This window comes from Phyllostomus hastatus, unplaced genomic scaffold (assembly GCF_019186645.2).
Source record: "Phyllostomus hastatus isolate PE091 unplaced genomic scaffold, TTU_PhHast_1.1 phas_contig_283, whole genome shotgun sequence".
NCBI classification, from domain to species: domain Eukaryota; kingdom Metazoa; phylum Chordata; class Mammalia; order Chiroptera; family Phyllostomidae; genus Phyllostomus; species Phyllostomus hastatus.
The window spans coordinates 9,517,047-10,093,762 of record NW_025333833.1 but is presented as its reverse complement, the minus strand read 5'-3'; the positions used below and the strand labels follow the sequence as shown (position 1 = coordinate 10,093,762).

The following is a 576,716-nucleotide window of genomic DNA, read 5'->3' as shown; positions in this document are numbered from 1 at the left end:
ACCACGCCATCCCTGTCATTGAGAGACAAGTGCAGACTCCTCCATGAGGCTCTTCAGAATGCAGCCTCTGCCACCTCCCCAGCCTCGCCACCTCCCCCAGCTTCATTCTCCCTGTTCCTGGCTCTCAGACCTGCTTACAGGCCCCTAAAAATCCATGGTACTCCTCACTTTCGTGCCTTTGCTTAGTGGTGTGTCCCCTCTGTTTGGAATGCCTTCTAGACCTCCATTTCCTTCTTATTCTTCTTTCCCTTTCCCTATCTATTCACATATGGATATCACCTCCTCCTGGAAGCCCTCTGATTTCCCTGGCCTGGGCTCTTTGAAAGCCACGTGCATCTCTCTCCTGTCACACTCACCACGTTGCATGGGTTCATTTCATCTACCAGACTTCAGGCTCCCTGTGGCTCAGACTACCCACAGCTCATTCATGCCTGTGCCTCGAGTTCCTAGCACTGTGCTAAGCCCCTAGCCAGGGCTCCAAATTATGTCTGTGAGTGAATGACATATGTGAAAGAGAGTCTTTCTCTTAAAATTGCATTGAACCCAAGCACTTTCTAGCACCATTTTCTATCCAACCAAGCCAAGCAAAGGCAGCAAAGCCACATTGCATGCTGCCTCCAGATTCGAGCTCTGACGTTTCACGTGTCAATGTAACCGGGCTCCCTTTCCCGGGGATTCAAGCAAACCACCCATCTAGGTGCGGCTGTGAAGGTATCCTGCAGGTGTGGTAACAACCACCGACCAGTGGACTCTAGGCAGAGGAGGCTACCCTCAGCCAGCAGGCTGCGCCCGATCCAGTCAGGTGGGAGGCCCGAAGGGCAGAGCAGAGGCCTCCCCGGGAAAGAAGGCACCTGCCTGTGGACGGCAGTGTCAGCCCTTCCCCGAGCCTGTCCAGGCTGCCCTCCCTGGAGGCCCGCCCTCTGGGTCTCAGGCGTGTCCAGCCAGCCCTCGCAGCCCTTGTAAGCCAGGTCCTTGCACTAAGTCTCTTTAGATATATAGACATACATATACATACTGTACATACACACTACTGTATATGTACACCATAGATACACCATACATATAGATATGGGAGAGATACAAAGAGAGAGAGAGAGACCCTCCTACTGGTTCTGTTCCTCTGGCAGAACCGTGACTTGCACACTGGCCCCCAGAGCCCTGCCAGACCCGGTCTGAGCAGGCCCTTGTCCTGGCAGCAAAGCTCTTCCGGAGAAGAGCATGTCTCCGAATTCTTCCCACGCGCCCGGCATCCACAAGCAGTGGGAGGGTGGTGAAGATCGTGCTACGTTTGCCGCGGGAGAACCGCAGCACAGGGTGATTCAACAGCTTTGCAAGATGACACAGTGACACCGCCCGTCAGATGTCCTGCCTCCCTGGCCGGGGCTCCCCAGCAGATGGATTCTGGAGCACCAGTAATTTGCATTAGTGAGAAGAAAAGGCTGCTGTAGATTATTGAACTTGGCCAATTAACAAGTAAACAAACACGCAACCACGAGCCAGAGCCCTGGCTAATTCAATGTGCTCTGCTCCTCTAATTTGACATGAGTCGTTTAGTTTTAATTAAGACAATGCTTCAGGGCATATTAGTAGGAGTCCTGTAGTATATATTATGGAAATAATAAAGGCTTAGCGAGGAGACCTGTTTCACACTCTGCTATTAAACCTTCACCGGGAAGGGAGGGGAGGCTGCCAGGCTCTTTGTGCAAATAACTGGGTTTGGAAATCAGCTCTATTAGAAGGAGCTAGGTGAGGCGGAGTCTGGCAACGCCCCAGACCCGAGCAAACCCAGGAGCGCTCTGCTCATGGGCCTGAGGGCCAGCCTCACCGCTGACCGGCTGGGAACCCGCCCCCCCCCCATGGCCATCGGGGCAGGATGGGTGCTTCCTGGGAGGACACCCAGAGAGCCACTACAAAGAGGACATCCCAGCTCGGACCCTACTTGGTTCCACTTGAACCCCACTAACCTGAAGCTTCCCCACCAGACTGTCACCTAACAGGAGGAGAATCGAGTCTTATAGCTCACTCTCTCCCTGGTCGGATGACATTGGCCTGTCTCCCGTCCCTCTGCCTCCCCAGTGTGGTGGGAAGGGCTGCTCGGGTGAGATGCTTCTGTTCACGCTCAGGGGACGGAGAGCTAGGCTTGCTTGCCACTCGTTTCCTATTTGAGTCCCTCGCCTCCAGCTTTCCCTGCCTTCTTCTCTGCCCGTCCCCTGCGGAACGACTGCCACTCGTCCTCCACAGAACAGCGTCCCCGGCACCGGTTTCTCTCCGTCGTCGGCCAGAGTAGCCTTTCTGTTCCCATTTGTGGGGCCAGGGGTTGTCTTTCAAAACAGCTCCAAGTACCACTGAAGAGCAAGGAGATGCTTGCCTGGGGAAGGAGACGAGCCACACTCCTGTCTCCAAAGTCGCCACCACGTTGCAGAAAATGCACCAAACCGAGAGACACAGGGGACGTGGCCCAGGCCAGCTCTGCCGCATCAGCAACTCTCAAATCATGGGGAAGTCATTCCCCCCTTAGCCTCAGTTTCCCTTTTGTAAAATGTAAGTTAAACCATTCATTTATTTCTGAGATGCCAGGGAAGAGGAAGCTCATTCCTCCAAGACCACCTCTTTCTTACTCACTGTACCTCTCCCCGAGTCCTGGGTCTCTCTTCTTCTCCCTCCCTCCCTCCAGTCCTGCCTCCCCCTCTCTCCCCCTCTTCCTCTCACCTCCTACCCCCGCCCCCGCCACGTCTCTCCCTCAGACTTCAGCAAGTCACCACCAGGGGAGACTATCTGTAACCCTGCACCTCCCTGTTTCTGCAGCCCCACCCTGTGGGCACCCAGGGTGCTCAGCGGGTGGACATCACCCCAGAAGCGCTCGGCACTGTAAGGGGGAGGACTGTGGGCCAAGGCACTGGCTACTGTCACGGGATGCTTGAAAGGGGCCCACCAACTCTGGGCCCTGGAAGGTGAAAACAGTGGGGAGCTTCAGCTCTTGGGGATGAAATTGGGAGCCTTGGACAGTGGGGGGAGCCTTGGACAGAGGGCACGTGGGGGAGACAGGAGTGGGTGTGCACAGCGTATTGATTGATGTATTTTGTGCACTAATATGAACGTCACACCACTAGCACAGGCATGAAGCCCAGTGTCATTAGTGAGGAAGACACGACCCCTGTCCTCAGGGAACCCGGGGGACGAGGGGAGGCGGACGTGACAAAAGAGAATCACAGCACAGAGAAGTAGCGGCGGGTACGTGAGAGCACACGGAGCGGGTGAGAGCTGACCTGGGGGAGGAGAGGCCAGTCAAGCTACGACCCGCAAGTGTTTCCATCTGATTCAGTCCCTCAAGCAGGAACTGGTACTCCCTCCTCCTTGAAACAATTTTGCACTTAATTTTCTTTTCTTTCAGCTACTTCCTTCCAATGTCCTTTATCATCTGAATTTTTAGGTGTTAGAATGCTCAGCACCTGATCCTCAGGCCTCTTCTCCTCTCTGGTGCATAGATATCCTTACCCATCAGGGCTCCTCACGAGACACAGAGGGAGCACTCGGCTACAGTCTTTGAAGAGATCTTTTCCTGAAGGCACCCTTCACAGAGGACACCAACAGGAGGTTTGGGGATCCCCAAGGCCTAGCAGCCCTGGGAGACTGACACCGCCCTTAGTCATCCTTAGTCCTAAAGGAACACGGCGAGGAACTGGCATGACCAAAGCCTGTCTGAGAGCTGGAACCACGGCTGTGCTCATGCGTGGTGGGGCTGCGGCCGTGGGGACAGTGGCTGAGCAGGGGGGACAGTGCCTGCCCTGTTTCCACCGCGGGTCTGCTGCTGGTGCAGCCTGGTGAGGCAGTCGGTTCCTGGAGCTCAGGCCCGAGAGAGCAGGGCAGGGTGGAGACGGACAGAGAACAGATCTCGGGCAAACGGAGATGCCTCGGCACTTCAATATTTCTGGTTCCTCTCGCTCTGGGTGTGAGGTAGGTCCCACATCCCTGACCCCACCCTGGAGTCAGCTACAGCCTGTGCAACTCACTTTAGCCAATGTCACTTCCAGATGTAAGTCATCACAGTCCCCTTTCCCCCTGCTACAATGACCAGTGACAGTCCAGAGGACGAAGACGCAGGCAGCCTGGGTCCCAAAGTGATAACATTGTGAAGTAGAATCCCATGGGGTCCCACAGTGGACACGTCACACGGGCAAACATAGGTCCCTGAGAGTTGGGAACAGTTTGTTTCTATAGTTTTGCCTAGTTTATCCTGACAGATACAATGCAACCTCCCTCACCCCTGTTTTGCCTGCTTCCTTCTCCTAAAATGTAAACCACGGGGGCAGAACAGTTTGGCTCACTGCTGATTTTCAGCACCTAGAAGAGCACCTGGTTAATAGCAGATGCTGCTGTTCTTGGTCAAAGAATAAATGAGCCCCTAGTGATTAACCTGTGTTATTGAGTATTCATATGTCCTAGGCACGTTCTCAGGAAGTATGCCCAGGCAACTCTGAGCAAGTTAAAGATTAAACAAACCACACAGGTCACCTGGCTCAAGCCGTAGAGTGAGTCTGAAGGCACTGGACTCCAGAGTCCCAGCACGTGACCTCCCGGCCTTGCTGCTCCCAGTCCAAAGGGGGCTCGGTGGGGATGTGCAGGGGAGGCCGTCAGGGCACAGGCCAGAGGCTGGAGAGAGCCAGTGTCACCTACAATGCGTTCGTCATCATGGGAGCTGAGAGTGGCAACTAATACCCCATACGGGGTGACAGAGAAAATAAACACTGCGTTTGACTATGTAAAAATAATGCTAAGTACAGTCATTTATGTGAACTGCTTACCATTTTTGCCTTATCACCAGGCAGCAGAACAGTTCTGTAGATCTTTCACTAATGTCAACCTAACTTTGATTACAACTATAAAATCTAAAAACAAGAGCTTGGTCCAACAATGAGTTGGTTGCTCACGGAGACTGGTTCTCTGCCCAGAATTTAAAATTAGAGAGGAACTGCATTGTCCTTAACAGTCACTGCCTGTCTTAGTGCTGATCTTCTAGGTACAATGGTTTGATCTGGACTAGAAGATCCTTGAGGCAGGTGCTATCTAATTTTTCCTGGCATCCTTACCTCCTCCCCACACAGAGGGTTAACAGGTCACGTGGCAGCCCAGATGGATATCATACTCCCAGACTCCTTTGCATCTAGATTCAGCCAGCAGAATGTTAGAAGTGATATGTGCAAATTCAAAACCAAACATTAAAAAGGAAAGGCATGAACCTTCTTCTCCTTTTTTCCCCCTTTCTTCTGGCTGGGGTACAGGCAGGGTGTTAGAGCTTACACAAGCCTCCTTGGACCCAGAGTGAAACCCATGTGGGTGTTGAGACGCCAGAGCAGCAAGATCAAAGGAGCCGGGATGATCAGAACTGCGGGGCTGCAGTTCTTACGCTGGGGATTGTCTCTCCCCAGCATAAGGCAGAGAGACCGTCTCTCTGGTGAGAGGTGTAGCCCTGACCCCACCTCTCACTTTACAAAACATAGGATAAAGTGTAAGCAAGACATTCATTCGAAAAGTATGCACAGTTTACCTGAAAGAAAACATGTCTTCAGAGTAATGTAGTTAGTAGAATCCCACTTGGTTAACAGTTAGAAAGAAAGTGAAAGAGAGAGGGAAGGAGGAAAGAAGGAGGGAAGGAAGGAGGGAAGGAGGGAAGAAGGAAGGAAGGAAGGAAGGAAGGAAGGAAGGGAGGGAGGGAGGGAGGGAGGGAAGGAAGGAAGGAATGCACATTGTATATATGCTTCTGTGAGTCCAGAAAAATCCGTGCAAGGACAAACACCAATTATCATGAGTTACATTGGGAGACAGAACAGGAGGGTTGTAACTTTCTTTTATACGTATCTATTATCTAAACTTAACTCGGCAAGTATTACTTTTGTTATTTAAAAAACACTAAAAAAAGGTATATGAAATACTATACAGCAGTTAAAATGAATGAACTAGAGCTATATGATATCAACATGGGTCAATCTGAAACAATAATCTTGAACAAAAGAGAGAAGTGAAGGATTAATACATATATTTTGAAGGCAATTATCTAAAGTTTTAAAACATAAAGCTTATTACATACTGTTTGTGGATACACAACAGTATAATTCAATATATAAGAATATGCATGGAGCTGGCAAACCCAAATTTGCATTAATGGTCACTTCTAAAGAGGGAGGAGAAATGAGAACCCAAGGAATATTCAACTCCTCCCAGCTGATCTTCATGGCCTGTATGTGTGTGTTCATCTGAAGCAATATGGCAAATGTTCAGATTTGATAGTTAGCTCATAGATAGTCCAATATTCATTATCAAGTTGTTTGTATTGGTATGCTGGAAATATCTCACAATGGAAAGCACCAAATGTATTCACTGAGATACACTCAACCGCTAGAAGGAGACAGTGCACACGTTGCACATACCTCCAGGAAGGTGTCCGCAGCGCCTGCCCCTGGTCCAGCACGTCGTGAGCTCCTGAGTGCACAGATGCTCTGCTGGGCCCTAGGAACACAAAAGGGCCATTCGGATTTAGCCCATTTTGAAGACTCGTACACCTAGCAGGAGAGACCAATGGCTAACTAACTCGCTGCCGTTCACTGGGTGTGCTCTGTGGTAGAAAATGGCATGTAGCCCTTTTCTGCTGATAGCCCAGGCAGTGAACAGGCGTGGAGAGGCAGCACGCAGCAAGTGAAAGCAGACTTCTGCCCGCCTCCCAGCCCCATGGCTCATGGACACGGGACCTTCAATGAATTACAAAACTTCTCCCAGTTCCCTTCCTCGTCTGTCAGCTCTTCACTGGGTTGTAAGTACACGGAGACCTCACAGATATTGCAGGTCTGGCTCCAGACCACCATGATAAAGTGAGTGTCACAACAAAGTGAGTTGTAATCTTTTTCCTAGGTGTGTGTGGGGGGGTGTCTGGAAACACCTGTGAGTTCAATAATAAAGCATGTGCTAAAACGAGGTCTGCTTGGAGGGCCTGAGATCATCTAGTTGAAGGTGACTGGTACCTTGACGGGGCAGTCAGCGCTCCATAACTACTAGAACACCTGGGGAAACTGAGGATCCGGAAAGCTGAGCGATCCATCCAAGTGCAAACCACAGCGCGTGACAAGTCTAGGATTCCACCCAGGTGGGTGCCCCCCAGGTGCCTTGAACACAGCGAGAATCTTGGGTTTTCTGGGTGCTCGACTGATGCCTACTGAATGAGACTAAATTTCTGATTTGAAGTGGATTCTTTTATCATAATCATTTAAAGCTAAGAAAAATGTAAAAGAATAATCATTTAACCGTAACAGTTAGGAGGGCCGCACGGAGAGGTCAGGACGTCCCCCGGATCTCACGGCAGCGCGGGGCCGGCCTCCAGCTCTCCCAGCTCCCCTCACACCGCAGCTCGCAGGTTGAGAGGTGCTTTCTGCGCCCCCCCCACCCCCGGGGACGGCACACCCCCCTCTGCCCAGGGGCAACACGGGGGACTCCTCATCGCATCGGTCCTCCGGGCCTTTCCAGGCCCCACTCCGGCTCCCCCCCGCTCCACTCTCTTGCCTGGGCAGCCCTGTCTCACCCCACGTGGTGTCCTGTGTGGTCTGGGGAGCTCTGGGCTTCCCTGTGCCTCTGGAAGGCTAGGTCAGGCCCGGGTGGAGGCCCGGAGTGAGCACTTGGGCGAATCAGCCTAAGTCACCAGAATAAAAAAGGCTCCACTGATAATAATGGGACATGTACTACGGGTCAAGTGGCATTCTTTGCCCACATCATTTCACTGAATCCTCTGAATAACCTCATGAGATAGACAGACTTAAAAACCACCACTAAGAGAAGTTAGAGAACTGGTTCAAGGTCACACAGAGACTAAGCGACGGAGCCAGGATTTGAACTTCTGAGGCCAGGACTTACCCACTTACGCAATGCCGCCTCCTTGGAACTGGCTGCACGGCATATCCGTGGGCCGTAACCCCGCAGCAATAGCGACAATCCTCAGTCTGCCGTAGACCTACAGGAGGGGGAAGTAAATCTGCATACGTATTCACCTTCTCGCACTGACACCCAAGTTCAAGGTGCTGGTGACCCACACACAAGTAGTGGATCTAGAGTCTACAATCATCTTCCCAACCCCTTCCTTCCTGTTTTCACTGGAAAATTATTAACCAACTGCTTCTGTGTTGCTCCTTGTGCCATTCACCACATCAAGCTTTCCATTTTTTTCTGGGCATTTTCCTCCGCATTTTCAAACGCCCCTTTAAAGTCTTAGAGATATGGGTTTGGCGAGTGCCCCTGCCCAAACCCCCCACCTCCTGGTTTCTACCCCGTCCCTGCCAGCAGCCCACCACTCTCGGTGTGTTAAGTCCACCCATCACGTACTTCAAAACCATCCCCGCAGTCGGCTGCCCCTGTCGCCCCAGCCTCCCGTCCCTTCCGAAGTCCCGGCCTTCAGTAGGACGAGGGAGGGAGACACAGCAAGAGCCCCTGAGTCTGTTTCCTGCGAAAAATGTCAAGGTTGTGGAGACACAGTCAAGGGTTGTTCTCTGCCCCTGCCTAGATTAATTTTCCCGTGTGAACCAGTAGGAGTGGGCACTATGGGAGACCTGAGCAGGCGCACTAAACACTTCTCATCCCAATCTGAAAAAGATGATGAGAAAAGCATGTTTTGGAAGTGACAGAGCACTTGTCAGATGTGCGAAGGTGGCAGTTATTTGGCGTGGGCCATCCAGGAGGACAGTGGCACGTCTCCTTTTCAGTCCTGTCTGATCACACACAGCTGCCTGACTGTATTCCCCAGGGTGAGGGGTCACCAATCCCCACACCCCTGCCTCCAGGGAGCCCACCAGGCTACCTTCCAGAGACCGCCTTGGCTCGCTCTGACTTGCCACTCCAAGGCCCTTGAGTTCCTGCCATGTCCCCAAATACCTGCCCTTCCCATCACTGGCGAGATAGCTAAGACCTTTCCCGTGTTTGCAAAATAACACATGCAGTTGACATTTATTAAACAAGGCACACACTGGATCTCATCTAGTCCTTACTCCTATGTTATGATACCATTAACACACGATTGGAAAATTGATTCTGCTACGTGGTAGAGCTGAGATTTAACCTGCAGCTGTATCACACAAAAGCCCATTCTCTCAACCATTTTGTTAACCAGCCCCCATCCTCATTACCTAAGTGCTAAGACCACACACAGTTTACAAGTGTCTAAGAGACAAGTCCCTGCACTTGATTCTAGAAAGACTGGGCAAGGGGCCAAGCTGCCCTGCTCAAGCCACTAGTCCCGCTCAGGAGGCTCCGACTTCCAAGTGCGTGGGAGTCACCTGGCGTCCGGTCTGGATGCAGACTTTGAATCCAGGTACCGGAGGGCCTGAGAGTCGCATTGCTGCCAAGCTCCCAGCTGATGTCATGCTTCCGGTCTAAGGACCACACTAAGTAGAAGGCTCTAAAAGCCTGGTGCTCTGATGCATCCGACTGCGAGGGACTGAACAGAAAGCCACAGCTGGAGGGGGGCTCTCTGGGCTGGGAAACAGCAGCAGCAGAGGCAGAGAACCCCGAGCGTGTATGGTGCAACGTACATCAGGCACTCGTCAGGGCTGGGGCCCAGTGCGGTGGGAGAAGGCAGAGAACACAAGTCTCGGAAAAGAAGTCTGGAAGGAAGATTTGAGTCTGGCTGTGAAGAGCCTTGAACATCATGCCAACACAGTTACGACTCCAAATTCTTATCCTTTTCTAGCTTCTTACTACCCATCCTCCCCATTCGAACTAAGATGCGAAGTCCCTGAATCCTCTCTCTCCCCTGGAATGCCTTGCGCCTGGCCGTGTTCAGTCAAGAGTGGAGACTGGGGCCCGGAGCCCTGTGAGCAGGGAGTGATGGGATCCGTCTGTCTCCCGGGCACTGGGGGACTGTGGCTTGGAGACAGGGAGAGGTGTCAGGAGGGTGTCCCAGCAGGCCAGGGGGGGGGCGACAGTGAGGCTGGAACAGAGGTGATGCTGAGGAATGGCCGTGAAGGGGGAGGAATTCTGCAGGCAACCAGTCACACCGTGGATGGGTTTGTTTCCATGGCCACCCCTCTGCCCCTGCCCTGGCTGTCTTTGTCCTGGGCTGTTCCCCGGAAGACTGACCCCTGTGGGTGCATTATCCAGGAAACATTTCCTCTACCTCCAACTGAGTTCATCCAATGAGAGGCACCAGTGGACGACCGGAGAAGGGAGAAATGGAGGAGGGAGGTTAGGATATTTCTTTTGATAACCTGTCCCCTCAGTTGCTACCTAGTCAAGGTTTTGGCAGTGGCTGCATTCACCCATGGCCACAGCTTCAGCAGGCCAGCTCCGTTTCAGGGTGCTGGCTGGGGTCCCACACCCTGTAAGGTTGGGATGCTATCCTACAGGATGAGGTACCCTGGCTGAGATACAGTGTCATGTCCCCTGAGTCAGACAACCCGGGTTCTGGAGCCAAGAGGCAGAGGTGAGAAGGATCCTCTCAATACCCACTTTAAGGATGTTTGCTTCCCTTGGGCTCAGTGAGGACACCAGCCTCTGCTCACACCACGCCCCTCTTCCCGTGCCCCCCCCCGAGGCCCCAGTGTCCGCGCAGCTGGGTCCCAGCGTGCTGTAAGCCTCTCTTACAGCCTCTCTTAGGGGCACCACAGGCAGACCTGGAAGACCAGGAACAGTCACGCCCCAGGTGAAACCCACCACCAATGACGGGAGGGACGGGAGTCAAGGCCCCGCCTCCCTGGTCTCTGGCAGGATGATCCTGAAGTTCGTTCCATCGGTTTTGCAGGTCTGCAGCAGGACCAAGTGCAGCTGCCCACAGCACTCTGCGCGTTAATCCACCCTTTACCGGCTCTCTCCCTTCCTCGTCTCCCTTCCCCACACCCTCATTCACGTTTTCTGGGATCACCTCCCAAACAAGCTACCTGCATCCGAGCCCTTGTCCCCAGGTCAGCTTTAGGATGAAGTTGCACACGTCCCCGTGAAGCAAGGCTTCCACCAGAGAACACGGTGGGGGCCCCCAGCAACACGGTTTCCTGCCCTTGGCCCTGATGGCCTGTGGGTGGTAACACCTCCCGCTTTGCCTGTCCCTGACACCTCACCGTTCCGTGTGGGCCCCCCGAGCACTGTCCATACAGAAATAGAACCTTCGTTCAACTCCCTTCAGTTAGAGGATCCCTCCCCTGCCGGGGTCAGGGCTGATGGGGACAGGGCGGTGGACAGCGAGTGGAGAGGAAGAAGGAGAGGCGAGGACGGCCCAGGTTCCCTGCCCACCCGCTGAGGTGGGCAGCCCCCAGAGAGCAGGTTCGCCTGGCACGTGCTTCCAACCACCTACCGTCTGATGCCGGCTCCTCACCGTCCCTCAGACCTCCTTCGCTCAAGTCACTTGGGCAGATCCGGTTCTGCCTGGAAAGTCTTCCTCGAGGAGGCAGGTGGCTTCTAGAGGAAAGGAATAAAGCATGAAACGGCAGAGCACAGGGCACCTTTCCTGGTCCACGGGGGTGAGCCCAGAGGGCGGAGGCTCTGTAGCCACAGGGGTCCCCTTCCCTTCCCAGACCTCAGAGAGTGTCTGTCGGCCCATCCAACCCCTGGCCCCCCCGTGCCTCTGCCCAGGGGTGGTGGCAGTGGTTAATCGCTGGTACAATTTTTCAAAGACATCAGTGGCCGTGCAAACCGCACACCCCTTTACTCTTAGCCCCATCTCCTGCTGTTTCCCTGCTCCGCCCTGTGTCATAGCAGACCCGTCTCTCAGGCTCCTTTGCCCTCCGGCAGCTCGGCCAGTGGTGGCGCCACACCAGGGGGAGGCCTGAGGGTGATGAGGGAGGTGCCAGGGTGCTTCTCCTCGTTTCTGCTTCAAATGACACCTCCAGCCACGGCCCCGTGGCCCCATGATTCCAGCCCCACCTCCACTGACGTTCCCTCCCTCCACGGCCCCAGCGCCCACCAGTCAGCCCCAGCTCCTAAGCCCTGGTAAGACCACCCCTACCTGGCTCCCAGGGGTGGCAGCCTCCTGCCAGGCTGGCCCTGGGTGGCTGCCCCTGCTGGTCTCCCCAGCCCTTCCACTGCCGGGTCATTACATGCCCTCTGTTGAATGACTAAGCATGGCTCTTGCTTTCCTGGCCGGACCCTGACCGATACGATGACTTGTCCAAGACCACACGACGGCTGGCAAGCTGCGAGGCAGAATCGAACCAGTCCTGCTGACCCCGAAGCCATCCAGCCGGCCACCCGAATGGCCTCGGGGACTCCAGGATGTGGCATCTCACTGAAGCTTCTGCTTCCCTGGAACCAGGGACCTGTCCTGGGGCTCAGGGTGTCACGTCGGAGTTCAAGGTGATGGTGCTAGTACCCTGGTCTGCCTGGGTCAGAGCTCACTCAGACATAACACATAGCAGTCACCAGGTCCGGAAGGAAGGCCTCCTTTGCCTTTGTTTTCTTATTGACTTATGTGCAAGAAAATACTGAGTGAAGCCCTGACTCCTGTGGCTCAGAGCACCGCACTGCAAAGCAAAGGGTTGCCGGTTCGATTCCCAGTCAGGGCGCATGCCTGGGTTGTGGGCCAGGTCCCCAGTAGGGGGTGCACAAGAGGCAACCACATGTTGATGTTGTTCTCCGCCTCTTTCTCCCTCCCTTCCCCTCTCTCTGAAAATAAAGAAATAAACTCTTTTTTAAAAAAGAAAAATATCAAGTGCATTTAGGAGTCCCCTACATACACCTGACCACATACAAATGCACCCCAAAACCCTCTGGGTTTAAAGGAGAACTTACTTACCCCATACTTCCCAGCAGGGAGGAGGTGCAGCTTGGATGGGCGTACCATGGACCAGTGAGACGGCTCCCCACCTCGGTCCCTGGAAGGTTGCCAGAGAGCTCAGGGGGCCCCGTGGTCACTGGCCTGGGTGTGGTGCTCTCTCTGATCCTCTTGCTGGGCAGAAATGATGAAAACCAGTACATTCCTGGCTCCTCTCCGTGGCTCAGCGTGAACGGGGACCCGATGGGCACCACACAGGGGAATAATGAGATGCCATCTAACGGAGAAGAAGTGATGTCCCTGGAAACCAGCCCGTCAGCTGCAACAGAACCATCGGGTTAGGTCAGACAGACAGCCGGCCAGCTCCATTCTGAGCTGTCCACCCCGGCTCTGAGGGGGCGAGGGTGGAGATGAACGGAGAGCCCCCTGGAGAATCGTCTCTAACTTATTCCACTCGGCCTCCCCCTTAGGCATGCCAGGAGGCCGGGCGCTCTGAGCGGGGGCTTCTTTCTCCACGTCTCAGGCCTTTTCTTTCTGCTTCCCTCTGACCCATGAGAACAGTTATTGCCGGTACTGCTGGCCCTCAAATACCTCTCCTTTACTCAGAAGGGATGTAGGAGTAGCCATTGCAGAGAGAGAGGGAGGGAGGGAGAGGGAGAGGAGGCTCTACATCTTGACAGTAGCACAGAAACACATGATGAGCTTTATTCACTGACCTGACAGCCTGACAACGGAGTGAGCTCTGGCAGCAAAGCCCACATCCAAACCAGCCGTTGCCACAACCTGTCAGGGCAGGGGGGTGACAGGGGATTGCCTCGCACACACGCCACACGCACCCTCCACAGACCAGAGTCACGGTCGCACGCAGGCAGAAAAGACCAACCAGTGCCCTCAGCGACTTCCACAGCTGCTCAGCCCTTCGAGCCTCCCGGGCACCTTTCAGAGCGCCTCCCCAGTTCCTGTCCCCAGAAACTGGGCTTCAGGAGTCTGCGGTGGAGCCCGGGGACCACGTGCAGGGCCCACCAGGCACCCCGGCTCAGGGAACCCTGGGAGTCCCCCTCCGGAAGGCTGCCCTGGGGTCCCTCTTTCATTCATTGGAAAGGTGAGCCTGGGGTGGTGGCCCTTTGGTTCCACTCACACCCAGCACAAAGAGGTCCCGAGAGTTAAACAACAACAACAACAAGGTGAGGAGACATCATGTGGGACCTCAAGCCTCACCCCTTGCATGCGGATCACGCATCCATGTCACGCACTCTGCTCCAGGTGGCGTTCCGGACACTGCGCACGTGTCAGGTCACGCCATCCCTGCGGCCCTACACCGACTCTCGGAAGCAGCTGCCATCGTCACCGCCCCACTTACAAGGAGGAAACCGAGGCACAGAGGGTGCCGGATTGGCACACGCCATGCAGTGAAGTGCCAGAGCCAGGATCTCAGCCCAGACGGTCTGACTTTAGAGCGAACGCACACGCGCGTATCTGTTGCACACGGGCTGTTGGAAAACTCACGCCCAACAAGCCTGTGAGCTCCCTGAGGCCAGGACGGGGTGTCAGCCGCCAGCCCCAGAGCAGACTCTCAGTAAACACCGCGGGCCGAGGGCTGGCTCTGAGCCCGGCTGCCCACCTGGAGTTCCACTAGCCCCCACCAACCCCTCCTCACACCACACACTGTCCTCACACCCCGCCCCCTCCCCCTCCCTCTCCCTCATGGACCGGTGACAAGTCTCAGAGACGGTGGAGTGGATGGTGGCAGGTACACCCCTCCTTGTGCTTTTCAGGCTGCTTTTGTGACAGGTCTTCCTTGGCAGAGAAAGAAGGGTGACAGGAGGTGCTGAGACGAGGGAGGCTTGGAGGAGACAGTTTCCTGCTCAGGGGGGTTATTAGGGAGTGCCCCGGGGATGGGCATCTGGGGGCGGGAAGGGGAGCAGGCAGAGGGAATCGGGCTGCAGTGCAGGTCTGAGCCTCCGCCAACCCCAGGGGGCGCTCCCGAGCTGAAATGGGCCTTCAGCGCTGTCCCGCAGGGGGCCACAGACGCCAGGCCTTTCTGTTCCCACCTCACCTGCATTTCAGCAGCGGGACTGAGGAAGACAAAGAGGAAGTGCACCACCTGCTGCTGCAGTGCCTTGGGGAACCAGAAGATGCCCCAGGTTTCCTCCCAACAGCCGGAGCTCTGCCTCTCTGCCCCGACCGTCCCGGACCCAGGAACCCCAGGGGCCTTCCCAAAGCCTGGGCGGAGAGTCGAGGCGGACCGGTGGGGGCCGAGCAGAAGGGCCCAGTGGGGTTTGTCCTCTTCCAGTCGGGCTGCCCGGAGCCCTACCCTGCACTTCCTCCCCGAACTGGTCTGGAATCGTGACTCAGCACAGGGAGACACTAGCTAATCGTTCTAAACCATACCCCGTACACACAGGAGAATGCCTCGGCCTCCAAGGGCAATGCCAGTGCCTAGGGTGTAATCCCATGGCCTGACTAGTCCTGAGGCCATGTCACAGTTTTCTAGGACAGGGCCAACACGGCTTGGCAGTGCTCAAAATGACCACTGGGGTCCAGTTGCTGAAAACAGGAGCCAGGACACGCTCCCTGGGAGCTGGAACGGTTACTCGGGGATCGGCCTCCGGCTTTAGGGCCCTGTGCTCAGTCTCACACCCCAGGAGCCCAGGGGCAGCAGGGCACGGAGGCAAAGAGCAGGGCTGGGCAGCACACCCCGCCCTTGACCTTCACCCACGTGCCCAGACCCACCAGCCCGTGTGTCCATCTGGCCTGTACGAAGGGGCAGGCAGGTGTGTAGGCAGGACCGTGGAAGAGCCCTGGGCTGAGAAAGTGGGCTTCTGCTCCAAGGACAACCATGTGGCCTGGAACCGGTCACTTCACCTCTCACGACTCAGATTCCTCGCCTGCAAGATGAAGGCGTGGGATGTAGGGTCCTGAAGTCCCTTCCTGAGCTAAGGTTTGGTCAACCGACTTTCTTACTTTCGCCCTTTTTCTCCCTGATATATCTGCTGGTTACTGTCAGCAGGCTGCTGCTTACTGGCCACGAAACCCCAGCGGCACCCAGAACCGCACAAGCAGACCTCGCACGGCTGTGTGGGGTAGGCTGGCTCCTCAGGGATCTGCAGGTCTGCCCGGGGCTCTCTGGGCTCCTTGGCCGAGCCCCTGGGCTGGGCAGCTCTGCTCCACGTGCCTCTCCTCCCGCTCCCGTCAGCCAGCAGGCTGGCCCAGGCATCCTTCCCAGGGGCAGAACACGAGGGGAGCAGAAACGCACACCGTCTCTTGAGGTCCAGGTTGGAAACTATGCGCTATCACGTCTGCCTTATTCTGTTGGTCAAAGCAAGTCACGTGATGAATGCCTGCTTGAAGAAATAAGGAATAAAATCCATATAGTTGCATGGCAAAGGGCATGGAGAATGAGAGAGGGAAGACTTGGTGCATTAATTTACTGCAGCCCCTCTGGGACAAAGAAATGCCAGCCAAGTCCGGTGAGTGGTCCATCCCGAAGGCCGAGAAGGTGTTCGTGGAATCAGCCCTTTCCTGCCCGCACAGGCTCTCTCTCTCCCGACAGGACAGCCTGGGAGAGAACTCCGCACTCGGAACCTGCCATCTTACTCTGCCCCCAAAGCCGCGGTCTTTGGGTCTCCTCAGGGGCTGAGCCCAGGTGCGAAGGGCCACCTCACGGGCCAGGGGAGCGAGGCGGCAGGAGCTGCACAAGCTCGGGCCCTCGGCAGCCCCCGGGCACCTGACGGGATTGGAACTGAGCAGGAGGAGGGTCCAAAAGCGAAGGTGGGCGTTGTCCTCCGGGGACTGCAAAGCTGACACGATGCGGACACCAGCCCGCAGTGCCGCGGTGTATGGATGAGACATGAGACAGATTCACACGGACTACCGAGTCCTGTGGAGGAAAAGGGACAGCATGGCCACTCTCTCAAGGGGAGAGCACCCCGACCCTTGCCTTGACAGGCTTGTGTTGGCTTTCTAATAGCATACATCAAAGAAGGTTTTCATTCATTATACTTAGGTTTGCTTTAGGCACTTGCTTTTCACAGAGAGCAATGAAAGGGATGTTACTAATTATTTCTTACGGACTAACAAGGAAAAAATGTTGCAAATGCAAGGGAATAACAAGAGTAATTGGTCTGGTTACACTTCAGTCCTTGTGAGAATTAGCACAGACTTCAGGAAGTTACTTTAAAGATACGCAGTAAGCATTTGCTGCCTGAGCTCAGGGTGAGGGAGTTTTAGCAAGAGCAAGCCACAAAGCAGCCTAGTTACAATGCAGGCCTGATTTCCCACGGGAGAACCGAGAACCGATCCGTGGGTTTGGTTCCTGCGTGCCGCAACGCTCCTATTGGGTTTTGCAATAGGGCTGATCTACAGTTGCCATTGCCGGGCAGATCGGATCCCTACACTGACAGAACACTGTGGCTTCAGTGGACAGGGCAAGACTGGACCTCCAAGACAAAAAGCCCATGTCCACTAACCAGCTAGAGGTCTCTGCACCTCATTTGATCTCTCCAGGGCCTGTGTCCACACCTAGGAAATGGGGGTGGTAATAGGTCTTCACAGGCTCGAATTAGGCTGTGGACATGGGCTCCGCCAAGTGCCAGGAAATGTCCTCTGAAGCTGTGTGACCCCCACCACCCGCAGCCCCAGGCATGACTGCCCACCTGCCCCGCAGTGGAAGTGACATGTTCCATTCCCTCGCCGGGCACGGCAGGTCCTCCTGCGCATGCAGCCTTCAGGCCCAGCATGTCCCCTGCTTGAAGCCTCTGCTTCAAGCACCCCCTGCACTCCCTGGCTCTGCTGTGCACATTTCGTTGCTGGCTTGATTTCCCAGCTGCCTCTCTGCAAGGCTGGGCCCATGGCCACCCCACCCTTCGGGTGTAGACTTGTCATCGGTACCTCTTGGCTTGATTCTTCTGGTCTGTCCCAGCAGGTGGGCCTGGCCCACCCACATTAAAGGTCAGCTCTTGAGCGGTATTGTGGCTGAGCATCTGGAAAAGGCCGCCGGAGCTGATTTCTCTTTCTCTAACTATTAAAGCCTTCTTTTACCCATCAGCCCCCAGTGACACCCCAGACCCTCAGACAGTGGCACCTTTCAAAACCTCAGAGGGACTCCTCTCCCTGCTGACCCCTGAGTCCCCTTGAGGTGACAAATAAGGCCCCTAAGGGGGCCTTAGGACTAGATGGGTCTGTGAGGGGCAGCAGGGGGTCTCCCAAACCACATTTCCCAGCCAGACAAGCAGCACCTGGAACTCAAGGTCTCTCCGGCCTCCTCAGACCCGGTGGGCGAAGCCAGGGAGAAGGGTGCGTGTCTAGACAGGGGCCAGGGCAGAGGGAGGAAAGGGGACCACGGTCCGTCCTGTCAGCCAGGCCGGCTGACTGACCTGATCCAAAGGTGGGCACCTATCACACAGCGGCCTCTCGGCCAAGGCCTCTCAGACTCAGGTGAGGCTCTTATGGCCACATTCTGGGGGCAGGGCGGGGCAAAGCTCCCTGTTACCCCCAGATGGGCACAGTCAATACTTCTGTCACCCATCGACAAACATGTGCTGAGCCCCTGCCATGGGACAGTAGGGTGGGACCAGGGGTAATGCACCAGGGAGTCAAACAGATGAGGTCCCTGCCCTCGTACGACTCGTTTGTGGGGAAGACAGGTCACAGACGGCTGATACTACCAGTAATTAAAATTGTTTTAGACTGTGGGGAAAATCTGTCCGGGAAACAAACACAGTGCCATCGTAGAGTCTGACAGCACAGCGGCCTCCTCAGGACAGGTGGCCAAAAAGGCCCAGGAAGAAGGTCATATCCAAGCAGAGACCCCAGGAATGAGGGAGGGGCGGCAGAGGGGCTGCACGTGCAAAGGCCCCGTGGCAGGAAGCACTCACTGTGTCCCACGAGGTCTGAGAAGAGCCGTGTGGCCAGAGCAGAGGGCCAGGAGAGGGGAGCAGGGATGGCCGGGGAGCGGGCAGGGCCAGCTGGCGCGGGCTGAGAGAGAAGTCACGGAAAACTGTAGGTCTTGCTCAACGCACTGGAGGATTGTAAGCAGGAGGCTGACATGGTCAGTATTTTGGAAAGGTCTCTCCACTGACATGTGGAGTTTAAATAAGAGCAAAGCACAGAAGTGCAGCTGGAAGAAAAGGCATTCGGATTCACAGGACCATCTAGAAAGCGACTTGCTAGAAATTTCTACTTTCTTGCAAAAAAAAAAAAGATGGAACCATCTCTGTGAAAGGGTTTATAATTATCTTACCCTGAACAATGGTCTAATTCTGGTTCCTACATGAGTTGTAACTCAGCTGAATTGTTCAACCATACAAAGCAGAGAAAATGCATACCTGTCCTGCCTTCTTAAATTGAGTAATGTAGTAAATTTTTAAAACTCTGCAAACATGATAGGCATTCTTATTCGAATAAAGCAACAGCAATGTGTTGGGAAGCTGAGTGTGAGCTGAGCTCCGTGGAAACCGAAGTTCTCTCGGTGAAGGCAGCCCTGTCTTCAAGGCGCTTCCTCCCCCACTGGGGAGTTCCAACAAAACAACATAAAAAGTTAAGTAACAATCTGGGTCTGGAATTTCAATTCAAAACAACAGCAGAAGTATCCAAGGTTGCACACAAGCGCCCTGGCTGGTGTGGCTCACTTGGCTGAGCATTGTCTTGCAAAGCAAAAGGTTGCCAGTTCAATTCCCGGTCAGAGCATATGCCTGGGTTGCAGGTTCAGTCTTTTTCTCCCTCCCTTCCCCTCTCTCTAAAAATAAATAAACAAAATCCTTTTTAAGCAAAGCTCGATAACAGCCAGGCACTAGAGTGCCCTCTTCCCCTGCCCTTCCCTTCAGGCCTTGGGGAGGGGCTCCGCCCTTCACCCCTCACCCACCATGGCTCCTCCTCCCACAGCAGAGGCCAGCCACCCGCCCCTCGCCCGCCTCTCTCCCGCCCCTCAGCGCCTGCAGTTCAGGCAACACAGAAAGGCCCTTTTGGTGGTTCCAGTTGCCAGGACACGCTTGACCACAGACAGCCACCCATGACGATTGTCCGGGCCATATTATTGGCCTCCAAAAAGCACTGACCACCCCCGCCTCGGTAGGCAAGACGCAGGCCTCCAAGCTCGCTAGCCCTTGCCAGCCCCTCTCTCCCAGGAAGGCCCGCTCTGACCCCAGGCTCTCCCTCCTCTCCTCCAGCACTGCCCGCCTCCAGACAAAACTTAGGTTGGGGGAGAGGGGTCCTCTCTGCACGTGCCTTTTTTTGGCTCCAAAACTCAAATTTGCTGTTAACAAAGCCCCAGGTCCAGAAGGCTAGAAATCCAAAAGGGGAAGTTTGGCTCCCTTCCTAAGACGATGGGAGAAATACACTCGCCTCATTCTTCGGAGCCTCTCACGACAGGCAGAACAAGGCGTGAATTACCAGATCAGCTATTATGTCAATGGAGGGGAGCAGGGCAGTGTCCTACGCCCCCGTTACCCATCCCTGCGACCCCTGTGGGCCAGGGATCTGGAAACCGAGTGCTGTACCACCCACCCCCATGCAGACGGGTTTGCTTTCACAGGTGCGGAGACTGGAGTGGTCTGCCCAAGCTCAGCCAGCTAGTCAGACCCTGAGACACGCAAGAGGCTGCCTTTAGCAATAACATGATCCGCAGAAGCCCCTTCCTCCCCAGCAGGTTCCCGATACCTCCCCAGGGACTCTAACGGGGCAACGAGAAAGAAGGAACAGGACTCAGGAGCTGTTGCTCTGCAGCCACCACAGAGAAGAGTCCCCTCCACCCTATGAATAATGGTTTGCTTTTGTTTGCTGCTGCTCTGGGCCTGAGCCTCTCGGTTCCGAGCATGCTGACTAATGGGAGCAGTTCCAGACCTGAGCCGGCCGTGCTCTCTGCCCCAGCTCCCCTGGGAGAGGCTGGACTAAAGGGTGTGCAAGACCCTCCAGGGATGTGCCCAGCAGAACCCTCTCCTGGAAGCTCTCAGGAACGCCACCAGGGCCTGGAAGACACTCATTTAACATGAGACACTGTTCCTGTGACAGGGAAGAAAACCATATCAGGAGACCAGAATGACCAAATGCTGGCAGCAGCCACGGTGTCTGGAAACCACTGGTGAGGTGTCTGGAATGCTCAGTGTGAGTCGCAAAAGGTCTGAAGCCGTCTGGTTAGCAGGTGTGAGTTTACAAGGAAACAAATATTTTGCTTTTGAGGAAACAGAATCAGGAAAAAAGCTTTCACAGGGTGAACGAGTATTAGGACAGTCTACGACGTGCCACAGCAGCAAGCAGATCCTGAGATCTCAATAGAATTAACCTTGAAGGCTGGACACAGCAAAGATTTACTTCGCACTCATAAGAAGTCTGGCGCATGTCGGGAGACCCTTCCCAACTTTGCAACTATGCCCTGCGGCCTTCAGCGCAAGGGAGGAGAGACGAGAAAAGCCCCACGCATCCTGCCCACCTCCCCGTGGAAGTGGCTCCCATCACGGCTGTCAGAAAGAGCCAGGTGCACGGCTCCAGGGTAACTACAAGGAACGCCGGCTTATGTGGGGAGTGCGTGGGTATTGGATGAACATCTCAGCCACGTCGGAGTCAAACTCCCAGCTCTTCGCCCAAGTGTCTGGTCTTGTTCTCAGGGCACTGAGCTCCCTACCTCCACAGAGTCCACTCAGTCCCCATTTATCCAAAGCTGTTGTCAAACATGGCTTAAAACGTACGTCCTCACAGGCTTGCCTCGGCCCACGCTTCCCAAAGGCCTAGGCCAGAAAGCTGTCGAAGGGGAGAGTGGCGTCTGCTCACCTGAGGTCCCTCGTGGCAACACCACATCCAAAACGGGTAAGAAATCTCGGGTCAGGAGCGTTCGCTCCTCTAGCACGTGCGTGTGGCACCCTCACCGAGGACCGGGCACTGTGCCTGGTGCCGGAGGGAACCCAGCCTCTCAGACCCGCTCCCTGCTCTCAGAGAACCTGGCGGGGAGGCGGGCACAGCTGGAGTCGCTTCACAAACGTGTGACAGCAAGCTGAAGTGAGCGCCAGGTGGGAAGAGGACCGGGGGCAACCGGACAGTGCAGGAGGACCCAGTCTCACCTGGCTGGGCCCGTGAAGACTTCTCCAGACACGGGCTGGGTGAGTGAGGGGCAGCTCGTCAGGCGAGGCGCCCACAGTGTGAAGGGCCAAGTGCTCCCAGGGCAGGCACGGCGTGTGCCACGGCCCCGGGGAGGGAGGGGACGCCGAGTGTCAAGGAGCTTTAGGGTGGCCGGCCCTGCTGAAACCTGGAACCACAGGGATGGAATTCAGGGGAAACACCATGTGTTTTACTTTTAACTGAGAGTTTTGTGTTCCGTGTCGCCTCGGCGCAGAGCGGTTACAGCTGGGCATTGGCTCTGTATCCAAAAGTGGGAGGGGCACGTGTGTGGGTCCTCTCAGTGTTGGTGCTTGGGGACGGTTCACTCGTGACTGGTCCCCACCCCCAGCTACCGCACAGCCTCGTCACCAAAGTTAAGGTCCCAGGCAAACCCTCAGCAGGGCTCCCAGAGAAAATGTGCAGAAAAAAATATATAAACTTGGCTCTAAAAAGACCATGCAGTTATAAAAGGCCCCGTTCAGATTGCCTACTGTCGTGGAGGCCTCAATCCCATAAACATCTCTTCAGAAAAAAGAAATGGTTAAAAGGAAGAAATCGTGGGCAAGTGGGTTAAAGGAAGACCAAAGGTAAAGGGTCTTCCAAGGGCCCAGAAGACAGTGAGGGGGCCTGAGTGCAAACTCCGGGGGAACCGGGCTGGCTGAAGTTCAGACTTTGAACTTGGGAGTGCCACACCCCAGGCTGGGGTCTGCCACTGGGGGCGCCTCCCTCTCTGAAGGCCCTGCCTCCCTGCCCCAGACTCTGAGGCCCACCGGCTCCGGAGAACTGTCCCCGCCGCCTAGATTCCAGCTTCCTCCAGCCCGACTGCCCCTGCTTTCCCGGCTCCAGCCACCTCGCCCCTCTCCCAGGCTCCAGGGCTTCTCAAAGGCTCTTCCCCGTCCCAGAGCACCCCTTTTCCCCTTCCTCCCCCTTCCTCCTAGCTCATCGTCCTCCTCTCAGGAGACCTTCCCTGACCCTTGGGCAGGGGCAGCCCCCCACTCTGTGCCCCCCCCCACCCGGCATCCTACTCATCACCTCCTCGTAATACAATCAGGACCTTCGGTTGTTATCACCTCTTCCCTCTCAGACTGCGAGCCCCCCCAGAGCAGCACCCACTCCTGCATGACCCCCCAGTCTGCCTGGTGCCCAGCACAGTGCCGGACACCGAGTAGGGCTCAACCACTATTTCCTGAAAGAACGAGCAATCCACCTGCAGCACCAGGGTTTTTAGGTTTGTCAAAGCTGGGGGTCTGGGTTTGGTTTGTTCACAGCTACATCCCTAAGCTCCTAGAACATGTATTTGTTGCATGAATGAATGAATGAATGAATGGCCGACCTTCTGAGCCAGAGGAGCAACTGAGATGCCTCCACTTTACAAGTGGAAAACCAGAGGCCCAGAGAACCCTGCCTACGGCTGCGCAGCTCCAACAGCCGGGCTGGGCTCCCCGTGCCAACGAGTGGCATCTTCCGTGCGGCTCTGCCTGTCCCAGTTTGGGGAGGAAAACATACGCAGCTGCCGACTCTTTCCAGAGGCAGCTGCCCGCAGTATCTGCGGATACACGAATGCATGTGCTTGTTTATTCCCTGCCCTGCTCTCCAAAGCGCTGGAGGCGGGTCGCCACTGCAGCTCATATTAGCGCTGTGTTTTTCCAAACTCAGGGACAAACCGTGAAGGGAAAACATCCTGTTCCAAAGGAGCCTCGGGCAGGAGCAGCCTCCCCGGCCAGGGCAGAAGGGCTCTGCAGAGAGTGTCCTCTGGGAGCCGAGCCCAAATCAGTGGCTAAGAGGAGCGGGGCCGAGGGGCAAGACTTCGGTTTTGCTGAAGGATTGGGTGCCATGTCTCAAGGAGCTGAATCTGCAAAACTCTCGCATCAGAACAGTGTCACGTGCAATAAAAATCTGGCTTCAGGACCATAAATGGTGACGAGGCTGACAGTCAAACCCATCAAGGGATGTCACAGTCATCGAGCCAAGTCTCCTTCTCCTCCTTACCTGCCAGGGGCAGCAGAGGGCACCTTGAGGAACCGCAGCCACGGCGGCCACAATAAAATACCGCATATTTCTATACAAAACTTAACTTTCTCATGCCATTTCAGCCACACTCTCTGATCTCTCTGAACCTCCTGCTCGTCGGAAGCAGAGGCTCAAAAAGTTAGGTGATGTCCCAAGTTCACGGGGCAGGTGAGCAGCTGCAGCCAGCTCTTGGTTCTACCACCTCCCACCCATGGGCAGCTGTGATAAGGGCTGAGACAGGGGCTCACTGTGGGAAGGACATTTAACCCCTGCAGGACACAAGGCCACTGTATATGTGAATGCCCCCGTGGCACTAACTGTGACCCTGCCAGATGAATCAGTCCCCCTAGAGAGTTTTTGCTGGTGATCAGTTCTCACCACGACAGACACCGCCGGCCAGTTTCATAATCTGGAAACCTCCAGTCATCCTCAACACCTCCCTTTCCCTCAGCTCCTAAATCCGGTCCATCACTAAGTCTCCCTGACCTAAATCAGATCCGCATGCCCTGTCTCCCTCCGCCTCGGTCCAAGCGATTGAGTTTTGCTTCAGATAATTCCAGTAATTTCCTACTATTCCCCTCCTGTCCCTCTAGCTGCCTTTAATCCACCTTCCGCACGGCGGCCAGGGCAAGCACTCAAAGATGCGAACTTGGACAGGCCACTCCCCTGCTGAAAACGCTGCCATAGCTCCCAGTACCCGTTAACATGGCCAGTGAGGCCCAGCATGATCTGGCCCCTGCCTGCCTTCCTTGCCTCTCCACGACCACCCCGCCCCTTCCCTCTCCGACCTCCAGACGCACGGACCTCCTCCCTGCTCCTTGCGGACACTGCGCTCTCCCACCTCACGGTCACCACGTGCCCCGTTCCCCCGTCCCTGTCCCCCACCTGCCGCTGCCAAACAGGCGCCCAGGTGTCCGTCAGAGCACAGCTCAAACACCATGTTCCAGGGGAGCCAGCCCCCCTCACCCCCACAGCCGAGTCGGAGCCCCCTGACGGACACTGCCACAGGTAGGACTGTGCGTTTGGCTTTCACGACACCTATCTCAGTGAAACGAAATAATACTCTGACAATGGCCCGTGTGCATTCATTTGCTACTTCATTCCCACCAACAGAAACACCACCTAGCCCATGATCAGAACGCAACAGATGTCCACTGGGGGGAAAACCCCTGAGTGAATGAAGCATGGACATAGCAGATGGGGAAACTGAGTTTCGTTGGGATGGAGGACCTCGACGAGGGGTGTGAAATCTGCCCGGATCAGGTGGCCCATGGGAATCACCCAACCTCTGGGGATGGACATGGGGAGTAGCCGCTCCTGAAATAGAGGGAAAGGTTTCTGTTCCGTGGGACTGAAGGTTGGGGGAAGGACACCCCAAAACACACACAACATCAGACCCAGGGGTGCGAAGGGCAGGAAGGAGAGGGCCTGGATCGCCATCCCTTCGCCACCTCCCACCTGGTTAAGGGTGGGCAGGCCACAGAAGAGCTGTAAATGGGTGCATTCAAGAAAGGAAGCCGGCAGCTTTGGGCTCAGAGTGGCATGAAGGAGGGGACAGGCGGGGTGGCGACTGCACCCTGAGTGTAGAGTCGGTAAAGCTCCCTAAAGCGTCACCTCGTTAAGCATGTGCTAAGGACACACACTATGTTCCTAGCTGAATGTCTGGATGAAAACGTAGTCCTTGACCTCATGGAGCTCAGAGTCTGGAGAGGAAACAGCTCTATAAACTTCATTGCACGTTCATGGTTACGTGCTAGAACAAAGGTACGTCCAAGGGAGCCCAGAGGAAGGACAGCTGGCCTCTGGGGCAAGCTGGGGAAGGGGCTGCTCCGAGACAGTGCACTGACGTCTGCAAGCTCCCACCGCAGCCTGGGGTAGCTCTGACATCCTGCAGTGACACACGGAAACAAAACACCCAGAAGAGCAATGACTGTCCCCAAGGTGGCCCTTCAAGTGACCCAACCAAACCCAGAAGATTCTGGTGCCTCCTCTTCGCATCCAGGGAGGTAAAGGAGAGGTGAGCCTGCCACTCAGGAGGAAAAACCGAGGACGGAGGTCAGAGGACAGCACGTCGGAGGACATGAAGCCCGCTGGTCCGGAGGTTGCCAGCCCACACGTTCCATTGGGTTGGATGGTGTCCACCAAGTTCATGTTCACCATCAACCTCAGAACGTGACCTTATTTGGAAACAGGATCTGTGCAGAGGTAACAAGGTGTGGTCATCCTGGATTAGAGTGGGCCCAATCCAATGATGGGTGGTGCCCTTACTAAAAACCACATGGGCGCGCAGGGCGAAGGCGGCCACGGAATGACTGCCGGAGGCAGATGGCAGCGATGCCTCTACAAGTCAGGAAGTGCCGGGCATTGCCGGCAACCACCAGGAGCTAGGAAGAGGCAAGGTTGGATTCTCTCCCAGAGTTTGCAGAGAGAGCACGGCCCTGCCAGCCCCTGGATGTCAGACTTCTGGCCCCCAGAACTGTTAGAGAATACACTTCTGCTGTTCTAAGCCACTCGGTCTCTAGGGATTTGCTGTGGCAGCCCTAAGAAACTGACCCACGTGCCCAGAGGAGCAGACGCAGAGGCTGCTGAGTGAGCCGGCCTGGCGTCAGTGTCCGCTGCAGAGTGTGGCCCCCGAAACGGCAGCAGTTACTGAGCTCCAGCTGGTTGCAGCCAAGAGGCAGTGACGTTACCAAATATGCCCATTTTTCTAGGAATTCGTACTTTTACATGAAACCTCTGGCTTTTTCATGTTAGCTCAAATGGTTTTTCCATTTGTTTTGTTCTTTATTTTCTCCTTTCTTCAACCCTTGGTGGCCAGGTAAGGCAAGACCGTTTTTCAGAGACCCGTAAGACAAGGTGATTTATGTCTCACAAGGTGGCAGCCAAAGCCGGAGCCGGAACCCTCACCGCCATCCACCATGCTGCACCCCTCCGTCCGCCACACCCCGGGGCCTTCTCTGCCCTGGAGAAGCAGGTGTCCAATCCCTCGCTCAGGAGACACACTGCTGATGGAAGGGGTCAACTTCTGGGCTGGGGGGAATAGGCACAGAAAAAAAACTATCCTCTGTCTCCTGGCAGCCCTGCCTGGGGCCCAGTGGCTCCTGCAGGCCTGGGTTCCCAGAAGAAGCTGCCTGGGTTGACAGCAGAGAAGTCTCAGCCACAGAGAGAGACAGTGCTGGGTCAGTGCCTGGACAGGCATGGGACAGGGGGACAGGCGGGGCACGCTACCAGTGTAGGACGCAATGCAAGGAGCCTCACCTGGCGGCCCCCGTGAGTGTTCAGTGGCAGGCGGTTCCCCCAGGCTCTGGGGCAGACTGGCTAGGAAGGGACAGCCTGTGCTCAGCGGGGAGCCCAGAGCCTGCTCAGGCAGCGTCAGCCAGCTACTACAGGACACGGAGTGCGGCCGAAAAACAGTGCTAGCGAGATGCCAGGGTAGGCAGGCCTAGGAGCACATCAGAAGCGGGGTGCCCACCCTCCCCAGAATGCTATGCCTGCTTGGCCAGATTTTTTGCTTTTCCTGTATTTGTTCCAAGAGCTCTTGGAAACGAGGAGAGAGGCCTGTTCAGTTCTTTGGACGGTGCCTGGTGTGGAACTAAATGTCAACAGCCCCTGCAAGATGCTCCTTTGTGCCAAGGAAGAGACCTCACACCGTCGCACGCTACGCAGCGTCTCCTCTTGCCTGACAGGGATGCTGCCTGGGAGAACGGAGAAAGTGAAGACAGAATGTTTTCTTGTCTTCTGACAAGATGCAAGGAACCTTTGCTAAAAGCTTTTCCTGATGATCAGAAATTAAATTTGCAACACGGCTCAGCTCTGGCGAGCTCATTATGTCACTTAGTTAATAGCCACCCCCACCCCCACCCCCCATCACTGGTCTTCTCAGAGCCGTGCAGCCAGGCGCAAGGCAGAGGTGGACAGAGCACCGTCTGGGGCTCCCACCCGGACCTCTGGCTAGTGGAGATGCCCTCATGCCAGGTGGCCCGGTGAGACCCCCAAACACACACACATGCACTTAGGCACGCACAGACACACTGCCTCTCAGCTGCTATCAAAGGCAGAGCACTGGGGTAGGTCCAGAAAGACAGCCGCTGCTGCGTTAAGACAGGAGTGATTTGCAGAGCAGGCCTCGCTGAGCCCTCATCCCCTGGCATCTGCTATTTGCCCTGCTATTTGCATAAGTAAATGGCAGCTCATTAAGAACACATTAGCAGCTCTGTAACCATGTAAGGAAACGACCCGGTGAACCCTGAGCCACGGGAGAGTGCTCTAATTCAGCGGTGCGGCCTCAGAGGCACGAAGCAGAGTCTGTCATGTGCCGTCTGTCTGTCCAGCCAGAAGAGGAAAAAAGAGGCCATTATGGAAACACAGCAGAGACTTAGTAAACATTTGTAGAAGCATAAATGATGGTAGGCCAGGTTTGCACAGGGCACATCGTACTAAAAGTAGAGAAGTGTTTGCATCACACCAGTTTGGGGAGGCATTTTTTCTCCCGTGCCCGGCCACCCACGAAAGCTCACGGACAGTGGTCACAAATCAAAGTCACGCATCCAATCTCCTGTTAGCTTTTGCAACTCTTGCCATCTGACGGCTCTGATTCAGGCTGTCACAGAAGGGGCCCAGGATTCTGGACTTTTAACTGCCTCTTGGGATATGGAAGCAAGCGTGTGAGCTGCCCAGGGTGGGCTCTCTGACAGCCCGGCAGTCGTCTGAGCCCTGCTGGGAGTGGCCTGTCACCAGGCATGTGGTCCTCTGCTCACGACCTGAAGTCCACACCACCCTCCCACCGGGCACAGGGGTTGGACTCAATGGCCTGGCCTGGAGGTCCTCAACCGGCGGAGATGCTGCAGGTCAGAATCCAGGGACACTCACAGCAAAGCACCCTCGTTGCTCCCGTCCCACACGTGCAGACCCAGGGGAGCGCTGCCTAGGAAGCACAGGCTGCAGCCTGCGAACAGCAGGGGCGTGACCCCATTCTCTGCCTGGGCACGTGTCCCCACAGCTGGAAGGGAGGCAGTGCAGCGGCAAACCACAGGGCCAGCCAATCCTGGGCTGCCCCACGCCCAGGCTGGCGGTGACCCTGGGAGGCCCCCTCCCTCCGCCCTGCGCAGCCACTCAGAAAAGCGAGGCGACAGGCCTGAGAGTGTTTTGTCCCTGACCCCAGTGCCCTCAGAAGCCACCAGGGCTCTATTGTTCTGGATAGCCTGCCGGGAGAGAGCAAGCTAAGATGTCTGCTGCAGGCAGCTAAGCTGGCCCTGCGTCTGCCAGGAAAGCAGCTGCCCTCCTCCTCTTCGCACGGGCCCTGCCTTGCCCCTGCAAACCAGGTCACCGTGGGGGTTCTCAAGTGCCCGCCCTCCTCACCCCGGGCAGCGCCTGCCCGAGGATCCAGCGCCTGAACCCCGCTGGGGCGTGACACGCAGGCAGGCGGAGGCTCTGGGCGCCCTGCAAGCGCCAGCGGTGGGGTATTTTTAGCCCAGAGCCCTCTGGAAAGGCAGCTTGTTGTGAATCCTCCTCTGTCAGCGCTGCCTTCTTCCCTGGCCCGGAGCAGCGGGCGTTGCCTTGGTAACCCACAGTGGGGAGCCACTGTTTGGGGGTACCTGTAACCCACACACAGGTACCAGGCAAAGGGATTCCGGGCACCCTCGCCATCAGGCCCCAGCCTCCAGCCCCCGTGCGGGTTCCCAGGAAGTGGGGCGCCCCAGGCTCGGGAGCCCAGGAAACCCGGTCGGACTGCGCAGTGGCCTCCGCGGGAGACCCCGAGGCTGTGGGCTTTCAAAGGTGTCTGAGCCAGCGTTTGAACAGCCCACAGCGCCGCTGCGGCTCAGGTCTTTAAATTTTCATGGCATCTCTGCTTGCTGAAGATGGGCTCCTCGGCCCGTGGGGAGGTTAATTATTCATGTGCGGGGATTCTGCAGGGAAGCGGAGGTCAGACGGGGCGGTGGGGGTGCGGCGCCTGGGGGTGGGGGGTGGCAGGGAGTCCACGCCCGCCTCCTCCTGGCTCTCGCTCCTTGAAAACGGCTGCTGTGAAGAGCCAAGGGTCGCTCTGAGGCCCAGAATTTCTGGGCCGTGGTGGTTGCTGCGGCTTATGTTGCTCCTTCACTTTGAATCAGGCGCTTGTTGAAGTCGGGCCCTAAAGCTCCAATTCCTTCTCTGCACTGAGCGTCCCACCCCCGGAAAGTGGGGAACTTGCAGTGATGGCCGCGGGGCTGCTCTGAACTCCTCACGGACGCGAGTTGCCCCGCAGCTGCGTGGTTCCCTCCACCCAGAGCAGAGGCAGTGAATCCTCCAGGAGCCACGCGGGTGTGGACTGAGCTGTCCCACTGCCTGAAGAGGAAGTCGACAGCACCCCCACTTGACCAGTCGCACCCTGTGATGGAGGTGGATTGCTTGGGGTCTGAGGACACAGAAGGCACTAACAGGACGCAGCCCGGAGTCTCCAGTAACCGCGCTGATTCTGTTTATTACTCCGCAGTGGAAACGGCTCCATCGGACCTTTTTCGTGGTTATACACCTGACACCTGGTTACAAGGCACGTTCGGCAACACAGAAATGGGTTGGGGACTGTGTCAGGATGACCTGCCATCTAGCCGCACCGCTGCCTGCTTTCGACGACCGCACCCCGCACACTGTTACACACACGTGTGCAATTGCACACAGACGGAGCTGCATTCGGCACACACACCGCAGCTTGCTTTCTTCCCCTTTGCCACAGGGTGTTTGTGAATTATCCCGCCATTTCCTCGCCCACCCTCCCTGCGGGTGCCGGTGTTCAGAGCCTGTCATTGAGACAGGCTCAGCTGCGAGCAAGTTCCCCGCTCACGTCCGCTCTGAAGGTGTCCTCCTCTCCCGCTCCTGGGAACTATCTCCCCGCCCTCCCAGAGCAGGGGCCAAACACGATGTCAGTCTCTCTCCCACATCACAGGGGGGCTGACCCCGTCACAACCTAAGTCACCCCTCTGCCAGGACGCGTCCAACAGCTCCCATTCTCGCATCGAGACAGAGACAAAGGCTTAGAAGTGACTCACAGGGCCCCACAGGACCCTCCCCCCCGTGTCACCTGCAGCCAGGGTCTGTCTGCACCCTCTGCTCTTGCCCCACCGGCCTCCCCTGCCCCAGGGCCTTTGCACTTGCCCTTTCCTCGGCCGGACCCAGTCATCCCCTCGACACCCCCAAGGCTCCTTCCCCCGAGGCTTTCAGCCCCTCATTGTACTGTCGCCCTCTCTGTAAGCCGCTCCGCTGAGATCGTACAGCCTTCCCTCCGACATTCCTCCCCTGTCCCTTTTCACCCCACACACCTATCCCCGGCCGACACGCCATATGTTTGACTTACTTATGATCTGCATCTCCCCACCGGGAGGTAGACCCAGTGATGACAGAGTCTTGGTTCTGTCTGTGCGCTGCAGTATGTCCAGCGCCCAGACAGCAGCTGCCACAGGTGAGTGAGTGCTCAACAGGTATCTGCAGAGCGAGAGCATCGTGCGATCATCAGCATTAATCAGGGGCCTCGATAATCAGCGAGTGCTTGCCGGGTAGTTGTGAGTTCCTTCCACAGCTACACATTCAAGGTCAAATCGTTCCGTGAGCCTGGCTGTTCACAAGAACAGGCCCGTGACTTATTCCTGCCCCGTGCTCTCCGCTCCTCGCCAGCTGAGTTCATGGTCCGGATGCTCCACGTGGGCCCCGCGTGGAGTCTGGGGAGGCCCCTGCCTCTGAGTCCTCAGAAGGGTCCCTTCATTGAGCCCCACCGCAGGCACATCCTTCCATGGGTGCGGTTTCCGTGGAGGCCAAGTTTTCCGCTCAGCCTCGGCGGTGGGCCGCGGGCTGGTGGTCCCCCGCGATGGGCTGCTGACAGCACTGCAGCCACGGCAGCTCACTCCATCCCCTCCTGCTCCCGGCTGGGGAGAGCGGTCCAGGGACATCGGCCCCCTCCTAGGGCCCCAGGGAGGCGCCCGCAGCAGACATCTCAGGCCCGAGTTCGGCCGGTTGGTCTTACATTCTGGTTTGTGTCTTTCCCGTGGATGATGATGAAATATGGACTGCCTTTTAAAAGCGTATTGTCTGGATCATAGCTGCAAGGCAAACGAGCTTCTTTTCAATTGCAATCTTTAGTGCACCTGTGCAAAGTGTCAGGATGGGTGCCCCTGCCCCTGCTTGGAGACCTTTTGACATCGGGCCAGAGAGTCTGTCTACGGAAAGACACACACACACACACACACACTCACAGCCCAGATGGCCAGAGACTGAGTGCCAAGCTCCCTCTGGCAAAGGCCGTCTGCCTCCACGCCTCACCACGTCCAGGATCAGAAGCACAAGAGACTAGAAATTTCCAAATGCTGCCCTTGGCCCCGCTGTTGGAACACTCTCTAGGAACTCACACATATTCCAGTCGCCATCAGGGCCAGTCCAACCCCACGCTCTCCCCTGCGCCGCCTCCCTGGAGGAGGAAGAGCCAGCCCCCTCCCAGAGCCTTCCACCCTCTTCTCCCGGGGAGAAGCAGCCCAGACTCGCCAGCCTCGAGCTCAGGAAGGGAAGGAGACTAGGCCGCCCCACTGTGCCCGAGTGCCCGCCCACTCACAGGCAGATGGCTCCTCCCTCACAGGAGGCCGGTGGCCGAGGTGGACGCCAGCCCTCGGTCAATTCAACGTCGGGAGCACGATCTCTGGCCACGGTGCAGCACAATCACATTTTTAAAAGTGAAAATATCACCAACGTAGAAGAAATGTGAAGATGGAAACACTAGTAAAATCTGTAGTTCTACCGGTTACAGAGTTGTTTTCAACGCAACTGTGTCTCTTTCCACTTCACCGAGTTGTGTGAACTCCAGGCTAGAGATTACACAGAAAACAGCTCATTTAACCTCACGGGCGGTCTGCAGGTGCATATTACAGGGTACGCCAGCACACTGGTGAGCAAACTGATGTTCAGAGAGGTTAGAAGCCAATAATAGGTAAGCAGTACCCCTATAACTATTTGCAGTGCATTGATCTTGGATGAATGGATGGATGGATGGATGGGCGGATGGATAGATGAGTGGACAGAGGAAGAGAATGTAATTAAACCACCTAACTTCCCAGTTAGCTAAACCAATGACCTAGGGGGGCTTTTTAGAGGAATGGATTAGACTGACCAGTAACTAGCATTTCAACAGTTAAGAAAAAGGAAGGGGAGTCCGGAGGAGGAGGAACTGTCATCAGAGCCTGTGCTCTGGAGCCAGACTGCCTAGGTTCAAATCGCAGACCCTCCATTTCCTAGCTGGATAGCCTTGGGCGAGTTATTTAATCCCACTGTGCCTCCGTTTCCTCCTCTGTAAAATGGGGATACAATAGCTTATAAGGCTGATGTGAGAATGAAGGGAGTTACATAAGTGATACGTAAAGCTTGCAGGACCGCCTGGCGCCCAGCGAGCGCTCAGTGAACGTTGCCAGCACAGTCCTCCTCCTGCAGGAGGAAACGAAAGCCCAGGGTGGGGGTAACGTTCGTTCTGTATTCACTCCTGTTGTGCCACTTCCAGTGTTGATTGTCGGCTGTGCTTTCTTTTATCCAGTCGAGGTGCTGCAAGAATATCTCAGCCAACTCTTGCTGAACAATCGTCAATAGCAGTGAAAGTCTAGACTTTAAACAAGACCCACATTTTTCAGCTGCAGTTGTGCTCCCTCACCCATGATTTTGCTTTCCACCATTTCAGTTACCCACCCACGGTTCAAAAATATTAAGTGGAAAATTCCAGAAATGAACAAGTCATAAGCTTTACAATGTGCGCTGTTCTGAGTCGTGGAATGCTGCGTCATCACGTTTTGCCCCACCAGGCTGGGAATCACCCCTTTGCCCAGGATGGCCACGCTGGAGACGCCACCCACCCACCAGGCGCTCAGTCGCCACCGCCCGTATCAGCCTGGCCGCCGCAGTACCGTAGTGCGTGTGTTCCAGTGACCCTTACGTTACTCCATCATGACCCCGAAGGGCAAGAGTAGTGACGCTAGCACTTCAGGCAGGCCAAAGAGAAGCCCTAATGTGCTTCCTTTCATTAAAAATGTGGTGAAACTAGGCAGAGACTTGCTTCATCAGACACCAGCACACACACCACTCGCTGCCACGGGCGTTCGCAGAGATCCCACAGCCACCAAAAACACGGTGGCTCTGCATTGTTTTTGAACTGCTGGAAATACTCGTTGGGTGAATGAGTGTTAGCGATTATCATATTACTCAAGACCATGATAAATCCCTGAACTCAAGGACACTATTTCTTCTGAAGCACTTCTTAAAACTGGTCTGAAATCCCACATCCGAAACCCTTGGAGCTCGAGGCACTTCAGAATTTTAGAATTTCCAAGTTTTTGAGAGATTAGAGTGCAGATTCTTTGTGCTGTGTAATTCCCGCCGAAGGCCAGGGCTGGCTAGCACCCCCAGCTCAACAGCCCGCCAGCTCGGCCGAGACCTGTGCATGAGCACTGAAAACTGACACTGGGCGGGATTCACAATGACTGTAAGCAGGCCAGCTTCAGCTCAGGTCACGTCTTGCCACCAAATTAGTTTCTTGCAGCCAAACAGAAAAGCTCTGGGCTCTCAGAGTGTTTGGGATGTCAGAACAGCGCCCAGGCGGTGGTGGCCTGCCAGGAGCAGAGAGCTGTGGTCCCCCTGTGGAGGCTGCTGTGAAGAGCCGGGCTGCTGTCTCGCCAACGCTTCCTGAGCACGCCCCGCCAGGGCTCTGCTCGAAGCTCGTTTACCTGAATGGTCTCACTTGGTTGTCAGAACAACCCTTAAGGGTAAGTCACCGGCCCAGGTCACACACGAGTGGAGCTAGTATTTGACCTCGGGTATCTGAGACCCCACTAATGAAGTTTTCAAGCCAGGGGCACAGTTCCAATGACTTTCCTTCTTCCCTCAGTTTTTTAAATAAAAGATTTATTTATTTATTTATTTATTTACTTATTTATTTTAGAGAGGGGAGCGGGGGAAGAGAGGCAGAGAAACATCAATGTGTAGTTGCCTCTCGCACACCCCCTACTGGGGACCCGGCCCACAACCCAGGCATGTGCCCTGACTGGGAATCGAACTGGAGAAACCCTTTGGTTTGCAGGCCGGCACTCCGTCCACTGAGCCACACCAGCCAGGGAATCCTTCTTCTCTCACTTTTCATTATTTGGTTCTTGACTTTTAATAATAGTTTTTATATTATTTTCTTTGTTTTTCATTGAAACCAGTAGGGAGAGGAGATATCCAAAATTTTTGTTTAAATTGTGGGCCTTCATCTCCTGCTGTTCATGACACAGGCTTCCAACCCTCCAAGAGGTTTTTGGGATGCAGCCAGCTGGCTTCCAACACTGACGAGTCCCAACATTCAGGCGGCACTCATTCTGGCCAGCAGAGCCCTGCTGAGAGCACAAGGGAAGTGACGAGTTTGCTGCAGAACCCCCCTCAGGTGGTCCGAGAAGGTGAAATTCAAGGTGCCCCTGCTCAGCTTTGAAAACACAGGGTCTTTTTCGGTTTTACCATCCCGTCCATCCCCTTCCACTCTGTGCCAGTTGAGGGAGGAGCAACCGCAGGGGCGCCAGGTGCAGAAGGCTGGAGCCATTACTCAGGAGCTGGGGGCTGGGAAGCAGGTGGCGAATCTGGCCAAGGAGGGCATCCCAGAACGAAGAAATTGCCGGGTGTATTTGGAGAGTTCAGAGGGTTCTAGCCAGACCAGAGCTGAACTCATAGGCAGAAGACGAAAATCAAGGGGTTGCAAAAATAGTCTGGGCTGATCCTGAATTGCTCTAAACGCCGCTCTGAGGGATGTCCCTGGAAACCCCCCGGGGCCCCGAGACAGAGGTGCCCAAGGACACTCAGACTGGTTGGCCCTGCCCCAGGCCACGTCCCCAGTACCTGGGCCAGTACCTGCACGTAGCTGGGACTCGGTATGTGTCTGTGTCAGGAAGGAATGAAAGAATGAATACGTGAGTAGGTTTATGTTGAAGAATGCGCTTGATCATAGAGGAGCCAGGAGGCCCTGTTAGGAAGTCACAGCAAGAGCCCAGGTGTGGACTGACAGAGAAATGAGTGGTGATGGGCGTGGAGAGGAGAGGACACAGCCGATTGACAGTGATGGCGGGCTCTGCAGGACTCGTCAGCCAATGGGATGTGGTCGCCAGAGGGCAAGAGGCCTCAAAGACCCCTGGCCAAGAGGCCTGGTGAACAGGGAGAAGGGGCAGAGGGCTCTTCCTCAGGGACTGCCTGGGAGCAGACGCCTTTCTGGCTCAGAGGTGTGGAATGCCCCAGGGCCATGCCGGGCAGAGGCATCTGCGTGCACCACGGAGCAGCTGCGTGGAGCAGCCCTCACTGGTGACCACAAGCACACAGTGGCCAAAGTGAGAACGCAGTGACCGCAGCCTCCTGCAGAGGTCAGTGTCCCGTGGCTCTCCTCCCTGCCCACTGTGCTGCCCAGCCCCTCACGGCAGGGACACACCCTGGAGACAGAGGGGCAGCTATGAAGCAGGAAGGGAAGCGGGGACGGGAGGGAGCTGCAGGCTCGTGGACAGCAGTGGGCAGTGCCACACTGGACACTGCTGGCAGCAGGGAGGTGTCAGGGAACCCAGAGACTCGGGGAGGGCGCATCTCTCACACCAGCGAGGCCCATGGGGAGACTTTCCAGCTGCATCACAGATGAGGCGGGTGAACGGGCAGATGATAGACTTGATTCTTCCCTGGGAAAAGACCAGAGTGGCTCCCTTTCCCATGTATAGGCATGATTTTTAGGTCTGGGGTGGTGACATCATCACTTTGGTGTTCTCTCCACCCTATTCCAGAAATTTTGAGAGAGCTGGGGAGAGCCATGGAGCCTTCTGGAAGGAGCTCCTCATGGCTCTGCCCAGCCCCCACCCCCACCCCCACCAGCCTCCAAGTCTAGGGGTCTGGGCATAGGCTCTAGGTGGCCCAAGGGTGGTCCTCCCAACACAGGGTGGTCCTCCCAACAGCCAGCCCTCACATGGCACGTAGTGCACAGACTGTGGAAAGCTAAAATCTGGCCACAGATTTCTGATGGCTGCTCCAGAAAGATCCACATAGGGGTCAGCGGGTCAACCCTCCCCAGGCTCACAGAGAAAGGCCAGCCTGCGGAATGGGTGACTCTCCCAGAGTCCCGGAAAAAGCCAAAGACCCAGAGGAGGGGCTGTTATTCACAGAACATCCCCGCCTTATGATCTGCTGTCACAGGACCGCACACCTTAGGGTTGGAAGGGGACGCATTTATCAAGCACTTACTGCATGCCCTGCACTGGACCCTGGGGACACAACGGTGAATGTGACATGGTCCCTGCTCTTAAGGAGTTCATAGTTCATTGGAGAAACAGCCATGAGGCCAAATAATTAGAATGAGAAAGGCCTTTCTAAGGATTCGATGAGATGGGGACAGCGGGAAGTCGTTTAGTCCTCACACCCACACTCTGAGGGACGTGTGACCCGCCCATGGGACAGACACGGACACTGACGTTGTGATCGTGTGCCTCAGTTCACACAGAGACGCCGCCACTGCTGTGCTGGGCCGTGCTCATGCAGGCCGCCGGGCCTCTCCTCCCAGCCCCTCCCTCCCTCGGTGACATCCCCCGGGGAACCTGAGATCCAGCAAGAGACGGCCACGGAGGTTGGTAAACACCACAGTCAGGTGACAGCCTGGATTCAAATCCAGGTCTGAAACCAAAGACTTTCTCCAGTCTCACCCAGAATCTTTTCCGGATCAAAGCATCCCCTCTGAAAAGCCGGCCTCCCCTGGAGAATGAGGCCAGCCCATCCTGGACAGGCCAAGCGAGACGGTGGACGTGACCTGCCTTCCAAGTCACAAAGGGCTGTTCCACTCAGGGGAGTCATCGCCCACTGGGGCTCAGACATGCCAAGGGGGGCACGGGGCAGTAGGGGAGGGGGGAGAGCTGATGGGGGAGCATGGTGCTCCTCTCTCTAGAACACTAACCCTAGGGACCCCCACCGTGTGACTGGTCAACCTCTGTCTCCACAAGGACAAGGACTGTGGCTGGTTTTGTTGACCACTGTGGCCCAATTTCCAAGCACCATGCTTGCAAGCAGGAGCCCCACACCACTTGTGGAATGAATGAATGAATGAATGAATGAAGCAAGCAAGCAAGCAAGCAGGAGGACATCAAAGCGGAACTGTACAGAGCTGCCAAGTCCAAGCCTGCGGCCCACCCAGCACACCCCCCCGTATAGTGAGGGGCGGAGGGACGGACACCCACCCCGAGGACGGCTGGGAGCCAGACTGCCTGGGCGGGACCCCTGCCACCACTGCCCGGCTGGGTAAGCTGTGCCTCGGTGAGCTCAGGTGTGAAACGTAGTCACGGGTTGCCGTGCGGATTAAAGGAGTTCACAACTGTAAAGCAGTCTGGCAGTAAGTGCTTTGTGTTTGCTAAACAGGTAAGCACCCCCCCCATCCCCCTCACTCCATCAGTGTGCAGAGACACGTTCTCATCCTCTCTTTCAAGGCGATTTCCCAGCCCCTTCTACTCCAGAGAGGACTCCCCCGGGGGAAAAGAGTTTCTAGAATCCTTCTCCTCTCCCCATCCCTCCCCATCCTCCGCTGCTCCACCCCCTGCACCCCCACCCACCCACCTTAGTCTTTCTTGAAATGCCCGTGAGCCTTGTTCAGCCCCACTGGACCCCATGACCCAGGAGCCGACCCCCAGGTCCCCGGAAGGTACCCCCTACCCTTTGCCTCCTTTCTCCAGGAGCCGTGCTCCCGCGGGGAGGAGGGCAGCGCGGTGCAGGAACTGGGTCCTGCTAGAGGCCCGAGGTACCGCCGGGAACCTTAGCGGCCAAGTGCTGCACGTGGTGGACGGCTGCGCCACCCAGTGGCGACCTGCGGTATCGGTGGCGGAGGCGGCCCGCAGAGCAGAGTGATGAGGGACAAAGGAAGAGAAGACGAAAGGAAGGGAAGGCTGGAGGGTGGAGAAACCATCACCGAAAGGACTGATGGGCTTTGGTCACAGGGACTGAGTAATTCTGTCGGGAAAGCAGTCATCCCTAGGCAGGGCGGCCGTGGGGCCCTTTTCTCCCTGGGGGGAGGTTGCACACCTCCCCCGCCCCCCAAAGGCGTCTCCTCCCGTGGGGGAATATTTGGCTGAGGGCTCAGGCTCCTGTCCCGGATCTCCCTGGCTTCCTGGTCCCAAGCCTATCGCACCCCGCTGCCGGGGCTGATGAGGGGACGAAGGCAGGGCCTCCGCAGACCTGAGGCCAGGGGCGGCACTGCCCTCCCTCTGCGTGTGTGGGGGGCGGGGGACAAGGGCTCAGAACCGCGCAGATTCCGATCCCAGCCCCAGGCCCCGGGCCCCACCCACAGCCTGTGCCTGGGTTTCCCCGCCTGGGAAAGAGAGGCATAAAAATAGACACGTGCCGACTTCCCTCGCAGAGAGGCTGTGAGACGGAGCCCGGCAAAGCATTAGGAACACCCAAAACCATCGCGCTTCGCCGTTTCGGATCCACAGTGACTTCCGTAATCGCGCGACTGTGGGCAAATGCCAACACACTCGCTTGAAGAGTGAGACCCTGCGGTCCGGACGATGAGCAGCTCCTCGGACGAGAGATTTGTAGTTGGAGGGGAGAGACAGGAGCAGGTGGTCAAGACCCCAAAGCACAAAGTTCCGGGTGGGACACTTCCATGATCGAGACTGTCTCAGGGATCTGACTCTGCAGAACCTGGGACGCCACCCACGCTTTAGGACAGCAGTGGAATAAACACTCGGGCCCCCGGAAACACTTGGAGGATGAAGAAGACAGAACGGTTACCCAGGATGCCATTCCCAGACCCACTGCAAAGGCAGAGTCCCAGAAGCGCGGCCCCTTGCCTTGGCCGGCGCCACATGGCAGCCCTGGCCCCCTCGGGCATTGGTTTGCACGAACACCTCCACTCGTCCACTTGCAGAGGTGCACGACGCCCTGCACAAGAGCAGATCCACCTGCGGGTGCCGCTAGGAGCCGCTCAGGAGCAACAGACTGAGGAGACAGACTTCTTGCCGGGGGAGACTGTCCAGAGCTGAGGAAGGAGCCTGTCAGGTTGACCCTGAACAACACAGGGGGTGGGGGCGCTGTCTGGCCTAACTCGGCTCTGTGCGAACGGGACCCCACCCACCAGGAGCAATGCACGTTTCAACTGTGAGCATCAACTGAAAAAAAAAATCCAGGTATAGGTAGATTCATGCAGTTCAAACCTGAGTTGCTCAAGGGTCAACTGTATAAATAAACCCTAGTTAACTAATAATTTATGGCCTAAGCCCAAACCTTGCTTAGATTCCTCTCTGACAAGCACCAACCTTCTTGCCCTGTCCCTTTCTCACAGACAGATTTGTCCAAGAAACGTGAGGAGGTGCCTGCTTTGACTGTTCCTATGAGCTGCGTTTTATGATCTGAGCGTCATATTGTGACCCTCCCGTGCACATGTGCTGAATTGGGTTTTATCTTGTTCCTCTAGCCCCGTGTCAGCTCTGCTGTTTTATTATGAGTCCAGCTGTAAGAACTAAAGGGGGGCGTAGAGGGAGGAATTCTCCCCACCCCCCCATCCCCCACCAGCCCCATCCATCGACCTTCGTGGGAGGTCAGAAACAGTCTTTCCATGGGTCAAGGGGAAAATAAAGTCAGCTCAATGAACACTAGCATTTTCTCTGCTGCCTCCTGCTCCAGAAGCAGAGGGTTCTCTGGGAGGGAACATGAATCTATTTTCTTCAGGGCTGTCTCTTAGAAAGCAGGCCCGCAGTGGTGCTCCTCACACTTCCCATCAAATCCTGCAGCGAATGTCCCCTCTCACCTGAGCAGTGGACACAGGAGAGCGAGGGTGGTCCCAGAAGGGGCCAGAGCGGGGCGTGGCAATCAGCTTCGTCACTGAGACAGCCCATCCCTACTGGGTCAGCTTCTCCCTTTGCAGAGTGGAGGTGGTAACACCCCACGAGGTCATTGCCACCTGGAGAAACATATTTAAAGGGCAACTCTTAGAGCAAGGGAATGCGCTCTGGCCCTCCTCCTCCGCCCATGCCACACCATTCTCTCCAGCCTAATGCAGTCAGGGCTGGGGGTGGGGGGCGGTTGTGGTTTCTTGTTCAACCCTGCTGAGCCAACCACAGCAGTCGGGTGGAGGATCCAGGTCAGGATGATCTGTGAATGTAATTAAGTGAACACAGAATCTGGAAACCCAGATCCCTCTGGGCCCCAACCAACCCCAGCTTGGTTATTTTCGTTTCTGGGCCCACCCCCACGTACCCCACCCTTTACACCCTGACTCAGGTGGCCTGGGGTGGCCGAGAGCCAGACAGTGTGGGTGGGGACTTGGCTGTACCACCAGCTCCCACAGACGCAGGCCCTAAGTGCAAACCCACTGGAGCACACTCTGAGACGAGAGACTCTGCACTGACCACTGGTTCCTAAGCAAGCCAACGAAAATCGGGGCTTGTGGCTTTTCCCTCCTTCTGCCACTCAGGGCTCTGCCCGGCACAGCTCGCTTTAAATCCATGACTTGGGAAACCAAAGGCAACACCCACCTCTGTCACCCCCCTAAAACCACCACAGTCCCTTCCAGGGGCTGGAAATGGGGGGTCACTTGTCTCCTAGCAACAGGCACGGCCTCAGCTGCACAGATTTGGAGCTTGGGTCACACCAGCCAGCAGCCCAGTGGGCATGTTACCAGAAGAACCTGAACTTGAATTTAAATCTGCAGCCTTCCTTTGCTGCCACAGCTTTTTCTCAGCTGCAGACAGACAGACACGCACTCAGCAGCAGGGCTCACGGCGCTGGGCCCCACCAGCCTCCCCAGATCCCGTCAGTCCATCAAGCCTTTTTTCCTCTTGCTCTCTCTCTCTCTCTCTCTCTCTCTTTTTCTTTCCAGTGTGATTTTCAGACCGGGCCAACAACCGCACAAATAAACATGAACTGTGAAGAACTACCCATTGGACAACACTGACCGGTCACCAGACTGTGCTGGGCACTGGGCGCACTGCCAGGAAGGAAGCAGGTCAGACCCTGTCCTCAGGGGCCTGCATATTTGCCAGGTTTTCCCGATGAACAGAACGAGTGGGAGATGCAAACACTTGCGTGTGGGTGTGTGCGTGTGCACACACGTGGTGATGTGTGTGCACTCATCTCAAGGAATCAGCGTGCGGGATTGTGGGCGCTGGCCTGTCTGAAACCCGTAGGGCAGGCTGGCGGGCCACAGACCCAGGCCGGCATCCAGGCTGCAGTCTGCAGGCAGAGTTTCCTCTTCTGTAGGGAGACACCAGTTTGCAGTAAGGCCTTTCAACTGATTAGACGAGGCCCACCCAAGCCATCCTGAACAATCCTTACGTAAGGTGAATGGACTGCCGATGTTCACCACATCTGCACGATACTTCCAGAGTGCCACTGGGTTAGTGTCCAGGTGAGTGACAGGGTCCTGCAGCCTAGCCAGGCTGGCACAGAGGTGGGGCATGACTGTGGCATGCACCCCGGAGGAGCAGTGAGAGGTGCAACGGGGAAGAAGAAAGCAGGTGAAGAGCAGCCCAGGCGGGGGGACACCAGGGGACCCACCGTGTGAAATACAGTGTATGTCCTTCCGTACAGACCCGCACGAAAAATGACTAAATGAATGTCCCTCAGCCCTGCACACAAGAAGCGCCACGAGGTCCTCGCCTAGTTACACCTCTGATGCATCACGGCTGTGCGGCGTGGCCAGCAAGACGGGAGAGACGCCGGCTGGTGGCGCAGGGGAGCCTCCCGGGCTCCCCACCCTGTTCTCGCTGCACGCGGTTGTGCTCCCTCCCTCCCCTCACTCCTCTGCCCGCCCCTGGGGTTCCCCCTGGCCCACAGGACTCCCCTGGGTGTCGCAGGCCTCCCCTGCCCTGACCTGCCTCCTGCAGCCCCCCTGTCCACAGCCCTTGCCCATGGCCCCTCGCCGGTTCCTGTGCTCTCTGCCTCTCCTGCTGGGGGCCTGTCCTCGAACCTGGGAGCTTCTCCTTGCAGCCGTCTGTGGCTCCCTCTCATCCTGACCAGAAAGGCCAACGTGACTATTTGGGAGAAGTTAGAAGACGCAGGAGGTGGAAGGTGGGAGGGGGTCCCCAGCACCCAAAGGAGAAGGCCCACGAAACACCTTTGGTTAGTTGCCTGCCTCTGGTCTCTATTGGTTTCACAGGGATCCCTAGTGCTTTCAGAGAGAGCCCAGAAACACTCTGGGTGGCCGCCTGAGTGTAATTAACTGCCTCCTGTCACGTTCCTGTTCTATGACAAGGGGAACAAATGTGGTCTGGAGCAAGATAAGAACACCTACCTACGTCTGGGCAGTCAGGAACCCCAGGAAAAGCTGGCACCACCTCGACCCACCGATCACCTTGACCCATACGTGACCTCCCCCCGCCCCGTCCCGCCAACCGTGTAAGTCCTCAAGAAAAAGGACCCGATGCTCTCGTCGCCCCCGATCTCGCCCTGCCCCGGACCTAGGCCTTCCTCCCCCACCGAGGCTGGGCCCCTTGTCTCCCGTGAGACCGTGTCGCTCCTGACCCCGCCCGCACACTCGCAGCCTTGCTGACCCGCAGCTCCTCCCTGCGGCGGCAAGAAGAACCGAGTCTCCCCAGTAACACGGCCGCCCTACGACACGGCATCTCCCTGTCACTCTCTGTCCCCTTGGCCTGTCCTCTCTGTCTTCACGGCACTCAGATACATATTTCTTTGTGAACTGTCTCCTCTCTCTTGAACGCAGCAGGCAAGGACTCTGGGCTGTGTGCGTGTGTGTGTGTGTATGCGCGTGTGTGAGAAAATAACACAAAATTTACCATTTTCAAATGTACCGCTCAGGGCATTTGGAACACTCACGATGTTGTATAACCGTCACCGCTACCTAGTTCCAGGACATTTTCGTCCCCCAAAGAAAACCGTGTCCCCACTAAACAGTCACTCCCCATCCCTCCCTCCTCCAGCCCCGGGCAATCAGCGCCGTGCTGTCTGTCTCCGGGGACGCGCCGATTCTGGATGTTCCACGTAAACCGAGTCCCACGGCCGTAGCCTCTCGTGCCGGGCTTCCTTCCCTCTGCGTGACGAGCTCCGGGTTTAGCCACATCGCAGCCGAGAGCTGCGTCCAGTCCTGCAATGGTGCAGGCTGTTCCGTCACGTGGATACACCGCAGTTTGTTTATCCGTGGGTCAGCGCTGGGCATGTGTGTGGCTCACACCTGTCGCCACTGTGACTAAAACTGCAGTAAGTACCTGCGTGGCTGGGAGGGAACCGTTTTGACCGCTGTGTCTCCTGGCCCATGAACAGGCCTACGCAGGGAGAGGCTCAGTAATGAAGGGCTGCGGTCAGTCGTATCGTCCGACAAATAAAAGGCTTGGACATCTAATGTCCTCCGGCTTCAGGCCCCCGTGCTCTGCCCTTTCCTCTCCCCCAACCCCACGCTCTCAGGGACCTGGAGCCAAACCCCAGGCAGCCGAGGCAGGGGGTCCGCCTGGGCTCCGCCCCCGTGGCCTCACTCCCCGAAGGTAAGCACGTCTAAGCCCTCAGATTCTCCCGTGGCCACACCTGCTATAGCTCTGTGACCCCTTCATGTGGTCCCACCTTGAGAAACCAAGGAGAGCGGGGAAAGTGATGTGAGAGGAAAAACCCCCTCTTCCCACCGATTATTAGTAAAATTGCTCAGGAACTAATCCTTGGGTTGGTTGGGGGGTGGGGGTCCTGAGATGCTGTGAGGAAAGCACCTATGAGCCCTCAGTCACGCCTGTTCTCACCCCACCTTCTGCCTCGTGGGTGACCTTGTACCAGCCTCTGAGCCTCAGCCTGGAGCCGCCTGGTGATTCCAGAGGACGGGCTGGCTGCGGGGCTGGGCGTCTAGAGGGCCGGAGAGCCTGAAAGAGCCAGTGGGATGAGAAACAGTGGGGCGGGGGCAGGGGAGGGGGTGCCATAGAGCTGGGTCTCTATTAATGCCTCTCCCCACAAAGCAGCCAAGACCAGCCCTTTCCGGAGTTAACAAAAGGCTCGATGAATGGTGTTAAACATAAATCAATCAATAAACATTCAAGAAACCAGCTCACCAGGACTGTAAAGAAATAAAAACAGAAACAAGGTCGGGGTGCTAATGGCCAGCCACTAATTGTGCTCATTTAGCTGCATCATAAAACGTCACCCTCCTCCTCCTCCTCGGCCGTTGTCACAGCTCATTGAAAATCCATTAAAACAAAGGCTGGGCCATTAGCCCCGACTCTCCGGCAGAACCTCCCCCTGGGCACGGTTTTCGACCAGGGTCCCTTCATTAATACTGAGGGTAATTGCCTGCTGGATAATTGTGATTACTTTCCACACTATTTAAATACGGAGGGTAGCAGCAGACACCACCTTCCCTTGGCATCTCCTTCTACTTTTTCATGTGAGTGACCTCATCCCCCTCCGGGCAAGGTAGTACATTAGAGCTTGAATTTTTCACACAGTTAGAAGGCTGATGACTCAATTTACAAAAGAATTTGCCACCGGATGTCTTGAGTAGTTGGGTCCCCAGGCAATCAAAATTATGTGATGTATGAAATTTCAATTTGCCAACATCTTCTCCGTATTCCGACTTGAGCATAAAGGGTATGCTTGAAAAGAAACAACGGTCAAGGGGTGCCCTGGTGAGCGGCCGCCCAGAGAGCAGAGGTTTGCAGGCCCACACGGGTGCCCAGACGCCCTATTTCAAGGACGCTTTGGAGGTCAGCCTCAGAGCCTGGGATTTGGCTGAGACCTGCTAGGACACGCCGGGCAGGCAGGTGAGTCCAGGTGGACACCGATCACTTTGGAGCTACTTCAGGTAGACCCGCATCGAGGGTGAGTGTGTGTGTGTACGCGTACGTACAGAGGGGAAGGTCCCAGTTCCCAAAAAAGAGGCCCCTCCCCCAGCCTCCACGCAGTGAGACAGACCTGCGCAGCCTCACTTCAGGCACCACCTGCCATAAAGACCAGAGGACAGGAAACACCTTTTCTCTAGAACCTCGGCTTCCCGTTCAGTGCTGCTTCAGCTCCCGTTAAAACCATCTGCATTTAAACCCTCTGCATTCAAAACCAGCCCCGAGCCACGGCAATGCCACCTTCCAAGGCTCTGGCAGCAAAGCCTAACCTCAGCTGGGTAGGGATTTGCTATTAATTATTGCTAAAGCTATATTCCATACATCTTATATATTTGGCATTGGAATGCCAACTAAGTAGGCCTTGATTTTTGTTTCCATGCCGAGCAGGGAAGTTAAGACTATGGGAACCTAAATGTGTTCAAGACAGTCTTGGGCTACATCACTCGCTGTTCCAGATTATTCGTCTGATGTCCACTAGAGGGCGGTGGCGCATATAAAATGTGAGCTTGCACACAATCCTTGACTGAGCCCCACTGGCCAAGCGGTTACGGTTACGAGGGAGGCACGGGGTGATTATTAGAGCCGACCCACTTTCCTTCGCTCTTCAGTGCCACAGGCCTCTGGAGGAGGCAGGGCCCACAGTGGGCCAGGGGAGCCTGAGCTGACTCTTAAACTGTGGGTGAGGCTCTGACAGAGGAAAGCCTTGGAGAGAAATCATGCTCAAAGGCAAGTAGGTGTTAGGTTGTCCTCCTTGTTTCTGCTAACAAAATGTGCTGCCCCGAGCAAGTCCCGTGGCCTCGGTTTCCTCTTCGGGGAGATGCAGAGACGGGTGGGTGAGGTGCGCTTCAGTGCCTTCTCCAATCCCAGCCTCCCCAACTTTCAAGAGTCCAAACCCTGAGGGCTTGGTGTTACCATAGGTTTAATGGGGAGTCAAAAAGAGCAGTAATTACGGGGCCGAAACGCACAGTGGTCTATAAACTCATGCTTTAGAGCCTCCTCTGCTCCGCCCACGTAACACTAACAGACAAAACAGAAAAATTCAAAGTCAAAGCCTTGCTCGAGCAGGCCAGCATCTCCAAGAATCAGGACAGCAGAGGCACGGGCTGTAAGCTGGGAGGCCGCAGTGCAGACGGGAGGCCCCAGGCCAGGAAGCAGGCAGAGGGGATGAGGGGCTTCTCCCCTGGGTGGAGACCACATGAGGAGGGTCCCCAACCCAGGGGCTGGGTGGGCCTCTTGTGCCCAAGAACCAGGCGTGTAAAACGCCCAACAACTGCTTCTGGGTCTGAGGCTTCTACAAAGCTTTTCACTGCCCACAGGAGGAGAAATCTGGCCCCGGCCCTGCAGCAGGACCAGGAACACCCCCAATCATGGCAGCACAGGAACCTGAGCGGATGGTGGAGACTCGGCCCCGAACTGGGGGCTGAGGAGGCCCAGAGGGAGCTCCTGGAAACCACTGGGTGGAGAGGGGGTGAGCACAAGACAGATGGAAATTACTAGTAATAACTCCCCAAAGAGAAGAGCTAAGAAAGTCAGTTTAAAATTACAATTTAAAAAATGCAAGGGCAGGAAGTGAATTCACAGCAGAGGAAGTGAAAATCACAGGATACTATGCTGTTGAATTTTAAAGTAAGAACTCATTATTTATTCAGCAAATATTTCACCCACCCACGATGTCCTAGGTACCGTTTACTGCTTTAAGTGCTGAGGATACAATAATAATCAGAATAAAGTGACTGCCCTCCTTGGTATTCTAGTGGACTGAGACACACAGTTGAACTTTCAACTCTAACTTCCAAAGCAATGAACTTACATTCTACTGGGAGAGAGAGACAATTTTTAAAATTATATAATGTGCCAAGGAGTAACAAGTGCTGTGAAGAAATGTGTAGGATCTTCAAAGATATAAATAATAACAACTGTATACAGACACATAAATTGTGAAACCACAAGTAGGCAAAATTAAATGAAAGCAAGTTATGAAAAAGAACCAATTAAAATGAAAAAATATAGGCATTGAAATACATGAACTTATGAGAATTGTATAAATGTTATGAAGTCATAGTGAGAGATTCATTAATTACAAGGTAGTACTGAAGAAATCACCAATAATGCAGCAAAAAGAGAGGAAATGTATTTTTCAATGTTTATTTATTGATTTTGAGAGAGAGAGAGGGAAAGGGATGGGGGGGGAGAGAGGGAGAGATCAATTTGTGATTCTACTTACTTATGCCTTCATTGGTTGAGTCTTGTGTGTGCCCTGATGAAGGACTGAACTCACAACCTTGGCTCATTGGGATGATGCTCTAACCAACTGAGCTATCCAGTCAAGGGGGAAATGTATTTTTAAAAATATAAAAGAGGAGTTAAGAGGCATTGAAAGTAGACTGGCAGGCATCAACATACAGCTCATAGGAATTCCAGAAGAAAAGAATAGAAGAAATGACAGAGAAGTTATGTTCAAAGAGATCATACCCGAAGTTTTCCAGTATTAAACTTAGAATTCACTAATAACTCCAGATATGTATATATAGGAACCTGTGTTTTCACTACAACGTACCTAGGTCCCCATATCTCAGCGTAAAACTGAAAAACAGAGGAGGATAAAGAAAAAATCATATCCAAGAAAATAAGGCGTTGTACCAAAAAAAAAAGAAAGAAAGAAAAGCTGTTGGTAGCAACAATATCAGCAAAAGATGCCAGAAAACAGGGAGGAACCTTTGCAAAGTGCTGAAAGAGAGTTACTAATCAACATGGATTTCTATACCCAGCTAAACGACTACTCATTCACAATTGAGGAAAAAAATACATATGCGTGTGTGTGTGTGTGTGTGTATACATATATATATATATATATATATATATATATATAGGCATGTGGTAATTAAAAGAAATTCTAGGCCATGAGCCACAGGTAAAATAACTACTAAGAAATAAAATCGCAATGCCAATTCTCACAATTTAGAACTAACGACAAAAATACACCACATATGAAGAGCAATAGCACCAATGGCCCTGATACGTTGCTTCCAGCTATGAGCCAGGAATCATACCAGGCATTTCCCAAGCCATGTGTTCCTCGGCCCTCGGAGTCGGGTTGTGAACGGGGTATTGCTAGCCCTTTGCCAGGAGGAGACTCGGGGCAGAACAAGATAATCGTGCTGCTGCGGACTGCATGTCTGTGCCCTGGCCAGATTTGTACGTTGAGACCCCCAGTCCCCGTTCGTGATGGCATCAGAGGCGCGACATTTGAGGTATAATCAGGGTTAGACGAAGGTCTGAGGTAGAACCCCCAAGTTGGGATTAGCACCTTTACAGAAGAGGAAGAGACTCAGAACCTCTCTCTGCGACGTGAGGTTGTGGTAAGAAGGAGACCACCGCCAACCAGGAAGAGGCTCTCACCAGGGCCCCCCACGCTGGCACCCTGGCGGCGGTCTTCCCAGCCTCCAGGGCAGAGAGACGGGCACGCCTGTTGGGTAGGCCGCCCGGTGCACGGTGTCTTGTCCCAGCAGTCCGAGCGGACTTAGACACTCGCGTCGGAGTCCCGGCCTGTGCGAGATCGGCGCCAACCAAGAGAGAAGGGAGGTAGGTGCAGGTGGAACTGACTGACCCCCGGGAACAAGGCGGCGGGGGCCTGTGCCAGGTGCGAACGGCTGTCCCGCGGGCAGGGGGCAGGAGCCGTCTAACTCAGCCGTGTCTCGTGCGGGCGATCGCCCTTTGCCCTACTCGCCCTTCCCTGGGCCCAGCTGGCTTCGCCTCATTTAAACCCTGCAACATCATCGGGAACGCCCACCCAGCTTTTAACCAGAACCGGGTTTGCAAACCTAAGCAAAGAGGCATGTAGGGAACCTCACACTCGGACTGAGATCCCCAAGCCGAGCTGCGCCCTGGAACCCTCCGGGGAGCTTTCCGATGCAGCGTTACCCACCCGCAGGCTTCCTGTTCTGCCGGCCTCAGCTGCCCCCTGGGCAGCGGGGTTTTTTAAAGCTCCCGGGGCACCGTTGTTGAAGCGCAGCTAAGAACCGCTGTCCCGGAGCTGGAGAAGACAACCGAGAAACGTTCTTGCTGCCCCGGCGGGCTGAAGATCCGGGACAGGGGCCTCCCCGCCGCCAGGACAGCGCCTTGGCAAACCTCAGAGCCTGCTGTTTCTCAGCCTGCTTCCCCTTCCCTTGGAGGAAACATGTAGCTTTCCTCTGAAATCAGAAAAGAGGAAGACACTTGTCGGCACAGCTAACCTCTCACCCGCGGCATGGGGTGCGGGGGCGGGGGGGAGCTTTCTCTTCCCTGGACGCAGGCAGAGTAAGGCCGCAGCCTGCGCCAAGGGCCCCGGGAGGGCCGTTTGGTCCTCCCGCGCTCGGGTCCCCTCCCTGGGGGATGACCAGCCACCACCGTGCGCCCTGTTTAGCTGTGTCCCCCAGGCCTGGAAAGGACTTCTCCCCTCTCCCCCTCTCCCCCCTCTCTCCCGTCCCCACCCCCACCTGTCCAACAAAGCTCCTCCCTCGTCGCAGGTCGGGGGAGGCCTAACCGCACCCGAGGCTCTCGCTGGCATTGTCTTCCCGGTTTGACAGAAACGGTCGCACGCGCGTTGGCACGCACTGTTCTGCGACTTAGCTTTTCCCCTTCCAAGTGCGTCTGGGGGCTCATTCCCCTGCCGGCACACAGGCGACGGCGCAGTCTGGCACCGCACCCCATCGCCTGCGCACCCCGTTTAGTCGGACACTCCTTTGCTCACGGGCATTTTGGGGGTTCCGACCCTTCAAGCAATGCTGCGGTGAAGAGCCTTGAACGTACCGTATTTTGCCACATACGATGCACCCCCACCATTTTGTGCGCATGATACACGGGATTATTATACCCATTGTTATACCCGTGATATGTAGTCATCACACCCATGTACAATGCACACCCTTACTTTTCCTTCAAAAAAATTGGGGGGAAACGTGCCCATTATACGCATCAAAACACGGGACTTCATTTTGTCCAAAGTGATAAATTCCTCGAAGTGGAACGCTAGCCAGCAGGTGTGGGGATTGTTACTTCTTGCCACCCACGGAGGCGCACGAGTCTTTGTCCCCAGGGCAGCCTGTGCGAGTTTCTGTTCCCCCTGCTTCCGCCCGCACTGCGCGCAGCCGTCCGCCCCCTTCTGGGGGCTCGGCTTTCCACGGTTTCGGTCATCTGCGGTCAGCTGCGGTCTGAAAGTGTTAAGTGGAAAATCCCAGAAGTAAACAACTCACGTGTGTTCAGCGGCAGGCCGTTGTGAGTAAGTGTGACGAGGTCTCGAGACATCCCACTCCATCCCGCCCTGGAGGTGAGTCACCCTTTGGTCCAGCGTCGCACGCCATGTGCGCCCCCACCCGTTAGTCACCCCGCAGCCGTCTCTGCCGCCAGATCACCGTCGCGCTATTGGCAGTGCTCGCGTGCAAGGGTCCTTATCTGACTTACTAATGGCCCCAAAGCACGAGAGGAGTGACGCTGGCAACTCGGATACCCGCGGAGAAGCTGTGCGGTGCTGCCTGTAAGGGAAGGGGTGTGTGTGTAGGGAAAACAGGACACACACAACGTCCTGTACCGTCCTCGGCTTCAGGCGTCCACTGGGCGGTCCTGGAACAAACTCCCGGTGAATAGGGGGTGGATGAGAGTATCAACAGTTTGTTTTTAATCTTTGTTGACTTGATCGGTGAAAATGGCACATGCTATTTCTCTGTAGTTCCCTTATTACGAGTAATGGGAAGCATCTTTTTGTATATTTATAAATCATTAATGTTTCTTTTTCTGTGAACTCTCTCTTCATATCCTTTGCCCATTTTTCTATCATATAGTCGTTTTTCTTATTGATCAGTTAAAGGTCTTTGTATATTAGAATACTACCATATATTTTCTGGTTAAAAACTACTCTTTAGAATTCGCTTTTGCTGGTTCTTCCATACATAAATTTTAATGCAATAGAAGTGATTGTTTTCTTTATAGCTTCTGTATTTTGTGTCCTACTTGGAAAGTTCTTCGCCATTCCAAAACAGCCATTAGATCACTTCTTACTCTTCCATAGTTTCTTCTAGCATTTTGAAAAATTTGAATCCCTGATTTCTCCTGGTATGCATCCTGATATAAAAAGTAAGGTATAGATCCAACTTAATTTTTTTTCCAGATGGCTACTCAGTTCTCTCAACACCATTTCTTGAATAATTCATCTTTTTTTCCCAATGATTTAAAATGTCATCATTATCATAAGCTAAATTCCCAATAAGTTTTGGTCTATTTCCGGACTTCCTGTTTTGCTCCCACTGCAAGATGTCCTACACTATTTTAGTTATTGTAGTTTGTAATATGCGTTATGTCTTACCAGGGTGGCTTCCCGTTTATTTTCAGCTTCGTTTTCCACATGAACCTATGGGGTGAACGTGAGGACTCAGAGGACCCACTGAAGCTGTTGCCCTGGTGGCCACAGTCCATCCAGGGGGAGGCCATGGGCGTTACCACCAGCCCAGGAGAGAGAGGCACCAGGCGGTGTCCAGGGACCTCCCCACGCACAGCTTCCAGGTGTCCTCACCCAGCGGGGCCACGGAGAGCGCTACTTCCTCCAGCTCCAACACGCAACCGCACCGGCAGCATCGCCGACCAGGGGAGCTCATCTGAGCCCTGGTGTCCGGAGTTTCCACTGGGGCTCAATCGCAGGCACGGCTGACGGCCCACGTGGCTGGCCTTTGATCTCCAGATGCGGCAGAGACGGAGCAGATGGGGTGTGTGTGGTCCAAGGCTCCCGTCCCGGGTCACGTGGTTAGACCGCCTGCTGTGGCGTCGGGCCCCAGGTAAACCAAGACGCCTTTGTCAGGCGGACCGCCCAGGGCCTAGAGATGACGCCCAGGGACCAAGGACACAGCCAGATCTTTTTTGGGTAAGGTTAAATTTTTTTACTACGCAAGGTTTTTTTTTACATTTATTTACATGGAGTTCAGCAAAACAGTCTCTAAGGATTCTTTTAATTCCTTCTGTGTGTGGCTGCTTTCCCCTTTTGTACTTCTTATTGCTGCCTTCTTTCTTCCTTGCTCTTGAAAAAGTTAGACGACAATGTATAAATCTCATCGTTTATCCAAAGAATTACCTTTGAGTTTATCACTTATTATTGTAACTCATTAAATATAAAACTTTTTGTCTCAAAATTCGTTGACTTCTGCTTTGAAATGTATTAATTCCTATCTCCTGCTTTCCTTGGGTTTATTTCCTTGTTTCCAGCTACTTCAGTGGGATGCTCACTTCACTTTGTGACTCCCGTTTAATGTTTTATCAGCTCATTACAAGATGGTGTGTACTAGTCTGGGTTCTCCAGGGAAACCGAATCAATAGGATACATAAAGAACTTGATTCTAAGAAGTTGGCACATGCAACTATGGAGGCTAAGAAGCCCCAGGACGTGCAGCTGGCAAGCTGGAAACACCAGAGCACCAGTGCTGCGAGTGCCAGTCCAAGTGTAAACCCGAAGGCAGGAGGAGACGGAGTCCCAGCTCGAAGACAGCCAGACAGAGAGAAAGAACCCTCCCTCACTCAGCCGTCCATGCTCGCCAGGCCTTCACCGGGTTGGGTGAGGCCCACCCACACTGGGGAGGGCAATCTGCTTAGTTCAGTCTTTCAGCTCAAACGTGACTCTCGTCCAGGAGCACCCTTCACAGGCCCACCCAGAATAATGTCTGGTTCAAGTGGACACAGAGAATCCCACTGTGCTTTTGTTCCTGGGTACTGTGTTAGCTGTACTGCCTAAGTTCTGATAAACAATGTTTTCTTTAGTGTTATTTTACATATAATAATTCCGTCTTGAAGTCTCCGTGGCTTGCAGCAGGAACATTCTGCTCCTGAGTCTTTGCCTGAACAGTGAGTGTAACGACTTGCCTCTTTGTAGAAGGCTGATTTGATTTGCATGAAGCCCATACAAAGGCGAACCTCAGCCTCCTTGGAGTGCAGGTGTTGCTTAGAAAGGATTCTCTCTGAACTTGAAAGACACATTCAAGTATCTATGGAGACATGCATCTTCTTGCCTAAGTGGATTTCTTAACAAGATCAAGAATTCCCACGTTGAATCTCGAATCTAAGAGGGAAAAAAGAACCCACTACCTGTCTCCCACCTAAATGCTCCTAAATAATATTGTTAACACGAAGTCTAATAACAACCACAATACCATCTAATACATGTTTTCGGCGCTGTCTATATGTGGCCTTATTTAATTTTTGCATGAGTTCTAAGATAGGGATATATACTCTACATTTTCAAGGTAAGAAAATGGCAACTCAAAGGGGTTATATTAACTTGCTTATAATGACCCCTCTGAAAGTTTTAGGGGGAGGAGCGAGGATTCCACACCAGCTCTGTCTGAATGAAAGCCTAGGCTGTTTTCTCAGGAGGCCTCTCTGCCCCGACTTGCAGCAGTAAAACAGCCCTGCCTCCCTTGGCCAGGTTTATTTTCCAAGCAGAGAGGGTAAGCCTGCCACAGTCCGCTCTCTCAGGCAGGGAGCAGCCAGCCTGGAATTCTGCGGCTGAGCAGCAGCAGTCCCCAGGCGTGGAAGGCCTCTGCCTGCAGAAGCCATATGGATAGGGGAGACTCTGAGCCAAGCAGTAATGAGGGGAAAGGGGAGGGAGATGAGGGCGGGAGCGAAGGAGTGGGGACGGACACAGCTGCTTCAGAAGGGGAACACTGACCACAGAGCCAGCGTGAGCCGGACACGCCTGTCACCCAAGCCAAGCCCATGAGTCCGTCCCAGCTCTCTGGCAACTGCCCTGTCATGAAGTGAGCAAACGACTTCCTATATTGAAGGTTTCAGTTGGCGTCCTCGGCCAAGTCTCAGCAGGGACCGGAGAGGCGGATCACGTGGGGGCTGGAGGCTCTGATAGCAGCAGCCGGAGCCCACTGGCACGGCCCCGAGCGCCTGCCAACTGGGCAGATTATCAGGGCCTGCTGCAAAGAGATAAGGAGCGTCCCACTCCAGCCCCTAGACGGGCAGGGCCGTGTGTGGCAGCCTGAGTAGGCTGCGAGGGAATGTCCTGGCCGGAGGCCTCTCCCCAGCCCAGGCGGAGAGGCGAGTGGGTGTGTGGGAAGCAAGGAGCTCGTGAATAGCCTCCTGTGCCCTGGTCTCCCCGGCAGCCCTGTCTTCGTGATCTGCGATCTCAGTGAGGAGGGCTCATCCACGGAAAATATTTCCTTTATGGTCCAAGGTCTCTACAGTGAACTTGAACTCCTTTAACAGTCAGCAAACATAAACACAGTTCTTTTAGGGGTTTGTTTTTTTTTAGATTTTATTTGCTTCTTTTTAGAGAGAGGGAAAAGGAGGGAGAAGGAAAGAAACATCAATGTGTAGTTGCCTCTTGCACACCCCCTACTAGGGACCTGGCCTGTAACCCAGGCATGGGCACTGACTGGGAATCAAACCAGCGACCCTTTGGTTTGCAGGCGGGCACTCAGTCTACTGAGCCACACCAGCCAGGGCTTTAAGAGAGTAAGAAAGAGAAGCACAAAAGGAATTCCTTTGGTTGGGAATTCTGCTCATGGGTGTCCGGGCATGGACCAGTCCTCTCTGCACTTCTCTGGGGTCTCCCAGAGGAGCCCTCAGGCTGCCTGCCCTTGCCTATGTGGCAGGAACAGACCGGTTTTCTCAGCTCCTCAGGGGTCCCTGCATGCCCCATGACTGCTCTGCCCACATTGGTTCCAGTGTCATCACTTTTGACTGTGTTGTCTTTAGATAAGGTGACCACGCCCCTCACCTCTGAAGAGGTGCAAGAGGTCACACGGGTATGTCTGTCCTGCTCACTTCCTGGCCCCCAACACTATCTCAGTGATGGACAAAAATAGTAATAGCGCCTGCCTCATTAGAGATGATAGTGGGATTAAAATAAGGTTGCATGTTAAGTGCCTGACACATGGGAAGTGCCCAATTAAATATTAACGGATTATCAGTCCGATCAGCCTCGTTCTCCACACCCACCCATCCCCTGAATGGCGCCGGGGACCAAACTTGGCCTGCAGATGATTTTCATTGTTTCCAAAAATAGCTCCTGCCAGCAGGGGCCAGGATTCACCAGCCTGACTCTGGCACCGATTCCGCGCCAGAGTTCCAGAAATGCTTCGGGAGGTGCCAGGCTCTTTGGAATCAGAGCCTCCCCACGCCCCCTCAGAAGGCAGCCGTCCTCCTTTGGGTGGGTGAGTCACGCTCGGCTGCTAGATCAACAGATAAATGGGCAGATAAACGGGAATAAACACGTTCCTCTGGAGTAGCGACCTCACGTAGGCGGAGTTCAGCTCGTGACTCTGGGGTGATTTCTAGGAGACAAGAGTGGGTGAAATAGTAAGCGATCGCCGCTTTTCCAGCAAGAGTTACAGGCGCAGACTCGAACACGGAACCTAACAGAAGATGAGAGCGGCCCCCTCGGAAAGAGAACAGTCCGGCCGGGGAAGTAAAATGCAGACTCAGGCATAGAGAGCTCCCTTAGCAGACAGAGCAGGATGTGGTCCAGACAGGTGACAAGGTGCAGGGTTTGGAAGAGCGTGTTCCTCTGGGTTCTGGACGTCAGGGAAAGCGAACATCAGCAGCAAGCGGGCACGAAGCCCGCACCAGGTACGGTCAGGTGAGTCCGAGAGAAAGGGCCGCCCATGCTACTAGTGTCCAGGGGCACGTGTGGTCCGGAGCATGACAGTTCAGGAACGAGACGCTGCTTCTTCCTCTGTGTGTGTTCTGATGATGATGGGAACTCCATCACCGCCTCAGGCCTCCAGCGCCCTCCTTCCCCTTTGTCTCTCCGCCTCTCTTTCGTTAAGAATTGATCTCCTTCCTGACCTGCTCTTCCTGTTTGGCTCACCTCAGGGGCTTTTTGTCCATTGTGGGGCGCGCAAGGTTTTATTCTGCCTTGAAGCACTCTTCCCGTTAGGGGATCTTTTGTGACAAGAAAGGTGTCTCTAAGCCCATTTCCTGCGAAAATCTGTCACTGCCTAAGTGGTACCCTGCCGCTTGAGTCCTCATTCGTCTCCATGGCAATGTTCTGCAACTCTTCTGCTTGTGGAAGTTCAAGGCCCATCAAACTATTTATCATAGCGGAGCCAGCACATTTCACTCGTGCACACACACACACACACACATACATTCCGTGCGTCGGAGCGGCCTCCGCACATGCAGCCACGTCTGGTTCGCACTCACTCCAAAACGTCACCGAAAGGGATAGGCCACGCATCAGCTGACTTCGTGCGTGCGTGCGTGCGTGCCGGCACGGTGCGGGAAACAGGGACCTGACAGCTGACCTGCGCCTCGAGGTGCGGGATGGGAACCAGGGACGGCTTCAGCAGAGCTCCTCGGAGGACGGCTGACCTCCTTCCTAACTGAGGAGTGGCCGCGGAAGGGGAAGGGCTGTCCTAACAGAAACGAAGCCTGGACAAAGGCATGGAGAGGTGACAGAATGTCCGTGCTAACAAAGGTCACATAATAAGGCTCAGAGGTGGGATGGAGGAGGGTGCTGGAGGCAGGCACAGAGGGCAGACAGAGAAAGCCAGGGCTAGAGAAGGGAGACGGGTAGCAATGAGGTCCTGGGGGACCTGTGTTAATAGCAAGGGGCTTGCACTCCTGAGGCAACCTGAAGGATCTCTGGAGGAAACACAACATCATCGGCTTGACATTCTAGAAAACTCCCTCCCATGGCTAACTTGGGGGTTTGATTAAATAAGAAGGCCCAGAGCAAGAAGGAAGCCAGGGACAAGCTGATGAGGGACCCGGGAGGACCCGAGGCTGGAGGTGTGCACAGGAGAGGTGCACGTGCCCCAGGAGGCAGGCCGGGTGGGACATCACGACCACGGAGATGGAGGAGGGAAAGACAACGGGAGAATCCAGGGCCCCTGACAAAGAAAGGAGCGGCACAGGGGGGAAGGTGAAGGAAGCACTCAGTTTGTGACCCTCCCGGTCTGAGGAATCTCTGGGACAGCCAGTAACAAAACCAGAGACACACCTGCTTTCAGTTAACAAGCCATTGTTAACTGAGGGAATGACCTTGACCCGGATAGTGACACTCTGGGCAAAGCGATGGGCCTCTTGGGGGTAGATTTTCAAGGAGAGAGATCTCCTCAGCCTCCCTGAAACCACATCTCAGAGGTTCCAGCAAAAACTCGCCTGGTGAGGACAGTGGTGTTGAAACTTTATCTTCATCCCACGAACCAGTCCACCCTGGCAGATGAAGGGGTCTTCCTCCTCCTGGGCAGGGCTGTGCTCTCTCAGCATGGGGTGGGGGACACCAGAGGTCACAGATGGCTGGGATCACTGAGTTCAAGTCCTGGCCCCATCACTCCCTCGCCCTATAACCTTGGGCACCGTTACTTAACCTTCCTAAGACTCGATTCCAGCGCTCATTAAATGGGCGCTCCGAACCCCTGCCTCTTGGGCTGTGGGCCTGGATTGGAATGGGATGGTCGGTGAGCACTGGTCCCCTCCCCCACCCCCCACCGCGCCGGTTCAGACTTGAATCTCCATCAGTCATTCCCGCTGTCTCTACCACTTACCTCAGTGCCTTTCAACGCCCAGGTCACTTGGAGAAGCCTAATTTTCTCCACATTTATGGGCTATTAGCTGCTCTGACAACTTTGGGTGATGAAATGCCACCATTTGGGCAGCACAGGCTCAGAGCCCGCGAGCCGGCGGTGAGGCTGTGCCCCCACTCCTCCGGCAGGGGGCAGCATCGGGCAGTGTAAAGACTCGTCGGGGCGCCCCTGAGGCCCGGAGGTCTTGGAAGGACCGCGTAGGAGGGGTTTGAATTCACACTCCAGCTGACAAAGGACCCATTTTACTCCACGTGGGTCTGACACGCGCCTCCCAGGGCGTCGGTCTTCGGGGAACGCGGGAGCAGGGAGCGATTTTCTGAAAGCACTCCTGGCCCAGCAAGTGCAGCCAGGCTTTTCCCAAACCCACACCGGGACCGACCGACTGCTGTTACCTTGCCATACAGCGCTGCTCCGCCAGCAGCAGCAGGCTTCTCCTCCTCACCTGTCTGTCCCGGGGCCCTGCTGGCAGATGCCGCCCCCGCCCCCACCGCCTCCCTCCGGGAGTCTGAAGTCACGAAAGACGGCACCTGACCGGGACCAGATGGGGAGCTCATCCGCCTCCCCGACAAGCGTTTTTAGTTCCTCACACCCTCGGCCCTGTGGGAGAGTCTTGGAGGAGACAAAAGGAGAACAGGGACACAGCTCTCCAGTCTTAGGAGCTACTGCTATTGTCGAGGAGACACGCAGATGTGAGACTGGAGAAAGACGCAGGGACACACACTATCCCGTGCTCTGCTTCACATCACACACGGTGGACCTGTGTTCCCTGGGGCCACGGAGGCGCGGTCCCAGGCGTGTTCCCTGGGATGATGTTCTACGATTTGTGAATTTGATTACACGGGAAAACCAGAGGCGGGATGTTAAAAATCAACCAAGATTGCCTAAGATACTAGTTCCCAGTAAGGACAGGAGCTCCCAGCTGTGCAAATTTGGAGATCGGCGATGTTAACCTCAGTGGCGTTCCGTGGCCTGCGAGCCCCAGGGCACCTGGTCTCTCCTAAGAGAGCCTCAGGTCCTGTGAGGCACCCTGGGCACCAGTGTCCTATTTACTTTGGCTGGGGGGGAGGGGTGGGCCCCGGAACCGCTATGTCACTGTGACATCAGCTGCTTCCAGGAATCACTGAGTCAGCTGCAGGCCCCAGGGCAGGGCCCGCTCACTTCCTCCCACCAGGCAGAGGTGGTGCCCTCCCCCCACCCCCAGGCGAAGCTTTGAGCCTGTTTTTCTACCTCTGTCCACCACTGCTCAGGACAGTTAGGACCTGGCCCAGATAGGTCAGCCTGGCACAGAGACACGCGGGTGGGGGGCCAGCTGTGCCCCCCTCCCCCACTCTCTCCCATGGAAGAGAGGTCCCCCGTGGAAAGTCACACCTGGCTTGGAGCTGAGGTATTGCCAGTGTCCCTGGGAGAGGAAGCTTTACCAGCCACTTACACCTTCTGAACAAGTTGCGCTGTTTCTAAGCAGGGGGGGGGGGGGGTGACAGAAGAATTAGGAGGGATTACGTGCAGAAGGAACACCTGTGCCCACCTGACTGAGGGCGTCCCTAGGAAGGGCGCTGCACTGCAGACAGTTGAGTTGTCGGGGGTAGCCCGCTCCTTTCTCAAGAGGGTGGGCACGGGCACAGCCAGACTCCTCCCACAGCCAGGAAGCCAGCACAGCGGCCAGAGGGCCTCTGTTTGTAGCTCTCGGAGGGTGACTTTCTCCTGGCCCTTCCCCATCACGGTCATAGGCACCTCCCCTCCTCCCCACGTGGGACCCTTCCTTTCCTCGTTATGAGGATTCAAGCCAGAATCTGTCCGAACCAAGCTGAGTCTATCCGTTCATTAAACCTAATCCTCTGTAAGTTACTCGCATGAAGGAGAAAATTACAGTTGTGAGGCCCTGCAAAGGTCCTGGACTCACTCACTCTCTCTCTCTCTCTCTCTCTCTCTCTCTCTCTCTCTCTCGTGCTTGGACTGTTCATTATATTGTTTCACTTAATGCCAACCAAATCCTGCCGGGTGAGTGTCACCATCATGTAGCCGAGAGCACAGATTCAGAAAGGTGACGAAAACTTGCCCGGGTGACACAGCCAGAGAGGGACACAGCCAGCCTCGAAAGCCGGGTGGGTCAGTCTGACTCCAGGGAGCTGGGATCTTTCCACTCGGATGTTGTGACTCAAAGTGAGAGCCTCCTCTGAGTTAGAAATTATAGAATTAGAGCTTCATTCAGCAGGTCACAAAATATTCAGGTTGGAAGACACTGGGAGGTTGTGCAGGCCTGTGGCCCAGGCAGATGTCTGGGTCTCCCGCACGGCGTCCTGGCTGCTGCTTGAGTCACCGGCCCCGGGACGTGCGGTCTTGCCTGATTCAGCCCAGGCCCGCTTAGCATCAGCAGACCGTCCTTAGGCGTTCAGAGCGGAAATCTCTCTCCCTGCACCATCCACAGAATGAGCCCGCCCCTTGGGAACATGGGGAACCTGAGCAGTGTGTCCCTCCTGAAGAGTCTGGCTCTGGACCACCCGGCCTCAAGGTCTCCCAGCCCCTCTCCCATGGCGGTGCCTCACCTCTCCCCGCCGAGCTGGTGTGCTCGGGCTCCCGGTGAGAGCCCGGCAGCAGCACAGGCGGCAGCACAGGGCTCCGGAAGTGAGCTGCCCGGCCGGAGGAGCGCGGGACCAGACTACAACCCTCCATTCATCTCTGGGGTCTCGATGCTGAAGACTCATCGTGATCGTCTCATGAATAAAAACCTGTATGTGCCCTTCCCAGGTGCGGTCCTAAGCCACCTCCTCTCCCGCCCCTCTGCTGGTGGGGCTGGCGAAGCTCAGGACTTGCTCTGCCTGGGCGGGCAACACCTAACAAGCAAGCGCTCCTTCGCACTCTCCTCAGGGCCCCTGGCACCAGGGACTCACTAGGCTCAGCCACACCCTTCCTCTGGCCCCAGCTCTGATGTCCGCTCTGAGACTGTCGAGGGGTCACTCTGACCCAGTCACCCCAAACCAGGCATGCTGACTTTTAATTTCCAGCTTCCTGATGCACCCCCAGGGGTCACCTGGAAAGTTCTGGACACACCCTCAGTCAGGCCCTCCCTCTGCTGAAACCTCGCTGGCATGTCTCCCGTTGCGTCCAAGGGTGCCCTGCACAGACACCTGCAGGGGGTGCTTCCCAGCGACCCCCTTCCTGTCGCTGGACCTGGGCTGTTTCCACTGCCTCACCCACCCCCACCCCGAGTCCAAGGGCGCTGGGCCTGGCTCACAGCCTCTGACCCCGCCCCCTCATTCCTCCCTGCGGAGTCTTGCTCCACGCTTCCCCCAGCACCAGACAGGTTTATCTTCCTTCCTACAGAGCAGGCACGTCCTTCCGGTTGGATCCTCCGTTTCCAGCACGATGGCCTGATGCAGTGATTTGCCACCTTTTCCTCTCAGGGCACACATAAACTGATAACGAAAATTCTGCAGCACGCTGAAAAATATATTTTTTGCCAATCTAACAAAAAAAAGGTATAATTTTGATTCATTCACACAGACAGCTATTGTTGTCTTGGCTGTTGTCATTTTTTTTTGTTTGACAGTCTAAGGGAAAAGAGGTCAGTGCCCTGATGAAACGGTCAGGCGCTGCACGTGCAAAAGCCTGGCAGCGCACTGGTCGGAAATCACGGGCCGCACACGCGGCTCTCCATGCTGGGACCCCCCAGCTGTGCTCCAGATACAGAAAAGGGTCTTCTTGGAAAGCAGAAAACCTCTCTTGCAACAAGGTCACTGATTATCAGCTTGCTGCAGACTTTCCAAAAGCTGGCTGGAAACACACAGCTGAGCAAAGTGTCTTGTTTGGGGCGGGTTGAAGCCTCGAACCCATGGAGACATACTGATCACATGAGAGTGAAAATGTGTTATTCTGATATCCCAAATATAATGTCTCTGTTCTTCTCAGCTCATGACAAACATCTAAGAGAGAACTTACTCTTCTGCCTCCCGCCCCCATGCTCTCTCCTCTCCTCGCCGCCCAACCTCCGCGCATCCTGAATTCTGTCCACCTGGCTCTCTGTAAGCGCACCCCAAAGTTGTCTTTGTGGGGTCTGCTTCCCTTGTCAGTTATCCCACCTTGCGGCAGGAAGGTCACCCCACAACGTGCTATGCTTTCAACACAGGCGTCAGCATATTTAGAATCACTGGCACTGTGGGTAATTTCACCCTGGCCACGTCACTCTCCATCCACTTAACAGGGATGGGAAAGTGGGGCTGCTTGTGGGTGTTTCGACCACGAAGCCCAGTTTGTCATAAGTGCAGATGCAACAAGGTCTAACCCAGTGGCTACAATACCTCCCCTGCGACCCTCTTGGGAGCCTCGGCCCCTCCACCACTCCTGGGCAGCACTGACCCCAGGGTCTGTGCTTCTAAACCTCATCTTCGCCTAACCCCTCAGATGCCCTCCGACCATGAAGGACTTGTACAACTCTGCCTTGACCTTGACTTTGGGCCAGCCCCCCGTCAGCAGGACTCTGTGGGTTTCTGCCACATCTACCTCCTCACGCTGTGCAGCATTTCCCTGGTGTGGGCACAGTTTTTCATTTGCTGTCTCCAGTGTGCTTTACAGTCATTCATTCAGTCAGCAAACCTCTGTGAGCCCCTTTGCCATCAGGCACTGTTTGGGGCACTGTGGCCGTGGGGCTCAACAGGCTGGGCAAAGCCTGGCTTTCGTCTGAAACTCCATTCTGGTGCAGGAGACGCGTAACACACAAACAAAAGCTCTGCAGACTGCAGACTGCACTTTGTTTCCTCCGAGGAGATACACAGGGCTGTGCAAGAGAGCGCACAAGGAAGCCCCAGACAGGGAGCTCAAGGAAGACCTCCGGGGAGAGGGCTTATGTTCATTCACCTGGATGCCTACCAGAGGAGAAGGGGCGGGGGGGGGGGGGGCGCAGAGTCAAGGTGCAGGGGGGAGCCTGGGAGTCTCCAGCAATCCGGGGGTGTGGGTAGGGGCTAAGAAGAGAGAGGAGGCCAGAGGCAGAAGACCACGCAGCCAGGCAGGGTTTCACTGTGTGCTGGGAGGCGATGTGAACTGATGAAAATTTCCAAAGATCCCTCTGGCTACTGTGCAGAAAATGGAACCAGGGGTTGGGGCGGGGGAAGGAGGGGGAAATAAAGAAGGCAGTTAGGCAATCGCCCTTGTCTCCAGCAGAAATGATGACCAGGGTGTCAGTCATGAAGCTGGAAGGTGAGGGAAGGATGGAGATACAAGTTGGAGGGAGGTAGGACTGAACTTTGTCACAGTTTGTCATCAGATGTTAGGAAAGGGCATGCAGGACCATCTCAGACACGGGGGGGGGGTGGGCGGGGGTCACAGAGATGGACAGAGGTGGGGAGTGGGGCCCGCACCTCAGACACAGGCCTGGGTGGGGGAAGGGAGAGGCGTCCTGCTGGTGTAAGTGTGTTTGCACGCACTGGCGTGCAAGCACATGCAAATGATTTGGGGGAGAGCTGAAAGCCTTCCCGAAAGATCCGATGGAAGAGGCAGGGGAGTGCCAGATCCTAACAACCTGCAAATTGAAAGAAGCTGTGCTCCTGGCCGCAGCGCCACCGCTCCCGCCCCACGAGCACCAATGGGACACTTCCCGGTCATAACAAAGGAATGGTGAAAATTAACTGAACATAACGGCTAGGTTACTTTCTCCTGTTGTTTCACCATAGACAGGGGGTTTGGAGCTCTAGGTGGACATTTCTAGGCCAGCTGGAGAACTTCGCCTCCGTTTTTAACAACAACTCGGTGAAGGAAGCAGTTCGGAGCTCCTGTCGGGGGACCTGTAAGTAAGCCCTGGAGGCCAGCTCACAGACAAGTCACTCTGCCTGCCCTGGAGGAGGGGCATGGCTCCCTCCCCCACACCTCCCGCTGCCACAGACGAGCTTTTTCGTACAAATCGGTGTCTCCGCTGCCTACTCACATGCAGCCTGCGGCCAACGCTGACACTCCAGATTTCTTTTCTTCTGTAGTCTTGCCCAGAAGGGTTTTAGCTCTTAGTTTTTGTGCCAATTCATAGAAGAATGGCCCAGAGGAGTCATAGCAGCAAGCGTTTTTTAAAGAGAATCTTCTAAAGAGAATCTTTTAAAGAGAATCTTACCTCCTTATGAGCTAAAGGCTAGTCAAGGGTAAAAACAATTTGGTTTTTAAAGACCTAGAAAGGCAACCCAAGGTAACCCGAGATCTCCCAGATCCCCCCAGTCTGAGACACAAGAACAATGGGAACCCCTGTTTGGCTGTGTCTGAGTCGCACCTGCTCTAGGGGCCCCCAGCCCCCTCCCTGAGGCGCCCCACCCAGGATTTCTGGATGTCTCCAGAGGGCTCTCAGGAGGGTCTCCAGAGAGGGCAGAGGTCAGGAGCTCAGACAGAGGGGTCCACACTGATGGCTAGAGGTACGAGCCTCAGTTTCCTCATCTGTAAATTGCAAAATGGAAACTCTGACAGTGGGATTAAGTCTCACCTGAAGGCACTGTTCTAAGGATAAGATGACCTAATACTACAAAGGATCAAAGCAAGGAGCCTGGCATCTGGCAAACACCCAATACAGGATCCCACCGTGACACCGCCATCACCTCCTCGTCGTCATCAGCACCCCCCCATCACCCCTGCCCTCCCCTGACTAAGGTTTCTTCCCAGGCCCTGTCTGCCACGCCTGAGTCTAGTCTTGGCTCCCACCCAAGGATCTCTTGGGTCTTCACGCAAGAGCGCTCCGGCCGCCTGCCCCACCAGACATGCCCAGGCATGTCTCCCTCCCCCTCGGCCTCAGGCTGGCTGCTGCCACCCCGATGCAGAGGCCCAGGAACATGCGGGCAGAAACTCGCCACGAGCAGTCCCGCCGCTCCCTGTCCCTGGCTGCCCTCTCCTGCAAGACATGCCATCCCCAGGCCCCCGGGCCCCCGGGCCGGAGACCAAGGCTCTGCAGACACTGGCTTCTGGCAGCAATAACTAACACAGCACAGCCCTCCCCGAGCCTCAGAGGTTGTCAGCAGGCAGCCCCTGAGGGGTGGGGGGTGCAAACCGAAGATAAATCACCTGTGATAACATCAGGCCAATGACAGACAACAGCTGGGGGCGCCAGGACAGTCGGGGTGGCAGACAGAGACAAGGCGGGGAGACCACAGCCGCCCTCCCAGCCCCTCCCCCGTGAGAGTCCAGCATTGTCAACACACGGCCAGGGCAACGCTCCTGCCTGCAGCAGGCAGGCAGGCAGCCTTCCTGAAACTGAGACCGAAAGGCCACTCTGTCATTTGTAGGGTGACCTTTGACAAGTCAGACTCTCCTCTTCTGGGGGAACCACAGTTTACTCACTGAAAACCAGGACCGTGCGTCCACCAGCAGTGAGCCCATCACCTTCACCTTCACCTTGGCTGCTACACTCAGCACGCCCAGCCTCGTCCTCTCTGAGCGCCTGCTCTGTGCCGGGGCCATCAGGCCTGGGGGGTGAAGTGAGCAGAGCACGCCGCCCCCACATATGCCGCTTAGGCAAAAGAAGGATTCTCTGCAGAAGGCCGCTGGGAAGAAAATACAAAAAAAACCCTCACTGCCCTTCCCCCATTTGCCTAAAAGCAGAACATAAATTTGTAAACATGTTCCCTCTCCTCTCTCCACCAGGAAGGCCAGAAGTTAGTCACCAGAGACAACTGGTGACCCTTATCAGCCCAGAGAAGTCACCCGAAGAACCTACACCGTTAACTCTATTAAGTAACCCTTATCTTCCATTAGTTTGCCCCATATATTTACCACCCGCACTTGCTGCCCTTAGAAACCCACAGCCCTTTCCCTTTGTCTTGTCACTTTCCTGCCAAGGCATTGTTCTTTTGTTAAAATACTGCAGGAGCCCAAGTTCTGACCACCCCTTTGAGTTACTCATCACTGAGTGCTCCCGTGTGCATGCCCCATGTGTATGCACCATGTGTATGCACATGTGTATGCCCCATGTGTATGCGCCATGTGTATGCGCCATGTGTAATACATTTCTGTGTGGCTTTCTCTTGTTCTGTCCTTTGTCAGTCTGATTTACAGGGCCCCCAGCAGTGCATCTCAAGTGGGTAGAGGCTAAAGAACCATTTTTTCTCCCCTCCAGGAGGAAAGGCCAGGGGTTGCTGGAGGAATCTCTGTCTAGAGCGGGGGAGGGGGCCTCATTCCTCAGCGCGGATGTGAGCTGGAATCCTCCGGGAGGGTTTAGAAATAGCACTGCCGGAGCCACTCATTCTCCGGGCTCATGAACCAGGATCTCTGGGGGCCCTCCTGCCGTTCCATCTCGGAGACCGGTTTCCCCCCTACGTCCCCGCTCAGTGGAACCCTGCTTCCTGTGTGAGGACGTCCCGATGGCCCCGAGTCCGGGTCAGGTCCGTCCTCTGCCCTCCTGTGTACCCCCTCTGGTGCGTCTGTAACGCCCAGCTCTTCGCTTCCTCCGCTATCTAACCTTCACCTGTCCCCGAGTGGACACTAGATACAAACATATTGGATGAAAAAAAGAGGAATGAATGGATCTTACTTATATGATCACTTGCCTCTTCCTAAAGCTCAACCTTCTCACTGAGAATTGGGGCTAGCCTCAATGCCCAATGTGGGCTCAGGAGGTTTTCTGCCTGTGCAGGCGGAGCATTGGACGAGAGGCTGAGAGTGGCTGAAATACGGGAGCGGTGGTCTGCAGCCTGCACGGCCGCCGCTTCTCTCCCACTCGGAGGCAAAGGCAGCAGAAGAAAGAGGTCGCTCCCCTCTTTCACTGCCTCAGCCCGCGAGCCAAAGCCCTACCCCCCCATCCCCTCCCCACTGTCAGCGTCTGTCCCGCTGCCTGCCGCCGCCGCCGTCCAGGCCGGGCTGCTCTGGCTCCAAGAAGGCCCGGAGCCGGAGGGACGGAGCGGTCTCCCTGGGGAAAGCAGACGGAATAGGCCTCGCAGGAACCCCCTCGAGGGACATTCTTCATCCCTGACGTCCCTGAAGGTCTCCGGACCGACATCTGGGGCAGGGACTGCGTGGGCGTGCTGGGGGCTGGGCCCCACAGCGCCTCCCCCCCCCCCCCGCCCCACATCCAAGGTTCTGGGGCCGCCGGGAGGCACAAAATGTAACTAACGCCAAGGACCCCAATCGGCGAGCTCAGGACCTCAGGGAGAATGAAGTGACCCTTCCAGACGAGATGTTTAGGGCTGATGACCTCTGGCCACCTGAAGTCCAGCCAACAGCTGACCTCCCTGAGTTCAAAATCAAATCTTCCCCTCCCCTCCCCTCCCCCACCCAACAGCACGTCCTCTCTGGGACTTCCCATTTCTATAAATAGCCCGCTGTCCTCCCAGACAACATTTCAGTCATTTTTTTCTTCCTCCCAGGCCCCGACTCTCTGGCCCACACACCCTCCCTCCCAGCCGGGTCCGGGTCCGTAGCTGCAGCTCCCCAGGCCCTCGCCCCGCCCCTCTCCGCCCTCCCGCGGCTCACAGCGGGGGGCGGGGGGGGGCCTTCCTACCTCGGCCTCCGCCGCTCTCTCTTCTCCTTCCACTCCCCCAAGACCACTGCCAGGACAGCCCTGGCCTCCGCCGCTCTCTCTTCTCCTTCCACTCCCCCAAGACCACTGCCAGGACAGCCCTGACCGTGTGATTCCTTCATCAAACTTCCACCAGACCCACCCCCCACGGAAACCCAGCGGCCCGCAGCGGCCCTCAACACCCGCAGAACGCCCGGGACTGGCCTGCAAGGCCGCGGGGCCGCCCACGGCTGTCTACCCAACCGCCCACCCCACCCCCACCCCCGGCCCTGGGCTTCTGGGCCCGCTCTCTCCTCCACTTCAAAGAAGCCTCACCCTCCCAAATGTCAAAGTCCTGCTCATCCTCCGGGTCGTTTCCAGAGCTTCTCCATTCCCGAGCCCTCCTTCTAGTGCTCTCCCGTCAGGAGAGCGGCCTTTGATGTCCGAGCCTGACCCTCCTCAAGGCGCAGGAGCCCCGGGTAGTGAGTGCCTGCCCTCATCACCCTGCTCCTCAGGGCTCCTCACTGAGTAGGGCCAGCCCCTCCCCACCCCCCTGCACACGCACATCCACTCCGGGGCACAACCCCCCACCATAGCCACCAGCCTGTGACCCTCAAGTGACTTCAATGGCGGGAGAAACAAAACCCCACGGTGGCTGCTGCCAAATGGGCCTCGTTACACTAAGCCCATCACACTCAGCTGTGAGTGAGTTCTGGGCAGATTTCCGGCTTCAAGGAAGGGAATGACCGGTGACCAGTCCCACCTTGCTGATGGGACCGGAAGACAGACACAGATAAGGCTTTGCACAGAGGGCAGGGCAGACGTCTAGGGGCTAAGAGGGGCCACACCTCAGGCCAGAGAGGGGGTGGTGCCCCTGGACGGGAGGCGGTTTCACTCAGGGGGGGCTCAGGGACGGAGGCTGATGGGACAAGGGCCGGGGCAGCGGCGTGTCCGATCCGAAGCCAGTTTGTGTCGTCCCCGTCAGAGAAGACAGACCATTCTCTGTGTCCCTCCTGACTTCACTGGACACAGAGCACGGACCCAAAGCAAGACCGGAGAAACGCAGAACAGCACGGTCACGGTCATCTGTGGCTGCTTTCCTCCTGATGCTCTGCCCGGAGGCCTGCGTGGAGGAGGAGGGGTGTTCCGCCACCCGACAGGGGACAGCTCCCTCAAAGCCACTGCCAACTCCCAAATATGAAGCTCTTTACAGTCACTTTCCCACCGGCCTCAGGAACACACGCTTTTATTCCCCAAGTGAACTGCATCAAAGGGCATATTTGTCAACACAAAATTCTCCCCACCCCTAGAGACCAACCGTGACAGTCTGTTCCAAGAGCCTGCGGCTGGTAGCGGCTCTGACCAGGACCCCGCCTTCCTAGCTGCGGGGCGGGGCTGGGCTGGACCCCAGGCCTCTGGCCGGAAACCCAGCTGCTCTCCCAGCCACCCCCGCCCTGCACCTACAGCCCACACGGTCTCACTTCCTCTTTCCTAGAACAGAAATACAGCAACGACTTCACACATTGGACTTGGAGATATTAATAGACCTTTTCCTACCCCTGGACTTGCTTCTTTTCTGCATGTTTGTATTCCCTGCACACAAGTTCTCCTCTCCGCACAGCTTTCTCCTTTTTGCTCTCTCCCTTCCATCTCTCTTACCAAGGCCCCTGGAGCACCGGGTCCTCCGGTGCTCTCTTCCTCCCCCACCTGCTTCCGCAGCCCAGTCTCCCTCTCCCTTCTCCCCGAGTCTGGAGCGCCTCCTCCTCATTCCCAGGCCCAGTGCCACTCTAGCTCAAGTTCCTCCTCCTCAGTTCTGAAAAGGAGCTGGCCAGAGAAGTCTGTCTCCTCCCCCCACCGCCTCTCCCCTCTCCCCTCAGACACACGAAAGGGGACAGAGGCACCAGATGGCCTGGTGCTAGCTGAGGGGCTCGGGGAGGCTGCCGCCCACAGAGGCCCCCGCTGGGCCCTCGAGCTAGTCCAAGCTGCTGCCCAGCCCAGCGGCCCAGCTGGCAGAGGAGGAGGGCACGGGGCCAGCCTCCTCAGCGCCCGGCCAGCTCCCCCTGCCAGCAGCTCCCCCTCCCTGCCCAGCCTGCCCCGGCCAGCCCAGCGAGGGAGGCACGCTCCCCAGCTGAAAAGCTGTGTGTCGCTGCACGTCTGAGCCTCAGGCACCAGGGGCCCGGCCGGATGGCCTGCGGGGACGCTGGGCTTTCCCAGGAGTGGGGAGAATGGCCGGCAGTCTGCTCTTTCTAGGGGACAGGCTGTGCTGAGGAGGGACCTCAGCAATGGGTGACTGGGTCCCAGAGGAGCAAACTGTCCCCCAAATTCCCCACACCCCCCAAAAAAGGAAGTTTGATGCTATAGCATATAACATCAATGACTACCACGTATTCAGTGTTGAGTTGAGCTGGGCATTACGCTAAGTCATTACCGTGGTCTCCCTCACCCTTCAATAGCCCTGCAGAGTGAGGAAGCCTTTGGATCCCCAGTTTACAGACAAGGAAACAGAGGCCGAGCAAAGTGTCATGACCTGCCCCAGGCATCACAGCCAGAAGGCCAGTGGACACAGATTAAAGGGTTGTTCCCGTTTGGATTCTGCGAGTCTGCTAAGGCGATGTTCCAAAGGCGGGTGCCTACTCCCTCTTTTTTGCCCCCACATGCCCCGCTAGGGCCTTCAGGAAAGCCACACGGTGCAGGGCAGAAGCTTCCAATCCTGGCTGGCATTGCAGCTGCCCAAGGGACGTTTTTTAAATAATCGAGACCCCAAGACCCCTCCTCTGGGGGTCCTGGTGCCCCCTACCCCCGCTGCCGCAGCCTCTCCGGGAGACGCTGTGGAGGAGCCAGAGCTGAGCGGCGGGCAGACTTGGGCAGTCACGCGACCAGGGAAAGGTACTTTCATCCCTCAGAGCCTCGGTTCTCTGGCGTAAATAAAGTGGAGATAACAACGTTTGCTTCACTGACAAGTCACAAGTGTTACGTGGCACTTGGCAGGGTGACAGGCGCACGGTTGGTGAGTGGCTGATGTCAGCTGGCATTGCTTCCCCTCGTAGACGTGAGGTTCCAGAGTCCAGACTCAGAGAGCCACAGAGAAAGGGGCGCGGCCCCCGAACGGTGCTCACGTTACCCTGACCTTCGACTCGCGCCTGACCGAAGTCCAGGCACGCTGTCCTGGGGGCGGCTGGCTCGCTCCCGCGGGCTGCGGGACAGACGTGACAACAAGCCACCATGGGCCAGGGGATTTCCAGGGTGGGACCTCTGCCCCAGACTTCATGGAAGAGACCCGAAACTGACCTACTCCGCCCACAAAAGGTCAGACCCAGGCTCGCTGCGAGTTTCTGGAAACCTGAGAGTCCATCAGGTGATCCTTGGCCTTCCTTCCCTCATCCCGCAAAGCAGGTATTTCCACAGCCACCATTAGCAGCCGCCCCTCCGGACGGTGACAGGATTGTCCCCAGGTCTAAGCCCTCCTGTCCAGCCACCATCAACCAACCCCTCAGGCCACCCTCTCCCAGCGGCCCTGCCATTTCCTACGCCTTACCCCCAGTCTACGTCGCTGCTTGGAACGATGGTGATCTCCCAGCACACCCCTCACGGAGCTACCTTCAGACCCCCTACTCCCCGCAGCCCAGTGAGAATATCTCCCTTTCCTCCTTTAGCTGAGAAGAAGGGGGTTCCAGGGACCCCCTGGAATGGGTACGCTCCACCCAACACTGGTCCCTGACAGCCACGTGGGTGAGGCCCTTCTCCCGCAGGCCCCCTGCCGGGGAGGTCACTGACTTCCGCTCCCCACCTGAGAAATGGGGAGGGGGCCCATATTCCCAGAATTTTCGAGAAGGGAGGACTGGCATACAGGCTGCCACAGCAGTTGGGGCGGGAGGGAGGGCCCTCAGGATCCAGTCCCAGGACTCTGAGTCCCGGATTCGAGAATCTTCCCTCCACAGAGGCCGCTTCTCTCCAGTCTCGCCCCAGCCTGTTGATTTCTCTCCCTCTCTGCTGCCCTTGACCAAGCTCACCCTCGCTGCTCACCCGAGTCACTGCAACACCTCCCCCCGCCCCCCGCTGGTCTCCCTGTTCCCGCGCTGGGTCCCTAAAACCCATTTTCCAATGTGCAGACTGGCCCTTTTCAGGAAGTGACCCTGTTGCAACCCTACTGTGTGTGAAATGAAATCAAGCACCTCACTATGGCGTCTAGGGCCCTAGGGCCCCGGGCCTGTCCCTCATCCCTGCCTCGCTCTCCCTCCTCAGACACCTCCCTCCCCGCTGTCAACACGCACTGGCCCCCGCCTCCACTCCACTCCCGGAGCTGGGTCCCAGGCTGGGAGCTGAGCGCCGGGCCTTTCTCCCGCTCTCCTCCCGTCAGCCTGTGCGCTGTCCTACTTGATTTTTTTTCATAGCGCTTGTAACTATGGGGAAGTACATTATTGACTTACTTCTCGGGGTTTTTTTTTGTTTGTTTGTGTCTTTGGCTTGTTTTTATCTGTTTGTTTTGCTTGTGTCTGTCTCCGCTGCCCGAGCCCTCCCCCACCACGCCGGCTTCGCAAGAACGCTGCCGCGGCACCCCCGCAGCCCTCGCTCCTGAAACAGCACCCGGCCGGAGCGGGCACCCAGGACGCGCCTGTCGGGTGCGTGAACGAATGCCAAGAGACCTGTGCCGGGATGGGCTGCAGAAGTGGCCCTGAGGAGTGTCCCGGGAAGCCGTGCAAAAAAGCACAGCGGGCTGGAACATAAAGAAGACAAGTGTTTGGCCAAGACGGCTAGAAATGTGGGGTTTGTGCTGATTGCTGTGATTTTTAAAGGCCACTCCAGGGGGTTTCTGCTGTGGCTCAACATGAGCCAACATGAAAACCTCAAGAAAATAGAGGAACTGGGGGGGAAAGAGAGAGCTCAGTGTTGTGAGCAGAAATTATAAAGGCTCCCGGAGCTTGTCCTCCTCTTGTGTGTGGGCTCCTGAGACCTTCAGAGTGGCCTCCTCAGAAGGAGAGAAGAGGAGGAGGAGCTGGAGGGAGGGAGGGGGAGGGAAGGAACAGCAGTCACAAACAAGGCAGCCTGGTGACCTCAAAGTGGGAGTGGCCAGTTTCCCAGCGACCTTCACCGAGAAGGTCGCTCGGGGAAGTCACAGCGCTGACTTCACGGAGCAGCTGGTGTGCGGGGCGGGAGGTGGAAGGCAGCCCAGCACCGCTGGGAAACGCTCGGCCCCTCCGGGTCCAGCTCTCCCTGCTCTGAGACCGGCGCTTGGTCACACCTCTCCTGCTACCCAGGGGCATACCTGGGGCCTTGGGGCGAGTGGGCCACGTATCTCCGGAGATGGCTGGGACCCAGCAGTCCAGAAAGAAAGACCACCCTGAGCAGGCATGCAGGAGGGGGGCCGCAGGGCACACTGGGGGACTGCAAACAGACCCCGAGCCTGGGGCCCAGGGGAGTGTGTGTGAAGGTCTGGGAGGAGACTGGCGCTACAAACAGCCGAGGTCCAGTACAAAAGGGCCTTTTGTTCCAAACAACAAGTCTTCCTGTGCCCTGAAGGTCACAGAGAGACACTTTCTGGTGCAAGGTGGGTGGACAAGGGTGGGGAAGGCTCCAGGCAGAGGCCGCTCTGATGACCAGGCTGATAAGTGATGAGGATCTGGGTTAGAACAGTGGCCCGAGAGATGTTTGAGCGTTCTGAAAAGCCAACACAGAACACAGGGTGGAGAGAAAGGGAGGCTCCACATATCAGGAGGTAGACCAGTGTCCGTTTACTTAGGGAACTGAGGAGGAGTCGATGACAGTGAACTTGGTTTCAGATAAGACGGGTCTGAAACATTTGAAGGACAGCGCAGCGGTGCCCAGAGAGCTTGCAGGCACTCCAGAGTGAGTTCTGCGTGAGTCTGGGAGGCGCTGCTCTGTTCCCTTCGGCCTCGGAAGCTCTGTTTCCCTCCCTGCAAAACAAGGCTGGTTGGTACCCGCTTCACGGGATTAGTGGAGGAACGGCGAGAATGAGACAGCCGTGGGAAAGCACCAAGCCCCGCCCGAGGAGCCCGCACACCGTGGGGACGTCAGGAATATCTGTTGAGCCGAAAGGTGATCACGATCGGCGATGTGTCTTTGTTTAAATACCACGACCAGGAGTGTGTGGGCAGCTTGTTCTCTTCCTCATGGTCCCCTTGGGGCAGTGCTGGCCCGGAGGAGAGGACCAGTCCACTCCTCGACTCCCACGCGGGGATGTGCCCGCCTCTCCCCGTTCCCCCGAGGCCTGCCCACCCGCCCCACGGGATTCCAGAGGCAGGAGGTGCTCCCCAGCCAGACTCAGCCAAACTGAGGGCCTGTTTCTGACATGCAGGCCCCAGGGCAAGTCTTGCTCTGGGAAGATAAACAGGTTTTTATTGCCTCCACCTGAGGCCCAAGCCTCAACCTCCGGCTGCCGTGGGAGGCTCCTTCCCAGACAGAAAAAGGACCTCTCGTTGCAGCAGCACATGCACCACCTTCCTGGCTAGGAGGGCAGAGCTGGGTCCCTCGGGTCCCCATAGCCCCCTGGTGACTAGCACTATGCCAGGTCCATGGTCAAGTACACAGTCTGGGAAGGTTTGTTGAATTCTAATTCCCTCGTGTTTGGTTTCTGCCTGGGAGCCAGGGTGTTCTACCAGGGAAGCAGACTCAGACTCAAAACTCAGCAGAGGGGAGGAAGGGAGGGATGGCTGGGTCGGGGGGGAGTGATGGGGGATACATGCAGACAACCGTACTTGAACAACAATAAAATAAAAGGTCATCTGTGCTGGGTCATGGGTAATAGTGTCCAGGGCCAACTGTCCCTGCTGCTTCCTCCTCCTGCCCTCCTCTGCACCTGCCCCGGCCGCTGACACAGAGGAACTCGGGAGAGGCTCCCCAGTCATTCCCAAGGTAATACATTAGGTTCTTTAACGGAGTTAAGTTCACCAGCCCCCAAATGACATCACCTATCACCTTTAGCCCCACAAGCTTCTCCTCCCCCATGGCCTCTGACACCGGTCCACGGAGCTCTGGAGTGGAGCCAAAGACACAGGGACCTGCTCCGTAACACCCCCCGGGGCCGGCTGCTAAAAACACGCCAACTAACGGTGAACCCACTTTCCTCCCCTCCACATCTGCTGTTCTGCTGGGTCACCTGTGTGACCTCTCTGGCCAGGACACCCTAGGCTGCCTCTCGCCCCAACTAGCTACAGCCGTCCCACAGGCTAACTCAGCCTTATGCCCTGAACAGCAGTTACGGTGTTCCAGCAAAAGCATTCTCCCAGACCAGCCTCCCTACCCCCTTGACCCCCTGGGCTGCCTTGGCCCCTCATTCTGTGACCAGCCCAGCCTATCTTTGCACTTGGGCCAGTCCCTGACCCTGCCAGGTGACCTGTCACTCATCCAAGGACTCTACTTGGAGAACAATCAATTTAGGTTTCAGAAATTTGGGAGACCTGGGGAGATTTTCCTAAATGAGATTCCCCACTTCCAGCACAAACTCCCAGTTGCCTAGCAACTGTAGGAAGGGACCTGGGAAACCCAGAGCATACTCCAGCCCCATATGCTGTGATGAGCTGGCACCGGTGTGGCCCACCTAGAGGGTAATGCACTGCAGCTAATAATTATCAAGGGTGACAACCCTCATCCAGACCTGCTATTACCGTGTTTACAGAGGAGCAATTGCTACAGAAGCTCACACCACTGGCCTTTCCCAGGCCCTCGCCCTTCCCGCCCGTGCTGACTAAGGAAGTAGAAATTGCCTCAGGACGTTCCCAGGAGTAGAAGCTATAGCCTCAGAGCGCCCCAGGGGTGCTGTGACACCGGTTCTGCCACTTCAGCTGCTCCCCAAAGCTGTGAGTGGCCCCCACAGAGGCAGAAGAAAGGACTCGAGTGAGGTCCAGGGTGCAGAACCTTGACCTGGGTGGAGGCAGCCAGTGTCCAGGGCCAAGAGAACCAGGGAGGATGTTTGAGATACGGGATGGGGGCAGAAGGGGAAGGACTGGGTCTGTTAAAGGGATGCTGAGCTCTCCCTCTGTCCCCTGAAGCCAGTGGCCTGCTCTCTGCCTTCCGAGTGGCCCGGCCCGTGCAAGGCCCAGCTAAGGATGAGGAATACCTGGGGAGCTGAGAAAGTTAAGCCCTACCCTCCACCTTCCCCCAATCCCAGCCCCTCTGGTTTCTGTCTCTAGCTTTGTCGGCCTGATACTCCACCCAATGTCGTGAAGCCAACAGGGAAGGAGGATGGAAGAAATCGACAAAGCCAGCCCACTTGCTTCTGTCTTGGGAGCTCCCTTCTCTATGAACTGCCCACCTAGGCTTCATGGGTGAAGCAAACACCCAGGCTTTCAGCAACTTCTCCAGCTGAGAATGACAGGTTGCCCTTCCTCCCAGAGAGCCTCCCAGCTCTGCCCCTGCGTGCGTCCTCCACGCCCTGGGTACCGAATCCTGGCGCTAGCAATGACACCCTGATGAGCCCCACTGCTTTTCTTCAGTTCCTCTCCCTCCCTGTGGCAAAGTCGGACCACTGCGGAGCCCACCCGAGAGTCAAGACCATGATATAACCTCCCCGAATGACCCCATTTCACAGGCGAGGGACCTGGAGCCCGGAGAGAGAAGGAGGCCGCCCCATGACCACACGGCTGGCCAACGGCAGCTAATGGCAAACTTGAAACTGGAGCCCAAGCTTCCTGGCTCGGACTCAACTGTTCTTTCTGACGCAGCAACCTGCCCTTTGACTCTGCTTGCCCTTCCGGTTCAGATCACAGAACGGAGTGTTTTTGTTTTGTTTGTTTTGTTTTGTTTTTTTAATCTAGCACTGTCGGGATAGATACCAATCACTTTCAACTTTAAAAAGAAATTTTTTTCCAAGGCTCTTATCCCATCCTCAGAGCCCCGAGTTCAGGGAAGTGGAGCTGACATTATGTTTGTATAGTTTGGGAAACTGAGGCCAGAGAGGGTTGCCCTGAATCACAGCAAAGATGTGTCTGAAGTGGGACTAAGAATCCGTGTCTTCTGACTCTTTAGCTAGTGTTCCTTCCGTGGAACTCTATGCCTCCGTAAACTGAGTCTTGTCACCGGAAGCACCCAAGTGCCACCTGTCACAGGGGGTGTCCCTTCTGGAGAAGAGGGCTGGGCACGGAACCAGACCACCATGGCGTGTTCATTCTGAGCTAACAGGCTTCCTCATGCAAGCCGCTGGCTCCCCAGACTCCATCCTGGAGGAGAGGCCCTCCTCCCCTCTCCCCTTTCCCTGCCCCGCTCCCAGCGTCGCCACGCCCTAGGGGGAAGAGCGCTTCTGCTGCCCGCTGCGGCCCACTCCCCGTGGGAACAGTGTCAGCGAGAAGTGCTCTCTCAGCGTTCCTGGATGCCTCTGGTGGTGGTGTGCGTGGGTGGGGCCTCCAGCGCCTTTGGCAAGCTGTGGGGTGTTCACCAGGAAGCCTGGCTTGTTGGCACAGCCAGAGCTCCTGCCCGGCCACCCTGCTCTGGGCCAGGGTCCCTCTGCTCAGGCCCCGGCAGACACTGTGATAATAAGGCTGTGGGTCTCAGACTTCAGAGAGCATCAGGATCACTCAGGGGGCTTGACCCACACAGACTGCTGAGCCCCCGAGTTCTGGTTCAGTAGGTCTGGGGTGAGCCTGTGAATCTGCATTTCAAGTTCTCAAGTGCCACGGATGGGGCTGGTCCTCCTGGACTTTGGGAACCGCACTTGGAGAGCCACTGTGACAAAGGCGACGACTCATGTAAACCTGCGGTCAGCCTCAAGGGTCTGGAGCCTGGGGAGGATCAGAGAGCGTGGAGAGGAGGCCCAGGGCCGGGAAAGAGTGTGACTGAGGACTAGCCAGCGACACTGAAATTCGGCACGTGCTAGTGGCGTGTGCACTTGTGGCAACTAGATGCTCATCCCCGGCTAAGTGTGGCCATTGGGAATTGGGAACCTAGGGATAAAAGGCCCTGGCTCTTCACTCTCCTTCTCCCCTCCACTCTCAGCGGCTTCCCTGCAGAGAAAGTTCTCTGAGCTTTGGCTTGCTGGGGCCTCCTGGGCAGCAGCAATGGGGGTGGGCAGAGTAAGCCATGCTCCAGGTCTCTAAGTACTCTAAGTACGCCAGGTGGCGAGGCATAGAGACCGCAGGGAGGGCAGGTAAGGAGCTCAGAGAGTGGAGACTCGTTGGCCAGTGGGAGGGGGGCCCAGATAAGTCACTGAAGGGGGAAGAAGTGGGCGGGGACAAGAAGGACCCAGGGACAGTACAGCCCCAGCCACTGCTGTCTTCTGTTAGCAACCATTCTTCTCTCCTCCTTCAGAGGGCTCGGCCAGGGCCAGCTGTCTGCCAGAGTTCCAGGAGGGCAGGGATCTAGTCCCCAGGGGGGTGGAGGGATGGGGCATCCAGGCATTCGCCTCCCCTCCCTGCTGGTCCCTTGGGGTGGGAAGGCCGGGAGGAGAGAGGAAGACAGTCCCTCTGCAAATCAGCGAGCATACCGCTCGGCTGGAGCACGGGACTGCCCGGGAGGAGAGGAAGCAGAGGTCTTGAAGCTCAGAGACGTGATGACTAAATGCCAAGAAAGCTGACCCAGCCCTCCTGAGTCATTCCCCAAAGGGCTTCCCAGTGGCCAAAGGGCTGGACGTGCCCAGAACCTGCCTCACCTACAGGCTGAGGAGGCTGCAGTGTGTAATTTAAGGGAGAGCCAGGCAGATCTGCCCCCAGATCCCTCTTCTACAACAGAGAGAAGGGCCAGGAATTAGTTTTCATCGCTTTGGGACTTTGGCTATTTGGGAGGAGAAGCCTGGCAGAGGAGAGGGGAGCATAGAGAACTCTGGGATTCTTCTCTTCAGCCGGAGGATGCCATCTGGGAGAGGGCAGGGGGTGGACGGGAAAGAAACCGGGGACAGAAAGAGGGCCGGAGAAGTCACCCCCCACCCCACCCCATGAAGAGGCCCCGCACCTGTGGCCTCACACTCGTGCCTGAGGGATGGGGCATCCCAGACATGCCACCCTGGCCCCTGTGAGCAGCCTGTTTGGCCTCCTCCCTCACGCCATGCCCTCGCCTCTCCCCGCCTCCCACCTGTCTGGCCTGTTGCAAGACTCCATTGACCTATGTTTACAGAATGCTCCGAAGAATGATCCAGTTGCCAAATGCCTGAGTCATCTGGCCTAATCACCCTTTGCTTCCCACCAGCGTGGAGATCAGGCTTAGCAACATTTCTTCATCCGGCCTCACCGGCTCGGAGGCCAAGCAGCTTCCTAGGCCTGCCTTCTTCCAAAAACAGGTGGGAGGGAAAGAAAGACACCTTCAGCAAGTGCCGATACACTTGGGGACTGAAACAGCCACTCTCACACATTCTACACATCATCAAATATTACAACCTTGTGTGGCTTTAAAATGACACCCATTTTCAGCTGAGGCGACTGGAGCAGAGAGGTTAAGTGGTTTGACCCCAAGATGGAACTAGAAACTAGCAGATTCAAGAGCGGAACCCCGCTGTCTTTACCTGGGTTCCCCCGCAAAGCAGAGCCTGAGACAGAGGCTGACATGTGAACAGTGTGTCTGGGGGTGTGACCCGCGGCGGCAGAAACAGGCAAGAAGAGAAAGCCAACATGCAACACACCAGTGCTGTCCACGCGGGTCGAGCGGTTGGCCAGTCCTATGGGACCACTCACTGGTGGACACTTGGAAATGTATCTCAGGATCATCCACTGGGAAGGAAGGGGGAAAGCGCCGACTCACTGGCTGGATCCCTCTTGGTCAAGGGTTGCCCCGCAGGTTATGGACACCCCGGTATTTTCTGATTTGCACACGTACCAGGCTGGGAACCCTGCAGAGAACCGGCCACAGTAACAAAGGCTGGAGTAAGATTCCAGGCTGCAAAGCCTGGTCCCACCACGCCACCCACGTAACTTCTACGTGGTCAGTTGTGCATTCAGGAGAAGAGTCAAAATACGAGTTACAGCCCATAACTTCTGTCCATTCATTCAACAAACATTCACTGCAGGCCCACTATGTGCCAGACACGGGGGTTTAGCAGTGAACAAGGAAGGCAAGATCGTTGCTCTTATGGAGCTTCAGTTTTAGAGGGCAGGGCGGAGACGACGACAGTTAGCATCTAAGCAAACGAACGAGTGCAGACTGTGCATCAGGCACTGCACCAAGCACTAGGAAACCCCAGAAGAAATTATTTTCTCGTTGGGGAGACACTAAAGCAAATCGCCACAACCTCACATGGTAACTGCTGTGAATAGGGAGCACACACCCTTCTCTGGAGCATGCAGTGAGGCCATCTCATTCCAGACCGGGCCACGGGGGCTATCCGGAAAGGCTCTCTGGCAAAGACAAGACATAAGCTTTTTTGAAGGCCAGGCATCCCTGGCGTGGGGAAGGGAAGGGTGTGCTCCAGGAGAGGGAACAGCATGGGCAGAGACGGAGAGGAAGGAGAGTCTGCTGTGCTCTGGAAAACTACAGTAAATTCAGTGTGACCTCAGGGCGCTACACGTGCAGGACGGTGTCAAAGGATGAGGCAGCAAAGGCAGGCAGGGGATGGACCACAAAGACTTGAGTTCCTGAAGCATTGGGAATTAACTCCAAAAGTGAAAGTGGGCCTGTTTCAGTCCTCCAAGCCCAATGAGCTGTTCAACATCTCAGCCAAGAGTGGAGATAAAACCAGTCCACACAGAGACAGGCCCCAGTGGCCTTGGAAGAACAGCCAGCTCCACACGTCTAAGTTGCCTGGGTTACATGTCAACAACTCACACTTGATGGGCCACAGTGGGCAGAGGGCTCGCTTTCGGTCACTCTGGCCAGTGCACCAGCCTCAAGGTCAGTTCCTTTGAGGCTAAAGAGTCCACCTTCTACTCCATGTCTTTCAGCTTCCAATTGAGCCCCTCCCCTCTTCAGCCTTGTCCTCGGTAGGCAGAATTTCAAGGGCCCCTGCCATTGGTCCTTGACCTTGAGGACCCTGAGTTCAGGCGAGGTGCCTCCGGCCCTCCTTTTGTTCACTTGGAATATGAAGCAGGGACATGCAGCCGAACCCCGCCACCGAGAGCTGAAACTGGAAAGGCGACCGGCAGCTGGCTGCATCCCTCGCAGACAGCCATCCCATCCATCATCTGGGCAGGAGGAGAGCTTTCCACAGCCCCCCACGCACCCCGCAATCCCAGGCAGAGCCCTTGTCAAACTGAGCCCCTGGCTTCTTTGCATCCTTCAAAGCAGGAACCCTGTGATGATCTGAGTGCAGACGAGAGCAAAACTTGGAGCAGCAGCTTCCTTGCTCTCAAGTTCGGCATCGAGTGAAGTCCCATCCAGCATCCTCCCATCCCAGAGAGGTCCCGAGATGACCCGAGCCACGGCCGTGGGACCACAGGCCCTGGAGTTCAGAGGTGTCTGAGCACCTTGACCCTGCAGTCAGGGCTTGGGCTTGGCTCAGTGTCCTTCAGCTCACAGGGATGGTGGGAAGACAGCAAAAGCGGCTCAAAACCCTGGCCCTGGCGTTTTGAACTTTTTCCCCTTGACCCGTCCCTAGATCCCATTCCTCCGGTCTCCTGGTCGGGGCTGGCCGGCCCGTTCCGTGCCTGCCAGTCTGCTCCTGACAGCAGCTGGCCATCCAAGGCCGCACCACCCCACCGAGACAGCATCTGCATTTCAGGGAGCCCCAGAGATTACGCCTCGAACTAGACCGAGGTCCCAACAGAGGCTGCAGGCTAGGCTAGTAGGAGTCCTGGTGAGGGACAAGTGAGTGCTCCCCTCACCCCCCAAACACACGCCCAGGTCCTTGCAGAGCTCCAAGACATGACCCCCTGGAGGACATTCTGGGCCCAAGGCTCGGAGAGTGTCCACAGCTGTGGGAGAGGGAGGCTATTCCAGGACACGTGCGAACACAAACCGGCAGGACGGTGGTTTCCATCCCACTGAGGCCAAGGGCTCCCATTAAACTGGCTCCTGCGTTGCTCCCCTCAGCAGATGAGCAAATCAGAGTCCTTGTGAGGGTCACTCCCGTCTCCCAGACGCGCACTATCCTGCGATTCTCCTCCACCTTCACCCCCGCCCCGCGGCTCTCCCTGGCTCACAGGTCCCTAGGGACGCTGGGACTCTTCCTGAGGAGGCTGCGGAGGGGGAGGGGGTGGTGCTGAGCACTGGCCAGGGAAGGAATGCTTGGGACTTAGCTTGCCAAATATGGGGAAAGAAAGATGGGCCCCGGAGCTGATCCCAGGCTGCCCGAGTGCTGGGATGTCTGTCGTCTTTCCCAGCAGCCGTGGCCAGTTCCCCCCGCCCCACCCCCAGGCTCCTGGTAGGAGCCGATGAAACCGGTCTGTCTTCCGAAGTCTGGGCCCTCTGACTGTCGCGGCTCATGTTTTAAAAAGACCAAGAGAGACTAAACCGCCTGGTCTCTCCTTGGATCTCCGTGACAGATTTTTCTGATTCACCTCATTACCTCCTCCTCCAGGGGCCCGTTCATTTCCGCCTCATTTTGCTCCCGGTTCTTACTCCTGTCCCCATCCCGCCCCGGTACATCCCGACAGGGTGGGCTCTGTCCTCACTCAGCGTTCCCCCTGGCAGACACGGCCCCCCTCCCCGGCGCTTCTCTCTGGGTTAACACGGTTTCTCTTTTCTGCTCCTCTCCTGCAGATCAAAGCCCTGGAGATCCTTCAATACAGCATCTCGGGAAGAAGCAAATCACAGGGCAACGGTATAAGAGGATGCTGCCGACCTCCGGGCTCTGACTGAGACATGGGGGGGGGGACAGGGCCCCTCACTCTGGCCTGGAACCCTTCCTACCTCAGTTCGCTCTGAGTATCAGTGGCTTCTGCAAAGATCTTCACCACCACCACTCACATCTCCGAATCCCCCACAGCACCCAGCAGAGCAGCAGTACAGAGTGCACACTCGGTAAATAGTTGATGCATGCAATCCCTGCATAGCTGCAGCCACTCGCCGAGCGCTGCCTGGGATCATCAGTACAGAGGTTCCGGCAGAAGTAACGCCTGCTTGAGTTTGGTTGGTAGGGGAATAATACAGGCGTAATAACTTATAGTTTTAATTCAAACACTTCACCTAAAATGTCATATAGTGTGCTTGAGTGTGATGTTGTTATGTTACAGAGTGACATGCTTACGATTTTGTAATAAAAAATCGGGGGTGTTATTTGTGCCGGACCCTGTATTTCAAAACCAGAGGCTCTTAGAGTTGGAAGGGACCATGGAGGTCATTGGCTCCTCCTCCATGCAGCACAGGAACACACGCGACGGGGTTTCTGACCCATGGACATCTAGCCTAGAACCTCTCGACCATCTCCGTGACCATGAATGCCTCAGGAAGCCCTGCCCATCATAGCTGAGCTCTCTGACCCTGAGAACATCCTCTACGTTATTTCGTCAGAAATCTCCTCTCCCCACGGCTGCACCCCGCACCCCTCCACACAGTGGCCGCAGAACTGACTGCAGGACTCATGTTTGCTGTGAGGGAGAGAGCTCCGCGAGGTTCCCTAACTCAGTGCCCCCACAAGAGCCACAGCAAACTGATCTGCTCCTCGAAGGTGGCGGCAAACCCCCTCCGGAGCGCTGGGGGAGGCAAATAGAAGGAAAGGCAACCCGGCCCCAAGGCTCTGCCCGTACTTGTCCCCACTCGGTACAGCCAGGTCTCCGCCCTCTCGTACTTTCCTTGGCTAACGAGACAGCAACCAGCAATGAAAAAACACAAAAAATCCTAGAGTTGCCGGGCTCCCTTCCTGACCCCCAAGGGCCATCGAAACCTTGTTGACAACACTCTCCCGCCGGGAAGACGCGCTCACAGAGAGAGGGGCATGAGCCTTCGCTCCCTCTGCTCCCTGCTCACCACACGGTGAGCTAGTCCAGAAGGCGGGACCACAAGCAGCAGTCAACTCCGGACTGGGTTTCAGACCAGCTCTTCCAAAGGGCAGGTCCATTTATTTTTCATTCTGAGGCTTTCAAAGAACACGGTGCTGTCTGTAGAGCCACAGCCCTGGCTGGCATTTTTCTAGACATTTGGATATTAGGTGAGTGGAGATGCAAAGATACACAATGCAAATAACAGTCACATAACTAAGGTCCTCCGGTGCTGGACCACAGGCCTCGAAGAGTCCCAAGAACGCACTTCCTCGCCTTTGTTCCTGGGCCCTGAAACAGGGCCTAAGCCAGAAAAATAGTGTCAGGAACCTCCAAGAGCAAATATTCACGAACATTTATTCCCCGAAAGGCTGAGTTTTAAAGTTAGTGGGGTGGGGGAGGAACCAAGCAGAGGTGACAATAATGGCGGAGATGAGGGCGTGTTAAGTGACAGACCTTTATAAACGATGATACCTAGATTCATTTTGCTTACCGGAGGCATAGTTCTACCCTGGGTAGAACTTTTTTTTTTAATGGAGAAAAGGTAAAATAAACGGTGACTTTGTTGGACAGAAAAGAAACAAAAGGAAATGGAAACATTAAAACTGCGAGTGCTGATAGCCTGCGGCACACACTGAGCTCTGCCTGCCCCCCTTCAGCACGCCCACCAGAAGTCTGCCCCCTCCAGGCTCAGACAGGGAGGGCCCGCGTGGGTCCTGGGAGAGGGCAGCAGAACCTTGGCTCTGGGATGGCCTTGGGTCTGACTTCGCAGAGCTAAAAAGGGAAGAAGTGAAAACAATGCGAAGCCCTCCCACCGGATTCCACCTTCTTCTGTTGGCCACTTCCTTTCCTCCTCTTCCTTCCCTTCCTGCAGGAGCTGCGCTGCCCCACCTTCCTTCCTGGGGAGGCGGACCTGCCCTTTCCTCTTCTGGCGCTGGTGCCAAAGGGATGAACAATGTGAGGCCGCGGGGGCCGCGGGGAAGGGACCGCAGAGGTGGGAAGAGACAGATGGTGCGTGAGCTGAAGCAAAGAGTGGCCAAGCAGAGGTGGAACAAGAGAGATGTTTGACTCCTCCAGGCCCACCAAGAGTCTCTGGCTCCTTCCTAGTTTCCTTTAGTTAAGCTCACAAGCAAAGAGACTGCTCATCGCAGAAGCAGATCGGCCCCCTCCCCACTCCCACCTACAGCCCCACCCATGGTACCTGAACAATGGGATTTCAGGGTCGCAGGAAAAGGGTGGTGTCAGTGAGAAATGAAGGAGGCTCAGTCTAGGTACCCATTTGCCATCTCTCTTGCGCGGTCCACAGCCCTCTGAGAGAAAAAGGGGAAAGGAAACCAGGAAAGAGGAAGAGACGTCCAGAAGGTTTCTGAGGGTCTTAGAAAGGCTAAGGACGGAAGGTAGGTTTAGGTTGAATAGGCGAGGGAGCAGACAATAGAAAAGGTAACTCGGAGCTGCAACGTGGAGGGAGAGGGAAGCAGTCGCCCTTATAATAAATGTATTAACCCACCAAAGGAGAAGACTGAGTGGGGGAGGGGCAGGGTCACACGGAGTCGTGTTTTAAGGAGAAGCTTTTTGGAGTGAGGGCCTAACTGGAGGTGGCAGCATAAAAGAGAAAGCACCGCAGGAGGCAGTTGTGCGGATGGAACGAGTGAGAGATGAAGACAAGAGTGGTAAGAAATCAAAGGGTCGGTGCAGTGAAGGGGGGCGTCAAGGCAACGCCCGGAAGAGCCCCGCTTTGTCTGGCGACGGCTGCGGCAGCAGCACGTGCAGCCAGGGCGCCCAGGGCCGCCAAGCTCCCTGCAGAGGACCCGAGAGAAAGCGTGGTGAGCAGGGGGCATCCTCCGCCCCTCCGATTAGCCGGGCCTCTCGCCGCCAGCCGCACTGCAGAAGGGGCGCATTGTTAGGTCCCAGGCTGCAGCAGATTGCCGCTGTCCTGCAATACCCTCACGCCCTGGCACCGCGCCACTGGCACCACCCGGGGCTTGGAAATAGCTGCACCGTTCCCATGGTGACAAGGCAGCTCCAACCCCCGCCCACCCGCTGAGCTGGCCGGTCTGCGGCCCCCCACCTGAGCGCCCTCCCCTGTTACCCTGGCAACCGTGGCCGCGGCTGCAGGAGGCACCTCGCAGCACCGCCCGGCTCCGCCCCCGCCCCACCAGCTCTCCAGCAGGGCGCGAACCTCCTGGCCGCAGGCGCCGGGGGAGCCAGCGCGGGAAGCCGCCCTCCCCTCTGCCGGTCCGGTCCGGAAAGGCGGGAGCAGGGAGGAAGCTGCCCCGCTGCGGATGCTGCAGGAGCACCCGTGCTGGTCTCCTAGTCTCCTCGAGCCTCCCCTGGCACCATCTAACCTCCCTGCCCCTCGAAATCTTCTCCGGATCACCCACCCTTCCTCCTAGGATGGGAGGAGACCTTGGCAGCGGGCAGATGAAAGAGGGACCCGGAAAATAAAGCCAAGGACCGGAGAAACCGGAAAGTATGGGCCAAGGGAACACTGGGCTGGAGCGGGGATCGCCCTGGAAAGCCGGGGTCACGCCTACCGGGAGCCTGTCTCCCCGATTGCACTGCAGCCCGTGAAAAAAAAGTCCCTAATACTCCAAGCTGGGATTACGCCCCGCCCCAGCCCCCGCAAGAGGAAGATTTCCACGGTGGATGACTCCCCCTTCCAACCCGTGAGCGTCTTGCGTGTTGGTGTGCTTGAAGAGAGAATGTGCGGATCCCCAGAAAAGTGTCCCCAGCATCCAGGTTGATCAGATCAGAACTGAGACATTCTGACCGACCAAACAGGGGGTGAGGGGAAGTGAGGCAGACCACAGAGGGTGCCATTTACGTGGTCCCTCTTAAGGAACGTAGTCTACCCCTGACGTACTGGAACTGTGAGTTCCTCGGGACAGAGCCCCTGGCCCATGGAAGGTTCAGAACTCAATGGGTGGCTGTGAGTGGATGTGATAAAAAGCAGAGAGTGGCTCCCCGAGTCACTTGCCCCAGGTGGGCAGGCCTCCCAGGGAAATACACTCAAAGTATTCAGGGTCCCTTGGAATTTGGCCCCAAAGCAAATGAACATAATAAAATAATTAATACCTTCCATTAATAGAGTCCTTTCCTTTAAGAATTTCACCTCATGTCATACATATGTGCTGCTTTAAACTCCATAAAATACCAGCGCAAGGAAAGGATTCGTACGGGACAAACACGACCAGAGTGCCAGCCCTCTAAGGTCCTAGTGGCGGAGCAGAAAGAGTCTTGACTCGACCAGCCTCTAGAGCCCTGTGTTTCCTTGGAAGTGGTATAGCGCGGTTACCTTGGCACAGAAGAAGGAATTTGGGGGTATGCAGTCAGAGGACTTGGCACAGGACCTGCCGAGCCGGTTGGGCCTAAGTCGCCCCGTCTGCGAAGCGGTGGCTGCAAAGACGAGAGGATCTGACGTGTGCCAGGGGTCGTCCTAGCACAGGGTATGCCCCGCAAATGCTCTCCTTACGGGGCCATCTGTACATAGGGACACAAGTCACGATCCAGACACTGCAGCTGCAGAAGGCCTTCCCAAGACCGCCGGCTACTTCCCCGGATACCCCGGTGAGATACAGACAACCTCTGCCAGCCCCCACTGAACGCGGGAAGAAATTCCACCCAAGAGAAAGTCGGTGGTTGTCTCTGGGGGCCACTCCTGTAGTCCTGACGCAGGCTGGCATGAACACACCAACCTGTGAAAGAGATTTCCTTTTTATTTCTCAGCCCAAAACAGCCTCAACGACTGCATGCTCCAAGTGTAGACACCCAAACTCGAGCCCAGAAGAACAGCCCCAGTGACAAACAGACAAGGAGTCGTAAAAGAATAAATGTTCGCGAAGGACCAGAAAGAGAATCTGCTGCCCAGAGAGCGAGACCAGAGCGTGCTGGGACTCGGGAGGCACCAGATCGGCCCATTGTGGCCGTGGGGACAGGACTAAAGAGTTCGGTGTGCTGTTGAATCTCCGTTCATACTATCACTGTGGCCTGGATTGTGTGTGTCCCCCCCTCTCCTCAATTTACCTGTTGAAGCCCTAACTCCCAATGTGGCTGTATCTGGATAGAGGGTCTTTAGGAGGTCTTCATGGTTCAGTCGAGCCGTAGGGTCTGTGACCTTGGAAGAGAAAAAGAGAGATCTCCCCGACACCACCACGTGAGGCCGCAGTGAGAAGGCAGCCGACTGCAAGCCAGGAGGAGAGCGCGCTCGAGAATCCGGCTGTGCTGGCCCGCTGACCTCAAACTTCCACCCTCCAGGCCTGCGAGAACGTGCCTCTCTGTTGTCGGAGGCACCCAGTCTCTGGCTACGGCAGCCCGGACACACTGAGACAGACGTCTCCGCTCGGAGCTCAGCGCCCCTCCCGCAGCCTGCACCGGCATCTTGTTCAGCACTTCCACTGTTGTTCCACTGTTGGTTTGTAACCGTGAGTTGGAATTGGCAGAATGTGTCTTTAAATGAAGAATTTAAAACTCGGGACGATGGAGTCCCTTGCTGAAAGTCACACCGATGACTGTGAGTGGCCACACCGAGACTCGAGTCTCCTCAGACAGCGTCCCACCAACAGACGCTAAGGACTTAGCATGTGCTAGGTTCTGACCTAGGTGATGGGTCCAGAAAACCACGTGTGGTTTAGAGGTGGGAAGGGCACATTCTGGTCGGGCAAAGAAACATATACAAATAATTACAGCAAGAAATGTCTGCGAGGAGTGGTTGGCCCAGCAGGTGTGAGGCAAGTGGTCCAGGCAGAGGAGTCCTGAGAAAACGTGGCTTTGTGGGGAGTCCCCAGTGCTGCTGAGAGCAGGGGACAGTGGAGGAACAGAAAGGGCAGACATGCCCTGCTGCCATCGGAGATACTGCTCCTCCTCCTGCTCAAGGACCCTGACGACCTCCTCGGGGGCCCTGGCCGAAAGCGAGGACTGAGCTTGAACAGAGATCAAGGCTAAGAGTCCTTAAGGACCTAATCTCCCTAAGGAGAAGCATCAGTAAACTCTTCAACTAGGTTCATCTTGATATTCTGTAGTAAATTATCTTTGTTTGTTTGACCTGGGGGGGAGTCTCCTAAGGGTTAGTTATTGCTGCCCTAACCATTTGTAAATAAGCAACAATGTGCTTTAATTAGGAGAAGTTTGCATACCTATAGCTTTACCAGGAAGGCATCAATGTTTTCACAGACTCTCAGGTCCCCAGACACTCGAAGTCTCACTGAAACTAATACTGGACCATCTGTCCAATCAAAATGCAGGATGCAGATCAGGACCTCCTTCATGTCTATCTGTTCCCCTTGGGCAGTCCAAGTTCCTACCAGTTACAGTCACACACGGGCATCCACTTATTTTCCATTGTTTTCTTTATGAGGACAAGTCGCATACTTGTGCTTATCGCGTCTTTAATCCACTCTGACTTCCAGGAGTTTATTCCAGGCATCACTCAAACGCCTTCCTGGCGGGAGGGACTGTGGGTTGGGGAAGAGGTGAACCCAGTAGGGCTGCTCACACGTGCGGCCTCCCCCGCAGAAATCCGCTCCAGAGGCCCGAGTCCCCGCCCCGCCTCCCCCAAAGGGTACTCATTCTGAGCACCAGGCCAGCAGCCAATTTAAGGGCTGTTCTGGGATTTCCACATCTCTCTGTCTGGGAGGAATGAAGACTATCACCTCTACCTCACTGGAGACCTCATTAGAACTTGAACTCTGGTCTTTGTTTCTTCCCAGCGGGTTCAATACAGTGGAGAAGGTGCGGGGAGAAGGGGGGGTCAGTGAGCCCACAACTCCCAGAGCAGCAGGAGTCCAACGGCCTCTGAGAACTGGAAGTGAGTAAACAGGCAATTACCTGCACGACAGCCCGGTGTAACCAGAGAAGTGGCTTAAATGATTAGATTCTACTCACCGCCTCAGAGGTGGCTGCCACCCCTCCAGCCCCCCCCCGCCCCCACCCAGCTTCTCAAGGCTAATTTCCCCACCCTCTGCCCATCTTCCAAGTGCAGTTCCACCCTCACAGGCAGCGGGGTCCGGGGCTGAGAGCAGACGGCTCGGCCGTGCAACACTCTTCCTGGCTTGGCCGTGGTCAATGTCAGCCTCTTCGTCTCTATTGTGAGAAGGGGCAAGAGTCAGGCGGTGCTGCTACCCTCCCTGCTCAACACCCCTGCGGCCTTCGAATCCTTTCTGGGGAAGACAATTTAGGAAGAGAGAGGTGACTCAGAATTCACTTCTCAGAAATTGGAGTGGGCACCCAGCTGGGCCGCAGGAAGTGCGGGGTTGGCGTGAGTGAGAGAAGGCTCACATTCCTTCCTCTGCTTTGCTCTAAGCTCCCTCTTGCCTAAGGCTCCTAGCTGGCCCCCTTCTTTTCACTTTCTGTCCCTCAGCTGATAGCAGTGTGTACCCTGGCCTAGAAAGGCATCTAAGTAGATAAGATTAGGGTCTAGCACTTAACTTCAAAGAAGTTACAATCCAGTGGGGAAGGGAGGGGTAAGGAAGTTCAGAAAATTAAAACACATGGACATAAGTAATAATACAAGGCAATTCACAATAGGTGCCGGAGGAGAAGCATTACTGCTGCTGTTAGCCCCAGTAATTTCTCGTCTGGACCACTGAGCAGTCTTGTCACTGGCCCCCGGCTCACTCTGCCTCCAGCCTTTCCTCTGCACACGACAGCCCGTGATGGACTAAATGCAAATCTGATTGGGTCCCACTCTGCTTAAAAGCCTTCCTTAGCTTCCACACATCTTTCAAAATGAACAAACCCCCTAGCATGGCACGTTTGGCCTTTTGGAGTCTGACCTCCCCTAATCCTCGGGGGCGTGTCCCCATCCACACCCCTGTTCCAATCAGAGTGCAGCATCTGTGATATCCAGATCCTACCAGCTCTCCAGCCTCGGGGCCTTTGCACATGCAGCTCTAGCTGCCCACAGTGCTTTTCCCTTTCAGTTTACCTTTTGGGACTCAGCACAGAAACAACATCCCCCTCCCAGGAACCCTTCCCTGACATTCTGTCTGGGTTAAGCACCCCTTACCAATATTCCTTTATCACCTTACTTAGTATTAAGCCTGAATTATAATGAGTTTTCCATCTCTCGTCCCCCCTAGGCACCCAGCGCCTCACTCATCTCCGTACTCAGTCCCTGGCACAGAGTCGCTGATAACTGACGGATGAAGGAAAGGCTGAGTGGCAGGCAGCGGCGTTCACGGAGAATATGGGGAGGCAGTCGAGGCTTTTGAGTCAGACACGGATCACAGCGCCAAGAGGATGTTGTAAGATACATAATCCAGGCCAGGGTGGGCCTAGGAGAAAGGGAGCAGTGCGAGAAGGGGAGAATGGACTAACGTATAAGGGCTCGAAGCAAAGCATGAAGAAGGTGACAGCGGGAACTGGGAAGAAGGCGTGGAAACGAGCTTCGCTGTGGACGGAGGCGATGCTGTAAGCTTTAGCGCGTGTTTGGATGGGCTGGCGGGACGGGCGGCTGGGGGAGGGGCGGGGCAGCCCTGGCACCTGAGAAGGAGCTTGGGGAGAGGAAGCAGACAGAGTCAGGGTTCGGGAGGAGGCACTGCACGCAGGTGGCGGTGAGGAAAGGGCTGCAAGGGAGCCCATGAGAGGAGACGCACTGTTTTCAGAAAGAGCGTCGGCTAATTAGGACAGGGAGCGAACAGACTGGGGGAATTGTGAGCTCTGGGTTGAATTTCGTGTCTGGGTGGTCTAGGCATGCAAAGACTAACAAGTTAGGGCCTCCTCGTCTTATTCTTCCAGAAAATCGTGATGAAGGTCCCGTAGGGATGGCGCTCTGTGACTCTCACAGCTTTGGTACACGTGCTCCCGCTACCCACCAGACCCATTAATTCTTTAGCGTTTTTCCCCACTCCTGCGGACGTGGCTGGGCGAGGATGCTGCTTCTCCATCTGGACGGGGCTGTGTTTTATCAAATACACGGCGGTTCTCAGTCCCCTCACTGTTTTCCTTTTCTCACATTCTTCCTGTTTTCTGACTCTGAGTTTATTTTAGTCTCGTGTTTCTCTTGAAGTCATCGCAGACATCTGTCTCCCTCGCCGCCCCCGCCCAGCCACCCCTCTTCCCTCTCCCTCTCCCACTCATCTCCTTCACCTCTCGGCAGTTGCCTTAAGAGACCCAAAACCGCTCGGTTCCCTCCTCTCCTCCCAGCATCCGGCGCCGTCGCTGGACATGCCGCGGCCTGGTCCCGGCCTCAGGCTAATCCTCCGTAACACTGAACATGACAGATGAGGTCAGACTTGCTTGGGAGGAAAGGAGGAGAAAATTTCTTACCCAGGAAACCATGCTTATTCATAACTGGCTTTCTAAATGAGAACAGGCAATGAGTGTGTGTGTTTTCTGCTGAGAGGAGCCTCAAACCCCGCTTTCCTCATAGCGCAAATCTGCATTCCAATGTGTGTTCAACTCCTAACACGCGCAGAGAATGAAGCAGCAGAAATATCCGTGTTTAGATTGGAGCCGGCGGCCCTGGCTTCGGGGAGTGTCCTTTACCCTCCAGGACCTCTCGTAGTTTGTTACCTTGCCAACTGCTGCGCCGGGGTTGAGCCGAGAGAGTCTTCCCGGGCTGGGCATGAGGAAGAGCGTGCCGGCTGCTGACACTAACGAGGCCCCTGGAGTGATTTATTAGTGTCTCCAGGCTCCTTTATTTGACAGGAGAAGGAAAAGAAAGTGTTGATTCCTTCTGATAAGAGACCCATACTTAGCAGTTTACATATTTGGCCCCGTTCACCTCAGTATGGCTGTTTCTGCCGCCACTGCTTCTGCCTTAAAACAGTTGCAGGCCCTTTGAGTTGGCCCAACGCCCTGTCTGGCCATCATCCTCGTCCTCTTTTGCCTTTTAGGCCACGCTCCTTGGGGACAGGGTCACCGCCAGAGCCTCCACATTCTTTCCTCCACTCCCTGTATATATTTGGGTCTTCTCCGGCACCCGCTACCAGAACCTCTCCCCACGTTCATCGGTGACCATCTTTAGTTCAATGCCACTTCCTCTGTCCTCCTTTTCCTTGACTTTTCTGCCACTCCTGTCCCCGGCTCTACTCTCACCTCTCCACAAACTGTGTTCCTGCTGACAGCGCCCTCTTCCCACTTCACTGGGTCCTTAGCTTCTGTCCTTCTCTCCCGCCCGGAAAGTTCATGCTCTCAGCTTTAAGGGCCATGTCTATGGTGGCCATGCCCCCCTGAAGAGCAGCACTGGAAAGGCCCAGAGGCCTGCAGAAGTATCTTATGGCTGGAGGCAGCACAGGAGGGAAAGAATGGCCAGAGGGAGCCAAGCCTTCAGTGACCTCAAGCTGAGTTCACACTTGACCCTGAGGTCAGTGGAATATCTACTTTTTAAACTTTAGAGTGCATACAAATTACCTGGGGATCTTGTAAAAATGCAGAGTCAGCTGATCGGGTGGGGACTGAGAGTCTGCATTTCTGGCAAATTACACATGATACCCGTGCTGCTGGTCCCTGGACCTTCCTTCCAGAAGGAAGGGGCTAGATCACACTTACTTATCTAGTGTCATATCTTGGGGGACTTCTGTGTGTTGTGCATCTGCTCTGGGACAAAATCTGACTTGAGGGCCAGGATCCTGTTGTTTGCATCTTTGTCTTCCCCACTGGTGAGTTCCTTGTGGGTGTTCCTGTAAGTACTTAGTACATGGGCTGAGTTGTTTATATTTTCTAGCTTCACTTTACAAACACTGATTTTTTTTCAAATCACAATAGTGAAGCAACTGGATACTTTTTTTTTAGTATAAAGAGAAACCAAAAATGTTGAATGACTCTCCAAGTAGTGAGTCACACTTTGAGTCCGCAAGTCCCTTGCTCGGCGGGGTCCCCAGGACCTGGCCCAGGGTGAATTCAGTCACTGCCTCCCTTGACCATTCAAGATGACCTCGTGACTCACTCTCTGAGCCTCATTTGCTCTCTCAGAGGGAGTTGGGGAGCCTTAGGGAGCTGCCTGCCCCCAGATGCCTGATGCCGAGGTGACTGAAAGGTCGGGAAGCCGACAGCTGTGCCGACCCGCACGCCAGAGTCGCCCACGTACCACCTCTTTACAACTGCTCTCTGCAGCGCAACCATGAGCGCCCTTTGAAACGCATTTCGAAGAGGGGAGGGGACCGCAGAAATCATAGAGTAATAACCACCTGACAATAGCGTCCCATGTACCTGAAGTTCAGCTTCTGAAACCGAGCCTTTGTTTTTGGGAATTTCTCCCATGGCCATAAAAAGAAAAGTACCTCCAGTCTCCAAAGTAGGTCACACAGTCAGAGAGAGAGTCAGAGGGAGAGCTGACAAATGCAGATGCCAAGGCGCTTCCACCCTTTTCCAAACCAAAAATAAAACGGGAAGCTGTCAGGAGGAAACGGGAGGTTCGTGGTGCAGCCCGAGACAAGCCGGGGACAAAGAGGAGGGTGGGGCCCCTCCTGGATTCACTGCCCGCAGCGGACCCTCTGGAGAACTTGGCTCAGTGGCAATTCCTCCTCGTGACTGTCCTCCACGCCCCCGCCCCGTATCTCTTCACACCCCCAGCTCACTTCCTGCTGGTCACCTCTTGGTCGAGTTCCAGTGCACTAGAGCTACTCCCCCACCCGCCACTTCTGGTAACTCATAGTACGAAATTTGTTAGTCAAAGCCTAGATGGGGGAGACAAGGCAAAGGGTGCTTTAGGATTTTCTTCATCAGAGCAGTTCTGTGATTCATTATCTGTTCTAGAAAGCCGCACAGGCAGCTCCGGGAAAGGGACAGAGGATCAGAAGTGGTGTTGGGCCCACGTTTGGGCTGCCCCGGTGGCGCCTCTCCTTTCCTCCATCCAGCAGCCAGCCAAGCTGGTTTGCAGCTCCTGTTTCTAGGATGGACACTCCCACCCCCACCCCCATCTATGGTGATGGGATTGGGAGTCTGGTGAGGCTCCAGGGTTAGATGACCAGCTACCACCGCTGTGGCCTGATCTCCAGAGCCCAGAGTCTCTGGAAACTCTGCAAGTGTTAAGGTCCAGAAATCCAACTCTGCTCCTCCGTAGCGGGTGGTAGCATTCCTAGCCACAGCTCTCCCCTGAGCACTCAGACCCTTCCCCAGGCAAACGAGGAATGTGAGTGTGTGCGGGAGAGGCACACTGGGAGGGGACACTTAGAAAGACCCAGAGAGACGGAGACAGAAGGCCAACACAGCACTGAAGGAAGTCTCTGTGCCTCAAAGGGCAGGAAGGTGCTGGAACCAGTTAGACAGAAACAGCCAAGCACATGTGGGCCTCGTTGGAGAAAGACTCCAACGGGTGGAACCCTGGATTCAGGAAAGGGGTCAAGGATGGGCCGCAGCCAAGGGAAATCCTGCGTCTCAGGGACAACGGCAGGGCTTTAAGCAGAGGAGACAGAATGGTCTGCAGTCTTCTACCACAGAGAGAGCAAGTTTCCAGCAGCTGCCCCACTCTGAGGCTTGAGAGGTAGGATGGGTCAAAAAAATGAACAGGTGGGAATGCATGGCTTTTGGCACATTGCTGAATTCTAGAAACACTGAACGGAGCCTTGCCTTGGCATCTGTTGGCGTGATTGGGCTGGGGCGGCCTGACAGAGGCCCAGTTCGTGGGGGTGGGGGCAGAGAGCTGGGGCCGGGGCTGGCTTGGTGCTGAGTGAGCAGAGAAGGGGAAGCTGGGTCTCACCTTCATCCCAAGAGTCAGGGATGGGGCTTATCACACAGACATAGGGGCTTCCTGCGACCAGGTCCCAGAAAACTCTATTACATAAAAGTAGATTTAGGGTTTACCAACAAATATCACGGGCCTACTCTGTGCCAATCCCCTAAAGGAATCCCATCTAGAGACGGTCAGAGGTAGTCCTAGGGACCAGTCCTCCTTCCTGCAGCTTTCAAAAGCTGATAGCCAACACGCTCACCTGCCCCCGTTTTCCCATAGGGAGGCGGCATCTTTGTGCCCGTAAGCGCGCAGGGTCCAGCAGTGGAGGCTGCAGCCGGTCAGGAGAGCAGGGAGAGAGAGAGAGGCCCTTTCAGGAATGCGGTCCCTGGAGGCTTCTCCCGCCCTGCGTGTGAGATTCCAAAGGTCTGAGATAAACCCCAGCACACAGTCCAGCAGAGATGCTTTGGGCTCTATTCCTCTGGGAGAGCACAATTGCTAGAGAGGGCTTTTATTTTTAAAACCCTCCCACCAAGGGAAGAGGTTGGTGGCAGGCGCTGGGAAAAACTGTGCTGGGGTCGGGAAGGGAACATTCTCCTGGAAGTGTGTATCGTTTTGCACGTTCTGCTCTCACACGCTCCCGTCTCTATTGTACCCTCAAGAGCGGCCTAAAAAACTCTGAGGGCTCGAGTCAAGATCTCAATGATTTCTAACGTAACTCTGCTTCTACTATATTTTTGCTCCCAAGGCTTTCCACTGGGTAGAATTGTAAATCCGAACAATGGTTCAAAGGCTGAGAGACAAACTGCTCATTACGGGAGCCAGTGCCAGGAATCCTGGGAAGCAGCCCCGCGCCCCGCTGGAGGCCCGCACCTAATAGCAAGGGCCCCTTTCATCGTCACCGGAGGGCTGGATCGAGGTTTCTTTTCATTCTCCTTTCCTTTCACTGGCTGCTGGGATGAAAGCGAGTCGAGGAGAATAAAAATTTCACAAACAGGACAAGAATAAAATATTTAGGGCAAGAGATCAGAAGTTCTTTGGTTCTTCAGTGAACTGAACTAACTCCACTTAAAAAAAGTATAAGGAAATACGTGTCCGTCCAGCCCCCTGTCACAGCGGGGATTAGCCTTTCGACCCCGCCGCACCGGCTCGGAGCTGCACGTTCCTGCCGAGCACGTCTCCGTGAGGGATGCAGACGGACCCGGGGGGCACGGAGCAGTCTGGTCATTATTAATTCTGTTCCCAATATTTACTGTGTCTTCATTCTGAGAAGCGTTCCACCAAAGTGGTTCAATGGCCCATTCTCTTTCAGTTCTCACCCCCCAATACAGTCCATGATGAATGCTAGGAATGGAAGGCTTATCTATCACCCCTGCATTAGGGACCTCACAGCAAACCCAGCCACTTCAGAAGGGCTGTTCAAGCTTTCCATCACCAGCCCCCTTCCCCTTCCATCACCAGCCTCCTTCCCTTCCATCACCAGCCCCCTTCCCTTCCATCACCAGTCCCCTTCCCCTTCCATCACTAGTCCCCTTCCCCTTCCATCACTAGTCCCTTCCCCTTCCATCACTGGTCCCTTCCCTCCATCACTGGTCCCTACCCCTTCCATCACTGTCCCTTCCCTTCCATCACCAGCCCCCTTCCCTTCCATCTCCAGCCCCCTTCCCTTCCATCTCCAGCCCCCTTCCCTTCCATCTCCAGTCCCCTTCCCTTCCATCTCCAGTCCCCTTCCCTTCCATCTCCAGTCCCCTTCCCTTCCATCACCAGCCCCCTTCCCTTCCATCTCCAGTCCCCTTCCCTTCCATCACCAGCCCCCTTCCCTTCCATCTCCAGTCCCCTTCCCCTTCCATCACCAGTCCCCTTCCCTTTCCATCACTGGTCCCTTCCCCTTCCATCACTAGTCCCCTTCCCCTTCCATCACTAGTCCCCTTCCCTCCATCACTAATCCCTTCCCTCCATCACTAGTCCCCTTCCCTTCCATCACTAGTTCCTTCCCCTAAGTACAATCTGGGTGGGAAGATGGGGTTAAAGAACCCTGACTGAGAAGTACTGAACTAAAACTTAATGCCTTTATTCATTGTTGAGTGACCTCCTTGGAGTACTTGTCAGAAAAACACTTCAAATATCTGGTTTTTACTTGGCAGTCAAAACAAAAAGGTGAGGGGGGCGGGGGAGGTTGCTCCAGCCCGGAGCTCAGGCTCATTTGATCATGAGAACAAGCGTCCCCCAGAGCCATCAAGAAGCAGGTAGGCAGGGCAGCTGCGGCTTCATTCGGGGCCACCCTGAGTCTGAGTCCTCTGCGATGACCCCGTCCTGGCACTGGGAGGGCTCTTTTCTGGGACCTATCAATTAACAGGGTTTAAGAAACATTCTATGCCCAAGCAATTTGGGCTAAAAATAACTCTGTGGGCTATTTTTTTCCCCGTTTACTCATCCACAGAAAGCATGTCAACAAGATCTTCGCTCCTTGAGCATTTTCACCCCTGCTTCCTCCTCCTCCCTGAAAATACCTGTCCGGTGCAATCAGACGAGCTGTGGGGTTGGAATCAGACACAGAACAGCAAGACTATGCTGACGGAACTAGACTTTGGGACTGCCAAGGGTCTGGAGAAAAACAGAAGAATAAAAGAACCCGGCATTCACAGTGTAATTTCAAAATAGATCCTCCCTCCTCCTCCTCTCCTACAAATGACGCAATTCTTTGACCAATATATATATATATATAATTTATACACAGAATTCACTCTACCTTAACAACACTAACAGCTGAGTGCTTACTATGTATGAGGTAGCTTTCTGAGAACTTTAGGGGCTTTCGCTCATTAATATAAACCACCCCATGAGGTAGATATGATTATTTCAACTTCACGCTTGGAAAACACTGAGGGGCGCAGGGAGATGGAGTGACTATCCGAGGCCCCTCAGCTGTAAGGGGCAGAGCCGAGACACAAACCCAGGAGGTCTGCCCCTGGGGCCCATGCCCTAACCATCACTCACACTATTTACGCAACGATTCTGCAGTGGAAACAGATAATGACCTTTTCTGAATTCCTACAAAGCTGTGTCTCCCTATCAAATGTCCATTTACGTTTTCTACATTAAGTAGATGCATAGTCCTAGGGCTCATCTTAATGTGAAAACAAGGATCAACAAGAACTTTCGTCTCATCTAAAACATATTAACTCTCTTAAACACACCAAATGTTACCCCCTTTCAAATACAAAAATGCACTGAGATAGCTGCTCAAGCATAATTATTTTCTAGCTACAGGAAACTTTGCAAAATTAAGGCCCTGGACACCTTCTTCAGTTTAAGCAGTCAGCACTTAAGTAGATAATCTCTGGGGGAAAAAAAAGTCAATTTTAACAAGACCCTGATCAGAGAATGTTCAATTTTATGAATAGACTATTATGATGATTGAGCATGAAGGAGAAAGTCCCTTATGCTTCATGAATCACTAATAGATTTGCAAAAATATCAAAGCACTGGCCTACTCAGCTGTGTGAGCCGTTTAGGTGAGCAGTTTATGAAGGCATATGCTCCTTTTGCTCAAAGGCCTTAACTGGACTGAAAACTTCGTCTAAATGTTCCTGTCTCTCCCATGTCCTAAACACTCTTTATTCCATACTTTGAAGTATGCTAGCAACCATGTTTTAAAACACTGTTCTCTAATTGATTTGCTTCTGAAATCGATTATTAGATACCTTCCAAATATTGGATATTTTGCCTTATCTCAAAAGGTCTCTCAAACACAGTCTTGTGGGGAAGCAAACAGATGACTCGTCTGGGATCACCAGGAGTGTTTACAACCCCAACGCTGATGTCACCGTTTGGATGACAAAGGCACATCAGGAAGTTTTGCTAAATAAGTTAAATCTGCCCAGCGCTGCAGGGCCTCCTCCGTATCTGGTTTGGCACCAGCACTTTCCTTTCACTGATGCATTTACTTTCTACAGACAGAACAACAGAAGAAAAAGAGCCCTGAACACTCGACCCGAGACAGCCGATAGAATGCAGAGGTGGGCTTGACCAGCTGGGGCCAGTCAGTCTCCTCTGCTTCCCTCTGTCGTTTTTTTTAATTTATTATTATTTTTTTTAGTAACAAAGCTGAAAGATGACCCACGTTGTATAGTTCAACAGGAAACAAAAAGATTTAGTGAAACATTTTTTGTGGATGGGAAAGCCTTCCAAAGTTGGCACTTAAGTTATTTAATATTAAGACACCATCAGATTGAGCTGTAAAAAGTTAAATTGTCCTAAACTGACATTAGCAAAAGGCAGTTGTAGTGGCAAGTATAAAGAAACTGGCAGGCCACTGATATTAGTATCTAAAAGCAGTCCTCCGATCTAGCGGAGAAACCTTAAACGTGTCTCTCTTGATACTTAATGAAGTCAGCAAACAATATCCCCCGTCTGTGCTTGACTGATACTAAGAACCACACCTTCAGTTTCCCAGCGTGGACCTTAGTTCCCCTCCTCCCCCTTCCCTCCCCGCCCAGGCAGGTGATTACAAACAAAGACACAGTGAAACTGCTTTAAAATATTTAATACGTGTTAGACACGTAAAGTTACATTTTTATACAAAAACCAATACAACAAAGGAGAAAATACTGTACAAAAACCTTGTCAGTTCCCCCAACCTTTATACAACAAAGACTGGAGTCACCGTAGCTACAAAACCATAACGTCTTTCCACTTAGGGGTTCTGTCTGTAAACTTTTGTTTCATTAAACACTTTTAAAAAGCACTGTGTAGTAGTTCTGAGCTAGAGCTTTTAAAATATATCTTTCCTCTATAAACTCCGTATTTCCAAGCTTGAACTCTTCTGTGAAGTTCATCAAGCTTTTCTCCCTGTGGGGAAGACAAGGGCCCCTAAGATTCCCCTTTCCCAGAGTAATCACAGGGTTTAGACGTTTCTTCAGTGAGAGGAAGGTGAGGAGGGAAAGAAATAACACAAGTCTCTACCCGCGACTAAACCACTCTAGTCTTATAAAATCCTGCCAGGAGAGGCCACTCCCGGGCCCGGTACGATTCTAGCTTTCATGTGAAGGGTGTGTGTAAAGTCCCTTCCTGCCTCCGGAGCGATTGGGGAACTCCCCGGCCCTTTTCGCCGCTTCCTTCTCGGTGCTGCTGGTAAAGGAAAGTCCCTGTCTGCCCCCAGTCTCCCGAACCCTGGGGAAGGGTGATGCATTCCAGAAGGACAAAATAGTCTGAATTCACAAGACAAACTTACATACACAGACACACAAAGTAACAATCGTCCTCTTCCGATAAGCCTCGCACTTCCAAGTCTCGAGAGGCCCCGAGAGAGAGGCCGACAGAGCAGGGCCGCCACGGGCAGTCCCTGCTGCCCCGCGGCACCAGTCTTGCCACACGCTCTGCGCCTGCGGTCTCCGCCGCGTCTTCGCAGCCGGGAAAGGCCCGGCACTCGCGTCCACGCCCGCTGCTCAACCTCCTGCCCTCATGGGGACCGACGGGCTCAGAAGGCCACGATGGCTGTGCTCCAGGGGTTCATGTCTCTCAGCACCGGCTTATCGCAGCAGATCTGCCCAGGCTCGCTGGCTTCCGGATTGCTCCCCTCTCCCTCGGCTTCCTCCGGGCCGCCCCCGGGGCTTTTTCGTAAGAGTCCTGAGAAGCTGGAACCAAAGATGCTAATGAGGTTAGCCACGTTACCCGTCTCCATCTCCTCCTCCTCTTCCTCCATCCTGCCAGGCTGCTCCTCCAAGTCCCAACGGGGCTTCTTCAGAGGGGCTGCGCCGGGGCAGCCTGCGGGGCCACAGCCGCCCACCCCCGCTGCGCTGCGCTTCCTGGGGCAGACCGGGGGCGGCGCCGGGGGCTTGTCCTCGGCGCAGCGGCCGTCACCGTGGAGAGGTGCGCCCAGCACTCCCGGCTTCTCCCCGCCACCAGGGAGGCAGCCGCAGTAGTGGCGCGCCGCTCGGGGACCCTCAGGGAAGACGTCCGAGCCTCCGGCTGAGTCCCCGGCTGAGTCCCCGGCTTCCTCGGCCGCTGCCTCCGTGCTCTGAAGAGTGTTCCTGGCGCCGGTCAGGGTAGCCTCGGGCTCCAAGTCACCTGCCCGAGGCGTGTCTAGGACTGCGCGGTGTTCCTGCTCCGGCTCGCTCTCTGGCCAGGCGGCGGGAGCGGGCGGCGGGGGCGGCTCCCCCCAGCCCGCTGGGGGCCCGGCCACCAGCTCCCCGGGCAGCTGCGGTGGGGTCCCAGGAGGACCAGCCAGGTAGAGACCGGGGCACGGGTCGCTCAGGTAGACCTGGCGGGCGCTGCGCAGCACCAGTGAGACCAGCAGGTTCTTGTGCAGCTTGATGCCACCGCGCTGGACCCGTGAGTTGTAGATCTTGCCCAGGGAGATGCTGACAATGCGGTGTGCCTCCAGCTTGAACTCCATCCTGCCTGCCGCCCCTTCACCAGCGGGCGGGCCGGAGGTGATGGCCGAGTCCGGGCTCCTCTTCAGACACCGGGAGAGGAATTGGAGGCCTCAACAAGTCCGCCTCACGGGTGGACCCTCGATAACTGAAAACTGAAAACTACAAGAGAAATCAATGTCGATGACGCCGACGCGCTCGCCGAACCCCACGACCCCCGCACTACTGACCAACGCTCACTTTCTTGTCCGGTCGCTAAGTGAGCGCAGCGCTCCAGCCCCACACTTTATATAGACTCCTCACCCGCCAATCGAGAAGGGCCGGGCAAGCCGACACGCCCCCGTGAGCTGCGCGCAGCCAATTGGAGCTGGAGGAGGGGCACCAGGGCTGTTCGAACGTTTGTCCCGCGGAGCAGGCTCTTAAAGGGGACGAAGGGTACAGTGAGGGGCAGGCTGGTGAGGGAACCCGTGCTGAGAGTGATTGATGGGGAAGAGACTTCGCCACTGTATTGTTTGTAGGTATAGGGTCTGGTTTGTGCGCTGGCTTGCCATAACCGAAGCAAAACAAACCTTTGGAACTTTCATCTGAGTATGGAGATGGACTTTGCTCTGCAATAAAGTCCCAATCCTTCCCTGATCATCCTGCCTGCCCCCCACCCATCCCCACCTTCACTTCCAAGGCAGCACACACCTAAAAGCTCCTGGCCACCCCTGGCAGCAATGGAGATGACAGCAAAACGTGGCAAGGGCTACCCCTGGATAACAAATAGTACCACTACAAGTATTTAGCACCTATGGATTCTGCATGAGTCCCTTACACCCTAGACGCACACACACTCGTAGTATCTGCTAATTCTAAACCCCCCAAAAAGAAAAAAGGGGGGTTCTAAAAGTTCCTAAGTTTTGGTTGCTTATCAAGTAATTGCGTCTAGGTACAAAGTTATTGGTTCTCCACTAAAGCCAGCATCCACCGCTTTGCTCTCTAGATCTTAGAACACAGTTGTCACAGAGGTTATGGTGAAAGGTGGTACAGGTTCCCCACAATGATTTTTCTTCAACAGGAGAGCCAGTCACCCTTGGAAAAAGCTAGTAAGTTCTAAAAATACAAATAGAGAAGTCCTGTGTTCTCATTATGATGTCATGATTTTATTTTGTGTCAAGGTAAAAATATAGGAGAAGAGTGTTCCAGAATTCTCTGGTCAGTCAACAACTTAGTCCATCTACTGACCCCTTAGTACATAGCATTAGGGCAGAGTCCTCACAGGGGTGTCCAGGGTCCTGGGCCGGGGTTCCTGGAGTCACTTCCAGGTAGTGCCACTTAAACCCCACCACAGATGTGCCCAGTGACTCTGGGTGAACAACCTTGGCACACTTTCGTTCCTCCAGTTCTAAAAGGCAGAAGTCACATACGCATCTGCTCTGTTGTGCAGAACATGAGCGACAACGCAGCCCACAATCTGAACCATAACAGTACGCACAGCTTTTCTGGAGTCTGAGTGGAACAGGTGGCCTGACCGGGGTTCGGCCAAGTGGTGTCTAGGAAGTCTTCACTCAATGTCATTGATAGGTTTTGTGACTTTAAGTGAAACAACTCACAATGAAACCCATTTGTACTGTAGGCTAATAGACACAAACAAGAGTGAAGCCCCTATGGCATTTCACCAGCATCACAAAGAAACGTCGCGGAACAAAATGACATTAATCAAAGACCTGCTGTATTTAGTTAGGGGAAATACTAGTGAAAGGTGGGCTTGCTTATGGCCAATTCACTATCCGAGGCCTCCAAAGGACATGATGGCTTGGGAACCCCACCGATGCCCACAACCAACTGACGGTAACTGAGACACCAGGCCCTGAGACCCGGGGTTCCTCCCCTGTAGGAATTTTCAGCACACATGAAGAAGGAGATAAAATAATAATACAAATAATTGCAAAAGCGAGCTGTGTGTTTTGAGTAATAACATGAGAAAAATTGTTCTCCTATTTTTCTCTTTGAGAGTTATACGTCAGTATAAAACACCGACTACAAGCACAGGCTCTGAAGACAAGCTTCCTGAGTTGGAAACCCAGCTCCACTTTGTGCTTGCTGTGCCACCTTTGGAAAAATATTTCACCTCTCTGTGCTTGGGTCTTTTTCATCTTAAAAAAGAGATAATAATACTGCGTACCTCTAAAGAGTTTTTGTGAGGCTTAGATGAGGTAACACGTGCAAAGCTCTTACAACAGCCTAGCATATAATAAGTGTCCAATGTACATTAGTTATCAGAACATATCACCCCCAACATGACCTTGGGGTGGAGAAGAGACATGGGGGGTGGGGGGATCATAGGTGGGGAAAGAAGCTGTCTTTGAGGAGGGGGTTGAAACCCCCTGAAGGAGGATCCACAGGTGCCAAGCAGCAGAGTCCTGTGCAGGGAAGATCTCACTGGGCAGGTGTGCCAGGCACCTACCGTAAGTGGAAAAGCCTGGAAGCACAGGCTGGGCCTACATGGTAGTGGGTCATGGGTGGCTTAATGAAGAGATGGGGCCACAGGGAGCTACAGAAGATTGTTGAGTAGGAGAAACACAAAATGGATACCAGAATGGACCACTTAATTAGAAAGCTCTTATGGGATTTAGGCAAAGGGTCATGAGGCCTGAACTAGGTGGAGAGAGCAAAAATGAAAACTGCAGGAGACTAGAGGAACTTCAGTGACAATCTAGGAAGCCACCACCCTCCCAAACAGGTCACTGAGAAAGCCAGCCTCCCTGACCCATCTGAGCTGGGCATTTTGCCATCCTGTACCACATGAAGCACTCTTCATCACTGCCCTCACCACTTTCCCATCATGCCCAAGGGCCCTCCGCAACTGTGCTCTCAGTGAAGGCAGGGGCCCATCTATACTTGTAGCCAGGAGATTGTGAAAATATTTAGCAACTGGGCGACACAGGCACTAACCATCCGAACAGAGTCCTGGGCCCTTAGAGTGCCAGGGGTTATGGGGAGCTTCTGAGGGAGGGGCTGGATGGCCAGCCAGCAAGGGAGGCACTCGAGGGGCCTCGGCCAGAGGTTCTGCCAACTGGCGTGGAAGCATTTCAGTGTTCTAACAACTGGGGAGGCCAAACGAGTGCATACTGAGTGATTCATTATGCACTTGGATTAACAAACCCCTAATAATGACACTGTCTGCCCTGCACTGTGCTAGCCACTTTACAGGTATTGTGATTATAATTATTTTAATCCTCACCTGAGGACTTATTTTTTATTGCTTTTATAGAGAGAGGAAAGGTGAGAGGAAGGGAGAGAGAGAAACATCGGTGCAAGAGAGAAGCATCGATTGGTCACCCCCCACATGCACCTGGACCAGGGACCCAATCCACTCCCTAGGAATGTACCCTGACTGGGAATCTAACCTGCAACCCTTCAGTTACAGGATGAAAGTCCAACCAACTGAGCTACACTGGTCAGGGCTGCAGGCATGATTTATCATCCTTGTACAGTTCTGAAAACGCATGTCATTTTCTCCTTTTACAGATGAAGAAACTAGGACTCTGAAAGGTTCATTTTCTGCAAAGTCATGCAGCTGTAGGTGGAGAGGTGGGATTCAAAGTTGAATCTATTTAACTCTAAAGCTTGAGGGTTTAGAGTTAAACCCAGCCTGAGGGGCTCTGAGGCTTGATTACCGTGTTCTACCTCTTATTTGCTGTGTGACTTTTGGAAAGTTATTTTACATCTAGTTGAAATGAGAAAACCACGTCTTAGTTCTGAGACATGGGCAAGTTACTTAACCTTTCTGTGCCCCAGTTGTCTACTGTGTAAAATGGGAATAATAAACATCCCTGTGGTGCTTAACCAAGTCTCTAGCAGCGTACAAGCTCTTCCTAAGTCTAGCTGTTGTTATGTTATACCAGTGCCTAGCTCAGTACTGAGCACATAGTAGGTACACGGTTAGTACTCGTTGAATTTTGAGTGCTTTTTCTGCTGCTGCGAGATTGAGCACGATCACTATTATTATCAGGATACCCTCTGATTCTGAGACAACAGAATGGAAATGTGAGAACTTGTCTCTGGAGGGCCCAGGCTCTGATAGCTCCACCTTCATCTACCAAAAGAGTGGGAAGATGTACGACATATTCTTCTAAGCTTTAAGAAGCAAGTAATTGCGTTAGAATTTGCTGTCATCAAGCTTTGAGATTTTCTCAGTTTAAAAAAAAAATTGGTAGTACTATGAGAAGCACTAGGGGTAGGAAAGACAGGAGAAGCAACTGCTCTGGAAGACACAGCCAAGAGTATCCGTCAGGTCCATTCAGTCCGTCCACCCCCAGCTTCTCGGCTCTGCATGAGCAGATCAGCACACGGAGTGCTGGCCACAGCTGTCCCCACTCGGGCAGTCGCTGCGCTCCGGCCTGGGGATTCCTCGTGGTGCAGGGCCTCTGTGCTCACTGCTGTGGGCTTTATTGCTCGTTTGCACGACTAGTTGAAGGCTAAGTATTATCATCAGATGATTACAGAGCTGTTGTTGCCTTCAACCGAGTCTAGTCTGAATGAGAACAATGCAGACTCACTACGGATTGTGCACGCAATAGCCCTGTGAGAAGGAGTACTGAGTGAGAAGTGGGGGGTGAAATACAATACAAATAAATTCTCTACACTGTGCCTGCCTTTCAATGTTAGAACACTTGGAATATTTTTGGTCAAAGTTGCTTATGTGAATGAATAATTATTTGCATGACATCCTGAATTCTTTAGGGGAAAAGCTCTATAAAAATATATTATTAGCACTTCATGTAAGCAAGACTCCTCTTGCTCTTCTGAGAACAGACAAAGCCACTTTTTAATTCAACTTTTTCTGTCTCTCACCATTCTGGCATATTTTACATCCTTTTTTTTTTTTAAAAAAAATCTTGGCTGCTTGACTACTATAGAATTTCTTTATGTCCAAAGAACATTTGACTAGGGGTGGGCACCAAAACCTGTTTTCTTCCCTCCCCCCATTTCCTTTTCTGAACTATTACAGCCCCACCCTCCTTCTTGTCCTGAATTCCACAGGTTGGTTCAGAGAACCTCCGGTTGTTATTATGATCATCTTCGCATTGCCTTGCCTTCTGTCACACTCCTGAGGACAGCAGACTCCTCCATAAGCAGAGCACTCAAACTCACTAGTGTGAAGCCAGGACCCTCACAAGCCGCAGAATGAGGAGACACCACCACATAAAATCCACACTGTTCATTCAATACAGTGGCCACTTGGCCGATGTGGCCCACGCAACTGAGGAGCTGAATTTTAAATTTCATTTAATTCAAACCTAAAAAACTGAAACATGATAAATAAAATCCTTCCTCTGAAACCTAGCTTTATTACGTCATATTTTTGAAGTTTGAAAATGTAGCTTCGGAATTGATGCTGTAATTGTAAAACATGTAGCAGAGTCAGACTTAGTACCAAAAGGGAACGTAAAATATTTCATTAATATTTTTAGAGTGGTTACATGTTGAAAGGATAAAATTTTGGATATACTGGGTTAATTAAAATAAATTATTAAAATTAATTTAACCTTTTTCTTTTTACATATGTGGATCAAATTATATTTCTATTGGACAACATTGCCCTAGGGACAATAAAGAAAGAGGAGGTGTGGACACATACATATGCATGAGCATATTGTGAGCAATTAACAAATGTCCTTGATTGGAGAGGAGGGAAAGGAAAGGAAAGATAAAGTAAAAAGGAAAAGAAACATAAAACAGTTGTGGAATTGAGGCAAAAGTCAAAGCAACATGCAGAAGAACACGGAGCTAGCTGGCCAGCAGAGTTCTTTCTAGGACTGAAAAGTCGCCACAAAAGTAGAGAAACACAATTTTACTTGTCTGAATACGACGACACGGAGATTATCACGGTGTGATTTTTAAATTCTAAATAACATATGCAAACTTAAGTTTCAGAGAGAGTACTCACTTGGACAGCAGCATGCTCGTGCATGGCTAAGGTACATTCATTCACTCATTTCAATTCGGATGTCCATAAGGAAGTTACAGGACCATTTGATTTCACTGTGCCATTTTCCTGCACAGAAACCTTCAGTGGCGCTCCATGACCTTTATGGCAAAAAAATCCAACCCTCCAGTTGGTGTCCAGGGTAGTACGCAGTACACTGTCAGAGACAATCAGCCTGCAACGGTGTGCAGAGCCTGGCTACTCACAGCTATGTGTGGGCAGATTTGCAAGTGGCCCCCAACTTGTAAAATGGGGGAGTAGGACTAAGTCATTGGTCCTCAAACTGCTGCACATTAGAATCACTTGGGGAGGTTTAAATATGGAGATGTCCAGGTCTGACCCCAGATGTCTTAAATCAGAATCTCCGGGGTGAGGTCCAGGCACTGGAATTTTTTAATGCTCCATAGGTGATTACAATGTGCAGCCACTTTTGAAACCCAGGGAACTAGCTGAGGACTAGCGGATTGTTTTAGAATCATTCTGGGGCTAGAATTCTATGATTCTATGAATCCAGGCAAACCTTCCCAACTTTTCTACCTTCCTGAGCAACACAAATGCCCCACCTCTTCCCCAGCTAGACAAGAAATGCACCAGCAGACTAAACTGCACCAGCACTTCCTCTAGGAAGCCTCCCGTGCTCACTAGTGTTCATCCACTAGTGTTTATATTGCTCACTTGGACACACACTCTGATAACCTAACAGTTATTTGTTACTTAAATGGTTATATCTTGTTGCATTTTATTTACTCAAGTGGGTTTTTTTTAGATTTTATTTATTTTCAGAGAGCAAGGAAGGGAGAGATAGAAACATCCAAGGGTGAGAGAAATATCCACTGGGTGCCTGTTGCACACCCGCAACCAGGGACCTGGCCTGCAACCCAGGCATGTGCCCCGAGCAGGAATCGAGCCGGAGACCTTTTGGTTTTCAGGCTGGCGCTCAATCCACTGAGCCACACCAGCCAGGGCAACTCACATGTTATGTATTTAACTTGTATGCAGATATATTTCTTATTTCTCAGGAACATTATAAAGTTCCCGGAGACACTACATTGTACTTTTTTTGTATCCTGTCTCATGTACACCCAGAACCATTAATGTTGTTGGTATGTACATATCAAGGGATCAATAACTAGTTGATAAATTAATTAATGAGTTACCAAAATTTGAGGCTAAAATATTCAAACACAGCTGACTTGCGGGTAAAGAAGGAATATTCCACATAAATTATTCTAGTGGTATATTCACCAAACTATCACTGCAAAAACATTTCATCTTATCCTAGCTCATAATTATTCATGACCCTACACTCAACTATTTCCCTATAAACGCTATTTTTTCACATAAAACAAGTTGACTTCTGATAGTTTGCTTTTTCTGCCATGCTATTTACAAATGTGTGGTTCTATCATTGAGAAAGTAATTGCTTGCCTACTCTGTTCCGATTAAACATTTATTATGAGTTAGTGAAGTACTGAAGACCCTACTGGGTGTCAGCACCTCATTTAGGGGCAACTTATATATCTCTCAGCCAATAAGAAAGCCTTGCCTCTTCTTCCCGCTCCCATTCTAACAGAACAAATTCTAATCCATCAGTCAAGTCCATTTTAGATCAACACAACAAATCTAAATTTTAACATAAAGGCTCACTCAGTTCAAGAATGAAAAATCATTACCCCTTCTCAATGCGCGTTTTGATGAAGCAAATCTGAGCACAGACACACCTGCCCGTGGGAGAGGAAGTTTAAGGCCTGCTGTCTACCCAGAAGTGAGGGTGTGGATGAGCAGATTTATGTTTATCAGGCAGTCCGACCTCTTTTGAGGAAAATGCTATAAACACAGGCAGTGTTATAGCTTCCCCGCATCATCATTTATAAAGTTCTCTGAGTCCAACTCCACTCCTAATAAGTGACAATTCCGTTCGGTATTCCCTGAAAATACCAAGAGATTGTTTGTAGGGAAACAGCATCCTTTAAAAGTCATGGTGGACTAGACATCCTTCCATGTGAGAATTAGTCAAGGAATGAAAAACCACAGACAGTTATAAAATGTTCTTTTAAGAAGAGTAAGATTTTGGTTCCCAGTCTTTCCTCCCCCCTCTCCCCTCCACAAGGCTGAGTAACACTTGGGAAGTTTCAGAGTCATGTGGGGGCCGAGGTCAGAATCCCAAAAAGCCTTTTTTTTTTCAGTCTGGCTCATTTTCTGTTTGCTTTTGAGTTTGTCCACACCATGAGGGAGTGAGTGCGTGTCGCCACGGATGTTCCGATTAGTGTGTCCGGGCAGAATTGTTTTCTAGTGTGTCAGTGGGAGTGTGTCAATGGGTTTTGGCAGGGAGGGGATCTGCTTAGTCAGTTCTGCCTCCAGGGGTTAAATAAATGCAATTATCTGAATGAAGGGCCGGGCCCTGATGTCTCTATTCTGTTATGACAGGGTTTTTTTCTGGTTTGTTTGCTTTGAGGCTTATAGATGGTTTTTAAATTATTGCACTTTGCTTGGTTCCGAGGCCGATATTATTTTGTACATGTTTCCAATTGGTTAGAAAAATTTGATTTTTTAATCATTATTATTTTTAAAGCATTAGTTCGGTGCCTGTGCTTGAGGAGGAAAAGGAGCCTTCCTCCCAACCCCCGTGCCCCCTCTCACGGACTGGGGAATGAAATAGAATAAAGGAAAGGGTACGGCTTTGCTCTCGTTTTCTGCCGTGAGATCTGACTAGACTGGAAGGGTTTGACAAACAATTAACAATCCTTCCCACTCAGCTGCTGTTTCCCGAAATAGCATCTCCTTGGCTGCCAGGGTGGATGGGGGCCTTGGGGGAGGCAGACACAAAGGTGCCCTCTTTCTGAAGCCTGCATCGCTGGGAGAGCTTGAAGGCCCAGGGGGAACCCAGGGGATTAAATTAGCAGGCAGCCCAGGCTCCACCTGGAAGGGAAATAGATAATAGGTTTTAAAGACAGGAAACCACTTCATGCTCCAAAATAATAATTTTCAAGAGCAACACATGATGGATGCTGGGAAGGTTTTCTTTCCCCACCGTTCATCATGTGGAAGCGGAGTCGCCCTCCGAGACGCAGCTCAGAGAATGAGTCAGGTCCTCTGGTATTCCTGCAATTCTGCTCACCGCGCCCCAGGTTTGGAGGGACCGGGCGGCCAGCCCTTTCTTAAACCTGACTCCCAGTTACGGAAATTGCTCAACACCAGGTCTGGAGAGATCTGATGAGGGCTGGGGTTGCCTTTTCTTCCTTTTCCTTTCTCCATTCTCGTGTCCTCTTTCTTGCTTCTGTTTCTCCTGTTCTGCTCTCCAGCCTGCCATTTTTACCTCTTCCTCTTTCTTTTCTCTCAAAACCGCCTCTCACACTCCCACGTGTCAATTTGCTCTGCCGGCCCAGGCTCTCTGGGGTCCTGAAATGTCACCTGTCACGAGTGGGGATGTGGACGGAAAGGAGAAGCACACCATGCACACCGAACAAAGGGGACAGCCCAGCAGCACGCCTTCCGGGAGGTGGGAGCCTGAGGGGAGAGGAGCAAAGCCGGAAGGACCCAACGTGTCCCCAGAGGGCGACCGCAGATCAAATCAGAGTCTAGATTTCGCAGTTTTTAAATTTCCCTGAAAATATACCCAGTTCGTATTAAAGCAGCTACCCAAGCCAGAAATCTGCTCCACGAATTAATTCACCATCTACCGCAGCTGCTGGGGACTGTGGGCTCCGCTGCCCTGCTGCCCTCGCGCTGTGTGCGTGCCTCCGCTCGCAGTGACATCCCGGCGCACCGTCTGTCTGATCAGACGGCCGCGTCCCTCTGGGCCGGGGCTCCCCGAGGGCGGCACCGAGTCTCCTGCGTGTGTACCCTCGGTGCCTGACACGGCACTCGGTCCAAAAAACACACTCAAATGTTGAAAGGACTCCAAGTGTTCAGGTGGGTGGGTGGATGGGAGAATAAGTAGTAGAGGAAGACACTTGGAGTACTCATACATTATTTCTTTTTTTCCCTGATACTCTAGAAAAGGAAATACATAATTGGCAAGCTTTCTTCTGACAGGTAGGCAAAACGGAGGGGTGATATTATTAACTCTGATGTTGCTCTGTTTGTGTTTTCTCCAGGACCCAGCGCTGTGCATAGCATGCACGGAGCTGCACTCCGCACACGGTCCTCGAATTCCTGATTTAGAGAGGAGAAAACGGCTATTTTCCCTTGAGGAAAAGGTTTCCAGGAAAGACGACAGAGGAGTGATACAAATATAGTGCCACCTTATCTTTCTCAACTTTGACTCTGTGAAACATTTAAAAAAAGCAAATGCCTCATGATGAAAAGGGATATTTTTGAGGCCATGAATCGACTTCCAAGGGAAAGCGAGAGGAATGGGAATAAACACACGGTCGTGTGATCATCCCAAGGACCCTCCTTCAAAGGTGTCTGCAGCTGATGCAAATGTTACTTTCAGATTCAGAGGTGCTTACGTTCTTTTTACTTTTGCAAGGACTCTGCCTGATGGAGGGACACCAGTTGGGGACCCAGGTTAGCGCCAGAACAGTAGGTAAAACCGAATGCGTGCGGTTCCGAGAGCACGCTTCCGCGCTGCCCCAGGACGGAGCAGGGAACGGCTGTGTGAACCCATGCAGGGGCTGGAAGGATGCTAAGCAAATACGTGATTATGCTGGTGTGTGACCAAAATTGAGTATAAGGTCAAGGTAGCCCAGTCTGGGATTTGTCACTCAGCTGGCTTTAAGGCCATTCATTTATTCAACTCCTTCCCCACTGCTCCAGTGCCGCAAACACAGGCCAGGAGCTTTACCAAGTTCTGAACACAGAATATGCCTGGGAGGTATTAGAAAGGGCAGTTAATTGGTTGGCTCCTGAATGTGTTAATCCTCAGCAAAGCTGTGTTACTTGCCTCATTAGCACATTAATTCTACAGACTATTCTCTGCAGTCCTGTATCACTTAATATCCTGGGCATTTCTGGAGGTTGTTTTACAAAATCAAGTTGCATTGACTAGAATTGCAAACTAAGACTCTTGGCTCAAAAGCCCTTGTTCAGGAACATTTTAGATTAAGAAAAGATAAGGTTGTAAATACGTGCCTGAAATACTGAGCCTGGTTCTTTCTTCTGTGCACAGTAATGCGGTGCTTGGTCTGGGCACGGTCACGGTCCCTTGCCTCTGCTGTGAGTGCACAGTGAGAGGTGAGCAGTGTTCTGACCCAACCAGCTGTGCCGGAAATGGGCTCTGGGACCAGTGAAGGACTTAATGCTGCTCCCCCAACTCTGCACACTCATGCACACTCTCCCAACAAGATGAGAAGCTCAGCTTTGGTGCCACCTTTACTCCAAAGCCAGTCTTTCAAGCCGGAATTCATCGCCACATTAATTTTTCATGCATCTTATTTTTGCATACATTTTCTACAGTTTTCTTCGTGCATGTCTTTCTTCCTACTAGATCATCATAAAATGATCCAAGGTAGGGACCTTTTTCCAACCTTTGACTCTCCAGTAGAATCTAGCCTATTGTCTTATATCTAATTGGTACCCCATAAATATCGGTGGCTTTGGATGTTCACGAGATAGCAGGAGATGGTGGAAAGAACACTGGATAAGGAATCGGATCCTCCCGTGGGGTTTCGCTCCTAGCCAGTCAGGTGACCCTGTGCAGGTCAAGGTATTTCATAGCCCTCAGGATCCTAAACCGTGACATGATGAGGTTTATTATCTAAGGTCCCTTCCAGTTCCAACACTCTAGAAAAAGAGGAACGAGGAAGACAGAGCAGCCTAGATTTGCCAAATCAGTGGCAGGGGAGGAATATTTAAAGGAAAAAGGAGACGAGATGTTTCCTACATGTTTCTGGGGTTTATTAAAATCCCTACCATTCAGGTTCTAAACTGACAAAACGTAAGAGAACAGAAAGAGCCATTATGATACTGTAGCTAATGAGCTTAAATTCTTCCACTTCATTCATCCAATGAAGATTCACTGATTGTCTGCTATGGCCCTGGCACTGTGTGGCCCCCTCCAGCGGTGCCTCCCCGCAGCTCCCCTCCTGGTAGGGGAGACAGGCAGGTGGAAGTAAAGAAATTCGCGGTGATCAGTCCTACAATAGGTCTTTGTGCAAGAACAAAGGTGGGGTCAGAGGGCAAAGGTAACTCCTCTGTGATGCCGGGCAGCGGGCAAGGGGAGAGCTTGGGGCCAAGGCTCATGGTGTCGGAGAAAGAGGTTGAAAGAGGTTTGAGCTGTTTATTCTTTTAGTTGCAGAAGAGGACAACGAACAGAAAGGTGGGAGTGGGTAGGGGAGCTCCAGCCACCATCCAACCTTCAATGAAGTAGCATCTCCCTTCAAAGAACCTAGGGCACCCCATTTTCCTGCGCTGTTCACTGGAGTATGCCTGATGCCTAGGGCAGGAGCTGGCACAGAGTGCACTCCAACAGTAGTTGTCGAGTGAGTGAGCAGAAGGACATGAACACATCCTCTGTTCCCCTTATCCCTGACTACTTTCCGACCAGTTCGGAATGGCACACGGTGGCATCGCGGAAGCCACAGAAGAGTTCAGCAAAGGAAGTCTGCTCGGTGATGTTAATTCATGTCATGCATCGCAGAAAGGGCAAGTGAAACTGCACGGAGAAGAAGATAGGACCGCTGGTAGTGTCCGGGCCACCTCCCCAGTGACGGGATAACTGGGGTGGCGGTGACATACAGAAATCCTCCTGCGGAGTGTCGGGGTGGAAGTGAGGAGTAGAGGCAGCCAGCAGATAGCTGTGCTTAACTCTGACTGTGCAGTAAGGCAAGTGGAGAGAGAAATCCAGGAACTTCGGAGGGTTTCTGAAAGTTGAGGCAGATCTGTTGAAAGGCAAGGAATCTTTACCCGGGAGAGGGCTGCAGGCAGTAAGAGAAAAGGAAACCAACCAATACTGAGTTCCCATCTCAATCCTCTCAGCGGCCCTTGGGGAGGCGTGGGGCTGATGGGTGAGGACATGGGTCTGGAGACGGTTTTTAAAACTTGCTCAAGACGTGCTGCGACATGGACAAACCTCAAGGGCATTGTGCTAAGTGAAATGACCCTGTTGCAAAGACAAACACGGTACGATTCCGCTTCCTCAAGGTGCCTAAAACCGTCAGACTCACAGAAACAGAGAACAGAGCGGTGGTTGCCAGCGTCTGGGAGAGGGGAAACAGGGTGGTGGTTAATGAGTTCGAGTTTCAGTTGCAGAAGGTGAAAAGCACTCTGGGGGTGGGTTGCACACCAGTGTGCATGTACTTAATACTACTGACCTATATACTTATAAATGGTTAGGATGGTGAATCTATGTTGTGTGTATTTTACCACAATTAAAAATAAAGTTCTTAAGACCACACAGCTAGTAAATAAAGGAGGTGGGATTCAAACCCAGGTCTGGCTGGCTGTGAAATCTCTGCCCTTCTCTACACACACCTACATGAGTCTATGAAGTTGAAACTACAGCAGAGAGACGAGTAACTGGTGGGGGAAGCCTTAGTGGAGTCAGCAAAGGGCGGGATCTGGAGTCTAGGGTGAGGGCCAGCCCAGAGCGAAAGAAGACTACCCCCACTGAGACTGAGGCAAAGCAGGTAACGAGGAGATGGGTTTCGGGTCCCCTTGTGGCTGGGGAGCTAAGGACCTTCTGAGAACCTCTACTTCCTTTGTGAAGTTAGAGGCAAATGGGGTGGGACCAGCGGGGAGTTTGAAGGAATGAGGAACTTTCAGAATCACTGTTACGGAGAAAACCGACCAGGGTTATATTTATAAATAAATGCCAAGCAGAGTTGAGATTGTGGCCATCATGACCAACTACATATGTGAGTAAATTCCATGAGGAACTACCCCCAAGGAAACACACAGCTAATGGAAGTTCATTCATTAGGACGACACGTACAGACACAATGGGAGGCGTTAGTCACACTCCCAGGTCACTGGGAGCCCCAGAAAATGGGTGACTTGCCTATAGACTCAGGGTGCAGCTGTGAACAGCTAGACACAACTGCTCCGAGGGAACCAGCTCAAGAATCAACAATTGGAATAGTTCGAGTGTAATCAGTCACAAGTGGAAGTCCCCTTCCTGTGCAAAAAGAGGCTTAACGTTCAAATCACCTTGAGTGCTGCCAGCAAGTGACGAGAATTCTCAGGCAAATTGTGAAAGATGGCAGCAAGACCCAGGCACCAAATACCTCGCACCTTCCCTCCAATGGGGATTTAAACCGGTGGAAATGCCTCCAGTACTTCCCAGACAAGTTACTGTTAATGTTACAATGTGAGATGACCTCACTCTAATAGTACAGCCTTTCCCAATCATTCTACTGTTAATGGGTCCCCTTAAGTGTCTTAATGCACAACGTACTGACTGCAAACTAAATGGGACTCCTCTGGAAACAAGTTTTCGGGTAGCTGTGATGACAGGCACAGGTTACTTTAACAAGCTCAGCTGTCAGTCACTTTTAGTATTTGGCCAATTTCCATATGAGCATAGTTTCATATAAGCCAGATAATTACAAGTTACTATAACAGAAATGAGTTGCTTCATTGTCCTTCAATTTAAAAAATGTATTTTGAATCATTATAGTCACGGGAAAGCATGAAGACAGCACACAGAGGTGCCATATACCCTTTGCCAAATCTCTTCCATGGTTACATCGTATAATTATGGTATAATATCAAAATCAAGACTCTGATACTGATACAATGAGTGTGCACAGTTCTATGTCATTTTATCGCACGTGCAGGTCTGTGGGACCCCGCCGCTGTCATCACCGTGCAGACGGAGGACCGCCGTCACAAAAAGCTCTCTCTGGTGCTGCCCTTTAGAGCCACGCCCACCCCTTCCCCTCCGCCAGCCCTAACCCTGGCTACCACCAATCTAAGCTCGTCACCCGATTTTGCCATTTTGAAAATGTTATAAAAATGAAATCATAGTGTGTGACCTTTTGAGATTAGCTTTTTGTGCCCATCATAATTCCCTTGAGATTCATTCAAATTGTTGCATATATAGAAGCTTGTTCCTTTTTTATTGCTGAGTAGTATCCCACAGCGGGGATGCAGCATTGTTGAACCACTCATCTCCGAAGGTATGTTTTGGTTGTTTCCAGTCTCGGGCTGTTACAAGTAAAGCTGCTATGAACACTCACAGGTAGATTTTAAGGTGAACATAACTTCATTCCCCTGAGGGAAGCTGCCAGAAGTGTGACTGCTGGGTGAGTACATATTTAGTTTTTTTAAGAAACAGCCGGACTGTTTTCCAGACTGCCTGTGCCATTCTCCGTTCCCACCCACAACGAATGGGCCAGTGGTCTGGTTTCTCCACGTCCTCCTCCGAGTTCGGTGTCGTCACTACTTTCTGTTTTAGCTGTTCTCATAGGTGTGTAGCGATATCTCCCTGTGCTCTTAACTGGCATTTCCCTAATGGCTAGTCACGTCAAACATATTTTTGTAAAGACATGAATGAAGTTTATAATTGCTTTCATGGTTTCTTTTGGCAAATCCCTTCACTTTCTCCAAGCCTCCGTTTCTTTCATGAGAGAATTGAACCATGTGACCCCCGAAATGACCCTTCAGCTCCACAATTCTGTGTGCCACTGGGTGTGCCCTGGGTGAGCTTGTTTGCAAGGGGAGATGTTTTTAATCTTCCCTTTGGGCACCAGCTGATAGCTGCATTCCTTGTCGATGCCAAGAATCGACAAGGAATGCATCTTACCCATGGCCTTCGTTGACATTTCTGTAAAGCGTGTGACAACTCCCAAGTGCTTCCTTCGGCCCTTCAGGACTTGCTCAGCATTTAAGTCACAGCGTCAAAGGCTGAGCAAAAAGACTCACCCTTTCACAGATTTGTAAGGGACTTTATTGCTTTCCTGACTCACTAAGGTTTTATTCCTTTGTTCCCAAGGTTCACTAGAGAGCATAGTTTTGCGTAGGTGAAAGAATTTTCATCAAGCATCAAGTGAGTGCCTACTGTGTGCCGCTAGGGTGGTGCACTGGAAACAGCACGAGCTGTGTGCAGAGAAGGACTCGGGTCTGACTCGTGCATCTGCCACTTATTGACTGCGACCTCCTCAGGAAACGTAACTTACCTGGACTTCAGCAAAACGAAGACAATAATACCTGCTGACAAGCTGTTATGAGGAATAGAGATAACAAATGTATAGTGCCCAGTTCATGGTAAGCACTCAATAAATAGTAGCCATGATCACGGGGAGTAAGTCCCTGGAGAGAACGTGGAGAACGAGAGACCTGGCATGTGCCACACCCTGTGCAATTTGTCTGCACACACACACACACACACACACCCCTCATTTAATTTCTACATTAACTAATGCCGGGAGATCAGTAGTTACAAATCTGTTTTTATAAAATGGAGGCTGAGAAGTTAAATAACTTAAGATCCCCTGCTACTCAGTGAAGGAATTCAAACTGTGTCCTTTAAGGGTTTACGAGTATAGTCTGACCAGAGAGCAGGGCAGAAACAGGTAACAGCAACGCAGAGCGGTCCAGTGTCAGTTGAACAGGAGACCCGAAAAGCATTTACACGTTTAGAGAGGGAGTTGATTCTGAGGACGGGCCCGTTGGGGACAGCCAAGGGGAATACAGGATCAGGACTCACTCTGTGTCGCTGAAGATCCTGGAGTTCCTCGATGCTGCCTTCACAGCTGCTTGTGGGTCCTGGAAGCCCGGCCCAGCTGCTGCGGGGATGGAGGCAGGGCTCAGCTCTCTCAGGCCTCAGCTCTCTCAGGCCTGCCCCCTCCCTCCCCCCTTTCATTAACAGAATGTTTATATGCAGGCCCTTCCCTCTCACGCGGAAGTTCCATCCAACCTGGGTTTCTGAGCATCACCACCAAAAGTCACGCTCAGACTTGTAATTCTTCTATTAACACAGAACCCAGGGTCTATTTTATGGAAACACAGTCTAGATTATGTTACTCAAAATCATTTTCTGTGATGGGAGCTTGATTTGCTTATAAGCCTACATCTGTCTGGGCCATTTCTGCTCTTGGTAATTTCAAAACAAATTTTCAATCTCTATGGGGCTCTGTTGCCTACATAGACTGGCTCATAGGAGGTACTAACTGCAATTCATTCTGCCAATAAGCAAATGTATTGATCGCGTGGCTCCTGTGCGCCAGGCACTGGAGTCTTGGGCCTCAGGAAACGTGCATTCTGTGAAGTGCTGACCAGCTGACGAAGGCTGCATGAGACTAATGTGAATATCCGTGGCAGATTATTAGTAGGTTTATTCATTTATTTATTAACACAAAATCCATGGCATTAATGAAAATATAGTGTCTACAGTGACACACAGAGAAACTAACTCCTTGGGGCAGGGGACAATCCTTAAAAATTTCATCATTGGGCCTATAAATGCGTCATCATGTAGGCTGATTTCAAGTGATCAAATTTACAAATCTTTGAAATCCGACCTTCCTTTCAGTTGCAAGGGCCTGAATTGGGTTAGAGCAGCTTGCCTTTGTGTCTTCAACCCTCCTTGATCCTCAGGGATCAATGACTAATTCCGTCGTTTCAAAGTAGGGTGGAGGGCAGCCCAAACACTCAGCCTCAGGGGTTACATCTGGTTTGCAGCTTCCTGCTGTGTGTAATGCACGGACCTGTATTTGTAACCGTTTTGTGAGTAAGAGAGGACAGGCTTTACGAGATCTTTAAAGCACGTCAAGGGTTGTATTCAGCAGCTGATGAGACTCCACATATTTTACTTTTGATTGTTCCCAGCCCTCCAAATATCCCCAGAATTGTTTGCGTCTTCTTGAAGTGTTCCCAGAATTCTCCACTTATGCTATTGTCACGTTACCCAGAAAAACATGGGGCTTTTATTCAGTCCAGGTAACCGATGCCCTTAGACCCACAGTGATATGCCTCGAAGAGGAAAAAAAAAGGAAGCAAGGAGTGCTTTAGCTTGAGGTTGACTGTTGCATTTCTGTCTTGGTTTCGCTTCCTTTTCCATTCTGGTGGCTTCCCATTTTGGTCTGTAGCCTCCTGTTCCCTGAATTTATTTTCCACTCGAGAAGCTGTTTCCTCAGAAGCTGTTTTTCCTCTTGATCGTCCCCACTTTCTGGCCCTGGCTTGCTTCTTCAGAGGTCTGGCTGCCGCCGCCGCACTTGCCTCAGACCCGGCCTCCGCTTGCCAGGGCTGCAGGCCAGCCCGGCCTTCCACCCAGTCCCTCCGCTCCAGCCGGCTCAGCTCAGAACCTGCTGGTCCCAAACGCTCCCTCACACCAAACCCCTGCCAAGGGACAAGTGCAGAAGGCCCGGCCTGGTGGGCTCAGCCAACGCTGAGTGCAGGGAAGAAAGGGGAGAGGAGACGCACACGTGATCCGTCCTCGGCAGGAGCGGTGTCTCAGGCTCCCCTGGTCGTGGATAAGAACAGATGAAATTGGTATTTCAAGAACGTTCATGAACGAGAAAAAGGAAGATGTAGATTATATAACCGCCCTGCGGGCCTTAAGAATAAAAAGATATCTAATTAGGTGTCAGCTATTTGGGGCCCCACGATGACTAAGAACTCATTTCTTAGCACCTCTCCTGGCAGAGCCTTTAAGAAAACTGGTGCCTTGTGTAAGAACCTCTGCATTCCATCTTTATCCCTAATATGTGTGTGGGGAGGAGGAGTGTGCTCAGAATGTTTGGTACTCCTCATTTTACAGATAAGGCAACTGACAAGACAAAGTGTGAATAATGTTAATGCTGTAGAAACCACTGAAGCATTCAGACTAGCCCTTGGGGCATTCGTCCCGGTCTCTGGAATGTCCTGTGATCCTGAGTGAGATATTTCCCGTCTATGATTTCAGTTGTAAGATGACACTGTTCTTTTGCACCAGTACACGAGGCCTAGCTAATTAAAATACTGTACTGGTTCATTCAAGAAGTATTTACTGGATTCCTACTACATACAAGGCATGGTGCAAAGAGACTGAGTAATATGACAAAAAATTAAAAATAGATCGCCATAAATAAACTCCACGATAGGATTATGTAAAACCTTTCAGATAATTTTAGCTGTTTGGATATACAAACACGGCTTCTAGTTCTACTGTTTTAAATAAACTGACCTGTTTTTTTCCACTGATACCCGTCCATTCCAAATCAATTCATTCATCTTAGTCTACAGCCAATTTCCACTGATTTCCTAACAGTGCGACCGGAGTGGCCATGTAATGTTGTGCCCTGTGCACCACAGGGGCAAACGGGGTGGAAATCCATCCCACAGTTTGCTGACCAGGCCATGCCACCCAGCCTGGGTCAGTGTCCACCCAGAGGAAGGGAGCAATTCTCTCATTTGGAACGAGTGTCCCATAAGGCTTAGTTGTGGCCCTGCTCATGTCTGCAGTTGGCTCACGAGCCAGAAATAAAGGGACAGAGTTGTGTGTTGTAGTCAAACGAGATGTACAATAAAGACACACATGATGGCATATCCGGTGCTTGTCTCCTGACTCCCGTGAGCGGCCATATTTGGTGCTCTGTTAACTCAGCCAAGCCAACTGGGGGGAAGCAAGAATAACACTTGTTGAGGAAGAGGCTGCAGTGAAAGCCTTGGGGAGTTCCGGGGAGCACACTGTGGGCTTCCCACAGTCTGAGTGTTTCCAGGGATCTCATGTCCAGGGGACTTCAGGGTCCTGGGGTGTGACCTCGTGTTTAACTTACTGAAGAACATCACCATCTCCCTTTGGTAGAATGTGACCTTCTTACTGAGCATCGAAATGACAGGCAAACAGGTGAACGACAGTGAAGGTTTTAGGGGTACAGAAGGTGAACCAAGGGGGTGTTAATTCTTACAGTGGAGCTTGTGTTTACTCTCAGTGGATGGAAAATAAGCATGGAGAATGAGCATGTGTAAAGTGAGTCAGGCCCATCTACAAAAAGCCAGTAGAGGAAGGACAGGAATTAGAATCCAACTCTATTCTGTGAACATACTATCATTTTTATATTAAAAGATTGCACTTGGGTATAGGTCTTTGTAATTTCATTGAAGGTGATAATATGTCTGAAAATTATTGTTCTTTTTAAACAGATTGTATTTATGTATTTTTAGAGAGAGGGGAAGGGAGGGAGAGAAACATCAATCAGTTGCCTCTTGCACGCCCCCAACCAGGGATCTAGCCCACAACCCAGCATGTGCCCTGACCGGGAATCAAACCGGCAACCTTTTGGTTTGTGGGACGACACTCAATCCACTGAGTCACACCAGTTGGGGCTGATGATTATTGTTCTGACTCTCCCACAAAAGACAGAAAGGATGAGATCACTTCCATAGATCCGACCAGGCATATTTCCAAGATCCCAAGCTACCACGCAGAGACGCCATAAGAACAGGACAATTAGACTTTCTCTCAGGCCAGAAGACACATAAAACAATGTGGCTACACACAGGCCATTGCAGAAACTCGCTGGCTGCTCTCATAGGTTGGCCCAACACTGCCTGTAAGGCCACAGTCGTGGCACCCACAATTCACAGCTCTCGCGTAATACATTCTCACGGAGGAAGAAAAAGGCCACTTCATGATGCAGCGAGGTGCCCTTCATTGGTGGCATTCAAGTGGAGGCTGGGTGCTTAAGTCAAAGGGACTGGAGAAGACATTTCCGGCCCTCAAGTGGAAGGTTCCTTCCAGCTCTGAGATTCTCTGATTTCCTTGTAAATCATCGTTGACAGATGGGATGTAGGGTAGTGCTGTATCATGAGACAAGCTATACTTAGAGCCAAATGTGATAAAAGAGTCCATCAAAAGAGCCTGAAAGCTGACAGTCTTTTGGGAGCAAAAGAACAAGGAACACTTTGGGACTCCTATCCTTCTGCCACGAATGCTCAGCCCCATAACACCCATGTATGCCGAGGGTGTGGTCAAGAGCTTTGGGCAGTGGCGGACTTGAGTCCGGCGGGGACAGAGGAGAGACCGTGGTCCCTGGAGGAAAGATACCTGGACAAGAGCTAGCCCCAGTCTTTGACCTGGTGTAGGAAGGTAGATGACCCCACTTTCCTCGGAAAGAAAGACTTTTTAGTCAGATATGTGCATTTTTTCTTATAGCCCGCAAAATTATGCAATGTTCAGCAAAATCTGAGATGCTGGCATAGACATTTATAGCTTGCTTTGCCAAGATTCTTTTAGTACTCACAAATTTTAACTCAAATTCACAAACTCCACAAGATAAAAAGCAGAAACTCACAGTGTGTACCATACTTGATACAGGTATGTCATTGTAAAAAAAAATTTTGTTGTTGTTGCTTCAGCAGCTCTCATCTGTTGGATTGGGATTAGTGCTATGCTTCATATGGAAAATATTAGAATGATCTGCTAACTCTGAGTTGATTCCTAGTAAAGGGGTTCTTTTTATTTTGCTCTAATAATGAACTTGATTCCCTGTCACTTGAATTGGGGTTGAAGTCTGTGGTTACGAAGCAATGCCAAACTCCTGGCCCACACTGGGTTCAAACCCATAGTCCAGGTCTCATCAGTGTTGTGCAGTGATCGACTAGAGCATCTGCGGAAACCAGGGGTGGGGGAGATGACGTCACAAGACAGCAGGGGTCGTGTCTGTCTTGCACATTGCCGTGTCCCAGCTTCCAGTACACTGCCGGGAACACAGCAGGTATTTAATACGTATATACGTGGAATGAGCGAATTGTTTCCCCAAGGTACCAAGAGCCCATGTCCCTCCCATTTCTCTTTCCCCTTTTCCTTACCCTGAGTCCCATTTTCCAAAGGTACCTATCTACTCTGCAACATTTCATGTGTTGAGAGATGAATTGAGAAGGAAGAGAACTTTCATATGATTGGGTCAGAAAATGTTTGTCAAAATGGGAAAGCTTACTGATGTCTTGAAACAAAGGACAAATATGTTGATAGTAACAAATAATGCAGATAGAGTTAGAAAAAGACAAATCAAGATCACACTATCTTCTCTGGCCCACGTCTAAGAGGACAGCTCACCTGGATGGAAGTCGTACTGCTCTGCTGCTCTGCTGATCTGCTGATGTCGGCACCGCCTAGACGCAGACCATGCCCTTTGCAAACATTACCCACAGCATGTGTTCCCTACTCGGTCGGAGAGGTGTCCCAGGTCCTGCTGGGATCCCAGTGTGAGGCCCAACTCGTTTATAAGTGGAGAGCAGAGTGGCAGGTGCAGAATCCCTGCCATAGGCCTTTCACCTTCTTCTTCTTACCTTCTCGGGGCTGTCTTCTCCGGGCCAGGGGCCAACGCCAGCCAGGGCAACGGTGAGGACAAGGGACCCGGAGACAGCATTTATCACCAGAGGGATAGTTTCTGACTCTGAAAACAAGCATACGAGGAAAAATCCACAAGTCTTCCTCCCCTTCTATACTAACTTTCAGGGAAGCCCACCACCATTTTCCTTGCTCTCACTTCTCATGTCACAGCTCCACGCAGGGCAAGAATCTTTAGGTCACCCAGGGGAACAGTACTTCCCAGAGTGCGATCTGAATGTCCCGGGGTCTTCAAGACCCTTGCAGAGAGTCTGTGAGCCTGAGTCATGACTGTCCTTTTTTTAATCACTCACATGTGCAACAGGGTTTTCTAGAAACTATGTCACAGGTGATGACGCCATTGTCTGATAGATAATGCAATATGTGCCGTGTTTTCTTGAGTGAGTTTAAATTTAAAAATCACTTATTTTTAATACAGTAAGTAACCATAGAGATAACCTATATAAATAAAAGCTCTTTGGGATCCTCAGTAATTTTTAAGAACATAAAGAATCCCTGAGACCAAACAGAGAGATAACCTCTGATTTAAAAGACCCATCCTAAAGCCAGCCGTGACCCATGCTTGCTGCTCACCCCCCTGCGTGGTCTCCCTTCCCGGGCAGCCACACCCTGTCCTTACCCTGAGGGACCTGCAGGACCGTTTGGATGTCACAGTGCTCCTCGTGACAGGAGGAAAGGTCGCCGCTCTGAGGATCCGGCTCCACAGATGCCCATTTCTGACAGGTCCCATCCCCGCTGAGGAGAATCTCTCCATAACCCATTTCTTGGATCATTTCTCCCCCATTTTTCATCCAGATCATGGAAATTTCTGGCGGGGGTGGCGGTAAAAGCCATGAGTTGTGCAGAAAACAGTTGTAATCCCTGGAAAAGTTTCTTTGCAATTTACTCTGACCCGTGGGGGCTCTAGGAAGAAAAAGATAAAGTTAAATAGAAACAGCTTATGTACTGAACACACAATGTTAGAAATTGGCGTCTGGGTTCCCAATTAATTTTCTTCACTGCAGGAAACATCTAAAACCAAGGATGACCCGGAACCCAGGTTCACGGACAACAAACTGACTTACTGTGCACTTCCTGCTAGGGCAGTGTGCTCCAGAACAATGAACATGCAGTTGAGCCATGTAATGGAGCTACAGAATTTGTATGTGACTGTTTGTGATGAGTAATTCAGCACAACTTTGGAGATCAGAACTCAGCACTCCTTTTTCTCAAGTCTGTGCTAGGGCAGAGAGATCACAGCCATCTCGGTTCGGCTTCGGCTCCGAATCACCTTGTGTACTCAAGCAGGTACTCGGTGACAGCTGGAGTCCAGATGTTTGTGCTCCTCCCCACCCCCTCCAATTTCACATGTTGAAATCCTAACCCCCAAAGATGATAGTATTAGGAGGTGGGGCCTTTGAGAGGTGCTTAGGTCATGAGGGTAGAACCCTCAAAACTGGGATTAGTGCCTTTATGAGAGGGACTCCAGGGAAGTCCCCAGTCCCCCTCCGCCACGTGGGCACACAGCAAGAAGTCAGCAGACTGCAACTTGGAGCAGAGCCCTCCCCTGAGCACGCTGGCACCCTGACCTGGACTTCCAGCCGCCAGAGCCATGGGAAATGCATTTCCGTTGTTTGTGAGTTACCCAGCTTGAGGGCATTTGGTTACAGCAGCACAAACAGACTAAGGCAGTGATCGTCATCAGACACATACACAGAACAGATCAAGTCATGGCTACTCCTCAAAGGAGCTACAGAGATTCGTATCACGGAGGGACTCCAGCAGTGGCGACAGAGAATTATACATTTCGACCCTGCTTCCCTTTGACCGTCCCGCTCATGTGCTGCGCGGTGCTGTCCTCAGTGCTCCCTGCTGACTCTGGGTCACATCCAGACAGGGGCCCCATGGAGCCCAACAGCATCCTGGGAGGGGCTGCCTCCCGCTCGTCTCGGACTCACTTCCCCACCCCCTCCCGTGCTGCCTGCCACCAGCACACGGGAAGGAGCGTTCACCTTGACAGCACCTTCCTTTTCTGTTTCCTGTGGCATGCAGTTTAGCAGGGGAAAAAGGCTTTCCAGTATTGAAAAGGAAATAAGACGCCACCCAGAGAAACTCTGCTTTGTGGCTGTGTGTAAGAAACGGTCACAGGTCCTTGTCCAGGGGGTCAGTGTTGACCAAAGGGTTGAAACCCCATTAGGACACCCCATTAGAGAGAGAGGAGGCTGGAAGGGCGGGGAGCAGATATACTGAAGTTACACTTCCGAATTCTTCCCGCACACCCCAGGTGTGCAGGCTTCCTCCCTGTTTTTCCAAAGAGTGTGAGCCCTCGAATCTAGTTGCAAAAACGCAACTAGAGCTGGGGGAGAGAAGCCCACTCTTCTAGAATGGTGAAGCTACGCAGACATGAGCTTTGTGTTGGCTGCCACGGCCTCCCCTCGGAGAAAACCATTCAAATCTCGGTTCCAATTCCTCGGGTCCCCACACCGCCCTGATTTCTGCCTGTCAAACAGCTCCTCCGTCGCACTTGGGCCAGTTCGAGTGGGTTTCTGTTCACGGCAACCATTAAAATCGAGACACTTTTCCAGCTAGTGAATGGGAGGGTGGAAGCTCAAACTCTTGTTCTCTGCCTCCAAGGCTCTTGGAAAGAGAGTCCATGTTCACAACGGGGCCCAGATGCCCCCTGGGGGCCCGCCCCTGAAGACCACCGCCGTGGGAGAAGGCATGCTGTGTCCAGGAGTTTCCTCTGGGGCGATACAGGTGTAACTCACTTTGACTACGATTGTAAGGGAAAAGTTCCGTATTAACTAAAAGCTGGCCAATTAAAGCCCACCATTAATGTTTAAGAGAAGCCTTTCACTGAAAGAAATCTTATCAGAAATTCTTTAGTGAGGCAAAGACCTTCTGTGTGGCTTGTCAGTCCAGAGTTTCACTCATACTGGGAGAATGCGGGCCCTCAGTCACTAAACAACTCATCAGAACCGCCCCACCGCCCCACGTATTTCCCAGCGTCACGGACGGGAGACGGGAGAGTCCGCCTCACTCGATGCCCCCGAAAAGAGGTGTCCCTGGAGGTGTCCCACTCTCTCAAGTGGAACCACTGAGTCTCTTCAAAATGCCGGTAAAAAGTAACAAGGGAAAGTTTTCACGGGGAGTCGTAGATCACGGCAGTCCACCTAACAAGACGGATTTCAGCCTAGGGGGCATACAGCCTAGATTAGAGGAAGTTACATATAAAACCGAGGGTTCTGGGGGTGCGGGAACAAGGTGTTCTCCCTCCTTTTACCTGTCCTTCGGAGGGTGTCTTTCCCATACTCCAGGCATCTCTTTAGCCAGGCAATACCCTCTTCTTCTAGCCAATGCTTCTGATATTGTAACTCATGCTTCTCGGCCTCCCACACCCTCCTGGTGACGTCAGCTACATTATCTGCAGCTGTCCAGGAGAGCGTGTCATTGCTAAAGATAGTGAAATCTTCCTGCCCATCATACTCGTACTGCAGAAATCCCCTGGTGCTTCCAGCAACTCACGGCCAGTCATCCTCTGGCAAGTGTGAAACCCTGGAACACACACACAGGCCAGAAAGGGGTTTACACAGGGGTGCGGAGGAGGCCACCCCGGTGATGTGATTGGGTGCGTGGCTGGCAGCATCCTCCAACCCAGGACACAGCACCCCACAGGCCTACCATGCATCACTGTCTCCAGGAGGCTCCTGTGAGAAAGTCTCATCTATAGACAGATATTTGCTGGGTACCTACTATGTGCCAAAGGAGCGTGATAACTCCTGCCTGGAGGGATGATCCTGCAATGGGGATGATTAAATTGATTAACTTTATGGTGCAGTGGAGGAGGGAGAGAGATGCAGCAGCCAGAAATGTCCCCTGGAAAAGTTGATGTCGTAAGTCAGGATGCTAAGTGAGCACCTCACTAAGCTGAGCCACCGGGAAATGAGACACAGAATGGCCACGTTTATAGGGGAAAGGAGAGGATACAGGTCACAAGCCTGAATGACACTGGGATAGGGACACGGGGAGCAAAGAACAATGGGCTCCTGGGGACGACAGACAATTTGGAAGATGCATGGGACATATGGCAGGCACTGAGTCCCATCAACCAAACTGTCCAGGCCTTGCCAGAAGCCACAGAGAGGGCAACTCGGCAAAAGCTCACAGGCGCTGCCAGCCCAGGCACCTCTCAGCCAGCCGGGCTGGGGACCGGGGAGGGACGCAATCTGCTGCACTCACCACCTGAGTGATTGTAGTGGCTCTGCCCTCATCGCTTCGGTTCCACCTTGAACTCCTGCTGCCAACCCGCAGCGGCTGAGCGTCTCTCCCCCAGAGATCGGGCGTGAGGTGCTCCGCCATCCATGGTGCCCGAGGCTCCTTCACCCGAGAGACACTGTCGTATGTGGTGATGGGATAAGAGTCCACACACCCCACTGAAATAAATTCAGGGGTCCCACAGCCAAGATCTGAGATGCCCAGGCATTGACGTCTCAGGGAGCGAGTACCTGGGAGGGAGGCGAAGAAGAAAGATACTTAGAGTCACAGACCATCCGGGCCCCTGAGCCTCAGTCCACTCCACCCGCCATCAGCGCTCTGGGTTCTGTGGTGCCTGTTCCTCCCAAGACCCAGCGGCGGCCTCCTCTTACAGAAGCAGAACCCCAGCAGTCGGGGCTGGAAAGGTCTTGAGAGCTCTAGCCCGAGACTTGGAGCCTTTTTTGTTCAGGTTTGGAAGCCCTAGGATAACATTTTACAGGTAATCTCAATTCGTATGTGAAGGACGGGTGCTCTTCAGGTTAGCAGGGAGGGGGCCCAGGCCCACTTACTGGGTCCCCAGGTTTAAAAACACTGATAGCCCAGCCTTCTGTTTTACCAATGAGGGTAGTGAGTGGGTAAATGAGGGCCCTTGTCCACCCCTGTGTTTGCACCTGTGGGTGTACACACACACACACACACACACCAGAGCAGTGAGATCAAGAACCCACATAAATTTTTTAAAAGCACGTTTCTTTTCCTATTACACCAAACCACCTCTATTGACCATATTATGTTTTCTCCACTTTTTCTTCTGGCCAAATATCACTATGAGAATTGTGATCATCACAAAGGGTCAAGATGGATTAAGCTAGAATAAAACGAAACTGGCCCTCTCTGCCACTTCCACGCTGACCTTCTCTCAGCTCAGGCGAGAAGCTCACGGTCGGGTGGAGACCGACGAGGCAGTTTCAAAGTACGTGATGGGCCCCGTGATGGGGTGAGTGCAGGGCCTAGGCCCTCGGGAAGACTTTCCAGAGAGGACATGTCCTAGGGGGATGTCAGGAAGATGCAGGAGGTGAGCTGGCAGAGGGGTTGTGTGGGGTCACAGGAGGGAGGGTGGCGGAAGCGGAGCAGAAACCACATGTGCCAGCAGGAGGCAGGAGAGAGTGTGGCGCGCTGGGAACCAATGGCCCGGGAGGAGACAACGGGAGAGATGACACGTGAGAGGGGGGCAGAGCCAAGGCTGCGGGCCAGGCCCCTCCATGCCATCCAAAGAGCAGATCCGGGCTTTCTTCCCCTACTCTGCTCACCTCGGTCTGGAAATGCCAACCTCGCGTCTTTAGTCTTGCTATGTCCTGCCATCTGGTTCATCCAAATCCCTCCCGGCCATCAAAGCCCATCTCCAAAGACACCCCAGGACCAGCCTTGACCTTTGCATGGCCAAGTCAAGAGGACAAAGGAGGCCCATTACTGCTCAACGGGAAAATTTTTCCTACATTAAGTACCAGTGGCATCATTGCCACACACAACATTTATGATTCTGGTAATGTCGCTTTCTCATAAAAAATCACTTCATAACAATCTGCACTATCTAGAGTTTATAAGAGGCAAGTAGAGAGAAATAAGGTCTGTTGGTAGCACCCTCCAAGTCCAGTGTAGTGCCTTTTTTCTCAACCTCAACCTCAACGCAGTTCCTGCTTTCGGAGCGCTCCCCACCCCCCCACCAGCCCGGACTTCAAAGGCTGCTGTGCCCCCGAAGGCCAGCCTCCATCTGCCGGTCCTCTGCCTGCCCGCCCCTCCGGCAGCTGCAGCCTGGCCCCGCTCCAGGACATAGCAGCCCTCTCCCTTCCCTTGCCATGGGCCCAGTTACCCATCTGGTGCGTCCACAGGTATGGGTCATGTTTGCTCCTTAGCTGGGCTGCCGAAATGAGACCTTGGCTGTGATGGGAGGTGGGTGGACAGATGTTAAATCAGTAACTCAGAACAGAAGAGAAAGAGGAAAGTCTATGGTCCCTTTCTCTCATGGTATGCTAGACTGTGTGATAATTTGTATTCTATGGATACATTACCTGGACGACCAGATTTCTAGTATACTATGAGGGTTGAATCATTTGCAAAGGCCTATTTTTGATCAGTTTTGATTGACTAACATGGCAATTTCATATGATTCAATCTTAGAATCTTCTGATTCTTTCTTCTTGCCCCGATAATTATGAAATTAGGTCTCTCCCTTTCTGTGAACAGACTATTAGCATCAACCCACTTATTGGGCTGAAATCTACAGTTTAGAGTTCAGTCTTCTGCTCAGGCCAGTCAAGCTGCTTCTCAAAGGGCATTTGCTGCCCATCCCAATAGCCCCCGGCGGACCTCGCAGGAGAGGCCGAGCCACACGACCTCACCTCGCAGACCCAGTACAGTGGTTACTTAGTGTCCTAAATTATGTTCCCTTCACCCTGGAGATGAGCTCCTTAGGCCATTTTTACAAGAGGCTGTGAAAATCACTGGTTATAAAACAATTGATAAAGTGTTTTCAGGCATTCGCCCATGGGGCGATTTCTATTTACTGGGTAGCTACCACGTACAAGGAATTGTGAGGCCACCGCAGGAAGGCAAAGACACCAGACCCAGTTCCTCCCTCCAGGAGTGCGCAGTGCTGTGGGAGGACTGAGGCATGGAACCTGATGAACGCAGGGCAACGGCTCGTGGCAGCGAGCAGTGCGTACTTTGAACCAGGCCCCGGCTGAGTGCCCAGGGGAGAGAGAGCCTGCTCTCCTGTGAAGCGACCGGGAAGTGCTCTGAGGAGGTGACTCTCCTCCTAGGGAGTCGGGCCCTGATGAGCTGCGGAGGCAGCAGCATCTGAATCATCAGAACTGCACTTGTTTACTGAGCACATACGTGGGTTAGGTATGAGGCTAAGCCTTTGATAAACATGAGTTCATTTACTCCTCATGGCAACCCTTTGAGGCAGGTTTTAAAATTCCCATTTTAATACGTGCAGAGAGATAAAGAACACTGCCCAAGGTCATCCTTAGGATCCCCGAGTGGAGGAGCCAGGAATCCCTCCCTGATCTCTCAGACCGCAAGCCCCTCTGCTGTAGACACCCAGCTATGCCCTAAGGCAGGGAACTTCCCCAGCCCAGATTGTTTCAGGCTCCCCACTCCGTCACCATTGCTCTCTCCCGCCCCCTTGTGTCAAGGGTGACTCACTGTCACTGATTCCCCCAGTCCCCGGAGGCTCAGGCTCTGGACCTTTCTCCAAGTGCTGGTGGGCCCTGATTGGATAACCAGGTCAACACAGTCCTGATTATTCGTTGGCCCTCTCAAGTAGCCTGCTGCCTTAATCCAGTCAGAGCGGGTATGATTTCTGGGAACTACTCCGTGGAATTCCAGGCATCGAGGGAATGAGGAGGAGAAGTGGGCGGCGATATTTTTAGTTAAGAGGACCCTCGGACACTTTGCAAACCACGTGGTGATGTGGATGTTTCTACCGGCAGCAAGAACTCTTCTAACTACAGGAACTCACTACGGGCCTGAAACACTGATGTGACTGTTTGACTTTTTAGCTACTCTTTTGAGGCCACTCTTTTGGAGGTTGCCACTGTCTCCTTTTGTGTAAGTTTTATTCTTTTCTGAATTTTCAGTAGACACAGTCCTAGCGCCAGGGATGCAGCAGCAGACACATCGAAGTCCCAGACCTCTGGCCTGATTTCTGGAAGGTAGTGATGAAAATTGTGAAGAAAAATAAAGCAGAGAAAGAGATAGAGTGTGAAGATGGCTAATCTTTTCAAAAGAAGGACCAGGAAAGTCCTCTCTGAACCGATGGCGACTGAGGAGAGACGGGAATGAAGCGAGGGAGTGAGCCCAGGGAGAGGGGCCCCGCAGACAGCGCAGGGAGCCCGAGTCCTCCAGGAGGCTGCGCTGGAGGGCGGCAAGGACATCGCCGCAGGGCTTGCCACCTGTGGGGCCTGCATCACTGCCGGACACCACTGTAGAGTGTTAGAGAAGAAATGAATGAACGAGCTGTGATGGGGGTTTTTTTCTTGGTATTCTCTGTATACAATGATGATCATATGCCTCCTATTTCCCAGAAGCATTCCAGTTTTGTGAATGTTATTCTTTTTAAATGATTCATTGCAGTTGTAACAAAATGTGGTTTGATATATATATTCTTTAAAATTTTCCGTAATAAATACAAATGCGGACATCAGAAAGGACATCCTTCGTCATTTGTCTCAATTTGGGTTTCATAAAGCAAGTGATCTTTAACCTAGTCCCCCGCTCCTCCAGTTCTTGGCAATCCTCTGGGGTAAGAGGATGGTTGAGGTCAGAGGGTTTTAGTAAAGACAGATATTCCAACTAGTCAGAAAATAATCTACAAATTACTTGAATTTCTCGGATTTAGATAGATTTCATGTCAACCAAGCAGAATAGGGCCTTCAGGGAGTGAAACGTTGTCTTGGAGAAATTTCTCCTGCGTGTGCCTTGGCAACAGCTCCATGGAAACAGACTAAAGTCTAATAAAGTCTATAGCAAATGCCCATATTTTCTCATGTTAACTCTTTGAACTCAAGGTCATTTCTAAACAGATAATCTGTAAGTGTGTTTGTACACTAGCTCTGTTGTCAATTGAGGGGGCTCACCCATCATCAGTCTTTACCTATGAAGGACTCTGTCATTCATGAAGCAAATTGATACAACAGATTGATGTCGTACATCCATAGAATCATGAATATTATCAAGAGACTGGCCTTGGTTATTTCAAGATTAAACACACAGACCTCGTGTGGCCATGCTGGAGAGATCCTGTGCTTGCCCCACTAACTGCACCACCCACATCACCAGGCCAGGTTCACACAGGCTGCAATGCAGAACAGGATGAATTGTGACGCATGAAACATCATGTTTTGTTTTTACTTTTTTTCACACAAATTCTGCGGCTACAGTACACCACAGTCGCTGATTTGCAGTCATTATTGCTGCCCAAGTTCTTGATGGCTCACAGTCAGATAACTTCAATTTCTTAGGGACATTACTTTTGAACATAAATTCCCTCAGGAGGCATTCACTAAGTGCCTACTGGTCACGAGATAGTGCCGGGGCAATAAAGAAGAGAAAAATGAAGAGCTCTCTCCTTGGCTTTAAGGAGGGCCTTGAAGGGAAGACTTTTCTAAATGGGAAATTAAAAAGCTGGGAACAGGAGCTAGGGGAGCACTCAGGAAGGAGCGGCCCACGCAGGCTACGGAGCCGGTGAGAGCAGCACGCTGGGGGGGACACTGGCGTCATCTTGGCATTTCCTGGAGTTGTGCCCCCAAACACTCCCTCCACCTCCACCTCTAGAAGCTCCTACTCAGGGCCAGCATCAGACACATGTATCAAGGAGCCCAGGTCTTTGTTAACGACCCCGGCTCCCTTCCCTGTAGCATTCCTTGCTGCTCAGCAATTCTCGGCCAGGGTCCCAGCAGGAAACAGCCTTCCCTTCAGATGAGTCACATGAGGAGACCTTAAGAAGGGACGTTTGCAGAGGTATGGGCAAGGTTAAGGAAAAAATGAGGGATAATGAGGCCTAGAAGCTGGCAACGATGGGAAGCCGTTACCACCCGTAAGGCTGCAGAGGTAAGAGCAGCAAATTGTGTCTGAAGCCCAGTGGGAGCTGGAACCGTGTGAAGAAGGGGCTATTCTGGGGAGACTATTTTGCAGCAGGGCATGGCTACCACCAGAGACATTGCAGAAACAGGGAAGGGAGAAGATGAAACGCCCCGACCTCTTTCCTCCTCGCTCTCTGATTGCTTCTTTCAGCATCTCCCGTCGGGTGGAAATCAGCCTGCAAGAGAGACGGACTGGTGCAGCCTGTAGAAGCCACCGTGCAGGGCACAAGTCGGGCAGAGACGGAGGACATATGGGAGTCGGAAGGAGAAGAGCCAGCACAGAGTGACCTTCCCCCCTTTACAGACGACTGGTTTTGTTTCACACCCCACCCATTATCCAAGTGCCAAGTGGCCCTGCCAGAGGCGCTGTGACATTGTCCAGAAGTCCCAACTGTGGGCCAGAAGATCTGTGCACACTTCGGACTTTTATTATTGTGTTTATTACATGAGCTGAGTCAGCGGCTCAGTGCTGGGTTTTCTCCGCCTGCCACAGGGTGAGGGAGGCCACCGCAGGAAGGACTGTGTTTAGGGGACATTGTGGTCATATTATTGGAGAGCTCCTTACGGATGAAATGCAGGTGATATATAAGCTTTTGACCTCCTGTAAATACCACCTTCTGTCCCTTCCTCTTTCCATCGTCTGTCTCTGACCCTCATCCCCCACCTTTCCCATTTCTGACTTAAATGGTGGGATCTTTCTGGATTAAATTTCTGCAGAAACTGGACCTATGTCTGTCTGGTGCACGGTCATATCCCTCAAAGTTCCTGACACGTGGTAGGCCGTCAACCAGGATTTGTGCAATCAGTATCCAGGTGATGTGAGAACTCCTTCCTGTCATCCCACGCTGGTGGCTGCGACAGTGTCCCGACAGTGTCCCGACAGTGCTCGCCCCAACCGACCCGGAGCGCCGGCCCCCAGCTGGAGGACCAACTGCTCCCGGCCGCGGAGCCCGGCGCCTTCAGCCCGCGGACCCTGTCGAGTGCAGGGGGCACCTGCAGGCACCTGCGTCCCCAGAGACACGGGCCCCGGGCCAAGGAAAACTCTTTCGGCTCGGCTGACGGCTCTAACACCCAGGAACCAAGTCCTACGCCCTGGCTTTATCCTCCCGGGATCTTCTCCCACGGTGAGGCAGAAACACGCGGGAACCTGAACAGTGAACTGCTCCCCTGGGGCTCGGGCCACGCCCCCACGACGCCCACCGCGCGGGAGAGGAGGGGACCGGGCAGCAGAGGAAAGGGTTTGCGCGGGAGCGGCGGGGGCGGGGCGGGGCGGGGAGGAGGCCGGGGGCGGGGCTCTGCGGAAGGGAAGGCTGCCACCACATCGGCGAGGCCCAAATCGTGCACTAACCGTGCGGTGAGTGCGCCGCTGCTACAGGTCCGGGACACGCTTCTCCGCCGGCTCCTTCAACTTTTTGCCCCAAGTTTGAGGAAGACGAGCCGTGCAGCGTAAGCTGCCTCGGCTCCGGGGTTCGGGGCTGAAACAGCGTGGGCTCCTCTCGGGCAGCGCTGTGTTTCATCGTAAATACAACCCGGAGGGCTAACAGGAGCACCACCAGCCCGCCTCAAGTCCTTTCTTTCGGGTTCTTTTAAAGAAAACACCGACAGTTCCCGGCAGATCTTTCAAAAACCCAAACTCCGTCGGCTCTTCAGGGATTTAGCAACTGCGTGCCGCTCAGGGCGCTCTCCCAATAAAAACAGAGGAAGCACTTAGTGTCACCAGTTGCTAGGTAGAATATAGAGAGCTCTAGGCCCCGCCTTCCGGGGGTCATTTTTAATCTTGTGTTGGTTTCGTACACGGCTTGACCCTTTTGGTGTGCTTGTCTCTGTCCCGTTCCCAAACTTTTAAAATAATAATAACAACAACAGCAATTATTATTATTAATTATAATAATATATTAAATAATTAATAATAATAATTAAAATATTTTTCAACTACAGTTGACATACAATATTATATTTGTTTCAGGTGGCTGTTTCCAATTTTTAAATATTCACGTGCAAGTCACAGGGGACACAAAGATTAATCACTCTGTGTCCCTCGGGGAACACACCAAAAAAGAAGCCTTTGCTTCTTCCCTAGCATAGATTTCGCCCCGGGTGGATGAGAAAGATTCACACAAGGTTCCCAGAACTTGAATCTTCCTGCTCTGGCTTCCTGCAATGCTGTAGAGTTCATATGGCTGACACAGCACATATCAGACCGTCTTGTTATTTTAGCAGATCTATCCTCCCTGCTGTTCCAGCACCCAGCATGATAGACAACAACAGTTGCTTGTTGCATGAAGGAGAGCAAGAAAAATGCCTTAAAAAAAAGATTCTGAGGGGCAGCCATTTGGCTTGCTTGATTAACAATTCCCAGGATTAAGCTGTGACTGTGTTGGCATCAGGAGAGCATGGCAAGCTGAGAAACAGCAGTTTAAGCTTATCCAGGGAGCTAGGGGATAGGCCCAGACAGGCAGGAGGAAGTAGAGGTGACTGGGAGAAACAAGTGGAGGCAAGGCCAGGAGACAGGTTGGCTTAAGCTCTGGTTCAAGAACAAGGGTTTGCAGCCCAGCTACTTGACCTTGGGCAGACTCTCAAATTGAGCTGAGGCTCAGTTTCAACTTTAAAAGCAAACCCTGGCATATATTTCATAAAGTTGTCAAAGTGTTAGAGGAGGTTCTGTTTTTGATGCACCTAGCAGGTAGTAGAACTATACAAATGAAGTTCCTTCTGTGGTCGGTGAATAGTGCCCCCCCACAGACACACACCTTAAAGATACCCACATCCTAATCTCCAGAACCTGTGCTGTTAGCTTAGGTGGCAAAAGAGATTTATCCTGCATGATTAAATTAGGAATCTTGAGATAGGCAGATTATCCTGGATTATCTGGTAGGCTGGGTGTTATCACAAGGGTCCTGACAAGAGGGAGGCAAAAGGGTCAGAGAAAAGGTGAAAATAGAAGCAAGGTTGAAGTCAGGCCAGTGCTGGAAGGGAGCCATGAGCCGAGGAATGCTGACAACCTCCAGAACTGGTTGGAAGAGGGAACAGATTCTCCCCTAGAGAAAGAATGGAACCCTGCCAACACTTTGATTTTAGCCTGTGAGACCCACTTTCAGACCTCTGTAAGAGAATAAATTTATTCTGTAAGAGCACACATTTGTGTTGTTTACACCACTAAATTTGTGGTCACTTGTTATAGCATCGAGAGGAGACTTATTGGGACTTTAAAGTTGCACACACATAATCACCATCAGCCCTCTTGAGCCATTCCAAATAAACCTCTAATTTAAGAAAAGACAGTGGGTTTGCCACATAACCTCTGTTGAAGCCTCCCAGCCCTGCCATCCAAACTTTTAAGCTACTTTCTAAAACCCGCCCTATGTAGAAATTCTGAAGCTACTTATGGAAATTACGCACATATATCACTTACACAGTGTCTGCTACATAGTAAGTAAATGTTAGCAATCATTATTGCTATATTATTAGTCACCAGTTTACCAAGAGAGATAGTGGGTTTTCCTTTTCCCTGCACCAACAAATTCATAGCGATGGTAAAGGTCATACCTGCCCTCCTACAATGGTTCAAGTTCACTATTTTGTCAAGAAGTTCACTGAATTCTAATAACATATTTTAACTTTTAATAGTCAGCAAAATCCATTCATTCATCCATTCCTAACTCACCTTACATTAAAAAACATTCAAAGCAGTTAAATTTTGATGTACATTTGCATATGTGGTCACTTGGCTTTCTCGCTTCTCTCTAAATTTTTTTTTGTATTTCTAATTATCCAAGTAAATATTTCATAGTGCCAAACTAAAACATTTTCTTTTTACTATTTATACAATTTTTCTCTATATAAAAATGTTTCTATACCTAAAAATGAACAAAGTTGAAGTCATATCATATATACAGTTTTTTTTCTTGCTATGTCCCATACATGTCATTACACACTTTTAAACAACATTCCAATGACCACCAAATGGGTATTCCACAAATTCTTGATCACCTTCTAGTGTTGGATATGTAAGTTGACTAGAATTCCCCCTTGTTTATTTCAAACCAATGTGTAAAGAGTAAGGGTGCAGGTGTCAGTAACAGCTAAGGAGCAGGAGAGAAGCGTAACCAGTGTGTGGTATGTGTGTGGTTATTTCTGTGGTCAGGGCTGGGAAGTGCAGACAGCTACAGCTGAGCCTGTGAAAGCCAACAGGAGTAAGTGTTTCTTGGAGTGTTCCAGAACCTGCATATACATACCAGGGTTTTTAAAAGATTGGGATAATGATGAAGAGTATAATATCTAACATCTATGTAACACTTTTCTCCCTTACTCAGTGTTGTTTCAAAAAGGATTTAGCCTGAATTCAATAACAAACAACCAACCCAATTAAAAAACAAGCAAAAAACTTGAAAAGACATTTCTCCATAGAAGATATACAAATGGTTAATAAGCACATGAAAAGATGCTTGCATTTTAATCATACCTTCCCTTTCTCCGGGGCAGTGGAGGCCAAGGTCGTCTGCTTGGACAGGCAGTGAAGGAGGGTAACGATATATTAAAGAAAGGTACACTCTGTACCTCCCACACATACATTTCATATCTCAACCCTCCACTATCTCCATTGTTGGTACTTTTTCCAAACCCCTAATTACGGGAACTTTCCAAGCCTCTGTCCCCTATCTTCTATGTTTCTGCCCCTTCATTTATAGTTCAATTAATAAATTCATGGAATAGATAATAAAAGGCTATGCTAGGCTGTGAGGTGACAGTAACATGAGCACAGTCCCCCCTCCCTCCAGGAGTTCACAGTTTAGTGGGGGAAACCAGCATGCTACATCTAATCCTCCTGCTGTGTTGTCTTTGCTGATGATTGGACCTAACAAGTACCCACTTTCAACTCCACAACGCTGCAAGCCTTCCCCCTTCTGCTCCCACCAACACCCTGAACCCATCAGTCACCAACTCCACTGATGCTGCCTCTAAAGTGTTTCTGAAATGGGTCCCTACTCTCCAACCTACTTGCCATGAGCTTATCTCAGGACACCCTCACCCCTCCTCTGGACCGACCTACCAACTGACCTCCCAGCCACCACAGTATCTGTTTCAAATGCCAGTCTGACCCTGTTAATTTTGTCAACTTCCACGACCTACACGAGAGTGTCCACAGTTCTTAACCTCAGTCTCCAGCCCTAGCTACTCCTGCCACCATCTGCCTTCCACCCTGGCAACACCCTCGGCAGAGGCTCCCCATAGGCTGCCATGCTACCTCCGACTGCCTCTAGTCACTGCTTAGACACAACCCCCTCCACACACACACAAATCAACTGGTATCTTGTCTCCATGTTTCTATGGTAACTTGTGCCCTTCTCTCATTGTGTGTAACTACCTGTCTCTCTCACTGGTCTGAGAGTTCCTTGGATGCAAGGACCAGGCCTGTACTTGTATGTATTCTCAGTGCCTTGCACACAGTAAGAGCACAACACATGCCAGGCACTGTTCTAAGCACTTCTCACATATCAATTCATTTAACCCTCATGGCACTCTCTGAGGAAGTTGTTCTTATGGTGTCCGTTTCACAGCTGAGGACAATGAGAAATTAATCAGTTGGTCCAATACTCAACAGGAAGTAGCAGAATTGGGATTTGAACTCAAGCTATCTGTTTCCAAGTATGGCTCATAATCACTGTTTTCATCTTCCTCTCAACTTACATGTGTCTGTTGAGTGAGTGAAAGATGATCCCTTTCCACCTCTCCATCTCCATATGTCCCTAAATAAATAGTTCTCTCCCAACAGCTTCTTTTCTGCCCATCTGATCTCCACTGCTCCTCCCAGTCTCAGGGAAGCCTTTACTCTGTGACTTCCTAGGTAACAGTTCTCTCCTCCCTAACCCCATTCAATCAATCTGTCTTCCTGTCCAGGAGTTTAGTTTTTCCTCGGAAACATCTATCAGATTCATCTCTGTCTCCTCCTCATCCCTTCAGGCGGGATGACCACAGCAGCTTCCTGACTGGTTCCCTGACTTCACCATCTCATTCACTCACTTTGGGACCTTGGGGTTCACATGCATTTTTATTTAACACTGCAACAAACCATGAGCCCACTTTTTCTAGATGACAGAAACAGGGTTTGCCTGGCTCTGAGGACTCTCATTTCCAAAAAGACTCGTGACTTTGGGCAAGTCACTTAACCTCCAAGAGTCTTAGATTTCTCATTCATAAAATGGGGATAGTAGCAGTAATCACCTCGTTGCAGAGCAACTGAGATAACGGCACAGTGCCTGGCACAGAGCAGTTGCTCAGTGATTACCAGAGACTAAAGCCGACGACCCCCAAAGCCTATCTGTCATACGAGTTGGCTAACTATTCTGGGCAAAACGCTTTCTGGAAGAATTCTTGAACCACAGCTGAGAGGAAGTTGCCATACCTGGCCCCTTCCTTGTCCCTCATAGTTGCTCTCTCTCTCAGGACGCACCATACCATTGTATGAAAAACTGTATGTTACTGGTTCCTTGCAGAATGCTCAGCAAAAGAAAATACAGCCCAGTGTGACGGAAAGTGCACAGAATCTGGGACTCTGCCCTGTCCCAGCTGTGTGACCACAGGAAATCTTGAAAGCACTCTGACTTTTCTCGTGCACAAAATGGGAGTAATAATGCCACCCCCCACACACACAATATCGAGATAATGCATAAAGACTTTTTAGTGTGTGTCCGGATACAGAGTAAGACCTAAAGGAGTTGTGCGACATTGTATAGTCAGATTATGTCTATGATGAGCACGCTTTACTGTAAGTCGAGGACGAGATTTATAAATCACATTATCAAAATCAAGTAAAAGTACATAGAGGAAAGGTAACAAGACTGTGCACATCAGGTACTATCGTGAATCCTAAACACCTACCTGTCTTCTTAAGAAAGAACAGGCGGCTCCTCCCCCCGAATCCTGAGAGGTGGGTCTTGACACCCCCATAGCCCCGCCTCCAGGGTCCAGTGACGTGATCTAGGCCGCCCATGAGGGGCGGGGCAGGCCCTGGTCACGTGAGCGCGGGTACGGAAGTGGTGCAGCAGGCAACGCTGGTGGTTGGCCCAGGCCTTGGGTCCCGGGGGCGGGGTCAGGCCTGCCGACCCGCCTGGTGGAGCCGGGGGAGGAGGCACCGGCGGGGGCCGGCACAGGAGTCAGGGATTCGTTCTGCGGTCCCCCAGAGTGCTGGACCAGCGGCGGTCCCCAGTCCCCCGGCCTGCGCCCGCGCCCACTGCACTGGATCTCCCGGGGCCGAAGCTCCGGTGGCTGCGGGAGGTGGGTGGAGGGAGGATCGGAGGGCGCGGGCGCCCTGTGCACTGTGCAGGCGGGAGGCGGCCGGGGGCCGGGACGCCATGTCCATGGAGGACCCCTTCTTTGTGGTGAAAGGGTGAGTGTCGCCGAGGGCTCCACTGGAGGAGGTGACGTTGCCTGCCCCGCACCTCCCCACTCTCCGTGCTGGAGGGGGAGGGGAGACAAGTTGAGACTGGGGAGGGGGACAGTGGGGACGCCTTAGCCTTCAGGGCTGTGACCAAGTGTCCAGAGATCTGACCTACCTGAACTGTGTGAAATCTGTGCCCCCAATAAAGCTCCCAGGGAAGGGGTACCCTTTGACCTGTGTAACTTATGTGGGGGTTGAATTCAGCAGCTCTGCAGGTGGGGAGGGAGACGCGGGTCCCAGCCCAAACTGGGGCTGTAGTAGAGCACAGGCCTTACTTCGAAGGAGGGAAAACAGCATCTGGCAGGAAAAGGGAAATGGCCCTCCTGAGCTTTGTAGTTGGCTTTGACGGGGGTGAGCTCCCATTGTCCACTGAGATCGGAACGCTGGCCGGCAGACTGGTGGGACCACAACCAGCCCGGAGGCGTCCCAGCACGTTCGCAGGCTGGGAGGCGGGGGAGCAGGGCTCCGGAAGACAGCTCAGTTCAGTGGGGGAGTTTTTACTGAGTAATGGGACGGGAGGAAAGCAGTCGTTCATGCTCGGTGATGATGTTGGAAGGAAAACAAAATGAAATCAGCCAAACAAAACTTTGCTCGGCCTTCTGTTAGCACCGGGATTTTCCCACAGTGCTAAAGGAAATGAGTGCTTTCTTTTCAACTCCCTGATTTCACCCCGGCTATTTGACAGGTTTGCCCACTTGTTTTTCCCTTTGAGCTGTCCTGACTCCATCTTTGATTGCTAGATTGTTCGGAGATAGAAACTTGAATTGCACGTTGTCACTGTATCAGCTTTGTAGCCATTAGACAAATGCAAGAAAGATGGATTCTGGTGTTGTTACAACATGTCAGCTTTATGTTTTAAATGTCAAACAAACAAGTCTGAGAACTACAAAGTTCCCAGATCAATACTAATAACCATAGATAGAGTCAGTGCCCTTTTGCTTTCAACTAGTTGCTGCTAGCTTCCTATTTCTGTAGTGGTGAAAGTTGACCTGGTGCCTGAGTGTTTAATTTTTTTAAGGGTTCTTGGAAAATTTACGTGATGCTTTAGGTGAAATACTTTATTATTCATGATACAGTAAAATATATTTTATACACTTAACAGTTCCCTAAAAAGGTTTTTCTTCACCTTACTTTAACTTAGATCAGAAAATGTTAAGTTGTAGGGTTGTTTTATTTTTCTGGTAAAATGTGGCTCTCTACCTAGAAAATGTGTTACTAGGTTTCATTTAGATTTTAAAAGTTAAAGTTGTGTCTTTTCCCCCCAAATGAAAGTTCTTAGTGCACAGGTGGCAAAGGTTATCCCTGGCAGTAGAGACCAGAGAGAATCAGACATTTTTTGTTTGATTTTTAATGGAATGTATGAAAATGTTAAATTGCTGTGCCATCTTGACATTTTATTTTTTCCTGAGAGTATCCAATACTGTCTCCCAATGTTTGCTCACCAATTAGATATAACTGCTTTACTGGTACATTGGCCTGGAGTCTTGGGTTGGTTTTGACATCATTTTATTGTCCTTGATGTGTCTTAAGGAAATGAGACTCTCACTATCTTCTGCTGTGCAAAGGTAAAGTTAGTCACATGGGTGTCTCCAGATTGTATGTGTGACCGAGTATTTGGGAAGCCGTGTACCTCTGTTTATTAAAAGTACTGAAAATGCATCACATTGTGTGGAAAGATTAAGGACACCTAAATTGTGGTCCTTACCCTAGGAGCTGATAGTCTAAGCTGAGCAACACTGACCTCAAAACTTAAGTAGAAATGACAGGTGGTGAATGATTACGTGCTGAAGTGAATGCTGCAGAAGATAAGTGCCCCAGGAGATCGGAGAAGGGTGGTGACTCATTAGGGATGGTTATGATTGGAAAGGCTTTCAGAGGTGGCATTAAGTCTTGGATAGGTTTTGAAGATGGGTGGAATTTAGATAATTTAGGCCTGTCTCATCTGGACTTTTATCAAAGAGTTTCTAATTGGTCTTCCTGCCCCCAGCCTCATGCCTCTTTCATGTGCTCTTGGCTGGACTGCATCAGTGCTATCCAAAATATTACACAATGTGAACATCATACGCCATGTTTCATTGCCTAGTAGCCACATTAAAAAGTAAAAATGAATGGGGATAATTAATTTTACTGTCCTCTTCAATCTAATAGGTTCAAAATATTTCAACCCATGATTGACCAATGAAGATTATTGAGATATTTTACTTTTTGTATGAAATCTTCAAAATCTGGTGCATATTTTACACTTATAGTACATCTCAATTTGGATGCTAAATCGTCATCAGAAATACTTATCTCTTTTTAAAATTTATTAAATTTAGAGTTGAGAAGGTAGATTTACATATCCAAATTGTTCCGAGCATACTTAAATAGTTTCCAGTAACTGAATTCTGTATTAGTTTCTAGATTTAAATTAATTGAAATTAAAATTCCAGTTCCTCAGTCACACTGGTGCATTTCAAGCATGCAGGGGCCACAGGTGGCTTCCATATTCGGCAGCACAGAGCCCAAGCAAGGATTCCCCACCTAATGCCACTGAGTGGCTGCCTGTTGCCCACAGAATAAAGCCCAGACACTTCATGACCTCGACGGTCCAGCCTTCCTCTTCCCTCCTCTCACTCTGCCCGCCTCCTCTCAGAGTTCCAGCCATACCTGGCCCAGTACAGGGACTGTGACCGCAGCCTTGGATGCCCCTACTCCATGTGGCCCCGCTCTGCGCCTGATTCGCCCACTCGGCTTTCGAGACCCAGTGCCAGCATCCGCACTGTCTCTAGGAAGTGCTTCCCTTGGCACCAACAGCACATTATTGCACCTCTTCCTCTTTTATTATTAGATTATGAGTTCTGGGGGTTGGGACTGTTTCTTTCCCTGTATTTCCAGCCCAGCACCTTGGCTGTGTAGCACACATGGTGGATGAGTGCTCTGGGATGGTGGGGGTGTGCTCGTGGCAGGAATGCCCACAGCCGAGGCCCTGAGATGAGCAGTGTTGGTGTGGAAGTCATCAAGGCAAACATCCCTGGTGGAGCTGGACATTGGGGGGGTGGGGGCGGGTAATAGTAGCAGTGGCCAACATTTAAAGGATGCAACTCCAGTGTCAGGCGTTGTATGCTAAGTAAGACTTTTCACTTCCTAAGAGCAGCTCCGAGATATGGGCATTGGCCACATTTTAGGGATGAAGAGCTGAGGGAGCACACAGGTTAAGCTACTTGCCCAGGGCTGCACAGCTAGTAAACGGTAGATCCAGGATTCAAATTGGAACTGCCTAATGCTCCTTGTAATGTTAACACTTCACAGGACAAGGCAGAACAGTGCCAAGGAGAGTCTCATCTTGAGGCCACTGGGGGTTTTTAAAGCAGAGAGATGACATGAAGTTAGGGTTTTAGGAACGTTGATTTGGCAGTAGTGTTCGAGACAGTGGTGTGAAGAAAGATCGAAAAGGAGACCAGTTAGAAAGTTGTCTTAAATACGCAGTGACGAATGCCTGGGTTCGAGGCTCATTTTTGACGCCGTGGAAGTCTCGTCCAGGGCACAGAGGAGAAAAGCCCATAACTGGGGATGGGGAGGTGCCTCTGAGGGCAAGTGTAGCCCAGCTGGTGCACACGCTCACCATGGTGCACATGCTGTGGTGTGATTCACACTCCACGCCTGACCCCCCTGGCTCTGCTGGCCGCCTCTGGCCGGCCTGTGCCCTCTCACCCATTGCGTCTGCGCAGCCTCCCCGGTCGGTCCTCTGTGTGTTCTCGCTGGGTGACCTTCACCATTCCCGCTGTCGCAGGCCCTTCCTGCGTGTCTGTGTTCATCCCACACCGTCACTCTGACGCAGCTCTGTCCTCCATACCACCACACGGGTTTTCTCCTCTTTTTCTTCTCCTTCCCCTGCCTGCAGATGCCTGAGTGGCCCGACCTCCCCGTGGCCCTCATCACTCCTGACTCCGCCTTCTCTTTCAGTCCTGTGTCCACTTGGTCATCCGGTCCTACTGGTGCCATCACTAGGCTATGTCTAGCACTCTGCTTCTGGTTCTTCTACCCTGGTTCATGTTCGTGTCCTCCCCCACCAACGTTTGACTTTTAGGATCTCGGCTGTGGGCCAGCGATGGCAAACTCGAACAGACGAGCAAGATGGTGTGTGTCTCGTTGTGCCGTCCCCTCAGCAGCTCTTGTCTGTAAATGGAACCTTTTCAGCTCTGAGTCCCTTGAAGGCAAGCATTGCCCATCCTGTTCACAGTCCTGAGAAAACTCTGTTTATTGGTGTGGTCGCTGGGAGAAAAATGTATTCTAGTTCGCAGAGGAAGTTTGGTCCAGTAGAGTTGAATGTAACTCAAGTCTCGCTTCCTACTTTTTAAAAATCAGAATCAGATGTTTCATTGTAAAAACAACTTTGCAAGCATTGGTTATAAATGTATTAGCTCCTGAAATTGTAGTCCCATTTGGAGAACACTGTGCAGAGTGCGGACAGAGTAGGGGAAAGACAATACGCATTGTGTGCACGATTTTGGAATACAGCTGAGATGCCGTGGAGTCTGACAAAAGGAAAGACCCGAGTGGGGATGTTGGTCAAGGACACTTCAGTGACGCACATAGGGTCCAATCTGGGCTTTAAAGGAAACGTCTGCTTTTCATCTGCAGAGGTGTGAGGACGCTCCGCGGCTGGGGAAGTACGTGCATGAGTCTGGAGCCAGGAACGAGCAGAGGGAGGGAGGGAAGACGGCCTGCCAACTGAAACCGAATTGGTTTTAGTGAGAAATCAGGTTGGATATTAAAGTCGGCCAGTTCAGGGAAGAGGAGGCATGGAATACGCTGCTGAGAAGTTTAAATTTAATCTGTTTCCTACCATGAATTCTTAATCGGGAGGCAGTGTTCACTAGCAGTCACTCTTCCCTTGCCTATGGTCAAGCAACTTTTCAGGGGTCAAACCCAGGTCTTCTGAGCCTGCAAAGAAAATCCATTTGTCTGCGGCCTAGCAACAATGGAACGAAACAGGCCCGGTGGTAAGAGGTGCCCTGTGCTCAGAGTCAGAAGAGGTGGGGGCAAGCAGCCAGATGGCTGAGGCCCAGTTCTCTTACCTGCTCAGTGAGTGCAGACTAGTTAGTTATCTTGGAAGTTCCCTGCAGATCTAAAATCCAGTGATTGGGCTAAAGTAGAGGTTGTGCAAGGTGAAAAGAGGAAGAGTCAAAGATGACGCTTGTCTAGACAAGTTTTGAATCTTGGAAAACAGTGGCACTATTTACTAAACTGGGGAAGTGAGAGAAGGAAGCAGATTTTTAACCTGTTTCATCTTTTTGTTTGAGCACTTGCCTTTTTTGTAGGGAGGACATTGTTTGTTTGGTTTGAGGCAAATGGAGTGATCCTGTAGGCAGCTAAAGATTTCTGAGTTAATCCTGGGTGGGTGGTTAGGGGTGGAAGTGCAGCTGGGGGGTCATCAGCGTAAAGGGATCTTCTGAGCCTGTGCGTGTGCAGGGGCGTCTACCCAGAAGCTGCAGAAACACTGCCGAGGAAGACACGTGGTGGCTGAGTGGAGGAAGAGCAGGTGGAAAATTGGTAGGAACTGGAAGAGCAGAGTGTTGCAACACCAAAGGAAGTGAGGGTTTCAAGGAAACAGGTATGAAGGCTGTAGTGTCAGGTACACGGAAAATGAGGATGTGTTCAAGTCACTCTCGACCTGGGCCTGTGGTCGCTGGTGGCAGTAGTGCCATCCCAGGGCAGTTGTGGAAGCAGCGGCAGGGTGAGGTCAAAATTGTACGAAACTGTAGGTAACTCAGTAAAAACAGCTTTCTTTCTTTCTTTCTTTCTTTTCTTTCTTTCTTTCTTTCTTTCTCTCTCTCTCTCTCTCTTTCTCTCTCTCTCTCTTCCTTTTTTCCTTCCTTCCTTCCTTCCTTCCTTCCTTCCTTCCTTCCTTTCTTCCTTTTTTAAACAGACAAGAGTAATTGGAAAAGTATTATTTACCCACCTAGGGGTGGGATTTGGGGGTCATTTGGTAAGTGTACACCTAATTTTGAGAAACAGCTGAACTTTTTTCCAAAGTGACTGTGCCATTTTGCACATCCACTGGTAACACACGCAAGTTCCAGGTTCTCTGCCTCCTCGGCAGCACTTGGCGTTGTCGGTGTTGGCATTTGCTTTCTTCTCTAAGCTCTGCCGCAGTAAGTATGTAGTGGTGTCTCCTGGTGGATCGAATTTGCATTTTCCTGGTGACTAATGATTTTGAGCATCTTTTCATGTGTTTAGTTGCCACCTCTGTCTTCCATGGTGAAGTGACTGTTCAAATCTTTTCTCCTTTTTAAAATTGAGTTCGTTTTCTTGTTAAGTTTTGAGAGTTTTAAAAATACATTCTGGATATGTCATTAATCAGATGGGTGATTTGCAAAGGTTCTCTCCCTGCCTTCCCACCCAGTTTTGTGTCCGTGTGACGGCGTGAGAGCACACTCACGGAAAGCACTTCTGCTCTCTTGTGAAATAAGGCGACTGTGCCCAGGAAAAGTGGAAACGTCTAGTTTTTCCCCACACAGAATTCCACTTTTACTTGAAAGAATGACCGACAAACTGATTATTCAGATGTGCCTATGTTCTCAAATCTCAACATTGTCTAAAAAACACTTGAGAGACTTTCTTTATAATGCATGGGGCACACCTGTTGCTTCAGGGAAAACACCTGACAGTGTTTTTCCTGATGACAAGATTGGAGTCCCCTCCCGTAGAATCGAATCTGACAGATTTTTGATACGTAAGTGTTTCTGGTGAGACTGGTGGTGATATGACATGATTTTGGATGTTGTATAATGGACTGAGCCAGCTTTTGAAAGACCTGTGACCCTCAGTAAAGCCGTGCTGTCCACCCGACCAGCCCACGGTGTTCTAAAACCCTGCGTGGGTGAAAGATCTGCTCAGCCTACAAGGCAGAGCAGAAGGGTGTCGTGTACAATAGTTCAAAAAGTCAGTGATCAAGTTTCAGGTTCCACACTGCAGCCTTTGAGACACTGCCATCTGTTGTGTTTTGGCCCACAGTTATCTGCAAAAACTATGAAAATAGCCCTCCCTCTCCCAACTATATAACTATATGAGACTGGATTTTGATCATATACTCAACCAAAATGTGTATCAACACACTGAACGTAAAAGCAGACATGTAACCCAACTGTCTTTTGTTAAGCCAGATATTAAAGAGATTTGAAAAAATAAAAATATTAAACAGTGCCATTCTTCTCACTAATTTTTAAAAGTTCATTTTTATAAGGCCTGGCTGGCGTAGCTCAGTGGATTGATTGAGGGCTATGAACCAAAGTGTCACAGATTCAATTCCCAGTCAGGGCACGTGCCTGGGTTGCAGGCCACGGCCCCCAGCAACCGCACATTGATGTTTCTCTCTCTCTCTCTCCCTCCCTTCCCTCTCTAAAAATAAATAAATAAAATCTTTTTTAAAAAAGTTAGTTTCTACAAAACTGTTAACATGTAAGTTCATTGTAATTTTTAATTAATAATTATTTGTAAATACGTTTGAATTTCTATATCAATTTAAGTTCTTTGGAGTTTTCAATAATTTTGAAGATACAAAGCAGTCCTCAGACCAGAAAAAAAGAAAAGAAAGGGTATGGACTGCTACCTAAGAAAACCCGATCCCAGCTTTATGGCTGCGTACTGCTGGTGGAGACAGTGGTGTTCCCTAGCCCAGGCTTCTTAGGTTTGAGGTTCCTGGTTCTCAAAAAGGAATTTGTATTTACTTTACATAATTGATCAATTTTACATTCTTTAAAATGAGATACTGTTCTAGACCCCTCTTTCACTGCCTTCCATGATCATACATGACACCCACACGCACAGATAAACCGAGTGTCTTGTATGATGGGAATATGCGCACCTCCTCCTCTACCACATCAGCCAGACACCTGGATGGACAGTGAAGACAGTGGATTCACCTCTCGCCGCCTTAGGCCTCCCCCCTTTGTCTCAAATAGAGTTTCTCACTGCACTGCAGTACAGGCTGACGGGAGAGGAACGAGGAGGGACGTGCCCAGCACAGGGACTGGACGTGAACGTACCTTGTAGATGCACTGCAGACCGTGGAGCTCAGTGGTTTACTCAGCCGTGGCCCCGTAGCCATGTGGAGCCTGTATTTTAACACTCCGCCTTTTCCCTCTCATCAGTATTCCAGACGAAATATTGTCAGACACTTTGCTTCATTTTTGTTAGTGCTTTCTCTTCTGGTACTTGAAATGTCAGCGGGAAAAGGATGCGTGCAAATTCTGTTTTAAAGTGACAGACACCAAACACCCTCATTGAATATAGAGAACTGGTTAGGAAATCACAGAAGAATCAAAACAGATCTCTTAGTTTGGGCGCAGAGAAGTCATTATCTCTGTACACAAGAGACCATGCGGTTATAAAATGACTCTGTTTTTGGCTTATGTATGTGGCAGTGTTAGATAACATTTAAGTGGCGGATATTGGCCCAATGGGCAGAAGGAGACTTCTTAAAACTTTGTGACAATATCTGATCTAAAAGAACACTAGACCATAGCACTTATGGCCAAGTCCCACTCCAGCCAAGCAACACACCAGTCTGCTCAAGTGCACTGCTCAGCCCAGGAAAGTGGATGTAGGTAAAGCTGATGGTGTTGGGAAATCATCTCATGAGATTTGGGGTTTTTAAATGTCCCAAATAAAAATACTAACCTCTAAAAGATTAGCTGAGTAAGAGTAACCCTCCCTCCACCCTTTTTACCTCCCCCATGCTCCCCTCCAAAAAATAGAAAAGCCGTATTAGGACTTTTCCATCTAATGTAAATTACTGTCCCACCCAGTGGCAGCATGTGGGAATGTTAATGGCCCTTTAATTAATTTGTAGGGTTGCTTCTACTACTGCTTTTAGCACAGTCTGTTTGGAACATAATTAAATTTTTGTCCTTCTCAAACTTGATTATTATAGCTGCTTAAATAATGGCTATTTGATTCTGGACCTCAGCTGAGAACATAATACTTAGACTGTTACTTTAAAGTTCTGAACTTTGATATTTGCCTGTGAAGAGCCTTCTGTAAAGACTTTCATACACTTCTGGGAATGGTGGCTGCTGCCGAGGGTGGTGTGTGACTGTAAATGTTCACTTAAGCCATGCACAAGCTGGTTCCTGGAGCAAGCGGTCTGTGACTCCTCCCCTCTCCCCACCTTGATTTCAGAGAGGTGCAGAAGGCTGTCAACACTGCCCAGGGGCTGTTTCAGAGATGGACAGAGCTCCTCCAGGACCCCTCCGCGGCCACCAGGGAGGAAATCGACTGGACCACCAACGAGCTGAGAAACAACCTACGGAGCATCGAGTGGGACCTCGAGGACCTGGACGAAACCATCAATATCCTTGTTGGTGCTGCCTGTGCCGTTGGGGGCAAGAGGCAGAGGAGCGAGTTCCCATCCAGTGGCTTCAAGCACATAATTGAGCGTTTCCTGTCATAATCTATCGATGTTGTTCTTATTTGGACCATGACACACTTAATGTAATTGCCCAGTAGCTACAGTAGGGTGGCCAAATTCTCACATGATGTGTGGCACATCCTGTACCACGGGGCAGCTGGCGCAGCGGTCATGCACGAGGACCGACCCTGCAGTCGGATCAGGTGTTCAGGTGCGCGGTGCCTCCGTGTCCATTCCAGTAGAAAGTCAGGATAACAACCGTACCTCGTTCCTAGGGTTGCTGCACGTTTAACAGGTGAAGAGCCTATGAATGGTGCCCGACCCAGGGAGTTTCTGTACAAGTGTTAGTAGTCGGCACTGCATAAAGGTGCACACCTATATAGGAGTATTACCTTAGAGATGTTGGTAATTAGAGACCAAAAGAAAAGCCTTCTGTAGATTGCTTTTCCCTTTTCAAGAAGTGACGTGACAGTGCGGGTGTCCATTAGAGAGGCACCTTTTTTCGGAGAACGGCACTCAGTGACAGCACGCCTGCTGTATCATGCTAAGGGATGCCATCGATGTGAAATGGGTCTGCTGCCCTGACCGACGGACCAGAGGACTGTAAAAGCTGAAACGGCATGGCCTTTTCCACTGGAAACATCCCATTTAATCAAAACTTTAGATTGAAGACGTGCCAGTTGCATGGTCTGATGTTCTATTTTGTTTATTTTCTAAGTGAGATAAAGAAATCAGATTGTCAGGGTCACTCCCTAGTCGGCACAGGTTCATGCACAGTTGATGTGTGAACTGCATCATTTTTATTAATCTTAATGACTCCGGCACCTTCTGAATTATTAAAGGACAAGTGTGTTTTCTAAAGTGAATGGAACAAAATGTGAGGGGGTGGGATCAAAAGCACAGTTACAGGAAGATATATTTTCCCTCCAGGCAGGAGGGAAGAGAAAAGGATTGGGGAAGAGAGAGAAATTATCAGAGAAAGGATACAAGTTGCGATAAATATTCAGTTACTGAGTGTCTCACGTGCTGCACATTTCATTATTGCCAAGACTGGATTGATAAGCAGAACAACGTACCAGCCCTTGTAGAACTGACAGCGAGCGGCAGGGAGGGACTCGGGGGAACAGACATTAGTCAGACTGCAGCACAGATGTACACTGCAGACTCGGAGAGAACACTCCAGAGAGCCTTGTGAGTGTCTGCCATGGGAGCGGGGCAGGACCGGGCTGGGGTGAGGAGATTGGGGGGAGCTTTGCTGGAGAGGCCTCCATCTCTATAGATTAAGAAGCAGGGTTAGCTTCTCCACACTAGTGGAACAGTTTGGAATGGCAAATGCAAGAGGCTTGCAAAAGCCATAATGGGCAAGGTGATCTGGAGTCGAAAAAGAATAGACACAAAGTGCTGGCAGGCCCCTGGCAGAGCCCCACCAGGCCCCCAGCTCCTAACCCGGCAGCTGCCCAGGCCCCGGGGCCCCGGGTCCTCCTGCAGCGGCGGTCGAGGGAAGTCTAAGCCTTCAGAAATGTGGGGCCAGACCTTACTACCTGCCTGTGAAAAGCTCTGTGTTTTAAAACTCTGGGTTTGTTAGGCTCTTGATGATGACACGGCATTTCCTTGACTCTTTGACCCACGCATCGTGGAAGCAAATCCTAGGAAATTCAATCTCGATGCAACTGAGTTGAGCATAAGAAAATCCTTTATCACAAGCACTCGGCAGGTCGTCAGGGTAAGGAGTGTGACCTGGTCGTCCTATTTGTGTGAAAGTGGCTGAGCTTCTCAGAACGCTTTCCGTAATTGCAAACTAATACATCCATTCCGAAACCACTTTTTCATGTGAATTAAATGCCAGTTTCCCACTTAGAATTTCTCTAATTGAAAAAAAAGAAGACTGTCTCTAGTCCTGTTGCCAGGCCTATCTCCCAGAGCAGAAGCGGGAGCCTGCTGCTGGCTTCCGTGCCTCCCGCTCCTCCAGACCCGGTTAGCCACCTTTCTCCTTGCTGTTTCTCACCGTGCTCTGTTTCTGGGCCAAAAGAAGAATTGCTATTGTAGAAACCGTTTGGTTTCTTGATGGATTTGTAATCACTTTGCATTGTGAAGAGTGACTCTTCTGGGTTTGGACGGTGGCCTCTTACCATCTGAGTTTCAGCTTCTGGAACTCTCGCTGCCCGTGTTACTGACGTTTCTGTGTACCCCTGCTCGACAGGCTTCCGGGAGTCACCAGAGCAAGCGGGCACCCTCAGAGTGCAAAAACCAGTGCAAGTGAACACGTGTGTCATCTCAGATTATTTAGAAAATAACCTATTGTTTAAAAGCCCAAGCGAAAGCATCAGTTGAATAAAATCTTGTATCGTTGAGATACGTTTGTGTTTTGGAAGTGTGTGGCTAAGCCGTTTGATTAGCATAAGTAGATGTAAGACAACCAGCTGTCTTTAACATATGCACTAGAAAGCAGCTTCCTTGCATAAAAAAACTTGGGATCATATCAGCGCTAACATATGGCTTTGTAAGAGTCATCCTAGGCAGGAACCTTGGTATACGTTTGCCAAAGGCTTTATATCGTGTGATTTCCTTTTGAAATTTTTTCAAATGGTAGGTTGTCACAGAACTTTATTCTCGTTCCTTGTTTTACTCATCAGCTGCCTTTCTGTACACAGATATCTAAACTGTGTATAAATAAGCACTTTAATGGGGCAGTAAAGTGTTTGGAGCCCCAGGGCCCCCATCTCTGTAATGAGCATTTGGATTAGACAGTCCTCATTTCTAGCCAGTTCAGAAAGCTGTTCCGATAAGGAAGCTCCATTGTTCGGTGAGGTGTTTTTTGGTAAGTTAAGCAACTCCTCCGTTATTTATTTTATAAATCTAGTTTGCTTTTTTATTTTTTGTAATAGATTTTCTGAAGGACACTTCTGTAGTTGTTGGCATTTAAAATGGTACCTTGTAATGAAGCATATTTTTAAGAACTTTTTTTGAAATGTTTATTTTATTCTCATTTGAGAGAGGGGAAAGGGAGAGGCACAGAGAAAGAGAGACATTGATGTGTGAAAGAAACGTTGATTGGTTGCCTTCTGCACATACACTGACCGAGGATCAAACCTGCAGCCCAGGCATGCGCCCTGACCAGGAATCGAACCAGTGACCTCAGTTACAGGACAGCGCTCTGGCCGAGCCACACCGGCCAGGGCGGAGCATGTATTTCTTGACCTTATTCATTAGAGTTGTTCTTTCTGCAAGGTTGTACTTGTAAATTTTGCAAACTGAAATTCAGAGGTTAATATACTGAATGTTAAGTTAGTTGGTATAGTTGGAAGTAGAATCCAAAGTTTGTATTTCTAATATCAGAAACATTGTGTAAAGTGTAGTCTCCGAAAGAAGCATTCTAAATCAAATCCATACATCACAATGTTGTAGCTTTTGGAGCTGAGACCTAAACCAACCTCAGCTATACATGATCCCACTGAGTACACTAGGGCTCCTGTCATCTCGTTTCAATGCGAATGAAGTCTGACCGAGGTCCTGGAGAAGAGGAGGAAGCCACGCAGCTGCTACTCAGACGCACCCCCTCCAGAGCCTCAGCACTGCTGGTCTACCAGTCACTTGCCAGGGGTCTTGGGAGTTTCTAAAAGCCGAATAGCTCACCGTTTGCATCTATAAAGCAGTCTACTGGCCAAAAGAAAATTATAAAGTATTTTGCCAGCCTTTAAGAAAAACTATATTACAGTAATTTTGTATTCAGATCAAATCATTTTAAAGTGTATTGGATTGTGGTTATTATAGATGATAGCAAATTGGCTCCTATTTAACAAAGTGTTTTTTTCTTCACTGTATGTAATGGGTCCATTCATTTTTCTTTTCACACAAAATTATTTCTGGTGCCACTCTGGAAATTCACTGTGGTGTTAGAAATGGTCTACACTTCACATGAATCCGACTCAAATAAAATAAGTGACCTGCTTGTTGCATCACTATTGGAAAGCTTTTGCAGGTTCTCAGTGGAAACTACCCTAAAGTGTGTGGCTTTTCACATGTATTGTACTTGAAGACGCTGGCCCTCCAGCACAGGGGTTTGTGCCCGAGCCCCCAGGTGGCCACTCTATGACTGTGCGGCCTTGAGAAAGCACCTGGAGCCGTTGTGGAGCTCAGTCTGCAACTGTAAACGAGAGAGCAGCAGCTGCCTGGGTTCTTCATGAAAACTCAGTGATAATGTGTGTGAGCGTTTAATGGCGCTTCTGGCGTATTCCTTTCCTCTTCTCTCCTAATTAAATTTAAGTGCCCATGCCTTACCAGTGTGGCGTTGGTTGGGTGTCATCCTGAAAAGCAAAGAGTCACCAGTTCGATTCCCAATCAGGGCACATCCCTGGGTTGAGGATTTGGTCCTGGTCAAGGCCCGAACAAGAGGCAAGCCTTCAGTGTTTCTCTCTTTCTTTCTCTTTCCTTTCCCCTCTCTCTAAGAATAAATAAACAAAATCACCTAAAAATTTATAAATTTAGTACCCAGTTTACCGCTGTTTTAAAGGGACATTTTTCTCTTTAATTCCTTTACTTTTGGAACTTAAAAAAGTAAAAAAATGCTGTCTTTTTGTTTTAAAAAATGAACAAATTATGTGTATTTTGCTAATGCACAAAATGTTGACCGTGACTGTGTCTCATCTAAGGATATGTGTTTGTTCTTGGTCTTCTCCTTACCTCGTTAGGACATGAAGGACCAGATGTCAGCCTCATCCGTGCAGGCATTAGCTGAAAGGAAAAACAGACAGGTGAGCAAGCATCTGAATACATGGTATCAAATCAAACACATGGTTAAATACTGGAATTTCAAAATGCTGACATCTGGGTAACGTGCGATTGAGCAGAAGCCCTGTGCTTGCTGAGCCTGGAGGGAGGCCGGCAGTTGCGGCAAGGCCAGTCGCCAGCCCGCCCCAGCTCCACTGCCGGCTGCCCCCAGCCTGCCCACCCTCCATCCCTCCCGGCCTCTGCTTCTCTGCTCTGGGTTTCCCAGGGCCCGTGCTTACTCTTCTAGTTCCTACCACACGGCCATTTATTCTGCACCTGCTGGGCACAGCCTCTGTGCCAGGTTCTGTTCAGGGCTGTAATTGCTTAGTTACTTGTCTTTTTCTCTGCTGGACTCCAGGCTCCTTGATAGTAAGGAGGGATTGTGTCGTGGTTTTCTGTTTTTTGGTGATGGTGGTGGTGTTCATTTCTATCTGTTATTACATGGCATACCCCATAGAACTCAATAGGTATTTCATGATTGAAATTTTATGAAATTTAAAATGAAATGAAAGACATCTTAAATGTGTGTAAATTTAATGTGTTACATTTTTCATCATATTATTTTTTTTGAGGTGAGGTCCAGTTTTTATGTTTTCACAAATAAATTATGAAACCTAATACATTTCAGAAACCAAAGCACAGATGTTGACACATCTAAAAAAAAGGTACAAGAGGGCAGTTCTTGGATTTTAGGTATATTTTTACAATTAGACACTTTGATAACTGACAGAAATTCCTTTCCAACAGATAAAAAATACAGTCCTTTTTAAATAATATATAACAGTCCCCTAAATTATAGACTTGATTTAAATTTTATTCAGACTACATAAAGTTTCCAATAGTCCATTTAGTAGATTCTTAGGAAGTCAGCTCACTGTTTTTAACTAACTAGGAATCAGGAATCAGTCCATGATGTAAATTTCTGCTTTGCACCTGTGGGTGCTTGTTGACCCACTTCATTCTGAAAGCAAACATACAAGCTCAGCGAAGTAGCAGGGCTCCAAGTATCACCTCGCTCAACCTTCCCGGTGCCTGCCCCTGTATTTCATTTTTCAAGTCATTGTTGACTTGAAAATGAGGGTGGGCAGGCTGGGGTTGGTTTTTCCTTCCTGTCTACCTTCCTTGTGACAGTGACGTAGTCACACCTGTCTCTCCTAGTCTCCAGGTAGTGTAATTGAATGAACAAATGAAATGTGCATTTCGAGTCCCTAGAGTCTCTGTAGCAGAGCCAGCAGATGTTTTAAATCCTGACCCGAGACCAGCTCGGGGCAGAGCCATCCGCAAGATCCCTTGGTCGCCTTCGTACCCGAGTCGGTCACCATCCAGCCTCCTAATTATACTTAGGCCCTGCTCTGCTGGAAGCTCCCAGACATCCCGATCCTCCTCCCATAACCACATCAGAATTATGCTCTGCATCCTGAGCCCCGGAGTCTAGCCCCTGAGGGGGGCCGTTTGACCAAATTCACCTCTGAAAGTCCAATGAGGAGGTCAGCTTTGTTGTTGAGGGGCTTTGGGGGGCTTTTCAGAGAACCAAGCAATCAGGCTTTTAATAGTTCCAGAAATCAAAAGCACCTGTAAGAAGATCTGGCAACTAGAAGAAAAAAGAACCTGAGTCACCAGCGGGTTCTGGTTCTTTGTGCAGCGCTGGTGCGAGCTGGCACTCTGACCAGCTGGTCAGAAAGGTTCGCAGGGGTCCCAGTCACCAGCAGCCTACACTGAGCACTCACCTTCCTGGCTGGCCTCTGCATGCACGGAAGACACTCCCCAGTTCATCCTTTTCTGACTACAGACTTCCTTGAATTCTTACTGGGGAAGCTGACGCTGGCATCTAGATGCCCTGGTGGCGAGACTGAGTTCAGGGCAGGCACTCGCCCAGGTTACTGGGGTCAGTCAGGCACCCAGTGTGGCCGTGCCTGCCTGGTGGAGCTGCCCCCAGCTCCCCATCGGTGAAGCCTGTAGCCTTCAGTTCAGCGGGCGGGCACTGGGGTTTATTCATGGGCTAAGCTGCACGCACGTGGATGGCTCCTGGGCTCTTACGCCTTCTGTGTGTGAGACTGACTTGGCTTCTTGTCGTTCTAAGAACCACCTTGTCCCTTTCAAAACCCAAAAACCTCTTGGGTCACAGGACTCCAGATCTCTGGAGTCACTTAGACCAGAACCTGGGGGTCTCTGGTGAACTTCTGAAGGTGCTAGGCAGAGCTGGCCTGGAGACTAAGTGTTTTTAGATCTTCAAGTGTGTACAGGTGGGCATTTGTTGACTTACAGTTGACATCTGTTTGCATTTTAATGGGACAAAGCCCATCTGTGAGTCCCATTGGTTGAGCCCAGGGACAGAGAGCCCCTCCTGGCATCCCTTACATTGGACCCACAGGAACCAGCCTGCACCACTACTTAAAGGCGGCCTGGGGAAGTAGATGGTGAGCAGTGGGAGCACTCTGTGTCTCCATGATGGAGCACGTGTTCAGAGACCGTAACCCTTCGTCTCCCCTTCCCCCTCGGGCCCCTGCCCCACCCCCGCAGGCACTGCTGGGAGACAGTGGCAGCCAGAACTGGAGCACTGGAGCACCGGACAAATATGGGCGCCTGGACCGCGAGCTCCAATTAGCCAACTCTCATTTCATCGAGGAGCAGCAGGCTCAGCAACAGGTACTGGGAGCCGCCCGCTGAGGACGGGTGTGGAGGCAGGCGCCTCCCCAGTTCTGCCAGCCACCGGGCTTCGCTGGTGACAGGCAGGCTGGCCCAGAGCTCGCCCTGCGGCCGCCCCTGCCCACCTGTGTGATGACGGCACATACAAAGGGTTTCCAAAACCTCCTCTAGACGCGCACGACTGTTTCCGGAGAGCTGGGCTTGATTAGGCCTCTTAGGAAAAGCGGGCCATGCCTCCAAAACAGACCAGGCCCTAACTTAAAAACGAAAACAAAAGAGCCCCTCTTCCCCAGCCTCCACTCGTTTACTCAGTTTTTTGTTCGTTTTTAAAAAGGCGCACTTTCAGAAAAATTGAGTCCTGGTTTTTTTCATTTATAATTATTGCTGGTTTCATTACATATAAAAATGGTTGCTTTAGTGGAGGTGAAGGGTAGAAGGGAGGTTAATTACATCTGTGTTGTTACTTCTGATGTGTAGTCTCAGTGAAAAAAGCTAATAATAATACACCTGAGGATTTGAAGATTGTCTACCAGTTGAAGCTACTGGTTCTTAAATATTGTATTTTATGTATTTTTATATAGGTTATGTGTTCTTTGTCCATTAGCATGTTTGCTTACCCAGCTGTCTGCTAAAATTGATGTTAATAAAGTTTGTTTTTTTTTTTTTAACAAAAAGTGAGGAGGCTCCCACACAATTGAGTATTTATCACGAAGCAGTGGTCCTTGAGGTAACTCACTGCCGGGCCTCCTCTGGTTTGTCCTTGAGGAGGGTAGGAAAGGACTGTGTGTGTGGTTTTCCCACGTCCAGAGATTTGCCAGCCTCCCTTGTGTTTACGTCTGTTGTGGACTGAGACCTTGACCCTGGCAGTGGGCATCCTCTTCCCGGCACCCCCGTGTCTCAGTGGTCACTGTGCAGGTGCTTTTGGCCACTGTCTGTTCCCTTGCCGGACTCCAGCCAACCAGAGTAGATCCTTCGTGGTGGTTTCAGACCCGCTGACTGTTCCCAGTTGGAGCAGCAGGCGGTATCAGTAGCTGCACAGTTCGGCCTTTTGAGCAGTGTGCTCTTGAAGGCGACGGTCTGGGCCTTTGGTTTCTGGGCTTTGCTTCTGAGTGTGAGTTGTCCCGAGTTGGCAAAGCCGCGAGCAGCTGCTCGAGTGCTGGGCTTGGAACCAGGTAATATGGATTTTAATTGCTTGTTTCCGCTTCTCCGGCACCAGCTGATCGTGGAGCAGCAGGACGAGCAGTTGGAGCTGGTCTCTGGCAGCATCGGGGTGCTGAAGAACATGTCCCAGCGCATCGGCGGGGAGCTGGAGGAGCAAGCAGTGTGAGTCCGAGACGCCCCTCTCGGGCTGTGGGACTGAGGTTGAGAGCCATCCACAGGGCCCCTAGCGAGCCTGACTAGTAAACCCCAGAACTGCTTTATTTAGAGTTACGTTTTTATTATGTTTTACAGACTAGCCTCTCCAAAAGCAGCAAATTAACAGGGTTTTAGGCAGTTATGATTATTATTTTTCAGCACCTGCAAAAACAGACGCAGGCTGCTCTGTGCAGGCACTTGAAGTGTTGAGATGGGGGGGATGTGAGGCAGACGTGGCCGTGTGGCCCCTGTGGGGACCTGCGTCCCCAGAGGGTAGGTCGTGAGCTTACCATCATCCCATGGCTGTCCCACTGCATCGAACAGAACTTTTTGCTTTGCATCTTAAATTTCAGCTTTATGAGAAAAACTTAAAAAGTTAACTCCAATTAATAAAAAACCTTCCCCTTCAAAAATCAAAAGTAAAAACACACAAGGAAACACAGCTGGGTTTGTTTTTCCTTAAGCACGGTCTTTTTAAACTCTGAAGTATGACACCAAAATCAGCATTCTTAAATGCTACTACATAATACTTTTGCCATTTTAGTTTCTTTTTCTGAAACGAAAGACAGACAGTCCACCAGGACGTGTCAGGAAGTCTCCTGACCCCGTTCTGTGTTCAGCGGTGCGCGCGCACTCACCGTCACAGGTTCTGGCCGGGCCCTGCCGTGGGCGGCTCTGGGCACGAGCAGAAGAGCAGACGGAGCAGTCAGCATCTCTGCCTGCGGAGCCTCCCACTTTCTGGGCGGACGGGACTCGGCGGGGTGGAATGTGCGTCACTGAGGGGTGGCGGAGAAGGGGGGGGCTGCTGTGACGGGCAGGTTCCTGCTGCCCAGAGAGCCCTGACTTAGCCGAGCACACAGTTTTCTCTGCAGAGGCGTTCAGGTGTTTGACTGTGGGGACCGCCCCGGGCCCTGCGCGGGTATCGGCTAATATATGGCACATAAAACGCATTACTTTTTTTAAATTCCAAAAATTCTGAGTTCAAAAACCTGTCTGCCCCAAGGATTTCAGGCAGTAGGCTGGGGACTTGAATCCCAGCGGTGTCTGCCTCACGTTGCTAGAACCCAGGCCCAGATTCTGATCTAATTCCGTGACCGGCGCATCGCCGAGGCTGCGGGTTTACCAGCTGCCTTCTGCGTCTGCTTCCCTTTGCAGCATGCTGGACGACTTCTCACACGAGCTGGAGAGCACGCAGTCTCGGCTGGACAACGTGATGAAGAAGCTTGCGAAAGTATCTCACATGACCAGTGGTATGTATGGTGTTTAAAGCACGAGAACTCTTACCTAAGTCCGGACACAGTTTCAGGGGTTCTGGCACGTGTGCCCCACCACCTCCCTTTCCTGCGCACGTTTCTCCGCAAGTGCTTGGTGGTTGTGGTTGGCGGCTTTTCTCCTGATGGAGTGACTTTCTTTGCAAGTACAAAATCCTTTTGTATTTTATTTTTTCTCTAATTCCTTGCCAAAATTTTAAAACAATAATTAAGGAGCCATTTGCTGTTTCTCCTGCACTGACTTCATTGAAAGAAAAACCCTCACCATTTCAGAATAAGGTGCCCTTGCGGATCAAACTTAAATTCATAGTAAAATATTCTAGCAAATTAGCACCAGGATGGAGATGAAGAAGTAACATTTTTCAAATTAGTTACTATATAGGAAGATGTGTCCCAGTGTGTCTGTTTTTTTATTACTACAACCAACCTCCCCTATTACATGAGAAATAACATTTTAAATGGAAGAAGGTCCAGTTCTGTTTTTTGTTTTCTTTACTTGGTGGGGGCGGCTTGGCCGAAGGAGGAACTGAGACTCGCCTTGAGGTGAATGAGGTGTCCCGGAGCCTTAGCCCCCTCCCCCACGGGGATATCCTCTGCTTCTCCACACCTTGCTTTTCTGTTGGTTTCCCCATTGGGCGCATGCTATGAGAGTTTGACAGCTTAGCCGTCTGAGGCAAGGTTTAAATACACGTGTATATTTCCTTTTCAGCAGTTTAACTCATAGTCAAGTTACATGAACAGTTCTCTGGGGCTCAGTTTCTCGTTGATTAAAAAAACAGGGTGATGCCTGCCTCTCAAGGTCACGGTGAGGACTCACTGAAATAATGATAATCAGTGCACAAGTGTTTAACAGTGTCTCCCGTGTATTAGCATTTAGTATTTTTTTAAAAATCGTAAGACAGGCAGAAGTGGCCCTAAGGGGTGATGACCTATTATATCCAAAACAAAGGGAAGCTCCTAGCTAGGCCTAGTTCCTGCTTTCTTTTCAGGACTAAACATAAGTACTTCTAGCGGCCTTGTCATTGCCTAATGCGGGCACCAGCTCAGTTCACCTTTGACACTTGGAGAGAAAGGCTTGCAAAGTCATCTCTGACTCCCTCTGTTCTCTCCTCTTCCACCCCACCCTTCTGTTTTTTAAAAAAGGCTTTAATGAAGTATTATATAACCATTTTAAACACCAGCCCTCTCTCTAGTGTATGTATTAGCCACAAAGTCAAGTAGCTACTTCAGCACCAGTTTTGTTTGGGGAAGAGCAATTGAACAAAGATGCACTGTGTCTTTTCTTCCCAGCATTCTGTGTATGAATAATTTAGAAAAGTACTTGCATTGTGATAAGCTGTCCAGTGTGTATAAATAGCACTGAAACTTGTTTATGCTTTATTCTACTTTCTCCCGAAAGGAAGGTTTGGGGAGCAAAGTAAGAACTTTAGTTATATTTGTCTAGGAAAGAGAGCCGGGAAGCAGCATTGAGCCTGAAAGGCCCTTCAGTTTGGAGAGGTTGCCTGTGGTTTTCCTTTTCACCTTTGCTTGCTCCCCAAGACAGACTGTTCGGGGCCTCCTGCTTGGCGGTGTCTGCGTCCGTTTGAGGACAAGGCAGTCCGTATATGCATCTGTCCTCCGTAACTTTGGGGAAAGTTTACATACAGAAAGACACCCTGAAGTTCGATGAGGCAGTAACCAAGCACACGGCCCACGGCTCCTGAGATGGGAAACATCGGCTCTCCCACGGCCACCTGCCTTGTGGGCAGAGATCGCCAAGACCCCACACTCACTATTTTGAATCACCCAAGAGAGACACTCTCTCGTCATTCTACCCAAAGCACGTCCTTTTGAGGAGAAAGCAAGGTTTACTTCCCCTCACTTACCAAAAATTCTGTTATCTTTTCTCTTTAGGGGAGGAAAATATTTGGGGAGGAGAAAAAACTACCACCGGAGTCCCCTCTGTTCCCCTGCACCCTGATGCAGGTCTTGAGCTTGCAGGAAGCTGGTTAGGACTTCCCACTGGGTCACAAACAGCCCTTGTGATTAGTCCCCGCCCCTTCTCCCAGAAGTCAGCTTGGGTAACTGCTCCGTGGGGTTACCTAGTTCATGCTGCAAAGCAGCAGCTTACCGCTTCAAAAGAAAATGGCCTTACATGAGCATTCCTGGGTTGTGCTAGCTTGCACGATGGATGTTCTCCTTGATGAAAACCCCTATTTAATGCGATCTCGGAAGAGAAAGTGATGGCAGGTGGGGAGGGGGTTGGTAGAGGCTAACTGAAAGCCAAAAGGTGGAGAGCTGGTTCAGTGTTGGAAATCCGGTTTTGAAAATGGCAGGGTGCCTAGGCGTGGGGGAGAAGTGCAGGAATTAGGTGTGAGGTGGGGGTGGGGTGGCTAGGAAGCAGTTATCTGGACTGTTTTGTCTTGGGAGAATATGGACTGTTTTCAATGACAGTGGTTTTAAATTAGTGTAAACGTTTTTACGTAGGTGAAAGAATGTTAGCTACTGTAGCTTTCTTGACCACTGAAGTGACAGCTACAAGGATTAAAAACAGCAACTGGAGTAGGCCGACCCTGCCTACTTTGGAATAGTTCTTTAGAAAAGGAAGGTGTAGACTTAGGGTCTTTGCCCTCTTCACAGTTAGGAAGTGAGTTTCTAGTGTGTCTGACGCAGAGCAAGCTGGTCATCACCAAGAAGGTATTTGCTTCACTTACATTTTTTAGTGGAAGTTGTATTGGCTGCTTTTAGGATTTTGCTCTCCAGGACATTTGAAGTATTTTTTAAAAGTTCACATTTTATGGACTTAGTGTTGCCTTTTGGAGAGTTTTATGATCTATTTTTCTAGACCCAGACCTTTTCTTAAAGATTTTATTTATTTTTAGAAAAAGGAAGGGAGAAAGAGAAACATCAGTGTGTGGTTGCCTCTCATACACCCCCAACTGAGGACCTGGCCCTCAACGCAGGCATGTGCCCTGACTTGGAATCGAACCCACAACCCCTTGGTTTGCAGGCTGGCACTCTATCCACGGAACCACACAAGCCAGAGCCAAACCTTTTTATGATGTGATTCTCAATAGCCATGTTGTACTGAAATCTGTAGGCTTTCAAATAAGCTTCTGATGAATCAGAATTTGTTTACAGTTCTATCTAAATGGAACTCCTCTCTCTAGCAGTTGACCTACATTTTCATAGGATAGTGCAAGTTTTTTCCAGCAGTCTGGCTTGCTGTGGGAGATAGCAGGAGTCATCAATGGAAAGACCACCTGTTTTCTACACCTGCCCAAGTTCAAGACCATCCTGAAAAGGATAGCATCCTGTGCCTAAGAATGTGTAAGGATATTCTGGTCTGGCTTTGTCTCACAGCAGCCCCATGAGGCAGCTGTCCTGGAGTCATGGTGACTGCAATCCGGATTTGGGCTGGAGCTGGGGAACCCCTGGGACCCGCTCTGTCCCTCAGGGCCTCCTTGCTGCCAGCCATTGAGATGGACATGGACTCTAGCTACCTTGTTTCCTGTGCCTTTTCCAAATCGTTGGTGGGACAGAAAGTTTCAGAAAAGACGGTTCATTTTCATTGACATAAAAGCTGTGTAAGTTACTCAAACATGGTCACTGGTTAGTAATCTTACTTTTCTCCTAACTAGGTGTGGTGTGATGAATGCTCAGGATCTCTGGAGCTAGCTGTTTTAGCTCTTTGTTTTCTAAAGTGACCAGCTGTAACTTTTGTCTCCTTTCCAACCTGCCATAGTGCTTTGAGGATAGGACAAGATTATTACGGAATGAAATGATTTGACCTCAGTGGGAAATTAAAGCAGATGGGCTTTGATCCATAATGCCAGGGCCAACACCTTTTCCAGGGATGCAGTAACCACCTGCAGAAAGCTAAGCACCACAGGTTTTAATTAAAGACCTGTGACAGCACAGTCTTTTCACAGGGCAGCTTGTGGGGACGGCGAATGCAGGTGCAGTGCAGGCCAGGAGCAGAGCAGCGTGGGAGGACCAGGTGCCTGGGCAGGCTCGAGCGCCTCTCTGCCCCCATCACTTGCATATGCTGCCCCTCTTCTGCTTCAGCGGGTGGCCTTCAGTTTCACGGGACTGCCTCGGGGCAGGGGGAGTCCCTCGAGCTAACCCTCGTGTCCTGCCTCACAGATCGGCGCCAGTGGTGTGCCATAGCCGTCCTGTTTGTGATCCTGCTGGTCGTGCTAGTCCTCTTCCTCGTGCTGTGACAGCCCAGGAGCCGGGAGGAGGGCACGCAGTCCGCCCTGGGCCAGCTTGCACCATCCTCTCCTGAAAACACAGCCCGAGCTGACTTTTCTCTTTGCGACCCACCACTGAGACAGCTCCTCCGTCCCAGTGCTGCAGGGACCGGTGGGAAGGGGACGTAACACCTGCACACTCCAGGCGCCGCCTCTCCTGACCTGAGGACAGCTCGCCATGGCCTTGCCTCTCTGGACCTCGTTCCCTGTGGAGGGCCTCTGAGGAATCCAGAAAACTCTGCAGACTCAGTGAGTGTTCGCCACTGATCCTTCCATCCATCCTTGGCGGCCTCCTCCTGCTCAGACAGCAGCTACTGTCCCCTCCAGAAGGACCCCGTCAGGAACGGGGCTCTTCTGTCCCCTCCACTGCCCGAGAACTGGTGTCATGGGGCCAGAAGGCCCAGAAGCAGTTTGTGTCAGAAGACGCTGCGGTTCTTTCTTCGGGGATCAGGCTGCTTTCCCAGGCGTATCTCTTTGCGGTGAGAACAACGGAGGGGAAACAGTGAGCAGCACTGCACTCTGGGAGTGCCGACATGGGCGTCTTGACTTGGAGGAAGGGCAGCGTGACCCTGAGTGGGCACGGCTGGGCGAAGGGTGGACAAGGCCCTGGGAGGTCACAGCCTGGCTGAATTCAGGCGGTTGTCCCAACAGCCTCTCCCTCTCCCCGCAGAGGTGTAATTTTTATTTTTAGGGTGACCCTTAACCTATGGCTGCTGAGCGGCCCACTTGAATGGATTTAGACCCTGTCACACTCTGCCTTGGCAGGATGGGCTTGGGAAGGGGTGGCACATGTATCACACGTAGTTAGAAACTGCGATGACAGAAAAGGCTAGTTCTGGACCAGGCTGTCCTTGCCTTGTGAGTAATGGCAAAAAGGGTAGGCGAACTATTTTTTCCCCCTAAGCTGACATCTCGATTTTTATCTGCATTCCAATCACTGAGCCAATCCAAATTTAAACAACATATGCTTCAGTTGAGTTTTAGTTGCTGAGACACTAAACTTCGAGCTTCTGGTGACTCTGTAAATGCTTCCACGCGCACATGTACATGGCATATTTTTGTAACCGCCCCCCGACCCCCCACGAGCGGCCTAATATTGCAGCAGCGGCCGAGCGGCGCCGGAGCCCGGCAGCCACGCTGCATCTTCACCGCCACCCTTTGCACGCGCAAAACACAGTGGCCTCTGGACAGTTCTAGCGCTGGCTTCTCACCTCATCTTTTGGGGTCCATTCCTAACTTTTCTTAAAACTTTTTCTTGTTTTGTCTGTATTTCTTTGTTTTCATTTTGTTTTGGTCTCTTTTTTTTTTGTGATTTGCAATGATGTACTTGCCCAGCTAACTTTTGAATTGCACTTTTTAATAAATATTTGTAACAATTTTTAAAGGGTATTTTCTCATGTTTAGGATCGTGGCAGGTGAGGGAATCTGCACACCTATGAAAGCTGAAAGTAGATTTATAAAACTGAAAGGGTGGTTGGCATCTGTGTTTACATTCAACACCGTTTGATATATAAATATTTCTTCTTACATTAGGAAAAAAAGGTGATTATTAGAAAGGGCTTCAGATGGAGAGTACTAGAGTATTTGTTTCACTAAGTTTTGAGACTTACTCAAATAGTCTTCTTACGAACTGAGACCAGGCGGTCCTTAGGTTTGCACCAGAATACACAAGTCTTGGTTACGACTCTGTGAGAACGGGGGGCTTGTCCTGGGATTCGCACCCTCTCTCTCCGCGCCACACCGAGCGCCCGGATGCTGGCCCACGTGACCGCCGCACCTCGAAGCCATGCCGTGGTCCTGCTCTCCCCAGGTCTGCTGTGCCCTGCAGACCTGCCACGTGTGTGCCGGGAGGGCCTGCTGGGAACACGCCTGACCCTTGATGAATAGATGGATACTTCCCTGACTGACTTCAGGGACCAAGTTGTGTGACCCCGAGGCTTACTCACTCAACGTTTGGAGATATTTGGAATGGACATGCCCACCCCACCAATTTCAGTGTTGGCTACAGTGACTACTGCGGACCAGACTCGGCAGATGCTGAACAGAGAAACACTCGGAAAGAGGACACGTGCTGAGAACACGAGCTCTAGGCGCAATCTCCCTGGGGAGCTGCTGCGGTCCATGCTCGAAGGGGCCGTTCCTTGGCAGCCACCTCTTCAGGTATTCCCGAGCTGGCTCTGCCCCAGACTGCACTCCCAGCCCCACCGGCTTCGACCCCAGGTCCGAGCCTGTTGCACCCGGACTGGGCTGTCACTATAGACAGGAGGTCATTTGAAAGCCCTCCACTCGGCCTCCAAACTGGTGATCGAAGAGGATAAGCCGGGGGCTTAGGTTAGGCTTAGGCTGCTAGAGTCACATCCTTTAGTGGCAGAGCTGGGCTCCTTTCCTCCTTCAGTCCTCACACCTCACCCCACATTCATCACCGAAAGAACCGGCAGAATGAGATGGATAACAGAGAAAGAACTCCATTTGTGTTTATGGGAAGGACACGGCACTAACCACTGACTTGGAGGTAGAGGGAACACTGACCACAGAGTTTGCCGGGATGGGGCCCAACTGCAAAAGTAAAACACGCTTGGTTTTTCAGTCGAACATTTGACCTCGTCTTTGTGCGCGCCGCTGCGGTGCGGCAGCTGTGTCACAGGAGGATCTTCACGCCCGGGCCCAAGGGGGAGAAACTTGGTGACTTGCCCATCATTCTCTGCTTTTAGCCAGAGTTAAACAGACTGATGGGTTTGGGAGCCAACGACTTGGCAACCTCCCCTCCTTCTCACCTCGTGAGATTAGGGCTGTGAAGAGAAATCCAGTCTAACTCCAAGAGAAATCTGTCTCTGTTAAGGGCTGCACCTTCTGTACGTGAAGGCGGCGGAGCCAGGATTCTGCTCTTGGTAATTTTCCTGGCTGTAAAGTGGGACTGAGCTTCCCAGAGAATGCATAGCACTGGAAGATCTAAAATCTGAATGACAGAAATGCGCTGCTTCTCCACTCTGGACTTTGGACTCTGTGGCTTTGCCTTGTGAATGGCCGAACAGATCCGTAAACACCACAACATTCAGACTGTCTGGAAAGCTTAAGTTCTAAGGACGGGACGCACTTTCTTCAGTCCTCCCTCCCGTCTTTCTCTTGCTGCCTTTTCTTTCCCTCCCAGATAGTTTAAAAATTTTTTCCCCTTGAAGAGTGCTCTTTGTTCATCATGAGCAGAGAGAAGGTCAAACCAAAAGATTTGCAGACATGGAGTCCCTTAGCCGCTGTGTCTTCCCTGACCAAGGGCAGCTCCCGGGGAGTGCTCCGAAGCAGGGCCCTGTGAGGCCGCCAGTGGCTCCTCCCAGAGCCTCCGCTTCCTGAGCTTCCCGAGGCTGGCAGCTGTGTCACCTGGCTGGCACGGTAACAGCAGGTGGTCTTCCTCAATGGCCAGCTGCCCTTAGCCAGCCCCCAGCCTTCACAAAACATGCTTATGCTCAAAGGAAGGAGGCCCTGTTCTCGCAAGGCCTGCCTCCAGCTGTCACTCCCTCCGTGCTTACTTGATAATGGTCCCTGGGAAACTGCTGTCTGGGGTCAAGTTCAGAAACAGGGAGAGCAGGGAACAGTCCTGCTGTGGCCCTCCTGGTGATGGGGCTGACGCTCCAGACCAGCTGACTTCTGGGGTTCGTGTCTCTGACAGTAGTAAGCTCAGTGAACTTCATCACTTAGTTCAGTCTCCTTGTTTTAAAGATGAAATAGCAGCAACTCCTCCAACAGACACGGGAGTCCTTTGATGCGCTGCATCCTGAATTTGGCCCAGGGGCCCTCACATTCTGGGGCAAGCTGGCCTCAGCAACATGACTTCAGGGCAGCTGGTAGTGCCTTGTCATGGTCACCCTGACTGTTTGATGCCTTTTGCCGCTGGACAAACACCAAAGCTCTGAAAGGGACAGGCACCTGGGTCATGTTGCTGCCATCTACATATATTTGGGAGTTCTTTCTTTACTGATTCGGATATTTGGGGAAGTGAGGAAGAAAAAGAAGTAACTTGTTTCCTCGTGACGTAAGTCCTGGCGTTGGTGTTTTCCTTCTGAGGTGACCTTTGTCCTCCCGAGGCCGGGCCAGGGGAGCTGCGCTTCCATCACCATAACCTGCCCAAAGCTTGGCTTTCCCATGGGGCAGCTCAGGGACCAGGTTTGCCAGCTGCGGCCAGATCCTTGTGAGGAGGTGTGTTTCCCCATTTCGTTTTTAAGGCTGTGAGCGTTCAAACCCAGAAGCCACCTGGTTCCTTCGGAGGTGTTAGATACAAGACCACCCAGCTTCGCTGTTCTCTGACCACAGCTTTCCTGGCCCTGGTGGCAGCCGGGGCTTCTCTCCAGCCAAGCTTTCTGTCAGCCCCAGGGTGGGACCAAGTTCAAGGTGGTTCTTCCCTGCTCTGCAGAAAGTAGGTTTAGCTGAGACCCACTACTGAATGGCAGTTTCGGCCATGCAAATAAGGTCTCTTCTGGGAGAGGCAGATGTCCTAGTCCTCGGGAAAACAGAGTGCTCCGTCATCCACGTGGAGCAAGCAGAGGCCAGCCAGGTGTCCCTAATAAGCTATCAGACCTGCTTGTATGAGAAATGCCATGTGATTACATCCTAACTGGCCCAGGCTGGGAAAATGCCCAGCGCAAGGGGCAGCCTGGAAACCAGGGAAGGGCCAAAGAAATGATTATGGATTCATTTTCTTGTTAAGTGGAAATATGATTTTACTGGCTCATTTGTTATTAGAAATGAGTATAATTTAAACATAGAATGTGTACTACATGGCAATGCTCAGCAGGACTAAACTGTCATATTTTTCTTCCAAGGATAAATAACCTTACGTCGTTTCTTTTTAAATAACTAGAAGGTACAAACTAAAGAAGTGAGATCAAAGATTAGAAGTGAAAATGCCTGGGTGATTTCCAGACGGTGCTTCCCCTTGTCCCCCAACCCCCAGCAGGTTGCCAGAAGCCTGGTGTCGGAAGTTTACAGCCCTCGCCATGGGTAGATAGGTCTGGCTTCTCTGTACGGTGGGTCTCCCAAGTGTAGGATCAGCAACAGCAGCATCTCCTGGGAACTTGTTAGAAACTTAGATTCTCAGGCCCACCCGACCCGAGGGCTCCCAGAGGGGGTGGGGCCAGCAGGCTGTGTTTTGTCAGCCCCCCAGGAGATCCTGAGCCCTCTGCAGTCTGAGAACCACTGCTACTGCTTTGTGGGATTCAGGCTCCAGCGAGCCATCCCTGCAAAACAAAGCATCTCTCACGGCGCTCTCTGTGGTCCTGACATTAAACAAAATTTGATGACACTATAAACTGGAAAAATGTTTTTAAATACTTGTGTGAAATGAAACTTCAGCTAGCTGTCCTTTAAAGTGATATTTTTACACCCGAAGTCTATCAGCAGTGTTTTTTTTTTCCTGCTCTTGAAGTCATGTTACAACTGTATAAAGGATACTATTCAGTATTAAAGAGAAATGGAGAGACCATGAGCTTTGTCCTGGGTTTTCATTTCTTTAAAGTTTGGTCGGTTGGTTTCTGTTTTTGTCCTTTTCATACCTAAACATGGCCCCGTGCCCTGCACCCCCACTACTAATCTTGGACAGGAGTGTACACCTGGGGCGGGACGTCTGTGGCTGCTGGAGAGCCGAACCCTAAACTGCGCTTTCTCTGGCTGACCTGGTTATGTGGATTCTTAAGTCCTTCACCCCCCACCCCCTGAAGTGTCAGCAAATGACACTGGCCACCCGAGTCTGTCACTGGAAGCGCCTGCCCTCAGTCCGGTGCAAGACGACAAGAGGAGGCTACACAGGCTCCCTAGGGGCGGGCATCTGCAACCCACTGGCCGAGACCACCCTCACTGATCCTCCTCACTCGTTAGTCGGGCATCTCCGTTGATGTGCCAGGCACTGTTCTAGGTGCTTTGTCTGGATTAACGTCCGTAATGCTTAAAAACGGCTGTATGAAAGTGTGATGGTCTTTCCTCATCGCATCTGGTGATGAGGAAACTGGGACACAAGTACTGACTCAAGGTCACACAGCTGGTGAGAGGCAGAGCCACTTACTGTGCCAACTGCAGTGCCTGGCACAGAAATTGGCACCTCCGTGCATCCCAAGTCCTGGGCCTGAGTTCCCCTAATATGGTAATAACCAGTGTAGGAAGGGAAAAGACAAATCAGCATACTGACGAGCCTTGCTAAAGGAACCTGTGCCTATTCTGAGGATCCTGGTTCACACTTGAGGAGGAAGAGCTTCAGGAGGAGGAAATGGCTATATGCATCCTCTCCTGAAAGCTGATCACTCCTCTGCACCCACGGGGAAATGTGGACTATGGTGTGGACAAGGGGAGCAACTGAATCTGCAAGTGCTGTGGCTCCACTCGTGGCTCTGCCGTGTGGCTGCCATTCAGAAGGTCCCCACTGGCTGCAAGTCTTACATAAACCTCACAGGACAAAGGCGACAAGGCAAGACTGGGGGCAAAGTGGGGCACAGGAGGGGAGACCTGTCTGCGAGGCCACTGTGTGTTTACTGACCAGGTGAAATCAGTAACCCTCGATCCTCCGTCTCCAGGGTCTCAGCTGTCTGGAAGCAGGGCCCCTGCTACCAAGGTGCTGACACCCAGAACCTTAGCAGCGGCTCCTGTTTGGGGCAGGCACAGGCAGAGCCTAAGCGAAAAGTCCCCACCAGTGTACCTCTCAGAGTGGGGGGTGATGGGCCCCAGAAGCCCCCTTGGACCTGACCACTGCAGTGGTGTTTCCTCCCTCCCCCTTCTCTCTGCACACCACTGAATGCTGTCTGTCTCCACTCACAAAAGTCAGATTAAGATTGGCCAGCCTTTGGGAAGGGGCCGTCAACTCTTCCAGGAACAAATTTCTCAAATTTTGTATCTCATTACAAAACACCAATACTTCCGGCCAACATTTGATCTGATGTGCTGCCAGGCAGGCCTTTGACCAAGGCATCAGGGACCTGACGGGGAGCAAAACTCTGGGTTTAATTCTCACAACCCCACGAGGCCCAGAGACATGGGGCAGTTAAGAAATCTGCCCAAGGATACAACTAGTAAGTGGCAGAATGCGAACCCAAGTCGGATTGGACCATTACACTGCATCCCTTAACAGAAAAAAAGCACCCTTCAAATTTCAGTGGTGGTAAGCAGGTGCTTCACTAAGCCGTCTTTCTGACCAGAGCAATGGTGGAGGGAAGGTCAGGAGGCATGAAAAGAGCTGTGGTGCGAGTCCACAGCGGCTGAAAGCACCGAACTCCAGCGGCGCCCAGGATGAGGCACCAGACACCTGCTGCCATGGACCTAACCACGTCTCAAATCCTGTAAGCCCAGAGTGGAGTTCAAGACACCTGGTCAAGGACCTCAGGCTGGTCAGTCTTGATGATAAAACACAAGGGTGGGCAAAAGAAGGTTTACAGTTGTTCATATGGAAAAAAGACACGCAGGTTATGACCGTTACAATAGCTTTATTAACTCAAAAGAATGTCCCAGTGCAACTGTAAATCTACTTTTGCCCAGCCCTATATGTTGGAGCTTTTGTTTATGAGGCTGGAAATGTATGCAGAAGTGAGTCAAACTCATCACGTACGCTCGGAAAGGCCCGGAGACGCAGGGTGAGAGCCCAAGTTGCAGCGTCTGCGCGCTGCTGTGGGCTCCCGGGCCTCTAACACTCCTTGCTCCTGAGAGAGCACCAGAGCAGGATGGAGGCTGCTGAGCCTGCGGCTGGCTCTTCCGGGAAGATTTTCTGCTCACCAGGTGGATGGGACCGCCTGTCTGGGGCATCCACTGCAGCCCTTGGCACACTGGTCAGTCTCTTTCCACAGCTGTAGCTGCCTCCACCAGGGGCTACGGGCTGCCCAAGGGCAGGACAGGCCTCTCCCCAGTGCCTGGCACTAAGCCAGACCCCTAAGGGCAGCTCCACACTGTGAGTTGGGGCCTGAGCCCAGACTGCAGAAGGATAAGACAAAGGCAGGCCCAGCAGGCAGCCTGGCATCCATGGGAGAGCCCCAGATACCCTCCAGGCCTGGCAGGGCAGCTGTTAAGGTCTGGCTCCGAGGGCAGATATCAGAGCCAATCCCAGCAGCCCCCTCCTCTGGGCCCAGCATTCCGACCTGGTCAAATCCACAGCCTGAGAGAGCTGGGCACAGCTTCTTGCCAACGAGGGCTGCTGCCATTTCTAAGCAGGTGCTCTGGCTCTGTAGGAAACACGGAAACTTCACAGAAGATCGGAAAGTGGGGCTGTGGGGGTGAGGTGGAGGGGGGTCTAATGACAGCAGGGCCTTTTGAATAGCTCCAGAACCAGCCTGGGGATTTGGGTGGGAAACGGACTGGGCACCAGGGTGGTCCAGTTGTTGCCAGGTAAGTTTGGTGCAGGATAAAACAGTGATTCTATGTTAGAAGAACCACAATAAAGAGCCCTTGGTACCAGTGTCTATAGGAACTAAGAAAAGGAGCCAAAGTAAGCACAAAGGTGTCAGGGGATGCTTCCCAGGGCAGCCACCTCTAATATTTTTTAAGGCAGCCAGGGGACTCATGGGTGGGCAAGGGGAAGGTGTTCCAGCAAAGGCACCAAATTAGCTAAGCAGATGGATAGGTAATGCCTGGATCAGGGAACCAACAACCCAAGCTCTGGACAATAAATAAATGAATACCCACGTGGGACTGCTGTGGCCTGGAGGCCAGTTTGGAGAACCAGGAAGTCCAGTCACACTGCACTCCACCCTGGCACAGGGGCTTCCCCTTGCTGACCGAGTTGTCAGGTCAAGGATGCCTCTTTCCCAGGGCCCAGGCACAGTGACCAGCCACCAGGCCTGGGAAGGTTTGGGTAGTCACCAGCAGGCAGCTCACAACCCACCACAGGGATGGAGGGACCAGGCTCCCCCATGCCCCCCTTCCCACTCCACCCTCTTAGCACCCAGGGTGAGTGGTTTACTGCCCTCCAGCACAGGGCCGTTAATGACACTAAATCACAACTCGGGACACACACAGCTGAAAGAAGCGTTTCCCAACAAAACCTGCTCTTTACCTGTGGGAGGCACTAATTTTTTTTTTTTTAAATGCTGGTCTCAACCCACAAAAGATAGCTCTTGTGACCTACAAGTGGGTTAAGCCTACAGTTTAGAAACACTCTGGAAAGTGACCAGCTCGTGCTTCTTCCTCCCCTGCCCCTCCCTTCCTGGCCAGCAGGAGGGAACACCAACCCCATTTCCCTGCTGGAAAACCGAAGCAAAGCCCCTACGCTGGCTTGTGAAGGTCAGCAGGGGGGCCACCAGAGCAGGCCGCGGGCCATAGTGCTCTGCCCACAGCCTATGTGGTCACCAGAAGGGGTGCCCAATGGCCTTCAAGTGAAGCAAATCCCACAGGGTCCCCAAAGGGCGGATGGACGCAGGTGGGGAGTTGGGCGGGTTCAAGTCCTGCCTCCACTAATTTGCTGTGTAACCTTGGATAAGCAACTCAGCCTTTGAGTCTCTGGCTCCTAGTTTTTAACCCAGAGAAAAGTGGTCCCTCCCTCACAAAATTGCCCCAAAGAATCAGATTTGTGTCCTTAAAGTCCCCAACAGAGCTCTGGAGTGTTTGCGGAGCGAATGTTTGCGGAGACTGCCCAGCGACTGCACGTGCCCGAATTCCCAGGTTAACCTTGATATCCCAAATTCGAGCCCCGCCTGAGGTTCCTCCTTCACGCGGGAAACTTCGGGATGCCGCTTGCATCGGGTCCCCACCCCTGCTCCCCCTCCCACACCTCTGCCCAGCTACAACTCCTCCGCCCCCCCCCGCCCCCCGCTGCTGCCTTCACCACCACATTTTAGCGAGAGTCTCTGTCACCGTTAAGTTCCCAGAGTTTGTCCCTCTGCGCCCCCTGGCCGCCCCGTGAGGATCCTCGAGGGCAAAGTCGGGATGTCTTTATCCCAGCCTCTGGGGCCATCCCAGCCGATGTACGGGGTGGGGTGGGGGTGTCTACCTAACCCCCACGCCCCAAGAACCCAGGCGAAGAGCGCACGCCCCTCTGCACCGCCGCCCTGGCGGACAGAGCTCCCGGAGAGGCGAGGGAAGGTGCGACCAAGGCTAGAAGGCCGGTGAGGCCGGCGCCTCCCAGTGGCCATGTGGCTGAGACGGTGTGGCGGGCACAAAGTCCCACCCGCATCGGAGCCTAGTCTCCCCTCGTGAAGCGCAGGGGCGACTGGAGCCTGCAGGTGGGCGCGGGGCCGGAGCCAGCGCGCAGTAACGGGCCGCGACTTTCCTTGTCTCCCCACCCCCGCCCGGCACCTGGAGCCGGACGCGCCTGCCTGCGGAGGAGAGAAGCCCCTGAAAACAAGTCAAAACAGATGTCGGCGGGGGCCCGGCCTGCCCAGGACCGCCCGGCTTCTGAACTTGGCGTCACCCTAAGGATACTGATTTGTATGAGGCCCAAGTTGGTGCCACTTTCTGGGCCTCCTGTGAGTCGAGGTCTGGACACATTGAACTGATGGGGGTGGGGGCACAGGTGACACACAGGAAACAGCCACACCTTTGCACATGACACTCATTTTCCGCGCCTGAACGGCGTCCTTTCTCTTCCCCTTCTTCTGAGTTCTCACCCATTTCACAAAACCCTGCGTGGGCGCGCCTCCTCGTAAGCCTCCCGCCCCCCAGCTGACCGCAGACCACCCCCAGGTGCCTTACCCCACGCGCGCCACGTGCCAGCTTCTCTTGCCGCACACACCTGGCCCGGCGGTAGCGGTTCAGCGTCTTTCCTAGGTTCTGGCGGCTTGAGGTAGGGCGGGTCTTTCCCACCGACCTGAACTCCTGCCTGGCACGTGGCCTGGCTCCCAGTTCTAGGTGAGGTTTCTGACGGTCCTGCAGGGGGTACAAGCCTGGACCCTAGGCAGCAGAAATGGGGAAGGTCAGAAGGACATCTGGAGGAGCCAAAGCCCCCTGCCACCTACGTAAGACAGGACCCTGGCATCGCTTTACCCCCAGGAAAGAGCGCCTCTGCCCCACTAAAATTAGAGCAAGGCATATCTACCTCTCAGTCCAGAACGCCTCTCCCCCGCCCCCCATACCTCCTAGCAAGGTTTTCTGGTATTGGGGGCGGGGCTGCCGTAGGAAGAGTGGGCTCTGCATCAGAGGGGCCAGGTCTGAACGCCGTTACTGTTGCTGACCTTGGTTCTCCATCTGCAAAAATGGAAATAAACGGGACATCCCTGGCAGGACTACTTTAAGGATAAAATAAGATGTATCAAGAGCCTGGCCCCGACCTGGGAGGTAACAGACGCAGAATGCTCAGAGCTCCCGAAACCTCTCCCTGTCTTGCCCCAGACCCAGCGGCCCTATTTCCTCCCATTTCTTCCCTGCTAGGGGTGGAAAGGCAACTTGCCGTTACCGTACAAGGAAAACAGAGAAGCTTTTTGCCCTCAGAAACTTCTTCAACATGAAATTTTTCCAACGTTTCATGACCTCTGTCAATAAAAGTTTGCTGCTACCAACCTAAGGCGGACAGGTGCGCAGAAAGAGGAGAAACCATACGGGGAACAGCCTCCAAACGGAGAAAACAGCAAACCCAGCCAAAAACCAAAATGGTTTCGCTGAAGCATGATGGAGGCCACGTTTTATAGAAAGTCCGGCCCTAGTCTCTGATTGGTCCATTTCTATGCAAATGAAGAATCCAAGTTTGTACAGTCTGAGTGGTCCAAATAGCACTGTCCTGATTGGTCAAAATCATGTGTTCCTATTGGTCATTATGGAACTGCTCTGATTGGTCCCTAAAGATGCAAATGAGACTACTGCTGTGCAGTTCTGAGTGGATGGGTCAGGTCAGCCCATTGGTTGAAATATGATTCCCAGACATCTTTATAAGGCGTGGCTCAGAACTCAAGAACTCACTGCAGGAGGCTTGCGTCCTCAGTGTGCGGCTTTCCCTATGTTCCGTGTGCCTGAGGGATGACTGTGAACAATGGCTACTAGGCTCTGATTATGAATTTGGGTCCTGTTAACCACGAGGAGTCTGTTTTGGATGGTAAACAGCTTCTTGAGTCAACATCTCAAGGCTAGGAACTGGGGTACAGGAATCACCAGGGTTTCCCCATGCCTGTGGGTTCCTGCTACCGGTCCATTTCTACACTTCGGAGGCCCTGGGTTGGTCCGTGAGGTGTCCCAGTGCCGCCTTCACACCCTAAAGTCCCAAGTATTTGTTCCCTTGGCCCTTCTGCTCACTGCTACAGCCCTCACGTTACCCCTTCACCTCCCAGCCCAGGCGCACCCAGCCTGCCCAGCCTGCCATGCTGTGGCAGTGTCCCTGGCTCCTGCGGATGAGCCCCTAGGATGGGAGAACACTCGCACTCCGCAGGATGGCCGCCCCACCGCCTCGCCACCTTTCCCTGGGGCCGCATGTCTCCTTCGGGACTTCGCTCCCTGAAAGCTGCATAACCCTCATTTTAACCCAATTCTGCTGAAGGCTGTGCTTGTTTTTAACCATAGTGCACATGCAGCCATGTTCTAAAAGAGCCCTGACTGCCCACTTCATGCCTAGTTGCACCAATTCAAAGTCCCGCTTTAAAAAAAAAAGTTTATTAGCTTCATTCCATCTCCTGCTCATTAAACGCACCTTGCCCAGGGCTCCTCTCCCAGCCCAACTGGCTCTGGCGGCGTCTGCATCCACCCTGTCACCCCGACACTGGGTGCCAACCCACCTTCCCCTCTGACATGCCCAACGCAGCCCACTGCCGTGCCCGTGTCCTCCCTCTTCACCTTCACCCCAGGCCCCGGCCTGTGGCTAGTGGAGGCCAAGTGAACAAGCAAGCATCCAGACCAAAATACATGCAACTCAGGATAGGAGAAGCTTCAGATTTGCTTTTTAATAAATTAAAACTGACACATGGCCATCCACTCCCAGAGTCCTAACCCTTTAGGCAGTGTTCCGACCTAGAGAGGGCAAGCGACCAGGTGGGACAGCCCATCCCCGTGGCCTGCTAGCCTAGCCACAGCTGCTGTCAGGGAGTCCGGGCAGAGAGCTGTGGCTGGGGACAGCCTGGCACTAGCTGCACCCAGTGTCCAAGCTCAAATGAAGGAAGACAGAGGACCTCGTGGCCAGGCTCCGGTCACTGCAGCCTTGATCTGGGTAGGGCAGAGGGCAGGGCGGCGGGGACGGAGCTGGTCTGGCTCATCTCACTAGCTGCAGCTGCGCTTCCCTGAAATTGGTCTCCATTTTCATTTTTTTCCTTCAACCTTATGTATCACAAAAAATTATTCGTATTCTGGTTACCAGATGACATCTCCCAGGTGTTCTCCCACCAGACCACACGTTCCAGTTTTCGGGTTGGAATATGTGGTCTGTGGCTGCAAGGCTGCTTCCCTGGGACACTTCGCCCGTTTCTGGAGAAAGCGTGGAGGTGTGGCGTGGGAGCTGGGAGGAGCGGGACTGAAAAAGGCAGGTTCCGGGCCAATGTGGCCCAGCACTTTCTTTGTCTCTGGAGTGTGGGAGGCACGGGAACCCTTGCCAAGGAGTGGGGTGGGACCTGCAGGCAGGCGATGCTCGGGGGCCCACCAAATGGCCTGAGGAAACTCTCCTCCTCTCCCTGCCAGCAAAGGGGCAGGAAGCCACTGATGCTGCCTTGGGCACAGGCACCCATCTTTTCCTTGTTCTGCATAAATTACATCCTTAAACAAAATATACAAATAGGCTCCTCCCCTCTTCCCCTGGAGGGGGTGGCAATCAGAGAAGCCTGGCCACAGCCCAGGGCATCCCATGCCACCCTGCCCTTCCAAGCAGCTTTGTGCATTCCCAGTCATCCGGCCTGGGGCGGTTCATGGCTTCCGACGGGGTGGCAGTGAGGACCAAAGCACCTCTGGGTCATCGCAGAACAGGCCTCTGCCTCAGCACTCGGAGTGACAAGTTCTCTGCATGGGCCAGGAGCTCCTTAATGTGAGCCAGTCCCAGCCCGGCAACCTTGGCCCCGTTCACCTCGAGGATCTCATCCCCCACCCCCAGCAGCCCCGAGTACAGCTTGGCGGTGCTCGCGTCGGCCATCTCCTGCACGTAGAAGCCTGCAGAGGAAAACGGGAGACTTTAACAAGTGCAGTTAGGCCCATGCAGCTCTGGCATGCTGGCCAGGGGGTGCTGTCTGCGGGGAGGCGGGGCCAGGTGCGCTTCCGCACACACAGGCACATGCACACCCTCATTACTACCACTCAAAACCACAGCTGGCTTTATATGTAGATACGACGTGCCCGCCTCCGTGGTAGAACTCCGTATCTCCATCTCCCGTTGGAAAATGCCCCCAGTGCAAAGAATGCTTTCAGCTCTAATTATTCATAGATACCCCAATGTGAACAAGCTAATCTTAGCTTTTTCTGAAATGAGCTTTGATTGTAGAATAGGGAGGAAAATAATGTCTAAAATTTAAGGAAAAGGCCTACGGGGTGCCTGGCGCTGTGCTAGGTGGCCCTCACAAACAAGATTCATGCTGCCCTCAAGTCGCCGGAGTGGGGGTGGAGGGAAGGCACCACTGCAGTAGCTGAGGTCCCGTCCAAGCCTGGTTTGCTCCGCAGAGTTGCCCAGTGCCAGCCCTGGCCCCCGTCTTCCTGGGATATGGTTCCTATTTGGAATTTGGGGGCCTCTGGGCAAAAGCCCAGAAACATAAAAATCTTACCCTCCTATTTAAAGCCCTGTGTGTCACTTTCTGCTTCTTCATGCACCCCCCACCCCCCCACTCCCCCACCCCAGAGGCCCTGCCTGGCCAGTATGACCATTCATGAGTCTCTGAAGTGCAGTATGAGCCTGGGGAGAACCCGATTCTCCCCCTTTCCCTGGTCCAACTGGGCCCTCAGGGCTGGCTAGGCCGAGTGTCCCTGGCCTCTCCTGGCCACACAGTGCAGGACAGTCTGGTGGAGGGAGCCCCTCTCACCACAACTTCTGCTCAAAACCTTTCAAACCCTTTCAGCTGCCTCCACCTGAGAGATTGGGGGCGGGGGGCAGGTTCTTCCAGGGAAGGCTGAAGGAACACAGCCTTGGTTGCTGGAGGACTGCAGAGTTGGGGCGGGGGCAGCTTGGGTGGCTGACAGCACCCGCAGAATTCACAGGGGCAGCGTAGCGCCGCCTCAGTGCCCTCCCTGCTCCCCAGCCGGGCTCCGGTGGCTCCCTCCACTCTGAACGCCGTGCACCACTCCCCACCTGCTCTTCCTAGAATCAGCTCCCTTAGAAGAGACTCACTCAAGAGGACATCTGGTCCCATTCCTCAGTTTCTGACTTGAAGCCATCTGACACCCCTGGGACCGGTGGGAAGTCATATCTCTGGTCCACTCAGCCCACCTTCTGGCCCTAACACTCAAGCTTTTCAGGGCCCGTCCTCTGAAATTTGGTTTTCAATGTGCACTGAAATCTCCTCCAAGGCACCCTCAGCTTTGTAGCTCTGGGCTTAGCAACCCCGATCTTTGGGCACGTTCCCTGCCCCTGGTCGGAGTTGTGGAAGTCCCTTTCGGTGCTTCTCAGCCACCCTGAGCCTTTCCTGCACCGGTGCCTCCTTCCTGACAAGGGATAGCTGCCATCTCCGCTGCACAGGCCTCTCTGGCAGCTCTTGCCCTGCCCTTGACCTCTTCTGTCTGGCGTTTGAGCTGCTGGCCTCGCCTGTCTGCATGTTGGGAAAAGGCAGGTGAGGCAGGGAGGGGTGGGGCCTATAGACATGGCTGCTATACAGCGGGACGTGAGGTGGGGAGTGATGGGAAAATCCAAAAGAATGCAGCCAGAGCCAGACGAGACACTGATGTCATGCTGGCTATTTTGGGGGAGACTCTGGGGTGGGTTTCACAACTGTAAGTCATGACAGAGGTATGACAGCGGGACTGCTTTTGTAGGCGTTTATTGTCTGCGGGACACGGCCTTTGTTAAGGGTGTGTGGTCTCGATGTTGTACTAGGAGCTGTCGTCTCACGCTTGTGTACAACCGGGTGTGATGGGCAGCAAGTCAGCACCCGAGTCCTGACGTTCTGGCGTGGAATGTGAACCAACCCCAGCTCACAGCCCCTCTGAGGCCCAGGAAAAGGGACTCCTGGCTGCTGGAGAATGGCCTGTGGCAAGGAGACACCGCACCAGCCCTGTCGTGCATGCATGCATGGGGATCTCTGTGACATCCAAGGCCAGCTGCAGCAGCAGGGGCAGGACACCCCCTGGGCAGGTCAGGGGAGAGCTCTCACCAACCCAGGTGAGGGGTGCCCGGGGGAGCAGGCCAGGGCCCAGCCCAAGGGGCCCTTGGTGATTACAGGCCTCCGCCCATCAGAACGCCATCACGGGTAATGGGGGAGGGGCATGCACTCCCTGCACAGGGGCCTGAAGGGACTTTCGAGGAGGATGGGGGCAGAGTACATGCCCGGTTGTGTGCGATCTCACACTGACATGATCAGATCGTGTGGGTCCCCGTCTGCAGTGCTGCTCCCCAAATACATCCTCTTTCTGAAGCGGAAAGGGCTTCTCTGTGTATGACGTCGAATGCTCCTCCCGACTCTCCCAGGGTCCGGGAGACAGGGTGCATGTGAACACAACCCTCCGGAGCCAGCCCCCGGGGGGGGGGACCTGGACGCACAGACAGGCGTGCCCAGACACACTCAGCGGCTGGAGGAGGGAGCCGTTCAAACACCGCAGCCACATCAAAGGGGTCGCCTCTCAGAGCCGGCAAGCACAAACAATGTCCCTCTGGCTCCCCAGTGAAAAGCTGGCCTTCGAGATTCTGATTTCAAGAATGCAAGCAGACAGCAGAGGGACAGTGGGGCCAAGCCTGCCAAGAGCCTCCAGCAGCCCCATTCCTTGACGCTTCAGAAAGAGCCCGTGTGGGGAGAACTCCAGTCCTTTCGATAAGAGGCTCTCGGAGCCCAGAGCTCCGCTGCTCTGCTGAAGAGCAGAAAAAAAGCCGCTGATCACAGCCAAAGGCACCTTGTGGTTTGCGAAGGTCCCGGGACTGTGGAGCCCAGAAAGCACAGGGAACCTACCTGAGTCCCTGCGCCCGTTCCCGGAGGCCACACGGAAGCCGAAAGTGCCCTCTGGGGAGCGCTGTAGCTGCAGCTGGCTTGTGCCGTCTGGGAACACCTCCACCACTCGGCCCACGGTGCGGACCAGGCTCGGGGCACTCACATCCTCCACGCTGAGCGCACGCCGGGGCGGGGCCTTGGCTAACCTGCAAGGGGACCGAGAGACGGAGTGAGGGCAGAGAGGGCGGCACTGGGCTCCAGCCCCTGGTGTAAGGATGGTGTAAGGAGGACTGGGGCCTCTCCACGGCGCCACCGAAGGCTGGGGCTCCAGCTAAAGAGCTCTCCAGGGCTGAGCCTGGCGTGTTCCCACAGCCCCCAGAAGCTGCTCAGAGTCTGCTGCTGAACCAGGAGCTCCCCAGGTCAAGAGCATAGTTTTCCGTCTTTTCAGGTGCAGAGACTTCTCTGAGACCCTGAGGAAGATATAATTTTACATAACATTGCCAGGAGTTAACCGGCACCCTGAAGTCCCTCCATGGAGCTCCAGGTAAGAGAGGGTGCTCTGATGGAGCTCATCACAGAGGGTGGGGCTTCTCTAGGCAGGGTCACAGGTCAAGGGCCCCTTTTGGGGTCTCTGTCTCTGGATCTTTAATTTGGTCTTTAGATCTCTGAACATTCTGATTTCAAGATGTCATCAGACAGCAGAGGGATGGAGGAATCAAACCGTCCTACTGCACCCCTTCCAGCACCGCACACCTTTGCAGAGCTTGATCGCACAGGACATGCGCGATGAGGTATGGGCTTCGTGATTTCTATGGCACCTGGTGCTTAGAGAGTTGGCCTCCCTTTCTCCTAATGGGATCCCATTCAGGGCCCTGCTGCTGAGGCAAGTTCAGCTTATGGCTCCACTGTCCATTCTGAGTTTTTCCTCCAAAGCACTTGCCCACTGGCTCACTCTTACCTGCCAGATTCACTGTGGTCCCCTGGCTCCCCTATCAGGTACAGGCTGGACCTGTCCACTTTGCCACTCAGCAGAGAATGGAGGTTCTGAAAGGAGGCAGCTTTCCGATGTTGGTGAGAGGGTGACACCTAGTGGTAAAGAGCCAATATTGCAGGTCAACCTGGCAAGGGGTTGACAGACTTGACCTCAACCACAAACCCTGAGGGCCCTCTCTCAGAGTAACATAGCAGTTTTTGTCATTATTTCAAAGTGCTCGACAGGAATCATCATAATTTACTCAAGTAGTTGGGCAATCTGAAGCTTCAAGTTTTGGGGGGGTTGTGCTGAAATAAAAATTTAGTGCGATAACACTAAGTATCTCACGTATTAAGAAAATCTGATTTTCTTGATAAGAAAAAAAGTGAAGGCAATTTAATTATAGAATAAGAAACAGTTTTAGAGTTAAAATCTTAAATGTTGTTTTGTGATTCTTTTGTATCCCTTTTATGATCAGTTGCATTCAAAAATTTTTAAATTAATTTTTATAGCATTCTTTTTTAATATTTTTAATTTATTTTTAGAGAAGGAAGGGAGGGAGAAAGAAAGAGAGAGAAACATCAATGTGTGGTTGCTGGGGGCCGCGGCCTGCAACCCAGGCATGTGCCTTGACTGGGAATCGAACCTGCGATACTTTGGTTGGCAGCCCGCGCTCAATCCACTGAGCTACGCCAGCCAGGCATTCAAAATTTTTTTATCGAAGTGTGCACCTTAAACCATCGTGACTAAAAAGGGAAAAAAACAAAGTCCCTGGAGGAGCCCCCACCCCCCCACCCCCCTGCCGGGTGAGGGTGAGGGGCCAGGCCACAGAGAAGCCAGAAGCCCTAAACGCAGTTGTAAGTGCTCTGCCGGAGTCACAGATGATGTGCAGGGAAGCAGGAAGGGACTCCAGGGCCACCAGAGGAGCTGGCCCCCAAGTGAGGCCGGAAGCACACACTCTCCGGGTGAAGACAGAAGCAGGGGACCCCAGGCAGAAGGAACAGCAGGTTCAAAGAGACGGAGAGACGAGGAAAAGCAGGGCAGGCACGGGCCGCACTCATGGGCTGGATGGCTAGGCTGCAGCGGCAATGGGGGGTGGGCTGGAGCCGGGGGCCAGGCCTGGAGGGGCCGTATACGGCCTGCTAAGGGAGCCCCTGAGTGAGGTTCATCAGGAGTGAGGAGATCCGATCCGTGTTCTAGAAACCGACCCAAGAAGGAGGCCATTCTAGGGGGGGTGCGGGAAATGGTAGTCACAGAGGCAGGGAGAGGGAGACTTTTAAGCAAATATTTACGACACCCGTGATATTCGGAGACCATGCTCCGGCGAAGTAAGGCATATTATCCAGAAACTTAAGTGGCGGGTAGGGGGCGCGTGCTGATTTGCACCGGAGGTTAAGGCTTCCTGGGAGAAGTCGTGTTTGACGCAGACCCGAAGGCCAGGCAGGAGTTCCCTGTGGGGGACAGCCTTCCAGGTGTAGGTTCGAAGGTAGGAAGCCACAGCCAGGGGAGGATGTGGGCGCGGCCGGCGCGGCCGGGCGGCCGGGCGTGAGAACAGGGCCGCTGCCCGCGCAGGAGGGCGCCGAGCAAACCAGCCGCTGCAGCACCCGCCCCCCTCCCACCCCCACACTCAGAGGCACAACAGGCTAACAGGAAGTCGTTCACCCTGAGCGAAGTCACGAATATTTTGGGGTGAGACGGGTTCTTCTTTTATCTTCTTTTTCCAGTTCTTGATTTCCGCTGCTCGGCCCGCCCCGCACCTGCTCCCACCCTTTCTCGCCAGCTCACGTTCTGTCCTCGCCCCCTCGGCTCACGTCGCCCTCCGCGCCTCTCCTACCCTGGCATCGCTGCAGCTTCCCCCGGGGGGTTGCAGAGACCGGAGCGCTGAGGGCAGCGCACCAGGCGCCTGGCTCAGACACACAGGGGCCAAATGGAACCGTCAGGGGAAGGAAGGTCACCCTGGAGCGCCGTGTGGCTCCACGCTCCTCTTCCCAGCTTGTGGCCGACCTGCTTCTGGTTCTTTGCCTTCCATTCATTCATCCAGCAAATGCTGTTTTTAAACCCTCATCTGAGGGTAGGTTTAATGATTTGGTGGGGGGGGGGGCAGGCTGCAATCAGTTGCCTCCCGTACCTGCCTCAACCAGGGAGTAAACCCCGCAGTCTAGGTACATGCCCTGACTGGGAATTGAACCCACGACCTTTTGGCAAACAGGATGACACTCCCCAACCGAGTGAGCCACTCGGTCAGGGGCATCCAGCAAATACTGAGTGCCGACCGCATACCAGGTAGTGTTCCTGGTACCAGGACGAAATGGGATTTTCACTCAGCCTGAAAATGAAAGGCTCCAATACCCCAAACCGCTATCACCTGCTCCCTTCTGCCCAGGGAAGGGAACAGGGGCTAGAAGGACGTGCATAGGACCCGGAGATGCCTGGAACAGTGCAGGGTTTTTAGGAACCCAGCTGAGAGTCAGCGAGCTGCTGTCGGCTCATCCTCCAGCACTCGGGGAGCGGGAACTCGGCAGGGCTGGCTGCACCCCCTCCTTCCCTCCCTCCCTCCCTCCCTCACCACCTCACCGTGCACTCCCTCATCTACTATCCTCACCCTTGTGCCAAATATTGGGAGTGTAAAGATCAAATGGTGTTCCTTCAGAAAAGTCACACTCCACTGGGAGGAGACAAACAAAAGCCAATTAAAGTACTAAGTGCAAATCCCAGCCAGGAGGGAAGGCCGGGGTGAGATGGAGACACGGGGCAGAGGGTGCCCACCCCCACCCCACCCTCAGCTGCCCCGGCTCAGCCCAGGGAGGGTAGGGAGCGGCCGCCTGGAGGAGGCAATGGCTGAAGGGTCCACAGATGAGCAGCCATTAGCAGGCAGAGAAGGTGGAAGCAACATTTCACAGGAAAGTTCGAAGTCAGACAGTGTGTGGCCTTCATTACAGAGTTTCAAGGTCAAGGGCAACTGGGACTGAGTGTTAGAAGGAGAGTGGTGACAGATGAAAGCAGTCGGATCACAGAAATCCTGAGGCGATGTCCTGAGGGTGATCAGGGACCAATGGCCTCCGTTCAGCAAGGGAGTGGCAAGGCCAGGTTTGCCAGTCAGAAGGCCCGCTCTGGAAGCCAGTGAGAAGGTCTGGAGGTAACCCAGGTGTGAGGTGGTTTGTGCCAGACGAAGAGGCACGTGGCCATGAAGAGGGTTCTAGAACGACCAGGCAGTAGACTCCAGGTCTTGGCCGAGGTGGCCGGGTTGAGGGAGGGGAGAAGGAGGAGTCTAGGGTGAGCCCAGGCCAGGCAGCTGTGGCAGGCGGGGGTTGGGGGATGGAAGTGTGGGATGCTGCCACCCCCACTGTGACCAACGGTGGGAGGCTGGGAGCCTCCCCTTGTCCCCCTGGGCCTCCTCAGCTCTCCATTCCTCCATTCCTCCATTTCTCCTTTCGTCCCAACGGCAGCCCCACGCAGCCTTGGCCTGGGCACTCAGGACTCACCAGACGCAGGGACTGTAACGATGGGGCTCTCTTCACTTTGGGGGTGCTGGTGTGGGAAGCCGGACCAGGCGCAGGGGGCTGCAGCTGCTCCACACTGTAGCTGCGGGACTTGCCCAGCTTGGGCCGAGAGCCCTGGCCCAGGGCCAAGAAGAACTTTTTCAGCCCCAGGGTGGCGATGCTGCCGCTGGTTTTCTTGTTCCTGTCGGAAGGGGCAGCTGAGGACAGGCCTGGTCCTGCACGGACCCCTGGTAGTGCTCTGAAATGCAAGGGTGGACGTGAGGTGGGGGGGCAGGGGCTGGGGGAGGTGGGGGCAGACCACACCTCGGGGTCCTGTGGGCCCCAGGCGAGCCAACACCAGCGCCTGGTGGAGGGAGAGACAGCCAGGCTGCAGAAAGAAAGACCAAGTGGGCTTCTGCCGGGTGCTCCGCTTGGGGAGCTTTGAGGGAGAACAGCTCAGACGAGACCCTCGGTGTCACACTCAGCTGCGGGTTCACCCAATCGCTCGTTCATCCGCTATGCCTTAAGAACCTCTCCCGGGCCTCTCCTAGGCACTGGGACATGTGGCAAATGACCCGGGTAAGTGGTAACAGACAGACGAAATCCTTACTCTTGGGGGCGTGTAAACAGCAGACCAGGGAACAGAGGAGAGAAACCAGCAGCAGCTGCTGAGCAGGGTGAAGCAGGCAGTGACGGGATGGCCAGGGACGGCCTCTCGGAGGAGGTGATATGAAAGCTGAGGGCTGGGTGGCAAGAAGTCAGTCCTGCGGAGCCCAGGGGTGAGAGTTCCAGGGAGGAGACGCGCCCGCAACAACGCTCCAGGGCGGGAAGGGCTGGGGCGGGGCGGGGGGGGTGCGGGGGGCGGAGTGGGGCCAGGCGGCCAGGACTCAGCCATCGGAAGCAAGGGGGAAGAGGCACCAGGTGAGGTCAGGCAGGCAGGCCGGGGCCAGATGATGCTGAGCACGTAACTCGAGGCAAGAGGCCTGAACTCTACTCCAAGTGAAAGGAAAAACCATGAGGGGTCTCAGGCAGGGGAAATGGTACCCTTTAATTCAAGGTTTCCAGAGCTACCTTCGGCCACTGTGCGGAGAAGGACCTGGAGGGGGCGGGGAGGAAGGCCGAGAGCGGCAGCACTGTCTGAGCTGCACAGGAAGAAGGCAGCTTAGACCAGGAGAAATGCCATGCGGGTGGCTCTGGGGCTGGAGAGGACCAGCCAGGGGGTTGGAGTCAGAGAGACGGAAGAGGGAGCAGCCAGGAGGACCCCCAGATCCGGGGTGCGAGCACTGTGGGGCAGGCGGTGGTGTGCGCGCTGTGGGGAGGACCCATGCAGGGGAAGTGGCTTTGGTCGGAGTGGAGGAGAATTGCCCTGGACTCTCAGGCACCGTAGTGGGCATGTCAGGGGAAACTGGATGCACAGGTCTGGGGTTCTCGGAGCACACAGGGCTGGGGATGGAGACCTGGCTGGTGGGGGCACGTGAAGCCTTGGGTCACACACGTCACCAGGAAAGGTGCACAGCAGGGACGAGAAGGTCCCGGCTAGAGGACTGCCTCGCCAAGGCCTCGAGGCCCCAGAGCAAGGACTCGAGACGGCGCGCTACGGAACGAATGGACATGTGAATGCCGGGATGTCTGCCAGCCCAGTGCCAGGAGCGAGTCTCCTCTCGGACAGACTGCCCCGTCCTGGGGCCCGTGAGGGCTGGGACTGGCCGACCAGCTAGGCCCAGCACAGCACCTGGAGCTGAGGCCGTTCGGTGACTGTTCCATGAGTGAATAATCAAGTGCGTTGGACTGGAAGTGACGGGGGGAGGAGCACGGGGGTGCCAGGCTCGGGCGCAAATATGAGAGCCTTCCAAGGGCTCAGGAGCACTGAGGTGAGTCACGCTACCACTCCAGGGGGCCCCTTCTTCACTTGGCACCCTGGGGCCCCCACCTCCTACGGTCAGGGCTCACTCTTGCTCCTGTCACTCACCGGGACGACACGTGGCCCTCAGAATGGGACTCTGTGCTCCGCAGGCCTCCCGCAGGTTCCTGGCTGGACTCCGGCTCCTCTAAGGCCAGGGAGAAGGTGACGCCCGTGGAGCTGACGGCGCCGGCACCTGCAGAGGCGAGAAAAGTCCTGGAGTCCCCCTGCAACAGACCCATCCCCATAGGGGAGGGGACACTGCCAACCCGGAGGCAGGGGCGCCAGAGGAAGCTGGAGAGATGCCCCGAGAGTGGTGGAGGCCATGGTGAGACCCACGAAGAGGGGACAGGCTGCTCTTTCCTGCTGTCACTCCAGTACCCCTGGCACCACCCCTGGTACACAGATGATTAATTAAATGTTAAACGAGGGGCTGTCTGTGACAAGTCATGTCCCTCGTATCTCATGAGACATAGGTGGGAGCAGGGGAATTTTTGTATTCCTAGGGCCTTCGTGATATGCTAGGCAATGAGTTAAACCCTCCCCCGGGATTTCGTCATGGGCTCCTAGGAGCCGGGTTCGACGATTACCCTCGGGTTACAGTGAAGGAGCCTGCAGGGCAGAGCGGGTACGTGACGAGCCCAGGGCCTCCTGGCTAATGGGAAGAGGCGCCCCACCTGGGCCTCTGCTCCAGGCCCCAAAGAGGTAAAGGTCAGGCTGCCCAGAAAGGTCAGCAGCTCTCAGAATAGACGCCCCACAGGAAGTGGTTAGGGGCGGCCAGCCCCCAGCCTAGAGCCCACCAGGGAAGGAAACCACACCTTAGCACGGGTGGCGGGAGCTGAGGGTGGGGCCTGCTTCCTCGAGGTTCACGTGAGCGAGGGAGGGAGAGGGAGAACGTGTGTGTGTGTGTGTGTGTGTGTGTGTGTGTGTGTGTGCAGTGGAGGGGGCGGCCAGCACACCGGGGCGGGTACGGTCTTGGCGCCCACATCCTCGGTAGGCTCAGTGTGGCCCGTGGTCCATCTGCCCTCTCCTCCTCCACCGTTTCCTACCCCTGGGTCCCTCCGGAGCCAGCCCAGCCCCGGCGCTGCCAGGGCTGCGGGCACACTAAAGCAGGCTGTGTGGAGTGAGCCTGTTTCTTCTGCCCAAAAGTGAGTGGTGGCTGAGCTGCTCACCTCAGCTTACAACATCGAGGCTCAGAGCTAAGGCTGCTGGTGCCCGGGGTTTGCCCACAGTATGAGGACCCCGTCCAAGGGCGGAGGTGAGAGCCTACATCCTTTGCCTGCTGAAACACAGCAGCCTGCCCAGCAGGGCCGGGAGTCCGGGAGGGCTCAGGTGCCAAGGAGCAGCCCCAGCACCCCTTGTGAGAGCTTCGCCTGCTGGTCACTGTGTCCTTGGGACAACATGTCTGTGGAGGTGGTGACCAGCCAGTGAAGCTCCTACAAGAAGGTCTCAAGGGCAGGCCTCCTGCTGAATCAATTCGCTTGTGCATTCATTCCCCACAGTGTCTAGTATGGTGTCTGGCCTGTACCAGGCGGTTAGTCAATACTGAATGAATGAGTGAGTGAGTGAATGAAATAAAGACACTGAAGGGGCATCTGGGCATTTCCTGCTCTAAGCAAACAGTAGACCCTGGAGCTGCTGCCCCTCCCTGCTCTGTGGATGGGGAAACTCCCTCGCAGCCCAGGCCTCCGGGGGTCGCACAGCTTGGAGCTGCTACACAGCCCTCAGGACTCCCGGAGGTCAGAGGAATCAGCACCACTTCCCCACTCTGCCTCCCCAGGGGGAGTTGGCTGGCCCACCTCCGGGCTGATGTTGAACCCGGTACCCGGCCCACAAACCCAGCCAGCTTCCTGACAGCTGCCCTTGATCTGGGGGGCTCCATGGGGCTGCCGGGAATGGCGCGTGGCTCTGTCATCTCTGAAGATGAGCAGTGAGACAAGGGTGTGTGAGGCCACAGACTTGGCCTGGGGTCTCGGCTCTGGGGCTGCCCCAGACCAGGGCAGTCTCTTACCGTCTCTGTAGTCCTCCGGGGCTGCCTCGGGCTCCTGGCGGCCGGCGCCCTTCTCTGCCCTGCCCTCCAGGGTGGCGCCTCCCCCAGGCTCCTGCAGCCCCCCAGGTTCCTCGCTTTTGTAGTTAGTGGTGGAGAGAGCCAGCAGGGGGTGCCTGGCTTGGGGGCTGCAGGGCTGGGTCTGCGGGGCCGGGAGCTCACAGGTCCTGGGAACTACACTTCCTGAAGGGGCCAGCGGGGGCTCCACAGGCGCTCCCCGGTCACCTGGCCTTCGCGGTGCTTTCCTGTGAGCCCCAGGTGAGGTGGTTCTCCTGGAAGGAGGAGGAGTTGGCACCCAGCCTTCAGGGGAAAGGGGAGAGGTTGGTTGCTGGGCCTGGCATGGGGCCGAGGGCTCTGCATGATTCTGTGGCAGGGAGACAGTTTTCGGAGACTCCTGGCTTTCCCTCCCGGGCTCTTGTCTATCTGGCCCCGAGGATGCCAGCTTCACCAACGAGGCAGCTGCACAGGCGGTCCTGCACGGAGCCCCGGAATCCACAGGGCGATCCCCGGGGTTTCCCAGTTCTGGTCCGGGCTGCCCCAGGGACCCCAGGGAGGCCCTCTCAGGTCCCTGCACAGGAGGCTTGGACAAAGGGTCCTCTCTGGGGAACAGAGTCCCCTCAGGCGTGTGTCCTCTGACTTCTTTCACCGCATCTGAAACCTCCAGGAGATCAACCGCAGGCTGGGAGTGCGGGGTCCGAGGGCTCCCATGCGCCTCCATCTCAGCCTTCCGGAAGCTCCTGTGGCCCCCGCGCGGCCTGGAGCCCCGTGGCCTGGGGCAGCTGCCTTGGGCCGGGCCGCGGGCCCTGCCGGGCTGAGAGGTGCCAGCGTCCTCGCTGTCGGTCCTGCAGCTGTCCGAGGTGTCCGTGCTGTCCAGGGCGGAGTCCGCCTCCTCCTGGCGTGCAGAGCCAATGTGTGTCTCCCGAATCCGCTCTGTGCGGGGGCCCTGCTGCGCGGAGAGGAGCCTGAGGGGGGCGTTCAGGCCCCGAGAGCCTATCAGGGGCTCTGCCCCCTCGTCCTCCAGCACAGTGGCAGCCTCGCGCTCCTGGGGGACCCTGGGGTCCGGGGCTGCCTTCTCCCGGGCAGGGCGTCGGTCCTCAATGCAGCTGCCACAGGCTCGACAGGTCCTCTCACTGCCCGGAGTGGGCGGTGGCGCCGGGAAGGCCCTCCGGTCCAGGTGGCCCACAAGCCAGGGCAGAGCCTCTTCTCCAGCATCCCTACGCCGGACGCCCCCGGCGATGTAGTCCGCAAGTTCGGGCTTGGAGCGCAGGGGGCCTTGGTCTGCCGTCTGCAGTGCGGGGCTCAGCCCCTGGCGCTGGCGCTGCTGCAGCCGGTCCAGGTAGCGGGACTCGGCGTCGCCGGCGGACTCGTCCTCAAAGCGGACGTGGGACGGGGAGGGGCCCCGCTTCGGCCACTGCCCGCTGCTGGACTCCCCGCTGGAGGAGTCGCTCGTGCTTCCGTTCTGGAGGTTGTCTCTGCAGGCCAAGGGCAGGCTCCGGTCCAGGGCTGGGTCCCTCGCGCCATCTCTGATGGGAGACGGGAGAGAGGTCACAGGCAAAAGTGAGGAGGAAGGTACCCTGGGGTATTCCGTGGTGATGACAACCCCAAAGTTACCCCAGATCAGGTCTCTAGGGAGTTGGGCAAACCAGACTAGCTTCTAGTCCATCCCGATACTGAACAAAATCAGTGCTAAAACAAAATCAACAGGACCTTCTTTATTGTGACTTTCCCTCTGTTTCTGGCTCGGCCTGAGCGAAGATGAAACATTATTAAACTCGGGATTGTACAGAAAGATGGCACCCAAGTCCTCGTGCGCATGCGCGTGGGCGGAAGCAGACACGAGCCGCCGTCTCGACATCTGGTGGTGACGCACTGTTGCAATACTCTGCTGTAAAGGTGTGACGGGAAGCGTGTGCTCTGAAGTCTCTACAGACACTGTGTGGGTCTGAAGTTGGGGTTTCTTGCTCTCGCTCGGGGTTCCCGATCATCTTGCTGAGACCAGATTAGACAGCGTGACATGGGTGCTCCAGGCACCCCGTCTTGTCTGTCCCCACACCCCTGCCTCGTGCCTGCCCCGCCCCGGCCCCTCACGAGCACTGTCGTCCTGAAAAGTGGAGGCGAGAATTACTGGGCTCAGAAAGGTCTCCACGTTCTGTCATCAGCCTTTGCTCTGGGAGACGCTGAGCCTGGCGGTCAAGTCCTGCTCCACTCCAGAAAACACCCCCACACCCCCACACAGCTCGACCCAGCCCCTGGGGCCCGGTCCCCTGCCTGCTTTTCAGGCCACTCTGCCGGTGGACCCGGCCTACAGGCCATCTTCCGTCAGAGGCCACCTGAGTGAGAGCCACACCTCCCCCTCCCTGAGGACTCCACCTGCACCTGGGTCGCTGTGGCCAGTCAGCACCCGAGGAAGGGGCTGTGGGACCGCCCCTCTGGCGGGGCCTCTGCCCACCTGGGGCTCCTGGAGAAGGGGAGGCTTTAGATGGAGACACAGCATCACCTCACGCCCCGAGGAAGAAGGGGAGCCCTCGGAGCAGAGCTCTGCCCCACTGCCCAGTCAGGACGCTGGGGCCGCCGGGCCCGCCAGGCACCCCCCCCCCCCGCCCCAGTGCGGGAAGGCTGCTGGGGTATGCCCACCCGGCTCAGACCCCACAACCCCTCGCAGGCCCTGGAGGGCCATGCCCGGCTCTGCTGATGGCACGTGGGCTGTGCTTTCTGGGGAGGGAAGAAAAAGCCCAGCTTTAAAGATAGTTCATTCTGCACCTAAGAAGGGAGTCTGGGTCCCGCCAGTCCCATCACAGACCTTAACTTTTACGTGCAACATGGTGAATTGAGCCATCCTGGAATTCATGCCAAGGTAGAAATAACATTTTTTTTTGTTCCAAAAGGAGAACTGAAGGAGAGCTTAATTACATGCGGTACCTTCAACTCACTGAAACCCAGAGGCCTCCGGCAGCAGGGCTGGGACAGTGCATAAAGGTGCGGTGAGGATTCAGAGGCAAAGGCGGAGCAAAGAAGGCACTTCCGCAGCAAGCAGATACCACCCTGAGAAGCTTCTCAGGATGAGACACAGCCAGCAGATGCCTCAACATTCACCCGTCCTGCAGAGGGCACTCTAAAGCACCCAGGAAGATTCTATCCCTGACTCTGTCAGGCCCAGAGCCTGGGCAGACTGGCCCCTGGGAAGGAGGGGAAGGCCCCTTTCCAGTGTCCACTTTCTGCAGTGACGCTGTCCTACCCACACAATCAACGCCGCCCACACGAGCTCTACAGTCTTGACACAGCCACTCTCGGACACAGGACAGGGGCACTTACGGTGTCACCTCCCAGGCCCTGCATCTTGCTGACATGTTCTGCCCTCCTGGGGTTGGGACTGATGGGGGAACTCAAGAGTCAGAAAATTTTAGTTTTAAGTAATAGTTAACAAGCTCAGGAATGAATGTATGTAAAAAGCTATCGTTCCAGGAACTGAAAGTATGACCCGCCCTGGCTCCAGGAGACCACAGGCGGTTCCATCTGTGTGCCCCAGGGGGACTGCAAGCAATCAAGATGGTATCTGAGCCACTGTGTTCCAGAGAGAGACCTCCCACCACCCAGGACACAGAACACAGATAAAAAACTGCCCAGGACTCAGATACCCAGGACACAGATAAAGAACCACCAGTCTGCGGATGAAAGAATGCTGGGAAATCACCGGGCTGCAGCTTTTATCTGATTAACCTTTTTTCCTGAATTCCAGATCCCCTACATACACTTTTTACCCCTGAAATTCCAAATCCCTTCCCTACACTTTTTTCCCCTTATAAAAAGGCTGGCTTGAAAGGAAATGTAGGATGGTCTGTTGGGGCACATAACCCGCCGTCTTCTCCGATCACGGGCCCTCTGAGTAAAGCGCCCACGGAGACTCCATCCCTGTCTCTGCTTATTGGTGCTGGTATGAACAGGCAGCGTGAATGCCGGCTTTTCCGGTTTCAGGACCAACCGTCTAGATGTGCCTGTCCCCAGACGGCGAGAGTGTGTGCTTCCAGGAGCTGCTCGGTATCTATGATGATTAGTTTCCAGAAAAATGCAGCCGCTGCTACCTCTGCACCTCCTGGAACAGCCTGCCTGTCTGTTCGGGCTTGCCCCAGCCGCCTCCACCAGCGCTAGGATTAGGAAGGCCTTCTGGCGACGGCTCCGCCTGCCCCCAGTCCTCCGTCACCGTTCACCAAACGGCTCTTTGGAAGGAGTGATGCCCCTGGGCTGGGGGCTGGGGGCTGGGGGCTGGGGGCTGGGTCGGGGGAGGCTCCTGCATCTAACTGAGGCCCAGGGCCTGTGTGCCATCTCCGTGTTAACTCAGCATGGCTCTCCGGGGTGATCTGACAAGCGTGACCTTTAGAAGCATCTGTAGCCAGCCATCTGGCGTTGATTTTCAGCTCTACTCTCTGAGGATTCACCAAGCGCTGCCAAGTCAAAGTAATTCTTTTCTGGACACAGCAGCTGCTAAAGTGGGTCACCTTGCATTTCCATAGCGTTTCGACAGCCGGGCAGAGGGGAGCCTGCTTTAAGGTTAGTGATGGGGGCTGTCGCGAGCTGCTGACGTGACTCAGGGAACAGGGAGCGCCCAAGGGTACACTTACACAGTCGAGTCTGTGTTGCAGAAAGACTTGCCTCTTTTGAGGCTACTCAACCCACCCAGCCTATATGCCTTTGGGAAGTGGAACAGGAGGGTTCCATGGAAGTCTAAGGCTCTGGGCCCCATACGTGTGCAGAGAAAGAATAGTCAGGTGGCTTCAGAGAAGCCATGCCCATTCATAACGAGTGCCCTGCAGCCAGAGGAGGACCGGGCACATTCTGTGGAAATAAAAGGGCAGCCTGTGTGGCACCTGCTGCCTGGGTACGGGGGCTCCTGAGCCCTTTGCCTAAGGGTCACTCTGACACTGAACAAAGAGGCAGGCCGCAGCCCTCTGCTCGTGCTGGGGTCACCTCAGTGGTGCTGTGAGGGCCCCCAGTGTCTCATGAGTGGGCTCAGCACCCTCCACCAAAGGGCATGTGGTCCAGTTCCATGAGGATCCTCGTTCCCTCTAGTGCCACATGGTGAGGAAAACCGGCAGGCCGCGCATGCCCACCATGCCAAGGAAGCCCCAGGCCTGGTCAGCTGCACAGGGGGTGCTGCTCAGGCCTGGCGCAATCTGGCGCGGGCCAGCATCTCACCTCAGGCCCAGGTACCACCAGCTCTGGGGGGTGAACTCCACACGTCAGTGGTGTCTTGCGGTGCGCTTATACATGGAACAGTCACAGTGACAGTGACAGGGTGTCACTCAGGGGCAGCCACATAGGTGAAGGGCTGGTCTAAATGTCCTTGAACTTGGTCCTTCCCTGTCTCCTCGTCCCTGATGCGCTCACGCTCACCCACAGCTCCAGCGTCATGACAACAGGGTAATGCCCGGTACAGATCCCATAGCCAACGGCCCGACAAGCGCCTCCAGGGGTGTTCCCGGATGAACCCCCGCCACAGCCTGACTCTGCACCTGGGCTTCACCCCTCGGCTCAGGCCCCGCCAGACCTTCAGACACCGGGTCGGAACCCTGGGCTCTGTCCCGGATGCCTCCCCTCTCGCGCTTCCTACGTCTAGCTAATCACAGTAGTCCCCCTTATCTGGGGATTCGTCTTTTGTGGGTTCAGTTGCCTGAGGTCAACAGTGGTCTGAAAATATTAATGGGAAATTCCAGAAATAAAGAAGTCATTAGTTTTAAATGGCATGCCACTCCGAGTTCTGTGATGAAATCTCACACGGTCCCCTCTGTCCCAACGGGAACGTGAATCATCCCTTTGTCTACTGTCTCCATGCTGCCGGTGCTCCCCGCCCCTCGGCCGCTCCGTAGCGCCCGTCCTGGCTATCAGATCACCTGCGTGGTGTCTCAGCGCTGGTGTTCAAGGGCCTCTTGTTTTACATAATAAAGAACAAGAGTAGTGGCCGTGACAATTCGGATATAACAAAGAGAAGCCGTGATGTGCTTCCTTTAGGAAAAAAAGTTATGCATGTGTAGAATAAACATAGTATATACAGCAGGGGTGTCAGACTCATTTTCACCGGGGGCCACATCAGTCTTGAGGTTGCTTTTCAAAGGGCTGAATGTAATTTTAGGACTGTGTAAATGTAACTACTCCTTAACGAGGGGCAAGGAGCTCGGTGCTGCTGCCAGGTAGAAGCAAGGTGCCAGACTAGATAAAACAAGGTGGAGGGCCGGATTCGGCCTGCAGGCCTTGTGTTTGCTGCCTGTGATATACATACAGGGTTCAGTACTATCTGTGGTTTCAGGCACCCACTGGGCATCTTGGAACACACCCCTGTGGATAAGGGGACCACTGTAAAGAATTACTTTTAAGAGGTGATACTCATAGAGTACTCACTATGTGCCAGGAGCTACTCTAAACACTTTACATATATTCGTGAATGCATATAACCCTCCCCACAACTCGGTAAGACAGACACTAACATAAATCCCATTTTGCAGACGAGGAAACTAAGGCACTGAGACTTCCCCAAAGGCACACAGCTAATAATAAGTGGCAGAGCCAGAATTCAACCCAGTGGCCTTGTCCAGAGTCTCTCAACCACTTCTCTGCTGCCTCATTAAGACCTGCTCATGTCTGGCCGGCAGCACTCTCCTGTCCCCAAACCCCCAAACCCTTCCCCAGTCACATCGCGCCAGGACCAGGTGCGGCCCCCTCACTGCCCCCAGAACCCCGGATCCAACACACCCTGGAAGCGAGCACGGCTTTACTGAAACGCAATTGTGGCCATGCCACCCACCTGCTTAAAAACCCCTCTGCGGTGCCCCACCGTTGTGAGAGACACGCCAGGCCTGGAGGCCCCCGTGGCTGGCCCCCACAGCCGGCTGGCAGGGAGCCCTGCGGCCCTCGCACCAGGCACCCAGCACCCAGCATGCCCTCGGGCCCCAGCCTGGCCAGGCTCCTGAGCATGGGGCTTCTGCTCGTGGTTCCTGCTCTGAGACGTTCACCCCGCCCCCTCACCTCTCCGGTGAACATCTACGTCTCCTTCAAGACCCAGTGCAGAAGCTACCTCCTCTTGAGCCCCCCCTGTCCTTCCCACGTGGAGCTACTAGTTTTCTGCCCTCCACACGTGTCTTTCTCCTCCTACACCACAGTCCACAGAGTCGCGCCGATCCGTTTGCCAGCCTTTCTCCCCGGAGACGGTGACCTCTGTCCCCCCGGGGAGCTCAGGTTATGTTTCATTCACCTTTGGATCCTCAATGCCTGGCGCTCAGGAGACCCTCGGTAACGCTATGCTGAGCAACTACGTGAACTACAGCAAGCGCCTGACGAGGGGAGCACACACACACGCCGATAGAAGGGAGGGCGAGCAGAGGCATCTTGGCCGGGCCTCAAGTCTTCCCTCCGGCCCGCCTGGCCCAGGCCCCACTCACCGGCGGCCCTGGTCGGCGGTGGGCACGATATCGTGGCTGGCACGGAGGGGCCGGGTCCTGGCCTTCATGCGGGCACGCTGCGGCAGGTGCTTGGCTTCCTCGTGCTTGGGGCTCCTCGGCACGGGCTCCGGCTGGGGTCCAAAGGTCCTGCAGGGTGGCACACGGGCCACAGTGGGCGGGGGAGGGATTAGAAGAAAATAGCATGGATTAGGAGGGCTTTAACAGTGTCTAGCACAGATATGCCCGAAAAAACCAGCATGCGTGGCCTTCCTTGTCCAGCCCCACGGAGGGCACCCAGCCTGGGGCCTGGGGAGCGGCCCCGAGCTACTCCGGATGGGGCTGCAGAGGCTGGCCCAGGTTGGATATCTGCTCAGGGGCTGGAGGCAGAGACCCCGGGGGCATCTAGAAAAGGGTAGGGGAGTCTCCAGATTATCCTATTGTTCCTTCCCTGGGCAGACAGCCGGCATTATCGGGGGGGCGGGGGAGGACAGGGCCTGGGTAGTCAGGCTGGGCCTGTGCCCAGCCAGATGGTCTTTATGCGCATCACCTCCCTCCCTCCTTCCGTCTCTGTGCACCCACACGCACCCTCTCCGGCCGCCCAGCACCGCCCCGGGCTCCCCCACAGACACAAGGACTCAGGGCGCTGCCCAGCGCGGCTTCTGCGCCTTGGGGGAGGGACATTTTTACGGGTCCCGGTGCTTTCCTGCCTCACTCCCCACCCAGGCCCATCAGGCATCTGTCAAGGGCTGAGGGAAATTACGCTGGACCCACACCAAGCCAGCAAATGGCTCGATTTTCATCATAATAAGGGTCCTCACCAGCCCTCATCACCTACACATGGGCTGCCTCCCCCGCCAGTCCAGAGCTGCGGAAAATGACAGCAGCCCCTTTCCAGCGCTGTCTCCCAGACGGTGACACACAGCCAGCGCTGAGCCACAGCAGAAACAGCATCCCCACTGCCTCCCGCCACCGGTAAGGCGCGGTAAGGCGCTTCTCGCCATGGAGCCCGTGCTCCCAGCCAGGCTGGCCGGGGGCAGGTGTGCTCTCCATTTGACAGAGGAGGGCGCTCCGGAGCAGAGAGGTGGGCTGGGCACGTGGCTCAAGGCTGAACTTCAGTGGAGGGCAGGGCAGACGACAGCCAGCCCCGCTGCCTCCAGCACCCGCCCCACATCCTGCGTCCCCTCTCCTTCCTGGGTCCCAGGGCAGGCCGAGGGTGTTTGTGGCTAGAGTCATACATGCTCTTGGATGTGACTTCAGCACCCCCGAGTCTGTGCCTGTCCTCACCGGGGTTGGGGGGGGGGCGATGTCCACAGGTAGAAAGCTCAGACAGGGAGAGGCCCAGCAGGATCTAGATCTCAGCCAATCCCATTCCTTCCCACCCCACGTGTAACCTGGAGAAATGGGCCTCGTGCTGATAGGGGAAAGGCACCAAGGCATTTCCTAGATGACAAGTGACAAAATATGTGAGTGGCGCAACTCTGAGGCCTCCTTGGGGCATCCTTAGATAACTCTGGGCAGTCTAGGCTTCTTTCTTTCTCTCTCTCCTCCCTCCCTTCCTTCTTTCCTTCCTTCCTTCCTTCCTTCTTTCCTTCCTTCCTTCTTTCCTCCCTCCCTCCCTCCCTTCCTTCCTTCCTCCCTCCCTCCCTCTCTCCTCCCTTCCTCCCTCCCTCCCTCTCTCCTCCCTTCCTCCCTCCCTCCCTCTCTCCTTCCTTCCTCCCTCCCTCCCTCCCTTCCTTCCTTCTTTCCTCCCTTCCTTCCTCCCTCACTCTCTCCTTCCTTCCTTCCTCCCTCTCTCCCTTCCTCCCTCCCTCCCTCCCTTCCTTCCTCTCTTTCTTTCCTTTCTTCTTTCCTTCTTCCTCGTACTATTTGTACCTAGCCCTGCTTTGGGGACCGAGGGGAAGAAAAAAGAACTGCTAGAATAAAGGCGCCATCTGTGCCCCCGATCCCTGGCAGGGCCCAGGCACAGTTCTGGAACAGAAGGGTTGACTGGAGGGATGTGAGAGTGAGTCTCCAGGCCTGCTGCCCTGGGAAGCCTCCTTTGGCAGGAGAGGCCTCCCTCTGCACAGCTTCCCGAGCAGGCGGCTCCTCCGAGGCACTGCCGAGAGCAGCTCTGCTCTCTGGGGCTCCTGCTCCGGCAGCGGAGATAATGAGGTTACCAGCCCGGAGAGCCGCCCCTGCAGCTGCGGGCCTCTGGCTGCCAGCCTGCACACTCGGAGCCTTCCGGTGACAGCTGCGGTTCCCTGGCTGTCGGAGGGCATTTGTCACAAGACCTGGTGGGCAGGCAGGAGGGCCCCAGGCAGCTGGCCAGATGCTGCCAAGATCCGCCTTGCCCCAGGTTTCTAAGCCATTTTCCAGCTTTGCTATTTCCTTTCTCTCCCTCAAATTGGAGCTGTTGATTTTTTTTTTTCCATCAGCTGCCCTGCTTTGGTTCCTGGCACACGAAGCTGGTTTCTCCACTGATTAGAAAAGCAGGGCTTTGGGGGCGCCTGGAGGCATCCATGCACTAACAAACTGAGCAAGGTGGAGAGTGGCAGTCACCTTCACAGACGGCAGCAAGGTCAGCAGGACAGGCAGCTCCTAGTCATGCGGCACGCTGGAGGGAGCAGGCGCTGACCAGCCCTGGGGAGGGAAGGTGGTCGTTCTCCCCAGGCCGAGGCAAGCAGGTGGGATAGTGTGGGGTGGCCAGCCTGTCCCAGCCTCGCTGCCCACCTCCTATCGCCACATCGTGCTGGTCCACCCCAGGGCCACCAACCCCTGCACACAGGCAGGGTCGGACACTTCCATCTGAGGGAGCCTTTCCGGTCTAGTCTGAGCCCGGCCCCTGCCGAGGGCACACAGCCCTGGAGCCGAACCCTTCCCATCATGGGCCGTGGCCCACAATCCCACTCTCACAATTCCTCGGGAGGGGTCTGGGAGGGCTGGGGCAGAGGGTGCGTGGCTAGGTAAAGGCAGTTCCGCCCAAGAATAGACAGCTTTTGCCGCTTTCTTGAAAACCTGCACATCTGGGGCTCAGCGGGTAGGGCACAGGGATTGAGTGGCTGGGTGCTTTTCTCCCTGGGCCTCAGTTTCCCCCATCTGTACACAGCGGGAGTTGAATAGGGGAGGGGGCTCACTACCCTGGGAGTGTGTTTGGCCGGGGAGTCTGGGGCTCCTGAAGGTGGGGTGGGGGACTCTGACGTTCTCTCCCTGGGGGTTCACACCACAGATGTTTGGCTCTCAGAGACCTAATTGTTGGGGACAAGTGTTAATCCAGGTGAGTCTTCCGCCCCTCCCTGCACCCCTCCAACCACCAGTGTCCCACGCTGCTTCCCGAGGACAAAGCACAGCAGGTGGCCCCCTCCCCTCCGGTCTGTTCGTCTGTCTGTCCAGACCAGCTTCCTGGCGGAGGCACGGGCAGGCTGAGATCTCAGGTCAGGACAACCACTAGTGCTCTCCTTCCGGGGACGCCATCGGGCCGGGCCGGAGTGGCCTCTTTCTGCCACCACCATAATCCTGGCTTAAAGCAGTGAGCTCCGGCAAGTCTGGGTTTGACCTTTCATCCCAGGAACATGATGCAGGGAAACAGTTTGGAAGGGAAGCAGCCTGACGTTCCCGGTTCCCGGTTCCCGGTCCCCGGGTGCAGCAGGGAGGGGGGACCATGGAGCGCATGGCACCTGTACACACCTGTCGCCTCGCCTTCGTCCCGTTTTTGTCTGTTCGAGCCTTTATCGAGCCTTTCGACACCCAAGGCGAGGGCTGCCCTGCTGTCACACTGGGTGCAGTTTCCCGAGAGACGGGAAAGGGAAGGAAGGCCCGGAACTTTTCGTTCTGGACCCCGTGCTTCATGAGGACGGGCGCCTTATCTTGGGCGCCGTCTTCCCAGGGCGGCGGGATGCGGATAGGACAGAGCCAAGGGCACGGATCTGGGGCACCCTGCCTAGGTCCCCACTGTGGACTGCCGCGTCCTAGCTGTGTCACCCTGGCAGGTTACTTAGGGCTTCAGCCTCAGTGTCCCCAAATGCTAACTAAGGGCTCAGTTGTTACGTGAGATTGAGTTCCTTAAACCTGGGCACTGGGTAAGATTCCATCAGTGTTAACATTTATTATGATTATTGCTGTTATTGATATTATTAGCACCGTTATCTTGTTAAGTGCTCCCGCCTCTCACTGAGCAAAGGATGAACTGGAATCACCCGCGGAAGAGACGGCCTGGTAGCAGTCTGTAAGGGGAGTCGTGCTTGGAAGTGACAAAGCCTCGTGAAGCTAGAGGGGGCTCGGGGGTCTCGCTCTAGATGTCCCAAAACCTTTGACAGGGTTTCACAGAAGATCAGTTTCCACACAGCAGGGCACCAGAGGAGGCTGCTGGGTGGCAGAGGGAATCGGCTGTCCACAGAGAAGGGGGAGAAGGCATCCTTAAGAATGGAGCCTTGAATACGGCTCACTTTCAAACACCTTTCAAAGGGCCTGGGTGGAGCCATACGGAGCTTCCCTAAGACATCAACGTCTGGCTGCAGCAGAACAAATTATCTCTGTTCTGGCCTGAAGAAGGCCAGTCAGTTCCCTGCCGGGCCGGCCCTCTGGTGTGTGGGGGCAGGTGTCCAAGACACCCCAGACCGGGGGGACGGCAGCCTGCTCAGCTCTGGCGGCCAGGAAGCAGGGCTTCCTCCTCCTGGACTCCAGCCCGACTCCCCACAGATGACTGGTCTTGGGTAAGTCAGCTTTCCCAAGACATGAACGCTCCAGGTGGCGCCAGGTATGCGGCAGGGCTTCGGATCAGCCCTCTCCCGCCCCCACACAGGATGTAGTGCGCCAGGTGCGGCGGAGCACGGCGGGTGTGGGAACACGCTGGTGAGTACTTCTTTCTGGGTAGTGTCGGTCTGGGTGGGTTTGGGAGTAGCAAGAGGCCTTTCCTCTAGTTTCCCTTTGAGTCCGTATCCCCGAACGTTCCCTCATCACCTGGTGCGCCCCCTTCCCCACGACATGGGTGGAGGGGCTAGAGCAAACTCTGTGGGATATAGCAGGGTGACAGCGGAGTGGGTGACATCCTTTACGTGACCCCCGCACACTGCCTGAACTGGGAAAGGGACTGCTGCAGTAGATGCTTTGCAGTCGCACACTTTCCCTGAGGGTTTTTGCAGCGATTGTCTCATTTCAGACTGGCACGGTCCCGTGCAGTCAGCCACACGGAGACTGTCCGTCCCGCCTGAAAGAAGAGCCAGAGGCCGGACCGGGGAACCGGCTCCCGAGAAGCAAGAGCAGGTCGTTGGCGATGCTCTCTGCATGGCGCCTCGCGCCCGGTGAGTACGTTTGTTCGAGGAGCCAGCCCGGGGCGTGGGGTGACTGGCACGCCTACTCTGTCTCAGGGTGGACAGTCCGTAGGGGCCCCCTGTCCCCTGCTCCACCTCACAAGGTTCGTCTGCCTGCGTGCTTTCTCCTGGCCTCCTGCTCTCCTGGCAGCGATGAGTGCAAGGACAACAGCGTGGAGGCAGGGAGAGAAAGGCGCGTGCTGAGCTCTTACCTGCTCTGGTCCACGTCCTGCAGGGAGATGCCCGAGTCCCAGTCCGTGTCCCCCGGTGGTCGCTCTGGCACCCAGAACAGAAGCAGACGTCAGGGCAGAGCCAGCAACTGGGCTCTCCGCTGCCCCTTAGTGACTGCCGAGGAGAAAGGTGTCTCCGGAACCCATTTACTTACAGATAACCTGCCCCCTGCCCGTGTCTCGGCCCGAGAGGCGGAGGCACAGCCCATCACGGTGGCTGTGGCGGGCCTTGCCACGGGCTAAGGGGCGCCCGCGTGGGTCCTCTTGGGAGTGGGCGAGGGGCGGGTTTTTGGAATGGGAAGGGAAGAAGGGACAGAAGGTGTCTTCCCAGGCCGGTCACTTGAGCATCCCAGCGGTGCTACCCCCTGGGTTCAGCCCACCTGACGAGATGCACGACCACTCTGCGGGGAGGGTCCACCGGGGGGCGAGGGTGCGTTGTTGGAGGGGGATGCGGAGCCCCCTGGAAAAGGCTACATGCCCCAGGAAAGCAGCTGTGACAGCCGCCACCCTCAAGTACCACCTTCAAGCACAGGGGTGGCCTCCCGAGGGCCTGGGGGGGCCGGGGATGCTCAGCAGAGGGGGCCGGCTGTGAGGAGGTAAAGAGGCTGGGTCACAGCCAAGAGCACAGCCTGACACTTCGGTTACAAAAAACTGTGCTCTCCTGCCTCGCCCATCCCGCCCCCTCCACACTACCCCCTCCCTCCTCTTTTCCTTCCGGACTCCCGACTGCTGCCCCCGCCACCCAGACCTACCGAGTGAGTCTCACCTGGTCCAGCTCTGTCCCAGGATGGAGTCCGGGCTGGGATTCTCACCTTGGCGGGGGCCGGCCCCCCAACATTTAGCATCTCCTGCAGAAGAAGGCGGTTCCTCTCCACCCGTTCGGACAGGGACAAGGTGCTGCCCCCTGCGCCCAGAGCGCCCAGAGCCCCCAGGTCTCCGGCTCTCCAGACGCCCCCCCGCGGGGCTGGCCTGGGGACAAAGTCCCCCTCGGAGGCCAGAGACAAGCTGTCCAGGTCTCCCCCCGGGACTAGATCATCCCGCAGGGGGAAGGACCTCTCCGGCTTCGGGTCGGGTGTGTGGGGGGTTTTGTTACAAGGTCTAGGGCCCCTGGGCTGGCCTGGAGTGTCTCCGTGCGTGGGGCTGTCTTGCAAAGGGCCGGGCCCCGGCAGCAGACCCCTCTCCTCACGGCCAGGCAGTGTCCGCACTGTTTCTGGAGTCCGTGGGTGCCCCCTGTTACAGCTCTCGAGCCCGGGAGCGGGTGGCCCGGGAGGCCTGGGGCCCCCATTCCTGGCAGGCTGCTCCTCGCTGACACTGTTGTCCAGCTGTCCTTCAGGTGGGTTCCGAGCATGGAGGACCACCACGGCGTCTGGCAAGGGGGTCCTGGCTCCACCCACCTTGACTCGGCGGCATTTGGGTTTCTTGGGGGATGGCCGCTCGTGGGCGGAGAGGCAGGGGCTTGCCCCCTGCTTGGCTGCTGTCATATTTTCCTTCAAGGCCCTGACCTTGGACTCCAGCACAGAGGGCTGCTGGAGTGGCACCCCCCGTGCCCTGAGAGGCTGGGGGGCCACCAGGCTGCGTGTTCTGTCTTCCCGAGGGCAGGGCCAGGCTCTTGGGAGGTGTCCATTATTGGGCGGTGGCTCAGTGCCCCTTCTTTCCATAGCAGAGGTCACTTCCGTGGCGCTGGCTGTTCTGTTCCCTGTCTTGGGCTGTCTGAAAGAGAACACAGACAGAGCTCCTTAGATCCAGCACCTGGGTCCCCAGAGTGCCTTCATACTGAGCGCTGTGCAGAAGAGAGTAATCTGGGGACAGAGCAGGAGATACACTCTCTCAGGGGTGTCCAACCTCTGGTCCACGGGCCGCAGGCAGCCCAGCATGGCTGTGAATGTGGCCCAACACAAAATCGTAAGTTTACTTAAAACATTACATGAGTTTTTTGTGATTGCATGTCGTAATGTATTTAATGTGTGGCCCAAGACAACTCTTCTTCTTCCAATGTGGCCTAGAGGTGCCAAAAGGTTGGACACCCTTGCTAGATAATGTGAAAAGTACACGTCATTGGATAAAACAAAGGGTTACTGAAATTTTTCTTCCAAGTCTCAGTAGCGGATTTCTATCCCCACTGGACACATCGGGGCACAGGTGTCCAACAACTCATCCTGTGCCAGATGCGGGCCAGAGTGGGAAGCCGGGTCAGATCTCCCAGTCCCCGGCCTCTCCCTTTCCTGGCAGGTGATCTCAGTGAGGCTGTGACATCACACAGGGTCTCAGGATCTGACCCCCAGACGGAAGGTGCCCTCCACATCCCCCCATGCACACTCCCAGCCTCCAAACCACAGGACCGCAGCATGGCGCTGAGCTCAGGGGGTGGCCATGGTCAGCCACTAACTCTGACCAGCATCCGCTCTGTACCAGGCAGGCCTGCAAGCACTTCCAACATACAGTGTCCAATCACCTGCACCCGATTCAGGCAGAAAAGCATTGCTGTCCTCCTCGTTACAGAGGGCGAAACTGAGGCACAGCGGGGTACAGTGGGATCACCTAGAGGGCAGGGGAGGCCAGTTTGAAATGCAAAGCTTCTGGTTTCAAAGCCAGGGCTCTGCCAAAGCACTCGGTGGTCCCTTGGCCCCACTCCCCTTATTCTGCGGAGGAGAACAGCGCCGTGTAGAGAGGTTCGGTGACTTGCCAGAATGGCAGCTCCTGGGTGGCGTGGCTGATGTCAGTGTTCTCACCGGGACGAAAGTGCACACGGGATTTTATTCACCAAGTGGTTCCGTGCACATGTGCAGGCCGAGGTGTCTGAACATCGACGCTGCTCCCTGAGAGAGTGCTCCCTCAGCATCACACGCCTGGACATGTCCCACCTGGAGCAAACTGTGCGTGGGAAACCCATATTTACGTGCACTGCACATTAGGAAGGAGCTCATTGTTCACTGCATGTGTTGACTAAAGATTCGCCATAGAATTCTCTTACACGGCAAGCGCCTCTACAGTTGTTTGTTACAATTCAATGTGCACAATGTGTCAGGCGTGTGTCTATTTCACAGAGGGAAACACACACGAAGTGCCGAGCATCACATCAGCTTTAGGCCGGTGACGTTTCGGGACTCTCTCCAGAAGGCCGAGGTCGTTCACGCGACCGGCCCGCGTGGACTTTCTCGGCTTTCTCTTCGCTGCCCGCTCACCATTCCTCCCTTCTAAGATTCCGTCAGCGAGCACGGGTTGATGCTGCGGGAGCGGTTTCGGTTCAAGGAAAAGCACTCTCTGCCGGGTGAACTCGCGGAAACTCTGTATCCCAGGGCTGCTCCATCGGGGAGACCTGGGGACGAGCGCCTTCCAGTGGGGCGCGGCGCGCGCCCGGGGAGGCGGAGGGGCGGCCCGGAGCCGCCACGTTCTACGGCCCGAGGGCTCTGTCTGCTTCGACTCGGAAGGGCTGGGCGCGGAGCTCGGGCCTCCCCCGACCCTTCCAGCCCCGCGGCCCCGCCGCCCGACCAGCCCGCCGCCGGCCTGCCTCCTCCGTACTCACTGAGGGCCGCCGCCGCGGGCAGGACCGGCCGCCGCCGCCTCCATCCCCTCCATCCCTGGACCGGCGAGCCCTCCTCCGGCCCCCTCTCCTCCGCAGGCCCGCGGGCCGGGCTCCGCTCCCGGCTCGGCGGGCAGCCCCGGGCCCGGGTGGGGTCTGGCCGCGGCCTCCCTCCGCGTCGGAGGAGGGAAGTGGGTCGGGCGGGGAAGGCAGTGGCATCGGCTGCTAGCTCGTGGCCCTGCCCGGGAGAGGAAAGGAGCCGAGCCGGGTGCCTTCCAGGGCCGGGACGGGGAGAGCGCGCGCCGGGCGCAGACGGAGCGGAGCGGAAGGGGCAGGAGCAGCGGGGCCAGCCCCGCCCGGCCTCGCCCCTCGGCGCCCGCTGCAGCCGCGGCCGCCCCGCTGCCGGACGCCCGAGCCCCAGGGAGCGGCTGCTCCCGCGGCGGCCGCGGGGCGAGCGCCTCGCACACGTCAGAGGGGCGGAGGACGGGCGAGGCCCGGGCTGAGCTCGGGGACGCCGCCCGGGCCCTGCGCGGGGACGCGGGGCGCTCGGCAGGGCCGACCTCTCGCGGCCGGCGGCGGACCCCTCGCGGCTGCGGGCAGCGCAGCCCCGGGACGAGACTCAAGGGGAGCAAAAGCTAAGAAAACAGCACGTTCTCCCCCAGCTCCGCGGGAATGCGTGTAACCCTACACCCCGGTCTGGGGGTGAGGCTCGACTAACCGGGTGGAAGCTAAGGAATGCCCTTTGTTTAGACAGCTTTTCCGGACGGGCGTCCCATCAGCCTAGGGCACCGTTTCCCGCGAGGTCAAAGTCGTTGGTTTCTGCTGTGCAGAGGCGCGAGGGTAGCCCGAGCAGAGGGGTGGTTCCCCCATTCCGACCTGCCCGGGGAGAGCCTGGCGCCTGCTTTGCCAGCCGCCTGGCGTGGGGACCGGTTCTCCGGGTGCTGGGGGCTCCTGCAGACGCCTCGTCGCTTTTTCCAGGCCCGGGAGGAAGCAGCAGCCAAGGGCTTCGCCTGCAACGGTGACCCAGGCCACCTGGAGCTTTCCTTCTCTTTGCACCCAGAGAAGTGCGGGCGCCTCACCTATTTCCAAACCTACTTTTCCACAAAGGATGGGAACCAAGACAGTTAAAACCCTGGAGATCCCGGAGATCTCTACAGAGGGAAGGTGCATCTTCCCGGCTTCTGCCCGGAGCGCGGGTTGCTTTCCCGTTTGCACTTGTGCCCCGCGTCACCACCTGGATGGCAGGCACGGGACCGGTGAGGACCGTGCACTGAGAGGAGCGCGGCGCCGGGACGGGCCAAGGACGTTCCCAGAGGAGGCCTGCCTCTTGCGTGAGCAGCTCCCCTGCAGGAGGTGGGGCCTCCGGGCAGGGCCGAGGCGCCCAGGCCCGAGAGCGGCTGCCCGGGGAGCTGTGGCGGAGCAGCCTCGGGCTAACTGAGGAACCCGCGAGAGCGCCCAGGGCAACCCTCCCGCGTTAGCACAGGCCCCAGGGCCCACAGCCCTCCTGACGGGTGGCCTTCACGGAGTCTGGGGCGGGTGTCCTGGCAGGTCATCCCCTCCCGCACCCCCTCGCCCCCACATACTCCCAGAGCAAGTGCTTTCTCCAACAGGGCCGTTGTTCGTTAGCACGGATCATTTCGTAATAGAGTAAGGCACCATTTAGGAGGGGGTACTGGGCCCGCGCATTGGGCTAACAAGCACATTGCATTCCTATCTCACATGGCGCCCTTAAAAGATGGGTACTGTGTACTGCCTCCTTTCTGCAGAGGAGGAAACTGCGTTAGGTGATCTGCCCAAGGTCACAGAGCTAGTAAGTGGCCAGCCTTCTGGAGCCTGAGACCCTCACATCAACCACATTCAACATGGAAGGCTTTCGTTTTAGAAAAGCAAGAAAGTGTGCAGCCCGGCCACCGCGGTCTGGCCCTTTCTCTCTGGGCCCTCGCTGCCTTGCATATCCCTGCCATTCAAGGTGAAGTCATCCCTCCCCTCGTTGTGCAATGCCGCACCTAACGACAGCAACGCCATTGTCAATGGCAGGGACTGCCTACGTGCTCGGACACTCCAGAGGACCGGTTAGACCCTTACCACCACCCTGCAAAGTGGGTGCAGGGTCTCCCCACTTTAGGAATAGGAAATCAGGGCACACAGAGGTGAAGGGGTTTGCTTGGGGCCACGCAGCTTGCAGAATCTGGACCAATCCCATCCGGCTCCAAGTCCTTCTGCCTCTGTTTCCTCCCACCAGAGGCGTCTCGGGACTCAGACTCTTAGAGGTAACTTTTGCAGGACTCTTACCTCCGAGCCTCCCCCCCTCCCCCGCCCCGCCCCGGAAGTTAATGATCTGTAAGGCAAGTTTCTGAAAGTTCCAGCAAAGGCTTAATGTTTAAAAGAAACCTGCCCCTCAAACTTTTGAGAGGCAAATAATCACCTTCTGCTTACTCATTAAATTTATTTTACGCTTAATATAAGGGAGCACAGTGTCACATCTATATTGGGCCTTTAAAATGCCACGTGTTTAAAAACACCAATAAGCAAATCCTCAGATGCTATTGAATTGCGAAGACAGTCGCACATTTGAGGGCACTTCTTGTTCATTTGGGTTCTCTTGGGTTCAGCAAATATCTGTGGAGCTCCTACTGTGTGCCAGGCACGGGGGAGGCAAAATATAGCAACATGGAGACTGTCCTTGAGAAATTGCTGGTCACGTGGGGCAGGGGAGGGGCAGGCACACAGACCTTCTGTATGTGTGCTCCCACTGAGGGCAGCATAGGGTGGCGGTGGTGGTGGTCCGTTCACAAAGCAAATTAAGGTGTGTGCTGGGTGGGAGGGGTTTTCAGAGGAAGCTGGGTCTTGTAGAATTAGCGGGAATCAGCCAGACGGGGGGTGGGGGGGGGGGGGGGGGTGGGGGGGGGGTGGGGGAGGAAAAGGCATTTCAGATGGAGAGATTAGCATAAACACGGGCAGAGAGGTGTGAAACTGCCTGGTTGCAGAATTACTAAGTGTAGATGTTAGGAGGGCTGAGGCTGCAGAGCAGGGGGCTGTGGCCTGGTCGAGGATCGCAGGGTGAAGAAATTACACTGCATCCTAGGAAGTGGGAATCCCTAGAAGGTGGTCTACACTGGGCCTCACTCCTTTAGCATGACACGTTTCTGGACTGGGGAACTGCCCTATGTCCTTATACGTCAGGCTTTTTCATTTCATTACCATCATTTGGAGAGAAATCTAGGAAGAACGCAAATACACCGTGTAAGTAGCAATCACCTGACCCTCTTCCTCCATTTGAACAACTAGGGAAACCCACCACCCCAGGAAGCCCCCTTCCACTGAGACTGGGTGAAAACACAAGCCTCACTCCTCCTCCCCACTTCCCCCAACACGCTCTGGGCGCTCAGCCCGATCAGAGCCATGTGGGACGTGGAAACTGGGTTTCACTTAGGATGAAGGCATAGGCCAGAAAGAGCCCCTCAAGGTCACACCGTTAGAGCCTGCGTGTGCATGGGGGAAGGGGTGGGAAGGGCTGGTCTGCCCCGGGCCTGTGCAGGCTCTCCTGGGACGCCCGTGAAAGTCTGGCTGATTCTGGGGCCTCATCTGTGGAATTCTGATGGCTTAGGCTGGAGTGTGGCCCAGGAATCTGCTTTCCAATGAACTGTCCAGGTGGTTCTGGGGCCCAGGCAGTTTTGAGAAGCACAAGTCCCGGGGTTAAAACTCAAACTCCTTCATCTGGCACTCGGCCCCTCCTGCCTCAGCTCTCGCCGCCCCAACGGCCTATCCTGTGTGCCTACCATATTGAACTGCTTCCCGTTCCCTTGACCGCCACTCTGATCCACAGCTCCGTGCCTCTGCCCAGGCTTTCCCTCCGCCTGGGACACCCTGCCTCACTCCACACACACGCAGCAACGTCTCCTGCTCAGGGGAGCCTTCCCACCGCCCTCCACAGTCTTCCCACCTGGGTCGGCGTGCCCTGGGCTCGCTGCCGCCAGAGCGCTGAAGGCACTGAGTTGTCAGCCTCTGACACCTCACAGGGTGCTTCCTGGTCCGTGTCTTTGTCCCTGGACCCTCACATATGCTGGACACATACAAGCTATTGACTAAATGCCAGGTGGCTAAATGGAAGAAAAATATCCTTATCAGGGCAGAATGCCTAAGAGGAGAAGTGGGGAAGGCACTGCCTGCTAAGAGAACCAAGGCCATTTCCAGAGGCTTTGGTTCATGCGCTCAGTATGGCGGTATATGGCCGGTCCTGCCTCGGGGCCTGTGATGAGTCAGCCGGGTGGTGGGGCCAGGACAGCACCTGGGCCTCCTGACTGACTCCTGTTCACACCTGGGGCACAGGCCTCCTGGCCCCAGCCCCTCTCCCTTCTTCCCCGGAGGGTCACTGATCACAGATAGCAGGGTGGGCCTTCACTTCAACTCCGAGTGAGCCTGGAGATTTGCAGATGGAACCGCTATCAGAAGAAGAAATGGACGGGGTGGGGAGGGAGAAGATAATGAGAAAGAAGCAAAACCAGGCTGGGCGAGGACAGCAGAGCCAGACACCGTGACAGCAGGGCACCTCCAGAGCGCAGCCACCCGATGTCCTTGCTGTGCCTGTGTACTCCGACACACACGCACACACACACACGCACACGTACGCCATGCTCTCCTGTGCCACACCCGCCCAACCAAGTCCCTACGAGAGCAGAAGTGGGGTTCTTACCTGGCCAGGGTTGGGCTGCACCACGCCCCCAGGCTGGCGGGCAGGGAGCCCACTGGGGATGGGACAGGGACCTTCCCTGGAGACATGGGCTCCGGACTTCACTGCCTTGGATGTCCGCTCACCCTGTGCCTACCCTGACTCTGCTAGACATCCGTTCCCATGCCCTAGCCCAAGCTGCAGCTTTTCAGTGCACAGTCCTAATCACAGCGAAGTGACTGAGGTTAGGGAACTATTTTAATATGGTCCCTCCTCCCCCACCACACTACTCAATGGGAGGCGGTCATCACCAGGACGCCTGACTTTGACCTGTCTGTCAATCAATAGTCACTGTCATCTTGGCCAAGTCAATTTGCTCATCAACAAAACGAGAACAGACTCAGGGAGAAAGATATCGGAGGATGACTCAGACCTAACGTCACGTTTGCAACGATTTTTGATCTTGAGAAAAAACAGAAAGTGACTGGTACTATATTAATTATTTTCTTGTGGCATATGAGAAACTATGAAAAATATATTAGTACAGTCCTCATACCAATTGTTCAATTAAACGTGACAGAATAAAAATACCTGTTCCGAATCCAACATCTAACAGCCCCCATATTACCAAATGGGGAAACCCCACGCGGGTCCTATCAGAATTGGGGACTGAACAGATACATTTTGCATAGCCACTCTCATTGACAATGGGCTATAAGTTCTGAAATGTACGGTTACTGAACAGAAGTATAATTCTAATGTATGATTATTTTGAAGAGATGTAAAGTCATTATACTTTGTAGATGATATGATTGTTTACTGTGAAAAACCGAAGCATTTAATTTGGTCGCGGGACAAGTTTGGGCCTGGGTATAAGCTTGATGAAGCGAGACGCGGGTAATGAGGACAACAGAGATGCGTCTGACTTGTTGAAACTCTTGACGGAGGTGTTCACTCAGGACTGATGCGCCGGGACCCTGGGTTGTGACCCTCCCTTCCCATCACGCGCCCCTCCGGCATCCGCAGGGACAGCAGTCAAATACTGTGAAAGGCAGCCTCCAGCACGTGCGTGGGAGCAACAGCGCCGGTCTTTGACAGTCCCCATCAACCCTCCACGTCAGATTTCTCCCAGGAAGGGGCCAAGACGCAGGGAGGCCTGGGAATCTGCCCACGGTCCCAAGGCTGGGTCTCACTCCCCAGCCCCCGGCGCTGCTCCAGGCCTGGCAAGCACATTTCTGGCAGAGCTGTAGCACGGATTAGCTTCCCACACATGGTCCCACCTAGACCACGGCTTTCAGATGGGCGCCCCCCAAAATGCTTCCCTCTCAAGTCAGAGTCTCCCCAACCCCACTGATGCGCAGAGGGAAACAAGGCGTGTTCCGAGGTGTGGGGAGAAAGTGCGGGCCCGGGCTCGGAGGGCGGCTGCTGACCGCGCCCCCTCCCACACTTCCGGTGGCAGCGGGGAGGGGGGAAGGTCTGGCAGCGTCAGGGGAGAAGGCCTGACCCAGCCAAGCTGAGTGGCTCGGTGCTGGGGGAGGGAGGGTCTCCCCGGAGCGCGAGAAGTGGCTTTGGGCAGAGGGGAAAGACAGTACATCTTGGCTGCTCGGAAGGTAGTGCTGCTGCCCTGGAAGGCCCGGTGCCTCCTTGTTCCGGCCTGTTTGTGTCTGTTCCCTGGACTGAGAGCGCCTGAGTCTGCTCTGCAAAGTGAGCCCAGGGCCTGCTTATCGCGCTGCCGCAGCCCCTTGAACACACTGGTGCAAGGAGATGGGGAGTCAGCGTGGAGACCCGCAGACCCCCCCCCCCACCCCGACTTCTGGCTGGGGGTGCTGCCTGACAAGGTCTGAACAGCAGTCCCGTCCTCTTTCTCCTGGAGGCGTCATCGCTGAGCACGGTCGGGAAGCACACCTGGGAGTCCTCGCCAGCAGCCGCAGGCCGGATGCCTCCTACTGGCTCGGGCCGGGGGACGCGGGCTTCCAGGGGCACCTCCCAGAGGAGGCCGCCTTCGGGGCCCAGGCGAGCCTTCCGCTCGCGCGGAAGCTGCCCGCAGGCCTCTCCTGCTGCAGACTAGCTCCCCAGAGGCCTTCGGGAGCAAAGCCCTCCCGAAGCCCCAGGCTGTGCAACGCCTTGTCCTGCGGGGGTTCCTGCCCCCCGTGCCCGCTGGCCCTCGACCAGCCTGGAGGTTTTGCTGAGGACACAAATGAACCTCAGAAGAGGCCTCTCTCCGAGCAGAATTCCCTCTACTTCTGCAAGCCACTGGGAAGTTTTTTCCTGGGTTACATTAACGTGTGTGGTAGGTGAGGTGTGGAGGGAAAGACCCAACTTTGCAAAGGGCCAGGCTGAGGCTCTGGCAGCCTGGATTTAGCTCTGGGTCGGCTCCATCTACTTGTGGGACCCAGTGCTCGGTTTCCTCACCTGGGAATGGTGGGCGGGACTAGCAGATCCCAAACTGGATCTCTCAGGACCGCAGGGCCCCCTGAGGGACTCGCAGGTCTCCTATGAGAAAGAGAATTCGGGCCCAGTAAGTCTGTGCAGCCAACACAGGTCATCTCATCCTCCTGGCAGGTCTTTAGGCCCAGAAGCACTTCAAAGGCTCAGGGAAGTCCCGAAGTGAAAAGAGAACAAAAGAAGACCAACGCAGTTTCCCTTTGTGAAGCCTGCCTTTCTCAAAAGTAAGGACCCGTTTCCCTCAGAAGAGCAATGAACACCCTTTGGGGGTCACTTTAGGGACAACCTGGTGCATTCCCAGGTTCACTCTTGCTGGGACTGTCTGGGTTTCTCCGCCCAGGGGGCGGAGCAGGCAGTCGCCCCACCGTGAATTCCAAGCCCCGCAGGAAGGGCCAGGATGCCGGCAGACAAAGCTCTCTGGGGGCAGGTGGCAGTCGGTCCCAGCTCTATTTTATTTTAGAAAGTCTAGTGCTGGGAGATCAAGAAGAGGAGACTTCTTAAAAAAAATCTCAATCTCCACCCTGATTCTTTGTAAATGTGATTATGCAAATTCACCTTAAAACTAACAGCCTCAGTTTGCCCATCTGTCAAAAGGGAGAACTAGAAAAACTTGGCTGGCTCTCCCTCAGCATTAGCCCTGAGAACAGAAGTTTCCCAACCTGGGGTCCCCGGACACCTCATGATCTAGTTCCAGTACTTAAAAAAGTATGGTCCTGGCTGGGGTGGCTCAGTGGATTGAATGTGGGCTGCGAACCAAAGGGTTGCTGGTTCGATTCCCAGTCAGGGCACGTGTCTGGGGTGAGGGCCAGGTCCGGGGTTGGGGGCCATGTGAGAGTCCACACATTGATATTTCTCTCCCTCTCTTTCTCCCTCCCTTCCCCTCTCTCTAAAAATAAATAAATAAAATCTCAAAAATAAAAAGAAATCTACTGGGTATTATACATTTACCCGAGAAGTGCCTTTGGTTTTGATTGGTATTACATCAACTCAGTTTGACATCAGCTGTCATGGGGACAAGGATTATTATGCAATAAATGTGGTTGGTTTGTTAGACAAAATCTTTACAAACTTAGAGTACATGGAAGTAATACAAGGATCAGCCAGTAATGAAAAGGTAAGGAGCTACTGACTCAAGAGGCTGGGCCCAAAACCAGTTTAAAAGTGTGATGGTGGAGAGCCAAGGGGCGGGTGGGATCCAGGGGAGTCAGGGAGTTCCAGGGGGAGGCGCTGCCCCAGGCAGCCTCTGGGGCATGTCCAGGGCTGTGTGCAGGTCTGTGTTCAACGGTGAGGTGGCTGGGACACAGTGGCCCTTCTCAGAGCAGCTGGCTGAGACAGGGTCTAGAGTGCCACCTCTACTGAGCTGAGAGCAGTGATCTCAGAGTCCCCAGGCTAAAGTGGACTCTGCACAACTTCTTAGAAAGCCTTCTGGGAGTACCAGTGCCTGAGGGCTTTCAAGCACTTGAGCTCAGCCACAGCGGGAAAGGTGGGAAAGGTGCTGCGTGTGGTTGATGGCTGTTTACCCTCTAAGATGCTGCTCACCCAGAATCACCTCTCTGGTTTCCTACTCCCTTTTCTCCGCTTGGGCTCTCCCCCAAGGTCAGCCCTACTTTGCGGTAACCTTGGGAGCTGAGCCCAGGAGAGCTGGCTCCGGCCCCAGGAGAGAGGTGGTGAAAATCATGGTTGGTAGATCCCTACAGGTCACCAAAAAGGGGGTTAGATTTTTCTAATTCTTCAATATGAAGCATCTAAGACAAAAAGATCTTTCTCTTGCTAACACTGATACTGCTAATAACATCTCTTGCTAAGAGTTGGGCCACTTAGGACTAACCAGAGAACTGAGGTGGATTCCATCTGCCCCAGGACCTAAACCAGGCTGCTGGCATTAGCTAACTGGCTAAAGCTGAAAAGGGTTTTTCTTTAGGGCATTGAGAACAAAAACATTTCATTGTGTGTTTGTTAAACTATGTGACCTCATAAATAAATGCATATGTGGGGTGGAGGAGTTAGCTATTAATTAAAATGCAGGGGAAAACGTGGGCCAAAAAGATTATTGGGTGTACTGTCTCCACTGCATCCTTCCAGATTATCTGAGCGTTTTACAATTCTCTAAATTGTAGAATGACTGCTAGTAATTCCAATGAATTGCCAATTGTATTTGGTGGAATTGCCTCATGAATATTGATCAGTTTTTCTGATTTTGCATTTATTTGTAATTTTTTCTTAGCGTTCCAGATCTCATGTTTGTGTGAGTTTCGTATTGTCTTTTAAACAGGTTGTAAACGTTCACTGATCATCTCAGTAATTAATGACAAGTCTGACACATGTTCATTTTGTAGCTGTAGGAGAGGCCCTATTATGCCCTCTTTTAAAAATTACATTGTGATGCATCCACAGAGAAAGGGTCACGTTGAGGACACAGAGAGAGGGCAGCCAACTGCGAGCCAAAGGAGGAGGCTGCAGTCCTCTGGAACACGTCTTCTGAAGGTAACCAGCATGCTAGCCACCTCTTGCTCAGATGACCCAATCGATATAATGGGTCAATGTGATGTTCTATGGATATCCACCTTGTCCAGATCTTTTTGGACTTAATATATAGCCTTGGGGAAGAACTGCTGATGTATATTGTCATCTCCATGGAAATGGGAATTGTTTCTGATCCTCTGGAATGTCTTCACCAAGTCGATGGCTAAATACCACACACTTGAGGTGGTACTGATCCGGGCTAGTGAAGACACCACGTTTGGCACCGTGCCTGAGCCTGCAGTGGTGCTTGACGGAGCTCGGGATGGTCTGTAGTGACCCTCCCTAATCCGTGCAGTTTCTCCGGGGGCCAGATTGGTCAACAAAACAGGGATGGAGAGGAGGAGAAAGACAGAATGTGGCCATAACCTCTATCCTCATCTCTCCCCATTTATGCCTAGAGGAAAGGTTAATCTGAGACACTTTCACTTGGCCTTTCCCAGCGCAGCTCTTATTTTGCAGATCGAAGATGCAATGTGGGGGGTTTGGCCAACTGCCAAATAGGTCATTCCAATTATGTATTTGAGGACTGGGTAACTGACCACTGGGTGGGTCTACGGGGACTGTGGACCTCTGTAAACTGGACATTGATCGGGATGACGTTTATTATCTGGCTCCCACAGAACCCAAATCTAACATGGGAGCTGAGATGATTTGAGTCTTTGGGTATCATTGACAACTCAAGCCCTATGTCCACAGTCCCCAAAATACCTGGGTGTTCCCTTTTCCGGGTTACCTGAGAAAGTAACCTTAAGTGCCCGTGGGGAGGATCTAGGGGGATCATTACTGTGCGTATTCCCGCTGACACTGCCGTGCTTTCCCTCCTACAGACCCAGCCGCCGGTCTCGTCAATGGTTCCAGGGCTGAAGACTGGCTCAGGTTTGGAAACTGGGCAAGGGGTTGTGACATTTTATTGGGGCAACTGCCCTCAGCCTCCGGGGTGTCCATCTTTTTCTCCTCCTAGTATGAGAGGTTCGATTTGAGTCACCGCCGTGTCTAAGCGCCAACTCCTGGAACCCTTGGTAGGGAGTTGAATTCTGTATCTGGAGGAGCACTTTCCAATAAAAAAATCTGCTCTATTCAATCTCACACGCCGGTCCCTTCAAGCACCCTCAGGATCCCCTCCAGCTCCTGCCAGTACATGCTGTTAGCTTGGGGCTCCTTCAGTGCGCAGTCCCTATTCCCCTCCGCAGGCCCAGCAGGCCCAGCAGAGTCATGGAGGATCCTGAGCGGTGCACGTTTTCTCACACAAGACAGGCCTCCTTAATGTCTCCTGTCATTGATAGAATGGGACAGGGAGCCAAAACCTTCTTGCGTGTGTGCATGCTGGAGGTGGAGGGACAGCCATGTTATAGCTGAGGAGTCAGGTTTTCCCAGTCAGAACTCTGACCTTGCCTAACAGGCCTGCCTTGATTGGGTTTACCTGACTGCAATTCTGCTACTCTACAAAGTCCTGGGCCGGGTCCTCACTTTCTCCTCCTTCCCACTGGAGAGCATGAGAGCTTCTTTGTATGCGACCAAAGCGGTCCTCTGGTTCCACACGTGGCTTTCCATGGCCTGGCACTTATCCTCCACTGTTTGTTATACTTCTACTGGCAGCGATGGCACTGAGCAAATGCCCAGTCTCACTGCTCCATAGCTACTATCTCCTCTTTAAGTCTCAAATGCTGAATACATTGCAAGTACCTATCTTCCTCAGTGTAACATCCCAATTCACCACCAGTGAAGATTTTAACAACTGAAAGGAAGAGAAAGGAAGTAGTTGGCTCAAGAGAGAGGACTGTGAAAAACAGAGCTAATTTACTATTTAGTTTAAAAAAAAAAAAAATCCCACAGGCGGTTTTCCCTGGGGGCAGAGAACAAGTTTCCAGAAAGCTGCGGTCAGTGGGACCCAGCCTGACGGAGAACCTATGGTTGTGTGTGTGGTGGGAGGGTGGAGGGTGTTCTCTGATTTTCTTTAAAACAGTTACTACATTCTGATCTTGACCAAGCACAGCTTTTGAAAGAAGCAATAATTCACAAGCTACTTTCTAGTTTTGACTGCAAAGCAGGTAAGCCCCACCCCCCTTTTAAGGAGAGTGAATGTGGGCTATAGAGTCCGTCAGAACTGGGTGCCAGTCCTAGGTTCAGTGATTACTGCAGCGCCCAAGGCCAGTCACTTAACACTCTGGCTCTCTCCTCTGCAAGTGGAGCTAGCCCACACTAGGTGACGTACACTGATGCGCCTTGCCCGCGGGAGGCAGTGAGGGTGAGCAGACTGCTCTGCCCTGGAGGAACCTGGTCTGTTCTTGTGGGTGAGACTAGAACGTCCACAGGATGAAGCAGCACCAGAATCAAGTTTTCACACGGGATCGAAATGAGGACACTGGCCAGCTGGCCAGGAAGCAAGCATTCCTAAGAGGCGCAGCCTCTGCGCAGTCAACCGAAAAGGCCAGCTACCCCCTCACTTTACTCAGCAGCTCCTCTACTGACAGGATCTGGAAGCTCCCTTTTAGTTGAACAAATATTTATTAAGCCCCTACTACTAAAAGTTCCAAACATTTTAGCAAATATGATTTTGCGTGACTTCCTGGTGACAACAAAGCACATGTGGAAAAACAATGTTTCTTCTTTGCTGACTTGTATTATCACCACTAACGCTCCAGACCAGCCAGGCCTGCGGCCCTGCCCCACGAGGAAACCAGGGTATGTCTTCGTGGGCACGGTCACCGGCAGCAGGGCACACCCTACTCAGCGAGGCTTCTGGCTAGGGCTGCTGCGGAGGGGCTTCAAGTTGTCTAAAGCATCTATGGACGTGCAGAAAAATATGTCCAAATCCAACAGTTGACAGGAATAATCTTTGATGAACTGTTATTCGACCTACCTTGGTACTTCCTCACAGAAGGGATACAAAAGCTCTGATTAACTGAAATTTTTAATTTTACTGACTCATCTGGTCAGAAGGTGGTGTTTAACAAGCCACAAATAAAACAAATTTGTTTACTTCACATAATATATACTATTTTTAAATTCAGGAAAGTGGCAAAGGATTGGGGAATTAAAATTAATTATCTTCTCCTGGATTCTGTTACCTGCCTGTTTCTCCTGGGTTACTTATTTTCTCCTTACCCTATAAGCTTATATTCTACTTTATTTTAAAATATTTTTATTTTTAGAGAGAGGGGAGGGAGAAAGAGAGAGGGAGAGAGAAGCACTGATCGGTTGCTTCTCGTGTGTGCCCTGACGGGACCGAACTGGCATGGGCCCTGACCAGGAATCAACCCTGCGACCCTTTGCTTTGTGGGAAGATGCTCCAACCAGCTGAGCCCCATCGGTCAGGGAATATTCTCCTTTATAACAAAGTGAAACAGCACAGTAAACCTACTGCCAAAACCATCCACGAACACTGGTTATGCTGTTCACTCATGCAGGGGAGGAGCCACGGGGCCGCCCACCTTGGGGCAAGGGAGACTGCCATGATCATCCTCCTTCTCATTCGGCTACGCAGTCGATACAAAAATATATTAATATTCGGGGGGAGACTTCATTTTATAAAGATAAACACTAGGTGAACTTCGAGGCTAATATGTTACTTAATTGTAACATTTAAGTATTTCCTGGGGGGGAAGCTGCCCCTAGCTGTTAAAAAAGAAGTACATCCATTCAGGTAACACATTCCTAGGAAGTAAGTTTTAAGTGAATTATAAGAACAGGTTTTTGGCACTGTGAAGTTCTGAAGGAATAAAAACCCAGGATATCAGCTGCCTAGGAAGGCGTGAAGAGGAATCTCTGATTTGAGGAAGCTCGGCTCACCCTGGGGTGGACATCTAATAACAGGACAGTACGGCCTTTTGGGCAGTGGTTTCTGATAAGTAGTCTAGAAATAACTTTTATCACCTTTCCCCACTTGATTCCATAAAACTATAATGATAGGAACTCAATAAGCATATATTAAATTAATTTTAAAAAATTCAAAAACTTATTTTAATCAAAATTGTCCACATAAAGATACAAGTCACTAAACACAGTCTGGAGGCTCTGGACACGTCTGAGACAAGGGAGCAGAGAGGGGCCCTGGAAAATCACATGGGACTGTGCCCTCGGCTGGTCTAGGTCTTTGTCTTGTTATCTACAAATTGAGGTGACTGTTAACCCGTGTATCTGAGGTGCTATAAGTTCGAAAAATGTACAATATTATATGCATATGAATGCTGAGTATGTATTATCATCAGATTATAGGAAGGGGTATTAAGTATCTAGTGATTCAGACATACTCACAATTTACCTTGGATTTAGTCTGGAAACTCCACATTGTCACATTCTGATTTAGCCTACATAGAAGTGGAATAAGAACAGAGCTTGTGGTCTTAAAATACTTAAAATAAAAATGCTTTTATGCTTTAGCCAATAAAATGTTTTTCTTCTTGCATTTTGAGTATATTCATCTTAGGGTTAGTTAATTTAAAATTTTTTTCCTAGACAGACATACATAAGGAGTGATAACTAATCCAGGAATTCTACAGAAAGTTCTATGTTCCCACACAGGGCATGGTTATGTAGTGATAACAGGTGTCCAGCTCCCCAAAATGCAACTGAACGTATCATTTCACCTAATACTTGAGATTCTTTGTGTGAGTAAAAACAAAACCAAAAACAACCTATTACATCAATCCCATTAGTTTAAAGTCACAATTCATATATTGCCTTAAAAAAGGCCATTTAAGATTATTTTTTAACTTAACAAAAGAGTTAAAACTTTTTTCACTCTTGAAGTCTGTTTGACCTAAGCCCTTTCATAATTTAGTCCTAAGAGGAAGCATGTTCAGGAATCGAAAAACCCCAGAGAGAAAAACACAATCACAAACCATTTGCCAGTGACAAAGGAGTCAGCAAACTGTTGGAAAACAGGGAGAGCTTGTAATAATGAAAAGAAGGACAGAGTTTTATAACCAATCACTTATTTTCTTTTAAAAACACATAACCACATTAAGTTTTTGCTTTATACAACCATCTAGAAACTATAAAACAGTACCACATTGTGCATTTAACCTACTTATCAAGAAGGGAACTCCATACTTCATAAGAATTCTACCCATATAAGGAAAAAGGAGACAGCTAACAGCATAGTCACAGATACAACATGAGTCCAAGCAAGCATCAATTCTTTGACGTCACCTTTTCCATTTACCAGAGTAGAGAGAGTAAGAAAGAAAGGGAGAAAAAAAGAGGGAAAGAAGCACCCACAGAGGACTAATCACATTCCATAGTTACTTTTGACAACTATAGCTCAGGGTTTCATAGAATAGTATCATTTGACCAACACAATGTGGTAGGGGGTGAAAGGAAATGAGTAGAGGAAGAGGGTTTGAAAAAAAGATACATTTTACACCCTACTTCCCTCCTAAATACTCTTCATTGATACAAGCTTCTGTGCTAATCTGGAAAATAGCAAGAAATTAATCTTTGCAATGTGATCAAGCTTAAGAGTTCTGTTCTTTTTGAAAACATTGAGTGGCTCACATTTTTATAGTTCAAAACAGTAACAATGTCATGATCAGTTACTCCTTTGAAATTCCCCACGATCTTTCTGATTATTCCCACCACGCTGGTGTTGCTACAGGACAATCAGGGGAGTGTGGATGGGGACTTCAGAGGTCATGATAAAGGGTTAGTGAGATGGAATCCTTGCTCTTTCGTAGAAGTCCATGTCTTTCTGGTAGTTAAGTCTTCCTCCTTCTGATTGGTGGTGGTACAGAGGAAAGGGTGTAGGAAGAACTAAGGTAATATGGTGGAAGTTTAGTCAAGTAACTGGGTTGAAGGTATACAGATGAGACTGTGTAATTAGCAGACACACTGAATCAAAGGCAAACAACTGGTTATTTGATTGTCCTTCTTAGGTTGATGGCACCATAAAAAAACTGAAGGTGGCTTTGATTTAATAAAATAAACCAAAGGTCTGCTACAAGGAAACACACGTTAGATGAGAATTACTAGACTGATCCTCTTCGGGGGAAACTCTCATCTTGTCCCTCTCCCCTCCTCTTCCTCGAGAAGTAAGCTATGCATTCTGGAAGGCTGTTTTAAGGGGCAACTCAATAAAAGAGTTTTGCGGGTTCATACAAGAAAGGCATTATGAGCCATTCCGATTAGCAAGCTCCTCTCCATTCCCAAACTTCTCACAGCGCTTAATTAAGCTCTTCCAAATCTAAGAAGATGCTTTTACTTTCTCATATTTGGTGGGTGGAATGTGGTTTAGTGCTAGTCAATTTATTAGTTTTGTAGCACTGATGGGCACAAATTTCTTATGCTTTAATATAATCAACTCTATCCCACATTACCACTGTGCTCTGACATTGTATAGATTGAAATTCAATGCAGTAAGTTAGCTTTTAAGATTTACTATCACTGATAACTCAAATGCAGAAATATATGTTCCAGTAATTTATAAAATCTCACCTTAACTCCCCTTGCTTCAGCTTATCATCACAAGCCAAAAATAAAATTTAGATGCACCATAAACAGAAAATGAACTAAGCTGATAAATTTGATTTACCCTTCACCTGACTTTTTCTGAAGTTCTACCAGAACTTTTATTGTCTTAACCTAGTGACTACAGATCTTAAATGTAATGATATTGACTTTTTACTTAGATTAGGGAGAAGCCTGGTGATACTGCAGTTGACAAAGCCATAGATTCACCATGATTATTTTTTAAATCTGAGAAGCTATCTTAATTTAAATAATTTAAATGTTATATAGCAAGAAGTACTAACTTTTTAAGAAAGGCAAATTTTATGCAGTCTTATTAAAGAAAATAACTTGGAATTTGTTTACCAAATAAAGTGCAATAACTTTAGAGAATTCTAAGTTTTTGAATAAAATAATGCCATGGATAAGGTTATTTTCTAAATTATTTTCCTTAGACTAAGAAATTTCTCTAGTCATTACTTAGAAAATTACATTTGGCATAAAGAACTATTTCCTGAATAATGCAAAGTAATGGAAAAAGATGGCAGGGAAAAAAGGGCAGGTCTCTACCAGCTGCAAAACCACTAGAGGGAGAGGCAGCAAGGCATCAATCACCTCTATGCCATGAGCTCATGGACCTTCCTAGCTGCCCTGCATCTGCTTCCAAGTTCTAACATCCTCTCTCTTCTCTGCCATCGCCACGATTATTTGATTTCTCTTTAACTAATGCCTGTATGATTCAGTAACAGTTTATTTTCTTTGATTCTTAATCTGAATTAGTTTACCTGATAAGAAAGGATGAACTGCTTTCTCTAGTTATCATGAATGCACTTCGGTCAAACCATGGTGGATTTTACTTCTAGTAAAATCTCGGTTCATTTCTTAGAACTCTCATGTTGAGAATATTGGGAAGCCATGCGTCCTAGGGGCTGGGCCCCATTTTCCTCCTTTAAGAGTCCATATACGTTACTGCCGAGGTGGCTGGCATTCTCTCACACCACTGCTTCTGAACCGGAAGCACTTTCTTAGGGAGAAAAATGGTAGGTGCTGGAAAAGAAAGTTGCAAATGGGTTTTCAACTTCTTTCCAATCTTAAAGAACAATCTAATTAATAACCTAATTAATCTTTGATTATTTTGTTGTCTCCCTGTATGATATAAAATCATCAATTATTCCATTTTAATGGCACAAGGCAGCCTTAAATATAGGTGCACATTTGTGCATAGAAAATAAGCCCCTTTGCCTTCTAGTTTCTCTACACACGTCAATGCTTTCCACACTACCTATCATAAAATGAAAAATGAACTTTATTCTTTTGCTTATACTTCCTTTACGTTCCTTTGGGGAGTATTTTAACTATCAGAAATTGTGAAATTCTCAAATAAAATACAATTAGATTTTCTAAACCTAAAATTAGATGGAGTTTTACCTTTGGTTAGATTGCTGTTCCTTTCAAGTGACTCTGTGATATTCACTTCCTAAGAGTCCTACTGAGCGCTTCACTGCACAGGAGTCTCCAGTAAAATTTTAGGTAGGCCATAGCATTCACAACTGCTAGGACATAAAACATTGAGGAGAGAAAAATGCACACTGCCTTTTTATGGAGGAAAAAAATCAAATGTATGTTCTGTCTCCAAAACTATTTCCTCCTGATGAGGAAAAGCCCTCTTTTCTCTTTACAGCTTTAGAAGGAACATCAAGCTGTGTGTGTGTGTTCGAATACATATTTAAGCGTCTGTCATGGTAAGCTGAAAGTTACATAAGCCTTATCATTTCAGAATAGACTAAGCTAATAGGACAAGCACACCAGAAAAGAAATACATTCTAACATTATGTTACCTATGAATAAATAATACTGATTAGGGCCCAGAGTCGTAACAGTTGAAGACAGACCAGATTGGCCATGGGACATACTTAGTTAATATGTCAGAAGTCATCTGTAAGATTTTATGTGTCATCATATAGGTTTACTAATGAAGAATGAAGTTGATCATTCAAACTGCTGTGGATATACATTAGTACCATCAATTTTATTTGTATAAGAAATTACTGATCCACCAGACTTATTTATGTAACTCAGCAATAATTAACTGCTATTTCTTGACAGACCAGTATTATTTCCCCCATAGTTTTAAAGTACAAAAACAATAGTTAGGAAGAAAATCTCAGGTATTATTAATGCAAACCTTTAATCTATTAAGGGGCAATAACTTGTTACCACTGATTATTATAAATGATTCGATTTATTTAAACTGAAAAATAAAACTCAGTAATTAAACTTTTCCTCTTCAGTTTTGGGACAAGGGACATGCTTGGTGAAACACACACACAAAAAGCAAAGCAATCAAAGCCAAAAAGTTGTATGATATCTCAGAAAAAAACAAAACAAAAAAAACCCTCTATTCAGAAAGGGAACATTGTAGAAGCTTTTCAGAATAAAGATGGAAGAAATTCCTTAAAAAGAAACTATTTGTCCGTTAATGGACAGAATTCTGGCAGTAAGAGTAACTGTAGTGTAATCTCCTGAAATTATAACCAGGCTGAGTGGGAGAAACGCTGACGGTGAAGAGTGTATCAAGGGGCAGTGGCCATTTGTTTTTAAGACTAAGTGACAATAGCTGCCCTTCTTCTCTTTTTTGTTCCTTTGTCTAAAATTAAGCTGACAATGATAGAAGTAATTTAATTTCACAAATCCACTGATGTCTACTTTGGAATCTTTATCTAGATCTGGGGGAAAGGAAGATTAAAATATATTTTACTTTTCTTGGTATTTATATTAATTTTGTTAAATAATGAAATGCTAAATTTAATGCCAACCACATTCGAGAAAGTATAATCCCTTGAAGTTTTGGGGCTCATTTGGGTTAGGGTTAGGAACACACAAAAGAAGTAAGACAAAAAGTGAAAATGGGCATTGTGTACAGACCATGATAGTATGAAATGTCTAAGAAATATGCTTTTTGTGTATGACCAAGCTCAGACCCTGAAAATTTTAAAAGCAGGCTTTGTATCATAGGATGGCATGAAATCCAATGTTTATCCTTTAAAACTGTGGGGAGAAATGGCTGCCAAGGTCTGTTTTATCAGTGTGATGTGAAAGAGGAAAGCTAATTTGTTCTGTGCTCTCAAAAACATGGTTTCCCCAGGATAGACTTAATTTGATCACATTCTGGCTAAGGGAAGTAAGCCCAGAAGAAAAGCTATCCAATGAGGGCGTAGAGTCTCTGAAATAGCTTTGTCTCCTAATTTAGAATTAGTAAAGGTTATATTTCAATTACTCTACATGCTGAAGCTTAACAAGGCATAACTTTTAGTTGTTACGGTTGGAATACATACATATTCCACACCTGCCCCTTAAAGGGACAAAAGGTATCAGAACTCTTAGATACGTTTCAGCCGTCTGTGTGAAAGTGTGTGGATGCTTTGTTACTAGAGACATGCTCAGAATTCTAAAGCAGCAGCAACTTAAGAAATCAGTAATAAAACTTTGGCTTAAAATTAAAAAGAAAGAAAAGAAAAGGTCAAACGGGTGCAAGTTGTCTCATGAAAGAGGTATTGTGGACTAAACCCTCATAAACGCTGTCCAACATTAGTTTCCCCATCTTCTTTCACTGTTATCACCTTCATTGCACAGGAGTTATAGCATTCTTTTATGGTTAAGTTTCATAAATAATGAGAAAACTATATGTAACAAATACATCGTATTTCCCACCCACCCAGCAACCCTCCCCCAAATAAGAAAAGTTACATCAAATTAAAAAGTAGCTTCATGAATGAAGGTACTGCTCTAAGTTGCACTTTTCCTGCAAGTGCGGCCAGTGCTTTTGCGCTGGGTATGAAGGAAAGGAAAAAATTCTCCACATACACTGACAAAAAATTTAAAAACCATGTCCGGTTTCAACCAGTCAAAACCGGGCCAAGCAGAAGCCAAAGTATCTCAGTACCGTCCCAGCAGAGGGTCCTTGCAATGCGTGTTCTTCATCCTGATAGGTATCTGTGTCCTTGTGGTTGTAAACAATCCATAAGATACTGTTTTTGTTCCTTAAAATGTCCTCTGATTGGCAAAATGAAGTAAATATTTGTTTTAAAAATAGAAAATGAAAATTAAACCAAAAGAAAAGAAACACAGTGAGCTTGTTTGGAGTCCATAGGATCCGATCTGGAAGAGCTCGGAAAGTGTGTCACGTGTCTTCTCCTGTTTTCGGCTGGAAAGGTGCTGGAGGTTGCGTTGGTCGAGGAAAGAGTTGTAGAGTAGGAAAACCAAGGGTGTTAATCCAGACTTCAGAGGATTCAAGTGTTAGCTTCATCATCTGTGTCTTCTATCAATACCTTAGTGTCACGAGTCTTGGATCTGGTGGTGGTGAGGGGGAAAAGAGCAAAGCAGAGCACTTAGTCCATTACTAACATACAAACACACCCACAGCATCAGGTCCATTTCCACTGTTACCAGACAGGGTCTACGTGCTGCACCAGATGGACTATTCCTGGAGTTTCAAGTTCAGTTTAAGGTATTACTAGGGAAACACTAAGAAACTAGATTGCAACCACAGGAAGGCAGTAAGAACAACGGCAAGTCATATGGAACAGAGAGAGTAGTGTTTTGGAACAAGGAGATCTGAGTTTGAGTACTGACTTTGATTTTATGATGCATCTATTTAACCTCTTTGAGTGCCAATCTGCATCTCTGTAGAGCAGTAATAACAGTACATGTTACACATAATGCTACTCTCACCTCATGGGGATAGTATGAATATCAGGAAAATGGATGTAAAAAGCATTCAACAAATATAATGAATTCTGACGAGGAGGACAGAAATGCCATTTGAGGCACAATGAAAACGCAGGCGAGTTAGTGCGCCTGCAGAAGACAAGACCTAGGGAGAGGCATGGCAGGTGGCTTCGAACAGTTTAAAGTATGATATAGAAGAGGGAGGAGACTGCTACCTTATTTAAAAAAATACTTTATTTATTTTTAGAGAGCAAGGAAGGGAGGGAGAAAGAGAGGGATAGAAACATCAATGTGTGGTTGTCTCTCACACCTCCCTACTGAGGACCTGGCCCAAAACCCAGGCATGTGCCCTGACCCGGAATCAAACTGGTGACCTGGCGCTGAATCCACTGAGCCACACCAGCCAGGGCAGAGACTGTTATCTTAAAGAGCCCATCTAGGATCAACTGGTTGAAGTTATAGTGAAACATATCTCAGCCCCGCATAAGCTATCTACTATGGTGACTATCCAACAATAAAATCACATGTCTCATGTAATTATAAACTTCATTACCACTGACGATTATCAGTCAGCATGAGATGATCATCTCTTCAGGATGCTGTAGAAGAGATTTCTTCATTGAATGAAAAATGGGATTAGCCCTGGCTGGTGTGGCTCAGTGCACTGAGGGCCAGCCTGTGAACCAGGGAGTCACAGGTTTGACTCCCAGTCAGGGCACATGCCTGGGTTGCGGGCCAGGTCCCCAGTGGGGACATGTGAGAGGCAACCATACATTGAGGTTTCTCTCCTTCTCTTTCTCTCTTCCTTCCCCTCTGTGTAAAAATAAATCTTTAAAAAGAAAAACAACATTAAAAAAGGGATTAGATAATATTATCAAAATATTCTGCAATTTATGAGCCCCATGAGGTCAAAGTGGTATCTGGTGAAGTAGGTATTATTTATTCCTGCTTGACAGAGGTGGAAACTGACATTCAAAAAGGTTAAGGATGTGTTAAAGGTTGCATGAGTCGCAAAACATTCAAATCCAGATCTTATTTTAGATCCCCTGTTCTCTCCTTGCACATAACCTGCTCCACTGTTCTAAACATCTTTCCGGCTGCAATTTAGTATTCCAGTGTTTTTCCACGAACACCTGAAATTGAACATAACCTACTGCCAAAGAGCTTCCTTGTTTTGGAAACAGAAAAAGTGCATGTTTAGGCTGCCCTCTGCTGGCAACTAACAAAGATTAGATTCTCAAATTTAGGAGCTCAGTGAGACAACAGCATTGTCTTCAGCCCTTTGTGGCATTTATCTGCGGACCCCACCAGTTCCCACGCCTCTCCTCCTGCTTCCTTGCTATAATATCATGCTTTGTGTTTTGAGGTTCTTCCTACGGACCCCTGACCATTCCTTTTCTGCCCCTTTCATTTATTCTTTCTCTTGCCTGTCTTTGCTCCCTAAGGCGTAGTTCCTTGCTCTTTTTCCCCCTACATTCTTCTTTTCAGAGAATTTTCAAATTCTATCTAAAACTTGGGCAATGTATACTCTGTTCCTCTATATGTTATCATTACCACCTCTTATTTTCTACTTTCTTATATTCCTTTTAGTCCTACTGTAAGCATTCTAATCCAAGTCCTTGTTGTCCCATACTTCAAAATACTGGAAAGTACATATTGCAGAACCATTAAATCCTACAAAAATATGACTTTCATACTTCTGTGAAAAGATTCTCTGTGACTCCTTCCTGCCTACACAATCAAGCTTGTACTTTGCAGCATTTTACAATCATACTTCATCTATTCAGCTCAATGTTCTTGCTACAGTTCCAGTCACATGGCTTTCCTTTCTGCCCCTCTGTCTCACCCTTCTGTCTCACCGTGCCTCTGGCCTGCTTGCTCAAACACTCCTTATCCTTTAGAAAGCTGCTCATGCTCGACTTGAAGTCTTCCCTTTCATTCCAACCCACTGTGATGTATAATATCTCTAAATTTCCAATGTAGCCACATTGTATCCTACTTTTATTGTTATCTTTAGGAACATATAAAGTCAATGACTGATAAAAATACTATTGCAGGTATTTAGGAAAAAAATTAAAATAGCTTATAAGTACTTACTGAGCTCTTTCTGTGAGGGAACTGGCCTAAATCCCACATCACAACAAATCCAATCCACTTAGCCACCCCATGAACAGGAGCCACACCAATACCAATGAACAGCTGAGGGCTAATGTGCAGAAATTAAGTACTCTGGCGGAGGTCATACAGGTGGCAAGTGGCAGAGCCAGGATTCCTGCAGCTTGTGACTTGAAAATTATTTGTATACAAAACACACTGAGGAGTCACATAAATTATTCTCCAACAAATTTCCCCCATTGTACTTATAACACCAAATCAGTGGTCATTAATTAATGTATTAATGTCATTTTTACTCTGTGTGCTCATTAGGACATTCTACAGGTTGGATCATATGAAATTACTGTTACTGCTGTTTTTTGCAGGTGAAAAATGATTGCCAGCCAATTCATTTGGTTCGCCCTGAGAGTGTCTTATTAGCTCCAGTGCATTAAAACTGGAGTGGAATTCGTCTCCCAGAAGCGGAAGCCATACATACTGAGAAGTGAGGTGAGGCCGGCGCAGGGATATGCTCTGGCTGTTCTTCCACGGTCGGTTCTTCTGGCGGTTCCGTACTCCGTCCTCCTGGTCCATCATCTGCTCTAGAAGTGTCTGATCGTCAGCGTTCAGAGGGGCCACGGAGATGTCCCGCACAGCACGGAATTCACCACAGTTATTCAGATGTTCGTTCTCCAAGCGGAAGAAGTTCCACACAAATCGCCTTAGCACAATGGAACAGAGCAGGCCAGTTACTTATAAAATGTGAACACACCACTGTAACCTGTAAACCTTCCTGTAAATCATGTTTCCACACACAAAAGCAAAAAACAAGGAGGTAAGGGTTAGAATATTAAACTAAATTAGGAAAAGATGGCATGGAAAGTGGGTAGGGAAACAAGAATGAAGTAGGCAAAGGGCCGGGACTCATGGAATGCAGTTGCATAATACTCATTCTTTCAGTTTACGGAACATGCATTTACCGCGGGTCTACAACATGACAGGAAAAGGCACTGAACGAGACAGACCAAGCCTCTGTCCTGATGGGGTATGATTTCGAGTAGCAGAGACATAATAAGTAATCAGCTAATGGTAAGTTCGCTAAAGAAAACAAAGCAGGGCAAGGGGATAGAGCGTGCTTCTCCGATGAGATGGCGTCCGGCAGAAACTGAATGATGCAAGGAAGCAAGTCATGTAAAATCCTGAAGAAAGTGTCCTAGGCAGACGGAACAGCGAGTACAAGGCCCCAAGCTGGAAAGGCCTTTGGTGTGCTGAAACAACAGAGGGTGGTCAGCGGGGCTGGGGTTGAACAGGGAGGCCAACACGGCAGGAGATGAAGACAGCGAGGTAGAAAAGAGCCTGGTCCACAGAGGGCCTCAGTGCCATAGTAAAGAGTTTGAATTCTAAGTGTGAAGTGTGATGGAAAACAAGGTGAGTTCTGAGCACAAGGATGCCATGATTTGTGTTGAAAAGATCATTGGATTTGCTGCACTCTGAACAGATATGAGGGAGGCAAGAACAGCCGAAGGAAGACAGCTGTTGCAGCAGTCCAGGGAAGAGATGGAAACGTCAACGAAGGTGGTGGTGACAGAGGTGATGAGAAGCAGGCAGACTAGGGATTTATTTATGAAGATGGAGCTGACAGGACTTCCTGGGATGTGAATGGTCTTGGGTGTTGGACTCAGGATACGGTGACACCATTTACTGAAGATCCGGGTTTTTCCTATCAGGCTAGAGCCATTAGATGTCCAAGGGTGGACACGAGTCTGCAGTTCAAGGGTGAGTCAGGGCTGGAGACAACAAAAAGACAGTATTTCAAGTCCTGATCTCAGGAACAATGTAAGTGGAGGAGAGATGAGGACAGAGGAAGGAGAAGAACCAGTGAAGGAGTGGAAAGGGAATAGTTACCGAGACAGAAGAGTGTATTTGTTTCTAAATTCTGCAAAGAAAGTGCTTTGCTGAGAGGTAAAATAAGCAGAGAACTTAATTTAGCAAAGTAAAGAGGCCGTATGATCCAGGAGCATACATTCTGGGAGACTGTCTAGATTCGAATCATGGCTCCACCGCTTACTAGGTATCATAACCTTGGATGAGTTACTTAACCGATGCTTCAGTGTCGCCAGTAAAATGGGACAGTCACTACCTACTTCACAGGACTGTCGTGAGCGTTCAGTACGTTAATTCATGTAATGGGCTTGGAACTGTGCCAGGTACCTAGTAGGTAATACATAAGTGTTTGATATTATTATAGATCATTAACAACACTGATTTAGTACTGGGGAAAACAGTTGAGTTGAATTAAAGGGAGACAGGCACAGAGTGAAAGAATGGAGACAGCAAGCAGACATCTCTTACCTTGTTGTAAAAGAGAGCAAAAAATGGGTGTTTGTTGGAGGAGGAAGGTAGATTCGGGGGAGGTTTTTTGCTTTTGTTTTAAATGGGTGATAGAACATGGGGCTGTGTTAAGTAAAAACAAATTTTACAGAAATAAAATAAGAATGAAAAAGTAATTGAGATTTTTTTAACTAAAAAACCTCAATCTATAAAGCAGCATACATGAAAGAGAAATGAGGGGATGGGGAGGGCCTGGTGGTGACGAGGAGTCTGGGAAGGAGGAGGAGGGTGGACAATGGTTTGCGGAGAGCACTGACAAGAACAAATACACTGTTCCTAGATTCGGTCTTTATCTGTCAGGTTTACTTTTGTTTCTAGGTTCTACCTTACTTTATCAGGCCATCCTGCTAAATGCACCCATCCTGGTGCAGAGGATGTTATATACCTGGTCTGAAAATATCTTTATTTCACCTCCATTTGTGAAACATATTTTTACTGAGTAGAGTGTTCCAATAGGCAGCATTTTTTTTCAGCATACCAATAATATCATTTTAATGACTCCTGGCTTTCACTGTTGCTGTTGAGAAGTCAGCTGTCAACTGAACTGCCACTTTTTTAAAGATAATTCTTTCTTTTGGGAGGCTTTGTTTTTAAATAAGTATTTAAGTTCAAGCATGCATACACATATAAAAGTGTGCACACGGTAAGTGTGCAGCTTGTTATTATAAAGTGATCACACTGCATAATTGCCTCTCAGAAGAAAGAATGTAACATTGCCTTACACCAAAGCAGCCTAAATTTATAGCCCCCTATGTCATCATTTAGGAAATTCACAGATTTACCTTTCATATTTAGCTCTGCAGTGCACCTGAAACTGATTCTGCATACAGTCTGCTGCAGGAGATTCATTTTTGTCCCCCTATATGCTTGTAGTTGATTCAAAATCATTATTAAAAGACCTGTTTTTCTCCAGTTTCTTAGCCACCTCTGCCATAAATTAGGTAGTGTCAATGTATGTGTGGATGTTTGGACTTCCTATTTTGTTTCAGTGGACACTGTCTTTGCTTCACCAACGCTAGACATTGTCTTAGTTACTGTAACTACATAACAAATCTTGATGTTAGAGAGGGTAAGTCCTTTAACTTTGTTCTTTTCAAGATGGTCTCAGCTTTTTTGATCCTTACTATTTCCGTATAAATTATGGAACTGGCTTGTCAATTTTCACACACATATTTCACTAAATGTATTCCTACATATTTGATATATTCTGATGTTATTCATAATGGTATGGTTTTTGAAATTTTCATTTTCTAGTTGTTCGTGACATTTTTAGAATGCTAATTTACATTTATATAAACTCTGTATTCAGGGACACAGCTACATTCATTTTAATAGTGTATTTGTATATTCTCTTCAGTTTCTACATATGCAATCATGTCATTGGTAAGTAATTATACTTTTGTTTGTTCCTTTTTAACCCTTATACTGCTCCGCCTCATTGCACTAGCTATATGTACATGCATGACGCTAAATGGTGACAGCAGGCACACTGATCACACTTCTGATCTCGAGGGCGAGCTTACAGTGTTTTACCATTAAATATGATCTTGTTTACCTTTGTTGTAGATAACCTATTTTTTTCATAAATAGGTACTGACTTATTTCAACAGTGTGTTCTGCATATATTGAGGGCTTCCCCCTTTTATTCTATTAATGTGGTGAGTTATGCAGACTGATTTTTAAATATTAAATTATTTTAAATATAAAAAATTATTTTAAATGTTCATCTTACGTTCCTAGAATGAACCTAACTTGTTTGTGATATATTATCCTTTTTTATAGATTGTTGGATTCATTACATTAGCTCATACTCAGAATTCCTGCATCTCTACACATGAGACAGACTAGTTTTCTTGAAATGCCCCGGTAGGTTTAGATATCAAAGTCATGCTGGCTTAATAAAATGAACACGACAGTGCTCCTTTTATCGCCACTTTTCCCCGGAAGAGCCTCTGTAAAACTGACCATACTTCCTCCTCATATATTTGGAAGACTTCCCCGGGTCTGTAGTTTTCTTTGTGGGGAGGATTTTAACGGGGATCTGATTTCTTTAATAGATATAAGGCTATCTGATTGCCTATTTCTTCTTTATTGGTTTTGGTAAACTATGCTTTTTGAGGAATTTGTTTATTTCATCTTTATTTTTAAACTTATTGGCATAAAAGTACCCAATATCATCTTAATCTTTAAAAAAATCTTTAGTATTTTTTACATTTGTAATTTGTGCCTACTTTGCTTTTTGGCTTGATCTGCCCTGTTTAGACATTTTATCAATTTTATTAGTCTTTTTAAAGAACTTGGGCTTTGTGAATTTTTCTCTATTGTATGTTTGTTTTCTATTCCATTAATTTCTGTTCTTTACATTTCCTTCCTTCCTTCTTTCTTTTGGGTTTGATTTTTAAATTCTTCTAATTTCTTACGCTGTACACTTTTCTAATATATACATCTGAGGCTATCATTTCCTTCTAACCATGGCTTTAGCTGCAATCCACATCTTCTTTCGTCACACTTTCAATTTCATTCTGTTCAAAACATTTTTTAATTTCCATTTTAATTCAACTTTGACCCATGGGTTATTTAGACATGTACTGCTTAATTTCTAAGCATTTGGGAATTTTCAGGTATATTTTTGTGATTTCTAATACTCTAAAATTTCCTTTATGGCCCAACATATGGTTAATTTTGTTAAATGTTCCACATACATTTGAAAGAATGTATACTTAATAGTTGTTGTATGCAGTACCCTGCATATGTCAATTAGGTCATGTTGGTTAGCTGACTACTTCTTTATTACTGAGAAAGGCATATTAGTATCTTCCTTTAAAATTATAAATTCATCTATTTCTATTTCTTAACCATGTGATATTTTAAAGCCATGTCATTAGCTTAAAATTTGAACTGCTACCACAATTGAATCTCAAGTCTTTCTGGCAAATTTCTTTAGCGCAAAATTGACTTTAGGGCTCTGCTTATGTGGGGTACCTGCTTTCACTTAGATTTTCGGCTATCCTGTCAGATCACTGATGTTTTTAGGAAGACTTAAAATATTGTCCAGCATTTTTTTGTTTGTCTAGTGAGAACATTGAGCTGACAAACTAAGACTGACAAATTTACAAAAAATGATTCTCAAAAGATTTAAATTTCTGTTCTAAGGCCTTTTGCTTCCCCAGTTGTACTCATGGCCCTTCTGATGGAGCCCAATTCTGAAAAAGCTTATATGTCATCATCCTTATTTAACTTTGTAAGGCTTAATCTCTTAGTCTTGTAGAATTTTCCAGCTCTGAGGGTAACATTGAGAAAAGTTGTAAAATTTAAGCTTTTCAAGTGTAACTTTTAATAAATGTTAATTCGGACATCTTTTAGGTAAAAAGCATCTTTGATAAACTTTTCAGTAGTTTGCTTACCGGAAAACCTCAAGGGGAGCAAAGACAGTAGCGATGATGTCCCCAGAATGAGGCAACAAAGTCGTGGAGGTAATTGAGATTTGGATAGTCCAAGCAAAGCGCAGTATCACATCCTCTATGATGGCACAGTAGTAATAGGCCTGAGGAATGACAAGCAAATTGAGTACCTCCATCGTCATGCTTCACGCAAATAAGTACCCCTACAACAGCAACGAGACTGGTATACACTTCACCCATGAGCACAGGTTCAAGAAGAAAGAGAGTTTTATTCTATTTTATATTTTGAAAAGATTTCAAAAATTTAGTTTTATCGTCTTGAAGGTATAATACTTACCCATTATGAAGCTTAACTGAATCTCAGTAACCATTTAACAAATATATTTCATTCCCATATTGTACAGTAGGCTCTTCTAGACACAAGAAATCGGCCAGATGAGATCTCGTCGGCCAGATGAGATCCTCAGTCTGACTGAGATGACATTCTAACATGCATGTGATATGCTAACAACTCAATAACTAATATTAGAAAAGACTAACAGATTTATTAACTGTGTTATTTGCTAACTGCTTTACCCTGTATTTGAAGGAGGTTTTGCCTTGCTTTTTGGTATCAGTAGATGAAATTAAGCTTGGGTTTCACAAACACGGTTGAATTCAAGGAACGTCCATTTCTGTAAGGGGAAAACGGCACTCAACTAACCAATTCTTCCAGGTCCCGCTACCCGGTATTGAGGAGTCCAGTGTCAGCTAGCCAAGCTGTGCATAAACTGCCAATAGAGCAGAACTGTGATTCATGGATTTGCTCATTATTAATTTCAGAATAATTAGCTCTTTAAATAACAAAAATTCTTCCTGGAACTGGGTGTGGTGCTCAGTATTACGCACTATTAATCCCTAGAACTGATTTCAAGGTTCTTAGAGCCATGTTCTTAATTTTTAAATGAAGCTCCACTGGACTCCACAAATAAATTTTTCCCTTTTTAAGTGGAATGATTTTTATTCCACTATTTACCTTTTCAAAATTGAAAGGGTTGTGGCTACCCAGAACATTTGCAAATTATGATGTAGAAAAAGCATGTAATTTATTTTCTAGGATCATGAAAATTATAATATTAAAGAAATTGGTTGAAAGATCCCATTCACTAGTATTATTATACAGAAAACAGTAAGTTATAACTATTTAAAAGGAGGAATAGATTAATAATATTTACATAAAGATACAAACAGTTCATCTAAGCAATACATATAAGATATAAATGTGTTCTATTTTGCAGTCAGGCAAGAACCACAGAAGGAACAGGAAGCCACATACATTTGGTGGGCACCAAATGACCATTTTTACCTGAGCTCATGTCTGTTCTCTGACTTCTGCTTACCATTACTGAATTTCTTTTCTTTTTAAAAGATTTTATTTATTTATTTTTACACAGAGGGAGGGAAGGAGAGAAACATCAATGTGTGGTGGCCCACTGGGGACCTGACCCACAACCCAGGCATGTGCTGTGACTAGGAATCGAACCCACAACCCTTTGGTTCTCAGGCCAGCGCTCAATCCACTGAGCCACACCAGTCAGGGCTGACTTTCTTTTCAAATGAGATTTATGGAGGTATGTCTAGCATGTTGGTCATATATTCTAAGTTTGCATACTGAAATTTTTGCTACAGCTTGCATGAAAAGGATCACTATCAACAAATATCCCTTTTTCCGCCTTCATTTGCTTATCTGAAGTTACCCTACATATCATCCTTTATACCCACTCTACCATTTATCGTTAATCCTCACACTTGCAAACAGCCTTCCCTACTCAGAAATTGAATATTACACATTCACAAAAGTACCGTTTTGAGGTATTGGTAGCATTCTGACATAGTATAAAATAGTGGCCCAACCTATACTTCTCTCCCAATCACAGGATTTTCAAACTGGGAAGGGATCAAGAGATAACCTAGATAACACCTGCCTTATAGAAGAGAAAACACCATAGTATGGATACCTAGAGTTATGCAGCTATAGAGCGAGCTCAGATTACAACTCGCTTACCAAGATTCCCAGTTCACTGTTTAATTTCTTTCAACATATGAGTAAAGATACTTTCATTTTTCTGACTTTTTAATTCATTCTCTCATGTTGTTATTCATATATACATAAATCCTAAAATAATTCCTAAAGAGTTATCCATGTATTTTCAGATTGAACTGGCACTTTAACCACAGCTGGTTGAAATGAAAGCAGCAGCTTTCTCGATGCACCACGCAACGAGGCACTCCCTTTCCTGTGCCTTCACAGCACTGCTCACTCAGTCAAGTATTTATAGACTCATCCCACAAACGTTAAGTCTGCTATAGTATGCAGGGGGGCCAGGGACACCTAACAGATAATTGTAATACAATAATGATAATACAGTGATAACTGCTATAATGACGCTTGCACAGGGTAAAATGGGATAGGATGAGTAACTAAATATGCTTAGAGAAAAAAAAGAAAGGCTTCTTAGAGAAAGTAACACTAAAACTGACTTTTAAAAGGGAGGAAAGAGAATTTGCAAGTCAAAGGGGAGAGAGGGTATTTGAGTGGAAAGAATTGCATGTTCAAACAAATCATAAATTATAGTAAGCTATTTGTTTCTCTATTTTAGTCTTTATTACACTGCATCGCAATCTGTTTACTTATCTGATTATAATATAGTTCATGGCCTCTATAAGAACTAGAATTTTATTTTGTTTTCATTTTCTACAATGCCCAGCATATAGTAAACACCTGACATGTTTTTGCTGACTGAATGAATCAGTATTTCTTTAGTAAAGTTATTTTTTCTAAATATATTAGGTTGCAGTTATGTATACACTGTAATAGGATTTAGCTGGTGATATACCTTGTTTTGTTTGTTTTATTAAACAAACACAAACACTGTACATACTTTTTGGGGGTACACAATCTCTTCTCGGAGGAAGGTGTTTTCTCCCGCATTCTTATCAAAGAGACCCCAGTCCATCTTCAGGTCCCAGATGAGGGTGTAGCAGGAACTGATGATACAAAAGACAACCCACAGGTAAAAAAACACCACGGTGTCTGAGTGATCTCGTTCTGCAGAAAGGGAAGAGAAAAGGAAAATTACTAGATTGGTGTACAATTCTTCATTAAATAAAACTGAGTAAAGAACAGAGTCTTTATACAGTCCCATAAAAGAAGTAAGATAGGCGGTAAGATTCTAAACAAATCTCACTAGTAGGATCATTGTCTTACAAACGTTAAGAAAAAAATCTGAATCCCCTGAAGTCCCAACTAGTCGACAAACTCATAAAATTTGTACAAATGTGCACTTGGAGTTTTGGAGGCTCTTGCTGAATACACAAAAATCCAAATAATTGCAGTGCAGGTTTTTAATATTACGAAAGATGTCATTTTAATTTCTGCCATCAGGTGGCGGCTTAGGGTCAAAAATGAAAAACATGGAACACCACTAACAAGGAATGCACTGCCTTTGCTTCAAAACATTGCTGGATTGTTTTCACCTTAGAACATTTCCTTCATACACTCAGCTCTTGTCAGTACTTATTGTGATGGCAATCAGATAATTTTCTAAATAAAATACCAGAAATTTACCCTTAAGGACATGTATAAAAGCAAATTTCTCTCAAACCGCAAAGCAAAGCATGATATTTTGCTTCTTACAGAGGTTAGTGATACAAAAGCCCAATGTGACTTTATGCTTGGAACATTATAAAGTGACTTTTGGCTTTTACTGAGAATATAAAGTATGCTTTATCAGAATAATAGAAATAATTTGCAAATGTACTTATACAATTTAGTCCTTTCTCCCCAACTTAAGTGCTTCATACATTCTCTAATGAAATTCTTTGTTAAGTTCGAGAGCCATCATATTATTCATGTTCTCTAGGTGCAAGATATAGGTATATAACTACTAATATGGTCCTTAATCAACAGGGAAAAAAGATACAAAACATCTAATTCAAAGAAAGTTTAAATGTTGGTTAATTTCTCAAAGGCATAGAAAGTAAATGATGTATCATGCATTATCTACAACGCTTTCTATTAAAACAAACAAGTGTTATTAATCATTTTCAGGTATTAAAGTGTTAAGTACAGTATGATTCAAAGGCACCCTTTGGCCATTTATAATCTAGTAAGTGAAACAACATTTGTTACTGATGATAAATTTGAACTCAAAATGAATTATAAACAAAAGACTATGAGAACATCAAGGAGAATTGGAATGCTTCCAACAATAGGAAATAAGAGGAAGTAGCATTTGAGTTATTTCTAGAAGGATAAATAAATAGTGCTGCAAAAGTCAGGCAGATGAGTCAAGGCCATTCAAGGTTGAAGGAGGATAATGAAAAGGCATGAGGGTGGGAAAGTGCAAGAAGTACGTGAGAAGCTGCAGGCCATCTGAATCTAGCACGGGTGAAATACAGAAGGCGAAGGGAATGCGTATGAGTTGAAATGAGGTGGAAAAGACATTTTGTGTCTGACAGTGGAACACCTTCTTGGGCCTTAGGATCAGGTCTGTATTTTAGAAAAATAAATGGTTGGCAGGTTGCTTGCATCAGAATTAGTTGGTAAAAAAAAATCGCAGCCCTCCAGTGTTGTGTAAGTCAGTTTGTCCTAGCTCATGAGAGCCGATGGTTAAATTTTCAGAAATCTGTGAGCTGGTTGTTAAACACAGTCATTATTAAAAATTAAATTATATAAACTTACAGTTATTAAAACAAACATAAAAACTCAAAATTCATCACTTCCTAATTATTTTACTAAATTTTGCTATAATTATTCTTATAGGTTATGTATCTATATGATGGAAACACTAGACAATGTTACCACTTTTTCCCAACATTCAATGTTATCATCTTAATAGCTTGAAACCAGCCATGGTGGAAGTATTCACACCTCGGAAGTCTGCAAGCACTGCAATTCAGTGCTCCCTTTCAGCACTCCCACCCAAGCACTGGTGTGTTAAACATAAACCAGTACACTACTGTTCAGCTTCTTGTCCTGGAAAGTCAGTGATAGGGAACAGAAACAAATATTTTTAAAACAGTCCACAAGTGATTCTAATGAGCAGTGAAGTTTGAATGCAAGTACATTTTGAAGTTTAAATTACTTCCACAAAAACTTTTTCATCAAAAGCAAATTGGGCTGGCCCTAGCCAGATGGCTCAGTTGGTTGGAATGTCATCCCATATACCCAAAGGGCACATACCCAGGTTGTGGATTTGACCCCCAGGAGGCAACTGATCCATGTTTCTCTCTCACATCAATGTAACTCTCTCTCAAATCAATAAACATACCTTCACATGAGGATAACAAGAAAACAAGCAAATTGTGTTGAATATTTATAATATAACACTGTGCCATATGAATCATCAACTTAAAAGGCCTAACAAAACATTTCTTATCTACATTTAGTTGGATGTGTTCTGAAATATGTTTATTTCATTCTGATATAGTTCAATTATAAGCATCATAGTTGCGTTAAAAAAATCCTATAACTCATCTACTATGGTTTGCAAAGAATAAAGCAAATTAGCAACTTAACAAAATACACACAATTTTCTTATTTCCAAAACAAGATCAACACAAAGAGATGAAGACAAGTGACTTAGCTGTAGATTATATGTGCCACTCTTTATAAATTTAATGCTTAACTTTACACAACAATAAGCCATTATTCTGTTTGCAAGAAAAAGTAATGAAATGAGAATACAGTTAAAGATAAATTAAGCAAAAGATAACAGGTAATATCGCCTTATTCCTTGACAGCTAATTTTTCTTTCCTAATTACTGAAATCATTGAGTTCAAATTACTGTATAAAAGATTTTTTGGTCGGGGGAGTAAAAAAAAGAATTAAAAATAAAGCTATAAGCAATGTGCTAATTTTATTTGTCTTAGATTTTAAATACAAATCCTCTCCTTAGAGTAAAATTCTTAAAATGGTACAATGGGTCAAGTGACTCCCTTCTTTCTAAGGTCATATTATTTCTATAAAATTTCCATGACACATACACAAGGACTTACTGACTTTTAGAAAACTAAATATTTTTACAGAATATTTTGGAATAAGTAGTGTTTTATCTCGTGGACGTCTTCAAACAATGATCAGCATACACCTGGTCTACATATGCTACATTTGGGTCTCTTTTTAATTATTACCCTTATTTGATCTTTTCCATCTCCCAAATGAGGACTGCTTCCCCCTGAAATCATCTGCCTTCATTGATATGCAGTACATGTGCTAGAAAAATATTATCACTTTAGGCAAGCAATTATATTTAATTCTCTCTTGGCTAACTCTGGTAGCCTACTTTAATGATGTTCAGAATCACAGAAAATCAAGTCATTGCTATTCTACCCCTAAGCTTCTATTACATACCTGCCATGTTAGAAGCATAATTCATGCTGGACATATTTATGGTGATGGCATCTACTGAATACAGAACAAATAAAAATAAGGTTCTTAGAGTTTTGTACCCATAGCCATCATAGGAAGGATAAAGCAAAATAACATGCCAGGAAAAGTGCTAAGAAAGAAACCAGAAAAATTACACATGGAAGTCACTCTGAACCATATTTCAGGGAGGACATTTTAAAATGGAAAAAAGTGGCAACGTGTGAAGAAAAAGTGAATAGTCTTCTTTTCAACCCAAACCTTCCTACTCTGGTCATAATTTACTAGCTGTAACTTGAAATTACATAAGAAACCAAGCCACAGACTGGACATCATTTCCAAAGCCCAAAGATATACAGGTAAACTGTATGGGTTTGGCATCTAGCAAATCCTAGTTCTATTCCTATGACCTAAAAAAAATCAAACCACTGAATTAAGAGATTAATATGGCTTCTGAAAATTAATGGATATAGGTATTTCCCTGACCGTTAGTGGATCTTAGTTAACATGTGAGGTCCCATGTATTGACTCTCCTTCTCAGGTGACTACCATGTTCATCCTCAGGGCAGGCAAGACAGGCATTATCATTCCTGTTTTACAGTTAAGAAAGCTGAAGGTTAGAGAGATAGTAAGTGGAAAAAGAACTGGTTTGAACTTAGAAGACCTGGGTTTAAATCCAGACTCTGTCTCTTTCCAACTTGGTGATTATAGGAAATTCTAACCTCAAAATGATTGAGACAAAAATGGAAATCATGAGACCTAAGGATAAATGAGGAAGCTAGAAACAGGAACCTTTATCCAAGGAATATTTTTGTGTTACACAGCATTGTTTCTCAAAGTCCAACTCAACTCAAAAAAAAGAGAAAGAAAAAAAAAACCCAAACAGTTCCATAAAACTATAAAGTAATAACATCAGAAACATTTCTCAGGCATATAAAAATATAATTTAAAACTACATACATATTATTTCACGCTGTATATAAAATCATGTTTATAGAAAAAGACAGAAGTGATTATAGCTCCTGAGAGAAATAAGATTATTAATGGGACTTTAAATTTTATGTACTTCTATATTATTTGAATCTTATTTTTCCAGTGATATATACATATCTATGTTTTACTTGTATAATTAAAAAGAAAATGGGCTAAGAAAAATAGTTGCTATTAGAGTGGTAATATTTAATAAATAATTTAAACAAGCCTTAATGTTGCTATATTGTTTCATAGTGAAAAAGAAAAACAGTAAATAGGAATTCATCTATTCAACAAATATTTACTGAGTGCCTACCTATAAGCTGTATACATTATATAGTTAAAATACTTAAGATTAACTCCAAAATAATTTGTTTACTTCTTGATTAAACAAATATACGCTGAATGTCCACTGGGTAACCAGGTATGCTTTAGAGAATGGGGATGTACTGAAAAATTATTAAGGACCAAGTATAAAAGAGGAGAGATAAGAAGTAAATATAAACAATGTGTAAGTGCAATTGTAGAATTGTGCTCAGAGGAGTAGTCAATAAACCAGGCTTCTGGGGAACAATCAGGGGAGGCTTCCTGCAGGAGGTGCTGCTTGAGCCATGTCTTGTAGGTTAAAACTTCAGTTAAGCAAGTTTACCAGGCTGAGAGAGCCACATTAAACAGAGTAGAAACCATTCATTCAGTAAACGAACACCTACTCTATACCAGATATTTCCTGCCCCAATGAAATTTTCTTAGATAACTACCACATACACAAATAAACAAGATGACTTCAGACAGTGTGAAAAGTACTATGAAGAACACAAAACACGGTGATACGACGAGAACTGGAAAAAGCCCTTTAGATAGTGGTCATGTAGAAAAGGTCTCTAAGTTGATACCTGGGTAATAAGGAGGAACAAGCCACATGAAAAGCTGAAGGAAGAGTTACATATGTAATATTACATTTTCCAGTAAACATATTTTAAATACTAAAACCAGGTAAAATTAATATTTTATTTATCTAAAATGCTATTTTAACATTTATTCAATATGAAATTATTAATAAGATCTTTACACTCTTTTTTTATATACTACATATTCAAAATCCAGTTGTACTTCACACAGCACACCTTGGTTTAGACTAGGCACACTTCGAGTGCTCGGCGGTTGCTTGAGGTTAGTAAGCTGTATTACTGAGTAATGCAGTCAGTGGCAGGTATCAGAGGAGACAGGAATTTGAAAAGTAAACTCCGGAAGCAGTACTAATCAGAAGCCTCTCTCCGTAGCCCGAGGAGAAATAATGAGGACCAGAGCTGAATGAGGTACAAGGGACAGAGACGTCAGGCAAAACGTGAGAACCATCTGAGAACTCAAGTGAGCAGGAATTGAATTGTGGAGGTGAGAGAAAGGGTAGAGTCATTTAATAAAATGGTAATAAAATAAAAGGGTAATTCTTCATTTTTAACTGAGTGGAAGAGTGTCATAAACTGCGATGAAAAACATCTCAGGGAAAAAAAATTTCCCTGAAAAAAGCTGAGGGAAAAAATGAGTTGTTTTGAACATGTTGACTGTGAGGTACTTATGAGATATCAAGATGGAGAATGTCTAAGAAAATAACTGAAAAGCAAAATAAGCTTGAGATGCAGATTTGGGAGCCATGTATATGTAGACAGTGGTTGAACCGCCAAAATAAGACAAGCCCCTTCAGACCAATATCCCCCATGAATACACAAAAATCCCTAACAAGATATAAGCAAATAGAATCCTTAACAAGATAGAAGCAAAAAATAATCATATACCATGACCAAGTGGTATTTATTTCAGAGCTGTATGGCTAGCTCAATATTCAAAAAGTCAGTAATATAACTCACCAAAGTAATGGGCTAAAACTCAGAGAAAAGTCACAGGATCACATCAAAAGATCTAGAAAAAGCATTTGAAAACAATTCAACATTCATTCATGATATAAAAAAAACTCTCAGAAAAACAGGAATAGAGGAGAACTTCTCCCAATGTGATAAAACTTCCTTAACCAGAAAACCTATAGCATTAGCCGAGAAACTTTATTTATTATACTTAATAATGAAAAACTGAATGCTTTCCCCTAAGACTGAAAATAAGGCCAGGATACCTGCTTTCAAAGACAGTTCTGGCAGCCTGAGCCAGCACAATAAGGTAAAGAAAGAAAGTAGAAGGCACAGAGATTAGAAAGAGAGACCTGAAACTGCCCATTTGTAGATGACATGATTGTCTATGTAGATAATCCCCCCAAACAAAACAAAAAACTCTGAGAATGAATGAGTTCAGCATGGTCACAGGAAATAAGACAGACATACTAAAATCAATGGTATTTTCTAGTAACGAACACACGGGCACTAACATTTAACAATGTAATACCATACTTGACAATCGCTCAAAAATACGTAAAATACTTGTACACTGAAAAACACAAAATGTTGATGAAAAACTGGAAGATCTAAATACAGTGGGGGCCCCCCCAAATACTTGTAATTTATTTATAAAAAAACTGTGTACTTATTCTTTCATGTTTAAACTTCGGTCACCTTCAAAGATTGATGCAATATACTTACAGAGATGTTTTTTCCACTGCTCAAAAACAGTTTTTGAAGTCATTGAAGTGCTTCTGCCATTTTTTTGTTTCACCTCTTCCACAATGGCAGAACATTTCCCATTGGGGACTTTTTTCATTAGGGGAAACAAACGAAAGCCACTTGGGGCGAGATCAGGTGAATATGGAGGGTGGGGCGTGGAGAAATGTCCATTTTGGTCAAAAGCTGCTGAACACTCAGTGCAGTGTGGGCAGGTGCACCTGTCAATCACTCATATGAAATGGGCAAATATGTTGAGTCTTAAAAAAAAAATTCCCCTGAAGCCAAACGAGCCTCTCACAACCACACCAGCTGGTACACTGATACAGATGGATCACGAGAACATTTGCCTAGCAGGGGAAGCCTGCACTACAAGGGGCCTGCCTCCCAGAAGACAGTTCTGATTTTTTAGGGGAGTCCCCCATCATAAATGTAGAGAGGTAACATGTTCATGGGTTGGAAAACTCAACACAGTAAAAATGTCAATTTCCCCCAAACTAATACATAGGTTTAATACAATTCTTATTAAAAGTGTGGGAAGACATTTTGTAAATATAGATAGTATTATTGTAAATGTATATATAAAGGAAAAAAGAACTAAAATAGTCAAAACAATCTTGAAAAAGAGGAATGAAGTTGGAGGAATGAATCTACCCAATTTTGAGACTTATTATATAGCTACAGTAATAGACATTGTGTGGAATTGGTGAGGTATAGATATACAGATCAAAGGAACTGAAGAGGGTCCAGAAACAGACCCACACAAATATGATTGTTGACAAAGGCACAAAAGCATTTTAATAGAGGAACGACAGCCCTTTCAACAAAAGGTACTGGAGCAATTGGACATCCACAGGCAAAAATGTGCTTCAACCTGTCTCACACCATACACAAAAATTAACTCAAAACAGACCACAAATTTAAATGTAAGACATAAAACTATAAAACTCTTAAGAACGCCACCCCTCCCCCAGAAAACCTATAGGACCTAGGGCTAGGCAAAGAATTCTTAGATTTGAAACCAAAGGCATGATCCTCAAAAGGAGAAACTGATGAACTTGACTTCACCAAAATTAAAAACTTTTGCTTTGTGAAAGACCATGTTAAAAGGATGAAAAGAAAAGCTGCAGACTGGGAGAAAAGAGTCACAAATATTAACCAATGACTTGTATCCAAAATACACAAAGGACTCCTAAAACAACACTAATAAAACAAAAAACTCAAATAAAAATTGTCAAGAGATTTGAACAGACAACTTATTAAAGGCGTATAACAGAGAGCAAATAATCATATGAAAAGATGCTCAATGCCATATGTATTAGGGAATTGCAAATTAAAACAGCAATGAGATACCATTACACACCTAGTCAAGTGGCTAACATCCAAAAAGCTGACAATACCGAAGCAACAGGAACTCTCATTCACTGCTGGTAGCCAATCTGGGAAACAGCCTGGCAGTTCCTTACAAAGTGAAACACAGTCTCACTGTAACATCTACCAACAGCACTCCCAGGTTGAGTTGGAAAGTCATGACCACACAAAATTGGCACATAGACATTTACAGGAGATTTATTAATAATTACCAAAAAATGGAAGCAACGAAGATATCCACTAGCAGGTGAATGGATGAACAGACCAATGTACCCATACAATGGAATATTATTCAGCAATAAAAAGAAATGAGCTATCAAGTACAAAAAGACATTGGAAGAACCTTAGATGTCTATTCCTAAGTGAAAGAAGACAGTCTGAAAAGGTTACATCCCGTATGGTTCCAACCACATGACATTTTGGAAAAGGCAAATCCACGGAGATAGTAAAAAGATCAGTGGTTGCTCAGGGGGAGGAAAGAGAAGAGCACACAGGTGAAGCACAGGAGGTTTTTAGGATAATAAAACTCTTCCATATGAAACTGTAATGCTGGATACATGTCATCATGAGTTTGTAAAACCCATAGAACTGGATAACACAAAGAGTGGGTCTTAATGTAAACTAGGGGCTATAGCTAATAATAATCTTCAATATTGGTTATTAAATGTAACAAATATACCACACTAATGAAAGATGTTAATAACAGGGGAAACTGTGTGCAAAAATGGGGTGGGTAGGAGTGGGGTGGGGCGGGTACATGAAACTCTATGTACTAGCTGCTCAATTATTCTATAAATCTAAAACTACTAAAAAATCAAGGCAATTAATTATTTTTTTAAAAAGACTGGGAGAAAATATTAGTAAACATTATTTAATAAAGGGCTAGTATCTAAAACATATGAAGAACTATAAAAACTCAATAATAAAAAAAATATCATCCAATTAGAAAATGGGCAAGAGACACAGATATTTCACTGAAGAGGATATACAGATGGCAAATAAGCATTTGAAAAAAGGTTCAACAAAATTAAAACCACAATAAGATATTGCAACACACCCATCACGATGGCTTAAATAAAAAACAGTGATATCACCCTGGCCGGGTAGTTCAGTGGGTTGGAGCATCATCCCAAACACCAAAAGGTTGCAGACTGGACTCCAGGTCAGGGCACATACCTAGGTTGTGGGTTCCATCCCTGTTTAGGGTGTATATGGGACACAACTGATGGATGTTTCTCACATCAATTGTTTCTCTCTCTCTCTCTCTGACCCCCTAGCCCTTTTCTCTCTCTCTCCAATCAATAAACATATCCTTGCGTGAGGATTAAAAAAAAAAGTGATGTCATAAAATGTTGGGAAGAAACTAGATCACTTTATATTCTCATCGTTATTGATGAGAATATAAAATGGTACAGCCATTCTGAAAATAGTTTAGTAGTTCTTAAAAAACTAAAATGCAGCTAATACATTACCCAGAAATTACACTCTTGGGCATTTATCACAGAGACATGACAATTTATGTTCACCAAAACCCGGTACATGAATGTATATAGCAGCTCTATTCACAACAGCCTGAAATTGGGAACACCACTGTCATTCAGTCAGTGAATGGTTAAACTATGAGGCACCCATATGATGAAATACCACTCAGCAATAAGAAGGAACAAACTATTAATTCAAGCAAAAAGCCCAGATGAGTCTCCAGAGAATTATGCTGAGTTAAAAAACAGCAGATCTCAGATAGTTACAGGACTATATGATACCACTTTTATAGCACTCTTGAAATGACAAAATTATTAAATGGGGAACATATTAGTCATTGCCATGGATAAGGGAAAAAGGGAGCACAAGAGAAGATACAAAGTAAATTTATGTTATTATTCAAAGCTCTATTTTTAAAGCAATTTAAGGTAAAATATAATGGGATTGTTAGTGTAGTATTTTATTTTATTAAGATTTTACTTTATTTTTAGAGCGAGGGGAAGGGAGGGAGAAACAGAGGAAGAGTAACATCAATGTGTAGCTGCCTCCTGCACACCCCACACTGGGGACCTGGCCCACAACCCAGGCATGAAACCCAGGCATGCACCCCAACTGGGAATCGAACCAGCGACCCTTTGGTTTGCAGGCTGGCGCTCAATCCACTGAGCCACACCAGCCAAGGCTAGTGTAGTATTTTAATTAGCACAATGCCAAGTAGAGAAAAGCTACTCAAGAAATACTTCTTAAATTCAAATTAATAATCAGAAGTAGATGATATCAAACAATTGATTTTATGGCATCCGCAAGATTTAAGCTAATATTGAGAAATGACAAATTCTAAAATAATCCATTTCCTCTCTGTATTAAACTAAAGAAATTACAACAGAATATCAAATTTCAAAAGGGTTAAGGATTTGAGCTACTTTCAATAAGTAAGCCAAAAATAAAAACATTTATCCAAATGACTTAAAAATTTTTTTGTGTATGTCTTTATAAAAAAAGGATAAAAAAAGGACAAAAGTTTCCCTGGAGAGTTTTTTTAAAAAAAATACTGTTTCTATTATAGTACAACAAGACTAAAATTTGGAAACTCAGGCATAGCAGCCTACTATTCAGGGTAGAAACAGGGTAGCAAACTGGCTGCCCCCAGAGAGGAAGAACTGCAGGACTCTGTGTGCTCACTCACGACAATGGAGCGACTGTGTGCACTGAAGGCACTGAGCTACTGCGCAGGAATCCTCATTAGGGGCACGGCGCCCCTTCCAGAATGTTAAACTAGAAGGGACCCTAGAAGGGTGGAAAACAACAAGTAAACATAAATGAACTCAGCTTTTAAGTCAGCAGAAAACCTCTTTTTTCCCCAAGTGTCTTTAAAAGTCTAAGAGCAGAAAACAATAAAGTTTAAAGTAAAATATGAAGCATTTTAAAAAGAAGTTTATTATTTTATATATTTGGAGAACAGCAGAGAGTAAAATACACTGGGAATGCGTGAATGTTTTAGAATGTTACAAACTGTAAATGAAAAACAGAAAACCTAATGAAGTGCTTTCTCCCCATCAATGCAGTAGAAGTGACCACACAATGGCTTTTTCTATTACGGTACCTCCCACAGGATTTTCCTTGCCAAAGCCAAGAAACCTCAAGGACACACAAAAACCATTTAAAACACTTTCCTGTCTCTTCTAATCCCAATTCTAACAAAAAACCTGAAGGATTTGGCATCAAATTTAAGCTTGTGATGATGTGAATTCTTAAAATATGGAGATTGGCTGCTAAATGCATTCCTTTGTTTCTAAAATCAATGACGGAAAAGAAAATATACTGAAATGTTTAAAATATGTTTCCTTCTTATGGCAACAAGTGAGGGCTATCTGCCATATTATCATAGTCTCCTTAAAATGGGCCTAAGCTACCTCCCTAATTGTTAAAAAAATGACTCTAGGTACAGAGTTAACTCTTGTGCCTCCATTTTTACAAAGTATGCAGATAACATAAGAGATAACTTTGAGAAAAAAAATCTTAAAAATGCCTAACCCCCGATAATGCTATTACTATGATAACTCTTGCAGGCTAGTGCTCTGAAAAGACTCAGATCCCTGAATTTGAACAAGGTTACTACTTCTCCATCTTCTACACTTCTTCCCTCATAAAACTTACCCTTTGCCATAATAGTACATCCACACTCCATAGGAAAAGATGTGCCTCATTAACCATACAGATTCTATTCTTTTGGCCAATGATTATTTTGAAAGTATGTTTTCTGATGCCTTTTCTCTTGGAATACTGCCCAAGAAAGCAACAGAAATCGAGTAATACTTTTGATAATCACTCAATATCAAATTTTCTGTCATCACTCTGAGTTGTCTTTTCAATTTCTGCCCCCTCTGTTCTAGCTTTTTTGGTAAAACAAAACAATAACAAAAAAAGTGATATGAATACTTAACATGCAGCATTATGAAAAGTGTTTTTCTTTAAATTTAGGGATATGGTTAAGCTATATACCCAATGGTCTGTCTAAAAAATGCTTGCTTCAAAAATATTTTTACCGTGGGTGTGTAAATCAAGTTCAGTGAGTAAACATGTGTTATTTGAACAAAAAGTCAAACATATTTCTAATTGATACTTGCCCTATACAAGCCCCCCGGCCCCCTGCCAGGTGATCAAAAGGGTTTCTCTTACAAAGGCTTTTCCAAATACATATACCAGCTCTATATAGCAAAGAGAATTATATTTCACTTAATGATAAATTCCAATTATGTAGTTCAGTTAGAGTACATAAGGTGATTTCAGGTACATTACCTTATTTAATCCTTACAAATTGTGAAGTAAATGGAACAGATATTATTATTTACATTTTAAAGGTGTGGCTTTGGGGAGAAATAAAAACAGCCCTAGGCTGAAGACAACAGAACTGGGAAACGGTTAACACTTCCACCACTCACAAATTACACTGCCCTGGGCAAAACACCTAATGGGATAACTGGAACCCTCCTTAACTCAATATAAACAGCTCAACCTCTGGGATGTCTTCTCTGTACCCCCATCCTGAGAGGCCTCGAGGCTGTGTTAGGGACTTGTGCTGTATGTAGGTGTTTCTGGTACTTTACTTATCTCTTTACTCTTTATTTCAATGTCTTTTTAAAAGTTATTATCATGGTAAAAAATACATAAGTATAAAATTTACCACCTTAACCATTTCTAGGTGTACGGTTCAGAAGTTTTAAGTATAGTCGAACTGTTGTATAATGAATTAATCCTTTTTAACTTGATTATTTCCCCTAATAGAGTATAAATTATTAAGGATAAGAATCATGTTTTGTTTGTTGCTCTATTCTTAGTGCCCAGCAGAGCCTGATTCATAGAATATTCTCAATAATACTTACTGAATGATGCTTGCTCTCTCTGCACCCACTTACCTACTCCCTTATGCCCCTAATTTAGAATTAAGAAGTGAGGTGTTTATACAGGAGTGTATCTAAATACATTAATTTAAATAAAAACTTTTTCTAATATGGCCGACTGGTTTTCTAATTAGGGTATATGGCAGATATTCTCTATAAATTGAATGAGTATTACCTGCAGCCCCAAGATGTCCCCCCTCCCCAAAAAAATACATTTAAAGAATGTGACAGGGTAAAAGCATTTCATCAAAAAACACTGCATTGGTAAACATTACTAAAATTAACAGTATTTTGATTTCCCTGATTGTTTCTCGAGTATGTCTGGCTAATCAAGGAGCCTCTAAAATCAAGTACCATACTGATCCCACACAAGCTTTTTGCTATACTGTCCAGAAACAGAAAGTGAATGGCTCTAGCGACTAGTTAACAAATCCTTTTTCACTCAGTTTATGTTCAATTCTTTACTTCATTCAGTTTATTTTCAACAAAAAATCTTGACAGATCACTAGAAATAATTATTGATGATAAACTACTATGCAATTTTTTTGGTCACAAAACTCAGGACTTGTCCCCCAAAAATGGAGTGATACTGAAACAACAGAACTTCGATTCTCATCTATATAGCAAAGTTAACAAAGTTTCTCAGAGTTAACTTATGTAAAAACTGAAAAATACAATATTAGCAAGTTATATAAATTTATTTCATTAAGAGATGTGTAATAATTATTAAAATTTGTAGTATATTAATTTTTTTAAAGATTTTCTTTAAGAGAGAGGGGAAAAGAAGGAGAAAGAGAGGGAGAGAGACATCAATGTGTGGTTGTCCCCCTCACACCCCCCCACTGGGGACCTGGCCCACAACCCAGACATGTGCCCTAGACTGGGAATCGAACCGGCGACCCTTTCATTTGCAGGCCTGCACTCAATCCACTGAGCTATACCAGCCAGGGCTATAATATTATTTTGATCAACTACAGATAATAATCAGGGTAATGATAATTACAAGAGAGAAAGAAAAAATTGAATCTCATAGCACTTCCTAGAATAGGAAATTAATAATTTAAAGTAAAGTTGAGTGGGAAATAGATGTAAATTTCATTAACTATTAAAAGAATAGCTTCATTTAAAAAATAAATCATGGTGAGTATCATACTTTTATATTTAGATTACTTGGAAACATTTAGTAAAACATTTAGCAGTTTTGTTTTAAAATGTGAACATTTAAAGTATAATGGAAACTACATATTTGTAGTTTAAACTTAAGATGCAAAATTTCAGGTGTAAACTTAAAAATGTCCAAGAATTAATGATTTAAATAACAGTGGTTTAAAATAGTAAAATTATAGTTTAAAAAATTCTTTGACTGGCTGGCGTAGCTCAGTGGATTGAGCGCGGGCTGGGAACCAAAGTGTCCCAGGTTCGATTCCCAGCCAGGGTACATTCCTGGGTTGCAGGCCATAACCCCCAGCAACCGCACATTGATTTCTCTCTCTCTCTCTCTCTTTCTCTCTCCCACTCCCTCCCTTCCCTCCCTAAAAATAAATAAATAAAATATTAAAAAAAAGACTTAAAAAAAAAATTCTTTGAAGGGGTATATGAGCAAAAAAAGTCTGAAACTACAATAGTGTCCAAACCACTGCTTCAAGCCTTAGGTTTTTAAATTGGAGTGTTTGCAGATTTGAGGAATTCAGATTTCAACTTCTTAATCGATGGTGTCAATAGTTGAAGATGAGCCCTAAATTTCTACCAAAAAACAGTACTTACTTTTATCCAAAATGGGAGAAAAGTAAAAGGTTCTTGAGCCATCTGGTTCCATGGATCAAATCAGTTGCCTAATTCACAAATTCTCTAGTAATAACCAAATCATGATGCATGCCCAGCTGAGTAACAACATTCCTCATCAAGACTTAAAATTATAAGAATTTTGAGGATGTGCTTTCTTCACTTAGGTACTTAGTTAAATGCTTATCTAACAAAAGTGCCTACTTAGTGGTAGGATTATTGGCTGCATTATCAATATTACTGTGATCACATAATCTACTGCAAAAAATGGAAATGTGTTACAATGTTCTGGAGACCAAATCGCAAGCCTTACGAAGAAACCACCTCCCTAATCTTTCATGACCATTAGATATACTTGAGGTAAGTGGCAGTTCTAGAACACTAAGGCTATTAAAATACAGTGTCTCCAAAAAAAAATTACCAACAAAATTTACCAAAGTATTTGAAAAGAATGGTAATAATTTCAATTAGTAGCATTTCTTTATAGCCCACTGATGAGAGCGCAGGCTCTAAGGTGTGGGCTGATACTGATTTAAATAGACAAAGGATGCATTTTAGTAAAAGGAAGTGAGATCTTTGATAGACAGTTCTTCAAAAAAGGTTAAAAATTCAAAAGCTGTGACTGCATGTGGCTCAGAACTAAAAGCTTTTTTCTCCTCCCAACATAAGAGCAATCTCAAGTAATAACTGGTTGTCATGGAGATAAGAAACTAGAGAGATCAGAGAACTCAATTTGCAGTTAAATGGGCTGGAAACACTCCCTACAACTTGGTAAAGGAAAGCGATTAAAAATATACATGATTGCCAGAGGGACTCTTTTTCACCTAGCATTTCCCAACCTCATTAATGAACAAGTCTAAAAAACCAAATGAAAACCCAAGGTATCCAAAGACTGAACCCATTAAACATGATTCAGGATTTTAAATGTTATCACAAATCCTTCTATTCCAGAAGACTCTGATTCTTTTTAATGGTACCTGTCAGTAAATATTGGAATGAGACTAAAGCTGTTCAAGAACAAACGAGTACAGCTGAGGGGACTGGAATTTCAGTGGAAAAGTATGCAGAGTTAGAAACAGACTTAAGGAGCGAAAATCTGGGTTTTGAAAAATCTCTTCAGAGGCAATCATTGAATACCTTTGTGAGTGCTGTAAAGGGCCGCAAATGTCACCATGAAGAAAGTTGTCGAGTATTTCCCAGCATTAACTAAATGAGGAAAGGCCCTTTTAGTGTCTCGGTACCGGCGCAGGCACTGGATGAAGCGAAGCCAAGCGGGAATGCACTGAACAATGGCCCGCACACCATATGAGTATTTGTGGCAAATTTCTCGCTCTGTGAAGATTTCAAAGAAGAAAAATTTACAATTTAAAAAAATAACTTGTTCACATCATTTAGTCATATATTGTAACTACCAGCAAGTCCATAAAATCAAGAAGCCTGGGTTTCAGAATCACTTTCTTCTCTGTACCTACTTTATTCTTAATCTTTTTAGTGGCAAATAAGCCCAGGAGAGAAGGTAAAATACATAGGAAGGACCTAATGGGCAAATCTGCCATCTCAGGTTTCTGACTATCTCTTCTGGGATCATTTCTCTGCAGCGTGGTAAAACCATAACAAAATTAGAAGAAGAGTGTATTAGTCAAAGGGAAAACAATTAGCCCTGTATCGGAAACATCTGGAAAGCCTACAAATAAATGTCACTGATGACTCCAATTTCATGAACTCCAAGCCACTATAATATATCTGCTATAGGTTTTTCATGCATCTATACTCCGCCTTCTAAAACATGAAGAGCAGTTTGTATTTTTAAATGAAAAGAATGGAGTTGATAAATCAATTTTTCTTCAAATTCTGGGAATGTATTATAGCGTGATCAACCTATAATGCAGTTGTCATCTGCTGGCAATCAATGAAAATGTGTTGGCACTGGCTTCACTAACTTTTGTTAGTTGGATGTTACATAAGCTGTCTAAATTTGGTCTTTGTCATTAAGGCAAAGTTCCTTTATATCTTGAACTTCTGGTACAAACTGCGAGTGGGGAAAAAACAGCCAGCAGAAAAACAAGGTTCCCAGTAAGATAAAAAACAGACATATGGCTTTCTCAGAGCACTTGACCTAACAACTCTCAATAATCAGTATTTTTGACCATTAAAAAGCAATACAGGGAGGCAACTGTCACTAAAGCATTTGTGATATAACTACTAATGTACCAGAATATTTTACTTTTAGAATTCTTTAAGTGTAAGTTGTAAATCTCTTGGCAAATAAATGGCTAAATTCATAACATATAATTTAAGAGACAAATAATATCAGATAGAGATTTTTAGGAGTGCCAAGTACATTTAATTAAGTTTGTAATATTACTGGATGAGTTTTCACCGTGCTCTTATATGTCTCAGTTCCCATTCCCAGTATTTCTTGGTTTGCATCGGCAGTTTAGTAGTGTGGATACACATTCATACCCTACCTGGTAAAGTATTTGGCAACAGGCCCCCACTTTCATCCCATCTGAGCTCAAAACTGTAGAAGCAGATCATATATTCCAGGTCCATCAATATGACTGACAGGCTGTTCAGCTGATCGGCCAGCCAGAAATCAGCAAAGCCTACCTTATGGAAGGGGGCTGTAAATACTCGAAACTGGGAGAAAGAAAGAAAAATTGGAACACAGAGAAAGAAACAAGAAAATGTATATTAAATTTCTCTAATTTATGTTTGACCACGCAGCACGATTACTTTAGCTGATGAAATGGAAACCAATGAATCAATCATAAACACAGAAACCTGGCAACAGTGGCTAGGTTGAGAATTAGTAGTAAAGGAAATGCACTGAACGCATAACTAAGAAAGGAAACAAAGGGGGTGGGGAAAGGCAGAAATAGCTACACTTAGAAAACAGAAAGCAGAGAGTGTGAAGAGCTGAAGTCAAAAGCAGAGAGTGGCAGAAGGTAGACGTGCTGACAGGATGTCTAACATTAGGCTTTAAGGTAAATTTTGCTGGAGACCCATGTGTTATGATAATTTCTGAAATATTCTCCCATCTTAGCTGGGATGGAAGCTTGGCACTCCCTCGCCTACGAAGTATTGGTAGTAAGGGAAAGGATGGTTCATCTCACGGTTTGGAGCGTACCTTCTCTAACCAAAATCACTTTCATTTCATTAATGCCATGGTGATGACTTTATTTGTCTTGAAATTATACCACAAAAATCAGCCCATACCCTACTGTTAATGAAAACAATGAATTCAGGTTATATGTATTGAGCACTAATCCATGCTGTGTATTTTTCTCATAATGCATTTCTCATAATCCACTAACTGTAACAATTCTATGAAATAGGTATTTCTCATATCCCCATTTTACAAAAGACCTACGACAAACTTATCCTGACCTCTTCGATGGAAACCTGTTAACCACTGCAAAGTGGAGAAATCCACAAACTGCAGAGAGAGGCATGATTAGATACTAATGTAATCACCAGAAATAACCTCAATTTGTGCAGAATGCCTTGAGAGGACTGGAGTGAAGTGAAGACAGGATAAAGGGAGCTTTAATCTTCACCCTGTCGGACCCTTTCCATCTAGTACAGGTGATAATGCACTCCTAAAACAAGGAATTCGAAGTAGAAAAAATAAATCTGTAGCTCTCCTGCCATCTAGCTATATTCACTTAGTAGACATATTCAGCCTGAGACCTAGCTTTTTCTTCTCAGACTTGGCTGTTTTGTTTTGTTTTGTTTTTCTATTCTTTCTCTAAATATTTCCCTTTATTATTTCAGGGAGATAAATGGCTTTATTATGAATCAATCCTGGATGTCAAATCCTGTGACAGGTATTGCCTTGGAACCTTGGAAGTTAAAACAGCTGTCTACAGGACAAAATACAGACTTTGAGACATTATATTCTTGTGCTGATATGTTTTGAGTCCATGGCTTGATCTCCTGATCACTGACTCAGTCTTTCAGTAAGTTGTACAACAAGCCAGAGAGACAAGCTATATATACTGTCTGCTACCATATGCTCCAGGTACAGCAAACTCTTTTTGGGGGTGGGGGGCACTTTAGGGTTTGAGATGTTAGCTATTTATGCACAAAAAGGTTCTGCTACCAGTTTATACAGTATTTTAAGGAACTCTAGGGTGTAGAATAGACTTGAGACAGAAATAAGAGGATAATTTAGAATACACCAAAGGATCAGAAAGTCTAACTCAACTTCTAGTCATTTTGTGAAACTGGTAGCCTAGGACAAATTTTTTATTTCTCACTAACATGAGACATACTGCCATCACTCTCACAGTCTGCCAAACCCAGCCTCAAAACCTGGCCAACACAGAAAGCCTCCATAAGAGCAGAAGAGGAGGAGAATGCATTAAATAAGAAACTAAGAGACAGAGGGATGGGACTGAAAAAAGGAAGGGAGTGGCATGAAAACAGAAACTGGGAGGAAGGGACAAAAGAGAGATGAAGAAAGGAAGAAAGAAGGGGGTAATAAATGTTGGTTTAATAAAACTAATGAAAGATAATATAATTACAGTCATTCATGCATTTAACAAAGACTTATTAAGTATTTACTATACATCAGGGATTGTGGAGGTGTAGAGATAAATTAAAAAATAGTCTCTACTCTCAAAGACCTCAAAATGATGATTGGGCAAAATCACAGTCTGGCTGGGCAAATAAATACCTAAAGAAATAATGTGAGTACTGTGTAGTAAGTGCTATTACAGATACACATACAAAATACCCTGGAAATAAAAAAAGGGAGCAAGTAGCTCAGTCAGAGATAAGGTTGGGGTGGCGGTAGAAAATAAATAGATCCCACTTAATTCCTTAACATTTATATAGTCAAATTCATCTTAGATTTATCTGAATTCCACCTTTTGAGTGAGAATTTTCCTTCTTCCTTTCTTGTTCTAGCTAAGGTCCTTCAACTTCTACTTTTTGATTTTGATTAAAATTATAACAATTCAGTGAGTAATAGTTATTAAGAAAGCTAGAGATAGTTCTAGATATTTGATGCTTTACCCATATACACAAAGAAAGTCACTAATGAACTAATACAAAGGATATACGCTAACATCTCCTAAGTTAATGCAGATAAGTGGTTAAGGAAATGAAGTTTTAATTTCTACTTTTTATAGGCTTGTGAATAATCACATTCTTTCCAAATTTGATTTTTATATTTCATTAGTTTGATCCACTCAATCAGAGTCAGACATAGTAGATAAAGTAATTACCAGGCCTAGCTGTTCAATGGTAGTGTGTAAGAGTACAGACTGCCAGCCTCGTCTCTGTTACGTACTCTGTAACCTCATTTAACTGCTTTAAATCTAGGTTTCCTCATTTATAAAATGTGGATTAACAGCAGCTCCAACTTCACGGTTTATTAAAAGGATGCCCAGAACAGCACATTATTAAATGAGAACATGTCTCTCATGTATTCTTATAGTAGAGACATAAAAATTTTACTATACAATTAAAGAAAATATTGGAAAAAACAATTCCCAAATTATATAGCAAAGTACTTTAATGTAAAAACTTTAAGTAGCCTTCTGTACAAATAAGATATTTTTGGCCCTACCTGGCGTAGCTCAGTGGATTGAGCTTGGGCTGTGAACCAGGCATCACAAGTTTGATTCCCAGTCAGGGCACATGCCTAGGTTGCAGGTCATGGCCCTCAGCAACCGCACATTGATGTTTCTCTCTCTCTCTCTCTCTCTCTCTCTCTCTCTCTCTCTCTCTCTCTCCTTTCTCTCTCCCTTTCCTCTCTAAAAATAAATAAATAAAATCTTAAAAAAAAAGAATAAGATATTTTTGTTCAGAAAATCTGAGTCACTGTTTATGCTTCCTAATTGAATTTCCAATTAGAGCAAATACTGATCTGGAGAGAGGATGTATGTATGACTTCATGAATGTAAAAAAAACCCACCAACAAAAAACTGTACTGATGTGATATGTAACATTAGTATAAAAATAAATCTATTGCCTATAAAAAAATTTTTAAGCTTTTTGGGGGAGGAAAGTAGCATATATCAATTCGATTCAGATTTAATTATGGGTGTAAATGATGCCCAGTGCCTACCACTATGGACAAGTGACATGTTCTTTTCTGACAAAAAATTAAAGAAGAAAGAAGGAAATATAGTTTTACTTCAAGATGAGGCTTTAAAAAGAGCTATATCAGAGAAACATAACTAGATGGAAACATTCTTATAAATTTACTAGAAATAAGTCTAAGGGTAAGTTTTCTCAGTGAGATTTGAATTCAAGTAAGTTGACAGGTCAATTACTATTAAAATTATCTATAAATATTTTCCTATTTACAGTTATTATTATAGTTATAACAAATCACAGTGCTTCCTTCTGTATTTTACTGCTTCTGATAGCACATTTTATTATTCTGTTATTTCTTGTTATATTAGCATTGCCAACCTCTTCCGTCAACAAGTCCTCATTTATGAGCACACAGCAGATGCATAGATAAATGTCTACTCAACGGGGAATCATTCTGCTAATAAGAGTAACTGGTCATGTACGAATCATGGCTTACTATTTAAACAAAAAAGGATGCACTGGGGAAATGCTCGCTTAGCATACAATGCATATAACTGTATTACTTCGTTATTGCAGTGATACAATCATATTAACACCTGAGTTTTCTGAGTCTTTCAAACTTTATTTCAAAATAACTATATAGAGAGTTCACAATAACTGAAGCAGAAAACAATAGGTGTTTATAATCTTAAAGTTATTTCCTTGTAACCAAATAATAACAGTTTTAAAACTCTACAAAATCTAGTAATAAATTTGACTAATAATCTCAAAATAAGAAAGGCGATCTAATAATTCCTAGCTGGAAATGATTTTAGTATAGATTTCAAGAAACATAAAAATGGCTCAAATATTCATCTTAAAAAATCCTCTAAAAATTATGTTTTTGAGATAATGATAAAACCTATTAAAGGTAATGGTATACTTATGACTTATCAAAATACTCTTGTACATTGAAGTTACATACTCAGAATCCAACCCCAAAGTTAGGCCTAGTGGTTAGGCCTTATTTTCTTAAAGGAAATTATTTACTTTTTATTTATTTGTATTTAATGAAATTGGAAGAAAAAAGGGAGGTTCTCAATTTGTGATTTAAAAAATCCTAGTGGGAAAAATAAAAAACAAAAAATACAAATAAAAAACAATCAATTTTGTGGGGAAAAAAATCAAGATTTGGTCCATTTTCTTTTCCTGAATGCTATAAATACTCACCTATATTCAAACATAAGTTGCCTTTTGTTAAGTGCTAATTATGTTGTTTTTCAATAGGAAGGCCATGTTTTGTGTCTTCGGATTTTTAAAAATTTAGTCAATGTTACATATAGGAAGTTTATTGCTAAGAACAACAACAATAAAAATCTGCTAATTATAAGGGGCATATAAAACAAAAAAATAGATAATAATTGTGGGAATTCTGGAAGTTTTTATAGAGAATGATCAATTTAATCACTAATCTTTATTCTTCTGTTATAGTTATAAGTCATAATCTAAGAAATAATTATATGAAAGCATTCCAAATTGATTTTCAATATAGAGCTGGCTTAATTTAGAAGTAAGCAGAAATCCTTTCCCAGAGTTAACTTTACACTATCACACACAAAAAATACAGCTACCATTTTTCATATCCTAATACTTTGTTCTATATCTTAATACTGAGACTGCATTGAGATCATTAAAAATAAGTAAACTGGAAGAAGAAATAAAATTTATTATAAATAAAGCATCCAAGTCAGTTTCTCAAATTAAACTTGATCTGGCAAAATATTCCTAATGCTTTTAGAGAACCAACCTTTCATAAATTAAACAGAAAAATAAAATTTTACTACTTGTTAAGAAAAGGAAACTTATAGAGTTCTACATGTTATCAGAGCTGATTGAATAACCTGTATAATGAAGTAACTGAATTAATCATGAATTATTATTAATTTGCAAAATCATTTCACTATCTGGACACTTTATACTCCATTTTTGGAGGAAAAAAATGCATGTGTGCTTTTGCCAGAGACACTGCGCTGTGAGGCATCAGGTGCAGTGCATTCTCTGTCTCTGAAGCTGGCACCACTCACACGGATTACAGCGTGAACCATGCCTTCCGGAGCGGCACACTGCAGCAGCCTGGGTTTCACCTTGAGGGAAGCCAACACACCATTCCAACAATGATACACAAATGTCTGGACTTACCAGAAGTTTAAGCAGCCAAAACCGGGATTTATAATAGAAAGTTTTGGTGGGGTTGATAAGAAAGAAAACCATAAATCCATAAAGGGCGAGTGGGTACACGTATGTGGGGATGACACTAATTGGAGCAAAGAAGCAAGCCAGAAGGCTCAGGCACCACAATATCCCAAGGAATCCAGCAATCTGATAAAGGGCAGAAAAGAGAAAAAAAATTATTATTTTTATTTTACCATTACTCAGAATCTCTTTAATAAAAAAAGGTAAGGAAGTGTTTAGTTATTAAGTCTACAGTCCTCTTCAAGCAGAAGACAGATTTCAGTACCCACTAAACCAGCTGTATAGCTAATGCAAACTCTATTTGTGGGACTTACGTCTTGCTTTGATTACCTCAAAGAGATGCTGATGAGACAAGTTGCTTCTTGGATTAAGTTCAAAGATGAGCACATGATTTACTCCAGCCTGTCTCCAACCATACGTGTTGATGCCCAGTAGGAAAAGGAATTCAATCAGAAGAAAGCCACCCCGATAGATTCTTATCAAGGGCCATATACTTCTATCTGTTTCAAGTTTAAATATAGCTGAAAGAATATCAATTAATTGGTTAGTTAGAATATTCATAATGTCTCCTTTATTGTCTTTTCTCGCAATTCTCAATGATACAGCCCTGTCACACGAACTTTTTTCAGTAAATAAAACCTAAATCTAGATTATCTTAAGATCCTGTAAATTTGCTTCTAGGTTCTTTCCCATTTTCATTTCACTCTGCAAAATCCCACCAAATAATTTTCCTAAAATTTGACTATTAGCATGTTAGTTCATTGTTCCATTAGTGTCTGGATTTCAGAGAGAATCAAGGTAAAACAGTTTAGAACCATAACACCAGTTCTGTCAGCTGGGGATTTCTGCCATGACACAACTTCTTTGGCTTTGCTTTGTCCATCATTAGACTGGCTAGAGTAATACCTACTTCACAGAGTTGCTGTGAAAATTAAAGAAAATAGTACACATGATGGCAATGTGAAAATTAAAAAGTGATGTAAAAGATAACAGTTAATACTTAGAATGCTTACCACGTGCCAAGGATTGTCAGTATCTTTACATATAATACAGAGATTCATCTAATCCTCACAATGGCTCTGTGAGTTAAAAACTATTACTGCCATTTGATTGATGAGGGAACTATAGCACCGACAGGTTAAGTAATTTGCTCAGGGCTAATAAGCTAGTACACAGCAGAGCCAGGATTTTAACTCAGTTTTGCTTTAAGCCCACACACTCTTATCCACTACTTTCTATTGCCCATATGCCCATAAAATGTCCAGTGTCACTACTATTCTGTAGCTCTCCAATACATTCAAACACTTTAGCCTACCAACTCAAGTTCTTCAGAACCTGGTCTCCAAATCCCTGTTCCAAAACTTACCTCATAGCCCCCTTAAACATTTAATTCTTATCTCCTGATGAGCTTTATTATCATTTTAATAAATTCTCATTTCACATGTGCTTGTGTTGTCCCCTGTACATAAAAGGGCCTTGCTCTTTCTTTCCAACAATTCAAATTCTACTGATTAAGAGATCCTCATATGTTCATTAATTCACTGAACTAATACGTTTCATGTTGAGCCTACTATGTGCAAAACATTTCAATTTGGCTGACAATTTCTCAATTTTTCCAAGTAACTATAAAATTATTATTTTTAAAATATTTTATTTATTTATTTTTAGAGAGAAGGGAAGGGAGGGAGAAAGAGAGGGAACGAAACATCAATGTGTGGTTGCCTCTTAGCGCCCCCTACTGGGACTTGGCCCACAACCCAGGCATGTGCCCTGACTGGGAATCCAACTAGTGACTCAGGTTCCCAGGCCAGCACTCAATCCACTGAGCCACACCAGCCAGGGCACTATAAAATTATTGTTAGTAGCACTCATTTGATATTTAATTATGCATTGTACTACCTTATACACTTACTTCATATAAACAATCACTTATTATTTAACTTTGTATTCTCTAAAATGCATAGCACATTTAATAATATAAAAACACAGGGTAGAGAAAGCTTTGTTTTGGGGTCAAACACAATAAACCAGATTTCAAATCCTAGCTATAGCAGGGCAAATTATTTAATTTTTCTAAGTCTCACTTTCCTTGTTCGTAAGTGGGGCATTAACTATTCTTAAAAATTCGTTAAGAAGATGAAATGTGAACAACATATATTGACTAAAACAGTGTTTGGTCAATTATGAGTATTCTGTATATATCATTTTTCCCTTTAACTCGAGGAAACTTCATTTTTTTCATTAATTTGACATTTATTAGGTGTTTATTATATGTTAGACAAATCTAAGACCTGGGGACTAAGTAATGAACAACAGACAAAACACTGGTCTCAGGAAACTTCTGTTCTGTACAACATCAGACAGTGATCAAGTTTTTGAAGGAAAAAAATGTAGGCTAAGAAGATAAAGAATGCTGTTACATGCTATTTCAGGTAGGATGGTCAAGAAGACCTCTCAGGATATATTTGTAGATCATTTGCATTCCCTTAAAAAAACAGACTGAATCCTGTGAATTTCTGAAAGGACAGAGCTCTGAGCAAAGGGAAAGTAAATGGCCCTAAGACAGGTATGAGCCTGGTGTGCTCCAGGAACAGGAAAAAGGCCAAGGTCACTGTGACTGGAATAAATGAGAGATAAAGTGGTAAAAAGACAGCCAGGGGCAGGTCAGGTAGGACTTCACAGTACTTTGTCAAGACATAAGCTTTTATTCTTACGTATGAAGCCAATTAAAGATTTTGCATATAAGTGACATGACCAGATTAATAATTTCAAAGGGGTACTCTACCTCTTATTTGACGAACAGACTGCAAAGGAACATGTATATTGTTACTGTATCAAATTAGGGTTATTAGGAATCTATAACAGAAGTTAAAAAATCTAAACAAGTAATTTTTCATTTTCATGAAAGTAAATATATGAAACACATATTTAAATTTGAGACAAATTATTAAATTATTAAATCTGATAAACTACTACCTTTTGCACACTACTTTTTTGGCATGAATGTGTGAAAAAAGAATCGTGTGTACGCGCATTACTACTGCTGTGTTTCCTCTCAACACCGCTATCCTTTAAGCACCTGCCGGGAGATAAAGAAGAACAGCCAGCTGGCTTCACCACATCTACCCTGCCTCCCCTACAAACACGAAGATCGGACCAAGAAGGGCTCTGAGGTGAGAGGACACATGCACAAACAACACGTTAAAAAACAACTCCAAGTGTCTCACAAAAACATAATCTATATTTATGAAAGAAAACAAAACCTTATCTTGCCCCTGAATTTTAAAAACCTTTTTGATTCATTCACATAAAAACAATGATATTTATTCTTATGTCTTATTTAATGATGATAATAGCACCATGTTCATCTTAGCAATGAAAGAAAAATTCCACAAATGACTAAGGTTTTCCCTACAGAAAGAACAACTCCCACACATACGCCATATTCAAGGCCTGTCCGGAAAAAGTCCAGCTTGTTAATATAATGAGAACAGTTTGCCCAACATTGATATAACTTTGCAGCCAAGGAAAGTGGTTTCGAATGTGCATGTGTGAACAATGACAACTTCACTGTACTAGTCAGTGGGGGTGGTAGACACCCTTGAGTGAGCATGTGTACCGTGTGGCTGTCACATTCAAAAAGACTGAGCGAGTAGAGCAACAAATCTGCATCAAATTTTTCTTTAAGCTTGAACTTTCCTTCACAGAAACTATCTGGATGATTCAGAAGGCTGCAGCTGTGGGCAACTGGTGATTGACAGCTTCATCACGACAACATACTTGCTCTTGTATCTCATCTCCTGCAGAGTTTTTGGCAAAACATCAAATCACCCAGGTGACTCAGCCCCTGCTACAGACCAAATTTGGTGCCCTGAGACTTCTGGCTTTTCCCAAAACTAAAATCATATTTGAAAGGTAAGAGATTTCAGACTGTTGATGAGGTTCAGGAAAATGTGACAAGGAAGTTGACAGCAATTGGGAGAACCGTCTGAGGTCCCAAGGTGCCTCCTTTGAAGGGGACTGAGGCGTTGTTGTCCTATGTACAATGTTTCTTGTATATTCTTCAGTAAATGTCTCTATTTTTCATGTTACATGACTAGATACCTTCTGGACACACCTCGTATACTGACATAGTGCTTCCCAACCAAAAACATGTTTTACTTACACTTCTTAACCTAAAATCTATGAACTGATCTCAAGCTATTGTATCTTTTCATTCTTCTCATCTAATAATACTCTCCTTTAACCTAGGTGAACATATCACTCCTCTCTTTCATAACCCACTCCCTCCTCCTATGCCCCATCCCTTATACCCAACTAAAATTAAAATCTCTGCTCATCTGCCTCCTTCTCTTGAAATGTCTTTCATTCCATCAGTGTTCAGTATAAATGTCATTTCTTCCTTACAGTCTTTCCTGATGCTCTCATTTATAAGTAATCACTGTTTCTTTGACCTGCTTAGAACATTTAACACTTTCTATCTTGTGTATTATTGTTTTAATATATGTCTTAATCTCTATCATAAGACTCAGGGGTATCAAGCATAATTGTGAGATACATAACATTTGCTTGCTGAATGGAACAACCCTATAAATCAAAGTAATTAAGCTCATTTAACAAATGAAGAAACTGTTTCAGAGAAGTAAAGTGATATCCTTAAAGCCAAAACAATTAACAAACACTGGAGTTGGGACTGACACCCAGGCAAGGTCTTTTGAAGACCAGTAAGTGTTCTTTCCACAACAGCTGGCTTGATTATCCAGGGCTAGGTTTTTATTGTAATATTTCCATGCATTCTATATAACAATTGCATTCATCTGAAGAAATAGAACTAGATTATACCAATTATAAATTATACCAATATTAAATCCTGAGCTTATGCAGACAATAATTATTAGAGTTAATTTTTAGTAATTGAAAGAGAACTAAGAACACAAATAAAAACATATTAATAAGTAAAGTTCATACACTCTCTAAAAGCCATGACAACTTGGGTTAAAATTTGATAATGTGCAACTAACAATCTTAGAGAAGAATGTTTGTGAGGAATAATGTGTCCCATAAAATTATTTCTTGAGCATCTGCTATATATCTGACACTGTGTTAGGAACTTGCCATAGACACATGAAGAGTACATGATGTTTGCATGATTATGATTACTAAAAGTCCAAAACAGAGTACAATGAAGATTTATACAATAACATCTAGTTCTAAGTCATGTACATTTGCTGGTTTCACTAAGCAGAATTCAATCCTTTATTCATGATTCACAGTTATTATTACAAGGATAAATACACAGACTCTTGGGGTATAGCAGGATTATTTGCCCTTAAAGCAAAAGTCTTCAATTGTAAGAACCTTTGAGATGTGTCTTTTCCCTGTGTGTATGTGTGTTTGTATATCATTTACTTTGTCTTGGTCCTTTCTCTTGCATGCATTCACACTTCCACCAATATTTTGTAAACCCCTACTATGTCCCAGGTGGTAGTCTGGGTGCTGGAGATACAATGGTGAACAGGAGAGAGATGAGCAGGCATCAAGAAAGTTACATGCCAGTAGGAAAACAGATACTAATAAACATAAATATAAAACATTATGCCATGTAAATACAAGTGCTCTAAAGAAAACTAATGTAGGCTAAAGGGACAGAACAAGCTATTTTAGGGTAGGGTGACCAGGAAAGGCCTTACTGAGGTGGTGGCATTTAGATAGAGATCATAAGAATGAAGTGAGGGATTAAGAGCAGACATCTTGGGGAAGAGACTTTTAGGCAACTGCAAGGGTTTGTAGATGGGAATGAACTTGGGGTGTTCAAGGAATAGTAACAATACAAGTATGGTTAAAAACAGAGTAAAACTGAGTGTGGGGAGGATGACAGCATGTAAAGTCAGAAAGGCCCATGGGGCGAGCTCCTGTGGGGTCCTATAGGCTGTAGTGAGAAGTTTCAACAATATTGTAAGAGAAGCCATTACTGGATTTTAAGAGGAAATCGATATAATGTAAGTTATTTTTTAAAAGAAAGACAGTGGTAGCTATAAGGACCCAAGAGAGGCTGCAGGGAGACAAGTTCAGAAGGCTGTTGGACTATTGAGGCTGACACTGGTGGAGGTGGTCTGATTCAGAACATATTTTGAAGATGGAGCAACAGGATTTGCTGATGGACTGGAGATGAATTATAAGGCAAAAGAGAGGCTAAATGTTTCTGGCCTGAGAAACTGATGAAGGGCGATGCCATATTAAAGAGAAAGTGTACTTGAGGTTTACAAAAACATTGTCCATGTAAGTCTGAGATGTCTATTAGTCATCCAAGTAGCCAATTAAGTAGCATTCAGAGGAAAGACTATACATACTCGGGAGTCACGATTACATAGATGGTATTTATGTCCATGGGTCTGAATAAGATTGCCTAGGTAATAAATACATGTAAACAGAGAAGGAGACTTGAGAAGTGAGCCTAGTAGTATTCCCCAACATTTAGATGTCACCAAAAAAAAAAACAAACCAGCTAGCAAAGGAGACTGGGAAAGCACTGCCAGTGCAATATAATAGAAAAACCAGCAGAGTGTGGTTTTCCAGCAAATCCAATTGAAGAAAATTTTCAAGGAGTGATCAACAATGCCACATGCTTCTGTTGGTGGGTTTAGAAAGATGGTGCCCCTCTTGCGGTTCAATGATTCCTTGATGTTGGGAGTGCACTTGCTTCTAGCAATTCCTCCTACCTCTTTCTAATTTTTAACTCTATAGAATAGGAAACTATATAATAAACTTCTTAAAATTATATGCAAAGTAACTGTAAATAGGTTCTAGAAGAGATATGAAAGAGTCTCCAAAAAGCAAAGTAAATAAATCGGTACATGATTTATAGTATCTTATGTACTATCACCTGTGATCAAGGGACCTAAGGTTCTTGATAAATGAACACTGAAAAAGTGTGAAGAATTTGTACACAAACTCTGGAAAATGATGGAGAACAAGAGTAATCAACTAGCAATGTTTTAAAGGATAATATACCGCAAAGGAAGAACAAATGACTTCCCCCACCCCCAATAATTTATAAGAACAAAAACTTAGCCCTAACAGATTTCTCTTTCAATAACTTTGGTAGTTTGGTAGTAGGTCTGACAGGACAGAACACAACATAGGCATATGTGTAAAAATAATTTAATTCAAAATTTAACCTACTTACTTACCGGCAAGCACAAGGGTAACATTCAATACAATGAATATTCCACAAAATAGGCCAACTCTAAAAGTAGTCCATGCTGGTGCAGGCTATGGACAGAAAAACAGAATTTTGGGTACAGGGAAAAATATTGAGTACATTTAGTATATGCTGTCATAAATCAGTAGCATGAGCCTCAAAATTCTACCATGAAATCAACAAAAATATTTTATGGCCTGCATTTTTATAAATCTGAACTATAGAATCATCTTTCATCATTCTATAATACTAGAAATAGAGTTGCCAGTTATTTGAATTCTTTTACAGAAATCTGAGTCACTAAATAAGATTACAATTTTAGGCTTCGAATTATATATACACTGATTTTCTTATAGGAAAGTTTAATTGCAATTTGGAGGTCTTGAGCATCTTTCGTTACACTTAGCCCTAAATATTCTGTCTTAATCATAAATAGCATTATTTTAAAAATTTTTGACTTCCAATTGTTCATGACTATATATAGAAATATAATTGATTTTTATATATTGATCTTGTATTCAGCAATTTTGCTAAACTCATTAGTTTTAGCAGTTAGTCTATAAGTTCAATGAATTTTCTATGTCATCATGTCATTGGCAAAAAAACCCCACCTGTTTTACTTCTTTCTTTCTAATCTAAATACCTCTTATTTCTCTTTCTTACATGACTGCATTGGCTATAATCTCTAGGACAAAGAGAGTATCTAGAAAAGTGAATATCTTTTTTTGTTCTTAGAAAGCATTCAGTGCTTTACCATGAAGTAGAATATGATATTAATTGTATATTTCTTGTAAATGCCTTTCATTGGGATGAGATTAAAAAAGCTCTTTCTGTTATTGATTACCATTCTATGATTTAAATCCTTTTTAGTTTATTGAAACTTATGACACAGAAGATACCACTTAAATGTTTTCTGGTATAACAAACATCATTTAATAAATGCTTTTGTAGGTTTAACTGCTGTATTTTGGATGAAGCTATATAATAGCCCAACACATCTGATACCTCCCATCATTAAATACACATCTCAATCATTTGGTGAGAATGAAGTTAGCATGTCAATAAAAATAAACAAGTACAGGATAGAAGAGATAGGTGGGAAGACATTATAATTCATTACGAAGTGAGATCTGGCATCTAATTTTTTAATACAAAAATAAGAATAGTATTAACTACTTAAACACTTTGAAACATTTTTTAAAGTAACCAAATCAGTATATATTTCATCAGCTAAACATACTGTACTGCTTATTAAATCGGCAAATACAACCAAACAACCAGAAACAAATGCTAACCTGAGCAGCTCCCAAAGGGGGAACACGTAAACGCTTCATAGCTTTTTGTCTGTCACCATCTTCAAGTTCATTGGTCACCACGGCCTAGGAAGACACATCATTAAATTTTGACACAAGTTATACTGAACTTGAGTAATGAGCAAATAATTCTGAACCATTTATAAACATGGTACTTGGGTAACCTCTTGGTGAATGAGTACTGATTAAAGAATAAAATCGTGAGCAAGAATACAGAGTCTGGCACAAATAATGCCCCCTTTTTATTACAAAATCATAAGCATGTAATTCTGTAACAATACAATATCACTCACACTCAAGCCCATAGTATGACATTTTAGGTGAAACGTTCAAATTAAAACTATAAATTATTACACCCATATTTTTACTCTACCAACCACACTCAAGTAGGTCTTACTTCTGCCAAACCCAGTGTATGTATGTATATATTTAAAGGTAGAATCAATTATAATAGAGAACAGATATGAGGAATTATTTGATTAAAAATAAGACATGTAAGTTATTGAAAATATATGGCATCTGAGTCAAATTAATATACCTCAGTTTCAGAGATGAGCTGGTTGATTTTCTTGCATGTATAAAATGGGGCCACTTCTACATGAGCTACTCGCCAATCTGCTCCACGAGATGTTTCCAAGATCTTGTCATGCTTTTTAAGGATTTTTCGAAACCCTGTAAAATTCAGATTCTACAGGAAAAAAAGAGAAACACTACTATAATTTCCACCACCATCAAAGAAGATGCAAGACGGATAATAAGCACCATGTGTACACAGCGCTTACTGAAGGTTGAGGACCGAAAGAAATGGCAATGCTGTCATAAAAGCACTCACTGAAAGGATGAGACTCTTCTTTATTTTATTTATTCATTTCAAGGTAGTATTTTATCAGTAATCAAAAGAAACCCTAAATATAAACCTTATTATTTCAATTTCAGAGAATCTGTTTGCCCCCACTACAATGCAAGCACGTACAAACCAGCTTGGAAAACAGATTAGCTATTTTTCTTAACTTTCATTTTGCTTCCATTCATTCTCAGTTCGGGGATGGGAATGCAAAGGCGAATCAGTAGAAAAGAAGTGATCATACTTACAGTTTTGCTGATAATGGATAGAAGCTAGTATTTTTCCTCCATTTCTATAATATCAAAATCCTACTTTTCTATATTCTCAAATTCTGTTGTTTGATCAACATGCAAAAAAGCAGGAAACCGTGGACGTGCAAGGTTCTGTAAACCAGAGTTCTCCCAAAGTTGTTGATCACATATCCACATTACTGAAAAGATGGGCCCTCACTCCTAACTAGGCTTTGTTTGCTTGCTTATAATTCGTACTTTAATGGATCATACTTTTTTCTCATACTTTAATGGATCATCTTGAATTCTACTTGGGGTGCATACACCATAACTTGTAGACTGTTTTCCATCAACTTTCTCCTCATTCTCAAAATAAATGTAGTCTTACTGAATAAACAGCTTCAAAGAATAGAGGACAGATCAAAACTTACACAACAATTATTTTCATTTTCCCAAGCAACGTTTTATAATAAGCCAAAACAAAAGCTTCTGGAAAAGTTAAAAAAATTAACAAATGTATTTCCCTGTAATACACAAGCATATTTAATGAAATATAAAATATTAACATTTTATAAGAAAGAAGAAATACATTTTTTTCTTTTTAAAAATAAACCATAAAGCTAATGGGTAAATTTAAAGGAAAGGAATTTCCTTTCATATATATTTTATATAATTATTTTTCTAGTCTTCTAAAATTACTTTCTAATTGGGTGGTTCTTTCAATGATAAAGTACTAAACCACCAAAGAAGAAAGCAAAATTACAAAAGGGAAAGAAAGAAATAAGTACATGGATTAACAACTTAGACTGATGCAGACATGAGACTACATGGACTTTTTATTTTAAATTTCCAGGATTTACCCCGGTAATACTTTTGTTATATAACATTCAGTTTTTATACAATACATAACCCTGTGATGCTTCTAACCACTGATTACAAGTACTAATCACAAGAACAAAATGAAAAAAGAATAGTGCATAAGGTCTCTCTAAAGATTAGAAGGGTACTTTTGCCTAATTTAAAATTTTATTATTGAACAAATCATGTTTTTCAATAAATTCTTTACAGATTTAACTATATAAACAAATCTATAAAGAATTGCAAATGAATAAATGTCCTGTAATTCCAAAATATTGCATACATGATGGTTCAATGTTTCAGACTGGATTTTTAAAATACTAAATAATATAACAGCTTAGATGTTCAGTCTGTATAAAACATTTGCTGTGATTTAATGATTTTATCGGCAAGATTAAAACAATGTTATGTTGCAGCTTGTGATTAATAAAACTGAAAGGGTTTTAGTGGCAAGTTAAACAGTCATTATCTTTATTTATAAACATTTATTAATAAATATTTATAAATTCATTTTATTTAAATAAATAGAATTATTTATTGGAATTTATTTATTTATAAGCAGTCCGTAATAAATAAGTCTTATTGCTCTACTTGACCATTTCTGATAATGTGGTTTCCATCAATAAGAACATCAGAAATCCCAGTAAGAACCTAAAGAACAAAGGCATGCTAAGGATTTTCCTTTCTGGACTGGCCCATCAGTACTGCTCAAGGTAATTCCACTTACTATAATTTCTCAGTTGCTTAAAGGCTCTATCTTCCAGGGTAAGAATCTAAGTACCTGATAGTTCTGCAGCAGGATAAGACTGAGGTAGAACTCGCTGAAGGCCAGTTTAAGGTCTTTAATATTCCTGTGTTGGACACGTTCCTCGTGGGACAGGTGGAAGACTGGCTTTCTGCGCTGTCGCAGCGTAGTGACACCAGTGCTTTCTTTCTGCGCATCCAGTGACGACTGCAGCTCATTCTGAAGTGTAGCAAACCTGCGCTGAGCCTCTGCGAGCTTTTCTATAAGAAATAAAAAACAGGATTGTCAAATTATCACGATAAAAATGGTGGTGAAGGTACCACTGACTTGTCTGAATTTTTACTAATTATTCTAGTTTGTTTCCCTAAAATTTCTAGGGAAAAAGGTTACATGTAATATTTAGAACTGGACAGGAAAAAAAATGTTTTAATACCTTCCTTTCATTCTATCCCACACTTCCCTCTCTACAACACCTCAGTTGTACCCTTTCTTTTTACAAATGAAGATACAGAATTTTAAAAGCCACTAAGGTGGTACAGCCACATTGTAATCTGGTAGCTTGTCAGTTCTTAAAAGGCTCAACAGTAACCTTAAGATCCAGCAATTCCACTCCTATGCACATACCCAAGAGAACTGAAAACATACGTTCACACAAAAACTTGTGCACATACACAAACTAGTATTCCTAACAGTTAAGAAGTGGAAACAATCCATATGTCCATTAACTGATGAATGGATGTCAAATACAGTATATATATGTACAATGGAATATTATTTAGCCATAAAAATGAATGAAGTTCTGATTTATGCTACAACATGGATGAATCTCAAAGACATCATGTTAAGTGAAAGAAGCCAGGCACACTTATTGCATGATTCCATTTATAGGAAATGTCAGAACAGGTAAATCCATACAGACAGGAAGTAGATTAGTGGTTGCCAGGGTCTGGGGGGTAGGTAGGGGAAACAAGGTAGAGAAAAGAAGGGAAGGAAGAAGGAAGCAAAGAAAATGAAGTTGGTTTCACATAGCTTGATTTTAACAGAAACCTATTAATCACTTTTTAATGAAATAGAGAAAGCAAAATATACTGTGGACAGTATATAAATAATTTCAATTTTCATCAGATACGTTAACCAGAAAGCAAGCCAGGCTGACTGCTTTAAATCACTCTCCCTCTACCCTCCATCTTTTAATAGCTCTTAAGTAGCTGACTCTGCTGTAATATACTCAAGACTCAAGAGATTCATGATATAGGAAAAACAATGGGGATTTTACCCTAGTTAATAAAATATATATGTAATTTCCATTTTAACGCACATAAAAGCAAAGAACAAAACTAGCCATTAAGTCCTAATTTAAAATGTGGGTACTAGATACATATAATCACTTATGAAAGGATGAAAGGAACATTTAGTATTTCAGTGAGATTCTTATGTTTCATCATACATACTCAGTGGCAAAACAATATATAGTGTCTCAAATTCAATAAGAATAAAAAATATATAGCAAGATGCTGTGTAATAGGATTATAGGAATAACTATATAATAGGAATAGTTCTGAGTAACTATCCAATTGCTCTTTTATTTATATGAAGCCTGAAAATATTTAACAGCCAATAAATAAATCTGTTTCTATTGCCATAATTTCTGACTTATAAATATAACACTACTACAATCTCCTTTCTTCTTTCCTTCCATCCCTTCTTTTTTGTACAGAAAGGCAAAGCATATAGCACTGCTGTGAGTTCCTAACATAATAACTGAAGCTAAAAAATTAGGACAGACCAGGAAAAAAACCCCAAAACTCTGAAGTTGTTTATAAACAAAGGAAAAAGCTCATACTGATCTATTTAAAACATTCCAACCAATAAAAAGAAGGGGTTTGCCTGTTTTAATCATGAAATATTAAAAACAACAGACCTATATTCTAAGGTTTTTTTTTTTAATGTAGGCACATAAAAATACCGCTGAGAAGCTAAGTTTTTTGAATGACAAGAGAAAGCAAACTGGTCCAAGAAAAGAGAAAGATGTAACACAAAGTGTTTAGGATTACTTGAAAAAGGACATAATGTCACCAGGAAGTTTATAACACTACAGCCTTCACGATTCTAGGTCAGTGATTAGCAACATTATTACCAAAAAGGATGCCTCCCTTCAAAAATTACCCTCTTGTCCCAGGGTCTTCAAATATTAATAGATTTTATCTATAAATCTAAATAAATGCCCACATCTTATTAACCAAAGATATGTAATAAATAAAGAGTGATGAATAACTTACATCAGGTTTTCTAAAATAGTGAAAATAGTTTCTGACTCCTCACATGACCCTAGAAGGTTGGGAATCAATTTGCTCATTTTACAAGCAAGTATACATGCAGGCCTAGGAAGATTAAATGGTAAACTTCTTCCAAAAATAGTAAGGTTCAGAAATTCAACATGTAATTTGGTAGGTAATAGAATTGGTGTGAAAATAAATATCCACATTTTAGCAGTATTCATTCCATGTTTTGTTTGGCTTTTATGGTGTCTGTTTTGGGTACTAAAAGGTTGCAGTCAAGACTATATCTCACTTAAAAATGACCATTTTAGTTGACTATTACATATTTTTGTGAGATGTAAGTGGGTGGAGGTAGGTGCCTAAGCTGACCTCACCATGGTATTAAATTCAGTTTCTCATGTGCCCTAGTGTGTGAGGATTGCAGTTTACCAGACAATCTGCCATGAAAAAAAAAGCAGCTAAACAATGAGACAAATGATACTATGTAGGATGAGTGCCAAATTTTATTTCTGTCAATCATGTGTTCATATTACCCATCACTTCCTGACCTGGCAAAAAGTGAGTCTGAAGACTATGAAAATTTGTACCTACTCTGTGATGCCATTAAGAGATATACCTGAGTGGCCTTTCCAATACACATAGAAAAAGGGAGTCATTAAGTCACAGGCCCCAAGTTTTTAATAGCAGAAAGCTTAAAATTGTTTCTGAAAAGTAACCAAGTCTAAGATACCATTTTTCAAACTGAGTGTTCTATATAATTCAATATGGGGTCATAGAAGCAACTTAGTGGATCATAAATCAGGATTTTAAAGATCAAATAGAAATAATTAAATATGAAAAATAGTATTGGGTAGTAGTAAGGATAAGTATTGTTTCATGAAAAAGTTATTTAAATATATTATACATACACACATATATAGATGCATACAAACATATACAAAACATACATATCTATTTATAACTCAAAACATAAAAGTTATGTATCTATTAAGAGTATTTTTCTTTGTGAACTACAATGTATCATCTATCCTTTGTGATCTAAGTGAGGTGGACACAGAAATCTTTTCCAAAAAAATTATAATAAAATGCTAATAACCTTTACCTCATTTTTTTTTTCATTTACAGCCTTAGATCATGCCCAGTGGCCTTTTCTCAGTGTCAATGCTCTTTCCACTGCAAATGCCTTCCTCTTTCAGTCTGCTCTTCCTCAGCCGACAGCTCATGGCTGTACTGCTGGTTCCTCTTTACCCTCCTGCCTGCTAATTATGGAAATGATCTTTGTCCTTGAAAAATCACCATTCCTTCTGTGCATTTTCCCCTTGCTGAAAATTTATACATTTGCATGGTTTCAAATATTTCTATTTTGTCTCTGCCTTCCAGGTGCTTGTAACGTACTGAAGAGGACATGTATATATGCCATGTGCTGTAATGGCCTGTGCCTTTGCATAGACTGTTCCTTCTGCCTAGGAAGAAGTCCAGCCATCAATGAAAGATGAGGAGGAGGAGGACACAAAGTTACGATATTTGCTTCCCTTTTTATTTACTTATTTTTTGTTTGAAGGGAGTGACTTACTAAGGAGGCTAAACCAATAAAAAGGGAAGTTAACAATGCGTTTATTCAATAATTCTTAAAGGAGACAAATTGAGGACTAAGGTCTCAAGGAACTGAAATTTAATCAGCAGTTGTAGAGATGTGGCAGGCACTGTCAAGGGACATCTTGTCTACAAAGATTGGAGGGAAATTAATAAGGGTAAGAATGGCCATAGGTAATGTGGGGAGGAATACATGGCATTCCTAAGTATCATACACCAACAGGAGTTGAAGGCCTTTATTTTTATTGGTGAGGTAGAAGGTTAATGAGCATGATGGGGAAGACGGTGAGGTCAGAGAGCTCAACAGAATGGTACAGGGTTTAGAAGAGCACTTTGGAGCATGCCAAAGGACACTGATCAGGACCCATAGGCAGGTTTGAGGACATGGTTAAGAATGCAACAATGAATTTATAGTGGTTCAAATCTGTTCTGCTACATGATTTTTTCCCAGCTGTCCTAAGCAGCTCAGGGTACACACAAAAAAAGTCAATGGCTGGATCAGTCCAGCTGGAGTTTCTTGCCAGGCAGAAGCATTACAAAGCAATAAGGGAAAAGGCATGATAAGTACAAGGGATGAAAGTGGTTAAAATGACTGATGGAGATGGAAGTAACTCTGGGAGGGATCTGTTCAACTGGAATACAATGAGGGATTCCAGGAACCTGAGTTCTGTGGGACAGAAAAAAAATGTGGGGATGGGAGGAGCAGGGGGATGTGGTGGGGTCAAAATGGAGACAACTAAACTTGAACAACAATAAAATAAAATAAAGAGTAGGGAAGTTAACATATAATACAAAATTTAAAAGAGTAAAATATAAATAAATAAAGTTCTAGTATTTTCTTCTCAGTTTCAACAGCATCTTGTAGATGCCACTGCAAACTGTGCTCTAGAGACAGACATGAGTGTTTCACAATGCAATGGGAGGGCACAGAACTGCTGTAATTAAAAAGTTGAAACTGTGTAATCCAGCTCTGAGAGAAATAAGCTTCTGACTCTTTAAAAGCTTTGGACTGGGCCATAGTGAAGCTCTATCAAGATACTGCTTTACAACGAGGTCCCAAATCCTTGCAACTGCAACAACACACAGACAACTACCATAAAAAATGTCTTAAACACTGAGGCCAGATGCATTCCCACCTTGGCTACAGAAAATACCCCTTAGGCACAGTAGGACAATGACAAACCCCAGTTTTACAACAATGACCAAATATTTAAACAATGACATGGCAGAATTTCTCCTTCTTTAGCAGCAGAAATTGTCTCTGGTAGTTGTACCAAAAAAACCCACTCACCTGAATAAAATGTGTTGATTTTGGCAAGTTCCTTTTCACAGGTTTGAAAAAATTTCTCTTCAAACTTGGCAAAATACCTCTTTACTGTGTCCTCATCTGTAACTGAAAGCAAGAAAAACAATATTTAAATTTAACGTTTGAAGGCCATTTAGGAAAACTAGGGAAATAAAATTTAAAGTCACTCTTCTTAGTCTTCAAAATAACAACAATATATGGATTTCTTTTAAAAAAATGAACTGTGAACCTTATTAAGAAAAAACTAATCAAAGTCCTCTTCATAAGAACACAATTATTTTTTAGCTGAACCACATTCTATATACCTGTTATAATAAATTTATAGTGGCAGAGAAAATAAGTGTCCTGAGACTAGAAGAACGCACTACTGTGGACAGAGGCGATCAAGGAAGATTCAAGGTGTTCACAGTTGAAATGAGTAGGATTCTGCAGGAGAACAAATAAGATATTTCAGGAAAAAAAGAGATGCAAGAGAACATGAAGGCATGGATATGTCATATGTTTCTGGAAAAAATGAGTTGACTACTCTAACAATATTACACTGCTATCTACTCATTTTTACTTTGACTGTACAAGGCATAGAAAAAGACATGCAGACAGACAGTAAGATTTAAATTAGGTATTCCAAACCTTCAGATGCTGGGTAGAAACATAAAGAATTAAGCAAGTGGGTGACTATGCAAATACGGTGATAAATGGAAACAGCCACCTTTAGGACAAGGAATGGTACGGATTCTGGCAAATTGGAAAGCACGTGTCCATCTGGTTAGTTGCTGCCATGTGGTGACATGGGGCCCAGGTTGTCAGATCTTCCAAATTTTCAGAAGAAGCCATAAATCTAGACATTTTTAAAAGGTTGTGTGTGCCAATCAGTGTCAGTCTCTGCAGCCTAGATTCCCTACGTGAGTTCTGACATAGCACACTGATTTACTGACTCCTGTGAGTACAAGTATACGCAGCTTCAGGAAGCCCCAACCTAAAACGGTATGTTTCGTATGTTTCGTGCCCAAGTGAAGTCCGACTAGACTCCAGATACTAATCACAATATAGAACCACTCATTTCCAGGTTTCTGGGGCACTCTGAGCTTGAAATGTCTAGAAAAACTATAGGTGCTTTTGTCTCTCAGGTCCCCCAAATCTTAGAGCAATCCCAGAAACCCTTAAATAGTCCACCTATCCAGGAATAAGAAATAATATTTCCCTGAGTACTATGCAACACACACATATACATACTAATTAATACTACCGGAGATTTTTTTAAAAGCTTAGAATGAAGTTCTAAAGAGCAAATCAAATCTATTCACTTTATTCATATAACAAAAACATAAACAAATTAGTACTATGTAAAACATTAACTTTTAATAATCTATTTCTTATGCTTTAGAGCTGAACAGATAATGCAGGATTCTATTGATTTTGCAGTAAAGAAAGGATGCCACTGTAAGTTTCTCGTGTACACTCAGCAATTTAGGTACAACAAAGGCTACAGCTGCCCAAGGCCACTGAGAATTATTTTTTTCAGAGCACAAAGCAAGTCAAACCTTTTTAAAAAGCTGACCTTGAGTTAAAAGTGCCCCATGGTAATGATGCTGCTTATAATAGCACCTGGCTATAGCTAATTTAAAATAATACCTTATTATACTTCTTAATTACCTACTATTTCTTTTTCTTTTATTCTCTGCTGTATTGTTAGGAAAGAAAACCCTAAAGCAAAAAATGGGCTTGGTCATATTTACTTTGTTTCTCTGTTAACAGGCAACTTTCATTAACCTAACCTATTTCTTCATTGATAGAAATAAACAAAGTTGTTCAGCAAACAATATATAGCTGCTTTAACAATATTAATGTTTATATAGAGACTGCATATTCAGCAACTTCAACTATTTAAAATATTACTAAGAACCTAGAAATGAAAAATCTAAGCCTCTAAGAAACTAAAACATATGAAATAAGTTTTATGTACTAAAGTATGAACATTCTACCCATAAATCATTCTCATGTGAAGTCTTCATTTTCTCAATTTAGAGACTGTTTTGCCTAAAATACCACGGTCTATTATGTAGTTTTCTAGTTCACATATAACTTAAGTGCCACAAATCAGAAGGCTTTAGTAAGGTTTCTACAACTCTGAGAAGTAACAGCAAACAGAGTAAAGAGGGGAAAAAGCTAGATTAAAAACAGCAAGAACAGTGATACAAAATAAGTTAAATGAATGAAAATATCCTTGTCTCAGATTTCAAAAGACATAGTAAACTAACAGCAATTAGAAGTACACTATTGGTAAAGAAATTATAAAAACAAAATGAAAAGAACAGAAGAGAGTGTCCAGAAATAAATCTGTATATATGCAGAGATTTAGATTAAAATAAAGGTGATTTCAACTCAGTGTGAAAAGAATGTACTAAATAACAAACAGGGTTGGGTTCATTGACCATACATTTAATAAAACTCCAGATGAAGTTAAAGAAACAATATTATAGCCCTGGCTGACGTGGCTCAGTAGATTGAGTGGTGGCCTGTGGACTGAAAAGTTGCTGGTTTGGTTCCCAGTCAGGGCATATGCCTGGATTGCAGGCCAGGTTCCCAGTTGGAGGGGTTTAAGAGATAGTAGATTGATGTTTTTAAAAAAGCAGAACAGAAAAAAGAAACAATATTATAAAATACCAGAAAAAAATTAAGTAACTCTACATGGGGAAAGCCTTCCTAAACACCACAGAAAACAGAGGTCATAAAGGGAATGACTAGTATTCTCACAAAATGAAATATCTCCATTCCACAAGATACCATAAGCTAAAAGAAAAGAGAAGAAAAGACAGGAAAAACATATCTGCAACATTTACTCACAGAAGACTAAGCCTAGTTCAAAGAAAGCTAGCATAGATAAATATACATTTTAGCACTTATCTTGCATGTGAATAAATGATTCATATGCAAAATATATTTTTAAAAATTCTTACAAATCAATATTAAAAATATACCTCAAAAGATGAATGGGTAAATTAGAGCAATTCAGAGATACAAATGACCAATGAACACATAAAAGGATGCTCAATATGCTAGATATCAGGTAAATCCAACTTTAATGAAATATAATTTTTCAACCATCACATTGGAAGCAATTTTAAAATACTATATTATTTTGGCAATGGTGAAGGTAAATGAACGCTCTCACTCCTGTTGGTAGAAATGTAAATTTGTAAAGCATTTTCAAAGACAATCAGTAGTGACCAAATGTTCAGTGTGTTCAATCTCACATGGGAAATATGTCCTAAAGGAGTCTGCACAAATGGATGTACATGCAAGGATGTTCATGCACCATTATTCTGAACAGTGATAAAGAAAACAAAGTGATGTCCAACAAAAGAATAGTTAAATAAATTACAATAATACTGTGTAACCCTATGTAGCCACTTAAAAAATACTACATATACATCCTAGTATGTATCAAATTCCCAAAAGACACTGTTGAGGAAAAAATTTTAGATAACAGAATATATACAGCATGATTTCATTTATTAAAAATGCATATATAAATATTCTTACGTTCATTCACAGAAATAAGATTTCAAGGATACATTTCAAACTGTTAATTGTGGTCATTTCCTTTGAAAGAGGGAGGATGAGAGAAATTCTCATATTTTGCTCTCTATACATGTTGTATTACTTCAATCCATTATAATGAAACTTACTCATGAAAGATAAATTATATTGTATAAATAAAGTGCATTATTTACTGAAACAAAAAGAGAAACATGGCACAACCAAATCTTTAAATTATACGTAATAAAACCTAACTAGCATAGCTAGATGAACAGAGTGTCCATATCAGAATTTAGAGGTATACAGAATAATTATGTTTTTTATTTCATTTGTGAGAAGTTGGCAGAATGCTAATTTATACAAGATCAATTTCTATTACAAGACACCTCTTATATCCTATCTGCTGAGTAATGTTAGAAGTCACTCTAAACTGAAGGAACTGAGAATTTCAGTGTTCCAAAACAAACTGACCCAATTCCCTTGTTTTATAGGTGAGAAAGTGTAGGTGTAGAGAACATAAATAGCATGAGGTTTTTTCTCCTCCAGTAAAAATGTTTTACTGAGACTCACTGTATTTTCTTAACATAAAATAAACATTACTGAAGTGACTACTACGTGTAACATTAATATATGGACTGAACTGTGCCCCCCCATTTATATGTTGAACCCCTAATCCCCAGTGTGACTTTATTTGGAGACACGTCCTTTGAGAAGATAGTTAAGGTTAAATGAAGTCATAAGGATGGGGCCCTGTTCCAGTAGGAAGAGACATCCCTCTCCCTCTTTCCCTCCCTCTAGCTAGATGTGCACAGCGAGGAAAGGTCATGTGAGAAACAGCAAGCAAACCCTCTGCAAGCCAGGAAGAGGGGCCTCACCAGAGAAACTGACACCTTGATCTTTGCACTTCAAGCTTCTAGAACTGTGAAAACAGATTTCTGTTTAAGGCGCCAAGTCTGTGGTACTTTGTTATGGCAGCCCTAGCAGACTACAAAATGAACTTAACATGAATTCAATAATTAGTCACAGAAGATTAAGCCTAGTTCAAAGAAAGCTAGCATCGGTAAGTGCACATTTTAGCAAGAATATCAATGATTGTAAGTTTAGCATTAACAACAACAAAAAATGACAAAGGGGTAAAACAAATCTAGAATTCATGAAGTATGACTCAGAGAACACTCTGCTCTGAGTTAAATAAATACTAATTTAGTCAGTTACACGAGAGAGATTGGGGGGGGGAATGAGGGAAAGACTTTTTTTTGTCATTTCTATTTATGGTCTTACCTTCACCGCACATTTGCAGATGACAGGCAATTTCTTCCTCATCCACCTCCAAAATTACTAAGTTAACATCAAATAACCCTAAGAGTACTAATCAAGGTAAAATATTCCTACTGCATAGCAACCACCATCAAGTGCTTTTTACAGCAGTTTTCAGGAATACTTTTATTTTTATACCATCAGTGTCATCTTACTTCCACATACAATCTCTCAAAAATCAATTCTTTAAAACCACTATTAACTTATTCAAATACATGTTCCATTCACATTTTTATTGCTGCTTTCAATTTTCTTAAGTGCCAGATCTGTGAGATACTGAAGGTAGGAATTATTATCTTTCTTACCTTTATAGATCCTATACCCAACATAATGTCTGGTACCAGTATGTGCTTCATATATTATTTTTTTGAATTGTAAATGTTGAAACAAATTTAATAATTTTGTGAAAATTCTGATGTTTTATTAAAGTTTTCAAAAAAATAAAGCTTCAACAATTGAATATTCATTCACACAAAAAATGAAGATGCACTCTTATCTCATACCATACATAAAAATCTGTCTAAATAGATCAAAGACCTAAATGTCAAAGCTAAAACTATAAAACTCTCAAAAGAAAACAGGCACAAATTTCCATGACCTTAGACGAGACAATGGTTTCTTAGATATGACACCAAAAGCATTAGTGATTAAAAAAAAGACTGATATATTAGACTTCCTCAAAATTAAAAATTTTTGTGTTTAAAAGGCACTATTAAGAAAGCGAAATGACAACCACAGAATAAAAGAAAATATCTGCAAACCACGTATCAGATAAGGAACTAGTGTCTAGAATATATAAATAATACTTAGAATTCAACAATACGAAGAAAAATATCTCAGTTAAAAATGGGCAAAGGATCTGAACAGATATTCCTCCAAATTGCCAGTCAACACAAAACATTTCAACATCACCAATCACTAGGGAAATGTAAATCAAAACCACCATGCCACTTCATACCCAGCAGGAGATCTACAATAAAAAGGAAAGACAGTAACAAGTGTTGGGAAGGATGAGAGACACTGGAATCCTTACATACCACTGGTGGGAATGTAAAATGATGCAGGCACTTTGGAAAACAGTTTGGCAGTTCCTCAAAAAATTAGTATGAAGTTACCATATGATCTAGCAATTTTACTCCTAAGTATATACTGAAGAGAAGTGAAAACATATGTTTTATACAAAAATTTATACACAAATGCTCATTGCAGCATTATTTATAGTAGCCCAAAAAGTGGAAATAGTCCAAGAGTCTACCAGCTGATGAATGGATAAACAAAACATGGTGTATCCATATAATGTGATATTATTCAGCCGTAAGAAGAAATAAAGTATTATTATGCACTACAGCATAGATGAACCTAGAAAAAAGTCAAAGGGAAAGAAGCCAGACACTAAAGAACACATATTGCAAAATTCCACTTATATGAAAGGTCCAGAACAGGCAAATCCATAAAGACTGAGAAAGTACATTAGTGATTGTCAGGGGCTAGAGAAGGGGGGAATGGGCAGTAATGAAATGTTCTGGAATTAGATAGTGATGGTGGTTGTACAACCTTGTAAATATATTAGAAACCACTGAATTATACACTTTTAAAGGGTGAATTTTATAGTATCTGAACTATATTTCAATAAAAACTGTTTAAGTTTAACTCTATAACAAAACACACTGCTAAATCAAAGCATATTCATTAATTCAACAACTAATTATTCCACCTATTAGATGCTAGGCTCTGTGCTAAATGTTGAGGATATAAGGATGAACAAGCTAGACGTGGTTCCTGCCCGCATAGAGGTGGCATGCCAGTGACTGAGACAGGAAGAAGTCCACACAAAAGAATCACAGAACCACAAACTGAAGAGTGCTGTGAAGGCAACAAACAGGGTACTGAGATAGAGAGGGGGTAAGTACTTGGATAGATGACCATCCTTTTTGGCAGATTAAGAGATGGTTAGAAAAGACCTCTCTTTAGGAGATAACATTTAATCTGAGACCTGAACCTAAAGAATAAGAAAGAGCAAAGGCTAAATGATTCCCAACAGGAAGGAAGGAAAACCACACTAAGAAAGAAACTGGGGTGCCTGAGAAGACCCAAAAGCAGGTCAAAATAAGGTTAGAGGGGAAGATAAAGGCCTTCACACACAGGAAGGCCATATTAAGGAATCTGAATTTAATTCTAAATTCAATGAAAAGTATTGAAAAGTTTTAAGGAGACATCTGAAAAGGAGGGAAAAATGTAGAATTAGTTTACTTTTACTAAATAACTTATAATAGCATTCCCAGGACATTAGTTATGGGTAAAGGAGAAGAAAGAATTTTAAGAAATTCAAGTAAGTTTGGAAAATGTAAGTATAAACAGGGTTAAGCCGATCTGCTTAAGGTACAATACTGGTTCTTGACTAGGAACAAATCTGCTCCCAGGAATTATCTGGGAATGTCTGGAGGCATTTTTTGTCCTCAAACTGGGAGGGTGTTATTGGAGTCTAATCGACAGAGACCAGAGACGCTGCTCAACATGCTACAATGCACCCAGGGCATCCTCCTCCTCCTCTATCTCCCCGAAAAGGTCAACAGTGCCAAGGTTGAGAAACTGCTTTAAGACAAAAGAAGCTTTACTATGCTGATATACTATGACACAGAGACAGTTTTTCCCCAAGTTATTTACAAGACTACAATCCCTCTTGGTTGGGTGGAGGGGGAATGGCAGGAAGAAGCTGGGGAAAGAGGTGAAAAGTATCTATTAAGATTTCCAGGAACATTTTTCTGTGGAACTAGTTTCAGAGGTGAACTTTAATATCACCACCATCTCTTTTGCATTTTTATTATATTCCATGTAGTTTCCATGACTTCTTAGCTTCTCAAAAACTACTCATAAAAGAGAGCTGATAAAAATTAACATGTGACTAGCTTCCATAAAATACAGAAAGACTATCTAGCATTATTGGTTACATGGCTTTACAAAAAAGAGGGTTCTTTTTTAAAAGTGTGATTTACAAATTAGGAATAAATAACTTGAAATTCTATTTTTCCCCAGGGCTTTCATATTTTTTAAGTTATGACAAAAGATTTGAACACTTTTTTAAAAAGCGGTTTTATTTAATTATTTTTGGAGAAAGGAGAAGGGAGAAAGAGGGGGAAAGAAACATCAATGTGTGGTTGCCTCTAGTACGCCCCCCACTGGGGACCTGGCCTGCAACCCAGGCATGTGCCCTGACTAGGAATTGAACTGGTGGCCCTCTTCTTCGCAGGCCGGCACTCAATCCACTGAGCCACACCAGCCAGGGCGGAACACTTTTAAACGGCTATAAATAATGTAATTTCTGGTACATCATAATTATCTGCATTTTAAAATAACATGATATTGCCCTGGCAGGGTGGCTCAGTTGGTTGGAGCATCATCCCCAAAAGGTTACTGGTTCGATTCCCGGTCAGGGTACATATCTAGATTGTGGGTTCGATCTCTGGTCCAGACGTGTACGGGAGGCAACCAATTGATGTTTCTTTCTCACATCAATGTATCTCTCTCTTTCTCCCTTCTTCTCTCTCTCTAAAATCAATAAACACATCCTTGGGTGAGGATTAAAAAAAAATAAAATAAAGTGACATTGTTTTAAGTGTAGCTAATGGGAATTTAAATGTAATATGATAACCACCATCATTCATTATCAAGTACAAAAAAATAAGGTCTTTAACAGCTGGAAAGTTTATATTATTTCATTTTCTTCTTTAACTTGTATTCCCATTCTACTAACATTACAGAATTTATTCTAATATATTTTTAGGTTTGAAAGTTATTTACTGATGATCCTATCATACTTCCTAGCCATTAAATGTACATAAATTAAAATTTACATACAAAAACTTTCCTAAATATATTAAAGCTCTAAATATTAAAGTTTCTTTTACATTGAGCTACCCATTACAATTATCAGAATACACTACATCAGCATAACATAAATATGTAATAAACTTTGATAAGTATTACACATTACAATTAAAATAGTTAGGAATTTGAAAATAAATATCATATTTAAATGGATAGTTTTTCTCCCAATTAGTTCATATACCTACTGATAAATATTACATTATTGCTATTATTAATGAAATAATAAATATTACATTACTTGAATGATGAATATTATATCATTTGCTAGAACATCATGAATATTGTAGAATGAGGCCATTAACTAGCACTGCTATTCCTATTTTTCATCTCATAGATGTTAAGTGCTAAGAAAACGTGTTCACATAAATGAGTAAGCAGATCAGAATGAAAGTGTGTTGTAGCAATGTCAATTCTCCAAGTGTTTTCCAAAAACAGCATAGGGAGTTATTGTTCAAACTTAGTTTTAATAATATACAGACAATGAAGTCCTCCTTTAGTTTCACTGAAAACAAACAATTGAAAATACAATAATTTGGCTGCAAAAGGATGTTATCCCATTAATCACTTACTTTCTCAACAGATGCTCCTTGACTTATGATGGGGTTACATCTCAATAAACCTTCATAAGTTGAAAATACATTTAATTCATTTAATATACCTAACCTATCAAACATTATAGCTTAGCCTAGTCCACCTTAAACATACTCAGAACACTTCCAGTAGCCTACATTAGGTAAAGCACCTCTCTTCCTACCACTGCCGACATCACAGCAGAGTACTGTGTCACATACTGCTTGCCTGGGAAAAGATCAAAATTCAAAGTACAGTGTCCACTGAGTAGGTATCACTTTTGTACCATCATAAAGTTGAACCATCATAAGTTGGGGACTGTCTATATTCTTTTGTTGGAGGGCCCAAGAGGCATGCATCATAACAAAATTCAGACTGAGTAAAAGCCAAGATTTTATTTTATAAAATCAGGGGAAGGCCATTTGAAAGAGGACTCCTTGATTGCTGGCAATTACTCAGGCAAATCAATTTCAGGAGTTAGTATATATGAAAACTCTGGAAATGAATTCCCTAAAAAAACAATGAAAATGGACTTTTTTTTCAGCACTGTTCTTCATTTAACCAACATGACAAAATAGTAATCTGTATACAGATGACTGTTATCTTCAAGAGAATTACCTATTCTTTATTGAAGGTCTTCTATTTGCTAATTCTCTTAGCCTAATTAATTATGTCATATAACTGGAAAGTAGCATCCATTATTTAAAGCTACTTCGTTAATCAAATTTATCTAAACCTACCTTTAGGTTTATTATGAATTATTACTAATCATAGTTCTTTTTCACTTCTGCAAAACAACAGAATAAAAAAAAAATATATATATATATATATATATATATATATATATATATATATAATTAAGACTAGAGTTACTATCAACCAAATACAAAATATTTGATGATTACCCAAAATGAAATGAATTTTTAGTCTTTCTTCCTTTTTTTTTTTTTAACAAAGATGAGCACAAGAATGAACCATAAGTAGTATAAGGACTCTGGTTATTTATTTCGGGAAGAAAGCTTTCAAACAACTACAGCTATGTAACTATTTCTCTCTGAAGCGGCAGGCATGTAACCAAAGACAGAATGCATTTATAATAAACATAACATCAGTATTCCAGTCAGATATAAACCAAAGTATATTCCACTCTATGTTAATTTTTAAAGATACACAAACTACATTTTTGTTGAGAATTTCCCCCAATATTCCCAAATTTTATTCTAATTTCATTCCAACATAACAACTAAAATAAAATTTCTTAGCTTCAATTCCCTCAAAGCTAGGCTTTTATATGCTTTCCTCCCCCTTTATATTCTGGAACCATTCAAATTAGACCAGAAAAGTAGCCACTGATAAAGAGACTCTTCCAATGACTGACTGAAAATCAAAACACATCCCAGAATCATACTGAGTAAGATGACAGAATAATGGAAAAGTATATAAAACAATGGAATTAAAGAAATAACCAGCTACTGAAATGAAAATTTTGCAAAACCTAAGTGATTATACATATATTTAAATAGAAGATTTGGACAGGTAATAGTTTCATTTCTTTGAAGAAAAAAAATACCATATTTGATTCAATTAAAAAACCTTAACTAATTTCTGATCCAAAAATCAAAGTTGGGCTCTTAATTACTTATAGACAAATTTACCATCTAAGCAACTAAAGCATATTTTATAGCTGTATCTTTCTTAAAACAAAACATGAACTGTGGGTTCCAGTCCAAGACAGTGATACAGGAGGCTCCTAAATTCATCTTCTCCCCTCCCACACACGGAATCTAGAGCTACGCACAGAACTGTTTCCTCTGAAAGAAACCCAGAAACTAGCTGAGTGACAAAATGCCCACATCACCCTCAGTGAAATGGTAAGGAAAGGCTGACAACCCACTCTCACTATAAACACCACACCTGCAAAGCACTCGACAACCGAGAAGGAACTCCCAGCTTCTCCCAGGAGAGAAGGGGTTGGACTCCACATCTAAGGATGAAATAGAGAGCAATGCAATAATGGCAGGGGACTTCAATAATCCACCCTCAACAATGCACAGATCATCCAGACAATATATTGTACATAGGGAAACACTGGATTTAAACTGTGAGTTAGACCTGATGGGCCTAACAGACGTTTACAGAACATTCCATCCGACGACAGCAGAACACATATTCTTCTCAAGCACACATAGAACATTCATCAGGACAGATGTTATGTCAGGTCACAAAACAAGTCTTAACAAATTTAAGAAGGCTGAACTCATGTCAAGCTTCTTTTCCAACCACAACTGTATAAAACTATAAACTTCTGCCCTGACTGGCATAGCTCAGTGGATTGAGCGTGGGCTGTGAACCAAAAGTGTCGCAGATTCGATTCCCAGCCAGGAATACATGCCTGGGTTGCAGGCCATAACCCCCAGCAACCGCACATTGATGTTTCTCTCTCTCTCTCTCTCTCTCTCTCTCTCTCTCTCTCTCTCAAAAACTCAAATCAAATACATCAAATAAATAAATAAATAAATAAATAAATAAATAAATAAATAAAATATTAAAACTATAAACTTCTTCTCAACCTCTACAGCTACCCTGAACTATATTCAGTGTCCTGAACCAGCCATACTTTTCTTACTTTCTTACCTCTGGCTTTTAGAAAGCTGTTCTATCTGAACGTTTTCTCCCTAGATACCCCAAACTATCTCTTCCCCCAGCCCCAACGTTCATATTCACATTACCTTCCTTGTTCCCAGACACCCTCTTAAATAACTCTTCTCAGAGACCAGAACAACCAACCCTGAGCATACTTAACACATTAAATTATTGACTTTAAATAATCTACATCTCTTGGGATAAGGAATATCAGGTAAATTTCAAATTTCAGGTAAGAAAAAGAATAGGAGAATTAGTACTAGGAAATAGCCTTGGGGAGCTAGAAAAGGAGAAAAGCTACAATGAATCTGTAGTGTTGCAGTAGAATCAGAGATATCATTAGTATGAAATACTGGTTGTTAATATAAATACATACTCATATGTGTAAACATACAGGCATAGAAATATACATATGTGTATATGCAAGGATTAATACATACATACACACACTCCTACTGGCTCTATTTGCTATCAGAGTGTAGAAGCAATGATACTATAATAACAATAACACTCCTAGCACTCAGATCTTAACTTCTAAATATCATTCTCCAATAAAACGAGTCAGGATTCTTAGGAATAGAGATTGATTCTAGAGCTGGAGCAGGGAAAATACAAGAGGAGCCTGGAGTCTCTAGTGATATTAGAAAAGAAATTCTCACAAAAGAATGGGGTGTGTCAAAATGAGCCAGCCTGAAGAAGCTCCGAATAGCCAAAGCAGTAAAACAAATGATAGTAATGCATTATAATCTACAGAATGAAACAAATATCCACAGTCTATATTGATATGAATGAATAACTGAAGAAGTAAATAAACGTGGGAGAAAGAACAGTTCTCCCTTACAGAAGAATTCTAATTAATAAATTTAGAAGTAATGAGAGAAACATAAAAATCACCATTAGGCACCACAGTATTAAATTACTGTAGGCAAGATCTACCAAAAGATGCAAAATCAATGGGCAAAAATTTAAGAAGTAGGAAGATATTTACCAATAAAAGGAGAAAATAATAACTTTACAGTGCAGAAACAGGGTGGACACCACTTTAAGCAAGTCATCAAGATTAATATTACCAATGAAATAAAACCTACCAACACCACAGGCACCCTGAAATGATGCACTGTGAGGGACATTACACTTCTGTGGCAGTCCTGATAAAAAGGCATAACCTGAATCTGCTAATTTTTTAAAAATCACAAAAATAAAAAGAGATACGGTATGAAATAACTCATCAAATATAGTAATCGAAGTGTCAAAGTCATGACTAAGGAGCTCTCATAGATCGCAGGAGGCTAAACAAACAACTCAGTGCAATGTGTGATCCCAAGCTGGGTCTTTGTACAGAAAAGGACCTGAGGAGAAAATCTGATAAAATTCTAACATGGACAGTGTTTTAGTCAAAAGCGTTGTTGTCAGCATGTTAACTCCCTGGTTTTGACAGTTGTACTATGGCTAGATAAACTATGAACATTAGGGAAAAATGGATGAAGAATATACATGGACTCTCTATACTATTCTCACTAATTTTCTGTAAGTTTAAAACTATTTCAAAATAAGAAAGACTAATTCAAGACGTCCAGGGTTTGAAGGTAAACAAATTAAAAATTAAAAAATAATTCAAACCCAGTCCAGAGAATGATGTAATTGTCATATACCATTCCCCATGCTGCTTAGTTTGTAAGAAGTCTAATAACAACCTTAAATATAAATGTTAAATATTCAACAGCAAGTATTTTTTAAATGTCCACTACATGCCAGGCACTGTACTACTGACCAGAGGAGGACAGTGACCAAGAAGGCTAACTCAGTCTCTGCCTTCCGAGAGAAATCAGTTACTAAACAAGTAAACAGAAAAGCAATGCATGTTAATAAAAAGGAAAGCACAGGAAGCTAGGGGAGCATGACAATAGCACTAATGGAGTTCAAAGTGGCCAGAAAGTCTTCCTGAGGAAATGACTTTTCAGTTGAGATATAAAGAAGCAAGTGAGGGATGTGGGGTGGGAAGAAGCAACAAAATGCCAGAGTTGAGAGCATGGCCACCTGGAGAAACATACCCAATACTCCCGAACCATACCAAGTGAAAGTGACTAAAAGTGAGGCTGAATACAGAGGCAGGGGGCAGATGAAGGGAATGCGTTAACAGTCGTAAAAGTAGTAGCAGGGGAGTAATGCGGTCTGATGCATGTTTTAAAACACGATTTTGCGCTGAGGATGGAGAAACTGAGACTTTCATTTCTGGAAACAAAGCAGAGTAGACCGGCTGAGGAAGCTTCACAGAACACCTAAAAATACTGGATAAAACTTAAAAACCATCTTTTTAAATACACAGCTGAAAGAAAGAAAGAGATATTTTCACAGGCTAAAAATGTAAGAGCAAACACTAATTCCAGGAGAAGCAGAGCACTGAGGCAAAAGGCTACCTACCCCAAGGATGTCTGCGGAGATATGCTAGCTAATGAAACAAGAGACTATCAAAATTAAACAGTACTGACATACAAACATAGTCATAAGCTCAAAACCAAAACAATTACTTGAAAGAAAAAATTCTGAATTTAAAAACCAACAGAGAAAGATGTCCTTCACCACAGACAATGTGATAGGCATACCCTGACAGTCAGTCCACGGGCCCTGCTGCTTGGAGCACCAAAGCTGACCTGGTGCTTTTTCTTTCCATTTGATCCAGCCATTCTGTCCTTTTCGCTCTATGTACTACCCTACCATCGTTCAATAAATCCTCATTTTACTTAGTCATTCAGTTTTAACTGCCTGCAATGGAAGAACTTCACTCATAATCATTTCTACACTTATATACACAGAAGTAATTTCTACCTACATTTAGGGTACCTGTCCCCAGGTGAATCATAATAGTGCATGTTTAGGGGAGTTAAACTAGTGTAAGATTATCGTATCCTTTTAGGCAACTTCATTATAAAATTTAGATCTTAAAACAAATGACTAAACTCCTTAGTATAAATGCAGTTCTCTTCAGGTGACTTAGTTGTTATAAACTCAATTCTTCTAAATATCTTTTAGCTCTCTTGTGTCTTATGCCAAAGTCACCACACTTCGTACAGCCTTGGCTCCCCTATTCCTCAGAGGCCTAGTGTTGGCACGTCCTTATTACTCAGTATGTGCTAGGGAAGATCATAATTATTCTAACAGAGACTATGCTTAATTTGAGAGTAAGAGCTATTTAATTCCACCTTTGCTTTGTCAACCTCAAGAACTCGCTCCGTTGCCCAACAGGAAGATACGCTCTGTGCGTGCAGGGCTGCAGCTCCACACCCTCTGGGTTTCACTCTGAACGTGCACTGGCACCTCAATGACTTTCGAAAATTAGATCTTCAACATTAAAAAAAGCAAATTAATGAAAGCACGTAACTATTTCTAAGAAACAACAGGGTGGGGATTCTCCTTTAGAAAAGGACAAACACTGTTCAAAATGAGTTTCCCAAGGCAAGAATAAAGACATAAAAAATCAAAGATGCCCTTATACAGAGTTCCTTCTGAAACTAAAGGTAAAACGTTACAGATCCCAGGAGTCATCCCTATTTTCCTTAAAATACTTGAAGTAACAAGGCCGACTGCCTCAGAATGCTGAAGTCTCGGAAGTGGAGAGACAGACTACAACGGCACCCTTCCCTGTGCCAGAGTGCCTGGAACAGGCTAGTCCAGGCTCACTGCCGCTAACTGAGCTTACTCAACGTTGACCAGTGAAAGGCATTTTTTCCCCCTGAACCAACTTAAATCTTTAGTCACAGAATTTTTATTCACATAAAGGGAAGTAAAGTTATTTCATACGGGCAAGACCCTGAGACTCATAAACAACAATAGCTTAGAGTCTCAAGGACTCTGAGAAATGGCTCTAGTTACTAAACGAAGGGATCTGAAATATCTGTGGCTGGAATATACTCAGTGGAATAAGAAGCCTTGATTGTTGTATGTGCTCCTCAGACTCGAATTTAGTATTTTCTATTTAACATTTTCTAGTTAAGTTGGTGAAAGGGTAATGTGCATAAATCCTGCAGAGTGAAATACCTGATTATGACTTCATTGTACAAACTCCTCTCCACCTTCTGTGACCCTCAGAGTTACTGTGTACATGTAATCTCGGTCACATCTCCAATCTAAACTCAGGTGGCATTTGCCAAAAGGAAGTTATGACAAAATGATGGGGCATGAGGGTCTCATACGGAAGCATCGGTTCTCACCATTTATTTTTGGTACACAAAGTCCAGGGACAGACCTTTAAGACTTCTATGAATGAAACAGAGCCCCTCAGAAAGCTATGAACAGGACATAATACATAGTTCCTAGTGTTTACAAAGCACCACACTAAATAAAACTTAATAGTAAACCTTAGTTTTTGGCCGAACCTCTAATCACTAAGTTCAAATGAAAAAAATTTTCTAATTTGTTATTGTTCAGTTAAATGAAAAATTTTTAAAAAGATTCTTGTTATTTGAGTAACAAGCCTTCATTATAAAAATTATCAGTACTCCTGCCCATCATGCCATCTCAGCCACTATTTCGGCGTCTTTTTTCCTATGAACACACATGGATGTGTGTGTGCTGCAGAGAAGTGGGGTCACTGCGTACGCCGTGTGTGCAGTTTATATCCTTTCACGTAACATTATGTGAGTACCCACCCATGTTATCACATATCCTTTAACATCATGATTTCAATGGCTTATAATGTTCTCTCATGTGGAGGTTCTAGAGTTTATTTCATTTCCATATTATTTGGAATTTACATTATTTTTTCAAAATTTGCTACTTTAAGCCATGCTAGATCACACAATTTCATCTTTGCATTTTTTGTTCATAAACCTAATTACTAAGATAAAATCCAAGAGTATGAGAAAATTTACAGTTGTATAAGGAAGCCTTATAAACATGATAGCAATTAAGTGGTAAGAATTATTTCTAAATGTATAATGGATTGTCCAAATTGATAAATTATTTATAGAAAGCTTTTGAAGAATTTATTTTTAAATTTCCTAATCTAACCTCTTACTGGTTTAAATGTTCTTAAATAAAATCAACATACTGCACTTGAAGTAATCAAAACAGTGACTGACTCCCAGCCTCTAAACATTTACTAGATGTATGAGCTTGAAGAAGCCACTTCAATTTCTCTGGACTTCAGTGTCCACCTATTGAATGGAAGTAGTAGTATCTGCCCTGACAGCTTCATGAGAAAGTGGAAGAATCAAATTATACGTAGCAATTATTAAATACTTAGTATTTCCTAAGGCAAACTGTATGGATTACCTCCCTTAACATTTATAACCACAGGGCAGGTAATATTTTTATTCCCAGTTTTAAATGAGAAAACAAGTCTAAAGAAGTTAGGAAATTTGTCCATAGACGCAAGGCCACCAAGAGGCAGAACTAGGACTACAGCCTAGGCCTTGAGCCCAGACTGTTAACTGCTACAACAACCTGTTGCTCAGGGTTTTCAGTGAGTTGATGAGTGTGAAAGCACTATAAAAAAAGTAAGGAATTAACCCAAATAAAATTTTATCATATACAAGACTGCATTTTCTGGGAGGGGGGAGGAGGGGGATATAATTATGCCAGATACGTGCCAATTTTTCTAATTCACTGTCTCCTATGACTACTTGAAAGTTATATTTAAAAGATCACCAAATATTATTTTTTCAAATAAGTATACATGATGAGAAACCACAGGCAACTTTTACTGAGTTAATATTCTATAGGAATCCTGAAAAAAGAGAAATGTACTAAGAATCACCAGTTTCCAAAGTTTTAAAATTTCTACACTATCAAAGTGACCAAATAGATCCATTTTTTAACAATCTATTCTCTCTTGAAAACTACAATTCCTGTCACCATTTTAATGAACAAAATTTCAATTTTTTTTTAACCAGTGATGCCTATGACATCTAAATTCAATTTCCTATTAAAATGGTTTTGTTTTGAAGGGAGTGGGTGGGCATTGTTTTCTTCTTATTAAAACTCATCTGTTTATAATGCTTTTAAATTTGTCAACAATTCAATTTTAATGCCATAGTTCAAAGTTTATTACAAAGACAAAAACATGTTTCTTAAAAAATAACGAAGAGAAATTATCTGTTTGAAGCTTAATTAGTCAGTTTTCCCTCTCCCCTCTTCAATCCAAAGACATGTTTGTGTGTTTCTAACAAAAATACGGTCAAGTGAGGAACAGAAGGAGAGAGAAAAGAAGGAAAAGGAGACAGATTTTTTAGAATTTGCTTTTTCTTTCTTCTGAGTTGGGCATTTGTAGCGTCAGCATTAGATGCTATACATATAGCATCATGACTCTTTGGCCACTGTATATAGGGGACAACATTTATTTGCTAACAAATGAAACCTATTAAACAAGGTTATGAATAAAACTTTTGTTAAAGAAAGTTATGAAACAAAAGTAGACAATAAACTCGTAGATTATTTTTCATTGTTTCATTTTTTTACCCCAAAACAAGATGGTTCAATTTATGTTTTTTTTCAGTTTTACAATGGTATAAAAACAATATGTATTCAGTAGAAACCATATTTCAAATTTTGAATTCTGATCTGTTCCCAGGCTAGTGATATGCAGTAAGACACTCTCTAATGATGCTGGGCAGATAGCCACCACTCCCAGTCAGACATGTGGTCATGAGAGTAAATGCATTCTCTATAGTACTGTGTGGCCAGTGTTTTGGAGGTACTGTGTTCTGAGCTCACTTAAGGTACACTAGGCTAGGTTAGATGTACTAAATATCACTTTCCACTTGTGATATTTTCAACTTACAGTGGGTTTACAGGGATGTCCCGTTAAGTCAACGTGCATCTTTAGTGTAACAGAAGGCAAAATTATATGTGGTCTTTGCTCCCAGTTCCTGGCATAAGCTTATAATACCCAGAGTATCCTGAGTAAAAGATACATCTTTTGTTATTCAAAACAAATCTGGTTAGGATATTTATACATTTATGCTAATGAAGTGACTCATGGTAGGTGACGAGGTAACTTCAAGGTGAGGGCGGGTCACCAGAAAGACCAAGTCTGTGATTTAGAGGGTTAGATCTGATGAAACCTGAGGGCAGGGTGGCCCGTGGGAACCTGCAAAATTGCAGTTCACTGAGCAGAAGTATATGTGCCTGGGGACTCCACTTGCAGCTGGTGTCCACGGTGGGGGCAGTCCTGTGGGACTGAGCTTTTCAACTTGTGGGATCTGATGCTAGTTTCAGGTAGACAGTGTCAGAATTGAACTGAATTGCTGACATCCAGGTGGAGTCAGAGAACTGGCTCTTGGTGTGGAGATACTACACAACAGAAAAAAAAATACAGTAGAAGAAATCTTTTATTTCCCTGAACCATCTGAGAGTAATTTATGGAGTGTTTCTACCATTTCCTGCATAACTACAATGTAATCAACAAAATCAGGAAATTAATAATTGATACACACTACCATTTAATCCTCAGGCCCCATTCAAGTTTCTCTAAAAGTTCCAATATTACACTTTATAGTAAAAAGATCCAGTCCAGAATTACACATTACACTTAACAGTCATGTCTTTGAAACTTTTATGATCTGAAACAGTTCTTCAGTCTTTCTTGGACTTTTATGACCTTTACACTTTAAGCAGTTATTTTATAAAATGTCCCTTAATTTGGGTTTGTTTGTCTGATAATTCCTCATGGTCAGATTCAAGTTATGCATCTTTGGCAAGAATCTCACGGAAGTCATGGTGTGTTGTTCTTACTACATTTGATCAGACGGCACCAGACTTAGATTTGTTCAATTATTAGTAATGTTAACTGTGATTACTTGATAAGGGTGGTGCTTTATGTGTCAGGCTTCTCCACTGTAACTTAGTTCTTTTTTTCCTTTGTAATTAATAAGCATTTTGTGAGGCAGGTACTTTGACACCATACTAATATCCTAATCAAAATTTAAATTTAATCATTTATTTTCATTTTTCCCCTTTTCAATTTAGGCATTTTGTGGAGAGGGAGTTTGAGCCATGTAAATATCCTATTCCTTATCAGAATCAAGTGGACTCATTTTTAAATTTAGATCAGTAAGGACTTAGCGGTCTCTATTTGTTACTATCATTATTCGCTTGGATGCCTAAAATGCCCTAAATTTGGCCAGTAGAAGCTTCTTTAGGTAGGTTTCTCTGTCCCATTTGACATGTCCATACTTTCTGACACAATAAGGTATGCCAGGTTCATCTGGTCCACTCCCTCTGCCAGCCCTGGAATTAGGCACTTCACAGAATTCTGGTTTATGTTAGTGAGAAAAGTCCAGCTGGTTCTACAGGCAGGCATACATGTTCCCCAAAATCACTGTACAATGCAGAGTCACTCAACATAAACTGCACGGCTTGTAGGCAGAGTGGGATCAGGAGCACAAAGCCTTCATCAGGGTACATTAAAAAAGGAACCTAATGGAAATAGTGTCATACATGTTAAGGGGCTAAGAAACACATAAAATCAGGGAAAATGTAGACCAGATGTGGATGGGTGTGGCACAGAACACCAGGGGGGAAATGAGGTAGCTGTTAAAATGGCTGAGGTGTGGACATGTGTGCATTTGTGCATTTCTACACAGCTTGGTTCAGGCATGTGTAGTATTCTCAGTTCCTCCAGTGTTTCTCAAGGACAAAACCATAGATAAATAAATGCAAAGTTCACATTGTGTTCCACCTGTGCCCTAATATATTAATTGCCTGGGAACAAACTCATGTTTTCAAAACAAGTGTTACAGCAGGACTAATTATATTTAGAAACTAACATCTGGACACTCTGTGTGCGCATTCATTTCCAGGTCCTCTCAGTTGACAGAGCTAAGGCAAATATGTATACACACCCACATACCATGTCTATCTATCTATGTATGTTAAAAACCATGAGTTCATTCTAGTTTCTCGAATGCCAACCCAACACTGCAGGGTTCATTCTAGCTTCATCTTTCTCCATAGCTACAATTTCCTTCCCTAAAAATTAGAAACCTGGTTCCTATTACCTTCAACATATTTACTTGTCTGCAGTGACCCACTCCCACCCACACAAGTGTCCTACTCATCCCATTCAGGCGCCAATACCATGCACGGGCTTTTGGAATAAATTATTGGTGGTGGGGGAGCAGTGCATGGAGGGGCCTGAGGGAGTAAGAGAAAACAAAAGACTTTAAAGAAAGAAGACCTGGAACTTTTTGAGGGAGGAAAGAAACTCACTCTTATAAAGTTATCATTAAATATTTTTCTGTAATATAAATCAGTTTATCCTTTAAACAGCTTTATACTGTGGAAAATTTCAAACATACACAAAACTAGAAAGGACAGTATAGTGTGAGTGCGTGAGTGTGTGTATATATAGCTATCAATTAGCAGGAATACAACAAAGAGACTGGATACCGACAAGGAAACCAATAGTCAAAATAAATACTAACTTTTCCATAAGAGTAGTTTATATAGTGTAAGCATATCAGGACCCTGCTCTCAGGAGCTCTTATTCTGTAAGAAGGATAAATGAGTTAAGATACTTTCAGATTGCTATCATGGCTATGAAGACAGTGAAACTGGGTCATATGATAGTGTAACAAGGGCATGAAGAGTGACTTCAGAATGGGTGGTCAACAAACACCTCTCCGAAAAAGTGACATTTGAGCTGAGACCCGAATTACAAGAAAAAGCTAGCCTTGCAAACATGGGAGGACAAAGGAAATACAAAATATAAAGGCTCTAAAGAAAATGACCTGTCTCTGTTTGAGGACAGACAGGTTTCAGTGGTGGGAAACAGTTCTATTAAAACTATAGAAACAATACCTGTAAAAGCTAAGGAAATGAAAGTGCAAGTTAAAATACACATTCAACCCTTTGTTAACCAACCACGTACATGAATATATGTTTAGCACTGTATTAGGACTATACTAAAAATAGAAGACATTTCTCTCTCTCAACCAAAATACAATATGTTGATTATATATACATATATCAAATTAATAACATTACAAGATGATATGTAACTAGATGATGAAATGAATATATTACTAAAAAAATTAGTCTTCTTTTCGGCTTATTTCTTAGTAATTCAACTGAAGTGACAGTTCTAACATTTTCAGCACTGCCTCTTTAAAGATGATTACATTAACAGATACTTTCTAATTGCTCTGCCTTTTTTCAGAAGAGATTCAGCCATACTTTGTTGAGTGTCTACAATATGCTAAGTCCTACACACAGCAATCCTGAACTGTCACAACTCAATACCATTTCATATAGAACAAAGTTAGGCTCAACATAATTTGCCAAAAGTCAATTAAGTAGCAGGATTCCACTGCTGCTAAGACGATGTTTTTTCTACATAATGTATGCCTAAACTACCTTCTGCTTTTGTTTTATAAACCATTAAAAGCAACTTTTAGATACCTGATACTTACTATATGGAAATATTTTTATCAACTTCTACGGCTTAATGTTTCAATATCAAATTGGAGAATTAAGTTTTACTTCGATGATTCATTTTGCCTATCTAAAATCATTGTCACTAACCTTACCTTTATATTTTCAGTACTCTTTAAAAGTACACTAATACTGTCTATGACGATCTAGTAACAAGCCAGATCTGTGTTATATTTCTTTTTAAAAAATAACTAAATGTTTAATTGTACTGCATAATCAACACATTTTAGAAGTACAGCCTACGGAAGAGCATTGTTCATCTGGGATCTGTTAAATCAAAATGTTAATCCTCAGTTAAGATTACAGTTAATCAAGGCTCTTCGCTACAATCAAGTTGTTTAACCATGGCGCATGGTTGAATAATGCAGAAATCCCTAAAAATCTCCAAAGAAAAATGATAGGAATAGCTACAGAAAGAAGATGAAAATCAGACAAGTTTCAGATGCCAAAAATGAAGCATAGTAAGACCTTTGGTAAGAAGTTGCTATTGGTAAAGAAAGCTCTCAGAAAAGGTAAAGATAAGAATAGGAGGATACCAAGATCGTCTAATGTTTTATGGTAAACTTTCCTAGCCAAATAATTTTAATTACTCATTATCTACAATAAAATGATACCAAAGAAAACAAACAAATTTCACCATACAATTCCAAAAAAAAGAATAAATATTCCTTTTTAAAATGTAGCCAACTATGCTAACTACTACCCTTTATTTTGCCACATGTCTTCTATTCTTTTTATAACCAAAATTCCTTTTCCAACCCATTGCATCTTCTGCCAGGCATGGTTAGCATTCAAGTCTGCAAGTAAATGTTAATTAGCTTCAATCTTATTTTCACTCATACTCATAGTATCTCCTTTCTCTTTTTTCCATTACTAAGTGTCATAGATGATGCTATCATTACATTGCTTTCTGTATTTATAAGGGTCCAAGCGCATATCCCCAGACTTATGGGCGACATATTTATTCCCCTTAGACATTAACTCTTCCTTTCTCCTTCCTCCTTGATGGAAACAATTTTCAACAGTCTGTATGAAAGATGAGCTCACTATCCCTTACACACTTAAAATTATAGACATGCTGGTGAGATTTATTTTAATGATTATTGCCATCTGCACTTTCTATTTCATAGGACAGAGGGTCTGCCATGCAAACTGAACTATTGGTTCACTGAAATTATTCTAACTCTGAAAGTGACCTCTATTTAATTTTCCAGGAAATATATAAAACAGTAATGTACTGTGACAACAATAATATTATAGAAGAACACAAAGAAATTTTTAAAATGCTATTAGCAGCTTTTACATCCTTTTATTGCTATTTAACTTATAAAACTAATGTTAATGCTCACAAAGTAAATCTCCTAACATAACTGTCCTAAATATTTAAGAAATAGCAGGTAAAAGATGCAGCATAAAAGAAGCTTAAAATAGATGGCTTCAGTTTTCTACAAAAATTAGAAACATTCATTTTCTAATACATTCATTCCAAGTGTTATTTATTAGGTACTGATGTGAAAATCATACTTTGAATGGCTGGCTTTCTTCGAAAAGCTATCCTAAAGAATTCCTCTATTTACTAATTGCAAGAAAATTGATCATTATGATCTCCAATTAAGAAAGTTGCTAATGATTAGACAAAAGATACATAAATAAGATATGCCTTATAGCTTAACAATTATAAAAATATAAAGCATATGAATCAGAAATGAAAAAAACTTTTAATTCACAGACAATATAATGCATGTGTACCACAGCCTCAGAAATCAATAAAAGCACTGGTAGAACTATTACATGAACTTAACCAGGTTTCCAATAAGGACAATATACAAAATTCAATTGTATTTCTATACACTAGCAACAAATAATTAGAAAAAGAATATTTAACAGCTAATGCCAATTTTCACCAAAATGAGCTACCGATTTAATGTAACCCCAATTAAAATCTCAGCAGACTTTTTTTTTCTTTTTGCCAAACTTGAGAAGCACATTTTAAGATTTGGAACTGCAAAAACCCTAGAATAGCCAAATAATTTTGAACATGAACAAAATTATATGAATTTTGAACATTCATACTGTCCAATTTCAAGATTTACTATGAAGCTATAGCAGCGATTTTCAAACTTTTTTCATCTCATGGCACACAAAATAATTACTCAAATTTTACAGTGCACAAGAAATATATTTTTTGCTTATCTGTCAGAAAAAAAATAGGTTTAATTTTGATTCATTCACACTAGACAGCTATTGTTGCATTGGCTGTTGTCATTTTTTAAATTTGACAATCTAAGGAAAAGACTAAATAGTCAGGAATTGCATGTTTTAAAAATTCTTGTGGCATACTGGATAATCATGAAAACAGGTGTTACAGTGTACAATAGAGAGCCCAGAAACAGACCCACAAGTGTATGGTGGTCACTTGGTTTCCTACAAAGATGACAAAATAATTCAATCACTCCTTTATGTATTTTCAAACATTTGTGAGGAGGAAACACTATTAGCACATGTTATTCTTTTGGAAATAGTGGGATTAAAACGTGTAAAGGCTTGCTTTTCCCCTGATTAGTAACATTACATCCATACACAAAAGTATCTCAATGTTTCATCTTTGCCATGTTCAGCAATTAATTCTTCTTTTGTGGGAGCTGGAAAGCAATCAGCTATGCACTACAGGAATACGGCTGCTTCTCTTTTATTTAAACAAGATGGAGATAAATTAGTAGTGAGAGGAGTGACTAACCCCTAGTATATGTCCTAAATGTGTAGGGAAATAAAGAAGTCAAAGAGAAGCTTTAGAAAATGTCTTATTTCAAATTAAAATTGGAAAGAAAACCTATCATAATAATGGAAAAACGTAATGTCAAATAATCCATAATATAGCTTTGTAGTGACTGTAAAAGAAAATCAGGCCGCAACTGGGTCCAGTGTTGAAATGCTTTTTATCAAATCATTTCCTTATTTACGTTGGAAGGTGGGCAATGGACAAAAAAGAATGAAAATTAAAACCAAAATTTAAATTACTGCCATTTCTAGGAAAATAATTTTTAAGAAAATGTTGATAATTGCTATGGTTCATAGTTACTTTTTAATATTCAATAAATAATACATTATTTAAGCATCTAGTGTCCCTCTTTGAAATATAATGAAGTATTGATGTATTTAGGCCTGAAAAGTCCCAGCATATAAAATTCAAAAGAAAACCATACTCCCTCACCCCTTCATTTGTCCTTTTAACTAAGGTAGTTTTCAATACTGGTGAAAGTTATAATATTAGAGGATATAATAGCCTTGAAGTTAAAGCCAATGTTAAGAGTTTCTTTCACCAACCGTGATACCATTACGTATGACAGGTATTATGATTCTGTTTGAAAAGGCCAAAAGGGAGAAAAGGATAGGGGAAAGGAGTATTAATGAATACCTGTTCTGCACTAGACACAGTGGTGTGCTGGTAAATGTTTTAACAATCAGCTCTTGGTATATATGTGTATGGATGAAATATATATGTGTTTATTATAAATCCTGCTGATACAAAGAATGTATGGGACACAATTTTTTAAAAAAAGATTTTATTTATTTATTTTTAGAGAGAGGGGAAGGGAAAGAGAGAGGGAGAAAAACATCAATGTGTAAGAGAAACATCGATAGAGTGCCTCATACACACAACCAGGGACCAAACCTATAACCCAGGCATGTGCACCCTTGACCGAGAATCAAATGAGCAGCCCTTCACTTTATGGGGTGATGCTCAAGCAACTGAGTCACACCAATCTGGGTGTCATTTTTTAAAAGTGTAATAAAATATACAATGCTCTTTATTATAAATTTCATAGGCCAAACTGATTCTCACAGAATGTCCTTGTTGATTTTGCTGAAGTTACGAGAAGCCAACCTAGGGTTGCAACTGATAAACGAGGATAGTTCTAACCTTTATGTTGTTTGATTATTTTCACTGACATTACAAAACAGAGAAATGTGAAACAACAAAAGTGTATGTCATAACCTCACCTGTTCTTCAATGACAGGAGCAACTTCTTTGCTGAATTAGATAATAGTTTAGAATAGTTCCTCCATGTTTTTGTGCCACTCACAGTAACAGGCAACAGACATAACAAACTTTTTTTTTTAAATATTTTATTTATTTATTTTTAGAGAGGGAAGGGAGGGAGATAGAGAGAGAGAGAGAGAGAAACATCAATGTGCGGTTGCTGGGGCTTATGGCCTGCAACCCAGTAATGTACCCTGGCTGGGAATCGAACCTGGGACACTTTGGTTCCCAGCCCGCGCTCAATCCACATAACAAACTTTTAAGTTTAACCTGCTTTACTGGCACTTTCCTAAACCAAGTAAATCAACAAAACAATAAATCAAGCTCTGGTTTGTAGTATTTACCAATTTCCTTGGTGTAAACACTACCTCCACAGATTACAAGTTACCAATGAATGCAATGGCACTGAACCCAGAATTGGTAAGAGACATGCAATGGCACATCATTATATAGTATTTCACTGTGTAGATATAATAGACATAAATACTAGTACAACGTAGCAAAACAGTTAGGAAGTGATGGGTTTCGGAGTATGACTGACTAAATTTGTGCTCTGTCACATCAAGTTATCAGGGATACAATTTACACAAAACTTTAATATTAAAATTCATATAAGGATGTTTTTCTTTGCAGATGTTTTTAAGGGAAACCTGTTTTTGTTATATCCTTTTGAATTCAAAGAACAGATGCTCTAATCACTTCAAACAAGACAAGTTTTGCCACACAGGCATAAGAGTTTGATTGAAAAGTTAGGGACCCGTCCACATAAATCTTGATGGAGGTGTGCCGCACAGGAATTGGAAAGCCATGACAACTGAGAGACTATCTGTCTGTGTATGTGTGCTCTGTTTATTCTCTACAGACATTTGCATTATCTCATTTTTTTCCTGCCTTGTAGAGTTCAATTAAAAATCAGAATATTGCCCTGGCTGGTGTGGCTTTTTCTGCTTCACAGCACCAGACTGTGAAGCAAAGGGTCCCTGGTTCTATTCACAGTGAGGGCACATGCCTGGGTTGCAGGCCGGGTCCCCAGTGGGGGATGTGCGAGAGGCAACCACACATTGATGTTTTTCTCCCCCCACTTCTTTCCTTCCCCTCTCTCTAAAGATAAATAAATAAATATAATTTTTTAAAAAAGAAGAAAAAACAGAAATGAGAGATGCAAATTACTCCTAGAACTAAAAAAAAAAAATCAGAATATTTCTGTAAGGCTCCACATTTAATTAGTAATAAAGTCTTCTCTATTAACTTATGTTTTTAAACTTCACTAGTCCAAATTCTAGGTAACTATCTCTTTTTTTTTTATCTTCACCTGAGGACACGCTTATTGATATTAGAGAGCGGGGAAGGATGGGGGGGAAGAGGGGGGGGAGGGAGAGAGAGAGAGAGAGAGAAACATCGATCAGTTGCCTCTCACATGTGCCCCAACAGGGGACCAAACCCACAACCTGGGCATACACCTTGACCAAGAATCAAACCCACAATCTTTCAGTCTATGGGATGGCACTCTAACCAACTGAACCACATGGATGGGGGCTCAATGTAATATATCTTGGGTGCAAAATAATAGGTATTAAAGAAACAATAGTGCCTATATTTAAGAATCTTAAAATCTAACAAGGCAAATTACAAATGAAATAATGCATTCATCTGTGAACTTTTATGAGCTAAAAAGTACAAATAAATAATTTATCACCAAATGAACAGGTAAGAACTTTGAATGTAAGTGTCTTAAAATCAGTCTCTATTTTTCCCCGTATAACTCTTAACATCCAGTGCATATTCTGATAGCCAGTAAAGAAAAAAACTGAGATAAAAAGCTGTTCACAGGCAACTGTGATAACACCATAAGGCTAAATTGCTAAGACTGCTGGCATTCTTTTTTAAAGAAAGTATACCAATTTCTAAGTTTTGGATTTGGGCAACGAAATTATATAACATTTAGTTTTCTTGATAAGAAATACTAAATCAGTTGTGAAGAAGTTGTTGCAAATATTAAATAAACATGAATTCATTACTAATGATTAAGAATAAAAGACTGTCATAAAAACAACACAATTATTACTTTAATTTGAAATATCAATCATAAAAATCATAAAACTGATTTCAACCATGCTGCATAAAACATGTATTTTAAAGCTAGTTAGATAGATGGGCATTTTATACACAGAACAACAAACTTTTAATAATTCCTGTACTCATGTCCCTCACCCAAAAAAGATACTCTTTCGGAGGCTTATAAAGATACCCAAGCAAATGTATTAAAGAACAGTTCAGTTCTAGCAAGATCTTTGTTTGTTTACAAAAGGGGACAGTTTTGAAAATGTCTTAAATCAAGCAATCAAGGTTTTGGTTTTGATTAAGATGTAGTGAGCACACACCATCTGTCTCTCCCACTGAATTCATCTATAAAAAACAAACAGAATATATACAGCAGTTATGTGTGGGCTCTCAAAAGTAAACAGGAGTATGTTCTCCTTCCCTGGAGCATGCTTGTGCCTTTCCCCTCCCCTTATCTTCCCCCAGGAGCCACCTTTATCTTCCTCTCTCCAAAGTTCCGAGGACCCTTCTTTTGCTTCTGTAGCTTGTTTACTAAGCCCGTTTTTACTATGGATCACTTCTTCTATCTCTGTGACTTTCTAAATAAACTTCCTCTTATTAAAAAAAAAAGTAAAAGTAAACAGGAGCACACAGATTGAGGAAAAAGATCAGAATTTGAAGTACCAGTTCACCCACGGACACTAACAGTGAATGAAAAGATGACCATACAGACTGGGAGAAAATATTTTCAAGTCATATTATCAACAAAGGACTTATATCCAGAATATATAAGAAACTCTCAAAACTCAACAGTAAGAATACAGACAACCCAAATACAAAATGGACCAAAACTACAAAATAGAGATGACAAATAAACACATGAAAAGATATTCAATACCTTTAGCTGCTAGAGAAAAGCAAAATTTAAAACCACAGTGATGAAAATGTTCTATACTTAAGATTGTGGTGATGGCTGCACAAAGCTGTAAATGTACTAAAAACCTCTAAATTGTGTAACTCAAATGAGTAATTTTTATGGCAGGTAAATTATAATAGAGATGCTAAAACATAAAACTTCACTAAGATACCATTTACACAAACATATTAGGATAGCTAAAACGAAAAATACTAGCAACATCAGGTGTTGGTGAGGATGCAGAACAACTCAAACTCACATTGCTGGCCCGAATGCACCATGGGGCAGCCGCTCTGGAAAACAGTTTGGCAGCTTCTCACAGAGTAAAACGGACTTACCAAATGACCTAGCAATCCCACTCCTAGGTATCTAGACAAAAACTTACATTTCCACAAAAACCTGTACACAAATGTTTAAGGCAGCCTTTTTTATAATCTCCAAAAACTGGAAACAGCCCAAAATTCCTCTCATTCTCTAGCAGGTAAATGAAAACAAACTGTACATATCCATACAATGGAATAGTACTCTGCAATAATAAGGAATGAATTATTGATCCAAGCAAGCAAGCAACAACTTGTCTGAATGTCAAAGGAATTACGCTGATGGAAGGATCCAGTATCAAAAAGTTATATACTGTGGCCCTGGCCAGTGTGGCTCAGTTGGTTGGGCTTTGTCCTACAAAGCAAAAGGTTGCCAGTTTGATTTCCACTCAGGGCACACGCCTGGGTTGTGGGCCCTGGTCCCCAGCTGGGGTGCATGAGAAAAGCAATGAATAGATGTTTCTCTTCCTCTCTTTCTCCCTACCTTCCCCTCTCTGTAAACAAATAAAATCTTTTTTTAAGTTATATACTGTATTATTATATTTATATGACATTCTCAAAAAGACAAAACTATTCCGATGGATTAGTGGTTGACAGGGGCCATGTGTAGGAGGAGAGTGAGACTAAAAGAGATAGCTCAAGGAGATTTTGGGGTTTGCGGGACTGCTCCTGATAGTGGTGGTAATTACATGGATTCACACATGTGTTAAAATTAATAGAACTAAACAACCAAACAAGTCAACCTTGTTGTATGTTACCGTAAAAAGTACAATTTAAAATGTCAAGGAATCAAATAACTATCAGTTTATATTATCATTATTGTAAGACGCCATTTCCCAGCAAAGAAGAAAATGAAATAAAGAGGAAGAAAATAGTTTAAGTCAAATAATTTTTTAAAGAAAATTCTGTATTAGGTAATATATAACCTGAATTTTCTCCAGCCTTACCAGCCTGTAGGTACATTAGTGTTAAGTCCAATGTTACTGTTTGCTGTGCTTATTTGCATAACGTCTCATATCCTTTTGGTCTCCATTTCCCACCCCAATCCCAGTTATTTACAGAAGGCCATGGAGGTCGCACAAGTGTTCTTGGGTTCTTCACATCCTGCCCCTATTTTGTTGATGTCTGATTCTCATAAAATCACTTAAGGGAAGGGCTTCACTTACTGCTAATACTGAACTTTCAAAGCTGTAAATCCTTAAAAGGTTCCTTTAATCCTCAATATATAAGGGACACGCTACCTTCCTACAGAGATGAGGAGAATGCCTTCCTGTAATTATTTCAGGTTCCTTGAAAGTGCCACAGTTTCAACTCTAGACCTTGGTACGTGTTGATTCTTCAACTTAAAAAACTTCCCCCTCCCCTTTTCCTAACTAATCCAACCTCTAAGTGTCAGCTAAAACATTAATAACTTAAGGCAACATTCTCTGACCCTCCCAGATTATGTTAAATTTCCTTGTCATATTTCTTCTACAGCACTATTTCTTCCTCACATTTACTACATATTTCTAATTATTTCTTCAAAGTCACTACTAGGTTATAGACTCCACGAAGACAGGGCAAGGCAAGTGTCTATTCTGTTCACTGCCTTATCATATCCCTTGTGCCTAAGGCATGGTAGACACACATGACTGGTTGCAAACAATGAGACTTGGCTCGCCCTATCCCTGGAGGTGTAAAAACAAGGCTGTGTGACCATCTCAGTAATAATGGAAAAGGGATTCATGCAAAGGCTGGGAGCTGAAACTAGAGGAACTTAAAAATCCTCCGAAATATCTTGTTATAATATGAGTTCAAAATTTCAAATAATTAGAATACAATGGAACATATAATAAAACTTCTGAACATAATTTATTCTTTACTATCTTATTTATAACTCAATTTTTAAGACTATAGTGCCTCAGAGTTATTAAGAGTTAAGATAATATAATTATACTGCAGATGGAGGCAAGTTAAAAGAATATCGGCTAACCAGCTCTCACCATTTGATCATTCAATAAAATACTGAATGACTATATACAAATCAAGTACTTCAAGTTCTAATGTAACACAGTATTAGTCACTAAATGCACTTAAAAGATGCTTCAAATAAAAGTTCTGAACGACACTTAATTTAAAAATTAAAGGACCAAGCTCGATCTTGTCCTCCCCATTGAACTGACAGATGTTGCCTGTTTTTGTTTGGAATACATGTCATTTCATGGGATTAATTCAGCTAATATTTTCTTTCTTATGAAATCTGGTGTTAATTGGAAATCAATTTTTCTTAAGTCTAAACAAGTTAAATGTCTAGAGAGAGCCATAATGCAATACCCAAATCTGTTTAAAAACATCTGAAAAGACATTATTCGATCAGACAGTCTTCAAATAGACTTGGACTATTAAATACCAGACAGACACACTCTGTTTGACAATATGTATTTTGGAATTTAAATGCGCTTTTCAACAGGCATTATTCAACAAAACCACAATAAAAACATATTAAAGATCAATTCTCCCTCAAGGGAACTAAATCGCATCTCTGTTATTCCTCACTGACTCATTATAGACCAGGACCTCAGAATCCTTAACTAATTACATCTGCAAAGACCCTATTTCCAAATAAGGTCACATTCTGAGATTAATCTTTTTCTGCTCCAATGTCCCCTCTAATATACAGAGGCAGTGCTGATTAAATAAAACCTTAATTTTTGCCACAGACACCAATGACATCCTTGTTGCTACTAAGGCAACAAGGAGAAAACTCAGGTTAAATATGACCTAACATAGAATTTTCTAAAAAATTATTTGACTTAAAATTATTTTCAGTCCTCATCTTTTGAGGTCTCTCTTCTAATATTGACTCAGTTCATGAGTTGAACGTACAGTTCACCCTATGCCTCCACCTTGGTTTCCAAGGTACTAATCTCCAAAGGTACATTCTCCCTACTAAAGTCTACCGTTTCTTTGACAAGGACACCAAAATCATCATCTCTGGCCCATATCGCTGCTTACTGAACTCCAGACTTACTCTACTTATTGAATGTTTGTCAGATGCTGTCCTACAAACACCTTAACCTCAACACATCCAAAACTGAATTTAGCAACTTGGAAGTGTAATAGTTAGGAACAAAGACTTTGGAATTAAGACTAGCTGTGTCGAAATCCTGGCCCCTACCTCTTTCTTATTCAACATCTGACCCTGGAAAAAGATACTCCAATCTTTGACTGTTTCTCTCATCTGTAAAACAGGAATAACAATTTTAACTACCCCACACTTACAGGTTATAGTTTATAATAGTGACAAAAATTAAGGTCTGAAATGGTTAATCCCTGTTTCACTATCAAGATTCATTCTATGTTGAAATGTGAGTTTCGTGGCAATGGATCTGTGGATACCAAAAAACTACAGCACTTCTTAGAATCAAAGATGTATTTTCCACACCACCATATTTTAACCACATTTCTGTATCAATGATGTGTACATTTTGTATTTTTTTCTCACAAGCTTGATATTAAATTGATGATAACTGGGGAATATTAAAATAGATATTGCCTCTCAACATAATGATTAATTCATCAACTAAATAATGGAATCTTTATTTGGCATTTAGAATATCAAGTAGTGTTTATTCTACCTAAGTGCTGTTTATTTCTCTAGTCATCACTGAACTTCAACCGTACCAGTCTGTGTAACAGAAACCATATTTATTTAAGTTCCTTAAAGTGAATCTGTGGTTTAATGATCAATTTCTTACTCAAGATTTGGCCCATCACAGCCCCCAACCCCCACAAGCCGTCTCCTACCCGTCAACAAGGCAAGCCGTGTTGTGACTTTCATGAGTCCCACGCATTATCTCCATTTTTAAAAACATTGAAAATTGTATTTTACAAGTGCATTAATATAAAGATGAATATAATCCAGGTCAGATTCATTATTTATTTATTACTTTATACTAATTTCTCTTCTGATTTAAGAAGAAAGTAAGAACAAAACAGATTTTGTGGGCTTCTAAGAGAATCATGGGCCGGAGGAACTGTGCTTACAGTCCCTAACAGGTAAGTTAGCCCCACTCCCAGAACCTGCTGAAAAGTCAACTCTTCTAGACATTCTTTGATTTCTTCTCAAACTTGCATTAAGCAGAACGTCACCTTCTTACTTTCACAACACTTGGTTCTTTTTTCTCTTACAATATTTATATCATTGAATTAGACCACAGCTTCCTCATTTTTTTTTTGACCACCCCTCCCGCCTCTAGGATTTGGTATACAATTCTGTTTTTTCATTAAACCAAGTGTTAACATATTTAGTAGAGAAATCTACTCTTCTTTTCCCCATCTTTGTTTGTAGAAGGATGGGTAAAATAGGAACTATAAGAACAGGAAAAGCTGATGAGCACTAATCATCACACACAATATCCAGATTTAAAGAGGTTTCTAACCATGGGATACAGATCATGAAACAGCCAAATGTCTCAAGAGGGCAAGCTAACTATTTCTCCTAGCAGTTGAAGTATCTGGATGATTCTATAATGACTTGTCAATTCGATATCATAAAGAACAGAGAAACCTGAAGATGGCTTTGGATGACCAGTGCTTAACGGATATAGAACAAAGAGAAGATTACAGGAGGAGATGAAGGAAAAAAAGACTATTCTACTCTCAATGTCTTTCTGAACAGTACTATTTTGTATCATCTAGTCTCTAAGCAGATAGGAGTAAATATTCAAGAGGCAAGTGCTCTCAAAAAGGAATAAAATGAAGGTAATTCCTGCCTACTACAAGGAAGAAGTAAAAGCAGGTCCTTATGTGAACTTCTCTTCACTAGAGAAGACAGTTATCATATATGTTGACAGAAAAAATTTCATCTGATGCCTTTTGTGGTAAAATGGCCCCACTACAAAAAAAAGGGGACTTACATAATTAATATAACAATGATTTTAGAGCTGAAAAATACGTGCACATGCTAAACTTCACAAGTGTCTTTAAGTCTTCAACTTTTTCTTATGCAGTATTGCCAATAGTTACTTTCTGACTTAACCATAATTTTAAAATTTTATAATATGGAAAGCTTCAATAACTTATGAATACTTTTGTTACCAGTAGTCAGTCTGTCTGGAATGACAGGGAGGCTCCCCCACTGGCCAAGATGGAGGCAGAGGGAAGTTCTTACGCTGAGCAGGCAGAAAGCTAGAAATATCAACGGATAGAGACTGAGCACACAGAAAGGTAACAAGATAACTGGACAGGAAAAAGCCCTACCCACTGCCAGTACCAGATTGGGGATAGGGCCAGGAGAAGGTGGGCACATGTGCCATGAAAGTCGACATGGTACAGGAGGAGGTTCTGGACCAAAGAGGCCTGTCAGTCTAGCCTGGGGAAAGAAGGGGAAAGTTGGGAGGTGGGCCTACCCAAAGTATGTAAAACTTTGGGAAGTTGATTGGTCATTTTAAAAAGTACCTGCTCTGCCCCACACCCAAGCTAATATAATTCCAGGGAGATGAATAAACTCCCCCCCCTCTGGCTCATGACCTGCACTAGCACAGTACACTACATGGGTCACTGCTAAGGGCAGCCACGTGGCCCAGAGCCTCCAGGAGGAAGCCTCTCTCTTTGCCCACCTGGTGACCCACTTGCCAGTGCATTCAAGCCCTCTCTCCTGGGAGCACATGACCTTGAAGCCCTCACAGCCACATGGCCCATGGCAGAGCAGGCTCCAGAAGGGGGTCTGAAATGAACAACAGCTAGGAACAAGCTAAGCTACCTGGAGGGGGATTATGATTGCTTAGCAGCCACCTGCGGGCTCTAAAGCACTATAGTTTAAAATGGATCAGGAACTCTGGACACTGGCTTTTGTCTTGCTCTTACTGAGGATGGTTGGACTTTTTGCTTGGCAGAAAGAGGTGAAGGACTTTGAGATAGAACTCTGACATTCTCCCAGATTGCACAGTACCTGAATAAAAACCTCTTTCCTCTTTGCACCAGCATCCACCTCAAGACTTTGGCTTTTGTGGCGACAGGCAGCCTAACCGCCTTTTTTTGTTAGGTTATACTTTAGGTTCACACAGGGTCTAACTCCCTATAAAACACCTGTTAAATAAAAAGCAGAAACTGGGAATGGAAGGATATGTTTATAATTTCTATGCTCTTTAGGAAGATACAAAACAGTCTTTAAATTTTTTCAGTGACAAAGCTATATGGTTTGCTAGTAACTATCATTTCCAAATTGTGGAAAATTCCTAGTATATAAAGGACACATTCTGTGTTAAAAAGGAAATGTTAGCCCTGGCTGGCGTAGCTCAGTGGATTGAGCACGGGCTGCGAACCAAAGCATCGCAGGTTCGATTCCCAGTCAGGGCAATGCCTGGGTTGCAGGCCACAGCCCCCAGCAACCGCACATTGGTGTTTCTGTCTCTCTTTCTATCTCCCTTCCCTCTCTAAAAATGAATAAATAAAATCTTTAAAAAAAAGAAAAATTAAAAAAAATTAAATAAAAAGGAAATGTTCTCCATTCACCCAACATAATTATTTCAGTCTTTTAAATACAAAGGGTGATGATAAAAGAAAATGTATTCATATTAAAGGTCTTGTGAAACATTGAGAATTCCACTGATCTGTGTAAACACACCACCTGTCCAAAACACACTAGCCTATAAATAATCATAGCTCTTCCCATCCCCAAAATGGAAACATCATATCAGGAGGAAAGCAAAGCAAGAGAGACAACTGTGTCAAGTTGAAAAACAGTCTGAACTCTATTTTGGGACCTATGTTCTGATGGTCAAGCATTTAGCTTTCTTAGGCAGAATTTTTCAAAAGATCAGACAAAGCTCAGCTTAACAACCATAAATTAACTTACCACTTAAAAACCAAATAAAATTACATTTTTGTTCAACTAAGTTACATTATACATCAAATCATTTTACACCATAGGCCAATTTCTCAACTAATTTCTGTAGTCTCATTTAGTTTTCTCTTAAAATGAGAGTTCTAAATAAAATTAAAATATATAACTGAATGTATAAATTAAAGTAACATTTTAAGTTCTTCCAGTTTAAGATTTAACTCTCTCCTTTAAAAATTTGTGTTTAAATGCTCATTATGTATAACAAAAATCTAAACCCTAAGACTGTGTCTGAGAAAAACACATTTTACCTATATTACAACAATGACTTTCAAACTATGACCCACATAACTACTGGAAAAACATTCAATTCCTGCTCAAATCTAAGACAGGCACAAATTCTTTCCTCACCTCTATCAGAGACCCATTTTGATACTATTCCAAGTGACATTCCAGACCAATTACTAACAATTACCTAAGTCTATTCTTAGTCTGTCAAACTTAACACTCCCAGACTCATCGGCTAAATGTTAACAAATGGTACCAAAAATTAAAAAAAGGAAAGATAAATAAATATATCTAAAACACTGTACTCTTACAACCTGGGTTTCTCCAGTGTCAGCACAGAATAGAGAACTATCCTTTTAAATTTTAATGACATCTAACCACCACATGCTCTGATTTTAATCTCGTATCAACTCTATCCTTTAAACATTCTAATATGGATAGTTTAACTGACTAAAGCACTCTATAAGGACACAACTCTTGAACAGAATAACATATATAGAATTTTATTTACTTGCTGGTACAAGACAGGACAGTAATATTCTAAGTCTGTTTTTATACTTTACAATGCATCAGAATCCCCTGAAGAGCTTGTTAAAACACAGATGGTGCAGGCCCTATTCCCTGATTTGGTGTGTCTGAGCTGAGTCCAAAACTTTACTACATTTCTAACAAGTGCCTAGGTGGTAGTGATGGTTTGGGTCCAGAAACCACACTCCAGAAATCACTAATCTAATGTTACACTATAATAGGCATTTTCATGTCCTACACATAAAACCATACCTCAGATAGCTCTTATTCATCAATATATAAATGTTACTTTATGCCAAACAGTTTTCAATTTTCTTTTATTGTATGGCAGATAATTACCATGGCCTATTTCCTCAAGTCTTTTCTAATAGACTTCTACCAAGAAAAAACAGCTTCCAAAAGACTAAGGGACTGTCACAACACCTACTACTTTAAGACAATGGAAACTGAAAGTCTTCAGAAATTCTATCCTATGTCCCTATAAATTTTATTTGCCATTCCTCATTAATCAAGTGTATTCTCTAAGACAATATGCTTTGGTTTGATTTAAATAATGTAATAAACTCTATTACCATATTAAAAAGCAGCTCCTCTCCTGTCTGTTAGCACTCTCTCTATCCTTCTGTCAGAACCACTTACCTTTTCACAAACCATGCTTTGGCTCTATTGATCTCTAAGAAATACAATGTTAGAGATGCTAAAATGTACCAATACTTATTTAAAATCTAATTCAAACATTTTGAGCCACCTGACAAAACCCTGGCATATCTCTCCAGGCTGATCTTTCAGATTCCCTCACACCATCCCTGTTCCTCTGCAAATCTATCTGCAAACTTCCCACTGGATTCCATTCTTCTCAACTGTAAATAAAGCTCTATGCTCTCCTCTTTCAATTAACATCACCATAAAAACCAGTCTGAACTAGATATTAACTGTTTTCCGTGATGACACTCAATTCACTCCAATCATTTTTGAACATATACAGGAATGCTTTGGAGATATTACGGGTTTGGTTCCAGAATACCACAATGAAGCAAATATTGCAATAAAGCAAACCACAAATTTTTGATTTCTCGATGTATATAAAAGTTTTGTTTACACTATATCATAGTCTATTAAGTGTGCAATAGCATTATGCCTAAATAAATATTCCTTAATTTAAAAAATAAGTTGCTAAAAAATGCTAACCATCACCTGAACTTTTAGCAATTTGTAATCTTTTTGCTGTTGGAGGGTTTTGCCTCGATGCTGATGGCTGTTGACTAATCAGGATGATGGTTGCTGAAGACTGGGTGGCTGTTCTAAATCCTTAAAATAAGACAACAATTTTCTACATCAATTAACTCTTCCTTTTGTGAATGACTTCTCTGTATCATGCAATTGAGTTTGATAGCATTTTACCCACTGCAGAATTTTTCAAACATGGAGCTGATCTCAAATCCTATCATTGTTTATTAACTAAGTTTATGGAATATTCTAAATCCTTCTGTTGTCATTTCAATAATCTTCACAGCATCTTTGCCTGGAGAATCTTACATCTCAAGAAACCACTTTCTCTGCTAATCCAGAGGAAGCAACTCCTCACTGTTCAAGTTTGATCATGAAGATCAGTCACATCTTCAGGCTCCACTTCTAATTCCAGTTCTCTGGTTGTTTCTACCACGTCTGCAGTGATTTCCTCCACGGAAGTCCTGAAGCTCTCAAAGTCACCCATGAGGGTCAGAATCAGCTTCTTCTGAACTCCTGCTGATGGTGATATTTTGGCCTCTCCCCATGAATCATGAATGTTCTTAATAGCATCTAGAATGGTGCAGCCTTTCTGGAAAGTTTTCAGTAGTTGCCCAGATCCATCAGAGGAATCACTAATTACAGCAGCTATAGCCTTATAAAATGTATTTCTTAAATAAGCCATGAGCCCTGGCTGGTGTGGATTGAGCACCAGCCTGCAAACCATAAGGTCACAGGTTTGATTCCCAGTCAGGGCACATGCCTGGGTTGTGGGCCAGGTCCCCAGTTGGGGGTGCATGAGGGGCAACTACATATTGATGTTTCTATCCCTCTCTTTCTCCCTCCCCTCACCTCTGTCTAAAAATAGAACTAATTTCAATATAGTGCGTCTCAGCGAATTAGGGAAGCCCAAGGAAAGGGAGAAAGATGGGGGAACAGCCAGTCTGTGGAGCATTCAGAACACACAACATTTATCAATCAAATTCATTGTCTTACAAGGGTGCAGTCTATAGTGCCCCAAAACAATTACAATGGTGACATCAAATATTTTTGATCACAGATCACCATAACAAATAGTAATGAACAAAATTTAAAATATTATGAGAATAACAAAAATATGACACAGAGATACAAAGTGAGGAAATGCTATTGGAAAAAAAATGGCACCGAGAGACTTGCTGGAGGCAGGGTTGCCACAAACCTTCAACTTGTAAATAAAATGAAATCTCTGCAAAGCGCAACAAAGCTAAGTGCAACAAAATGAGGTATGCCTGTATATTGTTTTGTACTTTTCACAACGCTTCTTTTCACTCACTTACTGTTTTCTTGTTCCAAAAAACACTGTGATGTTTTCTTTCTTTTGACTCTTTCATGAAAGAAAACGACATTCCATATGAGATGGCATGTAATAAACATTTACTGAAAACCACAAGTTTGACAAATAAATTTGTTAAAAGTACTACTGGCAGATATAGGAAGATAATTACATTGCTTCTAGGAAGAAGGCACAGCATAAGAAAAAATCAACTTACTAAAAAAATGCTGAGGCCTTTTTTTTAAAGTGGGAAGTAATCTAGTTTACTTCAGAAAATACATAGAGGTATACCTAAAAAGTTCATGTGGAGTAAACACACTTGAAAGCAAAATAAATGAGCATGAGTTTTATCTTATTAAACAAAACAAAAATTGAGCAAGAAAGAACTAAGACTGGTTTTTGGAAGTACAATATGGCAAGTTAGAAAATCCAACTGGGATACTACATTACACTGCCCAAGCCAGTGATTCTTAAACTCTTCGGTCTCAGGATCCTTTTACGCTCTTAGAAACTACTGATGACCCCAAAGAGCTTTTGTTTATATGGGTTATATCTATCAATATGTGCCATATAAGAAATTAAAACAGACTTTACAATATTTAGTTATTCATTTAAGATGGTGATAAATGTTAACTAACTTAATGTAGTAATTATTTCACTACATACTTATATATATATAAGTGGCATATTGTATACCTAAAACTAACACAAAGTTTTATGTCAAGTGCCTCAATTTAAAAAACAAACCCATTGCCTTGACCAATGTGGCTCAGTTGATTGGGTGGCAACCCAGAAAGCAAAAGGCCACTGGTTTTCATACCTAGTCGGGGCACACAGAAGACACAGCCAATTGATGTTTCTCTCTCTGTCTCCCTCCCTTCCCCTCTCTCCAAATTCGAAGAAGTCAGTGAGAATAGCAGTACTGTTCTACATACATTTCAAATGTAGATAAGTTTTCAAATTCTAATTTTTTCTTAAAAGCTCTAGATTTTTTACTGGTAAAAAACCAACTGTCACTTGTTTTTCTTGAAGTGATACTTCGTTCATTTTTTAGAAAAATGTCTGTCAAAATATCCACATGCAAATAGCCATAGCCTGCCTGTCGACTGTTCTTATGAGTAAAAAATTACACATAACTATGTACATGGGGGGGGGGGGGGCACTATCACTGAAAAAAATGGCATAATTATCAACACACTTTAAATGAGACAGACATGCATCAAACAAGTATTTGTAAGTGGACAAAGGCTGTATCTTTTGGAAAACATAAAAACACTTTTCAAGAAGGATATTTTTAAATTTCTAAACTTTTATTATGGTCATATTAAGCCATTTTCCCCTCGGAGGTAAGGGGTGGGGAAGCTAAATGGATAGTAATGATTCTAGCAATCAAGATTTTAGCTAATTCTTCCAGCTACAAGGTGAAGGGATTAGCTAAAGAATATTTATGCATAACCCACAGACACAGAAAACTGTGGTAATGGACAGAGGAAGGAGGAGCGTGGGCTGGGTAGAGGTGGACAAAAGTGGGGGAATGGGGACATCTTTAATAGTGTCAAGAATAAAAATTAAGTTAAAAATTATCACAAAAAAAAAGATTTTAGCTAATTTCATTCCCTTGGAATTTCTTGGGTGACTGAACACCTCTTATTCTAATGAGGCAAAGTCTGGTGGGATCCTGGATGAGGGCTGATCCTCATCTAAGAAAAATAAAGCCATGATTAGAAGCCTGAAACTTTCAGCCGCACTGCCTATTCTCCAGGAAAGAGGGAGGGACTGGAAATTGAGTTAATGACAGATTATGCCTATGCGATGAAGCCTCCATAAAAATCCCAAAGGTGTAAGGTTCAGGGAGCTTCCGGGTTGCTGGACAGTGACTCGCCCAGAGAAGGCATGGGAGCTCTGTGCTCCTTCCCGCAGACCTTGCCCTATGTATCCCTTCTGGCTGGATGTTCATCTGTGTCCTTTACTATATCCTAATATAATAAACTGGTAAACATTAAGTGTTCCCCTGAGTTCTGTGACAAACCTAAGGATGGGGGGGTCATGGAAACTGATTTAGAGCCTGTCAATCAGAAGTACAGGTGACAACCTAGGACTTAAAAATGGTATCTGAAGTGTGCAGGGGGCCTCGTGGTACTGAGCCCTTAATCTGTGGGATCTCACACCAACTCCAAGTAGACAGTGTGAGAACTGAATAGAATTGTAAGACACCCTGTAGATGAACTGCTTGGTGAAGGGAAAACCCTACACATTTGGTGACCTGAAGTGTCAGAAGTGAAGTGCTCTAACAATATGTGAGTCATAAAGGAGAGTCACACAAGAGAAGTGAGCTTTTCTTACTTAGGATCTATATTCAGGATTTATAGTCAGCTCGAACTTGAAATGTCCCCCAAGCTTTTGTCAAGTCCCCATTATAATCATGGGCCACATAACATAGCTCAGTTTGTACCCACTTTCAGGACACAGCTTCGGAATCTACCTGAACCACACCACAGTTGTCCCAGTAATTTTTCATGTTGACCCCAGACCAAAAGAAATACCCACTAAGTTTCACTCACTAAATAGTTAAATTCAAATAGTAGTAAGTCTTTATGTCCTGTTGGGCACTGCCTAACTTCTCACACATTGAAATCACACTGGACTCCACTATCCCTATTCCCCGATTTCAGTGATTTTCACACAATACTTGCATTTTACCTCAAAAACCACTGAAAATCCACCTTTACAAACATGTAACATCAAAAGAAAGGTAGTGAGATCTAACATTGAAATTGTGGACTACCTAGCATTAGTAACTTGAGTGGTTTCCAACAGATGCCAACTAACTCTATGTTCCCCTCAAATTTAAAACATCCCACTGGCACCCCTGTAGCACCCCAGGCACCTCTGTGCACAGTCTGGGCACCCTGAGCACTGCAGAGATCGGCAACAGCTCTATTCTGTGAAAGGAGGAATAAAAGGTTAGTAACGAAGACTGACCAAGTAAGTAACACAACAAACAAGGGAGAGAAAGGGACTGAAGGACAGACAGGAGGTATGGGAGAGGAGAGTAATCGACAGAGATCAATAAAGAGAAAAAGACAAAGACAGGAAGAGACAGAGACAGATGGTTAGGGAGAGTCGGGCACAAAGACAGAAAGACAAACACAGAGACAGAATGAAAACAGGGAGACAAATGGACAGTCAGGGAGAGAAAGACCAAAGGCTGGGGTGTGGGGAGAAACAGACTGACCAACGATTAAGGGTGGGGAGATACTGATGGGAGGACAGAAAGACAGAAACAGATGGACAAATGGGGGGCAGACACAGGACACAGGGTCAAACAAGGATGAGATAGTATCAGAAAGAGGGGGAAATAAAGGGAAACAGAGTGAGCCAGAGAGACAAGGAGAAACTTTCAGGGACAGAGAGAAAGACAAGCAAGAACAGGCAGATACCAGGACAGAGAAGAGGCAGGAAACGGGAAAACAACTAAGAAAGAGACTGAGCCCACGCGCATACAAGGAAGGGAGGGAGGGAGGAGGGAGGGGAAGGAAAAAGAAGCTTCTCCTCACACCATGGCTACCCAGGGGACCAGAGACTGTATTCATCAATTCATTACTTAAAGGCATGACCCCTCCAGTCCACTAGTGCATGGAAGAGTACCAGGTATTACTAGCACAGCCATTATTAACAACACTGCACTCTGCACATGAGGGGTTTTTCTGGCTACAGGGGAAACTCTTTCTCCGTATATTATTAGCAAATATAATCTACACTTTCCTACTTCAAATATTAATATTCTCACTGACAGAATTCCATAGAGCATTATAAGTTTCGAAGGGTCTTTGCTCCAAGCACCCAAAATACTAATTATTTGTTATTCCTAGAAAGACTATAACCACATAAAATTACATAGAAACCAATTTTAAAAGAGGGGAAAAAACTATAATAAATTCTAATGCATTAGGTTTTCAGGACACACCAGCTATACATTCCCTTCCAATAAATTATGAGTAGCACTGGTTTGGGGGTTTTTTATAAGCCATTTATTGATGTTTCAAATTTAATAAAGCAGAAAGTAGAGAGAACAGTGTAAGCCCCAAGATGCCCAATGCCCGGCATCAATTATTAACATTTTGCCAATACCATTGTGACATTTTAAACATAATAAACAAAACTCTAAATGTATTCACCACTTTCTTTAGCGTTTCATAATTTTTAAACTCATTTTGATTTAAGCATATTAGACTTTAAATCAATTATTTTACTTCTAATCGACAAATGACAAAATTAAAGGACTGCAAATACAGACAACTGCAGACCTCATGAACCCAGGCATAAAAACTCTTTACTAAATTTTAGCAAATCTTGTTCAGCGATTATATATTTTAAAAAGTCATGATCAAGTGGTATTTATCCCAGGAACAAAAGGTTGGATTTAACACTCAAAAAATATATGTTTACTGGTAAGAATTTTCTTGCTTCTATTTATTGTGGTAATATTACATGACATAAAATTCACCATTTTAACCATTTTAAGTGTATGACTCAGTGGCATTAAGTACAACCACGATGTTGTGAAACCACCAACAGTGCTTCCAAACGCTTTCCTCACCTCAAATACACACAGTAGATGATCACTGTTTGTTAAATGAAACAAAAATCAGGAAATTAAAGCTATGTCTTCAGAACGGGTCTTGTAAATCACAGACGATGTGAAGGTCAGATGCTACTATTCACAAAAACAGTAGGCAAAAAAAAAAAAAAAAACACAAAAAAACAAACTATTGCCTAGTGGTTAAATCCATCCGATAATTCTGAAATTGTTCACAATTAAACTACATTTTTACTTGATCTAAAAACAGTATCATATTGACTAAAAAATAATGTCTTAAGGAATCTCCTTAGCTTTTCTAAATGAATTTGACCTAACTGTTTTATTCTAGTTTCTCACTAGGGGTTCTAAAACATAATAAAAGCTCATGGGAAATACCACTGCCATTCTCCTCATGTTACTAAGTTAGCATCAACACACACCACCGCCTCCACAGAAAGAACAAGAAAACATGAGAAAAACATTAGTATAAAGATTGAAGATATCCACAAGCAAAATCAGAACACTGAAAGGGCTCTTCTTACTAAGAAATATAAATTAAAATCTTTCTGAAATATTTTGCACAAATGCCCAAAATTTATGTTTACAACAATCAACATTTTGCTTAAACTGGGATGGTCTTTAAAAAAAAAATAGAACTGGGGTTTTTGTGTTTTTTTTTGTGGGTTTTTTTTTTTTGAGAATTGGGGTAAAAAAAAGAAAAGAAAAACTAAAGTCAGGAAGCACAGCCTTCTGGGTCCATAGCACACAATCTCTAGGTAAGAACAGAGGAGAATGACGTCCTCCTATATTCCACAGCCCCATTCAAGCAGCATTGTGTCGGCACTGTAAAAAGTTACAGCCTCCCAAATCCAAATGACTCCATGGGTAGTTCTAACTTTAAAAATAATTCTACAATTAAATAAATTAGTCCTGACTGGTGTGTTCAGTGGTTGAGTGCTGGCCTGCAAATCAAAGGGTCCCCAGTTCAATTTCCAGTCTAGAGCACATGCCTGGGTTGCAGGCCAGGTCCCCAGTAGGGGGCAGGTGAGAGGCAACAACACACTGATGTTTCGCTCCTTCTCTTTCTCCCTCCCTTCCCCTCTCTTAAATATAAGTAAAACCTTTAAAAACTAAAAATAAATAAATTAAACTACTTCAATTCTTTTTAAAAGTGAACAAAAAATATCTATAAATTTATTCAGGTTTTCTCACCTTGTTGCTTATTTTTCGGACTACTATAAAAAATAAGAAAACAAGAAAAATTCTATTCTGAGAGGGTTTATTTTTATTTCCCAAAATTATAAATCTTAAAAGCAGTGCAAGGAAGGATTAAAATAGGAGTATATTTCTATAATGATGCAGACTGACTGAAAAATCAGCAAGCAAAAACCTGTGCCACAATTACTTTTTAGTAACCCTTGTTTTCAGTGCAGGTAAATTCCATTTTAGAATGCTGTGTCTTGATAAAGGTGATGGTCGCACAACACAGTGAATGTACTAAATACCACTGAATTTCGGTTCACTTTAAAATGGCTAATATTGTTACATTGATGTCATCCAAAAAAATGCTTCTGTGCATATTCTGGGTCAGGCAGCTAATTAAAAATTATGAATCTGCTTTTTCCAATATTCTTGAAGAGAGCATGTGACCCTAATAGCTGCTGGTAGACAGTTGGAGGACCCCCAACATTGGAAGAGAACTAACAATAAGAATCATAAAAATAAGCAAAACTGGAGGCTTACATGGTACCACACCTAAGTCTGCATTCCTCTGTTGGGAATGTTGGGGTATAACTGGTCTACCAAATAAAGTCCAACTTTTAAAAAAAGTTAGGTCCACTGGATATTTGGCCTAATCTTTATAGTCAACTATTCTCCATCAATAACCCTCTGCTTCACTGAAAACGTTCTGCTGCATCACCTGAATGTCTTACGCACTTGTAGCCCTTTGGTTTTGTCCCGCTGCTTCTCTGTGTCTAGAAGGCCCTCTCCTACAGCTATAATTATGCTTTAAGGCCCAATTCAAACCTAATTCCTCAGGAAATCATTCTCTTACAACTTCATTCATAAAGATTCTTTTATGATCATTGTGGATAAATTGCTCTGAGGAAATCTACCTACTATATTTTTGTGTTATTCTTGTATTGTTAAAAATTCCTCTCTGCTGTAAATACCCTAATTTTATTTACCATGTCATGAGCGAACAGAGTAAAGGACTGGTTGTAGTCATTTAAAAAAGTAACTTCCCTTGTTCTCCTATGATAGACACCCCATACAGAAAAAATAACAGTATAAAAATAATAAATCTTACATATAAATTACCTTATCCTGTTCCATCCTTTGTAAAAAGAACGCACCAATTTAGCTTTTTCATTTTTTCTTTCTATGCCCAAAAGATTCCTTTGTGAACAGCCTAATAAGAACATACTTTTTGGACTTATAGAGTAATGGCAGAACCACAGAAACTTTTAAATATATTTAATCACACTTGATTTGCAATGCCCTGATTCAAATTATAGCTATTTCAACCACAAATAAGATGTGCTTTGAGTATATATGAAAAATTAATTACATGTGGTAACACAGCAAAAAAATTCAATTTCCTTTTCCGATCTCACTGACTACATCTCTTATAACAGGCACATAGCTGATCAATTTCTCATCAGGAACCATAAATTGACATTCAGTCTCATAGGGATAAACTATGTCACACCTCACAACCTTCAATGAAAATGGAATTGTAATCAGTATTGGATCCACTACCCTCAACACTCTAATCCCAAAGAGCTATACTTGTGGTTACCACGCTTAAGAGTATTATCCAATCCTGAAAAAATCAGTTCATCTTTCCAGGTGGAGCAGAACTTTCAAGTACAAAGTATATGAACAATCTAAGCTTTAAAGAATGAGGTATTTTTATCTTTTAAAATATACACACACATATATTTCAAGTGTGTACATGTGCAAGCATGTGTGAATACATGTATGTATTTCTCCCCACTTAAAAAGAAAGCCAAAAACAATGAGTAACTCAGTAATAATGACACTGTGAAAGACATGTCCAGTACATGGCTTCTAAAGGTATTAAGACTCATTGGTTATCACTAGAAGAGCCAAGACTCCTTGGCAGAATGGCTGATCCCAGGTCCCAGGTGGGAAATATATAAGATGAGTCTGGAAAACTGTATCATATCAGGTAAAAAGGGAGCTATCAAAGACTGCAAGGGTCAGATCAAGCAAAGAGGAAATCAACTGAAGAGGCTCCCACTAAGGCAAAGATGAAAATCTGATCTTCAGTAAGGATAAAAACGACACTGGACCAAAACATACCAAGTATGTTTAAATATATTAATTAAGACACTTTTAAGAAGTTTCATTGGTCATCTTTGGAAACGTTACAGAACTGATATTACTTTGAAAACTAGAAAATAAAGGGAAAGAATTAGGCAATGATCCTACCTTTCCTACCAGTCTCCATATCTAACAGTAACCAAACACTTAACGAAGGGAAGTTTCTCTCTACAGAACTCTGGTAAAAAATACAGGAGCATTAGAAAATCACTATTTTGTAAACCTCACTGAATCCATGAATCTAGGGCTAGGCAATCATCATCAATAGCTAGTAGCATTACAAAAAGAGAAGCAATCTATTATCATCTGTCCCTCCTAAAACAAGTACATATCAGCACATATAAAGTGTTCTTGGGGAAAATATGTATGTACATAACATTCACTCTGAATCTCTAAATTTAACGAAAAATTTATAGGAACTATAAACAGAAACCATGTTAAGGGATAGAACACCACAGAAGTGCAAGTCAATAAAATCCAGAATCTGGAAGACCAAAAGAAGTAAACAAGCCAATTGGTTCTACCAAATAATAATAATAATAATTTTTAAAGGAAAATAAGAAATGCAAGAAAAATAAAGAGAGCTGGAAAGGAAACCTACAGATTAGCTCTGACCAACAGAACTGTCTTCAGTGAGAGAAATATTCTGTGCTATTCAATACGGTAGCTCCTAACCTCATGTAGCTACTAAGCACTTGATATACAGGCAGTGTGACTGAATAGCAGAATGTTTCATTTCAATTATTTTAAATGTAAATACCTACACGTGGCCAGTGGCTACATCATAATGGATGGTGCACCTACAGATCAATGGAGAACTAAGAGACTTTTAATCAATCACAATATATCATATAATGAATGTTATTTGGTTCCCTATTCAAACTAATACATCTTTTTTTACAAGTATAAAATAATATAGTAAGTAGGGAAATATGAATCCAGTCAGATATTTAATAATGTCGAAAAATTACTATTAATATTTTTATGCGCGATGGGGCAGAGATTATCTGTTAGAAATATTTACAGATAACATAACTTCTGAAATTTGCTTCAAAATAATCAGGGGGGATGAAACCAGACTAGGCATTGTATTGATAATGATTAAAGCTGGGTGATAGATAAATGGGATTTTGTACACATTCTCATTCTTTTTGGAGGTCTTTAACATTTTCCATAATAAAAAATGGGGGAGGGAAGTACAAGGAGGCGATACGTAACCTGTGTGCAAGGAAGGGGCCTGCTTTTTTGTTTCCCCCAGGAAGAATACTGGAAATATAAAAGAAATTCTTAAGAGGGCTGGTTCGGAATGATTTGCAGGTAACTCTGGTTAAAGACAGATAAACTCTCCTTTTCTATGTATTGTATTATACACTCAAGAATGACAATCCATTGGTCAGTTTTGTACTTTCTGGGTATCATCCCTGAATTTTTCTTTGACACCATTTGACCGCTCCTTTCAAAGTTGGTAGTGCAGAAAGTGAAAGCAATACCTCATGTGGACTTCTACCTCCGGTTCACAATTTGAACAGAGAACACTACAATGGATTTTTTTTCAATTCAGATTTAGGGATATGGTAGGTCAAAAATAGACTCTCCCAAAAGATATCCATGTCAAATTCCTGGAACATGTAATGTTATCTTATTTAGGAAAAAGGTCATGCAATGTAATTAAGGATTATAAGATGAAATTATCTTGAACAATCTAAGTGGCCTTAAATCCAATGACAAATGTCCTTAGATACATGGAGGAGGACAGACAGATGGAGAAGAAAGCAAAGTGAACAGGCAGAGATTGGAGTAAAGTGGCCACCAGCCAACAACCACTGCAGGCTGGAACAGGCAGATTCTCCCCACAAAATTCCAGGATTGTGTCCCTGCCAAAACCTTGACTTCGGACTCTAACCTCCAGAACTGTTGAGGGAATAAATTTCTCATATTTTAAGCCACTAAATTTGTGGTAAATTGTTATAACAGTGACAGGAAACTAATAAGGGATTAACTACTCTTTCAATTATTGACTACCTATTTCTTCTTCACTGTCTCAATAATTAGAAGCTACTGAATATCTAAATGACTTCCAGGGTATCTTCTATATTCTGAGGGCAAGAATTTTTGTTTATTTCACTCAATGACATATACATAATGCTAGAAAACTACTCTCTTAACCAAATGTTTTATGCTTCTTCTTTCTACCTTTCTCACTGGCATTCTGCCACTAAACACCTAAGGTGTCCTAGCTAAAGAAAACAAAAAGAGCATAAAGAGCTTCCTTTATCTTAAAACTTGCCAACTTTAAGATTTAACAACTATTCAGTTTTCTACAAGCTAGTTTAAGAAATTCTACCTGAAAATGCCAGATTCATTTATCTGACATGTTAGCTTTTCCTCTACAATATGGAGTATATGTGATGTTTTATAATTATCCCTTCTCTACTTCGTGACCTTCCCAAAAATTTACTAATAAAAAAAGAAAACAGCACTGCATGACAATCAATACAGTGCCTTTATATGTCATTGATTTTATAAGCAAAGGAAAATTTTAACACTTAAAATACTTTAAACATTCGACTGTGTCACAAAGAAAGGATTATAAGCCTGTGTTAGAAACATTTCATTTCTTCTAGCTTCCTACCTGTATGCTACTCAAAGCTCATATTTATTTTTATCACATAATTTTACTACCTGTTCATATTGCCATCTTATGTTCTAGGAATGAGCATTATTCATCAACTCCAATAGTAATGCTCTTTACTACTCAGAAGCACATCTTTCCTACTAGTAAACTAGTTTGAGATTAGTGGCATCTATAAAGAATACACAACTTTATTTTTTAAGGTGATAGTATCTGCTATCTAGAAGTTGAAATTTCTGCAATACAAATGACTATGCAATCCTTTTCCAATGTCAACATGAAATGAGCACACCTTTCAGAAATAACTTCATTACATGGCTCTGAATATCAATAAGGTCTTTTCAACCTTTCTAAAACAACTTAATGGAGGATAAAAAAAACTCGATCATTCTTAAAGAGATGACAATTATCTTATTGGCTTGACTTTTGTCTCAACTTCCACTCTTAGTCATCTGTATTTTTTTATGGCTCTCAAAACAAGGTTGCAGGGGCTACAGATGAATCCAGCATTTCAACTGTGGGGTTAAACTCTGTCAGTCCCTAATATATAGTCCTTTCATGCAACCTTAACCCATTACAAGCAGAAGGATTTTTGAAAATCAACAATAAATGACTAAACAAAACAACACTAATAGAAAAGTACAACTCAGTAAAGATAGCCTTCTGCCACTGCTCAGCTAAAAATGTAGAAAATTAGCAAAGAATGTAGTTAATAGCTCTTTCTATTATAAATATCAAATGGTTTTATTTCTAGGTCAGAAAAGCCATGTAAATAATTTTTAAAAAATAATGATAGAGGATAACAAAATGGAAAACTGGAGGGAGAGGGGAATCAAGATTATAAATAACATGAGAAAAATAACACATAAATGCATGGATTTGACAGTAATCCTATACATGCAAAAATTAATTCATGAATTTTAGACATGTAATTTAGTCTTTCATCCTCTAGAACTAAAAAGCGAGTTCACATCTGTTGTAACAACAAAGACCTGGGACAGAGGTGAGGTGGAAGATGCCTAAAGTGGACTCTGTCCATTCAAGCATATAATCAGGATGAATAATTTACAAGCATACTTTCATCTTCAATGCTACTAAGAGCTGAATTCTAAGGAGCTTAGGGAGACTGTAACACATCTGCTAGCCAAGTTGAATAAGCAGAGGGAACCTAAGCAAAAAAAGATCCAACAAAACCTGTTCACAAGACTGGGGAGTGGGCGATGGTACTAAAAAAGGAATAACAGAAAAGCAGAGGCTAGTGTAGTAGTGGTCACTGACTTATGTCCTTAAATATATCTATTCATTCTATTTCACAAAGCCAGAGTTGTATTAGGCTAACTGAATCAGAGAGCTGCATTAGGCTAACACTAGCTGTGTATACTCGCCATCAAAAGGAATACTTTGTAACAAGAGGCAAAATATGAAAACAATCAAAGCATCAATGGGTCTTTCTATTTTAATTCAAATCTAAAAATATATTCCATTATTTAGACATGATGAAAAAATCCCCCAACAATTCATATATAATTTTTCAAATCTATGCTTATTTCATGTATCTTTGAAAGGAGGCATGCCACATATGCAAAAACATTTTTAAAAGGTGCTTTAGTATCTTACAAAAAATATACATTCATCCAGTAGCTTATAAAATATGATTTTTCTGCAAAGACAATGTAACTGCACAAAAATACAAAATCTTTAAACTAGGACTTGATATCATCTGCTTCTCTACTGCTTTTAAAGAAATGCTACATGTGTCACCTCAGAGCATACCTTATGACAACAATAACAAACAATATACTTAGCCATCTGCCAAGCAAGCAAAATTCTGCATCTAAAAAAAAGTTAAAAATTAAAAAAGAAAAACAAAGAAGAAAGCTAGGTTAAATTTATTTGTTCTTTTCATAAATAGTACTTTGATTTCAAAAGAAAGGATTTATTTTTATTCCAACCCATTGATGAGCTAAGTAAATATGTAAGGTGTGTAGCTATTTTAGATTATTATGCACAAAACAGTAAAAAGGACAAAAATCTCTGGTCATAAAAGACTTACATTGGTCTTAACTGAATAAATCAGTGACAAATGCTATGCAAGAAATAAAGAGATGTAATATAAAGTGACTAAGTAGCTACATAGATTGGGTATTCAGAAGATCCAATGATTCTCAACAGAGAGCAAGAGCTGAAGATCTATTGTAAGAGCAAGCTTGGCCTGATTTAGGGACAGAAAAAGGCAATGTGTCTGAAGCCTAGCGAACAAGAAGGAATATGGCAGAAGGTGAAGTCATGGACACAGGGCCAGATCATTTAGGACCTTTGTAGGTCAGAATAATGAATTTTTATATCATACCCTTGGATTGTAAGAAACAGCTTTATGAAACTCACCATCAAGCTTTTTGTAAAATTGTTGTTGGGAATATTACTTGCCACACCAAACAAAATACAGTACTCTTCAGAAGGTCCAAAGAAAGAATTTCTCAAATCTCATGTTCAGTAAAAACTGATCTTTTTCTGAGAAATTGATATAAATTTACCTTATAGGAATTCTGAAATTAATCATGCTCTCCTCTATCCTCTGAACTCCAGAAAATTTAGAGTTAAATTTATAATTAGTGTCTGGCAAAGACATACAAGTCCAGGAAGCACAAAGAGTCCCCAACAAGATGGACCCAAAGAGGCCCACACCAAGATACACCATAATTAAAATGGCAAAGCTTAAAGACAAGGAGAGAATCTTAAAAGCTATTAAGAGAAAGGTAGTTAGTAAAAGGAGATCTCATAAGACTGTCATCCGATTTCTCAACAGAAACATTTTAGGCCAGATGGGATTGGCATGAAATATTCAAAGTGATGAAAAGCAAGGACCTACAGCCAAAGCTACTTTATCCAGCAAGGCTCTCATTTAAAATTAAAGGAGAAGTAAAGAACTTTCCAGACAAGAAAAAGCTAAAAGAGTTTGTTATCACCAAACCAGTATTACAACAAATGTTAAAGGGCTTGCTTGAAGAAGAAAGTAGAAAGGGAGAAGAAGGAGGAAGAGGAGAAGACGACGAAGAAAAAAAAGAAGAATATAGTTAAAAAAATAAACTTAATAAATATGCATCTATGAATTATCATTTTAAATGTAAATGGCTTAATTGCTCTAATCAAAAGACACAGGGTAGCTGAATGGATAAGAAAACAAGACCTATATATATTCTGTTTTCAAAAAACCCACCTCGAAACAAAAAATACATACAGACTAAAAGTAAAGGGATGAAAAAAGATATTTCAAACAAATGGAAAGGAAAAAAAAAGCAGTGGTAGCAATACTTATATATAACTAAAAAGACTTTAAAACCAAGGTTATACAATAAGAGACAAAGAAGAACAGTACATAATGAAAAAGGGAACAATTGAACAAGAGGATATAACCCTAGTAAACATTTTTGCACGCAATATAGGAGCAGCTGAGTATGTAAAGCAAATCTTGATGGACATAAAGGGAGACACTGACAGACATACAGTCACAGTAGGGGATCTTAACACCCTTGACATCAATGGATAGCTCATCCACACAGAAAATCAACAAGGAGAAGGCGGCCTTAAATGACATACTATAATTAGCATCTGGCAACTATATAAAACCTTATGGTATCTATTTTTTAATAGACTTTTTATTTAAAAATGTTTTCAGATTTACAGAAAAATTGCAAACATTGCCCTGAGGGTTTCCATATACGTCCTACCCACTTTTCCCTATCAACATCTAATGTTTAGAAGAGTGCATTTGTCACAATTAATGAACCAATATTGACTGACACATTATTAACAAAAGTCCATAATTTACGCCTATTTCCTTAATTTTTACCTGATGTTTTTCTGTTCCAGGATCTTTAAAGTATTTATTCTCTGTATTAAATTTACTGGAGCTTTAACTCACTATTCTATCTTCATTTTCTCCCTATTCTACATCTATAACTACTGTTACCAATGTATTTTATCTAATTCTATAAACCTTTCCCAATACTTCTGGAAACTATGTGGAGTAATAAAAAAAATTAGTATAGAAAGATTTATTAAAAGATACAATTAGTGTTTTCACAACAAAACAAATTGCACTATTATTCAAAGTAACACTTCATAAATCTTTTTAAAATACAGGGATGTAAAGAAATGTCCAATTGAAAATTATACTGAAAGATATCATTTGGATAAAAATGCAAAGTCAACATAAAAAAGTCTTTTTATATTTCAAAACTAGTTTTATCTCTGGGATTCTCCTTTTGTTGTCATATTCAGCATTAATAATCCTGATTGTTCTTATGAGCCATGAAAACTTAGCTTGGTCTCAGAGCACACAAACCTAAAATGAGAGCGTCCAAATGAGCTCTCAAAGTCCCTTTCAATTAGAAATGCAGATGATCTCGTAATTCTGTGACCTAGGCTGACTGTCAGATTGTCAAATATTTCCATCACCAGAGTAAAAAACATTAATGCTTTCAAACAAAATATATATTTTAAAAAGAGAATGGCAAAATAAAGTTGGAAGCTTTACTTGAAATTAGTTCAGAGTAACAAGTGAAAGAGAATAATCAATATAGTGTACATATTACATACAGTATATAAATTTATATGTATATAAAATAATATGTATCAAAACTGTCCTGGGAAAGAGAAACTTTCCTCAAAAAATGTATGACTATTTACCCAATTAGATAAATTCCATAAAGTGACCAAGATACCAAATGGAGAAAATATATCATGAGAAAAAAAGGTAAAAAGTATATCAACTTATGTCTTCCATTGTTCTCTGTCACTGAAAATCTGACTATGTCAAATGGGTACTACTATTAATAGTTTTTTTTTCATATCTAAAATAAATTGTCTTTCCTCAAAACAATCCTGATTATTTAGATGTGATTCACTGTGGGGAACCTCAAGTTTGCAGCTTAATTTTAATCTGCACCAAATTCTCAACTATTAAATACTTCATTGACAATATCTCATTAATAAAAGGAATTGTGAAAAAACAATGTAGTCTAAATGTTTTTAATACCACTCTCCAAAAATTCCTCCAAACATTACTATAAAAAGATTAACTCTAAGGACACTAAGTATATGCCTGCCCCTCTACATTAAAAACAAAAACAAAAAAATCTCACAATTCTAGTCACTTTATGATACTTTTATTCTACTGTCATGTATGCTGCTCTGTTTAAGTGTTTCTGTAAAAAAGATAACAAACAGTAAAATGTTTAATTATGCCATTATTTAAAAATTGATACAGTGTATAACTTTAACAGAGAATTTTACATTACCTTCTCAGTCATATATTTCTAAATGTAAGTAGTTACTAAAATAAGAGATTATACGGAGCAGGTAATAATGATACATATCAAAGGAAATTAGATATAAATTAATAAAGAATGCCAGAGAATAAGTCTTTAAACATTCATATATATATATACTATTTCAAATTATAGGCATTTCCAAGTTATAATCATTAGACATTTATTTCAAATAAAAATAAAGACCCTTTCATTTTAGCATGCTTTGATAGAATTCCATTTTTCTGTAACAGCTAAAAGTGTATGAACATTACAATGTGATCCAGCATGGAGAGCTGAAGATCATAACTTTCAACATATCTCAGAGTATCTTTGTTACATACTGGACTGTAATTTAAAAAAAGAAGAAAGAAAGAAAGAAAGAAAAATAGCTCAATCTTGAGAATAGAATTAAAAGAATCACTATTGAAGCAAATTACACAGGGTGAGGAAATCAGTTTAACTTTCATGTAATTTCATTTTTCTTACACTGTTTAAATATTTTGAGGAGGTGCTCTTTAGGACACATCAAAAGATACGATAACCCAAAAAAGAACTAAACATTTTCATAAATCTTAAATATCTTCAGTTAAATATTACAGAATTAAACATATTAAATATATTATAAACCAAAACTGAGTAACATATTATAAAACTAATATCTAAGTGTTAATATCCTTGTGAAGATTTTGAGAATTCAGTATCTCAAAAAAGAAAAAAAAAGACATTTTCAATTCAAAATGGTTAAAAATGAAAGATGTACATTTCTATGTCATTAAAGACAACAAAATTTTAAAATATAGATCTATAATTTTATTAAACAACTTCAGCATCTATGTCATAAAAATAAGCCTGAAAAATTTTCTTTTTAGACTGACTTCATAAAATTCCAGTTTGATATTTCATAAAGATATCAAGCTATATTAACCTAGAATATTCTTGGCATATACTTTTTCACATTCTTCTGTCCTGCAAAAAAAATGTGATGTGAAAATTTGAAAGAATACCCAGGCTCAGAAAGAACACTCCCTCAAGAAACAGTTGTTGAATTAGCTCCTAATTATTTATGATACAAGAACCCCTATGACTTTAACTTACAACTATCCAAACCTACCAAAGGTTAAGCTCATAAAGAATGAGCTGGTGAGCAGAAGCTCAGGCAAAGAAAAGGAAGGATCGATAAGGATAATGAAGGAGAGAATCACTGTCCTCGGGTCAATTGTTTTATGACTGCCAAACTGTGTGCTTGCATACATATAAACGCTTGTCACACACACACACACACACACACACACATACACACAGAGTGAATATGCTCTGTTGACTAGTCCCAGTCTAAAGACATGACAGAAAGAAAAAGACATGTTGCCCAGACTGATTATGAACTAAGGATTCCCTCATGGTTGATCGATAAAGAGATAGATATGAAAATACATTTTTGGAAGGAGAGGAAGTAAAAATGACACAGATAAGAACTTTGAGTCTAAGCCAGCATCTGTGATTCACAATGCTAAAGTGATTTAAGGACACATAAGAGATCTATCACAGGGCAAATGTGACCTAAACAAAAATCTGATTGAAATATAATGTAATCGAAACACATTATAAAAATGAAAAGGGATTTCCAATCAACATCGCAGTGTAGGCAGACATGGCTCACCTTTTTACACAACCACATCAATACAAGTAAAATATAGAACCACCATCACTCAGAACCATCAGAAATTGAGTTGAATGGCAGCCTGAAAAATACGGAATTAAAGAAACCAAATCCATCCACACTGGTAGGAGTGGCACAGAAGCTAAACGGGTTGGTCCCACACTCACGTGTAATAGATAAAAATTTGGGAAAGATATCTCAGGAGTGAGGAGTCCCAGCCCCACACCAGGCCCCAGCCCAGGGTTCCAGTGCCAGGAAGATAAGTCCCCACAACTTCTGGCTGCAAAAAACAGTGGGAATTGAGTCACTGGGAAAAACTGATGGAGCCCCAAGCAGTTCCTCTTAAAGAACCCACACACAGACTCACCTACTCAGAGTCATTCCCTCTGAGCTTCAGGCACTGGGGTGGTGGTTTGAAGAGCACCAATGGCACACTCAGAGAAGCTAAATTGTCTGGTATCAGGGTGAGCAGAGGCCATTGTCCCTTTTCTGAGCCCTCCTCCTGCAGAGCCACCAAGCAGGCAGGCTAGTGCCCCATGTCGGACTCCATCAACTTGGCTAACAATGTAACACTGTTTGATCCAACATGGAGATGCCCAGATTCTGCCTCACCCAAATTACAAGCCCATGCAAGCTGCTTTTCCATATGAATGGCTGGTCTCGGCTGTACTGCACAACTTCCTAAATCCTCTCACATAAGCAACAGCTGGCTTCAGTGAGACCCAGGCCAGGCACTAGCAGCAGCTAGCTAGATTCACAGCTGGCTTTGCCTGGGAGTCTCCAAGCCAGCACAAGTAGCAGCCATCTCAGGCTGCTTTACAGTTCAGGCAGGGTGACCCAGGGCAAAACAGGTAGATGCTGACATCTGCACCACCTAGTAAACCCCAGGGCCAGAGCACCCAGTGGACAGCTACAGACCATGTCAGAGCACCAACACTCTGCACCTGCACAGATGATCCTCCATGGAGGGAGGAGGTTGGGGGTCAGTGGTCACAGCCAATCCTTGCAGCAGACTGGCCTGGATAAATCCCTCCCATTGATTTGCTAACAGCAACCAAGGCTCAACTACAAGAGGAGGGTGTACTCAGCCCACAAAAAGGGCACACCCTGAGTACTCAGCTTGGGTGACAGGGGAAGATGTACCACTGGACCCTACAGGACACCTACTACATTAGGCCACACTAACAAGACACATAATCAAAGCAGCTCTACCTAATACATAGAAACAAACACAGGGAGGCTGCCAAAACGAGGTGACAAAGAAACATGGCCCAAATGAAGAAAAGTCAAAACTCCAGAAAAAGAGCTAAACAAAACAGAGATAAGCAATCTATCAGATGTAGAGTTCAAAACACTGGTTATGAAGATGCTCAAGGAACTTAGTGTGGACCTCAGCAGCATAAAAAAGATCCAATCAGAAATGAAGGATACGCTAATTGAAATAAAGAACAATTTACAGGGAAACCACAATAGAGTGGATGAAGGTGAGAATCAAATCAATGATTTGGAACATAAGGAAGAAAAAAAAAAACAATCAGAACAACAAGAAGAAAAAAAGAATCCAAAAAAATGAGGATAGTGTAAGCAGTCTCTGGGACAACTTCAAGAAATTCAACATTTGCATCATAGGTGTACCAGAAGGAGAAGAGAAAGAGCAAGAAATTGGTACTCTATTTGGAAAAATAATGAAAGAGAACTTCTCTAATTTGGTGAAGGAAATAGACATGCAAGTCCAGGAAGCACAGAATCCCAAACAAGATGGAGGCAAAGAGGCCCACTCCAAGATACATCATAATCAAAATGTCAAAGGTTAAAGATAAGAGAGAATCTTAAAAGCAGTAAGCAAAAAGCAGTTAGTTACCTACAGGAAAGTTCCCATAAGACTGTCAGCTGATTTCTCAAAAGAAATTTTCCAGGCTAGAAGGTAAGAAATTGGTAAGAAATATTCAAAGTCATGATAAAAGCAGGCAAAAGCCAAGACTGCTTTACCCAGCAAGGATATCATTTAGAATCAAAGAGCAGATAAAGAGCTATCCAGACAAGAAAATACTAAAGGAGTTCATCATCACCACACCATTATTATATGAAATGTTGAAGGGACTTATTTAAGAAAAAGAAGATCAAACAATGAACACTAAAATGGCAACAAATACACATCTATCAACAACTGAATCTAAAAAACGAACAAGCAAACAAGAAGAACAGAGACAGAATCATGGATACAGAGAGCTTTTTGATGGTTGCCAGATGGGACAGGGGTATGGGAGGATGGGTGAGGAGGTGAGAAGACTGAGAAGTAAAAATCGGTAGTTACAGAATAGCCACAGGGTTGTGAAGTACAGTATAGGAAATGGAGTAGCCAAAGAACTTACACACGTGACCAATGGACATAAACAATGGCAGGAGTATTGCCAGAGGGAGTGGGGGGTGCTGGATGGGGGAAGGTAAGGGGGAAAATATCAGGACAATTGTAACAGCATAATCAATAAAGTATAATTTTAAAAAATGAGAAAAGATCTACATAATAGGATAGGTTCTATTGGTTTTATACTGACAGTTAAAAATATCTTTCCTTAGAAAGAGATTTTATCTGACTACATGTAGAAGTTAATGCATCTTACCTTCCACAGAAGGTGCCTGGTCCTGAGCTGAATACAACATATCCTTGAAAGCCTATGAGGAAGAAATAAAAGGAATACATGAATTGAGTAATCTTTATACTGAAAGCATTTGAAGTTAAACAATTACTTATTTTACAATATCCACACAATGACTACATATGATTCCCTAAATTAAGAATTCAGTGAAATACTTCAGTTAACTTTAATAAGCTAAAACAAAAACACTGTATCTTCATACCAATCCATTAATGTCTAATCTTTAAAACGAGGGCTAATTTGTACACTTTAAACATTAAGGGGCATTTCAAAAGAGTAACATACCACCTAAAATACTATAAAATCTCTGACTAGAAGATAATTGTTACAGAAACTGAGAACAACAGTCCTAAATACAGTGGAACACCACATAAGCACATATAAAACACTTGATACAAATTTTTTAAATTGCTATATACATAACATAAAATTTACCATCTTAACCATTTTCAAGTATACAGTTCAGTAGTGTTAAGTACATTCACACTGCTGTGTAGACAATCTCCAGAATTCTTTCCATCTTGGATAGAAATACTTTTCAGTGGAGGTCTAGAAAGTCCTCCATAATGGTCCAGGACTATAAAGACAGTAAAGGCTTTACTGTTTGTTTTTTTCCAAACCAGGAAGTCAACTAATAACCTTATTATGGTAATTTGGAAGGTTGTACTTTGGTCTCTTTAAGTGGTATGGAGACAGGAATGAGAAATATTTCTGATATCTATCAAAATAGTAGAATTAATTAAGTGGATAGGTTCCAGAGCTGAAGAACTGGACATCAGCTGAGGTGACTGTGTCCAGTCCCACAGCTTCAAAGCTTCAAACTGGTGGCTCCTAAATTGGCCACCAGCTTTCCTCAACCTTGGTACAACTGACATTTGGGGCCAGACAATTCTTTTCCTGTGAGGGGCTACTCTATGTATAACAGGATTTATAGTAGCACCCCTGGCATCTAGGGATTCACTAGATATCAGCAGCAGCCTCCCCACCAAAAGGGGGGGGGGTTTGTGACAACCAAAAATGTCTCCAGACACTGCCTAATGTCCTCTGGGGAACCAAATCATCCTTCACCTGAACAAGCCATAGAGTCATTCAAGCATATGAAAACAAAAAACAAAACAAAACAAAACACAAGAAATACACCTCCAGGGTAACCCACTCTGTATCTTCCCAAATGAATTTATCATTGCTTCAGATTAGCAACCTATTAGTTCCATGACTGAACAAGTCTGACCATATACAGTAAAAGATTTCCAAAAAACAAGGCAATTTTTAAAATTAACGCATTTCTGTTCATTTTAACCCTCATTTTATAGAAAATTTTGTAGGGACCCTGGTCAGGTGGCTCAGTTGGTTGGAGCATCACCCTATACGCCAAAAGATTGGTGTTCGATTCCTGGTCAGTGCACATAGGTTATGGGTTCAATCCCTAGTTGGAGAGTGTAAGGAAGTCAACTGATCAATGCTCCTTTCGCTCATCAATGTTTCTTTCTTTTTCTTTCTCTCTCTCTCTCCCCCTCCCTCCCCCTTCCTCCTCTCCCCCTTCCCTCTCTAAAATCAATAAACACATCCATGGGAAAGGCTTAAAATACATTTTGTAGGAAAATTATGTATAAAAATGTAAATTTCACACGTTTAAATCCAAAAATATTCAACAAGATTCACTATGTAGAATTTGAGGCAATACAGTAATACAAGCATTTTATAACAAAAAATATTTGCTCCTTATTTCAGGTTCCTGACACAAAGCTCTGAACCCTTGAAATTTACTATCTTTTGCATACTAATGAGATGGCTCACGGTGGAGAGGTGGTGGGGAAGGCCCCAAACAGCTTCAGATTGAGCACTGGTCCCTAGACAAATGAACAACCTGATTAAAGGGGTAAAACTCTCAGTCCCACCCCAGACCTCTGTGGAAGGGAGAGTGGCTGAACACTGAGTTCATCACCAACGGCCAAAGATGTAATCAATCATGCCCATGTAATAAAAACCTCCACAAAAACTCTAAAACACTTCAGGGTTCAGAGACCTTCCAAGTTGATGAACACAATAAAATGCTGGGGGAGGGCATGAAAGCTCTGTTCCACCCTGTTCCCATACCTTGTCCTGTGCATCTCTTCCATTAGGCTGTTCCTTAAGTTGTATGTTTTATAGTAAATTAATAGTAAGTTTAGCACTTTCATGAGGCTTGTGAGTCATCCTAACAAATTATCTAACCTGGGGGAGGGGGATTGTGAGAACCCCCAAATTTATAATCAGCCAGGCAGAAGCAGGGGTAGCTTAGGACCCAATTCCAGGTGGCATCTTAAGTAGTCTTGTGGGACTAAGCCCTTAAGCAACGGGGTCTGTGCTAACTCTTGGGTAGTTAGTATCAGAATTAAACTGAATTATTAGACACACAGTTGGTGTAGGAGAAATGGCTGTTGGTGTCAAAAAAAAAAGAAAGAAAAAAAGAAAAGAACTACATTTGGTGTCAGAAGTGGTGACAGAAACATACTCAAACAGAAATCTTTCTTGAAAAAACTTTTATTAGTGGGCCACAGCTTTTCTAAGACTACATATGAAGATCAGCCCCACGTTTACTGACCCTTAATTCTCACATTTATTTGTGTTACAAAAGCCCTAAGTAAATACAATAAAGATACAGGACTTCTTTTAGGAAAAATGTACACACTCACTATTTTCTTTACAATTTCAGATGTCTCCAAGACCACTAACTTCATCTAAAACAAAGAAGTTAGACCAGAAGATCTTACCAAACATCAGAAAGTCTTTATTTCAGTTTAGAGAATAGAATTTTAAAGTCCTACACAACTGTAGAGTGGTGGTTATTGCACAGTTTCTCCATAGGATACTTTACAACAGTAAATGAATACATTGCTTAGAACAAATAGCTAAAAATAAAAAAATATAAGGACAAATAAATCCAGCCAGAGAATACTTAAGGAAATAAATCTATCATGGAAGCAGGTATCAGAGATTCAAATGTCTGAATGGAGTTTTTGTACTTCCGAAGTACACCAGGCATGCGTACAAAAATGAAATGATGTGGTAAGGAACCAAATAAACCATCAATGACCAGCAGAGTGACTTGTACACAGTAGGAGCTCAATAAATAATTTTTAAATTCAAAAGGGTTTCTTCTTTGGAGAAAATTACTTTAAATATGATTGAAAGAGCACACGAAGTAGAACCTCTGACGTGTAATGAAAATGAATTAAATTTGCAAAAGGAAAGCTTTACCAAATTAAGTTTTAAAAAATGATTAAAATTTTATAAAGAGAAAAATGATAGTCTCATGTTGATTATAAAACTGAATCATAATTTCATTTGAAACAAGACAACGGACAGTGAAATCATAGATAACTTTTCACTTCTTACTACTTGAATTTTCACCTGAATAAAAGGCCTTCTGTGTTTTTTCTAGTAGTAGGTTCTAGAGAACTCCATATATAGGATATCATTCTACGTCTGTGACAAAAGAATAGTCCCCAGTGGGGAACCCAGGGGGCAGGAAGCCTACAAGTATTGTCCATACTAGTACCTAAGGACTGTCTACGAGCCACCCAGGTCACTTGCCTAGGATAGGGGGAATACATCCAAATACAAAAAGCAAGAAATTCAAAGAGTTTCCTAGATTCGTGCTGTTTTACCTTAAGGAAATTCAATACTTTATATAAAACTCTGAATTTGTATAATAAATGAAATCAATACATATTCATGTCTATTACAAAAGATTTCTTTGATTTCCAAAGGATTTAAAACAATCCTGTTCATCAGCATCTCTGAGTGTTGTTGTTTTTGTTACAGTGTTATTGAAATACATGTAAACTAGGAAAAAACTTTTCACACTTATAATAACTCATAACAGTAATATCTTACAAATTAAATCCAAATACAACCACAAAACCAATACTATTCAACCAACAACGTTAACGTGACAGGAAAATAGACGTCTGCAGAGACAAAATCTCAACTAGTAATACGAATACTGTGCTGACTGCCCGTATACCTGGTCTTCCGCATCTGGAATACCTGTATGACTGTGTGTCAGATGTGATGTAATTCTCCCACCTCTCTCTACGTAAGGCAGCAGAGTAGCGAGGCTAAGAGCCACAGGGTCAGACAATGTATGAAAGCCAACTCTACCATTTATTAGCTCAGGAAGATGAACTGCTCTGTACTTCAGTGCCCTCATCTGTAAAACAGGAATGGTGACTGCACATACCTCACAGGTCTACTATGAAAATTAAAAACTCTTAAATCACAAATGCTTATATTATGACTCATGATTATATGAGGATACATGAAGAGTACTTAGAACAGTACTTAGAAAATAGAAGATGCTCAAAGAATGTTAGTTAATAGAATGTGAAATACCATAAAACATGTCACACAGTGGCTGTGGCATCCTTTGGCCCTCTACTGGCCATTTACACATAGCTTTGTTTCAGTTCTTAACTCTTCACAAAGTACTATAGTCATAAGGATGAGTTAATACATTTACATTATCTAATGAAAAAAATCCAGCCCAGGCCAGGTAGCTCGGTTGGTTGGAGTGTTATCCTGTACACCAAAAGGTCGTGGGTCTGATTCCCAGTCAGGGCACATACCTAGATCACAGGTTTGATCCCCAGTCAGAATCTGTAGGGGAGCAAACCAATCGATGTTTCTCACATCGATATTTCTCTCTTCCTCTCTCTCTAAAACAACTCACCCATATCCTTGGGTGAGGATTAAAAAAAAGAAAACAGAAAAATCCACATGCAAGTGGGCCTATGCAGCTCAAAACCATGTTGTTCAAGGGTCAAGTGTGTTTCTTTACAGCCTGGTTATAGTGCACAGAATAGATACCCAATAATGTCCACTGAATGAATAAAGCTTAGTAACTTCCTTAATAATAATATTCAAATAATCTAGAAATATTTATGATTCACCTCTTTTATACAAGTATAAGCAAGGTGGCTACAACCCTAACTCTTATAATTTGCTTCCCAGGCAGTAAGTAATGTGCTTGTGCAATCCCCTCCCATAGTATCTAGGGCTGATCTGTATAACCTACAGAATACTGCAATAATGAAAGAGTGCTACTTACAAGGCTAGGTCATAAGAAACACTGTGGTTTTTATCTTGCTCTGTCTTGGGATAACACACTCTGGGGGAAGCCAGTGGAAAAACCTGAGGCAGCCCTATGGAGAGGTCCAGGGGGTGAGGAACTGAGGCCTGAAAAGAGCCAGCACAAACGTGCAGTCCACTGGAGTGAGCCACCCTAAAACCAAATCCTCACCCTGTAGACGAATGCAACCCCGGCTGTCATCTTGACTGTGACTGCACAAAACACCCTGAGCCAGAACCACCAGTTAAGCTGCTTCCAAACTCTTGACACACAGAAACAACATAAGATAATAAATGTTTTTACTGTTTTAAGCTGCTAAGTTTTGGGGTAATTTATCATACAGCAATAGATAATTAATACATGAAGACCAGATTTGAGACAGATTTTCATATCACAGAAGGTACTTGTTATCAGATCATAACCAACATCTTTGGCTTGTCTTGATCAAAGTAGCTAAAATTTTTATCCCTAGAAAGACACAAAATTATGGAAAGGAAAACTATGACAACTTCAAGTAAGTGATTTATTTTAGCAATAAAAAGCAAAACTGCATTTCCATACGTCAAAACCACCAACGCTGTAATTTACCTTACCCTGAATGCCCTTGAGAAGTCATGCAGCCACACTTCTGATCTGACGGAGGTCTGACAGAATAAATCAGCATCTTCCTTGTCTAAGGAACCTCTTCTGACAATAAAATAAAGCTGATAACAAATGCTCACTTCTAACTAATTAAATCTCATTCTTACATTTATTTATTATGGAAACAGCTGTAAATTCTCTGAGGTAGAGAGCCATCCCACTTCAATTTTTATAGACCATGGCATCTAGCACAGTATAAATTCAAAATATTTTTGTAAATTCCACAGACTTTGTAACACAAAACCTAAATGTCCAAAATAAGCATATCAATTAATTTTTAAGTGTTAACTATTATTTTTACTGAATTATTTTATAGCATTTACAGTTGCATGAAATATCAAAATGCAAAGTCCTTTCTTATTTTTCCCAATTTTCATGACCTTTTATTTCTAAACAAAATTCAAACTTCCTTCATTTACTAGTCCTAAGAAACATTCGTAGTGCTACTGGCTTCCAGCCCTCTTTAACATATAATAGTTTACACAGGTTGGTAAAACATGTTGGACTTTGCCCAAATGTAAGTTATTGCAACATAAATTCTCACTTCTCTTAGTAACAGTTTGCCAGTTTATCTGAATGAAAACAAAAAGAAACCCAAATGTTCTGCAATGCTGTTTCCAATATGCCTCTAAAAAGTGTTTCTAATCCATGGGTCTCAGACCACTTCCAATTTCAATACTGCAAAACCTTAATAAACTAGATATTCTCTATAAGCTAAATAATGTTTCTCATAAATATACTACTACTTGTCAAAATATAAAAGATATCTGTACTTAACAAAATACTATCATCTTTTGATTTGGTTAATTGTAAGACACACCGTTATTTTATGTACTTTAGGGAAGAAAAACATCAATAATTAAACTATGACATCTGTATGATGAACCCCAAGTTCATCATACCATTAGAATGTGGAATAGGGGAATGTGTATCTCAGAATCTATAAATTATAGTAATTCATTTTATCAGAATGTAAATTCTCAAGCAATGGATTCTAAAAGTCCAGCTCCCATCATTTGGTTTCCAAGAAATTTCATGACACTGAAAGACGGTCTCGTTGTATTAAAAAATGAGTACCACCCTGGCTGGCGTAGCTCAGTGTATTGAGCACGGGCTGTGAATCAAAGTGTCGCAGGTTCAATTCCCAGTCAGGGCACCTGCCTGGGTTGCAGGCCATGGCCCCCAGCAACCACACATTGATGTTTCTCTCTCTCTCTTTCTCCCTCCCTTCCCTCTCTAAAAATAAATAAATAAAATCTTAAAAAAAAAAAAAGAATGAGTAGCAATACACTAAAATAAATGTCTATTTAATAAATGAATAAAAGTTACTCCTCTGGCTTACTTTTAATGACGACAAAACGTAACAGCTATGATTCATTGAAAAGTACCTTCTATAGGTCAGGTCCTTCCTAACACTTTCATATATTATATGTAATTCTTATGATATCCTTGAAAAGCCAATATTGTCTCCGTTTTACACACAAGAAAACTAAAGTTCAGAGAAATAAAATAGCTTTTTAAAATTCCCACAGCTCATAAGTGAGGGAAATGCAACTAAAGCAAAAATTCATATAAAATTAGCCCCGGTTGGTGTAGCTCAGTGGATTGAGCGCTGACCTGAAAATCAAAAGGTCACAGGTCAAGGCACATGCCTGGGTTGTAGGTCAGGCCCCCAGCTGGGGCATGTGAGAATCTGATGTTTCTCTCCTTCTCTTTCTCTCCCCCTTCCTCTCTCTACAAATAAATAAGTAAAATCTTTAAAAAAATTTTATATCAAATTAAAGCTACTTTCTCAACTGCCTTCAAATCTGAATAAAACTCTATCCTCAAAGAACTTCCTCCTTTATTCTACTCATTCCTAAAGGTTCCATTCTATTCCCGTTAATAGCCAAATCTCTCAAATGAAAAGTACACACGTGTAGCCTCAATGATTAACTTCTTAAAACCCAGAATAAAGTTAACAAAAGACAATTTATGTTCAAAATTCACCAATGAGGACTGGAAAGGAATTGAGGACTTTTGCTATATCCAAAGTCCTATCCTCAATCCTCATTCTCACTGACCTGTTTACATTGTCATCACTTTCCCTTAGTGAGTTAAATCTTTAATTACTATCTCAATTTTAAGTCTTTTATTTGATACAATTGTTTAAACTCCAGGTATCTATCTCTACTTACAGACATTTCATACATGAAATCAACATATTTAAGATCTTATTTCAAGAGTTTATCACCCCCAAAAGTAGCTATTCTCTACCAGTTTCCCTAATTTTAAACCATTACATTGAATTCTTCCATTCTTCACTCCCTATATCTATACTAGTAAATGTTATACTTACTGTCCTAAGTGCTTTCCACTTATTAATCCATTTCATTAAATTTACAGGACATCACATGATCCTCTAAAGTAGGCATTATTATTATCCCCAGTTTAAGGATAAGAAAATTGTGGCACAGAAAGGCTAAATGCTTTGCACAAGCTCACAGAGTTATTACAAGTTCTATTCTAATTTTTTAATCTATCAAGAACTGAATTTTTTAATGTGCACGATACTAAGCAAACAAATCCTAGAGAAAACTGTTTGCAGTCCTCTTTAGTAAATATCTAATAGCAACATAATTTGAAACACTCATATTGCAAAAGCTTACTCTACTCAAAAAGAAAAGCTTATCAAAACATGTATGAATTATAGTGGTGACTCAACCTGATTACCAACAGTTTTGTTACCTATTAAAAATATTTGAAAAACGATAAGGAATGTCTCAATTTTATTATCACTTATCACATTTCAGTTTGTTAAATATAAGTAAAAAAGGCTAAATCCACATTCACTGAATATACAAAACTAAAAAAATAAGAAAGTTCTCTAAATTGATACCAAAGCAATTCATTTCCAGAGCTCTAGCCACACTGTGTAGAGGACAGATATGAACTTCTAGTTTTCTTCACTCACTGTCTTAAACCATGTTGCTCTGAATCTCTATTTCTCATCCCTTAATGACATCTCAGGGAGAACACATGACCTTTTGGTCACTTTCTATAGCTTAAAAAAAAAGTTGCTAAATATATGCCAGACACTGCCAGATTCTGTGCTCTGACAGGTATCTACTACTCTGCCTGACACACAGTAGGCATTCAATGAATATTACATACTATTACTATTGTATTTCATCATTAAGGTGCCACTAATATACTCCATGATTTTTTGTTTCAAACAATGAAAAGTGTGCCAATTAACCCATGAGACAGCATTAATTATAAAATGCATACTGGTTTCAGATGCTAAAATGTGGGAAAAGTACATATTAAAATTAATTAAATAAGGTATTAATTCAAGGCCTCATTATTTTTGCCTAAACGATTTGGCTTTTCTGTCTTTGGTCTTTTCTCGCCAACGCATCCTCCAAGATCTAAATTACACATCTCACTTTGCACTGTTCCTGCCCCCTAACCTCTTCTTTAAAATCCTTGAGGGTTCACACCCAGGAAACATTTAAACAACTCAGCAGGGTATTTGAGGCCTTCACCAATTTATCCCTTCCAGTCCACCCTTCCAAACTCACTCCATCACCTCTCCAACATCCATCTACTAAACCAGATTTCATTACCATGCTTGGACACTTCCACCTATCTATGCCTTCATGCAACATTACTCTATCTACCTAGATCACCCCCAGTGCCCTTTCCCCTCTTTACCATGTGATCAAACCCTACTCAATCTTTAGTACCCAGTTCAAATACCACCTGTGTGATACCTTCTGAGATAAATACCTTTGATCTCCAGAGCAAAATCCACTGGCCATCCCTCTATAACATAATACTATGATTGGCAGGCCACACAAGTTAGAAGCTTCCCTAGGGTGGGGTCTTACTTATCTTTACAACTCTAGCCCTTTGCATGATCCTGACCAATGTACCACATGAAGAATCCAGGCTCTGAAATCAGACACAGCTGTGTCTGAATTCTGGTTGGTTTGTTTTTTACCACTCACCAGCTATGTGACCACAGGAAACATACTCAATCTAAGATTCAATGTCTTCTTAAATAGGAATTACAAAACCTACCTTAGAGGGTAAGGATTACATGTAAAATGCCTGGCACACCAGAAACAATTAACATTAGCTGCTGTTATTATCATTATTATTTTATTTTTAGATTTTATTTATTTATTTTTAGAAAGATAGGGAGGGAGAAAGGGAGGAAGAGAAATATTGATGTATGAGAAACACATCGATTGGTTGCCTCTCGTACACCCCTAACTGGGGGCTTGGCCCACAACCCACACATGTGCCCTGACTGGTAATCGAACCAGAGACCCTTTGGTTCACAGGCCAGTGCTGAATCCATTGAGCCATACCAGCCAAGGCTTGTTTTATTTTTTATAAAATAAAAAAGGAAGGTGGCACTCAAGAATCCTTAATGAATTGGTTTAATATCTATTCTGATCTTCCCCAGTCATACTGTATATGCCCAAAGTTTGGATTCATAATGTGCCATAAGAGATGGGGGTGTACTTTTCACATACAGGTAATGCATAACCTGTGTTAACATTCAAACACAGATCATGTTACAGAGGAATGGCTAAATGATTTTTCAGCGTTCCTGACTCTTGCTCTCTGCCTAACCCGTCAAGCCTTACCATAATTCCTCAGTCCAGCCATTACTTCAGCAGGTGCTGGAGAACAGATCAAACTACCCGTAAGTGTATGGAATTAAGAGCAGGGACTCTTACAGTCTCACCTCTGCTACCCACAGTTAGCGGTATCAACATAATTACTTAATGGCTCTAAGACTCAGTTTTCCCAATCTATCAAAGCTAACAACTAGCTAAACATCTTGCTATAAAGAGGAAATGTTTTCAAAGTACTTACCAGTAAGGACTCAAAAGATAGCAGCTGATGTTATTGCCACCGATACCACCAGTGTTGTCCTTTGTAATTCCCATATGAAAACAGGAGCGCCAAAGTATGACAAGTCTGATTTCAAATTCTGGTTCTTTTACTAACTAGGTATGTAGCCATACTCTAAGCCTAGGTTTTCTCATCAGTAAAATGTAAATAATAAATCATTTATCTTGCAAAACTGCTGTAAAGCAGCTGACACTTGGTTCCTAACTTCCCAATAAAATGTTAACTCCATTCTCCTTAATGATAAACTGACATTTCTACTAATTAAGTTCAAAAGAAAGAAAATGGAGCTACCAGGGAGCCAACTGTCCTTGCGAAGGGGGGGTGGGGTATGGGGAACCAGAGAATCCTCACCTCTGGGGTTCCCTTATTCTGTTAGGTGCTCCCTAAGACTAGAGAGCTTTTTCTCAGGCCATCTCCCTACTTTCTGATAGGGGTCTTGAACTCCAAGGCAGCAACTCTCAGGAACTTTTTCAGGGAACCCAAAAAGTCAGAACTAGTATTTTCAGAGTAACAGTACAACTTCACCAGTTTTTGTCACTCTCATTCTTTCAACAGTACACAGTGGAGTTTTCCAGGGGCTACATGAGGTATATGCCATGTCCCTGATGGATAATAGGTATGCTTGTACACTTAGTATTTCTCAGTTTTAATTTCTAATGCAGCATGTATCAGTAGACATTGGAATCTTTAATAATTAGGAGTTTCAAGGCCAAAAAGGCCAAGGCCTCAAGGCCAAAAAATTTGTGAACACTGCTTTGAAGTATACAAAAAGCCCACAAAGCATATGGAGTCCTCTGTGAATTACAACTTTACCAATTCTGCCTGAATAAGTAACTCAGACAATAATCTAAAAACTTCTCACTTTCCTGTCTGATTACATTTCGGCCCTTCAATCCTCAAAAAAATCACTTGTTTGCCCTGACTGGTGTGGCTCAGTGTCCTCCCACAAACAAAAAGGTGGCTAGTTTGATTCCCAGTCAAGGCGGGCATATGACTGGGTTCCCAGTCCAAGTCCCCAGTTGCGGGCATGTGAGAGGCAACCAATGGATGTTTTTCTCACACATGGATGTTTCTCTCCCTCTTTTCCCTCTCTCTAAAAGTAAATAAATGTAAATAAATAAAGTCTTTTTTAAAAATCACTTGTTCATTAATTATTTATGAATAGTCAGTGACAGAACTGGGTCTATGGACTTCTAATACCTTATTCCTGGTATATATAGTCTTTTTAAATACTGCAGGTCATCCTCAATAAATAAGAGATAACTATGTTTTCTTAATCAACGTATTGTCCCTCTTGTTACAGAGATAGCAAAATTGTTAAGTTACACTTACAAGCAGGTTAATTATACTTTCCTCTGACCTCTAATAAATAAATAGCTGTTTAAGAATTTTTTAATCAGTCCTTATAGATACCCACCTGCTTCGTAATGGGAAGAAATAGGTAACTATTTCCTCCCATAAATACGTTAGATTTCAAGGTAAATAACATAAAGAGTTTGAAAACTAAGGAAACAAATCTGCCGTATCATTTACACAAATGATCCAAATTGTTCCAAGACCTCAATCTGCTATCTTCCCTTTCTCCACCATTTTTAATTTTTAAAACAGTATGTTGATTGAAATATAAAACCAAAAACACACATACAAAAACAAAAATACTCTTTTTTGTTTGTTCTATGTTTAAGATAATGAAAGATCTAGAATCTGATAACAAATCTATCAGCCTGTGGCAAGCAGAACTCCCATAATGGCTGAATTAATGAATAATTTTAAGGCATTTATGTTCATGAGCTTTGTCTATCTGGCTTATTTTACCACTTACTAGGTAAGGGAAAGACCTGAGAAGGCAAGAGCCCTAGTGAATCCTGGCACTCTTTCAATCATAAAAGCCAGTTAAATACCAGGCAACCCACAAACCAGCTTCAGTTGAGCTATACAACTTGAGGAGTCTTCCAAACTTTCTTTATGTCAAATCCATATAAAAAAAAGAGAGACGTACAATGTACCTCCCATATATATTTATTTATAAACTACATCCTAAAATTGTGTATATTATAAAACATAGAATTTTTTAAATAGAAGTTATTAAAAGATGAGATAGCCCTGGCTGATGTGGCTCAGTGGACTGAGTGCCAGCCTGCAAACCAAAGGATCACTGGTTTGATTCCCAGTCAGGGCACATGCTTGGGTTGTGGGCCAGGTCCCCATTAAGGGAAGGGTGAGAGGCAACCACGGATTGATGTTTCTCCCCCTCTCTTTCCCCTTCCCTTCCTCTCTTTCTAAAAATACATAAATAAAATCTTAAAAAAAAATGAGACGATAAAATAATTTTACCTTTCATTTATGAATACTATAAAAATATTTTTAATCTAAGAAATTATCATCACTAACAATACTTTTAGAGAACAACATAACTGAAAAGCTTCATTATTTTTAAAAATCTTAACATTTTTGTGATATAGTATTCTAGTTCAACCTTCAGGATTCACTTGATTTTGAATCTTGATTATGATTATAAACTGAAAAATTCCCTCGGAATACCTCCTAAACAAGATCACCACATCATCCACTTATTAAATATTAGTAAAATTTTATTTCTTCCTTGCCTTATGTATAAAAATGACTATAACTAATAGTTCTAATACTATCTTCTCTTACTCCATTGGAATTTGGGGTACTCTCCTTTGGGGATCTATGGAACCCCTAGTCAGCACAACTCAGTCAGTCTCTCAAACTCTTTCCAGATTAGAACTAGATCTGAAGCCAGGACTAATTTTCCATGGTCACCCCAGGACAAATAAGATTCTTAGGTTCTTATGATCTGGGCCTTCACCCAAAGGCTGTTTTAAAACCAACCTGCAGGGATGGATGGACAAGTATAATCTTTCCAGGATACTTACCCTAACACATTTCATTCCACAAAAATAATAATGAACAGTAATACCTTCCTGTCTTACACATTCATTTTCTCTTTTAAGAAACATGGTAAATGCTATGCATCTTACTGACACAATCACAAGTATTATCTTAAATATGCTATTCTGTACTTTCATTTGCAGAAGCACTAAGAAAAAGTGTGGTTTGTGCCCCATCGGGTGGCCAAACTGGAAATTTCAAACAAGTCCCAGCAAGGCAAGTTAACCCTGACTAATCAACACAATACCTTTGGGAAACTGAAGCCTGCAACACAAGTGTTCTCATGGGAGAGTTCTATAAATGAAAATCACAACAACTGTTAAGGCAATTTTCCTTATTCTTAAAAATAAGGGATGTGCAGTTATGCAGAATCTCTCCCAAATCCTGCAACAAAAAATTAATCCATTGCCATCCCTGTTTACTTAAGTTAAACAAAAGAGTTTCTTTAGGTCAGCTTTCCATTTACAGATTTAAATCTCCTCAAAAAATTTTAAAAGGACACTATTAATTTAAAAGGATGTTATTAATAATAGTCCTTCAAATTCTTTCCTCTTCATATATCAAACATAATTAAACCATAAAAACATACAGAAATTTACAGACAGATAGGTCCATAGAAAATATAGGGCTGTGACTTAGAAACCATCAAATCCAGTTAGCTCCCATTATAGATAAAGAACCTAAAGCCCAGAAAGAGAAAGTGATTTAATGAGGGTCACACAGCTAGACTAGGGACCTGACTCCCAATGCCTAAACATCCATGTTCGAGAGACTAGATATCTCTATATGACCTGGACAAGTGCCTTAACCTCTCTTGACCTTAGTTTCCTTGCCTGAAAAAAACAAGGAGATAGTCTCTGAATTAGTCTCTGAATTTCCTTCAAACTCTAAAATCCTAAAATGTAGATACCTCATTAATTTAGTGTCCTACAAAACTACAGTATACACTAAAAACTGAAGCACAGGGCCCTAGGGAAGAAACAACAAGTCAGCAGCCTAAGGCACCAAATACATTTGCTTCTTTTGCTAATATTCTGTAAAATATTAACATGGTCATACTAATCTATCAGGTTGAAACTGGTCTCAGTTAATTTTGATTAATCAATTACAGAACTCTTAAAATATACAATCTGATTCTAAATTTTTAAAAAAAATATCCTTACAAAGATTTATTAATGTTCTGTTTTATATGCCAAGATTTACACTCAAATAGATGACAGGAAGCAGGAATAGTCTATGCTCATTTGCATTTATTCTTTATAAAAACTATTTAGAAATGAATCAAATAGATTTTCTTTATATGGTTCTCCATGTTGTCCTAGTATTTTATGCTTTATTATTTTGCCTATGAAGACCTAGTCTAAGAACTCCACAATTTATTTTTAAATTAGAAACTCCAAAAATTTTCAGGATGCTGATGGGTCACTAACACAAATAATTTTAACAATCCAAGGAAGAAAAACCATCAAAAGTTAAATAAAAAACCTATGAACTACAATGAACCTTGGAAAGCTCTGGCCCCCTATTCTTACTTTATAGAGGAGGAAAGAGCCCTGGAAAGGCAAAAAGACTGTCCCCAGGGTCTCATGGCTAACATATACAAGAACTAGCACTTATTGTATGATTGTATATACACAATAATACATATAATTATAGGTATAAAACAAAATTATCAGCTTCTATGTAACACTCTGCTTATTTCAAGTAAAATTTAATATAGCGAAATAACATAAAAACCAAAGATAAAGCATTGTGGTTCACTATGGTGAATAGTGGTTCACTATTCACTAGTGGTTCACTAGAAACCACCGTAGGCTAGAAATCAGGGGTAATACACCAAAATTTCACCACCCATGCCTAAAAACAAATTCAGGTGTTTGTTCTACTAAGAGTGTTTCAAGAGCATCATCTTCATATATGAGAGACTACATGTTATTGCTTTACAAGACAGTTCTTTTCTCTAGCAAAGGCTAACATTTTTTATGATGCTTTTCCCCCTCCTAAATTTTTAAGCTGCCAACATTTCTGGACTCTAAATATTCTTATTTATGCCTCTTTAAGTATGTTTAAAGGACAGCACCAAGCTCTTAAGAAACAATATACAACTCACAGATGCTAGCCCTATTTTTTTTTTAAAAGTCTTTAATGGCTCCAATTCACAAAGAAAAGTGCCCCTTATTTAATTTTGTCTATCAAAGAGCTTATCCAGGACAGGAGTCACATAGTAGGGATTCTGCAGAATAAAATCTCAATTATCCACAGTAAGTGAAATTATTTATAATTGGCCGGGGAAAGATAATGCAATCACACACATGCTCAGGAATTTTGCCCCTCCGTGAGTGACCTGGAGTAATGGTTTAAGACTAGTATCCAAATGCAGTACGTGAATGAGGAGCCCCAGAATTACTGAGGCTATTCCAGTCACAAAGCTGACATTACAAATCAAGAGGTAATTGCGTTTTCAGACTAAACCGTATGCTTCCACTTCGAGCCCAGATATGCCAAATTAATACAATTCTGTGAAACAGTTAAGTGCTGTAATACTTAAAATGAATAACAGCATACAGCCACTATTACTTCTGCCCCAATCAAGCAAGCCATACTATACAGCAAGTGCGAGACGTTGCCTCAGCACGCTGTGTCCTATGCCTCTTTGAAGAACTGGCAGTGGTGCTGAAAATCACTAGAAACGTGAAAGCCCAATACCCTCCTCTCAATAAAAACCGTCATCTGGACTCTAGCCAAGGTTTTAAAACTGACCAAATGTTATTAGGAACAATAAATCAAAAACTCTCCAGGCTGAAAAGCCAGTCCCTTATTTCATGCTTCTAAATGTAGCCACAAAACACTGTAAGAAAATTAAGTGACAAGAAAAGCATTAATAATTTTAGGCCTTTCAATTCTGGCAATAATCAAATATTGTATGTTACTACAAGCTGAATTTACTTTCTAATCATCCAAGGTTCTGTTTAACCTACCTACATCCTTTTCTCTGTCTTCTTCAATTATTACAACTGCTATACGAATTAATGTGCTATTGCCTAAACATCCCATCCCTGAACTTAAGTAGAAATTAAACAGAGAACTAAAATATTTTATTTCACAAAATCTAGCTAGCACATTTGCCTTCATATTGATTTTATACTCTTTGTTCTTGCACGTAACACAGATGTGACTTCCTGGAGCTTATAGACAGGTCCTTTCTCTATCCAGGATCTGAAGTGCCAGCTACTGAGGACACCTATGGCAATGCTTACAGCCCTTCGGGTGCCTCGCCTTCGGAGTCTGTCAGTGGGGTCATCATCTTTACTTCCCCCTGAATTAACGTAAGGTTCCTTACCACTCTCTGTTCAATACCCTCCAGGAGCTGTTAGCACAGGAACTGGGGGGCGGGGGGCACGATTTCTGTAACACACAGGTACGCTTTCAAGTCCATTTGTTTACAATACAGTACTTTTCTCCCTAGTTCACAAAAATTTTAGGGGGAACAACCTGAAAATGTCAATAATTCTCTTCTTTCCTCCTTCCTCTTCCCCCTTCACTCCCTTCCAAAACAACAGAAGAGCCAAAACCAGAGATGTGATTACTTTGTATACTTCATGCAATCAGTGAAAAGACGAGTCTTATTATCGAAACAGAACAGTTGATTATACAATGCGTTTGCCTTCGGTAACCACTGCCTATGTGACAACACATTTAAGTCAAGTTTCAACCCTGTTCCTAAGCCTTTGTCAACAGCGGGCTAGTGGGGTAAGCCGAGGGGCTCTGCGGGACGACGGAAATCCCTGCAGGGGCTGATCTGGGAAGAAGAGGGTTCCTGGGAGAGAGGTGAGGAGAGAGCACCCAAAACTAACCTTGCCGAGGGGGTGCGCGCCCCAGGGTGGGGACGGGAGGTCGGGGTGACGGGGGATGAGGGGATTAGCGCGGAAGCGCCGCGACCGGCGCTGCCCTCGCACCCCACTCCCCCACCGGCGGGTCGCCCTCCCACCACAGTGCCCGAGCCCCGGCGGGGCAGAGCCTCCCTCCCGGCCCACCGCCTTCCTATCCGTTACCCCGGCGGCAGCGGGGCTGCGGGGGAGGGGAAGGTCAGCGGGCCCCGGAGGGGGCCGGCGCGGCGGGGATGCCGCAGTGGCTCCCCGCGGCGCCGGGTCAAAGTCCGCCCGGGCGCGGGGAGGCAGCAAGAGCGGAAGGCGGCCGTGGAGGTCGGACTGGCGACACGGTGGCCCCTCCGAGTCCTCCCACACCCCGGCCGCCGCCGGTACCTCATACTGGATGTATTGCTTCCTCCACTCGGGAGTGATGTGCGCGGAGAGGTGCTCAGCGAACTTCATCCTGACGTTTCCCCCTCACTCCCGCTCGGGTCCAGCAGTTACAGGCGGCGGCAGCGGCGGCGGCGGCAACAGCGATTCCGACTCCTCCCCACATGGGCCCCGGCGCGGCGCGGCGCTGAGCTTCTCTCCTCCTCCGCCGCCGCCGAGGTCTCCTCAGTGCCGCCCTCCCGCCATCTTCCTCCTCCTCTCCATGGCCCCGCCCTCCAGCCCCGCCCACTATACGTCATCGCCATGGTAACCGCCTACGCCGCGCCGACGAAAGGGGCTGAGTAAGGGGCGGGATTTGAGTACATTCCTTAAGGCCCCGCCTTTTCTGGGCTGGTCTTGCTAGAGGCACCTCCCCTGACCTCTTCCGTCTGGCTCCTTTCGGCCTTACAGCTGCTCTCTATCGCCTGCCTGGGAAGTTGCAGTGTTGTTATTACAATTAATATTAATACTGTAGCAACAATCATCCACACAAGTCGTTTATATTTGCAGAGTTATGCAAATATTTTCTATTTTAATATTTATTTTTCATAAAACCCTTAAGAATGGATCTGAATTCATCCAAATTGAGTAATTAAAACAGACTAAATAGTTAAGAGCTAAAGCATTTAAAGGAAACTGACTTTACATGTTCTAGGTGCTCAATAAATGTTGAAGGTAATTGAAGACATCAGTGTCAAAAGTTGCATGCTGCTTCTGAATTTCAATGTAATTGTGCAGTTCCAGGTCTATCAGAAAGGCCAGTAAAACAACACCTGGACTCAGACCAGGATGTGGTGGGGGGTGGATGGACCAACTGGACTTGGGAGTGAGCTTTCTGGGAATTAGGGGTGGGGTTGGAAGGGAAACCAATGTTCGGAGGAAAGAGAATCCCCTGGAGGTAGGGTAGCAACTTCACCCCCTAGGGAGACTAGAAATGGGACCAGTATGCAGACCAAACTGTCCCTCCAGGAGCATGGGAAACAACAGATCCTTCACACAGCTTGGCGCTACTTTGAGTATTAGAGTAATTGCCCTGGAAGACTGGCCTTGGGACAGAATCCCAGGTCCTTCCCCCAGTGAAGGAGCCCTAGATAATAACAGCCAGCATTTATTAAACACTCACTGTCCATGTACTGAACACTATTCTAAATTCCTTACATGTACTTTAATTTGTAATTCTCACAATTTTGATGAAACTCAGAAAATAGGGGACTACTGTGACTGGGACAGTATTCTGAGGTATCAGTCTCTGCTTTTGGCTTTTTTTCCCCCTCCCTGTATTTTTCCCCTTTCCCTTCCTTTTAATTCATGCCAGTAGGCGTTCTGCAATCATTTTCTCAGGAGAGGGGTGAGGCATAATGGAAAATAGGCATAGGCTATGACTCTTTTGACTTTTGTTATACAAAAGCTTCAACCTCTGGTGGAAAGGTAGTTAAGGTCAAAATAAAGAAGAGAAGGAGGACTGAGGACTCCTCTCAGCTCAACACCGTACCCTCTGCTTACCATAACAATTCCCCCCTGCTGGAGGTAAATTGTTGCCAGAAGGAGATAGGTGAAACAGAAGGCTGTGCTCCCAGGAAGAGGGCACAACCACAGACAGGAAATAGCTGCACGGTTAAGAAGAGGGAACCAGGAGCAGCTGCAAATGAGTTTGCTGGGCCATCGGCCAGAATGGACTAGACTGGTAGATTCTTGGCAGCAACTCCTGTAGACTATGGCATCCTGCTCCCACAGCACCATATCTTGGTGCTTTACTGTGCACAAGGTTCTGAGACCATGGCCCAACCCAGAGAGGAAAAGAAATCCTCAATACTAGCTCTATAACCAACAATTCTTAAATTTTCTCATGCCTGATCCCATGTTCTGACACTCAGTTGGACATGGAAATTCTAATTTATGTACAGAAGTAAATTCAATAAGAATTTTCCTTACTTCTAGCATTACTTCCGATATTTCAGGGACAGAACCATCCAATACTTAGCATTTATTGAAGGTAGATACTTTTCATGGGGAACTGGGCAATGTACTATGAAGGATACGCTGAGTAGTTTTAGTCTGAATCAGAAGGGTCTCCAGCATTACACTTTCTTTTGTATATAGACAAATAACTCTTCATTTTTAAAAAATATTTCCAGTCTCCATTTCTTTTTTTTATTTTAATCATTGTTCAAGTACAGTTTTCTCCCTTTTACTCCCATTCCACCCACCCCTCAATAACTCTTCATTTAACAACACTTTATTGAGTACTATTGTATGCCAGTCATTCCACTCAGAGAATGAAGGATATTTCAAAATAAATACTACATTTTTCTTGGAAGACATCACAGTCCAGTCAGAAAGACAGGCAGAGAGACCAAACCTCAGTGTGATATGTGTTGTAATTGAGGTATGCACCAGGAAACACAATCCAACTGGATGGCGACCCAGAGAAGGTGATTTTGAAACATAGTCTTAAACAACAATCCGACCGGGAGAAAGATGCCCAACAATCTCAAAGGCAAGAAGCAAGAAGTCAGGATCATTAAAGAATGACAAAAAGTTGTCTGACTAGAATATCCTTTAAGACCACTAAATGTTTCCTCCTCAAAGAAACTCTCCCTCTCCCTCTTCCCTCTGGGCCTCGCATGCACATGGTGCACACCCTTCATTGTATTGTCAGAAGTGATTTGTGTCAGACTGTGTGCTCCTTGAAAACAAGTTGCTCATCGCTAGTTTTCTCCAGTTTAGCGTGGTGCCTGGCTAGCATTCAAGCATTCAATAAATGTTGAAAGAATAAAGGAAAAAAAGAATGGCAAAGGGGAGAAGGATGGGAAGGGCAATCCACATAGAGGGAAGTTGCAGGAAATAAAGTTAAGTTGGAGCAAGACTGTGAAGGAATAGGTCATGCCAGCACAGGCAGTGTGGGGTCTTTAAAGAAGTTTAAACAGTAAGTGCCTCGCTCAGCCTTGGGAAAGTGCTATGGTATAACTTCCTGGTTTTGAACACCAGCTCAGGGAATACACAGACCTGACTTAAAACCTGTACTCTGTGGCGTAGCTCAGTGGATTGAGCGCGGGCTGCGAACCAAAGTGTCGCAGGTTCGATTCCCAGTCAGGGTACACGCCTGGGTTGCAGGCCATGACCTCCAGCAACCACACATTAATATTTCTCTCTCTCTCTCTCCCTCCCTTCCCTCTCTAAAAATAAATAAATAAAATCTAAAAAAAAAACCCCTGAACTCTGGCATTTATAATCTGTGTGACCTTGATTAAAGCACATTAGCTCTTAGGGCCTCAGTTTCTTTCTCTCTCACATCAGGATATCAACACCTCCCTAACAGGTTGCTGTGAATATTAAATGAGATTCTACATATACAGCCCTAAGCACAATGACTGGCCTCTGGATGACCACTCAAAAACGGGCAGCCCCTCAAAAACCTTTGTTGGCAGTGTGAGGGCGGACTAGAGCGGGGACAAACCAGAAACGGATTAGCTAACTAGCACCTGTGTAGCACTTACTCTGTGCCAGATGCTGTTTGGAGTGCTTTACAAATACAACCTTATTTAATTCTGACAAGGACCCCAGGAGGTAGCTACTATCGTTATCCTCATTTTAGAGATGAGTACACTAAGAACAGTGAAGAATCTTGCTCCAGGTCACCCATGTAGACATGGGGGAGCTAAGTTTGAACACTGGCACTCCAGCTCCAGAGTCCTTGCCCTTGACCGCTCCATTATGCTGACTGTTGAGTATACAACCCATGCCCGTCACAGGGTTGGAGAGAAGGAGATGTGACATGCGACTCTAACTCGAGTGACTAGGTAGATGACGCTGCCAGGAGCTGAGGTAAGGAATGGAAGTGGAGGACAGGTTTGGGGTGTTACTGGGTGTGTTAAATAGTTAGCGATCCACAGGACATATGGTACTAGAGCTTGGGGAAGAGACCTTATTGTGGAAGACGGAGGGGCCATTCACATGTAGGTGAAAATTATGTCCTGGTAAGTCTTCCCAGAAAGAGAGCACACACTGAAATGGAAAAAAGTCCAAGGGAACATCCTAGTGTGAGCCCGAGAATGAAAACAGGGCAAGGAAAGAGGCTGGTGTGTAGCCAGAGTACTCAGAAGACATTTAGGAGAGAGTATTGTTATGGAGGCCATAAAAAGATGGAATTTTCATAAAGAAGGCAGTGATCCGAAAGTGTCAGATTCTACAGAGAAGTTGAGTAGAATGACTTCTAGGTCGCTGGGTTGAGCAATTAAAGAGTCATTAGTAACCTCAGAGAAAGTGGCTTTGATAGCATGAAGGGTTACAGGAGGCTGAGCAGCGAGCTGCATTTCGGTTTTGTGTATCCAAAGTTATGTTTACTCTGTGTACATGCTGTAGGATCACCAGGAGTGAAAATGTAAGGGCATACTCAGCTATTATCTAGAAATTCATAAGTGCCGAGTCCAAACACTTTATATTTATCACATGTAATTCTAAGTTTGGGAACAGTTATACTTACCACAGAGTAATTGTTGTAAAACTTAGAATTATGTGCGATAAATATAAATATTGCTCTGTTGCTTGAGCAAATGAGACTAGTGATCATGCTGAAGGTGAGGAACTGACCTGCAGAAGGACCAAATATTATGCTGTACCCCCCACTGAAGCTGAATAAGAAGAACGTTCAGAATGATTATATCTGGCTTAGAGATCTCAGGTGATTTTTTTACTCCTTGTATTTTTCTGTGTTGCTTTCCATGTTTACAAAGTGCCTTTATCAAATCTGCAAAAACAATAGTGTTAATTATTTACATGACCCTGGAATGAGGTGATGCCCTCTGAGTGTGAAAGATGTCCCTGCAGTATTAGACACTGCAAGCCACGGGGGAGAATGCAGTGGTCCAGGAAAAACAAAACACCGAGGGAATGAAGCTCAAGCAAGAGTGCAGGAAGGCCGAAGAGTACAGACCAAGGGAGGGATTAACTTTTGTCGTCATTCGAGGAGAGTCTTGACCTCGGTTGAGATTTGGAGATGAGGGTGATAGTAATGATTGGGGCAGACATGCGTAAGTTTGTAGTTGGAGGGAAGGGATTTCAGGGGAGTTACATGTAAACTCCCAGTTTCCTCTCTGTAGGAGACAAGCTCATCCATCTGCTCGCGGAAATGGGAGCAGAACTGGGGAAGAGGTACTCAAGCAGTACTTTGTGTTGGGAAACTATTCGGTTTAATGGAATAAATGGATGATTTTATCAATTTTGCTAGCAGTACACAGCAATCTAAGAGCAGGAGATGAGGGGGAAAAATAGTGGAATTGCTCCAAGATCCAATTGCAGAAATTGCCTTAGGACAAGGAGATGAAGACATTGAGGCACTAATGGAAATAAAATAATAACAATTTTTTTTGTATTTCACATGCATTTTTTAATTTAATCTTTATAACAGTGGATAAGGGTTAAAAGGATGTTAGGATAAAATACTATAGCAAAGGATAAAGATTGTAAGTGGATATTATAATCTCCATTGTACGGATGAGAAAACTGAGGCTTAGAGGGTGTGGTGGGCATTTGCCTGGGTTTGGAGTCGCCTTCCTAGATGGCCGGGTCCCCCATCCCTTAGGTCTCCATGGGAGGTGAGACCTCAGCTCCCATTAGGCCAAAGTGGGCAGGTATCTCCATCTCACTTCTTCGGCAGGAAGCACATGGCCCAGATTTGGCCAAACAGATGGTCCTGCCACGCACGGATCTTGCCTCATGTGGAAGCACTCAAAGACTCAGCGGTAAGTACAGCGTATTGTCGGGGGCTGCAGCAGACTTGAGAGTCCAGCAGTGGAAATGGCAGTGAATGTCCTTGCCTGATTGTTTCTCTGACATGACCTCTGCTCTGTTCTCAGCTGCGAGCTTTTCTTGGCTTCTGTTTTTTCCTTAGATTTGTTTACCGGTCTTTACATTGATTCTCTGAGCAACCCAAAGCCATCCAATAAAATCTGTCTCTGTTTAAGTTAACCAGAGTCATATTTTCTTGTTTGTAGCCAAGAACCCTGGGTGGGTCATAGAGATTAAGAACTTTGTCCATAGCTGTTGCTGAGGGGGTACTCAGTAATCAGACGAACATAATGATTATCTATGAACATCAGCCAGTCTCTCTCTCCAGCCACCCTGGGACTTGGTCAGTGGGCTCATGGATCAAGTGGTTATAGTAGCAGGGGATGAAGGATATACTAGACCTCAAAAATATTGCCTTTTCCTCACCTAGGCTGATCTGTCAACTGCTGGGTGTTCAGCCTGCCAGCAGAGACCAATGCTGAATCTGCAGTATAATACCGTATTTGGGGGCGGGTAGACCAGTCAGCTATCTGGTGGCAGGTTTATTACATTGATCCCTTCTCATCATGGGAGTCGGGGAGAAGGCAGTAACTTATCCTCAAGGGAACAGATAGTTATTTTATGTATGCATTTGCCTTCTCTACCAGCAATACTGTCTGCAACTGTCTTTGTTTGCTATCACAGTGTCCCATTCAATATTGCTTCTACCAAAGAAAGGGAGAGAAAGGAAACATATCTATGGATTTCATCGATCTCACCATGTATCCCATCACCTACAAACACATGCCATCACAGAATGATATGATAACTTATTGAAGACTCAGTTGTGGTAACAACCAGGAGACACCACGCGGAGCGGTTGGAGTGCCGTGACATGGAATGAGGTGATGCTCTAACCAGTAGCCCATCTGTGGCAATGCTTCTTCTAATCAGACTACATGAGTCTAGAAACAAAGGAATAGAATCATTATTACATCTAAGGACCTGATCATGAAGTTTTTTATCTGTTTTCCTGATGCTTGGCTCTCTGCTGGGTTAGAAGGCTTAAAACCCAGAGAGAGATTATGCCCACTTAAAGACTCAACAATGTTCCATTAAAGGGGAAGTTGAGACAGCCATTTGGCCAATGTGGGCCCTTCCTGATGTTAAAGCAACAAGTAAAGGGGGCCTCCTGTATTGCTGGAGGGATTGGTCTTGATTTTCAAGGGGAAACAGAGTTTCCACCACAAATGAAATAATGGGTATGAGTGGTTTTAAAGCCAAGAAGAACCTCTAGGGCAACCCGTTATGCTGCTCTGTCTAATGGTAGAAGTTAGAGACAGGCCAACCCTCTATGGGCAGGATCACCAAGGGTTCAGACCCCTTAGAATGAAAGCTTGAGTTACCCCATCAGATAAGGTATCACGAGGAGCTGAGGTGCTGGCTGAAGGTACTAAAAGGAATATGAGATGGGAGTGGAAGAAAGTTATAAATACCAACTATGGGCTTGGGATCTGTTACAGAAGTAAGGCCTGTATTAACTAACCCATGTTCTTCCTTGCTTTGTTATACATACAGTAACAAATTTCCTTGGCTTGCCCTTCCCTCTTTCTCTAGTATTTGATACTACTCTGTGGGATGTGGTAAACTTTATAAGTTAGACTTCAGGTAACAGTATGTGAAGGTGGCACTGTGACCACACAAGGGGGGAATGGACATTCCCTTGGGGCCAGGAGTTCCTGGAGGCTTTCCTGGTTTCTCAGGCAGCAGCCCACCCCTCCGGCCCTTCCAACGACTTTGTAGGGACCCCGTTCCCTGTATTCAGCCTTTCCTGCTTCCAATTGCTACAGTGGTTTTCCGTATCTGTTCCTTAGCCCTGACCAAAAGGAAAAACAAACAAAACAATGCTGCAAACAATGAGAAAGTGTAAGACATGTTTATTTTGTTATTGAATCCAAATGCTTCTGGGGTAGTGGTTTAGATTATTTGTTTTGGTTACTGTGAAGAGTTTTTGCTTTCTATTCAGGCTCTAAAAATTGCTGTGGGCCATTATGTAGCTCACTTTGACATGCCTTTGTCTTTTATGAGTCTCACAGATGTTTTGATCAAAGAGGAAGAATCCCTGTTTTCTGCCAACACTTACATCTTTAAAGTTGCAGACGTAACCTCTCCCAAATTGTAGCTAGGTCCTTAGGGGAAGGGACCTTTCTTATTCACTTTTAACAGCACTTAACACAGTCGACTCCACATAGCAATAAAATATAAATAGATCCTTTAATACATGTTCTCTCCCTGCCCCGAGGAGTGATAATCAAGACAATTTTTGAACCCATGCAGATCCATTTTTATTATAAAAACATGTCATCAGAATCTGAACTTTTCCCCAACACCTGGGATGGCTGGGCACTAAGGCTAGAGTGAGAGACCTCTATGCAAGGGAAAAGACAGACCATCCAGGAAAGGGAGAAGTCTGAAGCGTTCAGGTAAGCAGGGGGGTTGTCATCAAATATGTTAAAAGTCCTACTGGGATGCATAAGCTTTTTGGTGTTCTGTTCCGTTGCTAGTACATCCCATCGAAAATTTTCTAATCTCAGGGAGGTTTGATTTTTTTAAGTCTATTTATTTATTTTTAGACACAGGGAAAGTGAAGGAGAAAGAGAAGGAGAGAAATATCAATGTGTGATTATCCCTCACATGCCCCTCACTGGGGACCTGCCCCACAACCCAGGCATGTGCCCTGACTGGGAATCGAATCAGCAACCCTTTGGTTCACAGGCCTGCACTCAAACCACTGAGTCACACCAGCCAGGGTAGGGAGGTTTGATTTTAATTTTAGGTTTCTTAACTATCAAATTAAAACAAACTAATTGTAGAGAATTTAGAAACCACAGAAAAGTGTAAAGAAACGGAAAAAATAGACCCCCATTTATCACCCAGGAGGAACTACCATCAATCAACCTTTGGGCCTGTTCATTTTGTCTTTTTAAGTTAACATAGTTGAGGTGGTAAAGGGAGGGGTTGGAGCAGCAACGTATCCCTTTCTTGTAAGTCTTGAGTGTTCCTGACATCAGGGCACAGGTCTCTGAGGCAAAGCTCCCCCTCCCTTTCACAAGACATCTCCACAAGCTACCCCAAACCTCTGACTCCGCCATTAAAACAAAGAGATGTTTTGTCTTGAGTCCAAGGGAAGGAGTTCCCCTTCTTTGTGTGACAGATTAATAATAAGTAAAACCAGTTAGGGAAGCCCAGCATGTCCTCCCCGACGGTTTACAGTGCACCCCATCTCAGTCTCTCCAGTGGCTTCTGAGAGCCAGTGTCTGGGTAGAGGAGGGGGAGAGAGGGCAAAGAGAAGAATCAGTTAGATATGGGGAGATAGGGAGAAGGGGGTGTGTGCAGAAAGCAGAATACGTCAGGGTGCCTGGGAGTGTGTCAGGAGTGTGGATCGGGCAGGTGCAATTTAAAGATAACTCCCACAGACTCTCGCTTCTTGTATGTCAAGGCAGAAGCAAAAGATGGGGGAGGAGACACCAAATAGGAGAGTGTCTGCTTAATTAAGAAAAACAGTCATCACTTCCTGCTTCTGCTCTCTGTACATCTCTAAAAACTGTTTTCTGATGACAGCCAAAAAAAAAAAAAAAAAAAGCCACACACAGCTTTTATTTGTTCACTTCCTGAAATCCTCAAGCGATCCGCACAGCCCCAGGCAAAGCAGGCAACGCAATAAAAGTCGGTTTTTCTCTCTGCACGTGAACTGGAGGGTTGGGTCTTGCTCGGCGTTGTATCACCTGAAACACAATGGGACAGATTCTCAGTAGTGACTTTGGTGCTGAGCAGGTGATTAATTTCCAGATTACTGGGATTAGAAAGTAAATAATTCAGTAATATATTGGTTAATGCTTTCTTTTTATACTCCTCTGAAAAGAAACTTGTTGACTCTCCAAAATAGCTCTTGAATCTGTTCACTTCTTTCTGTCACTACATTCTCTCCCTGGACCCTAATAACAGTTTCCTATCTGGTGTCTCCCTCCTGGCCCCACTCCATTGTCCACGTATCAGTCAGAGCATCTTTTAAAACAGAAATCCCATCATGCCTTTCTCCTGCTTGCAACCCAGCAGTGCTGCCCATGGCCCATGGGCTGGAACCCAGAATCCTTTGTGGCCATTTAGGATCAAGCCCTCGCCCTCCCTCTCCTTCACCTAGTCTCACTTTCCTCCTTATTCACTATGCTCCAGTTTCGCTAGTCTTTTTTCAGTTTCTCTGAGGCGTTGCGCTCTTTTGCTCCTCAGAGACTTTCCATGTGCTATTCTTCTGTGTAAGATATTCTTCTCCTCCCTTCTTACTCACCCTTTGAACTTCAGCTTAAATATCATTGACCATCCACATGCAGCCTCACTTAGGGTCTCTCCATTATTCATAGCACTCTGAACACTTCTGTTACCACTTTTATTAACATTGGTTAATATGTATTTATTTATAAGATTGTTAAGGTCCAGGCTCCCCAACAGATGGTAGATTCTCAGAAGATAGAGACTATTTCTGTTTTGCTTCCTCTGCTTCTCCCAGTGCCTGGCACAGTACCTGACACACAGTAGGTGCTCAGTACTTCTTGAATGGATGATTTAAATGATTAAAGTTTGTTTTCTACTAATGCAAAACACAAAAACACTCATTAAATACTGTTGATTGATTAACTTTAGACCGATATTTTAGGTGGGAATAAAGGTATCACACCTGGAGGCAGGTTAGGATCAAAGACACCCAGGAATATCATGTCAACTATATTTTAAATAAAAAAAATAGAAATAAAACACACACACACCACCCAGGTATAATTACAGTCAACCCTTTTCTTACTGTGGTGAAAGTGAAACTGTCATAGTGAGGATTAGGTACAAACATTTATAATTACTGTAATGATAGGGCCTCTTACAAGAAGAAGAAATCAAGATGTACTATAGCTGAATATTATTGGGCATGTTTGTGTTATGTGTGGTGAGAGGCTATGATTGGCTGGATGGGGCTGTGGACTGAAATCAAGTATCTGGCTGGATTCAGGAGGCTTGGAGAGAGGAGAAGAGTAAATGTGGAGAAAGCTGTATCTAACAGGGCAGAAGATATTGCAAGTCTTGGGCAGTAGATTCAGTAGGTAGCCCAACCTAACAGTACCAATGATTGGCATCATGCTGTAAATTAATTTTTGTATAAAATGACATCACAGGAAGTCATAGTCTTGACTTGAGAAGCTAGGCTGCCTTCACTCTAGTACCCTTGCTGATGTTTCTGGGCATGTCTGGGGTTAGCGGAGGTTTAATTTGTACTGAAGGGCATCATAACAGCCATCAGACTAGGAAAAAGAGAGGCAAGACTCACAAGGCTGGTTCAAAGACTCTGGCTCAAGGTCAGTGTCAGTGGGAGGGATGATTAGCAGCATGTGTCCTTGTGATTGTCTTCCAGCCCAGCTGAGCTTAGGGAACAGGGCCTGCAGGTGGATGGGCAAAATAAAGCATAATGTAGATCCGTCTACAAACCATGTGGGGAGGCACAGGGAGGGGGTCAGGGCACAAGGTGGGACATGTAAGGACTCAAAATGGACACAGCAGACCAACCTATAGCTGGATCAGAGAAGGCGTGGAAGAGGACATCGGGTTGCAGTGGCATTGAGGAGAGGAGAAAAGCATGTGGAAACGACATACTAGCTCATGACCACCCAGGACTTTCAGAGCTACGTGGAAGGAATTTATTGTGGGTTGAGTTATATCCCCCAGAAAGGTATGTTGGAGTGCTAATTCCCAGTACATTGGAATGTAACCTTATTGGAAACAGGGTCATTGCTGATGTGATCGAGTAAAGATATGATCCTTAGGGTGGGTTCTAATCCGAGGAATGCCAAGGATTGAGGACCAACCACCACAGAAGCTGGAAAGAGACAAGGAATGAGGGAGCATGGCCCTACTGACCCCTTATTTGGGGTGTTTCTGTTGTTTTAAGCCACTCGGTTTATGGGATTTGTTATAGCTGTGTGAGGAATCTAATACAGAATTTGAAGCAAGGAGTTTTTCAGAGTGAGTAGGACAGAGCCAAAGAGATATTGTTTCACTGCTGTTATTTTGACCCTAATTTTTCCCAAAGATATGTGAGGCTAGATAAATATGCTTTCTATATAATAATCATACAAATAATGTGCCGGACTGCTAAGCTTTTATTTGCTGACTTGAATTCAGTCCGTAAATGTGCCACTATCTAGTACATTTCATGCACCTTTAAGACCTGCCGGTGTCAGTGAGAGAATGTATGGGAGGCTGTCGAAACAGCACCTGCCACCTGGTAAACCAGTGAACTTATAAATGTTAGAATCATGATTATCATCATCTTATTATCCTGACTCTACAGCTCTCAGCAGGTCATGGCTCTAGTGCATCCGAGAGCTGCTGGGAGCTGCTGAGAAAACCTCACACCTAGGCAGTCAGGTGCCACTGAAAATGAAACATCACCAGTCTCACCAGAGTCCTCCGCCTGGGTTTCCCTAACAAATGCTCTCTCCCACTTTCCACAACCAACATTTCAAGTCCTGCCTCTTAAAAACCTCCACCCCCCACCCACCCACCCCCACCCCACACCCCAGCCTTTTCTCAATTACTCCCAGCAGGTGAGCTGGATTCCTAGCACTGAGAAAAGAGGAGCCCTTAGGGGAAAACAATGCCAACTCTCTTCACCGAAGCTATCAACCCAGATGGACCCACAGCTACCCTGGCCTTCTCCCTGTTATTTGGACATTTGAACTGCCCTGGCTTCTTCGAGCCTAGGGAGCCATTCTTCATTCTTCCCTCTTCCTCATCCATACTTCCACTCCATAACCGAGGGTTGTTCGTTCTGCCTCCAAGATATCTTGCCAGTCCACACGCTTTGGTTTATCTCTATGGCCACCAGCTTGGCTCATACAAACCTGACTGTGTCACTGGCCCGCTCAAATCCCCTTGGTGACTTCCCACTGCTCTGCAGCTACACATCCAGAAAGTCCTTCACACGTTTACAGGACCTCCCCCTGCCTGCCCCAGTTCCCCATAAGCCAAGCCCTGTCAGTTTTCCTAACCTCACTTCTTTCTCTGTGCCTTCTATACGTATACTCTGGGTTAGAGAGTAACTCAAACTACCTCCACTTCCTTGTCAAAATAACTAACACTTAAATAATGCATATGTCCTGCTGGGCACATAGCAACTCACTTATCAGGACAGCAACCTATCAGCTTAGTACTGTGACCATCCCCATTTAAAAATAAGGAAATAGAGGCACAGAAGTTAAAGAACTTGTCAAAGCTGTAAAGAAAGTCCGTGGTAAGCCAGGATTTAGTCCAGGAATGCTGGTGTGCAGTGCACACCAATGGGCCACTCTCTGACCTTGTTCTAATGGCTGAGTCCACATTCACGCTCATCCTGTTCACTTGGCTGATTCCTATGGCTCCCTCATGCCTCAAGGTAAAACGTCCCTTCCTCAGGCTCAGACCTCCTTGCTTAATGTCCTCATGCCTCCCCATCTTTCCCTTTGTGTTATTATTTAACATTTATCACCTCTGTTAGACTGGGAGCTCGGTCTGCTTTGTGCACAGCCATACCCTCACTTCTTAGCACATGCCTGAAGCATAGTAGGTACTCATGAAGTATTTCTTGACTGAATAACAGAATGGACAGTTACTAACTACCTTGAAGAGCTTCTTGTATGTAGAACACATAACACAGTACCTGGCACACAGCATTGACTTGATAAATATTTATTTGAGAGTGTGTTCAGGAAGTGGCAAGGAAGCCAGTTTGACTAGCATCAGGGTGTGAAGAGAGGTTTTGGCAAATGGTTCAAGTCTTTTTAATGAGCCAAGGGAAGCGAGAATTGCATGATGGAAGGGGTTATCAGCAGCGTGTAATCTTGCAAAGGCAAATATTAGCATTTCAAAATCCCTCCTACCCAGCCCAAGACGGTTTGGGATTTTTCTTTTAACCACATCGTCCAATTTTCTGAGAGCAGACTTCAGCAAAGTGTAATTGGTGTGCCCAGGGACACTGGTGTGGTCAGAAGCATGCACTAATGACCCAGGTGGAAACAAAGATCTACCGCGAACGCGTTCTGTGTAACACAAAGAGCGACCTCCTCCAAAATCTGAGTGTCTCTGAGCGCAAGTGAAGATTTCCTATTCCTGTCTCCTTTGGAAAGCGTAAATAATTTATTATCCTCCAAAGGCTCCCTGGAACACTGGGTTAATCCCTTCAAAAGCATTCATCTGGACACCCTAACTTCATTACAATTCTAGACTTGAATGCTACCAGGTATATTTTTTTTCTGCCCTAAACTCAGTGGTGCCAGGGAGTCTAGAGACAGCAGTCAGCAAAGCAGGTTCAAATCATTGTCTCTTCGGGGCTGTGTGTTGGCAGCCAAAGCAACAGCAGGCTCGGCCTTCAAGGAGCAGTAAATGTCTCGTCACCCTTGAGTGACCCACGACGGGAAAACTGGAAAGAGAAGGGGGTGACTTCCAGGGAAAACAGCTGATCCGCCACCTGTACAAACATGCACCTAACTGGCCTGCCAAGGGTGTCCTCGGGGAAGGGCTCCGGGAAACCGGAGGAATCGTCAGTGTGAGGAGTCAAGCCGCGGCGCTGGTACACGCCAGCCCCACACAGATTGCGCTATCTGTCAGAAACCACCAGCGTCGCAAAGCTGCTTTATTCCAAGCCATTTTGTTAAATCAAAGCCCCACCAACTACAGGGTGGTGATTGCACAGGACTCCTGTCACAGGATCAGCATCTTTGGCCCTATTTTCACACCACAGGAGACACCTATTCTTTTCCAACATTCTGGTCTATGGCTAGCTCTTAATTATATTTGCCGCCAAGACCCAGTTAATGAAGGGATATTTCATGGCCTTTGGCAGAAACCTCAGACTCAGCAACCAAGGAACTGAAAGCCCTGACCTCAAGGCAATCTCCACACCAGCCTCCTGCCTGATGCATATTTCAAAGGTTTCTAGGTTTTGAAGCACGGATTGCTTTTGCAAATGAAAAATTGAATGAGCAAAAGCATTTAGTGGTGTGTTATTACAGTTCCAATGATTTTGAAAAGGCTGCTTGGTTTAACCAGAGGCAAAATTTCAAATGAACATGGAAACAAATATCCATTGCTTTTTTTTTTTTCATTATTTTCTGTTTATTCTACCAGGATTTAAAATGGAGTATATATTGATCCCCACCTAAGGTTTCTTACCATTATAACATGAATATATCAACCTACTGAAAAATACACATATTAATAAAATATTTAATAGTTTCAGAGTCATTCAATATCCAGCCACCCAAAAATAGATTGTTTGCTTTATCTAAATAAGATCTTGTGTGGTAATGATACTCGGAAAGTAGTGTCTTCTTCTTTCAAATATTCCAAACCTTTTTTATTTATGAGGAAAATAATTAAAACAGAAAGTAAAAGAAATCAGTGGCTTCATTTAGTCGTTGCTTGCCAGGTGTGTGGCATTTTCCCAGAGTCCGTTCATCTAAATACATTCCTTGTACACCTACTATGTGCCAGGCACTTTCTGAAATGAAAAGATTAAGAACACACAGCCTCTGCCCTCAGACAGTTCAAATTGCTCTTTCTCTAGAAAGAGAAAATTACAACACAATGTGGTAAATATTATGGGAGCACAATATATGTTAGCTATACTGGATGTATCCATGTATAAATGAAGTAATGAAGGACGGAATGAATTAGCATGGATATTTACAGAGTATAAGAAATTCATCACAGATGACAGGCAATAAATACAGAGTATTCAGCAAAAATGGAGCATGGGATATTTCTAAGTGCAGAAAGTTTCAAGAGGACTCTAAAGATTACTGATTTTAGCTGTAAAGTTATAAGAGAAATGTCCCACATTCAGTTTACATACGATGCGTTGGTAAGACCAGACTTAAATACGAAACACATATGATAGTGAAGAACCAACCTGCGTACATAACCTAGGAAAAGAAGCAAGAGAGCTAGGACTCAGACTGTTACATAACAGTATTGTTACTCAAGTTCTGATTTTGGAATTATGAGTATTCCCATCCAATTATCATGACATACCTACTTTAATTTCTCCATTATTACTGCAATTAACCACAGTATAATTTACTCTAAGTAGAAGGTACTGGAAAGGGGTATAAGATAAAATCAAGCCAATTCTTCCCCTTTAAGCCTTCAAAACACAATATAGTATCCAACAAAGAGAACACAACCCTCCTTTGTCACTCCTCAGAAGTAAGATAAAAAATTTTATACATCAGACAAAAACTTATCAAGGACTACTGTGGGCTCAAACTCAGTCCCAGGAAAAAGAAAGAAAATGAAGCTAAGTGTTCATGGTCCATCCGGAAAGTGTCCAGCCATGTGCTATGAAAAATAGAGACATTTATGGAAGAAGATACAAGATACGAGAAACATTGTACATAGGACCATGACACCTCAGCCCCCTACAAAGCAGGCAGCTTGGGGCCTCACACAGTTCTCCCAGCATCTCTTCCACTGTTCAAAACCTTGCAAAATTGTTGGAATCGCCATTAGCTGCCCCTTCATATTTTCCTGACTCTCATCAAGAACGTGAAATCTGCCCTGGCTGGTGTAGCTCAGTGGATTGAGTGCGGGCTGTGAACCAAAGTGTCGCAGGTTCGATTCCCAGTCAGGGCACATGCCTGGGTTGCAGGCCACGACCCCCAGCAACCGCACATTGACGTTTCTCTCTCTCTCTCTCTCTTTCTCTCTCTCTCTCCCTCCCTCCCTTCCCTCTCTAAAAACAGATAAATAAAAAATCTTAAAAAAAAAAAAAGAACGTGAAATCTGTTCCCTTTCAAAGGTGATTCTTATTTTGGAAAAAGCCAAATCTGGACTATAGGGGAGCTGAGCCACCTGAGTGATTTGATGTTTTGCCAAAAAACTCTGCAGGAGATATGATGCATGAGGGGATGTATTGTCATGATGAAGCTGTCAATCACCAGTTGCCCATGGCTGTGGCAGTTTTCATGGTATTGTATCCCTTGGACACAGTTGTTTTTGGAATCCTCAGACCAGCTTCCAGTTCTCACACTGTCAGGCACTAATCTTTGTTGATTGCAGTCCAAACATGTTCAACATTCTCAGGTGCTCTGCTTATTGCAGGCCTTCCAGAATGTGGATCGCTTTCAACAGACTCTCAACCATCTTTGAATCATTGGTGCCACGCTTTGGTGCTGCACTCATTGCGTCTGTGAAGCCTTCTGAATCATCTGAATAGTTTCTGCAGAGGAATGTTCAAGCTTAAAGCAAAATTTGATGCAGATTCTTTGCTGTTCTTACTCATTTTGAATGAGACAGCCACGCAGTACACATGCTCACTCAACAGCATCTACAGCCCCCACTGACTAGTACAGTGAAGTCATCACCGTTCACACATGTGCACTCCAGTTCACTTTCCTTTGCTGCCAGGTTACACTGATGTCACACAGACCATTCTCGTTATATTAACAATGGCTGAACTTTTTCTGGACAGACTTCATATGTCCAAAAATATGGTAAAATTTTGGTCTAAAGAGGTAGTATATTGTAACAGATTGATGTTGAGGAAGTGGGTTCCAACTTTATCATTATTTTGTTATATGACCTTGGTCACCCTTTCCTCATTAACTAAACAGGGATAAGAATGCATTCTTCTTAAATAAAGCAACATGTGAAATTTTTGGAAACATTGTGAAATACAAAATTCCCTTATTGGATTTGTTGCACATTTGAATGACAGAATTGTGTTTAGATGGTATTTTTCATCTCTAAAGGGTGAAATGCTTTATTACAGGATACAAGCATATTATGTGTGACATCTCCTTTAATAATCTATATAATAATAGGATGGAGCAATAGAAATACCACAATTTATCTATTGCAGGTGCATCTATTTCTAGTTCCAGGACAGTTCCTTCCTTCCTTCCTTCCTTCCTTCCTTCCTCTTTCCCTTGCTAACCTTTTCATCATATCTTCCTAAACTTTTATGAGGCTATTTCTTGGCTTTTCTTTACCATATTAGTTCGATGATTAAGTCTTTATTGAAAACATGAAGAAAAAAGATCCTAAACCTGCTCTTTCCCTAGCAGAGTCTAGCCTCAGTTCTGCCAAGAACATCCAGAAGCTGATAAAAATAGCACATTTCTTTATTTGGACTCAGTTGACTTATACTTCCATGGACCTGTCCAAATGTTAAATGATAAATTGCTACCTCTGAACAGATGCTCCCTTGCCCAAGACGCAGTCGAAAAAACGTGTTTGGGATGAGTCATTTAACTGGAATAATTTCCCTCTGGATCACTCAAGTCATTAGGGGGTAAAATCATAAAGCCATGTGAGTAATTTTCCATGTACCTAAGGTTTAATGTCTGAAATGTCTCACAGGCCTTCTGCATCACAAGACAGTTGACTTAAAAACACAGGCACATCCTCTTCTCTGCTGCTCCACGTCCCTTCCTCTTGAGCAGCGGAAGGCAGGCTCATCGATGCGGGACAGTGTATGCCAGGAGCCCTCCTGCCCCTGTGTCATCATTCTGAACCAGGAAAGAGCGTGTCTGAAAGAGCCAGGCAGAGAGCCTTCCCTCCTCCCTGCCATCATCACCCTGTCCTTTTAACAACAATGACACTGAACAAAGTTATTAACCATCGAAACCACACGGGCACAAAGCAAAGGTACAACTTCCGCAGCTATATCGAGCTGCAGCCACATGGCCACCCACGCATTTGCTGCCGTTACTGGGGGAAAAAAGGGAAATAACGCTTTGGCTCAGAGAAGGGGGAGGCAGAGGTGGAGGCAAAGGAGAGGAGGAGGCAGAACTCTGCCTTTGACAGGAGTGTTCCAACTGAGAAAATCATTTCTCGCCCTCCGTCAGGAATAGGCGAAGCACAGAAACAGGAGAGTGTGTTATTCATGACCCCAGCCAGAAATTGCAAGGAGATTAGGACGCTCATCGCGAGATACAGTGCCCTGCATGGTGATGTCAAGCTTTGATTTTTTGGTTAAAAGAGACATTTCAAATAATTGTAGAGCCAACATTCCTACATTAACCTGTCTTGCTATTGTCTATTGCATGGATGCTCTGCTAGGGAAATCTGATCAATATATTAGATTCCTGGCAGAAAGATGCTATCAGACAATGCATGTATGCCTTGACATAGCTCAGTTTCAATTTATCCAAGAAGGTATTGATTTTTCTCTCACGGAAGTGCACACACACATACTAAGAGAGCTCACAGAGGATGGGGGTTGGGCAGGCATTTATTTAAGAACAGACAGCTCTGCCATTCCCCAGATGCATTCAAAATACCCTCTGGCTTGGTGACTTCATATTTGGATGATCTACACAAACTCCTCACATCAGGATTAAATCAACGGCTAATGAGGAAAAAAAAACAGTTTTTCTATGCTCACTCTTTGAATACTAAGAACTCTATCAACTTCTTCAGAAAATGTAGCCCTTTTAGAATCCTATTCTAGGCTCACTTCATATGAAAAGATTCCTGAATCCACATTTCCCTAATTCAACTGGAATTAGTTCTGAATTATTTGATCAGTCTTCTTGCCCACTACCTGGATGCATATTAGCACTACCTTTATCTCTCTGTGGTTCTCCCCTTGTTTCTGGTGGTCTCTTTCTGACTTAGAAGATTATGGCAGTTAGTCAAGCTTCTCACTCATCATTTCCAGTCCTTCTGGACTAGTATTATATTCCCTGGTCCCTCTGTAGTTAGGTGGGGTTGTGTGACCAGTTCTCAACAATGAGTTATGAGGAAAAGTAATCTGTGACACTCCCATGTTGAGGTTTTAATTGTCTATGGAACAGCTTCCAGAGAAAAATATTGATATATTAGACTTCATAAAAATTAAGAACTTCAATATGACAAAAGACACCATTAACAAAATGAAAAGGCAAGAGCCAAATTGAGAGAAAATATTTTCAAAACATATGACAAAAGGTTATAAATCAATAGAGATGTATGCCTCAGATATAAACAGGCATCTTGCTGGAGAAATAGAAATAGGATAAACATGTTAAAAGACACTTAATCTCAGCTGTAATTAGGGCAATGCAAATTATAGTAGCAATATGCCATTCTTACCTATTAGATAGAGAAAATTAAAGCTAAACCTAAAAATGCTTAATAATTTCCAGAAGTAGCAATAGTGTGGGGAAACAGGCATTCTCATTCCTGCTGGTATAACCTTATCGGAGGGCAATGAGCAATATCTTTCAAAGTTACAAAAAAATGAATAATTTACCCCCAAATTTTATTTCTAGGAACCTAACCTATAGAAATATTTGCATATACTATTCACATTTCTTGAACACATACCATGTATCAAGCCCTACCTGCTTTATTTATATTAATCTTTTCCCCTTAAGTTAAGTTCTATTCTTAGCGCATTTTACAAATGAGGAAACAACAGAGAGAGACTAAGCAACTTGCTTAAGTTGACGCAACTATTAAGTGCAGGGATTTAGACACAGAGTGCTTTCTTCCACGTGACACAGCAGACACTATGCTGCCTTTCTCAGAGAAATATGCATAGAGATACTTAATGCACCATTATTTGTTATTTTAAAACAATGAATAAAACATAAATGCCATCAGTAGGAGAACTAGTTATGTGATCAATTCAAATTATAGAATATTATGCAGGAATTCCAAAGAACAAGCCCAAGAGAAATGAAAACATTTAGTCACACACAAACATGTAGAATGTTCACAGTAGCATTATTCATGACAGCCAAAAAGTGCAAACAGCCCGAATGGCCATCAGCTGTTAAACGCGTAAACCAAACGTGGTCTATCGTGCAATGGAATATTATTCAGGCATAAAAAGGAATCAAGTACTGACACCTATTACAACACGGATGAACCTTGAAAACACTATGCTAAGTAAAAGAAGCCAGGCACAAGATGCTACATATTGCATGATTCCTTTTATATGAAATGTTCAGAATTGGCAAATCTAGGGAGACAGAAAATAGATTAGCAATTGTCAGGGAATTGAGGGGACAGGGGAATTGGAACTCAGGTACAAGACTTCTTTTTGGGTGATGGAAATGCTCTGAAATTGGATAGTGGTCATGGTTGCATAACATGGTGAATCAACTAAAAAGCTTTGACTGCTATCCTTCTAAATGATGGAAATTTATGTTATGTGAATTTTATCTCAGTTAAAAAAAAAAGAATAAGGTAAGTGTCTTTCCAGTAACACAGAAAACTGTTAAGTGAAAAAAGCAAACCTCAAAACAATATGAATAGTATGTGTTCATTTATGAAAGAGAAGATGTATGTGTTTGTAAATGCATAGAAAAATCAGGAAGAACATGCACTAATCCATTAACAGAGGTTTTCTCTAGACAGAAAATGTATTTGGGAAAGAGAAGTAAAAGAAAGACAAACTTTTCCTCTATGTACTCCTGTTTGGAATTTCTTCATAATAAGCATATATTACTTTTATGATTTTAAAAACAACAAAAATGAAAATAAAAGAATTTAAACATAATCAAGCACGGAAACAAAAATAACCTCCAGAAATAAACAATAGGCAAAACACTGGGATGTAATGGGAAAGCCTGAGGAGGTTGGTAGCCTTAATGACTTAGGTAACTTTACAAAGCTTATCTAGCATCTCTGAGCCTCAGTCTCCTCCTCTGTCAAAGACTGCATCTGGGCTCGATGACCACCATGAACCTTGCACCCCTAGAGAGAAACTTCAGTTTCCACAATAGGCCACCTCCCTTCTTGTTCTGTTACCAAGGTTACTTGCAGCTCCCACTTTTCAGATCATGTTTTAGACAAAGCATCAAACACGCTCATGAATTTACACATATTCCAAGGTCATGACCTTATGGAAAAAGGATCATCAATCCCATTGCTCAGCTTCTGCTTAGTTGTGACCCTTTAGTTACACAGACTTATGGCTGAATTGAATAATAAAATAATTCTTGAACAAACAAGATAATTGTCTGAACGGTTCATTTTTTTGTGTATAATCCATTGAAATCTCATTTCAGAAAGCATGCTGCTCCAAAATAATTTATTTTCCTTTCATCATGTACTGTTGATTTTGCTGGTGCTGGACAGACAAAGAGGAGGTTAAAAGAGAGAGGCACAATTGCCCTAGGAAACCCAGGGGTGCAAAGGAAGAAGGCTTAATTAAATACTGTACATGAGCCCTTGCCGGTGGGGCTCAGTTGGTTAGGCATCGTCCTGCAAACCAAAGAGTCACAGGTTCAATTCCCAGTCGAGGCACACGCCTGGGTTGTGGGTTTAGTCCCCAACCTAGGCCTGGAGGAGGCAACTGATTGATATTTCTCTCAAGCACTGATGTTTCTCTCCCTCTCTTCCTCCCACCCTTCTTCTCTCTTTAGAATAAATAAAAGAAAAAAATTTTAGTACTGTACATAAATGAGCAAACAAATATATGAGAAAATGAGAGATATTTCTGTTCTCTTCTCTACCGGCATACCAGCTCCTTTGCCTGATGTTCAGGCCGCTGCAGTAATAGTGGGGATGATGTACGGCTCTGACAGCCCTGGAAGAGAATCAGAGGCTGAAACCCATTCTCAAGGAGTTGGGCCAACTCCATCAAGCACAGTGCAGGCACAAGTAGATGCCCCCCAAGGTACCAACATTCTACCCTCTCCCATTTTCCATGGGAGACACTCAGTTACAGTACAAAGAGTCAGACTTCGGAGCCTGTAAAACCATCATGCCTCTGTCACTGTCTTTCTCTGTGACCTTGGACAACTGTAAAAACTACAGGACTGTGAGGAAGGTTAAACACGATAACATATGGGAAATGCCTACCATGCTGCTGGGCACACACTAGGCACTTATTGAAAACATAATTGTTTTCCAACTTTTAATTTCAAAAGGACCTTGAGTTTTGCCCAAAGTAGACCTGGAGGCCTAATTCAACAGGTTTTCTTTCTGAGAGCAAGGGGACAGCCCTCTTTAAATCCACTCTTGTGGATTTTAAATGGCCAGTTTTGACGTTGACTTCCAAATCTAGAGTTCTGGTCTCTGTACCTCTCCTGGCTGTCAGACCCACAGTTGAACTGTTTGGCCCTGGGGTCCCTCAAATGTGATTTGTGTCTGTATTGCTGGTCAGAAGCATAGTGTGGCAAATGGAAGAATGGGAAGGGCTGTAGGATATGGAAGAAAAAGTGCTGAGTGGCTTCTACAAACAAGCTGACAGGTCAAGTTATTTCTAAAAGAACAGATTTTAGCCCTGGCCAGTATGACTCAGTTGGTTGGAGTGCCATCTATAGACACATCCCAAAAGGTTATGGGTTTGATTCCCAGTCAGGGCACATACCCAGGTTATGGGTTTGAACCCTGGTTGGGCCATGTATGGGAGGCAGCTGATCCGTGTTTCTCTCTTACATTGATGTGTCCCCTTCCTCTCTCTCTAAAAGCAATGAAAAAATGTCCTCGGGTAAAGATTTTTAAAAATTAAAAGAACAGGGATTTTAAACTTCTCTCTGAGGTGCTTACGCTCTCCCACAATGCCTGTGTAGGATAAATAAGGTAAAAATATCCGTGAGAATACGCCTGCCTTCACCTCTTTCCAAACTGGGACCAAGAGTAGACTTGGGTCCTAGCACTGTCACTTTGGGGCACTTTTCGTCAAGGAGACTCACACTGTAAGTGGGCTGCTTCTTCTCTCCAGCTAGCAAGTTCTTTTGTTTGAGTCTATTAGTTTTAATTCCTCTGGAAGAGAATCTCCTTGGCACAGCTACTCTGGTCATGTCAGGCCTTCACTGGCAGGGAGTCCCTCCCTCTGCCTGGGAACTCATAAAGGCTGTGACGGTGGAGACAGCCTTACACGGTGGTAAGTGCTGCGCGCAGTGTGTGTGTGTGTGTGTGGCAGTTGCAGAATTTTGCAGAGTTATTCTAAATCTAGCGCTTTTGTGCAACTATTGCTTACTTTTCCCCTTTTCTAAATCATAAGAGTCACTTATGTTCTTGAGAAACTCCACACTTAAAGGAACTAGAATGAATCTCTAAGTCTCTCTCTCTCTCTCATCTTGATGTGGACACGAAAGAAAGCCTAGAGTAATATTTTCTCATTCACTCATTCATTTGGCACTCATCTGACATACTCTAGCTGAACATTTTCCTAAAATGAAAGTTCAGATTATGTACCCAAGATGAATACTCTTACATAATCATTCTATGAGTTTCAGAAAACTTCTCTAGGCAGGTTAAAAAAAAATAACGCTTGTAGAAAACGCTGTCTCTCCGGCATTCGTCCTTTTTCTCTGCCCCAAGAAGCATCTATATTTTTTATTAATAATAACAATGCTGCTGTCTTCTACATGAAATGTTCATTCCCCGGTTCTGAACTCTTTCGATTTGCTTTTGCTCAGCCCAGTTTACTGTAGGACTAAGAAATCAGTTCAATTCTTCTGATTAACTTTATTTTTGCATCCAATCTTCAGGACTGAAAAAGTAACAGACGCTTATTGTAGAAAAAGCGAATCATACAGATGCCTGAGGAAGTAAGAAGCCCTGTCAATCCTACTCCCAGACACAACAGCCATTAACAACGTGGTACATAGACTTTCAAATTTCCTCCATTCATATACCAACACATATGATATTTATACATATTTTTACATCAGTGGGATCTGCCATACGTCGTACTGTTTGGCGATTTTTGCTTCTTTTTGACAAACATTTTAGCTCTCTTTGTCAGGATCTGTAGCTTGATCTCAGCCTTCGGATAGCCTTTGACAAAGAAAAACGTCTGTTTCACAGAAACAGTGGATTTCTAATGTTTTGCTAATGCACACCTTAATCAAAACGAAGTCTAAGTGAGAAGATGAAGATACTGCTAGATGTTGAAAAAAATCAAAGTAGGTTAATGGTTGCTCCTACTAAACAATATGTTGTTGTAACTAACTCAGACTTAAAAAAAAAATTGGACCATTCCATCTGCTTTTGGAATTAGCAGCCAACGGACAAGAGGTGGAATGAGGAATGCTTTGTAAAATACCCTCTCGTGGGGTTGCCTTCAGGTGGTGGATTGCAAGCAATGAGGCATTTTCAACAGCTTGCCATTAGCTAGAAACACACTTCCCAACACCTCAGCACAGATCTGTTAAAGCCTCTCATTTAGTGAGAAACACAAGACACAGATGATTCAGTGTGCCGGGCAATTCATTAACCCATCGAGGGCTTTCTCCCTGAGCCGGGGATAACAGGCAGAAAAAGAAGTGTAATCCTTAATGAATAACAAAGAACGCTGCTGGAGGGAGGGGAACACACACAGACAAGACAAGCAACGGGCTTTCTTTTTTATCTGGAGCAACCAGTTGTCTCCTGAGCTCACACAGACTTTCACCATAGATTGATCCTGCCTGGGAGTAAGACGCGTTTTTTTCCCAGCTGTCTTAGAAATGGGAAGGGAGACATGCCGTAGATCACGCTCACAGAAGGCCGTCTGTCTGGTATCCCAGGCTGTGGACTGTCTAAAAAAGAATCAAAGAAGTGGGCAAAGCCCTACCAACATTGTACGGGACACCAAAGAGAATGTATGTTCTCAGGCTGAGCTATACAGGTCGATGTGAGCCCAGGGATTACCTGAAATGTGGGCTTCAGGAGCCCAAGTCATTGCCTTCAGAAAACTGAACGTGCTCTGCTCTTTTTCGTGTTTTTACATAACAGTTGGGGATGCCGAGGCTGGCTTTACAGGAAGCAAATGTTTTGTGATAATGTTTTATGGATATTTTTTTCAAAACCCTTTTTTCTTCTCTCCATGTCCTTTCTTTCCTCCATGAGATATTTTGATATCCAACTATGATTCCTGGTTTTAGAATCTTCCTATTTCTAATGAAAAATTTGTAAGTGCAAAATATTTAGAGGGTAAGCCTTCCTTCTTTTCCCTAACTAAATCTTTGGTTTGCTATCAGTAAGACAAGCCCCAACAGGTCGGTTGCTAGAAAATTCGTGCACTTTCTCAATGTAGTACTGACAGTATTAAAGTAGTAATAAAATAGGTTTGGGAAGGATAAAAGGAGGCTAATTGAAACTTCTTAAGCTATTTGCAGAGTTGTCTTAAATTTTTAGCAATATTGGGCTCATTAATGATATTTATGTTAATAATTGTTCAGGTGATCCAATGTTTCAGTTTGCCCAGGAGAGGCCTGGATTGTGCCTGTGGTCTCAGTATAATAATTAGTAGCACCTGCTTTCTCTTTCAAAAGTGGTCTGGCTCGGGCACAAAATTCTATGATCACTCTATCCATTATGTAAGACAGCACTCTGCCACCACGGCGGAAGTAGAGTCATGTAATAACTGTACATTGAACTGTATATTTAATGATGACAGCTTTCTGTCAAAACTTTAAGTGCCCATATCCTTCACCTTAGAAATTTTTCTTCTATGAGTGTATTCTACAGAAATTCTCATGTTATGAGCAGATTATATATACACATGCAGATGTTCACACACAAGAACGCTTAGTGAAAACTGGAAGAAGTTTAAATGTTTATCAACAATCTGGTTAGGTACAGTGGAATCCTATGTAACTATTATAAAAGAAGGTGGTATATCTCTATGTGTTGATGATATGGTGAAATGTTCAGGACAAGTTTTTAAATTAACAATGCATATCGTGGAAGCGTCTATACAGCAGTGCTTGTTATGGCTGGACCTGACAAGACTCTATGTTCTCCCATGATCTCCTCCAGCTCCCACCCCCACAAACCACGACCAATCGACGTCAACCTAAATACTAACTGCTTACTATGCAAATGAAACTTCCAGTCTAATTAGATTGTCCCTCCCAAGCCTCTTCAATGTAGAGATTTTGGAGATGCCATAATCTACGATATAATCCTGTTGTAATATGTATATTGGAAGAACATTCTCAAAACTTATTAGCTGACTACTTCTGGGGAGTGACTGTTATTCCCTGCTGTACTTTCATTTTAACCCATAATCATATATGGCTTATAATGTAAAAAAAAATTAGCTTAAAAGAAATACATGTCAAGTCAGTTTGCTATATGAGAGCAGATATTTTAACTGTGTCCAGAGCTTCTGGGAATCCTTGGTTTATAGAGAGAGATTAGAGAGCCAGATCTCTGGTGTTTTTCCTATAAATATACTTTGGAGTGGATGTGGCATATTCTACAGTTATCTCCCAATTATCAGCGTAATAGAGGAAATTAAATTGAAATGCAGCTTTTTGTCTCCAACTTTTTCACCATCATTTTAACTGAATCAGTTAAGCACATACATTAGTTGCTTCCTCTGAATCTCTTTGGAAACAGATTCTAAAATATACACCGACTATTTAAAAACGATGGACTTTCACTTTTTTCCCCCTTTCATTTCTCTGCTCTGTCTTCTAGGACAAGCGTGACTCCAAAGATTCACAGAAGAGGAATGAAGACTTGAAGAAGCTTTACTGTGAAATTAGCAGATCAAATTGTACCCTTGCAGTTTTCAAGGGTTACACAATGTTCCCACTTAGTTTTAACTTTAGAGTGAAACAAGAAACAAAAGAAAAATAAGCTGATAGAAAAATCTAGAGCTGGAACTACCTCTCATAGATAAACATGCTCTAATTTTCATCTCTCCCTCCTCACTTGCACCTCCCTATGCACTTGGTTAGCAGTTGCCCTTGGAGTGAAGACTTCACTCCAGGCTTGCTTGGCTCCCCTCTGCCTCTCAGTGCCCTCCCATCCCTGACCCCCTCCCCACCTCCTCCTCCTTCTGGGCAGGAGGACTTTTAAATCAAACACTTCCTCCTCTCTGTTCCACTGCACTCTCTTATAAGGCTGCATTTATTTTATTTATGTTCGTTTCATCATTTGCTCCAGTCCCCTCTGCCACCCCCCATCTAGATTGTGGCTTCCTTCAGAGCACGGACTGATCAATACTACTTGAAGCATCAGTGCCTGGCACAATACCTGGCACACAGTAGGTACTTAAAAATGTTTTTTAATGAATGAAACCTTGGCATAAAAAAAAAACCAGTCCCACCTCTGCTCTACAGAAAGAAGTCACAGAAATCGCTATAAACCATCTCAAGGTGCCCGAGGAAAGGATTCTCTTGGACAAGGTGCAGCCTCATTTTCAGCTGGCTCCCTGGCTGGAGTTCAGAAGCTTGTCTGCATTTCTTCCTCTGCTGGGTACTGGTTTGAAACGCTTTTTGTAACTGCCGCATTTTGCAGTTTCCCTAACCTTTTTGCTTCCTGGGAAATCAGAGTTTGAGCCTTGGAACTAAGTGGGTGGGATGACACACATTCCGCACTCACCTGTTGTTTTGGGGTGGCTTAGCCGTGTATAACACTGGATGAGCTGGCTCAGGAGACACAGTAACTCATGTCATTTTCACTGTAATCAGGGGTGACCTGGAGCACTGTGGGCCAGGAAGAAATTAGTTTCTCGCACTGTACCTCCGCCTGTAGATGAGTCTGGGCACCATCTCGACATCCATCAACATGACCAAATTAGTTGCTGCTCTAGCTGATAGTAATGGCGACGGTGCCCGGCCACGGATGACCTTCCCAGCTTGGCTAAAAGAGGTTGTGACCTGCTTGCAGAGAAATGTAATGGGAGTGTGAAAATCTGCATTTGACTGAAGCTTTAGATTAGAGACACAGTAGCATTAACTGGGCAATCAAACTCTTTTAAAACTCAGTGAATAGGAAGCTATTAGCTATTCAAATGATGTCAATCAGTTTAGGATTTATTGACTATTTCTATATTCCAGGGAAGTAGGCTCTTGGATGGAGGGTGGGGAGTGGAAGAATGCAGGAAATGCCAGGCAGGAAGTGAGCTGGGAGCACAGACACTGGTTACTCAAGACCACAGCCCTGGCACTGCAGAGACCATTGGGGTCTGGGGTGGCGGGGGGGGGGGGGAAGCAGCGGCTGTCCTGAGCACTCAGAGAATAGGGGGAGTATTACGGAAGGGTTTAAAAAGAATTCTGAAATGGAGAATCAGAAGGCTCCTAAACACCGTGTGCAAAGGAGTCCTTCATTATGTTTGTTATCTCCTGGTCCGGTAAGATAAAGACTAGGAGAAGCAGAACCAGGGGGAAACACTAGTACTGAGAAAAACAGGCAAGATGATGAATTGTGAGGGCCTAATGATATGTAGTTGTTTTGTTAATTTTCAGAAGTATCATACATGCAGGAAACAGTGAAAACGTTTAAAAAGCACAAAGGACCCAGCAAACACACCAAAAAGCCAGAATTCATTGCACCCCTCAGAGACAACCTTACCTACCCTTTCCACATGCACGCCTCCGTCTGATCCCTTGTCTGCGCACACACTCGCTCCCACGCACATCTTTCCCACAATGTCAGCTGCACCTTACTGCACACGCTGTTCTACAGTCTGGGCCTCGTATACCTTGAAACATGTGGGGTAAGCGTCTGTGGGGGATTTTTCTCTTTCCGTGGTTCTGTACGCTCCATCCCTCCCGCCCCACCCCGTTGCCCGGTGGTAGGGAGACCGATGGCGGTAGGCAGACCTGCTCACCCAGAAGCCTCTTTGCTCGCAGAAGGGTACAACGGCTCTGCTGAAAAAGATGGCAAGGCTCTGCTGATTCGTATATTACTTTGCATGTAGTTTCTTTCTAGGTATAAGAGGCTTTTAAGCGAGCACGTAAGATAAAACAAAATAGATTGATTAAATGTAATCTACAGCCTACCATCCAGGGCCTCCCATCTGTGGAACTAAACCGTGTCAGCACAGCCTGGGGTCCGGAGGCTGATTGCGCACTCAGCGGGAAAAGGCGGGATCTGCCAGAGGAGACACGCCTTCACAGTACGCAGCGGACCTGCCCTACACCTTCTGCTCCCGTCTCTGAGGCTGCAGACTCTTGACGCTGGCCAGTGGGGCAGAGTACTGAGCCTGAGTATTCCCCTTGAGGCCCAGCCTCTCCTCCCCACTACTAGTGCCTCAGTTTAATGCTTTTGTCGCGTGTGGATTGCTGCAAAAGCTTTATACATTGCCTTCCCACCCCTAATCTTGCTCCCTTCTACTATATCCTTAGCATTTGTAGATAAAGAAACTTTCTAATAAGAATATTTGCCTGTTTCTGTTGTCTATTATTATATAACAAGGCATGCCAAAACTTAGTGGCGAAAGACAACTGCCGCTTTATTATGCTCACAGATTCCGTGGATCAGGAATTCAGACAGAGCGTAGCAGGGCTGGTGTTTCTCTGCCCGGAGGGATATAGAGCTGGGGTGGCTTGACAGGCTGGGACCTGAACAGCTGCAGTTGGAAGATGGTCCCCTAAGATGCTTCTTTCCTTGCCTGACTGGTGCCAGGCTGCAATGCTGGAGGAAGGGTTCAGCTGGGGCCGTCGACCGGAGGACCCCTGGGCAGCCTCCTCAATATCATGGTCTCGGGTGGACAGACTTCTGCGGTGGTGGCTCAGTGCTGCCAGTGCTAGTGTCTCTGGGGAGCAAGGTGAAGCTTCATGGCCCTTTGCGACCGAGCCTCAGAAGTCACATAGCTAGTATTTCCATTGTATTCCATCGGGCAAAACAATTACAAACCTGCCTCACTTCAAGGGAAGGGAACATAAATTCCACCTCTAGATGGGAACCATGTCAAAATGTTGGGAGCTATGCTTTAAGTCATCTATATTCTAGATTTGCTTAAGCATAAAAGATGATTTTTAAAAATACACAGCAACTGTTAAAGATTAAAGGAGGGAAGGAGACTTTCACTCTTCACTCTCTGCACTTCCAAAGGAGGGAAAATCTAGTGGGATTACTGATGATATTTTTAAAGATTGTATTCATTTATTTTTAGAGAGGGATGGAAGGGAGGAGGGAGAGAGAGAGAGAAACATCAATGTGTGGTTGCTGGGGGCCGTGGCCTGCAACCCAGGCATGTGCCCCGACTGGGAATCGAACCTGCGATGCTTTGATTCGCAGCCCATGCTCAATCCACTGAGCTACGCCAGCCAGGGCTTGATGATTTTTATTTTGTACAGAAAATTGCTTCCCCTATTCTCTCAAGCCTGCAAAGGACACTAGGATAGGCCCTAAGAGAACACATTCTAAAGAAAGTGCCAGGCCACCTCGCTATGCAGGGCATGCAAAGGCCTGGTGCAACTGTTCCACCGTTGTCTGTGGACACCCACCTTGCAGCTGCGGAAAAGAAGCTAGAAACATCCTTTGGGAGGGTTAAGCAGCCAGACCAAGGGCTTTGCAGAAAGTGATCCTGGTGCTATGTTTCACATCCCATCTCATCCCCACTCTGCAATTGAAAATAACCCCTTACCTTAAACCAAATGAGAGGGCTTCACAAAAACCATTTGGAGATCTTGGCCTGTATCGCATGGAGCTTGAGGTCACAGGGACCGGAGATTGACTTTCATCAGAAGAAGCCTAGAGGTAAAGGGCTAGCTGGGGAGGCCTGCTTTGCAGCAGAACAAAGAAAGAGGACTCATTGGCAGGGAGCTTTACTCTCACTGATGCGCGGGCCCTGGAATGGAGGAGACCCATTCATGGGTCACTGGGAATGGCATGAAGGATGCCACCCAAGAGAACCACCTGGAAGGTGAAGCGATCTGGCAGAAGTACACTATAGCCAGGGGTCCTTTGTAGGTGGATCTCCAAGGTGCTGATGCCACACCAGGTGACAACTGTATCAGTCACACAAGTCTGGGCTATTTGCCTCTAATGCCTCCTCCAGGGCCTAAGGAAAGAGCAGCTGGTGGTTAAGGCTTCCAACCTGTGGGTCTTTGTTCAGAGCTTTGTTTCCTGTGAGGCCTTTTGGATGAGAGTTAAAGATCTAGAAGTCATGTGCAGAGAAAGTTGGATCATACAGAGTTCAGATAACTGCTAATTTTGCTTCAGAACTTGATGCCACACTCCTATCACATTCCTTTTGTACTTCAATCTAATAAAACACATTCGTTGTCTTTGTTTTGCTTTCTTACTTTCTTTTCTTTTGTGGCAAACTATATTTTCTTATTCAATAAGTGGTTGTTACCTTTCTAGAACCAGCCACTGAAGTTGCAGACTTCACTTTCAACTTGGCTGAGAACTACCTGCTTCTTGGAACTCTCCGCTGTTCATATTCATAAGCAGCCATGAAGCTCTCAGATTCTTAGATCAGAAGGACTACAGTCCTTCATATTTATGCAAAGTTTAAAGGTTTGCAGATACACTGGAATTTCAAAATACATCATATCATCTGAATTTCACACAAACCTGTGAAAGATTTGATAGATGAAGACAGTGAGATGCAGCAGGCTCAGGTGACTTGTCTGAGATCACAGAGGTACTCTGTGCCAGGGCCAGGACCCTGCCGACTCCAAACCGAGTGTTCCGTCCTGCAGTGAGTGCCACAGCTTCTTCTATCTTACTTAGGACATGGCCCTGTGTCAATGTGATAAGGCCATTAATAACAGACGTTACAGCCTCTCGTGGTCCAGAGAGAGTTCAGAACAAAGTCAACAATGGCCGTGTCTCCTGGAGGACTGTTTCAAAATCCTTCCAGAAAGCAGCTAAGCCATACGCAGTGTCTAAGAAAGTAAGAATTATAACAAGAATTCACTTCACATGTTGATTTTCCTGAAGCCAGCAGAGTTTTTGGTTCAAGTCATTCTGATAATGAAGTCGGAAGCATGTCCTGTGTCTTTAATAATGACCCCGCCCCCTTCTTTTCCCTTGGCAGTGGCACTTGGCCAATGGCAGACTGGAAAGAGAGTTATGTCTCCTTAGAGAGCTTCTAGCCTGTCCCCTGGGATAAATTTGCGGGACAAGTTAGGCATGATTTTCATTACGGAAAGTTCACCATGAATTCATTTACTCTAGTTGTACATTCTTGTTTTTATTTATTTAAAGAGTAAATACTCTTCCTCTGAATAAATGGAGCAACAAGTATGGCTTGTTAAATATGACAGACAGGATTCAAGTCTCTGCTCTGTCAGTTACAAGCAGTGAGCTTGGGCAGGTTCCTTAAACCTTCCAGCCTCAGTTTCCTCATCTGTTGTACAGGAGTGACCCCCGCCCATGAGTCCAGATCGCGGACGAGCATGCGAGCCCATCTCATTAGAGCGCATCTCAGCACTCAGGAAGAGCTGTTTCCTACTGGGAACAGAGACACTGGAAGGCTGTCTGGCTGGAGCAGCTCCAGCCACCTGCCCCCAGAACGGAACTTGAGAGCAAAGCCAAAACGCACAAAGGAAGGTGGAGCCATTCCAGGAGATGGAGGGAGACGAGGTTCCAATAGCACTGAGTGAGAGTCCACTCACGTCTCAAGCCAGCCCTATTCCATAGCTGGGCTTCCCAGCCGGGCGAGCCCATGAAAACCCTGTGTATTCATACCTATTTGGTTCAGGTAAATCAAGAGGATCCTAAATGATATTCCACCTAAATCTGAGGGGGGAAAATAATGTCAAGTGCTTAGCAAAATACCTGGCACACAGTAACTGCTCAATAAAAGTTAGTTTGATAGTGCTTCTTCTGGAGTTTAGTCCAGAAAAGAGAAGACTTCATTACTTATTTTGAACACTGAGCAACTTTTGCCAGGAGAGGCCAAATCTGTGAAAGTGTGATACCACAGATACCAAGAAGCCTTTCCTATCATCTAAAACACCACTCTTTCCTTGCTGTTAATAGCCCTAGATGTCGAAAATGGTCACCAACCCCTCAGTTTGAAGATATTCCCACAGAGGTTTCTCATTCTACCATAGCAGCTATGTCAATGACGTCCTTAACTCCCTTCCGAGGGCAGGTTTTGACAGTGGCCCATAGCGGTAGTGGATGGAGGCCACAGGGCGCCCTCAGGGAGTAAGGAGGCATGGCTACACCCAAAGGAGACTGCAGGACTGAAAGCCCAGCTATCTCCCTGTGCAGCTTTGCTCTGGCTGTCCTGGCTGGGCCCCCTCACGAAGTCCGCATCTGAGATTTCTGAACTGAAAGAACATGTAACCCAGCCCTCCTCTTCCACCCACGTAGCCTCCAGGGCCCAGCCCTCATCAGCAGACGTTCCAAAGGAAGCCAGGACCACAAAGGACAAGGCCGACGAAAGACGGTGGAGGCAGCCCAGGCTGGCAGGGCCGAGGAACGGCTGCGAGACAAGGGAATGAAAACCTTGCTCCTGTCACGTATGCACGAGGCAGGTATCTGGATCATCTGTGATTCTAGCCTGTGAGGGAGATGGCTGGATGCAAAGAACAGAGAAGCTGCCTGGGTCGGGTATGGAGTAAACAGTTTAAAGTTCTGTTAGAACAGGAACAGACATGCCTCGAGGGGAGGACCTGAGTCAGAGTCATAGTTCAAAGAAATTAGGCAGAGATTCCTGGAAGCGACAATCTAAACAACTTGAGACATCTCAAAGCTTCAGTGGCATTCTTCCTGGCTCCCTCCTTTTTTCCTCCCTCCCTCCCTTTCCTCCCTTCCTCCCTTCCTTCCTTCCTTCCTTCTTTCTTTCCTCCCTTCCTCCCTTCCTTCCTTTAATCCTTTCTTCATTCTATCTCTCATTTTGTCTTACAGTCTTTAACCTAGAGCCTTTGTTTTCTTTCTGCTTTGGAGGATCGGGAATGATTTTACAAAGCTGGTAACATCTCCGTTGAGTTTTCTGAGAAGAATGAGAATCCGTAAGATTATCAAGGGAAGAAGGATATTCCAGGCAAGGGGAACAGCATGTGCAGAGGCACGGAGGACCGCTCTGGGAAGTGCGAGTGGTTCCACGTGGCTAGAATGAAAGGCAGAATAAAGGAGAATGGCAGAAGACGACGCTAATGGGGTCGGTGGGACCTTACGAGTTGGGGTGCACACTGGAAGTTCCCATCCCACGAGCCATTCTTCCTCCTTACTAGCAGAATTTTTATTTTGTTCAGGAGGTAAAATGCCCAGGACCAGATCATAAATCAGCATTGCCCTAAGCCAAGTATAGCAATCCCCTTTACCTTTGATGATAATGCTTGGACCAGGGCTGAGTACGGCACTCAGTTCTGGCCAGAAAAAAAAAAGAAGAAATCTGGTGGAAAGCATTGAGGGAAAGAGTTTGAGCCCAGATATTTTAAAAGAAAGAACACTCACGTGGCTGTGTCTATCTATCACGTGATACCCATCTGTGACGTTAGCGAGAATGTGGTATCTATCCGTGACGCTAGTGAAAAGCCCGAGGGTGGACACCACACACCGAGGATGGAAGAGAAAGGACAGAGAGTCAGAAAGTGGACAAACCAATTGTAAGGCTGCCTGCCTCAGGACTTTTAGCTGAGGGAGCAACAGATATCCTGTGGTTAAAGCTAGTGTTAATTGCGCTTGCAGTCACATTTGTCACAACCGCTGTCATGCCGAGGATGACATTTGTAGGTATGGCTAAGGAGTATGGACCTTATCATGAAGACGAGTGGGAGCTACGGGAATCCAGCTTAGGCAGGGGAATGAGTTGCTGGCTCTGTGCTTGTAAACCAGGGCTCGGGCTGTGGTGTGCAGAATGGGCTGCAAAGGGCAAGACCAGGCAGAGAGACCGGTTAGGGGGCTGCTGCAATTGCCCAAGCGATTGGGGAGAACCAAAGCAAAAGAAGTAACAAAGATAATGGAGGCGAAAAGGATCAGCCTGAAAGCTTTTTTTTTAGTCAAAATAACATAAGTTAGTGACTAAGTGGATGGGAGAGGTGGGGAAGGCAGGAGAAACAAAGATAGCTCGTGGTTTCTGACTCAATTGACTTGAGAGACTGGTTGAATGATCCCAGGCTGGTTCCGCATTTCAGGGAGGTCAGATTGAAAATGTGAAAACAGATAGGTCCCATCTCTCCTGGCAGCTCTGACTCCCAGGAGCACGTTTTGCCGAGAGGACTTAGAAGGGACCAGGAGGACCATCTTGGGGAAGGAAAAACCCCTCTTTTCCTGGTGGATCCTCTGGTTTATTGGCGCAGAGCTCTGCGGTGGGCAGCTTTGATCTTCTGTCTGCCTTTTAGATCCAGACTGACGACAATGCACGAAGTGAGACACAGGGCTCTGTGATGCGTGAGTGATGCCTGAGCATATAAATTGAAACTAGCAAAACGTCATTCCCCACTCACGCTCTAGACTTGTCCTTTATTAAAGTTCCCGTAAAAGCCTTGTCCACATCCCCTGACACTCACTCCTGGCCACGAAGGCTCTCCCTTCTGCAGTGTCTTTATCATCCAGACCTGCCAGGTGCAAGGGGAAGCTATTTGCTTGAGAAAAAACAGTTATACCTTTTTTCCTAATGGCCAAAAAGAAACAAAAAACAAAAATCAATGAAACAGGCACCAGAGACGTCTTCACCCCAGAGGGGAATGATGCAAACCGGGCATAAAGCCCAGAAACTGTTGCCAGGATACATGGCTGCCGGGTGGCAGAGGTCACGGGACCAAGGAAAGGGTTTTACACATGACTAATTGGTTGTGTTTTATTTCTCCTTACAGAAGGATTGCCTTGGTCTCACCAAGACTTACTACAGTTCGAATATTTAATCTCTCTCACTCCCGTACCACGTTTTATATTAGTTTCACGCATTACCTCATTTGATGGGGGGAAAGGTTGAGGAACGCAAGGGTCCATATTCTTCCCTGTATTCAGGGCAATTCTGAAGGGTCATCCCAGCTCCAGAGCTTCCCATGGGATCAGCCCAGGCCTCTGCAGCAAGGGCATCATAATTCACAGTCTCCTTCTGCCTGTTTCGCTCCCACCGTTAGAGGTGTTGTTCCTGGTAGCACACTCCCCCCAAAAAATCCCTGTATGTGTCAAAGAAAAACCAGAGCTGGATAGTCGTTAAAGGGGTAGAAACGTTTTATTCAGGACTATTGCAATCGGGGAAAAGAGGCTGTAGAAAACTGGGCTCAACTCAGAATACAGGAAGGACAAGTGGGGTTTTATAGCCAAAGAGCAAGGGTTGGGGGGCAGTGGATGGACAATTACTAATAGGAAACATCAGGGGTAAGAGGGGATTCTGACTAAACTGACCTAACAGAATTCTTGCTGCAGGTGGGCCAGGGGGTCACACATCACGTGGGGGATGCTGGGGGGCCAAGAATTTGAACAGATATGGCGGGTGATCAGGTATCAAGGGTGGGAGATTCTCTCTGAACTGACTTAACAGGCTTCTCACTAAAACTGAGCGATGACAGCCTGACAAGGACAGATGCCAAAGTTAAAGGTCAACACCCAGTGGAGGAGTGGCCTTGGAGGAGACTGAGAAGGATTTGGTCAAGGACAGAATCTGTCACATGCAAATTTCTGTCTGTTTCCTAGGGAACCTGACCTATGACACCAACATAAAATCATCAATCAATTCTAGTTTTCTAGGCACACACGCGTACTCACACACATTTCTATTCGTTCTTATTGTCATCATTTTATTAATTGTAAAAAGCTATAAAGCTATTTTAATTCCAACAAAGAAGCATAATCTCAAAATAAATGTAAAATTCTTTTAGCTGAATAGATGTAGTTTAAAGAAAAACTAAAACCACTGGTTGACAAAGACTTCTTAGAAAGGACACAAAAAGCATAAGCCATAATAGAAAAATTTGGTAGATTAAACCTTGTCAAAATTTAAAATTTTAAATGTCACTAAAAGACAGGCACAGATTAGGAGAAACTATTTGCCAAAATATGTTAGATAAAGGATTTGTTTCCAGAATATATAAAGTACTCTCACAAAGAAATAAGAATATAAACTCAATTTTCAAATGAGCAAAAGATCTCTTAATCAAAACAGAGATATAGATGGAAAAGAAGCCAACAAAAAGAGGTTCAGCATCATTAGTTATTAGGGACATGCAAATGAAAACCACAATGAAGTACCTACAGACCCATCAGAATGGCAACGAGCAAGCAAGCAAGCAAGCAAGCAAGCAACCAACCAACCAACAAAAAAACCCTGATAAGACCAAGTGCTGACAAGAATGTAGAGAAACTTGAACCCTTATACATGATGTAGTGATGCAAAATGGTGCAGCCAATTTGAAAAACAGATTTTTATAAAGTTAAGCATACATTTAGCAAATAACCCAGGAATCTTACTCCTGGATATTTACTCAAGAGAAATAAAAACATGTGTTCACACAAAGCCCTTTATACAAATGCTTATAGCAGCTTATTTATAACTGTGAAGAATGGAAAAAATCAAAATACCACCAGATAAACAAACTGTGGTACTACAATACAATGGAATTTTACTCGGCAATTAAAAGAAGGAACTAATGACAGCAATTCCACTCCTAGGAATGTACTCAAGAGAAATGAAAACATATTTCCACACAAAAACTTACATGAAAATGTTTATAGCTGCATTATTTATGATAGCAAAAAGTAGAAAAAAACAAATACCTACCAACTGATGAATGGATAAACAAAATGTGATATATCCATACAATGGAGTATTATATACTAATGAAAAAGAATGAGGTGCTGATTTATGCCACAACATGGATAAACTTTAAAAAGAGTAGTCTAGCTGGGGGGGAGGGCAGATGGGATGGGGGTAAAGGGCAGAAAACTGTCCCTGAACAACAATAAAAATAAAAATAAAATAAAATAAGAAGAGTAGTCTAGAACCTGGGCTGGTGTGGCTCAGTTGGTTGGAGTGTCATGCCATAACTGAAAGGTTGAGGGTTCAATTCCTGGGAGAGGCACATAGCTAGGTTTCAGGTTTGATCCCTGGTCCGAGTGTGTACAAGAGGCAACCAATCAATGTTTCTCTCTTACATCATTGTTTTTCTCTCTCCCTTCCTCTCTGCCTTAAAAATGTCCTTGGCTGAGGAAAGAAGAACGAAAGAGAGGAAGGAAGGAAGGAAGGAAGGAGGGAAGGAAGGAAGGAAGGTAGGAAGGAAGGAAGGAAGGAAGGTAGGAAGGAAGGAGGGAAAAGAAGCCAGACACCAAAGACCACAATTGTACATTTCATTTATATGAAATGTCCACAAAACAGTTTGGCAGTTGTCTAGGGCTGGGGTTTGGAGAGAAAGGGAAGCGACTGCTTTAGGGTTTCTTTCTGAAGTGATAAAAATGTTCTAAAATTGACTGAGTGGTGATGGTTGCACAACTCTGTTTACCAAAAATATTTCTCCAACTCTGTTTACAAATTTACAAAAAAAACAAACCCAACATTGAATTATACACTTTAAATGGGTGAATTGTATGGTATGTAAATAGTTATCTTTAAAAAAGGAACAAACTCTATACATACAATAATATGGTAACTACATACAGCGCCGCCGGAGTACTGGGAATATCGAGGGGAGCACTGTGTGAAGCGCATGATTGTCTGACCACTGCGCCCAAAACCAGTACACAGAAAGAAAGAAAAAAGAAAGATTATTCTATTATTTGCCAGCATATATAGTTAAAAGTAAAAAAAAAATTACAGATTAAAAAAAGAATGAACTAATGAAACACATAATAACTTGAATGAACCTCAAAATAATAATACTAAGTGAAAGAAACCAGACATAAGAGACTAATTACAGCACAATGGCATTTATGGGACATTCTGAAAATGAGACCTGTAGGGACCAAAGTTAGATCAGCGTTTGCCAGGACCTGGGGGGAAAGGGGAGGTTTACTTTAAAGGGGCCACAGGACATTTGCGGGATGCTGAAAATATACAATCTCTAGATCATGGTGGTGGTTACACAGTGGGTTACATTGCTCAATGCTCGTATGTAAAAAGGGCAAATTTTATTGTGTTAAATTCTACCTCAGGAAACCAAACTTAAAACCAACCTCACTGCATTGTGTTGTGTTTTTGTTTTGCCACAGACTAGTGTAGTGACAACTTTGTCACCTACCAGCCCTGGCTTGTGGATGTGAAGGGAAGCAGGGAGAGCAGGCGGTGGCGACAGCATCCAAAGAGAGTGTTCCTAGACAGGTGGAGTCTGCAGCCCGTGTACAGGCTGAGGAAAGGAATTTGCTGTGAAGGGAGAGACCAAAGTTACTGGGGGCGGGGGCTGGGGAGCTGATGGATGGAGAAAGAAGACTACTTAGATCAGAATTCTTGGTGGTAAACCACAGAAACCCAATTCAAACAACCTTAAGCAAAAAGGAAAATAGTTGGCTCACATAACTGAAAAATCCAAAAATTTAAAAGCAGTGTTGTCGGTGCTTGTCTTCGCTCAGGCTGTTATAACCAAACAGCCTAGTCTGGGTGGCTTAGACAACAGACATCGGTTTCTCTCTATTCTGGAGACTGGGACGTCTGTGATCAGGATGCCGGCATGGGCAGTGAGAGCCCTCCTCCCCATGTACAGGTGTCTACCTGCTTACTACATCCTCAGGTAACAGAGAGAGAGTGGGACTCTGGTCTCTTCCTCTTCTGATAAAGGGCACTAATCCCATCACAAAGACCCTATCCTCTTGACTTCTTTTAAACATCATTGCCTCCCTAAGGCCCCACCTCCAAACCCCATTGTATTGGGGGTTAGGAATTCAGCACATGCATTTTGAGGGGACACAAACATGCATCATAATAGGACTCTAGCTGTCTGTAATTCCTGGCCTCTTTGGTCTCTCCTCAGCCTGGTTCTTAGTCAGGTTACCTCCATACGAAACAGGCAGGCTCACACTGGTCTTATAGCTGGCAATTCCAGAGAAAAGAATTCAACCACCTGTCCTCCAGTGCCCCATCCACCTTTGAAATAGACACTAATTGGCCTTTTTTGGGTCGTGCCCCACCTTGCACTAGGAAAAGCAGGGTCACATTACCAGAGCACGTAGAAATGGGGAGGGGAGTTAAAAAGGAAGGCGTGCAGGGCAGACGGGAAGCAAAAAACGTTGCAGATATTTGTCACAGGCCCACAGGCTTGGGAGGGGATAGAATTCGAAGGACAAAGTCACTTCGTTAGGAGATTCCTTCCTGTGACCTGATGGGAATCAGATGAGGATGGATGAAACATAGAAAGGGTGGGTGGCTTTCGTTAGAGGGCGAAGAACGTGGGCAGGAAATGGAAGTCATTTGTATGTATCAGCTCCTCCTTTTTCTTTGAAGAAGTAAGGTCATTTGCTGGAAGTGAATGAGTGAGGGGAGGGAGAATAGAAGTAGAGACCTTCACAGAGTGGTGGAAGGTTTAGAAGAACTGGTAGGGAGATTTGGGGAGGGAGCATACAGGGACAAAAAATAAAAAAAAAAAAAAATAAAGATTGCCAAATGGCAATGAGGTTGGAGATAAAAAATTCTACCCATCCCTCAGGGCTCAATTAAGACATGTTCTTGACGTAATTGTACCACTGTTGGAAGATAGCTCGCACTCCTCCCAGCTGCCTGCCATCCGGGCCACTCTCACAGCCCTTACCCTGCCTCCACAGTGCTAAGGAGTCTGCCAGCCGCCACGCTCAGCTTCCCGACTTTGGAGACTTGACGGTTTGGGTAATGAGTTTAGATACGGATTACCTGGAGTTCTTTAGTTTGGGAGAGTGAGTAAGAAAAGTTTGGGGAGAAATGAGTCTATTTTAAAATGTATCTGAATCTATTCATGTCCTGAGTTTGGTTAGCAAAAGTTCTGATAAAGAGTTTGAATAGTGAGGATAATCCAGTCGTGTGCGCATGTGTGTGTGTGTGTGAGTGTGTGTGCATGTATATGTGCACACCCCTGTTAATTTGCCTGCTGTATTGTACTCTCTTGAAGGCAAAACCCTTGCGTGACTAATTTTCATGTTTCCACAGGGCCTCATATGTGGTGGGGGCTGAACATTTATTTGTTAAATGAATAAATAAAAGCCAGCTTCCCTCTCCCTGCTTTTCTTTGTTCCTGCTACACCTTACTGCTCCATTAACACAATTGAAGGTGAAACTTTAAAGAACGGCTCTTGTTGTTGGGATTGCTTCCAACTGCAATTATAAGCACGTGCTTTTCTTTTCCTCTACCCCACCTCCTCGGACAAAACCTGAATCAATTCCAAGAGATGGATTTTGCTGCCTGTGTAAAATGTTCTGGCTTCTACTCAAATGGACATTGCAGGAGTGTATAAAAATGGCTTTGTTCTCCACACGAATGAATTCATTTCAGCAGGGCACAGTTTAGATTTCTGATTACCTTTTGGGAGGGTAGGGCATTAAGGAATTTAAAGGTATCATTATTGTCTGAAAACTGCTGAATAAGGAAGACCTACATGGTAAACAACTCGCTGAACTGCCGGAGTACATCTGAGATAAGGGAGCACATTCTTTATTGTGCCTGCAACCTGTTTTCTATGCAAGAACGGTCCACGCCTTGCTTTTGGAAGAACAATAACATGTAACCTTGAACATACAATACAGCTCTCTAGTGCTTGTTCTTCATTTGTAACTGTATCCCTTAGACAACGCTGAATCTCTGACTCCAACAAAAAGATTAAGAGATTCTGGTAATGTCTGAAATGTCTTTGTTTCTGGGTGTTCATGTGTGTGTGAATGAGGCTAATGTGAACACATGGTTGGTGTTGAATAAGTAGTCACTGGAAGAGTAGATAAAGAAACAGACTCCCTCCCCTGCTGGAGACCCAAGCTTAATAAAAGCGTTTTCCCAGGAAGAGGCAGAGAAACTGAGTCCCTAGTCTCTATGTTTCATAAGTACCTTAGAATTGTGTTCAGGGACTCAGGAATTTGGGAAAAGAAAAGAAATACACATTTCTGACCATGCACTCAGGTTGGAGGTTAATCCACTTCAAAGCGGGGGCTTCCATGTTTCAGTTCAGAACAGCCCACAGAGGTGATTTGTCTAAATAGGAACACAAGGAGGCAAGGCATCGGATTCAATCTCCATTTTCACTTCTAACTAGTTCTGTGGCCTTTGCCATGTATGCAATTCTCCTGAGCCTCAGTTTCCCATTTGTAAAATGAATACATCTCCCAGGGGCTTTATGAGAATTAGATACTATATATAAACACATGTAAGATTGAACCTGGCATATTTGTTCACTCAACAAGTACTTATGTGACAGGCAGTAGGGATATAAAGACAAAAGAGATAAGATTTCATTCCTTGAAGAGCTTATACTCTAGTGGGAAAGACATATAAGTAAGTGAATATGAAGATAATTATTGATGGTGCATTATGGGAGCAAGAGGAGAAAAGTCTAAATCAGACTGAGGAACCTAGGAACGCTTCCTGGGGGTGGCAATACCCAGCTGGGCTTTGAAGAAGTAGGAGCGACATAGACCGAAATGGGAAGGTCCTTCCAGACACAGCGGACTGTATGGGCAAAGCCAGGGTGGTGTGAAACTGCTGACGGTTTGGGGAACAACAGAGAGTTCAGTAAGACTGGAGCAAAGGTACACGCATGGGGGTGGCAGCTGACAGGGCGAGGCAGGCAGAGGCCAGATGGTGAACAGCCTGGGGCGACCTGCTTGAAGAAAGTGAACTTTACCTCCAAAGGAATGGGCAGTGGACGGGTGAGGCAAACCAGGTTTAGGCTGAGAAAGAGTTCTCGGGGTGCAAGGTGGGGGAAGAAGGATTGTAGGGGTGCGGCTTGAAGGCATGGGGTTCGATCTGAGATCTCTATAGTAATCCAGATCGGGGGAAATGAGGGCCTGAGTGAAAGGAGTGGGACCGGGGAGGAGGAAATGGATACAAGAGCCATGTAGGAGGTAGAGCTTGCAGGGCAGGAACACACGGCAGGCGGTGAAGGAAGTGAAAGTGTCTAAGATGATGCATGTCCAAGTAGGTGGACGAAATTGCCATTCACTGAGAGGGAGATCGCAGGAGAAGGAGCAGGTCTGTAATGGGAGTGGAGCGGGTCAACACGGTGCTTTCCGGTTGCTCAGTTTTACTGTCTATGAGTCATCTGGGCAGAAATATCCAAGAGACAATTGGTTATATGGATCTGAATTCAAACTGTGAACTGGAAAGAGTGACCAAGACTGCTGGTTGTTCCAGTGGTTATTTATTGCTTCTTTTTCTTCAGTACTAAAATTTCTCCCCTTTCTTCCTCCCTCCTTTCCTCCCTCCTTTCCTTCCTTCCTTCCTTCCTTCCTTCCTTCCTTCCTTCCTTCCTTCCTTCCTTCCTTCCTTCCTTCCTTCCTTCCTTCCTTCCTGTTTTCATTGCTGATTACAGGTCCACTTAGAATAAAAACTACATTTCCCAGCATCTTATGCAACTGCGTGAGATCACATGACAAAGATCTAGCCAATGAAATGCAAGTGAAGTGTCACAGAAGGAGTTCTAAAGACCTTACTTTAGATTCATTCAGCCCATGGGTACCCTGTGCCCTCCTTCTGCATCTGTCCCTTCCTCCATTGTCCTGCCTGGAAGATGATAGATGTTGCAATCTTGGACAATAAGGCTGAGACCCCTTAAAAGAGAAAATGAGAAAGACCCAGGGCAGGGCCATCACTCCGCCCTCCACCAGAGGGATCTTCCATTCTGGATGTGTGCGTAATGCTGCCTGTGAGGCCATCAATGGGGCTCAGAAGCCGGGTCTCTTCTATCAGGAGCTTCATAGAGCTCTGGACTATTTACTCAGACATTGATGTGAGAAAGGAAAGAAATCCAAACTTTTCTTTTGTTTAAGCTTTTAAACTAGCCATACTTGAGTTTTCTCCTGCTTGCCACAACATCTAACCCTAAACCACTCAAAGAGTCAGCAACCTATGGGAGAGAGTTGAAACCTCAGATGCAGATCCGGTCACCCAGGGGCTGTGCGGGTCGGGGGTGGGGGGGGGGGGGTGCGGGGAGCAGCAGACGATGACGACAGAGCCCTGACGACAGAGCCCGGGAGGCAGGGTGCTTGAGCGGTCCCGAGACTCTGTCCCTTCCCAGCAGTTCCTTTGCTGTATGCTCTTCTTTCCTGCCTCTGGGAGGAGACTCAGCCTTCTCTGCTCCTCCAGGTAGGAATCCATCGCCACTGTCACAGACGCGCTGCTCTGACCACAGAGTCCCGGTTGGGCGTGGGGTGAGGGAAGGAGCAGCGGTGATTTTAACAGCTTGATTGAGATAGAATGCACCTGTCACGTCATTCAGCCACTCCTAGTGCGCGGTTCAGTGTTTCTCATGGATGTCACGGGGTTGGTCAGCCATCGCCACGATCTAATTTTATGACATTTTTTACCCTGCAAAAAGAAATGGGGTTTGGTGCCCCTTAGCAGTGGATTTTAACTGTGCCCTTGGTTGTCCTTTTCAAAGCGGAAGTAAGCCCACTAGTGACACCCATGCCTCAAGCATAGAGAGGGAGAGAAGGACAAGCTGAGGACACAACCTGAGGTTTACAGGTGACACGAGAGTGGCGGGACCAGGGCTCCTGCCTTCCCCTCCAATGCCCTTGCACTTCCGTGACTAATGCTGGGGCTGAAAGACTCTTTGAGTGGAAGTGCTAAGGTGCCATGAAAGAATAATGACCCTTTTTTCCTTAGAAATAATTTCAAACTTGCAAAAATGTTGCAAGAACACTATAAGGAACTCTTACATGCCCTTCACCCAGGCTCCCCAGTTGTTAACATTTTACCATGTTTGTCTTTCATTCTCTCTGAATATTTATATACTTTATTTTTATTTTTCCTGAAATTTTGAGAGGAAGTTAAAGACATAATGCCACAGTACAATTTAATGCTTTAGTATGCATTTTCTAAAAACAAGGCCATTTCCGGCATCTCTATAGTACAAACATTGATACAGTGTTACCATCTAATCCACAAACAATATTCAAATTTTGCCATCTGTCCCAACAATATTCTTCATGGGTCTAGAAGCCCATCCAGCATTATGCATTACATTTGTCTCTTTAGTCTCCTTTCATTTGGAACATTTTCTCAGCCTTTCTTTGACCCGAGGATCTTTGATATTTGCAGGGAGTACAGCCAGTTATTATGTAGAAAAATCTCCAGTCTGGGTATGTCTGAGACTTCCTCATGATCGGTTTTGCCATGATGCATTTTTGGCAGGGCCACTGCAGAGTGATGCTTTGTCCTTCTCGGTGTATCGTATGTGATGTATGTGATGTCGATTTGTCCCATCAGTGGTACCATTGAGTTTGGTCACTAGGTTAAGCTGGCATTAGCCAATTTCTCTACAGCACACTTAATGACTAAGCATTTTGTATTTCCTAATAAGAAATTAATTAATATTTTATTGGGAGATACTATGAGATGTTGTAAATATTCTGTCTCATTAAATTTTCATCCACTAGTTTCCTCTTCCACTGATGATTCTTGCCTAAATCAATTTTTGTTACGATAGCTGCCAAATGATTTTCTAACTCCATTATTCTTCCTGTATTTATTAGTTGGCATTATACTATGAGGTAGAGTTTTTTTCTTATTTATTGATATCATTTTATGTGGGTTTATATGGACTCCTACTTTATTTATAGTGGGTTGTAATCGTTAGTCTTGCTATTTATTTTGATTCTTAATTTTGATATTTTTGATTCTTAATTGCCCTCAATTTGGCCAATGGGGTGTCCTTCAAGGTGGATCTTTTTGATATGTCCTCGTCATCCCTGACCATTACCTCACTCTGTGGCCCCACAAAATATTCTGGGCTCATTCCCTCTCCCAGCCTGATATGATAGTTTCTGAGGGTGCTGCAACAAACCATCACTGGCTTTGTGGCTTAATACAACAGAAATGTATTCTTTGACAATCTCAGAAGCCACAAGTCTGAGATCAGTATCATCGTACTGAAATCTAGATGCCAGCAAGACCGCACTCCCCCTGGAGGCTCTAGAGAGAATCTACTCCTTGTCTGTTCCAATGTCTGACGGCTGTCAGCATTCCTCGGCTGATGGCTGCATCTCTTCAGTCTCTGCCTCCGTGGTCACATTGTCTCTCCCTCTCCTGCCTGAATCTCTTTCTGCCTCTCATGTAAGGATGCTTGTGATAGCATTTAGGGCCTTCCCAGATAATCCAGGGTAATCTTCTCATCTTGGGGAGAAGTTTAGGCACAGCTTTAAAGATCTTTTTTTTTTAAAAAAAAAGGTAACATTTGCAGGTTCCAGGGATTAGGATGTGCATAGCAATTGCCGGACCATTTTTTAGCCTACATACTCTGGAATCAGTCATTTCCTGAAGGACTGCAGACCCCTTTTAATGGATGCTATTTAGTAGCCAAGATGTGGATGCTAGGTATGGTCGTTGCTACTTGAGTGTCTTTATTTCCAGAAACTCTGTGCACCTACAGCTAAGAAATTTCACAGACAGACAGAAAAACAGATAGATAGATAGATAGATAGATAGATAGATAGATAGATAGATTTTTATAGTATGCCTATGTAAGTACTTATATATCCATTTACACACACATGAATACACATAAATTGAATTAACTCATTTACACAACACCCAGGAGGCCACATGGATACCTTCGATTCTAATCCAGCACCACAGAGTTTACCCTAGCCTTCTTCCTTTCTGTGTCTGTAATTCAAACATAGACCTGTGGAAAGGTGAGAGACTTAGCCCAGTCATTCTCAATATGCTACTTATTTGCTCAATTCCCTCGTAAGCAATCTCCTGACCATGCCAACTAAATCCATATAACCCTGCCAACCACACTGGTTGTATGGGATGAATCCCCTCAGCCTAGGGAAGGGGAAAGTGGATAGGACCGTCTAATGAAGAGGCGCAATATGATTTCACTGGAGACGTAGAATTGTCTGTGTTGAGGGTAAATCTTTCATTAGCCCAGAGCACCTTCAATTGTGATCTCGCATTTGTTATGCTCAGAGAGAGGTCCTCAAGTCCCAGAAACAGCAGAGTGAATTTTATAATCCAACATCCTCAAGAGCTTCCCCCCTAAAGATTTCCAGATGACAGTGTAACCTCACACAGCATACATATTCACATTCAGGGCTGCGTTTTCTCAAATGCACACTGAATCTTAAATTGCTTATCGACATACGGGTTTTGTTTTTTTTTTCCCAGTCGAATGAACACTTTCCTATTTAAAAACCCTAGAAGACCCTGGGGAGAGCAATTTGAAAATCCACTCAGGAGACACTAACGGCTGATTTTTGCCCCTCACTAACTCACCTCCTGATGTTGTTCACAGGAGGAAGGGTGGAGTTCTACAGTGCCATTGAAACTCTAGACAAACACTGGATTTATAGTTCTATTGTGTAACATCATTGTCTAACACCTAAAATGGTTTTCCTATCGGGAAGCGGAGACTGGGTGGTGGTGGGAGGCGAGCAGAGGGAAACGCACAGATGAGGGCGCGCCTGGGTGCTTCTTCCAGACAAAGTTCTTCGCACGAAATGTTGCTCTTTGCTCTCTGGATTAAAAAAAAGAAAAAGCGGGTCGGGGAGGGGGAGGAAACTCTCTTAGCTGTCGCAAATCCTGGACTGCTTACACATCAATAATGTTCCAAAAATGCAACAGATTTTGTTTTCGCTGCTATCGCGTATGCCAGGCATCTGGGGTGAGATGAGGGAAATAGAAACCCGAAAGCTCCTGAAGCTGTGGCACAGGGACAGCAGCTTTTGATAGCAGGCGCTGCGTCTGAGATCCCTTTTCAGCGACCAAGGTTCAGAAATTAAAGGGAGTGCATTAGAAAAGGTGGGAGAAACTGGTTACTACACACCCAGTTTTCAAAAGGAAGAACACACATCGGGATCTAGAGGAAATGACGCAGCAGCTTTGCAACAATAATTCAGCCCTTGTTTTTTTTTACAGGGTCCAGCGATGTGGTGTGACTTTACTGAAACATTCAGAGGAGTTGTTTCCACTTCAAAGTGGCCACCCAGGGAGCCCATGCACAACTCTGAGACGCGTGTGGTCTTTCAGAGGGTTCTGGAAGCGTGTTTTGGAGTTAACTTCAGAGTCATCTAATAAGTCACATAAAATTTTAGGCTAGTGACTATAGCAACAAGTCTTTTCCCCCCACCAAAACAAGAGTTTCCTGCCATTTATTATCCACTTTTATTCTACCAATGTAACCTTTAAAGACTTAGAATTCCCCCTCCCCCAGACCACACTCAAAATTCTTTTAATGAAATGCAAAAGCCCTTGTCATTTGTGGGAATTATGATATTAATAGTTATTAGGCTACCTGGGATGGGCAAACACTTTACAGACATTTTTTTCTTGTCCTTTTTCTCATGTTACCAATGAGCAAACTGAGGCTCAGAGAGAGATTAAGCAACGAGGTACCACAGTTAAAAAGTGGCAGAACTTGATTTGCAGCCAGCACTTGCCTCCAAAGTACATATTTTGGCCCTGTACTATGCCTGAATGAGCATGCCGCAATTTATTTAACCTCACCTGAAGATATGTTTATTGGTTTTCACAGGGAGAGGAAAGAGGTGGGGAGAGAGAGAGAGAGAAAAACATTGATTGGTTACCTCCTGTACCTGCTCCAAACTGGGGATCAAATCCACAACCTAAGTAATGCCCTGACTGGGAATCACAGCTACAACCTTTTGATGTATGGAAAGACGCTCTAACCAGCTGAGCCACTGGGCCAGGGCAATGCCACAATTTTTTTTAGTAAGCAATGACATTAAGCCCTAGAAACAGGTATTGGCCCACAAAGTGGCCATTTCAGAAGTACAATGCTCCCTGGGTTGTATGCATTCTTGCTTATGAGTTTAAAGCTGGTCGCATTGTGTTACTGGTCCCATCTCACCTTCTATGTCACAGAGATAGGGTTGAAAATTAAAAATGCCAATGGGATGTTACCCCCCAATGAAGATGGTAAATGTTAATATTACCACTTAGAACAATGATCCTTAGGAACCAGAGGTGGAGGGAGGGAGTTCAGACTCCCACAGTGCTCCCCCCAGCATCCAGCAGCTCCAGGGGGCCGAGTTAGGGGCCTGGCTGGGAAACAAAGCACTGCTTTGTTCTAGTGCATTTGTTCCCCCCTCCCCCCGAAATTTACGATTAATTTCAGAAAATGAAAGGAGAGCACGCGGTGTTTTCAAGTTTATCGCAGGAGTTTTAAAACACAGGGCTTTTAAGTCCGCTTGGAAAACAGCCTGAGAAGGAAGGCATAATGTCTCAGTGTTCCAGAAATCTTTGCCTCCACACGAGGAAACGCTGACTGGTGAGAGCCGGAGGTAAGGAGGTCAAAGAAAACACATCTTCAATGCCCGTTGTTTAATAATTCAATGCAAGCCCTCCGTCTCATGCCTCTAAAAAATCGTTACTGTTCTGAGAGGGGAGCCGGGGAGCCGGGCGGCAGCCTCTGGGCACAGACCAAGACGGCACCAAACGTGTGAAGTTCCAGAAGCTGCAGACATTCCAACTGGCTCCCTCCTCTTGACTGAAACCCTGGGGGTGAGAGACAAATGCTCTCGAGCATCTGCTCCATAGACAGTTGTGAACGGCGGGGGCTCTTTGGGAACAGATTTGTAACCTCCGTGTAAACAGTTGGGTTTAAGGAATAGCTCTGTTGGCACTAGCCTATATCGTTTGACTGGAGAACTGGAGTGTGCGGTCTCGTGCCCCTGAGAAAGTCAAGGTGGTCAGTTGCTGGCTGGGTGAACCGCTACATTTCCAAAGTGCCGTGTGTTCAGGCGCTTCATTTCCACCCTCCTTCCACTCCAGGGTTTCCAGCCCAGTTTTCCTCCCTAGTCATCCTATTTTCAATTTATCTGTGACTAGATAATAAGATTCATAGACCCCAGGGACCGGATCTCTTTTGTTCACCGGTGTATACGCAGCACACAGCACATGGTAGGAATTCAGCGAATAAGTAAGTAATCCGAAAGTCTTGCTCAGGACTCTGAGCTGGTCATCACCCAAAGCTCCTCTGAGTTCACGGGGTCAAATTCCACCATGAGCAGGAGAGCCCATTCTCAGTGATGATGGGCACCGTGCCACCGCCAGGTCCTCCTTGCTGCCATTTGGAAGCACCACTGCCGACCCTGCTGGCTTGGTGGAAGGAAAGTGGGGATTTGGGTGACCCACTGATTCCTGTGCTGGAAATACAAAATCTGGATTTTCTCTATGGCTCAATCTGCGACTCGGCCCCCTTGAGGCGGAAGGCAGGGAGGGGTGGCACCCTGGACAGCAGCCAGGGGTCTGCAGGGAGAGCTCTCCAGCGGGGCTCCTTGGTCCAAGCCAAAGAGGCCAGCCCTCCGGTGCGCCCGGAAAGAGGAGACCAGCTGCAAAGTGGGAAGTGCCACCATGCTGTGAGCAGAGAGCACATGAGGCTGGATGCCAAAGCGAGAGAGAAGCAGGGGCAGGCGGGAGGCCTGGACAAAGACAGGAGTCAGCCCAAGACACGTCCCGCAGGGACAAAGACCCCTTCCAGGGAGTCTCATCTATGCCCCCATTCTGACATGGAACACGTGTCCCAGCCATGTTTTCTGGACCACAAAATAGCTGATTCTACAGGGAGGGTATCCAGAAATGAAATCAAATGAGCAGAACGGAGGCCACGGGGATCAGAGCGAGGGCACAGGACAATGGTTCTCACTAGAACATTAGCATCACCTGGGGAGCTTTTGCAACTCATGGATGCTGGGCCCCAGCCCTAGAGATTCTCATTTAATTGGTTGGAAGTGGCGCCCAAGCATCAGTGGGCCTTGAAAGCTCCCGAGGTGATTCTGATGTACACTAGCCTAGATCAAGTAGAAGGGAACAGGGAGCAGGCAGCATATGCTCATCCACTTAACTTCTTGTCCAACGGCCGGGCACTCTCACCCCAGCTCACCCCAGCTCACCCCCGCCACCGCGACCTGGTCCCAGCCTATCCCTAGTCCAGAAACTGAAGGAAGCTGATTTCAGGAGCTCCAGTGCCTGGGTTCATTGGGATGGTCCCCTCCCCTTCCTCTCTTTGGCAACAAGATGATGTCCTAAATCAGCTGGAGACTAAAAAGCCTTGCATCAGAATCAGTATGACGGAATTAGCATCTAATAAAGTGGTTTGACTTTAGACTCGAGTTGCTAGTAGCAATTAAAAATACAGACTACTCAATTTAGTTTTAATTTCAAATAAACAAAGAATAATTTTAGTGTAAAGATGCACTATGCAATATTTGGGACATATATATACTGAAAAAATATTTGTTTATCTAAAATTCAAACTTAACAGGGTATTCTGATATTTTATCAGACAATCCTACTTTAGATTCAAATGTTATATTTGAGTCTAAGAGCATGACTAGCTTTTTATCATATGATTGAAAAGATTGGGTTACCGTGCATGCATTGGGCAGTGGAAGGTCTTAATTTGCAGGAGATGTCCAATGTAAGTAATAGGCCCCCTTCTGCCTGTCTAATTTAAATGATCAATGATGTAGTCATCTGTGCATGGCGACCCAGACTGAGACACCAGGCTCTACAGAACGATAAGGCAAGCATTCTACTTGGTTAGTCCTATAAAAGAGATAAGCTCTCCTTTTCTTCCTGGAAGGCTGGGGTAACGGAACGTGAACCCATCTGGGCTGCTCCTGTTAAGCCCCCTGTACCTTGTGGTCTCACTGTTGCTCTTCTCTGACTGGGGGATGTGGGTCTAGGCTGTCCGGGGGTCTGCAGGAGGCTGGGATGACAACTCCTTCTGCTACCAGTGTGCCCTGCACCCCACTGGGAGTGGCCAGAGCGTCACACCTTACTCTCCCCTGGGCTAGAGGACTCCTCTCACTTGCTGGCCAGACCCAGAGACTGAGGGAGGTAGCAGTAAGGCTGCTTTTGTAGTTACCCTTTAACTTGTGTCTTTATCTGCCTGGCCGGGACCACTGATCTAGAAGAAAAAGAACATATTTTCAAGTTCATCTTTAGAACTAGGAAATTAATCCTTAACCAGAGGACAATGCTCAGTACTAAACTGACTGCCGTTTGTCCCATTCTGCTCCCATCTGTGTCCCTCTAACTACAGTGGGCTGACCACGCATCACACCTTTGACCCCTCAGAAGAATCAGCCCGGGCCATGGCCCCGATGTAGATATTGTCAGCCTGCCCCCCTCTTTGCACCCCATCCATCACGGGATGGCCTGCATTCCCAGAATGCCTCAGCTTCAGACTCAGTGTCCAGTTCTAGCCTCATGTTTGCCTCTTACCTGGATGGCCAGACTTTCTTCTCTGGTTTAGCAGATTTGCTCCTCCCTCCACCTGTCCCTTTGCTTGACTTAGGCCCTACGAGGTATCCCAACTTTTGGTGTCTCTGGGCAAGACTGGAAGAAAAAGGGTCATCTTGGGCCACACATTAAATATGTTGAAACACATAATCACAAAAAAATCTCATCATGTTTTAAGTAAACTTACGATTTTGTGTTGGGCCACATTCGTAGTCATCCTGGGCTGCGTGTGGCCTGGGGGCCGAGGTTGGACACCCCTGGTGGGGCTTTCTGGATCCCTGAGTTACAGCATTCTTAAAGCTATAAGGTGCACAAGAGATATACCCTCTTTTGTCTCTGGTCTCATAGGACCCCTCAAGACATTGTCCCTAAGACGCTGGATTACCTGTTGCCTACCTGTCACCTAACTGAGAGCAACACTGTGTCTGGGCGACAGTGTTCACAGCACAGCCGTTGAGCCATTACTCAATGTCCCAGACCTCACCAGCCTGGGAGGACCCCACACTGTTGTATTTCTGCTCAGCCATAATTGCAGCCAGTTCATCTCGTGTCCACTTTCTCTACTTCTCTCCAAATATCGCCAAGGATAGCTGGGTTCCTCATCTCGTCCACACATCAGCCTCTTTATAGCTGCCTCCTGAAAAGAAATAAGAACTCCAAGGGGTCTTCGCAGACCATCCTCCATGCCTGCTGATCTCCAGCCTGCCCTGGGAGCCTCGCTGCCATGACTGGCGTGGATGGCTGGTCTCCCTGCAGACACCTGCACAGGCTAAGAAGGTCAAAGAGAAAAAACAACTTTAATCTGCAAAATCACTTTAAATATATGACTATACCCAGTTGCCGATCTTGGATTTGCTGAGCCAAGTCGTCTGGGCGTCATCCTCCCAACGAGCCATTGGGGCACCTACAGCTTCTCATATCCCAGAACAATGACAAGGAAGGTCCTCCAGACACGCCCCAGCCAGGCTGAGGACCCAGCTACTTCACACGGCTGGCCCGTGCAAAACGCCTGCTCAGCGCTGCCAGGCACCCCGATGCTGAGAGCTATCCACATATGTGGATCTCCATGGACCCCCTGTTCTCTAAGCCCCTGCTGTGTGCTCCGCCCACCCCCTGCAACACCACCTGTTACCATGGCTGGATTGTCCCGACAGCGAATAGCAGGTCCTTGTGCCCACCCCAAGGGATTCACAGAGATTCCCTTGGCCCCGCTTCTTGCCATACATGTAGGTTGGCTGTCACTAAGCATCTGGTGGCCACTGTAGTTTAGATTTGGCCTTTCCGATAACCCTCAGCTGAATGCTTTCTGAGCTTCCATTCCAACAGCATGGTGGTGGTGGGGTGGGAGAGGCAGATGGAAAGAGGAGAGTGTTTAGGCAAGAGCAACCGCGGAGCGGTGCCAGGAGAGAGCAGAGCAAATAGAGCAGATAACCCCGCTTGCTGATAACCTTTGTGTTTCCTTTCTTCTTATCGTTCATCCATTGGGCCTGGAACACGGTGACTCAAATCCCATGTGAAACTGAAAATAGAAAGGCCAGTACAGACTTTTCCCACATGAAGATGACTGATAGTATGAAACCTTAAAATACTGAAGCAGGTTTTTGATACTCCTAAAGAACTAAAAAGTGGGATTAAGCAGCTATTCAAAACATTTAATTTATCAAAAACTTGAATTTAGCCCTGGCTGGCGTAGCTCAGTGGATTGAGGGCAGGCTGCGAACCAAAGTGTTGCATGTTCGATTCCCAGTCAGGGTACATGCCTGGGTTTCAGGCCATGACCCCCAGCAACTGCACATTGATGTTTCTCTCTCTCTATCTCCCTCCCTTCCCTCTCTAAAAATAAAATAAGTAAAATAAAAAAAAAAACCTTGAATGTATGCACTTATTTTTTTTCCTTGATTCATTCCTTTTATTTACCCTGTTTCAAAATAATGCATTGATTTCATTTTCCAATTATAGTTGCACTCAATATTATTTTGAATTAGTTTCAGGAATATAAAGTATACACTTTTTAAAAAAGAGCTTTACTACCGTGTAAGGCTAGATACTAACTTGACTTGTTGGAGGGTAAAGTTACAAGATCTTATAAGATAAGTAAATGCCACTGGACACTTAGGGTCCTGAGTGTTCTGCATGTTCACTTAGCCAGCAAAGGCCTAGGTTATGCAAAATCGTTTCTGATGTATATGGACCGTGGAGAACTATAACCTAACAGCTGTAGTAGTCACTGGGCTGGAGAAGAAACATTTTGTTATTTCTTAGGAACTCTGAGGTGTGGCCCCACATCGGAATGCCGAGTATCTCTAAATGTAACTTCTAGTATTTTTTTTTGTTGTTGAGACACCCTGGAAGGCCATTGTCATTATTTGTTTCATTTTTGTAAGTATTACCAAATGGTAATTTTATTGTATAAAGGAAGGAAGGGTTCAAAGCGATCTCTTCTGCGCATCAAATGTAACTGGGCATCAGATGAGTGGGCGAGGTGGAAGTTCAATGATGGGCATGGGGTTTATGACACTAACTCCTTTCTCCACCTCTTTCCATCTCTGTCTCTGTCTGTCTCTATTTCTACATTTATATAAAATGTTCCATAATAAGAAGATTTTAAAAATTATAGAGACCACATGTAAGATATCAAGGGCCAGAATCTGGAGGGATGAGAAGGTCAGGATTATAGCTGCCAGCAGTGGGATCAGACAGTAAACAGGGATTGGACCGGAATAAATTCCTGACATCATTTCATATTCCTCCTTAGTGTAGTGAGTGGAATGGTACTACACCCAAAGGTTCGGAGACGGAGCAGACTCAGGGAAATAAATGTCAATACAACTTTGAAAAAAATGACAAAAGTAACTCTCAGATCTATATTACCACTGTGCACACCTCTGGGGATTCTGGAGACCCCGGGATGAAAGAATCTACAATAGACAATTTTCCTCTGTGGATTATAGTCTATACCCAAGAAGCTGATGAGGGTGGAAGAAGTAGCAGTAGCTGAGTCCCACCAATAGCATCAGGAACTGAAGAATTCTGCAGCCTGCTTCAGTGAACACGATCCTTTCTGCTGCAGAATTCTTGGATCCCTGAAATTACGAACAATGGACCCAGGGTTGCAGAGCCCAGAGTGAAGGCCAGAAGGCCAGTCTGGGCAGCAGTGATGATTTCTGCTTCCTGGCTTCCTCTCCGAGCAGTCATGTCACATGCAGTAATTTCCAAGAACTTACATTTGCGGGGCTGTTTGCTAAATTCAGCATTTCTCACTGAGATCTACAGAACTGCAGTTGTTTTGTTGAGAAAAATATGAACTATTGGTAAATAGATTTCAATGCAATGCTTCCTTAGAAGCAACTGTTTAACGTTCTTATTTGGCCTCTTGGTAATCTTTCCTCCACATCACCCCCAGTGGAAGGCTGCTGGGTAGCACTTTTCCCAAAAGTTAGGGTGATGCAGGAGAGAAGTCAAATTACACCATAGCCCGGCCAATTCCTTAGGACTGGACAGTAGCTATTTTGGTTCTCATGGTCGTTGGTCAGCCCTTGGCTGAGGATCTCGCTCTGGCCGCCTTTCCTCTGCGGGGCACTGGCTGTCCACCCTGCTTAGAACTTTCGCTGTGTCTCTTCAGCTCTTCCATCTCTTTCCCATGCCTACCACCAGTTAACACTCTTGTATGGAATCATGGAACTTTAGAGGCTAAAAGGGCGCTACAGCTAATGTGATCCGACCCTGTCATTTAACAGAGGAGGAAACAGAAACTCGGTAAGGTAAGGTAATGGGCCTGGGACATATCCACCAGACCAAGGCTGAGCTGGGCCTGAACATGAGGTTTGCCTCCTCAGCGAGGACTCTCGCTCCAAACTCTGCTGTTGCCATGGCTCTGAAGCTAGCAAGTCAGGCCGATTTGAGGTGCTTACAGATGGATGAATGCATGGCATCACACAATAGCTCTCTCTGGCTGAAAAGAAACCCTGGCTGGTAATTGAGACCTCTGAACCACAAGTATACACGAAGTAAAAGGCTCTGCAGGCTGCTGCCCTGCCTGGGGTTGGGGTGGGGGGGTGAGTGGGTACATGAGATGTGGAGAGTGGGTGGACGGAGACTTGGGTGCGGCCCTGGCTCCGCTGTGTCCCAGATGAATCCTGTGGGACACCCTTCGGCTTCACCCTGTTGTAGGCACCCTGTGGATTTTACATCACCCAAGGCTATAAATGGCTTTGCATTAAAAAAAAAATTACAGGTCTCCCACAGCCCACAAAAATATGCTCCACCCGAAAAGAAGCCCGTAATTTGGCTGCATCCAGCTGGGTTAAACAAAATCGGAGCCAAGGTTGCCCTGCATTGTCCTGGGAGGTGGCCTAACATTAGCAGGATGAAAGAAATGTGAAATTACTCACAATGGGCTAGATTTTCTCCATAGGCAAAGCGCTCGGAGTTATGCAGCGAGACCTTGGCATCAGCCAGGTAAGGTCTACCAGCTGCGTGAAAATCACTTCCAAGCTATTATTTATAATTGTATAGCATCTCACATTTGCAAATTGCCTAGCAATGAATTGAAGCAATTTCTCGTAACAATTCTGAGTGGGAGGTTGAGGATTTTAACCCTTCTTTCACCAAAATATAAAGATACCGAGACAAATACACATCAACCATAAAAAAAAAAAAATACCTGGACAGTCTGTTTATTTTGGCCACAGCCTGTGGTCTGTGACTTGGCCCCGGTTAGAATGACCGAATGTTCCAGTTTTTCCGGGATGGAGGGGGTTTCCTTGGACGTGGGACTTTCAGGGCTAAAACGGGGACAGTCCCAGGCAAACCAAGACAGTTAGTCACCATCCACACTGAGTGACGCTGCCTGTGCCTCGTGCTGCTTTCTGGTCGTTTCCGTCTGCGTTTCTGAAATGAACATGCTCTATGTGTTTTTACCCTGATCTGTTTCATCTTGCTGTGGCTCGGAAGGCAGAACCTGAGATTGAAGTTTTGTTGCCTTCTCCTGTTAGAGTCCTGTAACAAAGGAGGCTTGCCTCTGATCTCACCAGCTGATTGTTCACTAGTGTTCGTTCCATTTAGGGAGGTCACTTGCCTACCACAGCCCTCTGACATGGTGTTGGTGTCCTGCGCCCTAAAGATGACGTCACACAAAATGCGCGTAAGAGCCGTTGATTTCATTCTTATATTAAGTAATTGGATTTGAACACCATTCGCTGTCTCCCTAGACACAAAGGTCACACTTTCTAGGTGGGATATTTTCTCTGACAGGAGAACATTTAAAGTTATAAAATTCAGATGGCCACCAGGATCGATGTGAAGAAGTCATTGACCTCTGGCTAAGAAATCCTTGAGTCAAAATCAGCCCCAATGAGAGTCACAGACTATTTTACCACCAATCAAGAGGCAAGCAAAGGGTCACGCATGCCACACGGGTAAGAGTAGGACGTCATAAAACAGATTAAATTTTTGTTAGCATGACGGCGTTAAAAATCCAGAAGGGTCTCCATGAGGCAGTATAACCAAGGCAGGACCCACTGATGCGAGGCCTCGGGAGGCAGGTTGGCTGGAGAGTGGGCCCCACACACCTCGTGAGTTCCAGGGACACCTACAGATCAGCCTTTATCGGCAGCGCTCTGTTGTGAGTACATTCCATTGGCTTGGGTGGGCGGTCGCATGGCCTCCTTAAGAACGGTCAGGGAAGTATAAAGGTACAAGAAAGGAACCACAGATGCAGAACTGGACTGAGGGACAGGTCAGACTGCTGACGGGGGTACCAATTGCTAATGCGCACTTTCAAGAATAAAGAAGAAACAGGGTGCCAGGTGAGTTCAGCACCAGATTTCACACACAGCGGGTGCCACGTCGCAGTGGCCTTACCCCAGGGAAGTAGGCCATGACCTCCAGGGAAAATAAAACACCCCTCTTTCCTCCTGTCACCTCCCCCCACCAGCACTAAGTCACTTTGAAAGGCACTAAATTCTTACCCCACCGGGGCTCCCTGCCCTTCTTGGTCTGCCGTATAGAGAAGCCCAGAGTGTTGCTCATGCCAAGCGCCTACATGCTCGTCTAAGGAAGGCCCTGTTTCAACCTCTGGGCACCAGGTCGTCTCTGGAGGACTTACTCTCCCGAGCATCCAGGTGTGATGGTGGGAGTTAACACCGTGGGCCTCGAGAAAGGCCCTCCAACGTCGTGACAGCCTACCCTCTGTCTAGAGGTGGCTTCGGACCACCTTGAGGCATCTTTGTTCTGTCTTGCCCGGCCCCTGCAATTGTGGGCTGGCCTCTGTTATCCTGGGGCAAGGACAAAGTGGATCTCTTTGTGATCTCCAAAAGCCCATCCGGATACTACTTTATCTTTTTAAAAAGAGATTTATTTATTTATTTATTTATTTATTTATTTATTTATTTTCAGAGAGAGCAGAAGGGAGGGAGAAGGAGAGGGGGAGGAACATCAGTGTGGGAGAGAAACATGGGACCAAACCCACAGCCTAGGCAGGTGTCCTGACTGGGGGGGGGAATCATACTGACGAACTTTCGTTTTGTGGGATGATGTTCAACCCACTGAGCTACACCGGTCAGGGTGACATTACTTTATGGGTACCTTAAGGGTATCTTAAGGGTATTTAGGTCTTGGCACAGATCCCAGGCCATAAGTCCCAAATCCTCCTTTTGTCCTGCTGAGTTTCTCTTTGAGGGCACTCTGTCCCTCAAAGAGATGGGGTACTGTGCTTGTCCTCTGGTGGGCTGGTTCATCAAGCCACCTCAGCAGAGCCAAAAGTATCGCCTGAGGCCTGGCTTGGACGACCACAGGAGCTTCCTTTGCCCTGGAACCCTGAGTATGCTCTGGTCAGCATACAGCCTCCCCAGGAAGGCCCTCCGGATGTAGCTGCCCCAGCCGGGCACCAAGGGCATGAATTTACCACCGAGCCAGGGGTCCATTGCACCAAACCAACAAGGTGCCAGTGCCAAGCAGACAAGTTCTGTTGGGTGGTGCAGCGCCAGCCTCGGACAGCTCCTATTGGCCTGCGCAGGCCATGTGCCTGCCTCTAAATGAATGGCAGTGGTTGGAATGATGATTTCCTTGGATTGGTTAACTTGGGTCACCTAACCCCCAGCACAGCTAGGACAGGGGTGGGGTACGGTGCTTGTGCAATTGACAGCTTCACCAGGACCTGAGGGGGTAGGGAGGGACAAGACCCCAAAGAAACGAAGGAATATGTTGTCCAAACAAAAGGAGAACCATTTCTGGGTGAACTGTTCTTTCCCTGCTCTCCCAGCACAAGCTAGGTGTTTTTATAAGACTCCCACTTCATACAGAAGCGAAAGATTGACAACAAGATGATACATTCCCCTTTGCACCATGTAAAAGATTAACGTAATTTTACCGCAACCCATTTGGAACATTATTCTACTGACCTCCTAGTGGGAACCCAACCTAGCTTTGCTTTAAAAATATAGTTGAGTCAGAAAGTAATATAGTGGAAACCAAATTCCTTTATACTTCTCAAAATCAAGTGATTCGTGGAAAGGACATCTAAAGAAACTAAGCAACGAAAATGGCACCATTTCCACTACCACGGGGCCACTTGCAGTCACTATTTTATTAATTTTTATAAAACCCCAGAGTGGGCCCTGGCTGGCGTAGCTCAGTGGATTGAGCTCGGGCTGCGAACCAAAGTGTCCCAGGTTCGATTTCCAGTCAGGGTACATGCCTGGGTTGCAGGCCATGACCCCCAGCAACTGCGCATTGATGTTTCTCTCTCTCTCTCTTTCTCCCTCCCTTCCCTCTCTAGGAATAAGTAAATAAAATCTTTAAAAAAAAACCCGGAGTGGGATGAGGCAAATATGCAAGTGTAGTATTCATTCTCTCTCCCCCCACCTCCCCACTTCAAAAATTCCAGAAAAGCGACAAGCCACAGTGGTGCACAGGGAGTGCGCTTGGTTAAGATGTGTGTGTCCGCCATCCCGACGGGTCAGACTACTGTCAGTTGGAAGAGGAGGCGTGGGAGGGAGAATGGCTCCGTGAAGTCCGCCCGAGTTCTATCTAAAGCAAGGTTTCAGCACGAGACGTGCAGGGCAGCTGGGCTGTCAGAGAGCTCCCTCTGTCCTCACCTCCCCTGGCCCCGCAGCAACAAAAACAACAACAATAATAAGCATGCCGTATACGAGAACATCCCTCAGATTAGCGGGCTGGCGAGAGAGAAGGACGGTGAGATCATTTACTGCAAGGTCCGAACGGAACGCCGCGTGGCCCAGCAGGAGGGATAGGCATCCATCCGAGCATCTCAGGAATCTCCGGATTAGAACGAAACGCATCACTAAGCCCCAGCTCCAAAGAAGAGCTCAACGTCGCATCATCACGATGGGCAAGAAATGTGATTTCTTGATGTGAACTGATAATGCATACCCACGAAGAAGTTTGCTTTTGGGGTTATGAGTTGTAAGAGTAAACACATTGAATTGCAAGTAAAAAAAATTTTTTTCTGAGCAGGGCTTGGGAGAGAAGAGGCTCACGGATGGCTGAGTCACTCACGGAGTCCATGCCCTCTCACCCAGCCCCCTGTGGCCTCCATCAGTGTTTTCCGTTTGCCCAGCAGAGTTAGGTAAACAGCGAGCTGCAATGTTGTAAAGCAGGTAATTTAAGCCTGTCTTCATCCTCCCCGTGCCCAGGGTACCTCCAGCCTGGGAGGGAAGGGTGTGATCTCGGTCCTTTCACACGAGGGTGAGTGGGCTGCAGCCATAACTTAAGAATGTCAACACCGTCACCTTAACTCCAAATAGTAAATGAAAGACCTTGCCCCTTGAAAATAGAATTCTAGGTGCCGAGACAGCCCTTCGCAAGCCTCCCAGAATCACATCCCACCTGTTCCTAAAAGCGTGGCTAAGAGAATCTTGTCACTTTAGGGCATGTGGACTCTGGGGAAAGAAGTCATTCCTATTTTTTATTCCCAATGAGTTTCCTGTTTCCGGACGAAGGGACGGCCAAGGACTAGGCTATAGACAGAGAGGGTGGTTCATTAGAAGGAGAGGCTGGGGGCGAAAGGGCCTGGATGCCACCCCACAAGCAGGGAGGGGGGGCCTCCCTGTAGTCACTCTCTGTGTTGGATTTTCCGGCTTCCCCTCAATCCCTGCGGTGGCGTGGGTCTCAGTTTCCCATGCTTCTCTCTCCCCCGGGATCCAAGGACCCAGAATTGACACTCACCCAAATCTCTTACCACCCCTGACCCCAGTACTACCCCCTCCAGTCCAGGCTTCAACCACCCTCCACATCCATCACTGTCGTCTGAATACTTAGTTGGTCGTCGCCTCATAACCTTGTCTCCAGCATTGAAAACTTCAATCTAAACATTATTAATCAGCAACTTTTTTGCATAAAGTCCCATTCGATCAAGCAGACAAAATACTGTAAGAAACCATTATATCCCCATCACCCATATGCAATAATTTTCAAAGGTTTGCCATATTTACTCGATGTATCCCTCTTTTTTGTTTATGATTTTTATTTGCTGAAGCCCTTTAAAACAAACCCCAGACATCATTTTATTTTACCTCTGAGTCTCTCAAAACAATGACTTTCGAAAACATAACCACAGCGCCATCATCACACCCACCAAAATTAACAACAGCACTTAGTTAGGTCTCACGAATACCCAGTCTGTAATTAACTTTCCCTTATTGTCTCTAAAGCGCCTTTTTACAGCTGGTTTGTTTGAATCAGGACCCAAACAAGGCCCCCACATTGCATGTGGTTATCATTTACGCATTTAAAATTAATTTTCCCATCCCTGAGTGGTTTTGCTTTGAGCTCATTTTTAAAAAGCAACCTAAATAGCATGTCTTGGCATACATGATTATAATGCTTAGGGCGCCTGTTTCAGTTATGTTACTGTTGTTGTTTTTTTCATTGCGATGACACCTGGTGTGTGTGTGTGTGTGTGTGTGTGTGTGTGCGTGGTGGGGTGGAGGGGCGTGTTAAGATCTTGGCAAGTGAGGAGGCAAATGGCAGTGGATTACCTGCAGATGAGAGACAAAAATAATAATTATAGCTAGCAAGTATTCAATGCTTAGTATGTGCCAGCCATTGTTCTAAACGCTTCACATGTAATTATCTCATCTTTTTAAAGGTAGCGGCGTTGGGAGATTTTAGGATGGTGCTGGAGCATGAAGAAAGCGCTGCCTTTTTTGGTTGGGTGAAGATCACCTAAACAGGTCACAGAGCTCGTGAGCATGTTAGGGGAGGGAGCATGGGTGGAGGCGAACTACTTGGAAGACTGGCTGCATTATCTTCTCCACTCCCAAATATAAAGTAATAAAAAGGGAGTGTTTTTGCTGCCAACAAGTAATCTTGGGAGGTAGGGAGGAAGGAGTAGGTTAGTGGTGGCCCTTTCATCCTTTATTCTGGGCAGGTCTCATTTTTTTCTCTCCCCCAGACCCATCTTGTGTCTGAAGTCACATGGGCTACCATCTCCTTTGGTGATTTGTCACCGGTGGTGGTGACAGGAGGCTGGCTGGAATTACTTAGTCCGTGAGTAAGTGGGACTGTTGTTCGTCAATACAATGATTTTGGTTTCTAAGCCCCGCAGTGGGACCACCGGCCATACTGCAAAACTTGGACTTCTTAAATACTGCTTTCTGCACTTAAAGTGCTCCAGAGTCTGACCTTGAAAAGTGAGAGTACAGGTAGCTGCAGGTGGCGCTGAGGACTCCAGGCGGAAGCACCATGGGAGATGGGCCTAGGCACAGGGAAACCTCTGGGCTTGAGGTGAGTCAAGGGCAGGGGTTCCCAGGGGACTTGACTATTGGGACACCATGAAGATCAAGCCAGGGATGGGCGGTTCCATCAGGGACAGGACAGAAAGCTGGGGCTGGACACTGGAATCTAGTCTACGAAACCAATGTGCAGTGCAGGCAGCCCAAGGTCAGGTGCCTGCTTAAATTAGAATCCCAGGCATATAATCCCAAAACTAAGCTAGCAGAAGAGGTTCAGATGAGGCATAAAACCAGGGTGACCCCAATCAACACGGAACAGTCCCTCTGAGTAAAACTGTCTTCCCTTGGGCCTCCGTCGAAGATCCGAGGGCCTGACGTGGCAGCAGGACCTGGAGGCATTGCCCTCTGCACCCCGTGTGCTCCCCACAGGACTGTCCCTTGGGCGGCAGTCCTGCCCTGGGCCTTTCCCAGCCCGCCTCCTCTCGCTGAGAGTGTCCGCGTGCAGCTGAGCACGGCTCTGTGGCCGGTGGGTAAACACAAGGGAAGAATGGCTTCTCTTGGCCAGTTCCTGGTCATCTTTATTAACTGGGAAATAAAACAAGAATTCATGGTTGATGCAAAATATTTGAGTGTAAGCTTCCACCATTTATTGCAGCCTTAGTTACACTATTCATCTGGCCTTTGACAAAATACTTGGTTAAGATGCATACATGTTACTGTCTTATTTTCTGCCTAGGGACACAAATCTGTATAGAGATCCACCACCAAAATAAGTAGGAATTTAAATCAAATGGGTTTGCGCACCTAATGACCCCCTTGGGTGGCAGAAAAGGGTAATGATAGTTTAGTTCATGGAAACCCCAGCGGCCAGGTTCCAAACAGTCTCAGCGGGGAAACCCAAGTCTTTTTCTTCTGGGAATTCTCAATAATATGTTTTCAAAGCAGCTGATAAAACAGTTAATTATAGTGAGGTGTTCGGGCTCCTCTGTAACATACACTTTCTTGTAGTCTGTCATTGGAGCTTCTTGTCATGTACCCTGAGCAGAACTAGCTAATGCTATCATATATATTTTCTTTCTTTGGGGGAAAACCTCCTTAAATTACCACATGGGTAGAAATTCAGATAAAAAGGCTAAATCTAGCATAAAGAGCATTCAGGTAATTTCCCCCCAAAGTTTGGAGAGCTAAGTACCACGCTAGCTCCATTTTTCCAAAGCCTGGATCTGCTGTCGTGGAACTTGCTTGGACTGAGCCCAGGAGCTCTTAGCTGGTCAAGAAAGGATCCTTCCGCCTCCTTTGGAAATGTGGATCATAAAGAAATAAGCAGCGAAAGAACTCAGAGCTCTGACCTTATCCCTGATTTGAAATGAGCAGAACCGGTTGTTAGTGCTCTGGGTGGGAACTGCTTCCCCGTCTCACACAACGAGGAAAAGTTGACTCAGTTCCCTACAGGCTCATACATCCAGCTGCTTACTCGACACCTCCATTTGGAAGTCGAACAGGCACCTCGAACTCATCCCAAACTAAACGTCCAGTCTCTGGGCACCCCGCCTCCTGCCTCTCATCACAAACCTGCCTCCACCGCACTGGCCCCATCGGGCGACTTACCCTTCCTGTGGTTCAAGCCAGAAACATCTTCGCTATTTCCGGGGCAGTGAATCTTACTGGCTCCTGCCTGGCTTTTTTTTTCCCCTCTCTCTCTCCCTTTGGCTTTTATGTACATAAGAAGTTAAAGTTGAAAAGGACCTTGCAAGTCATAAGTCTTACCTTTTGTTTCACAAATAAGATGACTAAGGTACAAAGAAGATAAACAACTTGCTTGAAGCAAAGCTAAAGACAGGGTGAAACCAAGGTGTGTTCTGCTCTCCGTGGAGATCTTTCTTTTGCAGGGTTACTCTTCGAAAGGCTTTGTGACAAGCTGGATGGACTTCTGGGTCCTGGTTTGCATGTAAAGCTGGTGGGCAATGCTGGTGGTGTCAGGCGGCACCTTCAGGAGGCTAGTGGCTGTCGTCACCACTGCATGATGCTGCACTTATCTGGATCTACAACATGTGGCAAAACTTCAGCATGGAATGGGGAGAAGCGGCACCGGTGCAGCGCCCAAAGTTTCCTACCTAGAGGACCCAAAGACAGCAGGGGACAGGCTGAACACTGGCTGAGAGCCCGACCAGCTCTCGGCTGCTGAAAGAGGCTGATGTGCCGCCACTGGTGTTTATGGAGTGTGAGGTCTTGGGGGCCAGTCGCCTGCCTCCAAGATGTTTTCCTATAAAAGGGAGATCCTAAGACCCTTTAAAACGTCCAGAGGGTTGCTGCTGCCATTGGCTGGGAGCAGACAAGGACATGGGATCCACAACCAAGATGCTGAGGACATTTCTGTTAAGCCAGTCACAGGGCGCTGACTACGCTTGAGGCTCATGTTTGTAAGAGACAATGAGATGAAGCGGCGTGGGTTGGGGGGCGGGGAGTCTCTCAGATTGAGCCCTGGCGTTGGGCATGGGGCAAGTGCCTGACTGGCCTACACCTGATGGAAGTTTGCCCTTCTGCCCACTCCTTTTCAAAAGTTCTGGAAAGGCTTCCAACGGATTCCTGTTCTTGAGTTGATTCAAACTTGAACGTCGACCGCAGTCTTGGAGTAGTTTTAGAAGCAGCCTTGTCTGCACTTCTGCACGACATGGACCACGTCAATAAAACGGACTCTGAAAGCTGCTCCTCTACAGTATGATGCAGCAGTGTTTCAACGTGGAGCCGTGGGTCTTGTGAGATGCCCCCTCTGCACAGAGCAGACGCTCGATAAACATTTAAGTACTTCTTGAAATAACTATTTTCTCATCTGAACTGGAAGCTCATCAGAAGCACGGCCTTTTTTTGGTTGTTGTCGTTAATCCTTTAAAAGTTCATCTCTTGTGCTCACTTATGGAAAACTCTTAGGTCAATGCTGAGCGTGCGATAGATATTTCAGTGTACGTTTGTTGGCTGGATGAGCGGATTCCAGGAGCAGAGGAGGCAGGGATGATCTGCAGTCTCGTTCCTGTGGGCCTCAGTGTTCCCTGGCTGTGTCCTCCCCGCCTCCACCTCAGGACCTCACACCATCACACACACACTCAACGCACACCCTCGGCCATCCGCCCTGGCCCTGGCACCAGTGAGGGCCACCTGAGTGCGTTTTCTATATGGACGCACCCAAGGCTGGAGCCCTGCCAGGTAATTGCTTTCCAGGAAACATACGGCTCTGTTCTGCTTTTGTCATGCAGCCAGAGTGTTGTGCCAACAAGCTCTGTGTGAGGATCTTACTCTTCGTGTCACTCTACCAGAAAACTCTGCCACAGGGCCATTTGCCCATTAATTAAATTGTCTCGTGCGGATGGAAGGGTGGGGAAAGGAGCTGGGCAAGCTGTCTGTTCCCTGCTTAAGTGAATTTATATTAAATTTTGAAGGGGATTGTGATTTTTCTTTCTTTCTTGAGGTTGAAACCATGTTATGTGTAGACGCCGGAAAAGAAATGTGATTATATGCGATTTTCTTTTTCTATTGTATTATTCTTACTGCTGTTTATCATTCTGATGTCTTCATTTTAAAAAGGAAAAGAAAAAAAACGGTCTTCCTTCGGAAGGAAGGCTGGATCTTATTCCAGAATGATTGGAGGCAAGGTCCCTGGCGCTTCAGAACCATTCGAGGTTTCAACGTTGACGTCGCCTCCCCAAGCCAAGGTGTCTGTTCTGAAAATGGTGATCGCAGCACCTGCCCTGCCCCGCTCAGGAGGTTCCTTTGAATAGGAGTCCCCCTGGGCTCTCCTTAAAAAACTGTATGCACGTAATGTCTTATCTGTTAATATGTTAAGAATGTGGCCCTTTGATTCTTTTCAAGATACTGCTGAGATTGTAATGACCATTCTATCATAAGACGGACCAGAAGCCAGGTCAACGGCCTAAGACTCCTGTGTAGAGAAGACCAGTGGGAAAAGGGCCATGGGAAGGCAAGGAGGCATTACAGTGCCCCCAAGTGGCAACTCGGGCACGACGCCTGGGAGGCCGAGGGGGTGGATGATGAGCCCTCTAGTGTGACCTGCAGTGAGAAGAAGGAAACAATCTAATACTCATCTCTCATAGGAACATTTAAATACCATAAGGGAAAAAAAAAAGAAAAAAAACTAGCCTATCTCATGCAGTTAAATGCGGTCCAACTCGCTGGCTTCCCTCCCAAGGCCTGCCACTTTGTATTCAATTCGCTGCTCTGAACACAATGAAGTGTTTAGATTCCATTAGGAAACCTCAAAAAGGACGGAGCAAACCTTGGACCTTTAGAGTTAGCAGGAAAGCTTTTAAAAGCTTCTCACAAGCGATCATTTGTGCATTCGAAAAGCCATTAGGCCTTCTTCCTTTGGAAATACTTGTCATTTTTTTAGCTTCTTGATTTTAAACATTAATATTTTCTTACTATGACCCTTATCCTCAAGAACAAATGTCCCACGCCTCAGCAGACAATGCAATCAGTTTCTGAGATGCTGAGATGTGGACTAGATTTTCAGCAGTAAAGTGAGATATCTTTCTATGTGGATGAAATATAGTGACGAGAGGAAATTTGGAGACAGGAGTTGGAAGAGCAAAAAAGTGAGACGCATAAGCATATTGAATACTTAGAAATGCAGTGGAATCACGAGGGCTTGGGCAGGGCCTCATGCCTGGGAAGGGTATTTATTTGCCAGTTGGGTGGTGGAGATATCAGGGGACCAGATGGAATCGCAGGTGGAAAACATCTCCTCTTCACTCCCACTGCTCTCAAGAGATGGAGACTTGGGCAGACCCCCAAGAGGCATCGTGTGGTGGCTGGCAAAGGCCCACCAACTCCGAGGCTTGGGCTTGACCCCAGCTCTGTCACTGTCTGCGTGACTGTGGGCAGCCCGTGTCTTCAGTAGCCCTGGGAGCAAAATTCCAGCTAATTCACATTAAATTCCACAGTCTCCTATTGAACAAGACTACTACCCTCTTCTCTATGCAACAAGCCTGATTTTACTGGATTTGTGAGTTGAATGGGCCTTCCAAGATCTTTGCAAAGGAGAAAGAATATGTGTGTAGATGTGAAGAGTGTAGGCTCTGGAGCCAGACTGCCAGGGTTCAAATGCCTGTCTCACACCTACTAGTTAGGTGGCCTCTCATTGCCTCTTTAAGCCTTAGTTTCTTCATCTGTAAACTGGGAGTAATAATCATTTCTATCTCAGGAAGACTAAATGCAATGATACATATCTTTCTTTTTAAAGTGTAATTAGTTGCTTTTAGTCCTAATCACTAAAGTATACATGAACACAATATAAGACTTGGATATTTTTTTAAAAGCAAAGAAATAACCATTGTTAATTATTTGGTATATAACAATATTTAAGTATATAAATAAATGTGTATATTTAAAAAACTGAACTCACACGATGCACAGTCCTATAATTGACTTTTTCCCACTCGACTAAGTATGTTGTGAACATTGTTAAAACTGGACTTTGAAAATATGATGTTTAATTTCTTTTTTAAAAATTTTATTTATTTATTTTTAGAGAGGGAAGGGAGGGAGATAGAGAGAGAGAGAGAGAAACATCAATGTGCGGTTGCTGGGGGTCATGGCCTGCAACCCAGGCATGTGCCCTGACTGGGAATCGAACCTGCAACACTTTGGTTCGCAGCCCGTGCTCAATCCACTGAGCTATGCCAGCCAGGGCTAATTTCTTTATACATTTTGTGGATGAATATGCAGTAATTTAATCAATGCTGTATTGTCAAATATTTAAATTATTTCCAGTTTCTTCCTATTGTAAGTTGTAATGCTTACTTCTTAAGGATAAAAATTCCAGTGGAGAAAGATACAACATTTTAAGGCTTCCGATCCATGTTGCCAGATTTCCCATTAGAGAAGCAGTACTAATTTATACTCCCCTGGTGGTTTTTGAATGGCACGTCTCTGACCATTATAGAAATGTGTGCCAACTGGATAGGTGAAAATGAGCTGCCATTAGTTATTTGCATTTTTGATTTCTAGGGAATTTGAATATTTTAAATAGGCATATATTGATCATGTATTTCTTTTTGGGGGATTTATCTATTTGTGAGTTCTTTGTCCATTTTTCTTGAAGTTTCACTCTTCCCTTAAATTGCTAGAGTGTTAATCTGTGTGATGCGAACCCTTCATTGTATATGTCCTGAAGCTGGAGCGAAGGTTAAAGCCGTCCTCTCCCGATTCTCACGGCAGGGGAAAGTAAGTGGAAGACGTGCAATACCAAACTGTGCACGTAGTTTGACAGCAGCTTTAAAAAAAAAAAAACACATAAAAATGAAGTAAAATACTCTAAGGAACCCTATAAAAAAGTTAAATTTTTTTCCTTTTTTTCCTTTCCAACCTTTTGCAATGAACATATTTAAATTACAATGATTGTGCACATTTTCTCCCAAATGTAAGTTCCCAGGGAGCAGAGATACCTATGCTTCACTAATTCCCTGCAGTGGTTGACGAGTGTTTGTCAGATAAATAAATCAGTGAACTAATGTTTTTGTTTGTATTCTCAGTGATATAGTCCTATGTTACTTCCACTGCGGTCTTGGTCAGCTGACTTAGGAAGCAGAGGAACTGATTTAAGAAAGGAAGTAAAGAGCAAACTGACAGTGACCAGAGGGAAGAGGAGGGGGTAGGGGGAAAGAGGGGAAGGGTCAAGTCAAGGAACATGTATAAAGGACCCACGGACCAGGACAAGGGGGGTGGGGGGAATGAATGTGGGGGGATGGGCAGGGCAGGGGAGAGCATCGGGGAAAAAATGGGGACAACTGTAATTGAACAATAAAAATTTTTTTAAATAGGGACTAATTTTAGAAGAGGCAGTTAGTGGCGCTCAGATTATATCTACAGGAAGCAACCTTGGGAGCTCTTGATAAACCTTACCCATGAACTCTCCCTCCCCCGCAAGCCTTATCTGAGGCTTGTTCGCGGGGTGTAGGCCTCCACTGATGCTAGCAAGATACAGGCATGTGTCATAATCTCCCTCATATCCCACTGTGACAAAATCCCACTCAAATACAAATTTCCTGGCCTGCTTTTTAATTAAAAAAAATCAGCCTCAGAGCTGTCACTGTGGTGGCTGAGGATGAAAGTCAGGACTTCAGACTTGTGGATATGAGATCCCAGCACCTAGAGACCAGAGAGGGCGGTGGGTGGAGAGAGTGGTACTTGGGTGAAACACTGCCCCCTGGCGCCACACTGCAACGTGGCCTGGCCCTCCCAATACTGGGGAGAAAGCGGATTTCGGGGATTACTTTGAACCCAGGCGTGTGAGCAGTGCAGCCAATGGGATCCCATCACTGTGTGTGAGGAGGAAACAGCTATGGCAGGGTTGATCAGGGCTGTTTGCAGCTGCGTCTCCTATCAGTGGGCAAAGGCAACTGTTAAGGAATATTGAAAAGTAGCTGAGAAATAGCGTTTCACTTAGTAAAGCCGGGGCTCACAGTTGCCTTGCCTCAAAGGAAAATGAGTTAGAAGTTCAGCTCTTTGGAGATAAGCTCCACGTGGGGACAGTGAACTGTTGGGTGTTTAGCGCCGGTCCGCTTCAGGCAGCAGCGCCAGGCATCAGGAGGTCGGTGCATCCACTTTGACCGGAGGAGATGTAATCTCGGCCGCCCCAGTAGCGGCCCTTTTAACAAAGCGCACCGTGCCATTCTTACTGATGAGGCTTCCACAAAGAGCAGAGTGGTGGAGAGGCGAGGTGGGGCCAGGTGGATGGGGTCTTGCCAAAAGGCTCCATTCACGCAAGAGGGGCCTTGTCTATCCCGCCCCCCTCCTCAGTTCTGAAGGTATCCAGTATGGTTGCCTGATACTTCTCTTGCTCAGCTCTTTCTAAAATATTCTCCTCTCCTCCTTTGCCTACACCCTTCCCTCAACACCTCCCTCCACAGGACTTGCTGGAACACCCTCTATTTCCTTACTTTATTTGAAAGCAGTGCTATATAGTCAAATAAATCATTGTGTTCAGCTGCTGTATTTGGGGCACAGCAAAAAAGGCCTTGTGTCTCTGGACAGAAGACACTTAGAAAAATCTTACCCCATTGTCTTTCAGGTAATTTGTCTTTTAAATACTTTCTTCCATGGAGAAAATTCCAAATGACAGGAAAAAGAGAAATGGGTCATTTAGAATATGCAGTAGTAGAATAATGGTATTTTCTTGGGATATCAATGAATAACCCCCTAATTGCTAAATGGAAGTCACTTACAATGATATATGTTAAAATTGCTTTTTAAAGACAAAGCTTTGCCCATATCTCATCTCCACCTCTACGATCCCTTAAAGTCCTCTAGAAAAAAATCTGCAGTTCCCAAAGGACTTTGCATACATGTTCTCCTTCGGTCACTGTGCGTTCACGCCCGATGGCATTTCCCCTCCTTTCTGAAAGGAGGTGCCCAGACAGGTGAGGTGGCTTGGTGAAGGTCGCCCAGCTCCCTGCAGCTCGGGTTAGGTCACCACCAGCTCCCTGCCTGTCCTCAGTGGCTCTGTTCTGCCTTCTGGGGTTTAAAACAAAATGGAAAACAACGCACTGCCCTTGGCACTGTCGTGCGGCTAGGTTACACTTGACTTAGCTTTGCACCTAGGCACCCTTTGAAATGTGATTCTGAACTGGTAAAAGGGCTATTTTAATACACCCAACTGGAGGCTTAGTTGAATTTTTCCTAGTGTGTGCCTGTGACTGAGAGAACACAAAGTCTTAAGTGGTTGTCCCTTCTGCAGTCTGATAACCTTGGTTTTGCTATGATCGTGAAGTGAGAACTAATTTTCTTTCTAGATACACTGGAAATGTATAGTAACCATTCGGGAGATGTAGGTGGGTTAAACATTATTTTTTTAAAAGACGATAAATCAAGGAGATCTTCTCATCAGTTTTGAGTGAGAGACAGCTGATATTCCTCAACACAAAATACTAGAGAAACAAAAACCTCTCCAATAGAAAATACCAGAAAAGTAAAAACATCTTCTTGCTTATATCTTAGAGGTTGAACTGCCTCAGTTCTGGCTGGGGAGCCCGCATGACAACCCCCCACCGTGAATACATACTCGGCAATTCAGAAACACACGCTAGCGTGCGCCAGAAATCCTCGGCACTCTCGATGCTCGGGAAATGCACCTTAAAACGCACACACCTCCCCCACACCAACTGCTGACGAGACAGGACTCAAACGCTTGTGCAGGTAATGTTACCAGGATTAGTTTCCTCATGGAGACATTCCCTGGCTCCAGAGACCTTTCAAGCATTTTAAAACGGCAGAAAAGTTTGTGGTCAGTGATGACAAAGCCAAAATAATTGCCTGACCCTGTGCTTAGTAAGAAAGGTGAGGTCTGACCAGGTTAGTGTTGACATTTCCCAAAGAACAGAGTCCTGTCCAACAGCATTTCACTAAATGGAGTTTCCAGCAAACAAGGGTGAGAATGTCGTCAAGGTTCAAGTTCATGTCGGGCTCAGGAATTCTCATGTCTTCTGTGTCGCTGGGCATTGACATCACAGGCATATGTTTTCTCTATGGAGGATTTGGGTCTCGCTTTATTTTTGCGGCTTTTAAAACAAGAAAACATAATAGCCTGTTGTGTGCCCACCGTGGTGTGGCAACTGTCGAGCAAGCCCGGGGAATGACTCATTGTCCTCTGAGCGCACCCTTCGCATTCCTGCCCCCGCACCTTGGCTCCCGCCCCTCTCCTCTCCATGCCCTTGCCCCGCCTGGCCTGCCGAGAAAGGCTACGTGCCTGCGAGCCTCATGTCCAGCCAAACCACTCGTCTTCCTTCCTGGGCCAGGGCTGCCTCCCTCCCCCGACCTCCTGGAGCCCTCACTGCCTGCCCGGCACATTTGCAGCTTGACATACCCTCTCTCTGGGCTGGATAATTTTACCTTGCATGTCCTGTCTCTAGAAATGGGCTGCAATTCCCTTCTGTGCAGGCGTATCTTTCCTCCTTGTTTTGCTTTCTTGAAAAATACAGTTTCCCTGATCTCATGCCTTGGTCCCACCGGGCACTCAGAACCACCTCTTGATGGGTTCACGAACCCTGACCTCTCAGTGCGTGGGAGTGGACTGTGCAGGGGTTTGGGTAGCAGAGCCGTCACCTCTCAGCCTTCCCTGGTTTAAGGTGTCGGTGGACTGTGGACTTGTGCTGTTACAGCACTTCGAGGGCAAGGTCAGGGAGCAGAAAAACAGTGTTTACTTCATAACTCCGTCTGAATGTGTGCTCTCCCCTCTACGGCTGGCTGTCAGCGCAACCGGTGGCAAGGACATAATGAAGAATTATGAGGATTCGGGGGGCTGAGTGTCCTGGCTTAATGGAGTGCCCAGCGCAGCTCCAAGAAGGCCAGGGAGAAAGGAGAAAGAAACGACAGCTTCAGGTGGGGGAGGAGAGTCCCTCCTTCTGTCCCCCTGCCACGGGAGAAGACACCTGGGAGATTCAGCACCAGACTCAACCACTCTGCTGTGGCCTCTTCTCCGGGGTTCCATTAATTGGGGCTTTTTCCACAGGAGAGCTGACAAAGCAGAGGAATTGGAGGCGGGGAGTGGAGACAGCAGAAAGTTATCTCGAGGAGCAAGGGAAGAGAAACGATCCCGTGGAGATACCACAGCGGATCTGACAATTACCCCCAGGGAGGGAGGGTCGTTTCTGAGTGAGAGCTCTTGGGGGCAGGATTCAATTGCATGGAAGAAAGGTTAGGGACATTTTTACCTGACTCTGCGGAAAACTCTGCTGAGGTAAGGGGTGAGTAACAGATTTGAATTCGATGACCTAAGGAGTATGTGAAGAGGCAAGAGTACGAGCCCGTGGTGGATGGAGTTGGGTTCAAATCTCAGCGGTGTGTCCAGGGCCAAGGCACCATCTCTGAGTGTCAGTCTCCTCACGTGTAAAAAGAGCGAGCCTACCACAGTGTTGTTGGGAGGATTAAGTGAGATTATACAAGCAGGCAAGGTGATCCCTTAATAAACGGTAGTTCTATCTGCGTGGAAGAATGGGATGTTTCTCTGTCTCTTTTGGGGCAACTGAGGCTTTGGAGCGCCCTGAGGGTACCAAAGAGGGACACAGTCAGAGTGCAATGCCCAGCGGAGGGAAGGGCCATGAACTTGTAGGAGTGATGATGTTGGATGTTGCCTTTGAAATTATTTCCTGCCCCGGGCTGTAATGGCTCTGTCTCCTCCTGTCTTCAGAAAAGTCTGTTATGTGCAACTGCTTTATGTCAGTGGCGTTTTGCAAGAGGAAGGAGACAGGTGGGGTCTGGGTTTTGGCCGCCTGCCGTGGGAAGGCAGGCAGCAGCCCAAAAGGACTGATCAGGAAGCAGGACTGCAGAGCTGGAGCCGATGGACGGATGTGTTCAGGAAGGCAGCGAGGTTTTCGCAGTGAATGTCAAAGGCAGGAAGGGAAGCAGACGTGGTAACATCCGGATTGTACTCACACGTGTCCCAGGTAGAAGGAACTGGGACGTAATCCCTAGTGTATCGAACTAACCAGCCCGGATCCCAGAGTTGACAGAGATGCTTTCGTGGGCCCTCTGCCCAGAGGCAGCTTTTCGCTGCTAAGCTAGGTCGACCTGACTCACCTGGAGGAGCTCTAGCACACTCTAATTAGTCGGTGCCCGCCAAGTTCACAGAGCCAGCATCTCCGAGTGTCTGCTGTGGCTCTGTGCACTCGGCCTTTTCCTCTGCGTGACGGGAAGTTTTCCCCAGGTCGCCAGCCTCAGGGATGTGCAGAATAAAAATGAATACCAGCACAAAAAAGACTGGGCTCAAAACGGGGAACCGTGTCTAGGATGGCTTCCAGCCGCTGCCAGGCCGTGTACAGGGCTGCAGGGACGCGCTCCGACTCCCGAGCCCACCAGAGAGGTAATTCATGAAGCCCCTCCCACAGTGCACCCGCCCCCAGGCCACCACGCTCTCCACTGGCTTGCCTCCAGGGCAGGGCTCCTCAGTCGCACCAGTGCCTTCCCAAGGCTGGGAGCAGGCCCCGCGCCCCTAACCCTGCGGGGCCAGGACTGATTCCCAGGCTCTTACTCACGGGGGCCGCGAGTCTCCACGCTTTGCCCATGATGTCTTCGACAAGGTCAGCAGCTCTGTCAAGGGCACCAGCTAAACTGCTGTCACTGATTCCCTATCTCGTTTGCCAACACAAGTGGCTGGAAAAGCCCTTTGCAGCGTCTGCCCTGAGCCTCCGCAGCTTCTCCCCACCATCCCCCACACGCGCCTTTGCTCCTCGTTTGTGATTCCTGGCTTTGCCACCGTGACCTCTCCCTTCCTGCCCACTTCACCTCTCTCCATCCCACACCTGAGCTCCTGTCCTTCAGCCTGGAACTGATCCCCGGCGTCCACCCCTGCCCTCCTTTGGACGGTGTCCCAGCTTTCTTCCATCCCAAACCCCTGCTACTGGACTCCAGGCGCTGCAAAGAACACATCAGCTGTCATTTTTAAATTATAGACCGTAAAATAAGTGTAAACCCCAGCACATTCAATGGTGACCCTTTAAATGCTTTTTATTTCTTAACTGCTTAATGCTCCTCCTGCCCAAATGCAGGGTCCGACAGAAGTGACGCCTGCCTGAGTGTGGTTGGTCGGGTAATAACATGGGTGTAATAATTTATAGTTTTAATTTGAACGTTTCCCCTGAAATGCCATATGGTGTGCTTGAGTGCGATATTGTTACGTTACAGAATTATATGCTTATGATTTTGTGATAATAAAGGGGCGTTCTTTGTGCTGGCCCCTGTATTTTGGAGGCCTGATTTGTCAGTGCTCCAAGTCTGCATTTAGTCTGCCTATCAGTGAAGCAAGGACGCCCCCCTCGCCCACCCCCACAGCTCCCCTCCACCCCACCACCACCAGGCTCTGCTGAGCCCTAGGCGCCTGTAAGGCCTGACCGGCCCAGCCCGTGGGCTCACCCCTTGATTCCAGCTCTTTCCTCCCAGTAAAGCCACCTCTCCCCTTCCCTCCCCATCCACCCGAGACAGTGTGTATCTCTCTTTGTCTCTTCGCCTCACTCTCATCGAGCGGGTGGCTGCTCAGCGCTACTCCAACCAAGGTGACTAGAACACCGAGAGCTGAGCCTCACGCCAGAGACCTGTGTTGATTCTCTCCTTAGCGGTCATTTCCTCCACTAGCCGGGCCCAGTCCCCTCAGGTGATAATTGGGCTAGCGAGAACAGTTTAAGCAACAGGCCTCGACAATTGTTCTGACCCCAAGCAAATTTACACAGGTCACCAGAACATCCATCATGTCTCACTGCAAGCAATTTAATGCCAGTAGAGATGGTTATGCATAATTTATTATCTAATTGATTTGACCAAAAGGCCATGAGAGAAATAACAGGCATTTATAAATAAATAACCCACAAGAACACCCTCTCTTTCCTTCCCTCCCTCCCTGCCTCTGCTTCTCCTTATCTGTTTTTTTAAATCAACGTGCCTTCACACACGAGTCCACTTTTATATATAACTCAAATATTTATCTCATGACCTCATTCTTTGTGGCAACACCGCTGCAGACTCCTCCTCAGACCTTCATGGAATCGAGTGGGGCTCCTGGGCCATGTCTAGCTCTGCCTGTGATTATCCACTATTTCTGCTGCAAGCCGCTTTCTCCTGACGGTGGCGTCAGCAAAGGGAGGAAGGCTCTTTGCCAGGAACGCCGGACATCCTGTCTGCTCACCTGGGCATGGCAGCCCTTCCTGGAGCCTCCAAAAAGTATTCCTGGCCTCCCCCCCCCCACCCCTTGTTTTCCTCCCAAGCCCTAACAACCACTGTGCTTCCCCCTAATTTACTCATTTTATCTCTTCTGTTTAACCTTAATGCCTTTAGAGTCCTCTCTTCAGAATTCCCGGCCTGTTCCTCTCGGTCTGCTCCACAGCAGACCTAAGAGCTACAGGAGGGAAGAGGAGACAGCCTGTCCGATATCTTGGAGATGATTTAGAGATTCCACCGAAGGACAGAGATCGAGGAGATTCTCAAGATGGACAGTGGCGTGAAGACCAGAGAGAGTGAGCAAAGCTTATGCGTGTGAGGAGTGTATTTGTTTCTGGAACAAAGGGCCACAAACTGGGCGGCTTAAAACAGCAGACATGTATTATCTCAGTTCTGGAGGCTACGCGTGTGAAATCAAAGTGTCAGTAGCCGCAGGCTCCCTCTGAAAGCTGGAGGAGAGAATCCTTCGGTGCCTCCCACAGCTTCTGGTCCCTCGCTGGCAGGACCTGACCTCGCTTGGTTTGTAGCTTCATGACTCCACTGTCTGCCTTATTGTCACATGACATTCTCTCATGTGTCTCAGTCTTCACATGGCTGTCATTTGAGGAGACCAGTCATATGGAATTAGGGGGCAACATACTCCAGCATGACCTCATCTTAACTAATTACATCTGCAACAACACTTTTCCCAAATAAGGTCCCGTTTGGAACTGCTGGGGGTTAGGACTTCGACATTTCTTTTCAGTGGGAACACAGTTGAACCCATAAGAAGGAGCAGGCCCGTTCAGAGAAGAGTTGGTGGTTCAGTTTAGCAAGAAAATTGGGTGTGGCAGGGCATGGTGGGAGGCTGGCAACTAAAATAATGGGGAGCAAAACTACAGACTTGTTAGTTTAATGGGGAAAAGGTCTGTGCGTCTCTCGTTCCAGCCCAGAAGCTCAGAATTTTCTTGCCATTGGTCAAAGAAAAATAGAGAACTACCATGCAAGTGAACCAGTAATGTCTTCTCTATCTAGTCATGATTCCTTATTTTATTAACTCGATGGTATTTATTGAGCACCACGTGCCAGGAACCATCCCAGGCAGTGGGGATTCGGTGGCAAACAAAACGCACCTGACTGCTGCCCTCCTGGGGAAACAGCTCCAAGCGTGGTCTCACTAGTCTTCAGCCATGACCTTCCTCATCAACACGTGACAATGTTGAGAAGGAATTCCAGAGTAGAGAAATGTAAAACCAACAGGTGGCAAAATGGAAAACAAGACAGGAAATCATTTTAATGGCAGAAAGGAAGGAATCACACATGGGTGGCAAGCCTGTGCAAAGCTCTCTGTGTGTCAAGACCGGTGCCCTTGACATACCATAAGGTATCGGGTAACTGACTCCTCCTGACTGCTAAGGTATGCTCGTCATCCCCATAATGAAAACAGAAAACCCTCGACTGACCCTGCCGGAAGGTGACAACATAACAACACACTGCCTGGGACTCAGCCAGCAGCTGACGTTCAGGAGGCGCAGGGGGAAAGACACCGCTACGTCTCCCATGCATTAGGGATAATTGGACCGTGCCTGGACAAGCACAATGAGTTGGAAGCAAGCCTTCAACTCTAATCTGGCAGCACACTTGTTGATAAATTGCAAAATGTCTCCTGGTTTCCATGGCAAAGAGGACGATGTTGCTGACACGTGACTCAGTGCCATTATGTTCCCTCCAGTTAATATTTTCCATAAACTACAGATGGTCTCTGAGTCGGCTGCTATTTGCAGAAATGATGGTCTAGTCCTGTAACACATTGTGCAGAATCCGCTCTCAGAGGAGTAATGTGCAGCAGGCGGCTCAGCTCTTACCATTCAGCAAGTGACCCTACCTTGGCAGGGAGTTTCCCGTCAAATAATATCATCCATTTTCAGAAAGACTAGGGAGGGAGGGAGGAAAAAAAGAGTAAGATAATGAACGTCCTTACAGATGTTCACAGACAGCCTGCTTTTCTCTTTCCAGGAACACAGTGGACTGCATCTCTCTGCCCTTTTTAAGGTTAGGCATGACCACGTGATTTACTTTGGCTGATAAAACGCGGGCAGAAGTGACGTACGTCACTCCCGAGACAAAGCTTTAAGAGCCAGGACACAGTCTGCTATGTTCACTGTTGCTTTAGAAATCGTGGAAACAGGTACCGAGACCGGTTCTGTCGGCGTGGGCGCCCGATGACCCTGATAAACCAAGGGACAGAGCGTGGGTGAAGTAAACGATTTGTGGTGTTAAGCCATTGAAATCTGGGGGTTTTTTGGTTACTGACATAACCTGTCCTGTTGTGACCAACATCAGCAATAAATTCTTTTTTAAAAATCATTTTTTATTGTTGTTTGAATACAGTTGTCTTCATTTTCCCACCACCACTTTCTCCTCCCCACCCACCCCCACCTCCCACCCTCCATCCTTCCCCCTTTGGCTTTGTCCATGGGTCCTTTATACATGTCCGTCAAGCAGTGAGTTCTTGATGTCAACTCCTCAATGTTGATGTGGCAGAATTCTCAGATGGGTGAATGGCGCCCCCTAAAGGGGACTGGTCCTTTCAGGTGTGCGCCTGCCTGGGTGGATGTGTCAGGGAGGCCAAGGTTGGCCTTGGGCTAGATTGTCCAGGCTTTATAGTGGGGAGATGCTAGAATATATTTATTTTCACTACTCAGCTCTAATATATGCCTTGGCTATAACCATGAAATACTTCAGAATGATAAAGGTTAATATAATTTTTTTCTGGTCAAATATTCAACACTATTATGAAGAATAAAGAAAAGGGGTAAAGGGTTATTATGAAAAACAAAGGGATAAGGGAAAAAGAAAGAAAGCCGAGTCAGCCAAATGCTATTTTAATAGATGGGTTGTAGCCACTGAGTTAATATTGTTTGTTAATTTATAAATAATCAAAAGAATAAACAAAAACAACCAACAACAATCCAAAGGGGGTAATGCCGGCCATTCAAAGCAAAGTTTATCTCGATCCACATCGTATGACCTCTATTTCTTACTGTGACAGTTAGGAAAATGAGTGGATAGGCCGAACAGTTTTTTAAGACAAGACTTAGCATAGCCTGTTTTCCTCTTCATTTTTTAGGTCTTGGGTTCCAAGTCTAAAGAAGAAACAGAACTAGGGTTTTGCTGCTGTTTAAAATAAAGATATAATTGCCTAAACAATTGTTCCATCCACTGTGTCAGACTACGTGCAAAGTCTGTGTCCTTCCTGAACAGAAAGTCCCCAAGGCCCAAGATAACCCCGCAAGCCGGTCACCCTGACGGAAAACTAGCCTGGCTCTATTTCGCCATCATGTGGTCAATGTGTGTATTGCGCTTCCACCGGGCTGGTGCCCAACAAGATGGACATCTGGAATCTCCAACTACCCAGAGAAGTGACTCAATCCCACAGGACACATGTTTCATATAAAGAAATTATATCTTACAGAGGAACAATGTGTTAGTTATGTTTTTATTTTCTGGCTCCTTTGTTCTTCAACCCAGTAACTATACCCCAAAGTTACAGAGATGGGTGAAAACATTTTTAGTTTTATACTTTAAAAGTTCAAACATCCTTAAATATCTTGACTTCTAATGCACATGGAGATAATTCATTTTAGCTTCTTCCAATGGACTAATAGCTCCCTTTCCATTTAATGAGTTCTGAGCGCAGTGTGTTTCAGCAGATATAAAAGGCCCAGACTGCTTAGAAGCCTGGGGTGTTGCATGCCCTTGGTCACTCACTTAGAGGTGAGGCCCAATGCAAATCACTTAATGTTGAAAGGGCCTCTTATGGAAAAAATAACGGGGCTCACCTGACTTTTATGGGGAAGATATCCAGCTTAAAAAAAAACACACAACTACCATTATTTCACTTCAGGGAGCCTCACAAGATTTAGCACTTAATTTTTTTGCCTTATTTTTCTAATTGTTTTATGAGTCCTAATATTATCTCTCCAAGTAAAATTTAAGTTACAGGATGGCAAGGATGATATCAGCTTCCCCAGCCTGTGTACTTTTTACTAGAATACATTGCCTGAAAGGTTATTAAGGCAACATTTAATATTTCATTTTAAGTTAACTTTTAGCAAGTCAAAATAACAATATGAAATTTAATAAATACATTTACTAATAAAGAATATTCACTAAACTCCATGAATGTACTAGCTACTATATTGACAATGACCACCAACATGTCCCAAGTGGGGGACAGAAGTCAGCCAGCACAAGCACTTAACTGAGCCCACTGAGTGTCTGTGTCTGTACTGCCTTGTGGTCCAGATTCATCAAACCCCATGGAACCTCTTCAAGAGCAATATCTAAGAGTATGCTGGGAATTTATTATTTAACGCTGTTTTGCTTTGTGGCATAGGATTTTCCCTTATAATTGTATCCATGTAATGATACATAGCATTACATAAGACTCTACTATAAAGTTCGTTTCTAAACCCACAAGCCCATCCCCCAGAAGTTTCTGTTCTTCGTGTTAGAGGAAGCTGCCCATTGTCAAACAGCCTCTGCTGAGGTGGTCTCAAATTAATCACGTTTTTCCCTTAATTTTTAGTAGAAAATATCTAACTACCCCTGAGAACTGAGGATGTGATTTTGTAAAATTAAATTTTGCTCATGATACAGATTTCACAGAGACTCCAAGTTCAGGAATCTGATTTTCCCGTTGTGATTCTTCCCCACTCCCCACCGGCCCTGCCATTTTATTTTCTTGCACTTAGTATAACTGCTGGTTATTTTATTTGAAAGTGGCCAGATGATCTTTAAGATTATGCAAATTAGAGAATTCAGTCTAATACCTCTCTCTACCTGCTTATCTGTCTATATTCGAGAGTCTCACTAATGTGCTTAAAGCATTGGATTAAAGGGCACGGGTTTCCTGGAAGATCATGTCCTAGATAAATATGGTCCATTTGACTCAGTGACATAAAAATAAGCCACTGGCCTATAAGAACGCTATTCTCTTAATATTTGCAAAAATAATGCAGTCTTTGTTAAGGAAGTTTTTTCCTCTTAGGAATAGGTTAACATATATTCCAATTTTTAGTTTATGCTGGGTAAGAGAGAAAAACAGCTAACTACATTCCTGCTGTTTGCTTATTGAATTTTATTTATTAAGTGAAAACAAGCAACATTGCTTGCTATTTTTACACCACTGTGCTTTTGACCACACCACTTCTCCCCAGTGTGCCTTTTCCGCATCACTTGCAATATTCTATTGCCCTAATCCATGTTCTCCTTGTAAGTCCTTAAAGCAGTCATTTTCAGCTCATGTGCCACTGTGGCACACGGGTGTGCTGCAAGAATTTTTAAAACATGCACTGACCTCTTTTCCCTTAAATTGCCAAACAAAAAATGGTAACAGCCAACACAACAATAGCTGTCCAGTGTGAATGAATCAAAATTACATCTATTTTTTTTTGTCAGGCCAGCAAAAAATGTAACAAGTTTTTTGGTGTGCCACAGTACTTTAGTCATTAGTTTACATGTGCTGTGAGATGAAAAAGGTTGAAAATCAATGCCCGAAAGAACCATGCCTGTGTCTTTTACACGTTCACCCATTCATTTGTTCGATAAAGACTTGGCTGTGTGCCATGGCCAAGAAGAGGGTGGTTTGATATTTTATGGCTGGCAGAGTCATCTTGCTTTTGTCTGTGCTTAGGTAAACTTACGGAGCTCTCTGCCTTATCTTATTTCGTCATGTTTCAGAATGACCTTGTTTGAGTTTGGTATTTCATGAGATTATTTCTCTCTAGTAGGAGAATAACATGGCTTAGCTGTGAGTACCAGGGCAGCTTCTATGAGAGGTTTCTCTTCTTATTAGTTTCTCTGCTTAATAGCTTCTCTTATCAGCCTCTCTACCTTGCTTCCCTGCTCATTAGCTGCGCTTAACCATTAGCTGCTGATTTCCTATGACCAATGTAGAAATCACTCAGCCTACCTAAAGTGGTAAGAATTAAGTCCCCTAAACAGTAGGGGATTCAATAAGTTATCATTTTTTAATTGCAAAAAAAATTATTGTTGACATTAATACAGATGTCCCCATTTTCCCCACCTTTGCCCGCCTTCACCTATTTCCCACCCCCCACCCCTTCCCTCTGGTGGGCACCACACTGTTGCCCTACCTAGGAGTTACGTATGTGTATGTTCTTTGGCTAATCTCTTCACCCTCTTTCAATGACGAGCATTTGCTCATCAGTCATCCCTAGCCTGGATGGTGAGTGCCCTGAGAGAAGGGGCTAGGAGTGGCACATCTGGACACCGTTAACATCCAAGTCCAATGGCCACCAGACTTGCAAACTTCCTGAGCAGACAAAACCAGTTTAGTCCTACATGAAAAGTGAATTTAGCTTGTTTTGCAAGGCAAATGAGGCTAACCTGACCTGGGTTACTTTTACTTACGCCTCTTCAAGGCGTAAGTAAAACTTTTTATTTCCCCCCCAAATTGAAATGAGGTAGCCACTGACCAATTCTCTTCCATCTAAGAAAATTCTAATACTAGGACCAATCACTGTGACAAACAGTCATGGCCTCCACACTGCATAAGCAGCTTTATAATATACTTCCGAGTCTCATTCCATGTTTGAGAGCTCTGAGTTTGCCAAACTTTTTGGTGTGTGCATAGTAAACATTTACTATTAATAAGTGATTTATTGGTTTAACTTGTTTTTTTAATGAATTTTGACACCACTCAAGCAATGTTTGTTGAATCCTGATCCAAACGTTCTCATCTTCCTGTCTTTTCTCATTATTCTCTCAATCTGTCTACCCTTCTCCCCTGCCCACCTGTCTAAAGCTTAACCCCAGAGGGTCAATAACCATTCTTTAGAGCACTTTCTTTGTGCCATTTAATGGCGCGTATTACAGTGTTTTGGGTACTAAAGGGATTAGTTTTTTAAAAAACAACACTTAGGACACATTATTCATTAACTATTAAAATCATGTTATAGCTTTTGCTTTTTTAAGTTCCTTTAGGACTGAACTATAGCTTCTTTTCGGTTTCACTTTAGTGTCTGGAAAGCGCGGTGGCATAGGCTGATGACCTTGGAAGGAAACTCTTGCTGAGGACCAGGGACTAGGGTCCTGCTGAGAGTTCGGGGTTCGAAGGCTGCCAAGCAAGGCACAGAGAAGAGTTGACTTGACCAATCAATCACAGAGTTTGGGCCGGTGAAGGTCCCATCTCCCAGCTTTTTAATATTATTCGACTTAGAGCCTGTTGGCTGAGCATAAGTGAAATCGGGAGGCTTTGGCTAGAAATAACAGATATTTTTGCAAGAGTCTTAAACATACAGCTGGGCAAAAGAAGAAAAAAGAGCTGAGAGTTCTTACGGTAAAGAGTACATTTTTGAGATGAATCAGTCCTGTATTCTTAGCCTCTGAATTGGTTTTGGATAGTTAATCCTCTAGATGACTGGTGATCTGGGCAGGTTAACATTCTTTTGTTTGCCCTTCAGGAGGTATCAGAAGTTTACTGAAAGTTTAATGTATACCCAGGCATTTTCGTAGGGCTGGAAAGTTTCCCAAGTTTGTTTGTGGGCTAGTTAAAAACAAGAACAGAATCACTTCCTCACAACTCAATCTACTTGATTTTAGTAATTTAGTAATCGACTAGAGTGACTCAATTTTATTTTTTCACCCCAAACTCTCAAAATAGTTGCAGGGATCCCAGGCCTCTTGGGGGGAACCTCCCGGCACAAAATCGGGGAGGTGGGCGCGCAGGCGGAACCTTAGTTCTCACCTTTGTTTCCCGCGACTCCACTGCTAAGGCTACACTACCAAAGCGAAGGCCTCCTTCCTCTACCCGGTGGCCTGTTCCGGGGACGGTTCCGGAGTTTGTCACTACCAATTGCAGCTAAACGATTAAGGGACACCCCAGCAAGAGAGCGGAATCTCTCCAGCACCAGTCTCCCCAACACGGTCCCACAAGTGCCCCGAACGTGGGACCGCGCACGTGATCCCCAGCGGCGCAGAGCGTAAACCGGGCACGCGCTCGGGCGCGCACGCGGCGCGCCCCCGTCCCCCGCCCCTGCCGCACGCAGTCCCCTCCTCAGGACCACCTGGCTGCGCTGCTCCCAGGCCATCCGGACCCTACAGTTAGACCCTGGAAGGCGGAGGAGAATCCGTGGACAGCGGAGAGCCGCGACGGGTAGCGGAGACTGCCTCGTACGCCCCGGAAGAGAAGGGGAGGAAGGCGGAGTTAGGGGAGGGAGCGCGGAATAAGTGAGCTGGGATCCGACCCCTACCCAGATTCGAACCAGGGTCGTCGGCCAGGCCCCCTTGAGCAGGGTACACCCTACCCGAAGAGGACGGAGCGACACCGAGGTTCGCACTGGGCGAGGACACATGGCCTCTCCATTCCTGTCCGCGGGGACCACCACGGGCGACAGCGGCGGAGAGCTGAGCTCGGGGGACGACTCCGGAGACGTGGAATCGCTGCAGAGCCCCGAGACCGAGGCGTCCCGGAGCCTTACCGAGCTGTTTGAGAAGGCTGCAGCGCACCTCCAGGGCTTGATTCACGTGGCCAGCCGGGAGCAGCTCCTCTACCTGTACGCCAGGTACAAGCAGGTAAAGTCACAGGGAAGGGGTGGAGGCCGGGGAGCGACAGAAGGCCTTCTCTTTTCCAACAAAAGCTAATAGTAAAGGTGCTTCGTAAAAGGCTAGTCGTGAAGTGTGTGCGGGTTGTTTCGTTTGTTTTTTCATCATCCCTTAAAGGTTAGCATCGGTACCGACGCGGAAAGGACCTGCTATCCTAGGAGTGATGTTTATTTAGCTGGACGTTGAATGACAGTTCTATTTTCTCTGACTTGCTCAGTGACCTTGCACTTACGCTTTTACCAGTTTTAGAACCTTTACAAAATGAAGATGGCAAAAAGATTTGTCATTAACCCTTGCCAAAGGGTCATATGCATGTAATATTTAAAAAAAAATTTTTGAGATCCAAGGGAATGATATGATTGTAATAAAACGGTGATGCAATGCAAAATAAAGTATTATTACTTTTATTATTGTGATTTTTTTAAAAGCCTTACAGTACCTTAAGGTTTAAATATGCTTCTGTCTGTTGGATACAATTATAAAAATTCTAGAGCCCCTCACCACCAAATGAAATAATGCCCTTCTCTATGGAAAAGGAAAGGGATTCCCAAAGAGAGTAGATACTTGTTGAAGGTCAAACAGATAAATCAGTCAGAATTAGAACTAGCTTGTACCTCCCAACTTTAAGGCTCTGAACTTTACTCGGAAGTATGGAAGTAAAAATGATAATAATGTCATATTAGACATATTTAACTTGTCATTGGAAGAGTCATTGGGTTAAATACTAGAAGGAAAAAATAAGTGCTTTATCAAAATCAACAAATATCAACAGCATCTTTTAGGTGTAGAACACTTGGGCGTTAGGCCTGCAGGGAACGCACAGAAGCGAGAGCATCGTGATACTTGCCTTCAGGAGACTGACAGAGTCACCCGAGGAGTCTAGTTTTGGGCACTTGAACATGTATGTGCTGAGAAGAGCTGTCAGTTCAGGGACACTCCAGCTCTCTAGAACACAGGAAGCAATGAAGTGCTGGATAATAACCCATTTTACTTTATTACATTTTTAAAAACTTTCCTTTTGCCTCTTGGTATCTATGTTCCCCTGTATTCTCTGTCTTTAAAAAAAAAGTTGTGGGGTCCCTCTGAATTCTTCAGCTGAATGTACAGAACAGAGATGAACCTTTTTTGGAAGATTGATGAGTCTCAGTTAAATTGACCTGAAAGATACAGTTGTAGATACAAATCATAGTGTTAACATTTGAATGAAAATTGCCCCTAAATTGACCTTGGAATTTGCTTTCTTTGCGAAGTTCTGGATGTCTATTTTCTCTTTGGTCACTTACTGTGTCATGCTAACATTAAAATGAGACTCTTGATTATTTAACAAAAATTTAGCATTGTGCTAGGACCTGTAGCACGTCTGGCTGATGATTCTCTGGGAAGTATGATTAATCTTCTCCAAATTCCCTAGAGAACACTCTTTCCAGCACGTTTGTTTGTTATTGATATTAGCGTCATCATTATTAAAGGTCTGACTTTTAAGTCATCAGTGAACTGCAGTCACCGATCAACCGCTGTCTTGGCTCTACTCACTTCATCCAGATGGTCTGGGAGAGCCGTGTCCCTCGCTGGTTCAAGAACTTGACGGCAGGGCGTCCAGAGGTACTCTGTATCTGGAGAATAAAATTCTTCATTATTAGAGATTAAGATTATGCTCACTTAGATACAGCATCAGATCAGTTGTCATCAGCATCTTCTAGATACCTTATTTTTAACAAAATTCCAAGATAGTATTAAAAATAGCATCCTTGATAGAATGCCCAGTGTAATTCCTGCATGATGGGTCACAGTTTCTCATAAAATAATTTCATTTGTATTCAGTCTAGCACCCTATTTATTTATTTATTTATTTATTTTTGGCTGAGTGAGGTAAGGTTGTCAGCAGAAAGCTGATAAAAACAAGCTAAGTTATAAGCCTTTTTTTTCTCAGGCAGAGCCCTAAACTTACCTAATTGCTTTGTTAGTCTCAGATAAGCTTAAGGCTCCAAAATCATCTAGTGAAATTTCAAAAAGATCAGACCAGTTAACAGCTCCCCTCTCCTGCTTCACTAGCCTGCATTCTCCCAGCAAAAGACAACTAATTGACACCTACGAAACAATAGGACAGTAAACATTTCAGACCCCTTTTGGCTTCATTGTATACGGAGCCTTCAGCACTAGTGCCAGTTAGACTACTCCTGCCCTTCTACTTTACCCTGGGTACACTGGATTTACTGGCATTTGCCATTGACAGCTGTTGTTGGAATACTCTATTTCAAGGGCACTGGATATATATCATATGCAATATATATCAAAGAAAACAGAATGTGAATGCTCTGTTAAAGTGGCACATTTTATAACTCTGCTTTATAGCTCATGATCCGTTATCTAGTGATTTGGAAACTGTTCCTCATGATGTCCTGAATTCCTACAGTTTTATTTTCTCAGTCTTCTCCGGATCCAGAACTGTTCTTTGATTTGGGAATACAAAAAGCTCTGTGTGGGTTGGGATACAGGTCAGCTGCTGGCCTTTTATTTTCGGCTCCCATGGTGGTCTGGAGGTAGGTGAGCTGGGACTGGTAGGGTGCTCTGCTCCGTGGGATCACCCAGGGGCTCGGTCTTTTTCCGTCTGGTAGCTCAGCCATCCCTCGAGGCAGCAGTTCTCAAATTAGGGTCTGTGGCCCGCAGGGAGTGTCTGGACTTTCTCAGGGGATCTGTAAGGTCAAACTGTTTTCATAACAACACTGAGACGCCACTTGCCTTTTTCCTGTGCTGTCATGTTGGATAAAACTGCGGATGTGCCAGCACTAATCGAGGCACTGGCATTAAGTGTACTAGTAGGCCTGTTTCTTTGCCACCGTGCACTCAGTGTAAAAAGGCCAGTGTCACTTAAAAGTGTCTTCGCTGAAGAAGCAAAAATTTCTGATTCTATGAAATATAAACACCTGAGTACAAGTCCCTTCAGTGCTGTGTGTGACAAAACGGGGCACACACAGGGTGTGTCTGCTGCGCATGGAATGATTTGGCTATTTCGGGGAAAATCACGTCTGTAATTTTTTGAGTTCCAAGCTGAGCTATCTACTTTTATTTTATTAAACATCATTTTCACTTTATAGAACAACTCACAGATAAACTATGCTTATTCAGATTTGAGTATTTAGTGGAAAGTTTCTTGAAAATGAATGAAGTGAGCGCATCACTTGAAGGAAAGCAGCTGATAGCATGTGGTGCTGATGCTAACATCTGAGCTTCAGGTGAAAATTAGGAGTTTGGAAAATCTGCCACGTGAGCTTGACAGCTTCCTAATGCTTCATAATTTTTACTTTTTTGATGAGATGGGTGGTGATTTTAATGATTGTCAACTTTCGCTGTTTGGAACGTGTCAGCGTTTGGAAGGTCTGCATACCTCGGTAACCGTGTTTCCCAAACACTGCATGGATAGTACTTCAGTTTATGTTTGGGTGAAACCCTTGTAAAGTATAAGTCAGACCAGTGGATTTTAGTGTAACTGTGTGAAAAATTCATTGATGACTTCAGATTCCAGATTGCAAGTAACCTTAAAGAAACTGCCACGAATTGGATTTTGGTGTGGTATCAACAAAGAATATCCACAATTGTCTGAAGATGCTACTGAAGTCCCCCTTTCTTTTCTAACATCAGATCTGTGTGGAGCTCTCGTGTTCTTCATACACTTCAGCCGAAGCAATGTATCGCAGTAGATCGAATGCAGGAGTAGATTCCTGAGAACATACTAAGGCAGACATTAAAGAGCTTTGCAAAATGTGAAACAACATCACTTTTTTCACTAATGCTTATGTTGCTTTAGACTATATGATTACTTTATAAAATTGTTATTTATGTTAATATGTAATGAGTTTATTATTTTTAAATGAATTAACATATATTTTTAAAATGTCTTTTAATTTCTAATATGATAAAAGATGTAACCCACATAAACAAAACCTTTTGGGGCCCTCAGTTTCTAAAAGTGAAAAGGGACCATGAGACCAGAGAGCTGGTCCTCCTTCCGCGGCTAGAGTGGCTCACCGAGGCCACACGCGCGTTTGAGCCAGGGCACGGGGAAAGGGAAGGACGAGCCCCCCTTTCTTTTTAAGAAAGGTGTTTATAGCACCTTTACACACTTCGGGCCCCTGTTCCGGGGCAGAAGGTGCACGGCTGCGTGGAATGGTTGGCTGGGTGACCGTGCATCTGGCCGAGACTCCTATCACTGTTGGGGAAATGGAGACTAGGTGTTGGTATTTGTTTCTGCCACTGGCTGGTGTCTGGTTAAACAACAAAAGTAGTAATAACAGCTGTTTTTATGAAGTCTAAATAGTTCATCTTATTTCATATTTCTATCAGTGCAGTAGTTCAGGTGATTTTAGAGATGCCAGAACGGAAGACTAGGTTCTGTGTAACATGGAAAACGGAAAGTTATGGTAGAGGAATATTGGACTTTGGAGTCAGCAAGTCCTGGATTCAAGTCCTGACTGCTGATTAGGGTTCACTGTACCCTCCTCAGCTTCTCTGTACTCCTGTATAAATGGAGTTTGTGACAGCAGACCGAACGGGACTGCTGTGTGGCCCATTTGACACAGCACAGGTGGAGCTTTCGTGCCACCAGTGCAGCCGCTGCTCTGTCACCTCCCTGGTGCCCGTCCTTGCAGGGCTGCCCCTGTGTGAGTGTACACTTCAGTAACAACCAGCTCGATTATGACGGGTTGCTAAGCAAATGATAGAGATGATAATCGCTACAATTTTAGAGATGGATGAGATCATTGTGGACCGAAAGGGTGCTTAGAGTCTTGAGTAGGAGTTGTAGTATTTTGAAAAGCTGAGGGAAGAAGAGAGGCATTTCTGGTGAGGGGAATTACACTGAGCCAAACTCAGAATCAAAATCCCTAAGGCAGTGAGTAGACTAATCTGGCGAGCAAGCAGATCATCACTTTGACTTTAGCAAAATTCAAGTGTAGAAGAGGAATAGGAGGTAGTGAGTGGGAAGGTCCCCGAGAAGTGGATGGGGTCAGATTAGGGCATTTAGCATTAGGAAAAGTAGGTGTTTTACTGAATATGTGCCTAATACATTCATTCTATAGTCAACAAACATTTTTACTTCCTTAAGTTAGGCACTATATCAGGTAATGTGATTGAGTTAAGAATGGTTTCTTACAGCCCTGGCTGGTGTAGCACAGCGGATTGAGTGCATGCCTATGAACCAAGGGGTCGCTGGTTCAATTCCCAGTCAGGGCACATGCCTGGGTTGTAGGCCAGGTCCCCAGTAGGGGGCATGTGAGATGCAACCACACATTGATGTTTCTCTCCCTCTCTTTCTCCTTCCTTTCCCCTCTCTCTAAAAATAAATAAAATCTTAAAAAAAAAAAAAGAACGGTTTCTTACAGGCTGTATTCTAACAGAAAGATGAGACTTGACACAAAACACTCCAATGCAAAGTCAAGGTGACAAGTGCGATCACAGACGGAGTAACACGGAGTAAGCGCTAAGGGAGGCCCTCAGAGAGGGAGATTGCTTCTGGCGGTGGGAATCGCTGGACAGTGAATTCTGTGCGTGTATCAGTTTCATTTATGCTTCTTGACAATAAAGCTAATTACTGTACAGCTTAAGTGGATTAAAGATAAGCTTCGACCTCAATCAGGAAAAGATTACTATGGAATAGATAAAATGTATATTGTTGAAAAACCATTGAAATTTCTTGCACAGTTTCCAACATGTACATTTTTATTGATTAGTTTCAAATAGGGCACTTTAAAAATAGGGTTTTATTCTGGGACTTGGGAGAGATACAGTGCTGATAGTGTTATGAGCATCAGTGTAAATAAACTATTATGAATTATGATAAACTGTACTTTAAAGTTTATTGCATGTTTTAAAATTCTACAAGTGGTAATTAGGATTGCATAATCGATATTTATAACTTGCCATATATATAATTTGTTAATTTAGGAATGCAACTGTCTGTCACCCATATTTTTTAATGTATTGTAGTATTATATAATGTTTTATGCAGTAAGCAAAATCAGCCTGTATTTAAAGTTTGTTTTTGCATGTGCTTTTGCAAAGAATGTTAAATTTTGTTATTCTATGTAGATGCAAATATTTTCTAACCTGTAGCTTCTAAGTACACATAGTAAATTTGAAAATAAAAAGTTTCTCTGGTATTTCTTTGAAAAATAAGTTCTTGTTTTCTCCCCCTTCATTTAGGTCAAAGTTGGAAATTGCAATACTCCTAAACCAAGCTTCTTTGATTTTGAAGGAAAGCAAAAATGGTAAGAAATTCTTGGAATCTGTTGAGGTTGTTGGACATGGTTTAGGAGTTTGGGAATTAGAAAGGGGTGAGCAGATTAAAGAATTATTCGTAAAATAATCTCTCTGCTGTAGACTGCTCAGGGAGCTAATTGGGAGAGAGATTAAAAGAATCCGATTTCAGCCAAGTCTCCTGCAGAAAGCTTGTGCCGTGGTGTTGGTGAGTAAGTAGTTCACAACAGACACGCATTCCTCACGGAAGTGTAGCTGCTTGGCGTGACCACAGGGGCTGTCGCTGGCGACTTTCCCCTCCTGTCACACAGTCACCACCCTCTGGAGGGGTCTTTGGAAGAGGGCCAGGCGGCCGAGGAGGGAGAAGAGCAGGGTAAATGCCCATTTCTCCTCGCCTCGCCCCAGTTGTATCTCACCTCCAGAGCGCTCCTGTTCCTTACTGTCCCTCCCACCACAGTAAAGAAGTGCTGACTGTAACCTCTTGGACAGAAGGGAAAAAAAAACCATGCCAAGTTCACTTCTGTCCTGAAGACAAAAAGATTATACCCTCACATTATTATTTTTGTACTTATAATTCAGAGGTCCCTCTTATGAGTCCTTATTTCCTCTTACGTTGTCTAAATGTCCAAAGAGAAATTTCAGACAATAGGGTACCTTAGTTATAGCAGGAAGGACTTTGAAGCATTAGTCCTAAAATTAAATGTATAGAGGTTTTAAAACAGTGAAATATGGCTGTGGAGGGAAGCACTAAAAATGGACTCTAACTTCACATCCTAGAGCAGCGCTGCTCAAAACACGGTCCCCTGGACGAGCTGCTGGCTTGGGACACCTTGAGAGCGGTCTGTTACCCAGCCGTGCGGGACACAGAGCTCGAAGTGGGGAGTAAATCGGTCTCAGTGTCAAGCACCCGCCGCTCACCCCCGCGGGCTGGGGGCGGGGTGTGTGTAGAACACTCTCGGTGAAGGAAGCAGTCTCCGGTCTCCCTCCGGCCCGGGTTTCTCTGCCAGTGCTGGCGGGTAGTTAGGTCTCCGGCTGCTCCCTCTCACTGTTGTAGAGAGGACCTGCCGTACCTCTTGGTGTGAGTGTTTTTAATTTACGAAATTTCATAAGTTCGTTATTTTTCCCTGAACTTGCGTGTTTTAAATTGTTCTTAACAATTTAAAAAAGTTTAGATTGTACAACCACTGCAATAATTCAGGCAAGAATCTCAACTGGATGCCCAAACCATTAGATGAAAAACTACTGGGAGCAATATGTGTTCAATCCGACCCGCAATTTACGAATTAACCACAGAGAAGAAAACAGCTTTTACTGCGTCCTCGACCTCTTTTTTTCCTTTCTAATTTTTTTTATTTTAATCATTGTTCAAGTACGTCCTCGACCTTGTCATTGATGACGGCACAAACCGATACCACGTGCCCTCCGACAGGATGCCTTGTAAGGGACACGTCACCCGTGTACCGCTCTTGACAAAGTTTTTAACCTGATTCGAATCATCATGAACGTTTTGGGCATGAACACTCTAGGTGTGGAAACAATCAGACAAATCCAAATTGAGGGATATTTTATAAAACAACTGGTTTGGACTCTTAAAAATATCAGTATCGTGGAAGACAAAAAAGGCTAAAGATTCATGAAGCTCAGTGATGTGTATGAATCTTGATGGCTCCTGGTCGGGGAAAAGAAAGCCATGAAGGAAATTATTGGCAAATCAGGGAAATCTGATTGTACTGATGTGAAATTTCCTCAATTTGATATATGCTGATATATTTAGGGCTGAAGTGTTAGAATGTCTACAAGGAACTCTCAAGAGATTCAGTAAAAGTAAATTTAGCAATCCTCATTGCTTGGTGGGGGGGGCAGTGTGTACAAGGGAACTAAATGATAATGGAAAAAAATACAATAAAGATTAAATAAAAAAAAATCCTCAAAAAGATGTTATATTCATCACAGGAGCAGGAAGATAGTTGAGAGCCCGCGGGGCTGGGTGCCCTGGGTTCCCAGGGGATCGGGGGTCTCCTTCTGGCAGGAAGTAGTGTTGGTGGGGAAGGCCAAGCAGGACCCTGTCCTGGCAGCTTGCAGAAAGGAAGACTAAAATACTACTCTTGGTATTCATGCTGCAGGAAGTCCCTACCCTCTTACCTGTGTGTGTTCTTACTTCTGTCCTCACGGGGAGCCCTCACTTCTGAAGTCCCTGCCTGAGGCCTCAGGATCCCCTGTGAGCAGCTTGTAGATGAGAAGGCGGGGGGGCAGGGAGGGGGTGCGTGTTTCTCACCCCTTAAACGAGAAGCCTGGCACTTTCCTGGGGGATGTTGTTTTCTGTGACGATTAGATTAATTTCCGAGTTGCTGAAATGCTATGAGCACAGTTAATTCACAAGATACAAGATAGGAGCTGCTTTTATTGGTCTGTAGATCAGATATTTTCCACCAGGGGGAAAGTTGGTTTGGGGGAGTCATGAAATCCTAAGATAGTGTGATGGTCTGTGGTCTCCCAGAATTCAACAGACACGCAGTATATCTGGATTACCAAACTTTCACGGGGGAGGGTGACGAGGACAAAAGCGTCTGCATGCTCCTCAGGTGGCGTGACAGGGTGTGTGCCGCATGGCAGCGTCATGCACCCAGTGAGGGCTGCTCCTCTGTGCCTTCTCGTGTCCGTCTCCCCAGCCCGTCAGCGTGTCTGTCAGGTCTTTAAATAAAAAGGGACCTGCTGTTTGTGCCGCTTACATCGTTAACGACGGGTTGTTTCGGATATTCTTCCCCACAGGGAGGCATGGAAGGCCCTTGGTGATTCGAGCCCCAGCCAGGCGATGCGGGAGTACATCGCAGCAGTTAAGAAGCTGGACCCCGGCTGGACGCCTCAGGTGGGGCTCAGTGGTTATACCTGGTGCTTCCCCCAACCCAGCATCTTTCTCTCAAGTCAGTGTTTAACTCTAAACTTGGGTGCAAGTACCATTCTTAAGGTTTATTTTCCCAAATCAAAAGATTCTAAACTTACTGCAGTATTTATCTACATAAAAGGTCTGTTGCTTAAACATTCACACAACCAGTCAGCTACTAATACTGAAGACGTCTCTGAATTCTAGACACTTTCTAAAAGCATAACAATAATTTCAACCAGGGAAAAACTCTGTTTCAGAATTTGAAAGAGTTTAACATGAGATCGTCATTATTATCTTAGGAAATGGTGGGTATCTCGGGGGTTTTTTCAGTAAGCTCCTTCCGTGCGAGTACAAAATGCTTAGTGATAGGAAAGAACTGCGACTAACACACGCTCCTTCCTTTGCGTGGATGAAAGCCTGCTAGAGAAGGTGACACGTGCCAACGTGTCATTAACGGTACAGAACAGTGACAGCTGAGGGCCAGGGAGTCCAGCGGGACCAGAGGTTACTTTGGACTTGGGGAGCCCGGGATATTGTCCACTTGCATGCACTGTCCTTTTTTAGCGTACTTATTGGAGAACGTCTGTAAAGAATGTGATAAAGGTGGGGCTGGTACTTTAACTTCCATGGAGCCATGTTTGATAGGTGTTCAGTGGGGTGACGGCCGGGTCAGTGCCGTGGGAAACCACGGACTGGATGTACTTCTTCCCAGGAGAAATATTCAGGCCAGGACATGCTTTTTAGCAGTGAATGAATTCAGTAATTTTCAGTGTTTTCTGATAATAATAAAGTTAATTCTTAAGTATATATTAATTTAGTATGAGGGAATTTTGTTCCATTAACCATGAAATCTTAAAATGTCAGATTTGCAAGGAACTGTAAAGATTATGGATTCTCAGCAAATTTTAAGTATATAATTATTGTTAAGTAATAACTAGTAACAATGCATTATTATGAACTAATGTTTACTTGATATATATGTTTTTAAGTTTCAAGGATAATACAAGGAACTTCTGGATGGCTTTTACCTAGAAACGCATCCTTTTAGCTGTTTTCCGTTGGCTCTGGCATCCTCCATTTACACACACACACACCTATACATACAAATAAATTCTGAGTCTTTTTAGACAAGTTGGCGATCCCATGTTTCTTCACCACTAAATGCTTTGATTTTTCCTAAGATCAGGGACCTTCTCTTATCCAAGTACACTGTAATTATCAAAGTTGGATTTTTTTCTGTATGCTTTTTGTCATGAAATCTTTGGAATTTTTTTTTTTTTAAAGAATGCTTGGGCTCAGAGTCGCTGCAGGACATTGGGATTTTTGTGTGTGTATGAATTCATCTGAAATTCTTCTTTTCTGAGAACCCCTGGGCTCAGAGTCCCTGTAGGGCATTGGTATATTTGGTATGCATAATGAAATGATTACTGCCGTCACGCTAATTAATATATCATTTCACATAGTTCATTATTTTTTGGGATGAGAGCATCTGATATTTCTAGCCTCGTACAGTTTGGATCTCTAAACTCACTCATCCTGCAAACTGCAACTTTGTGCCCTTTGACTGACCTCTGCCCATCCCTTCACCCCCCTCCCCAGTCCCTGATAAACACCATTTCACTCTTTGCTTCTCTGAGTTTGACTTTTTAGTGATCTTAGAGTCCATGTATAAGTCTGATCATACAATAATTTGTCTGGCTTATTTCACCCAACATAATGTCCCCCAGTTTATCCATGTTATCACAGTGGCAGGATTTACCTTTTTCTCATTTCCGAGTAATAGCCCATTGTATATATAAATTATGTCTGTTTATCCATCTGTCTATAAATGCACACTTAGGTGGTTTCTGTGTCTGGGCCACTGTGTGCACATGGGATGCAGATACCTCTTTGGGGTCTGATTGCATTTCCTTTAGATATGCACCCAGAGGTGGGATTGCTGGGTGGTGTGGGAGTCGAGGAGCCTCCACGCTGTTTCCTGTCACGGCTGCACCAGTTCACATTCCCGCCGACAGTGTACACCAGCTCTCTTTCCTCTGGGTCAGGAATGTTAGCGCCGGTGCAAGATCAGTGCCAAACCCATGGTTCATTTTCAGATTTATCGTTTATCTAAAAAATGTCCTTTGTAGTTATTTTTCAAAATTCTGATTCCTCATCCAATCCAGGATTGTGCATTGCATCTAGTGGTCATGTCTCTTTAATCTCTTTTAATCTGGAACAGTTTCTTGACTTCCTTCCGTTCTTCCTTCCTTTTTTAAGATTTTCATTTATTTAGAGAGAGATGAAGGGAAGGAGAAAGAGAAGGAAAGAGACATCACTGTGTGGTTGCCTCTCTTGGGCCCCCTACTGGAGACCTGGCCCACAACCCAGGCATGTGCCCTGACTGGGAATCCAACTGGTGACTCCCGTTCCCAGGCTGGCACTCAATCCACTGAGCCACACCAGCCAGGGCAACTTTTTCTTTCTTGATCATGATATTTTTGAAGAATATAGGCCAGTTGTTCTGTAGAATGTTCCTTATTTTGGGTTTTGTCTGATTTTTTTTCATAATTAGATTTCAGTTATACATCTTTAGGGGGAAATACCACAGAATTGTGTCCCTCTTAGTACATTGCACCGGGAGAAGCATGGTGTCTATCTGTCCCCGTATTGCTCATGTGAGCTTTGATCATTTGCCTAAAGTGGAGTCTGCCAGATTTCTCTCCTGTAAAGTTCCTATTTTCCCTTGTAATTAGTGAGTGATTTCTGGGGAGATACTTTAAGATTATGTAAGTATCCTTTTCCTAATCAGATTTTACCCTCTAGTTTTAATAACCATTAATGATTTTCTAACTCCGTAATTTTTTCTACACTTATCATTTGCCATTCCTCTGTAAGAATGGGCTTTCCCTTCTCCCCCCTTGTATTTATTTATTCATTGTCATGAACTGGGAAAAGTCTAGGACTGTACCCTACTTGCAAGCTAATAAGTTAGCCTCTTACTGTTTCTTAGATGCTGGCAGAGGTACAAGACTTTTGGGTCTGAGCCAAAGGACGTTATTATTCATGGCATGGCACACTGCCTGAGCTTCATTCGATTTGCATCGGTTTCTCGTGTCCCGACCCATGTCCCCCTGGGGATGGCGCAGGTGGGCCTGGGTAGATTCCTGCATATGCAGCGGGTTGTGCTCTAGGGAAGGAGCACTGCGCTTTGGGGGTTCCCCACTTTTATGGCAGGCGGAAGCAAGCCTGCTCTTTGCCAGGGGTTGGGAAGACGTGCCCTCATCCCTGAAGGCGGCCCACTGCACACACAGCCCTGAGCAAGGCTCCGGCAGAGCGTGGTCAGAGCCTGCCTGCCACACGGAACGGGAAGGCGTGGGAGCACTCAGGGCCCCTGGCTCATCGCCTCTCCCAGCATGCATGCGCGTGTATCAGCGTGTATTCACGGGTTTTTATTTTAGTTGGTGGGTTGTTATCCATTCCCATCACTATTTATTTGGCCACTGGGAACCCCTTCAAGATGGCTCCCGTGTCCTTTTGACATATCCCCTCATTCTCTGAGCATTTTCTTTCTGGCACAAGGTGTGTCAGGCTGCATTAGTTTCCTACAGTGGCCATAGCAAAGAATTGCAGACTGGTATTTTGTGGTTCAAAACGAGAGAAACTTGCTCCGCCACAGTTCTGGAGGCTCGAGGTCTGAAGTCAAGTTCTAGCAGACCTGCTCTCTCTGACACCTCTAGGTGAGAACCCTCCTTCGCCTGGACCAGCTTCTGGTGACCTCAGGGGTTCCTTAGCCTGTGACATCGTCACTCCAGTCTCCGTCTCTGTCTTCACGTGGCCCTCTGCCCTCTCTCTCCATATGCAAATCCCCTCTCCTGTCCTGTAGACACCAGTCATGGGATGTAGGGCTCCCCTTAGACCTCATCTGAACTTTTCCCCTTCAGTTTCATTGAGGTGTGATTGACATTCAACACTGTGTAAGTTTAAGGTGCATGATGCGTTGATGTGATTTGATACACTTGTATATCGCCAAATGATTACCACCATAGCTGATACCTCCGTTGTGTCACATAATTACCATTTCCTTTTTTGTGTTGAGAATATTTAAGATGTCTCTTAGAAACTGTCAAGTCTATAAAAAGGTCATTAAGTATAATCACCATGCTGTACATTAGATCCCCAGGACTTGTCTTATAGCTGGAAGTTTGTGACCTTGGAACATGGCTTTTCCCTCTCCACCCCGCTCCCCGCAAGCAAGTCCTCTGGTAAACACCACTCCGCTCCATGTTTCTGTTCATTTGGTGTGAGTGTTTCTCTAGTTCTGCATCGCTCCTTCTGTAACACTAAACTCTCAATCCTTTCTTCTAAAGAAGTGTTTTTTGTAAGTTGAACATTTATTTGTCTGACATACAATGGAGGTTAATTAGGATAGTCCCTGCAGTTTCATTCTGTTTGCCCTCTGCCTCAGTGATTTTCAGCTGATATGCTGCAGGAATTTTTAAAGCATGCAATACCTGACTGTTTCGTAAGGAGCACTGACTTCTTCTCCCTCAGATTGTCCATTTAAAAAATGACAACAGCCCACACAGCAGTAGCACCATGGTGCGACTGCCCCGTCTTGAACCGTAAGTAGACAGGTCATGTAATAGAGTTGCATCTTGTTGGTTGTGCTGCATAATAAGGTTGCCTCTGAATGGCTCATTCTTGGTACCGTAAATCCGTACATACAAGGATAGGCACCTAATTTTTTAAAAGTCATTTTGGAGCCAAAAGGGTAGGTGATTGTTATTTTTTGTAAATCAGTCAAAATTATACCTATTTTTTGTCAGATTAGCAAAATATATTTTTTGGTGTACCGCAGAATTTTAGTAGTTTATGTGTGCCACGAGATGAAAAAGGTTGAAAATTGCTGCTTTACCTTTGTCTGTACTCACACCTGGTAAAACCTCTTGTGACCACCAGAGGGAGCAAAGTTCACTGTAAAAAAAGATACATTTTTATTCTCAGGAATTCTAGGGCTCTCTGTGTGTTTTAATGGTATTGTTAATACCTTCGTTCTCACTGACCATCTAGTCTCTTGCCCTTTTTTTTCTCCTTAGATTTTTTAAAAAATATTTTACTTATTTATTTTTAAAGAGAGGGGAAAGGAGGAAAAAAGAGAGGGAGGATCCGCAATCCAGGCAAGTACCCTGACTAGGAATTGAACTGGTGACCTTTTGGTTCACGGGCTGTTGCTCAATCCACTGAGCCACAACTGCTAGTGTTGCTTCTTAGATCTTTAAAACTTTTATGCTTACTTGGGATCTTCTTAGTAATTTTATTTCTTTCATCTTACTGGTCTGATGACTTTTAGACTAGCATCATTGAATTATATTTGCGCATTGTTCATGAAGATAAATAGCATACATGGGAGAACTCACACTCTACTCTCTTGTTCTGCTGGCCAAATAAGTGGTTATGTAACTGTCCAGTAGCATCTAGCCTTCTGTAAAACTTGTTCTATTTATCTGGAGTTTTTACAGCATTGTCAACTTATCTTTTACCTATAAGAATTCACTGAACACTTTAATCCACCAAAAATAAATAAATAAAATGGAAAAAACTAATTGAACATCAGAGTAGATGAAGTCATACATGTAATATATTTACCTACAAAGGTAGTGTCATAACTTTTGTAATTTATATTTAAAAATTAGATAGTTTTTTTGCCAAAAATTTATCTTCTTTGATATTTTTCTCATCATTCAGATTTAGTTTTTGTCAACTGCCAGTTATTAGTATTGAATTGGCTTTCTTTTCTCCGGCTGCCTCATGCTAGATGGTCATTCTCTTGCTAGTGCTACATGTTGCCTGTGGACCCCTCAAAGCCTCAGACCACGTTGGGTTCATCTTCGTGTGTCGGTCATACTACCTACGGTGTTTAGCACAGGGCACGGGTGCCTCTGAATAGTCCTTTGATTGTCTTAGTGTCCTTCTCAAATAACACTAATCCCTTCGCATTTCTCTCTCCTCGCCTATTTCTGACCCTCTCCTGGCTCCTTTCTTGTTTTGTCAAGTTCCAGGCCATACTTTGTGCTCACTATTAGGTGATTATTTTATTGAACTCAGCTAGCATTTATAGGATGCTCTTAATTTGTCAGAAAACCTACCTGGAAGTAAGTAGAAAATTCAGTATTTATGGTTAAGGACTAACAGTGTTACAAGAGATTAAAATATACACACAGGGGGAGAGTGAATTTTGAACTAAGATTTGGATGTTCAGCACTTTTAAGGTGATAAGAATGTCACAAAGCAAAAGTCTTCATGACTAAACACTGTTTTGCCCAAGGATAGCTATGTTGATGTTTCTCCTCGCTGTTCTTATAGTTTAACTATGGCCTATGCTGATTCTAAATTTACTTTTTAGCTCTGCCTTTTCTGTGTGATCAGGGCTCGGGGTTTTTAGAGCCGGGTCACAAGAAATATGTTTTCAAAAGTGAAATGCCTGCAGGGGCCAGGCCATCAACACAGGTGAGCGAAGTGGGACTGCCCGGGCAGCGCCCGCCCTGTGTGAACGGGGACTAGACCTTCGCTCTGACCCGTTGTCACTGCGAGTGAGTACCCGTAGTGCCAGGTCGGATACGAAATCTAGGTCTTTACGTGAAATCTCTTGGTTTTTAAATGAGCCTTTGAAAAAAAAGTTTAACACAAGTGAGCCAAGTCAAACATATCTACATCAGGCTACGCTCAGCTGGAGGGGTTCTGCTTTTTTCACTTGTTCTAGTTGGACGTGTTGAAATGCTTCCTGAGCGTTTCTGCACCAGCGTGGCAGTGGGACTCAAACTCAGCCACAAGGCGGAACTCATCAGCACTTTCCTCCCCTCCGCTGCCTTCAGTGGTTTTCCTTCTCTTCTCTTCCCTGGCTTATTTAGTGGTGTTGCCATTCCCTAGTTAGTTCCAATAGAAGCCTAGGAGTCATCCCAGATCTTGCCCTTCTGCTCAGTGAGACTTTAAAAATGGTTGAAGAATGTTTGCAATAGGCATTTCTCCAGAATAAATCTTTTATCAAAAAAGAGCGTTATGGAGCAGAAGAATTTTGAGTCAAGAACAAGGCAGGAAAATCTGAAATTCCTAGTTTGGGTTATGATGTTGAGATGTAGGGAAATGGAATTGTCTGTAGAGGGCAGTGTTTCACAGTTTGAAGTTACTGTCATTTCCTGTGACAATAAATACGCTATATTGTGTATCTTTTGTGTTTTTCCCTTTATAGGCACACATTACAGTAACTGTAAAGTTAGAAATTAAGAATTTTAGCTGTAGGTAATAAATCAAAGTACAGTGTTTTAACTAAAGATAAAGATAGAGCTTCAATAAAAAACATATCTTTCTATCCAAATGTGTGATCTTGGAATAATGGATGAGAACTAAAAATGAGTAAATATTTTGTTGTCATATTCAAGTCATATAAGAAAAATAAGCAACATAAATTTTATTTGGTAACCTAAATTTATTAGAAATTTTAAAGACAATTCATATCTTGCATAACTAAAATTTTCTTTTGCAAAAGAATTCTTAAGACTTTATTTGTACAATAAAACAGGGTATATTTCTTTGTCATTAAAGCAATTACAGGTTTGAGTAGACTAGTTGAATTATGATAATAAAGCTATAGATGGAAGAATAATCTAGGAATAGTTCCTTTTGAAGTAAAATTTAATAGCCTCTGCATACAAGTAATTTGTATGGTGTATTAGAAAGGCATGGTGCACTAGTAAAAACAAAAAGTGGTCTACCCTACTGACTTTATAAAGGTTGTACGGTACAGAATTAGAGTTTTCAATGCTCATGTGTGTAGATGTGTGTTTGCCAATCCAGTGGCCCCTACTTGTGGTTTAAAAATGTATAATGTGCCCTGACTGGTGCGGCTTGGTTGGTTGGGCATTGCCTGCAAACTGAAAGGTTGCCGGTTCAATTTCCGGTCAGGGCATATGCCTGGGTTGCAGGCCAGGTGTCCAGTTGGGGACATTCGAGAGGCAACCAATGTTTCTCTTACACATCAATGTTTGTCTCCCTCTCTCTCTCCCTCCCTTCCCCTCTCTCTGAAAATAAATTTTTAAAAATCTTTTTTTCTAAGTGTGTAATGTTTTGATTAGTTTCCTAATGAAATTGACAAATCAATGCTCATCTATATTCATCAGTATTGTTTGGTATGTTCCCATTTCCTCAGTGTGTTTACTTGTCTTTTGTTATATTTGCCACTTGAAGAAAGGAGGCAGTATGTGTGTATATGCATGTATGTGTGTGTACATGCCTGTACATTTGTATATATGCCTGTATGTGTGCACATGTCTGTATGCTTGTGTATATGCTGGTACATGTGTGTATGTGCCTGTACATGTGCACATGCCTGTGCACATGTATATTGCCTGTAAGTGTGTGTATGCCTGTGTGTGTGTATGCTTGTACATATGTGTATGCCTGTCTGTGTGTGTGTGCAAAAACTGAGCTGCAGCTTCATTCTCCATTAAAAAAGTAATCTAGTGGTATAACTGAAGCAAGACTTGTGAGTGCTTTAGGACTCACATTTTATATTTAAATAACATGATAGTTTTGCATCGAAGATCTCAGATAAAATTACTTGGGATAAACTTCCAGTGTTTTCATTGATATTAATGGGGTTAGGTTGCACTGGAACCAGATTCTGAAACATGGGGGTTAGTTTCAGTGTTTCTTCTAGCATTACCTGAGGCAGAACAGTTAGTGACTAAGTGTTGTCATCTTCCAGTTTTGTGGGTTCTCCTTGGGTTGGACATCTCATATATTTTAAACATTTTGGTGCAACTCTTAGTAATCTGTCATTTTAATTTAAGTAAAAGGGAAATAGGAAAGATAGTTTTTTTAAAACTGAGATGTGTCCTACCTACTCTTTTAAACATATAGTTAGGTTCTATTATATATTAACATTTCATATAGTAGCTAGAACACTGGGCCATTGTAAAAGTAGACCCTGAAAAATCTGTTAAGTTGGACTTGAAACCTAAGGAAGATTTTTTAAAAATTCCCCACTTATTTATTTATTTAGATTTTATTTATTTATTTTTAGAGAGCATGGAAGGGAGGGAGCAAGAGAGGGAGAAAAGACATCAGTCTGTTGTCTATCGCATGCCCCCAGCTGGGGCCTGGCCCCCAACCCAGGCACATGCCCTGCCTGGGAATCAATCGGTGACCTTTCAGTTCACAGGCTGGTGCTCAGCCCACTGAGCCACACCAGCCAGCCATTTTTATTTAAGAAATACAGGGGTACAAAAGTCAGTCAAATGATATACCAGTGAAATGTAATGAATGTATTATATCTAGTCTAATATATTCTATTTCTATTCTAATACATACCAAAAAAGCATTTATCTTCCAGACAAATGTATACTTGTCTACGCATATATACCTAAGATTCAGAGTAAAAGATGTTATTAGTCTCGATGAAGTCTTTAACAATCCTGTGGCAGGTTATTATCTCCCTCTTACAGAAGAGGAAACCAGGGCACAGAGAGGTTACGTGTTTTAACCGAGAGGTTAAATAACTAGCCCATGGCTAGAATATACAAAAACAGGAGTTCAGACCTACATGTTCCTGATCGAGAGACATACATTATTCCCCCCCCACACACACACCTCATTGCTCAAAATGTTTTCATGGATGTATTGTTTTTATCTCTGTCTTTTCCTTAAATGTTCATCAAATATTTGACCCTCCCGTATTGGAGCCTGATGCTCTGTTCTGGGACTACCTCCCCTTTATAAAAGTAAGTGTGGATTTCACTGCGTTTTAAGCTAGTCTAATACACTGCCCATTTTTATGACTTTTTAAAGAGAAATATACACTAGGTTTGTTTCAGGACGGCTTTAGAGCTTTGTATCCTTCCTTGACAACATAGTGTTACTTCTTGGACAGTATTTCTCACTGGGTATAAGTGAGTATTAACAGAATCATTAATAAACAAGAAATTGTAAAATAATGGAACAGTGGTCTTTATTTTTTATTTTGAAACCAAAGTCTCCATAGTGTTTTGGTGAGAATTTACAGTCTTTGGAAGTATTTAGAAGTATTACTTTTCTGTGGAGATTTACAGGGAGGAGAAACCTGAATGTGAAATGCATATTAGAACTTCAGAATTTTAACTTTGTTATGTATAAGAATAAGTGTGTGTACATGTTAACAGATATCAATGTAGATATTAATTAGCCTCTTAATACAAGTATACGGTTATAAGAAATACTTTAATCAAGTGACTGCAAAGCTTCCATTTTGCTGGTGAAGGTTTGTTAATTTGTCATTTGTCTGTGCACATGTGGTGGTGTGTGGGTGTCTTTTCTAGAGGTCCTTCACACTGCCTGCCACTGTGCAGCACTCAGTGCCAGTGACTGCAGCAAAGGGGGCCTGATGGTGGAACTAAGAAATTAAATAACGTTGAACCCTAAAGAATAGGAAAGCTGTGCCTGCGTTCCGTGTTAACATTGCATCCCAAATAATCCTATCTCTACTGTGTACTTTACAAAAAAGGTTTGGAAAAATTAATATATCACCCTTTTAAAGGTTTTTAAAATTGTTAACATTCTGGGATATTAAAACTCTATCATAAACCTAGAAGGATAAGTTTTAAGGTTTATCTCCCTTCCTGTCCCCCAAATTTGTATCATGTACAAAAGTTTTATACATTGAGAGATTAAATGCTTAAAATATCTAGTATTTTGTACAATAGTTGACTAAATCGTTCTTATTAGTATTTTAACCTTTGTGTCCTTTCTCCACGTTAGTTTTTGTAGCCCATGGAGCATTTCTCTTGTAGGCTTTATTCTGTGGAACCACTCAGTGTTTTTGTTCGTTACTCTGTGCTGTACTGGGTTTTTGTACTTCTGAGTGCAGTAAGTAATCTTTGTTTTCTTTCCGGATCTATTTGTGTTGTAAAACCTGGGGTGACTGTGCTAATTTGTCCTTTGAGATTCACTTGAGCCAAGATTTATTGAGCCTCTCAGGTCGTATTACTTAGCATAAACTAATGCTGTAATCCCACTGAAATCTTATAATAATAATGATTAATTGTATGTCATCTGGAATTTTTAAAGAATTTATGCACTTTGAATGTGATTTTCCCAGTAAACTCAAGATACAAGATCACTTAGTTTTTACATCTTTTCTCTAGCATTTCTGCTGATCGATGTAAAATCATTAAATCATCCAGTTTAATTACTATCACTGGGCTGTGACTTAAAAAAAACTGAATAGAAGGTATTATGATTTTTAAATAACTATTGGTCACATACACATCTATACCATTGTGTTGGTGGTATTTTTCAAGGAAGTTCAAACTGTGGATGTTTGTCTTCAGACCAACGACTAACCTCCTTGGGCTCTGTCCGGAGTTTCCAGGGAAGCCTGATGGGGTGCTTCAGCCGAGTCTCCCCGAAGTCATGAGGCTGGCTGTCGTCGTCTTTGCTCTGAATCGTTCTTGTCGATCAGGAAGGGGTGGAGCGTTCTTTCCCAGTCTTGCCAGCTGTTAGCTACACGTGCAGATCAACTCCGAACGATGAAGTGATGGAAGAGCTAACATACTTGGTGCCTAAATATGTTATGTTGTGTTATAGGATATGTTAACTTAAAGAGAGAGTTTGATGTTGTGCTTGGGAGCCCCTCAGACCAGGCCTGGCCCCATGGATATGTCAGTTCTTGGTATTTCAGCATATCAGAAATGATATCATTACAAGCATAACTTTAGTAACTAGCGATGTGAACAGTTTTCTGTGTTCACAGATGTGTATGTCTGTGTGTGTGTGTGTGTATGTGCATCTTTGAGAGGTTTTGAAGGAAACACATTGGTCTAAACCTCTACTGAGGCTAAAAACCATGTATTTTTCACAATTTGCTATACCAATCACACTTTTTTGTTTGATCATTTTTGTGCAGATAAAATCTTAGTCTTTCAACTACCTTATGCCTGTTGGAAGAGTGAAGTGTCACTAATCTCCTTTTTCCAAGATGATAGATTAACTTTTGATTATTTATGTCATTGAAGAACAAGAAAATAGACAATTGCAGAGTGAACAGGACAGTTCTTAAGTTGCAAGTTTCTATTAAGTTATTTTCATAGGTTAATGCAAAATGCATTGAAATTTTGGGAAACTTAGAATGTACTTATATTCAAATAACAGTTTTAAGAAATTGGGTTTAACAACAACAAAAAAGTATGGTTAAATATTTTAATCCATCTCCACACAATCGCATTTGGTTTAAATGTTATTTCAATCATGTACTTTAAAAATCTATTCAATGTAGCCCTGGCTGGCATAGCTCAATGGATTGAGTGCAGGCTGCAAACCGAAGCATCGCAGGTTCGATTCCCAGTCAGGGCACATGCCTGGGTTGTAGGCCACGGCCCCCAGCAACCGCACATTGATGTTTCCCTCTCTCTCTTCTTCCTTCCCTTCCCTCCCTAAAAATAAATAAATAAAATCTTAAAAAAAAATCTATTCAGTGTGCCCTGGCTGGTGTGGCTCTGTGAATTGAGCGTGGGTCTGCAAATCCAAAGGTCACTGGTTTGATTCCCAGTCAGGGCACATGCCTAGGTTGTGGGTCAGGTCCCCAGTTAGGGGTGTGCAAGAGGCAACCACACATGGATGTTTTTTCTCCCTCTCTATCTCCCTCCCTTTCCCTCTCTCTAAAAATAGATAAAATGTTTTTAAAACTATTCAACATAACTTTACATATTCTCTTAAAATACATTTTACAGTAAGCACAAAATGGCGTTTTAATGCCTGGGTATGATAAAATGTTGTGTATGTAGCATTTGTTTGTAGTAAAAGCTGTATGGCTCCCTTTTCTTGGCTACCACTTTTTTTTTTTAATTTCTGCATATTGGAGTACAGTATACAGTGCCTCATCTGCTGTGTAAATACAGAATCATGGGAGGGTTGAGATTTTCTAGGTATTTGAAATGTAATATATTCCCTAGTTTAAGTGTGTGCTGTTTTACAGATAGCCCTCATTTCGTGCAGAGTCCTGTATTTAAATAACTCATGTCATTGCTATTCTAAGTAGTGCTTTTGCAGTCAGATATCTGAAAGGCGATTGACTTTTTTCCCACAGCTCCATAATTTATAAGAAAACATAAAATGAAAAGACTAGGCCACGATGATTTTGGTGCATGGTTGTAATCTTAATAACTAGTACAGGGAAAAAAGACGAAGTCTGTTCAGAATAGATTGGTCAACCAACTGATCAACTTAAATTCCATATCATAACTCCTTTTCATTGTTTGGTTTGTGTTTTTTGCATTTAATTTGTAGGTGTTGGGTGTCTTTGATTTTATGTCTTTTGAGAAATTTATGATCGTACTTTATTTATGACGTTGTAGCCTCAGCTTAGGCAATTGATTGAAATACAATACAGGGAAATTTAGTATGTATTTTTTTAAAAGCTTAAATTAGGAAAATGAACCTTAGGAAAATGAACCTACAGTGCAGATGTGGAGTTGTTTTGGAGCAAGGTAAGAAGGCAATGGCAGGTTAATTTCTTTATATTTCTATTGGTCGTTTATTACTAGAATCTTATTTACAATATTCAATATGATTTGCTTTTGGGAATTTGTAGTGTATTGTTAGGTTTTAAAGTTGTGAAGGAAGATTATAATTCATTGCGATTATATATGTAGAAGAATTTGTAAACCGTAGAGTGTAATGCCAATATAAATTATTTTTATTATTATACCAACTATAATATTTAACAGGAAAGAATTTTATTAATATGCTACCAAAAAATAAATGGGATGCAGTGTTAGTGCAGCTGGGGAAGTTAGTGAGTGATAACATAGCACATGGTGGTAGGCTATGCTGAATAAATGACTGGGTTGAAGTTATAGAGAAATTATTCAAAGGGAAAAGTTAATGCATTTCCTTTTGTGGCTGCAAATCCTGAATCATAAAGAACTGATTTAGTTAAGTCTAAGTCATATTCCTTTAATTTAGAGTTGGAAAAGACAGTTTTTCTCCATGTATATCAGATCTGTCTGCTGTATGAATTAGATTTTGTTAACCAAGTTGAAAATAAATATGTTCATTTTTTAAAAAATATTGCAAAGGCTTGGCTTTGAAACGCTGTCTTAGAGCTGCACTGTTTCCAGTCTTGCTGTGGCGCGGCGCCACTCTCAAGCGGTGCAGTTTTGTTCACACCCCAGTGCGTGGGAAGTGCGACTCGCAGCCCTCTGACGCAGTTTACAATTCGAGACCAAAACTATTAGTAACCTTACAGCTTCACGGCCAAGGCTACTATATGTGTGTTGGTCATATAGCTTTCAGTATTTAGAGTCTGGCAGAGATGAAAAGGGAGAGTGGGGTGATGGGTTGGCCCTTGGGTGCAATTTAAAAATCAAATTAAAAAAATGATCAGGGTAATTCTTGAAAGGAAAAAAGAGCATAAGAAGAAAAGAGATTTTTATCACAAATCTGGGTCTGAATTGCTTGATACCTGTCCTTATATAGAAAAGATTCTACGTTGGAGGTGGTTGTCTTATGGGGAAAGAAAATTTGAAATGGACACTGGCAGGGATGCTTGGGCGGCTCAGAGACAGCGGTGATGGCCAGCGGAGGCCTTGTCCCCCCGGCCAGAGCTCAAGAACATAAGGAAACTGGGTGGGACTGCCAGCTTCTCCTATATGCCGAAGCTTCCCTGACCACGTGAAATATAATTGTGGGAACTGGGGGTAAGGACATTGTCATGTGCTTGCCTTGTCCTTTTCCGTTATAGCCGTGGACAGAAGAACCAGTGAAGATTTCATGATGCTATATTTAAGCTCACTAGTAGCCTTAAGTGTCTGACTTATAGGTAGCTCGGAGTGATTTCAAGAAACAGCAGAGCTGACAGTAACAGAATCCTGTAGTTTCATTACAGACTCCAATTGGGAGGGTGAGAAATTATACTTGGAGTTTGTAAGAATACGCCATCCCCAGAAGAAATGCAAATGCCAATAAATAGTGAAAGATGCCCCATCTCGCTACTAACGAGGAAATGTAAGATAGAACAGTGTCTACTTTTGAGCCGATAGATTGAATTGGAAGGCCTGTTGGCAGAGTACGAGGAAATCACAGGCACACACTTTTAGTGGAGTGCGAATTGACAGCAGTCTTCTAGGAGACGTTTCTTTGCCGCCTAAAACCACCGGCCCACTCAGCCTCCTTTGGTGTGAGGACCAGCCTCAGCCGACCAGACTCGCTGAAACTTGGACGACTCCTCTTCCTTCCGGGCTCAGGTGATGGGACGGGCGTGTGTGGTAGAAGCTCCGTCCCTAGCAGCTGCTTGGACATGTTGGGTAGCAAGCCCACTTCAGGGGGCAAACTTTGACCAAGGAGAGGCAGGAAATGGGAGGGAACTGGCAGTGAAAATGCTTTTCCTTTCTTCCTTGCCTCTTCTGAGACATGGCGGCTCGTTCAGCCTGACTGTCCTGTATGGCCTACAGGACTGCTCAGTAACTGTGCTGTGTTTTGCTTGCTTCTCCTCCTCACTTTCCTTACCTGCTTCACCTCCCTTTCCCTCTCAGTTTTCATATCCTGGGATTTCACCTCCTAAGAATTCCTAAGCTTGGATGCTTTGCCTCAGGTTCTTTTCCCTAGGAAATGTAGGCTAAGAAACTAACAAACTCACTTCTGAGCCTCTATTCCACAAAAGTATGTGGAAGTTCTAGAAGACGTGTGTGTGGATATACATTGCAGTATTGTTTACCTTCCTGAAGAGTTGGCAGTCATCTAAGTGGTCATCAGTAGGGAAATGGTTAAATAATTACATACAATGAAATACTATCTAGCAATAAAAAGACTGACACAGAAAGTTGTCCGTGGTGTATTGTGTGAGATAAAGTGTGGGTCAGTATGTTTAGTTTGATGTCATTTTGACAAATGAAGTCACTAGACAAATCAGGTGGGTTTGTGTCCACATTTGGTTTCCAGAATTTTCCTCTGGGTAAGTCTGTGACTACAACTGTGAGCTAGAGTTGCTTCAGTAAGGGAAACAGAATATGAGACTGTTATCCCATAGGATTTGGAGGGAAAGAATGAGCTATAACTTTAAAATCTATGTAGGTTATAATTTTCCTTTCATATTATTTACTGACATTATAATTGTACATATTTGTCTCTTCCTGTAAACTTTAAGCTCTAAGAGGTTATGAAAGCATATCTGTCTACGTAACCATTGTGCTCCTAGTTAGGAGGCAGTGACCATAAGGTGAATTAATGAACAAATGAGAAATAATATATATATATATAGAATGAAGTATGGTATCTGTTTTCTAAGTCACTTGTAGAACTACAGCTGCTGAGCTTTTGGGACATATGATGTTGCTAAAAATGTTTCAGAGCTATTGAAGTGGAACCAACATTCCCAGTTCATTTAATCAAACAGTTTTATTTTCTATGTCCATACCATCTCATAAAGCGAGACGGTGAGCATTCTGTGTCCATATTGTGCAGCCTAACTATGAACTTGGGATCAGACCTGTTCTGGGAGACAGGAGACCAGTAAATCAGTGTTACGAATGATGTGCCCCAAAGGAATGTTTACTGATTACTTGAGCCAACTTACAAATGAGTCACTTAAGACCACCAGAGAGTCCCTGTGAAGCGAATGGCAGGTTTCCTGGTGTTTGAGAGTTGTTACCTCCTTTATGCCGATTCTTCTTCTAAGTTATCACTGCCAGTCTCTGTGTAAGTGTTTCAGCTTTCACTTTTCAATAGTAAAAGCTAAGTAATCTTGATTACAATTACTAGAAAATTAAAACATATCACTTAGAAAGAGCAAGTTTTCTGGACCACTAGAAAGTATTTTCTAAGCTAAAAAGCTTAGAAAAAGTCTGACTAAAAAGTCTGTTATTTCTGGCATAGGCAAACTACTAATAAACATAAACTTTAATGAAGATTTGTCATAATTGTTTTAATAATAAAACAAAGTATTTATTTAAAATTTAAATACACCCAATAATGCATCCTTAATTTCTTTCTTCAGCAAGTCAGGAAAACCACAGGTCCTGGGAGAGTGCCAGGCTCTTGTGGAACGAGCATTATAATCAAACTGTGAAACCACTTACAGATCACTTGGTAGATTGCCAGTGACCGCCAAAAGCCTATGAACTTAAGAAATTAATTTAGAATATTTAAAATACTGTCTATAGTAATCCAAATTAGGTCATAGAACTATCATCTACAGCTAGACTTAGATGGATAATTAGTTTGATGTACTTGATATTTTTCTTACTGTAAGAAATATGATAATGCCTCACCTTTGAAATATTCAAAAATGGGTAACTAGATAGACATTGTTTAAACTGTGTATTGATCAGTTTTACTTTTATTATTTTTATTCACTATGTTAATAGTTTATTTCCTTTCTAAATGCTTTTTAATGTTCTTCCCAGTCACAAGATTCTGTAATTCAGTGGATGTTAAGAGAGCATACAAAATCCTAAATGCACTGTAACTTGCATTGTGCTGCTATGTCACAGCTGTTGAGTTACACAGAAAGATTTAATGATATGTTCATTTGATATGACCACAGTTTACTCATTTGCTTATTTTTCTTTCAGCCAGTTTGCCTGGCATAGTACTAGATTCTGGGATACAAAAGTAACCAGTCCTTTCTCTCAGAGAGATCAAGCCTAGTGAAAGAGAAAAAACATTTGAACTGGTCATCTCGGTGGAGTGTGAAGACTGCTAGTGACGTTGTGAGCAAAGGGCTGTGGAACCATGGGAGTGGCTCTCTGCTTGTCGGCGGGTGGAAAGCCTTGTAGGTGACCTAAGCTGGGCCTTACGGATTGAGTGGGTCCATTAGTGGAAGACGAGGATGGAACAGCATTTTGAGTAGAGGCAGCAGGTACAAGGGAATGGAGTGTGAGAGAGTTGGGCATATTCAGACAAGGGCAAGAAGGTTAATGTGTACAGGCCATTGGTTAGGGAAACATGGGTAGGTAGGTTAGGGCCTTACGAAGTTCTGTCTGCAGTGCAGGGAAACTACCCTTTATAGTTCTTTGAAAGGGAAAGCATTTTGCTTGTAAATTTTATAATTCATTCATATATTCAAAAATATTTAAATGCCTACTACTTGGTAGACCTTATATTATTACTTGGGAATTATTAATGTAATGATTTAAACTTAAGTGTAAGAAATTTACATATTGATCTAGAAAGATTTATACATGGAAGAGCTAGGTTTTATAACTTTATTTGAAAGAATAAAGAGGTAGATTAGAAGAGTGTGAATATCTTCCATGCTTAAATTTCTACATTTTTAAGGGTAGATTGTTATGGGAAAATTACACAGCAATATATAGGTCTAACATCTTTAAAGAAAAACTGAAAGCATTTTTTAAAATTCTGAATTGATATGTTAACACACACTCATAATAGCAGTATAAATAAAAACACATTCTTAAATAATAAAATATATAAAATGTTCATTTTTTTCTTATTGATTTTAGTATGTGTGTGTATACTTATCAAGATACAGAAATAGGAACAATTCTGTCAAGGATGTTTTCTTATTCATTTTACTGCTGACACCACTACAGATGTCCCCGCCCCCCGCCCTCCGTGTGCCCCCTCCACTCAGCCCCGCCCCCCCTTCACCGCATTGTCGTCTGTGTCCATGGGCTATGCAAGGATGTTTCTCTTTTAAGTTTGTCATTTCGACTGCCGTTTTTGTTTCACCAAGGTCCGAAGGATCGTACACTAAACTTCTCAGGAACCATGGACTGAGATGTGAGTGTTTAATTCTCATTTTCAGGGCCTCTGTAAGCTGCGCCCCTGCCCCGATGTTGTAAGCAGACTTGTCTCTGCCGTGCCGGCCGTAAACCGGCTCCGGTCCGGCAGGCCTCCTTGTCGTCCCTCAGGTACGACGGGTCCCGTGCCGCCTCCTGAGATGCCGCCTTGACTGTTTGTACCTGCGGTTTTGTTGGGCCTGATTCATTCCTGTTCACTCCATGAAGCCTCCAGTCCACGCTGACTGCCCCCTTTTCTGTAAACCTGCCTTTATCATTTACAGTGAACATTTTACTTCGATCTTACACCTTCCAGCGATGAGCTCAGTGTTCGAGAGAGGAAGTGCTTCGCAGCGCTCACTGTGTTGGACTGAGATGAACTGAGGAAAGCGGGGATGCTCGTTAGCATGGATTATGCCTCGTAATGTGGCGCATATGCTCTTTGAATGTCGTTCTAACATTATGTACATTTTCCATCGTCATTTTGAAAACATTCCAGTTGCTGAATCATGCTTATTCACCGATGGGCTATTTTGAGCCATGCTGTAGGAGAGATATATTAAAGTAGGATGTGTGTTATCAACATTGATAAAAAGTTGATGTTTGTAGTACAGCAGATTTTTATGGAATAATACTTTCAGTGTTTGTGTATGTTTGTATGTCTTTACATTTTTTGTATGAAAAGTCTTTTGCGTCTTCAATTCATTTTTCCACCCTCAAAAGAAGCCAGTCATCTGATTCATCTTAGCTTCTCCCCATCTTTAAGTGATTACAATTTTTTTCTGACTACTGATTTTAAGTTTCCTTAGAGCTGATCTGATTATTGAGATCATTTCAGTGATATTCAACTGACAGGCAAAGGCCGATGTGATTTTTTTCTAGTCTGGTGGGCCAGTGAGCTAGTAACCTCCGGTCTGCCACTGAGACCAGGGGAGGCAGAATAAGACCTTTCTTAGGACTTTGCAGGTGAATGCTGAGAAGAGGTCAGTCCCTCTCCAACAAAGAGACTGGGGACAGTTCAGCCTACCAGGATGACGCAGGCCTGACCGAGCAAGCAGGACTCAACATGTAAAGGACCGCATGTGGTGGGCGGGACTCCTCCCTACTCGCCAAGGGAATGTATCTTCAGAGTTAGGCCCCCGATTGTTCAGGTTTTACTGCCAGGGCGCATTTCTGCCCCAGCCTTTGGCACCTCCGGGCTCTCCTTCTGGGCGTACTCCTGCCGTCCCCCAGGCTTGGGGCAGTCGTTGAGTTACTCCAGTGTGTGATGGGGAGGGAGAGGGAGCCGGACATCTGTGTTTGAGTCTGCCATCTTCCTGTTGTTTTTAGGATAAGCTTGCTGTTAACACTCTCTTTCTGACGTTCCCCGAGTTTTCAGGTTTCCAAGGTTTCTACTTCATATAATTTCCAAATGCTCCGTAAGCTTTAGTTATAATGCGGTGTTACGAAAGATCATTTATTTGCACTCTTGCTAAATAAAGGTCAGCAGTGGATCTTGTACATGGTCCCCTACTTACGATTGTTTGACTTTATGATGGTACACAAGTGATACCTATTCAAGTAGAAACTCTACTTGAAATTTGGAACTTTTATCTTTCTCAGGCTAGTGGGTACGATCCTGTCTCGTGATGCTGGACAGCGGCAGTGAGCCGTGGCTCCCGTCAGCCCCGCCGTCACGAGGGCAAACGGACAGGACTCTGCAGTGAAGGGCTGGATGTTGTGTTTCGTGTTTTCACATCCCGTCATGTCCACGAAACGCCCATCTGTGTCTCCTGCTTCTGTTGAGAAGAGGAGGAAGGCAACGACTCTCGAGATGAAACTGTAGATGATGGCCTGACTGTAGGCAGTTGTAAGTGTTCTGAGCATGTTTGAGGTAGTCTAGACTGTTATAATGTTTGGTTGATCAAGTGTATTAAATACATTTTTGGTTTATGATATTTTCAACCTGTGATGAGTTTATCGGGACCTTCATCCCGTCATAATTTGAGGAGCCTCATTGTGTGAATCTTTCTGATATTCTTCACAGATAATTGAAAGGTATAGGTGGGAATACCTTTAGTATTGCATATCAGTTGTTTCTGTCTCATGCTTTAGCAGTCTCTTAGCAAATGAATGTGCTGCTTGCCTGCTGTTCCTCTGACCAGTGCTTTCACTTGGGCCAGGACCAGCTGCACCCAAGGTGAAGTCTGCTGAGAATTCTCTTCACGTTGGCCCTCAACAGGAACAGAAAACACCAGAGCAATGACTGCCTGCACATGCACGGCCCCTAATCTGCAGCCGTGCGTGTACCTGCTGCTGTCAGACTCCGTCCCGGCCCACCCGAGGCTCTCACCTGGCGGCAGCCGGGCGCACCGTGCCTCGGTACGGAGTTAGAAAGTGAGGGGAGAGTTCTTGAAGCTTTTTGAAGCTTTTGCTTGTAACCTTATCTACTTTGAAAATTTAAAACCTAAAACCACCATTGCCTTTTTTTTGTTTTTAAAAGACTGACCTGAGTATGTTTGACAGGAATAAGAGAAGAATAATAAAAAAAATTTGAAGGTTCATTGATTGTAATTATATTTCTGAATAATTTATTTTTTATTTTTTTAAGATTTTATTTATTCATTTTTAGAGAAGGGAGAGAGAGAGAGAAACATCAATGTGTGGTTGCTGGGGGCCATGGCCTGCAACCCAGGCATGTGCCCTGACTGGGAATTGAACCTGTGATGCCTGGTTTGCAGCCTGCGCTCAATCCACTGAGCTACGCCAACCAGGGCTGAATAATTTATTATGAATACATTTCCTTTACAGATTAGTACCGCATTGGCCCCAGTTCAGGAAGTGTCATTCTAAGCTGGTGTTACTTTTTATAAGAGTATATCCCAACATAATCTAGACTTCTATTTTGTGACTGTAGCGACAGGACAAGGCCGTAATGGCACGACCCTAGATTAAAGATAGCCTGTTATAGTGATGCCTCTCTGACTCCAGATCTGGAGAGTAAACTTATATTCTACAGCAAATCAAATGCATTATTTTAAATAGCTGAACTTTCTTATTTTTAGGTGAAAATTCCACTCATGTGATCATTAAGTTTGCTAGCATCCTTAAACAGTTTACTAAGCACATTATGTTTACTAATGATAGTGAGAATTAATGTGATGTGAGCTTAAAAGCTAGTTAAGGTAAATATTTTTTTATCCCTTCACCCTCTGTTCCTACCTTTGTGCTCTTTTGGGTCGATTTTTCCCCTTAATGGAGGCACATGATAACTTACACACATGACAACATGCACCCATTTGAAGGGTTCAGTTCAGTGGTCTGTAGCGTATTCACGCGGTTGTGTGACCAATACCACAGCCAGTTTAGAGCATTTCATCACCTCAGAAAGACGCTGCACACCCTTTAGCTGCCAGCTTCAACCTCCCCATTTCCCCCAGTCCTCAGCAACCGCCAGTCTACTTTACATATTTGCCTATTCCGGACATTTCAAATAAATGGAGTCGTATTACATGTGATCTTTTGTGACGGGCTTCTTTCAGTTAGTATAGTGCAGCACTGAAGAATGAGGATTGTTCCAAGTTGTAGCACGAATCAGTACTTCATGTTTTTATGGTCAAATAATAATCTGTTGTATGCATACAGCACATTTCACTTATCCGTTCACCCACTGACGGATGTGTGGGTTATTTCCCCCTTTGGTTCATGTGAATAATGCTGCCAAGAACTTTGGTGTGCAAGTGTGTGTGTGGACACACGTCTTCATTTCCCGTGGACTTGTGCCCAGTAGTGGAACTGCTGTGTCGGTGGTAACTCTGTGTTAGCTCCCTGAGGAGCTGCCAGGCGGCTTTACAAAGTGGCTACAACATTTTGCATTCTTATCAACCGTGTATGATGGCTCCAATTTCTCTGCACCCCTGCCAACACTTGTTATTTTCTGGGTTTTTAATTTTAGTCATTCTAATGGGTATAAAGTGGTATCTTAATTTGACTTTCAAAAGTGGTTTTTTGACTTGAATTTTTCTAATGATAAATGATGTTAAGCATCTTTCTTATATGCTTATTGGTCATTTGTATGTATTTTTTAAAAAATCATATTTCTTTTTTATTGTAGGATTGTAATCTTATAGCTAGAAAGAACTTTAGTGGTTGTCTAACTTTCTGTCTCCAACTTATTCTAATATGCAGTCTTTTGGTTTCCATGAGAAGTGATGGAAACATAGTATTTGTTGAGAAATCAGCCTGATTTTTTTACAACTCTAGTTATTAGAAGCTTCTGTATTATCTATATCTATATTTCTATATAGATATTCTCTATAGATATCCAGTTATTAGAAGCTTCTTTCTATATATTCTTCTTTAACTGTTTTGTTGGTAATCTTATTGTTTTCTAATCTGTTCTAAGTTTTCTTTCTAGGGCCACATAGAATAAGTCTTAATTCTTCATCTACTTAAGAATCCTTCACTGTGTTAAACAGCTTTTAAGTGTCCTCTTCTTCAGGCAGGACGTGTCTGGTTTCCAGACTTGTTCTTGGCCCCACGGCCATCAGGTGCCACCACTGCCCAGTTGCTCGTGCAAACACGTTTCAGTTCTTCAGCTCCTCTCTTACACATGTGTGTGGCTTGTGGGAGTGAACAGGCTGTTTGAGACAGTGTGGCCAATGCAGAATAAAACTGCTCTCTCATTTGAATACTATAATTCTGATATACTTAAGATTTTGGGCAGCCACATTACAATGTTAATTCTTCTTTAGCTTTTAGAAAACTAAAACTTTCGAGTCTTTTTCACGTTCTGTTATGCAGTGTCTGTCCTGTACTAAGTTCAGTACTTTGTGTGTATTCATATTAAGTTCCATTTATTTAACTTATCACATTATTCCAACATTAAGATATTCTTTTGGATTATGATTGTATCACCTACTCTATGAACAATCTTTCATTGATCCTGTCCTCAGGAAATTTGACTAACACTCTTTTTTGTACCTTGAGTCAACAACTATAGATGAAAGCGATATATAGGACAGGGTCAGAAACTGACTTTGCCACTAGAAACTTAACTGAGTAACGTTGGTTTACTTGTGAATTTGCTATGACATTAATTAATATTCTCCTGAGTACTTAAAATGAAAATAGGAATTCATATGATAAATTTGATTTAATTGCTTGAATTTTGCTTACAGTCACCCCTTGAACAACACAGGGGTTAGGGGTTCTGACCCTTTGCACAGTTGAAAATCCACGAATAACTTATGACTCCCCAAAATCTTAACTTTCCATAGCCCGCTGTCGTCTAGAAGCCTTACTGATAACATAAACAGCTGATTAACACATGCAAGGGGTGACCCCCCAAAACCCCAGAATTATCTTCTGGGGGTGGTGTGCCCCTTGTAGTACAGGCTTCATCTGCTAGGTGAGTGTCCTAGGAACCCACCTGTATCAGTGTACTAGCTGGTGTTGTTGTGAGAGGCTGTGTTTTGCTTCAGCGAATTTTTGGGGAAAGACTTTTGAACACATTTACCTGTCTCATGATGGTGATTTACAAGCACACCTGCCCATACCGCACTTCAGTGGTCAGCAGTTTTTGACCAGAAAACAGCATGACCCCCATATCTCACTGTCCCTATTCACCCAGTTGTGCCTGAGCAATTTTTTTTTTTGTTTCCCTGGATGGAAAAAGGTCCTCAAAGGGAAATGTTTTGCCTATGTGGAAGAGGTGAAACAAAAAACAGCAGAAGCACTAAAAGGCATAAAAATTGATAGGTTCAAAAAGTATTTTGAGCAGTGGAAAAAAACATCTCTATAGGTGTATTGCATCAAGTGGAGAGTACTTTGAAGGTGACTAAAGATTAAAAATGTAAGAGTAAATACACAGTTTTTTATAAATAAATTCTGGGATTGGGGGGGGGCGTCCCTCCTTGTATTTTGTAGTTCTATGTATCAGTACTGTATTCTCGCAATAAAGTAAGCTCTAGAGAAAAGAAAATGTTAAGAAAAGCATACGAGGAAATAAATCCACCTTAGGTAGACCTGCGCAGCTCAAACGGTGTTCAGTGGTCAGCTGTGTATCAAACACACTCCTTTTGTCGGTGGGACTGTTTCTACCAAATTTTGAGCCTTTAGCCAAGAAATGTGATTTGCCCTAGGTCGGTGATAGGCTCCTCCATTCCCTACGCAAGCAGCTTATTTGTACGTCTGATCAGTGGAATGGAGGTCATGGGCCCACGTATCCTGCTGCGAGGGAGTCAGAGAAATGAGGTTTCGGAAGTTCTCTTTTGGGAAGTTGGGCTGCACAATATGGAAGGCTGTTAAAATGTTGAGATAGTGTTTCACAGACTTTGATAAGCCACCAGGAGACATAAACTAAACTGTCTTGCTCTATCATTCTCTAAACCTCTTTAATGAAATCATTCATTCTATTGAGATAGTTGGTTGAATAGAGGCAAATGTAATAGAAAAGGGTACAGAATGGAAATACACCTAGTTTAGAAATGTTAATCCATTCATTTGGGTATTCCCATTCGTGCATTTCATCAGAAATCATTCATGGTTATTGGAAGTCTGGGAAGATGGCAGTGGTTGTAGCATAGTTTTTTATCATTCCCAAATGCTTCCTTTACAGAATAACCAGGAGAGTGTAACCCAAAGCTCTTAGGCAGTATCTGTAACAAAACTAGTTGACCAAAGAAAACAGGGACAAACCATCAGCAGCTGCAAGATTTGTGTAGCTTCTGTGTTTCCAGAGGACAGGACATGAGAAAATCTGACCACCCTGAGAATGGCAGAATCCTACAGCTGCCAGTGGTGAGGTTTAGAGGGGTTGTGCACACTTCAGTTCACGTCTGGGTACAAGGGGTTCCTGGTAAGGTTCTCCAGATCTGCTTGAGCTATAGAGCTCCCAAGATTAACCAGCCAAAGCCTCACACAGTGACTTGGGGATTTAATCAAAACCAAGCACTGAAAGGATAATAAAGGCAAAAGGAAAAAGAAGAACCAGGTAAAAGTAGGAGTGAGGACCGGAGCCAAGCAATTTGAAAGTATCCCAGAGGCCAGATTTTTAAATACGTCATGAAAGCAACAGAAAAGAGAGGTATAGACCCTAAAATCTACCCTGATCCACATTTCTGTCTTAAAAATTCAAGAATATTAATATCATGTAAAGATGAGCAACAGGAAGGATTGTGGTTGAGGCCGTATACAAGGGTACTATAAATCAGGGTAGGCTAATATAATCATTGTTACTTTAGCTAACATTTATATAGTATCTACTTTGTGCTGAGCACTGTTCTACTTTATGTATATATATATTTAAAATACTTCAAGCTCTCATATGAGATAGCTACTATTCCTATTTTTACAAATGAGGAATTTGAAGCAGAGAGATTACTCAACATTGTACAGCTAGACCTATAAACAAATTAAGCAAAAATAAATAAATAATAATAAAACAGAAGCCAAAAAGGTAGCACATGGAAGCAAGAAACCCTGCTTTGCATATATTAGCTTGATAACATTTGGAATACTTATTTTTCAGCTGGAAAAGAAAGTTCCCCAAGGTTTTAAATCTTGACCCTGCAACTGATGTGGAATCTGAATCCAAGTGGTAAAGACCCAGCCAAAGACACATCCTTCCCCCTCTGAGTAAACGGGCATCTCGTCGTCTCAAATAATACAGTCTGAGGCAATGTCAGGATTGGCAAATTTTATCCTACTGGCTGCCAAACTGGAGTCTCTTTCTGTAACTGCTGACACAACATAAAAATAACTTAATGGATTTTGAGTAGAGAGAAATGAAATAAACTTCTTAAGCCTTTATGAGAAACATTTCATTGGAGTGGAAATCCAGAGGCTACAGTAGCCAAAGTTTACCCCTTCTTATAGATGAAGTGGATGGAGACGAAAACTAATGCATCTTTGGCAACTTTATTCTGAATTCAATCTGATAATGGCAGATATTTTTTGAAATATAATTTCTGCTTAAGATATAATCTCTTCTCCTCCATCCCCAGGAAAAAAAATGTCAGCAGCATCCTAACATGCTTTGTGCTTTTGCTTCAGAAAGAGGAATTAATCTCAGGAAGAAGAAATATATTTAGAATACACTGTAATCAAATTAGGGAGTCATATTTTTCCCTAAAGATTTTAATTACAACTGTATTATGCTTTATGTACACAGATATTCATCATATCTTTGTAAGAGGAAAAGTGAAAATAACCTAAATAGACAACTGTCAGATAATGGTTAAATAAATTATGGTGCATTGCTGCATGTTATGCTGGCTTTTAAATTAATGTTTGTGGGACTTTTGCTTCTGGGCATGGAGTAATAGAGATGAGATTTACCCTTTTGCCCAAAACAAGAAGAAAACTTGACACAACAGATGAAGTAATAATGTTCAGAAATGGCACTAAAAGTAGTAGAAAACTAGGAGACAAAGGAAGCAAAGGAGCACCATGATTGCCTCAGCTCCCTGCCTGGCATCAGGCTGCTGTGAAAGGAGGTGGGGGCAACAGAGCCTGGTGGTGTCACCGACCTGAGCTAGAAAATGCTGGGCCAGATGCCAGGGAGGATGTTCCTGCAGAGGGAGAGTGGTCTCAGTCCCTGGGACTGAGCACTGATCTGCGTGTGTGTGTGTGTGTGAGAGAGGAGACTGACAGGCCAGGAAGAGAAACACGAGAGAGCAGCAGGCCAGACGATTCTTGGAGCTGATGCAGGACTGAGAGTGTTTTGTCTCCTCCTCATCCGAGTGGAAAGAAAATATAATACATGGGGTGTTTGGTAGCAGCCTTGAAAGGGTGTCACCTCAGTAGAGAGGCTAAATCAAGCTGTACATTAAAGGCTGCTCTGCCTCTGCCTTAACAGAGTCTTATAGTGAGTCCTGAAAGGATCAGATTGATTCCGAGTAACAGAATTCATGCCAAAGCAAAGTCTAATGTAATGTAGAGGAACCCAACAAAATCAGCAAACCGGAGTGTAAAATTTACAATGTCTGGCTCACAGTAAGAGTCTTCTAAGCGTCCAAGGACAGCAGGAAAATATGACCCATAACCAAGACAAAAAAAGCTGTCAGTGGAAGCAGAAATAATAGAGATGAATAGAATAAATATATTCTATATATTCACAAAAGTAGAGGAAAGCGTGACCATAATGGAGAAATGGAAAACCCAAAAAGACCCAAATGGAACTTCTGTAAAGGAAGAAAATAATATTCGATGTGGAAAAATACACTGGGTAGGATTAACAGCACGTTAGACATTGCATTAGAAGAGATTAGTGAACTTGAATATGTAGCACATGAAACTAATAAAAATCAAGCACAGAGCATAAAAAGACTGACTGAAAAGTGAACAGAGCCCCATTGAGCTGTGGGAAAATATCAAGCAGTGTAGTCTATTGGAGTTCCAGAAAGAAGAGAAAAAGCATGTGAGAGAAAACAATAAATAAAAAAGTAATAAATGGTAACTGAAATTTTAAATATTTGACTAAAATTATAAATCAGAGTGTTTCATCATTGACATTAGGGACTCAATAATTCTTTGTTGTGGAGGCTGAACTGTGCATTGTTGGATCTTTAGCAGTAACTCCAGTCTCTCTTTACCAGATGCCAGTAGGACCGCCCATCTGTGACAAATGACCCCAGACATTGCCCGATATCCTTGGGGGAAAAGAGGGGACAACAATCTTCCCTAGTCGATAATCACTGCCATTGACACATAGATCCAAGAAGTTCAATGAACCCCAAGCAGAAGAAGCACCAAGACACATCATAATCAATTGGTGAAAACCAGTGAAAATCTTAAAAGCATCCAGATCCCCCCACCTCCCAAAATGATACAGAGGAACAAAGGTAAAGAGTACAGCAGACGACTTTTCTGGAGCCTGGAATCAGTAGGAGTAACGTCAAAAGGAAAAAAAAAACTATCAACTCATAATTCTGTACCATTTCAGATAACTCTCAAAAATGAAGATGAAATCTACTTAACATGATAATGGTCATTTTTGAGAAGGCCACAATTGACATTACATTCAATGGTGAGAGACCAAAAGCTTTTCCCTTAAGATCAGAAATAAGACAAGAATGCCTGATTTTACCACTGCTATTCAACATTGTACTTGTAATTCCAGCCAGAGCAATTAGACAAGTAAAAGAAGTAAATAGCACCCACATTGGAAAGGAAGAAATAAAACTAGCTCTGTTGACAGATAACATCATCTTCCATATAGAAAATCCAAAATATTGTCGAAAAAACTACTTGCATTAATAAATGAATTTAGCAAATTTGCAGGATACGAGAGCAATGTGCAAGCATCAGTTGTGTTTCTATACACCTGCAATGAGCACCCCAAAGTGGGAACTAAAAAAGAATTTCATTTACAATAACATCCTAAAGAATAAAATACCTAGAAATAATGTAAACCAATGAGGTGGAAGATTTTATACTGAAAACTATGAACTAAACCATTACTGAAACAAATTAAGGAAGACCTAAATAAGTGGAAAGATATCTCATGGTCACAGACTGTCAGATTTTACACTGTTAAGATGGTATACAGAGGAGTTCCGGCCAAGATGGAGGCATTGGTAGTCACACTGTGCCTCTTCATGCAACCAAAACTAAGGACAAGAATTTAGAAACAAAAAAACAACCAGAACTGAGAGAAATGAACAGAACGGAAGTCTGACTACCATTCATCCAGACCGGTAAGGAGGGGCGGAGTCAGAGGCCTATGGACAGGGGTCAAGGGGTCCCGGCAGGAAAAAGTGGTGGCTGGCAGACGCAGGCACGCAGGGCGTAGGTGGCAGTTGACGGACCCCAGAAACGCGGGGGCAGCTGACGGACCAGTGGCAGACCTTGGGCGCAGGAGGCAACAAGTAGACCCAGTGAGGTGCTCGAGGCAGCTGGCTGTCTGCAGCCACACATTCGTACAGACAAAGTGAAAGAGGGGAGCGACACAGACCGCGCAACCCAGGAACCCAGCGCCGGGAAACACAGCCTGAAGGCACCGATTGAAAACACCTGTGGGAGCTGAGGCCGGGAGATTCTCTCAGCCTCACGGGAGGCTCCTTGGAGAAACCCACAGAGTCCAAGAGAGTGCACAAGCCCACCCACCCAGCAGCCAGCACCAGAAGGGCCCAATTTGCTTGTGGGAAGTGGCAAAAAGGACTGAAGTCCTAGAGAGAGCAGAGCAGGTGCCATTGTTCCCTCTTGGACCCCGCCCCCACATACAACGTCACAACCCAGCAACTGAGGTGCCCCACACTGGTGAACGCCTAAGGCTCCACCCCTCATACGTAACAGGCACCACCAGACCAAAGGGAAAAAAAATTAAATACAAAAGATGGCTCAAACAGAATTAAAAGCCCCAGAGCCAGTTTTTTTAAGCAACCGATAGTCAACCTATCAGATGCACAGTTCAAAGCACTGGTGATCAGGATGCTCACAGAATTGGTTGACTTTGGTCATAAATTAGATGAACAAATGCAGGCTACGATAAGAGAAATGAAGGAGAATGCACAGGGAACCAATAGTAATGGAAAGAAAACTGGGTTTCAAGTCAATGGAAGGGACCAGAAGGAAGAAAGGAACAACCAAACAGAAAAGAATGAAGAAACAAGAATTCAAAAAAATGAGGAGAGGCTTAGGAACCTCCAGGACATCTTTAAACGTTCCAACATCCGAATTATAGGGGTACCAGAAGGGGAAGAGGAAAAATAACAAGTGGAAAAGCTATTTGAACAAATAATAAAGGAGAACTTCCCCAATCTGGCAAGGGAAATAGACTTCCAGGAAGTCCAGGAAGCTCAGAGAGTCCCAAAGAGGTTGGACCCAAGGAGGAACATGCTAAGGCACATCATAATTACATTAGCCAAGGTAAAAATGAAGGAGAGAATTTTAGAAGCAGCAAGAGAAAAGGGGACAGTTACCTACAAAGGAGTTCCCATCAGAATGTCAGCTGATTTCTCAAAAGAGACCTTGCAGGCAAGAAGGGGCTGGAAAGAAGTATTCCAAGTCATGAAAGGCAAGGACCTACATCCAAGATTGCTCTATCCAGCAAAGCGTTCCATTTAGAATGGAAGGGGAGATAAAGTGCTTCTCAGATAAGGCCAAGTTAAAGGAGTTCATTATCACTAAGCTCTTATTATATGAAATGTTAAAGGGACTTATCTAAGAAAAAGAAGATAAAAAATATGAACAGTAAAAAAAGACATCAAACTCACAGTTAGTAACAACCATACCTAAAACAAAAGCAAGCTAAGCAAACAACTAGAACAGGAACAAAATCATAGAAATGGAGATCACATGGAGTGTTAGCAACAGGGAAGTGGGAGGAGGAGAGAGGGGGAAAAGGTACAGAGAATAAGTAGCATAGAGGGTAGGTAGAAAATAGATAGGGGGAGGGCAAGAATAGTATGGGAAATGTAGAAGCTAAAGAACTTATGACACAGGTACATGAACTAAAGGGGGGGAATGTGGGTGGGAGGGGGTGGGCAGGGTGGAGGGGAGTGAAGGGGGAAAATGGGACAACTGTAATAGCATGATCAATAAAATATATTAAAAAAAGAAGGAAAAAAAGATGGTAGTACAAGCCAAAGTGACCTACAGACTCAATGCAGTTTCTCTCAAAACTATTTCTAAATGCCATTTCTGCAGGATTGAAAGAGCCAGTCCTCAGATTCAGATGGATGTGCAAAAGGACCCCAAATAGTCAAAACACTATTGAAAAAGGACAGAATTGGAGGATTCACACTTGCAATTCCAAAACTTACTACAAAGCTGCTGTAATTATAATGGCATGGTGCTGACATGAGGATGGACCAGTAGAGTAGAACTGAGTCTAAACATACACCCACACTTTTAAGGCCAGTTGATTTTCAGTAAGGCTGTCGAGACTGTCGATATTGCAGGACATGGAAGCTTTTGCAGAGGTTGCAGTTTAAGCTTTTCAGACAGGAGTAACATCCAGGTTCACTGCTTCCACTTTACATGTTTTGGAAGAATCTTACTTCTAAATTTAATCTTCATCTTGTGCTTTTTGAGAATATCGAGGGGCAGGGCCTGTTGAATGAATACTTGATTTTGGAAGGTGTTGCCATAAGTTTGTTCTTTTTCCTTTTATTTCAGCGCTCTTTTCCTCTCTCCCTTCTCCCTTCTCCTTCCTTCTGGCTACCTAAAAATATTTTCTTTATGATTGAATTTGAAGTTTTACTATTGTTTAGTTTCTTTCTTTGGGGGGAGCTTTAATTTTGTTAATGTAGATACGATTTTCCTGATCACCTTTTGTATCTGGTATTTATATGTCATATTTTGTTTTCATTGTTCCTCATGGACCAGCCGTATTTCCTACAGCGAACATAGCTAAGCTCTTATAATCAGCTAGGAGAGTGGCATTTAGGTAACTCCAGAAGCAGTTGTGGAATGACCTTGTGGAATGACCTTAGTTCGCTAGTGGGTACTTTTTCCACTGCTTTGATGACCTGAGAGTCCCCTTGCCTTTCTGGTACCATCTTGAACCTGTGACTAGTGCCTTGGAGAAATGGTGGACAGTCAGACTTTTAGTATTCCTTAGCGAAGTAGTATTTTGTAACTGATTTAAATACACACTGCTTTAATCCATGTGTCTTTTTTCTACTCCTCCCCTCACAGACACCAGAGAAGAAAGGAAAAGAAGCAAGTACTGGTTTTGGTGGACCAGTTGTTAGTTCTCTGTATCATGAAGAAATCATCAGGTAATTTTCTCTTCCAGTCATTGATAATAGGAATATCTGTGTATCTGTCTATCTCTATATACATCATGTATATGTATGTTTCTGTGTACGTATCTTCATATTTTTAATCCTGAAAACTTCCATTTGTAAAGAACTTTTTCTTAACCTGAAACTGATTTGGTGGTATCTCTAATAGGATAAGAAATGACAGGAAAGAATTTTTAAGGTGTATAATCTTTAAAACCAACAGTGTCTGACAGTACCAGATGGTAACCCTGCCTAGCATTTAAGCAGTTGATAGGGCAAAGTTTGGTGTCCCAGACAATCTGAAGCCGTGGATTTTTGCTGGTGTTACTTTTCCTCAAAATACCAGTTTTTTAATTATTTTAATTTTTATAGTTTATTGACTTGAACTACCAATTAAAATCACTTTGGAGTGTGAAATGGTTCATGAAGGAAAGTATTGTGGTGGTTCCTCAAAAAACTAAGCAGAGAATTACCGTGGGACCCAGCAGTTCTGGTTCCAGTTCCACGTGCCGCAGAATCGGAAGGAGAGTCTGAACGGCGCGTTTGTGCAGCCACGCTCCTAGCAGCACTGTTCTTAACAGCCGAGGGGTGGAAGCCGTCCGGGGTCCAGTGACAGGTGCCCAAACAAAATATAGCCTATGCAGTGGAATATTGGTCAGCCTCAAAAAGGACGGGAGTTCTGAAACATAGCGGGGACATGGATGAACCTTCAGGGCCTTATGCTGAGTGAAGATGCGCCAGTCGCAAAAAGATAAAAACTGTATGATTCCACTTACGTGCAGTATCAGGAGCAGTCAAGTTTACGGAAACAGAAAGTAGGAGGGCGGCTGTCCGGAGCTGGGGGAGGGGCGGTGGATGGGAGGTGTTACTTAGAGGGCCCAGAGTTTCGGTTCTGCAGGCGGGAGTGTCCCGGAGAGTGCGTGCACAGCAGTGCGAGCACACTGGCACCACGTCACTGCTCAGTGGTACACTTAGAAATGGTGACCGGGGTACGCTTTGTGTGGTTTTTACCACAACTTAAAAATTGTGGGTCATTTTGTATTGTTTAATAAAGGACTTAAATTTTGTAATGTGTGACATTTCTGGATAATCCTTTTCTTCCACCACTGTGTTTGTGTAAATCAGGAAGAGGTTTCTGTCCTGTTTTAAAGTCATGTGACATCTTCTAAGATTATTCCTTTATGAATAAAAATGAAATAGGAATCTCTGATGCTCTTACCCTTTTTGAGTTACCTGAACTTTACTTTTCTTACTCATTAACATGAGATAAGTGAACTCTAATTTTCAAGTGGACAATGGGGATTAGTTGAATTTGTTGAAGGGAAATAGTCTACCTTCATAGAGGGAAGAGGAAGCAGTACCAAAACTTTACCCTTCAGTCTTGCAGGAGATTTTGCTGACATTACCCACCACATAGAGAGGTGGGGAGAAGAGCTCCCAGGCAGCATTCTGGGAGGGAAGCTTTGATACCACTGTGAATCAAAAACTTTAAATGCTCATTGTTTCTAGTTAATGACCAGTCAGTTAATACTAGGGGTCCTCTGTTGAATCTAATTGCATAGCAACTGCACCATTTTTCCTTAGATTACATGTTTAATTTGGGCTGAGATGGGGAAAGGCTTTTGCAGAGTTGAGGGGAATAAAAATGCCCTCTGAGGCTGCCTCTGGCCTGGAGTGCTTGTGCCACCCTGGTCCCTGAGAACTGTGGGCAGCCCACATAGTCCTGCACAGTTTAAAAACCATTTTCAGAGATTAATCCCTCTCCCCCTTCACCCTTATCACATTCAGAGAGCATTTCAGGGTTCTTAACTTGCATATTTCATCTGTAGAGTCTTCCCCAAAACTGGTGTTTTAGAGCCCTAGCTCCACCAATCAAAGTTTACTAAATGTTCAAATCAAGTCATTTTTCCTACATGATAGAAGGGGGGTTAGCCATTCCTTCTCTGTTTTCCCGTAGTCCTTTGTTCACACTTTTGTTACAGCATTTATCATGTTATACCACAATAAGTTATAATTTTTTTTAAAACTCTGTCCTTCCACTAAACTTTTAGTTTTTGGAGTTCAAAGATCATGTTTTATCTCTATATCCTCACCATCTGAGCAAGTGCCCAGAAGTTAGCAGGTGCCTCGTGAAAGTGCCCAGGGCTTGGGAGGTATCCACGGCGCCTCCTGAAGGGCAGAGCCCTGTCTCGCTCCCTGACCGCGGCTCACACTGCGCCAGCCTGGTGGCCCCGCCACACAGCAGGGGCTGCTGGTGCGGTGTCCTGGCGACGTGCCCGTCCTCAGCTCTTTCCCTCAGCGCTTAAGAACATGCACAGGCTGTTTCACTTTCCTAGGTGAAGAAATCGAGATAGTTACTTGACTTTGCTTTTTAAAAATCACCATACATACTTTCTTTTGGGGGGGCAGTTTTTATTTTAGTTTTCAATGACAGTTGACATTTAATATTTTACATTAATTTCAGGTGTACAGCGTAGTGGTTAGACATTTATAAATTTAGAAACTGATCCCCCTAATAATTCTAGAACTCACCTGGCTCCACATATACTTACTACAGCATTATTGACTATATTCCCTATGCTGCATTTTTAAATCTAGTGTACATATATTTTCTTTTTTTATTGTTTCTCAATTAACAGTTGTCCCCATTTTTCCCCCATATTTCTCCCCTGCCATACTTACTAATAATATCAGTCACTTATCTATAAGTAATAATGATCCTTATTTTGTGTGCCAGTTTCTTTAGGAGCTCCCAGACTCCAGTATTTTTCAAAATGACATGCTGTATGCACTTTCTTTTGTACTCTCCGGTGACCTGACTGCTGTTCTCAGCTGAGCAGGAAGCAGGTCAGATGTACCCCAGTTGAGTGAGAGTAGATAACTGGATAATTGAAGTGTTCCTAAGACAGACTTAAACCGTATTGGAAGAGTTCACCTACCCGCTCGCTTATCCTCCATCCAATTTCTAAATTAGTGACTCTTAGTTCTAAATCAACTTAGACTTTGATCATAAGAAATAGTAACAAAATAACATCATATATATATATTTTTAAAGATTTTATTTATTTTATTTTTAGACAGAGGGGAAGGGAAGGAGAAAGAGAGGGAGAGAAACATCAGTGTGTGGTTGCCTCTCATACGCCCCCAACTCGGGACCTGGCCCACAACCCAGGCACGTGCCTGGACTGGAATCAAACCGGTGACCCTTTGGTTTGTAGGCCGGTGCTCAATCCCCTGAGCCACACCAGCCAAGGCAACATCATGTATTTTTATAGAGAGTTTAATTCAACTCAACATACACTTATTATGAATCTATGAGACAAAACATTGTGAATCTCTGTGCTTCTCAGCTTCTTCACCTTTTAATAGTGTATTCTCTGTTGACATCTACATGTATGTTTAATAACATTAGTTAATGGAGTGAGATACCAACCTTTGCTATGGGCAAAACTGGTTAGTCTTGGCCTTATTTCATTAAGTCATCTAAATACTATTTTTATGATTTGATTTAAGCCTCTGTATTCCAGAACACATTGTGAAGATACGAAACAGTGAGAAACATGAAGATGAGAGCCACTGGCAAGCCTTTTAACTGTCACAAACAGTAATCTTATTACTGCTGTAGCAGGACAGAAATTACAGCAACTACTAATTTTCTTATATAGGGAATTTGTTTTATAACCGAACACAATGCCAGCATAACAGACTAGATTCATGATAAAAATTATTCTATATTGAAATGTTGGGCTACTCCAGTGAAGGACCAGATGTAGTCCCTATTATTTTTTTTTTGTTTTTTAAGATTTTATTTATTTATTTTTAGAGAGGGGAAGGGAGGGAGAAGAACATCAGTGTGTGAGAGATACTTCTATTGGCTGCCTCTCGCACACCCCCACTGGGGGCGTGGCCTGCAGCTCAGGCATGTGTCCTGACTGGGAATCGAACTGGCAAGCTTTCAGTTCGCAGGTTGGCACTCAGTCCACTGAGCCACACCAGCCAGGGCCCTTTTGTTTCTTAAGTATAAGGATGTAGTCACAACGTTGAAAAAGGGCTATATGTTGACTTTATGTAGCCAAATATTGCTTGTATTTTGGTGAAATATAGTAGGTGGTGTTTTAGTTTTCCAAGAGAAAGTTCTGCTTTAACTGAAGTTAATTGCAGTTTCTTGGCAGAATTTTATGTTCAACCAAAGATGAAAGTAACAGCAGGTTTTAGAGTTTTAGAAACCAAATGGTAAACTTGAGTGAAAGGACAAGTTTTGGTCTGTAGAACCATTGTTTTTAAAAAGACGGTTAAAAATGAGTTCTATTTCAGATACTTCAATACATAAACCTGTAATTTTTTCACATTTTTGAAAGTCAGGAAAACCAGGATCGAATAAATCAGTTTTGCAAGGCCGAGGCCCCGTTGTCGTGGCAGCTTTCCTGACTGGTGTGCACCACAGGTGACAAGCTAAGGGCCCATTCAGTTTATCGTAAATGTTTTGAGCCATGGGCCACCGGGGCCAGTTCTGGGCTTGCTCCCTGCCTGTTTTGGTTCTGACCTGTACCCCACTCTGTCACAGAAAGTGACAGTATAGTCATAGATACAGGTCTCTGAGTTAGTCTTCCAGAGCCCTGACACCAGTTTCTCCTTCTGAAGCTAGTGCTGTAATAGAATGGAAGGGATATGACGTGAGGCTAATGAAGTACAAAAAATTATGGAGCCAAACTGCTGGCGTTCAAATGTTGGGTCCACCACTTCTTAGCTCTGTGACCTTGGACAGGTTACTTATCTATGAAATGGGGTAACTGCAGTACCTGTCTCGTGTGGTGCTTATGTGGATTATATGAACACATACACACAGGCATCCAGCGCAAAATAAGTTACGATGTCACTGTTGTCACTGTTCGCTTTCATAGTATTGCTACTGAGAGTCCCCACAGTCAAGACCCAGGACATAGGCTTATGCTGGGGGCTAAAATCACATGTCAGTCTGGTACTAGGACGTGGAACAGGTTGTTCGCTTTTACAGAAGAAATTGAAAAACGGGAGGAGAACCAATGCTATTGGGTCTGCATTTGAAACTGTAGAAGCAAGAGAGTAAGAAATCCTGTAACTCACAGACAGTTACTCTAGTCTTGAGATGAGTTGTGGTTCCTTCATACTGTAGACTGGCGGAAAAAGCTCTGGTTGGTAAGCCCCGGGCTTTGCCGAGAGTCAGTTTGCTCTCTACTGCATATGCTGACTTAACAAGAAAACACTTTGGGTGACTTGCATACATAGGTTTTATCTAGAAGTCGGCACATAAATTGGGAATTAGAGCAAGAATTAAAAGTACAACAGATGAAGCATGTGCAGAGCCATCTCACCCGCAGTCGGATTTGCTCTCCCCTGTTATGTTTTGTAGCTTGACGCTATGCAATCTATCAGAATTTTATTAATCCCACTTACACAGGCAGCCATCTGGACCTTCTCTAAGCAAGACCAGAGCATATACAGCTAAAATGATTGATGGGCTCTGGAATTGATTAGTTGTTCTGTGAGACAAATGAACTGTTTTGGCAGAAAATACCAGAGGTCACTGCTGTGGTCAGACACAAAAGCCTGTAGAATTTTAAAGAGATTCTTTCACCATTGACTTACAGAGTTAAAATTTTTAAACAATGATGGATTTTGAAAATATTTTAGAAATGTCTTTCCATTGGCCAATCTCTAGTTCTGATTATAAAAGGGAGGATATAAGTATTAAAAACTAGAATGAAATGTGATCATTTTATGCTTTAATTTTGTATTTTTGATGAAAATATGAGCTGGAATGAAGTAGTAAACAAATATTACACCCTGAAATTTTTCTGAAAAGAGTATGTTTGGAGACAAAGCTACAACAAATAATGTTTTACTGTCAGTGACTTATAAAATGGTATGAAATTCCATGTAGTTATTTATTCAGAGCTTCATTGTTAGATAGGAATCTGTTTTGGGGGGGTTATTTTTCTGTTTTTAATGAATCTATGTAAGGCTCTGACACTTCAATAGTATGTGTTTTTTAAAAATTGAGTATTTGGATTTTTATGCTTTCAGTGGGTTAAGTCATTCTGGAATTCCATGGTCTCATTAACACCACTGCCCTTAGCACCAAAAAGATTATCCTGCCTCCTTTCGTGTGTTTGGCTGGTAATAGTGAAATCCTTCCCTATTTCACTGTGTTGCCCACGATCAACATTGTGTTAACACTTTGGTGATAGGTGATAAATTGGATGACATATGTCTTGTTTCATTCTGGTTATCCTTGGAGGACTACACAAGTGTGGATGGGCAAGTGGGAAACTCCCCCCTGAGAATGTGACTGCTCGGAATGAACTTGAGTTATGGATTTATTCAGCCCGTGAAACCTCAGCTGGCATAAATAATTGAGAAAGCAAAGGTTTGTCTGCGGTGCATACCTCGGGGACTCACGGCTGCCTTCCTCCTCTCTACCTCCCTTTCTTATGAAAATGATCCCAGTTGCACTCCTAGATAATAACACACCAAGCAATTAAAAGCCATGGGTGGCTGGAGAGAGGAGAAAAGGTTTAGTTAATGAGCTTTTCCTCTTCCAGTGCCCAGGAGAGCCTCAGGAATGACAAGGCGATTAAAGCGAAGAGATAATTATAGATTATGTGAAAATGGGTCCCTTGAGACCGGTGGGTCTTGACATAAACAGTAACTGTTGCGAGAGCCTTTTGGCTCTCACAGTCACCCTTTTCTTACGCGCTTTCCTCGGCTCCCATGTCCTCGGTGCCATGATGCCCACCATGCATGTGGGCAGGTCCACCTGTCTGCAGGTCGGCAGCCCTTTCTGAGCAAGAGGGTCATGCGTCGGCTGAAGCCAGCCTGTCATCTCTTCCTCTCTCCTTCTTGCTTGTGTCTTTCCCCGCTTCTTCTTCTCTGCTTCGTTCTCTTCTCCGTCTAGCCTTTCTTCTGTCTTTCCTTTCTCTTTCTTGTATCCTTGTCTGTGTGTAGCACCTGTGAAATGCTAGGCACTTAGACTTGTTTACAAAGTTGTGTGTGTGCGTGCACACACATGCGTACAGATGGATAAACTTTCGGTTGTGCCGTTCCCGGGTGGGTCTCTGTGTAATACTGTCCTACTCCCATCCCCTAACATATCAGGGATTCTGTTTCTTCAAGTTCTGGAATAATCCACATTTGGCTACGTTTTGTTACTGCCACTATCGTGCCCTTTGCATTGCCATCGCTGCTCTTAAACAGCCGTCATCTCTTGGCCAGGACACACAGAACGGTTTGGGGACTGGATTTCCCACTTCCTGTGCCATCTCTTCCCGAGATTTATAACTCAGATCTCATCATATCACCCTTCTGCTTAAAGGCTCTTAATGATTTCCCATAGCACTTAGGGTAAAATTTAAAAACTTTTTAACATGTCTTACAGGGCCTCTGCCAGTTTCCCCCTCCATACCACCTCTTTGTTCACTCTGCTCTAACTGCATGGGCTTATTTTTATTTCCTTGAAAGTCAGATTAATATTCGTTAGATGAATTGACTGACCCCATATAAGGATGCATGAGAAATGACCCCAGCTTACAATATATGCTAAAATCCTATGGTAATGATGTCAGGTGACATTTATGGACCACTTATATGCTAGTAATTATACTACACTTGTTACACATTATTTCATGTGATCTTCAGAATGATCTTATGAGACGTAGGTATTATTAATATTCGTATCTTACAGCCGAGGAAACTGAGACTCAGAGAGGTGAGTCCACTTGCCGGAAGTCACATGGTCAGTAGCTGCTATGCTCTGCCACTCCCGAAGTGTCTGAGGAGTCACTGTAATCTCCAACTGATGAAATTCAACTTGGCAGTTTCTATTATATTAATAATAGTAAATATCTTCAGCTGATATATTTTAAATTAAATCTCATCCCACTTAGTGTTTTTAAAGCTGTGCTTTCCTGGTAAAATTAGAGACTGCAGTCTTTCATTTATCAATACACTGATGATGATGTTTTCTTTGGATTAATTGTTTTCATTGATTTCAGACTTACCTTAATGGTTGAGAATATAACTCAGCATTGCAGAGCCTGTTAGTCAGGGGATTCGATAGATTTTTCTCATGTGGCCACTGGTTTTGCAAGAATTGGTCAGAATTGAACTGTGTTTTTTCTTATAAGCATTGGAAGTATCAGAAATTTTCAACCAACTTTTAGAGTTAAGCATGTTTTAAGCACTGAAAATGCATTTTCAGTAACTAGTATCTTTATAAGTCATGGCTAAATAACTTTTCCAGTATAATAAGTTATTTACAAGAAGTATACATTGATTTTTTTTTTGGTCATTGCTTGCTTGAAAAAAAGTGAGAAAAATATGTTAATTGCATTAACAACATAAACAAGATAATAAAACTTTTTTTGAGGCTTTTAGAATTTTCTAGTCCTAAAACTAAGTATACTGCTTATTTATCACAGTCTGCAAATACTTATTACTTGGTGAAAGAAGTTCCCATTATCACACAGCAGGAGTTGCGGCGGGGGGCGGGCGGGGGGCGACTAACTGGTTATTTCCCATGACTGAAATCAATTGCAGATCTAGTAGCTTCTGAGTTTGAGGATTGTGATTCAGTATACAAGAGTGGGCAAAGGAGGTTTACAGTTGTGATACAAATACATAATACAGTAATAAATAATACTGTAAGAACATAAACTTCTTGCATGCTCACCACTGTAACCCTCCTTTTGCCCACCCCTGCATGTGAACTCCTTCAGTCTTTGTTCGCTTCCCCCCTTGGCACTGCCTGTTCTGGACCTACCCTACGACCTCACTGACTCTGAGCACCACGGGTTTGGGAGCACCATTGTTTAAATACCATTGGGGAGAACATCCCACTAATCAATGGTAAGATGCTGCACATTCCAAGATCTATCAGGGATGTTAAAATGCAGAGGAAATTGTATTTCAGAATCAATGGAATCTGGCAACTTAAGAACAATTTCTAAATGTCTATTTGTCATCTAGGATTTTAAGAATTATTTTAAGAATAACACAACAAATGACCATAAAACCCCACCTTTCTTAAGTGCCTGGATCTGAGTGCTCGGCTTCCTGAGCACAGTTGCTGCCCAAGTGTTCCTCCTCCAGGGCTTAGGCTCAGGGTATTTTGGAAAGGAGATGAGGTACTAGTGGCAAGACTTTACCTGGGGATCCTAGCGTAGACTCTCACTTACAGTCTTTGGTAAGATTGAGACTTGAAACTGTTTTACAAGGTGAAATTAACATCTAAAATTTGAATTAGATCTTAATTAAGAGCGGGGACTTTTCAGGTGCTAAACGTGAAAGCTGTGACAGCTGTGACAGCTGCGACTACTATTTAATCCCCAAGTCAGGAGTTGACTTCACCTAATTTGCTGCTCCCAGAGCAGCCTTACACCAGCTTCACTGGAAACCTTTGAGCAAGAACAGACTCTTTCAGGTGGAGGTGCAGCTGTCAGTGAAATTAAGTCTGCCTGGGTACATGGTTTATATTCATAAATGAAAACATGCTTTTTTAAAATGCAGAGAGGATCTTGATTTCTAGGTAGACATTTTATCCAACTTCTAAAATATTGATGGTTTAGTAATATCAAGTATTATGTAAAATGAAGATGATATATTTACATATCCATTCATAGCATATAAAGATTATATAAAAAAGAATCAACATTAGACTTTGGGCTCTTGTATTTGGCTCATTCAATAGGATATTAAAAATCATTGCCAAATGAGGTCAGTGAGATGACATCATTACTTCCTAACATTATTTTTGGACAAAGTAGTAATCCTTTACCTCCCAGATCCTCTACCTATTCACCAAATAAATTAGACACTTAAATTCCTGCGACGCCGTGACATGCACCGGCAGTGCCAGCGGGTTTCCCGGGACAGGGTGCCCGGAGAGACTGGCTCCCAAGGTGCCGCGCAAGGTGGCGGTCAGGTGGACGTCCCCACTCAGATCCAGTTCACTCCTCAGGCTCAGAGACTGGGGAGAGGACACACAGGTGAACAGGCCCTGAGAGGCAAAGGAGCAGTAATAACACTGGTCTGAAGCTGAGGTGGGACCAAAAAAGCCTCTTTGTTTACCCAAGGGGCTATTCCAGTGTAGTGAGCCAAGTGCCTGGGGACTCTGGGTGCCCTCGGTGTGAGCACTGAGGGACCAGAAAGGCAAATGACTCGTCAGGTGACCACTGGCGACCATGCAGATAGAGTGGGAGGGAAGGTTCTGGGGAGGCCTCGTGACCACGCCGTCTCCCTGCTGAGAAGCACCCGAGAGTGCCTTCTTCCTCAGGCTGTTTCTTTTGTCGGTGCTCAAAATGGGCCATGCTGACTTGTGTTCCCCTTAGTTGTCTGTCTTGTTTCTGTTTTTCTAGGTGCGTTGAGGGCAGTGTCTGGATCAAGTAGCTCTTCAAGTCTCCCTGGGCGACATTCCTGCCTCACCTCATTAGTAGCTTACTTAGTCTAAGAGGGCGATTTTCTTGCCCTTTTTTCCAGGCTTTGGAAGGTGAATGCCTGTTTTGTTCTCCAGCTGACTCGTAACTTGCACTTGCTCCTTCTGTTACAGGCAGTGAGTGTGCCCAGTTCTTTGTGATCTGTGTCCAGCTTGCCCTCTGACCTTCACACCCGACCACAGCCAGGTGCTTGCGGTTCCCCCGAACGCTTCTTTTTGGTGGAACTTCTCCTTTCCTTTCTTTTTTTCCCCGAAGCCTTCAGTTACCCGGCTGGTTGTCCGCTCATCCTTCAAAGCGAGGCCGTGATGTCAGCTCTTCCGTAGTGCGTTCTCTGGTCGTCCGTGGCCGATAGCCTGCTCCGTGCCAGGAGCCTCTACATCCTAGCATACTGGGTTAGAGCAGTGGTGTTCAAACCTTGCTGATGTAGTCCCTAAGAGAATTTTGGGAAACTATATTTCCCTTTTACATTTTTGAGATAACATCTAAGAAATTATTTAAAAGTTGAAATAATTTTCAAAGGTATAATTTCTGACATTTTGTAAACAATGAAAATTTAAAATAAGCATTATTCTTTTACATGTATCTGATGGAATCTGAATGCTGTAATGAGAATTAGTTTTGTAAAATACAAGAACATGCAACCATTGAAGGAAACTGGGAAAATGGCACATAAGGTCTATTATTTCTTACAACTGCATGTGAATCTTCAATGGTCTTGAAGTAAAGTTTAATTCAATAAAACTATGATCTTGACTTAAATGTACGTGAACAAGTTATTTAACAGTTAGAAATTGTATATCATCTTTTATTCTACTTCTCCCTCATAATTTTATTTCAAAGTAATATATTTTGTGTAATCTTACCATGCTACCATAATTTTCTGCAACACAAATATGTATGTAAGTTGGACTTTTTAAAAATTTAATTTTTTCTTACTCAACAGCTTTAAGCATTAAATTTTTTTCTCATTTGAGTTATTATTTTCATATAGTTGATCAACATACATGATAAATTTTGTTAAATAATTATTAAACATAGGTAAAATTTTATTGAAATTGTGTGTGGTGTGGGTTTTTTTAATAGTTTAACAGATAAATATTGTTTTTATTAGAATGAGACAGAGTTTAACTTCAAGCTGGCTCTTTGTTTTGTTTACTTCACCTCTTTATCCTCTAACCTTAGTTGTAGAAGGCTTCCCAGCCCCAAATTTTTACCCAAATTATCTCTTTATTTGGTACCTTGGAAGATTTTATATCTTAAGTCAGTACAAACTACAGTCCTATTGCCCCCAAAACTTTTCTAGTATATTAGTTAAACAGTATTTTTATGGAAAAGAGTAAGAGGTTTAATTAATAGTCATTTGCTAAATCTTAATCAGCTCTTTTGGCTTTATTTCCCAGAAGTAGACCATAGTACAGAGAGGTGTGTGCCTTTCTTTTACGAACTAGGCCTGGGGGCGGGGGAGCAGTTGAGCGGCGGGAATGTTGAGAAGGAGAGTGGTGATGAAATATTTACCACAGAAGCCTTTTCAGGTAGATCAGTTCAGGAGAGAGGGTGTTATATAGAAATGGAGCTGAAAATTGATTCACTGGACATTTTCCATACTTACATATCCCTTTAAAGGTCTTTGTATACCTCCAGAGCCCACAGGAGTGCACCCCTTAGTCTGAGGGATTAGGGACATATGTTTGTATTTGTGTAGATGTTGGCTTACTCTCCTTTGTGTTTTTATTTAAGAAATAACTTTCCATTGCCAATTTCCTGGAGTACTGTTGCTTGGTAAATAGATGAATTGAACTGAAATAGTTATTGAATGTACCTATTAAATAGTTAGATATCTGAGCTAGCCCCATAAATGTGGCTTTTAATTCTATGAGACGGATGAAGCAGTAAAATGGACTGTGGGTGGCCTGCCATGAACCCTCCCTGTTTGAACTAGTCTTGATAGGGAAGTGCGGTCTTTGCAGAAAGTGCTGCAGGTGGCGTATTCAGGAGCGGGCAAGGCTCCGTTCTGTCTGTGAGTGAGGAAAGGCACCATTCTTAGACCCCAGCCCTCTTTTCCATAAAGGTGTGCCTTTAGATTCCAAAAGACTTTCAAAGAAAGCCAGTGAGGGTTTTTTTTCCCCCTTCAGATCTATAAATATATTTTCTGTCAATTTCGGGAAATTTGGAGTAATCTGAAGAGAGACATTCTGTCTTTTGCTAGGGATACCGTGGGACATCCTTGAGGGCAGCATCACAAACATAACCTGTGCTCGTCCCTGAAGAGTGGGCATGATAACCTTCTCTCTCCCGTTCAGGAGAGGGAGAAAGGTGGCTGGGTACGAACTGTAAGAGAAAGGAAGGTACGCCGAGAACATGGGGAAGGGCCCTAACTTTTATTCAGGCTGCACTGCACTTGGCAGAGGTTGGAATCACTTGCACGTGCTTCACTGAAGTATGGATGTAGAGGGAAAGATTGCCTCTGGGAGGCTGTATTGACAGGGACATGTAGAGGGAAAAGAGAGAATTTGATTTGTCTATTGTACGTAATCTTGTTAGGAGGTAAGGAAGGAGATGTGGAAAGATGTTGTTCCAGATGTTTCTCCGTGTTGGCCACTAGGTGGTGACATTGTATTGACAGCTTGGTTGCTGGCAAGTAAGACTAGGAGTGTGGGTGGGTAACTGACAATAAGCCGAAGCGAATCACTTAATTTTTTTGTATTAGTTTCTCAACTCCGTATCACATTTGTGGGGATTTTATTGAATTTTTTGATATTTAATTTACATTGTATACCCTGAGGCATTTTATAAATACCTCTATGTGTTTGACATGTTTAACAATGATAAACTACAGATGATAAGCAGATATTCAGATGAAAAGTACCCCCTGCCTTCCAGAAAATCATGTACCAAATCAAAATATTTGATACATATAGGAAACACTGACAATATATTCAGCAAAATAAAAATCTAAATGTGTGTCCTACATTTACTTTTACTGTTCATGGCACAGGTATACACATGGCACACCTTCGGGGTTCAGGGAGGCGGACCTCTCCGAAGGTCCTCTCCTCTGTGAGTAACCCTTGCTTTTCACTGGGTTTGCGCAACTGACACCCCAGGACCCTCCGTCCCTCCCTTTCTGGCCCCACCATCGACTCGCCACCACGTTCACGTTCAGAACAGCGTGACTCATGTCGTGACTTAAAGTGACACGGTCCTTTCTCTCACCGCGGAAGTTGCTGCCTTGTGAATTAGAGGGCTCTCCGTTGCTGGACTGGAGGGAAACCGGTCCCTGTTATTACTCCAAGCTGGTATTCTGAGTACACATTTTCACAGAAACTGTTTTTTGTGGTAGTGAAATATAGCTGAAGTGGTACTGTTTGCAACCTTAATTTTAAAAATTAGACTTCTTTATTTCCTTTCAGAGTAAATAATCTAGAAAGACATTTTTTCTCTTCAAAATGGACATTTTCAAGAGACTATATATTCCTTTAAAACATGATAATTTTTTTCCTGGAGACAACCTCATTTTCTCCAGCTTGCAGCAGGCTGTTTCTCCTCTGTACTCTTTGGGGCCTTCTCAGAGATCCAGTTTTACCTTATGTTAATGATTTGTAGACAGTGTCATCCCAACTGTACTGTGCATGTATTGGATGCCGAGCTTCTTGTTTATCCTTGTCACCAACGGAATCTTGCCCAGTGCCGTGCATGTAGTCGGTGCTCAATTAATTGCATCAGATGCGTAAATGAAAACTTAAATGATTTAAGGCTAAAGTGGTGTGTTTTAAGTTAATTACCTCTGACTGAAAATAATTTTTGTAGGGAATAAAGTATTTAAATTGGCTTTTAAAGTAGAAGGACCCCTATGGCCTAGGGGCTTTAATTTCTGATGAATGGAAGCTGAGGCTTTGAAGTTGTAAAACAGTAATTATAATTTTAGGGACTCAAACTGCATTCTTTTAAGCCTAGAAAATGCAGTCCATGTATGGAACAGTTTCACTGCTAGTATTCCAAATTACTTATCCTTTGGAGAATCTCGCTGAAGCCCCCCAGACACACACACTTAGAAAATTGCACATGCATTTACACAGATGATTCTGTGTCCTGTGTTAGAGAACTTGGAGACCTCACGTGAAGAACTGCTTTAGTTCCTAGAATATATGGGAGTTGACTAGTCAAGATGCAGCTAGATGTAATAGAAAATGTGGTGTATACCAGATCAGTTGATCTGAGTGAGTTCTAGCTCTCACCTTCTACCTTTGGTAAATGTGACGCCGTTTGGTAGGCTCTGCAACCTGTCCTTGCCTGTTCTTTGACTGTGAACTTGTAGATAAGAGTAAATGAAGGTGGTGCATTGACGTACTTAGAATGGTGCTGGGTACATGGTATGCTTCTCAATTTTTGTTCCCAGGGTTTGTTTCTATTATTTCATGAAGGATTTCTGAATTTTGTGATGCTCTAATACCTTTCCCATAAGCAAATAACTTTTTACTTCTCTTTTCCTTAAGAACATTACCTTCTTGTATAAATACTTTAAACTTGGGTGGCTATCAACGTACTGTTCTGTGGTCCTGCGTGATAAGCAGAAAGCTATACTGTGATCTTTTGACACCCCTGTAGTCAATACGGACAGTCCAGTGCTTCCGACTGCAGTGCTGCGGGCGCAGGTTCCTGAGTCGGGGAGTACGTGTCTGTCAGCGGTGAAGTGCCGGGAGAGGAAGCGCTGAGATAATCTGCTCAAGATGTTGTGTTAGCGAGCTGGTGTAACTTGTTGAAGCGATGGAGCTTTTTCCCACAGTTGCAGTTGCGAAGAACTTGAGTCTTTTCAGGGGCTGGATGTATTTTGTCTTATGGAAAATCCATTATTGTTCATGTAAAACTCTTTATAGAAACAGACTACATTAATGTTTGTCAGCAGCAAACAGGTTGTTTAAAAATATGTAACTTTTATGGGTTACCTAGTAAGACACACACTTTTTATTTTTATTGTAACTAGGGAAGAAGACAAAAACATATTTGATTACTGCAGGGAAAACAACATCGACCATATATCCACAGTCATCAAATCGAAACACGTGGACGTGAATATGAAAGATGAAGAGGTATGAGAAACGTCTCCTATCATTATTTCTTGCGCTTTCTTGTTCTGCCCCAGTGCTGCTTTCCAGACGGCAGGCCCAGGAACTACCGCTCAGAGGACAGCGGCGTGAGGAGAGAACATCTGAATGAGGTGTCTTTCTGTCCGTGTGGTAGAAGTTACTAGGTGGTACTTGCACTCAAATGACTTGTATTTGCTCATGATAAAGGGAGTGAGTGTTAACATAAAGTGAGACCTACAGGTAATATAAAAATATTCAGAAATAGCTTTAGTGTCCTCTGTCATCATATCTTAAACGGTATATTGTCCATTGCTCAGTAAATAGATGTCTAGAAAACTGTCAGAATTTTGGTAAATCCAATCATTCAAATGTGGTTCATTATTTAAATATACTTTGTAAAATATATTACTTTATAAGTTTATAAAGTTTTGGGAATAAAACTGTTTACATATTTTGAGCTTAAATTGTCCGTAAGTTATAGTTGTTTAAAAAGGAGCAAACTTACTAGTTCACTTTTAATAATTTTTCTCAGTCTCTGATAATTCAGTGAAAGCTGACTGAAATGACCAAAGGTAGCAATTTTTGGGAAAAGGAAGGACATGGAATGATCATAGGTAATATGGAGAGTAGATAAATAATCAACTTACGTATTAACTGAGAGCTCTCTCTATAACACGGGGCAGGGCAAAAGTGGGTTTGCGATTGTAAGCGTGTGAAACAGAGTTCACCCTTGTGTCATTATTTAGTAGCTACTGTATCATTTCCCGTACAGACAACCGTAAACCTGCCTCCGCCCCACCCTGCGTGATCTCCCTTTCAGGCACCAGCTTTCCTGTAAGGGAAGTCAGTGCCATCTGGAAGTGAAAACGTAAGGCTCTGATTCTCCAGTAAAGGGGACCAGTAATGCTGTTTGTTCTTCCCTAAGTAGTGAAACAAACACAGCCAAGGAAGATGTAGCTAGAGGAAGTAGCTGCCGGACTGTGCAGCTATGAGACCAGGTTGTGATGATTCCTGCTAAGGGTCTTGTTCGCCTTTCAGGATCAGATCCCTTTTTTTTTTTTTTTTTTAAGTAAATCAGGCATGATTGCTTCCCTTGATTTTATTGTCACTTCTTATTTTTATGCTCATGAGTTAAGATTTTTTACAAAATTAATACATGTGGATAATTCAAAAAAATCAAATAGTGCTCTATGTCTTGTAACAAAAAAAGTACTCCCTTGCTGCATCCTTCTCATATTTGATTCTTTTCGTTGTTTCTTTTGCAATTTACCTACATAATTCTTAATAACATACTTATATCTCTTGATTTTCCAACTTTAGGCATTATTGATTTTCCTCTGTGATGTTAGGATTTGGCTGTTTTATTCATCTTTCCTTCTCCCCATCTCCCTCTCATCCCATCCTCCTACATAGTTATATCACAACTTTTAGTTTCAGTTTCTTTATTGAATCTGTTGAATCCATGTTTTTTATTATATAATTAATTACAATTTAATTAACAATGTAATATAATTATATTATTATGACTTCATAAATATTGTTTGTTGCTGAGTTATGGACTTACTATGTGTATTAGCTTTTGCTATAGCAATAAACAACCCCAAATTTCGGTGGCTAACAAAAACACATCTTTTTTGCTCGTATGTCAAAAGGGTTTGGGATTGCTAAAGGCCTTGCTGGTTCTGCTAGCCTTGTTTGGGATCAGTTTACCTTGATTTCATGCATCTTCTCATTCTCAGATCCAGTCTCTGTCATAGACACCGCCTGGGGCAGCAGCTAAAGGCACGCAGACCAGATCCCACAAGTACACTTAAAGATTTTGCTTGCATGTGGCACGTGCCACATCTACTCAGATTCTTTGGCCAAAACCAGGTGTGAGGCTGAGCCCCAGGCAGTACGGTGGGAAGTCTGCTCCACTACGGAGAAGCAAGGCAAGGGCGGGAAGGGAATGAATAATTATGTAGTTATGATGAATACTGTCTGCATACCACGGTACAGATTTATGTTTCTTAAGGTTAATATTTATCCCTTTTTTCGTTTTATATTTTCTCAATGTTCTATTTTCTGTCATTAATTTTTTCCTCAGTTTGCCCATCAGGGTCTCCTCAGTGCAGTCAGACACATCAGGCCATCAACCCCGTGTAGTTTCTAGCGCCATTCCCTCTGGAGCCCTCTCCGTCTCCAGTCTGCACTGGCTGCTCCCCAGGCCTGCTGCGGAGACGGCATCCCAGGACTCCATTTTACCGCCGACCTGGGCATTGCCTTCCCCTTCCTCCTGGACTCTTGTTTTCTGGATCCCAGGTCTTCCTCTCTTACTGTTTATTTCCCTGTTTTGATGGAGAATCTACTCCAGAAACTCCCTCTTTTATTCATAGTTTTGATGGAGCATTTCCTCCAGTAGCTGCCTGAGAAAGGTAAATGTTTTGAGATCCCTTGTTGAAAATGTTTCCATCAGAGTTCTTGGCATATTCCAAATGCTCAAAAAAGAAAACCAAGCTGACAAATCAATGAGTGATTGAAAAAACATAACTAGAAGCGGTATAATGTAATGCTGGTGAACGGACTACCTGGGGTCAAGGGTCAAGTCTTTGCAGTGTTGGTTCCTACCTCTGTGACCTTTCAAGTCTACTCTGTGACTCAGTTCCCTAACGTGTAAAATGGGGATAATAATAGCACCTGTGTCAGGGTTGTTTTGAGGGTTAAATGAGTTTATATATATATATAAAGCAGTTAAACAGTACCTGACACACACACACAGTAAGAACTCAGTAAATTTTAGCTATCTTGATTATTCTTGATGAATAATATGAAAGAAGAATGACAACTTAGGGAAGAAATGAATGAAAAAGCCACGTCTCTTTTTTTAACTGACGTTTTTAGAGCAGTTTTAGTTTATACTAAAATGGGGGGGAAGGTGCAGAGATTTTCCGTACCCCCCGCCCCCAGGCACGCACAGCCCCCTCCGCTGTCAGCATCACTCAGCAGAGTGGCACTTGCTCTGTCTTCACTGAGGAAGAGCCTGCCGCGAGACATCACAGCCGCCCGAAGGCCACGGCTCACCTCAGGGTTCCCTCCCTTGTGGTGGTGTGTGTTCCACAGGTTTGGATACATGTGTAGAAGTAGTACTGGAAACCAGATTCACACGTGACCTTTGCAGAGGCCATTGGACAGCAGCGAAAGCAATCAAATAAATGTCTAGAACACTAACAGCTTACACTAATTTTACGCACATTTGTGTGTGTGTGTGAAAGTAAAAGGAACACTTGTGAAATGCATTGCGTCTGTCACCGAGTTGCTCTGATGTAGTCGTTAACTTCCCAGGACTCCCGGTGTGGTGCCCACGCGGCCACCTTCCCCCAGCCTGCCCGAACGTTGGGTGAAGTGCTTACACATTCATAGACTGAGATGCCAGGAATTCAGCTGGGTTCTCTCGTCGCTCCTAGCAGATTTCTGCCCCCTCAGCCATGACAACTCAGCCCGGGCTTTGAATACTGATGGCAAGCCCTTTTATTATTAATCAGGGATTTGTATGAATTAATTTGAGAACATGAGGGAGATGAGAGCTTAAAGTGAGAATTAAACTTAACATCCTAAATAAAATTGATGGTACTGCCCTGTGGTATATAAAGCTCTAGCAAGTAAAACAACAACTTGGTAAGCCTTGGTAATGGACTAAAAGTACATAATTTCACAGTTAAGTTGCTGGCTAAATTCTATTAACCCCTTTATCAGAAACATTACATTTCTCTATAAGTTGGACAACAATTACAGTTTTGCAAGGACATCCAGTTCTTTGTGTTTATGTGATATATGAACTTGAGATATTTTACTACTGATTACCTAAGATTATTTGGGATGGTAGAGAGCTTTATTTAAAAGTGTTTATCCAGCCCTGGCCGATGTGGCTCAGTTGGTTGGAGCATGTTCTGTAAACCAAAACATCGAGAGTTCGATTCCTGGTCCGGGCACACACCTAGGTTGTGGGTTCCGTCTGTGGTTGAGGCATGATCGACGTTTCTCTCTCACATCAGTGTTTCTCTCTCTCTGTCCCTCCTTTCATCTCTCTGTAAACTCAGTAAACATGTCCTCGGGTGAGGGAATGAATGAATGAATGAATGAATGAATGTTTATCCAACAGGTTTAACTCAATTTCAGTCTTGCCCTCACATTTATTGGACTTAAAATTTGCTGTGAGAACATAAAGAAATTAGGTTATAGTCATAAAATATGCCACATTTGCATTCCCACATATTTGAAATAAACACAATTTTCATATTTCCTGAAATGCATATATTTGGATCTGTAACCATTGTAACACATGAACATATATATAAGATTAAATATTAGTATTCCATAATGAAGTTATTTTATTATGCATCAGTGTAGTTTCTGATACATATCTGGTTATTTATTCAAGTTGTAATTACTAGTAATAGAGTAGAGTACATATTTCTAATTTGAGAAAACTACACGGTGTTTCCTATTAATATAGTAATTAGGATATTGTCTACATTTCACATAATAGAAAAAAGTCTTGTAATTATATTTACTATTAGGAAGCTATCAGATGTTTTAAGGTCCAAGTTTATAGCATCATGGTGCTATGCGTACTCATTTTTATTTAAATTACAAGTTTTATTATATTTTTTAACCATTTGCAGAAATATTTGGAAATTGAAATAGACAATATGAAGAGAAATATAAAAAGATCTAAGAGTCTATTAGTTTTTTTAAATGGTGATTCAGTTTTTATCATTAAACTATTAATGTAGCTCCCCATACATGCCAAATATTTAGTTTTTCAAAAAATGTATTCTTTAAGGTAAAGAGTGATTTAAATAGTGTGTGAAGGGTTTATGACATGAGCAGATTTGTTATCAGTCTTCAGACACAAATTATGTCTGCGTGGTTCTTGTCACGTGCATTATTTCTCAGGTCAGTGCCGTATACAGTAGACATTAAATACATGCTTATTGATGATATTTAAATAATATTTAAAATTTTCACTTTAATATAAAAAATCTCTAGGACCAAGGTAGCAATGTGATACTATTTGAACAAAATAGAGTGCATTATTCTGGTGCAAGCTCTCATTCCCCCCTCCCCCCAGAAAGCGTTCATCAAGTTCATTGGTTTTCCGTAGATTCTTATCTGATGCACTCCCAAATTCTTTCTTTATTGAACTGCTTCTAAGTTCTTTCCTTTCCATCCATTTTCAGGCACAGCTGCTACACCGTTTTCCCTGTGTTTACCGAAGGAGACCACCTTTCTCTTGGCTCCATTTCTTCCCCTTCTCGCCTCGTTTTAAACCCGGGGGTCATGTCAGAACACAGTTTGCATGCTGTTGTCTTGAGAAACTGCTGGAACATCTGGCAACACTGTTAGCGTTAACCTAACAAAGAAGCCCGAGTTTTAGGAGGCAGAGTCGGTATACCGGGGCTAAATTTATGCTTTTATTTAAGATTTGAGTAAGGAAGAAAAAATGCTTCCTCTTAAATAACTTTTTACATTTGAGTATGCATTATTTTGGTTGTATAGTTGATTGAAATATTAATTTGAAAGAATTTTGTTCATTCATACTACTCATTGAGAAATGTCAAATTATGCTCATTGGCATTAACACCATTTAAAAATCAAGCATATGACAATACTTTACATCAGAAACTCATATTTAATACAAAATTAAAAAATAGTGAAAGTAGTTTAATTCTTTTTTTTATGGTTTTAATGTGCAATCTCTAGGTATTTATTTTTTTTCCAAGATTTTATTTATTTATTTATTTTTAGAGAGGGAAGGGAGAGAGATAGAGAGAGAGAGAGAGAAACATCAATGTGCGGTTACTGGGGATTATGGCCTGCAACTCGGGCATGTACCCTGGCTGGGAATGGAACCTGGAACACTTTGGTTCCCAGCCCGCGCTCAATCCACTGAGCTATGCCAGCCAGGGCGAAAGTAGTTTAATTCTTAGGAGCTTTGACAAGTTACTTTTTATTGTGGTAAAATATGTAGAACGTGAAATTTACAATTTTAACCATTTTTAAGTTGTACAGTTCTGTGGCACTAAGTTCATTCACGTTGTTATGTAAACATCACCAGCATTTGTCTCCAGAACTTGCTCACCTTCTCAAGATGAAACTCTGCTCTCATGAACACTGACTCGGCCCCCCCACCCCCCACTCTATGCCCTGTCTCCATGAATGTGACTGCCCTCGATACCTCATGGAGATGGAATCACACAGTATTGGCCTTCTGTGACTGGCTTACTTCACCTAGCGTACTGTCTTCAAGGTTCATCCATGTTGTAGCGTGGGTCAGAATTTCTTTCCTTTTTAAAGGTGCACACCATTCCCTTGTGAGTGTATGTTGCATTTTGTTTATCCCAGATCATCATGGACACTGGGGTTGCTTTCATATTTTGGCTATTTTGAATAATACTGCTATGAACATGGGTGTACAAATTTTTGTGTGATTTTTTTCTAACACATAATTACAAAAAGTTTTAAAGAATTTGAATTTTATAGTAATTGTCTATATTCCCACCCACTACATTCTACCACTGATATTTTACTGTGCTTGTTTTATCAATATCTACCCACCTCTGTTCATCTATCAGTCTTACATTTTGATACAGTTTTGATCAGAGTATTTTGAGGACTCTTCCTTCTAAATGCTTCAACATGCATATCATTAATTAGAAGTCAATATTAGTTTAGTTTCTCTGTGAAGATAACATTTATGTACATTGAAATGCACACATCGTAAGTGCATATCTGATTTTGACAAATGCATGTACCTGTGCAATCAAAACTCCCACAAAGATAGAGGCCCTTGCCCCTGGCTGTCACCCCAGGAAGTCCGTCACCCTCCCTCCCCGGTGGTTCTTCCCCTAATTCTGCAAAGGTAACAACTGTGCGGATCATTCTTCTACTGTAGATTGGTTTGGCTTGTTCTCAAACTTCACATAAATGCAATTATAATATGTACTTTTTTGTATGAGGCTACTTTAATTTATCATAATGTTTCTGAGCTTCATCCGTAGTGCATAGGTCACTATTTCCTTTGTACCATTAAGCAGTAGTCCATCACGTGAATATATTATAACTTACCTGTTGCCTTGTGATGGACATCTGGGCTGATTTCATGGCAACTTATTGTTGCTGTTATTTCTTGTCTTATGCAGGATGAAGTCAAATCTCCATTGCTTATTCCTTCACTCTTAAGTCACTGACATTCTGGCTTAGTAAATGCATGTGAAGGGATTTTTTAAAAATTCCCTAGTAACTCAGCAACACCCTTTCCCTCTGCCTTAGACCTTAGCCAGTGGAAGAGATCAAGTAGTTGCTGATTTTAAATATATATCACCCATATTCATGTGCGGTTTTCTTTGTAATGCTGTCAAACTGATTACCCCACAGGGAGCTCCTGGCTTCCCTGAGAAGGAAAGCCTTCCAACCCTATTCCTGTTTCTAAGTTTTTGCAATAGCATTGTCGGTTCACTGTTGAGAAGGAGGTGGAAGTAGGAGGCATCGCGCAGTGTCTGGTGGTTGTGGGGGCAGTTCTCACTGCAGCAGCTGCTACGGCAGTATCGGCTGCAAAGGGGAGAGGATGAGGGCCGGACAGAGGACACAGAGTCGTCACAGATTACTGGGAGTACGGCAGTCTCTACTACAGTAGTAAAGTGAAACAATTTTTTGCAGAGAGAAATTCAAGGAGACCTGTTTGCAATGCTTCATTTGCTAATTAGAACTGTATCGTACCATCTTTGGTACAGCGGCAAGGTGACACCTCTTAGAAATGAAACCTGCCAGTGTGCCGTGTTTTTGTCCCCTGTACGTGCAGTGTGCGTGCTTCGTGCCTGTTCTCCAGACACCGTAAGAACACCAGGACTTGTTTTATAATACAGTCTCTTAATTTGCAATATCCCAGCGAAACTCTAATTTTTAAAAAATTGCATGGTTTGAGGACAAGTAACTAAGGATATCGAAGGAGCATTTAAAATATTAAGGCCCACTCTGTACTTTCCAGAAGGTATGAAAGTAATATCACTTAATAGGCTAGCTGCCACCCTGCACTTTCAAAGCACTTTAGAGCCATTCATCTGTCTGAGGTAGGACAGGATTAGTACCCTTGTTTGGTTAATAGATGAGAACTCTTTTTTTCCTCCCATGTTTTCCTGTATTGGAATTCGAGAATTTCTCCAGAGCTCTCCAAACAGAGTCTGTGACCTTCTGGTAGCCTAACAAAGATTCCTTTGAACAATAATGGCTTCCCCCCAATTTCCTAAATACTTCTGGGGTGTGTTTTACAGAAGCGTTGTTAAAACAAGATACAAAGAATTGTCAGCGTCTGTGGTAGCAGTAAAAAATAAATTTAAACATGAGATTATATCATTCACAGAAGTTAATTATATATAAAAATAGGTAAAATACTTCATAAATTTGGATAAAGTTTTTAAGCACGTACAGCTTTAATGTGCACCTAATTCATGGTTTTTCTTAAGAAAAAGGAATGAAACCACAGGTATTCATCGGTTCCTGATTTGGTCTTAAATGGCTGCGAGGACAGTATCTCTGCAGAGTATTGGCTGTGTCATTGCTTGAACTGATAATCTTAAATTAGAGCATGTTTATGGGAACTTTATGATTGGAAGAAGTGAGGCGTCATCCCACATGCAGACACCTGGCTGTGCTGGCCTCTGTTCCCGCAGAAAGGTCACATGGACAAAACCAAAGGGGGCGGGATCAGCGTGGGGGAGTGGGGGCGGCAGGGGCAGGGGCAAATGGAGACCCCACTGTACTTGAACAACAATACAAAAATGTGGGGGAAAATCATTTTGAAGACAAAAGTTCCAGAGCCTGATTTATTTTTATTTTATCTGTGCCTAGTTACAAGTATGTTTAATCCTGTTCTTATTTTTGAGCTTCTTTAATACTGCATAAAAATATTAATCATTAGGCAGTCTTAATGTAGATACCTTCAGCACGTCTACGGAAAGTCATTGTCGGAGAATTCATTCTAATTCAAGGTTAATTAGTGTACCATTAAAATAATGCGTTACAAAAATTAATTACGTCGCAGGTCAAGCAGCGTGTAAGAAAGCGCAGTGTGAGTGTCTGGGGGCACCTCACCCTCCCTAAAGCATTGCCGCGTGGGCGCCGCCCTTCTGGAAAACACGTCCCGAGTGAGAGTCACCCCTGAGGTCCAGTCATAGGTGTTTCCCATAAAGTAAGTTTTTGGCACCAGATATGGGAAATGTAAAATATAACTCCCATTAACAGTAAAACGTGTTGCTTGTCTGCTTTCCCATCGAAACAGCTGAGGATTTATAATTTAGTATTAATCGATGTAACCCTATTGGGTTAATTCTAAGGAGAAATCAAGAACCTCGTGGAGCAGAATTATCTATACATCTTGTGGTAAAAGTACTAGATAAATTAATATTATGTTTTCTTACTTAACTGCTAGGTAGTTCTGGTAGGTGCCCTGTGGAAGTATATCACACATCATTTTAACTGTGTAGTAATTCTTGTTAATAGTTTAACTTTACAGCCATAAAATGTATACTTAAAGTTCAAACTCAGAATGATACTTTGAAGTTTTATTTGATTATTTGAATGTAAAAGTTGTGAAACAGACTGAACTATAGAATATTTTATGTATTGATATTCATTCCGAGAGTCTTATTAGAATATCTGATTATTCATACAGAGAGTGTTGAAATCAGTGCCCTGGAAACAGCAGGTCATTGTACTTACAGAAATTTTAACCCAGGAGACTCGGCAGCACACGTGTTACTTGGCTTTTAGAATTGCATCCATTTAAAAAGAATCCTTAGTGGGCTCGGACCAAAGTAGTTTTGTTATCACAGCAAATGTTGAGTGACTTGCTCGTTTTAATTTTCTGTTCCCCTTCCTGTTTGGATTGTGTGTAAGCCTATTGGAAAACATATTCACAAATAAATAAAAATAAATTGAGCAAGTGAAAGAAAAGAACAATTAGTAGGGAAGAAGTTGTCTTTGTCTTTTTGTTTGTTTATTTTTTCAAGAGTAGGCCCTGGTCTAATTAGTTGAACTAACAGGTGCTTGAAAAGAATCTGGAAGATAAAGAGTGTAAATGGGTTTAGAAAAGCTTTCTTGGAAAGTGCTTTTTCCTCTAAAACTACCTTTGTCCTGCTTTGTCCTACTTAAGTCTTTTCTAAAATGACATAAAGCAGGGACTTCAACTTAACGTGGAAAAACATTCCAGTTCTTAAAAATAACAACGTCACTACCACCCTCAAAAAGCAGTGTTAAGCCAGACTTCACTCCTTCCTGAAGAGAAGCCCTCAGCTCTGGGGGTTGGTTTGTCCAGTGGCCCAAGTGGGCTTCCTTCACGACCTGAACCAAGACTTTCTGACGGTGCAGAGCAGAATGAACACACTGGCAGTAACTCAGATCCTTTGGTAGACAAGTGAAAGTGATGTTTCATGTTTAATACTTTCTCTCCTGACTGTCAGTCATCTGTTCTCTTTTACAAGCAGCTGTCATAGTCAGCATTTGAAGGCAGACACCAAGTAGGCTATACTAGTGTTTAGTGAGATATTTAAAGGTGTAAATTTGGTATATTAAAGGAAAATGCTTCCTTTCAAACTGATTAAATTTTCTTACATTTTAAGGAATAAACTTGAATAAATTCAGATTTTTTTCTACCCATGTACTCATTTTTTCTGTCGCATTCTTTCACCAGAAGTGGCGAACGTGAAATTTAAGAAAACTGTCATTTACATTCACAAAATAGTAGTTTGAAGTGCACCAAGAGCTGTCCTGCAGCTCGCTCACTGGACAGACGTCGTCGGGGCTGTTGGTGCTGCCCGTCGGACTCCCACTCTGCGGGGGAGGAAACCGATCGGGCTGGCGGACGGCACTGGGCCAGAACCCAGCGGATCCACAGGTGGAGCTCAGGGTTTCCAATCCGGTCCAGAAAGTTCGCTGCTTTTCCCACGGAGCATTTTCTGTCAGTCATTCTCAGAACAGTTAACCCAGTTTTCCATATTACTTTGTCTTTCTTAAAACATCGTGTCTTGTATATGCCCCCCCCCTCAGCTATAATAACAAATGTGTTTCTCTCTCTGTGTGTTTTAGGGCAGAGCTCTGCTCCACTGGGCATGTGACCGGGGACATAAGGAACTAGTTACAGTCTTGCTACAACATAGAGCTGATATTAACTCCCAGGTAAGAGTGATGAAGAGGGAGCTTGTTTGAAAAACTGAGGTCAAATGCACGTAACATAAAATTCACCACTAACTATTGTAAAGTGTACACGTCAGTGGCATTGCTGATTCTAATGGTGTCGCACAGCCATCACTACTGTCCTGCCCCACAACACGCTCATCCCCCAGAGGACACCCAGTGCCCACTGAGCAGTCACTGCCTGTCTCCCTTCGGTGTGTTCCTGGGCTCTTCCTCTGCACCGCTGCTGTGCTTTTCTGTGCGTGGGCTTCTGCTGTGCCTTTCTAAGCACTGTAGCTTCAAAATACGCTGTATTATCTTTCAGGATAGATTCCTTCCCTACTGGATTGGAATTGTTCCTGTTGTTTTTGCTTATTTATGTTTCTGTGTGAACTCTAAAATCATCTTTCACACCCCTGTTTCCCCCAACCTCCGCCGCCATCACTGATTAAAAAAAAAAAATAAGGAAACAAACTACTAGTGCCCTTGTGTCTTTTCTTTCATTTGGATTGCTAGGCAGTATTTTAAAAGTATTTTGTTTTTAAATTACAGTTGACATTCAATATTATTTTATATTTGTTTCAGGTATATAGCATAGTGGTTAGACAATTATATAATTTTTGAAGTGATTATGTAATTTGCAAAGTAGCACCACACATAGTTATTGCAATATTATTGACTATTTCCCTTGGGTTGTATTTTATATTCCCATGACTGTTTTGTAACTACCAATTTGTACTTAGTCCCTTCACCTTTGTACCCATCGTCCCCACCCCCCTCCCATCTGGCAGCCTTCAGTTTGTTCACTGCATCTATGAACTGTTTCTGTTTTGTTTGTTTATTTTGTTCTGTAGATTCCACTTATAAGTGAAATTATATGGTATTTATTTTCCTCTGACTTACTTCACCTAGCATAGTACCCTCTAGGTCCATCCATATTGTTGCAAATGGCCTTATTCTTTCTTGTGGCTGAGTCATGTTTATTCGGTCGTTTGTTGACGGGCACTTGGGTTGCTTCCATATTTTAGCTATTGTAAGTAACACTACAATGAGCATAGAGGTGCATGTATCTTTTTAACTCAGTGTTTTGGTTTTCTTCGGAGTGTTTTGGAGGGAAATGTCCCCAAGTTAGGCATAGCCTGAGGTTTTTGCCTGTGGGTTTCCTGTATTCTGTTTGTTGGGCAATATAAGGCAGACAATCCAAAAACTGCCTCATGTGGCTGTATAAGGCACTCTTCACTGAATGTCAGCTTTAATGCAAAGTGAGAGTTCCATGCAGGTTTTCGGGATGGGTCAGTTAGGACTACATTCCTGGCCAGTGTTTTCCTTGTTCTCTTCATAGTCACATGACCACTTTATACTGAGCCACCCCAGATTTTCCTTTGTTGCCGACAGTCCTGACTCACAGGGTCCAGTTTCAGCTGGGGACTCGGGCTTTGTCGGTTTGGGTGCTAACATGCTCTCGAGTCAGAGGGCTTTTGGAAATTAGCTCTCAGAATATCTTTCCCCTTGTAAATTCTTCTTTGGTTTTACTATTGAAAACTCTTTTAAAATATAGACAATACAAACATAATAAATGCAAGTAAAGGTTCATCTCTCTCATGACTCAGTCTTTCTTAAACAGAATTATTATTGACTGGCCTATCGGTTGCCAAAAGAGAAAATCAATTGTATTAGAAGTATTTGTGTGGCCACAGATCTCGGTTGCTAACCCAGCTGAGACAGGCTGATGTTATCAACTATCTGAAGACTCATTTTTACCATTAGCCTGCAACTGAGTAGTAATTAGAGATATGTCACAGTCTGCTGTGTTTTCTGTCATTTTTACCCTTCAGTGTACCTTCCATACTGTTATTGCCCTGCAGTTTCTACGCTCCGGGGCTCTGATGGAATTGGAACTTTTCATTTTATTTCTCAGAAAGATCCTTTATGGATTTCATCTGTTATCTGGCAGTATCACGGACCCAGTTTTGTCTTTCCCACTGCCTGGTATTGATTTTTGGTTCAACTCTGGAAGCTGGGCTCTTAACCACATTTCAGGTTAGGGTATGGGTTAAATACACACACATACCCCCCAGGACCCTGTGAGTAACTTTGATCTTTCAAGCCCTGGAGAAAGGCTGAAGCTATTCCCAAAGCACATTAAAAAGTATTTGAATGCTGAAGATTTATTGCTAGGTTTTCTCGGATTTATTGTAAAGTAGCATTAAGGAAATAGCGGGGTGGAGGGAAAGGTAGAATTGGTCGTGTTAGGCATCTGCACTGTGCCCTGGGTGTCACCAAATTCAGATGCCATTTTTAAGTACTAAAACACAACAGAATGGGGGGCACGACAGTCCTAGATTTCACCTGGCTGTTGTGGGGCTTGAAATGAAGACCGCGGGCCCCCACCCCGAGGCCGCCCCGCTGCTCCTGGGCAGGTCTCTTCCTCCCCAGGTCCTCCGAGCCCGTCGCCGCCAGCAGAGACTGCTGTGGACTGGGTCAGCGACCAGCTCAGGAGGCTCCGATGGCTGCCTGCAGGGTAGCTTCCCATAGATTGGAATTGAGGTCCATAGATTGGAATTGAGTTCTCGATCATCCGAGAAAAAATGAACAAACCACGAGTAAGGCGTACAGCAATAAAAAAAAACCATCTGTAATTCTGTTACGTGGGGGCAGGGGCAGATGTAAAACAGTGCTTTAGTATTTACAGCGTGCCAGGCATTTTACGGGTATCGTTTCTTTTAGTCATCACATCCACCCCAGGCAGGTATGCTATTTTCTGTGTTCCGCTGATGGAGAAGCCGGAGCTTTGAGAAGTCACAGAGCTGTTAAGTGATGAAATGGAGATCGGAACCTGCCATTCTGCCTCCAAAGCCCACACTCTTGACCTTTCCACTGTGAAACCTGAGTACCTTTCGTTCTCATCTTTATTTTCCCGGCTCACACCTATATAACATTTTAAAGATATTTGGTGCAATACGGTACATAGAGTAGTCTCCTTCATTATTTAAAATAATGGGGATATAAAACACATTCATTGAGGCACGTGTAGTACAAAAATCTTAAGGATACAACTTAATGCATTTTATATACATGTACTTTTTCATTTTATTTGCCACCACTTTGACCAAAGTAACATATATGTGGGCATCATTGTATATATGCAACTATTGCCCATCCAATTAGAATATTTGCAGAACCCCCAGAGAGTCCTTCCTAACCCACTTCTGTCACTGTCCGTCCTCCCGCTCCCACTCTGAGGCGCCTGTCGTTCTGACTTCTCTCACATCGATTCGTTACTTCTCCCCCCTCCTGAAACTTGAACATGTGGAGTCACATAACATACATTCTTTGCGATCAGGCGTCGTAGCTCAGTATAGCTTCTGCGGCAGTCATGCATGCGGTTACAAATACCGTTTGTTCCTTTACTGTTACTGCTGTGTAACATTTCACATTTCGTTCAAGCATATACCACCACTTACCCATTCTGCTGTTGATAGGCATCTAGTTTTTAGGGGTATTTTCCCTTTAGTTTTGGCTATTATGAATAAGGCGCCTGAGAACATTCCTGAACATGGGCATATACACATATTTTCATTTCTGTTCAGTCTTTCTCAGGAGCAGAGTAGCTGGGTCGTATGGTAACTGTGCGTTTAAACTTTTGAGGACCTGTTTGTGGTTTTCGAAGAGACCGGGGTCCCTCTTACATCCCCCGCAGCCGTCGTGTATGAGGGATCCCGTTTCCCCTTGGATGACCGCTGTGCCGGTGCAGCCCCTGGCATCTCGTGCGGGTTTCGATGTCTCTTCCCCCGTGGTTAGTGACACTGAGCATCGTCTATGTGCTTGTTGGCCATTGTCACATATTCTTTGGGGAATGTCTATTCAGACCCTGAGCCCGTTTTGTTGTTGTTGTTACTGGGTGGGGAAAACCCACAGAAAGTTCTTTGGGAGCATAATCTGGTATGGGGTAGAACGGACTCAGGGCCAGCCCCTTTGATCACTAAATCATCAAATCATCGTTGACGATTCGTGTTGCCATCCTCACACCTGTCTGAAGTCTTTCTGGGGGTGGAACCGGGGTCGGAAGCACCAACAGTGCTGACCTCAAAGGGACAACATTTCGTGACAGACACCTGGCAGGTGTGAGTGCAAGGGAGGAGGTTGGGGGTGTGCCTGGGTGATGGTCTTAGCAGTGGGACAAATGAGAGGACTACCGGAATCCGCGCTTTTGGCATTTTTCTTTTAATCCCTCTCTTCTGGCACCGCCCTGGTGGGGAAGGGAAGCACTGCCTGCTGCCGTCGGCAGGAGGTAAAGCGGCGGTGCCAGTAAACAGCACCAAGTTCCACGCACGCACGCACACAGTGACACCTGGGTCAACCATTTTAAAACCTGTGCAGAGACATTCAGTACCAAATACTACAGATAAATTAATATTGTCCATGGGGGACTTCACCAGTGAGGTCATCTGACCTGGGAAAGCTTTAAAGTACATGCTCAGTTTCTTCAACAGATACAAGACTGTTCACTTTTTTTAATGTTTTTCTTTTGTCAGTTTTAATAAGTTGAGTTTTTCAAAGATTTGTCCATTTCATCTTAAGTTGTAAAATATTGACTTACAGTTATTCCTAATATTATCTTGGTATTTTTTTAGTGTCTCTTAGGGTGTGTGGTGATATCTCGTTTTTCAGTTTCTGATATTGTTATTTTTACTGATTGTTCTTGCTAAGGGTTTGTCAGCTTTATTAGTCTTTTCAAAGGGATGGGCTTTTAGTTTGTTGGTTGTCTCCGTGGTGCTTTGGTGTCTGTCATGGTTTCTGCTCTGTATTATTTCCCTCTGCTTTCTTTGGGTTTATTTTGCTGTTCTTTTTCTGGCTTCTTGAGATGGAAGCTTAGATCATTGATTTCCAACTATTCTTTTCTAACAGGTGTACTCGGAGGTATAAATTTCTCTTTATGCACTGCTTTAAATGCATTTAGCAGATTTTGATCTATTATCCTCTAGTCAAAATACATTTGTAATTTTTACTGTGACTTTTTTCTTTGAATCGTGGGTTACCCAGATGTGTGTTGTTTAATTGCCAGCAGTTTTCTTTCTATTTTCATTTTTAGTTTGGCTCTGTTATGATAGAAGAACCTACTCCGGAGAATTTCAGTATTTTCAAATTAACACTTGCTCTTTAGCCCAGTGCGGCGCCACGGGATTGCTTCATCTGGTTTTCTCCTTCCGTCTCTGTGACTCCCTTTCTGATGACAGTGAGGGGCCTGGCCCCCGGTGTGCTGTCGTGCTGACGTACTTGGTCAGTCTCCCCGGGGGTACCCGTCTCTCCCGCTGCCATCCCCCTCTCCCGCATGGATGCCCTCGTCCTACCGCAGCTCTAACAGTCCGCCCGACCACTTCTCTGGAGGGTGCCCTCCTGGCTCCTCCTGGAGTCGGGTCACTTTGCCATGCGAGTGCCTTCCTCACTCAGCGTAGGCTTCAGCACGCAACAGCACAAGGCCCGCCCTCTGTGGGGCTGTCTCCTTCACCCCTCGCGGTCTCTGACACTCGTACTGGGCCGTCTTCCTGTGTGGACATCCTCCTCGTCCCGCGTGAGCTCTGACGCCTCGCGCTGGGCTGTTGCCACTGCAGGGGGTGTCCTCCTCCTCCCCCCAGTGAGGCTCTGCCACCGTGCTCTGGCCCATGGGAGCGCTCCTCTCCACTGCCCTCCCACCGCGCAGAGGCACCACCTCCCCGGCATCATCTGATGGGTGCAGAACTTACTGTGCCAGAAAGGAAGAGGAAGCGCTGTATTCCACAGCGGTTACGGCATGTTGCACATACGTATAAAGGACCATAAACTGAAGTCAGTGTTGTTTTCCCCAAAAGAGGGTACCCCATATTCTCTGTCAGATATACAGGTTGAGGGGCTGGCACCTTAGGCCGGTGAGGCCCTGAGCTGGCTGGGGCCGGGCTGGAGCTGTAGTCGGAGCTGGCCTGCCTCTGCTGCCCTACTACGTATCTTCCGGGAGCTTCGTTAGGGCTTCTGCTCCTGAGCCTGCGGGTCTCTGCCTCCCAGGCCGGGAAGACTGGGGAAGACGCAGTCCGACGTTTCTGCCTTGAGCGTCGTTCTCCAGCTTCCTGCCTCGCACCCAGGGGGGTGTTCAGCCTGGGATCGGGGCTGGAGGCAGGCCCTCTTCCTCAGGGAGGACTGTGTCTTTCGGACACAGCAAAACAGCAGAGCAGTCTTGTGTGTGTTTTTGGAAACTCTGGCTTCCCACACGGCCCCCGAATCCCTAAAATAAATCGTGCAAGAGGGCAGTACTTTGTGTTTGGGACTTCTGGACGTTTTGCCTTGTTGAGCCGCCCCCACCCAGCCTTCCGAAGTTCTGCTGATTGTATTTCCCCCAGCGCAGTCACCCAGTCGCGCCACGGTCGAGCCCCAGCCCGGGCGTAGGGTCAGCCAGTGTCCCGCTGCGGAGGCTGCAGGAGGGGCCGCTGTCCGCAGAACGGCTTTGTGGTTTAGCTCACTCGTCCTTTCGGCTCCCAGGACTCTCGGGTGTCCTTATGTGTGCGTCTCTTTTCCAGTTTACCCAGCCGGGTGGCGGCGGCGGCGGGAAAGGTAGTCTGGCGGTCTTCTTCCACCCTGCCCGAGCCAGGTGCCAGTCACGCGTGTGGTTCGCGTGCTTCTTTTTCGCTTAAGTAGTGACCACTTTCTCGTGCCATTCCGTGTTTTTCAGAAAGGTTTTTATTGTTTTTTATAGCTTATCTAACTGAGGCCAACAGTGGAATACATGTTATATGTGAGAAAATAGGAGAGGCTGTAAGGTAAATCCAGAGAGACTGAGAAGATACATCTTTCCGAGTGTCCTCTTCCTTGAAGATTTGGGGAATATAAATCATTGCATTTAGGAGTAGCTCCAGAAAGCACTTGATACATAAACACACACGGATATATAATTTTGGGCTAGGATATACAATTACACACAAATTACTTAAATAAAACAAGGCTTGAATGAAATGTCATGTTTTCAACACGGTCGTGTAGTCACTTAATGTATTCTTCCAGTTTTTCTTGTTTTTCAACAATTTTTCTCTCAAGAGGGGCATTTTTAGTTTAGATTTATCTTACCTTTTTCAGTAGCCATTCCTAGAGGCCATGGAATTCCTGTTGGAGTGACATTAAACTAATTTTATGTCACATTAAGTCAGTTATAAGGTGATTTCTTTTACACTTCAGCTTCTTCAGATCGAGATGTCTTACATCACTGTTACCCAGGTGATGTCACTGCCCGTGTTTCAGTTAAGTCTTTAGTTGTTAATGTTGTCACTTTACTTACGTTCAGAGTTATGCTGTCTTTAATTGCCATTTAAAATAGTTTCAGAAAGACGACTATAATTGCACATTGGAAAAAAGTCATTGTATATGAAGAAAGGCACAGAATAGAAGTGGGGAATAAATTTAATATTAGTAAAAGCAAATACCATTAGAGGAATGACCATTATTCCATAATCGTGTGTGTGTGTGTGTGTCACCAAAGAAACCTCTTCAAAGAAAGGTTACTTTCTGTCTGGACCCGACTGTTGAGTAGAGTTCTGGGCATCGGTTATCAGTCCCACAGGCGTAGGGTACTGTGCACTGAGTACGGGTCCCAAGGAGGACTCCAGCCACGTGCAGCATAGCAAAGGCCATCACCGTGCCAGCCACCAGAAAGAGAAGGACAGACACTCCTGCCCCTTGCACCGTGGTGTCAGAGTCGCCGAGGAAGACACAACACGGTCGAGCTCTGGGGGGAGCGGTGCTGCGCTCACACAGAGAAGAGGCAGAACCAGATCAGCTTCAGAAGTGGGCGCTGGTCGTCCGCGCCAGCAGGGCGGTTTGCCTACCCGCACCCTCTCGTGTTGCGGTGGATGGAACCCTGCTCCCTCCCTGGGGAGGACAGCACAGTAGTGGGCTGGCCAGGTGCCACGTGACATACACACTTGAAGGAGAGACCAGAGAGTATTATGGAGCCTGAAACGAGGAAAGATATTCCCACACAGAGTGACACTGTACCTCTGGTGCAGGTTCCTGAAAGTAGCATTGCTGGGTCCGAAGGGTAGGTGCCCGTGTAGTTTTTTTGGGTGTTGACAGATTTCCCTCCGGAAGGGTCACACCAAACGCCTTTCCAGTAACAGTGTTCGAGAGCCTTCTCCACGAGTCCCGTCAGCGTGCCGCGCTGTCACATTCTGAGTTCTTGGCCGAGCTGGTGGGGAAGTGGGACCTCAGTGTGTTGTAGTTGGCGTGTGTGAGTTGTTACTTGTTTTCGTAGGTTTGAAGGTCATTTTTACATCCCTTTTTCGTATAGTCTGTTCACGTTTTTCTATCAGGTTTTTGGCCTATCATAGCTCGATTTTTAAGAGTTGTTTATATATTAAAGATATTAGCCGCCTTCTGTGGTATTTGCTGCAGGTATTTTCCCCTAGTTTTCCAGTTTTATTTTGACTTTGTTTATGGTATCTTTGGTCATATAAAATTTTTTATGTAGTCATATCTGTCTGTTTATCACCTCTGGATTTTAAGTCTTGGTTAAAAAGCTTTCTCTTACACCAAGGTTAAAGGGGAATTTACCTGTGTTTTCTTCTAGAGTTTGTATCGTTTGTTATTGCACATTTGTATGGTTTGTATCACATACATCTAAATGTATGGTTGTGAGAGATGCACCTAACTTTGTCTTTTTCCAAATGGCTTCCCAGTTGTCCAGCATTATTTATTTAGAAGTCCATTCCCCAGTGATTCAAAATGCCGCTTTGTCTTACATTTAGGTCTAATTCTGGACTTCATAGTCTATTCAAACAGTCTCTTCATCAGTTCATGCAATAATACAATTATTTACAAAAGAGGCTTCATAGATATTAATGTCTAGAACTGCTATTTCTCCATCAGAGTGTTTCTCTTCAAATGTTTCCCTGGCTATTCTTGAGTGTTTGTTTGTTTTATATGAACTTTAGTATCAATTTGTATGACTCCATAAAATCGCTTATTGGTATTTTGGGAGGGGATTGCATTGAATTTATAAATTAGGGAGAACTGACATTCATAATGTTGAGTCATCCTATCCAAGTATAGGAGCTATTTCTCCATTTAATCAAGTCATGTTTGTGTATTTCAGTAAAGTTTTTTCCTCATACAGGTTTTGCACATTTCTTGTTAAATTTATTCTTAAATATTTGATCTTTGTTGCCATAAACTGTTTACTGTTTATAAGTTCTTCAAATAATGTTTGAGATTTTTAGATCTCTGATTTCTTTAATGTAGTTCCATACCATCTATATGATAAGTCATGGTCTATAATTGAAAATATTTCAACTGTAAATAAAGGTGTAAATATGTTGAGTTTTCCTGTTTTCCCTCACGTTTTGTCCCTGTGACCCTAATTAAGGGGTCATTTGGAAAGCCTGGGCTAATGTGTTAAATCACCTGTATGATTTGCAGGAGAATTGCTTTAATTCCACTTAAGAGCATGCAATTAATGAAAGTCAGGTGCGAAAACAGACGCCCTTTGCCAGAACACAATACATTCTGTCATTTGATCTCTTTTTCCTGCCGAGTGGATCATTATGAAAATAGCCTTAGCCTTCAGATTCCTTCTTTAATTCCTGATTCTGTGGAGTCCAGCCCTCGGACCCGTTTTCCTTCCTCCCTGGATCACTAGTGTGTTTTGGGTGCTGAGGAAGAAATGTTTACTAGTACTTAAGCCTAGAACCTTTCCAAGGGAAACGTAAAACTTCTCCTTGAAATGAATTGAGCTTTACGCAGTCTGCAGAACCCAGGGAGGGGGCACGTGGTAGTGGGGGAAGTGAGGGGTGGGGCTTAAACCCAACAGCTGTGCTTATAAAATATACGGCTGTTTTATATGTTCTTACCAGAGTCTTTTCATGTATACCTGTTTCCTCCCCACAAGATTATTTGACAAGGACACTTCCCTTTTTAAAGGACAAGTCCCTGGTTTACAATGTGATGGCACATCCTTTTACACTTAGAATGTGCCTTCCAAACGAACATTGGATTCTTGGTATTTTGAGGGCGGAGTTTGATTGTGCCCTGCTTTCAATATTAAAATTATTACTTCCCTGGGCATTCCAGTTAATTCTTTGCTTAATAGTTTCTAGAGCCATTCAAAACTCAAAATTTTAATAAAGAAGTAAAAGGGTTTTTACTTTGTCAAAAACATCAGTTGATAATACAAATAGTTTTTAGGATTCTCTTTATAATACTTTCTAAAAATGTTACAATTTCAGTATCAAATACCAAATGCTACATCCCAGAATGTGGGCATTCTTATATAATATTCTTTATATTTTAAAATAATTTTTATATATGGGGGTAAGTCATAAAGTTAGAATGGTATATGTAGCAAATCCTGATCCCGCCAGTTATTGTTGATATCAACAAGATTTAGAATTCTCATTGCTCAGTGTGTAACCTGCCCCAATGGGTTATGGATAAAAAATAAATATATTTGCACGTATTTACCAAGCTCACATATCGCCTTCTCAGTGACATTCTGATTTGACTGTTTTAATGCATTAACCAGCTATAGGAAAAGTGCATTTAGCTAAAGACTAGTGTTTTTGTTAGATGATAGTATTTTTTTCTTGATGCTCTGTGATTATTAAATGTTTTAAGTTACATTTTTGCAAATGATTGTTTTGATGTGTTACTCTCTAATGAAACCCTAAAGTAAGCAATGTGGGAAAATGACAGGTAGCACTTTGATTCTCTATGCAAAGAACATGTGTAGAGAGCTGAAATAAAAGGGGAAATTCCAGTGAAGGAAAAGAAGTAAAAAGTAAATGAGGTCATCAAAGTCAGAGAAATTGATATTGGCAGGTCCTGAGTGATGCTCCTAGATGAGCAATCTTTCAAAATACTTCTTGTACATTGCTGCTGTTCCTTTATTTATTATTAAAATAACATGATCCATGAGGAGCTTGGGGTGACTCTCGGCCTAGCTAATTCTAATTAATCCAGTCAGGGAGAGCAGTAGGGTAAGTGGAGCAGTCTATCGGATTGAAATTCATAACTTAATTGAGGTCAAAGTCCCGGTCTGGGAGAACAAAAGTCTTTTGCTAGGACCAGGCAGATCAATAGCAATAAATATCTGGCTTGGATACAAGTAGCTTATAGTGACAGATTATCTGACAGTGGCCAGAGGTCCTGGTTCTGTTCAGGGCAGTCTTGAGCATGCCATGGTTCTTGCTGATGTTCAATCCTCACCCGTGACACTTGGAAGGAAGTGCTACTTTCAAGAACTCTTGAAAGTCTTAAGGAAGCAGTACGTGTGAAACTCCAGTGCCTTCTGTTTGGTGTTACCTGATGAACATGCCCTAGTGACACATTTTTTTAAAGTGACAAAGGAGTTTCTATCAGATTGCCAGCAAGAGCCAAAGGATTTGCAAAGTTGATTAATCTTGAGAGCTAACTTTCCCATTAATAATTCAAAAAGAGTATAGAATTGCTTTGGGGGAAGGGCATAACACAAGACCATGTTCTCTTGATTTGTTTATAACTGTAAAAGTTAAAGAGGCCCACGTTATGCCCACATTAGCATCAAGGAGTTGGTGTTAGCTTTTTTAAGTCTGGTAATGGTGTTGTGGTTGTGTAGGAATTTTCCTTGTTCTTAGGTGCTCACTGATACATTTAGGGACAAGATATCTTGATGGTTATAATTTCTGTAACCTACTTCAACAAAAAAAGATAAGAAAGGTTAAAAGAAAGAAAACATGGCAAAATGTTACCAGTGATTAAATATGTATATACATATTTCTATGTATATACATATGCATATACATATTTTCATTAAAAAAACAACAGAAAGAGCCCTGTGTAATAAAACCATTAGGCTGGTGTGTTACCAGGAAAGGTTGCCCTTATCCCATTGGGTTCACACTTTTAATTTCTACTCCGTTGTCAAAAGCTTAGCTGTTCTTTTATGTGTTATATTATTGCTTATCCATAATAATAATTATTATTTAATTAGTGTAAAACTTTGCATTCCACCTATCATTAGTAACAGTATTGCCACTGCGCCTCAGCTACCATCTGATGGGCGAGCGACCACTAGAATCCGCAGTCACCAGCCTTGTGAGGGGTGGGGAGCTTCACAGTACGTGTCGTGTGTTCACTGACATGACCTGGTCCAGACGGCCAGTCCTTCGTCCGAGTGTTGTGGTGGCGGCTCACTAACGTGACTTTTTTGATCCTGCATAATTATGACAGATCAGTCTTCCTTAAATGTCACAATCTAACTGCTACCTCGGTATCTAAGTGATTCTGTTATCAAAAACCTCTAGTCCGGGAGTATCTGACTCATTTTCACTGGGGGCCGAATGTACTTTTAGGGCTGTGTAAATGTAACTACTCCTTAACTCTGGGGGCAAGGAGCTCGGCGCTGGCCGCCAGGTAGAAACAGTGCTGGGCCGGATAAAACAAGGTGGAGGAACAGATTCGGCCCACGGGCCTTGTATTTGCCACCCGTGCTCCAGTAGTTCTCACCTACGAATCAGCCCTCAGCCTTCACGGCTGACTCTCGAAGGCCTGCCTCCGTGAGCCAGCAGTGTCGTCTAGTGTCTCTCACCTTAGGAAGGGGGTGAGCTCACTTTGGGTATCTCAGAAGTTCCTGAATATGGATCACCAGGATTAACCGTAGATAGTTTGTAAAGTAAGCTTCAGCTCCAGAAATTATGATTCAGTAGGCGAGTTGGGGCTGAGGGGTGTTGGGAAGATGAAAATCTCAAATTTATGAAATGTCTTCACATGAGTCTGTAGTGCCAGGTTAGTCATTCCAAACCCGACTTTCACCGGCCAGCCCTTCATTGTCACCCCTCTTTAGCAGGACGTAGGGCAGAGACAGTCAGAGGAAACTAACCCATTCCTGTATGGATCACCAACAGCTCTTTATAATTACCAGATACGATTTCAGTTTTAAAGGAGGGGTTTACATATTTACATATAATCCTATTGGCTGAGCACTTGTTATTTTGCAAATAATTGTGCAGGATGTATCTATATAGTGGTCTCTTTTTCCTTATAATAATCCTGTGAGATGAATTTTTCCACATAATAATCCAAAGTCACACAGCTGCTGCAATGTCAAGGTTCGAATCCAGGTTTTCCAATAACAAATGATCCCTGATTGGTAAGCTTTCAGTTAGTTTATCAAACTAAAGTGGAAACGTCAAGGCTTTGTAGCGGATTGTTAAGCAGAACAAGCGACAAGGTGCCTTGCAGACGCCGCTGCCCCAGAGGCATCGGCGCCCAGCCACGGTCAGCCCCACCCAGCCACGGTCAGCCCCGCCCAGCCACGGTCAGCCCCGCCCAGCCACGGTCAGCCCCGCCGTGTGGTCTGGCATCACGATGGAGGGCAAGTCCTTGGACGGCGTCTCCTTTCAGCTCTTTGCAGGCAGACTTCCAAAGACAGCAGAAAACTCGTGATCTGGGCACTAGGGAGAAAGTATTTGGTTATAAAGTTTCCCGCTTCCGTGGTTTTATTCCGAGATTCACGACTTCACACGCCGCAATGGCACAGGCGGCATGTCCCTCTACGGGGAGAAATTTGATGATGAGAATTTCATCCTGAAGCACACAGGTCCTGGCATCTCGTCCGTGGCAACTGCTGGGCCCAACACGAACGGTCCCCAGTTTTTCATCTGCAGCGCCGAGACTGAGTGGTCGGCTGGCAAGCGAGAAAGACGGCGTGGATGTGGCGGCAGCCATGGAGCCCTGCGGGTCTGGGAATGGCAGGACCAGCAAGAAGATCACCGTCGCTGCCTGTGGACAACTCTCATAAATTAGACTCGTGTTTCCTCCTAACCACCAGGCCATTCCTTCCGTAGCCCAGGAGAGCGCCCCTTCATCCCCACCTGCTGGGACTGTTCTCTAACCTTCGTGCTCTCGCCGCGGTTCCTCGGGTTCCGTGTTTCCCTTACCCTTCCAAGTGCAGCTGGATTGCAGGGTGAAGTTTATGCGCATGGGATAAAAACTGAACAGCAACAGAAACAAGGCAGTCCAGCATGATGTCGTTCTCCAGTGTGTTTCTGCAGCTTGGAACCTTTGTTCATTTGGAGCTTACCTATTTTTTGTAAGTTCGTGTGCACACCAAAATAAAATAATGATAAAACAACTCCTCTCTGATGGAAGATTAGGGGACCAAAGGTGTATTTTTTAATGGGTCACTTGGGATCTAATGTAGTCAGAGACTATCCACCCTGAGTTCGGGAAAGCATGGTAGAAAAATCCCTATCCAAGGAAGATAAAATTAAAGAAGAAGGACCTCGGTTCCCAAGAGGTTGTCACTAGGAATGCAGTAGGCTTGCATAGAGACCAGTCCAAACAGCCCAGGTCACTCCCAGGACCCGGCTGGAGGGGAGATCGTGCTCCTGCTGTGTGCGCGTCTGGGCCTGGCCAGGGGCCGGGGACCGGGGGCACGGCAGTGGGAAGTGGGGAAATGGACTGAACTTGGACTTGGGAGCTAAGGTGTCTGTACTCGTGTATTCGAGCCCCTTTGTGATGATGCAGGATGGAACCGGGGGTGGGGGGAGAGGGATTCTGGAGACACCCATTTGTACTCTTGTCCTGGAAACGGAGATGCTGGGGGAGGCCTATCTGCCAGCTTGGTGGTTTTCAGAGTGCTCTGCGAGTCCCCACAGAGGTACCTGGGAGTTTCCCTCCCCACTTCGTCTTTGACCTGTTTCAAGATTAGGCTTCGGAATAAGATTTTGTTTCAAGAAAAAGTTCTCCTATAATGGATTATGAAGATAGAGATTAAGTCTGGTCCTTGCTGAATACCAAACCTTTAGTATTATTTAATACTAAATGAAATACTTCGCATTTACAAATATTTCTTGACTAATAAAACAAATGTATTTAGACCCTTATGCAAAGAAATCTCTACATCTCAAAAAAATGCAGTTAACAGAGAAACACGTGTCAATGCAAGGAAGTCTAAAAATCGTGGATAAAGACGATGAAATTGGTATTTAAAGGTGAAATATTTTTATCGCTTTTCCCTATGCCATAGAATAAGTTTACACATACCAGCTTATTTCATCCCTATCAGAGCCCTGTGTGGCACTGTCCACATTTCACAGCCGAGAGGCCCGAGGTCAGAGAGGCCCCGAGAACTGCTGGAGGACACAGCCAGTGAGTGGGAAAGTGGAGTTCACACTCCAAGTGTTGGTGGCAGACCCCACCGCCCCCCCTCCACACACACACACACACACACACACACTCTGTCACACTGACTCGGTGCTTTTAGAATTCACAGCCATCTGACACGTTTTGTGAGGAATACAGTAAGAAGTTCTGCATGTCCTTAATAGTGTATTTATAATGAAATAGTCCTGTGTAGATGTGATTTTGTTTACCAGGTTTTCCCCTTCAGCGTGACTTTTAATCCATGCTCCTTTTCTCACAGCTCATAATTTTCTTTAATAAGTTATATTTCTCTGTCATTTTTCCTATTGAATACTCACTCCTTTTGCTAAGTTTGTATCTAAGAATGAACAACTGGCTCACAGTACAGTGTGAATCAAGTTCAAATTACTTTGAGTTCACAGAACACCCAGTGTCATCTTATTTTTACATCTAACTGAATTATAGGACACTGTCAAAGTGTTATGTCCCAGTATAGTAAATTGCTCCTTCTTAATGGTCCCCTGGCTACATTCTCTCCTGCTATTGCAATAAACCAGAAATTGTTGACATCTTACATTATCGTAAGCCTGAAAACAAAGGAACTGTTTTTTTATCCCCAAGCAATTCACCTTCTTCACCATTAACGTTTCTGAACATCTTAGCTACCTGCAGCTGAATTACAACCTTTCACATACTTTAAAGATGACTGTGCGCTCAGAATTGGATTGACTCTATAATTCTGTAACTTTTTTAAAAGGCAGGCAATTCTTCCTCATTGAACTGAAGAAATGGATCAGTCATCTTCCTTAAAACTTGTTTGAATGTTGAAGTGGAGGTTCATGGATGATTTCTGAGATTTATTATTTAAATGTATGCATGTTATAAAATATATTTGGCTGTGCTTCATGTTGGCTGAGTCTAAAATGTTCTTCTAAATGTCACATTATGAGGATGAATTAAAGGTGAAAGAATTACCCGAAGTAACAAATGAGTCAACAGAGTAAGGCCTAGAAATGGTCCCGCTTGCTTTTGTGATGATCAGACTGATATACTGCTTATGGAGTGGTTAATAATGCCTGAAAGATAGGAATAAGATAACTCAGGAAAAATGATTTTTCAAAGAAAAGGTGATTTTTCTGTAAAACAAGTGCTAGAGAATATTTATGGGCCACGCTCATATGCACATGCATCGAGATTGATTGCGCACAAATACCATCGGTGGAAGAGTCGGTGGTTATCGAGGACCTAGGTGAACAGTGAGACCACAGTGCAGCGTCCGTCCTAGAAAAGCCAAGTTAGTGCTGCCACCGTAGTGGCAGAAGTGCGGTCTTGAAAAGCTGGAGCAAAATACGGCTGTGTACATAAAAGGCTATAATGAATGTAAAGCTGACGCTTTAGGTTTAGGTTTGTGTATTTCCAGAAGGATGCGGATCAGTTTGAAGACCCCAGAGAAGGGTTTTTAGAAATCGGCTGTTGGAACAGGAGTGTCTGAGGAGAGTGTCGCGGTCACAAACTGGAGTGGGGTGCGTGCTGCCCAGACATCTGTTTTGGTTTGGCCCTCATAGTGTCACCCACAGTTTATTTGAAGTTTGCTGCCAGTAAATTTCACATAAAAATACAGATTTTAGGGTTCTCTTGAAAAACCTGGAAATACAGCAGCCCTGGGCCCATCCCCACGGGGCAGCAGTCAGCTAGAGCTCCACATGGCCTGCCCGCCACTGACCGCCCTGGGGCCCACCTGTTCCCCGTGCCCACTGCTGCTTCCTGCCCCAGCTAGCCCCGCTCCCATATGTCCTGCCGGAAGTCACCGGAGGGGCTATAACCCTCTGTGCAGAAAGACTAGACTTGGAGTCCAGCTGCCTAGATTCCGGTTTCTATTCTGCCACTAACTGCGTGGCCTTGACTAAAGCCTGATTGTAAATTGGAAAGGTGGAAAGGAATTCAAAGGTCATCTGGTCAGAAATTCTCTCCACTAAACTTTCAAAGGCTGAGCAAGCCAGCTAGCTTCTCTGTTTGAACATTTCACTTCACAAAGTAGCCTATTGCATTTTATAAAGCTCTAATTACTAGAAATTTCTCTTAGCTGTTGAGTTTACTTCTGCCTACATGTAATACTAAAACTGTACAATTATATAAGGTATCTTTTCATTACTACAGAACAGAGTAGAATTGTAATAACCTAATAGATATGACACAAAAGACAAGGTATATACCTTTATACTTTTATTGAAAAGTGTAATTTGTGAGTAAAATGTGCCAGGCCACCAAATGGGTGACTGCTTTTATGGCAAAGCACTTTAGATGCTTTATAATATAAATAGTATTATAATATTTATTAGTCAGATTTTAACCAGACCAGTTATATTTTAGTGTAGACCTAGTAACCAGCCTTTGTTGTTCCGTTGTTTTAAATATTTGCCATCTCTTTGAAAACAAGAAAGAAAAAGAAAAGGAAAGAAGAGAGCTTGTGTTCTTGTTGATACAGTGACATTTGTCAGTGTGTTCATACTTTCTAATTTTCCAGGACTTGCAGACTTAATCCCATGAACTCACTTCTAATATCAGTAAAGAGTATGCGCTGTCTCTGTGGTTCAAGCTGCCACTCGAGGGTTTCTCCTTCCTGTGGAGCTTTCTAATGGAATTCAAGGTTCTCTCTAAGGGTGAGCATTACGAAGCCTTCCCAGGCTGCTTGAGAGCAGGAGTGCACCGCAGGTTCAAGGGCACACAAAGTTTAATGTGCACAAACACGCCTCTGCTGCTGCTCCTGCTCCTGCCTCCTCTGATTGGCAAGGTTAGCTGTGAGAGGCCGAGCTTTTTAAAGTGATTTGATTAGACCCACCACTTCATTCCTTTCCCTTTGCCCCCTCCCCTCCAAGCACCAGCCCACCACCTTCTTTGTCTTTGTCATCTTCGCTTTCAGTTACCTCTTCTCTCTTCCTATTGCCTGATTTTGTGGCAAATTGTAACATTTTGTGAAACAGAGGAAGGAATTCTGAAGTGAAGTAACTTGGATCCTTGAAAGTTTTGTTGTGAAAGATTTCCATACTTATGGATGGTTTCTCTACACTTAGGTTTTCTAAAACTCTCAGTCCCTTGCCTTCATTTGGACTTACCCTATGACGTCAGGAAAGAGAGCTGTCACTTACATTAGCAATTCACCTAGACTGACGAGTATAATTCCACAGACCTCTATCAAGGATCGGTTCGTACATAATGAATTCCTTTCACAACAGTTTTTTTTGTAAATAACCTTTTAATTACAACTTTAACGATGTGCAGACTTGTAACAGTAAGTGTAATGAGCTTCCACGTGCTCCTCGCCCAGTGTCGGCAATCACCAGCTGGCGGGCAGTCTTGTTTAACCTGTGCTGTCCCGCTGCCACCCCATGCAGGGCTCTTTAACCTTTTCAGACAGGACGGAAGAAAGCAGTGCACACCCGAGAGAAAGGACATGCATGTGGAATTTTTGCAAAGACTTCCAATAGGTCCATACGCTTGCTGAAGCCCTTCCATGGATCTCCTAGGAAGAGAAGAACCCAGAATCAGAATCCTTGCACTTCAGCAGAGAGAATACTGCCTGTTCTCAGCGTCTCTCCTCATCTGAATATCAGTCCCGGGGGTCAGCGCAGGTCCTCCTGTGAAGACAGTGTCGTTGAGCCAATGCAGGGTCTTCCAGTGATTCCGTGTTCACGGTGGGATCTCCTAACAGGCCCCCTACTCCAGTGTTCGGCTTCTTTTCCTCCAGTGCTTCCTGGTTTGTCACGTTGTAATTGGCATTTCTTCTGTCAGTGTTGACAGACTAGGAAGACTTTCAGCGACTCGCCCTTCAAGGCCGTAACAACTCAGAATTTTATCTATAGCTTCCAAGTTATTCATTGCAAACAGCTGAAAGTGGAAACCTAGTCCTCCCTATATAGAGAGGATAGAATGACTAATAGTGAAATGCATTAAGGTGTTAGGAACTTCAGTAATAAAGCTGGAATTTCCATTAAAAGAGGATACTAGCTTCTCATTACTAATTTTAATTAACAATTAAAGCAAATTTATTGAAGGTATAATGATAGCTGATTGTACAGCACAAAAGGATAAGCTTTCTTTTTCCCAGCCTACCTCCCACCCTTCTTTTGTCCGCGGGCACTGCGCTGAGCCTCCCTCGGGAGCAGCGTGGTGACGGGGTAGACCCAGAGCACAAGCAGTCGGCGAAGGGACAGGGCAGCCAGCCTCACCCCCGCCCTTAGGGCTGCCTCGTTGTGAGCCCCACAGCATCCGCCCCGACGTGAGCTAAAGGAGGAACAGCTGACGTAACTCAATTACTTTATTTCTGAGTCCTGGGATTATCTTCTGTGTATGGCATAGTTTCTCTCCCCTCAGTGAGAGATAGGACACAGAGTAAGGTACACAGTTCTCATTTGAGTATGGTTAAAAATATTTCTGTTAAAGTAATAATTTACAAAAGGAGCCACCCTCGTTTATAGATAGCCATTTTTTAAAAAGTCCTCCATTCTGGTATCCCGCCTATAACATTTTGCTTTGTATTTGGAAGTACTTGCAGTATTCTGTTGAAAAAGGGAAAATTCAGCAACAACGAAAACCCAGAATGTGTAATGGTTATATCTACTCAACGAATTTGTCAAAATTAAATATATGATCTTATAAGGTAAATATATACCAATTTACTATATGTTTCTAAACATATCAACCCATGTAACATGTAAATCAGCTTGTTTGCATTAACTGATGTTTATAGTGTTCGAAGCTTTGTAAAGTGTGGGGGTCACACCGTTGCAGGCCGGGGTCACGCCGTGTCGGCCTGCACTGCGCAGTGCCTCTCTCCCAAGGCCTGGTTGCTGCTCTGCCTTCAGGGTTAGCTTCTTCAAGGCCAAGTTCTTGAAGAACATCATCATCAAAAAGCTCAATAAAAAATATCACTTATAGAAAGATTAACCATGACTTTCAATAGCTCTGAACTATTTTCTATTTAAAAAGTGTCCTTAAAATTTGTTTCATCTATTTTCCAGAGCCCATTGTGGTTGTCAGTTACTGGACTGGGGTTGGACTGCTGCCGGAGGCAGGGCCCTGGCCTCCCTCTGCAGGGAGCCTAAGCATGCCTAGGCACCTGTTTAAAAAAAAAAAAGTTGTCTGTTGCAAAGAAAACTGTCCCCACCTACAATTTATTAAACCTTGACATACTGCATTACTTAAAGAGTTCTCGGAGAAAATTAAAACCCTTTTGACTGGGTTTTGCAATGCAGGGACATTTTTAGTGACATTTAAAAGGTTTCTCTTGTGTTCCTCTAATGGGATAAATAAAAAAGGCTTGTTTTAGCCCAGCAAATGGGGGGACAATCCAATTTCCTTGATTCCATCAAGACACTCTTAAAGCATTAGGCCGTGCAGTAAAAAAAAATTCAACTGACCCCCTTTGCCTGATGGCTTTGAAAGTGGCCTGCTGTGTAGGTGTTTGCCCAACACAGCAGACTTGGTTATTGCTCCTCCAACACATTCGCTGATGGAGAAATCTCATGTGAAGCTCCAATAAATGTCAGCTCGTGTTACACAACTATAAAACCAGTGCACCAGACTGTCATGGTCCCTCTGATGGGCAGCCTTTCGTTGGAGAGGAAAAGAACTCCTGTCAAATATGTTTAATATTAAGGAAAAGGCAAATTGCTTAAAATAATATCTTGGGAAACTTTTATTACATCTAATTAGTTTGCCGCAGTCAGTGTTTATTTCCGTGTGTCCAGACGCTGGCGCTCACTTACAGAGAGCACACTAGTGTAGGGCGGCGACCCTCAGACGCCGGCTCCTCACAGCAACTTGCTGGTCCCACCCTCAGCATCTCTGGTTCAGTGGGTCTGGGCACATCCTAACAATTTGCATTTTTAGCGAGTTTTCTGGTGAAACCAGTGCTGTTGCCCTGGGGTCCACAGTGGGAGAACCACTGACCTAAGGGACCTGTGAAAAGAGATACTCATCCCCGGATCAGTGGTTCAAAATTTAAATCGAATTATTTAGTCTGAAAGTTATTAACATTTGAGAGCACTCTAATGTGTGAGAAGTGTCTTGATGGATATCAGTGCAGTCGAATGGGCAGGCGTGTGTTTGACCTTTGGCCTCCTCACTGGCAGCCCTTAAATCCCATTCTGTGGGGGGCTTGGGGGAACATGAAGGCAGAGCTTTCATTTTAGAGAAAGGTGTGGGCGCCTGTGTGTCATTTAAAAGAGTAGACACTGGTCATGTGTTCTGTGACCTGCTGCATAAAAGGAGAGTGAGGCTGTCTTTTGTGGTATCCTCATAGTGAAAATTTTCTTTTTAACAAGATCTTCTGCCCTTTAACCATGTAAAAACCCAAAGCACCTTCTTACTCGTATTTTTTAAGTAAATTATATTTGATATTCTGATTTTTTGAAATTTGACCATTTTGCTTAAGAAACATGGTAATTGTGTTATCCAGACTATTTCACTCTAGCTATATCAGAAGTATTTCCTTTGAAATACTTAGCATTGTTGTCATAGCCCACTTTAATTCTAGTCTGGAAGTTAGACACATGCCATTTATTCACCTGTCCCCAAAATGCTCCTGCGTAGTAAATAGGGGACAAAATAAAACTACCTTTTTGACAGGAAATTGCCGCAGTGAAAGGTTTGTTGACATGCAAAATCACAGAAGCAAAATTAGACCAGAAGAGGCTCGGTAAGCTCCACAAACCCCATTTGAAGAAGGTGGGCTAGCACCGCTCTTGTTTTCTTGCGGTGGGAGCGCACGCACGACAGGGAGTACTTGGTGCCTGCTCTTCCTCACGGCGTCTGAGCACTGCGTCGTGGGGCTGCACTTCTGCTCCGTGCCTCTTTCCTCCCGTCAGCCCAGGCCCCTTCCATCTGAACAAACCCTGTTCGTAAAACAGTGCATGTTTCATATCTGCAAATCACTTTTTTAAAAGGGCATCAACATACATTGATTCCATATCATCCTCAAAGCTATTGTTTGTGTTTAACGTTTTCCTTTTAAAGTTGTGGAAATTTCATGTAACAGAGATACGGAATCTGGCTGAAAGAATGTCTTCTGTTAGCAACATTCTCGTTTTAGCTGTTGGCGCTGTCACCTTTTAAAAATGTTTGTTGAATTTGTGGCTCACTTGGAAGCACAATAAATGCTACTGTTTTTAAAGAGTTATCAGTTGCTTTGGGCTTCCTTTGGGAGTAAGGGTACTCTCTCCATTACTTGAAACTCAGTTTGAAAATAATTAAAGGTGACTCTGAGATTGCCTGAGCTAAATGAATGGAATTGGGCAATCAGCACTTTCCGGAGCCCTCCCGCGTTCCCCAGAGCCCCCCAAGCCCACATTTCGTGGTTCCCTTCCAGCACCACTTGCTTTTTTGTGGGGTTTTTCCCTTGGCTGAGGATAGGTAATCAAGCCAGATGATCTTGCTCCACCTTGTCCCAGGCATTAGCCCGCTCACCCTCCCCTGCGGGGCAGCGAGGGCTGAAGGCAGAGTCCGAGAGGACCGCACGGAGGAGGTCCGTGCAGGAGTGGTCGGGTCGGTCCCTGCTGCTCCAGGACCTGACAGCTGGGCTCACGTGGCCGGGTGCCAGCAGCGTCTTTGCAGGCTTCGAGGCAGAGATTATTTAAAGGAGATTAATCCCTCTAAACCCCTTATATTTTAATTATTTCTGTATGTATTTATAAAACCCGCAGTCTGCTTGTTTCAGGGCACAACTGCCCAAGCCCTTGCCTCTAACCTGGTTTCCGTGACCCAACAAGCATGTATGTCTGTTACCACAAAGGATACTGCACTGACTTGATCTTCCCGGTGGTTACATTTGTTTGGGTTCTTGTTGTTTTGGTTGGTTTTGGTTTTTCGTTTCCGCTTGATGTTGCTGCCATTATTGCTTTTTGAAAGGTTAACTAAAGTTAATACGACTTATTTTAGAATTTCTACTAAAATGCAGTTTTTGTGTTGTATGATAGGAATCCAGACCTGTAGACATGTGCAATGTGAAAACCTTCAGGCATTGTTAAAAGCAGTGAGCCTTTCAGGGTATCGTTTTCTAGAGTGGGCTGGTAGACAGGCCTACCACGCTTTCCCGCATTGTCAGCTGACTTCATGCCTGACCAGGGCATCCAGAGCGAAGCCCTCTGTCTCCCCAGTTTATGTTATTGAGAGCTATAAAAAATTTCCTCTGCATTTAAGAGATAACACAGGATGAACAAACCAAAAAATACCACAGAGCTTATGCACTGTCCTCTGTGCCATTAGGACCTCAGTCCCAGCCACCGGCCACCGTGGAGGTGCCTCCCGGGCAGGAGGCTGCTCCATGCACTCTGGTGCTCCTGCCCCTCCCCGCCCCGCCCCGCCCCGCCCCGCCCTGAGAGACCAAGGAGAGGCCCTCCTCCTGCGGGCCTTCCAGCATCCAGGGAACTCGAACAGGGCCGTCTGGATTCAGGGTCCTTCATGGTGCTCGTATCTTCTGAACGCTTGTTTTAGACTGTTTTATTTCAGCACGAAGTTCCACTTCTAGTTACTGGGACTGTCCTTGTCCCTCGAGGTTGGATTTCTTCATGTGTAGCTGAATGGATATTGACGGACTGACAGGGGGTGGAGGAGAAATCTTGGTTAGCCAAAATGTTAGTAACTCATGCTCATTATCCAAATTCAACAGCAACTGTTGCTCATGTTCTATGAGTGGGAATTCGACATTGCAATTACAAAACTCTCCACTGCTTTACTTCATTTGTGCAAAGGACGTAAGTTTAAAGTCCTAATTCTGGTGTTTGGCTTAGTAGATGACTTTGGGCAAGTCATTTATTTAACTGTGCAGAATGAATTTCAGTTTCCTTATTTATAAAATGGAGCTACTGCCTACTTACTTCAGGGTGTTAGTTTCAAATAAGTTGGTATATATGAGTGTTCTGTAAAATGATATACAAGTGCAGGTTTTTATTTTCTTAAAGGAAAGCATGCTGAATTAAGAAAAACCTGGTAAAGTCAGGCAGTATGATTCAAGATCTTTACGCCACCCATGTTTTGTGGGTGTTTTTTTTTAACTGTCGTTAGTTGAGCTTTTTCTTTGCTTCTTTCCAAAAAGTGTTTTTCTTCCCTGTAATTGTTTTTCAAAAATGTTCTTGAACATAATGGTTGTTTTGGAAGCATACATTACAATAAAAAATTAGATTCTAATCTAATGTAAAATTATAATATAAGCAGTAATATATTCATTCCCTTATATATTATAACCTAATATAAACAATCTATAGCTATTATATTATATGTTCTCACATTTGAACTGATCTAAACTTCCTGTTTTCTGAGTTAGAAATTCTTAATGTGACTTGAAGACGATTAGAATATGCTTCAAACTTCTAAACAGAAGAATAGCATGCTTAGGACAATGCTTGCAAAAGGGACGAGAGACCCCGTATTTTTCAGACTATAAGACGCACCACCCCCAATTTGGGAGGAATAATGCTTGTTAATGCTGCTGTTGAGTTCTGTTTACATTTCACATTGGTGAAATAGTGTGTTATTTGTGTTATTAAATATTTTATCACTTCTTTTGCTTCAAAAATTTTTTTTCCTGTTTTCCTCCTCTAAAACCTAGCTGCGTCTTATGGTCTGAAAAATACGGTAAGTATAAGGGAGGCTCTTGTAGGAGTGAGTGGATTAGGATGTTAGGACCTGGATGGGGTCCATTACTGTGGAAAAAGAATTAGAGGTGGCGTGCAGGAGAGTTCGATCAACCTTACTTGATGAAAGGCAGCATAATAGAAAAAGAAAAGGGATATAAGTCTCCAAAGCCATGGACAAGAAGATTTCTGTTTTTGACATGGCTAATTTTCAGGGGCTATCATTAAATCCTTGAAAAAAATGTCCTAAAGAACAGCCAACAGAGGACATTTGTATACACAGAGATGTTTCTCCAAAAGAATAATAACTGATTCTAAGAGAAGGCTGAAACTTAATTTTAATACCTCAGAATAGTGAAAAATCTCCATGCAGATACGAGGATGCACAGAGAAACCCACAGAGTCGTCCCCCTGGTGTTTAGGAACATACGCTTTGGGGCCAGAGACCGAGAGTCCTGGCTCTGCCACCTGCAAACTTTGTGACCTCAGACAGAGTCACTCAGCCTAACCTTCAGTTTCTTCATTTGTGAAATGAGGCCGCTCTATGCCCACGTCGTGAGGTCTTTGGGTGGATTAGGTCAGAGAACACGTAAATTGCTCCGTGCAGTAAACAGATTAGCCGCTACCATCATTGATTGTTCTGAAATCCATCATGCTTGTTACATTGGCCGGTTATGGGCAGAATGGTATAAGAAATAAAGTATTACGAAAGTTGCCTGGAATGCTCATCTTCATCTGTTTTACTACTCATAGAAGACACTGCATATGTCTTTATTACAGAATTCTGATGCAGAGGTGACCTGATGAAGTCCTTTTTCCTTATTTTTAAACCTGCATCAGAAGTTAAAACCTTTTTATTTGATTCTTATTTGCTTAGCCATACATAAAATCTATCAAATCACAGGAGCAGTGAGAGGAAGAGGTAGAGCAGGGGAATGAACTAAAGCTAACATCTGTTGAGACTCTATTCCCATGAATACAGTCATTCATTCCCTTTCATAAAATCAGTCACTTGTGCCAGAAAAATAGCTCAAAAATAGTTTCAATCTAGAATGTATGGATTATTTTTTTTTACTTTTCTTCCCATAGGCTCTGTCCTATTTTATTGGGTCCCCAAAGAAAGCAGTTTATTAAATATTTCTTTAGGAAACCCAGGAACGAATTTACAAAACAGGACTAATTTAGACAGTAAACACTGAAGTAAAAATCTTTCCCTGTTTTTTTTAATTTGTTTTTAAATTGCCCTAAAAGAGGATGAGAGTGTGTGGACCACCATTCGATAATATTTATACCCAAGTAGTTCTGAAGACATCACGGTGCTAAGATCTGAAATCCTAGCGTCAGGGCAGACAGAGGGTTAAATCTCTGAGCTGTAGAAGCAGATTGTGTTTTCCTTTTGTGATCCGGGCTGACAAGACATCAGTATTCTATTCATCTGTTGGGAATTAGGCTGTTAATCCAATCAATGACTCTTGAGTGAGCGGGGCCTGCCTCCCCCACTGGGGAGCAATCGGATCAAACTGCAGATTGTTTGAGAGCACAGTGCTGTCCTCGTGTCAGGTGGAGTTCTCAAGCGCTCCCTGGTGGGTTGGGGATCGGGAGAGCTGTCCGGGCCCATTTATCCTGCCCCTTAAATAACCAGGTATCTGCCTCATCCGCACAAACGCATCTGGCAGTAGTGGCCGCAGGATGCGATAGAAGCCCATTAACTTGAACTCACCAAAGTGTGGGTGGAAGGAAGAAACGTTTTCAAACACCCCACAAAACAACTTATGTACAAGCTTTTTGACTTCGTTCACATTGTTCTCCTATTCCTTGAACCCTAAATCATTTTCTCTGCTGGGCTTTCTGGGGCGTTGTTGTTGACCGCTTTACATCCCTGAGCTGTGTCAGCCCCCGGGAGCTCTTGCCGCACACCGACCTCGCCCGCCTGCGTTTTTGTCAGTCAGCAGGGTACGGGTAAGTTTCAGTGTGGATTATGGGAACGCTAATTAAATAAATTTTTAATTTAAAAATATCTTTCTCTGAGGAATGCTAATTAAATAAAATTTTAATTTTAAAATATCTCAGTCTGAGCATACATAATTTTGACATCTTTTGCAGTGTAGCAGAATTTGATTTCTAATTACTGACTTAATAGTCCATTAAGTACATTTGGAAATTATTATTGAACTGATTACATGGATGTTCAGAGTTGCAGTTCTCTCCTGTGAAATGCTGCCCCAAATTTTTCCTTTTAAACAGTCAGGTGACATGAGCTGTCATAAAGCAAAATTTCCAAAATGGCAAAGAGAAAAGAAGACACTCAGTATTCCGATCTTAGTGTAGACAAGCTTAAATTGCTTTCTGTCTGTATTACATAAGAGTATTCCAACAAGAATTTCCTGAATCTGCCCAATTCATCCATTCATCCTGTGAGTGTTCTGTGTGTGCCTTTTACACGCCCAGGCTCCCGGAAGCCTTGGAATGATCAGAGTGAGCGAGACAGGCGAGCTCCGCACTCTCCGGGAGCGCCAGTCTAGTGAGGAACCCACACCAAAGCAAGCGAATAAACAAGTGAGAAAGACCGTGTCAGGTGAGTGCTAGGAAATCAGTAGGGCAGATTGGTTACTACGTGCAGATGAGCAGAGAGGTCGAGGTCGGACCTCAGCAGGCAGGTCACAGCTAAGCTGAGGCTTCAGCGGAGAAAAGTTGCTGTGAGCCAGGCCCCGAATCCCTGGAACGGGGAATGAGCTTGACAGACCAGGGACAGGCTGCTTCCCTGCACGCTGTGCTCCAGGCCCACGGCTTTCGGGCCCGGAAAAGCTTCTGAATGTCCTTAGGAACTTGTGAGAAGGGAGGTAGCTGAGCCCGTCCCTAGAAATGCTGGCTCGGAAGCCGGGCCGAAGGGGCAGAACCCGTGTGTGCCGTGAGCCGTGAGCCGTGAACTGTGAACCGCACTGAACAGGTGTCTCTGACCAGCGCACTCCCTTCCCAAACCCGTCGTCACAGGCTTAGTGCTTCTGCCTGTGCCTTTGCTCGAGTTTTTTCCTTTGCCCGTGATGTCTACCCTTACTCTTTCACACGTGTGTTCCTCTCAGGTGCCACACAGCACTACTTACAAAATACTCTTGCAAAAAAAAAAAAAAGCTGAACCCAAATCTAGTAAAGCCTGTGAATAAGTACGTGTGATAATGATGTAAATGACGACAAAAGAAAGTAGATGGCAAATCTGGACTGTGGGACATCCTGCTGAACAGCTGCCTCTATGTCTGCGGCTCGTCAGTGGCGTTAAAAGTGCAGGGGCGGGGGGCTGTAGGTGGAGAACCACCCAAGAGACGCAGCAGTCCGGTGTGACATGTGAGCCTTGTGCGGGTCCTCAGAGTACAGATCAGCTACAAAAAGACGTTATTAAAACACAATCAGGAAAATCGGGTGCTGTGGTTCTATAAGTACATTTCTGTGTTCTTTAGAGTTGTATATAGACATACATGGGGGGATTAATATAATGTCTAGAATCGCTTTAAACTATTTCTGTAAGAAACAAAGGAATAAATGAAGCAAACAGCGAGATCACTGCAGTAGTTGAATCTAGGAGATGAGCCTATGGAAGTCTGTGTGTTCTGTTTTTGTGTCCGTGTGAAATTTTTCACGTGAGCTCTTTCAAGGGCATGAGAGTTTCATTTTTATCTGAAGGGAGCACAAATATGTAAAGGTGGGGAAATACAGTACTGCACCATTGTGCCTTACTGAACTGATGAAGGATACTTAGTTAAAGTATAAAAAGGTACTGCTGTTGCTTCTTGACCCTTTGGATAAGATCAAGTATAAAAAGATACTGCTTAAAAGGATTTATCAATAAGTGCTGTAATTCCCCGTCGCTTTCAGAGTATGATTTGATATGCACCTGGCTTTTCAGGAATAAGTCTTTTGCGTGAAATGACTAATTCCTGTGATACTTTGTTACAATTTTAAATGCTATGCTCCACTGAAGGAATTAGATTAATTCCTTTGATTAATCTTTAGGATTCCTCTAGTACATGGAATATTCACATTTTTAGAAAAATACTGATTATCTGGGCTCTTAATACAGTGAAGTTCAAGGCAACTTCTACCTTAATGTTTAGTAGAACAGAGAAAGGTGTGTGTGTTTGTAGCAGATGGAGATCAAGCCAAGTTCTCAGTGGAAAAATCTTTGGCCTGCCAAAAAGTCTAGAAACATAATAGCTACTGTACAGTTAAACATAAATAATTAAAAAAAAATCCATAGTATTAGGTTTATAATAAAATCATCATCTACCCACTGTGGACTACATGTAAGTGTGCATGCAGATGTGGGGGAAGGGCAGCATCGTTCTGGGAGAAGGAGTCCGGCCCGTGAATGTAATTGTTGTCACAGCTACCAGTGGTTCTTACTGTCCTTTTCACGAAGGTTTGTTTCCTGTTAGTAGACTTTTCTCCCCTCCCCAGCCCTTCAGCATGCAGTATTAACCTTGGAATAGTTAGCACTTCTGCATAACATTCAGAACTACAGGTAAACCCGGGCAGGCCTGGCCATGAAGGCCAGAAGCAGGAATCCAGCGAAGTGGGAAAGTGTCAGGTGAATGACATTTGGGAAGGCGGGGAAGTTAACTAAAGCAGAGCCTTCCGTCCAGTTACCGCTCAGGATTAAGTGGTCCTGGGCCCATCCACTGAGTGCGTGTCTGTGCGTTTGCTGCAGCTCGGCTCGATCTAGAGCCAGGAGACTGTGAGAACAGGGATGACTGAGCCCCTCCCAGGGCGCACCGTTGCCTCAGCAGGGAATGATGCACACACAGCACCATCACGTCGATGCAGTGCCTGCTCTGACGGAAACGCACAGGAGGTCACTGGGCCACTCCACACGCAGCCACTTGTTTCTGCCCCGGGCTTCTCAGAGGAGGGGAACCCTGGCTCGCCCTCTTGACCTTTTCCTGACTGGCCGCTCCTCCCTGAGTCTCTTCCCTCAGCTTCAGGTTTGGCTCTAACCCCACTTCTTTGGGTCATTCCTTACCAGGCTTGTTTTCCTCTGTCTGCTCTTGTTGAACCACAGGCTCCCCTCCACCCCACCCCTCACTGTGTACCTTCTCTAGGTTGCCCCATTAACACCTGTGGTTCCAGTTATTCCCGCTGGCCTGCGGTTTTTCAGGTTCTGGCTCTAGCCCAGACCTCGCTCTAAACTCCAGGTCCCTATTTTCTAATAGACCGTTGGGTGTTTTCACGTGGGTTTGGGGGCAGGAAGACGCAGGGTCAAATGAGGATAGTACTGCCTACTAGCAGTGCGACCCAGCTGAAGTGCGTACCCTCTCTGAGTCTCATCTCCACTTTTGTAAAGTTAGGGTAATAATACCTACTTCAAATGGTTTCTGGGAAGATTTGATTACATGTGAAAATGCCTACCACGGTTCCTGGCACACATAAACGGTGTAAAAATACAAGTTTTTGTTTCTAAATTTTTTATCAGTCCCTTGTGTTGACTGTGAGTGTAAGCAAACAGTGCACACACACACGACTATATGATGGTTTATTGAGTAAAGAAAAATTAAAGCCATTTTACCAAGACTTAGCTACTAGTGCTGTTAGACTAAAGGCACAAATCACTTTAAAGTCACAAAAGTGCCTGCAGCAAATCTAATGGGTTGTAGAATAACTCTATAATAGGTGAACAAATAGACCTGGCATCTTGCCTGCAAGGTAGTCCGGCTCATGCTCAAGCATCTTGAAGCATCTCCTTGTGTGGCAGCAGCAGAAGCGAGGTCACTGCGGCAAGTGTGAACGTTGTAAAACTCAAACAATGGTTCTTCAAGAGAAAAAATGAAAAAACAAAAAGTAAACAGAGGGGAAAGCATAAAAAGTGGGTGGGCCTGACAAATTTAACACATCTTAGCGTTGGGGGTGCTTTGTAGAGGGGGTTCAAATACCCATTATCAGAACAAATGTCACTGTGGTGAAACATACAGAACATGAAGTTAACCATTTTTAAGTGAGGACTTTCGTGGCCTCGGGCACAGTCACATCGTTGTGGCCTCGTCACCACCACATTCCCTCTGCAGAAACGTTTCGGCCCCCCACCCCCACGGAAACTCTGTGCCCACACCTCCCTCCTCCGGCCCAGGCAAACCACCGCCCCGCTCTCCGCCTCTGTGCACTCGAGGGCTCTAGGCACCCCGTGTGAGTGGGATCACAGCACGTTTGTCCTTCTCTGCCTGCCTACGTCGTTCAGCACTGTGTCTTCAAGGTCAACCCGTGACATGGCATGTGCCAGAATTTCATTCTTCTTAAGGCTGAGTAGTATTTCATTGTACGCATAACCACGTTTTGTTTATTCTTTCGCTTGTTGATGGACGTTTGGGTTGTTTCCGCCCTTGGGCCGTTGTGAGCGATGCTGCTGTGAACATAGGTGCACGGATGTCTGTTTGGGCACCTGCTTTCACTTCTCTGGGGCGCACACCCAGAAGTGGGGTTGATTTCTTGAGGAACTGCCACACTGGTTTCCACAGCAGCTGCACCATTTACATTCCCACCAGCAATACACAAAGGGTCAAATTTGCCTGCGTCATCGCCAGCACTTAATATTTCCTGTATTTTTGACAATAGCCATCTTAATGGTATGAAGTGATGTCTCATTGCGTTTTCAGGAAATTTTAATATATAGCAAATAACTGACAGAACACTCAGATTAAACAAATGCCTAACAAATAATGCAAGCCATAAAATGATATAAAGATGTCTAGATTGAGAATAAACTTGTTCACTAAATTTTCAGTTTTTTATAGGCATAGATACCTATAACTCATCTATATTACATTTCTCGGAATTGTTTATCATGGTAAAGAAGGTAATTATTTATTAGATACACCACACGAACTACCAGAGAAATAAAATCAGCAATGCAAACATTAAAACACTAATTAAATCCATCTCACAAATTTTCACTAAATACTTATTGCTCCATGACCTGTATGCTACAAGACACTAGGGAACAGAAATACATGTTAGCCATGATCCCTTGCCCCCTGGTTGCTTACTGTTGAGACAAGGAGAAACTTATTAAATAATGAGAACAGTTGAGAGTTAGAATACAACTAAGTGCCATGAGGAGATGCACTGGGACAGTGTTTAAGGAAAAGAAATGGTGTTGAGGGGAGATCAGTGTGAGCCACAATAGTCCAGAGACATCCTTAGGAGGGAACTGTGGCCTGTCATGAACTGTAGTGGCTAAGTGACAATTGATGGCCACTGAGGTGGGGATGGGGATGGGGATGGACCGCAGAAGCAGCTCCGTCTGAGACACGTGTTTGTAATGGAGAATAATTGGATAAAGTGAAACCAGAGCTTGGATGTTACGATGATCAGATTGAAGAGTGGACTGCTGTATGTTTTAAAACGGGATACACGATGGACTTTTTTAGTCATCTACATATGTAGTAGGTTTTTATTTTTAGTTTTTTAAAAGATTTAATCTGTTTATTTTTAGAGGGAGGGAGAAAGAGAGGGAGAGAAACATCAATTGTGAGAGATACATCGATTGGTTACCTCCTACATGTCCCCAACCAGGGACGTGGCCTGCAATCCAGGCATGTGCCCTGACTGGGGAACCGAACCAGTGACCCTTTGGTTTGCAGGCCAGCGCTCAATCCACTGAGCCACACCAGCCAGGGCTGTAGTAGGTTTTTAAAATGTTTTTAACATACCATAATTTTGTTTCTTTGATTGTTTTACAAAGTTGAGATATTATAAAAAACATTGTAATTCTCTTTCTTATTACACTAGTAATAGTATGATTTTCTAAGTTACAAATACTTTATGACCACCATTTTAAATTGCTACATAGACTTCTGGTCAAGATGGAGGCACAGGTAAACACAGCTCATCTCCTTACACAACCACACCAAAATTACAGCTAAATTGTACAACAAACATCACTCAGTACTGTCAGGAATTGAGTGGAATGGAAGTCTGACAGCTACAGAATTAAATAAACCACATCCATCCAGACTGGTAGGAGGGGCGGAGATGCGGAACTGGCTGGTCCCACAACCACGTGTGTTGGATAAAAATTTGGGGGAGGTATCTCAGGAGTGAAGAGTCCCAGCCCCATACCAGGGTCACAAATCCAGGGTTCCAGTGCTAGGAAGACAAGCCCCATAACTTTTGGCTACAAAATCAGTGGGGACTGAGTCGGTGGAAGAAACTTTTGGAGTCCTAGGCAATTCCTCTTAAAGGACCCACACATATTCTTACTCAGACTCACTCCCTCTGAGCTCCAGTACCAGGATAGCAGCTTGAAAGGCACCAGTGACATATAGGGAGGAAGTGAAGTATCTGGCATCGAGACAAGAGCAGGGGGACAGATTTCTCCTAGACAGAAAGGCAGGCAGAGGCCATTGTCCCTTCTCTGAGCCCTCCTCCACAGAGTCACAGAGCCACAGGTGGGTGCCATATCTGAGACTCCATCAATCTGGCTAATACTGTTTGCCCCACCCTGGAGATTCCCAGAGACTCCATCCCAAGAAACTTAAGGGCCCACCCTTGAGTTTCTGTGGATGGAGTTAACTGTTAACTGTGACTTTTCTGTATGAGTGGCTGGTGTTGGCTCATGCTTCACAGCTTCCTAGATCCTCTCAAACAGGCAACAGCCAGCATCAGTGAGTCCCCAGCCTCCATACCTCTTACTAAGTGGCACTAGCAACAGCCAGCCTAGATTCAAGCTGAGCTTCACCTTGAAATCTCCAAGATCAGCACAAGTAGCAGCCATCTCAGATTGCTTTATAATCCAGGCATAGTGACCTCAGGCAAAATACAGATGGGGGCTGACCTTGGCCTGCACCACCTAGGAAACCACAGAGCCTGTACACCCAGTGGACAGTTATAGACCACGTCAGAGTACCACCACCCTGCCCCTAAACAGCTGATCCTCCACAGGGGGTGGAGGTTGATGGCCAGTGGTCACAGGCAGTTGTTGCAGCTGACTGACCTGGGTAAGTCCTTCCCATCGACCTGCCAGCAATAATCAGTGCTCAACTACAAGAGGAGGGTGTACTCAGCCCACATAAAGGGCACACCTCGAGTACCCAGCTTGGGTGATAGGGGAGGCTGTGCCACTGGAGCCTATAGGACACCTACTTCATTAGGCAGTACTAGCAAGACAGAGAGTCATAGCAGCTCTACCTAGTACATAGAAACAAACACAGGAGGCTTCCAAAGCAAGGAGGCAAAGAAACATGGCTCATGTGAAAGAACAAATCAAAACTCCAGCAAAGGACCAAACAAAATAGAGACAAGCAATCTGTCAGATATAGGAGTTCAAAACACTGGTTATAAGGATGCTCAAGGAACTTAGTGAGGACCTCGACAGCATAAAAAAGATCTAATCAGAAGTGAAGGCTATACTGATTGAAATAAAGAACAGTTTATAGGGAAACAACAGTAGAATGGAGCAGGCCAAGAATCAAATGAATGATTTGGAATATAAGGGAGAACAAAGCAACCAATCAGGGCAACTGCAACAAAAAAGAATCTTAAAAAAAAAAAAAAAACACCAAGGATAGTGTAAGCAGCCTCTGGGACAACTTCAAGCATTCCAACATTTACATCATAGGGGTACCAGAAGAAGAGAAAGAGCAAGATATTGGAAATTATTTGAAAAAAAATAATGAAAGAAAACTTACCTAATTTGGTGAAGGGAATAGACATGCAAGTCCAGGAAGCACAAAGAGTCCCAAACAAGATGGATGCAAAGAGGCCCACACCAAGACACATCATAATTAAAACACCAAAGGTTAAGGATAAAGAGAACCTTAAAATCGGCAAGAGAAAAGCAGTTACCTACAGGGGAGTTCCCATAAGACTATCAGCTGATTTCTTAAAAGAAACTTTGCAGGCTAGGAGGGATTGGCAAGAAATATACAAAGTCATGAAAAGCAGGGACCTACCGCCAAGATTGCTCTACCCAACAAAGATATTTAGAATTGAAAGTCAGATAAAGAGCTTCCCAGACAATAAAAAACTAAAGGAAGCCCTGGCTGGTGTCACTCAGTGAATTGAGCACCAGCATGTGAACTAAAGGGTCACCAATTCGATTCCCAGTCAGGGCACATGCCTGGGTTGTGAGCCAGGTCCCCAGTTGGGGGTGCATGAGAGGCAACCACACATTGATGTTTCTCTCCCTCTCTTTTTCTAAAAATAAATAAAGTCTTAAAAAAAAAACGAAAGGAGTTCATCATCACCAAACCATTATTATATGAAATGTTAAATGGACTGACTTAAGAAAAAGAAGATCAAAACTATGAACAATAAAATGGCAATAAATACATATCTATCAACAGTGGAATCTAAAAACCAAACTAAGCAAACAAGAACAGAGGCAGAATCAGGGATATGGAGAGTTTTGATGGCTGCCAAATGGGAGGGGTTGTGGGGGAATGAGTGAAGAGGTGAGGGGATTAAGTCCGAATAGGTAGTTACAGAACAGCCTCAGGGATGTAAAGTACAGGAAATGGAGTAGCCAAAGAATTTATATGACCCAAACAATGGTGTGGAGGGAGTGGGGGGTGCTAGGTGGACAAGGGCAAAGGGAGTAAAATTGGGACAACTGTAATAGAATAATCAATAAAATATAAATTAAAAATAAATTGCTACGTAGTAATCCACTCAACTGACATTAACTTTTCCTGTATTGCTGGACATTAAATTGTTTCTAATATCTTGCTAATCTAGATAATACTAGAATGAACTAAAATTTTTTCATAAAACTTTTTAAATATTTGAAGCATTTTAAAAAATAGATTCTAAAGGTGCTAAACCAGAGGCAATGAACATTTTCTAAATGTTATACTCATTTTGCTCCTACCAACAACAAATGAAAGTGTCTCTTTCATAGCACCCTCTGTGGATGCAGAGCTGTTTTGTGGACCCAGCAGACTCTGAAAATTTTCATTGTGAGGAGTGAATGAGTAGGAATGAAGAGAGTCGTTTCTTGGGTTTCTCCACTGGATGTGTGATTATTTACCATCCAAACGATATAGAATAGAGTGGACTGAGGTATATTGAGTTTTTACTGTAGAGTACTATAGCAAGAGTACTGCAGTAAGCAGAACCCCCTTCAGAAGAGAGAGCAGTTTGGCCCTGTTTTCTTCTGTACCTGACTCGATGCCAGCTTAGTAAATTAATCTGTAACAATGCATAGACTAAGCTACAGCTCCATGATATATGCCTCCTTGGAAAGGTACAGCAGTCAGCCAAGGAGAAGTCGAGATGAGTGCGTCGTCCCAAAGAGGAAGATTACTACACTCTCTGATGAGATGTGTCAGTTTGCAGATTGCGGTTAATGGGAGCTACACAGCACACTGATGTGAGACTGTAATTTAGGCCACCTGTTGTCTTTATTAACCTGCAAAAATGGAAGTCGAGCCATATTTCTCCTTCCTGGCATTCACTTGTCTTGATTCCCCTTGCTTCTTTCCAGCAGCATTAGTACAATTGAGAAAACGTGGGTTTTGAAGATCAAGGGCCTGGGACCCAGGGCAAATTCTATATAAAGTCTCTGAGCCTCATTTTACCCAGCTTGAGAATGGGAATAATAATGTTTATGTGATGGGGTTGCCGTGAGGATTAAAAGGAACAGTGTTCTAAAACTTGCAGCACGTGGTAGGAATTCAGCCAATGTTTCTTCCTTTCTTTTCCCCTTACTCTAACAAAATCTCAACTATCTAGCAGCCTTTGGAAAGATAAACATTCTAGATTAGTGTTGGTTTCAAATAGCAGAACATTCTGCTTTTTATTTTTAAGGTTTTTTTCTATAAAATATTTTTTCTAAAGTGTATCCAGTACTTCATTGCTTCCTTCTTAAATCACTGCACTATGTAGCATGAGTATTTATAGACACTGTGAAACACAGGGCCAAGCTTCTCTCTCTCTCGAGACTGCTGAAATCTACTGGCTGGCATGCAGCCCAGCCCCCTTTATGGCTGGCTCTTCTCTCTGGTCTAAAATACCTGCCACTTGCCGCTGCTGTCACAGCTTCTAGTTCCTGCTGGCTGCTGCTACTGCTCCCCAGCCTTTCTTCTAATTACCATTAGGCTTCGCTGCCCCTCTTACCAATTCTGCTCTCTACTCCTTGCTTTCCTCCACTTGTCTCTTCCCATGTCTCTTCTGCCTCCTGTTGCATCTCCTATTTCATAGGTAAGGACTGGCCTAGCACTGCGTTCTCGAGCCAGCAAGAAGAACCCTTCTCCACAGTGAGCCAGCCAGTCACGTGTTTAATACGGTCCGTGTCAGCATTTCCCCCCAGACTCTGGGCCCTCTTCCAGGTGCTTGAGAATGCCAGAAAGTCAAGTTCCTGCATCAGTGAGGTATAACTATATTGGTGTTCCTGCAAGCAGTTTAGTCTTATTTAACTTTCACTTTATACAAAGTTTTGTGCTAGATGTAAGAGCAGAACACAGACATATTCATATGATACAAGGTAAGAGATGAAGGTGGGCGAGAGAAAATTTAAGGAAGGATTGTGGAGGCTCATGGTTCTGCTTCAAGTTGTAGAGAAGAGCGGCTGCTTGGGAGGCCAGTCCCAGAGGAGGGGGTGGAAGCGTAGAGGTCTCCAGGAGCAGGACGGAGGACCAGGCCTGGGGAGAGGAGCTGCCGTGGACGGTGAAGAACCACACAGCGAGGGCCACAGGCACATTTTTCCTGTTCTTATCTGAGAGTCTGGGTTTTAAATCTCCTATATTATTTTGTCATTTGTGTTCCCCATGAATTTTTATTTATTCGAACAGAAAGGACATGGAGGTATAGTGTAGGGGTTGCACATCTCTATGCCTTTGTACTTTGAATTTTAAGGATGGTTGAATTCATCTACATTTTAACTTTATTGTGTGGTTTTGTGTATTTTTAATTTAACTGAGTATTTTTATTTTACCCTAGTGTGTAATCCCTTACAAAGATTTCAAGTGTATGGCCAACTTTAATTTATTGGAACTGTTTTTGCTGCTGTTTATAACAACTCCATATTTATTACGTTTGAACATTTCTTTCAAGCTAAAACAGAAAGGAAAAGCATAAATAACCATGACAAACAACCCTCTTCTGGTGTGGTCATTTGAAATGAAACAACCAAAAAAATTTAATCAACTTAAATTTAGAAAAATTAGCTGATATAAGTTGTAAACCAGATGAGTAAAAGCTTTCACTTACTCATTCTTGACATTCAATTCCATTTATTCTTTGTAATATATTTTAAAACAGAATGTTTATAAAGACCAAGGTTTGGGTTTCCATATCCTATTTTGAGGTTACCAAAAAAAAAAACGTTTGGAGTCATTGTCCTGCTTTGATACAAATTACACTTTAACATACAAAAAGGAATAACAGGTAAAGATTTTGTAGACACAAGATGATGGGTTTTATTAAAGCATCATAATCGTAATAGAGTATTGTAATATAGTAGTTGATTTTAAATAATTATTAATAATGATTAAAAACTAAACAGGGTTTGCATTAGTTACAGTCATCTAGTTCATTGATCAAACACAACTTGAATACTTATTACGTGCTAGGCACACAGAGGAGGAATGAAGGAATAATTTACATTGGGCCCCTAAAGACTACAGTTTAACTCAAGAGTAGTTTCAAATAGTCGTCCTTTGTTTCCCCCAAATTCCTGTTCTTAGACAAGTGAGGTAGTTAGACATATAACCAGTTCATAATGGAGGGAGATTCTCGCCGTCTTTTTAAAGTACTTTTCTCTGGCACTCCGGGACGACAGGAAAGAGCACGATTAGGAGACAGCTCGGTTGTCCTCCTGTCTTTTTGTTCCCCACTTGCCGATCAGTTGATCAGTTCCGTGGCTAGAGTCGTGGTTCTCAAGTTCATACCCCTGCTCTAATTGATTTCTTGTGGACGTGCCCAAGGCTGAAAGATAAGAAACCTCAATATTTCCCATTAAACGCTAGGACACTTCAGGGCACAGCACTGGAACTCAGAAGCCTCAGATTAGGTACAGCAGGTGCCCAGCTGGGGAACGCGGCAGACGAGAAGGGACGGGGTGGGGTGGGGCAGGCTGACCCCACCGTGCTTGTCTTCAAAAACAGCCATGCATAAGTAACCATGATTTTAATTGGCTTGATAAGGTTTTATTGGAAATAGTTAATAATGGTAAGCACGGGAAAATATTTGTAAACATATACATGGTATTCCAATTCAGAGAGGGGACAAATGAATAGTAGCTTTTTCCTGGTGCATGCTCAAAGGGTGGTGTGCCAGTTCAAGTGAGGAGGGTGCCTGTCACCTTCGACCGAAGGCTGCACTCATGCATCTAGAAAAGTTCTTAGAAAAGTCATCATAAAATACAGTTGCAAACTTCTAAATTGTCAATTAGTTTAATCATATTCTATTACAGGGTCACAGGTCTCATAGATAAAGAGAGGTGGTACATTCTAACCTTAGCAATAATATTGAAAATTGTCCCAAGTTACGTCACTAGCTCATAATTTTTATCATTGCTTCTAATACCTCATAACCAGTTTCCTTCAGTGCCTCCTTATATATTCACTTGAAATTCTATTTGGAAAATAAAATTTATATTCAATATCCAATTATTGGATAACAGCAAAACCTCTCACTAGGCACATGGGAAAATTCATCCCCGCCCTCAGTCTGCTATTCCTCTTTGAACGGTTCCTGCTGCCCTAGTTCTGTGTCTTTCGAACTGACGCTGGCAGGGAGGGCACATCGGGTCTGCATGGGAGTGGCAGTGTCGCTGTGGTCACAAAAAGGAAATCCAGTGACCCTCGGCCGAACTTTCTGCTCACAGAGAGCATCTGGGAAGCATGTTATTTCCATGGCTCTCTATATAAAATCTTGACTTGGAAATAAGGCCTTTAATTCAGTTTGATAAAATGCTTTTAGCAGTAAGGAAAAAAAATCAGGATTTGCCTACTGAGTTTTATGCACAGAAAACAGCAGCATAATTAGTGGCTTGATGTTAAAAATAATTTAAATAGTGTTTCCTCTATATCAGTTTTGAGCAAAGTATTTAATGTTTTCATCAGTACTTCATATGGTAGAATAAAAAAAATTAACTTACTACATTTGATAGAGTGCCCAATCTGAGGAGAGAAGAAAACTAAGTCCTTAAAAGACGATTATTAATAAAATGTGGACATGATGAAAAATAATAAAAGTTAGAAAGGATTAGTGCAGAATACGTGTGGGGAGAGAACCTCTCAAGAGTGACCAACATGTTCTGTGCGCATCTAGAGAGAAGACGGCAAGTCCACCTGAATGCAAAGCGATCTGCACCCGCTTAACTATCACCTGTGTCTCCTGCTCATCACTGTTCAGGCCACCTCGGCCGATCACACCCGGCATTACACTCCACACTGCAGGAGATATGTGGGGACTTTAAAAAATCAGAGTTCAGAGAAGAGAAGAAAGGTAGTCAAGAGATTGAAGGATAAATCAGTGAGGAAAGATTAATATGTGCTTTCAGTTCATGAAGCACACACTGTGTGGAAGACACTGTGACAGGCCCTGGGAGAAGGACACAGGCCCCGCCTGTGCGCGGCTCACAGCCCCGTGGCAGAGCCGGACAGGCGCACAGAGTGCAGGCTGTGCCGCGGTGGCAGGGAGGAGGGATGCCCGACCCCGCCGGAGGACCCGGGAGGCATCCTGAAGGAGATGAACTGTGTCATAACGATGTACAATAAAGTTTTTTAAAACCCCAAAGCCTTAAAGAGAAAGTGGTACGTTAAACCAACAGTGGGTTGACCTGGAGGGATTGGCCGGTCTCCATTCCCACCAACCACCATCGGGAAGAAAGTAGACTGAAAAAATCCCACTGACACAGAGTTGACACGGAGAGTGAGTCTCTGCCTGTGCTCCAAGCCTGGTAGTGGGGGGGAGGGAAGGGAGAGAGGTTTGCCCTTCTTAAATCCACGCTACTTACCTGTTCAGAAATCCCGAACCGGAGAAATAAACACAAGGATCTCGGACTGATAACATCTCTGTGGTGCCTAACAGAAACAAAAGCAGAATCATTCTAGAGGGAAAGACTTTCAATCCAGGGAACACAGCCCAGAATTTTTCGCAGAGAAATCCCCACTTAAAACGAATTTGCAGTCCAAGATTGTAAGCACACAGGAAGCTGTCAGCAAAAAGCAAACCTCAGGCCGCTCAACAAACACCGCGTGTATCGTCGCCCCGCCTCCTCGCCCTGAACTCAGACCAAAGAAATACAGGGACTCTTAGGGGCTATAAAATAAGTCTACTTAAAATGCTCAAACATGTCCAAGACAAATTTTAAGAACAAGTGAGAAAAGAGCAAGATGCTGTCTTTAAAATGGCAGGACGGTTCTCCAGCAGAGCGGAGAGCGTCTACCGGCCTGGGAGTCTGGCAGTCCGAGTGGGGCTTCTGATCAGTAATGGACGGTCACGAAATGGGGAGGACTTGAAGGAGTTGGGAGGGCGATGCAAGGTCTGGGTCATAAGGTGCCTTGCATTCTGTGTTAGCAAGGACTCGTGTTTGCAAGTGACACAAAGATGACATTTGTCTTGGGAGTATTTTGTTGGTATCTCCCCTCACCAAAAAGGCAAGGAGGGAGTTGGAATGACAGAAACCGGGAACTTTCATTCCCACTCCGTCTTGCACTATTCTCCGCACCTTTTACTTCTTATTTTCTCTTTCTTAAATGGCGGTGAAGGACACATAACGCAAAATTAACCTTCTGACCCTATTTAAGTGCAGGTCTGCGGCATTCGCACATTCACAGTGTCGTGCAGCCATCGCCACCTTCCATCTCCAGACCTTTGTCACCAGCCCATTGGGAAACTGTCCCCCCCAAACAGTAACTCCCCGTTCCCCTCCGCCCCCAGCCCCTGCTGACCCCTGTTCCAGTCACCAGCCTCCTTTGCTCCGAGCTAAAGAGCTTTGTCAAAAGTTACTAGGAGGCTCACAGACCTGACTTCCTCATTCCTGTGTCTGATAAACCTACGGGACTTCATATGTCGTATATATTTGCTATTTGCTATAGCTAATGTACTTTCACACTTTGCAGTGACTTAAACTTCTAAATATATTTTTTTGTTTCTTTTACAGGACAATGAAGGTCAAACTGCTCTACATTATGGTAAGATGTGTCTAAATTATTAATAATCATTTGAAACTTCTCTCTATATGTTTATCTCAACTTTGTCCAGCAATATCTAATACCTAGAAAAATGCCTGGCCACCAGCAGAGATATAGTAACTTTTTGATTAAAAAAAAGGTTAATAACCTCTAAACTTGGAGATATGTTAAAACTGTTATGGGCACATTCATAGTAAGCTGAGCATTTCTGTACTATCAGCAGAAATGAAGGCTCCTCCAACCTCCCTCTGGAAATTTACTTCGTTCTTTTTACTGCCAGTGACAACTAAGATGCTAATCACTGTTACTGCAGGAACTAGAATCTGTCCTACAAGCCACTTTCTTGACATAACTGAAGTGAAGAAAAACAGATTTTATTTTTTTAACGCATTTCCCCTACCAATTAGCCTCATGAAGTAGTCTTCATTTAAATCACCTATAAAATAGAGAAGAATCTGTAAGATGGCAATAGTGTGGCTTTCAAGAGCTGCTGCATAAACTTAGTGAGGTGAAAGATAATTGAAGTATTCTGTAAACTGTACAGTACCTAGTAAAAGTATTTTTACTTTTATCCTATTTGGGTGTGAATATGGTTGAATAAAAGATAACTGTCAAAATCTGAATCAGATTAAGGGCCAACCACCTTGAGACCTTTGCGGAGGGAAGACATATAAGGCTGTGTTGCCAGTTCTGGCAATCCCAGATTGCCCATCAGTAGTAAGTAGCCCAAATGCCCCTGACCACTTGTGGCCCCTGCTTAGCCTTTGCTTGGATGTCAGGAACCTCACTGGGTTGTCTAGGAATCTAAATTATTGGGCTAGCTGTTATGGTAACTCATCAGCCTGGTAATAACCTAGTATAACCTGGGTACCAAAACACAGCAGGAAAAATGGAAATTGTAAGTCAATCCCACTTTTGAACATTTATGCAAAAATCCTAAATAAAATGTATTTTTTAAATAAAGATACGTTATGATCCAGTTGAATTTATCCCAGGAATTCAAAGATGATTTAACAGTTTAAGACATTTATTAATGTAATTTTCCACATTAGCAAGTTTTGTGAAACACAGTATGGTCAAATCAAATGCAAAAAAAGTGTTTGAAGAAATTCAACACTTACTCTAAGATGCAATATGGAAAGTGATTAAGACATTGGTCTCTGAAGTGAGACTTCTGGATTCAATTTCTAGTTCTAGTACCAAACTTGGATCCATTATTTAACTTTACCTGTTTACTCGTGGGAAGTAGAGGTAGTGACCTCAGAGACTCGTTATGAACATATAATGAGTTAATCCATGTAAAGTGCTTAGAACAATGTCCAACACCATGTGGTATATAACCACATTTATGTACTTTATAAATGTTAGCGAATATTACTGTTTATGATAAAACTCTTAATTAACCAGGAATGGAAGGAAAATTCTGTGGCCTGATTAAATTATATATCCAAAAACCTAGTATAAACATTATTATTAAAGATGGCATATTTGAAGCATTTCCTTTAAAACCAGAAACAAGAAAAAGTTGCCCACCACAACTATTTCTCTTTAATATTGTATTGAAATTCTAAACTACACAGAAAGAAAAGCAAAAGGAATAAAAGTTATGCGGCATGGGTAAAAAGAAACAAAATTATCATTAATCTCTAATAATACAAGTAGCTACATAGAAATCAAAGAGTCTCTATAGTCAAATTATTAAAACTAATAGTACAGTGTTTAGTAAGGATGCTGAATACAAGATAGGTTTTTTAAAATCACAACTTAAACATTAGTATAAAAAGGTAGAAAATGAAAAAATATAAAGGTATTATTTACAAAGGCAACAAAATCCTAGAATACATCCTACAGTATGCAAAACCTTCATAGAAAAAAATTGCATTCCTTTTTTTTAAAAGACTTTCTCAAAAGACATAAATAAGAGAAATAGTCCATGTTAGTGAATGAGAAAATTCAATATCATTATGATGGATTCTCCCCCAAACTAAACTACAAATTCATAATTCTCATTAGAATCCCAGCAGGCTTTTTGTGGAATTTAACAGGCTTGTCCTAAAATTTATATGGAAGAACAAAGAGCCCTGGCTGGTGTGGCTCAGTGGACTGAGTGCTGGCCTGTGAACCAAAGGGTTGCCGGTTCGATTCCCAGTCAGGCCACGGGCCTGGGTTGCGGGCCAGGTCCCCAGTAGGGGGTGCATGAGAGGCAACCATTCATTGATGCTTCTCTTCCTCTCTTTCTCCCTCCCTTCCCCTCTGTCTAAAATAAATAAATAAAATCTTTTTAAAAAAACTTAATTTATATGGAAGAACAAAGAGGCAAGAATAACAGAGGCACTTGAAAGAAGAATTAGGAAGAGGGACTTGTCCTTCCAAATAACAAGAGGCTGTTTCAAAGCTGGAATAACGAGGGCAGAGACCAGCTTCTGCCCTGACACTGTGGGGAGCTCCACTGACCTGCTGCCCTGTGAAACAGTGGAACCTATGTTTAAAAATACAGCCATTTAGAACTTCTGGAAATGGACCTAAAGACACACAGCAAGTGAAGAACCATCTAGTCAAGGAAACCTGTGAAAATTTGGAAAGAGGGCAAGAGCCCACGGCATTTGAAACAAAATCACCCCCTCGTTTTCCCCTCACAGCTTGGCAGGGTGAAGACTCTGCTGCGGAACACGGAACACGGGAGCCAGGAACACAGGCTCGCTCTCCTCCCAGCCCCCAGGCAGGGGGCCCTCCTCCTGGGGGAGGGGCTTCAGTGTTCCCCATCCTGCTTCCAGCTGTCTGTCCCTGGGGCTGAGTCCTGGGCAAATACAGAGCAAGCATACAGAACACCAAAACTCCAAGTCATTATTTAAGTTGTCATGACTGCATTAAAATGTTAAACTTCTATAAAATGAAAGGTAGTATAAGCAAAGTAAAAATACAAGGCACAGCTTGGGAGAAGATACTTAAAATAACCTACATAAGATCATTATTCAGAATAGTCAAGAACACCTTCCCAGTCAATAAGAAGTCAGATAATCAAATAGAAAAACAAACCTCAAAATATAGATAGTGTACAAATGGGAAAAGCCAGATAGCCAGTAAATAACAAGAAAAGATGCTCAACCTCACTAATAACTGTCAATAGTCTAAGATTATAACCTTCTTGCAGGCTAACAAGTTAGCCTGGCACGGTTTTATGAATGCTGGCAAAAAGACACATGACTCCTGGATCAGAAACAGAAGACTTATTAACCGCACAGCGAACAGCTTGAGCCCCACAGGGGCTGTGCAGGGAAGCCCAGGGAGGTCCTGCACACACAGTGTGTCATAGCTCAGGATCCCTAAGCTTAGAGAACTCTGGTCTTTTATAACGAGCTGCAGGCAGATCTGCCCACCCTCTGCCCTGGAGGACATACTGTCTTCATTATACTGGACAGTAGACAAACCTGCCCTCTACCCTGGAAGGAGACACTACCTCAGTTCACTATGCAAACATTCTTGGAAAGATAGTTCAGAACGAAGTCCTTCATTACCTCTGTTTAGAAGAGGTGCAGAAACACGAAAGTCCTTTGGAGAACTGTATCCCAACAATAATCGTGGAATGCAGGCTAAAACCTTTAGATAAAATTTCACACTGCTCACTGGCATCATTGATGACGTCTACTAATACTAGCATCAGGATGTGGAGCAACGCTGACTCTCATGCACTGCTGATGAGAGTGTCCACTGTTGGAACCACTTTGGAAATCAGTTTGGCAAGATCTAGTAAAGGCTACCACCCAGCAAGTCTGCTTCCAGATATATGAGGTCTGACCAGAAGGTATCCAGCCATGTACTATGAAAAATAGAGGCATCTATTGAAGAAGATACAAGATGCAAGAAACATTGTACACAGGACAATGATGCCTCAGTGCTCTTCAAAGTAGGCACCTTGTCACCTCACACAGTTCTCCTGATCACCATGAGCTGTTCTGTGATATTTTCCTGAATGTCATCGATGGTCTGAAATCTCTTCCCTTTCAAAGGTGATTTTAGTTCAGGGAGAAGCAAGAAGTCGCAGGGCACCAAATCTGGGCTTTATGGGGGCAGAGTCACCTGGGTGATTTGATGTTTCATCAAAAAACTCTGCAGGAGACACGATGCATAAGTGGGTGTGTTGTGATGAAGCTGCCAATGACCAGGTGCCCATAGCTGTGGCCTTCTGAATCATCTGAATAGTTTCTGTGGAGGAATGTTCAAGCTTAATGCAGACTTTGATGCAGATTTGCTGCTCTACTCACTCAGTCATTTTAATTGTGATGACCACACAGTGCACATGCTCACTCAGCAGCATCTACCACCCCCACTGACTAGCATAGTGAAGTCATCATTGTTCACACATGGGCACTCCAGTCCACTCTCCTTGGCTGCCAGGTTATATTGATGTTGCACAAACCATTCTCATATTAATAATGGCTGGACTCTCTCTGGACAGACCTTGTATACCTTAGAAATACTGCCAAACAAGTATAATGAGACATGATTGAGAACATTTATTGCAGCATTATTTGTAATAACCAAAAATTTGTTTTACTATCTTTATAGCCCTCCCTATACTGTACTTAAAATATTTGTTAATTAAAATTACACATATACACACACATACATGCATGCATACATATTTTATCATCAAATGTCTTTAAAAGGAATACCATTAAAATTGTGCATATACAATACAGTATACAGGTAATTTCTAGGCTCCTTTCCATAAACATCCCTTTAAAGTAGTTATTATTTTTCCCATTTTATAATTGAGGAAACCGAAACCCAAAGAAGTTAATAACTCACCTAGCGATACACTTACTAGGCAAGGAGAGAAAACGAGTAACAGAAAACAGCACGCGCCTCTCTCTCCTCAGACACACTTCTGTGGTAATTCCGCCCCGTGGCCCTCCCACCATCACCAAGAGCTGGCATTCTAAATCCTAATTTTCAACCCAGAAAAAAACTTCTCAGCCGCCTCCACAGCTGTGATGCATTCTGGGCAACCAGGCATAAATCAAACAGCCACTGATGATCAGAAAGGAGAAAGAAGCCTTTCATAGCGATCATGAGGCCTTCAGTGCAAAATTCAGGGGTTCCCTTTTTTCCTGATGCCTGGTTTTAAGAAGTGAGGTTTTTTGGGGTTTTTTTACTGCGAAATGTTTGCTGTAAGGTTCAGAGTTCACCGCTCTGCTTAGAACGTCAGCCCCACCGGCGCACGCACATGCTCTGCTAACACAGTGCTTACTTCCACCCCTCCTCCTTTCACCTGCCGCTCAGACGGGGTTTGGCGCCTTCTCCGTGCCACGTGTCGTGTTTCCTTCCATGCCTTCACCCAGAAACCGGAGAAGCGGCGGCTCACTGGGACTGACTGCGCCCTGAGACTGCGGGTCGGGCACTCCGTTGTCCCCGGTCAGCCGTCCGGGGCGTCTGTCCTTATGAATGGGGGGGTGTGTCTGCTTAGGGTTCGCACCTGTAAAATACATTTCCAGACCGCACCTGGGTTGGGACTTTTCGAACGGGCTTTCTGACCGGCTTTAAAATAAGCTACATTTTCTTTACTGATGTGGAAGAAATTTCGTAAGATACTGATATGTGAAAGAATTAAAGTGCAGAGCAGTGTATATAATGTGCTGACATGAATATATCTACACATTTGCAGTAAATGCATAAAATATCTCTGGAGGATACACAAAAAGCTAATTTTGGTTGTCTAGAGGAAGAGGAACTTTCACAACTGGAGAGGCTAGAATATCAGCATAGGATAAACATTTTTTCCTATCAGCCTTTTAATACTTTCTGTATTTGGAACCATATATATGTATATTACCTGTAAGTACTGTGAATATGACTCACCTTAATTATATTTCACTCATTCAACAAATATCTATTGCGTGCCTACTAGGTACGGATGCCCTAGCCTTTGGGTGTCCTTCACCTCCCGCCCAACAAACAAGGACCCCATAGCCACAGCGGTGAGTGTGTGGGCCACACTGGATCTAATCTGAGAAAACTATGGACCTGGTTTTCAAAGCCAGCAAACCCTGAGAATGATACTTCTGGAGCCAGAAGGAACCGAGACCCTGCACATAAGCCAGGACCTTCAAAGGGCTATACACTCGGTGGAAGGAAGGAAGGGAGGGAGGGAGGGAGGGAGGGAAACATAAGATGAGAAAATGCCCCACTGGTGGAAGGAAGGAAGAGGAAGACAAAGGAGCTTATCTCCCACAGACCAGAATCTGGGTGGGAAAAACAGCCCCATCTCACACAAGCTGGGCGGCTGCAGTTACAGTCTGATTGTCTCAGGAGTCATCGAGTCACGAAATTAGCACAGTGAGTGTAGGAGGCTGATTATCCCTAGAGACCTGGCAGAAACCAATGTAAACTCCTGAAGGGCACATCCTCAAGCAGGGCAGCCTGAAATTCCGACAGAAAGAAGCCCTTCTCAAAGTGAGCTCACAGCCCAACATCACAAGATACGTCTGGGTGAGTATCAGCTGATGTAAAAATCACAGGATCAGACTTTGAGGGACTTCAATAAAACTACCAGATAGAAATTACCAAAATAATTATATATAAAATTAAGGAATCAAAACCCAAAGAATGACACTCCAAAAAGGAACAGACAATCTTGAAAGAGAACAAAATAGAACTTCAATAAAATAAAATAAAAATACAGAAATTTTACAAAGGATAGGCTAAAGTGCAGAATTGGCACAATTTTAAAAAAATGGTGAACTGATAGTTCTAAAAGGCAGCGCAGAAAGATAAAGAGATGGAAATGTAAGAGAGACACTGAGTATAAAATGAGAATGTTCAGTATTTTTTAGTAGGAGTGCCAAAAGGAGAAATTAGGGAAGGATAGTATTTGAGAATGTATTTACTGATAATGTTCCGAGTTGATAAAACATTGGAACTTTCAGATTCAGGAATTATGATATCTGATCAAGATAAGGATTTATCCAGTGGAATTCTATGCAGCAGTGAACCACAGCGACATTCAAAGTCTTGAAAGACTCTCATAAACATACTATCAAGTTCAAGATGCCAGATACAAAAGAGTACATATTGTAGACTTCCATTTTTATAAAGGTCAAAACCAGGAAAACTCATGTCCAGCCCTGGTAGACCTTGGGGAAAAGGGGTGGGTAGCATTTGAAGGAGTTAACAGGCAGGGTTGCCTCCAATATTCTAATAATGATCTGATTCTTGATCTCTGTGCCAGTTAGTTATATGGACAAGTTCATCTTCAGAAAAAGTATGTACATAATGTTGGTACCCTTCTGTATGCATTTTATACTCAAATAAAAATTTCATGGGTAAAGGCGAAGTCCAGCCCCGGCCTGACATGAAGTGGCGTCGCTGGTTTCAGGCCTGTGATCTCCCGGCCCTTCGGGCACACGCCTGAGCCCGGCCTCTTTTCCTGCGCTCGCAACTGGAAGGCCGGAGGCCAGAGAGCGAGCGACCTTGGCAGGGTGACACGGGCTGTGGGGGCAGAGCCCGGACTCGCGGCCCGGGCTTCTGATTACACTTCCAGCCCTCTCCCCGTAATTCCTTAAATCATCACTGTCCTGGTGTCCTTTTGAAGCAGACATTATTTTGTGGAAGATAATCTCTTCTAGAAGCAAAATAAATGAAAATCCTTCATCACTGGTCACCTCAGTCAGTGAGTCGAGCCTGTTTTTCAGAACCGTGTTTGCGAGCAAACACATATCGATATCTGTGTCTGTCTGTGTGCTTTTATAGTCTTCTTTTATTGAGAGTTTGGACATTAATAAAACGCATCCATGGTTCGGGAATCCTGCCCAAAATTGATCTTGTAAAGCAACCTCTAGTTCTCTCTCTCAGATCGTATTATTCATTGTAGCAAGAACAAAATAAATATCATATATGTTATAATCAAGATAATTAAACACTAAAATAAGATCATTAGTTAGAGGTTTTGGCATTACACATATATAAAACTAGAATATTCTGACAACCAGGAATGTTTCATGAAATTAATATTTTAACTTAATAATCACTTATAGCAGTAATTTACTTTTAATTTAGTTTTTTTTAACCAGGTCAGTAGACTTTTGCCAGTTTTTAACCTTGTCAAAACTGAGGTCGGCATGTAATAATAATAATAATAATAATTACCCTCTATTAAATCCCTACCAAATGCCAGGGAATCTGCTGGGCATATTTTATCTTTTTAGTCACTTAATATTATTTAACCCTTTTTTTTTAATTTAATAGGCACTCAGTAGCTATTTGTTGTTTCAATTTTATTTTAGAACCCTTAACCTACTCTTGGAACTTTAATAAAACTGTAGATGTAGTTAAATCCAGCGAGCGCAGATAATGGTGAGGGTATCTTGGGGGTTAGCTGTTATTTTTCATGAATTACAGTTCGGCTTGACAGCTGTCCTTGTGTTGGCAGCTCCTCTGATTAGAGCAGTTGTCAAACTCCGTCCTTAAGCGGGTTGTAAATCCTGGCTTCTTCCGATTAAAACTGGGTCAGAGCCAATGGCAGGGTAACCAGGGGCCGGTCTACCACTGCCCATCCTTCCTAGTTCTTTCTGCGTGGGCTTTGCATGGCAGTGCCCTAAAACCCTCATTCGCCTTTATTTTACTTGGGTGGTTGTGAATCTTCAGGTGCTGGCCCTCCTGTTATTCTGTGATTAAACGCTGTCCTTGCTGAAGAGTATGTTCTTAGAAGAGTGGTCTTGCTTGCAAATGGCCCGTCAGCCTTCCCCTCCCCTGCCTCCGCTGGGAATACGCACATCATTGCATCTGCGCCTCCCGGGGGAAATCAAGGCTGCTCCTCGCACGTGCGGTCACGTGACTTCAGAGTGGGCAGGCTTTCTATCCTCATGAGCCCTCGGCCTTCCACGTAAAGCACCATCTGTTCTGCTCCTTCCACACTGTTGCAGGGCAGTGGGAGGAGGCGTCGGAGTGAAAATAAATAAAATAAAAAAAGAAAGAAATTCATCATCAAAACCCTGAGGATTAATGGAGTCAGAAGGCTCACTGCTCTGAATGAAAATTCATCTTCACCTGTGCCAGTGTCAGGGCTGCCTCTGTGGCACTTGACAAATAGAGGCTCCCAGGGCACCATAAATTCAGCAACTGCTCTCCTCCCTACAGACTGGCGCAGGCTTCCCCGGATGGGCTCGCGGCTGCTTTTGTGTTTCCCCGCATATTGTGGGCACCGGTGCATCCCCTCGTTAACCGAGGAGAGGGTTCGCCCCCTTTCCTTCTCACCCCTCTCTCGTCCTCTTTGCCGTTCTTTGTTCATCGGAGGAGGTGGGCAGCTCTCACCTCTCTGAAAGATTGCTCTGCCTCGTGAATTGTGCTTCACTGAAGATGCCAAAGGCAGAGAAATCAATTAACTAATGAATTTTGAGCAAGCCCTAAGTTCCCAGCACAGTGTGAGATGGAGGGGAGAGTATAAAGAAGCATGAAATCAAGTCACTCACCATCTAACTGGGGGCTCAAAGCCTGTTGTTGTTGTTTTTTCTTAAACTACTTGTTGGGCACCTGTGTGGACCAGTAGGCTCTGCTGACCAGAAACACAGCTGACGCCTTTCAGCAGTGACTCTGCAGCAGGTGGTCCCGCAGTGCCCGCCTCATCCCGGCCGGGGTTCACCTGTGTGGTGTCCCGTCCTTCAACTCAGTCTCCGTCTTCGCTCCCTTCTTGTGTCTCTGCTCCAGCTTCCAGATTGCCTCCGCTCTCCTGCCAGTCTGTCTTCGCATAAGCCCCAGGCACGTTTGCTAATAAAACTCCTTCCCTTACGGATGCCGTACCGCTTACTCGGAAGTACCGTTTCGTAACCCTTACATTCCAAACTTAAATCTCACTTCATAGTTAAAGTGGAGCTGAAATTTTATTCACATTTGTTAGATGAGGGGCTTGTTAAACAGCCCAGTGACCCGTTTCTCGGCTGGTTGGCTCTCGTCCTCTGGATGTGGAACTTAAAAATGTAACCTCCGCTCCGGGGTTCGTGCTCACAGACGACAGCGCCTCTCTCTGCCGGAGAGGTCACGTCGTCGTGCAGCACGTGCGGAACTAATGCCCCTTTGTCTGAGACGGCCAGCTTAGTGCCGTCAGCCAGAGTGCACGACCACTTGGCCTTGATCTTCATGCTTGGGAGTCTCAAGTGCTGGGTTAGATTTGAGCAAAGCGGGGTCTGACAGACCCTGCGAGTGATTACCCCGTAGTGCAGACCCATGCACTGGGAAATTTATTCCTCTGGCACCACTTTAAAAGTTTCGGTTTTAAAACCTAACCAAGTGTTTCTCACAGTAAGTTGAGACTGATAGCTGCGGCAAGAAGGTTAAATGATTATTTCTCAAAATACAAATGCCATGCAGCTAGTTCTGCGCAGGAGAAATAGCCTCTTCTCACAGCTGCTTGACACTAGACAGTACGTCTTTAACTCTGTTATATTCTGTAAGAAACTGTCTTCCATTGGAATCTAATTTGGCATACAGTGATTCACGGTGTTGGGTTCATTATATTATTTGGGGAGATAATTTCAAACTCTCAATGGGATGTTGTAATTCTGAACCCTTCCTGTGGAGTCCTGGGCCTTGGTGAACACACACAGCCTTGGCCTGCCTCCCTGCCTGCGCCGCACCCCGAGACACCACCTCCGCCCCCCAGCCCATCCCTGCACTGGCCCAGGTGGTTCTCGCCTCGCTCTGCTTTGCGCCCGGCCTCTGTTCATTCGGTCATCAAGTGCCTCAACGTTCACCATGCTAGCAGCCTTCTGAGAAACCCCACCCCTCTGACGGCAGCGATAGATGGGGTTTCCAGCTGGTCTGATTTTCTCTCATAAAAATTTCTGCCTCCCCCTCTGTTCACTTAGGGCCACCTCTGACCTTGTGCTGTTAGGGGTTCGCACTTGGTGCCTGAATCTGTCAGCATGGGAAACATAAAGGTTCGCCAACGCCGTCCCAAGTCCATAACTCACCCCAGCCTGGTTTGGGCTCTGTGCCCACTTCACAGCATGTCGCCCGGGAGCCCTGAGCTGGCAGCACCCACCAGGGGAGCCAGAGAAGCGCCCGCACCGCCACCTGAGTGCCCGCAGAGAGCCCATGCCCCACTGCGTCACCGAACAGCAGCCTGGGGCGGGGGGGCCTGTTCCCACTGAAGGTCCGGCAAGGGAACGGTCCCAAGGAGTGACAAGCCCCTGCAAGACATGCAGACGCTTTCCCCATTGATGGAGCGACTGGGGAAGAGGCGGCCACAGTAAAACAGATAGGAAGAAAACTGCTGAAGTGAACAAATTCTTAAAGTGACTGGAATGACAGTTCAGAATGAATCGGAGCCAAGAAGAGCCCTCACTCCAGGGCCCCTTCTCATTAAGCGGGTGCTCCAAGGGCAGCTGAGGGCAGGGAGGGCCCTCCCCCGCGGCCCGCGGTCGTGGAACCCTGCCGCTCCCCTGGGCTCTTCACAAGGACCAAAACCCCTGAACCCCTGGGGCGGGCGGGGGGCGGGGGGAGCAGAAAACGTTTCTGTCGTCCTCCTGTCCCTGGGCCCAGGCGATAGCCACTGCTTTTGGAGGAGGAGCAACAGCAAAATCTGTTTGCCCTGAAGGAGGGACAGGGAAGCCACCCCTGGGCTCGGAGCCCTGCAGCAGCGTGAAGCAGAAATCGCTCCCCACTGGGGCAGGGCGGGAGCCCCCCTCCCGCCCAGACGTGTTCTCCCTCGTCTGAGGCAGAGGTGGGCTGACATTTGTGGGTGGGGGCACAAGAACACTGAGGAATCGGCACCCCGAGGGCCTGCCTGGGACTGAGAGCAGCCCAAGAGGACAGAGAACTCCGCCCCCCCCCACCCCCCCGCCACTGGGAGCTTCCCCCTGAATAATAAGCAATGGCAGTCTTAGAGGTGGGGGAAGAGCAAGAGTCGGGGGGGAGAGAGAGAGACCCCCTCTGCGGGAGACATGCAGAGACCATGCAGGCCGAGGGTGGAGCAGGAGTCCCCAGGGAGCCCTCTGGCACCCTGGGCTGCACACGAAGCGGAAGGCGGCGGCGGCGGCCCACGCGCGGAGCAATTTCAAACGCGTGATGCCCTGAAGGGAACCTGCAGCACCAGCAAACCGCGGGCGCCGTTCAGCTGCTCCCTGGGCGGACTCAACCCCCCTGCTAATGGCGCGAGGGAAGAAGAGGCGTGCGTTCTGGGGATGAGCAGTAGTATCGCTCAGCCTCCCCTGTCCTCCTGCACCCAGTGTTCTTCATTCGGTCAAAAACTAGGGGACAAGGGCAAGGAAAAAACAACCCACTATCAAGCAGTAGATCGGTAACTGATAGAGCAGGCACATAGTGACTCAGCAGGGATGTGGGAGACTCGGGCGGTGCTGTCCATCCACTTGACTGACTTGATACCCAGAGGCCGTTTATCCTAACAAACAGAATAAACAGTATTTCAGGTGCACGTGGAATGCTTTGTAAAGGTAGATCATATTCTAGATGCTAAAACAAACTTCAACAGATGTAAAAAAAATCATGCAAAGTTTGCTCTGTGACCACCTCAGAATTAAATTAGAAATTAATAACAGGCACCTATCTAGAAAAATCCGCAATTGTAAAAAACTTTTAGACAGACTTCTAAATAATTCATAGGTCAAAGAAGACGTTTCCAGGGAAGTGAGGAAGTATTTTGAACTAAGTGAGAATGAGAACGCCATCAGGATGCGTGGGGGTGCAGCTAGAAGCAGGGCTTGGGGGAGCTAAATGTTCTACTGGGAAAGGGGAACTGTCTCAAATCGATGACCTGAGATTCTACCTTTAAAAGATTTTGAAAAAGAAGAGCAAAGTAAGCCCAGGATAAGCATAAGAATAAAATAATAAAGACCAAAGCAGAAATTATTGAAATAGAAAACCAAAAAGTCAATGCAACAATCTATGAAACCATTGAAAACCTTTGAAAAGGTCAGTAAAACTGAAAGACCCCTAGCCAGGCCAATTAAAAGAAGAGAGAGAAAGATTCTACTGATATTATGAACAGTTTCATGCAGATAAACTAGATAAGAGAAACACAAACTATTTCTTTCAAAAAGAAATAGATAACCTGGATAGCCTTATATTTATTAAAGAGACTAAACTGTGGCTAAAAGCTTTCCCACAACAAAATCTCTAGGACGTAATTGCTGCCTTGGTGAGTTCTACTAAATGTCTGAGGAAGAAATAATACCAAGCCTGCCCATAGACTCTTCCAGAAAATGAAAGAGGAGGCAGCGCCTCCCAGCTCGGTTTGTGAGGCCGACATCACCCTGACCCCAAAACCGGGAGGACACCCGAGGTCAGGAGGAAGCCACAGGCCAATATCTCCCATGAATACAGATGTAAAAACCTCTAACGGAGTGTTAGCAAATTGAGCCCAGCAATGTACAAAACGGGTACAAAATCAGAATCAGATGTGTTTATCCCAAGAATGCAAGGTTGGCTCAGCAACTGAAAGTCATTGTATTTCGTCATATCCACAGATCAAAACCCCAAACAAAACAGGCAGTCATTTCCACATGTGTAGAAAAAGCAGATGAAAAATTCAGCCTCCCTAAATGACTGAAACACACACGCGCGCACACACACACACACAGCAAAACAGGAATAGAAGGGAACTTCCTCAACCTGAGGAAGTTGGTAGCTTAGCATTACCCTCAACGGTGAAGGGCCTAATGCGGTCCTGACTGGTCCACTTTGGTCTAACCTTGTATGGAAGTTCTAGCCAGTGTAGTGTGCAAAGGAAAGAAAGAAACAGATGTAGATTTAAAGGGAAGAAATAAAACTTTCTTTCTCACAGATATGACCACCTATGTGGAAAACCCCAAAGAATCTACATTTCAGAAAAAAACTATTAGAATTAATAAGTGAGATCAGCAGGTTTGCAGGATACAAACATCAATACATAAAAATCAACCATACTCCTATACACTCTTAATGAATAATTAGAAATTGACAGTTACAAAGTCAATATACAAATATCAACTGTTTTTTCTTTATGCTTATAGTGAACCAATTTGAAGTTCTTAAAAATATCATTGACAGCAGCCTGAAAAAAACATGAAATTCCTAGGGATAAATCAAAATAAGTGCACAGTTTGTATGCTGAAAATTCCCAAATGTTGCTGAGAGAAATTAGGGGAAATCTAAGTAAATGGAGAGAGATACTGTTGTTTGTGGATCAAAAGACTCAATATTCTTAAACTATTCATTCTCCCCAAAGTGAGCTACATACCCAATGCGGTCCTAAAAAAATTTCCAGGAGGACTTTCTGTAAAAATTTATAAGCTAATCTAAAAGTGATACGGAAAACGAAGTACCCAGAGTAGCCACACCAACTTTGAAAAAGAAGAACGCTGGAGGGCCCACCCTTTGGTCAGGGCTTACTGTAAAGTTACAGAAATCCAGACACTGTGATGGAAGAATAGGTGTTCCATCGATGAAACACGGTAGATAACCTGGAAGGACCAAGCATTAGGACAAAAGATGCCCGAGTGCTCTTACCACTGAGGACGGTAGTAGGCGTTGTCGGAGCCCTGTGCCAGGAACTGGGAGCGGAGACCAATACCTGTTTTTCTATTTCCTGCTCCCTTATTATCAACATTCCCCACCAGAGCGGTACATTGGTTACAGTCGATAAACCTGTGCTGACCTAATCACATTGTAATACAGTATAACCACCCACAGTTTACATCCTGGTTCACTCCTGTGCATTCTGTGGACACACATAAAGTGGCGTGCATCCATCATTACAGTATCATACAACTTCAAACAGACACAGGCCTGTTCAGGTAGTATTTTCATACGAGTTTCAGCAAGTTGTCTTTGAAGGAACTGGTCCATCTCGTCTAGGCTATCACACTGCGGGCACAGAGTTCTTTGTAGTTTCCTCTATTATCCTGTCGTGTCCACGAGATCTGTAGCGATGTCCCGCTTTCGTTTCTGATGCACTGCATCGTCCCCCCGCCCCCTGTTCCACCTTCTGTGATTTCAGTGACCCATAGTCAAGGCAAGAAGAATTTATATATGTGCTGGTGGGAATACGAACTTGGAAGTGTGGTAGTTTCTTCTAAAAGTTAACTAGTCCTGGCCAGTGTGGCTTAGTTGCTTGGCCATCATTCCTCAGAGTGAAGGTCGTGTGTTCGATTCCTGGTCAGGGCACATGCCTGGGTCACAGGTTCGATCCTCCATCAGGGCACATATGAGAGGCACCCAGTCGATGTTTCTCTGTCACACTGATGGTGCTCACCCTCTCTTTCTCCCTCCCTTCCCCTCTCTCTAAAAAATAGATAAGTAGTCTTTTTTTTTAAGTTAATTATTCACTTGCTACGTGACTCAACAGTCCCACTTCTAGATATTTACCCAAAAGATGTGAAAACAAAAACGATCCACACAAAGATGTGTCCAAGTGTTCATCAGATCTTTATTCGTAACGGTCAGAAACTGGAAGCAACCCCAACGCCTGCATGCATCCGTATAATAGAACACTGCTCAGCAATAGAAAGGAAGGAACTTGCAGCAACGTGGGTGAATCTCAGAAGCGTTATGCTAAGTGAGAAGCAAGACACAAAAGACTCTGCCATAGGATTTCCATCTCCGGAGAAAGCAAAACCATAAGGACAGAAGTCAGATCAGATCAGTGGTTTGCAGGGGGCTGTGGCTGGGGGTGGAGGATCGACTGCAGAGAGAAGATAGGAGGGAACTTTGGGGGGTGATGGACATGCCCTATATTTCTATTGCAATCATGGTCACATGAATAGATACAACTGTCAGAATTCAGCGTTTTTTTAAGAGTGAACATTAACTCAATAAACCAGGAAAACAGGAGCAGGGGACAGGGAATCTCACACTATATGTTAATTGGCACACTCCAAAGTAGATGAATGTAAATTGTAGTAAAAAAAAAATACAAGCGGAAATTTAATAACTGGCATTAACAATTTTTGCCTCTGAAGTTTTCTATTTCCCAGCCACATAAATGTGTCTGTCAGTAAAGACACCGTTAGGAATTCTAAGTAATCCAGATGTTATTTTCAAGCATCTCTCCCTGGCATGGTAAGGGAGAGACCACCTTAGGTCATGTAATATAAATATATTTAACAGTATCCAGGAAAAGTGCTAAGAATCCTGAGACCAGGACAGATGCCTTCGAAAGTCACGTAGGACAAAAACAGGGATGGCAGTGTGTACGGCCTGGCTTATCTGTGTTGATCACGTCCCAACCCAAGACTGTTCCCCCTGCGTGCTTTTCTGTTTCTGTTCCCTCCAGAAACTCCCGTTCTTCCTTCTTCTGGTTCCTCATTCTGGAGGTAACGTCACCAGCACCTGTGTGGTCCCCCCGACTGGAGATGTCGGTGTCACCCTTGGTTCTCGTAGCTCTTTCCCCGTTGTTCTTTGGGTCGATGTGTGCAATGTTTTTTAAATATCAAGGGTATTAGCGCTTGTCTGTCTTATGTATGTGAATGTTTCCCAGAGTGTGGTTTGCCTTTGTGTAGAGTATTTTTGTGTGTGTGGTATGGCTGTTTTACACTTCTATGTGTTCAAATTTATCCATTTTAGGTTTCTGTGTGTTCAGATTTACCAGTAATTGTCTTTATAGCATCTGGGTTTCATATCGAGTGTGGAAATACTCGAACCGTTTTATTCAGTAAAGGTTATGAACACAGGCCTTAGGCCTATGAGCTTTTCAAAAACCTGTAAGTATATTTGAAATAAAATATTTTTTGTCCCAGAAAACAAAAGGAAAATTTAAAAATATAAATAATTAAAAGTTTAAGTGTCTAGCAATGGAACATTGTATCAGCTTCGTTAATTATTAAACTTAGTGTTCACAAACGTTTTTTTAAAGTGTGTTGCTATGTCCCACTCCTTGAATTTCGGCCCCTTCTTTCTATTCCTGCTGACACTGGCTCGTTACAAGCCCCCTGAAGAACGACCACAAGCTCCTGGTCGGCCTCCTGCCACAGATTTCTGGGCTCCGCGGGTCACTCTTCGCAGAGTGACCCTCCTAACACGGAAGCCAGGCCCCTCAGCACAGCTTTCGGGGCGCCTGCACAGCGGGGTTACCACCCAGCCTCCCTGCTTCGGACCCTCCGTCGTTCCTGGGGGCCTGCAGCCAGTTCTCGGGTTCCCTGTGCCCCCGGCCCTGGCGGTGGTGCTCGCTCCCTCCGCAGTGCCTTTCCGCCTCCCTCCCTTCACCTGGAGTTCCATTTGGTCCTTCAAAGCCAGCCTCCATACTCCTACTGACGCTGTTTGTCCCGGTTCCTCCCCCCCACCCCCGCGCCTTCGCGTGGTGTGCGTGTGTGTGTTTGCCACAACACTTACTCATTCTTTTGTGGTAGAGTTGCCGAGTTACACATTACTCTCCCAGCTGTTTTATAATAAATTCCCCTGAGCAGAAAGCTTACTGTATCCTTGATAGGACTGATATAGTGTATATTCAATAAAATACTCATTGATTCAAGCTCCTTATCCGTCTTCCCTTTTATCTAACCTTTTGTTGTTGCTGTTGTGTAATGTATCATACCACAAAAGAGTGATAAATGTGTATGAAGAGTTTAAAATGTAGCTTTAAAAAAGGTGCCCACCACCTAGCTACAGACAGAACCTCACCCATAACTGTGTCTGTCCAACCACACAGCCCTCCCCACGCTCCCAGCCCCCCAAATTTTATATTAACGATTTCCCTGATTGTTTCACCACACATTTGTGTCTCTGAACAGTGGTGTTTAGTTTTGTCTTTTAAAATTTTGTTTAAATGCAATTACACTGTGATATTCTGTTGGGGTTTTTTCCTTCACCATCATGTTCTGAATGGAAACCCATGTTCATCAGTTTTCGGTGCTGTGTGGGATTTCACTGTGTGAGTAGGCAGTGTCTGGGGTTCGCGTGTTATTCTGGACGGGCGCTGGGGTGCTGCACACTTGCCGTCTGCTGGGAGCAGTGCCGCTGCAAGCGGTGTGCATTCTCGCTGGCGCGTCCATGGAGCCCAGCCCCTGCAGACGACCCCGCGGAGCACGCAGCCGGGTGCCGAGGTGCTGGGTCAGAGGTGTGCATTTGTCCAGGGTCAGTGCGTAACACCAAACCGTCCAGAGTGCCCACGCCACCATACGCCCAGCTCCACAGCTCGAGGGGAGTGTCCCCTGCCCCATCCCCCTCAAGGCTTGGCATTGTCTAAGCTTTAATTTCACTGACCTACTGGCTGTGAAGTGGCGTATTCTGGTTTTCCTTTTCATTTCCCTGGTTACTAATGTGGTTGCTCACGTTTCATGCTTATTGCCATTTCTGTTTCATCGCGTGGGAAATGCCGACTTTGCCTTTAGCCCACGTGTCTCAGCACCAGCTGATTAACGAGGCTCCGTTTCCCCACGGACCCGTGATGCACAGGAGTGAAGGTGCTGTGTTCCAGCCCTTCAGTCCGTTCGTCCATCCTGGGGCAGTGCTGCAGCATCTCCATAGTCGGTCTTGGTATTATAGGTCCTGCCCCCTCCATGTGCCTTGTGTGATCGGCACCATTTAGCATGTGGAGGGGGAAGAAGACTGTGTGAGGGGGTGGTCTCATGGCTAGGCCAGCGTTTGTTGTTCCATGCACAGATTTTAAAGTTCAGTTAGTTACCCACTTACCTCCTCTTCAGAGACAAAACTTAATTTTTTCTCTGATGTCGACAAGATTTTTAGCCTTTTGGGATAGTCGCAAATCTATCATTATCCCAATCACAGTATAACAGATATTTAAACACTCTTTTTGTTCTTTCCCTTCGCCCCGTCCTTAAGAAGAGGATCCAGAAGCCTCACCGTTAAAACATGTGTTTCTTCGCTTGCTTACGTCTGGGCAGCCAGCAAACCAGTCCCGAGTCGCTGACACTCACAGGTCCGCTGTGCTGGCACAGTCCTGGTGACGAGGCCACATCGCCCTCCGGCCACGGCGAGGGTTCCCCCGGTTCTGGGTTCCTTACTGTTTGGCACTTGCCTTTCCTGCTGAAGTCTCGTTTCTCTTTGTCTCCCAGTAACCTTGTCTCCATGTCTGTCCATTTCCCCGTCAGCGGCTGCCTGCGAGTTTCTGGAGATCGTGGAGCTGCTGCTCCAGGCCGGCGCCGACCCCACTCTGCGGGACCAGGACGGCTGCCTGCCGGAAGAGGTGACAGCATGCAAAGCCGTGTCTCTGGTGTTACAGCAGCACACGGCTGGCCAGGCTTAGACACAAGGACTGGAAGCACCGCCTAACAGCACAGCACAAGGCAGCGGTGACGGAAGAAACCTGGGAAAGCAGCGCTGCTTCACCTCCCATCTCTGGTGTACGTCGGCTAATAAAAGCAGTTCTGAGGAACGGGGGTTTTGAAGTCTCTGCGGTTCATTCTGTTTGCATGCACTCCGGCGCGCACAGCTTTGGCGATGTACGTGTGCGCCCTGTGTGATGCGGCCCGGCTCGGCTGAGCGTGCTGTGGAATGTGTCGCTGCGCTCGAGGGCACGGGGAGGAGACACATCGTATTTCCCAACATTAAACATGGCTGCCCTTGTAAGGAACTTGGAGAAGCAAAACATGACTGACAGTTCTATACTGACAATGGGAGGAAGTTCCTTGGAATCCCGGTGTGGTGGGGATCGCGTGATCTGGTGGCATTTTGTACAGCGGGTCCTCATAGGGAACTAAGATGTCCAACCCCTTGGCAGACAGAATAGGGAAGAAGAGGGGTGTTAAGAAGGCAAAAGAAAGGGCAGAATTTTGTCACATTGGGGTATAGAAGTGACAGGAAGAACCAGATTTACTGAAAACCTCAAAACCTTGGGCATTTTAGAGTGATTTAGTGACCTCACTCTAGGATTGGAACACAGGGTCTGGGCAGGTCAGGATGCCGGAAACCCACCCTCACGTAGCGGGGAGGAGTTTCCCTAGAACCCTCTAATAGGCTGTGACGTCCCGTCCCGGGTGGCATGGCGGCAGTCTGTGCACGAGCTGGGCCTGAACTGCTGAGCCTCTTTGGGTCTAATGTGAAATAACCGTAATGCCCCTGTCCTTGGGTGTGACTCACGTTACTTCTGGATACCAGGAGAGCACCCGTTTTTTACTAAAAGCACGGACAAGTAGAGCACAGTCTTAGTGAATGGACAGACAGGTATGCCCACGTTGAAACTGGCTTGTAAATTTCCCCTTTAAACCTGAAGAACCCCATCTGGGGAATTTCTTGACATTTTTTACTATATAAGGAAAGGAGACAAGCTGTCATGTGGAAAAAAAAATGAAATAAGAAACAGGTGGAGATGCAAACATCGCCGCTTAAAAGTAATTTTTCTGAAGGGTCACTATTCAGGTAACAAGCAATAAGTTTGCTCAGTGGAGCCCTCAACCCAGGCAGGGGTTTCCCTCGCTCCAGTCACCCTGTCTGGGGACAAGCCCCTCACGGCGGCAGTGAGACGTGGCCGTGCTGCTTGCTGTGTGATGATGTTCTAACCGAACTTCCTATCTTCTGAGCTGTAGCTGCACCGTTCCCAAAGCTATGCATTTGCTAAGTGTCTGTGGACGTGACCCGCGTGTTAGTTCGGACTGAAGTGGGACCGTCCTCCTAGCAGATTTTCTCTTCACTCTCGGTGCTTTTCCCACAACCCGGCCACATCGCACACGACCTGCTGTTTAGCTGAGCACTCATGTTCCACACTGACTGAGTGTGTTTAAGAAGCATTACTCATTAGTTACAGTAAAAGTGCCTGAGACGTTGCATGCAGTTTTCAATGGATAGTGCGGCTGACCCTCAATCGCCAGGGGTTTGAACCACGCAGGTCCACTCACGCAGATTGTTTTTCAGTGAATACTATAAATGCATTTCTCCTCCTTACACTTTTCTTAATGACATGTTCTGTAGCTTATTTTATTGTAAGAATCCAGTACGAAATACACATAACACCCAAGTGACATGTTCACTGGCTGTTGATGCTGTTGGTAAGAGCCCCGGTCAACAGCAGACTGTTAGGAGTTAAGTTTTTAGGGGAGGCAACGGTTACCCCTTGGTTTCTGGTGACATAGAGGGTTGGTGCTCCCAACCCCTGCACTATTCTTCGCTATTCCAGGGTCAGCTGTCCTTTGTGTATTTCTAGGGCATTAGCAAATCAAAGAATGTTTATTCATTTCAGATTTACAGGGTAGTTATCTGGGCAAGGAACTATCAACAACTTTCTTCATCTCTCTTTTGTAATTTGATCTTGCTGCTTCCTAGACAAGTTGCTTCAGAACCTGCTTTGCCACATCTAAAACTATACAGATTGTTCTTAAGCAAAGACTGTACCTTGGTATTTATTAATTTTATTGTGAAGGTTTAAAATTTACACTCAAAGCTATCACTAAAAATAGTCCACATTTTCAACCGCATTTTAAAACAGGGTTTCAGACATCTCCCTCGTCACCAGCATCTGAATTCTCAGAGACTTTGCTGTCACATGACAATCTGTGGATTGTCTCCCTGAGCCTTGAGGGAGAAGGTTCATGCACAGACGTCAGAGAAAACTGGATCTTGGCTTGTCTTTATTCCCCTTAAATTACTAAATTATTATGTAGCGCTTCTCATGTCAGCCAGACCATGAGCCCCGTTGCCAGGAGCCGAGGCCGTGCCCACGCAGCAGAGAGCGCAGGCGTGCTGGGGCGGGGAGCCCGCTGCCTCCCGCACGCAGGGCACCGTGTGTCCGTACAGTCAGCTCAGCAGGACGAAACAGAGATGCGCTCGGATGCAGTGTGAGCTTCGTTCTGCTGTTGGAACGTTCCTTCTCTGGACGAACTAACAATGTTCGAGCCAATTCGTATTTTACAATACCATAGAAAACCTTCCTCTGAAGGTTCATTTCTGGTCATGATTCAACAAGAACTTCCATTGTTCAGCACTTTTTAAAACTGGAATTAGAATTCACTCACCTCTTTTTTTTTTTCAGTGTACATGAGTATTTTTAAAATCCAGTTGCCACTGTATTCTCAAACGGGAAACCTGTCGGGCTGGAGGACTCATAAAGTCAGCTCCACAGTGAATCACTGAGGATATTGGTCAGAGTTGCAAGCAGTCACTTTCCGCTCCTTTACCACCTGCATTTTCTGTACTGTTTACACACTGCCTCTCTGCTCTGACCTCATTCTCAGTTCCACATTTATTTTATTATCTTGTCCTCCAGCCACCTCTGAGGATGTGTGCTTACACAGGAAACCATGCCTAGACCCGTTTTCCTACGTCTTTAAAAAAGCGAGAAGGTAAATGTGTTGCTTTTCCGTGCCCTGAAGGTACTGTGATCAGAACGATACTAACGGCCCCGTCTGGGCTGAGTCTTCACCCATGACCGGCATGGCCTTTGCCCTCCACCAGCTGAGCTAAGAGGCTGCCTTCCCAGTAGTCTTTGGGCACACTAGTGAAAAATGGGGGGGACGAGAGAATCGTGTAAACGAACATCAAAGGGGAGGCAAAGAACCGTGTCTGGTCGGCTGTTCTGAACACTTGCTGGAGTCTAATCAGTGTCCCTAACTCCTGGGGATTCCTCTGGCCGAGAGACTGGGGCTCTTCCCCCAGAACACACTGTTGTGCGTGGAATTTTGAGGAGTTCACAAACCTCCTGGAGCTCATCTGTGGAGTCCACAGGGGTCTGTGGGTCCGATTTAGAATCTTTGCCTGGGTCCCTGTTAGAGAATTTCAACGAGATAATTACTGACCCCGTTTCCATGGTGTAAGTGCTCCTACCAGATGGTACGTGGGTGTTGCCGTGCCTGTTTGAATGAATGAGAGAGTGTGTTTTTTTTTTTAACAGTCGATTAGGATTCCAACACTACACATAGTTTTACCTCTGACTGCCACACTGGGAAATTTTTAAAGAGGACTGACCGAAGATCTGGCCCCTGACCTCTGATTCGGCTACAGCACAGAAATGAGCCCACCTGCACGTCCTGTCACTCACTAATGATGCCCGTTGGTATGTTTATCTTCTCTGACTTTCCAGAATGCTTTTACAGCATTATTTCATCTCCCCCTCCACGGTAGCCCTCTAAAGTAGCTACTGTACATGCTCTTAAGACCACTTAAAGGGGGAGGAGGCGTACACAGGTTAGTGCAGGTGTCCAGGGTCAGAGAGCAGCAGTGGGGCCTCGCCTGGGGCCGCGGGTGCTGCATGCCAGTCCTTTCTGTTCGGGCGCAAGGCTCGTGCGAGGCGGTCAAGCTCTTCTTGCACCGGAAGTCCGGAGAGCTCACTGGACGGCGCGCCTGCTCCGGGCCACCGTCTTCCCTTTTCACACCCGCGTGCAGCGTCAGAGCTGCTCCTGCTACATCAAGATACTGCATGAGACATCTTGAAGAGTCTCCTAGCAACTCGTAAATTGCTAATCAAAATCTAAATATTCTAAACCGACCGTACCCGTGTCTCTAATAAAGATGTAAGAAGTCAGCCAACTGGCCACGTATTGTTCTCTCTTATGCTTGTCAGGTAGAAGGGTAACAACCACAGTGTAATAGCTGGAAGTGTATCTATTATATCTCTTTTTAATGTTTCAGCATTTCCCAGCTAAAAGGTTGCTATAATCCAGTGAACCTTTCTATTAAATAGGTATTTCTCAGCTTCCTGCCAGGTTTAACTACTTGGCTATGGGTAATTATTCCGTGTGCAGTATGGTCTCCCTGAGGATTAATGAACACGGCGTGTGCCCACAGCAAAGCCAGGCTTGGGCTGCAGCAGGGTTGCTGCCCAGGCTGATACTGAGTTTAAATACTTGAATGAATTTCAAATCCCAGTTCCTATGGAGCTTGCAGTCAAATGCTGCAATAGAATGCATAATTCTCTATTTGATCAATTCTAAGGCACATATTTTTTTCATATCTTAAAGTATCCAAAATCAGTTCTTTTACAAACAAGGGTATGTCATAACTGAATTGATGGCATTTTTTTTCCTTAGCAATAGATGAGCATTTAATGTAGCTTACAGTCAGTATATCAGAACTTCAAGGACGGGACAGTAACTACACCTTACTTTTATACAGGACTTTAGATACCAGTTTTAAGATTTTATTTATTTATTTTTAGAGATAGGGGAAGAGAGGAAGAGGACTGGTTGCCTCTCACGTGCCCCCAACTGGGGACCTGGCCCGTAACCCAGGCATGCGTCCTGACTGGGAATCGAACCAGCGATCTCTTCGTTTGCAGGCCAGCCCTCAATCCACTGAGCCACACCAGCCAGGGCTATATACCAGCATCTTACTTGAACCTCAAAATAATTATAAAAGTACAAATAATTGGCATGTTCTCTATTTTACAAGTGAGGAAACTGGAACTTGGAACTGGTGTAGGCTTTTGTACAGATTGCACTTCAGTACGCTTGACCTCATTTTTTTTTCAGAGGCAAGGTGATGACCAAGCCTTGTCGTGCGAAGCCCAGAAGTTTTCCCGGCGCCTGTTTTCAGGGTGCCCTAGAGGACAAGCAACAGCAGCCACACTCCGAGGTGCCTTGTCAAGCCTCCTCGTGGATTTCAGGTGTGCACGTTGGATTTTCTCCTTGAAACATGACGAGGCTTCAGTGCAGGCTCTGTAATCGTGCAACGTGAAAAATTATGACAATCGTCACTGCAGCTTTACCTCGAGCATCTTTAATTATCTCAGTAACCAGTCACCGTTCCTTCGTCAGAGAGGTTTGGGGCCAAAGCATAGCGAGTATCAGACCGAAGGGAAAAAGCTTCCTCGTTATACTTCTCACCTGGTGTTTATTTTGCACCAGGTGTGAGCATTAATTGGCATCGCACCGAAGGACTGAGCAGGGAAAGCTCTTTAGCCTCGTCTTTACTCGCGTATCCCTGAAACATTGCTGTCATGCCCCTCCGCGGAAAGTGGGGCTTAATGGCTTGAACCTTGTGTAGGTCGCCACAGTTACTGGGCATTTGCAGCATTTCATTTCTTACTGTTTTTACTTTCATATATAAATCCTTACAAAATGTTCTCTCCTGTGCTTTATTGTATCACTCTGTCTTGGCATAGCTATAAAAGAAGTGTCATTGTTTTCCACTTGGCACCCTCTCTTCCTCGGGAG

General features: G+C 45.5%; 6 protein-coding genes across 10 annotated transcripts; 2 read left to right on the top strand and 4 right to left on the bottom strand.

Annotated features, from left to right (window-relative positions):
• Positions 1–99,559: 99,559 nt before the first annotated feature.
• Positions 99,560–101,663, bottom strand: IER5 (immediate early response 5). The gene has a single exon (XM_045838528.1). The coding sequence runs from the start codon at positions 101,429–101,431 to the stop codon at positions 100,514–100,516; it is 918 nt and encodes a 305-aa protein (XP_045694484.1). The 5' UTR covers positions 101,432–101,663; the 3' UTR covers positions 99,560–100,513.
• Positions 101,664–117,969: 16,306 nt separating this feature from the next.
• LOC123818303 (major histocompatibility complex class I-related gene protein) lies at positions 117,970–127,951 on the bottom strand. The gene is given in 8 exon segments (XM_045838366.1): positions 117,970–118,052; positions 119,481–119,604; positions 123,538–123,644; positions 124,218–124,406; positions 126,861–127,094; positions 127,097–127,132; positions 127,820–127,885; positions 127,888–127,951. Coding segments are annotated over 8 exon segments (888 nt in total). The 5' UTR covers positions 127,937–127,951.
• Positions 127,952–140,585: 12,634 nt separating this feature from the next.
• STX6 (syntaxin 6) lies at positions 140,586–170,047 on the top strand. The gene is made up of 8 exons (XM_045838445.1): positions 140,586–140,863; positions 150,080–150,249; positions 151,937–152,031; positions 154,997–155,059; positions 157,596–157,721; positions 158,938–159,044; positions 160,233–160,327; positions 164,474–170,047. Exons 1-8 carry the CDS (start codon positions 140,829–140,831, stop codon positions 164,548–164,550), a joined length of 768 nt encoding a protein of 255 aa, XP_045694401.1. The 5' UTR covers positions 140,586–140,828; the 3' UTR covers positions 164,551–170,047.
• A 7,326-nt stretch (positions 170,048–177,373) lies between these two features.
• Positions 177,374–207,341, bottom strand: KIAA1614 (KIAA1614 ortholog). Of its 4 annotated transcripts, none has more exons than XM_045838456.1 (10): positions 207,079–207,341; positions 203,607–204,550; positions 202,823–202,886; positions 197,326–197,472; positions 189,863–191,421; positions 187,921–188,047; positions 185,955–186,210; positions 182,458–182,585; positions 181,521–181,705; positions 177,374–178,587 (listed from the first exon to the last, which is right to left on the bottom strand). In XM_045838456.1, the coding sequence occupies exons 2-10, from the start codon at positions 204,496–204,498 to the stop codon at positions 178,394–178,396; spliced, it is 3,552 nt and encodes a 1,183-aa protein (XP_045694412.1). In that variant the 5' UTR covers positions 204,499–204,550; positions 207,079–207,341; the 3' UTR covers positions 177,374–178,393. The 4 variants fall into 4 exon arrangements, with proteins under 4 accessions (XP_045694412.1, XP_045694411.1, XP_045694410.1 ...); XM_045838455.1 differs by lacking the exon at positions 207,079–207,341 and adding an exon at positions 206,364–207,058 and having other exon boundaries at positions 185,955–186,153; XM_045838454.1 differs by lacking the exon at positions 207,079–207,341 and adding an exon at positions 206,364–207,057.
• A 13,527-nt stretch (positions 207,342–220,868) lies between these two features.
• Positions 220,869–355,912, bottom strand: XPR1 (xenotropic and polytropic retrovirus receptor 1). 2 transcript variants are annotated; one of them, XR_006785609.1, is made up of 16 exons: positions 355,649–355,912; positions 337,769–337,820; positions 277,714–277,815; positions 272,587–272,810; positions 270,412–270,561; positions 269,856–269,939; positions 268,550–268,631; positions 261,690–261,880; positions 261,306–261,485; positions 255,545–255,716; positions 254,214–254,408; positions 237,977–238,143; positions 235,059–235,198; positions 229,763–229,984; positions 223,870–226,791; positions 220,869–223,488 (listed from the first exon to the last, which is right to left on the bottom strand). XR_006785609.1 is itself a non-coding variant. In XM_045838458.1 (15 exons), the coding sequence occupies exons 1-15, from the start codon at positions 355,715–355,717 to the stop codon at positions 226,731–226,733; spliced, it is 2,091 nt and encodes a 696-aa protein (XP_045694414.1). In that variant the 5' UTR covers positions 355,718–355,912; the 3' UTR covers positions 220,869–226,730. The 2 variants fall into 2 exon arrangements, 1 of the variants encoding a protein (XP_045694414.1); XM_045838458.1 differs by having other exon boundaries at positions 220,869–226,791.
• An 84,721-nt stretch (positions 355,913–440,633) lies between these two features.
• On the top strand, positions 440,634–571,009 carry ACBD6 (acyl-CoA binding domain containing 6). Its single transcript, XM_045838780.1, has 8 exons — positions 440,634–441,413; positions 447,642–447,706; positions 450,465–450,561; positions 482,952–483,034; positions 498,491–498,596; positions 509,715–509,804; positions 551,658–551,688; positions 570,726–571,009. Exons 1-8 carry the CDS (start codon positions 441,192–441,194, stop codon positions 570,878–570,880), a joined length of 849 nt encoding a protein of 282 aa, XP_045694736.1. The 5' UTR covers positions 440,634–441,191; the 3' UTR covers positions 570,881–571,009.
• The last annotated feature ends 5,707 nt before the right edge of the window (positions 571,010–576,716 follow it).

Bases quoted from the DNA above. Each gene is read 5' to 3' on its own strand.
- XPR1 (XM_045838458.1), bottom strand. From the start codon at position 355,717: ATGAAGTTCGCTGAGCACCTCTCCGCGCACATCACTCCCGAGTGGAGG. The intron at 270,562-272,586 runs GTACTTAGATTC...TTTTTCCTGTAG, and splicing joins TCCTGCTGCAGAACTATCAG to AATCTGAATTTTACAGGGTT. The intron at 254,409-255,544 runs GTAGGGTATGAA...AAATCTTCACAG, and splicing joins GTTGCCAAATACTTTACCAG to AGCGAGAAATTTGCCACAAA.
- IER5 (XM_045838528.1), bottom strand. From the start codon at position 101,431: ATGGAGTTCAAGCTGGAGGCACACCGCATTGTCAGCATCTCCCTGGGC.
- KIAA1614 (XM_045838454.1), bottom strand. From the start codon at position 206,416: ATGGAGGGGATGGAGGCGGCGGCGGCCGGTCCTGCCCGCGGCGGCGGC. The intron at 202,887-203,606 runs GTGAGACTCACT...TCTGGGTGCCAG, and splicing joins CTGGGACAGAGCTGGACCAG to AGCGACCACCGGGGGACACG. The intron at 191,422-197,325 runs GTGAGTGGGGCC...GTCTCCCATCAG, and splicing joins ACCGCCGACCAGGGCCGCCG to AGATGGCGCGAGGGACCCAG.
- STX6 (XM_045838445.1), top strand. From the start codon at position 140,829: ATGTCCATGGAGGACCCCTTCTTTGTGGTGAAAGG. The intron at 155,060-157,595 runs GTGAGCAAGCAT...CCACCCCCGCAG, and splicing joins CTGAAAGGAAAAACAGACAG to GCACTGCTGGGAGACAGTGG. The intron at 160,328-164,473 runs GTATGTATGGTG...CCTGCCTCACAG, and splicing joins AGTATCTCACATGACCAGTG to ATCGGCGCCAGTGGTGTGCC.
- ACBD6 (XM_045838780.1), top strand. From the start codon at position 441,192: ATGGCCTCTCCATTCCTGTCCGCGGGGACCACCACGGGCGACAGCGGC. The intron at 441,414-447,641 runs GTAAAGTCACAG...CCCTTCATTTAG, and splicing joins TGTACGCCAGGTACAAGCAG to GTCAAAGTTGGAAATTGCAA. The intron at 551,689-570,725 runs GTAAGATGTGTC...TTTCCCCGTCAG, and splicing joins TCAAACTGCTCTACATTATG to CGGCTGCCTGCGAGTTTCTG.